Below are 576,716 nucleotides of genomic sequence, written 5' to 3'. Positions count from 1 at the left end.
TATTAAACAGCTGACAAAATGTCATGTAAGAAGTGCTTTCAATTTTTCAAACAGTTCTTGTAATCAGCAGTGTAAACAGCTCTTAGAGTTCATGGGTGGTGGACCAGAGAGTTTATTCATGAAAGGCCAAGTAACCAAGTTTTAAAGGAAACCAGCTGTCAACATACAGGGTAATCTTGTATGCTGTGAAAAATAAAAACCAACCTAAAAGTAAAATTAAACATGTGGGGTTTCTGCCCACTTAAATCACAATGAGTGGGCCCGCCACCGATATTGAATGGCACTTAACTGGGCAGCATAACTGAATATTGACACTAAAGAGCCATTTTGCAAGTAGGCAGGAGAGGGGCATTACAAGGATAGGCTTCGTGAGGAGTTGGCAGGTGTGCAGGCAGCAGTAGTATTTAGTGCTGGTGTCCATATAGCTTAGTGATCAAATAGGACTGCATAAATAACAGTCCTAACTTTGGTTGCTTACCATAGTTATGCAGGTACTAGCACTGAATATTGGCCAGCACCAGCCTAGCTTTTGGGTAGTGGCCAAAAATGTGGATGCTATCCCCTCCCTCCTATCATTCTGCAATCCCCTGATATCAGTGCGGATTACGAGTGTCAACAGATTCCAACAAGCCTGAAGAATTAACAATAAAACGAATAGTAATAATTACATAACTAAATGCAAGCAGTGTCTCACTTCCGGTTCACCACACAATTGTTTCCCACGCACACACCTTTATAGGACCCCCAGGGAACCCTGAAGAAGACTTTTTGTCGAAACGCGGACCGTGTTGGGTCCTGTATCCCTAGCGGACTAGGTCCTTTAAGGCTCTTATGTGGATGATTTATTTTTATGTGGATGGAATTATTTTATGTGGATGATTTTAGTGTACCTTTGGAACTTTGATACTTTCTAATAAAGTCCATTTGGGAACTTCGTCACTTCACAGAGTTTTTTTGGTTTTCTCTGGATTTTCTTCTTTGTGGATTTGGGGTCAATTCCTTTTGTTTATAACTAAATGCAACCAATCCATCCAATTATTATAGAAGATAACTTTTTAAAAAGATAAGTTTTTAACTGTTTCCTATAAATTGAGTAATTGCAATTCTAATCCTAATCAGAAGGTGGCTAACTTTTGCAGAATGGAAGCACCACCAAGTCTATGAAGGAGAGATTTTGCTAATGCCGTGAGGGCAAAAGTGGACTCAGAAGGAATCAACCTAGATAGGATAAAATGAACGATCGTAGAGCAAAAAGGCAGCTGCCTACCAAAAGTGATAGTAATATAAAGTATAAACTAATCTGAAGAAATCCTTGCTACTCTCCCAAAAAAAGTACAAATATTTCCTCTCTTCTCCATTATGAGGTGGTCATAATGGAGAAGAGAGGTAAAGGGGTCAAATTTAGATCATTATGGGCGCCCATACAAGAGTTTGCAGATAGTTGAATTATAGTGAAACAATGGAGATGTATGCATGTAGATGTGGATGGATGTTGGTTTTTCATCCTCTGCAAATGGGGGAGGAAGATTCATTTAAGATATCATCTTTTAATATTCTATGGGGCTCATAATAATAATCTAAAAAGTGGCCTAAATGGGTACTTGGACGATCAAAAAGCCTGATCGTCCAAGTATCCATAACCATAGCTGGTTTTAGACGTATCTAAAACCAGCTTAAGACTTTCCCCTGCCTCTAAAAGCATAGAGTGAAAAGAGGCATTTTAGAGGAGGGGAAAGAGTGGGAGGTGGGCGGGAGGTGGGCCGACCTAAACATAGGTGTACAGCAGGCATAACCAAAACTTTAGGCAGGTTGCCTAGTCGGCACTTATACGTTTTGACTTAGACCAAGTCAAAACAGGTATAAGTGCCGAAAAAGTGCTGAGTTGATTGCACTGCCGCGTTGAGCTCAGTGGCCCCGGCAACCTGCCTACCACCCCTGACATGACCGGGGCAGGAGGCAGCCCAAGTCCTCCTGCCCGAAGAACTTCCACACTCCCTGACACGACCGGAGCAGGAGGGAGCCCAAGCTCTCCTGCCCCAGCGACCCCCTCCCCACTTGATCGGGGCAGGAGGGAGGTCAAGCCCTCCTGCCCCAGCGAAATCCCCTATTCCCTACCCCCACTAAGATATGGGCAGGAGGGATCCCAGGCCCTCCTGCCGTTGGCGCACCCCCCTCCCACAATTGCCCCCCATGAACCCCTGATCGGCCCCCCACCCGCCGACCCCGTGACCCCCCCACCGATCCCTCGACACCCCCCCATACCTGAAAACCAGTTGGCCGGACGGACTGGTCCCAAGCCCATCTGTCCGGCAGGCCCGCTATCCGTCGAATGACGTGCCTTAGGGCCTGATTGGCCCAGGCACCTCAAACCCTGCCTACAGGTTGCCTGGGCAATCCAAATCGGCCCAGTAGCCTTAGGCCCCTCTTGTGAGCTATAAAGTTCCACATGGAAATCTTTTATTGGGCACAGCTTTGGGAGGGGCATGGATGGGTCAGGAGTGCTCACTAAAGATGTGCACAGTATTACTAGGGATCTTTGCCTAACTTATATGCTAGGATTTATTCAGTGGGAGGGGAGGTTGGCATAATTTTGTAAAAGCCTGCAACAAATTCTTTATAAAATTTCCTCATTAATGCATATATCTTTTTAATATGTACTGTATACCAGTTATACAGCCTCCCTCTGATACAGTCAACATTAAGGGTGCGTAACAATTATATTTTCCCTCTTGTAAGTGCTTTTTTTCATTTCTTTTTTTTGCTATAGGGGCATATTATATTTTGCTACAGGGACATAATTATTATTTTGCTATAGGGACATTGCTATAGTGACATTTTTTTCATTTCTTTCTTTTTGCTATAGGGACATTATTATAAGGTGACTTATTACAGAGGGCAGAGATGCAGAGTTTCCGAGACTGCACTTGCAACTTAATTTGTGGGCATCTGATTTTCTCCTGGGCCTTTTCATATTTTGTTTACTTTTAAAAGGAGACCATTATTGCTCACTTACAAAAATATTCCGTGATCTTATGCCTGTCACTTTTGGGTCGCTGGATCAAAGCAGAAACCTTCTCATCTGTCACCTCTGTCATTTGAATGGTTACTCATTTCTTCTGCACCTTGACCAAAAGTTCCATTGTGAAAAAGTTGGAATTTTACTGTCTGGATTCCATTCAGAGCTGCAGTCTATTTGGGATAGCGAAGCCAATATGCCATGCTTAAACTGTGTGAGCTATGAATTCCCAAAATGTTAAAAGCATTCCCATAATGGGGCATGTGTAGTTCAGCATGCCTTGCACACAGTGCACAGAAAATAACGGTGATGGGACAATCGTGCGCCAGACACCAGCGCGCCGACAATCGAGTGCTGACAATTTGGCGCAAGACACAAGAGCGCCGCGGGATAACTTAGTTTTAAAGAGCTCCGACGGGGGGTGTGGGGAGTACCGTACTGTATTCTATAATTCCAAATATTTTCCTGGTTCTGGGCACAGTGTCTCTTATCCCTCAAACTTTTTAATTTTGACTTGACACAGCAGTTCTCTATAGGATTCCACATTCTTTAGCAATTCACCATGTTGTTTATCAAAATCTTCAATAGTGAATGATTATTTTAATTTGGTTTTAATTTCTATAATAGATTCATGAATTTGTTTTTTCACATTATTCAAATTTCCAATTAACAATAACATTAAATCCTTATTACACTTAAGATTTGCATTCCATTTTTCTATTTCAAAAGTATATTTTTTGGCACAAGAAAGAATAGTTAAACACATAAATATTACATCAAATACAATGAGAACTTTTCCAATTTCAACTTGACCTGTTATCTTATAACTCCCAATCCCTAACCCACCCCCCTAAAAAAGGAAAGAGAAAAGGGATTTTACAGATTTAACAAATAACTTCTAGCTGCCAAAGACAACATAGACCAAAATGGTTCCCAAACATTTTATAACTGTACCCCTTGTAATGAATTCATATCAGATACTTTAGTACGTTCTCATCTTAGTAGATAAATCATTTGAGCTCTCCACTGTAACAAAGTAGGAACTTCCATAGTCATCCAATATTTTAATATTAACATTTTGCCCATCACGAAACCCTTCCATTTGTAAAGGATGCCCTAAGGCCATTCCCTGGAACACAAATGTTGGCGTTATGTAACATCAAGTGTGCCATACCTTAGTAACATGTATACACACGCTCTTCCAAAAATTAGGAATGTGGACACATTTATAAAACATATGTCCCAACGAGGTTTCTGCTTGTTGACATTTTGGACACATAAGTTAGGCGGGAGTAGGCACCCTACCACTGCCTAACTTAATTGTTTTAATTGGCATGGTAATTGATTGCATCGTTTAAAACGGATGAAAAACTTGTTTAAAAGTAAGCACTGGAATCGTGTCTACAGCATGATGCCTAACGATGCCTTATGCATATGTGGGCGTGGCTAAGGGCGGAGCAGGACTTAGGTGCCGTTAGGTGCAATTCACTAAAGAACTTAGATAACTATAATGTAGGCCAGTAAAACGCTGGCCTACATTGCAGGTGTCTAAGTTTTTTCTTAGGTGTCGTTAGCCATGATTCTGTTAATGGCACCTAAGTGTGATTGAACCGCAGCTGGCATCCATTTTGTAGACACCACCGATTTAGGCACTGTTTACAGAATCTGACCCTTTGAGTCCTGTTTCAATGATGCTTTATGTGCTCGCTGAGGAGAGACATATAACCGTATCACAATTTTGTAATGCATTTCCCACAGGGAATCTGTTTTCAACTCTTAACTCCCACTCGCTGCTGTCAGATACATATACCCACTGCATCATTTCCTCTACCATAATCTCCCCAACCCTGAAATGTCCTGTCTAAATTAGATTGTAAGCTCTTCTGTGTGTTAAAATATACAGTGCTGCATAAGCCTTTTAGCGCTATAGAAATAATAAATAGTAGTAGTAGTAGTAGTAGTAGTAGTATATAAGCTTATTTGTTTTTATTGTTCTCAATAAGCACTTTTTTAATTGGTCTCCCTTAATGAATGTCTTCCAATCCATAGATCATCTCATTCCCAAAACAGTTCTTGGATGAACTTATGATGGTTACGCAAAGGAATTATGGATTGTGCCTCTAAACAAAAAATAGTATTAGGGTCTCCAAAGTCTCAGCAGTTAAATCAGCTGTAGACAACATTTGGATATAATGTTCAACATGTTTATAGGGAAAGATGTCTTGGGCTGTCAACTGATAAGTCTCTCACAAAGATACAAAGGACTATAGCTGTTTATCAACTAGTTCAAAAATACGAGGAACACTATCTCAAATACTCCCCCTAACAATTGTTATCAAGTCTCCTTGTAGAATAGCCATGGGACTTTAGGACCATCTTTTTCTCCTGACTCTAATTAGAATATTCAAAGTCTTGAGCTTGTGAAGATGAATCGGAGTCATACCATTGCACTCTAGAATACATTTTTAAGACAGCTAGATAGACAAACATAAATCTTTGTGTTTTCTCAGCTAGTGAGGCTTATATAGGATGAAAGAGAAATCTCTTCTCCAACAATGCCGCCGAATAATCTTGAAATAATCAGATTTGTTGGGTTACATAAGTAATCGTGTCTTGCTTCAACTTATACTGCTTTAAGGTGTTGAACTTATATCAATAATTAAGAAATCGAACAATCACAATGTGAGAACGTATATCCCCCACTTCATTTTCCAAGGTGGTGAGCTTGTTCTACTCATGCTGGGTCTAAGTCTGATTTCAGCGGTAAGTTTTCTGTCATCCATTGTCCTAGGTCCAGAAGGAGTGAATGATCAGAAATTGAATCTAGAATTCCCAAAAGTTGAAGGTTATTCCTTCTGGACCTATTTTTCAGATTCTCCACTTTCTCAATTTGCGTGCGCAGCAACATTTGCAAGGCCTCCACTTCCCCACGTGCTGTAGGTACACTATCCTCTATTGCAGACTCTCGTTGCTCCAGTTCCATAGTTCTTCTAGTGGTGTCTGTTAGTAGTTGCTCTAATCTAGACATCTGCTCTTATAGTTGTCCATATCGAGGTTCCAAAGCCTTCACCATCACAGCAGTTAAGTCCGCCAAGGCTGTTTCTGTGAATTGATGCATGACTGTTCCAGGCTTCTCTATCATTTTCTCCTCAGCCATTATAGAATTGGCACTCTGGGCCAGATTCTATAAATGGCACCTAAGTGAGCCTACATTGTAAGCACCGCTCCACATTGTTGTCAATCAACTGCTAGGCGCTGCTTATAGAATCATGATTAGTGGTGCCTAAGCAGACTTAAGCATCACTAGGTGTCATAGAGGTAGGTGCTAGTACATTAGACCAGGTTGTACCAGGCCTAATTTACTGGTGCCTAACTTGGATGCCTAGCGACGCCTAAGTCAACCATGGCTACTCTCTACCCCTAACCACGCTTACTTTTCAGGTAGGCATTGTTAGGGCACCTCAATTGAGGCATCACTAGATGCTGCTCTGAGTTCTGTGTGGAACTCTTAATCGGTTATTTTTAAAAATTTCTCAATTAACTTCAATGGCGCTGTCAATTAGTACACCATTTAAGCTAATTGAAATAATTTGGGTTGCTTGCGTATTTTAGTTAGGTGTCACTAGTTAAGGCACCTAACTAGGCTATCATTTATAGAATCGGGCCCTCTGTGCATGGCATTGGCATGCCTAATTGAAGGTGCCAAGTTATAGAATTGTCCTCTTAGACATTGATGAATGTCTGGCAGACGCAACTCCTTTCTTTAACTGTATAACAGAGAAACTGCCTGAAATAAGTATCTGGAAACTGGGCTTGAGATCATGGAATATTATGGAAGGATTTCTGGTATAATTATTCAGAATACTGTAACATTTGAACTCCCATGAGCCTCCTGCTGGGCATACATTATTAAAAGTCCCGCATTTAGAAGTACTGTATTTGGAATTGACAAAGTTGAGGGATTTATAGAAAAACTAGGTGAAATTGCAAAAGATGCAATCTGATTTGTTTTGATAAGGCTTAACTTGAACTCAATATTATAACACTAATCCAAAATCCTGTACATGCCATGGGAGGAAAAGCTGTAATGGAAAAAGAATGAAAGTGTTTATATCAACTTTTCTCTGATAATCTATGCTTTCCTTTTGAAAAGCCGGCTATTACAGCCTCCACTGATAGACCACTCGACTCTCTTTATGCTGGTTCAAATAATATAAATTTAATAATCAATCAGCAATAGCTTACAAGAACAAATCATACAGCATACAGAGTAATAGAGCATACACCAGGCTGACCAGACTGATGGAAAACTTCGGATCAGTTCTGAAACCTTGGTTCAAGGAGCTTTCTTATATATGATTCTGACAGCACTGGCCCACATTGGTACATGTTACATTTCACATTTTCATTGGTTAATCATATTCATTATCTCACTTATTAATCTATTGATTGGTTAACATTTCTGAGTGATACTGTGTGTCACGCTCTTTCTATCTACATCTATTCCATTTCCCAGTAAATGTCCTGTTACTCATCCATTCTCTTCTACCTTCTGCAGGTTCTTTTTCACGGAGAGGGTGATGGATGCCTGGAATGCCCTCCCGGTAGAGGTGGTGGAGACAAAAACAGTGACGGAGTTCAAAAATGCGTGTGATAGACATAAAGGATCTCTAAATAAAAAGAGGATAGTATCGAAACAAAACTTAACAGAGCAACAACTATAAGTTCATTTCTGATGTGCAAGAATGGTGAATAAGTTTCAAGTTTCAAGTTTATTAGTGTATTTGATTAATCGCCTATTAAAATTACGAAGCGATGTATAAAATCAATAAGGAGCAATAAAAAGAAACTAACAATATACATAGTGGTTACATATTATACATACATGAGTCGGGAGGAAAAAAGGTTAAACGTTACAATTTTTAAATTTTTCAGTAGAAAAATAAAGGAAAATACAAAAGGAGGGGGTGTTAAAACCATAGCATTATTAAAAGCATCTCCAAAAATTATAAAAAGTTTCAAATATTAAAAGCGTCATTAAATAAATAAGTGTTTAATAATTTTTTAAATGTTGAGATATCTTTTTAAGAACATAAGAACATAAGCAGTGCCTCCGCTGGGTCAGACCACAGGTCCATCTTGCCCAGCAGTCCGCTCCCGCGGCGGCCCGAACAGGTCACGGCCTGTCTGAGACACCAGAAGGGGCCCCCTTGCCACCTTGGTTTCCCATTGAGTTTTATCTTCCCATCGAAGTCCTAACCCTCCGGTCTTGCACATGCACTACCTGGTTGGGTTTCTATACTTATTACCTGGTTAGCTTTCTATACCTGTGTTACATCCCAGCACCTCTCTCAGTATCCCAGTATCTAATTCTAATGTATTGTGGTAGGGCGTTCCACCATTGAGGTCCCATCACAGTGAACATGTCTGATCTACGTGTTCCAATAATTTTTAGAGAAGGTACTGTAAGCAGATTTTGTCCAGATGAGCGAAGTGGTCATTGTGTATTATGTGGGATTAAATATCTAGATATAAATAAAGGTTCATTTGATGCTAGTGTTTTAAAAATGAGTAATATTATTTTGAATGTAATCCTGTGACCGATTGGTAGCCAGTGAGCATCTATTAGCAAAGGTGTAATATGGTCATACTTTCTTGCATTAAATATTAATTTGATGGCCGTATTTTGTATTAGTTGTAATCTCCTTTTTTCTTTCTGTGTGATATTGAGAAGAAGGGCGTTACAGTAGTCAAGTGTAGATATTACTAATGAATGTATAAGTATCTTGATTGATGTTAAGCTAAGAAATTTAGCAATTGAGCGAATCATTCAGCCTCTGCAGTGGGGAAGTGAAGCCAATGCTGGACAAACTTCTTCAGTCTGTGGGCTAGATTCACTAAGCCCACCGATTAACTTCTGACCACTTAGCGACCCCTTTGCGACCTGATTTCCCTCCAACCCAATTCATCAACCTCTGTCCCGATCATCCTCCGATCCGCGCATGCAAATGAGGGGGAACAACATTTGAATGCAGGCAGGCAATGTTTCACTAAAAAAAAAAAAATATGAGGGACATCGACTGGGCTGACCGATCAAAAATAAGTGACTGCAGATGACTAGTCGCTCAGGTCCTTTCCGACTGCCCTGCCTTCTGCTGCCCTGCTTCTCTGCCCCGATCTGCTCTCAGCCCCTATCTCCTGCTCTTGCCCCGAATCTCTCCTGCTTTCGCCCTGAATCTCTCCTGCTGCCCCGACTCTCCTGCCCTTCCCCGCAGTGCAAACCCATGGGTTAAAACCACAGGCTTGCAAAGAAAAAAAAAAAGTAGATTTCCTGCTCTGCCGGGCACGCAGGGCCAGCGCATGCGCAGACCATTTACAGATGGTCTGCGCATGCGTCGGGATCGCTGTAGAGTGATCTGGGCGGTCGGTTGGGGGCATGATTCTGATCGCCCTCATTTGCATGAGGGTGATTCGTGAATCAGCCCCCCGGACACGGATCGGATTGGATCGCTCACAGATCGGATCTGATCCATGCCTTTAGTGAATCTAGCCCTGTGTCCCATATATGGCAGAACAGATCAGGATGGGCTGGTGTGGGTTTGGATAGCAACTCCAGTAACTGGGAATTAGGGACAGTGCAGGGCAGACTTTTTATACAGTCTGATCCCTGAAAATGGCAAGAATGGATCAGGAACAAGTATTTGTATTTTATACCACATTCATGTCATATGAGTGCAGCTCTGCTATATCTTAGAGGGGGAGGGGAAGACAGAGTGGAACTTAGGCCTAGATTCTTAAAAAAAAAAACACTAAAAAATGATGGGCTGCTATTGCAGACATTCTGGCAGCGAATTAAAAAAAGCGAGTTTTATCCAAAAAATGCTCATGCAAATGAGGTTGGCGGAGAGTAGGGAAGACTCGCTAAAGAAAGAAAAAAAAAAATCTAAACCCCAAAATACAACAACAGTGGGAGAGATGTCCAATCTCTCCCGCTGCCAACCAACACCCCCCCTGCAGCGGGAGAGATGCCCACTCTCTCCCGTCACATACAACAGCCCCCTGCAGTGGCGACCCCCCCAGCAACGGGAGAGATGCCCACTCTCTCCTGCCACAAATAACACCCCCTGCAGCGGCGACCCCCCCCCCCAGCAGTGGGAGAGATGCCCACTCTCCCGCTGCCACACAACACCCCCTCCTGTCTCCGACCCCTCTCCCCCTTACCTTGAATTAGTTGGCTGACCAGAGAGATGCCTACTCCCTGCAGCCAGCACATAGTGATGATTATTGAGATTGTTCTCGCTATGGCAGTCCTGTGTTAACTCTCTATTGGACAGTTAGCATGTGGGAAGTATCAAATGTCTACCATGTCCACTCTGAACCCATGCCAATCCCCTGACACAAAAACACTTAGGGGATAATTCTTACAAGGTTGCTCAAAGGTGCTGGAATGATGCATGCTAAGCATGGATTCTATAAAGGCACGCTTACATGTCTAATTTTACCATTTGCTATCACTTCCCCTCCCTTAGAAATCCTTTGTACTTGTCACACATGACATCCACCTCACATATATTTTAGTACAGGATGCACCTCCTTTAGAGTGGCAGGCTACAAAATTAAGGCACACCCTTTATAGAATAGAGCGCAGGGTAGATCCATGAGTAAACCCAAATGAGTGCAAATTAACACCAAGTCTAGGATTGTTAAGAGCTCATTAACTAGTTTGCTCGCAGATCTGGGATGCATGCTCAAATCTGGATGTCACTTAACCCTCCATTGTCCCCAGGTACAAAAACTTAAATTGTGAGCCCACAAGGGACAGAAAAAACGCCTGCATATAATGTGTACAGTGCTGTATACATCTAGCAGTGCTATGGAAATGATTAATAATAGTAGACATACTTAGGGGCAAAGAATGGGCAGAGGAATTTATTCATATATTGTATAAAATACTAACCTCTTAACCTCATGCTATGCCCTCTCACTCTAGAGCACAGTTCTTCAACCGCCGGTCCGCGGACCGGTGCCGGTCCGCAAAAAAATCTTGCCGGTCCGCGAAGGATTCGGTCCCCGCCGCAACGAAAGGCCGGCGTCAGCTGACTTGCAACTTCCTGTTGCAGTCGCGTGCAGGGACTCCTGCCTTCGCCGGGACTCCTGCCTTCCACCGCGTTTGCCTCCTGCCTTGTCTCCGCACCTCCAGACCAGCAGCGGCAGCTCTGTATATTTTTAACTTCGGCACAGAGCTGCCCCTAATCAATAGTTTAGCGCGGTTTCATGAGGCAGCTTCGGGGCCTTTGCTAGGCCGGCCCGCTTCGATGATGCGATGTGGGCCGGCCTAGCAAAGGCCCCGAAGCTGCCTCATGAAACCGCGCTAAACTATTGATTAGGGGCAGCTCTGTGCCGAAGTTAAAAATATACAGAGCTGCCGCTGCTGGTCTGAATTCTTGGGCCACTGAAGGAGGGCAAAGAGCAGCTGTCCTGAAGGTTTCCCTTCCTCTCGCCTTTGCAGGTCCCTTTTTTCCACCTTTTTTTTTTTCTTCTTCTTCAAACGGCAACGGGCCCCAGCATCGACATCAATCAAGTAAGTTCCACTGTTCCTTGCAAGCGGTTCTGCTCGGCCAAAGCTTCCCCTCTGACAAGAGCCACCTCAGGGGAAAGAAAGTGACCCGCAAAGGTGAGGGGAAGGGGGCAGATAATGGAAGTTGGAGGGGGGGGAGGAGAGAGAAGGAGCATATGATGGAATGGAGGAGATGAGAGAGAGAAGGGGACAGATGATGGAAGTGAGAAGAAGGGAGAGAGAGCAGAAGGCAGATGGATGTCAGTTGAGAGGGGAGAGCAGATGCTGAATGGAAGTGGGGAAAGAACACATACTGGATGGAAGGAGATAAATAAAGGGGGAAGAAAATAGTAAGATAATGGAGGGGTGAGGGAAAGGGGTGACAAGCTGTGGGTAGACACAGTGAAAAGAGGGAAACAGGACTAAATAGTAAGAAAGAATTTAATTTAGATGGAGGCAGAAAATAGAGAATGAAGACCAGAGAAGAAAAGGGAAGAGAGAGCAGAGAACAATATCAGATCTGAGTGGAGGAAATGAGAAGAGAGATGCTAAAAACACAGGGGGGAGGGAAGGACAGAGATGCCAGACCATGAGGGGAACAGAAGGAAGATGATGGATGCCAGACCAAATTGGGGGGGGGGGCAGGAGGATAGATGGAAGGGGCAGATGCTGGACTGAAGAGACAGAGAAGGTTATCATGCCGCTGTACCGGGCCATGGTACGCCCTCATCTGGAGTACTGTGTCCAGCACTGGTCACCGTACATGAAGAAGGACATGGTACTACTCGAAAGGGTCCAGAGAAGAGCGACTAAGATGGTTAAGGGGTTGGAGGAGCTGCCGTACAGCGAAAGATTAGAGAAACTGGGCCTCTTCTCCCTCGAACAGAGGAGATTAAGACGGGACATGATCGAAACATTCAAGATACTGAAGGGAATAGACTTAGTAGATAAAAACACTATTCACCCTCTCCAAGGTAGGGAGAACAAGAGGGCACTCTCTAAAGTTGAAAGGGGGTAGATTCTGTACAAACGTAAGGAAATTCTTCTTCACCCAGAGAGTGGTAGAAAGCTGGAACGCTCTTCCAGAGGCTGTTATAGGGGGAAACACCCTCCAAGGATTCAAGACAAAGTTAGATAAGTTCCTGCTGAACAAGAACGTGCGCTGGTAGGGCTAGTCTCAGTTAGGGTGCTGGTCTTAGACCAGAGGGCCGCCGCGTGAGCAGACTGCTGGGCATGATGGACCACTGGTCTGACCCAGCAGTGGCAATTCTTATGTTCTTAGGGCAGACGCTGGATGGAAGAGAGTGAAAAGGCAATGAAAGCAGAAACCAGAGATGACAAAAGGTAGAAAAAATAATTTTATTTCTATCTTGTGATTCAAATATATCAGATTTGAAGTATGTATCTTGCTAGACATAACTGGGGAGTGCAAAGCCCAGGCACTACTACTTCTTTAGCTTCCAGCTGGCTTAGGGCTCTCTCTGACCAGGGGGCAGTTGCCCTAGTTCTACTCCCTAAAACCATTCCTGTCATGTGTGACTGTGGTATTCTATTACATGATATTTGTGTAGCATTCTGTAATAATTTAGCTTATTCAGTTTTCTTGATAGTAGAGGGGATATATGTGAAGGGGAGGGGAGACAGGGTTTTTGTTGATCTTTGCCCTGTATTATTTGTATTTATAAAATGACAATTGTATAGAATATTGTTTCTTTTTATACTTTAATAAAATATGTTCAATATAAAATCATAACTATTTGAGGCTTGTGCAGATGGGATCAGATGGTTTGTGGGACCGAGCTCGCGGGGATGGGGCGGCGATGGTTTTTAAAAAAATTTCAGTCTTAGTAGTTTGCCGGTCCACGAAATAATTATTTTATTTCCGCCGGTCCACAGGTGTAAAAAGGTTGAAGAACACTGCTCTAGAGTCTCCTTTCAATTGAGAGAGACTTGCCTCATTTGCATTATTCCACAGAGGTATTTAAAAGTCTCTATCATATCTCCCCTCTCCTGCCTTTCCTCCAAAGTATACAGATTGAGATCTTGAAGTCTGTCCCCCGTCTGTGTAACTTTGTGCAGATGCTTTTGGGTATACTATTTTAGAAAAAACCATAGGTGCATATGATGTCTTTTATCATCTAGGTGCAACTTATACATGTATGGGCTTTTCTATCCCTGTGCTCTGTTATGGAATTACTCCTCACGAGTTCAGTTTGTTAGGCTTTCTCTTCTAGATTTGAGATTTTTTTTTTAAAATAGGGTCTTTCATTGTGGTTTGTTGTACAGCTTGATTGGATGTGTCATTTCATTTTTCTTCCCTTTATGCTATATTGCATTTCAAGTTTAGCCATCCTGTCTTCCTCTTTCTCTGTCTCATTTATTTCCTTTTAAGGAGATTCAAAATACAAATGGCCTTTCAACCGTGCTCTATTCTGGACAAGATAAATGTTGCACACGGAAATGGAAGCACACCAAAAACACCAAAGAAAGCGTCCTAAAACACACCAGAGAAAGAAAAGTCGGTGCAACTTCCTCTCCTACATCTCCCTCAGACCAAATCATTATCCCTTTCACAGCATGTGCTATGAACATAATTTCTCCAACTGCCATAAACTACTAAATTATCGCAGTTATACTCATTAAGACAATTAACATAGATATGCATGTGTTTTGCCTTGCTTATAATTGTATGTTAATTATATTTGTTCCCTCAAAGCACACTCAGGGGTGCAGGAGTTCCTTCTTTTTACCTCAGTCCTTTGACAGTTGGCTAAGAAGTCTTGTTGAATTGCTAAACACCTCTATAATTTCATATTTTGTTTTTGACATTGCACTTGCTGTATGCCACCAAAAAGCCACGTTTTAAAAGGCAAATATTTGCATGGGGGCCAACAGCATGCGCACTTTTACCTGCAGAGAAAAGGCAAGCAGGCTCGGCGCCAGGGCTGGTGCAAGTTTATTAGGAACCCTAGGTGAACCTTCTACCTTGCATCACTTAAGTTAACTTTCAAACCTCTAGTCCTTTCTTCTTCCATCTTGGAGATTTTGATAAGTTAACTAGGTAAATGGGTTGTTTGAAAATTGCTCACTCTTTCTGCAGGTGAAAGACATTTTTATTTTTGCATTAGTGTAGCTGTCCAGATCTATTATTGTGGCTTAGTTGCAGCTGCTTTGCTGCCCTCCCTGATACTGTGACCAGCCCTGCTCAGGATGCAGTAGATCAGTGTAGACAATAACAATAGATTACATGTAATACTCCCTTCAGGGCATCTCTGGGTCCAGGGCCTGACCTAACTGGAATCCCCCAAAGGCAGTCATCAGTTCCTCACTCGGTTCCTCACTTGGGAGGAAATTATATCACTGGCGCCTAAACTTAGGTTTTGGTAGGTGCCCTGCCGGTGCCTAAGTTGATTGGAAAACAACGTTAAAAATGGCAAAAAGCGGCAAGGATTAAGTGCCTACTGATGCCTAAATAAAAGGCACCGGAATCACAACTAGGTAGATGCTTTAGGTCATGGAATGCCAAAGTAGGCATGGCCAATGTTGGAAGAGGTATTAAGCGGGCTAAAGCGGCTATCTAGTCATGATTCATGCCAAGATAGGCGGCTGAAATGTAGTTCCAGAAGAAGACCCTGGCCTACATTTCAGCTGCTTATCTATGTGTGAGATCCTAAAGTCAGTCTGCTAATCACCGAGAATATCGCCTCACCACCCAATCATTTCATTTAATTGAACAAACTTCAAAAGAACGTACTTTCTTTGCTGCTTGTGCAGTCTAAATGGTGATATATTTAATTAGTTGGATTATAGCAAAATAACTTTTTGAGTGCGGTGGAAGCAGCCTGCACTTTTAAAGGCAAAAAGAAAAAAGTCACTGCTTGAAAAAGTAATGTAATGTAATGTAATTTATTTCTTATATACCGCTACATCCGTTAGGTTCTAAGCGGTTTACAGAAAATATACATTAAGATTAGAAATAAGAAAGGTACTTGAAAATTTCCCTTACTGTCCCGAAGGCTCACAATCTAACTAAAGTACCTGGAGGGTAATAGAGAAGTGAAAAGTAGAGTTAGAGGAAAAATAAAAATAAAATAAACATTTTAACAAGACAGCATTGATCTAAATACTTTGGAAGGTAGAAGAGAGGAGAGAAAGGAATAGAAGCAGAAGGGGGAGCCGTTGAACAGTAGAATTCTGGAGAAATTTAAATGATAGAAATAGAACAAAACAAAGACAAAAGGCAAAACAATAGATAAGATTAAAGATAAATCATAAGCTGGAAAGAAAAATAAAATAAAACTTTGTCTTCAATCCACGGTTTCAGCGTCAGTGATGAAGTCACTTCATAAAGATATTCTTGTACAATGAACTCTGCTCAGAGATATGAAGGCATAATGTTCCGCCTCACCCACCAATCATTGCAGTGTTCAATGCATACAGATTTCTCCAGGTTTAAATTCTAAGCTGTTGTGTTGCTAGCTGCTAAAGCTATGCTTAATTCTTAATAGCAATAGCAAAAATATCAAATAAGTCATTCACTTATCTTTGAAAAGATAGCTGGTTCCGACGTGCCACGTTTCGAATCTGCGTCAGGGAACCGACACAACATATAAAGTTGGACTGGAGGTGCAAACTCTGAAAACAAATATAAGCATGCTTAGTAACTATAAAGTGCAATTGTGAAACATGTATTAAAAACTCACTTTACACAATTAAAAAGCTGTGCATGGTTCTGTCTGAAGGGGAGTACTCACCACCAAATAAGGTCTATAATTTTCTAAAGAAGTCAATAACCCGATTTCTTCATGGTGTACAAACGGCGACTGAACACCAGGAGAACAGTTTAAAGGGCTAATTCGCGCCAAAAATACCGTGATGACGTCAGCACGTATGAATATTATTCTGAAGCTGACCCGCTCGTTGAAAAAGAGCAAAATACCGACAAAACCAACAAAAAACACTAACTGTCCTACTCTATCAATAAGTATGAAAAATTAAATGAAAAGAAATGTTGTAAGAAAAAATGTAAGAAAAAAACGAACGAACAGATCTTAGCTGAAGTAAAATAAGTATTACAGAAAGGCTTGCCATTCTATTTCACTGTTTAAGCCCTGGGGTGCCAAAGAGCCTAGAGTGTAAATCCATCTCTGTTCTAAAGTGTGTAATCTAGTTTTAAGATCACCGCCTCTGGGGAGAGTTGGAGTGTCCAGAATGGAGAAACGTACAGAGGAGATAGAGTGTTTGGCTTCAATCCAATGGTGGGTGAGGGGTGCTTCCATAACTTCCCTGCCTATTCTACTGATGTGTTCTCCAATTCTGACCCGTATGCTCCTCATAGTATGCCCCACATAGAGCAAATGGCATGGGCATTCTATGACATATACTACCCCTTTGGTGTTGCAATTAGTCATTTTTAAAGATTTACGGTTCTTGACCCATTGAGGGATGGTCATGTCAGTTAACTTTACACTGTAAGGACAGACAGAGCAATCTGAGCATGGGGAATGGAAACCTTTTAAGCTGCTATTTGGTGCCTCAGAGTGGTATTGGGCTTTGGTGAGGTACTGTTTAAGGTTCCACCCTCGCGAGTAAGCAAATCTCGGGGGGCTTTGAAAAACATCATGATATTGTAAAATGCTCCAATGTTGATTGATGATGTTAAAAGCATGTTGATTTGTTTTTGATGATGTTGATTTGATTTTAAAAGCATGTTGAGAATAGGGAAGGACACAAACTGCATCAGCATCATTATGTTGGTTATTTGGCAATAATAAGTCATCCCTATTGGACCAAAGTACCCTTTTGTAAGCTCTTTTGATAACAGATGTTGGGTATCCCCTTTCTTTGAATTTGACTTTCATATCTTCAGCTTTCAATACATAGTCATTTTTGGAAGAAAACAACCTACGGAGACGTTAAAATCGACCTGTAGGTATGTTGTTTCGTAAGTGTCTAGGATGGACTGCAGGAAGGTATCTCCCATATACTAGTACAAGCTTTAGAAGCAGGCTCAGGGATCTCACGTATGAAGAAAGGCTAAACAAATTGCAGCTGTACTCACTTGAGAAATGAAGAGAGAGGGGGGACATGATTGAGACGTTCAAGTATGTTACGGGCCGTATCGAGGTGGAAAATGATATCTTCTGTCCTATAGGTCCCTCGACCACCAGAGGGCATCCGCTGAAAATCAGGGGAGGGAAGTTTTGTGGTGATTCCAGAAAATACTTCTTCACAGAAAGGGTGGTTGATCATTGGAACAGTCTACCTCTGCAGGTGATTGAGGCCAGCAGCGTGTCAGATTTTAAGAGAAAATGGGAAATTCACGTGGGATCTCTAAGGGAGTAAAGTCAGGGGGGTGGGTCATTAGAGTGGGCAGACTTGATGGGCTATGGCCCTTTTCTGCCATCATATTCTATGTTTCTATGTTTCTATACCTTTCTTTAACCACTCCTAGTGATATTTGACCAAATGTTTTTGGTTTCCCTAGTATTGTTCTGGCTTAAGCTGATCACGGCAGGGGAATTTAAGAGCTTTGGGGAGTTCTGCCGGCTCAGCTGATGGGGGGGGGGGGGGGGAAGAAAGAGTCCCACTCTATTAAGCTAAGCAAGGAGCACTGGTTTCCAGCGCACCATAGCTTTGACTGTCGCACTGAGACCTCACTATTATATATATTTACTGAAATACACTATTTCCCTCGGTTGTGGAGTTGTGGGCATTTGGTTGTAGTGCTACCCATTTTTCTTGGGTTTTATTTGGGGACCTAATTACAGCAGACTGTACAGCAAACTTAGCAGGCTGCCATTGGCCTCCGAAGCACGTTGCCTCTGCCATGGTCCCGCCCTGCTTCGGAGGCCAATGGCAGCTTGCTAAGTTCTCTGTGCAGGCTGCCATAATTAGGTCAGCAGCGGTCACAGCGTGGAAGATGACCTCTCTTGCTGGGTCAGGAAGCAGCTTTGAGGTAAGGCCCCGCCAGTCATGAGAGACCTGGTGGGACACTGGATCTGGACACCAGTGGGGGATGAGGACCTTGAGGGAGGAGCAGGAAAACAGACATGAAGACAAGGCAGATGCTGGACTAGAGGGGGTAGAGAGAGTAAACACTCAAAATATTAGCGGAAGGATGATAGAGAGAGGGAGAAACCTGAAACAAAAGGGAGGCAGAAGAGAGGGGACAGATGTTGGACTTGGGATGTATAGAGGGAAGAGAGAGAGAGAGAGAGAGAGAGAGAGAGACTGCAGAGAGGTGGAAAGATTCTGGACCAGGGAGGGAGGAAGGAAGGAGAGAAAGAGAGAAGCAGAGAAAGACCTGGAAGAAAGGAGAACAAATGCTGGACATGGGGCTGGGATGGGATGGGGGGTAGGGGTTGTAAGCAGAAGAAAGACACTTGAAACAAAGGGGAGGCAGACAAGAGGGGGCAGATGTTGGACTTGGGAGTGTATAGAGGGAAGAGAGAGAGACTACAGAGAGGTGGAAAGATTCTGGACCAGGGAGAAAGGAAGGAGAGAGAGAGAGAGAGAGAGAAGCAGAGAAAGACCTGGAAGAAAGGAGAAAAAATGCTGGACATGGGGATGGGATGGGGAGTTGTAAGCAGAAGAAAGACAGAGAGAGATAGAGACCTGGACCCAAAGGGGATGGGGATGGATTATGAAAGAAATGTTAGATGTACAGTCAGAAGGAAGTCTAAACATTAACTAATTAAATCACCAGACAACAAAGGTAGGAAAAATGATTTTATTTTCAATTTAGTGATCGAAATGTGTCAGTTTTGAGAATTTTTATCTGCTGTGTGTATATGAAAAATGAAAGGAAAAAATTGCATTACAATTAGTAGGGGAGAGGGGACAGGGTGCAGAGCCTGGCAAGGAGTGTGGGGTTGGATGCAGAGCCTGGCAGGAAGTGGAGTGAGGGGTCTGGGTGCAGAACCTGATATATGTTAGTACACAATTTGGTTCAGAATGTTTTTTTTTCTTGTTTTCCTATTCTAAAACTAGGGTGCGCCTTATGGTCAGGTGCATCTTATGGAGTGAAAAATACGGTAAATCGTTGGGGTAAAGGATGTTTAACTGTCAGTTTCTCTTGTTTGTAGTCAGAAAACCTGCCTCAAAGTCACATTTTTGAAAGATAATCGACCTCACTTTTTTAATTGTACTGTAGGATCTTCGATAAGAGTCAAATAATATTGTGTGTCAGAAAGTTGCCTGTGAATCTCTGCCTCATAATCAATAGTGTTCGTTAAAACAATCCCTCCTTTTGTTCACTGGTTTGATGACAATGTCCACATTACATTTAAGGCTGCGTATGGCCTGATGGTCTGCCTTTGCTAGATTGTAATATATTTTTTTATTCTTCTGCTCCAAGATATCTAAATCACACAAAACACAGGAGCTAAAATCAGAGATAAGTGGATCCATGGACCCAGGTGGAAGTCATTTAGAATTATTCTTTACTGTTGAAAGATCAGAATGTCCTGCTGTGTTATTTGCAAAAAAAAAAGCTAAGTAATTTGTGATTTTCTGTTAAATCTAAATAAATCTACCCTGCTTTGAAATGCATTATAACTTTTAGTAAAACTTTTATAACACTTAATTCTCTACATTTGAAAGTGAATTGTCAGATAAATTAATGATTAGGATTAAAGTCGACTGTGGTAAGACTGGTATAATCTCCCTCGTCATCTCCCCCCTATCTCATCCTCCGTATTCTTTCCTTTGTTGTCTGAATATGTCTACCACCTATCCCCAGTGGTGTAGTAAGGGGGGCGTGAGGGGGGTGGTTTGCCCTGGGCACGGTCTTCCTTGGGGCGTCAGCACCCCTCCTCCTTCCCACTCCTCCGCCTGCCATATGCGCGCACCTGCACTCCTTCCCCATATCTTTTAAACTTCGGCATGAGCATTGAAGAACTTGCTGCCCGCGTCAGTGTCTCTCTGACATCACTTCTGGGAGGAAGTGACATCAGAGAGAGCTCTAAAGCTGATCCGGGCAGCATGTTTTTCACTGTTCATTCAGAAGTTAAAATGGTATGGGAAGAGGCGCTGGAGCATGTGTGCAGCAGGGGGGGAGGGGGGAAGAGGACAGGAGAGGGGTGCCACCACCCTGGGCTCTGGTCACCCTTGCTATGCCACTGCTTGTCCCTGTCCCCTAAGACTTATCAGACAAAAAACAGGTCAATGCTCTTAGGGTAGAAGAAGAAGCTGGCTTAATTGTGGAGCATGAAAATGTGAAAAGTTCCTCTGAATCACTTCTAATATGCTTTCTGCTGTGTTTTGAAGTAATATTTTCTTGTCTGTGTGTTTGTTTCCTTCTTCCCTTATATTTCTATTAAGTTTTGAGTCTCTCCTTAAATAACTGGATCCCTAATTTTTCTTTCTTTGTATTTCAGGTTCTGCCCATGGGTAGAAATTTCCTCTTTTGTAATCACCTTTATTATGACTACATTTTTCAAATTTAATTTTCTTAATATCATTAAGGCAATCATCCAATTTATTGTTAAAGTCATTCATTAAACCTTCATAATTTCTGTCCTTGTGCTAAGGTTCAATTTTCTGATCTATTTCTATCTTTCAATGATCTCCTTTCTTTTTTTAGATGTTTCTACAAGAAGGATCATAAGGCCCAAAGAACCCTTAAGTATTGTGTATCACTTATCTAAAAAAAAAAACATTTATCATGCCAGAAAATCTTAGGTTCTTTAACAATCCTGAATCCTCTCAGCATATGCTGCACATGCATTACAGTGTCCAATTGAAGGTAAGGTGTAGAAAGTGACTTCGTCAATCATGTGAGCCAACTGATTATCAACTCAGACAGATGCAATAAAATGTTCTCTAGAGTTAGCATTTTAGGAGATATTTTCAAATTGTTCATACTAGGGCAAAGACCCGCAAACTTTTTACTAGGTAGCTTTGCAGCACTTTTCAATGCAAAAGTATATGCATATTCTCACTTTGAAAACGGTCATGGATGTACAGTAAAGTATATGCAGTTACACCTCTTTTTTAAAAAAATGTATCTTTATTCATTTTAAAACCATCAGTAAGTGCAAAATATAATACAGTCATATAACTCTATAAAAGCACTTAAATTTCATTACAGTTGTAATTTATGACAAATAAATATAACACCCCCCCCATAACTATATTCAAAAAGTACACTCAAATTGTAAAAACCCCGTTCCAACCCATTCTCCTACCTACCCACCACGGACGTGTATGACCAAAGGGCAAAATTACCAATCACTCTTTGCAAAATTTTGTCAATGGCTCCCAAATCTTTAGAAACTTCTTATAATGTCCCTGATGTATGGCCATATTACGTTCCATTTTAAAAACATGACAAAGAGACTCCCACCAAAAAGTATAGTTCAGTCTATCTCAGTTTTTCCAATTCCTAAGAATAAGCTGTATGGCAACCCCTGTCATAATAAAGAGGATCTTATTATTATGAGATGATATTTGGCTTTTCCATTACTTTATTTACCTGATCCCAAATGGATCTCCAAAACTGAAGCATTTTTTGTATGTAGATTTTTGCTGGGAAAGGACACCTGAAAATTTGAAAATGCATATGCACTTTTCCTTTCCTGGTCTCAACTTACTCCCTATATCAGTGTCTCTCAAACTTTGTTAGCTCTGGAAAATGTTTTTCGGGACATATTATAATTGAAATTATAAAATTGCAAAAACCAGCAAAAAATTAAATTTGAGAGTTATTTATTTAAAATTCTTTAAGCTATGTATGGGTAATTATAACAACAGTGAAACTAAAGTAGATAGAATAGAATTGCTAATTAATACGATGGATGTGCTTGTTTTTGAGTGCAAATTAACTTAAAATGCAGCTCAATAGTTGACAAGCAATTACACATTTCATCATTCACTGTCTGCAGTCGTTCTTTTTTCAGTTTAATTTCTGTTAGAGCTGAAAATCCAAGTTCACAAAGATAAGAAGATCCAAATGTAACAAAACCTTGATTGCTTTGTTGCTCAAGTTAGGATAACTACTGCATAAAAACTAAAATTAAATTACTTGCTGTTAATTTTCAAGGACCAATCATGACAAAGAATGATGCTTGTATGGGTGGTTATATCCTTAAGCACAAATACCCATAACACTGATAGACTCTTGCATACGCAAAGTACATGTCTTCTATTCTATTGTATACTTATGAAAGGAATTTTTTAAAATAAAATTCTGGAATCTCTCGTGGTATATCCAGAATATCTTCAGGGTACACCACTGTGCCCTGGCACATCAATACAGCTAATATACCTGAGTTGCAAAGTTTTAAACCACATTGAAGGAAGACAATTTTCAGAAAGATGATTAATTAGGTAGGACACCGTTTATTTGTATAAATTGCTTTGGAAAATTATCTTCCCTGTATATCTCCCAGTTCTATAGTTTAAGGAGCTTTGAAGAGGGGGGATAAAGAGCAAGCTGTGGCTCCTTAGCAATTAAAAATGATGGTTATGGTTTTCAGGCTGATGCAAAACTTCAGGCTAACCTAGACCAGTGATTCCCAACCCTCTCCTGGAGGAACACCAGGCCAATCGGGTTTTCAGGCTAGCCCTAATGAATATGCATGAGAAAGATTTGCATATGATGGAAGTGATAGGCATGCAAATTTGCTTCATGCATATTTATTAGGGCTAGCCTGAAAACCCAATTGGCCTGGTGTTCCTCCAGGACAGGGTTGGGAACCACTGACCTAGACAACTGTACATTTTGATACCATTCCTCCCACCACAACCTATTCATTACAGGGCTGTCCAGACTCAGACCCGAAGAGACGAGGTTTGCATGCTGGGGTTGGGGACGGAACGGGGTGTAGCTGGGGCAAAATAGGCCACGCGTCCTCTTTTTCCAGATGCAAAATCTGGTAACCCTAGCATTCCAGCCAGTGTGGGGTGGTGCTTTCTGGAGTCCTATTGAGCTTGCCTGTCCCTCACTACTGAAAATATGATAATGAAACCCCCCCCCCTGACAGTACTGTAGGTGGAGGACTCCTGCTCAGTTTAGAGCATTGTTCTCAAACTCGTTGCCCGCCAGGTACTATTCTGAGGCCCTCGGTATGTTTATCATAATCACAAAAGTAAAATAAAACAGTTTCTTGATCATATGTCTCTTTAGCTATAAGTTACAATATTATTATTAAGACTTAGCCAAAAGGAAAGATTTATAAACTATAAAGAGTTTTACCTCATGCAAAATTGTCATTTCTTTAATAAGATAGTAACTATTTTTTCTGAGGCCCTCCAAGTACCTACAAATCCAAAATGTGGCCCTGCAAAGGGTTTGAGTTTGAAATCACTGGTTTAGAGGGAACAGTAGCTATGTCTCATCAGATTCTGAGTGCAGAACTATCCCTATTTCTTGATAGGTCTTATCCTATATTCCAGAGCTTGTAGCTGTTACCCTTTTGACCAGCCTTTGCTTGTTATCCTATATATCTTCAAATTCATTCACATTGTGCTAGAATGGAATGCTTTTCTGTCGTAGCCCTCAACTCTGTGGAATGCAATTCCCCAAGAAATTTCAAGCTATTCTAAAGCTTAATTTTTAAATATTTATTTATTTTTACTACAGCCTGCCCTGCCTAGAATGGTTGAAATACACTATAACCTGCCTTTACTTACAGCCCTGAGCAGCAATTTCATCTCTGTCCATGTCTCTTGTTGGCAAAACCACCCGTTTTTTTGTGTTTTAGAGTAATTTTATTTATTTATCTAAAACATTTATTTCCACCTGAAAATTAGGCAAAATTTTAATTCTCATATGTCTCTTTTCATTTTATAACACTGCTTTCATGGTAACCTAGGCCAACTTTGTCATGTACCAACCCCTTTCATATACTCTATTGATTTTATTTGAAGATGTTAACTACTTAGATAATTTACTTGAATTGTGAATTCCGAACCAGCACCATTTTTTAAAACCTTTTCCTCTTTCCGGGCTTCTTTCTTCACTGCCCTTCTTTCCTTTATGCACCCACTATGCTTTCCACTTCTACCATGTCTCGGCCTCCTTATCAGATCTCTGCTAGTTCCTCAGGTGCACTTCCAAAAATGATAGAGAAGACGGGGCCTATGAGTGTGTGGCGGCGGCTTGCAATTTCAGCCATATGCCGTAACGTACAGTAGAAAAGAGCTGGGGACAGGTGTTGGGAGGCAGCTGCCAGAAGACAGAAGCATGCCTTGGAGGTGTTGATAGTAAAGACTGAAATCAGCTGTGTAGCCAGACAGACCAAAGATCTTGGGGTAGGGGGAGGAGGGAACAAAATTTTACTTTGACCCTGGATCTTTACTCTACCCCCCCACCACCTTTGTCCTCTACATACCTAAGTTGGTGGAGGTCCCTAGGCCCCACCGATGTCGTGCTCTTCTACCCTTGGCCTGCACTTTCCCTGTCCTACAGCCACCATGTTGAGTCTCCTCCCCTCTCTCCCCCTCCCCAGTGTGTGCTTGATTTCTGCGAAACGGAGCATGCATGGGAGTGGCCCGCCCTTCATGCATGCTCAGTTTCATGAAAACCAAGTGTGCAGGGGGTGGGGTGGGGGAGGACGGAAGCTCAGCATGGCAGTAGTGGCCCAGGAAAAGTGTAGGCTGTGTGTGGAGGAGCACTTTTGTAGGTGGGACCCCACCAGCCAAAGCAACAGATAGTGCTGCAAATTTGGAGGGAACTGAACCTAAATCGGGTTGGGGGGGGGCAACTATGGCTACGTCACTGATTGAAACAGCTGGTGTAGGCAGGAGATGCCCACAAGATTGCCTCTTGCTGATGGCGACCCTAGGCAGCAAACTCTGCTGCTTCCTTAGCCATGCACAGGGCAGAGCACTAACAGTGACTCCTTTGATACTTACTATCCCAACTTAGTGCTCAGACTTAAACATTCTGGAGCAGCTCCACTGAAAATGTCCTTCTTGTTCACATTCCAAAAATCATTTCTAATTAAACAGACATAGTGCATTACAAATAGGCTTTCCCCAGTGTTCATCGGTTTAGACAGTCCTTAATTGCATTCCAAGCTGATCCTCCAATCAAAAATTATTGGTTCTTTGTCCTAAGCAATGCATCTTGCTGTCTGGGTCATCACCCATTCAGCTGTTTTGGATCTATTTAATAAGATGTGAAACAATGAAAGATTCAATACCACTGCAATGAATGTGCTTGCAATCAGAACTGATGAACACTGGTGAATGGAAACTATAAAAAGAGTATTGTGAGGTCACTCCTGCCCAAAGACATTACTACCATCAGACTGTAAATAAATATGATTCAATTTGTAGACATTCTTATGACACTCTAAGGTACTTTTGATTTCTCTTCTAGCTGGCAGGCAACAAAAATATTCCTATTTCATTGCTCACATTTTTCCTGCACCCAAATGCCCGGTATTCTGGTTTCCATCAAACTCAGCATAACAAAATCTAATGTTTAGAAGCGCACTTTATCAGTATGGCTCTCCATGGAAAAATAAGCATTTTAATTTGATCTGGAAGGCTAAATTTGAAGTTAATAGATTGTGGTGTAAAACACTTCTGAGTGCTGAATGAACATGCATGAAAATGCTTAAAAGAATGAACATGCATGAAAATGCTTAAAAAGAAGCCAGGCGAGGGTGGGAGAATGCTATGATTTCATGATCCCATCATGAACTTGATGATATTTGTCCCAGTTATTTCTGGACTGTAAAATCCAATTTGTGCGGGTACATTATGGTCCAAAGCCTTCTCTTTTTTCCCAAAAGCCTTACTTCCCTGCCACATAAAATGTTCATCTAGACTTATTATTTTTAGATCACCGTGATTCAAAAATGGGCAGACCGCATGGAAACATTGAAACATGATGACAGATAAAGGCCAAATGGCCCATCCAGTCTGCCCATCCGCAGTAACCAAAGGCCATTTGGCCTTTATCTGTCATCATGTTTCTACATGTTTCTATGTTTTATGACATATTTGTGTTCTTTGTTAGCTTTGCAATAAGGGCCATAATAGTAGTCATATATGTTCATAGAATAGCTAATGAAAAAAAAAAGATCTGAGGGCCTGACATAGGTGCCTCAGTATTAATTGCCTCAGGTTAGACGAAAATTAAAGTCACATTTAGACTTGCTACTCTGCAGAAATTTTTAAGGCAACCAAAATGCTTTTTTTAGAAGCAACCTCTCCAGCCTAATTGTACCTTCCTTTCCCATTTTTTATTTTTATTTTTATTTTCATCTCTATGTATTTATTAATCTCTCCTTCCTATCCTCTCCTAATGTATCATGTATGTCCATGCGTAAATGTTTCCCCTTTTTCAGTTTAGATAAGTTTTTATTTCTTTTTAAAACTTTATATTACATTTTATTGTAAACCGTTTAGATACCTGTATGATAAATGGTAATGTAATGTAATGTAATGTAATGTAATTTATTTCTTATATACCGCTACATCCGTTAGGTTCTAAGCGGTTTACAGAAAATATACATTAAGATTAGAAATAAGAAAGGTACTTGGAAAATTCCCTTACTGTCCCGAAGGCTCACAATCTAACTAAAGTACCTGGAGGGTAATAGAGAAGTGAAAAGATGAGGTCCACGGTGAATGCAGGATTCTCTCCTCTGCGGGAAAGCCGCCTTTCTTTCTTTCTCCCTGCCCTCTCCCAAGTCACTGCTGCCACCATTGGGGAACAGGCCTCAAAGCCACCGCCACCCAAAACTCTCCCTGCTTCCCTGCGTTGGGCCGACCAGCATTCCTCTCCCTCCATCAATTCTGCCATTGGAAAGGAAGTTCCGGGCCAGCCAGGCAGCAATTGGCTGGCCCGGAACTTCCTCTCCGAAGGCAGAATTGACGTCAGGGAGAGGAAGGCTGATCGGCCCAGTAGATTGTGAAAGCAATGCGAGTCTATCACAGAGCCCGGGATGGGCTCCGCGATCGACTCACTTTGCCTTCGCGATCTACCGGTCGATTGCGATCGACGTATTGGGCACCCCTGCTGTAGACTATAGTACATCTGAGAACAGCCACTTCAGTTAGAAATCCATTTAAAAACAGTGGCATCACTCAGGTTTCTGCCTGTGTAAGTTCCGGCATTTACCCATGTAATGCCAGATTTTGCAATCTACATTTGTAAATATCAGCACTTCCATGTGTGCTTACTGAAGGTTAAATCCACTACCACGGGACACGCTGAGGCATCTGTGATAGAAAAATAGAAACATAGTTTTTAGATCTGTGTGTGCATCCCACATGCTAAAAAATACTTTATTCCTTAGCACTGGGGACGTATTTGGGGGCGGAAAGTAGGCATTACATTACAGATTTCTATTCCGCCATTACCTTTCGGTTCAAAGCGGATTACAAAAAGAGTTATGGAAGAAGGGTTACAACGTTAGATCAGAGAAGGTTTCCAAGAGAGGGAAAAGTAGGATCTGGGGTTAGGGAGGGGATGGTAAAAGGGGGGTTAAGCTTTATCATGGTATTAAGCTTTATTAAGGGATTTCTTGAAGAGTATAGTTTTTATTTCCTTTCTGAACATCTTGTAGTCTGGGGTTGTTGTCAATAGGTTGGAGACTTTGTTGTCTATCTTCGCTGACAATGCTTATCAGTGTGCGAAGCTACATCACCATGTGGTAACCAATTAGTGTGTGGTTAGCCTACAAAATAGGTGGTGCAAAGGGCTCATGTGGTAATGGTCAAGTGCTAGTTGGAAAAATAGGGAATGCGGCCTCGGTGCATGGAAAACCCCCATGCTAATAATAGCGCAGGCCACTTTTTAGTACAGCTTAGTTAAAGGGCCCCTGAAGTCCAGAATCAGCAAGGAATCAAGTGATGACGGTTTATATTTCTATCTTTTGTCTTGACTAGGGTTACCAGACGTCCAATAATGAAGGTTCCAAAGTGATAAAAGGAGACAATGAGGAAAAGGAAAGAAAACTTATTTGGCAACCCAAAATAGATACAGTATAAGGGAAGACATGCAGTTATCTTTATTCTGGTACATGAAGTTGTTATCTGCCATGAAAGATTTAACAACTTTTTCCAATGGAAGAGAGAGAAAACGCCGGTTTCTGTCAAAAATCAGATCATTCAAATTCAACTTTGAATTGTTTGCACATCTATTTTCAGAATTCATGGTTAGTAGCTTTTTCAAAACAGTGAAATCAGTCAGTCATCCGTGTACAGGTGTGTCAATTTATTTTCTAATAACAGGCTTTGACAGTCAGGACAGACAATTTAAAACAGCATATAGAGGGGGGAATTTTCAAAAGGTTTTTACTCAAATAAAACGTAGTGAACTGGTTAAATTCCCGAGGCTAAATATTAATTGCCTTTCATTCAGTGGCTAAAAGTACAGTAAATGCTGTTTATAGACTACATGCTGTTAGGCCTGGGGGCAAGGATAGGAGAGAGGCCAGTGAGCAAATGTACGCTTGATGGTTTCATTTTGAGATCTTCACACATCTGTTACCATGCTTACTTTGCACCTGCATAAAGTAGGGAGGTGCACAGTTTACAGATACCTGCTAGCACCAAATGTCAAAGAGAAAGCAAGATATTTCATAGTAACATAAAGACCAACATGTACGCTGTGAGAGTTACCCTTCCTCCCTTTTATCTTTAGGGTTGTGACTGATATCTGGATGGACTGCTGTCCTCTTTTTTCAAAATTCATTAACATGTTAATATTATATAAGATTTTACTGTTCAAAAAGTTTTATTGATTTTATATATGAGAAGAAATATAAAGCCAACAATATGGGTGTTCAAAAGAACACAGGATAACAATAGCATTAACAAATGTGAAGTGCATCCACAATGAAAGAATAATCACAAAGGAATAAATGCATAAAAAGGACAAAGATGAGAATACATTAGTTCAAGAAAAGGGTGTACACCCAACAGGAGATATGTTCTAATAATGAGTCATGGTAATCAGACATATTGATCCATCATAAAATGTAAAAATAAAAGAAAATGGTATATACAACAATAGAAATATGACTACCAGAGAAAAGCCTGAGAACAGTTGATAAGGGGTAAGGTAAATTACAGCAAGCATTATTATGAAAAAGTAGAAGTCAAGGATCTGCTTTACAATACTCAAGTACTGGAGACCAAATTTTTGCATAAGTGGACATGGAATTATTACATTCAGCAAAATGACATTCATATTTCACCAGGAGACATATAGAGTTCCACCATTGAGTAACGTGTAGTTTAGTGGTATCCTTCCAATTGTGGAGGATAATGTAGAGAGCGGTGAATAAAAGTATAATTAACAATCGTTCATGAGTGATGGAAAGAGGGGAAGAAAGAATCGAAGAGCCATGAAATAGTAAATCAAAGGAGAAAGTATCAGTGATATGTAAGATACGGGTAATTGTAGACCAGACATTCGACCAGAAAGAGGAGACATGTGTGCATAAATAGAGCATATGAAGTAAGGAGCCATCAGGGGACCTGCAAGTCCAGCAACTACCATCATATGACCGATTTATTTTGGCTGATTTAGCCGGAGTCCAAAAGGCCCTGTGATATAAGAATATAGCTGTTTGTGTGTGGGAGGCTGAACGAAGAGACTTCAGTAATTTAGGCCACATGAGTAGCCACGATTGTTCAGAGAATGATGTATGTAATGAAGTATCCCATTTAGCTATGGTATCGTGTGGGGTTGTAGTGGTGTGCGATTGAATATATTTGTACCACTTGGATGTCTGACCTTTCATGGTAGAATAGGAAAAAAACAGGTTGGGTAAGTCAGGGGGAGTAGTGAGAGAAGAGGAAGATGGAAAAGCTGATTTGAGACTATGATGAAGCTGAATCCAGAGGAAATATTGAGATTGAGGAATGTGGAATTTGACCAATTATATAAGATTTTAAAAAGATTTTTTAAAGAAACTTTTACAAATTCTAAAACATAACATTAAAAAAAAGAAAAAATTAAGTTAGGCACCTACATCAGTAGATGTCCCATTTATAGAATCAGGGCCTTACTGCCTATTTCTAACATCCAAAAATAATCCATGATGATATATCTCCTCAGTTCTCTAAAGAGACATTATCCTTTTGTTGCCGCCTGAGCTAATATCATCTTTTTCAACTTTGATGGATCATGAAATATACAGTATAATTCTTATTTTGAAATTTTACCTGACATTGTCTAGGGAACTTCAAGAAAAAAGGTCATTTTTAGAGCCAATTTAAGAAATTCTTTTAAGACCTTCTGAGTCCTAAGAGACACATCAGGATAAACATATATAGGTGTACAATAGAAAAAAAGCCAACCTTTTTTATAAAGAAATTTATCAAAACTTTATCTCTGTCTTAACTACTTATAAAGGTAACCATCATGGTACCTCACGGTGTAGTTTCCAGAATAGTTGTTTCCAGCATACTGGCTAAATACATCTCTAAAACTTCCACCAGCCTTCCATCATAAAGATTTTTAAATGAAGATGAAATACGAGTGCGAATCAAAAATGAAAGGCAATTGATAAATTACATGATAACCTGAACAGAGCTAGCAAAACGCAACATATGCACTCATACATTGCCTGTTGGATAGTTCATCCACACACAGTACAGTGCTCGGCCTTCAGTTGTGTGGTAGTCATGAGGTTAGAAACATGGACGCTCAGTTGCAGGATTGCACCATCGAAGAATAACAAGCAGTAGTGCACTTTCTTCGGGCAGCATCGGATATTGATTCAGTATGGACATAGCACCATGAATCAACGAAAGGTTTATGAATTGTTAAAAAGGTTTAAAGTGGAACAAACAGGTGTAACTGATGAAGGTCCTTCTTTTTTTTATATGTTTATTGAAAACTGCAACTAAAACATATAACTAAACTAAACTAAACCTTAGGTTTGTATACCGCGCCATCTCCACAAGCGTAGAGCTCGGCACGGTTTACAGGGTTAGATTGAAAAGGAGCTACAATGAAGGGTTATAGGAAAGGAGCTAGGAAGATAAAGAACCAAAGAGCGGGAGGTGTTAGATTTTTGAAAAGAGCCAAGTTTTCAGGTGTTTGCGGAAGGATTGGAGGGAGCTTGAAATTCTGAACCAGAGAACAATAGAGATACATTCCATCAGAGATATAAAACACAAATATGCAGTTAATCAGCATCGCACTCACAAGAGCACATTGACAGGGCGGAAGCCTTGATTGGAAAAGACTGACAGAAAATGGTGTCTCCATTGGCTACAAATTTGGATATCAGCTATGGATCTACATTTGCCATAATGCATGATAATTTGGGATACAGCTTAGTCTGCACAAGCAACAGCATATGGAGGTTGCGACCCAGTTCCTGAGACGGTATGAAGAAGATCCAAGTGTTCTGGAGAGAATTGTCACCAGCAATGAGACATGGGTGCGTCACTGCGACCCGGAGAGCAAAAGACAAAGCATGATGAAGTAAAGGAAGCGGTGTTCACCTGGCTTCAGGAGCAGCCAAAAAACTTCTTCTCTGCAGAAATGCAGAAGATAGTTGAATGATACAACAATGGCGTCGTCTTGCATGGGGACTATGTAGAAAAGTGATATGTTCAATTGCTCACAGTTACTTCTATTAAAGCTGTTAAATGTATGTTGCCTTTATTTTTTGATTTACCCTCATATAATGTGCTTTAGAAACTTGTGGAAGGGCAGAGGTGTCCAGAGATAGAATTCCAACATAAACTTTTTTAACATCTCATATAATTATAAGGAAAATTCAAAAATGTAAGTTTCTACCTCTTAATTGGTTTCCCACTCTTTCTAATATATTTTCCAACAAACTATTCTCTTTCACAAGAGAGGCATTTAGCTTCCTCTAGGGCCACTAAACCTCTAAACCGTGTGCAATCTGTTTCCGTTTGCATGCCGGCCGACCAATTCAGTAAAGGCCTGCATGCAAATGGGGACGATCATTAACAAGCCCCCCTACCCACGGCCAGAGCGATCCCCGCCCATGCGCACACCTTGACAATAGTGACAGGAGAAGCAGCCTCCTGTCACTGCTGTCAGGGCTCAGCCCAGGCCAGATCTCTCTTGCCTGCTCCTGGACTCTCCTGCTCTCTGCCACCATTCCCTAAAGTGCAAGCCTGTGATTTTAAAGCAGGCCTGCACTGCGGAGAACGGCGGCAGAGAGCAGGAGAGTCCGGGAGCAGGCAAGAGAGATCTGCCCGACACCTCCCCCATGCTCCAATCTCTCCTGCCTGCCCTGTGTGACACACTTATCCCTTGCTCTAACCAGCAGAGGGACTAAGTGTGTTGAGTTCTGGCCTGTCAGCGTGGCCTCCTCAGGTTGGAGGAAGGCTTTTCAGGGTAGAACAGACCTAGGCACCTGCCTAGTCTGCCAGGCCACACTGAGAGTAACTTATAAAGAGAAGACCACACAGATAAGTCTTGTTACAAAAGAATGTTCTTGAGCTTTATTGAACCCGGGGGTCTGAATACCATCAGCCACCCATATGTCATGGCAAAAATGATAAAATACAAAATAACTTGCAGTTGTCAGAATGGCTTGCTATAAATGCCACATACAGTTCAATACCCTGGACTTTCCAGTTTAAATACAGTCCTCTTCACCAGGAAAAAAGGCAAATGAAAATTATCAGGAAAATAAAACTTTCAAACTTTGCACACCTTGTGACTACAGCCAGAGTAATTACAGTTTCAAAACCTAGCACTGAATTTCTTAAACGTTTCAGCTTACCTAGCTGAGACACGGACAGGTTTGCAGAGCAGGCTTCACAGCTCGTTATTATCAGCTGGGCTTCCTGGCCGAAGGAACACAGCCAGGCATTATATAAGCTGTGAACTTTACTCGGGTTTTTCCCATGGAGCTTTCACACCCCTGCAGCTAAAGTTCTTTGAACAAACAAAGCTCTCCGGGCAGTCCTACAGAGTAGCGGAGAGATTTTCCTGCTCTTCTCCTAATCTCTGTCAGCTGAGCTTGGATTACGGGAGACAGCACAATCACAGCCTTGCTTACTTCCCCTTAACAACTAACCTCCATGTCAGTGGGGAAATGGCTAGCTTCCAGCAATGGCTCAGCTACGTCCATAGCCTCTGTCTGCTCAGCAGCCTCTGGGGTGGAGTTGAGGTAGTCCTCTGTCATCTCCATGTCCTCACTGCTGCGGGCTGGAGGAGAGAGACTTCTCCCCTCATCTGCCTCCAACCTCTGCTGTCTCTCCTGCCGCTGCCTGAGCTCGTTAGCCCCAGCTCCGTCCCGGCTTTCCCTGCTCCCCCTACTGAGATTCCATACTCTGTTTTTATGTTGGTTAAAGCCCCACCCCTCTCTCCTCAGAGCAGCTGTGTTAGGCAGTAAATCCCTAGGGAAATAACTCAGGTTTCTCCTAGGCTCCATACCTTCCAGCCCTAGGGCTCCACTTCTCAATAAGAGTCCTCTCAGGCTTTCTAGGGTACCTGTCCTGAGATGGCGCTCTCTGCTGGATGTACCTATATTCCTGCCTCTCCTGCTCTACCTCACTGTCTGAGGGGTAGTCAGCCAAAACCAAACTTTTACTTTTAACCTGGTCAGCCCTTCTGACCAGGGACCGTGTTTTGCTTTTATCCCTTACAGGGACAAAGCTGGCCCCAGGTTTGTCACACCTGCTCTGCCCAGATCTCTCTTGCCTACCCCCAGACTCTCCTGCTCTCTACAGCCTTTCCCTTTCCGTGGTTTTAAACCGGGCCTGCACTGCGGAGAACGGCGGCAGAGAGCAGGAGAGTCCGGGAGAAGGCAAGAGAGAACTGCCCGACACCCCCCCAGGCCTCGATCTCTCCTGCCTGCCCTGCTCTGCTCTGCCACCAGAGAAAAAAACAGGAGGGATGCCATCAGTGCCATCAGTGTTAAAAAGAAAAAAAAAAAAGCAGCGCATCACGGCACTCCCCCCCCGACCGGCACGGCCCACCCCCGACATGGCACGGCCCAACCCGACACCAAAGTTGGGAGCAGGAAGGGTGCTCAGTCCCTCCTGCTCCTTGGAGGCTCCGAACCATCATCTTCGGGAGCAGGAGGGGTGCCCAGACCCTCCTCCTGCTCCTACGCCACTCAAAATCTTTGGGAGCAGGAGGAAAGTCCTCCTACTCCTGCTCGCCGGCCAGCCACCGCCCCAATAGCGACCTTAGGACCCACCCTGGTGCATCATCTGATGCATGGGGAGAGGCCTAAGGCACTGATTGGCTGAGGTGCCTGAGGCTCCTCCGTGTGGAGGGGCTGGGGTACCTCAGCCAATCAGGGACTTCCATAGGCCTTCTGGCCCCCTGTCTGTCTATCTTTCATGCTTTCTGTCTCTCTCTCTCTGCCCGCTGTCTTTCTGTGTGCGTCTATCTTTTGTTCTCGTGCGCTGCCTGCCTGTCTTTCTGTCTCTCTCTGTGGCTCCCTGCCTGCCTGCCTATCTCTCTCTGTGGCGCCATGCCTTCCTGCCTTTCTTTCTGTCTCTCTCCGTGGCCCCCTTCTGTCTCCCCCTCCCGAGCAAACCAAGATTACTGCCTGCCCCCAGCACACCCTTTCCCCTAAAGCATAGCAAGTTTGCTCCCTGGCCCCCTGGCGTCAGGGATCACGCCGTTTCAACTATGCTTGCGCGGGTAAAGGTTTTATTATATTAGATGTAGTGCTACAAACTTTTTTTAATAAACCTTTAATGATAAATGCAAAGTCAGTCATGTCTCTGGCAGATCAGTTGAGCCTTTCACAAACCAAATAAGATCATTTGTGTCTTTCACACAACTAAATCAAGTGCCTGAAATGAGACCAAGGGTAATTTTCAAGGCTGTCCTTTTCCCTAGAGTTTATTTTCACCAGCTTCTAATCTAAGTACACTTGTGTAGTACTGTCAAGTTTCATTTCCCTCACAGAAACTGAATGTAGAAGATAAAGCTGGTAAAACAGTACATTCTCAATAGAGGATTTGGGTCACCAACTGTGCAATTGCGTTGGTGTTTTTTTTTTGTCTTAGGGCCTGAATATGGATGTTAATCTTTTTAATAAGGAAGTATGAATGTTTGGGGTCTAGTGATTTATTTAATAAAGTTTGTAGCCCATTGACTATATTTGTTACCTCACATTAATGGTTGTATATCTCCTTTTCTTACACTTCCTTACACATCCAGGGGGGGGGAGGGAACTGGATTTTGAAGTTATATACATTACTTAAGTATAATTATATAATCACACAATATGTCTTATGGTATTAATAAGTGAGGGGGGAGCAAATGTCTTTTTTTATGTATAACTTGTGTAATTAATAGAGCGTTTTATGCTGTATTTTATGCTAAATTAATTATATTGCACTTTCAAAGTTTGAAAATCAATAAAGATTTATTAAAAAAAAAAAAAAAGAAAGTATGAAAATGAGGGTTGTTTTGTAGAATGCATATGTCCTTGTCAAATTGGCAACAGGCAGAGAAAGTTAACAGCTATAGTTCTCATTTTCTCTGCAGTTTGTAAGACTGGGGAAGTTAAGGGGATTCTTGCCCAAGGTGGAGGGGGAAGGGCCCTTCTGTTGTCTGTCTGTTTGCAAAATCACAATAACCAATATTTAATCACCACACTTAACCTACCCTCTCTAACTGCATTCCATATGTATTTTTCATACAGTTCTTCACTGTCAGTTTAATTTCCATCCTATAAGTTCACATAGAATTTTTCTTTTTTCAACCATCTTTATTTTCTCTTCTTTATTAATTTCCAGGTACTTTAGTTAGATTGTGAGCCTTCGGGACAGTAAGGGAATTTTTTAAGTACCTTCTTACTTCTCATTTATAATCTTAATGTATATTTTCTTCAAACCGCTTAGAACCTAACGGATGTAGCGGTATATAAGAAATAAATTACATTACATTTATTGCAAGTAAATAAAAATTATTTTATCAAATTTTTTCAATAGGTATAATTTCACAAAAAAAGTACATATGATAGCCATCAATAACCTGTTTTCCACAACAGGTATAACTGGATCTTGACCAACTCTATCTCTTCATTTCCTCATAGTATTTCAGTAATTACTGATGACCAAAATCAAAAGCTACACTTTGCTATAGGAAAATCAGTAGGAAACAATAGCACCTTCTGAGGTACAGAACCAGCTGTTTCCCAAGACGATAACCTCCTTGAGGATTTCCTCTTTCACATGCTGCCAAAAGTGTGGCGTGGAGATCCTTGCTCTGAATTACATTGCAAACGTACACTCCTTGGAGTATTGTAATAAAACTCCTCTGTGATTTTAAATCAATTAAAAATATGCACCACACAGGCTATTTCTCTTTAAATATATATTGCAGAGCATCATAATTCATTACCCAACTATAACAAAATGTGGTCCTTGCTACTTAATTATTGTAAAATTGACCTTTGAACTTTTCCTTTATTCCGATATTTTATTCATTATATGTGAATTCCATACTTGTTATTCTTTTGTTTACTTATAGATTTCCCTCGCTTCCCATATATTGCTTTTAGAAACGTTTCTCACTCAAATTTGGAATTTTATCTACCATTCATTAGACGCTTGTTGCTTTCTTTTACTTTACTTTACATTTTATGCATATGTATCTCATACTATTCTTCGCAATTGAATGTACTAGACATGTGTTTATACTTGTTATATTTTTGTGCCTCCACTTTGGAAGCATTACCAATGTTGGCACTGTTTTATTATTATAAAACTCAATAAACTATGTGAACTGAAAAAAAAGAAAAAGAAAAAGTCATTCTAAAAATGGAGACTTAGCTACATCTCATTTATCTTAACATCAAAGTATATGACGTGAAGTGCTGTGTTCAGATCCGCGTACCTTGGTGCTCAAATGAAATCAAAGTGAAATCTAGAGCAGAGGCTGCTGGTTGGGACCATCATAACTAACAGTGCATTCCCATACAGTGCATCGTCTATAACAACATCCACCAGTTAAAAAGCTGTACTTATCTGGAGACAGTGCAAAGTCGTCCTCTGCTGCAGACGTGAATAAAATGAACTGAGAAACATCAGTACTTTAACTGTGCACACCCGTAGGGGCCTAAACCTGGTCCCTCCTGAATTATCTGAATTGCATTAACATGGCAGGATTTCAGATGCAAGGGAGGTATCTTATCTTGGTGGACAATCAGGTGGCTCGCATCCCAAAGGGCCCCTCAGAACATCAGTTTCCTGCTCTTCCCCTCTCCTTCGTTCGGCACTCACATAAGGGTGAGGGTTGAGGTTTTCTCCAGGAGTGAAAATGTGTCCCTTCAGGTCTCTGGCATAGATTTCCCCTTTATATAAATTCTCACAGACAAATAAATATAAGGGAACCAATTTTAAATTAATCTTTACAATACTTCGTTAATGGTTTCCACACATCCTGAAACTTTTAAAAATAACCCCGCTGTACTGCAATAAACCTTTCCATTTTATATATATGGCATAAAGAGTTCCACCAGAAGTTGTAATTTAATCTCCTCCAATCCTTCCAATTAAATGTGATCTGCTGAATGGCAACTCCAGTCATTGTAAGTAATAATTTATTATTATTTGCAGAAATCTGACTTTTTGCTCTCATTTCCATACCAAATATCACAGTATCATACGATAATGCCACCGGGTTATCTAATAAATTATTAATTTGGTCCCAAATTGATTTCCAAAAATTCATAATAAATGGGCAATGAAACAATAAATGATCTAAAGTTCCTGCTTCTAAATGACAATGCCAACATCTATTAGACAAAGAACTATCTATTTTTTGTAACCTAACAGGGGTCCATAACGCTCTGTGCAACAGAAAAAACCAAGTTTGTCTCATAGATGCTGACACCGTACATTTCATCCTCCATGACCAAATTCGTGGCCATTGAGATGCAGTAATTTCATGCTTAATCTCAATGCTCCAAATATCTCTTAGACCAGTTTTTAAATTCTTTTTATTAAATCCACTTAACATTTTATACCACTGGGCAGCCTTGGGTTCCCTTATATTTATTTGTTAATTTAAGGTGCAGGGAGGGGGGGATTTTATTATTACATGTTTTATATGATAATGGAATATATGGGAGGGAGGGTTGGGATAGGGATGGAGATATGAATTTGTGAGATGTGTCAATGATTATTCTAAGTGATGTATTTATGGTTTATGTGATTGAATATATTTTAACACTTAATGTAATCTTGAAAATGAATAAAGAATATTAAAAAAAAAATAAAAAAAAATAAATTCTCACAGACAAGTATGAGGGTTCTTCAACTAATTCTATTAAGGACTGGTGCAACACAAAAGTCTATCTGAAGTAGATTCTGTTTCCTAAAGCTGTTGCAGCATTAAGGAGGTAATTCTATAAGTGGACACCTTCATTTAGGTGCCTAGATGCCCCGGGATGTAAGCCTATTGTACATTGGCATCTGAGCACCCAGAAGCTGTTATAGTAAACTAGCATAACTCGTTATATCGAGCACATAAAATCTAGACCAGCCATAAACCTGTTATAACTGTGGATGCTCTGTTATGGTAAAAGCACGTGTAACTACTTGTAAGTGGCAGCCCCACTCATGTCCCTCCTATGCTCCTCTAGACACATCTTTTACCATTTAGGAACTATGGGCCAGATTCTATAAACAGTGCCTAAATCAGCGGGCGCCTCGAAAAAAGGCACCGGATGTATGGCAGTCACACTTAGGCGCTGTTTACAGAATCGCGCCTTACGGTGCCTGTCACAAAATTTAGACATCGGTAATGTAGGCTATAGTTATTTGGCCTACATTGCAGGCACCTAAGTTTGTTTCAGAATCTAATGGTGCCTATCTCTGTCTCCACCCTTAAACACGACCATTTAGGTGCTGGTGCTGTGCGATCGGCACCTACCATATAGAGATAAATTGATAAATTAGATGTATGGATTTTTTTTTCCCAATTATGAGCTTGTTAAAGCTCATTTAGGTAATCAATATAGGCACCTAATATAGGCGTCCTTTATAAAATCTAGCTTAGGATAGCACATAGGAGGAATATTGAGAATTGAATAAGGCAACACTGATTGGTTTCCAATAAAACGTGGTGTCACCTTGTCACCTTACCTGTTCAACCTTTACAGTGAAGCCATCTTCAGTTAAGCAAATTTGGAAGACGAGAGCATTGGTTTCAAAGCTGGTGGCCGAAATATAAACAACCTGCGCTATGCAGATGACACAATGCTCATCATCATCATCAGCAAAGAAGACATACAGTATCTACTGAGAAAAGTTAAAGCTGAAAGTCATAACATGGGATTAGAACTGAACATAACGAGACGAAGATTATGAACATGGAAAATGATGATTTTTAGCTTGAAGGCGATTGAAATCCTTTATGACTTCTATCTCCTGGGCTCTTTTGTAAACAAAGAAGCAACTAGCAGGGAAGAAATATTTTGCAGACTAGCACTTGGTTGTTCTTCAATGAAGGCTCTTGACAAAGTATTCAAAGACAAGGAAATAACACTCCAAACAAAGATCAGACGTTGAGAACAACCATGGAGATGACCCTGGAGGACCTTACCAGACTAGCATAAAACCGGTTTCTTTTTAGATCTGTAATTCATCATGTCGCTAGGACTCGAACATGAGTCGATGGCACCTAACAACAGCAATCCACATATATGAGCACATATGCATCAATGTTAGCATTCTGTACACTTGTATATATGCATAAATGCAAGCACCCCATTATAGAATTGCTTCCTAAGTGAACACTGCAAAATTATACTTTGCTCAACTCCTTCACTTGTGGTCTCTTCAATAATGGATGAACAGAAACATGACGAATAATGCAGAGCAAAAAAAAAAAAAAATTAAATAATATGATAGCCCCAAGAATGAATGTGAAAAATATACATTATTAGAGGACCTGACATGGGGCATGTTTCAGCAGATTGCCTGCATCAAGGTTCCAGGAAGTCGGTAGTTCATCAAAAATCACTTGCACTGCTCATTTAGAGTGAATGGACAAAATGCACTTATAACCACATCAAATCCAAATAGTTTTAATTTATGGAAACATACTAAATAGCATTGCATGAAAAAAAACTTCCACAACTTGACTACTGCAACTTCATCTACATGGGAATCAATACTACTCTGATTCACAAAATGCAACTCATCCAAAACACTGCTGTCATACTAATCTTCAACCTGAGAAAATATGACTCGATTACAGCCTTCATCAGGCAACTGCACTGGCTACCCATCCCGTCAAGAATAACCTTCAAAACTTCATGCATCATTCACCGTATACTTTACGGAAACTCCGCGGCCCCTCTCATCCAGCTCTTCTCCAAGGCATGGTCTACTTCCCGTAGAACCCTCAACAGAATACTTCTAAATCTCCCTTCCACAAAAATCTGCAATACAATCCATGCTCACCTTTCTAGGCGTAAAAACTTGGAATGACCTAACTGAAATGACCAAGACGGAACCTAACCACATCAAATTCCAGAAGAAATTGAAAACTTATCTATTTAACACCTAATCACTTATATTCTCTTCTCCTCTTGTATCTTCCTGCCCTCCATTGTCCTCCCTACCCTCTTCTAACCCCTTCCTCTGTAATGTCGCCAAGAGCTTCTATAGGTAGGTGCGACGCACAAATGGAAGAAATAAAATAAATAAACTTCTGCTCAGGTGAAGTCTTTACCTGAGCAGAAGTTTCTTTCATGTGCTGCTGTTTAGTCTGTTCATGCATTTTGTCTCAGGCATTTTGTAGCCCAATAGTACGAGCAAAAAACAGTGAGATCATATTTTTTATCCCTTTCCCCTTTCCCTATATCCCAGATTTAATTGCAACTAATCCATTTTTTCGTCACATGTTTTGTAGATATTTGTAGGATTTGTATTTGATTATTGTATGTGTTTGTTCCACTCCCTTTTTATTTGATGATATTGTAAACTGTTTAGATTTTAATCCTGGTTTTATATTTGTAGTAGATCAAATAAATTGAATTTGAAGCTACTTTTATTTGATGTTCTCTTCAAATAATGAAAAATATATAAAGTTCTAAGGAGTAACTGCTAAACTGCCATTGCTGGGCTGGACGTTTCTTGAATTCACCTTTCCGCTATGCTGTTCCTGCTACTTTAATGAGTTCTTTATAAGTGGAGGTTCCTGAAGAAGGATTTCCTCTCCAAAACTGAAGCTCAGTTAAACCATCAGTGATTATCTGCAGATGAAGCGTTTTTTGAAACGAATCAACCCCTTTGAAACATCTCTGGGAGTTCCTTGTTGATTTCGGGCCTCCGCATTGAGATAAGTTCCTTTTCAAATCACTTTTTGTTAAGGCAGTGCAGTCTAGTGTTTTTCAAATTGTGCTTGCGCAACACTTTTATATTTATATTTTTTGTTAATTATCAAGAGTGTTTGCATTATTCACTTTAATTGCACACAAGGCTCTGTGATGGTGTGGTGTACTGAGCTGTGTCTCGTACACGGGTTGAAGTATTAAACGTTTCACGTTTGCCTGACTTATCAATCCACACTGAGGTCTTCTCACTAAGGGCTCCTTTTACTAAGGTGCGTTAGCGTTGTTAGCGCACGCACAAAATTACCGCGCGATACACTTCTAGAATTACACCAGCTCAATGCTGGCATTAAGGTCTAGTGCGTGTGGCAATTTAGCGCGCGCTATTCCATGCGTTAAGGCTCTAATGCAGTGGTCTCAAACTCGCGGCCCGGGGGCCACATGCGGCCCGCCAGGTACTATTTTGAGGCCCTTCATATGTTTATCATAATCACAAAAGTAAAATAAAACTGTTTCTTGATCATATGTCTCTATAGCTATAAATTGCAATATTATTATTAAGACTTAGCCAAAATAAAAGATTTATAAACTATAAAGAGTTTTACCTCATGCAAAATTGTCATTTCTTTAATAAGACATTAACTATTGTTTTCTGACACCCTCCAAATACCTACAAATCCAAAATGTGGCCCTGCAAAGGGTTTGAGTTTGAGACCACTGCTCTAACGCACCTTAGTAAAAGGAGCCCTAAATTTATTAATATTATTTTATTTAAGTGTATGCACTTCACAATTTGTTTAGCAGTTACTCCTTAGAACTTTATATATTTTTCAGCTATTGAGTTGTTCTAGTGTTTGGATTTTGTTTATTTGAGAGTTCTTCAAATAATGGGCAGTCTCTGGGATTTGGGTTTTCCATATACTGGGCATAGTCCTTGAAAAGAATAGGTCCCAATTTGCATTAGCCTCGTTCTGCTGTCCTGACTACAGATGCATCCGGGGACAGAAAACACACACACACAGATAACCAAAGAAAGATGAAGTGTTTATTCAGACCAACATCACATATTTATTGTCCCCCCCCTCCCTTTGTACATGCCCAGTCACAAGCTAATAATGGGTGTAGCTTATGAGGAAAAGTAAGTTTAATTTCTCAAGGAAAAGTAAGTTTCGTTCCCCATAAAAACCAGGGAAGGGGGAGGGAAATTCCACAACCAGTACACATAGTCATAATTACAGATAACAAAAAGAGACAATGGTTTTTTGTGATTTCTTGTATAGCAAAATAAGCTTATAAAGAATATACCCTTACAGTCCTTCCTTTTTTTTCTTCAAATCTAATCTTCTATTTGTGTGTCGCGCATACCTAATCAGGCTCAAGGCGACTTACAGAGAGAAGCAAGAGAAAGAAAAAACAGAACATATTCAAGGCGGTATGGGAAATAAGGAGAAATAAGCGGAAAGTGACGGGCTAGCTAGAAGGGAGCACCAAGATAATCATGTAAAGTTCAGGAATCGAAGAGAAAGGTTTTCAGTTTCTTCCGGAATGCGGTGTGGCTAGGCTCCATTCTGATTGTTTCTGCGAAGTCATTCCAAGTTTTCACTCCTAGGAAGGTTGGCATGGAGTGAAAAATATGCTTGTATTGGAGATTTTTTGTAGTTGGGAGATTTAGTTGTATCCTGTTGAGGGTTCTGGGAGGGTTCAAATAAACAAAGCAAAATACAAGCAAAACGTTTGATAACAGAAACGAAACCATTGCTACGAATACCCTAGGAATATCAAAAAGGGAAAAGAACATACTAATCAACATTCAGCCCACGGTTGAAACAGATGCTGTTTGAACCATATAGGTCTCCATAGGTAGAGCCACATGATTCAAAGAGCGCTTTTGAATTATACCTCTTCACCTCTGTAAAATTGAAGGAGCTCCTGTGTGATTTGGTGCCGCCACTGTGGTACCAGAGCCACAGCCTTAGCCAGACTAACTTACAGGTTCTGGTTGGAGTGGCTAAGGAGTGGCAAGGGTGGGACTTGCCACCCTGTAGTGACACCTAAGGAGTGAATTCTGTGTCAGCCAGTCTTCTAGCTTTGGTAACCTCAGTTCTAACCTTCCACCAGGCCAAATACATATACAGTGGTACCTTGGTTTACGAGCATAATTCATTCCAGAAGCATTTTCGTAATCCAAAGCACTCGAATATCAAAGCAAATTTCCCCATAGAAAATAATGGGAACTCAAACGATTCGTTCCACAACCCAAAAGGAGCTGGGAGGAAGCTGGCGAGGGGTGGCCCAGGGGTGGGTACCTGCCTGGATGATGCCTGGGTGCCGATGCTTGAAAGCACATCCCTAAAATTCAGAAACACCCAGTCAACAGCATCTCATTAGAGTCCGGTATGTTTTTCGTCAGGAACTATAAAGCGTCCCCCTCTGACACTGAACATCCGAATGAAGCCATAGGAAAATTACAGAACATGGGCTGGAAAATTCTAACATTTTAATTGAAACTTTTTTTTCATCGGAATCCCCGAGCCCACGTAGCCGAGTGCCGTCCCGCTAAATGATCACGTACATGCGTGTTACATATAAACATGCACAACGTCGCTGAGCATGTCATCGACATTGTGCATGATTACAAGTGACATGCGTGTACACGCTCATTTATCGGGATGGCGCTTGTCTTGCGAGTAAAAATTTGCTGGAGTGTTTTGCTCGTCTTGCAAAACACTCGCAAACCAAGTTACTCGCAAACCGAGGTTTGACTATATATTTGTGTAGCTCTGCCCTCTTGGATGCTTCTAACTAACCAGAGTTACACATACATGGCCTAATTCTATATATGGTGCTATAAATTGCATATAAAAATTTGGGTGAGTGTAATTTAATTGAATAACAAGTCAATAGGCAGATCTAGGTGGGTGCTAATAATTAACAATGTCAATTGGCAGTCATTAAAATTTGCATGTGTATTTTTAGGTGCCAGGATGTGTGTGTACATTTTACACATGGATCCAAAAAGGGGGCACAGCCAAAGGAGAAGGCTATTCTGGAATTTATGGGTGGTTTTATAGAATAAGGGAGATCCAGATATAATTTAGGTTCAAGAATTTACATCAGAATCCCCTAGACCCACTTATCTACCACCCCAACAGCCCTTATGGCTGCAGGAGCCACTTATATGCCAGTACAAAAGGGTTTTGGGTGTGTATAGGGGAGTGCACATGGGGCTTAAGGGCATGGGTCCTCCTCTCCATGGGTCCCTAACCCACCCCCAAGATGGCTTAAGACACCTCTGTGCAGCACAACTAGGCTTTCCTATGCCAGGCTGCCAGGTGATGATGTTCTGGAGGCACAATTTTCCAAGTTATGATTAATATTTTTATGGAGGGGGGTGGGGGGGTCGGTGATCACTGGGGTAGTGTATGGGGGTCTGTATTATGTGTTTGCAGTGCTTATCTGGTCACTTTAGGTGGGTTTTTGTGACATAGACCATGTTTTAAATGGTCTAAGTCACGTTGTCCAAGTTCTGTCGATCCTGTGCTGTATAACTTTTTGTTATACATACAGTACGACTAAGTGTAAGCCGGCCCATGTCCCGCCCAACTTCCACCCTTGACAGTCCTCCTGACACGCCCCGTTTAGCTCTGGTCATTCAGCGGCACTATGAAGGCCTAGGTCCTTTATAAATACGTCCAAAATCCGTTTTTATTATCAGCAATTGGACGTATTTTGACAATGCTCGTCCAAGTGCCGACTTAGGCCGGTTTTTGAACATTTTTCTCTTTTGATTATGAGCCCCTCAGTCTACAAGTTGGCGCAGATCCTGGCACTAAATGCTATTCTATAAACAGTTCCCAACTGTTGAGTGTCATTTATAGAACGGCACTTAATGTGAAATTTTATCGGCACTGATTTTTCATCTAAGTCACCTTAGAATAGAGGGCCAAGGAACTGATGCTATTGTGAAAAATAGAGATCCAATGTATACTGTGTAAATATTTAAGGGATCTCTTGTGAAAATATAGCTATTGCTATGTAAATATACTAGGAAAATAGCTCGTTATCTTTTAGAACCAAATGATGTGTAGCCTTGCCAAGAGCCATAGCCCTTATAGCAGGACCCACCACCCAATCATTGCGATTGTGGTAAATCAAAATCTCAAGTGTACTTTTTCGAATCTTACTTTCTAAATATGAAAAATATTTGTGGAAAACACCACTTAGAGCTCCTTTTACAAATCCGCGCTAGCAGCTTTAGCGCACGCACCGGATTAGCACACGCTAGCTGAAAATCTACCACCTGCTCAAAAGGAGGCGGTAGCGGCTAGCGTGCGTGGCATTTTAGTGCGCGCTATTCCGCGCGTTAAGGCCCTAGTGCGGCTTTGTAAAAGGAGCCCTTAGAATTGAGTCCACACTGTTAGGGCAGGTTCAGTCAGATGATGGCAGATAAAGATCAATCATTCTATGAATCTGGGCCTGCTTTTCCTGATTCAATGCAGATTCATTCCCTGTGATCTTGATTTTTGACAGTTTACTAATATTTCTTCTATGCAACAGGCTTCCAGGGAAGTTATTATTCTTTAATTTCCTGTATGTTTCCTGTCAAATTGTGTTTATATAAATAATATTCCACCTAAGCTTAATTTCCAGTATCTCAGATAACTGAAATTTAGTTTTCCAATAAATTATGAAAACACTCGGGCTGAAGAAATGTTAAAAAATTGATATTTTGCTAGATTTTATTTTTGCATAAACACAGCAATATAATAATATATCATAATAACATGATTATTATTAGGAATTTCTTGAGTGGCTTGAAACAAAGTTCAAGTAATTAATTTAATATGAGTTATTAATCCTAGAACGGAATGAAGATTTTTTTAGCCTATTTGGGTTTTATCATTTATATCAATATGTGTTTGCTTTTATTAATGCATTACAAGTCTATAATAGTTACGCTGTTACTTATTCTACTTTTATTATGCTCTTCATCATATTTGAATACTCGGAATAGAACAATTTTTAATAAGGACATTATTCAGACACCTTGATCAATAAGCATAATTCAATAAGCTGCTTGACAAGGCACAAACATGCAGTCACTAAAAATGTTTAATGTTAACCCAGCTGTAATTTGCAAGGATATTGTATTACACAAGGTCTTAAGGATTTCTTTGATAATAAATTCCATGCATTTTTAGTTCTCCTGGTATAAATGTGACTTTGTATGTGACCAGTGGTAATAACCAGTGAGTTGTAGTATTTAATACAGGAAAACGTATGTAAGAGCATGTGTTGAAAAAGCTACAACCCTTTTGACCTAGAGGTTTAATGCACAGTGAATAAAAAGGACAGTTTTCAAGGCATGGGGAAAAGTGATTTATATATAATATTTGGCAACCTGAAAATTGTTTTCCTGTAATAATATGATTGTTATAAAAATGGGGACACATATTGTGCATGTGTAACACACACTCTGTGCCCATCTATAAAAGAAAAAATATGGCAGACCTGGCAGTAATCTCAGGCATTTAGCAGCCATCGGTAGATTTAAGGCAGTGGTTCCATAGAATATTTTTACCTCTGATTATATGTATCTAACGATTTTCTGTTGTGCTTGAATAATTGTTTTTACTCATTTATTGTTCCACGATTATGGTATTGATATTGATTGTTTGTTTCTCTCCTTTTTTTGTATTTTGATAAAATTTTCAATAAATTTTCAAGAGAAAAAAAAAAAAAAGGCAGTGGTTCCCAAACCTGTCCTGGGGGACCCCCAGCCAGTCAGGTTTTCAAGATATCCCTAATGAATATGCATGAGAGAGATTTGCATACCTGTCACTTCCATTATTTGCAAATCTCTCTCATGCATATTCATTAGGGATATCTTGAAAACCTGACTGGCTGGGGGTCCCCAGGTTTGGGAACCACTGATTTAAGGCATGCTGTAACGATGTTATGGGCATTGATCAGAGAGCTCTTTTTAATATTAATAACCTCATTTTAATACTAATGAGGTGATTAGCATGGCAGAGTCAGAGAGTTTAGGAATGCACGGAAAAGAACGCGTGAGCCATTCTGTATATCGGGCTGGCAAATTAGGTCATCGCTAAACCAGTTCAACTGGTATAGTGACGATCATTTAGTGCCATCTGGGCCTTTGTTGGTTGGCCTGAGAACTTTCAGTGGTCCCTTGTAGCTTCTGCTGCTACTTCTTGGTGCAATCATCGTGCTTGCAAATTCACACACCCAACAACCTTCTTCTAATTTCCAATGAGCTACCTATTACCGCTGATATGTGTAGCTGAATGACTTGCATATTGCACTTTATAGTTCTACAAACATTGATTGAGCTGGAACAATTGCAAGACTGATGTCTGATGCAGGCAAATTGCTATACAAGACCCATGTCCAGTCAGTCGATAAAATTTGTTCCACTCCTATTCTTGGGGCCAATCAGTGGCGTAGTAAAAGGGGGGGGGGGTGAGGGGGCAGTCCACCCTGGGCACCATGCTGCAGGGGACGTCGGCACCCCTCCTCCTCTCTGCCCTGTATCTTCCCATTCCTCCCCTCCATGCGCATGCCCCCTCCCCCATACTGTAGTTGAAGTTGCAGTTCGTGGCGGTCACAACTTCAACTAGAGGTACAAAGGAAGGGAAGGGGGCACGCGCGTCAGGTGGGATCGAAGAAGGAGCGGGGGGAGGAGAGGCAGGACACACGGCAGGAGGGATTGGGAAAGGCGTGGGGGGATGGAGATGAGGGCAGGGGAGGGGCGCCTCTCACCCTCGCTTCGCCACTGAGGCCAATTGTGCTTTTTTCTCCTGCCAACCTTCCTATGTTGCACAATGAAAATTCACTTAACACCAATGAGGCACTTGCATTGAAAGAAGGAATAGAAGTTAAATCCTTTTTATTAAGGATGATTTCTTGTACCTTTTACTTAGAATCACCCTGAACACTAAGATTTTTCACCTTCTCTATGAAGCCTGGAAAATTCTATTTTTAAGTCAACTTCTCTGTGAAAGCCTGGAGGTTCTACGGTTAAGTCCTAGCAACCTTCCCTGGAGGAGTACTAGAAGCCAGGACCATCTAGTTTCTTGTGCTATAAACTTTCTGCAAGATACCTCTCAGTCGGGGAGTCCATCTGAAGCACCTACATCGTCTGGACTACAACATTAGTAAGACACCGTAGGCAAATGGTAAAGGGCAAGAAACCCTTTGACATCTCTTTCATAGGTAAATTTGGAGTTAAAAAGAAAATAGGAGCAAAAAGTTGAAAGATGGGAGGGAGACAGAGAGGAGGGGGGGATGAGAGATTAGGAGTTTTAAATAGGAAATAAAGGACTCCCTCATTCTCTGCATGTCAGTCCCTGACAAGCAGGATGAAGTAGTTTCAACAATTCGTTCTGAAAACATAAGAAATCAGTGTCTTATATTCTTCACGGAGAAACTAATAGAAGCACTGCATCTGGTTAGATCAATCCAGCAGCTAGCTCTTGCAAAGATGGAATAAGATTTATTTTCTAAAAGTAGAGCATGTTTACAGCCAAAACATATTGACGTCTGGCCTTTAATTTGAATTTTCAAGTGATTAACCACCTTATACTGTATTTTCGGTATACCTTCAGAAAATCTGAGTGGCAATCAGCAACTGTATGAACAAGAAGCATTAAGGTAATTTCTTTGGATAACCAGACACCGTTCTTGGCCGATGTTTCTGTAATGCTGTGGCTAAGCAGTTACCACTGTAAATATATTGTTACTCCAAAACAAAACGGGAAGCAAAATACAATATGCAAAGAACAAAAAACTAGAAGTAGCTCTAGCAAGCATTTATAAAGCTTATCACTTGTCTTAATACACTATACTCTTCAGTGCTCAAAGACGATTTAGTTTCAGACCGCGGGACTAGCCGTTCTTCAGCACGGGCTAGTCTCGTGGTCTGAAACTAAATCATCTCTGAGCACTGAAGACTATAGTGTATTAAGACAAGTTATAAACTTTATAAATACTTACTAGAGCCATATATATTTTTACTGCCATTTTAAAAATACTATATCAATTGCTATTGGAAGTTGAGACTGAAAAAGACAAAAGAGCTGCTTTCAGACTGGATCCTACAGGCATTCACGGAAGACATCTGTTTCTGCTGGCAAATAAACAGTCCTGTAGGATGTCATTTAGGGCCCCCTTTATGAAGGCGCGTTAGGGCCTTAACGTGAAGAATAGCACGCGCTAAAATGCCATGTGCGCTAGCTGCTACTGCCTCCTCTTGAGCAGGCGGTAGTTTTTCGGCTAGCGCGCACTAATCCGGTGTGTGCACTAAAAACGCTAACACACCTTCGTAAAAAGAGCCCTTAGTATATTTATATCATCTTGGAACACTTGCAATTTTAACTGTGATGTTATAAAGCAGTGGTCTCAAACTCAAACCCTTTGCAGGGCCACATTTTGGATTTCTGGGTACTTGGAGGGCTGCAGAAAAAATAGTTAATGTCTTATTAAAGAAATGACAACTCTGCATGAGGTAAAACTCTTAATAGTTTATAAAACTTTCCTTAATTGCTTCTGATAATTTCAGCTATACACAGCTGAAAGCAGTGCAACATGCAGAAAGTGAAAAACTATCAAAGTATCGACTAAGAACATAAGAAGTTGCCTCCACTGGGTCAGACCAGAGGTCCATCGCGCCCAGCGGTCCGCTCCCGCGGCGGCCCATCAGGCCTATGACCTGTGAAGTGGTCCCTGACTATTCCTATAACCTACCTCTACTTCTATCTGTACCCCTCAATCCCCTTATCTTTTAGGAATCTATCTAAACCTTCCTTGAACCCCTGTAGCGTGCTCTGGCCTATCACAGCCTCCGGAAGCGCGTTCCATGTGTCCACCACCCTCTGGGTAAAAAAGAACTTCCTAGCGTTTGTTCTAAACCTGTCCCCTTTCAATTTCTTAGAGTGCTCCCTTGTATTTGTGGTTCCCCACAGTCTGAAGAATCTGTCCCTGTCTACCTTCTCTATGCCCTTCAGGATTTTGAAGGTTTCTATCATGTCTCCTAAGTCTCCGCTTTTCCAGGGAGAATAGAAACATAGAAACATAGAAATAGACGGCAGATAAGGGCCACGGCCCCAGCATTTCCAACTGTCAGCGTATGAAAAGTTTTCCATACCTTTTATCAGTTTAGTCGCTCTTCTCTGAACTCCCTCAAGTACTGCCATGTCCTTCTTGAGGTACGGCGACCAGTACTGGACACAGTACTCCAGATGAGGGCGCACCATTGCATGATACATCGGCATGGTGACTTCCTTCGTCCTGGTCGTGATACCCTTTTTAATGATACCCAACATTATGTTCGCTTTCTTTGAGGCTGTCGCGCACTGTGCTGATGCTTTCAATGTTGTGTCCACCATCACCCCCAGGTCTCTTTCAAGGTTGCTTACCCCTAGCAATGATCCCCTCATTTTGTAGCTGAACATCGGGTTCTTTCTCACTACATGCATGACCTTGCATTTCTCTATGTTAAAGCTCATTTGCCACTTTTTTGCCCACTCTTCCAGCCTCATTAGGTCCCTTTGCAGGTCTTCGCAGTCTTCCGTGGTTCTAACCCTGCTGCAGAGTTTGGTGTCATCCGCAAATTTAATAACCTCACATTTTGTTCCCGCCTCCAGGTTGCTAATAAATATATTGAACAGGAGCGGTCCCAGCACTGACCCCTGTGGAACTCCGCTCATGACCCATTGCCAGTCTGAGTAATGGCCTTTTACTCCAACCCTCTGTTTCCTGCCTGCCTGCCAGTGTTTGATCCATCGGTGGACATCCCCTTGCACTCCGTGGTTCTACAGCTTCTTAAGCAGCCGTTTGTGGGGTACCTTGTTGAAGGCTTTTTGGAAGTCAAGGTAAATGATGTCTATGGATTCCCCTTTATCCATCTGGCTGTTTATTCCCTCAAAGAAGTACAGTAAGTTCGTGAGGCACGACCTTCCCTTGCAGAAGCCGTGCTGGCTCGCCTTCAGCTGTCCATTGTTTTCTATGTGTTCGCAGATGCTGTCCTTAACCAGTGCTTCCATCATCTTTCCCGGAACTGAAGTCAAGCTCACCAGCCTGTAGTTTCCCGGGTCACCCCTTGATCCCTTCTTAAAGATGGGCGTGACATTTGCTATTTTCCAGTCCTCCGGGATCTCCCCAGTTTTTAAGGATAGATTACAAGGTACTATTTTGAGGCCCTTGCTATTATAAAGAATGATTTTTTATGGAAAACTTGTGCCTTAAGTGTCCGGTGGTTGTGTCCGCAACCGCCTTTAGCTCTCACCTCCAGCATGAGATTCCGTACACACGCACAAGCTGCACTGCCTACAATGGTTACCTCCACCTCACAATCGCGTACAGACACAGGAAAGCGCTTGCGTGAGTTTACAGCAGTGAGGCGGCAACGTTCCAGAACATAAGGTAACCATTGTAGGCAGTGCAGCTTGTGCGTGTGTCCGGTTGCTAGAGGAGGTGAGAGCTGAAGGAGGTTGCGGACGCGACCACCGGAAGCTTAAGGCACAAGTTTGCCATAAAGAATCATTCTTTATAGTATCGAGGGCCTCAAAATAGTACCTGATGGGCCGCGATTTTGAGACCACTGTTATAAAGGCACAATGGAAGAAGCAGATACACAGGCATTGTGAAAGATTAAACTATGCCATCAAAAGAGAGCTCTCATGATATCCAGCAATGATGGAATAGAACATGGGGAAACGACCATAAAAAGCAATTGTCTATAGTTAATTCACCAAAAAAAAAAAAGGAAAATCATAGAAGAAAGGTTGGTTTGTTTATGGAATTCTGGCTTTCGTTCCAATTTTAGACATCTTTTCCGTTCATTTCATATATTTTTGTTAACATAAATTTTTCATGCGTATATCAATTGATTTTATTCATGAGTTCCTATAAGTCAAATTAATATTGATTGCGCTACTTTTATGAAGGTGTACAAATGTATATGAAAGAATTCTGAGGTGAGATGTTTTGGTGACAAAAGCATGATGAATCCAACAATATGTCAGTACTGGCCCACATTAGTGAAAAAAAGGATGAAATTCATCTGCTAATATAGAAGATTCTGCACACAAAATTGAAATTACTGATACTTAAAATACACTTTAAAAGCTTGACTAGTATCCACCTCTCATCTCCCTCCCTGGGGGAGCCTGTGCTTATGTCCAGGGCCTTCGGAGGCGCTGCCCCTAGGCTACAAAGGCATATTCATGCAGATGAGGCACAGCTGTAGGATGTTTCTTGCTGAGTTAGGAATTAAAATGTGCAAAAAGTCCTGGCATGCTGCTCAGAGCCAGAAACAAGCAGCAGGGATTGGCGGTGATCCATTTATTTGTCTGGCAGGTCTCGGCATCCCTGCCAGCAAAGGCATGCCTAGCGTGCCTGCATGGGAGGTGGAGAGGAAGAGAGTGAAATGTGTTGCCTCCCAGTCCACCCTGAGTCCAAATTTTGGGGCTGGCTATGCCCGGATAGAGAGTCTGTTGTTAAAAGTTTACCAGGACACCACTGCCTAAAGGGTAGTTATATTGCAGGGAATCATAATTCCCAAATACCAATTAGAATCACCCACCCAAGGGTACTAGCCTTTGCAGACGATCTCTTGCTTGCATTGGGCAATCCTCATAGATCGTTGCCGCGAGCATTAGAAATATTGGATGAATTTCACATTTATTCAGGACTAGTCCTCAACAGGCAGAAGTCTTTGGCGCTTCCTACCTTATCTGAGGTGCGACTGACTTGGCCTGGAGAGTTTCCTTTACAGTGGGCCCCCTCTCATTTGATATATTTAGGAGTGATTATTCCCCAAAATCTAAATAGGCTTTATACAGCTAATATCTTGCCCTTGCTCCGTTGAACTTCAAGTCTGTTACATGGCTGGCGGAAATTTCCTATATCTCTCTCTGGCCGTATAGCTCTTTATAACATGATGATACTGCCCCAATGGCTATATATACTACAAATGCTTCCTATTATGTTGACTGCACACTATTTATCACTCCATAGGTCTCATTTATCAGCATACCTGTGGCAGGGTAAACGAGCTAGGATTTCTCTGGCTAAGTTGATGCTTCCAATTGCTCAGGGGGGGGTTAGGACTTTTATGTGTATCTAGGTTTAACCTTGCATGTCAATTACGCCACATTCATGATTGGTTTTGTAATACTGCAGATTTTTCATTACCTGAGATCGAATGTTTTCATTTTCAGCCCTACCATTTCAGCTATCTTCTGCATGCTCTCCAGTTGCCAGACTTGCCCCAGTTGCAGTCTCACCCGCTTTTACCTGCTATGCGCAAAGCCTGGAAGTTGTTGTGTAAGATGTTGCAGATTTCTTCACGCAGAACACCTTGCCTTCCCATAGCTGGCAACGGGGACTTCTTACCTGGCTTGGATTCTACAGTGTTCCGGCGTTGGTCCAGTGCGGGCCTGCAATATGTGTCACAGGCTGTGCAACATACTGGTTCTCCTGTCTCTTTCACTGACCTGCAGACGAAGTTTCGTCTATTGCCCACGGACTGGTTTGCGTACCGACAACTTCAACACTATCTACAGACCTTGACTCCGACGACGCTACGAGAGGATGTTCAGGACAGATTACAGGAGGCGATTTCCCTCACAGCTCAGGAGCCCATACCGCTAAGATTCTATCATAAATGGTTACAGGAACGTGCTGGTGACTTGGACTTTTCCACCTTGGCTCAGAAGTGGTCAATAGATCTCCAGCTGCCTATTTCAGCTGATATGATCCGTAAAGGTATTCGTCTGGGAATACCGTGTCATCGGTGGAGAGAGAGAGAAATTACAAGTTCCTGTTGCGTGCATTTTGCACACCAAGGAGAGCACACGTGATGGGGATCAGTGCGGGACATTGTTGTGGGAAGTGTGCTTATCCTATGGCATCTTTTGGACATATGTTCTGGACTTGCCTCCTGGTATCTTCCTTTTGGATACACTTGGTGTCTTTGGTGGCGCGGCTTTGGAGTTGCTCTTGGAGACTGCACCCCAGTTTTCTTTTCACCTTGCAGATTCGTTTTCACCCACCTAGACCAGGTTGTGCAGCCTTCCTTCGAAAAACTGTGTTGCTGGGACGGAAATGTATTTTATTGCAGTGGCTCTCGCCACAGCCTCCAACCATCCCTCAATGGAGAGCATTAATGTTACATCAAATGCTATTGGAACGACGAGATATTGTGGATATGTCGACCAAAGCTGGACGATTGTTTTATCACTGTTGGTACCCCTTTAGTTTGACTTTCACTCCTTACGTTCAAAACCAAATTTGGAAAAATTAATCAGTCTACATCTTATATTACTTTTACCTTTATTTGATTTTTTGCTACCGCTGCTGCCTGGGTGGGGTGGAGGGTTGGGAGGGTTGGGATTGGAATAGAAATCAATAAATGCAATGTATTCTGCAACATACATGGGTATTTGGTGCCTTAACCTTGGTGGTAATTTCTAGAATTGCCTTTAAAGTGTACAGCAGGGGTGCCCAAATGGTTGATCGGGATCGACCAGTAGATCTCAAAGGCAATGTGAGTCGATCGCGTTGCCTTTGTGATCTTTTTCTCCCTGGTGCTTCCCCAAGCCAGGCCTGGTGCATACAAGCGCCGGACTTACAAAACTTCACCTCCGACATCAATTCTGATGTCAGATAGGAAGTTCTGGGCCAGCCAATCATTGCCTGGCTGGCCTGGAACTTCCTCCCCGACGTTGGAAGTGAAGTCTTGTGGGCCCAGCACTTATACGCGCCTGGCCTGGCTCAGGGAAGCAGCATGGAGAAATCGCGTTGGTGGCTTGGGGGGGGGGGCAGGGGAGAGAGAAAGATAGGCAGAAATAAAGAGGGGGGGGGCAGGGGGCGAGAGAAAGAAAGGCAGAAAAAAAGAGGGGGACCAGGGGGAAGAGAGAAAGAAAGGCAGAATGAAAGAGGTAGGCAGGTGGAGAGAGAAAGAAAGGCAGAAATAAAGAAATATTGGCTTTACAGAAGAAGGAAGTGCAACCAGAGACTCATGAAATCACCAGACAAAAAGGTAGGAGAAATGATTTTTTTCAATTTAGTGATCAAAATGTGTCCGTTTTGAGAATTTATATCTGCTGTCTATATTTTGTACTATGGCCCCCTTTTACTAAACTGTAATAATGTTTTTTAGCGCAGGGAGCTTATGAGCATCGAGAGCAGCGCAGCTTCCTGTGCTAAAAAACGCTATCACGGTTTAGTAAAAGGGGAGGGGGTATATTTGTCTATTTTTGTATAGTTGTTACTGAGGTGACATTGCATATTTTAAAGTCATCTGCCTTGACCTCTGATAAAACCCCCGAATACAAATGATAATTAACATTTTCTCTGCATACAGTGTGCTTTGTGTTTTTTAAAATTTTTATTGTTGGTAGATCATTTTGACTTGGTCATTTTAAAAGTAGCTCGCAAGCCAAAAAAGTGTGGGCACCCCTGGTGTACAGTATATAACTTTCTGAGTGTGGCATGTACTTCTTTGCGATCGTGGCTGTTCTTCACATGAAGTACAGTACACTGTGCTTTTTTCCCCCCAGTTCACGTTTTATAGTCAAGTTCAGGGTTTTTCAGGCTTACTGATGATTTCCATTTCTCTTGGAATGATGGAAGTCTTAGGGAAATGAAATCTGTTAGAATCTATGCTTGACTATTTATTTTCCTTTTCTGCCACTCATCTTGTTAAGCTGCCTGTAGCATGATCATCCTGTCATTTTGATGGATTTAAACATCAATTTTATGAACAGAGTATAAAATTTTTGTACAAACTCTGCTTTTATTTTAGAAGTTTTATTGAATTGCACTATTTATTAACCCGCTTGAGACATTTCAGTGTTAAAAAAATATCTTGGTTTATATCTTCTACTGTTTCATAAGCTTGCTTTTATTGCTGTGCTAAGTGCAGTACATTTTGCATAATTAACCCAGATTTATTTTAAAGCACCATCATACCATAACATTTCTTTTTCTGCAGATTATTATTCAATAGCAGTCCTATTTGTTAAATCTCCCATTCTAAATTAGTTTTTCTATTCCTCACATAGCTTTCAACGGGCGGCGGATAAACAATCATTCCTATGAGAGTAACATGCTATCAGAAAGTGTATTAAGGGAAGCTTCCAAGCTTGTATTAAAGTCCCAACTATCTTGTAATTCTGTTCTGATGTAAGCTTGGAAGCTTGACTTGCCAAGCAATTATTAATCCTTCATTGCTAAGATATATTGTTTGGTCAGCAGGAGAAGCCTAGACCAACTGGGGCATGAGGTAACAACAGTATTATGTGATTTTTGCAAGAAAAAATGTATTATCCACAAGACACTGAAAAAAAGTAATTCTTTTTGTACATCCTGTGTGATTCAGAGCAGAAGGAATAATTTCTGATCTCTTTGGGGGGTTTTTCCCTCCAAATTCTAAATTGTGGAACTCTTTACCTGCTCAGCTTTCTGAATATAGGTTAAAAGATTTTTATTACTAGGGTGCGACAGACGCGCAACCAGATCTTTTCACTCCGGGCGGCTTCTGGGGAAGTGTTACAGACTGAGGATGCTATCCGTGCCCGTTTTGTGGAATATTATTCCCAGCTTTATACCCCGGAAGATCCAGGGCCCTTGCGGGACCAGGCTGCTTATTTAACTTCAGCAGAGTTGCCCCAGATTACACAGGCTGATGGGGTGCGGTTGGACCGCCCTCTTACGTTGCTTGAGGCTCGTAGCGCGCTGCGTTCTATGAAGCTTGGTAAATCGCCCGGGTTGGACGGTTTTACTGTTCGGTACTACAAACGTTTTCAAGATCTGCTACTGCCTCCTTTATTGCGCTTTCTTAACTCTTTACAAGGGAATAGTACCCTCCCTTACTTTATGCGCTTGGCGAGAGTGACGGTGCTAGCTAAGGAGGGGAAGGATCCCCTCCAATGTGCTTCCTACAGGCCGATATCCTTACTGGGGGTTGATACTAAGATCTTCACGCGAATTTTGGCGGACCGATTGATGAGTTGGATCCCTAGGCTGATCCATCCAGATCAGTCGGGCTTTGTGGTAGGCAGACAGGTAGGTGATAATACTCGTAGGGTCTATAACTTATATGATAGGGCTAGGGGGGGGGCGAGAAATGGTGTTTTTATCTATCGATGCTGAGAAGGCATTCGAAAGAGTAGCTTGGCCCTTTTTATTTCGGGTCCTGGAGTCGGTGGGGTTGGGCCCACGCATGCGGGACTGGATTCGGGTCCTGTATAGTGGACCTTTGAGCTGCATCAAGGTGAATGGTGGTTATTCGGAGACTTTCTCTCTGGCAAGGGGCACACGTCAGGGGTGCCCGCTTTCCCCGCTCCTTTTTGCTTTGACGGTAGAACCCCTGGCGCAGCGAGTGCGGATGAATCAGGATATTAAGGGGATCATGGTACCGGGAGGGGATTTTAAGCTGGCCTTGTTTGCGGATGATATTCTGTTCACGGTGGGAGAACCTGCGACCTCCTTGCCAGCTATATTGCGAGAGTTGGATATTTATGGTGAGGTGTCGGGCTTTCGGGTCAATGTTGGTAAATCAGAGCTCCTCAACATTAACTTGCCTGCAGACCGGGTGTCCTATTTTCGAGACCGATATCCGTTTTGGTGGGTTCAGCGCTCTTTGCGATATCTCGGTGTTTATTTTGGACCGCCGGGAGTGGATTTATATGACCTTAACTTTCCCCCACTCTTTCGTCGTATTCACCAAGATTTGCTTAATTGGAAAGATCTGTATTTCTCTTGGTTGGGCCGGGTGGCCATTGTGAAGATGATGATTTTGCCTCGTTTGTTGTTTTTATTTCAAGTATTGCCTCTTTGGGTGGGTAGAAAAACGCTAGAGGGGGTTCAAAGGCAAATCTTTAATTTTATTTGGGCTGGTAGGCGGCCAAGGGTGAGTAGGAAGGTCCTATGTATGGGGAGAGGGGATGGAGGGCTGGGGGTTCCAGATGTGGTGAAATATTATCAGGCTGCTCAGCTGCGCGCCCTCTTAGAATGGCAGACGCAGACGCCGAAACTGTGGGTGGAAATTAAGCAAAATTTGAGTGATGGGGTGCCTTTGTTACATAGGCCGTGGGTACCTGGTAGGGCGCGACTGGTAGGGGGGGTGTCCTCAGTAGTGACTTCCTTGAGGGTATGGAATCAGACCCGAGCTTGTTTATTGGGGAATAGGCGACATTCCTAGTATACTCCGTTGAGACACAACCCTGACTTTCCACCGGGAGGGGATGGGGGAGTGTTTGCAGACTGGGAGTCACGGGGTTTGGTGTGTGTGGGACAGTTGTGGGACCCGGTTCAGGGAAGTGTTAGACCCTTTACAGAACTCAGGGGTAAGTTTGGGCTCGGGATAAGGGATCTGTTCCCCTACCTACAGGTTTTGCATTATATTAGGACCTCGGGTCTCCTGGGTGACTTGCGGGGTGGTAAGATGCCCTTTGAGCTGCTATTGGGCCCGGTGCTTCGGAGGGGAGCTCTCTCTGCAATATATAGGTGCCTTAACGGTAGGGGCAGTGGCGTACCAAGGGGGGGGCGGGGGGGGGCGGTCCGCCCCGGGTACCAAGCCCTGAGGGGGTGCTCCCGGTCCGGTCCAGTTACCCCCCCCTGCGCCGGGTGTCGCGTCTGGAAACAGCCTGCAGCAAGATCGCGATGCCAGAGATCTTTGCCTGCTTCGACTGTTTCCTCCGCCACGGTCCTGCCCCTCCTCTGATGTCAGAGGAGGGGCGGGACCGCGGCGGAGGAAACAGCCGAAGCAGGCAAAGATCTCTGGCATCGCGCGATCTTGTTGCAGGCTGTTTCCCCAGGGCAGTAGCGTACCAAGGGGGGCGAGGGGGAGGTCCATCCCGGGTGCCGCCTTAGGGGGGGGGGTGCACAGCTGGCCCGGTACCTATCGCGCTCCTACCCTCCCAGCGAAAGCAGCATCAGCGCCATTATCGAAAAAGGTAATGGCGCCAGGCCTTGGAGCACCAAGGCAGACCGCTTCTCCCCTCTCCCAGCCGAAACCCCGCTGACCATCCTATCTCTCTCCCCCCCCAAGTGAACCTTTCTGACCCTCCCAGCGAAAGCAGCAAACCTCCCTCCAGTAGCGTCGGCTTTATCCTCCCTCTGCCGCATCACTGATGACGTCATCAGTAACGCGGCAGAGGGAGGAGAAAGCCGCGAAGGAGGTTTGCTGCTCTCGCTGGGAAGGTCGGAAAGGTTCACGGGGGGGGGGGAGATAGGAGGGTCAGCGGGGGTTCGGCTGGGAGGGGGGAGAAGCGGACTGCCTCGGTGCTCCATTACCTTCTTCGGGCAGCAGCAGCGTTTACAATTCGCTGCTGTTGCCGGCTTCAGGCCTTGTTCTCTGCCGGGTCCTGCCTACTTCCAGTTTTCATGAAGACAGGACCCGACAGAGAGGAAGGCCTGAAGCGGGCAACATCAGTGAATTGTGAATGCTGCTGCTGCCCGATGAAGTTCAGGACATCGGGGAAGGAGCAGGGAGAAATCGGCTGCTGGCTTGGGGGTGAGGGTAGGGAAAGAATCGTGGAAGTGAAGAAATCGGCACGATGGCTTTGTGCAGGCTAGGGGGAGAGAGAAAGAAAGGAAAAAATAAAGAGGGGGGGGCCAGGGGGAGAGAGAAAGAAAGGCAGAAAGAAAGAGGGGGACCAAGGGGAGAGAAAGAAAGGCAGAAATAAAGAGGGGGACCAAGGGGAGAGAAAGAAAGGCAGAAATAAAGAGGGGGTCAAGGGGGAGAGAAAGAAAGGCAGAAAGAAAGAGGAGGGCCAGGGGGAGAGAGAAAGAAAGGCAGAAAGAAAGAGGGGGACCAAGGGGAGAGAAAGAAAGGCAGAAATAAAGAGGGGGGTCAAGGGGGAGAGAAAAAAAGGCAGAAAGAAAGAGGGGGGCCAGGAGGAGAGAGAAAGAAAGGCAGAAATAAAGAGGGGAGCCAGGGGGAGAGAGAAAGAAGAAGGATCAGAAGAAGGACCAGAGACTCATGAAATCACCAGACAAAAAAGTAGGAAAAATGATTTTATTTTCAACTTAGTGATCAAAATGTGTCCGTTTTGAAAATTTATATCTGCTGTCTATATTTTGCACTATGGCCCCCTTTTACTAAACCGCAATAGAGTTTTTTAGCGCAGGGAGCCTATGAGCGTCGAGAGCAGCGTGGGGCATTCAGCGCAGCTCCCTACGCTAAAAACCGCTATCGCAGTTTAGTAAAAAGGGAGGGGGAATATTTGTCTATTTTTGTATAGTTGTTACTGAGGTGACATTGCATAAAGTCATCTGCCTTGACCTCTTTGAAAACCCGCAGAATATAAATGATAATTAACATTTTCTCTGCGTACAGCGTGCTTTGTGTTTTTAAAATTTTATTGTTGGTAGATCATTTTGACTTGGCCACAAAGGTAAGGGGGAGGGAGGGAGGGGAACTGCTGAAAGACATCTAATAATCCTTGCAGGCTTGACTGCAGGGAATTATTTTTGTAAAATCATGTTTTGTTATGTGACTGGCATTATCTAGACTTTAATTTCTATGAATGAATAGAATGAAAATGATATAAAATTACTTGCTTGTTTTTATGTGCGTGCGCTGAAGGAAAGTGGAGAGAGAGTGGGCTGAGGATGCTGAAGGGAAATGGGGAAGAGAGTGGGGAGAAGACGCTGATTTATAAATTGACAATTGTACAGAATATTGTTTCTTTTTATACTTTAATATAAACAATTCAAGGCTTGTGTGGATGGAATCAGGTGGTTTGCGGGGATGGGGACCGAGCTTAGGGGGATTAGTCCAATAAAATTGTATTTTTTTATATCTCATTATTTGTTTTATTTTTATTTGTTAATTTATAAAGTGGTGATTGTTATGTATCAGTTTTTTCAAATTTACATCTACTGTCTTTATATTTTGCACTGTATTAGAGGACATGTGTTACTGTTTTTTGTGGTGTTGCATTGTATCCAGGGTCTGGTTTCTTGGCGGATCAGTTTAACTTTTGTCTACATATTTCTATTTTTAGTTTGTGATTATTCCATTTTGGGCGAGGGTGTATCTCTGTTCTGTGTGTATGAAAAAGACATAGTTTTCAGTTGGCATTGACTACAGGACCAATTGACTGTGCGGGATCTGGCTTGTTTAGTTTTACAATGTATGTGTTGGTGTTCTAGTGCTCACTGCAGTGTTTAAGATGCAGCCTTTTCCTAGGTACACTCTTGTGGTGCGATATGTAGATTGGTACTAAAAATCATATTTTTCATATAGATGGGGGGGGTGTCAAAAATGATGGGCCCTGGGTGCCACATACCCTAAGTACGCCACTGCCTGCAACTACTCCATATGTACTTCTAATGTCATGACAATTTAGACATAATTTATGTTTTGTTATGTTTGGAATAATGGTTACATATATGAGGTTCAATAAAAGAAAATTTTCACTGCCTGTTTCTATTCTGACCATTTATTCCATTTCATGGTTATTGCAAAAAAAAAAAAAAAAAATTTTTTTACATGGGGGGGGGGGGGGGGTGTCAAAAAATGATGGGCCCCGGGTGCCACATACCCTAGGTACGCCACTGGGTAGGGGGGCCTCCCTTCCCTACATGAGGGCCTGGGAAGATGATTGTGGTTCGGCTATTCCCTGGGATAATTGGGGTGACATATGGTCGGAGATCTCCTCGGCGGGGATTTCTGCTTTGCTGATCGAGAACGGTTACAAGGTTCTCTTTCGGTGGTACTATACCCCTCAGGTTGTGGCTCGTTGGCGGGGAGGTGCGAGTGTTCTGTGTTGGAGGGGCTGTGGGGAAGTGGGTACCTATTTTCATATGTGGTGGCAGTGTGGGCAGGTGTGTGGATTCTGGACTGAGGTCTTTGATCGGGTGTCCCGGATCTTAGATGTTCAGATACCGGCCGATTGGCGACATGCCTTGTTGTTTTGGCATCAATTGGAACTGGCTGGGGGTGACTCTTTGTTTTGTAAGTTGGCATTCACTGCTGCTCGATTGGCCATTGCCTCTATGTGGAATCAGGCGCTCTCTCCCACGTGGGCCCTGGTGGAGCAACGTTTGCTTAATTGGCAGAACCTTTATCATTTAACGGCCTTGCGGCATGGTAAACTGCATGGCTATGCTCATGTGTGGCGCAATTTTCGGGCTTCTGTGGGGGTCTGTGGTAGGGGTGGTCAGGGGCTTTGAGTTAGTCTTGGGGTTGGAATAGATGGGCGATGCTTGGGGGGATCTTGTAACCATATTCCTTTTCAATCTTGGGTATCTGTTTGGAATTGACTATCTCTCAACCATATTGAGAGCTGTAGGTATTGTGTTTTGTCCCTGGGGGGTGGGAGGGGGGATATTGGCTGTGCTTTGGTGGGTATTCTAGATTGTTTTTATTAGTTTGTAGGACTTGCACATGTCTATGCTGTTGATTTTAATTCTGTGTGCTATTTTGGAGTGTGGTATTCAGCTTTATGTATTTTTGTTCTTGCATTTCATGTGCACTTGTTCTGTATTGTTTAGAGTGTTTCTCAATAAAAGCTTTTCAATTAAAAAAAAAAAAAAGATTTTTATTACTTTAGCTGTTATTCATTGGTGACTCAAATAAATTTTCTACTTGTTGGGGGAGTGGGGGTTAATTTTTTTAATTATTCAATTTTTTAGCCTGTCCTCCCAAAGGAGCTCATAATGGGTTACAAAGCATTTTCTTTATCTGTCCTGACAAGCTCACAATCCATCTAATATATCTGGGGTAGTGGAGGATTAAGTGACTTGCTCAGGATCACAAGGAACAGCACAGGATTTGAACCCACAACCTCAGGGTGTTGAGGCTGTAGCTCTAATCACTATGCCACACTCATATAAAATTCAGTTTTATAAGCACATAAGGGGGTCTTTTTATAAAGGTGCAGGAAAAAGAAACCTAGTGTACTTTTACGTGGGACTTTCCTCTGTTCTAATGTCATTCCTTCTCACAGCAAGAAAATGGCTGATTTCCAATTTCTGGCATTAATGGCCATGTGCTAATGTTGCCATTAGCACATGGCCATTTAAAAAGCTTTGACAACTTTTGCAGTTAAAAAGCGGTATAGAAAGTTCCCACTAAATAAATATTTGTAGGTGATAAGGACTCACACACTAATCACATAGGGTTCTTTTTACTAAGCAATGTAAGAGCATTTTACCGTGGGTGGTTGAGGTACATGCTCCGACACTCATTGAATTCCTATTAGCATCGGAGTATTTACCTCGCCGATCTGCGGTAAAATGCTCTTACACTGTTTAGTAAAACCCAGTGATGGTAATCAGTTAGCACATCAACAATGCTGACGCACTAACCATTAAAATAGAAATATCCACTCTCCACGGGGTGGGGCTGGGCAGAACGGGCGGGCTTGGGGGCTTGGCCATGGGTCCAGATTTTACAATAGTAAAATCTTATAACCCTATGTTTAACATGGGAAAAAAACATTAACACATTTTATGGGAGTTTGTCACATAGGCTAAAAGTATATAAAAAAAAAATAAACATTGGGGCAAATAAAAATTGTATAGTATAGAGACTAACGGCTCCTTTTATCAAGCCATGGTAGCGGTTTAACGCACGTAATAACGTGCGTTAAACCACCGGCCGTGTTAGCCGCTAATGCCTGCCTTGAGCAGGCGGTAGTTTTTTGGCCAGCGCGGGGGTTAGCACGTGATTAAAAGTCACGCGCGCTAACCCCGCTAGCGCGGCTTGATAAAAGGAGCCCTAAGACAGTGACGTGATGGTATACAAGAGGAGTAGGGGGAGAGGAAAGTTTATAAGTACATTGCCAAAAATAAAAGGAGGTACAAGGGGATGGGATAAAACAACATGGGATGGGTGTTGCTCAGAGAAGCGGTTCTTTATATGGAATTAAAAGAAGGAAGAAAAAAAAAAAGGTTCTTATTTTGTACTATGGTGTGCATCTTGGAATAGAAGGGTTTTGAGTATAGTTTTGAATTTATTGAGAGAATTTTCATGACGGAGATAATAAACTTTATTCTTATATACCGCCCTGCCATAAGTTCTGAGCGGTTTACATAAAAAAGAACACTGAACATTCAGTGATGCATACAGACAATTGAAAAACCCGTCAAATTTACATAAGAATGAACGCTATTCATTCAGTGAAGGATACAAACAGTTAAAAAATTAATAAAGTTTCACATTTTTTCAATTAATTTAGGGCTCCTTTTACTAAGCTGTGATAGCATTTTTAGCCACGCAGGATTTTAGCGCACGCTAGAACTAACACCAGCTAAATTCTGGCATTAAGGTCTAGTGCGTGTGGCAATTCCGCGCACGCTAAGCGCGCGCTAAAACCGCTATTGCAGCATAGTAAAAGGAGCCCTTAGTTTTTAATACCTTCCCAAAAGATGAGATGAGATGGCATAGCATTCCAGAGTGCGGGAATGCTATGCTGCGCACGGCCGCTAAGCGTGATTCTTTATATAGCAGTAGCCTTTTATAGAACTGCAGTAAGCGCTGTACTGATCAGCACTGATTGTTTTGGTACCATGTATAGAATTTGGCCGTAAGCTTATTGCCTAATGTGATTTAGTAGAGGGGGCCCTTTTTCCTGTAAGCCTTCTTGGAATACAGGAATGCCAAATGTAACTCACCTAGAGCTACTAATGCAAATGTTGTGAGTTAAATTCACAATAAATAACGATAGGCAAATCTCTAAGAAGGTGATGTCTTTTGTTGTGCCCTCTCCCAACTACCATTCTGGTCACGATCTTGAACATTACGAACCTTTTGAAGTAAATGCCAAAACCTTTTGCTCCTGATGCATTGCTGAAGAGTTCTATTTCACTGTTAAACACTGTATGGATAGACCATAATGTCAGGCTATTAAATGACTATATAAAAATCTTTCCTAGATTGTCAAGCTGTCTTTTATTTCTCTGGTATCTCTAATGAACTGATGTTCTCACCTGAGGAAGGTAGCTCCTGCTTTCAAAAGCTAGCCCATACATTTAGGGCTCCTTTTACAACGTTAGCATTAGCGGCTTTATCACACGCAACTTTTTAGCGTGCGCTAATCCCCATGCTAGCCCAAAAACTACCGCCTGCTCAAGAGGAGGTGGTAGCAGCTAGCGCGGCTGGCAAATTGGTGCGCGCTATTACGCATGTTAAATCGCTAACGTGGCTTCATAAAAGGAGCCCTTACTTCAATAAAAATATATCAACTTAATTTTCTTTTCTTTTTGTTTAGTTTTTTTTTTTAATTTCTATTTAATAAGAACATAAGAATAGCCTCACTGGATCAGACCAATGGTCCATCTAGCCCAGTAACGACACGGTGACAAAATTCATCACCATTCCCGTCCCCGCGGATAACCGCGGGAAACCATCTTCATGTCATTCTTTAAGGAGAGAGGGAAGAATCAGAGTATAATTGGGCACAACCACTGACCCGCAAGCTTTGCTTTGAAGAATGCTGGTGTAGAAGGACCGAGGTTGAAATAGACACTAGAAAATGACATGGGATTATTTCCCGCGGTTATCCGTGGGGACGGGAACGGTGATGAATTTTGTCACCGTGTCATTCTCTACCCAGTATCCCATCTTCACGGAGGCCAATCCAAGTCACAAATATCTGGAAAAAATCCAAATAGTAGTAACATACCGATCCAGGGCAAGGAGTGGCTTCCCCCATGTCTGACTCAATAGCAGACTATGGACTTTTCCTCCAGGAATTTGTCCAAACATTTTTTAAAACCAGCTAGATTAACTGCTCTTACCCATCCTCTGGCAATGTGTTCCTGAGCTTAACTATTCTCTGAGTGAAAAAAATATTTTATTCTTTAAGGGATATATCAAAATGCATGGCAATGTCCTGGAAAGTGGATGACTGGGAGATGCAGTTATCGAAAATCTTATCACTGGACAAAATATCACGGAGATAGTGTATAATAATACTGCTATGCCCTGTGTTCTGCTCAATTATATTAAACCACGCAGATCAAAAAGGAGCTACGTTTTTTATAATATGCACACAATATGGAACAACCCTAGGAAATATATTTATCAAACCAGAATATGCCCTTGAACTTAAAATCTAAGAGATGAAAGGAATCTGTATGGACAGGCAAAAGGTGAAATACAGATCTGGGTTCCTTTTATTAAGGCTTGCTAACCAATTTAGCATGCACTAAAAATTAGCATGCGCTAAATGCTAAGGCATCCATTATATTCTAAGGGCGCCTTAGCATTTACCGTGCGCTAAAAAGGACCCCCTGGTGTATGCTTTAAATTAAATTAAGCTACTTGTGCAACTGACCTTATTCTATAACTTGCATGTGCACAAAGGCCTGATTTTATAAACGGCGCCTACATTAGGTGCCACTAAGCACCCTAATCACGGATGCCTAGCAATGCCTAATGAAAATTTGCGTGGAACACAATTTTTAATGGGTTAAATGGTGTAGTAATTGACCATGCCGTTAAAAAAAAAAATTATTTTTATTGACAATTAAAGTTACGTGCGGATATCTGCACAACGCCTAGCAACCTTATTGGGAAAGTGTGCGCAGATGGGGCGTCCTCTGTGTATATAGTGCTCTCTATTTGAGAAGAGGGCACACTTGTATTGAGATCATTCATTGGAAACAAACAAAACAAAACAAAATTCCAAACCAAAGAGACGCAAATTTTTTCTGGTGCTCATCTTTGAGGTAATGGAGAAACCATATGAAAAGCCTTTGCCTATGATTTTGGCATTTTGTGTGTACTGCTGGACAGTGGCCCAGTGAGGGTGAGAGGCACCCCTCCCCCACTCTCGTCTCCATCTCCTGATCCTTCCCTGATTCCCCCCCTGCCACACGTGCACTTCCTTCCCTTCCCCGTACCTATAGTTGTTCACCACAGCAACCAACAAGAACTTCAACGTGCTCCTTGCGACCCTGTCGTCTCTCCCGCTGACGCCACTTCCTATGCGCGGCACCCAGAAGTGACATCAGCGGGAGAGATGATACGGTCACGAGGAGAACGTTAAAGTTGTTGCTCATGGCAATGGACAACTTGAGGTACGGGGAAGGGAAGGGTGGGGCGCGCTTGGCGAGGGGAGGAGTGGGAAGAGGCAGTGGTGCAGAGGAGGAGGGGTGTTGCATCCCCACCTACATAGCACTTGGAGTGGGCCACTCCCCATCCCCCCTTACTATGCCACTGCTGCATAGGTTAATTGGTGTTGGGGCTAGGGTCATCAGTAAGTCATTGTCTGTGAAATTGCTCTAGGTAGCATTCTTATGTTTAGGTTTATTAACATTTGATATTTGGCTAAAGCTTTCACAAGTTATCAGCGGATATTATAGAGAAAGAAACGACAGGCTTTAGCAGCCTGTTGGATTTGCGCAGAGAAAAAGAGAGAGGAGTCAAAAGTGACCCCTGTGGTTTTGAGTTCACAAGACAGGGAGGATGAAAGTGCTATCCACAGAAATAGAGAATGGAATAAGAGGAGAGGTGGGCTTAGGAGGAAAGATAAGAAGCTCAGTCTTGGCCATGTTAAGTTTTAAATGGATGTGAGCAGTGGTGTAGTAAGAGGGGGGCGATGGATGCGGACTGCGCACTGCCGCAGACACCGTCTCGATGTGAGCGCCGGCACCTCTCCACCCTGCCCCGCTCGTGCCATCCCTCCCCCCACTCCATACCTCTGTAGATTTTCACCAGCACTAGAAACGTCTTCTGCCTGTTGCTCATGCTGGCCTGGTTCCCCTCTGAATCACTTCCGGGTTGCGGGGCCAGGAAATGAAGTCAGAGAGAAACCCAATGCTGTCACGAGTGGCATGCTGGAAAAGCCATTCGCATTGGCATAGATTTACAGAGGTACAGTACGGGAAGGAAAAACGTGAGTGTGGAGTGGGGGGGGGGGAAAGGAGTGGTAGGGGAAGAGGAAGGCGCGAGGGGGGGGGGGCGCTACCACCCCAGATGCCTCCTACACATGCTACGCCACTGGTGATGAGACATCCAGGCAGCAATGTCAGATAGGCAGGCTGAGACTTGGACCTGGATTCCTGTAGAAATTTCTGGAGTAGAGAGATCTGGGAGTCATCAGTATAGAGTTCAAAATTGTTTTATTAAGTTTCCAAAAAACATAATACAAAGGACAACATAAATACAGTAGAGAGTATATGGTCCATGTACAGAAAAGTAAAATATTGAAATCCAGTATCCAAAACCAGGGGAGGAAATCAGAGCACCAAGGGAATAAGTATAGATGGAAAAAAGAAGAGGTCTGAAGACAGAGTCCTGAGGTACATTGATAGTGGGGTAGCTGTGGAGGAGGATCCACCAGCGCATACACTAAAAATATGATGGAAGAGATAAGAAGGTAACCAAGAAATAGTAGAACTCTGAAATTCAAGTGAGGACAGCATATCAAGGAGTAGGTTGTGATCACCAGTGTCAACAGCAGCAGACAAATCGGGAAGGATGAGGATAGAATAGAGGCTTTTGGATCTGGCCAGGAACAGGCCATTGGAGACTTTAGCAAGGCCAGTTTCTGTAGAACGTAGAGGGTGAAAGCCTGATTGAAGTGAGTCAGGAATAATTTGCAATGAAAGAAAGCCATTCCATTTATTAAAAATTTATAGACTGCACGTTTAAGTAGCTTGGATAAGAAAGGAAGATGGGGCGATAGTTGGAAGTGAAGGTTTTTTTTTTTTTTTTGAGGAGTGGTATAACTATGGCATGTTTGAAGGCATCAGTAACAGTTGCAGTTGAAAGTAAAACACTGAGTATATGACAGGAGAGATAGTGCCTCTGTTGCTCTTTCATGATCTAACGGTTCTACAGATTTCCTCAATGGCTTTTTGCTTCTGATGTACTTGAAAAAATTGTTACAGTGATATTCAGACCTCTAACTGGATAGGATAGCAAAAAAGGCTGCCCTAATTTATCTAGTTAACTATCCCGTTAGGGCTAAATTCTGTATATGGCACCAATAAATTGTCAACGATAAAAATTAGCACGAAGTAGTATTCTATAAACCAGTGGTCTCAAGCTCAAATCCTTTGCAGGGTCACATTTTGGATCTGTAGGTACTTGGAGGGCCTCAGAAAAAATAATTAATATCTTATTGAAGAAATTACAATTTTGCATGAGGTAAAACTCTTTATAGTTTATAAATCTTTCCTTTTGGCTAAGTCTTAATAATAATATTGTAATTTATAGCTAAAGAGAAATATGATCAAGAAACTCTTTTATTTTACTTTTGTGATTATGATAAACATACCGAGGGCCTCAAAATAGTACCTGGCGGGCCGTGAGTTTGAGACCACTGCTATAAATGGTGCTTAAAAATGGGAGCTGTTTATAGAATAGCACTCTGTGCTGGTATCCACTCCCCGTTTTGGGTGTGAGCAGTGGCATAGTAAGGGAGGCGGGAGGGGGGGCATGTTAGTGGGGGCACTGGCACCCCTTCTTCTCTTTGCTCCCACCTCTTATTATTCCTCCCCTCGCCACGTCAGGCTATTCTTATATATTTGGCAGGCATGAGGAAACATTTTTGAGCATAAAGAACAGACATCATAGATCAGGGATGTCAAAGTCCCTCCTCGAGGGCCGCAATCCAGTTGAGTTTTCAGGATTTCCCCAATGAATATGCATGAGATCTATTAGCATACAATGAAAGCAGTGCATGCAAATAGATCTCATGCATATTTATTGTGGAAATCCTGAAAACCTGACTGGATTGCAGCCCTCAAGGAGGGACTTTGACACCCCTGTCATAGAGGATCCATTAAAGTCCTCTATTTCATCTGCCTCCCCATCAGTGAAATACAAATGTGCCTTTTATTCCTCTCAGAAATAATTATATTCCATCCTGTGAGAATCCTGTCTCGGTACACAACTCTTATTATTTCCTACGGGTCCAATCTTAGCACGTGAAATTTAAACAGGCCCTCTTCTTTTGTCACATCAGACGACAACTCCTGGATTCTGAATAACCTTTCCTATTTTTAAAGTGGCTACATTTATGCATGGAAAAGTAGCTGATAAAGGTTCAGTGCCATTTTTCCTCTCACGAGGTTTATTCTAGTGCTAGCATTAGCCAGGATTCACATTCACTCTGGTGGATTTTAGGCTTAACTTTTTATTTCTTTCATGTCTTTATTTCCCTATACAGTACTCTTACACAGTCATTCGATGACGCTTGCATTCTATACATGTTCTACACAAATGCAAACCTTTCTGGACATATATACTTCTCATTTTCTGAACCAAAAAAACATATTATGATGCACAACGGATCCTCTGGTCTGCATTGACAACAAATGACACATACAACATTAGCATCCTTTGGTGCAAATTTTGCAAGCAGAACTCAGCCACAACGACTACTCAAAACTTTGCTTGATACTGCTATATTCTGCTTACTATTCATCTGTTCCATCCTGCTCATGATTTTCTGAACCTCTTTCATATTCCTTCTCGGTCATCTCTTCTCCAAGCTGAAGAATCTTCATCTATTTAGCCTTTTTTCATATGGAAGTTGCATCCCCTTTGTCATTTTTTGCCCTCTTCTATATAGAGTTGTACACAATATCCACTTCTTCTGATCTGCAGCCAAGGCAAGCCACTGATGGATTTCAATTGCAGTTTGGCATACTAGTTTCAAGTTCCAATGTGGTGTTCTTCACTAGTAGACCTTTTCATACTAAGGTCTCCTTTTGGCACTGACCCCTAATGTGGGCATTTGTGATGAAACACAGCCCATGTCGGGTCTTCAACTAAAGAGAACTTATGAGGCCCATGGTGCTTTTTTCCTGTTTGCTCATCATATTGTCATTCATCGGCTCGCTGGCCTTAATTTTGTCAGCAGCACATAAGGAGATAGACACCATCATAGTGTCAGACCATTTAGACCTCTCATTGGTTATGCAACTCCTGGAGTGTCCTGGTTTTCATGAGCTTGCAAAGTAATGGTGTGGTAGCTATTTTAACCAAATAATTATAATAAGACAGCTATGGAATAGGAAACCTTCAAGGTCACACTGAAAGGAAGGATAATAAATTATTCAGTTGGTTTGAATAAAGAGTGAAGGAAAACCCTATCAGATCTAGACCAGGAAATTAAAAGGTTGGAGCAGCAACCTTTCAGACAATGTAACAACACTTTATTTTTGTCTCTTTAATAAATGAAATACAAATATAATTTTTTTATGAAAGTAGCGAACTAGTTCTGCGGACATCAGTCAGAAGGTAGGTATTCTGATGAAACCAATGAAAGTGGTCATCTATAGGCACAAAAGCACAAGGATATTAAAAACAGAAAGTATAATTGTTATTTGTTAAACAGTATATTATTTCATCAGATCTATATTCCTCCGAGGTTCCCCCCTATAAAAAAATATCTATATGCTGTTCCTACTGCATACATATATGTTATTATACATATATTGCAGGGGGATTTCCTTGATAAAGCCCTGTATGGGCGAAACATAGTCCTATGTCGGAGTGCTTGCCCCCACCCGCGTAGACTAAAATGAGTATTCTATCCTATTGAAAAGTATTGAAAATAGATATAGTATATAAAAAATATATATTTTGAGACCTATGACGAGTTTGGGTGCCAGTACTCCGTATGACATCAAGTTTAATACATACAGAAGGTACTGCTGAGGTCTATGCAAGTCTTTATATGAAGAATGCATAAGTTTATATCCATAAGCCCGGGTTTATATTGATTAATAATCAGAAGAACATAAGAATAGCCTTACTGGGTCAGACTAATGGTCTATCAAGCCCAGTAGCCCGTTCTCACGGTGGCCAATCCAGGTCACTAGTACCTGGCCAAAACCCAAGGTGTAGCAATATTCCATGCTACCAATACAGGGCAAGCAGTGGCTTCCCCCATGTCTTTCTCAATAACAGAGTATGGACTTTTCCTCCAGGAACTTGTCCAAACCATTCTTAAAACCAGCTACGTTATCCTCTCTTACCACATTCTCTGGCAATGCACCATGGAGTGATACAGGGGCATTATGACATTCTTAGTTTTGTTAACCATCCCTTTTTTAATAATTCCCAGCATCCTGTTTTCTTTTTTGGCTGCCACCTCACGTTGGGCGGAAGGTTTCATTGTATTGTCTACAATGATACCCAGATCCTTTTCTTGGGTGTTAACCCCTAAGCTGGACCCTAGCATCTGGTAACTGTGATTATGGCTATTCTTCCCAATGTGCATCACTTTGCATTTGTCCACATTAAATTACATCTGCCATTTTGACGCCCAGTCTTCCAATTTCCTAAGGTCCGCCTGCAATTTTTTACAATCCACATGTGTTTTAACAACTTTGAAGTTTCCAAGTTTATTAAATAGTTTGATTTATCGCCTATTCAAAATTCTAGGCGATGTACAAATAGTTCAAGAATTTAGGTAACATATCATTCAGACATACAATAAATTTGGGTAAAAAAAGTAAACTTATTTAAACAGATATCAAAACATTTATATCTACGTATAATAATAAAACAAAAGGGAAGTTATTTAATGGTTACATTCGTTGTTAAATTCAATAATAATTCAAGGGAAGTACATTAGGAAGGGAGACAATGACAATTAACGAAGAAAATTAGATAGGCAATACGGAAGATTTTAATCATTAAAAGCATCTGTAAATGAACAGTTTAGTGTCATCTGCAAATTTAATCATCTCACTCGTCCATTCCAATTTCCAGGTCATTTAAAAATAAGTTAAATAGCACCGGTCCCAGTACAGACCCCTGTGGCACTCCACTATTTACTCTCCTCCATTGAGAAAAATGGCCATTTAACCCTACCCTCTGTTTTCTATCTGATAACCAATTCCTAATCACAATTGAACTTTGCCACCTATCCCATGACACTTCAATTTTCTCAGGAGCATGAAGTAAAGTTGAGGAGGTGGTAAATACATATGAAATTGGATAAGAAGAAAAGAAAGATACCTAGCTTAGATTTATGTATTCAATTTTCTATATCTTTCTCCTAGGGAGCTCAGCATGGGTTACATGTATTTGTTCAGGTACGCAAGCATTTTTCTCTACCTGTCCCAGTAGACTTACAATCTATCTAATGTACCTGGGGCAATGGGGGACCAGGTGGCCCGCTCAGGGTTACAGGGGACAACATGGGCTTGAACCCACAACTACAGGGTGTCGAAGCTGTAGTTATAAACCCTGCACCACATTCTCAGACATCGTATGGTAGAAAATAGCAAGGTGACCATTGTTTGATAGAAATGGCATGGTAAAACATGGTAAAACATAAAATGGCAAAATATGGTAAGGTGAGACATAGCATGGTGAGTGTAGAATGGCAGAGCATAGCACGGCAGTCAAGTATTACAAGCATGGCTGACAAAGTGAGACACGACTTGGCAAAAACGGTAAGGCAAGCATGTATAGCATGGAAGACACGGTACAGTAAACGAGCGGTAAACATAGTATGAGCGATTGTGGCATGGTCAGAGCCGGATTAATCAATAGGCCCAATAGGCACGTGCCTAGGGCCCGAAACTGTGAGGGGGGCCCGCTGAAGGAGGATGACTCACCTTGTCAATGGCAACGCCCCCCCCCTGCATCAACCCTCCTATTTCTCCCTCCCATGCGAATCAGTGACCCGGCAGAGGGACTCGCTGGCAGGAAAAAGCTGCGAAGCAGCCTGTTTAGTGTGCTGCGGCTGCCAACGCTGCTGGAGGGAGGTTTGCTGCTCAGTCATCTTGCTGGGAGGGTCGGAAGGGTTTGCATGGGAGGGAGAGATAAGAGGGTCAGTGGGGGTTCGGCTGGGAGGGGGAGAAGCGGTCTGCCTCGGGCGCTCCAAGGCCTGGCGCCATTACCTTCTTCGGGCAGCAGCAGCGTTTACAATTCGCTGCTGTTGCCGGCTTCAGACCTTCTTCTCTGCTGGGTCCTGCCTACTTCCTGTTTTCATGAAGACAGGACCCGACAGAGAGGAAGGCCTGAAGCCAGCACCAGCAGTGAATTGTAAATACTGCTGCTTCCCGATGAAGTTCAGGACACCAGGCCTTGGGTGACAGAAGGAGGAAAGGGAGGAAAGGGAGCAGAGAATTGGGGAGATTTTTGCTATACCCAACTGGAGGGAGAACAAAGATGAGGGAAGGAATGAAAGGAGATGCCAGGGCTTGGAGGGAAGAAGAGATGCCAGGGCATGGAGGGAAGGAGGAAGGTATGCCAGACCAAAGGAAAAGGAAGGGGGAAAGGAAGGAGGAGGAGAGATGGAAGAAGAGGAAAGAAGAGAGATGCCAGAGCATAGGGGAGGGGGTGGTGACAGAGAGAGAGAAAAATGAAGAGGTGACAGAGCTGAAATCAATCATGTACAAAGGAGAGAAGGGGCACAAGATAGTTTATGGAAGGAGTATAGAAAAAGGGAAGATGCCATATGGAAGAGAGAAAGAGAGGATGGACATTGGATGGGAAGAGCATAGAGGGCAGTGAATGGAAGGGTGCTGGTTTTAGACCAGAGGGCTGCCGCGTGAGCGGACTGCTGGGCATGATGGACCACTGGTCTGACTCAGCAGTGGCAATTCTTATGTTCTTATGTTCTTAAGGGGCGAGATAGAGGGTGAACAGTAGATCCTAGTGCAATCCCTCATACTGAGTCAGCTTGACTACTGCAACATCGCCTATCTAGCAATCTCACAAAAGAATATGAGACGTCTCCAAATAATGCAAAATGCTGCGGTCAGACTTATCTTCGGGCTGAAGAAATTCGACCACGTGACACCCTACTATCGGCAGCTGCACTGGCTACCAACGGAAGCCCGAGTAAGGTTTAAATTTGCCTGCCTCTGCTTCAAAGTACTATACGGCCTGACCCCCAAGTACATAACGGACCTTTCGCATTTTCTAATAACAAACTCAAGCGAAACACACACCCAAAACTCATTTCCCCTCCAGTTAGAGGCTGCAAAATGAAAAAACACCACGAACACCTTCTCTCTCACCAAGCAGTCCTATGGGGCAAAGACCTAGACCAACTGCTTTCGCCCACTACATACGGGGAATTCAGGAAACGCCTAAAAACATACCTATTCCAGAAATACCTAAACAATTGACCCGCTCTCCCTCTCCCTCCCCCCTTCCTATTCCACCTGAACTTACAGCACTGTTACAAATATAATCTGTTATCTTCATCTTATCGTAACTTTACGTTGCTATTTATCCCCAACAGGTCCTGTCGGACATTACCTACTAAAATGTACATATTACAATTTTGCTCAGCAAATTGTATTTCTATACTATTGCCTCCTGAGGTCTCTGATCTCTGTATTTCCTCTGAATATCTACTTATATTTCGCTGAATGTCCAGCACTCTTGATTGTAAACCGCCTAGAAGTCGCAAGATTGTGGCGGTATAGAAGAATAAAGTTATTATTATTATTATTATTAGATGGAAGGGGTAGAGAGAGGGAAACAGATACTGAATGGAAGTGTGGGGGAGAGGAGGGACAGCCGCTGAATGGAAGTATGAGGGACATGGGAAGCAGATGCTGGAAGGAAGTGGGGAGGAGAAAGAAAAAAGGGCACATGCAGGATTGAGGGAAGAGGATAGAGTTAGTTACTTGAAGGGGTGAGGGAAAGAGGTGGCAAGCTATAGGTAGACACAATGAAAGAGGGTAATTGAGGACTGAATTGTAAAAAAGAATTTAGACAGAGGCAGAAAATAAATTGAGAAGGAAGACCAGGGAAGAACGGGAGGAACGGAACGGAGAGAGAGATGCCAGAGCAGGGGGGGAGGGGAGGAGACAGAAACCAGACCTAGGAGGAGGAAAAGAGGAGGAGACAGAAACCAGACCTAGGAGGAGGAAAAGAGGAAGGAGACAGATACTGGATCTGAGGGGAAAAAAGGAGGAGATATGCTAAAATCTGCTGGGAAGAAGGAAGGAAAGAAGGAGAGAAAGAGGCAGAGAAAGGGGGGGGGGGGAGGTGTTGTAAGCAGATTAGAAAGACTACAGAGAGAAAGGCCTGGATGAAAGGGGAAAGACAGGAGGCAGATGCAGGTCTATGGGAGGTTCAGACAGAGGGGGAGAGAGAGGGAGACCTGAAACAAAAGTAGAAAGGAGAACTGACACTGGATCTGGGGAGGGTAACAGAGGGAAAAGAGAGAGATACCAGGACCCAAAGGGGATGGGGCTGGATTGTGAAAGAAATGTTGGATGCAAAAGAAAGAAAGATTGGATGCACAGTCAGAAGGAAGTGCAACCAGAGACTCATGAAATCACCAGACAACAAAGGTAGGAAAAATGATTTTATTATCAATTTAGTGATCAAAATGTGTCTGTTTTGAGAATTTATATCTGCTGTCTATATTTGTCTATTTTTCTATAGTTACAGAGGTGACATTGCATATTTTAAAGTCATCTACCTTGAAGTCTTTGAAAAAACCCTGAAACTCATAAATGATAATTAGCATTTTCTCTGCGTATAGTGTGCTTTGTGGGTTTTTAAAATATTTTATGTTTACCATTATGAATTAATAAGATATTGTGTGTACATGAAAATGAATGGAAGAAATTGGGGACGGGGCTAAAGCGGGGCTGGGGGTGGGGCTGGGGCGGGACTGAATATTAATAGATGTCCCGTTTTGATGAAAAAAAATAAATGGTCACATTAGCCATACCCCATGCCTCCTACCCATATGCAAAATATAAATTAGTGGGCTTCCCAAAGCCCTGCCAGCTGAAGATCTCTTTATCTAGGAAGGAAGGGGGGATTTGTTCAGAGATGTTTGGAGATTGCATAGAAGAAAAACTATGCACTGGCACTGGTATGGTAATCTTTGTTGTGTGTTTTGAATTTTAAAGAAATAAAGAAGTAAATAAAGTAGTAAATAAGAAAATGGGTAAATACATGGGGTGGGGCAGAGTGAACTTGTGTGCCTAGGGGCCCTCGATGAATTAATCCTGCCCTGGGCAAGCATAGTATGGTAAATATGGTATATAGTAGAGTATATTCTAGTGTTTTAGGACAGAGATGGTGAACAGTATGACAAGGTGTGGAAGAACAATGAATGAGAGAATATGGTATGGTCTGGCATTGAAAGGCATTTAAAAATGCCTCTGTCATATATGCAACACAAAACTAATATGCTATCCCTGTGAAAGTTTTTATCAGCTTAGAGGTACTAGACAGGGATGCTGTTTTCTTATTATTTTTTATATTACTATAGAACTCTTTCCCCAGGCAATAAGACAAGAAAGTGAAACTCAGGGAAATAGTAGTAAAGATCTGGAATGTAAATGATTTATTTATGTAGATAATATTGTGGCCTTTATAGCAGCAAAATCCATCTCTAAATTATTAGATATTATTGAGATGTTCTCTGAATATAAAATTAACAGTTTGAACTCTGATATATTACTTTTGAATCAATATACATTATCCCCAACTTCTCTATAAGGTGCCTAAAATTCGTTTGCACAAATAGGTGTACACAGGTGATTTGCACACACAATTTGATTAATAGGCCAAAACGTAATGCGATCTATTTAAAATGTAAAGCTAGCTATCCTCTTCATAACCTCCAATTTCTTATTATGTCCTTCCCTCATTTATTGAATTACCTGTAAACCGTGCCGAACTCTATCTTTATGGAGATGATGTGGTATACAAACTTAAGGTTTAGTTTTGTTTTGTTTAGGCCTAATTGGCAATTAACACTACTACTACCGTATTTTCGCGGATATAACGCGCGCGTTATACGTGATTTTACGTACCGCGCATACCCCTCGCGCGTTATATGCCTGAGCGCGGTATACAAAAGTTTTTAAACATAGTTCCCACCCCGCCCGACGCCCGATTCACCCCCCCAGCAGGACCGCTCGCACCCCCACCCCGAACGACCGCTCGCACGCGCTCCCACCCGCACCCGCATCCACGATCGGAGCAAGAGGGAGCCCAAGCCCTCTTGCCCGGCCGACTCCCCGACGTCCGACACATCCCCCCCCCCCCCGGCAGGACCACTCGCACCCTCACCCCGAAGGACCGCCGACTCCCCAACAATATCGGGCCAGGAGGGAGCCCAAACCCTCCTGGCCACGGCGACCCCCTAACCCCACCCCGCACTACATTACGGGCAGGAGGGATCCCAGGCCCTCCTGCCCTCGACGCAAACCCCCTCCCCCCAACGACCGCCCCCCCCCAAGAACCTCCGCCCGTCCCCCACCCGACCCCCGACCCCCCTGGCCGACCCCCACGACACCCCCACCCGCCTTCCCCGTACTTTGTGTAGTTGGGCCAGAAGGGAGCCCAAACCCTCCTGGCCACGGCGACCCCCTAACCCCACCCCGCACTACATTACGGGCAGGAGGGATCCCAGGCCCTCCTGCCCTCGACGCAAACCCCCCTCCCTCCAACGACCGCCCCCCCCAAGAACCTCCGACCGACCCGCGACCCCCCTGGCCGACCCCCCCACCCCCCTTCCCCGTACCTTTGGAAGTTGGCCGGACAGACGGGAGCCAAACCCGCCTGTCCGGCAGGCAGCCAACGAAGGAATGAGGCCGGATTGGCCCATCCGTCCTAAAGCTCCGCCTACTGGTGGGGCCTAAGGCGCGTGGGCCAATCAGAATAGGCCCTGGAGCCTTAGGTCCCACCTGGGGGCGCGGCCTGAGGCACATGGGCCAAACCCGACCATGTGTCTCAGGCCGCGCCCCCAGGTGGGACCTAAGGCTCCAGGGCCTATTCTGATTGGCCCACGCGCCTTAGGCCCCACCAGTAGGCGGAGCTTTAGGACGGATGGGCCAATCCGGCCTCATTCCTTCGTTGGCTGCCTGCCGGACAGGCGGGTTTGGCTCCCGTCTGTCCGGCCAACTTCCAAAGGTACGGGGAAGGGGGGTGGGGGGGTCGGCCAGGGGGGTCGCGGGTCGGTCGGAGGTTCTTGGGGGGGGGCGGTCGTTGGAGGGAGGGGGGTTTGCGTCGAGGGCAGGAGGGCCTGGGATCCCTCCTGCCCGTAATGTAGTGCGGGGTGGGGTTAGGGGGTCGCCGTGGCCAGGAGGGTTTGGGCTCCCTTCTGGCCCAACTACACAAAGTACGGGGAAGGCGGGTGGGGGTGTCGTGGGGGTCGGCCAGGGGGGTCGCGGGTCGGCTGGGGGACGGGCGGAGGTTCTTGGGGGGGGGCGGTCGTTGGGGGGAGGGGGTTTGCGTCGAGGGCAGGAGGGCCTGGGATCCCTCCTGCCCGTAATGTAGTGCGGGGTGGGGTTAGGGGGTCGCCGTGGCCAGGAGGATTTGGGCTCCCTCCTGGCCCAATATTGTCGGGGAGTCGGCGGTCCTTCGGGGTGGGGGTGCGAGTGGTCCTGCCGAGGGGGGAGAAGAATCGGACGTCGAGGGGGGGCATCAGGCTTTCAGGATGGGGACAGGACTTCAAGGGGGGACAGGCAGACCTTCAAGGGGGGACAGGACTTCAAGGGGGACAGGCACGGAGAGGCGGGGCAGTGCACCGAAAGTCAGGGCGGGTGAACGGTGAGTCGGGGCAACCAGAGGAGAGTCGGGGAGGGCGAAAGGAGAGTCGGGGTGGCCAGAGGAGAGTCGGGGAGAGCGAAAGGAGAGTCGGGGTGGCCAGAGGAGAGTCGGGCAGCATGCGCGTTATATGCCTGAGCGCGGTATAGAAAAGTTTTTGTACATATCATCGTGATTTCTGCGCGCTATACCCCTGTGCGCGTTTTACAATGGTGCGCGTTATATCCGCGAAAATACGGTAATTGCACTAATTGCACTAATTAAAAGTTATACACACAACTTGGAAAGCGCAATTCTATAAAAAAGGGGGCATGGCCAGGGGTGGATTGCTGGCATTCCTAAAAGTTATGCACATAGGCCCTGATTCTATAAATGGCACCTAGCGGTGCCAAGTTGTGTGGAAAAATAATGGAAGTGTTGCTAAAAGAAAGGATAGTGTACTTTCTTGAATCTAATGGGTTACAGGATCCGAGGCAATATGGCTTTACAAAAGGTAAATCATGCCAAACGAACCTGATTGAATTTTTTGATTGGGTGACCAGAGGACATATGCTAGATGTAATTTACTTGGATCGAGGACATATGCTAGATGTAATTTACTTGGATTTCAGCAAAGCCTTTGATACAGTTCCTCATAGGAGGCTGTTGAACAAACTTGAAGGGCTGAAGTTAGGACCCAAAGTGGTGAACTGGGTCAGAAACTGGCTGTCGGACAGACGCCAGAGGGTGGTGGTTAATGGAAGTCGCTCGAAGGAAGGAAAGGTGACTAGTGGAGTCCCTCAGGGTTCGGTGCTGGGGCCAATCCTGTTCAATATGTATGTGAGTGACATTGCTGAAGGGTTAGAAGGAAAAGTGTGCCTTTTTGCAGATGATACCAAGATTTGTAACAGAGTAGACACCGAAGAGGGAGTGGAAAATATGAAAAAGGATCTGCAAAAGTTAGAGGAATGGTCTAATGCCTGGCATTAAAATTCAATGCAAAGAAATGCAGAGTAATGCACTTGGGGATTAATAATAGGAAGGAACCGTATATGCTGGGAGGAGAGAAGCTGATATGCACGGACGGGGAGAGGGACCTTGGGGTGATAGTGTCCGAAGATCTAAAGGCGAAAAAACAGTGTGACAAGGCAGTGGCTGCTGCCAGAAGGATGCTGGGCTGTATAAAGAGAGGCGTAGTCAGTAGAAGGAAGAAGGTGTTGATGCCCCTGTACAGGTCATTGGTGAGGCTCCACTTGGAGTATTGTGTTCAGTTTTGGAGACCGTATCTGGCGAAAGACGTAAGAAGACTTGAGGCGGTCCAGAGGAGGGCGACGAAAATGATAGGAGGCTTGCGCCAGAAGACGTATGAGGAGAGACTGGAAGCCCTGAATATGTATACCCTAGAGGAAAGGAGAGACAGGGGAGATTTGATTCAGACGTTCAAATACTTGAAGAGTATTAACGTAGAACAAAATCTTTTCCAGAGAAAGGAAAATGGTAAAACCAGAGGACATAATTTGAGGTTGAGGGGTGGTAGATTCAGGGGCAATGTTAGGAAATTCTACTTTACGGAGAGGGTAGTGGATGCCTGGAATGTGCTCCCGAGAGAGGTGGTGGAGAGTAAAACTGTGACTGAGTTCAAAGAAGCGTGGGATGAACACAGAAGATTTAGAATCAGAAAATAATATTAAATATTGAACTAGGCCAGTTACTGGGCAGACTTGCACGGTCTGTGTCTGTGTATGGCTGTTTGGTGGAGGATGGGCAGGGGAGGGCTTCAATGGCTGGGAGGGTGTAGATGGGCTAGAGTAAGTCTTAACAGAGATTTTGGCAGTTGGAACCCAAGCACAGTACCGGGTAAAGCTTTGGATTCTTGCCCAGAAATAGCTAAGAAGAAAAAATGAAAAATAAAAAAAAAAATTTAAATTGAATCAGGTTGGGCAGACTGGATGGACCATTCGGGTCTTTATCTGCCGTCATCTACTATGTTACTATGTTAGTTGTCAATCAACTGCTAGGTATTGTTTATTGAACCATATCTAGCAGCACCTAAATCAATTTAGTCATTGATAGGCATCCTTTAAGTGCTGGTATATTAGGCCAGGGTTTTCCTGGCCTAATTTCCAGGCGCCTAACAGAGTTGCTCACTGATGCCCGTCATACCATCACTGACGTAGTAAGGGGGGTGAGGGGGCAGTCTGCCTCGGGCGCCATCTTGCTTGGTGTGCCAGCACCTCTCCTCCTCTCCACCTCCCTTCCCACTCCTCCCCCTGCTGTGCGCCTAGGGTTACCAGATTTCCCATCTGGAAAATCCGGACCCCTAGACCCGTCACCAAAACTCAATTTTATTTTAATATGTTAGCCAAAACTTTTCTTATAACAGTAGATAAGGAACTGGTAAGGTTCCTGACTAATTTTAAATAACTATTGCAACTTCTGGAATTGCCTCAGCCAAATTAAAACTGAATGACGCCAATCTCGTGGTGGTATCCAATCTCCATAATGTTGACTTTTGGTTAAGGAATAAGATAGTGTTTGGCTTTGTAATTTGGAGGAAAGGGATCAGTTGAATGGCATATATTTGAGAAAGACATGCTGGCTCCCTATTTATCATCATTATTTCTGTGTATAAGTTTCCCCATTGCGATGGAAGATTAATTAGCAGCATCCACAACCTTGGCAGCATTTAGAAAGTTCAAGGCTGCCGTATGTATTACCGACATATTTTCCCATATGATGCCAATTTGGAATAATGGTCAGTTTAAAATGCCAAAGTCTTTAGTTAATTAGAGGCACTGCCAAGACACAGTATTCAGTCAACTGGTAAGCTTTTACTACAAGATTTAAATCATTCCTCTTTCTGATGAACAGAAATTGGAGATGGTGTGTAATAAACTGTTTTCAGAAAAAATTACACTAATTTATAAGTCACAGCAATAACCAAAACTACTATAATACAGCCCTTCCAAGACTAGAACCGCTGCTCTTACAGGAAGTGGAGAAAAAAAGACCTCAGACAAACAGGGCACCCAAACACCATCATGAATCAGAAAAATACTCCTCTTGACTCAACCCGCAGCCCCTAGGCATGGAAAAGGACCCCCCCCCCAAACCCCCCCCAAAAAAAAAACCTAGGAACTTTCAATCAAAATGCATCAACACCTATCTTAATAAATGATCGCTCTTCTTCCTTCAAATACAGTTTTCAATCCATTTGGACATCCAAAAGTCTTCAAAACCCCGACAGGGAATCCCTGTTTTGGTTATGCTGCGTCAGGGGGAAGCTCCTGCTGAAGAGCCCACAATGGAAAAAATGGCACAGCAGGCTGAAGATGCAAACCTTCTTTCATAAATCAGCCTCTCTCTCAATGGCCAATCAGCAGCACCTCTCTCCTCCAATCGACCATATGAACCCCAATGCACCAATCAGAGCATAACAACTTCAATAAACTACTGACCAGTCAATTTGGATATTTAAACCTGTAGGCTCCACAGTACGTAACAAAAATATCCATTCCTGTTCATGATGTTTTAAAATCATTTTCAAATCACCCTGTCATTTTGATAATCATATCTGCTCCAATACAGTACAGTGGAAAGATTCAAATGCACGAGAATGCTGGTCAGTTCATCACCAGGGGAGCTTCTACTTTACCAGTCCTCAGACAAGAATGATGTTCAATCATATGTGTTTTCAAAGCTCTTGATGCTTGCCCCAAGTAAATTAAGTTACATGGGCATTGTATTAAATACAACACTCTCTTGGCGTCCATGATGATTCTCCCTTTAAATCATAGGTCCTCCCTGTCTGTCTGGAATAAAAAGTGGCTCTCTTTAGTATTAGGTATAATGTATACATATATTTTTTGTGACTTAAATATGCCCAATGCTTATAGGATACATTAAATGCAAGTATATTCCAGTTCTGCCCAGTGCACATCCTTTTTCTGCCTCAAATATGCCCTCTTGTATGCCTCCAAAACAAACACACAAACAAAGGAAAAAAACCTCAGCACAAAATGTCAGAAAAAAAGAGGAGCAGAGATGTCCAAACAAAATATGCTTCTGTATGAGTGTTAATACAACATAATGGTATTTATTAAAAGCCAAACATGTACATTACATTCAAAGGGACCCGACATCAGGAGTCCAACATCATCTGAATGTACATGTATAATACAACATGGTCAAATAATTTACGTGAATAACAAGTGTCAGAGAAAGTACACCCAAGATTTCTGCTGGAATTTTGGAAGACGCTGATGTTTGTTATTCATGACCAGGTTCTATTATAAATGTACATTCAGCTGATGTTGGACCCCTGATGCAAGCAGACATCCTGAAACATCGTCCACATCGGGTCCCTTTCAATGTAATGTACATGTTTGACTTTTAATAAATATCACGCTGTTGTACAGACACAGCATGCATGCAAATCTTCCTCTTTTACAAAATGGCATTTAATGTGATCCTTGCTGTTTGGGTGTCTTTCTGCTCATTCTACACTTCTTTAATCTGCGTTTATTGAGGAAGGTTAGACATCTCTTTCATCATCGACATTTTTCCATATTAGTTCAGTCAATTATATTATCTCGTCTCAATTATTGCAATGTTATCTATCTCAGTATCACAAAAACTTGTCTTCATAGATTGCAACTGATTCAAAATACTTCTGCGAAATTGATTTTTGGGAAACGTAAATTTGATCATGTGACTCCGTTGCTCCAGAGTCTCCATTGGCTCCCGGTTTATTTTAGAGTGCTTGTATTGTTTTTAAAAATCCTATATGGTATCTTTACTCCTCTCCTTCCTTTATCTTGGAATGTTTATAGATTTTCCTTTGCAAGATGTAATCAATAATTTAAATTATCTCTTCCTTCCAAGAAGGAAATAAAAGGAGTCAAGATTTTCACTCAGTCTTTGATTTTTAAGCTTTCTCAGCTTTGGAATGATCTCTCACTCCTTTTAAGGAGTTCCAGTTCACTTCAACTTTTTCGTAAATCTTTAAAAACCATTTTATTTGCTAAACACTTTGAAAATGAATCTCCTGAAATTTAGTCTTATTCCTCATTGTTTTTTATTTGTTAAGTTAACTATTGTAAACCGAGTTGAGCTTTCTTGGACTGATGTCTCGGTATATAAAGCCAAGCCTTAGATTAGATTAGATCAGATTAGATTCTAGGCATGTATTTGGGGAGGAAGAAGGGAAGATCTTGTTTCTAAATTATAGGAGATGTAAAAGAGAGAGCTGGTAACTAGTTTCATGCCAAATTTGGGGGAAGGATTAGAACCTAGAAACAGTGCGAGTACATACTGAAAGCCTGTGAGATAGGCTGAAGCCCAGGGTGCACTGTTCCCTCGAAGCTGAGCAGGAGTCCTCCACTTACAGACCTGCCAGTGGGAGGTGCTGTTTCACCATCACATTTTCAAAAACGAGAGACAGGCAAACTCTGCTGGACTCCAGAGACCCTATCTGTCTCTAGTGACTAAAAACACAATACACTTCCCCCTCCCTTTTCGTGAATTCCGTATCTACGGATTCGCTTATTTGCGGTTTTAAACCAAAAAATGCATTTTCATTTTTCAGGCTATTTTAAGCCCTGTAAGCCCCACCTTAAGCCTTACCTGGTGGTCTAGCGGGTTTTCAGGGCAGGAGCGATCTTCCCAAGTTCCTGCCCCGTGCAGATCGCTCACAGGAAATGGCTCGATAGACTATGGGAGCTCAAGGCAGCCATTTCCTGTGAACGATCTGCACGGGGCAGGAGCATGGGAAGATCGCTCCTGCCTGAAAACACCGCTAGACCACCAGGTAAGGCTTAAGGGGGGGCTTTCAGGGCTTAAAATAGCTGGGGGAAGTGGGGGTTAGGGGCAGAACTGGCTCGAATATTATTCACAGTTTTTTTAAATATTCGTGGGCCGGCTCTGCCCATAATCATTGCGAATACGGAGGAGGAAGTGTATTGAACACCCCCCCTCCCAATGGCAGCAGTGCAGTTGGAAGACTCCTGCACATCCTACTTGCCTAGAAATGGGGGAGCATGTGAGGAAGAGCAAAGAGAACTAAGTCCTAGAAAGGAGAGAAGGGACTTCAGAGCATTTAAAACTGCATGGTGGGTGAAGGGAGAGAGAGAGAAAAAAAAAAAAAAGTGAGAACATAAGAACATAAGAAGCGCCATCTCCGGATCAGACCTTCGGTCCATCAAGTCCGGCGATCCGCACATGCGGAGGCCCCGCCAGGTATACACCTGGTTTATTTATAGCCACCATATCTTTATATGCCTTTCTCAAGGAGATATGCATCTAGTTTGCTTTTGAAGCCTGGGACTGTCGATTCCGCAATAATCTCCCCTGGGAGAGTATTCCAGATGTCCACCACTCTCTGTGTGAAGCAGAACTTCCTGACATTAGTCCTGAACTTGTCCCCCCTTAGCTTCATTTCATGTCCTCTTGTCCGTGTCAAATTGGACAATGTAAATAATCTTCTCTGCTCTATTTTGTCGATTCCTTTCAGTATTTTGAAGGTCTCGATCATATCCCCCCGCAGTCTCCTTTTCTCAAGGGAGAACAATCCCAGTGTTTTAAGTCGATCCTCATATACCAGTTTCTCCATACCCTTCACTAGTTTAGTTGCTCGTCTCTGCACCCTCTCCAGCAGTTTTATATCCTTCTTTAGGTAGGGAGACCAATGTTGGACGCAGTATTCCAAGTGAGGTCTGACCATTGCCCTATAAAGCGGCATTATTACTTTCTCCGATCTACTCGAGATTCCTTTCTTTATCATGCCCAACATTCTATTTGCCTTCTTTGCCGCTGCCGCGCATTGTGCCAACGGCTTCAGGGTCCTATCTATCAGTACACCCAGGTCTCTTTCTTGTTCACTTTTTCCCAGAGTTGCACCTGTCATTTTGTACTCGTATTCCTTATTCTTACTGCCTAAATGCATTACCTTGCATTTCTCCATGTTGAACCTCATTTGCCATTTCTCCGTCCATTTTTCTAACCGACACAAATCGCTCTGGAGTTCCTCACTATCCTCCTGCGATCTGATTGCCCGGCAGAGTTTTGTGTCGTCTGCAAACTTGATGATCTCACTGGATGTTCCGTTTTCCAAGTCATTGATATAAATATTAAAAAGGATCGGCCCAAGTACCGAGCCCTGGGGTACACCACTAGTCACTTTCTCCCAGTCAGAGAACTTCCCATTTATGCCCACTCTCTGCTTTCGGTTTTCCAGCCATTTGCCTATCCATCTTTGTATATCTCCCTCTATGCCATGGCTTTGTAGTTTCCTGAGAAGTCTTTCGTGTGGAACTTTGTCGAACGCTTTCTGGAAATCCAAGTATATTATGTCCACCGGCTTTCCACTATCAATTTGCTCGTTCACGGTCTCAAAGAATTGGAGTAAATTCGTCAAACAGTGTTTCTTAAGTCCTAAAGACTGAACCCGTTGAGAGAATCCAGAGTAATGAGCTATTAAAGCCCCATACATTGATTCAGGCACTTACAAAAGAGTAGAGAGGGTGCAAAACCAGAACAGAGGAATATGGGAGATGCAGGAGAACAGAAGTGATCGACACCCCAGAGATCAAGGACCGTAACTAAACTGAATACTTCTGATATGTTTTGCAACTGTCTTCTATTGTTTTCCTAGAGTTTATCTCATTATTTTATAGCATAGTTATATATTTGTGCATTTGGGGGAGAATCAAATAAATGGGAGGATTTTTTGGTTCAAAACACCAGCCTCCCTCAGTGTTTTTCTCAGAGTGATCTTGTGTGCTATCTAGAGACTTTACTCCAATTATATAACCAGCCATCAGGGGACCCTTATACAGGTCTCCGTGTTTTGGGGAGAATTTTGAGGAGGCCACATATTTTAACCACAGAAAACCACTTAAGGGGTTGCCCTCAGTCCCACTTCAATGGGAGTCAACTACACCATTATTACAGTACACTTGGGGGAAAGACACTGCTTATTTCTGAGGGTAAGCAGTGTGAAATCTTGTTACTTTGGGGGGTTCTGCCCGTTACTTGAAACATGGATTGACCACTGCTGGCGCTGAAAACGGGATACTGGCGTGATAATTATTTTTGTCTAATCTAGAATGTCAATTCTTATGGGCTTTTCCTTTTGGTCTTGTCTTGTTAGAAGTTCTACCTCACCTAGTAAATAGAAACTGTTTTGATCATCACCTGTAGGGAAGTGACTGCACTGTTACAATGATTATGGCATTCTTTCTGACTGATTGACTGACTGTCAACTGGGGGATACACCTGCTTTAGGTATACTGTAATAGCTTATTTCTTTTGTCGTGTTTACAGAATCAGATGATCTCTCTGAATATTTAAGGGTTTTATTGCTCTTGCCATTGACAGTTTGAATGTTTAAAAACGTCAGAGGAAACAAAGTTGCATCTAGACAGGAGTAGTTTTAAAATGTTGGTATTTGTGGAGCATGTATTTCAGGCAGGACATGGCTATTATATAACCAGCTAGATTTATAACATGCACAGAAAGTATGTGCACATTTTTGCATGCTGCGCTTATGTATTCTCACTTGGGTAGAGCTGCAGTGGACTTATGGCATATGCATATACTTTATACAATAAGAGCTGGATTCTATAAATCACACACAAAAATGGGTACTGTCGCCTACCAGGCCTCTGGTCAGGACAGCAGGGGGCGCTGGTGGGGACTAGACTCGGACCCTGGCGTGTTCCCCTGGAACTAGGGTAACCCTTAGGAGTATGCTCTGTTGCTTGCCCTGGACCACCTGGTATGCTGGCTGCAATAGCCACACAAAACAGTCAGTGAAAAGAAAAAAAATAGTTTTTATTGAGCCCTTTCACTGGGCTTAAATCAATAATTGTAATTCCAATAATTGTAATTGTAAATCCAAATCACAGTTTTCAAGAAAATCAGAAAAAATTTTTTTTTTTTCTTTTTGCCAAAGGCTAGCTAGCAATGCAGTATACTCTACAGAGAAACATACAAGGCTTAAACAGAGAGATGGTACACAGTAAACTTCACCACTGAGTTGTAGTTGTTTGCAATTGCTTGCGCTGCAGGTGGTCTCCAAGGTTTAATCAGGCCCTGTGATGGCTTGATGCTGATAAGTACTCAAAAAAAAGGAAGTTGTCCCTTTTCTCCTTGTTGACGTGGTGAGTGTGGTCTGGCTTACATAAATGAGAGAAAGTTTACAAATTAGCATTCAAGGAAAAACCAAAAAAAGGCGAATCTTCTCGGTCTGGCTTTAGGGCTCTTGAAGCTTCTCTCCAGTTCCACATTCCCTAATAGCACACACCTGGCTAAGGTTACTGTAGAAGAAAAAAAAAAAAACCCTCTAAAAAAAAAAACACCTCACAGCCAAAAAGAAATGCAGTGAAAGCACTGATAGGGGAAAAGGAGAAAAACAAAACTCCTCCAAGCTAGCTTCTTGCTTCCTCTTAAAGAAGCTTCTGCTTCCCAGCCCAGCTTAAACAAACATGGAAAAGGAAAAAAAAACCCCCACCCCAATCCATACAGTTTAAAGCAGGGGTATCCAACCTTTTGGCTTCCCTGGGCCGCATTGGCCGGAAAAAAATTTTCTGGGGCCGCACAAACACTAACACTAACTGATGAGCAAAAAAAAAAAGGTTGAGCAGGTCCCAAATCTGCAATCGCTAATATAGAAGATGTATGTGTCTAATAATAAACCTTCATTAAAGGGAGGAACCCAAAAAAGCAGTAATACTTACCCTGACTGAGTGATCCCTCCATGTGCACCGCTGACAGTGGGAGCAGCCACAGGCTTAACATCCCCACTCTGATGAGCAGGGATGCGTGCTCCTGGTTCTCCCATTCACTTCTATTACAGCTATGGTGAGCCTCTTTAGAGGTGAGCCTCATCAGAGCGGGGATGCTGAATCAGCTGTCAGCAGCGAACGTGGAGGATCGTTTAATCAAGGTAAATATTACTGCTTTTTTGGGCCTCCCACTTTGAGCTTAGGCTCCCTCAAAATGAATATCTCCCCTGCTGTAACTAGTAGGGATCCCCAAGCCTCACCAACTGACAGCCACCTCCTCTCCCTCCAACTTCCCAAGTTCTGCAGCTGGCAGCAATATTGCAGAGCTGCTGCCTTTCCTCCTCCCCTTTGCATGCATGAAAGCAGGGGCAGCTTGAGTATATTGCCATTAGCTGCAAAGCTTGGAGATTTTGAGTTGCTAGACTGGAGGAAGATGTCTTCAGTTGTCAGGGCTTGGGAATCCCCACTAGTTCAAGTACAGTATTTATAAATTGCACTCAGGCAGGGAGAAACTTTGGTGCCCATCCACTAATTTTGGGCTCCAGTCCCTCCCCCAAATCAGCTGTATATGACTACGCCACTGAATAATTGTGATGCACATATCCCAAAGCTAACATATTCCAGTTAATAAATTCAAAATAAAACCATTTTTTCTACCTTGTCGTCTGGATGTTTTGTTTTTCCATCAACTTGGTCCCAGTTTCTTTTTCTGCTTTTTCTATATCTTCAACTAATTCTCTTTCCAGTGTCTGCTGTCCATTTTTTTCTCCTCTTCTCTCGTTCCATTTCCTTCTTATGCCTGTCTCCAACGTATTGATTTTTCCATTTCAGCTTTCTTAACTTTTTCTTTTCTGCCTCTGTCCACTCAAATCTTGCCTTCTTTCTCACCCTTCTTCTTTATAAATGTTCAGCTACCTCTCAATTCTCCATCTTCTCTCAGTCCCTAGATCTCTCATTTCCCATCTCACTCCTTTCCCAGCCTCCTATTCCCTTCTATCTACTCACCATTACCACATTTCTTCCACTGTACTCACTGCTCTCTCACTCATCTTGTCATCTCCCTTTTGACCTCATTCACATGGCTCACCACTTTCAGAATCCCCTTCCCTCTCTCCACTGGTCAGGTTATCTTTCCATCCCCTAGCATCATTTTATCCCAGCTCTCTTCCCTCCTGCCCTCCCATTGTTCCATTTCTCCTCCTCCTCACAATGTTAGAGGGAACGCTTCCGAGTCAGCTGCAGGAGGCACGTAGGAGCTGCTGCCCGCGGTTTTGAGCGAAGGCTGCAGCAAGACGGAGGAGAGAGCCGGAATGATGGTAAACACCTGGGGCGGCAGAGGAAAACACCACATCATTCTCGAGCGGGGCCGCATAAAATACCTCACGGGGCCGCATGCAGCCCATGGGCCGCAGGTTGGACACCCCTGTTTAAAGGTTTAAACCTTTCAGGGACCCACCTCCATAACTTCAGGAAACAACCTGGCCTCCTCTGGCCCACAGGTGGTGTCCATAGCTTCCCAACCTGGTTGTTCCCAGGGAGTTTGGGGGTAAAGCCAGTGCCTCCTCAAGCATTTCCACTTCCTGGCCCATCTATGGCTCAGCACGGCGCTGCTCTGGTTCCTTGGCCCCAGCTTTCACCAGCTCCTTCCACTGCTGCTCCTGTGGCTGTTTCACCTGCTCTTCCTATGGCTGTTCCAAGCCCTGCATTTTATGCTTAGGATAGCCACGCCTGCTGCACCTGGAGCAGGGGAGGGGATTTGGCTCTCTAATCTGTAGTGCCTGGCTCTCTCCTTACTGTTTCTTTAGGGACCGTCTTAAAATAACAGGCTTCTCCTTAAAACCAGTAAACCTTGTGGGCTCAGAAATAAACCTTTCCTGAGGTGTACTTTGTGTGTGGCTTGGTAACCAGTTCCTGACTTGTTCAGCTTTACTGCCTGGGGAATAGCCAGCTAACTCCTGACCAGTGTTCCCTCTAAGCGGGCGGGTGTTGTGAGCAAACTTTTTTCACCGTGAGCCAAAAATATCGGGCGCCAGCAAGTTATGAGCCAACTCGCCCGATTCTCCTCTCGCCGCCCTGCCATCTGCCGTACGCCTCTTCCGATTGTGCGCTGTGACGAGAAACGTGTGCGCTGCGATGTAATATTTTGTGCGCCAGCGCAGCTTAGCGGGAACACTGGTTCAAATGGTTTTATTTATTTCCCCAAATTTATTTTTGTTATACGCATTGAAAATATTTGATATTGCGTTTAAATCAAAATCTCAATAAACTTGAAACGAGTGCCCGTGAGATTGTGGGAGGGTTAAATACTCAAAACTTAGAAGTTTTTGCTACGCCAGCTTTCTGGTATCTTTACATACAGTGGCGTACCTAGCATATGTAACATCCGGGGCCCATCATTTTTTGGCACCCCCCCCATCTGTAAGAAAAACATGATTTTTAGTAACAAACCACACGTCACACATGAGTACCTAGGAAAAGGCAGCATCTTACATATTGCAGTGAGCAGTACATCAATACACCCATTGTAAAACTAAACAAGCCAGACCAGCACAGATCAATCCTACACCGTCAATCCTAACAGAAAACACACAGAACACAGAAAACACCTTCGCCTAGTAAGGAATATGTAATCACAAACTAACCCCTCCCTCTTTTACAAAACTGTAGTGTGGATTTTAGCTACGGAGGTAACAGCTCTGATGCTCATAAAATTCTGAGCATCAGAGCTGCTACCACCAAGGCTGGTGCTAAAAACGCTTCACAGTTTTGTAAAAGGGGGGATAAAATAAAAATACATAGACAAAGGTTAAATTGAACCAGCAAGAAGCTGGACTCTGCATACAATGCTTCACAGAAACAGTGACACATGTCTCCTAAAGCAATAAATAAATAGAAATTTTTTTCTACCTTTGTCTTCTGTGGTTTCTCCTTTCCTCATCTTCTTGTAACTCTCTTCCTTCCATCCACTGTCTGCCGTCTCTCTTCCCCTATATGGCATCTTCTCTCCTTCTATGCCCCTTCCAGAAACTGTATGCCTCCCCCTTCCATCTCTCCTTTCACCCCATTGGTCTGGCATCTCTCTCCTCGCCTTCCCTCTCCCACACCTCTCCTCATAGTCTGGTATCTCCCCTTCCCTGATTCTCTGGCATCTCTCTCCTTTCCTTTTCTTCCATCTTTCGTTCCCCCTCCATGCTCTCACATCTCCCCCTTCCTTTTCCCTTAGACTGGCATACCTTCCTCCTATGCTCCAAGCCCTGGCATCTCCTTTAATTCCCTCCCTCATCTTCCTTCTCCCTCCAGCTGGGTACCGCAACACTCTTCCCTGCAGCTCTGCACTTCCCCACAATTGCCATGCTTCGGTTCCTCTTCTTCCTTCCTTCCTCCCCCCCCCCCCCCGCGGGACCCTGCGGCACCATCAACTCTTACTCCCTCTAATGTCGGCCCTGCAGCTCCAGACTTCCTCGCACCTTCTCCCCTCCCCCTTTGGATCGCTATTATTTTAAATGTTATAGCCGCAGAGCTGTATCCATCAGTGGAGATGTCTAACCTCGGCCTGCCCCGGAACTCTTACTGCAGCAGCCGCCCGTCTAGGCAGGAACAGGAAGTCACTGTTGCAGTAAGAGTTCCGGGGCAGGCCGAGGTTAGACATCTCCACTGATGGATACAGCTCTGCGGCTATAACATTTAAAATAATAGCGATCCAAAGGGGGAGGGGAGAAGGTGCGAGGAAGTCTGGAGCTGCAGGGCCGACATTAGAGGGAGTAAGAGTTGATGGTGCCGCAGGGTCCCGCGGGGGGGGAGGAAGGAAGGAAGAAGAGGAACCGAAGCATGGCAATTGTGGGGAAGTGCAGAGCTGCAGGAGCTGTTATAGCCTCCCCTTACCTTTGCGACGCGTGTGTGCGCTGTGAAGAGAAACTTGTGCGCTGCGATATAATATTTTGTGCGTGAGCGCAGGCCAACGCAGCTTAGCGGGAACACTGCTCCTGACTATGGCTACTTACCTGCTCAGCTCTTCTAGTAAGGGAATGTAAGTTCCTAATGCTGCATTCTCTTGGGAATAAGCCAGCACTAGTGCTGGGTTGGTCACAGTACCAGAAAAGATCGAAGTTGAGCATGATTTTACAAAAGGCACACAACCTTTACAGAATCACACGTAGAGGGCCATTTTTGAAAAGGACGTTGACTTTTCCTGCAAAACGTCCAAAGTTGGAATCACAGAAACATCCATTTTCAAAAGCTGAACCGCTAGATGTTCAAAAATATGTATTTTTTGGCAACTGCCTATTTGGACGTCTTGGCCGACAGGACATGAAACCCTTAGAACACTTAACTTTATGCCCCATTTTCGACCACAGAAATGACCGAGTTGAAAACATCCACATCCAGACCATTTGGATATGGGAGTGGTCATCAATCTGTTTTACTGGCCATATAGACATGCCAACAGACACCTTAGAGGGCACTGCTGTGAACTTCACATAAAGGGTGCCAGATGTACATTTCACTATAACCCTGTTATAATTTATGGTGAGCCCCCCAGACTCCCCAAACTCTACAATGCCCATGTGTCTACCACCCCAATAGCCCTTATGGCTACAGGTGGCATCTATATGGTAACATAGTAGGGTTTTGGTGGCTTCACACTTTCCATTATAAATGTAGTAGGTAGAATGGCTTATGCATCTGGCTTTTCTCTCTATGGTTCACTAGCCCACCCACCAGATTACTTAAGACACCTGTGTGATGCTCTACTAGGCTTTCCCATACCAAGTGCTGCTGTTCTAGAGACAGGTATGTGCTATTTCATTCAGATCTTTGTAGGGTGGCAGGGGGTTAGTGACCACTGGGGGAGTGTGGGGGGTCATTACTTAATTCCTCCAATGGTCACCTGATAAGTTTGGGTACCTTTTGGCACTTAGACGATTCTAAAACAGGTCTAGCCCAAAACATCTAAGTTCAGTCTAGGACGTCATGGGAAAGATTTGATTATTGCTACAAGATGTCCAAGTCTAACCTGTTCAAAGCCCACCCATAACACAATTCCAAACATGCCCCCTGGAACTCTGGATGCACAGTGGGCAAAATACCTGTACATTTGTCTCTCTTTGCAAGAACCAATAGTCTCCCATCATACTGGAATTGAACTTTCCCTGATATCTGCTTTCCATCACCTTGATATCTTGATGAAATCTTTCCTCATGCTCATTGCTGACATCACCAAGATTGGGTGAGAAGAAGTCGAGGTGAGAATGTAAGAAGTACATTTTAAGTGATATTCTGGCACCCATTAGCTGATATGCTGTCAGCATGTTCTCCACAAACTCAGCATAATTTTCTGTTCTGTGATTACCAAGAAAATTCTGAGCAACCAGCATGACTGCTTCCCATGCTGCTGATTCAGCTGGATTCAGGTTCTACAAATGGCATGCACCCTTTATAGAATGCATCATCAAGGATCAGTTCATGGATTTTGCGTCCAACAAAAACACCTTCTTTGATTTTGGCTGAGTGATGATTTGTTGGTTCATGCCACACCATGGGTACAGCGAAAGGCATCTTCTTCTGTTTCCCATTCAGCCACTGTGTTATTACGGAATAGCAGACAGTGCAGCACAAATGAGGTGCCCATGCTTTATCTTGGTCATCAACTTTGCAGCCAAAATAATGCTTGTATGCCCTTTGAAGTCTGCTGGACAGATTCTTTCGCTGATCTTGTGTAGTAAATTGTCTGCTGACATAACAGAAATTATCAGGATGGTTAACACAACCTCGTCTGTTCATAATAATTATAATATCTTAGACGAAAACAAACAAAATATAAAAATTCACAGGTAGAAAAAGCAGCACAATCACTTTTTAGTATACACTTTCAAAATACTGGTATATATGATCGATGAGTTGTCCTAAAAATGCAATATTGTGTTACAGAAACAGTAAAATACTGACGCTTCACGGTAGAATTATTGATGAAAATGATATAAACACAAACTGACACATAACTTTAAAACAGCATGTGATAGACGAAAACTGTTTTCAGATTTAGAATCAGCATGTCTACAGAGACTGCCCCAATTTTTTTGGGTTGGGCTAAGAACTTTTCAGCAGCCCCTCATAATATATTTGTTTCACCTTAGCTAGATTCACTCTGCAAACACATTTTCTTTGTTCATGGAACTCATTATGAAATGAGTGAAATCAGTTGAAGTTTTCAGTGGCTAGAAGAAAGTTAAATTGACAGCATGCTGAGTGTAAAAATATGGAAATATAAAATGATGGAGCTCAATGTAGGAGATCAATTACAAACAGCAGTACGTGTGGAATTATTCCAAGAGCCATCAATCTGAAAACATCAGAGCAAATAAAGCACTAACTAAACAGCCCTTGAATTGGGGGTAGAAATTGTGCCTGTTAAGCTTTGTGGCTGTACTAATTTTCTATCAAATGAAATGAACAAATTATTCAAGAAGAAAACACAATATAGCTGATTTGAGTAGAAAACCAGCTGATTTTTGAGTATTTTTCACATCAAGAGTTATATTCTGCATTGGGCTCCTAGTCAATGAAGAAAAAGAGATTTTTCAGGTTGTGGAAAATCAGGAATACGTGTGCACTCATTCCACACATCAAAATTTGGGTTTCCCTTTGAGGTGCCTGCACAGCTGATCAGGTGAGACTGAGCAGTGTGAAGGTGTCAAGACTATTAAGGGTTGTAGTGAAATTAGAACCGTGAAATTGCATGCTGAATATTTGATCTTAGCTGTTAGGACCCTTGAGACATGCATGCATACCTGTAAATTTCTCATATAAAGTTAACAATTGGAATTGTAGAAACTAATTTTGGGAGGAGGAAGGGGGGTGGGGGGGACACATAATATCCTTGTCTTGCTTTTTTGTGCTTCTAGGGGTCCTTTTACAAAGCCGCGTTAGCGGTTTTATCGCACGCACCAGATTAGTGCGTGCTATAGCGCGCGCTAGCCGGAAATCTACCGCCTGCTCAAAAGAGGCGGTAGCGGCTAGAGCTTGCGGCAATTTAGTGTGCGCTATTCCGCGCGTTAAGGCCCTAGCGCGGCTTTGTAAAAGGAGCCCTTAGTCTGATTGCAATTTACTTCCTATTAGAACTTTAGCAACAAGAACTTCCAATCACAGCTACACAGGTTTCCTCCTTCATTTTAACCCTTTCTTTTCTAGCTGAAGCATGGCAGCTCGGGACCAATTTTATTATGTTAACCGCTTAAAAATTAGATTAAGCGGTCAAAAAAATATTTTAATAAACTTGAAACTTGATAAACTTGAAACCTTGACAGACTGCCAGGCTTTCCAATAGAGAGTAAGACCTTGTACTATTTCCTTGGTTCAGCTAATATGTGTTGCTGTAGGATAATGGCTGTCTCCCTTTCTTAGGCTTGTGATTACTGCCTACCTGCGTTATATACTAGTTCTGTAATAAATTCAAAGGTTCTACTATACTAAAAACCTAATACATGCTGGGTTAAAGACATAAATCTCCACATTTCTATTCTTGGAACTTCCTCCTTGTTGCATACAAAATTTTGAATTGCAGGGACTCTGTGATTTCATTAATTCACTGCCTCTATCCCAGTATCCCACTCACTGCTGCTGTCTGTAGTCTGGCGGCTGTTTCTGGCATTAGTGCAGTGGTCTCTGGCATTCCTTGCTTAACCTTCCATGGGACCATGTGGAGGTAAACATTTGGCTCAGAGGGAAGCTGACTGCCATGCATATAACACAATTATTAAAAACTTTATGAAATGTAAATTTAATTTATCCAGGAAATCAGTAAATTATACCATCTGATCTGTCACTCACTGAATAGCCTCAAAAAGCCATCAGCAAATTGTCTTATATGGATGTTATCTACCTCCTTTATTGATTGTAAACTAGCATATTGCTATCACAGATGGCAACATAGCACAAAATCTACTTCCTTTCATATATTTTATAAGTGCCATCCAAAATTCTCTTCTTAAATAAAACTGTCAGTTATTTGACTTTTGATTCAAATTACCTTAAACCCATTTGATAATCTAAAGAGAAAATAAATCAATATGTAGAAGAATAAATCTTCCAATAGGCTTATCATACTTTCATTTTTTACCCCTTTACTTTTTGAAGTGTTTTGTAAAAAAAAAAAAAAAAAAAAAACAAGAACAAACAACCCCCCACCCAAAAAAAAAAAAAAATTGGCTCATAGAAACAGCTTGTATAATTTCTGGCCAGGAAAAAAGTCTATACCAAAAATGATTCAAACAAAATCTGTAAAAACTAGGGGACTTTTGCCTAGAATAGTTACATGTAAGAATCAACAATAACAAATAATGAGATCTTTCATCTACCAAAAAATGGAGGAAAAAAAGTCTCAGAAGTCCAGAGGTGGTTCAAAGCTATAAAGCAACATTATTAACACCTCCATAATTGAACATATAATAATATTATCCCAATGTGCAATTCAAAATCCATCAACTGGCAAGTCCATTTTAGAGGTGTTAATACATATTGCTTTACAGATTTGAACCACCTCTGGGCTTCTGAGACTTTTCCCCCTCCATTTCTGATAGATAAGAGACCTCATTATTTGTTATTGCTGTGCATAATTTGTTCTCTTGAGTTTGTTTTGAGGTTTTTACATGTAAGAATCAGACACAATTATTTATGCACTTGTGTTTATGAGGAGCTAGCTAAAATAAAGGTAGACAAAGTGATGGGGCTAGATGGTATACATCCTAGGGAATTTCTGGTAGCTTCGCTGACTGATCTTTTCAATGAGTCTCTAGAGTCGGGAGTGGTACTTAAGGACTGGAGAAGGGCGGACGTGGTCCCTTTCCACAAAAGTGGAAATAAGGAAGAAGTAGGGAATTACAGGCCAGTAAGTCTGACTTCTGTGGTAAGCAAATTAATGGAAATGCTTTTAAAACAGAGAATGGTCAAGTTTCTGGAATCCTGTGAATTACAGGACTGGAGGCAACATGGATTCACTAGAGGTAGGTCTTGTCAGACAAATCTGATCAATTTCTTTGACTAGGTGACCAGAGAATTGGATAGAGGATGTGCGCTAGATGTGGTATATTTAGATTTTAGCAAAGCCTTTGACGGTATTGCACACAGACGTCTAATAAATAAACTGAGTGCTTTTGGGATGGGTCTCAAATTGACGGACTGGGTCAGGAACTGGTTGAGTGGAAGGATGCTAGGTTGCATAGGGAGAGGTATGGCCAGAAGGAAAAAGGAAGTATTGATGCCTCTGTATAAGACTCTGGGGAGACCTCATTTAGAATATTGTATACAATCCTGGAGGCCGCACCTTCAAAAATATATAAAAAGGATGGCGTCGGTCCAGAGGAAGGCTACCAAAATGGTGTGTGGTCTTCGTGATAAGATGTATGGGGACAGACTTAAAGATCTCAATCTGTATACTAAGGAGGAAAGGTGGGAGAGGGGAGATATGATAGAGATGTTTAAATACCTACGTAATATAAATGTGCATGAGTTGAGTCTCCTTCATTTGAAAGGAAACTCTTCAATGAGAGGGCATAGGATGAAGTTAAGAGGTGATAGGCTCCAGAGTAATCTGAGGAAATACTTTTTGACGGAAAAGGTGGTAGATGCGTGGAACAGTCTTCTGGAAGAGGTGGTGAAAACGGAGACTGTGTCTGAATTCAAGAGGGCCTGGGATAGGCACGTGGGATCTCTCAGAGAAAAAGAGATAATGGCTACTGTGGATGGGCAGACAAGATGGACCATTTGGCCTTTATCTGCCGTCATGTTTCTATCTTTGAAGTTAACTAAATAAATTGTTTCTGTTCAAAGTTTGGAGCCTGCTGCTGCATGACTTTTGGCTCGACATGGGGTGCTCACATGGATAGAGCATGGGCAAACCATCGGTACTTTTTTTTGCCATGGATCATTTTTTATGTTCCTTTATTGCTGAAACATCCAGATTTTAAGTCTACCCAAGTTCTGCCCAAAGCACACCTTCCAACATGCACAACTTATAGAATACTATCAGCCATGTATATTATATGGCATACTTAGGCAAGCTCACTTATAACAACCATTGACCTGGTCTTAGTGATCATATCTAAATTCTGCTAAACCGGATTGGGTTTACACTAGCATTCCAAAACATATTGTATGTCTAAATAATGTTATAGAATTGGCACTCATCACTCCCCAATGTGGCACCTAATTTGAGGTACTATAATGCTGACATTCAGTATTATTTGAATAACTTTGTTTGTGACTACATGAATGGCAGTTCTAACAAAAGCAGATAACTTATCTGCTTATATTTAGGATTACAAATGTAGCAGTTCTACTTTAAATGTGCAGTGAGACTGAAAATCTAGTATACGGATAAGCGGAAAAGTCATGAGCATATCTTTATGTGGTAACTGCACTAGTGAATATTGACTTTATCTCATCTAGGTTTTGCTTTCAATTTTTTTCTGTAATTTTTTTTTTCTTTTTTTTTTAAGTTCAATAAGTTTTATTGAGTATATTTGTAACAAAGAGTAAAACAAAACATAACAGAACTTAAGAATTGGTAGGAACTGAAATCGTTTACCAAAGTCATGCAAGCAAATTGAGTTGCAAGGAGATTTTTGCAAATTTTTGCTTTATATTTTTCTTAAGTATTGACATGTCTTTAGTCGTAAGATCCTCAGAGTTTTTTTTTAAATGTAAATTTATATCACCTAATAGTAGAGAGTAAGGAGCAGTGGATGAATTTTCAAAAACAAACTCATAAAATTCGCCTCGGCCCAGGATCCCGGGATTATATAAAATAAAATACATGTTAAAGAATCTTTTAATGTAGAATCTTTTAACTGACAAGCTATAATTTCCATTCCCTTTGTACATTTCAAATCTTGAAATTTGAATTCTATGAACTGTTTAAGTGTAATCACCATTCCCCCTCCTGGAGTATTTCGTCTAAATCTCAAGGGGCATGTTAGAGGCGTGGTGTGGGCAGGACTAGGGCGGGCTTATGACGGTATTCTCCCTCCCTTCATTCCTCTTTCTTGGAACTCCTCTAACCCCAATTCTGCCAGATCCACCCAAAAACTGAAACTTTTCTTTCCCTCTCTAAAAGGCGTTTCACTTGTAGGAAAACTAGGTTCCTCCCTCCTTTTCAGAATCACTCAGCTCTGGAACAACCTTACCTCTCCTCTTAGGAATCTGAGCTCCCTCCAACTCTTCCGTAAACATCTGAAAACCTGGTTATTCTCAAAAATGTAACTCCTCCTCCCTCTCTGGTTATTTTAGTCCTCTAAATTTTCTCTTCATTTTGCCTCTTCCCTCCACTGGGGTTCCTTTCTACCCTAACTCTTGTTAACCGTGTCGAGCTTTACGAATGTAGAGATGATGTGGTATACAAACGTAAGGTTTAGATTAGATTAGATTAGACATGGACGTTTCTCTGCATAATCAAACATTTAAGAATACATCAAGGGCACAATTTGGACATTTGGAGCTAGCCTGTTTTAATAATGAATAAATGCCTAAAAAGAGCCCTAACTGACCAGATGACCACTTGAAGGATGTAAGCATAATCTCCCCACACTCTTCCAGTAGTCACAGACCCCGCCCACCCCTCCAAAGATGTGAATGAAATAGTACATACCTGTCTGTGTGATAGCTTCAGACATAGGAGTCACCTTTTCAAAATGATCGGGGATGCTAAACCCAAAGAAAATTACCCTTCCCTGGATACAATGAGTTTGCTCAAATAATGGGGATGCTCGAGCACCCACAGAGCTGGTTCCTATGGCTTCAGATGTTATGGCCAGTCATAGTAGAGCAGAAGCAGGTTCCTGGAATAGCCTAGTAGGCGGTGTAGTCAACCACAGAGATGGGGGTCTCAGGCCCATAACCCACTCTAACCACTTTTACGGTGGAATCTGTGAGCTTTCCAAAACCTATCCATATTCCACTGTACCTACAAAGCTATATGTGTGCGTGTGTATGTGTGCGCGCATGTGTGTGTATGAAAATTCTCAGCCCAACCAACCAGCTTCCTAAATTCTGATCATTATTTTGCCACTGTAGCTGAAAAGAGTGTTATCATTAAGTGCCAATTCGCAGAAACGAAATTCTATGTTTTGACATTGTTTGAGATCATTGATTGAACCATATCCACGTCATTCTCTTCTTGGTTGGGCTGAGAACTTTTCAGCACCCCCTCGTACATATAGGTAATACCTACAGGCATAAGGGTTATTGATGTGTGTACAGTTGGGTCTAGTAGGTTTTGGATGGGTTTTGAAGGGCTCACCATACAATATAAGGAGGTTATAGTGAGATGTATACTAGAGAATGACACGGGGAAAAAATTTGTCCCCGTCACTGCCCCATCTCCACGGCACCGTCCCTATCACTGCCCCGTCCCCAGACCACTGTCCCCGCCTCATCCCCGCAACCACTGTCACCGCCCCATCCCCGCGACCACTGTCCTCGCCCCATCTCCATCCCCGCAGCATCCATACAAGCCTCAATTCTGCAATATTTAGCTTATTCCTTCCTTATAAATCAAAGTTCTGGCTGCTGAACTAGAGAAAGAGATGTTCAGCTGCCAGGGCTTTGCTTATAAATTTTTATAAACACAACTAATATACTACTTTATCCTAAAGCAAAAAAAAAAAAATATATATATATAATAAATAAATATATAGAATTTTTTTTTCTACCTTTGTTGTCTGGTTTCTGCTTCCCTCATCTTCTCATTCAATTCCTTCCATCCACTGTCTGTTTCTGCGTCTTCCATTTGCTCTGTTACTGTGCCTCTCCCTTCACCCCCAATTGGTATGGCACCCAGTGTTCCCGCTAAGCTGCGTTGGCCTGCGCTCACGCACAAAATATTATATCGCAGCGCACAAGTTTCTCTTCACAGCGCACACACGCGTCGCAAAGGTAAGGGGAGGCTATAACAGCTCCTGCAGCTCTGCACTTCCCCACAATTGCCATGCTTCGGTTCCTCTTCTTCCTTCCTTCCTCCCCCCCCGCGGGACCCTGCGGCACCATCAACTCTTACTCCCTCTAATGTCGGCCCTGCAGCTCCAGACTTCCTCGCACCTTCTCCCCTCCCCCTTTGGATCGCTATTATTTTAAATGTTATAGCCGCAGAGCTGTATCCATCAGTGGAGATGTCTAACCTCGGCCTGCCCCGGAACTCTTACTGCAACAGTGACTTCCTGTTCCTGCCTAGACGGGCGGCTGCTGCAGTAAGAGTTCCGGGGCAGGCCGAGGTTAGACATCTCCACTGATGGATACAGCTCTGCGGCTATAACATTTAAAATAATAGCGATCCAAAGGGGGAGGGGAGAAGGTGCGAGGAAGTCTGGAGCTGCAGGGCCGACATTAGAGGGAGTAAGAGTTGATGGTGCCGCAGGGTCCCGCGGGGGGGGGGGGAGGAAGGAAGGAAGAAGAGGAACCGAAGCATGGCAATTGTGGGGAAGTGCAGAGCTGCAGGGAAGAGTGTTGCGGTACCCAGCTGGAGGGAGAAGGAAGATGAGGGAGGGAATTAAAGGAGATGCCAGGGCTTGGAGCATAGGAGGAAGGTATGCCAGTCTAAGGGAAAAGGAAGGGGGAGATGTGAGAGCATGGAGGGGGAACGAAAGATGGAAGAAAAGGAAAGGAGAGAGATGCCAGAGAAGCAGGGAAGGGGAGATACCAGACTATGAGGAGAGGTGTGGGAGAGGGAAGGCGAGGAGAGAGATGCCAGACCAATGGGGTGAAAGGAGAGATGGAAGGGGGAGGCATACAGTTTCTGGAAGGGGCATAGAAGGAGAGAAGATGCCATATAGGGGAAGAGAGACGGCAGACAGTGGATGGAAGGAAGAGAGTTACAAGAAGATGAGGAAAGGAGAAACCACAGAAGACAAAGGTAGAAAAAAATTTCTATTTATTTATTGCTTTAGGAGACATGTGTCACTGTTTCTGTGAAGCATTGTATGCAGAGTCCAGCTTCTTGCTGGTTCAATTTAACCTTTGTCTATGTATTTTTATTTTATCCCCCCTTTTACAAAACTGTGAAGCGTTTTTAGCACCAGCCTTGGTGGTAGCAGCTCTGATGCTCAGAATTTTATGAGCATCAGAGCTGTTACCTCCGTAGCTAAAATCCACACTACAGTTTTGTAAAAGAGGGAGGGGTTAGTTTGTGATTACATATTCCTTACTAGGCGAAGGTGTTTTCTGTGTTCTGTGTGTTTTCTGTTAGGATTGACGGTGTAGGATTGATCTGTGCTGGTCTGGCTTGTTTAGTTTTACAATGGGTGTATTGATGTACTGCTCACTGCAATATGTAAGATGCTGCCTTTTCCTAGGTACTCATGTGTGACGTGTGGTTTGTTACTAAAAATCATGTTTTTCTTACAGATGGGGGGGGTGCCAAAAAATGATGGGCCCCGGATGTTACATATGCTAGGTACGCCACTGTATGTAAAGATACCAGAAAGCTGGCGTAGCAAAAACTTCTAAGTTTTGAGTATTTAACCCTCCCACAATCTCACGGGCACTCGTTTCAAGTTTATTGAGATTTTGATTTAAACGCAATATCAAATATTTTCAATGCGTATAACAAAAATAAATTTGGGGAAATAAATAAAACCATTTGAACCAGTGTTCCCGCTAAGCTGCGCTGGCGCACAAAATATTACATCGCAGCGCACACGTTTCTCGTCACAGCGCACAATCGGAAGAGGCGTACGGCAGATGGCAGGGCGGCGAGAGGAGAATCGGGCGAGTTGGCTCATAACTTGCTGGCGCCCGATATTTTTGGCTCACGGTGAAAAAAGTTTGCTCACAACACCCGCCCGCTTAGAGGGAACACTGATGGCACCCATCTTCTTCCCTCCGTTCCCCCATAGTCTGGCATCTCTGTCTTCTTCCCTTCCAGCATCTTCTCTCCACTCTCTGTTCCCCATTTCCCTTCAGCGTCTTCTCCCCAATCTCTCTTCCCCATTTCCCTTCAGCGTCTTCTCCCCACTCTGTCTTCCCCATGTCCTTTCAGCATCTTCTCCCCACTCTGTCTTCCCCGTGTCCTTTCAGCGTCTTCTCCCCACTCTTTCTTCCCCATTTCCTTTCAGCATCTTCTCCCCACTCTACCTTCCCCATGTCCTTTCAGCGTCTTCTCCCCACTCTGCCTTCCCCATGTCCTTTTAGCATCTGTTCCTCTTCACCCCCCTTCAGCGTCTGTTCCTTTCCTCCACCACTCTTCCCTCTCTCCACTTCACTGCCCTTCAGCACCCCTCGCGCAGCCCCCCTCCCTCCTTACTACCTACCCAAATCTATCTATCTCCCTCCCCTAGACATCTAGACATTGGGACACTGGATCATCTGTTGTTCTATTGTCTTTTGATATTCAACTTTTGGAAGTCAATACTGGAATCAACAATTCCATTGACATATGAGATAGTCATATTTGGAACATTACTGCATATTAAGCCCCCCCCATGGACCACTATAAATGCAGGTTTTTAAAAATTATGACAGGGATAGCCATGCAAATGGTAATTCGCAACTGGAAAAATTGTGATCGCATTAATTTTCCTTTTTGGTGGGCAAGTTTATGTTTATGCTGCAGATGTGAGAAGATGAATGCTGATATGTTGGAGTATAGCAATTTATTCACACTGGTTCGGAGCCCATTGACATCCTTCGTAATTTCATTATAGGTATCTTTTGTTTTTAATTTTTATTTATTTCTTTGCACATCCAGGACTGGGTGGGGGGGGGGGGGGCTATCTTGTTCATTTATTCTTTGATTAAATGTATTGGATGGGAGCGGAGGGATAGTTTTCTTCTGCATTGTTATTGATTGAATATAAGTGCTTGTTTTGATTATTAATGTTTGTATAATTCCTGGCACTTTGTATTAATTTTGAAAAATGAATAAAGATTAAAAAAAAAAGTTCAATAAACAAAATATAGTGTAAAAAGGTCCGATGAAGAGAGGACACTTAAAGCCATGGATTATGAATGTATTGAGTCTCTGGTGGTGTCAGTGAGGACTGTTAATGAATGGTATTGAGAAATATATTGGACACTTTTTAAACGTATGAACAGTTGCTCATTACTATCTGTGATGATTATGCACGTCACATATACATGTGGTTTTGCACTCCTTAATTAGATGTGGTTCACCTTCCCACCGACATCATGTGCTTTCCTTACACTGTCTCATTAGTTTTTCATCACATTATGTACGATGGCACCAGTCATTTTGCTAAAAGTATCCACATTTTTGTTATCACTCTCACAATCGCTCTCATTGTAATCGCTCTCACAATTTCATATCATATTTCACATTTCTATTCATAGGACCCATGAGGAAGCTTATAGTATCGAAACATGGACCGTGTTGGGTCCTAAACATCTTCGTGTGGATTATTAAGTTGTTTTAATAAAGCCTTCATCTTGGACATCGACCCTACCACAAGTCTCTTGTTTTGGTTGGTTACTTTTTTGTGGAAGAATTAGGGTCAATTTTTTGTTCAGCATTCGTACCAGTGAAAATGTGGTGCAAATGGCCGCACCTAAATCTAGGCACAGAGGTCCCAATTCTGTAATTATGCACCTAATTTAAGGGAACTCCCTTGATCTGCCCGTAACTTGCCCATTTCTGTGTCCCTTTTTTTGACTCGTGTAAAATTTGGGAGTGGATCCTATACCTAAATTTACACACATAACCCTTAATTGATTCTAATCAATGCCAATAATTACTTGTTAAGATGCCAATTATCAGCACCAATTAGCTTGTTACTCAATGAAATTGTGTGCGCAGTTTGGGTATGTGACTAAAATTACTCATGCAATTTTTGGTATTTTTTAATGGAATATTTCAGTAGTGATTAGGTTAGTAAATATAAATATTTATGCCCACCCTGTTTAAAATTGGTTTATAGTCATTTGCGCGCAAGACAAATGCACGCAGACAAATGCGGAAGGTCAAGTCTTTAGAGCGCAAGACAATAGCGCGCAGGACTTTATAGCGCAAGGTAAATGTTCGAAGGTCTATCTTGTGTTTTCAGTATTGTGGTCTGTTGCCCCTTGTGCCTTCTTCCTATGCCCCCAGTGTCTATTCCTCTGATCCAAGCTGACCTGCTTCATCCCTCCCCTCTCCCCTCCTGGTCTTTCTCTTTTGCTGTGGGGTTTTCACCTGTTCTTTCCGCTAATACAACCAGGCCACCTACTAGAGGTATGTAACATTCAGTAAGTTCTGTTATTTACCTTATTCTAAGTTTACCACCCGTAATCATTTATTTGTATTTTTCTTTTCCCTGCAGGATATCTTTGTTCCATGACTTCACAAAATTTTTTCTGGAATAATGTGATCTGTGTTTGGCAAATTTATTGAATAAAGATTGAAATGTGTTGAAGCTAATTGCTCATTACCTTTGCATGATAATCGCTACATGACAGAATACATATTTCAAAGTGTTCATGATGTTCATTTTCTCATTTTATTGTGCGTGACTGTGTTGTTAAAATCTCCTGCAACAACCAGAGTGGAATTGTCCAAAAGAGAATGATGTGCACTAAAAAAGTGTCCTTCGATCCGTCTGGTGAAATGACGATCTTTATTGTTCAAACATCAAATTGACAAATTGACTCGACATGCGCATGTTTCGGCCAACAGGCCTGCCTCAGGAGTCTTAAAAGTCACTAATGATGATATACGAGGTACTGACACTTGAATGAATCTGACCACAAATCAATCAGAGAAGAGTGTCATGCCACAAGGAAAACGAATGCTGTCTCCTACATGACAGAATACATATTTCAAAGTGTTCATGATGTTCATTTTCTCATTTTATTGCGTGTGACTGTGTTGTTAAAACCTCCTGCGCATGCACGCATGTGTTGTAGTCGCTGCGCACAATCGTCCTGCACTGAGTTGTCATTAGCGCAATTGTCGGTGCGCTGAGTGGTCGCGCGTGCAATTGCCAGTGCACTGGATTGTCTGCACACAATTGTCAGCACGCATTTGCCTTGCGCGCATTTGACTTGCCACCGTTTAAATCAGAAACAAGAATATAGATGTAGAGACTTTACTAAAAAGCATTACCGTATTACTATCCAGCAACAAGCATGAATGAATATGTCCAATTGTATAAAATGGGATTTGCAGTAAATCATATGTAAAATACATGTTATATAGTAAATCTAGCTCAAAACATGAAGCTGTTGCAGCTTAGAAAATCTCAGGAAGTCTAGAAACTTGTAGGTCATTATGAATCCCAGATGCCTCCTTCGTATTGCTTCGTTAGCTCAAATATGTTGTACAACATGGCAGCAGTATCCTCCAAGACCTGTTAAGATTATGCTCTTTAAAAGGACTTTTTTTTTTTTAAGCTTTATTTAGTTTTTAATGCCAACAAAACATGCAATACAATTTATATACAAATAATGATAATCAACCAAGCACTTATAATCAATCAGTATCTATACAAAAGATAAACATTCCCTCCCCCATCCATCATTACCATCAGGAATAATACCAAAACAAAAGATATACCCCTCTCCCGCTCCCCCCCCCCCCTCGGATGTGTGGGTGAAAAACAACGGAAAATAAAGATAAAGGACGTAGTACTTTTTTTTTAATCTTGTGAATTCAATAAGAAGGCATGCCTACAAAAAAGAGATAACAGTACGGAGAGGCATTATTCCCCATGACAATTGCCCCCTTTGAATGACTTAGCGTTTGATGCACCTGATTTAGCAGACTAATAAGTGTTGAGCAACATGTGTGCCTCATTAGGTAGTAATCAGAGCATGCCATTATAGCCAGTTTGCCCCAATGTGTGAAACTAACGTGCAGGGTGCTTATCTTTGTGCTGCCTCTTATTTTAGCTCATTTATTTATGCAAGTATTTGTGAAATTATTTCACAATTGCTAGTGTGCATCAATTAGAAGGAATGAAATGATTCACCGCGAAGGCTTTGAAGTAGCAATAAATATATCCGAACGCAGGATATCAGTGTTCCTCAAAACCCTGAATGCTATGGATCATCTGTCTCTTGAGATTATTCAGCAAAGTAGAAAACGATTGAATTAGTATAGAATTATACAAAAGATTCTGATGTGCAAATTTCATCTGAAATGTAGATGCTATTAATCTTTGATTGAAGTTTGCCATAATTTCTTAAACATTGGCAGAGAGAATTGAATGTTCTGAATAAAAAAACAACTAACTTTAATCATCCAGGTAGCCCACATAATTTTTTTTGCTCCCAACTTTAAAATGAAAGTGTGTGTATGTGTGTGTGGTGGTAGGGGGCAGGGGTGGTAGTTGGGTGGGTATTAAGGCCATGGAATGTGGATGAAAAGAGAACGGTAAGCAAGGAGATTGCTCAGAGCAGTCACAATTTGCTAGTGTAGAAAAATTCAGATAACAGATAATGCTCTGGTGCTGGCCTTACACAGAGCCATTAGTGAAATGGCTGCATAACTGATTCAGATATCCTAGGCTTCACTCCTCTTTGATTGTGGGTTGACTAGTTATAATTATCAGGAGCTAGAGTGTGTGAATCATAAAAAAGTCATATTGATCTGCTAAAAACATGTGAGCTGATATTCAGAGCAATTTGGGGAGTAGAAATCCAAGGGAGCCATATGTGCTAGGAGGTGAGAGGCTGATATTCACTTTGAATGATATGAACCATAAGAAGAATCAATGGGGATGGAGAGAGGGACCTTGGGGTAATAGTGTCTGAGGATCAGAAGGTGATGAAACAGTGTGGCAAGGTGGTAGCTGTAGCCAGAAGGATGCTAGACTGTATAGAGAAAGGCATAACCAGCAGAAGAAAGGAGGTGTTGATGCCCCTGTACAAGTCATTGGTGAGGCCTCACTTGGAGTATTGTGTTAAGCTTTGGAGGCCTATCTGGCTAATGATATAAGAAAACTTGAAGCGGTCCAGAGAAAGGCAACAAAAATGGTATGGGGTTTGCGCCAAAAGACAGATTAGAAGAGAATATAAGACCTGAATATGATTGTTGCTGTTGTCCGGGACTCACCACATCTGGGTAGGTAGAAATGATGTTTTAGCCATCCTGCTGTGGCTTTCTTCAGGGTATGCTGCAAGGCCTGTAGTTTGTCTTTATATATATTGGGTCCACTGACCTAATTGAGAACAGGAAGGACTGTTGGTCATGAATTTGAATTTTGGTGGGAAAGTTCATTGGTCACAAATTTGAAATGAGGTGGGAAAGTCTCTTAGACACGTTCTTCCCAAACCCAACACCATTTAAATTCACCTCCCCTGACTGCCCCTTGCATTTGGGACCTATAGCAATCCCAAATCTTCTTGGAGAATGAGTAAGTTCACAATATCAACTTCAAAGAAGTTCTTCCTCATATAGGAAATAGGAATCCATTTACTAGCAAGGTAACACTGTTTTGCCATTAACATTCACTCAGAAGTTACTCATATCCTAACCCAAACCCACAGTACTAAGATTGGGAGGAAAAAAAAGGCCTCAGATGGGCTTCAGAGGCCAAAAAAATTCCCAAAGTTTTTTTAAGGGTCTTGGCTATTACAATGTCATCATATCAAAATCACCCAATTTGTAGTTGGTCAAAACAGCACCACCATGCAGAAAAATCTTCCTCAGAAATCTACACAGCAGCAGAAATCTAGTAAAGCTTCACTTAGCTCTTTATGATGTTAAGCCGTGCTCTGCTCCACATTCAATGGCTCTTCCCCGCTGCATTTCTTCAAACTGCAATTCTTTCTCACTTGAAATCTAAATGCAGAGATCCAACAGGGTCATCCTCAGGAATCTTCTTCATAAAAATGCAAAAACGGCTTAAACAACAGAGCAACAAAGCATTACTGAGTGACAGTGACCCACTAATCCCCCTGAAGAGAAGTACTTTCTGCCGTTTCCAGCTACTCCCCTGTGCCAAAATTCAACCAATCATGGCACAACTTCTAGTGTCAATCTTCAAATACAGTCTCTGATGTCATTCTCTAAATATAGTCCCAGGTTCTAAAAAAATGCATCCCATTTAATGTGGGCACATAAACCTTGCGGACATACCAATTTCATTACAAATATCCAGCGTTATTCATGCTGTAAAAGTTTCCGTCACCAAGACCCTTAAAAGAACTTTGGGAGTTTTTATGGCCTATGAAGCCCATCTGAAGTCTTTTTCTCCCAATCTTAGTATTGTGAAATGTTAATGGCAAAACAGTGTTACCTTGCTAGTAAATAGATTCCTATTTCCTATATGAGTAAGAGTTTATTTGAACCTATAGCAATCCTCCAAATGACACATAATTACATCAAAATCCCAAGCACTGCCCCAAAAATCCTATTCACCCTTCAAAATCCTCAACACATCTTAAAAACCTACACCAAAATGCCTCCCACCCCCTACCCCAAAAAACATTAAGGGACTGCAGAACTAAAATCTGAAGACTGCAGCTAAGCAAGGCAGACATTAGAATCCCGGTACTGCCAAACCAGCCTGTCAGTCAGCAGTTCCAGGCCAAGGAAACTAAAAATAGAAAGGCACCCTGGGAGCCGAGCCACAAATTGAAGAACAACCACCTCCGCAGCAGCAACAACAACGTAAATTCATCCAAGTTTCAAGTTTATTAGGATTTGATATACCGCCTATCAAGGTTATCTAAGCGGTTTTTACAATCAGGTACTCAAGCATTTTTCCCTCTCTGTCCCGGTGGGCTCACAATCTATCTAACGTACCTGGGGCTATTGAGGATTAAGTGACTTGCCCAGGGTCACAAGGAACAGTGCGGGGTTTGAACCCACAACTCCAGGGTGCTGAGGCTGTAGATCTAACCACTGCGCCACACACTCCTCCTCCACTACCTCAGCAAAAGTACTTTCACCTCCTGAAAAATCAAAGTGAAAGGAAAGAACAAGCTCCGATACCGCCTAGGGAGGAGCGAGGCCAAATCGGCCGAAGCCGGAGCGAAAAGGAAGGGGGAGGGGGAGAGGGAGGGGAGGAGAGGGAAGGGCCAATCAGCAGGGATGCAAGGGGGGGGGGTTCAGGGGACAAGGGTGAGTCGAAGGGAGGTCGCAAGCACATAAAAATTCCACAGCTCAATAGTACAACTGCAGCTAAGGGGAAAGAAACCCAAAACATCCTCTTCCAGATAGCCCCCTTTAACCCCATGCATGCCCAAGCCAACCAATAAGAGATTTAGCCCCTGTTATCTAACCCCAGCTCAATTCTGGGGCTTCTCTTAATCTTGAAATTGTTGAACAGCCATCATTTCCCCTAATCTCAGCCAGATATTTCTGTAGATATTTTGAAAGTAATATTTCTCACAGTGGTCTTCCTTCACAGATTCTTTAATCCATGACTGCTAGCTTTGGAGAAATGGCCTGACTGAAACAGCATCTGCCTGGGTGGAGTCAAACTCTACTTCGATGATGTACCTAGCAATACCCCAAGGGATATCCAAAAACATTGTTTTATAGCCCTTACCCAATCTTTGCTTTTCAAAACTTTATCCTAGAGTTCTTTCAGCAGCTCCGTATATGTCACGTTTAGATCTTTGCTTTAAATTCACTTCATACAACAGAAACATCTTGATTCTTCATCCAGGAATAATTCAGTCATTTAAACTACTGTGATTGGGCGCAGGTGGGCTCAATTTACCTTATTATGGGCCTCATTAAAGCAATTTTTGGAAACAACTAATTTGGGCTTGATACTTTTTCACAAGGGGTCTGAAGACTTATGCAATCAAGACTTTTTGTATTTTTATTCTAAAATACTTTTGGAATACTTCTATAGCTTTTCTTGTTGATATTGTAGATTAACCCCCCCTCTTCTACGAAACTGTGCTAGCAGTTTCTAGCGCGGGGAGCCGCATTGAATGGCCCGCACTGCTCCCGACGCTCATAGGAACTCAAGGAGCATTGAGAGCAGCACGGGCCATTCAGCATGGCTCTCTGCGCTACAAAACTGTTAGCACGGTTTCGTAGAAGAGGGGGGTATGTTGTGTAGATCAGTGAAGCAACATCGTAATTTAATATATTTTAAACTGTATTTTTTTTAGACTGCAGAATATAAAAAATGTACAAGAATGGGAAATATTTTGACAAGGCGTTTTAAGTGGGTTTTGATGTAAATGGGTCATTTTATTAGAACACATTATCAAGTTTAAGATAATTATTTTGTATACTGTACTGGTGGTAATATTCAGCAGAAGCAGCCATGTAAATTTAGTAATACTATCTAGTGGCGTAGTGAGCGGTGCCCAGGGTGGCGGCGATCCTCTCCCGTCCCCCATGCCACCCCTTGTCGCATGCTAGGCCCCTGACTAGGTTAGCAGATCGGCTTAACAGTGTTCTCACTAAGACTGGCATGGCTCCCCCTGGAAATGGGGAGGCCCTTCAGGTGAGTCAGACTAGGCCCCTACCTAGTATACAGGAATATACTGAACAGTGGAAAACAAAAATAGCACTCCAAGACAGATAGTGTTCATGTTGAAGTTGAAGTTTTTATTTGGTGCATCAGCTGGTCCAGGGGTCTGCAACCTTTAAGACATAAAGAGCCACTTGGACCCGTTTTCGAAAAGAAAAAAAAACTTGGAGCCGCAAAACCATTATAAAACAAATCTAACACTGCATATATTGTTTCTTATCTTAATGCTATATACAGGATCACTAAATTGAAAATAAAATCATTTTTCCTACCTTTGCTATTTGGTGATTTCATGAGTCTCTGGTTGCACTTTCTTCTTCTGACTGTGCATCCAATCTTTCTTCCTTTCTTTCAGCCTCCTGTATGTTTCCTCTCCTCCAGACCTCATTCTCTCCCCCAACTTTTTCTTTCTGTCTCCCTGTTCCCCCTTCTTTCTGTCTCCGTGCCGTCCCCCAAGCCACTCGGTTTGCTGCCACCGCAATCGGGGAACAGCCCCCAAGCCACCGCCGTCCCAAGCTTTCCCTGCAGAAGTGTTGCGCTGACCAGCATTCCGCTCCCTGACGTCAATTCTGACGTAGGAGAGGAAGTTCCGGGCCAACAAGGCATTTCTCCTCATTCCATCCAGCCTGAGCCCCATCTTTCCTTGATCCAGCATTTCCCTTCTGTGTCTGTCAGAATTACCATTCCACCTATTTTCCAGCATCACCCTTCTTTGTGTCCATCTCACCTATATCCCTATCTCACCACTTTTTCAGAATCTTCATTTGTCTCTGTCCTTATCTTTACGCCATGTTCACCATTTGCCCTTTCAATGTCTTTATCTCCCCCCACACACTTTTTCAGCATTACTTCTATGTCTCTATTTCACCTCCTCTTCATGTCCCCTCTGTATCTCTATCCTTATTTAGTAGGTCCTGCTTACCCTTTCTCTTCTTTGTGTCACTATCTCCATTTTCAGCTTTCCCCCCTTTTCCTTTGTTACTGCACCCTGTAGCTAGAATCTTTCCACCCTCCCTCCACTCCGGTCCAGCCCAGTATGAAATATTTCCTTTTGTTTCCCTCCCCTCTCTCTTTCTCTCTCTCTTCTCCTCCCTCACCCACGAGTCCTGCATCTGGCCCTCTCCCTTCTACCTGCACCTGGCAACACCCCCCTGCTCCGCGGCTCTCTTCAGCAACTCGTCAGCAGCAGTGATCAAGACAAGCTGCCGACATCGAGGCCTTCCCTCTACGAGTCCCGCCTTTGTGGAAAAAGGAAGTTGAAACAAGCGGGACTCGCAGAGGGTAGGCCCCGACGTCAGAAGCTTGTGTCGATCGCTGCTGCTGAGTTGCCGAAGAGAGCCGCGGAGCAGGGGATGTGGCCGGAAGCAGGTAGAAGGGAGAGGGAGATAGGAAGGCTGTAGATCTCCGGAGCATGACACCGACCCCGGCCAGGATGATTTCTTTTTCAGGCGTGCACCTTACAAGTCCGGCGTCGCGGCGGGAAATAGCCATGCTGAGTAGTGAGCTCAGCACTACACAGATGAAAGCCTTGCTTGCTGATTGGTCGGGCCGCCGGACCAATCAGCAAGCAAGGCTTTCATCTGTGTATGTGCTGAGCTCACTACTCAGCATGGCTATTTCCCGCCGCGACGCCAGACTTGTAAGCTGCATGCCTGCGTGACACACTACCAGAGCCGCAGCAAAGGTGGAAAAGAGCCGCATGCGGCTCTGGAGCCGCAGGTTGCCGACCCCCGAGCTGGTCAATACTGTTCATCGCCAACTTCAGTCAGGTAAACACAAAGAAAAACAAGCCAGCATCAAAGAAACCAAAAACACTTCTCAGCAGTGATTTTCAACAGGTCATGCAGCACGCTTGCTAAAAACACCTGGACTTTGCAGCTCACTAGAAAGTTCTCTTCACCAGAGTGTGTGTGTGGCAATAATACTTTAAGGCCTAGGGTTATAGTTGTGGGTCTGAGCGTTCACTAATAAGCACATTCAAAGTTTCGAAGTGATTATTTATATATTGTGATATTTCAAGGTGATTAATGAAAGCTGTTGAGTACATCACCTCACTTAATTGAAGTTCCCTTGTATAGTGAGAATAATACTTTAAGACCATAAACTTGAACACAGGTGAGTGAGTTCCAAAGAAACATACAGTAAAGAACAAACCAATTAGGTAGCCTAAAACCTCCATGCTTGAAACTCAGGTTCTTTGCACTGCAGGTGAATTAAACACTGAATTTTGTAAACTTTCCAAACAGCCATGAAAAAAATATAATATCCTTGTAGTGTAGTCCAAAACAAGACAGAGGCAGGGAATGATTTTCTCCAGCTGCCTAACTCTTCCAGCACAAGTTCTTAGAACGTTTCCTTCCTATTAAACTCTGCTTACTTAAGAGGCTTATCAGCAGCATAGTAAGTTTCTCAGTGCAAACACTTATGTAGATCAGGTTTTTATCTATGCAGAGTGAACAGTCCCAGGAACTCAGGCCCAGATTCTCAAAACTTTAACGTGGTCGCTAAACTGGTTTTTGACGGTTTAGCCTGCACGCAATTTAGAGGCAGATTATCAAAACAGCGTATCTCTGTCTTTAGCAAGCTTTCTAGCAGTCTCCGACACTGCCATGCAAATGGGCCCTTCACCTAGTATCTAGTGATAGCGGGAAGATTATCCCCGCTATTTCTACTGAGTATGTGGTACCTTCTACTCAGATAAGTAAATTAGCCTTTACTGAAATACCTAAACCACTTGAATTTTCAGGTGTAGTAGAGGATCAACCACTAGCAGTGGAAAAACAAGATATTACCGTGTCCTTTTTCAAGGACACGGTGAGCGAGGCGCAAAATCTATATATCCCCAGATTCAGAAAAGGGTGCAACAAGAGTCGAATAAAAGACCCGGCGTGGATAACTAAAATAGTGAAGGAAGCGATAAGCAATAAGAAAAATTCATTCAGAAAATGGAAAAGGGACAAAACTGAGGTAAACTGGAGAGAGCACAGGAAGTATCAAAAAGAATGTCACCGTGTGGTTCGAAAAGCCAAAAGAGAGTATGAAGAGAGACTAGCCAGGGAAGCACGAAATTTCAAACCGTTCTTTAGATATGTTAAAGGGAAACAGCCGACTAGGGAGGAGGTGGGACCCCTGGATGACGGAGACAGGAAGGGAGCGGTGAAGGAAGAGAAAGAGGTCGCAGAAAGACTTAACATGTTCTTTTCATCTGTATTCACAAACGAAGACACAACCAACATACCGGAACCTGAGCAATTCTTCAATGGAAATCAAGCACAAAAGTTAACATCCATAGAAGTGAGCCTTGATGATGTGCGCAGACAGATAGAAAAACTAAAAACTGACAAATCCCCGGGTCCGGATGGAATCCATCCAAGGGTGCTGAAGGAACTAAAGGAGGAAATAGCGGAACTACTACAGCAAATCTGCAACCTATCTCTGAAAACAGGTGTGATTCCGGAGGATTGGAAGATAGCCAACGTTACGCCCATCTTTAAAAAGGGATCAAGAGGAGACCCGGGAAACTACAGACCGGTGAGTCTGACCTCTGTTCCGGGGAAAATGGCGGAAGCACTAATAAAAGAAAAAATTGATGAACATTTTGAAAAACACGAACTTCTGATAACCAGCCAACATGGTTTCTGCAGGGGGAGATCGTGTCTGACCAACTTATTGCACTTCTTCGAGGGAATTAACAAACAGATGGACAAAGGAGACCCCATAGACATCATATGCCTAGATTTCCAGAAAGCCTTTGACAAGGTGCCTCATGAACGTCTACTCTGGAAACTGAAGAACCATGGGGTGGACGGAGACGTGCATAGATGGATCAGAAACTGGTTAGCGGGTAGGAAACAGAGGGTAGGGGTGAAGGGACACTACTCAGACTGGAGGAAGGTCACGAGTGGTGTTCCGCAGGGCTCAGTGCTCGGGCCGCTGCTATTTAATATATTCATAAATGATCTAGAAACAGGAACAAAGAGTGAGATAATAAAATTTGCGGACGACACCAAACTATTTAGTGGAGCTCGGACAAAGGAGGACTGTGAAAAATTGCAAAGGGACTTGGACAAATTGGGAAAATGGGCAGAGAGATGGCAGATGAAGTTCAATGTTGAGAAATGTAAAGTACTGCATGTGGGAATCAGAAACCCGAGGCACGGCTATACGATGGGAGGGATGTTATTGAATGAGAGTACCCAAGAAAGGGACTTGGGGGTAATGGTGGACATGACAATGAAGCCGACGGCACAGTGCGCAGCGGCCGCCAAGAGAGCGAATAAAATGCTGGGGATAATCAAGAAGGGTATTACAACAAGAACGAAAGAAGTTATCCTGCCGCTGTACCGGGCAATGGTGCGTCCGCATCTTGAGTACTGCGTCCAGTATTGGTCACCATACCTTAAGAAGGATATGGTGTTACTCGAGAGAGTTCAGAGGAGAGCGACACGACTGATAAAGGGGATGGAAAGCCTTTCATATGCTGAGAGATTGGAGAAACTGGGTCTCTTTTCCCTGGAGAAGAGAAGACTTAGAGGGGATATGATAGAGACTTACAAGATCATGAAGGGCATAGAGAGAGTAGAGAGGGACAGATTCTTCAAACTTTCAGAACATAAAAAAACAAGAGGGCATTCGGAAAAGTTGAAAGGGGACAGATTCAAAACGAATGCTAGGAAGTTCTTCTTTACCCAATGTGTGGTGGACACATGGAATGCGCTTCCAGAGGACGTTATAGGGCAGCGAACGGTACTGGGGTTTAAGAAAGGATTGGACAATTTCCTGCTGGAAAAGGGGATAGAGGGGTATAGATAAAAGATTACTGCACAGGTCCTGGACCTGATGGGCCGCCGCGTGAGCGGACTGCTGGGCGCGATGGACCTCAGGTCTGACCCAGTGGAGGCATTTCTTATGTTCTTATGTTCTTACTAGAGAATGACACGGTGGCGGTTTACCCGCGGCCACCGCATTTTAGCCGCGGGTCACCCGCCGAAAACGGGGAAGAAAACTAGCAGTCGCTGCGGTGACGGGGACAAGGCCATTCACCGCCCGCGGGGCGGTGAATGGTCTTGTCCCCCGCAGTGAGGCATGAAGGATCGCGCGGTCCCCGCAGCTCACACCTGCCCGCCCAATCGATTCCAGTGTCCAGCCAGCTCTCTCCCCTCTCCTCACCCCAGTCCGCAGATCCTCCTCCTCGGCGACCCGCACGCTACCAGAGAGCCGCGCACACCCGCCGCTGCTCAGCCTCGATCTTCTGCTCTGACGCAACCGGAAACAGGAAGTTGCAGCAGAGCAGAAGATCGAACACTGAGCAGCCGCGCGTGTGCGGCTCCCTGGGAAAGCGCGCAGGTTGCCGAAAAAGAAAACCCACAAACCAAGGTGAGGAGAAGGGAGAGAGCCGGCCAAACACCAGGATCGACCGGGCAGGCAGGTAGTGGCCGCGGGGACCGTGCGATCGCTAGTGTTCCCGGCTCAAATTGGAAGGAGGGAGTGAAAGGAAAAAGGCTTATATGGATGCAGCGGGGACGGTGACGGGGCGGTGAATGGGATGGCAGTGGCGGTGACGGGGCGGTGAAAGGGATGGCGGTGACGGTGACGGGGCGGTGAAGGGATCGGCGGTGACGGGGCGGTGCAGAGGATGGTGGGCCGGTGACGGGGCGGTGATGGGGACAGATTTTTTCCCCGTGTCATTCTCTAGTTCTTACCCTTAAAGATTTGTGGTTAGCTATTTCTAGAGTTGAAGGGTTTTTCAGAGAATCAGTGAAACAAACTTCGGACTACTCACAGTCTGTGTCTCAAAAGTTTGAGAATGTGGATTCCAATTTAAGTTGTTTGGATAAAAGACTAAGTGTGGTTGAAACTCAAAGTAATACACTGCAAGCTGTCTCAGTATATGCTGTTAAGGATTCTACGGTGTTACATTCTAAAATGGAAATGATGAAAAATATGCATAGAGCGAGGAATCTCTGCTTGGTTAACTTCCTAGTGACTCATTTATTATCTTCTGAAATTTTGTTAAGGAAATTTTTTAAAGAAATACTGGGAATTACCCAATGCGGAAAATTTCCCAATAAATAATTATTATTATATTCCGCAAAGGAAAATACAATCCAACCAGGAGGTGGACCACCTGGTCACAAATGAAATAAATTTGACAGAATTTTTGGAAGATAGTCAGGATGTGATCCAGAGCAGGTCCACTATGGTAATAACATGCATGAGTGAGATAGATAAAATATTAATAATGAAACTTTACTTTCAAAATAGGCTGACAAAATTTTGTGGAGATTTGGTCAGAATTTTTCCTGATGTTTCAAGAGCTACACAATTAAGAAGGAAAGAATTTCTGAAATTAAGAACAAGAGTTTTAGCTCTTGAGACATCTTTTTATTTAACATTTCCATGTAAATGTCTCGTTAAATTACAGGACATTGAATATGTATTTTGGGATCCTATTCAATTGCAACAATTTCTAATAGCTCGAGAACAGAAATGAGTTTTTTTTTCATTTTAAATGTTTCACTACTGAGAAAATTGGAGGATGTAAGAGTCCCAAATAGTAGGGAATGTCAAAGATTCATATGAATGAAGAACCAATTCTTAGTTTTCTTTTTATTCTTGTTAGTTGAAAAAGTGGCATGTCTCCCCAATTGTTGTGTGCTTGAAAAGGAATTTTGTGTTGTATGTATAAGCACTGTTAAAATTTTGTGTAAGAACCCTTTTTTTCATATTGTAATTATTAAACTTGTATATATTAAAAAAAAACCAAACAACCTACTTTTATCCTCAACTTTCTGCTCCAAAGAAATTTCTCTATTTGTCATTCCTAAGCTATAGTTTGCTAAAGTTTCATTGGGATCCAAAGTATAACTGTTGCCTCTAAAATATGTGAGAGATGGCTCAAAATTGCCTTCATGTCTCCATCCTTATCTCTTCTTGGACCATCTCTCATGTACCTTTGCTTATTCTTCTTTTCCAGATTCAGAGAGTGAGCCTTATATGAGCTTCCAAGTCTGACAATTCTTCCCTGACCTACCTAGCTTTCCCAAATCTCTCACTCCTCATTTCTACCAATTTGACTTCTCTCCTTCACTCCCACAACAGTTCTAGAGAATGTCACATGTCAGTAACCATAGAGTAAATCATACTTTGCTTAAAATGGACCTCTGAAAATATATTTCTATTGAGCTTTAATTAGGCTTGATAGAATGGATAATTTGAACATCTTATTCTCTCAAACAACATCAAAGAAGTTGTTTCACCCATTCCAAATCTTGTTCATTCAATTTGAATCGCAAATTTGCTGATTTATTTTTCATGCTTTTTGAGGAACTGATTGGTGTCTTATGAAATCTTCAAACTCTATGGCTGTACATCTGCTGCATTTTTTTTCTTGATTACTGTCATTATTACTATACTTTACAATATCTACATTTTGAAACAGAGGATACACATCACATCATATTTCAGTAAATGAGTCTATTCATGTGAAATTTTTTAAGGTTTTTTAAAAAAAATTCTTTAGCATAATGCTTACCAAACTAAATCAATCAGCATGATTTTTAAATTTATATGTGCATAGCCATGTCTGAAATGGACATAGAAGATGGACAATTGTTTCAAACAAAGGAGATTTTTTTTCAGGGAAATTAGCTTATATTCACTGCTTTTGCTTATTGTTTTCTGCATAGAAATTTAATATCTCCACATCACAGCTGCTGATAAATTCATATTGTTCTTGATTTTTCTTTGACTACTACAAAGCATGGAATGTGCAGTACTTATTGGTGCAAATACTAATCTTTATAATGGATATCTATAACTACGTTTAATTTTATAGTTTTTGAGCAAGCTGAAAAGATATGCTCTCTACTTATTGATGGGCTCTGGTGAGATCTGCTCCATGGCCCATTCTTTGAGTTCATTAAATGAATATCCCAAGAACTCCCAGAATCCTGTAAGAACCCCCACCAGCAAAGAGTTAACAAACATTTATCCATAAGTCCCAGCTGATTTTAGATGTGATACTTTTTAGTACCCACCGATTTTATAATTCAAAATATGTATAATTTGTTTCTGAAGACCTGTTTAGAAGATTCCCCAAAAGAAAGGTCTCAAAGACTGTTTTGATTATTCATTTGTTGTAAAAGAGATGATGATCTGGAACTTGTGAAGTCCCAGGATTTCTTGAGAACAGGTGTAGTTACTGAAGCTTTAAGGCCCATATTCTATAAATGGTGCCTTAAGTTAATTGGTAAAAGCATATAAAAAAATTTTAAACTATATTTTAAAAAATATAGGCACCTAGAAAAATGGTGCCTTCATCGCGTCTATGGAGGTGCCTTAGAATGCCTAAGGTCAAAAAAGGCATGGTTAACACCAGAAACAATCTTAGGTGTTCTAAGGCGTCTCCATAGACATGATTCTCATCAAAGGTAGGCACCAGAAATGTAGGTCTTTAAAACTCTGAAATTTCTGGCACCTACCTTTGATGAAAGCCATGGTTCTGTAAATGGTGCCATTGTGTGACTGAGATGCGATCGGCGGCCATTTTTTTTCGGCGGCTGCTGATATTGGCAGTGTTTATAAAATCTGGCCCTAACTGTTCAACTGATTCATTCCTAGTGATAAAAATGCTGATAATATTATAACATGAAAACAACAAGGAAAGTGGAACCGATGGTTTGGACACAACCAAGTTTATTACAACAATCAATAGCAATAACACTTTCGAGCCTCCCAAAAGATGATACAAGAAAAAGATATTGCAGAGGTCCACAAAACAATTTGTACCATATAGTCCACTGCAATGGGGGGAACCCAACAAGGTCCGTGTTTCGGCTGATACGAAGTCTTCCTAGGGAGTCCTCAGCGCTGTAATGCCTAAAATAAATAGCCATATGGAGATAACGCACTGTAATTGCATCTATATAAAGCTGCCTAACGGCGCCTAAGATCAAAGTAGGCATGGTTAGGGGTGGAGATTATCTCAGGCACCGTTAGACCCGAGTTTCAAAAGAACTGGCCTACATTGCAGATGCCTAAGTTTTGTGGGAGATGTCATTAGCTGAGATTCTTTAAACATGATTGACATGCAGCCAGCGCTTTTTATGTAGGCAGCTGCCGATTTAGATAGCGTTTACAGAATCTGGCCCTAAGTATGTTTAAAATCAATAGGAGGAAATAATTTTTCATTCAGAAAATACTTAAGCTCTGGAACGCATTGCCAGAGGTTGTGGTAAGAGCGGAAAGTGTAGCTGGTTTTAAGAAAGGTTTGGACAAGTTCCTGGAGAACAAGTCCATAGTCTGTTATAGCGAAAGACATGGGGGAAGCCACTGCTTGCCCTGGATCGGTAGCATGGAATGTTGCTACTCCTTGGGTTTTGACCAGGTACTAGGAACCTGGATTGGCCACCGTGAGAATGGGCTACCAGGCTTGATGGACAATTGATCTGACCCAGTAAGGCTATTCTTATGTTCTTATCTCCAGTTAGGCTAGTATTCTGTAAAGGAAAGTAGACACCTACATTCCTTTATACTTTAGAATAGACTCATTTTTTAGGTACCCTGCTATAGTATTGCTCTGAAGATGCAGACTGCCATTAAATGACTCTTGTCAGTTTACAAATAACAATAATGACTTCTACTATATATTGAACTTTACACGGAAAGTAAATCTTGGGCACTTGATTCAGCTCTTGTACTATCTATAAGTCTCAGGCAGGCTTGAGGCTATGTCATTCTAAAAACACAAATAAGTATTTTGGAAGCTTTGCTTTGCTTTTTTTTTTTTTAAACCATGTGGCATTTGTAGAACCAGTGTAGGAAATATGTCAGACAGAAACTCTATTCTATGGCCGTCTGCCTCCTCCTGTACTTGGGCAAACTTAATGTCAAAGTAGGACGTGTGGTGCCTCCCTGAGCCCCTGAAGCAACAAAAAAGTAAACATGGCCAAATTTTACAAGAACTCCTCCCCCCCCAACAAAACACACTTATGATTTTATGCAGCTCTTCACGTGCTACAACTTGAAAGTATTATAGATGCCTTCCAGGGAAATTGATATGCCTCCTATGAAAGAATTGCTTTTGTCTATTGATTCCACTACAGAATGTTCTGAATAACCTTTTGTTCTTTGCAACCTGCAAATGTTTTTTGTTTTGTGCAAATGTTTTTGTTTTTATTTGTAAACTTTCAAAGACACATTGGTGTAAATCTGTTTAGAATTCAATCCAGATGATTTTTTTTTTAATTATTATAACAATTTACATAAAATTTATAGTGTAAAAAGTTAATTTATAGTGTGACAAACATGCTGTGCTTCTTGCACAAGAAAAGTGAAGGGAAAACAGAGAGTAAGATTACATACTAGGAATCTAGAAGTTTGAAGTAGAGGCTCTCTTAAATAGTTTTGACTACAAATCCCAGGAGGCATTGGTGTCTAAAGTCAGGAAAGATGTGCTGGAAAAGCCTGGAGAAAGGCTGATGAGTCAAGGCACAGGTACTGTAATCAGCAGTCTCTACATAAGAATAGCCTTACTGGGTCAGACCATAGGCAGTGGAACACTTTTTTGATTGGGCGGGGGCAAAAGCTCCGCCCTAGACCTGTCCAGGCTCTGCCTAAGACCCCGCCCCCATAATAATAGCACTAATTGTAATGTCATTTCCTCCATTCATTCTTCATATATATACAATATGATTTTATAATCTGTCTTTCCCTCCTTCTAACCCCCCTCCAGTATGGCTATTCTTATGTTCTTATCTTTTTAAATTATTTTACTGAAAGAGACTGAAGTGTTACTTTGTTGCTGTTTTATTTTTTAATCTGTACTGGCAGTGGGAGGGAAATTACTGTCTTTAGTTAATCCCTAAATCTTGAGGCATGTTTCTCCCTTTTCCATTCAGAAATCCTACCCATTACATAAACACACTCATTACAGCAGTTCAGCACTAAGCCGGGGATCTGAGATGAACGAGAGGGGAGGCTTTCACTATGTTTTCCACTTAATAACTCTTTGAGACTCTAGCCTCTCATAATCCCTTAATTGGCATTTGGCACCACTGTAAACCTTGCTGATTTGGAACATTTTGCGCAGATCATCTGGTACACAGAAGCTCTTTCCAACTAGAGCGTGATGTGGGGACAAAGATTCATCTCTGTCCCCTTACCATCCCCACAGTGAAGTGTATTTTTCATCCCTGTCCACTCACCATTTACACAGTCTTAATTTTCTTCCCCGCATCTTCCCACTCAAACAGGAAGATGATTTTATACAATTTTATGAGCCTAAGGCATGTCAAATAAACATTTTAAGCAGGCCAAAAAAGAAGAATCCCTTGTCTTAGGATAAAGGTGCAACAACAAAAAGAAGACAAGGTGGATGTCTAAATCAACCAATATGAGTCTTTATTGAAATGAACAAATCTTAAGAGTCCCAACAATCTCCAGACAACAAAGGTAAAAAAAAAAAAAAAAGACATTTTATTTTGAAATTATTGACAGAAATACAATACATTAGCTTTGGGAAATGTGTATAGCAGATGTCTTTGTATTGTGTTCAATAGAAAAGGAAATGCATTTCTGTTTTTCTTCAGTGTTAGCTGAGTTTAACTTTTGGGATTCCCTGTTCAATTTTTGTCTACTTATTTTTGTTTCTAATTTGTGACCCCTTGTTCTATATTTGGTGAGGGTGGGGCATGTTTTCGGCAGCAGGCTCACTCATTGACACTGACGGCTGCCCAAAGATTTAAAATGACAGTGGCCAGGAAGAAGGTAGGTGGGGAAGTTGGGAGAGCCAATAGCCCATCTTCACAGTTGCCAATCCAGGTCATTAGTACCTGGCAAAAACTCAAATAGTAGCAACATTCCATGCTACCAATCCAGGGCAATCAGTGGCTTCTCCCATGTCTGTCTCAATAACAGCTTATGGACTTTTCCTCCAGGAAATTGTCCAAACCTTTCTTAAAAGCAGCTACGTTAACCACTCTTATCACATCTTCTGGTGATGCATTCCAAAGCTTAACTATTCTCCAAGTGAAAAAATATTTCCTCCTATTGATTTTAAAAGTATTTTCCTGTAACTTCATCAAGTGTCCCCTAGTCTTTGTAACTTTTGATGGAGCAAAAAAACCAATCTACTTGTATCCATTCTACTTCACTCAGGATTTTGTAGATTTCAATCATATCTCCCTTCAAGCTGTCTCTTTTCCAAGTTGAAGAGTCCTAACCTCTTTAGTCTTTTCTGATACGAGAAGAGTTCCATCCCTTTTATCATCATGGCCGCTCTTCTTTGAACCTTTTCTACATATAGTTCCTTAATTATTGTTAAGGAAGAAATTTTAAAGGATTGGTTGTCTCCTTGTAAAGGAGACACACATGGGGAGTAAAGGAAGGATTCCTTAGGACAGAAAACTCAGAATAATGTCATAGGATAGATTCTTGTCCTTTCTTCTGTCCCTGTTTTCTTGTAGCCTCAGAAACAAGCTGTGGAGCTGTGCTCTGGAAGGTTGCATTATAATGAGTTGTGGGTTTAGAAGAGGAGATAGAGGGCAGTCATTTCAGATCAGAAGGCCCCACCCATAGCAAAGTTAAACTCAGTAACACTGAGAAAAACAGAAATGCATTTCCTTTTCTGTTGAACACAAATTAAAGACATCTGCTATACACATTTCCCAAAGCTAAAGTATTGTATTTCCGTCAATAAATTCATAGCATAGCCAGACTCAGTATGTTGGCTTGGTCCAAAATTAGATCAGCTCATTTCACTACCTTCTGGTTCCACACTGCAGATTGCATTCTCAAGCAAAGTTTTGGGCATCATTATTGACTCTACACTTTCCTTTAATGACCATCTCAACTCTCTGGTAAAAAAATGTTTTTTTAGTCTTCACATTTGAGAAAAGTGAGATCCTGCTTCCGCCAATAACATTTTGCTGTCCTTGTACAATCAATCATTCTTTTCAGAATGGACTATTGTAACTCCATCTATCTACCGTATTTTCACGCAAATAACACGCACCCGTATAAAACGCGCACACGTGTATAGCGCGCAGAAATCACGATGATAAGCACAAAAACTTTGGTATAACGCGCTCACGATTATACCGCGCATGCTGCCCGACTCTCCGTTCACCCCCCTGACTTCCGTGCACTGCCCCGCCTCTCCGTGCGCTGTCCCGACTCTCCGTTCACCCCCCCTGACTTCCGTGCACTGCCCCGCCTCTCCGTGCGCTGTCCCGACTCTCCGTTCACCCCCCCCTGACTTCCATGCACTGCCCTGACTTTCCGTGCGCTGTCCCGACTCTCCGTTCACCCCCCCTGACTTCCGTGCACTGCCCTGACTTTCCGTGCGCTGTCCCGACTCTCCGTTCACCCCCCTGACTTCCGTGCACTGCCCCGCCTCTCCGTGCGCTGTCCCGACTCTCCGTTCACCCCCCCCGACGTCCGATTCATCCCCCCCCCCGGCAGGACCATTCGCACCCCCACCCCGAAGGACCGCCGACTCCCCGACAATATCGGGCCAGGAGGGAGCCCAAACCCTCCTGGCCACGGCGACCCCCTACCCCCACCCCGCACTACATTACGGGCAGGAGGGATCCCAGGCCCTCCTGCCCTCGACGCAAACCCCCCTCCCCCCCACCGACCGCCCCCCCCAAGAACCTCCGACCGCTCCCCCAGCCGACCCGCGACCCCCCCTGGCGACCCCCACGACCCCCCCCACCCCCCTTCCCCGTACCTTTGGTAGTTGGGCCAGAAGGGAGCCCAAACCCTCCTGGCCACGGCGACCCCCTAACCCCACCCCGCACTACATTACGGGCAGGAGGGATCCCAGGCCCTCCTGCCCTCGACGCAAACCCCCCTCCCCCCCAACGACCGCCCCCCCCAAGAACCTCCGACCGCTCCCCCAGCCGACCCGCGACCCCCCTGGCGACCCCCACGACCCCCCCACCCCCCTTCCCCGTACCTTTGGAAGTTGGCCGGACAGACGGGAGCCAAACCCGCCTGTCCGGCAGGCAGCCAACGAAGGAATGAGGCCGGATTGGCCCATCCGTCCTAAAGCTCCGCCTACTGGTGGGGCCTAAGGCGCGTGGGCCAATCAGAATAGGCCCTGGAGCCTTAGGTCCCACCTGGGGGCGCGGCCTGAGGCACATGGGCCCAACCCGACCATGTGCCTCAGGCCGCGCCCCCAGGTGGGACCTAAGGCTCCAGGGCCTATTCTGATTGGCCCACGCGCCTTAGGCCCCACCAGTAGGCGGAGCTTTAGGACGGATGGGCCAATCCGGCCTCATTCCTTCGTTGGCTGCCTGCCGGACAGGCGGGTTTGGCTCCCGTCTGTGCGGCCAACTTCCAAAGGTACGGGGAAGGGGGGTGGGGGGGTCGTGGGGGTCGGCCAGGGGGGGCGCGGGTCGGCCGGGGGGGCGGTCGGAGGTTCTTGGGGGGGGACGGTCGTTGGGGGGGGGGGGGGTTTGCGTCGAGGGCAGGAGGGCCTGGGATCCCTCCTGCCCGTAATGTAGTGCGGGGTGGGGTTAGGGGGTCGCCGTGGCCAGGAGGGTTTGGGCTCCCTTCTGGCCCGATATTGTCGGGAAGTCGGCGGTCCTTCGGGGTGTGGGTGCGAGTGGTCCTGCCGGGGGGGGGGGGGGTGTATCGGACGTCGGGGAGTCGGCCGGGCAAGAGGGCTTGGGCTCCCTCTTGCTCCGATCGTGGATGCGGGTGCGGGTGGGAGCGCGTGCGAGTGGTCGTTCGGGGTGGGGGTGCGAGTGGTCCTGCTGGGGGGGTGAATCGGGCGTCGGGCGGGGTGGGAACTATGTTTGAAAACTTTCGTATACCGCGCTCACGCATATAACGCGCGAGGGGTATGCGCGGTAGGTAAAAACGCGTATAACGCGCGCGTTATATGCGTGAAAATACGGTAAGTCTAACCATGAAAAGTCTTCAAAGACTTCAGCGGATCCAGAACACTGCGGCTAGTTTGATCTTCGCAAAAAATATCATTCAATCATGTTTCCCCACTTCTGTCAAAACTTCACTGGCTTTCAGTGATTTCTAGGGTTCACTTTAAATGTACCTGCTTAACATTCAAGATCCTACATGGCATTCTACCTCCCCTAATTCCACTATCTTGGAATTCTTTGAGACCTGACATTACCAGATCCACCCAAAAACTTAAACTATCTTTCCCCTCGTTAAAAGGCGCCATCTATGCAGGAAAATTAGGGAAATCTCTTTTCTTCAAAATCACTGAGCTTTGGAATAACCTTCCTGCCCTGCTATGGAATCTGGGCTCCTTCCAATTATTCCAAAAGCATCTGAAAACCTGGCTTTTCTCAAAAATGTAAAGCTCACCATCCCCTTTATAACCACTAATTTTTATTATGTTCTTCGCTCATTTATTAAAGTACCTGTAAACCGTGCCAAGCTCTATCTTTATGGAGAGGATGCGGTATATAAACTTAAGGTTTAGTTTAGTTTAGTATGGGCCCCAATTAACTTAGAAAGGCCCTTCCATAGCATAGCCAGGACCCATAGCTTAGACAGACCCAGCATGTTGCATAGGCCCCAATTAACTTGGAAAGGCCCTTCCACACATCTCCCCTCCCAGAGATATAAAAAAAATATATAGGTTTTATACACCTACCCTGCATCCAACATCTCTCCATGGCATCCCAGCATCTGCCCTCCTCTGAACTCTGCTGCTCCTCAGTATACCTCACAAGTGTCCCTGGTGACAGCAGCAATTCATTTTTGCTTCCAGCGCCGGCCCCACAGGCTTCCTTTTGCAGTGCCTCACCAGACAAGAAACAGGAAGTGACAGTGAGGGTGGAATGTAGCAGAGGGAGGTCTGTGGGGTCTGGGCTGGCGCTAGCAGCAAAAATGAATTGCTGCTTTGATGCAAGTGCCAGGAATGCCTGTACGGTACACTGGGAGGTGGGGGAGGTTCAGAGATAGGAGGGTAGATGCTGGGACACTGTGGAGGAGAGAGGGGAAAAGGCAGTGTGGTGGTGCCGCTGGATGGGCCTGATCCAAGAATGGGTGGGCCTGTGCCCATCCAGGCTCACCTTTAGCTACAACACTGTAGTCTTCACTGAGGTTGAAGGTAGGAGGGTGCCAAGAACAAAAAGGTACCCAAAAGCCAGAAGCCTTGGAGTTCATTGGGGAGGGGGGTATTAGGGTAGATGAGTGAGGAGAGATATTCAGGGTCTACAGAGTGAATGCACTTGTAAGTAATTAAGAGGAGTTTGAACCTTCCCTTTCAGCTAGATAAGGGCCAATATTCAATGGAATCCACAGCATGCATTTTGTGTGTCCAGTTAGATAAGTTGCTATCTATGGAACATCAAATAAATCTTTCGGTTAAGAGATCTTTTTATCTAATGAAGAAATTGTGTTCCATTAGGAAATATTTTGATATGCCTAAATTTGCCTTAATAGTTCAGGCACTACTTATTATCTCAGTTGGATTACATCAATAGTGTTTATGTTGGTTGCTCAAAAGCTACGCTTAAAAAACTTCAGATGATTCAGAATACAGCTGTTAGATTTATCTTTTCTGCTAACAGATTTGATAGAGTAACTCCTTTCTTTGTCCGATTGCATTGGCTCCCTAGTGAGGCACATAGAAAATTTAAGATCTGTATGATTGCTGTCAAAATATTCTAAGGAACAGCCCCAGTTTATTTAGCGAGTTCGGTTTTAACATCTCATGGTAACTCTCACTATTATCTTGGGAACCAGATGAGGTTGTCTTCCGACCGTCAAAGGGATTAGGTCTCATAAACATGCTAACTCCTCATTTGTGTATCAAATGATTTTAATTTGGCTTTTCCTTCCTATTGAAATTAGATACTTAACAGATTATTTGTCATTTAGAAGAGCAGTTAAAACATTTTTGTTTAGAGAATATTGGACTGATGGTTAATTATCAAGTCATTTAATTCTTTATATATAAAGCTGTATCTCCTGGGATATTTTGAGCTCTTTCTAATGTGGCCTGCTTTGAATATAAGTATTAGAAAGTAAAGGAAAGTATAGTGTGCATACTTTTTTTTTTTCACATACTGTGATCATGTGACAATCTGAGCAGTCAACACCCATCATACATCTGTCCCCAGGTGCTGTTGGAAGAAAACACAACATGGTTACACAACACATTAATACTTTATTCACACATTCTTAAAACTCTTGACCAGGTTCCTCCAGACCCTCCTGGTTATCTCCAGGTCATCTGGGTCCTCCATTACCCTTACTTGCCCTCCAGGTCTTCCCTGGGTCCTCCCTGGATTCCATAGTCTTCTGGTCCTCTTCAGACCCTTCATTGGCCCTCTGGGTCTTCTGCCAGCTTCGGTCTCTCCACCAGTCACCACCGGCCCTGCAAGTCCCTCCTCTGGTTGCACACTAGACCTTTAACCAATGCTCATCCAGGTCTATCAGGCTGCTTCCCTGGGTTCCTCTGGCAACTTCTGGTGCCATTAACAGTCTCTCTGCTGGTTGCCACCGGTCCTGCCGGTCCCTCCACTGGTTGCATGCTAGACCCCCTCAGCCTTGGACCTTGACTCTTCTGGCTCTTCTTGTGAGACCACTGCCGGTTCCTAGGCTCCCCGGCCTCTTGGCTGGCCTCCATCGGTTATCAAGCCTGAGCCCCTCCCTGGACTCCAGACTCTACTGGGGCCCTCCAGCTACTCCTTCTCCCAGTCGCTCAGTTGTCTTTTCTGTGACACATGCACTGAGGACTTTCCCAATCCCTCAATTGTCTTCTCCCAGACGCACGCACTGAGGACCAGTTGCTCAGCCATCTTTTCCTGGACACAAGTACTTAGGACTCTCCCAGTCCCTCAGTCATCTTTTCCCAGATGCACACATTGAGGACTCCTTCCCAGCCAGTCTCTCTTTGAGGGCTCTTCCTGAGGATGTCTTCCAGCTCCTCAGCTGCTCTCTGTGAGGACTCTCCTGTCACTCACACTCACTCCCCTAGTCTCTTATACATCCACCCAGCCCTCTGCTGGTTGTCAAGCCTGAGGTATCCCCAAGCTCTACCAAGTAGGCCAGTCTAACAGGCTTACCAAGGATTAGGTCAGAGATCAGCATTCCTCTCCATGAGGGTTGGCCAGCTCCTGAAGGAGCTTTCTGCTTTTCATAAGAACATAAGAATAGTCTTACTGGGTCAGACCAATGGTCCATCAAGCCCAGTAGCCCGTTCTCCTTGTGGCCAATCCATGTTACTAGTACCTGTCTCGTCGGCTCGCAAACGTGGGGTAATCTTTGACTCATCTCTCTCCTTCTCTTTACATATTCAACAGTCTGCCAAAACCAGTCATTTCTTTCTCTACAATATCGCTAAAATCAGACCATTCCTTTCTGAGTGCACTGCCAAGACCCTCAATACCTCTTGCCTAGACTACTGCAACCTGCTTCTCACTGGCCTTCTGCTAAACCTCTCTCTCCCCTTCAATCTGTTCAGAACTCTGCTGCATGCCTCTTATTTCACCAATGTCATTATACCCACATTACCCCTCTCCTCAAGTCACTTCATTGACTCCCTATTCATTTCCTCATTCAGTTCAAGCTCCTCTTACTGATATACCAATGTATTCACTCTGCAGCTTCTCAGCATTTCTCCTATCTCATCTCTCCCCACACTCCCTCTGGGCACTCAGCTGTTTGGAAAACTTTGTCTTATCTGTACCCTTCTCCTCTATGGCCAACTCCAGACTCCATCCCTTCTACTTTGCCGCACCATATGCCTGAAACAAACTGCTTGACTTGGTACGTCAAACTCCATCTCTGGAAATATTCAAATCTAGACTCAAAGTCCACTTCTTTGAAGTTTCTTTCAATTCCAAACTCCAACCCACCTTCTAAGCACCAATATCTGTCTTATCATTCCCTCTGTAATTCCCCCCCCCCCCCACCTGAGCACTGTGTATTAATACACCTTCTTGTCCAGTTTGTCTGTCTTGACTAGACTGTATGCTCTTTCGAGCAGGGACTGTCTCTTCTATGTTTTGATGTACAGCGCTGCTTAAGTCTAGTAGTGCTATAGAAATGATTATTAGTAGTAGACACAGATCCCCTTCCTTATTTTATAAACATGTGTGTAAATGGCAGGCCTGCCCCTGATCTACCCATGACCCTCCCATGGCCATGCCTCCTTTTCAGAACCACATGTAAAATTTATGCACAGATTCCATGCCTAAAAATATACACATATATTTTAATTAATTCCAATATTTGTTTGTTGTCTTATTGCTCAGTTAAACTGTGTGCAAATTGGGAGCACGCCCAAATTTGCATGCACAGTTTTTAGCATTTTTTATAGAATTAGTCTGTACATATCTCTGGCTGAATCTGTCTACCATTTGGGATCCTACCAGGTACTTGTGACCTGCATTGGCCACTGTTGAAAACAGGTTACTGGGCTTGATAGCCCTTTGGTATGACCCAGGGCTTAAGTACCTAATGTTGCAATGAGGTAGAGCTCACCCTGGTGACACAGTCCAAAAGTAGAGTGCAGTTCCTACATTAAATAGCACTTTGTCCTATAATTTTCATGTTCCACTGATGTTGCATATGATTTTCAAATACCAAAAATAAGTCATTTGGTTTTTCCTCAGTTTGATTTTCTGCTTTTCCCATCTGAGAGCATATGGGCATTAGTGAATATAGGTAGAACAGAAAGATTTTGCAATTGTATTCCTCTCCAAAAGTGATCACAGTGAGGGGCAAATTCAGCTGGTTTAGCATGCATGTATTTTAGCGGCAGATTATTAAAACGGCTTACTGTGGTCTTTTCTGAGTTTTCTAGCAGTCTCCAATACTACCGTGCAAATGTAGTACAATGAGGTCATTAATATTAAAATGATCATTCTGAGCGATTCTCTATAATCGCTGAATGATTCTCTAACCTCATTGTGCCACATGTGCAGCCAAAATTTGCAGACAGGTCTGAGCTGTTGTTGCCTTACTTTCCTGATCAGTGCTTGAGTGCTGACTGGCTCAGGCACTGACAGGAAAGTAAGGCTTAATTTAACAGCTTAGACCTCTCAGAAAATTTTGCTACCATCAAGCAACCCCGTGACCCTCCCCCTCCCCCCCCACTTCAGTGGGGCCTTAAACAACCTGGGCCAATCAGAGCCTTAGGCCCCTTCCCGGTGTATCCCAGGATGCACCAGGGAGGGAAAGGCCCACCATTCTGAAGAGGCAGGCCTGCTGGTCAGAGGCAGTAGGTACCCCTCCGGCCAGCCATTTTAAACAAGGTAAGGGAAAGGGAGTGAAGGGTTGTCAGAGGCACAGGTGTGTGTGTGTGTGTGTGTGTGGGGGGGGGGTTGGTTGCATGGCAGTGAGAGGGAGTGGACATTTCTCCCGCTGCTGGGGGGGAGGAATGGGTCAGGTGGGGGGTTGCTTGACTTTGGTGGCGGGAGGGAGTGGGCATCTCTCCTGCCCATCTTTGATTTGTTTTGGGGTTTTTTGCACATTTATTCTGCGCATGTGACGATTGCTATCACTAGCGATGGTCACATGCAAATTTATCAAACATTCGCTACTCTCCGCCAACCTCATTTGCATGTGTGTTTTTGGGAGAATGATTTGCTTTTTTTGAAATCGCCACAATAACGACTGCGACAGCATCCCATCAGTTTTTAACACACAGTTTTGAGAATATAACTCTGAGTGGCTAGCATGTCTCTGAGGAGATCCTAGGGAGCAGAAGTTTGGGAGTGAAAGAAGGAGGTCTAGTGGTAAGCAGAGAGCTACCTCCCGGGTTCTCCAGTAAGAAAGAATAGAAAAGCTGAGCAGAAGGAAGCTTGTCTCTGTTCCTGTTATAATGATAGCAGAAGATCAAGCAGAGGAGATGCTATGATGGCGCTATTGACCTGTCACTTGTTGAATCTGTTTTTAGCTATTCCTAACTAAGAAAGTGGAGCAAAGAAGAGAGCTTTCTAAACAATGCTTAACTTAGGAGTCTGTAAGAGTCCACAACCCACTTCTAATCTTGGGCAAGTCACTTAACCTTCCATTGTCAGGTACAAACTTAGGGGGGGGCCTATTGCACGCTAACAGACATTAGCGTGCGATAAATACAACATGGCCCATATATATAAAATAGGAAGAGCAACATTTAGTGCACACTAATTTGTCCATTAGGGCATGCTAAGTTTTAGAAAAAGGAAACCTTGTAAGTCCTCCAGGGACAGGAAAATACCTAGTGCCCTGGAATGTAACTTACCTTGACCTAATGTTGAATAAGGTGTGGCCTTCTGGTTAGATCTGCTGCCTCAGTACCCTGAGGTTGTGAGTTTGACAAAAGCCTGCTCCTTGTGACTCTGGGCAAGTCATTTAATCCCTCTATTGCCCCAGATGCCATAGTTAGATTGTGAGTCTGACAGGACAGATAAGGAAAAAATTTAGAGCACCTGTTTACTATTCAGTGTAACTGCTTTGGGTGAATCTCTTCATGAAAAAGGTGGTTAATAAATCCCCAGTAGACGTAAATAAATGCATACATACTTAAAGGTGGAAAATAAAAGGAACTACAGAAGAGATTTCAACTAGGAGTATCAGATACCAAAATAGTCCTTGTAGGAGTCATGGGTACCAAAGAATGGCCCGATGGAATCCAAAACACAGGAATGAGGGCTTCTAAAGCTATGTGAAAGAAAGGATCTACATACCTCTTTTGCATTTTTGCATTGCTTTGTGTAGAACTGCATCTAGATTTTTATCAGTGATTATGTTCTGGAATCATTTCTCCCAGTAAAGGCTTATTTCTGAACAATAGTTTATTCTCTGATGCATCGCTTTGAATTGGTGAAAACTAGTTCACTGTGGGCCCTGAAATGGAGAATTCCTTCTTCCTGTCAAATAATCCGACTCAGGGTTTGCATATAGATCATGGGACCTGGACTTATAGCTATGTGAACCCCTAGTTTAATGTGAGTTCTCAGAGAAGGAGCTCCCAAAAGTAAAAAAAATGACCTCTGGGAGTTACAACGTAAATATCCTAGCTTGCTGATGCACAAACAATTGAAGAGAAATTTAAGGCTGTCCAAAACTTATGAAAAGTTACCGAAGCACAGATTATTCATGCAATCAAAAATTTGGAGCAGATGTCTTATGGATGTATTTGTTAGAAACATAGAAACATAGAAATTGACGGCAGAAAAGGGCCACAGCCCATCAAGTCTGCCCATACCAATGACCTACTCCCTGACTTTTACTCCCCTAGAGATCCCACTGAATATCCCATTTTCTCTTAAAATCTGACACGTTGTTGGCCTCAATCACCTGCTGAGGTAGCTCGTTCCAATGATCGACTACCCTTTCGGTGAAGAAGTACTTCCTGGCATCACCATGAAATTTCCCTCCCCTGACTTGTTGTAAGTATTTATTTGTATTATAAGCTTGGTCATTTGCTAGCCATTTCCAAGTAGCTACCATGAAATAAGCAGATAATTGACAACCCTATTACACCTGATGGCCATAAAAAAAAGTCTCTAATAGAAAAGAATCCTATGTATCCCACCTTAGACCAACTCTGAAACTGTGTCTGAGCTTCCCTGACACCCCCCCCCCCCCACACACACTGCCCCACTGCACCCCTTCAAGCTGTATCTTGGCATCTATACAAATGCGAGTTGACATGTGGCTGAGATTAGAAATTCAATGGAATATTTCAGCAAAAGTGCGCACTGCTTGAAAGATAAGCTTAATGCCAGCCTTGACTTTTAGTGCTTCTGCCAGTGTAGGGGAGTAATTCATCATTCCCCATGTGTCCTGCCAAACTGAAAGGGTCTCGTCTCAATGTGTACTCAATGTTCGAGTTGTAATAACATTTTATACAACTAAGGATTATTCAATTTGGTGCTGTTTACTGTGTGGTATCATTAATGCAATATGCTTGAAATACTAGATGCTTGTATTGAAAACAATTCAAGCTTATCTTTGACAAGTATGTTAACTTATCTTATGGTAAGTTTAACCTTTGAATGATAAGCTCTGAACAATAGAAGGGTTGTTGTTTTTTTTTTTTTTAAATATAGATGAAGCTTGCTTTTGTGAAGTAATTGAATTACCTTGTGCAATTTTTTTTTTCAGTTGCTTGCTTATAAATACGTGGTATTTTAATTCACTTTACTTACTATGACAGTTTTCCTTTTCTTCTTTACAAAGAGATTGTATTATATTTCTAAGAATCCTCAGACTGTGAATTAACATACTGAAGTATTTTCTCAAAAAAAGCTCTCTGTAAGTAGAAGGGGAGGGGAAGCAAGGAGCACCCGCAAGGAGCAAGCTGTATGGAATGACTTTTTCAGCATGAGATTTGATCTCTGGAAGGTGAATAATAGCAGATATTTGCTATTCTCTGATTCACAACATAAATTATTTCTCTTTCTTCATATATTTTTTATTCTATCTAAAAACAGTTTAAAAGACATTGAAGCACATTTCTCCTATTTTTTTTTTTATTTCTGCACTTCAAAAATAAATATGAAGAAAAACTTGCTCATAAATTTAGGCTATAATGACAAAGGGCTAGATTCACTTACCTACTTTGCATGCCCGATCCATGGCCGATCCATGCAGGCCTGACCAATCCACAAAACAAAAAAATATTCAAATGAGGGTGATCGGAAGAAGGCCCCGCCCCCCTCTGACTGCACGGATCGTTAGTGTGCAATCCCAATGCATGCGCACACCATCTGTAGATGGTGTACGCATGCATTTAAAAGCCACAACTTTTAAAAAAAACTTTTACTTTTAAACAGTCCAGCGAGCCCGTGGTTTTAACCCGCTTTAAACCTGCGGGTTAAAACTCTGGGCTCGCAATGAGGGGAAGGGTAGGAGATCAGGGCGGAGATGGGGCAGAGAGCAGATCGGGGCAGAGAAGCAGGGCGGCAGAACGCAGGGCAGTCGGAAAGGACCTCAGCGACTGGTCCTTAGCAGTCGCTTATTTTGGATCAGCCAGCCCAGTCGGTGTTGCTTTTTTATTTTAGTGAATCGCTTCCTGTCTGCATTTGAATGCCGTTCCCCCTCATTTGCATGCACGGATTGGAGGATGATTGGGACACAGGTTAGTGAATTGGGTCCGAGGGAAATTGGGTCGCAAAGGACTCCCAAACTGATCGGTACACGATCGGTTTGCTTAGTGAATCTAGCCCAAAAAGAGCAAATGACCCCAAACACTAGTATATATTCACAACACATATGTGTTTCTGGATATTGATGCATTTTTCTAGTCTATATTAGGGCTCCTGTCACTAAACAGCGCTAGGGTTTTTTAGCCCGGGCCAGTGAAGTAAATGCTCCGACCCTCATAGATTCCTATGAATATCAGTGCATTTACCTCGCCGGCCCGCTCAATAAATCTCTAATGCCGTTTAGTAAAACTCAGTATTAGACTGGTCAGTACTGTGCAATATAGAGCTGCCAGTGTCACCCTATGAGGAATTTAAGGCCCTTTATACAAAGCCACAGTAGTGATGCTGTTCCAGTAAATGCACCAAAGCCCGTAGGAATTGAATGTGCTTCAGTACATTTACCACAGCAGCATCGCTGTGGTGGCATTGTAAAAGGGGCCGTTAGTGGAAGAAGAGGTTTATGGTTTTGGAACATTCACTCATGTTACGTATGAAGGTGGTAGAGACTCATAAAGGACTAATTACAGGGAGAACCATGTAAAAATGTTTGAAATGCTTTGTTCTTTTCAAAGGAAATGTGAGGCCTTCTTAACTTCTAAACCAGTGGTTCCCAACCCTGTCCTGGAGGAACACCAGGCCAATTGGGTTTTCAGGCTAGCCCTAATGAATATGCATGAAGCAAATTTGCATGCCTATCACTTCCATCATATGCAAATCTCTCTCATGCATATTCATTAGGGCTAGCCTGAAAACCCGACTGGCCTGGTGTTCCTCCAGGACAGGGTTGGGAATCACTGTTCTAAACAATATTTTTATCCTACTTTCTGAAGGGAATAAAGCTTATACGATTACCAGTATGCCGAAAGAAAGTGAGGCACCAGAGGACCAGATGTGATAATATAAAATATTTATGGAGTCACGTGACGCAGTGAGCACAGCAGGATGCGTTTCTGTGGAGCTCTGGCTCTCGAGCCCCATCCAACACCACCTTTGGCTATAATTCTGGAGTTGGTCACCTTCTGCAATAAGAGGCTTTTATGGACAAATCTGTCATGAAACCCAGAGGGGAAATGAGTGCTAAATCATAACGCAAAGAGAAGGAGAAAGAATAAAAAAACGAAAGTAGGGGAAGCCAAGATGGCGGAAGGCCCACCGGAACATGCGTTGCCTATCATCTCCATTCATATTGCAGAACTCGCCTCCACGGTTGTTCAGGCATTAGAGATTCGGTTCCTCCAGTTGTCAGAACAGATTTCTTCATTCGAGAATCTGTTAGCAGAGGCATCTAGACTTGCCGAATTGGAAGACAGAATGTTGACGATGGAGGATACTGCATCAGCCGTAGCGAAAGAGGTCATGGCCCTGCGGGAGCAGCTTCGTGTTCAGGCCAAGAAGCTAGAAGATATAGACAGTCGCTCCCACAGGGACAATTTACATTTGATTGGCCTCCTGGAAACTATTTTGGATGCAAGTCTCGTTGGCATAATGGAGAGGTAGTTGCTGAAAAGACTTGCCACTTCTGGAAGGAGTGGGCCCCTTTAAATTGGAAAGGGCCCATTGACTGGGCTGTAAGATGGAAGATCAGCAGGGCCCCACATGATTACAAAGGTACAAAACTATTTGCATAAGGCTGCACTGTTGAGAGCATATAAATTAAAGAATTATTCTCTTTGTTATGAAACTGTACCAAAAGTTTGCATTTTTCAAGACTACTCTGCTGCTCTTTTGGAGAAATGTCACAGGTTTTCACTGGTTTGCTCTCAATTATATAAGCACAAAGCAGTGGCGTACCAAGGAGGGGGGGAGGTCCGCCCCGGGTGCAAGGCTTGGGGGGATGCACAGCCGGCCAGGTCCGGGTCCTCCTGCCCTCCTGCCAGGTCCGGGTCCTCCTGCCCTTCCTTTCCTCTGGTCCACACCGCTGCAATCTTATCTCCCCGCTGCTGCTACTAATCGCTAATCAATTCTGATGTTGGAGAAGATGTTTCGGGCCAGCCAGGCAGTGATTGGCTGGCCTGGATTGTCCTCTGACGTCAAAATTCCTTTCCTCGGACCAGAGGAAATGAAGGAGATAGGCGCTTTTTTTTTTTTTTTTCTGCGGCAGGGAGGGAGGGAGATAGGTAGGCAGGCAGGCAGGCTGGCTTTGGGGGTGGACAAAATCTGGAAGGCAGTGGGGGGGACATAAGGAGGCACTGGGGGCACCATGGACACAGGACGGAGGCACTGGGGGGCACTAAGGACACGGTAAGAAGGCACTGGGGGCACTATGGACACAGGAAGGAAGCACTGGGGGCACTAAGAACACGGGAAGGAGGCACTGGGGGCACTATGGACAAGGGAAGGAGGCACTGGGGGCACTAAGGACACGGGAAGGAGGCACTGGGGACACTAAGGACACAGGACGGGGGCACTATGGACACGGGAAGGAGGCACTGGGGGCACTAAGGATACAGGAAGAAGGCACAGGGGGCACTAAGGACATGGGAAGGAAGGAGGGAGGGAATAGAAAGGGACAATTGTTGGGCCTGAGTGCAGAAAGAAAGAAATGAAAGAAAGGATACACACTCAATTAATAGATGTCCCTTTTGATGAAAAAAATAAATGGTCACGTTACCTCTGACTTACTTTCTCTGCAGCAGAGTCAGCAGCAGCGCTGAGGTGCAGGAAGGTCCCGCGATGACTCGTCTGCTGGCTCTGCTCCAGAAGAAGTAAGTTATGTCGGAGGGGGTGGACCCGGCAGACGCAGTCATTGTGGGACTTTGCCACCGTCTGTTCCCCTCTTTCTCTCCTCCCATTTCCTTCCTGCATTTGCTCCCTTATCTCTCCCATCTGCACTTCTATCCAGCATAGGCTCCCCACTACCATCCAATGTCTGCCCTTTCTCTTGCCATCCACCCCTCTTCAATCAGCATCTGCCCCATTTCTTTCCCTCCAATATCCTTCACCCTTATGTCTCTCCCCTTTCTCTGTACATCAATTCCATCAGCACCACCCTTCCATACCACCCTGCCCCCTTTCTTTCCCTCCACCACTCTTCCATTCCAACAGTCCTGCTCCTTTCTCTCCCTTCATGCAGTAAGGTCCCACGATAACTGTAGTTTCCGGCTGCCAGTCCACCCCACTCTGACGTACTTGCTCTGGAGGGGACTCAGCAGCCGCATGCTGGAAGGTCCCACAATGACTCGTCTGCTAGCTCTGCTCTGGAAGAAGTAAGTTACATCAGAGGGGGTGGACCCGGCAGATGCAGTATGTAAGATGCTACCTTTTCCTAGGTACTCATGTGTGACGTGTGGCTTGTTACTAAAAATCATGTTTTTCATACAGATGGGGGGGGGGGGGGTGTCAAAAAATGATGGGCCCCAGGTATCACATATGCTAGGTATATAAATTGGGGAAGGCTGAAGAGAGAGCATGGTCAAGGAGGCTGGAGAAACTGCATGGAAATATGTTGGGCCATGTGATAAGAGTGTATGAACCTCTCCCTCTAGTCGACACTTCTCTATAGAGTCAGATCACTCCTCAGCAAGCTCTACAACACCCTCTAGTGGACTCTTTCCTGCAAGAATACCTAGAAGAAAAAGAAATGAACAGGAATAAAAAGGGCAGGGCAAGAGAGAGGAAAAGAGAACCCTGTGAAATCAGACTGGGCGGGACTTGGAAGGAGGTTTTACTGACTACTTTTCTCCTTACTGCAGAACTGAAAGCTGAGGTAAGCCCAAGTTGGGAGCTGTGAACTGTTATTCCAACAACTAACTCAGACTACTTGTAACTAAGCTAATATTGTTTCTCTGAGATGGGGTATGGGTAAGGTGACCATAGGTCCCGTTTTGAACGGGACAGTCCCGTTTTTAGATCCCTGTCCCGTTGTCCCCACACACAGCTTCGGGACGCCAAAATGTCCCATTTTCAGGGACTGCGTCCCGAAGCTGTGCGCGGGGACAACAGAACAGGCGATCACTTCCCCTCCCTCCCACGCCAAAGCCATCCTCCTTCTTTCCCTTCGTCCTGCGCCTGATTCAACCCCCTCCCCCTGGTCTGCAACCGTTGCTGCTTGCTAGCCTCTCTCCTTACCTCCCTTCAATGAGGGCCAGAGTGAGGATTGGTTGATCCTGAGAGGAGCTATTGGAGCCTCAAAATGAGGCTTGGATTGTAATGAACTAAACCATTGGATCCCCAAAACGAGGCTTGGATCGCTATGAGTACAGCAATTGCAGCTCCAGAACGAGGCTTGATTTTCAAAGTGTGAGATCCACAGCTGCACTGGTTGAATAGTTAATGCCTCCCAAAAATAGGAGTAGCAGCCAAGAAACCGAGGTAGGCGGGCAACAGGGGAGAGGAAAACCCGGACAAACTATCACATTTTAGACAGACATCTGGACATTCCTTTAAAAAGAGGACTTTTCTGGCTAGATCCAGACGTCTGATAATCCTAGATAGAAGAGGAGGGAGAATGGGGGAGGGGGTTGTAAGGGTTCCACTGAAATTTTCTGGGTGGCAAGCAGCGGCGGCAGACCGGAGGGGGGGTGTTGAATTGGTACTGGAGGGAGGTGGGGAGAGAGGCTGGCAGGCTGTGGCGGTAGACCGGGGGGGGGGGTTTGAATTGGTGCAAGGCTGGTTTTGGCGCGACAGGGAGGGAGGCGGTAGGCAGGCAGGCTGACTTCGGGGGAGGGGGTGGGACAAAGGCTGGAAGGCAGTGGGGGGGACTTGGAAGGAGGCACTAGGGGCACTAAGGACATAGGAAGGAGGCACTGAGGGCACTAAGGACATAGGATGGGACACTAAGGACATAGGAAGGAAGGAAGGAGGGAGGGAATAGAAAGGGACAATTGTTGGGCCTGAGTAAAGAAAGAAAGAAATGAAAGAAAGGATACACAGTTAGAAGGAAATGCAACCAGAGACTCATGAAATAACCCGAAAGCAAAGGTAGGAAAAAATGATTTTATTTTCAATTTAGTGATCAAAATGTTTCAGTTTTGAGAATTTATATCTGCTGTCTATATTTTGCACTATATTTGTCTATTTTTCTATAGTTACTGAAATGATTTCTTTGAAAACCCCCCAAATATAGATGATAATTAACATTTTCTCTGCTTTGTGTTTATTAAAATTTTATGGTTACCATTATGAAGTAATAAGATATTGTGTGTACATGAAAAATGAATGGAAGAAATGGGGGCGGGGCTAGGGCAGGATTAGGGGTGGGGCTAGGGTGGGATTGGGGGTGGGGCTAGGACGGGATTAGGGGCGGGACTGAATATTAATAGATGTCCCGTTTTGATGAAAAAAATAAATGGTCACGTTAGGTATGGGTCCCTGGTAACCTACCAAGTCAGTTTGTGTTACAAGACAGCACAGAATAGGACTAATTTCTGGACATTCAACAGCTGTGAGAACTAAAGCTGTTGTAGGGCTAAGTAACTGAAGTTATTTTTGTTTATGAAGAAAGGCACTCAGGAAGAGTGTCTGACATAAAGCATTCCTTACTTTGAATTGCTCTGAGTTATCATTTCCTTATGTGAACCTGATTACAGGTGGAAAGGCTGGAGAAGCAGCTTTGGTTCAAGAGAGGTGGCAGCAGAAAGAAAGAGCATAGTAGGGGAAGGGTTGGAGATGCAGCATATAGAGGCTGTAGAAAAGAGCATTGGGAAGGGGGGTGGAAAGCAAGGAGGGTCTTAAGAGGAGAGCATCAGAGAGGGGGCTGGAAAGCAAGTGGACTGTATAGGAGCGCATTGGGAGGGGCCTGGAAAGCGTGGGGGGGTTGTAGAGGAGTGCATCGGTGAGGAGTGATGGAGAACATGGGAGGGGGGTTGGAAAGCATGGGAAGAACTTCAATTCACACAGGGGTCCGTTAACTAAGGCGCGCTAGCCATTTTAGCGCGCAATAAATATTAGCGTGCGCTAAACGCTAACGTATCCATTATATCCTGTGAATGCGTTAGCGTTTAGCGCATGCTAACACGGCTAGCGCGCCTTGGTAAAAGGACCTCGCAGTTTTTCCAACTTTAGGCTTTTCTGGACAACCTTAATGGGGTGGGGGTCATGGGTGGAGCTTGGGCAAGATCTAGGCGGAGCTTGGCCACCCCCAAACAAAAAAGATGTTCTGCTGCCCCTGCATATATTCACAATATATGATAAAATTGGACTTAGATTGTGCTATCTGTCTGCAGCAATCCATCTGCAGAATTCAACATGCAATAAAAACTGGCAGACATGCTTACTAGACTCCATAGGCTCATGTAATTCCAAGTAAGGACATAATTAATGTAATTAATGTTTGGGTGGGAGCTAGGGAGGCATCCAGGGAGGCACTATGTTGACATGGAGATTGCGGAGGGGGTGTTCAGGTTGGACAGTGGCAGCAGTGATATCCTCTTGTGAATTTAAATGGGTGCCAACTAATTTGATTCTTAATAAACCTAACCCCCCTCCTTTACAAAGCCCCACTAGCATTTTTAGTGCCGGCCATGGCAGTAACAACTTGGATACGCATAGGAATTCTATGAGCGTCAGAGCTGTTACCGCGGCGGCTGGCGCTAAAAACGCTAGCATGGCTTTGCAAAGGAGGGGGGTAAGTTACAAACCACTTCATCTTGAGATTCAAACATGGTTCAAACGCAACAGAAATTATGGATGAAGGGTCTAATCCAGACCTGACCAGCCAAGATGTTTTTCTCAATTAGGTTTTTCAGTCCTGGTTCAAGATCAAAACTAGGCATTAAGGCCTTTGCACATGTTCCAAAGATCGTAATGGCTGTAGTCTAGGGGCAAAAATAATGTTGCCTTATGCATAGTATTGCATGGAAAGGAGTTTTCGAATGCATAGTTCACTCACCCCCAGTGTTTAAAACATGAAGAACAAAAACATTACACTTCTCCCTCGTTATTCGCGGGGCATAGGGGCAGAGCCGGACCGCGAATGGCGAAAAACTGCGAATATCCGGCTCTGACCCACCCCGCCTCCCTTCCGCCTTCCCCTGGCATCCCGGCCTTACCTGGTGGTCTAGCTGGTTTTCGGGGCAGGAGCGATCTTTCTACGCTCCTGCCCCGTGCAGATAGCCATTAGGAAATGGCTGTGGGGAGTTCCCGTAGTCTCTCGAGCCATTTCCTAATGGCTATCTGCACGGGGCAGGAGCGTAGGAAGATCGCTCCTGCCCCGAAAACCAGCTAGACCACCAGGTAAGGCCAGGATTCTGGGGGGGGAGGACAAAAATATGGGGGTGTTTTTTCCTCCTCTCCTCCCCCCAAAAATCACGATTATGTGAAATCGCAAGTAAGGAAACCGCGAATGGGGAGGGGGAAGTGCATTTCTTCCATTGTATAGTGGGAAATAAGAACCTTGAGAATTATTAGTGAATACTCAAAAATTCTAGAGATTGCGGCATTTGTATTCACCCCCCCTCCTCCCACCTACATCATTATTTATCTATCATTGTAAGAATGTATTTCCAGTGATTTAGGAACTCTGCTGCTGCATCGTTCAAACTACGATTGCATGAATATGAGTCTGCCAAAAAAGATAGTTAAAAAAAAATCCTTTACTTTGAACATTGCTGTGACAATCCTAAGCCTAGACAATGTAACAAACTAGCAGGTCACACAGATGGTGGCCTACTATTTCTCCAGTATTTCAATTAAATGTTAGCATTAATTATTTTCGTTGTTCATGATGCTTTTCTACGATAGTCTGTTAGTGTTTGTCCTCTGGATATTGTTAACTTGATGAAGTTGATTTTATTATCCATCATACATATAATACATGCTGTACAGTAGGGAAGGAGATGTTCACTTTGCTTCATGGGATCTGTGGTGTCTAGGCAAAAAAAAAATATCAACAAACCTCTAAACATTCACAGCCAGGATGCATCAAATGATGCACAGTTCTCTTCAAAGACTCTGTCTGTTTCCTTTTGGTTCCGAACTAATGTAACATTCTCTCTTACATAAAATCTTGTACTTAAAAAGACACACAATAACTTATACACTGACTTAGGAATATTCATCTACAGACTTGTGAGGGGAACTGATGAAACTGGAATTGGTTGAAGTGTTTTTTGAATTTCTTTGTGGCCAACCGTTGATGCTGGATTCCCCCCGTGCTACCCTTTTCTTATGGCTGGACCGGGAATGCTGTTCTCCATCACTTGGGTCAAACACCACCGTCATGCTGGACTCCATTCTGGAAACCGTGTACAAGCTGCTTTGCCTGGTGGGATGAAATCTAGTGGTGGTGAGCTCCAGCTCATCGTAGCTAGATACCTCAATGAAAGGACACCAACGAAATGCTCTCTTGAAACCAGCTCGGAATCTGAGAACAAATATACACAAGTTAATTAATAAGCATCTTGAGGTTGGCTCTCCAGGCAATATCAGAATTTATCCTAGGTACAATTTGTTTTCTAATTTAATTTTATTTTGGTTGCTCTTACTTTGAGCTTAACTTTAAGAGTGGGCCTGCTTTGCTTTATTACATTTGTGGCAACATGATACTTTTAACAGTAGAATAAAGCAGTAGGATATTACACTATGCTGAAAAATCATTCACTTCAATCAATGAGAGAAACATATACAGAAAAGTCCTTTATAATACACAAACATTACTTGGGTTAATTCAGTTGGCTATGAAAAAAACAGACTGTCACAGACAGAATTAGACCCCAGCATTCACTATCGGGCAAATTAGCGTTGAAACTTGAGGTCTGACTACAATGACATGAGCTACTGGGATTTATGTGGACCTCAGCTGGTATTTTTTATTTATTTAAACCATTTATATTCCTCTCGTTCTTAGCAATTCTCGATGGTTTACAAATATTACAAACACAGTTATGAAACAAATCTACAAATTTTAAAATTTATAAGGACACATAAAATACACATATTAAAATAAGTGACCACTGCTCTGCTGAAATTTTCTCAAATAATTCTCACAGACTCTAGGTCAGACCTTACTGTACACTTGACATGGGTCCAAGCTTCATATCAGCCAGGATCAGTACATCCATCTTCCTATTCCCCTGATCACCATCCCAAACCCCTCCTGCCCTAAGCCTACCTATAATCCCTGGGGCAGAAATGAACCTCAGTTCTACTACTCCTTGCAGTTCCTCAATGAAAACAGCCACCATAAGCTCTAGGGGTAGTCTTCAGATACTAGTGGTAGTACCACAATACTACCTGTAGAGATTGCACAGGCCATTTTTGTTGAGGAATTGCAATGGGCAGGATCAAATGGGGCTAGCTTCTACCCCATGGACCACAACTACCACAGATGATAGGTAGGTAGTGGGGGGGGGGGAAGGGGGTTTGTATAGTGGATCAGGGGAACAGGAGGATGGATGTCTGGTCATCTCATGCTGATCCTGGCCAATATGCAACTGGGAACCATGTCAAGTGTAGAGTGGGGGGTGGGAGGGCTGCTGGGGCCTGAGGAAGGGCGGGAGGGGGGTTCAGACTTTGTTGTGAGGCAGAATGGAGGGGTAATGAGCTTCACCACTGAGAGCTATGCAGGTGCTGGCCAATATTGTGTTGGCACCCACATTGTTAATTGACCAAAATTAGGACTGCCATTAGTGATTGCTTAGCTATGCAAGCACGGGCACTAAATATTGCCAGCACCCGCATCGCTACTGGTTCCTCCCCGATTCTGCTACCAGAACACCCCTCTTCTGCTCACTTTTAGAATGGCCAGTTAGTGCCAGCATTCAGTGGCTGTCTCCAACTAAGTGCCACTGAATATTTCTGAGTGTGATTTAAACAGGTAGGAACCTCTCCTGCTTACTTAAACTGCTTTGAATAGTCCCTCCCATGAGTTTTGAAGACTATTTCTCTTCTCTGCAGCCAGCTATAGCGCCATCTGTTTTCAAACTTTACTTTTTTAATTGGTATACCAAAATAGTTATTGACATATTCTTTCTTCCTTTTGGGCACAATGTCCGTGCATGCCTCATTCAACGCTGTGCTTATAACATCAACAGTCTCTGCACTAGGAGAGTGTAAGAGAGACTGATTCTAAAATTGCCATTTTCCTTCATCCATTTCATTTTTTAAATGTCAGGGCTTTTTATTGGTTCAAGCACCAGATATAATGGGATTTCAGCTACAGTGTATGGCTGTTATAATTGGAAGCAAGAAGACAGTAGTACTTATACAAAAAAAAAATAATAACATGCAATTCTGAAAGATACTTTGGCATGTATTAATGTTAGATAATAAATCTGGATGTGTCAGAATGTTAAAGTGAAATTTTTTTTTTTTTTTAAATCAGAGATTGAATAACTCAATAAAATCATCAAAGGAACACACCAGGAATACTCCTATTGAAACTCATTTACTAAAGTGTTTAAAACATACCTTACAAGGAAATTTTACCTTTTCTAGGCTTAATGTTGAGACAATCTTGAATAATAACTGTTGCAAAAGACAACATTATGGATATATTTGAGATAAAATTATATTTGGGAAGCCTTTTATTTACTTCTGAGAGCCTGAAACCTACACATTTTTATTTATTTAGTTCTTAAATACCACTTATAGCCAGGTACTCAAGCATTTTTTCCCTGTCTGTCCTGGTGGGTTCACAATCTATCTAATGTACCTGGGTCAATGGGGTTGGGTCCATGTGCCTAAGGCCCCGCCCAGAGGAGAGGCCTAAGGCTACTGGGCCTATTCCGGTTGGCCCAGGCACCTCAGGCCCTACCTGTGGGCGGGGTTTGAGCCGCCTGGGCCAATCAGGCCCTAAGGCCAGCCATTCAAGGGATGGCAGAACGTTTGGGGACTGGTAAGTCCTCTAATGATGTATGGAGTCCATTGACTACTTTTGTTGCATTACAGTAAGGGTCATGTTTCTTCCCTTTTCATTAGATTTCTTTACATATCCAGGGAGGGTGGGTGGGTGGGGGGAAGGAAATGTACTTTGAGGAGTTAAATTATTTAATTATAATATAGAAATCACATCATATGTTTTATTGTATTAATAAATAAGATGAGGATGGAGTAAATGACTGTTTAATATAATAACTGTATAGTTATTAGCGCGTTCTATGCAGTATTTTATGATTTAAACAAAAAAAAAAATGTGTGTGTGTATGTGTGTGGGGGGGGGGGGGAATTCTCCAACTTTATTGGGTTAAAATTTAATTTGAAACTTAATTTTCATGGTGGTAGATCACCGGCACTTTTGGCTGGACAAAGTAGATCACGACCTATTTGAAGTTGGACATGCCTGTCCTAGGAATAAACAGTGGATTCCCCAAACCATCTCAATAATGGCCTATGCCCTTCTCATTTAGGAAATTATCCAAAACTTTTTAAAACCTTGCTAAGCCAACTGATTTCACCACATTATCTAGCAACTTTTTCCCCGTTCCCATGACTCATTTTTCCATTCTGTCCCATCCCGGCAAGTTCTTTTCCTCTCCCTGCTCCATTCCTGCAAGCTCTGTCCTCATTAGCATAAGCCTCAAACACTTTTAAATCATAAGAGTTTGAGGCTTGTGTGGTTAAGACCGAGCTTAAAGGAATGAGGCAGAGAAGGGACGGGGAAATTGAGTTCCTGCGGAGTCGGAGGAAAAATTTGTCCCCATATCATTCTTGGGATCACTTCAGGCCTGCTGACCAAGTCCATATAAGACACCACATCACAGGAGACTGGTCCAGCAAAAAAAACAAAACAAAACAAAAAAAACAACCCCAAAATCTTTTTTTTTAAAGAGGATAGGGATTTAGATTTCACTCCCTCCTTCCTCAGTAGTTCAAGATAAATTATATTTAGGTACAGCAGGTAATGTCCTATCACCAGAGAGCTTACAATCCAAATCTGTACCTTAGGCAATGGAGAAGTAAATGACTTGCTGATTAAATTCAAGATTTTGAAACTCATACATCAGGGTGTTTATGATTTTTTTACCATGTTATTTGGAAAAAATGTTTAATGCTGTATATTCCATCACGGAAGCTGAGATCTGAGAATCATCTATTGCTGGACACAAAGGGCTCCTTCTATCAAGCCGCGCTAGTGGGGTTAATGCGCGTGACGTTTCATCAGGCGTTAACCCTTGCGCTGGCCTAAAAACTACCGCCTGCTCAAGGGAGGCGTTAGCGGCTAGCGTGGCCGGCGGTTTAACGCGTGCTATTACGCACGTTAAACCGCTAGTGCACGGCTTGATAAATGGAACCCAAAGAGAGAGAATAATATCCACTATGTACAAACAAAGAGTTCTTGCTTCTCTTTAGCCAGTCCACGTCAGGAACGCTACGTCTTTATAGAAACCTCCTGCAATTTAGGAAGTTGCTTAAAACCTACCTGTTTGTCCAAGCTTTTTTTTTTTTTTTTTTTTAAGTGAATATATGACAGTGGTTGAGTTATGTTTTTACAGGTAAATGGTTTATTAAATTGAAGAATGATGGCGCTTAAGAATAGTTTGAATGCAGTCATGGTGTGGCAATGCAGATAGAATATTGTAACTTTGTATTTTCCTCTATTTGATGTATGTTTTTTTTTTTGCTATTTTATTATGTATGGAAATTTGTAAGCCACCTTGGATAAAGGCGGATTAAAAATGTTTTAAATAAATAAAATGCTGCAATGGGATTTAAACTCTGGCTTTCCTGATTCTCAGCCTTTATTCTAACTGTTGCTACAGCCTTTCTGTTGCTCTCCAAAACATGTATTGTGAACAACTCCTGAAATGTCACTGGGGATCGCCCAGTGATGGACACAGTTGTATGGGAATTCAGAGCCCCCAACTGGGTCTGTTCCCAAGGTGGTAGGAAAATCAGCCTCAACGGACTGTTCCCTGCGGAGTCCCCTAGATCTGATTCATGTTCCACTAGCATTCTGGACCTAGAAGATGTCCTGGAAGCAGCCTACTCCTAACTTCTGTGCTAAGTCCCACATACTGAAACCAGAGAAATGCCAAAAGAGCTGAAGGCAATACCAGCCTCCTATAAGAGGCTTTGTTCTCTGGGCCCTTCTGCTAATAGAAGGCCATAACCTACTTGTCTGACCTGATCTGACATGAACATTAAGGATGTCAATAATCTAATCTAATCTAAAACTATACTGGATCATCTCCTAAAAGGAGCTCAACTCAGTAGCAAAATAGCTGTAACGCAAAGGAATCAAGAAAAATGAAAAGTAAAATAAGAACTCAGATTAAGGGCTCCTTTTACGAAGGTTCGCCAGCATTTTTTAGCGCATGCACTGGATTAGTGCACGCTAGCCGAAAAGCTACCGCCTGCTCAAGAGGAAGCGGTAGCGGCTAGCGCGTGGGGTATTTTAGCGCGCGCTATTCCGCACATTAAGGCCCTAACGCACCTTCGTAAAAGGAGCCCTAAAATGTATAACCGATCTAAGAAAATAACTATTAATACATGAAGATTATTTTGACAGCCTAGCCTGGAGGTCGAAATATTGTTGGAATATTAGTGTTTTCATAGATTTGTGAAATAATTGAAGACTATAATGTTCTAATAGAGAAAGGAATTTTATTCCAAATTTCAGTTACACTTCCCCCTCCCCATTCGCGGTTTCTGCACTCGCGATTTCACATAATCGTGATTTTTTTTCTGGGGAGGGGAAAATAAAAAAAAACACCATATTTTTTACCACCCTGTCACCTTCCCGGCCTTACCTAGTGGTCTAGCGGGCTTTCAGGGCAGGAGCGATCTTCCTACGCTCCTGCCCTGTGCAGATCGCCATCAGGAAATGGCTGTAGGGAGTTCCCGTCGAAGTCTCGAGAGACTACGGGAACTCACAGCAGCCATTTCCTCATGGCAATCTGCACGGGGCAGGAGCGTAGGAAGATCGCTCCTGCCCCGAAAGCCCTCTAGACCACCAGGTATGGCCAGGAAGGCGGCAGGGAGGTGGGGGTGGGTCAGAGCCGGATAATCGCGGTTTTTCACCATTCGCGGTTCGGCTCTGCCCGTATCCCCCACGAATAACGAGGGAAAAGTGTAATCTGAATGAAATGGACAGATTTTACACCCTTAAAAGAAGGAAAAGAGAGTCTATACCTGTGTAAGTTTCTTGATTTGGACAGTCGATTAACATTCAGAGTCAATGGAACCAAAAAAGAGAATATGCCGTATAGAAGTTTCAATAACATTGGACATCACCAAACACAACCCTCAGATCTGTTGGGCTATCCAACAAGTCAAATTCTGCCCCAATCAATATCTTGCCTATGAACAACCAGCTGGGAGTTCCATCACATCAAGAGAAGGTCTGTTCTCTGATCCTTTGAATGAGTATCAACAGGTTAGTTCTCCTCCTTCCAGCTCTCCAACAATTAAGTATCAGATCGGCTCCTAGATATATCAGCTGGGCTAAGCTCATGGTTCTCTTCTTTACTCTCCTAGATTTTTCAATATTTCTTGGAAATTTTTTTTTAATTATTATTTATTTATCATTTTACAAAAAAATTATCAAGCATTATATCTTGTACAGTAAGATTGTATCCTTAACATATATAATAAGAAGAAAACATATAACATATTATCTTACACTTAAGCAATCTATAGTCCCCAATTATTGGATCCAAGACTTTCAAGGAGTGACTTTACAAATTAAAAAAAAAATAATAAGCAAGACAAAGTGGCTGAAGTCGAAGGGAGTTTTCTAATCATGAGTCAATTATTATTCCAGTTGTTCTTTCTTTCTCAAGACATTTCAAAGCAACAAAATTTGTTAGGTGCATTGGTTCAAAGAAAACATATTTATCTAGACCATGAAGAACAATGCATTTACATCTTGGAACTTTGATAAGGGTTCTCTTCACTAAAGGACAGACTGAGGGATAAGAGATTTATTGCCTCCAATTGTGAAAACTGTCCATATTACACTAAAGGACTGCCAAGTGAACTACAACAGGCAGCATTTGTAGAACATGCTGTCTTTCTCAGATTGTCATTGCCAGCTCCCCAACTCAGCTTTGAAATTTACCCTTGCTTTGCTATATAAAACCCAAGACTTACCATTTAATTCACTCATGAGGGGAAATCCTTACCAAATGGTTTAAAGCATTCACTGTGCAAAATGATGGTTTTCATTGATCCCCCTCTTTTAAGGAACTCTATGAGCATCGGGAGCAGCGCGGGCCATTCAGCTTGGCTCCCCGCGCTAGAAACTGCTATCGCAGTTTTGTAAAAGAGGGGGGTGAGCGTTTATATTTGATAATGTATTAATTGATGTATTACCTGTCACCCACTTAATTGATAAGCGGGATAGAAATTTTTAAAATAAATAAATAAAATTAAAATATTCAAAGCATCACAGGAATGATTGCTTCTACTCAGCAGTTTGAGAACCATTCTTCTGGTGATTCCAAAGGATCAGCTGTTATCAAGTCAGCAGAAAATAACCATACTTAGGCAGCAATTGTGTTCAAATTACTTAAAAACAAACAGTACTATGCAAAAGAATATACATGAAAGCATGCCTTACTTATCCTACAATTGTGACAAACACAATTTGGAGTTTAAAGTTCTATTTACATCCATTTTGACATTCTGTTTCACATTCTGTTTCTCTTGAATAAAACATGACAAAAATGGCCATGCTTCTGTTCCTGCTTGTGTGTGCACATGAAAAAGAGCAAAGAATGACATTTTTTAAAATCATAAGGATCCTATTTTACTAAGCCACGATAGAGGTTTGTACTGTGTCCTAGGGTGTTAAATGCTCCGATGCTCATAGGAATTTTATAAGTATGGGAGCAGCATCAGAGAACAGCTTATGTACAGGACATTACATACAACCAAATCTGGAAGTTGAAATATTTGGAAAGAACATCCCATTGGTAAAAAGCTTTAGATATCTGGGAATTTGGGTTGATTATCAGCTGACTTTTGAAAAACAAGTGTCAGATGTTATAAAAAAAAAGGGATTTTACACATTAAGGGCCTTGAGGACCATAAGAGGACTATTTCCGGGGAAATAGCTTTTTCATGCTTTAATAATCTCAGAATTGGATTATTGCAATATTGTATACTTGGGGACGTCAAATAGAAATCTGAAAAGGTTATAAACCCTACAGAATACTGCAATAAAAATTTTAGGCTTTAAGAAAAAATTTGATAGGGTAACACCTCTTTATTTGCAATATCACTGGCTACCCATTCGTTATAGAATCCAATTTAAAGCTCTATTTCTTGCGCATAGAGTTTTTTTTATTCTCTACAGCCTGCTTATCTACATTCGTATTTGATTCCTTATTTGCCATTAAGAATCTTGAGATCTGTTCAGGATAATAGAGCGGGGAGCTCTGTTTATAGAGCTAGATGGGAGTCTACTCAAAATAAAGTGTTCTAATTTGCAGTTCAAAATTTATGGAACCATATGCCACGAGAGTTGAGATTAGAGGCAAATTTAAAATTTTTCAAAATTATGTTAAAAACAGTTTTTTTAAAAGAAGCATCCGGGCAAGATTTAAATCAATCTGAATGTTCTAGATCTTCAGTTAGCAGTCTGGTGAAATTTTAAAGTTCAATGGTATTTGTATGATTTTATTTAGGAGTGAATGCTTTTTGTAAGAGTGAATGTTCCTCAGTATGTTTGCTCTTTATATGGGCTAGGTCTATACTATCTAATAATGGAGCTCTTTTTTGTTTTACTTTTATTATTTTCTGTAAACCGCTTGAACCAGTAAAATGAACGAGCAGTATAACAAAATTAATAAACCATAAACCATACCAGAAAATATATTGCAGAAAAAAGCAGATAATAAGCTCTTAAGAAATAAAAATACAGAATGGTCTTTAAGAAAGGTTAAGCACATAAGCAGTGCCTTTGCTGGGTCAGACCCGAGGTCCATCATGCCCAGCAGTCCGCTCACGCGGCGGCCCATCAGGTCCAGGACCTGTATATTAATTCTCTATCTATACCCTTCTTTCCCCTTTCCTTCAGGAAATTATCTAATCCTTTCTTGAACCCCAATACCGTACTCTGTCCTATTACACCCTCCGGAAATGCATTCCAGGTGTCCACCACCCTTTGGGTGAAGAAGAACATTGGTGCCTTACTAAATTAGAGAGCACAGAATTTTAACCCAAATAAACTCGTTTAGATAGAGCCCAAAAAATCATAAAAAGTAGTACTGCTGGCCATCTTAAGCAACAAAGGAAAATTGATACAGAACAAGTGTAAACTAATAAAGCCTGAACTAAAACTTACCTGGCTGCACTCTGATAAAATGGCAAAGACGCCGTGGGAAAACCAAAATGATAAAAACTAGTGAAACCATATGCACATATTGAGCGCCATGGAGAGGTGAACTTAGAAGCATGAATAAATTAAACACCAGAGTTAACAAAATATAAAACTGGGACTTACCAAGAGCGTAGGTTATGCTGCGAAATCTGCGCTCTGATTAAACAGCAACAGAGGCTGCAAGAAACCGGCACTGCGACACTTTCCTGCCTACCACTACCTTCAATCGGGATGCCCATTTATAGAATCAGCCTCTGAGTGTGGAGTATAAATACTGACAGCTCAGTTACTCCACTTCGATTAGTAACTCTCAAATTATAATCTTCCTAGTAAGTATGTTGGGGTTTTTTTTTTTTTTTAATTATTTTGAAAGCAGTGAAATTCTGCAATATCAAACTGTCCTCATCGAAAATTTATTGACTCCTAGATTATTTTTCACAAGGAGGCTTTGATATTGTTGAAAGAACTGGCAGTAGTAACAGCTTGAAACCTATTCTTTTAAAATTAGATAACCATGATTACATCTCTACAGGCCCAGATATTGATATTACAAAAATAAATTGGATACAACAAAGTCATTACTGAGATCATTCTACCAACATGCACAAAAGGATAGAAGAGAAGAAGAAAGTTAACTTCTTCTTGGGAAAAAATATAGGGTCTGAGGCCCAGATTCTGTATTCTGTAACCCAAGTTGTGCACGTCAATCTGTGTGCAGCACAGATTTACGCATACAACTTATGGGGCTCATAATAATTTTTTTTTTAAAGTCCAAAAAGTAGCCTAAATCGGTACTTGGATGATCAAAAAGACAGATCGTCCAAGTACCGATAATCAAAGCTGGTTTTAGACGTATCTAAAACCAGCTTAGGCCTAACCCCTGCTTCTGAACGCCTAGAGCGAAAAGAGGCATTTTTGGAGGAGGGGAATGGGCGGAAGGTGGGCAGGAGATGGGCCAACCTAGACTTAGTCATACAGCAAGTATAACCAAAAGTTTAATGAGATTGCCCAGTCAGAACTTATACATTTTGACTTAGACCAAATTAAAACAGATATAAGTTCCAAATAGGGGCCGCTGAGTTGATCCTCGCTACCACGATCAGCTCAGCAGCCCTGGCAACCTGCCCACCCCCTGCTGTGATCACGATTCCACCTGAACTGCCGCAAATACCAGTAGGAGAGATACCCAATCTCACCTGCCGAAGACAGCATCCCCGAACCGCCCCCCCCCCCCCCAGCGAATATGTGCAGGAGAGATCCCAGGCCCTCTTACCCACGGCGCATCCCCGACACCTCCACCCCCCCTTGAATATGGGCAGGAGGGCTCCCAGGACCTCCTGCCCACAGTGTAACCCCATGACTCCCCAAATGCCCCCGAACCCCTGAATGGCCCCCCCATTACTCAGGCCTCCTAACCCCAGATACCCCCTTAACTTACCAGAACATTGGCCGGCTGGCCGGGTTTTAAGTCCGGCCGGCCGGCAGGCCCGCTATCCTTGGAATGGTGGGCCTAGGGCCTGATTGGCCCAGGCACCTAATGCCTCGCCCATAGGTTCAGGTAAGTTTGGAGGGTGTTTGGGGTTAGGGAGGGCCCGGATAATGTGGGGGGGCATTCAGGGGGGCCATTCGGGAGGTTGTGGTGGGGTGCGCCGTAGGCAGGAGGGCCTGGGATCCTTCCTGCCTGTATTCAAGGGATGGTGGGGGTATTGGGGTGCACCGTGGGCAGGAGAGCCTGGGATCCCTCCTGCCCGTATTCGAGGGGGGTGGAGGTGTCGGGGGTGCCCTTGGGCAGGAGGGCCTGGGATCCCTCCTGCCTGTATTCGAGGTTGGAGCAATGCGATGAGAGTTGGCGGTGGGCTTCTCTCTCTTCCCTGCTCTGTAGATGGGGCCAGGGTTAAGGAGAGATCCGGGTAGGTGGGGGTGGAGGTGAATAACTTTCTCATATGTTATTCGTGGTTTTATCATATTCTCAAGGGTTTTTGATAGAAAACCACAAATAATATATGAGAAAGTTATTCACGGTTTTTCCAATTTCACGGCTATATTCCGCCCATAACCACTGTGAATACGGAGGGAGGAGTGTACTTCCATTGCTTTCAATGGAAGTGAAACCAGGATCTCTCTTTCTTCTGGAGCTATATAGTAACTGTATGTAGGCTGTTCTTAACTAATAGGGAAATAACTAAACATAATGTTTCTCCTTTGAGGAGCAGGCAAAGGAAGCTCACTCGGGCATCTTCTGTAAGAATATCTGATGGGTATACCAGGAACCAATGGAAACACTCAATAGCATAGCAAAGGTGAGAGGTGCCCAGGGAAATGGTGCCCGTCCCCCACCCTCTCCACCCCCCTACCTCATCAAGCTCCTTTCCCGCCTCTTTCTGCTGTGTGCATGCGCTGCTTCCCTTCCCCCATACCTCTGTAATGCTCCTGGCACAAGCAGCAAACCCCAACCTGCTGTTGCTCCAGCATTGGCTCTTCCTCTGACATCACTTCCTAGGCATGGGTCCAGGAAGTCTCATCAGGGGAAGAGCTGAGGCTGGTGCAATAGCAAGTTGGGGGTTGCTGCTCACACCAGGAGCGTTACAGAGGCACGGGGGAAGGGAAGTGGTACACATGCGCGGCTGGGGGGGGGGGTCGGCAAAGGAGTGGGGGGTCAGAGAAGAGGACAGGTACCTGTGCCCTCACCAAGATGGCGCCCGGGGTGGACCCACTGGAAACACTTCATAAGGAAGCTCTGTAATGTTATCAAGTTGGCCTATTCCAGAAGGGAGGCATTGGCCAATCCAGGTTTTGAACTTACATCCCAAAGCAGCATGGGTTTTATAGCCCCTGACTGAAATCTACATTGTGGGTCCCATAATGCATCATGATAGGCTTGTGAAAGAGTCAGCACAGGGTGATAAAGTTTTCATTCAGAAATGGAATATCTTGGCAGCTCTGCTTAGGCTGCTGTGGATGTTAAAATATAGCCGAGTCCTTATATCAGCTTTTTTATTTAGGTGACTGTGTCACTCTATCAGTACCTTAATTTGGGCTAGTTCGTTCTGTCACAGAGTTCTTAGGCAGAGTGTGGGCAGCTACTAGACAGGGATTCTTAGGGTTTGCATACTAGACAAGAACAAGATGAGAACTAAGATTGCTAAAGGTAAGTTTTAATGCCTCTGCTCCTCCAAGAAGTTCATCCAGCACAAAAAGTCAAAGAAGGATTATTCAAGGCAAAGAAATTGACAAGAAGCAAGGGAATGAAAACAAACGGGAACCAAAAGCATGATTGTACAAGAAAACAAGACTAAGGCAGTAGAGAATGAACCTAAAAAGCAAGGCTGACCTTGGGTTGGTTCCCTCAAAGCCAATCAGGAAACAAGAACTAAGATTACCAGAAAAAAAGACACAGCTACAAATGGGTTGGCTAAAGCCTGCTTCCCAAGAGGGAAAATAGTTCCTCCTGAATGATAGGTGTTTTTTTTTTTTTTTAACTCAAGGATCACTGGTTCAAGGCTGGCTAATGCTGCAATCACATCCCATTGGACCACAAGGTGTGGTGTGGGCTTGGTAAATGTCCCTGACAGATAGCAATTTGGGAATTTCTCTCAAGGTTTCAGGATTGCAAACCTAAGAAATCAACAAGGGTTTCAGAATGCTTGCCTCAAAATTTACAGTGTTAGGAACGTGGCACATGCAAAGTATTTGGAGTAATTCTCTAAAGCAGTTCTAGGACGGAGAATGTTGGCAAGGCCTGGATTTCTGACAAACTAATCCTAATGCATTAAGGGACCTGCAGAACTAGAGCTAACCTCCCAAGAGGCAGAATAGCTGTTCATTGAAGGCTGGTTCTTGCCTGATAAGCTTTACCAGTGTTGTTAATAGTTTGGAATTTAATGACATTGGAAAATAAACAGTAATGGTTGTCTCCTATTGTTTCAGGTTAGAAGCAATAAGAGATGATTTAGGATATGCCATTTCAAAATGAATGCACATTATTAATAGTACCAGGAACTCGGCCAATTACTTTGCCAGTTGGGCTGAAACTGTGCTAGAATGTCATGAAAGAAGAGACATTCTCCCTGAACACATGTGGCTGAAAGGTCAAGAGTAAGACACTGCTCAGTATATCAGACATCTCTTTTTAATTTATGTACGTGATTTTTTTTTGACTGCATATGCCCCCAAAGAGGATTAAGAGAGAATGTGTGACTTACACAGGATCAAGCTCTGTGGGTGCTTAGGTACCCCAAATATTGAACAAACTCTGTTTGTGACCAAGAAGAGGTAATTTTCATTGGGTTTAGCAGCCTCAATAATCTTGGAACATTGGCTCCTGTGGTGACTGATGAGGATGATAAGGGAGCTTGGTTAGGTGAAAAATAGAATCCACCTAAAAATGAACCTAAAATTTAATTTCATGATGTTAAACCACTGATGCTGTAGGTATTTAGGGGCAAATGTTATAAAGGACGCCTACAGTTAGGCCCCTAAAAAGATAGGCACCTAAAGTTAGGTGCCAACGTTACCCCCCCAAGGCAGGATTAACCAATAGGCCAAGTAGGCATGTGCCTAGGGCCCGAAATGGTCAGGAGGGCCCAATGAAGGAGGGCATCAACATTGTTTTTACCAAACGGCGATGGACCCCCTCCAGCATCGATCGACAACGCGGGTCCCCCCCAATCGGCAATGTGGGTCCCACCCCCCATCGACGGAAAGTAAGACAAGCAAGCAACGCGGGTAAGAAAGGCAACGGGAACTGTAATTGTGCAAGCGGTGCTGCATGCCCAAAGCTTCCCTCTGACGCAGCTTCCTGTTTCTGCCTGGGCGCATGGTGGGGTGGGGCGGGGCAGAGGGGACCAATGTACTTGTGTGCCTAGGGGCCCTCAACAAATTAATCCTGCCCTGCCCCCCCCATTTATAAACCTGTGGTAGCGGCTGCCATATGGCAAATGCTCCGAAGCCCATTAAATCCCAATGGGTGTTGGAGAGATCACAATAGCAGCAGCCATTTTTGCGGCTTTGTAAAAGAAGCCTTTAATTAGTAAATTGGTTTGAATTCTGAGCTTAAACAAGCTCATAATTGAAAAAATAAAAATTAATTGGATGACAGGTGCCTATCTTCTTAGACGCCATTCTACAGAAGATAGGTGCCTATTGCATGGCACCTCTTGTTGCCTAACAGTATAGTAGGTATGTTTAGGGGTGAAGAGTGAGTTAGGTACAGCTAGGCACAATTCTGTAAAGGAATTAGACACTTATAATGTAGACCTTTAAAACCCTGGCCTACATTACAGGTATTTGAGTTTTAACTTAGTTGCCGTTAAGCGCAATTCTGTAATCTGCACCTGTGATAGGCGTATTAGACAACCATCTTTTCAGGTGCCAGTTACAGAATCTGGCCCTTAGTGCACTTCCAAAACACCTAATTGCAATTATTGAATGCCTTGAATAAAAAAACCCCCACTTATAAGTCTGCAAATTGTCTCTTGGAATGTTCATTAAGTCCATAATCCGTTCAAAAGGAAAATAATTTTATCCTCCCTAGAAATAGGCTGGAGCTTTGCTTGCCTATTTACAGAAAGCTCCTCTTTCTTTTATCTGGACATATGAGGTTGCACAAGGACTGGGTTGACCATGTAGTCTCAGCCTCCTCACCTTGGCTACTCTGCCTTGCCTTGTTCTGTATTGAATACCCTAGGGTTTGCCACAGGCTTGCTAACCCTGGATATTTCTCCTCTGACAGGAACTATCTCCCTACGAGTCTGCTTCAAATTAGGGCTTTTTCTGTTTTCAGGATTTTCCCTGTCACTGTACTCCAGGACTGAGTTGAGAACACTGTACTGGAGTATGTAGAAGTGAAGCAAACGCTGTAAGGAGTCTACTCTTTGTGAATTAAGAAAAGTCAGAGAGGAAATCAATACATTTCACAGCTCTTGTACAGGTTATTATTTCAAATGTACTAAACATCACTTTTATGAATATCAGAATAAATCTAAGCTACTGATCTGTCAGGTCAATGGAATGACATTAAAGAAAAGGATTCATAAGCCTGAGACTGGTAGTGGCGAGGGGACTGTCGGGTGGAGCAGAATGGCTGAGATTTTGTTTTGTGTCATTTGTTTTGTGTTGTTTTCTTCATGGCTTTCTGAATCCCAGGAGAATATCCTCACGTGGTTACAGGCAGTATACTGTAAACACCTCAGCTCACTGAGGACGCTTGACTAGATATCGACAGACCTTTTCATCCTAATGAAAGTAGAAAGGGCTATTAAGACTTTGAAGAATAATAAGGCAGTTGATCCAACATTTCCTGTCAGAAGAACTCTGTAAGGTTATGTCAGATAGATCCATGCCAGTGCTGCTGCAAGTCTTTTTTTTATTTTATTTTATTGCTTTTAACATAAAGCACAAGAATTATCTTGCTCCAGAAATACAGAAAAAGAAATAAGAATAATTGGAATTAGAAATATTAGTGTTCTACGGTAATACAAAACACTTGAAACACAATTTTCTTCCTCAAAAGAACGTAGAGGAGCATCTAATTTACATGAAATTATTAAATGAAAATATGCATAGCATAGCGAAGGATCCCACTATTTTTAAATGGTTGATAACTATTAATTACCTACATTCCCCAATTTCTTCAAATCTAAGAATGATCTTAATTGGTCCGGCTGCAAGTCTTTAATGATATTCTGGCTACAGGTGAGTTGCCAAGATCTTTTTTATGATGCAATAATTTCAGTTATACTCAAGAAAGGGAAAGATACTCTAGTATATGATATTTATAGGCCAATTTCATAATTTAATGTTGGCTATATATATATATATATATATATATATATATATATATATATTTTTTTATATATATATATATATATATATATATATATATATATATATATATATATATATATATATATATATATACAGTGTTCCTCCATGAATTTGCAGTTTGCGGACTCACTAACTTGCAGTATTCTCCAACCGCCTCTTCCTGTACTAAAGTCAGGCTACACCAATCAGGAGCTGCGCGTCATACCAGCTCCTGATTGGTGTAGCCTTACTTTAGTAACAGGAAGAGGCGGTTGGAGCATTCCGCGAGTGATTTTCTTCACTCGCAGGCGCTCCAGCTGCCCTCTCCTGCCTGTCCTACCTTTTGACAGGCGAAAACTGTATTTGCAGTTTTTGGAAATTCGCAGGGGTTCCTGAAATGGAACCCCTGCAAATATGGGGGGGAGTACTGCATATATATATATATATATATATATATATATATATATATATATATATTTTAAAATATTGTATTTACGAGCTGAATCTTTTATCCCTTCTGTTGTACAGCTTGATCAAACTGGATTTCCTAAAGAACAATAGGGGTTGAACAATGTATGGTAATCACTTACCCCCCCTCCTCTTTACAAAGCCACGCCAGTTGACTGCCGCTGCTGTAACTGCCCCGAAGCTCATAGAGATTTAAGAGCTTTGGGGCTTTTGCCGTGTGGCAGCTGCTAACAGGCTGTGTAAAAGGGGGTGGGGTTAATATTTTATATTGGGCCTAAAAGTTTAAAGTCAATGTAGCAATACTGGTGCTAGATCCTGAGAAAGCTTTTAAAAAGGTTGAGTGGTTTGGGATCTAATTTTCCTACTCAGATTAAGGCTTTATATGCTGTTCCAGATGCTGCAAGGTCACATACTACTACTACTACTACTATTATTTCTATAGCGCTATCAGATGCACATAGCGCTGTACAGAGTCACAAAGAGTAAGAAAACAGTCCCTGCTCGAAACAGCTTACAATCTAAACAGGCAAGACAGACAAACAAGTTGTCAAGGATGACATGACAAGGATGCCCCTGGTCTCTCCCATTATTTAACCTGGTTATTGAAACCATCACTCCATATGCAATGATGGAGATATTTGCTGGATAAAGGGGGGGGGGAGGGGCATATGAACACTGAGTTGGTATTAGTTCTAGCCGCGTAGCGCAGGTTTAGTGCGTGCTAAAATTCTGCGCATGCTAAAACCGCTATCGCAGCTTAGTAAAAGGAGCCCTTGGTGTACTATGGACATTACTTTATAATGGGCCCTTTGTTTCATAGGTAGCCAGAGCAGTTGTTTCTTGAGCAGGTGCAAGTATCCACACCTGGGTTCTGCAAGTGGGCACGCTGACTAGCAGATTTTATAATCGCAGATGTTCTTGTGGACTCTGCCCACTCTCCACCCAATCCCCGCTCCTGTGCACACCTACCAGCCATATATGCATCATCATCTCATGACTCGTACTTTAATGCCAGTTAGTAGCTTATACCAACGTGAAACATAGATTCCACAACAATAAGGATGCAGAAAACAATAGAATCACACACTTTTCTTCAACTTTCTGTACAAGTGGATACTTGATTTATAAAATGTAAAATTTGATAAATATAAAATAAAAAAAAAAAAAAAGAATCACACAGTATCCCGATGAATACAGGAACACATAAAGCACGTATGAGTCATGAACTGCACGAAAGTACACAATAAAATGTTTTAATAACAAAAATAAGTAGGCAACTATACTCTATTGCAAGCAATGTGGAATAGAATATTAGGACCCAACACGGTCTGTGGTTTGCCAATACTAGCCTACTTTGCATACTTTCGTGCGTTATACATGCACCTGCATTCATCTGGGTACTGTGTGTTTTGACTGCACTGTTTTCTGCTATTTTATACCAGCCCATTTATGCGGGTAAATCAGTGTTTTATGGTCTATAAAATTACATTTTAATGGGTAGCACTGATATTCTGTAAAGAATGGTAAAGTCTGGTTGAAGAAATCACTGTCCCCAAATTAACCAGGTTGCTTTATTCAGTTAACTAAAGTCAATATAGTCAGTGACCTTATATAATTGGGTAACTTTAATTAAATATTAGAGATGCTCATGTCAAATATTTTTGGTTTGATTCATCCTCAAATCAGTTGCAATTTTTCAACTTTAGACTCAGTTGGAACATCTGGACCATTAAAGTCAATGAGGAAAGCAATTTTGCCCTCTAAAAGTAAGACTTTCTATCTATTTTTAATTAAACTTGCTGTCAGGCTTCTGTCGTAGAGACAACATTTCAAAACATCAAGAGTGGCATGAAGCTTACTGCCTTAGGGCTAGATTATAAATTAACTAAACCTTCCAATCCTGTACTGACCCCGACTCGATTCACTAAACTGCTGCCTGATCAATCTCCTCTCTGATACAATCCACCCATGCAAATTAGTAAAACCCCATGCAAAATAGCCAAGCGACTGATTCACTAACAAATGCTTGGCTATTTTGAATCGGGTTTTACAATCCTAAAACCCGACAGGTCTGCTAGTTTTTTGACAAGTCTGCCTGTCTTTTTTATTCATTTTTTTCCATGGCACAGATATTTTGTGTGTGTTACACACGCAAAATATCTGACCCATAAAAAAAAAAAGAAAAGACAGGCAGACCTGTCAAAAAAACGCCACCCCCGACAAATACACCCCAGCGCAACCCACAAATGGCAGGAGAGAAAATGATTCCCTCCTGCCACCCGACGCGCCCCCATCACGCCGCTTAAAAATATGGCAGGAGGGATGCCGACTCCATCCTGCCACCAGATGCAGGCAAACAACCTGTCCCCCTCCCTCGTACCTGTAAACATTGGGAGCAGGAGGGGTGCTCAGTCCCTCCTGCTCAGTAGGCCTCAAGTCTTCAGGAGCAGGAGGAACCGCAAAGTCCTCCTGCTCGTCCTCCTGCTCCTGCTTCTCACAGGGCCTGCGACACAAGACCGGCCTTAGGCTCCGCCCCGGAGCATCATGTGATGCATGGGGAGGGGCCTAAGGCCCTGATTGGCTCAGGTGCCACGGGCTCCTCCTGAGGCACCTGTGCCAATCAGGGACTTCCTTAGGGCTGAGCCTAAGGAAATCCCTGATTGGCACGTGAGATGTGTGAGCCAATCCCAAATCTACCCAATCCCAAATCTACATCTGAGTGTGTCCCACAGTAATGCCTTTTTAACCTGCAGTAAGCATGCACTATTGCTTATCACAGCTTAGTATAGGGGCACCTATATAAATCATTTGGTCATTTGGCCTTTATCTGCCATCATGTTTCTATAAGGCAGAAAAAAACATAAAGACTAAAAACCTTTGGTCAAATACTCATTAAAAATGTAAAAATATTTGTCCTGCTGGGTAAACTACATTCAATTTAAAAATAAGGTTCTATTTTTCTTGTAAATGTATGTGCTGGATGTTGCCTCATCACCATGACAACAGTATACTGTGTATCAGAAAATACCTTAAATCCTCAAATGTATGGTTTTTATTCTCTCCAGGCAATGATTCACCATGACCATTTGTACATTCCTTTTAATACAGGTTTTGTGTTACAAAATCCTTGTTTCTAATTTTCTTTTAGTTTTCCCAACATACAGAATCTTATATGGAAAGGGAATTTCTAAGTACCTATTTTATTTATAATTTTAATGCACCCTATTGTCTATTTTTCTGTAAACCGCTTAGAATCCTAACTGAGTTTAGCGGTATATAAGAAATAAATTACATTACATTACATTATTACATAGAAAATATTTATCAAATTGCAATTGATTAAAAAAAAAATAATAAAAATTAGGGTGGACTTTATCAAGTTGGGATTATTTTGCAGGCTACTGTGGTATATGGGTGCATACTCCTAGCTACAGTATATGGGATTTACTACTACTACTATTAATGATTTCTAGAGCGCTACCAGGCGTACACAGTGGAGATAAGACAGACAAAGATGATACCAGGGTGGGGTACAGTTAGGGGGGAGGGGATGGTCAATCTGCTGGCTAGGTTGGTGAGCAGTGGGTAGAGGGGAGTAGTTACATAGTAATGAGCCTCTTTATATGCATCTGCATTTTTTACATCTCATTACTATGTGACATGGGGTGATATTTTTAATGCTGCATTAGGGTACCTAATGTTAAAAGTCCTTTAATATGTTAAGGGGCAAATAACACAGGTTAGTGCACTAATGCAGCTTGATAATCTCTCCATTTAATTTTCAAAGGGGGCTAAGATTTATAATAACCTATAATAGGAGGACCTGGTCTGAAGCTGATATGAGGTTGGGCGTGGGTAAAAATGCTGGTTGGGAGTTGGGGAGTTAAGACTTCACATTATGGGACTGGGGGGAGTAAGACATGCTTATCATGTGATTGGGGAGTTGGGAGTGGCTAAGGATGATGCCTGGGAGAGATAGCAATGCTAACTGGGAAATCAGAGGTTATAGTTAATGATTTAGGCAATGGAAGCTGCATAAAGATAACACTGATGCACTTAACCATACTATCTGATAACATTTTTACTCTATGGTAAATGTCTACTCTATATAGTTAGTTTGCTAGGGTTTAATTGGCACCATTTTGAATCTAATGCCAGATGGGGGGAGAGCAAGAGGGATTGAGGATTGCTCTGCTCCATAACCCTAGACCATAAGCAAACTTTTTAGGCCTGGGATGGGGGGGGGGAGGGGAGATTACAGGGGATTGATGTTCTTCAGATAGGTGGGATAGTTTTTTTTTTTGGGGGGGAGGGGTGATTGGAGGGGACAGATGTTTGGTCTGGACTAGGATGGAGTCAGTTCAACAGAAGGCTACTAAAATGGTGTGTGATCTTTGTCATAAGGCGTATGGGGACAGACTTAAAGATCTCAATCTGTATACTTAGGAGGAAAGGCGGGAGAGGGGGAGATACGATAGAGACATTTAAATACCTACGTAATGTAGGTTTAAACAATTTTTTTGCGCAGTTGCAGTATCGTAGCCAATGAGGTTAAGCCGAGGCGCGATTATTGCTTATTGAAAACTTATACCTACGTAATGTAAATGCGCATGAGTTAGTCTCTTTCATTTGAAAGGAAACTCTGCAATGAGAGGGCATAGGATGAAGTTAAGAGGTTAAGAGGCTCGGGAATAATCTAAAGAAATACTGTTTTACAGAAAGGGTGGTAGATGCTTGGAACAGTCTCCCAGAAGAGGTGGTGGAGACAGACTGTATCTGAATTCAAGAAAGCCTGGGATAGGCATATGGGATCTCTTAGAAAGAGGAAGAGATAATGGTTACTGTGGATGAGCAGACTGGATGGGCCATTTGGCCTTTATCTGCCATCATGTTTCTATGTTTCTGTTTCTTCTGGCAGGGATGGAAGTCTTCATTGGGGGTAGGAGGTGGCAGGCACCCAGTCCCTTTAAGAAGGCACCCAGGAGCATCGGGCTATTTGTTAGCAGACCAATACTCCTGAAAGGAAAAACATAACTTATGACGTTCAATGCAAGCTGCATTATTTGATTTGCACAATATTAAGGTGTTTTTTTGCATGCATTTATATGCTTAATTCATTATTATGCAGCTTGCAGTGACTTAGCCAACGTACATGATTTTGCTGTTTACACACATTGAGAGACAAATATTGTGCATTATTCATTTAACTTAGATTTGTAAATTCTAATTGACCTTTATAACTGGGTATATGGAACTCTTTATAACAGTTGCCTAAGGACAAACAGGACTGTTGAAAGGCTCACTTTTTTCACAATTGTTTTTGAAGATCTGACTGGGGCCTGTGAGTGAGACCAGGAGTTACCTGAAATCTGGACATGTTTGATCTCTGCATAAGTTTTTTCTAGTTTTCTTTTCTATATTCAAATGGAGTTCTTTTCTTTTTTTCATTTTCACTTTATGTAAATCTCTGCAACCTGTCTATAGATTTGGCAGTATAGCAAATTGTAATAAGTGATAAATGAGAACAGAAGTAAAACATTTATAATAATCTATTATATGAGGCCTTGTCTGATGAAGATTAGAGATACATTCTCAGAAACAAATTTGGGTTATCTTCTCTCAGTAGTTCCTAGAAAACTACTGATATTTTGATAAATAATATTGGTTTGATAATATTGTTGTTGTGCTGGTTAATAGCTAGGCTCCTGCCAAAGTAGTTGTCAGACCTTTCAATATTCATGGCATACTGAGTATTGAAAATAGGCATATGAAAAAGTAAAAATAAAAATAAAAAGTAAGGGCTGCATATTCAACTCACAGTGATCAGTGTTTCTTTAAAGGCTGACCACTGCTGGCTAAATTAGGCCCAGATATTCTATATAGACCCCTATACAGGCACCAGCACTAAATATCTGGGTATTATTCTGATATGACTGATATTCATACCCATGAAGTTCATTGGACATAGATTGAATTGCATGTTATGTGGTCTAGCATGCCCAGCTGGCTATCAGGGAACTGATGTGCCCGGATAACTTCTGTGACTGGCTCAGATCTGCCAGTGGAAAACCCTGTCACTAACTGGATAATGCTATGGAGGTCAGAGAAAATAATTAGTGGTATTATAGGGGCCAACTAGAGTGATTTAAATAGCTTTAAATATCAGTCCCTAAAAAGGTACTTATTGTCCATGGTGCAACGCCCATAAAACCCCCCAGCTCATTCCACATATGAAAAATGATTTGTGAAATACAGTGAGCAACTGCGAGAGGTTGTGGCAGCCATCTGAAAAGGCAGTCACAAAAGGCTTTACTCCTTGCCCCATCACCCCCCTCCCCCCATGGACTACCAGGGCTACAGAAAGGCCCAGAGGAGCCTACCTAAATGGGGGGATTTGGGGTTTGGAGGGGTATTCAGGAGGTTGGGGGTTTAGGAATGATGGTAGACTGGGAAGGGAGAGGGAATGAGATGGGGGACTCAGGAGGGTGAAAGGATTTTAAAAAATGTTATTCGAGTCCTGGCCAATATTCAGTGTTGGGGCCCACATAGCTAAGCAGGTGAATTTAGGACAGCTTTTGAGCTGTTCTAAATTCACCTGCTTAGCTATGCAGCTCCTGACACTGAATACCGTCAGCACCTGCATAACCTCTTGGCTCCTCCCTAGTGCCACTCCTTGTTCTGCTCTTGGCCTGCCCACTTTTAATATGGGCAGTCAGAAATAACATTCAGCAGAACTGCCCAATCTAGTGCCATTGAATGGTTGAGCCTCTTACCAGAGCATCTCTAGCCCACTTAAATCACACTGAATATCTTCAGTTTCTCTTTAATATTGGCATTCTGCAGTAGGATTTGAAATGATACCATCTGCCTGCATAAAATGTGCTAATATCAAGTTTATTTTTAATTTGTTACCCTGCCTATTAGGAAAAAACCTTCTAGGTGGCCGGGGTACTATTAGAAAATCATGAGGTTTCACACAGACATGATTGTGGGGTCAGGGGGTAGAAATATAATATTTAGAAGATAGTAAGAGGGAGGAAAAACAAAAGGAAAAACCATCATGTGTCTCAGATGGTCATTACAAGCTCGTTATAGGAGGATGGGAGACCAGCTTAGGAATATGCTTCCGTAGACAAAACGAGTTTTCAGGTTGAATTTAAATCTCTCAAGGGAGGTGTGAAGGCACAAGGTAACAGGAAGTGAATTCCATAGGGTAGGGTCTCAAACAGAAAAAAACAGATTGGCAGATGTATTCATGGATCATAAAAGATTGGGACGAGGAGTTTTTGATCGGCAGATCTGAAGGTCCTAGAAGGAATGTAATCATGAAAGGAATGGGGGTTCATTGTTCTGTAGTATGAACTTTGAAAACCAGAGGAGAATTTTGTAGGTGATCCGGTGAGTGATTGGGAGCCAATGTGATTTCTTCAATAGGGGAGTTATGTAATTGTACTTTCAAGCATTATGTATTAACTAACCAAATAGTGGTGTTCTGAATGCTTTGAAGTCTGCATAGGTCTTTGAATTTGATGCTTGTAAAGAGTCTACACTTGCCGCTAAGCTGGTTTTAAATATGGGACAAAAATCGCTTGAATAGCAATGTTGCCAATTGTGTAGAAATGTAAATGTGGTGTCTCTTAAAAGCCAACGTTTCATGGTCCACTACCACTTCTTCAGGGATTTCTTCTGCCAATGATGTGGGTGGAGGAGGCTTGAGCATTTATGCCCTGCCTATACAAACCTGAGGCTTTTTCTTCCGTTAAAGGCATTACTCAGTGGATTGAGTGGAGCAGTTTTGTGCGCATAGTAATTATTGATATTTATCCACTTCACCATAGTTGATTTAATAAGAAGCAGTGACTGATGGAACGAATTGGTTAATGGAAAAGTTATCTGTATGTTATTTTGTTTTATTGTGTTTTATACTGTTTTTTTGTGGTTTTATCTTATGCTTATGTTTGCTTTTTTTTTTTTTGTAATCCACTTAGTTAGTGAGTGGCTTACAAACTGCTTACTGCTGAAGGTTGAATATTATCCCCGTTAGATTTTAGTGGTAAAAAAAAACATCGCAAAGTGATTAGATCAATTTTTCATGTTAATCAACTCAAAATTCCCTTCTACTGGAAAAAAAAATCTCATGCTACCAGTTGCACAAATTCATTGATACATTAATATATTTTTAAGGCATATTCTGCACTAATGCTGGTAATTGGAGTCTACCCATATCACTTAATGCTATTGTTTCAACCAAAATTTATAAAAACAGCACAAAAGACTATTTTCAAATAACCACTTAATACAACATAGATTATTATAAAAATGAAGAATACTAGGCTTATTCTAATTTACCTGTCATTTTCTACTGACATTACAGACTTACATAACAGAGGCAGCTCTTACCTTCTGTTCAAACAGCAGTAGATGATGGGGTTGTACATTGTAGAACTCATGGCAAGCCAGAAACTGGCCAAGTAAATTTGCTGGATATATTTCCATCGTGTCAGTTGTTTGTTGAGCGCAGTAACTATGAAGTAAATGTGGTAGGGCAACCAACATATTGCAAATGTCACCACCACCACAATCATCATTTTTACCACCTAAAAATTAAAGCGCAATATTTAATGTACATAACTAAAATATCTTTCAACGTAAGTCTTTTGAAGAAAATACATTTTATATTTTCCCATTCAGCAAAGGACCTTTGCAACTAATGATCACACAAAACTCAATGAAACTACTTCTTACCTTACTCCTCAAGTTGGAAAGCATTTAGCCCAGACATGGGCAACTCCGGTCCTCGAGGGCCAGAATCCAATTGGGTTGTCAAGATTTCCCCAATGAATATGCATTGAAAGCAGTGCATGCAAATAGATCTCTTGCATATTCATTGGGGAAATCCTGAAAACCCGACTGGATTCTGGCCCTCGAGGACCGGAGTTGCCCACCCCTGATCTAGTTGTATTATAACATCTCTGGTAATAAACTACGACAGTTCTTCCAAAAGTTTCCGCACTTTCATATTTTCGCAGGAAATGGATGGGGCAGGAGAAGTGGTAAGAGGGCATGTCGTAGAACAGGACTGCCCAAATCCGGTCCTCGAGATCTACTGACAAGCTAGGTTTTCAGGATATTCACAATGAATATGCATGAGAGAGATTTGCATACCAAGAAGGCAATGCAGGCAAATCTCTCTCATGCATATTCATTATGGATATCCTGAAAACCTGGCCTGCCAGCAGATCTCAAGGACCGGACTAGGGCAGTCCTGTCGTAGAATGTCATGTGACTAGTCAGTCAGGCAAAAAAGGGTGATTATGTGGAAAAGTGAGCTATGTAATAAATAGTATTTAATAAAATAAAATGAGAAATTTTTTGAAGATCCCTCATATATATGCATTCTGCCAAATAGTCATCTTTATTTAACTAGCCAGGAATGGCTCATGGCTGATTAAATACCATTTAGCTAATTAAGCACTAATATTCAGCACGAGATGGCTGCTGAATGTTAGTATTTAGCGTTTCAGCTGGCTATCTACAAAATTTAAAGTGCTAGCCAGCTAGATTTAGCAGCCAAATCAAGCCACATAAACAGCTGGTTTGTTTTGGCCACTATAAACTTAGCCAGACAGCACTGAATATCAACTTAGCTGGCAAAATTTATACCATCACTAAACTCCCCAGTAATTAAACTAAACTCCATGCTTTATAGCAATATAGGGCTCCTTTTATGTTTAACGCGCGGAATAGCACGCGCTATACCGCTGGACGGGCTAGCCGCTACTGCCTCCTCATGAGCAGGCAGTAGTTTTTCGGCTAGCGCGGGGGTTAGTGCGTGATTAAAAGTCACGTGCGCTAAAGCCGCTAATGTGACTTCATAAAAGGAGTCCTTAATGCAATACAATATAAATGCAAACAAAAGAAAAAGCCTCAGTTTAAATAGGTGAGGGAAAAACACTCTACCAACCACACATCATAGGCATTAAAAACGTTCGTAGCAAACATTCGTATATCTGATATATTGCTAAGAAAAATTGTGACGAAGAAATCACAGTCCAAAGGTGCAAACAACTTATTTGAAGATAACTATGGGGTCTTTTTATTAAGGTGCACTAATGATTAGCGCATGCTAAATGCTAAGGCATCCATTATATCCTATGGGCATCTTAGCATTTAGGGCTCCTTTTACGAAGGTGTGCTAGGGCCTTAATGCGCGGAATAGCGCGCGCTAAATTGCCATGCTTGCTAGCCGCTACCGCCTCCTTTTGAGAAGGTGGTAGATTTTCGGCTAGCGTGCGCTATAGTGCGCGCTAATCCAGTGCATGTGCTAAAAACGCTAGTGCACCTTCGTAAAAGGAGTCCTTAGTGCATGCTAATCTTTAGCATGTGCTAAATCGGTTAGTGCACCTTAATAAAAGGACCCCTATGCGCTTATACGATTGTTTCGTAACTACAATGCTACTTCTTCAGGGCCGCTTGAGCTCACATAGCAGCTACACCGTTTGACGCGCTGATCCTCTGCGATCTTCACTCTTGTGCTAAAACTCTAGTGTAGCAGCATACATATGAGCATATAAATTTAGGTTTGACCACGTACACCATCTACAGAGCTGATAAGAACAGGAAAAAATAAGAATATCCATGGGTCAGAATGATTGTCCATCTTGTTCAGGCAGGATCCCAAAGAGTAGCAACATTCCATGCTTCTGATTCCCATGTCTCAATAGCAGATTATGAGAAGGAGCCTTGGGGAAGCTTGGAACCCCTCACCTTTGGTTCAGGCCACATCTGCTTTAATGGCTGCTGGGGATGCCAAGCCCCACCAGCCAAAGAGATATCAAAAGTCCTGCCAGAGCATAAGAACATAAGAACATAAGAACATAAGAACTGCCATCTCCGGATCAGACCCATGGTCCATCAAGTCCGGCGATCCGCACACGCGGAGGCCCAGTCAGGTATACACCTGATGTAGTTTTAGTCACCCATATCCCTCTATGCCTCTCATAAGGAGATGTGCATCTAATTTGCCTTTGAATCCCAGCACAGTGGATTCCTTGATAACCTCCTTTGGGAGAGCATTCCAGGCGTCTACCACTCGCTGCGTAAAACAGAACTTCCTGACATTTGTCCTGGACTTGTCCCCCCTTAGCTTTAAACCATGTCCTCTTGTCCGTGTCGTGTTGGACAATGTAAATAATTTATTTTCCTGCTCTATTTTATCGATGCCTTTCAGCATTTTGAAAGTCTCGATCATGTCCCCTCGCAGCCTTCTCTTCTCAAGGGAGAACAGTCCTAGTTTCTTGAGTCGTTCCTCATATTCCAAGTTCTCCATACCTCTTATTAACTTCGTTGCTCGTCTCTGCACCCTCTCTAACAGTTTTATATCCTTCTTTAGGTTGGGAGACCAATGTTGGACACAGTATTCCAAGTGTGGTCTGACCATTGCTCTATAAAGCGGTATTATGACTTTCTCCGATCTACTCGTGATTCCTTTCTTTATCATGCCTAACATTCTGTTTGCTTTCTTTGCCGCTGCCGCGCATTGTGCCGACGGCTTCAGGGTCCTATCTATCAGTACACCCAGGTCCTTTTCTTGTTCGCTCTTACCCATAAGAACATAAGAACTCTTGTGAAGAACGCAGAGGATCAGCGCGTCAAACAGTGTAGCTGCTATGTGAGCTCAAGCGGCCCTGAAGAAATAGCATTGTAGCCCCAAAACAATCATTGACTGGCTGCGCATAGTTTTTCTTCAAATAAGTTGTTTATGTTTGCACCATTGGACTGTGATTTATTTCTCACATTTTTTTCTTAGCAATATATCAGATACAATAGTTTGCTATGAAAGTGTTTTATGCCTATGATGTGTGACTGGTAGAGTGATTTTCCCTCATCTATTTAAACTGAGGCTTTTTCTTTCATTTGCATTTATATTGTATTGTATTATATTGCTATAAAGCACATTCGGTTTAATTAGTGGGGAGTTTTTTGTTGATAAATACTTGTTAAGTTTCCCTTATTCCTCCTTTTTCATAAATTTATACCATACCATACCATTTCTTATATCTCGCAATTTTCTACAAAGAATCATTGCAGTTCGCAATAAGATTGAAAACATTTATAACCTTAGCAAAGAGATTCTAGTTGGAGGTAGGGTAGAGATCTGTTATTATGAGGGGAAAATATAAATCTTTAACATTCTTCTGAAGCTGTAATAGGAGGGAACTTGACACAAGTATAAGGGTAGATTATTCCAGACTCAGGGCCCCATGGATTTGATTTATAGCAGCAAAAAATAAACTGGATATTCAATGCCTGTCACCAGAAACGGCCCAACATTATCCAGGCTCAGCGCAAGGTGGAAGTCTACATGAAATAAAGTGTTCTATTTTGCAGTTCCAAACTTATGGAATCATTTTCCCCGAGAGTTAAGATTAGAGGACAAATTCAAATCTTTTAAAACTATGTTAAAAACATTTTGGTTTTTTTTAAAGAAGCATTTGGACAAGATTCAGTCCAATCTGAATTAACCCATGTTTTTAAAATGATTTGTGGGTCCTCAGTCAGCAGTCCTGTGAAAACTTAATATTATATTATTATTTTATTTAGGAGTGAATGTTATCCTGTATGTTTTGTTGCTGTGTGAGCTAGATCTAGTCTATCTAACAATGGAGTTCTTTTTTATTTTGGTTTTATTTGATTGTATCGTGTAAACCACTTGGACCAGTAAAATGAACAAGCGGTATAACAAGATTAATAAAGCATAACCATAATAATTTTTCTCCTGATCTTTGCCTTTACCTTGATGAAATCATCACTGTCATGTGTATGCATAACTATTCTGCTTATCTACAGTATATATCAGTATAGAACTTATATCATTGTTAAAGCATGTGCTTTTTCTATCAGTTTCTTTTATCACTTGATATATCATCTTTTCATTGTTGTCAACTGAGACAATTTTTCATTTCTAAATCCCCCACATTTTCATGGTGTAACCAGTTCCTTGACATAATAACAACAAACCGAGCTTGCTTCAAACATGTCAACGATTCGTCCATTACTTTCACCCTAGATTTATGGATCCATTCTGAAACTCTCAGAACAACCTGTAATATCACAATGGTAGGAAATCCCCTAAGGTTTCCAGAAGTTTCCAAGTTTATTTAGTGCTTGATATACTGCATTGGCAAATGCATCTCCTGCAGTTTACATTTAGAATAAAAATTAAAATAAAGATTGATATGAGTTGATTAATCTATTAACAATATAAAAGAGGGGTTAGTTTTATCATCCATTCCCCTTTCATATGCAAAATGTAACCTCATTCATTTTTCTAGCATAAATAAGGCAGAAACAATTTTATCTTCATTGCCATGCTAGTCTACTGGAATGGAAATAAAGGCTAGCGAGCCAAAATAAAATACTATGATACCTTTTATTGGATAACAATACATTTCTTGATTAGCTCTCTTGAGTTTTTGTCTTCCTTCCCTAGGTCCCAGACAGAATGAACAAAAGATGACAGAAAATAGAAATGAGTCATAAAAAAAATAATAATGGAGGGGTAACCAAGTGATTAGAGCAGCAGTGTCGAGAATCTGAGGAGTTAGTATATAAATCTTACTTCTTCCACCGATGAGATTTGTGCCACTGGATAAGTCACTTCACCCTCTGTTGCCTCAGGAACAAATTTTGTAAGCTCTCTAGGATAGGGAAATAACTATGAAGGGTCGCTGAAAAGTTCTCAGCCCAACCAACAAAATTGGGGCAGTCTCCATCGAGGTCTGTACACTTAGTCCAGTGATTTTCCACTTGTTCCATTCCGTCAGAAAAATATGGAACAAAAAAAGTGGAAAATCACTGGACTAAGCATATAACCTTCGATGGAGAATGCCCCAACTTTTTGTGTTGAGCTGAGAACTTTTCAGTGGTCCCTCATATTGAACTTGAATGAAACTGGCAGTGAGCACACTTCCTTACTCAGTAATTTTCTCCAGGCACATGCGCAAGGCTGGATTAACATTACATTGGGCCCTAGACAAACAAGTTTGTGGGTTCCCCTACCCCACCAGTATTTCGCCTCTCCAGAAATAGGGAAAAGTGCAGAGTCTAGCTGTGGGTACGATAGCAATAACAAGTTTGTGAGTGAGCATGGTGATTATGTCAGCACATGCTTTGAATGGAGAAGCTTAATGGGCAGAGCTGGAGAGCAGTCAGGTTACGCAGTTCAAAAGGGAAATTCAGTCCTGGATTTCTGCAGCTCTGTCCTAGTACATTGTGGGACCTGAATTGCTGATTTCAATTGGTGATATCAGAGGCTACAACAATACGAATTGGGGTATAAGTTCAAAAATAGGACTGACCAAAAAGTCTCCCTCCTGGAGCTGGGTAATTTGGCAGCTCTGTAGTAGTGGGCTGAAAATCAGGGGGAGCTGGGCAAGTCATTTTCTCTCTCCATTACCTCTGGTATGAACCAGAAATTCCAAGGTTGGACTGCTCAAAAGGGTGAGATTTAAGGGCAACGTCTATAAGACATAAATTTACAAAGTTTTACAAGTGAAAAAAAGTTCACAAATGGAAAAACCAAAATAAAATATTTAGTTTTTTTGTTTTTTTTCTAATGCTTCTGAAAGGATATAATCAGAGTGGAGGCAGTAATAAAATAGTGTTCAAGGGATTTCATCAAGCAAAGGCATTAGAACATTGGGGGGGGGGGGGGCATTTGGGACATGTCCCCAAAATTGGAGGTAGGACTTCACAGTGTTCCCTCTAGGCTGCTCAGCTGTCCTGGCTCACCGTGTGGCTTACTTCTCACTGTCACTGCTGCTGCCCTCCCTAATCAGCAGCAGCGGCAAAACAAAACACAGTTTGTAGGACCGCATTGCACCCAACCTTGACCACCGGCCTCACCCCCTCCAGGGTCAATTCTTAGGGTAGAGCCAGCAGCCACAGGCAGGTTCAGTACAGCCCTGCAACATTTGTATTCTGTTCTGCTGTCGCTGGCCCAGAGAAACAGCAACAGCGGGAGAGGACAGACATTGGATGGAAGTAGGGAAGTGGGGCACTTTGGATGGAAGTGGGGAGAACAGAGGGGCGCATGCTGGAAGGAAGTGGGGAAGACAGGGGACATATTGGAAGGAAGTGGAAAAGATAGGGGGCATATTGGAAAAAGTGGAAGACAGCAGCATACTGGAAGGAAGCGGGGAGAACAGGGGGAACATGGAAGGAAGTGAGGAGGACATGGGGAGAGAGGGCAAATGTTAGATGGTAGGAACAGGATAGAGTTAGAGGGTGGGGAAGATGGGGACACCTGTTAGAAGGAAGTAGGGAGAACAGGGGGGAACATGTTGGAAAGAAGTAAGGAGGACATGGGGAGAGAGGGCAGATGTTAGATGGGGGGAAGAGGATAGAGTTAGAGAATAAGAGGAAGTGAAATAAAACCAGGGTGAGTGAAAGAGGCAGCAAGCTGTAGGTAGACATAATTAAAAAGGGAAATTTAGGATTGGAGAAGAAGAAAAAAAAAAAAAAGAATCTGGGCAGAGGCAGAAAATTGAAGAAACCTGAAAGAAAAAAGAAAAAGAGGAGAAAAACTGCCAACTGGGCAGGAAATCACGGCAAAATGAGGAAAGCAGAAGACACCAACACAATTTAAATAGCCATGTCTCTTACCCCCAGCCAAACTGCTGCTGCTATAATGACTGGACTATTGGAGGGGGGGGGGTTAGAATAGAAAGGAAAATAGTGCCAGCTCAAACAAGCTGTTGCTGCTAAGCCTGTACTGTGGGCTTATTCACCAAAACAACTATAAAAAAGAGTACTGGTGAACGACCACAAAGAAGGGTACAAGACCTTGAAAACCAGCATTCATTGTCAGTAGTAAATCATTTTGAATTCTTTGTACTGTAGATTTTTTATTTTAGCATGGTCCAATAGTACAGGTAAGAGGGGAGTCATCAAAGAGCTTGGCACATGCTAAAGGCACATGCTAAAGACACATGCTAAAGACACAGGTTAAAGGTGGGTAAAAGGCATTCTTAAAACTGTGAAATAAAGTTGTTTAAACTACAAAGTGTTTCTGCAGCCAAAGCTGTCCGTTCTCTGCCAAATTACTGTTCCATGAAACTGTGGACTGTTTGCATTTATTCTTATGTACCACCTGTGTGCTGTGTAGGTCATGTCCTATTGCAGAGTGTACAAACAAACAAAAATTGACCCTTGATGCTCCACAGAACTAGAAGGCAACCAAAGACAAAAACACTGTGGAGATGATGTCCAAGATGTAGACTTTATTGAAAATGCAGTCAAATAATCCACATGATGAAATGTCTAGGACCCAAAAAATTGGGGACTATGGACCCAACACGTTCCATGTTTTGACAACCCTGTCTTAAAAACGGTCCTGGTTGAGAACTCTGCGTGACTGAGTATGTCAATACGTCTGTATTTTACTCTGTCACTTGAATAAAGTAACACATTTAAAAACAAAACAACCCCCTTCCCCCAACTAAATAGCTATATAACAAATGTAGAGAAATAATTTAAGTTTAAGATAATGTAGTGTGGTAGCTATGTTAATAAATGTTATTAAGTAAAAATAGAAAATTGAAATAAGGTGCCATCATCTTATTGGATTCATTATAATATATTTTTGACTAACTTTAAAGAAACAAAACCTCCCTCCTCAAGTCAGGACACAATAGCAATATACTGTCCTAACATGGGAAGGAGGCCCTGGCCTCTGAAAGCTAATTGAAAAATATATGCATTTGTTAATTTGTAATGTTGTGGTTGGAATATGTCAGCTATCTTTATATTTTGCACAGTATAAGGGGACACACATTGCTTTCTTTTTCTCTGGTGTTGCACTGTATGAAGAGTCTGGATTCTTGGGGGGAGACTAGGTTTAATTTTTATTTCTATTTATTTTATTTTGTGGGTACTTATTTTATACTGGGTGAAGGTCTGTATTCTGCTTGTGTGAAAGGTACATTATTTCTGTTAGCGCTAACAGCGCAATTGATCTGTTCTAATCTGATTTATTTTATTTTCCAATAAATTTATTGATGTTCTCATGTTCACTGCAGTGTTTGTGGTACTTCCCTTTCCTAGGTAGGTGCTTGTTGTATGACTTGTGGAAGTTACTGCTATTATAGTATGTATGTATGTATATTATAGTATGTATAGTATATTTGTAATGTTTTGTATTACTTCTCACTATACCTGGTATTGGATTTGGATTTAGACAATACCTTTCTCAGTAATGGCTCAAGGCAAATTGCATTCAAGTACAGTAGAGGTCTTATAATTTTAAAGTTTTGTATCTGAAGCAATAGAAGTTGGAGAGTTGCTATATAGTGACTATACGTGACTCAAGCAATGTCAGTGGGAATTGAGCCTTGGCTTCCATCCTTCTCAGCTTGCTGCTCTAACCATGTTTGGCAACTCATCATCAAACTAAAGGCTAGTGGAGCAGAAGCCTGGTGACCCTTTGGCAACCTACCAAAAACAGGAAGCGGTAGCGGCTAGCGTGTGCGGCATTTTAGCATGCGCTATTCCGTGCGTTAAGGCCCTAACGCGCCTTCGTAAAAGGATCCCTAAAAGTCCCAGATCAGATGTCACTATAATTTGCTTATATTGTATGGTGAGCCCTCCAAAACCTACTGTACCTACATTAAGATGACACCTGCAGGCATAAGGGCTATTGCTGTGGTGAACTGGTGGGTACACTAAGTTTTTGGTAGATTTTGGGGGTCTTACCTTACAATATAAGCAGGTTATAGTGACTTGTGTACCTTGGACTTTTTAAGCAACATTCACTACAGTACCTCTTAGAGGGCCCCTCTGCTGTGCTCAGCTGTCTGTGAACAGTTTGCTAAGAATGCTGGCTGCTTGTTCAGATTTTTTTCAAGTGGACATCTTTATATTCGAGAATGGACAAAAAAGATAGACGTACTAAGGGCCAAAATGGCTAGATAAGTCATTTTCATTAAAAAAAAGACTTCTTGCAGTTTTGAAAATGAACATTTTCTCTACTGGATTTCTGGGCGTCTTTCTCAAAATGTGCAAATTCAGACTTAGGCATCCTAATGTATACATGCCCCTCCATATGTATACATTATTTGTATATTTAGGAGCCTTAACAAAAGCAGATCAATAGAAGATATCCATCATGAAAAATCAGCAAGTTACAGAAGATTGTCCATCACCACATAAATAAAACACATTAAAAGCCTGGCACGGCCACATTATACCCACTTCTGGGCTGCGTCAGGGGCTAATTAATAACTAATCAGTGTCTTAAGGAGTATCACCTGTTTAGTTCAAAGCAGTATGGCCTAGATTCACTAAGCCCACCGATCTTACCCAATCCGTGGACGATCCGAAGCAGGCCGACCGATTCATCAACCATCTTCATGCAAATGGGGGCGATCGGAGGCACGCCTCTCACCGATCATACAGATCACTGGAGAGCAATCCCGACACATGCGCAGACCATCTACTTTGCATGTAGATGGTCTGTGCATATGTTTGCTGTTCGTTTTTTTTCTCGCCCCGACTCTCCTGTTCACTGCCGCCCTTCCCTGCAGTGGTTTTATCCCATGGGTTTAAAGCTGGTTAAAACCATGGGTTCGCGTTGTAGGGAAGGGCGGCAAGCAGGAGCAGAGAGCTTTTTCGGCAGGAAAATTGCGGCAGAGAGCAGGGAGGGAGCAGAGAGCTTTTTGAGCGGGGAGCAGAGCTGTAAGCAGAGCAGGATCACGGCAGAGAGCAGGGGAGGGAGCAGAGAGCTAAATGGAGCAGGGCTGGTGGAAGTTGGCTGGGATTTCAGGGCGGCATGGAGCAGGAGAGTCAGCAGGGACGTGTGCGACTGGTCCTCATCACTCGCTTGTTTTGGGATCGGCCAACCCAGTTGGTGTTCCTCTTTTTTTTTTTTTTTTGTGAAATGCTGCCTGCCTACATTTGCATGCCGTTCCCCCTCATTTGCATGCACAGATCGGATCGGGTGCGGAAGGAAGGTTAATTAATTGGGTCGGGGTCACAAAATGATCGCAAAGTGGTCGGGACACAATCGGTGTCCTTAGTGAATCTAGCCCTATGTGAGTGTCATGAATCTAATTAATAGTTAATACTCCTAAAGACATCACTTAGTTATTAATTTATCTGTTTTTCTTCTGGATTTTGAGGATCATCTGCCTTGCTATTTTCTGGCACGTAGGAGCCATGTATGACTTTGAAAATGACCTCCAAAATATCATAATAAGCTATGCCATTAACAACAAAATACACTAAAGCTAAAGCATACATGCATACAGAGCAAAATGGCATAATTTCAAACATTGCACAAACGTATAATAAATCAGGTAAATATTTAGGCCACAATTCTATAAGAAGCGCCCAAAAGTTGGGCACCGAATTAGGCACATTCAGCGTGATTCAAGTAAAATTGGGTGCTGTTTAGTGAATCACGCGGAGCGGCACATATTTTGGAGGCGCCCAATAAATAGGCCAGCTCTAGGCACAACTAAAACGTAGGTGCCCATGCGAGCGCTTAAGCACGCTTAAGAGTAGTGATTCTGTAACAAGGCGCCTAACACGAAGCCATGTCTAACCTGCATAGCGCCTATTTTTTTGAAGGCCGCCTAAATTTCTAGAGGTGCCTTGTTACAGAATCGCTCTTTCTTAATAGGCGCCTAAGTTTCAATTAGTGCTGATTAAAAAGCTTAATTGGGTTTGTTATTCGATTTAGATAGGCGCCTATCTAGTTGGGCGTCTCCAAAATAGGTGCCTAACATTAGGCATTGGGTACAGAATTTGGGCTTTAATTATGTAGTTTTTTAAATTAAATGATCATTTTCAGGTAATGTAACGCCAAAGTTTCAATAGTTCCCTTTCTATTGACACATATCAAACATTTTGATTAAGTAAAAGCACATGAATGTTAATTTAGCCTTGATATAAAATTCTAGCCAGTTTGCAGTCATGGGGACAGGATGATCATAGAGTCACACTGTGCGACTGTCCATGGGCATCGCTAATTGCAGTCTTAATGCAAATCAACAAATGAATGAGAGATGAGGTCTGAAGCAAAGCTGTTATTTCCTTTCATCAAAAAAAAAAAGAAAAATCTTGTTGAAAGGTCATAGCAGGGGGTTAATGGAAAGAATAAAATGGGAATATTGATCTTTTTATTTTTTTTATAGGCATTGAAGCTTTCATCCCAGGATGTCTGTAAGTGCAATATGGTCACTATATCATAGGTCAGCAATTGACCCTAAAAAGTTTTTATGGATGCGCATTATAGCTTGTTCCCCCAACTGCATTATCTCAACTGAATCAACTCAGACTCCTGCTGCTGCTGTGCTGAATGTTTGTGGAATACAAAATTTGCCTTTCATTTCCTTCTTGGTTAATCATGCAAACCAGCAGTGGTGTCTACAGACAGAAATATTAGCGGTGGCAACAGAGGGGAATGGGCAATGCTAGGTATAGAGAGGACAAGTCAAAGCGACATCTCTGCGCATCATATCCACTATCACATCACGCTTTCCCCATCCCTCATTTTTAAATTAGCAATGTTATTTTCTATTATGTATATGCCATCTTATATCCCACCAAATCCTCACAGAGCAGAAGTCTAAGCAGGTTAGATATAGCAAAAAACATTACACAGAGCTTATATACGTACAGAGATTTGGGAATAATTGTTGATACTCATCTAACCTTTAATAATAATAATAATAATAACTTTATTTTTGTATACCGCAATACCACAAACAGTTCAGAGTGGTTCACAATGCAAGAGACTGTACATATACAGCAAAAATACAGAGAATTAATTGTCAAGTATAATGGTAATCAGTTTCAATTACAGGAGAGTACTGAGAGGGGAAGGAGAAGTCGGAGGAAAGGAAGTACAGTACATTGGATTGAGGGGGGAGGAAAGGGAAAGACCGGGGGAGGAAGAGAGGTGGTTAAAGTTTGGTCCGTTTGGCCGGGAGGGAAGGAGTTAGAGAAATTTATCAAAGAGGTAAGATTTGAGAGATTTCCTGAAGGATTGTTAGGATGGAGCAGATGAGATGAGGGAGGTAAGGCAATCATTCCATCTGCCAGCTTGGAAAGAGAGAGTTCTCTCAAGGAATCTCCTGTAGATGCATCCCTTTGGAGATGGGTAGGCAAACAGATAGACATTGCGTGTGCGGTTGGTACTTGGGAATGCAAAGTGGTGTGACAGGTATATCTGAGATGAGCCAGTTAAGGTTTTAAAGCAGAGGCAGGAGAATTTGAAGATGACCCTTGCTTCTATTGGTAACCAGTGGAGTTTTCTGTAGAAAGGGCTAATATGTTCTGACTTTTTGAGGCCAAAGATGAGGCGGATGGCGGTGTTTTGAATGAGTCTCAGAGGTTTAATGGTTTTCTTGTAGGAGCCCAAATATATGATATTGCAGTAATTCAGGATGCTTAAGACTAGGGATTGGACCAGCAGTCTGAAGGAGGGGAAGTCGAAATATTGTTTGATGATATGGAGTTTCAAGACAGTGTGAAAGCATTTTTTGACCAGGGCATTGGTATGGTCTTCAAAAGTAAGGCAGCGGTCCAGGATGACTCCAAGAATTTTGATGGTGAGGTTGATTGGGTAAGTAAGTCCGTTAAGTTGCAGGGTGGTGGTCGTTAATTTGTGGTTAGGACTTGCAAGGAAGAATTTAGTTTTTTCTGGATTCAATTTTAGCTTGAACCGAGTTGTCCAGTGTTCGACCATGGTGAGTACAGATGAGATGTGTTGTTCTGTCTCTTGTGACAATGAGGAGATAGGGATGACGATTGTAATGCCATCTGCATAAATGTAGGATTTCAGATTTCGGTCCGATAGCATGTGTCCTAGTGATGCCATGTAGATATTGAACAGGGAAGGAGATAGGGGGGAGCCTTGAGGAACTCCACAGCGGTTGCACCAAGTATGGGAGAAGGTTCCCTCATTGTGGACTTGGTAGGTATGGTTTTTTAGGAAGCCTGTGAGCCAAGTTAGTACCTGTCCCGAGATGCCCATAGAGTCAAGGCAACTAAGCAGAATGTCATGGTCTACAAGGTCGAATGCACTGCTAAGGTCAAACTGGAGTAGCAGTGTGCTGTTTCCCATGGAGAATAGTTGGAGGAGGTAATCGTTAGTGAGGCTAGGATGGTTTCCGTGCTGTAGTTGGTGCGGAATCCTGACTGGGAGTCATGAAGAATGTTAAACTTCTCTAGGTATGACATGAGGTCATGACTGACGAGACCTTCCATAATTTTGAGGAAGAGGGGTATGTTGGCAATGGGTCTGTAGTTGGCGGGTGAGGAGAGTGGTTCTTTGGGGTTTTTGATAATTGGAGATAGGGCCGAGTTCCAGCGGGAAGTAGCCGGTGGACAAGCAGAGAGTGACCCAGTTGAAGAGCTCAGCTTTGAAGGGGGGGAGGGGTTGCTGCTGTTTTCATGATGGAAGGTGGGCAGTTATCTAGTAAGCAGTTGGATTTGGAATATTTAGAGCATAGCTTGAGAAATAGGTTCCAATCTGGGTTTTCGAAGCGATTCCAGGTCATTTTCTAGGGTAGGTAGATAGATTGATGGGCTGGTGCTTGTTGTTGCAAGAGATGTTTTTAAGTTATGGATTTTTTGGGCGAAGTGGTTGGCTAGGTTTGTCGGGGAGGGAGGAAGATCTGTGGGGGAATTTTTGTGTGAGTCGATGTCAAAAAAGGAGTTGACTAGTCTGAAGAGTTTATTGCTGTTCAGGGATGGGGTGTTGATTGATTGGGCCCTGTTTTACTAAGGTGCGCTAACGCGTACGTGTTAGTCTATGGATGTGTTAGCCTTTAGCGTGCGCTAAATCGATTAACGCGCACTAATCGGTTAGTGCACCTTAGTAAAACAGGGTATAAAGCTCTCTTTTACTAAGGTGCGCTAACCCATTAGCACGCACTAATTGATTTAGCACACGCTAAACACTAATGCGTGCATGTTAGTCTATGGATGCGTTAACGATTAGCATGCGCTAAATAAAAGAACAAGAGGGCATTCAGAAAAGTTGAAAGGGAACAGATTCAAAACCAATGCTAGGAAGTTCTTCTTTACCCAACGTGTGGTGGACACCTGGAATGCTCTTCCAGAGAGCGTAATAGGGCAGAGTACGGTACTGGGGTTCAAGAAAGGATTGGACAATTTCCTGCTGGAAAAGGGGATAGAGGGTTATAGATAGAGGATTTCTGCACAGGTCCTGGACCTGTTGGGCCGCCGGGTGACCGGACTGCTGGGCACGATGGACCTCAGGTCTGACCCAGCAGAGGCATTGCTTATGTTCTTATGTTCACTGAATGTAATTTGTCTAGAGGTATCAATGAGAAGGCATGAGTTAAAACCAAAGCTTTCCTAGCCCTTATCAGGATTCAAGTATGTGGGGATTAGCAAAACCATTGCTCAGTATAAAGCAAGCAGGCCTGGGAGATAGGTTTAGATCAGAGGCGGAATGATCATAATGTATGCTGATTTACACTTTCAGATGTACTTGTGGTCTTTTCAAGAGACAAAATAGCTGTATTTAAAGAGAGATGCAATTATCTGCAGGCAATTTTTCTGGAGAGAAATTTCCACGTAGGAACTGATACAATGCCTGCAGGTACTTTGCAAATGAAATGTACAGCGCTGCATGTGTCTGGCAGAAGTGTTATAGAAATGGCAAGCAGTAGTAGTAGTAACCAGTGTTCCCTCTAAGCTGCGCTGGCGTGCGCTGGCGCACAAAATATTGCATCGCAGCGCACAAGTTTACGTCACAGCGCACGGCGTACGGAGATGGCAGGGCGGCGAGAGGAGAATCGGGCGAGTTGGCGCTGGCGCCCGATATTTGTAGCGCACAGCGAAAAAAATTTTGCCCACAACACCCGCCCGCTTAGAGGGAGCACTGACTAGTAACTATATAAGTACATTTGAAATTGCCCCTGTTTATTTGCACTCAAATTAAGATTTGGCAATAGTACAACCAGAGTTATGTTTTTGCACTTCATCACCAGGAGAAAATAGCCAAGGCGGGTGGGAAATGATGGCTTTTTTTTTTTTCTTTCTAAAAACACGTCGGGCTCCTTTTACTAAGCTGCGTTAGCGTTTTTAGCGCACGCGGCATTTTAGCGCACGCCAAACCCGCGCTACGCGGCTAGAACTAATGCCAGCTCAATGCTGGCATTAGCGTCTAGCACGCGGGGCAATTTAGCACGCGCTATTCTGCGCGTTAATTCCATTAACGCAGCTTAGTAAAAGGAGCCCATTGACACCAGCTGCTGTGAAATGTTTACTGCTGTTGCTGGAGACATGTAAAATATCCAGTGAAAAATCTCAGCAACTTAATGCATATTTTAAACAGCATTTCCCTGACCTCTTTAGTATGAATTAAGCGGCATTGCATTGTTTTCATCTGAATTCACTGCAGAGTATACAGCAAACAGCCTGGCATATGTACATTTTCTTCTCGTTATTATGCAGTATCTACAGCTCCGCTTTGGGAAGCGATTACTGCGCCTGAACGAAATATCTATTATTCTTTAGTTTAATCCTCATTCCTATACAGTGTTGTTCAAATCTCAGTATGAATTCCTTTGTTGCTTATGCAGTGCTTAGCTGTGTTTCCTTGCTCGAGTGATAGTCTAACATCAATATTTATCCATGCAGGGGATACATACGTAATCTAATCTAATCTAATCTTCTATTTGTGCGTCGCTCATACCTATACAGGCTCAAGGCGACTGTAAAGAGAGGTAAGAGGGGAGAGAAAGAGGAGGGAGAGAGAGAAGGTGGATAGGTAAGAGGAAGGGGAGAGAAAAAGAGGGGAGAGGGGAGGAAGGGAGGAAGGGAAAGGGAGAGAAGAGAGGGTAAAAGAGATTAAATATCGAACAGATGGGTTTTCAGTTTTCTTTGGAAGATGATGTGGCAAGGTTAAGTTCTGGAATACATACATACTTAATCTAGGTTTGCTTTTCTAAAATAGGCTGTGAAAACTGTAAGGCTATCAAATCGTGCACTCAGCACTGTTGCTCTTACCTTTCATGGTCTATCGTGGTACAATGATGACACTCAGGCTTTTGTCAACTCAAGTGGAATTTATTTGGCCGCAGCCATAACAGCACAATTACATAAACTGTTATCAACTTAACATTATAATCAAGCATGAACGGTGATGAACTGTACACTGTAACCGCACTTCAGAAAATGGCATAACACACAATGTACATCACCATGCAACATATAAGGAACTGATGGTCAGGCGCACAGCATCTGGCTCTCTATTCCGCACAATGTGGGGCGCCGTACAAGCTTCCCCAGTTCGCCAGACCCTTCCCGTTCAAGGAGGTGTCCCCTCGTCAGCGGTACCTTGTTGTGCAGATCATGGCCTGGCCCCCTGCCGTCCAAGCAAGGCGACGTGCCCCATGTCTTAACCACTGTAAAGATGTCAGCCTTCTACCCATATGCTGTGCTTACCTGCCACTACCCGTGATAACGAAACCTCGCTTATCGCGGGTTCCCCCCAAGTGTCATGGCTGTGGCCCCGCACACATTAACATTGCCTCTATGCCATCCTGTATTGTACAGGTAAATATATCCAGTCCGATGTCGGAGAGGTGTACCCCGTCTGGCCGGTACAGGCCTGGACAGCTGTCCTCGAGCAAGTCATGTGTTAATGTTAACCCACGGACAGTGGGCATAAATTTTGTCATCCACTTATTTAATTTCTTGCGCGTTCTCTCCACGGCTGTGTGAGATCTGGCGCCTTTCCATACCAACCGGGGTATAATATGGGACCACAGTAAGATCGTGTGGGGAAGCATTCCGGCTAAGGATAAACAGTCGCCCTGAATTTTTTTGACTAATTGTATACTGTGCGTACCTGTGATGTCATTGCCGCCCAAATGCAATATGATAGCATGTGGACGGCATCGGGACCGTAGAGCCCATAGGATCGATGGCATAAGCTGGTCCCATAACATTTCCCTAGTGCCCATCCAGGTGACCACTACTTCGGTCATCGGGAACCCCAGATTCTCACCCCCTGGTCTCGCCAGGGTTCTTCTCTGGGCCCAATGCACAAAGGAGTGGCCGCATATCCAAAAGTGCTTCTGAAAACCTGTAACGCACAGATGGAAGAGATTAGTAGGTGATAGCGTATTGGTTCAGTTGTCCGAGAATGGCCGTATGTACTTCCGAAAAGCGTTGGACTTCCATCTCCCTAGGGTTTTAATTTGATGGTCGGATAAGCCATTCTCGGCGGCAGTAGAGGCCGCTCCAATGCGGAAGGAATGGGAGCGAAAATGTTTGTCCTGCATGCCTAACTTGGTGAAGGATAGGTGTAAAATTCTCGCGAATTGAAAACGTGTAAGAGGTGAACCGTTTGAATGCAGTAGGAGAAGACCGGGTTTCACCGGCCTCTTAGCCATGTAACACAATAGATTGTGTAGAGGGCAAACTAGGGGTGTGGAAGAGGAGGCTAGCGATAGCCAGGCCCCTCTGGCGAACTGGTCGGTTTTAGATTGAGGTATCCGTATGTCTAAGGTGGAGTCAGTGAAGCGGACATTGGATAGTAACATTCCGCCGGCCGCTCCCGGTCGTTTGGAAGCCGGGACGAGTTCACTGACTCGTAGTGCGCCATGGAAAGCTAGTGAATAGGCACAGCGGAAGAGATTAATTTCGTAGGCATCGTGGCAGATTGTCGGTAATATTTTGAGGAGCATGGCTAGGTTGTTGAGTGATATAGGGAGGCGGCGGTCCGGGAGGGATGCTTGCTCACGCTCCCAACCCTTCATCATGCGTCTCACCACGCAGGCCTTAGTCGGGTTTGGGGTGCCTGTTGCGTCGGTGAAGAAACTAATGCTGGATAGCGTGGCCGCCACCCTAGTCCTCTTTGCACCAGCTAACTTGGATTGACAGATGAAGTGTACTAGGGAGTGGACCGTGTAATCTGTCCCTGTCGCCGTGTAGGCTTCAAACAGCTGAATATATTTTCTCCGTGTGGATTTCGATAACGACTGAAGCATCAGGTTCCAAATGTCGGGGGTCCAAACCGCCATAATTCCATGGGAATTGGAGTCGGATGAAGATCTGCTGCTGGGGCCAGCGCCCGGAAGGTGGACATCTTAGAACGAGATAATGAATCTGCGATAACATTTTGGGCTCCGGGTATGTGCTGAGACTTGATCGTAATGTTATACTGTAAGCATAAGAGAACTATGTGTCTCAATAGGTTGATAATGGGTAGGGATTTGGCGGTCAACCGGTTAATGGCTTCGACCACCGCTGCATTGTCTGACCTAAAGATAATGGATTTATGTGCCAATTGAACTCCCCATATGGTTAAGGCTACCATGATGGGGAAGAGCTCGAGGAAAGTAATGTTTTTGAGGATGTCTGAGTTAAGCCATTGAGTCGGCCACCGGGCTGAGGACCATGACCCTTGAAAGTAAATCCCTAATCCCTCGCTGCCCGCTGCGTCAGTGTATAACTGTAATGCGTCAGCTGTTTCGATAGATGATTGCCAAAAGGCGAGCCCATTAAATTGCGTGAGGAATGTGTCCCATACTTTGAGATCGTCCCTAATAGCTCCCGTGATTCTAATGTGATGGTGAGGTTTTGTCGCGCCTGATGTCGCTCTGGCTAGGCGCCTGGCAAATACTCTACCTATGGGGATCATCCTGGTGGCGAACCCTAACAAACCCAGGAGTTCTTGGAATTGGCGTAATGTGGCCTTCTTCCGAGCACTCATGCCGTGTATTGCCGCGCGTAGTTTTTCGATTTTTTCGGGAGGGAGGCGGGAAACCTGGTTGATCACGTCTAACTCTATTCCTAAGAATGTGAGTACATTCGCGGGGCCTACTGTTTTATCTTTTGCTAAAGGAATGCCAAAGTGGATAGCGAGTCGATGGAAGGAAGCCAGCAAATGGTCGCAGTCTTGTCGACTCTGGGCGATGAATAAGAAATCATCTAAATAATGAACAGCTAGCCCTTGAGCTGTTAACTGGCTGAACACCCAATTGATGAACGTGCTGAATTGCTCGAAATAAGCGCAGGACACCGAACAACCCATGGGCATACATTTATCAAAATAGAACTGATCCTGCCAACGAAATCCCAATAGGGGGAATGAATCTGGGTGTACTGGCGGAAGCCTAAAAGCTGATTCAATATCCACTTTTGCTAACATGGTACTGGGGCCGGAGTGTTTGATGAATGCTATGGCTTGGTCTAGAGAGGTGTACTGGACGGAGCATAAAGCCGGGTCTATGAAAACGTTAACTGCCGCCCCGGCCGGGTAGGAGAGGTTATGGATGAGACGAAACTTGCCCGGCTCTTTTTTTGGTATCACGCCGATGGGTGAAATAATGAAGTTTGAGAACGGAGGGCGGTCGAAGGGGCCAGCTATCCGACCGAGTTGTGACTCTTTTGTGAGCTTATCTTGAACTATTTGAGGGTGTGAAAAACAGGAGGTAGCGTTGTTAGGGGGCTTATGAACTTGTGTGAGCGGCCCTGTGTAGGGTATAGAAAAACCCTGGGTGAAGCCTGTCTCTATGGCTCATGCGTCCTCCCTCAGTGGGTATAACCTGAGCCACGGGAGCAGGGCGTTAGGCTTAATGGGGGAGGAGGCCAGCTCCATCCATGTGGGGAGGGGCGGGTGGAGTAGAATTTTTGCGGTCTCTACCGGTTTTGCAGTGTACGGCAGGGTGGGTGCCTCCACAGGTGTTGCAGACATGTCTGAATTTACAATTGGGCCACGTGCAATGGCCGTTATTGTATTGTCTGCAGACACGCTTCCCAGTGTAAGGACCGGCTTGTCGATGAACGTATGGAGGCTGTGCTGGTGGTCTTTCAACTGGCCCTGGGGGCCAGCTGGGGAATCTATCGGGAAATCTGTCTGGCTGAAATGGGCGTAATGCGGACATTTCGTCCATCCATAGATCAAAAACTCTATGCTTCCATGTTATGGACTTATTCTCGGCCATACTTTTACGGAATTTAATATCGTAATTTAGCCACGCCCATCCCCCATACTTTTTATGTGACCTAATGATTGTGTCCGAGTATCTGATTAAGTAGGGACTCATATCTGGCTCTCTTTCGACCACCACACTCATAAATACGTGAAATGCTGATATCCAGTTCGTTAAGGATCTATAGATCTTGGGTTTTTTTTCCCGCTCTAACTGGATGTGAATCCTATCCGTTTGAACGAAATAGTCTTCATCTGGCTCTCTTTGTATTAGGGAGAACATGTCGATATAATCTCTCCTCCATATTTTCTCTTTGAGTGCCCTAGGGACCGATGATGCAAGAGTGGTAACCCCACATGTAATATCACCAGGGGCCACTGGGGAAGATGTGCCCGCCATTTCTAATTGTGGGGTTGTGTTAGAGCTCTCAAAGGTGGCTATTGCCTCCCGTATGACTTGAGCTAATGCTAACTGGTCCCTTACTGCCCCACTAGTGGAGGGGATAGCCTCCCCCGTAAAAGAAGGGCAACTTGTGTTGTGAGAGCTACCAGAGTCCTTACCCTGTGAGCTGGAATTCTGTGGTGCTAAGTATTCAACCGATGAAGTTGAAGGAATCGGTGCTCCGGCAGGAGTCGGGTGTATCGGTACTAATGTAGCTTGCTGTGTGGTGTCAGGTGGTGCTTGTCGTGGTTGGTCTGTTGGTGCTTGCAGTGGCTCACCTGGGACGGCCGCTGGCCCCACTAATAGACGTTGGCGCACTGCGTTAACTCCATGTAGAGCTAACTGCTGTTGGACTTCAGCCATTAAGTCGGCGAGCTCCTGCTGAGGCTGTACAGCCGTCGAAGTCGCCACCGCCGTAGTAGCGCGTGTGGTCCTCTTCCTTTGTGTGTTGGCCGCGGGCTTCTTCTGCGCTAGTATCTTGGATCTTGGCTTACGCTGAGATGGCATGGCTACAACAAATGCTAAGAGAATAAGACTGTAAGTACAGGAATAAGTGCAGTGGAAACCCGATCGGCGATTTCCCTTCTGCTTCCCCTTCTTCTCCTAACCCCCCTCCCTCCCCCGGGCTTCCATCGCTGATTGGTTCCTTCTCCTCCTCCCCCCTCCCATCTTCTCGCTCCGGCTTCGGCCGATTTGGCCTCGCTCCTCCCTATATGGGATCGGAGCTTGTTCTTTATAGCTATTCTGCAGGCTTTTTTAGATTTTTTACAAACCCCCCCCCCCATTTTTACAAAAGCGCGGAAGAGGTTTTTAGTGCTGGCTGGCGCACTGAATACTCTGCACTGCTCCGATGGTCATAGAGGTCCTATGAGTGTCAGAGTATCGCGGAGCATTCAGTGTGCCAGCCAGCGCTAAAAATCTCTTCTGCACTTTTGTAAAAGTGGGGGTTAATTTGTAATTTTTCAATTTGTATTTTGTATTTATTATCTTTTCATTACTTTTTATTCTTTATTAGGGCTGCGTTTTGATTAAAATTTAATATATAGAAATAAAACAAGAACATAAAGGAAATAAGGTGATACCTCTTTTATTGGACTAAATGCAATTTATGATTAGCTTTCAAAGGAAACCCCTTCTTCAGAAATAAACAAATGCTGACACATATCAGTATAGGTCAGTGAAACTTGAAAGCATTCCAGTGACAATCTCACAGGAAGAGTGAGGGGTGAGAAGCAAAGAGAGGGCCGAGTGGGTAGGAGATAGAGAGAAATGGATGGGTGATGAGGAGGCGACAAAGTAGTTTAAATTCATTTGTAATGTGAAAGCAAGCCAAGGTTTTGAAGTCCTGTCTAGTGAGTTATCAAAATATTTTATCATTTTTACTTTAAAGGTCTTAGGTTTTTGGATTGTTGTAAAATTCCCTTTTTAGTATTCTCACCATAAAATCATTGGTGCAGTGTTGTGTTTTTCCAAAGTGTTGTCTGACAGAGGTGACATCCTGGTTGGAATTGCAATTTTTAATATATCTATTTAAATTGATCCTAGTCTTTAATATCTGGCTTAAAATTTGTAATCACAATTAAAAGTATGTTGTTTATTTTTCCACCACTGAAGCTTCTTGTGACTCTGGGCAATGAAGAGTTAAGTGAATTGCCCAGGGTCAGAAGGAGCTGCAGTGAGGAAATAAATAAATAGCATACCTTTAAGTGCAATTTCAGTTCAAAGACCCCTGCTTATCTAAAAAGAGAGTGTCAGCACAACCTGCAGACATAACCATATACAATATCCAAAGCACAGAGGAACACCGGAGTTATACCCCCATATAAATATGGATAGCGAGCCATGATATAATGCATAAGTTCTATTGTAGATATCTATATCCTAGCACAATAACTGAATGACATCAGTCTCTATTGCAATAAGAGTTGACCGGACTCCAGATTTTGATAAATGAGTTCATAGACTTGTACCTTTCTGCTATAACACTTTCATATTTTAATGTAAGGCATAATTCACCTTAGATAGGATTTTCCAACAATGTAAGATATTTTTATGTTTTATTTCTTTATTAATTTTCAATTTAAATCAAGCTAAACACTTGTACAGAAAGCAATAGTCATAATAACAAAATAATCATGAGGTAATTTAACATCCAATAAGAAAACGTTATTTAACTATTTAAGCTCAAGTCCTCCTAAGGGATCCAAGATTTTAAATTAGCGAAAAATAAAATTAAAGAAATTATTTTGCAAGATGTTCAAAGCAGAAGCACTGAAAAATGAGGTTTCTTAATTATATTAGGGTTCAAGATAATCCTCCATCCAAACGAGATGTAGCTACAAAAGTTGTCAATTGAGATGGTTCAAAGAAAACATATTTAACAGAACGGTAACACACTATACATTTACATGGATGTCTCAAATAAAAAGTTGCCCCCAGAGAAGTAACCCCAGGTTTCAAAAGAAGAAATTCACGGCGACGCTTCTGTGTCTCCCTTGTGAGGTCAGGGAACATCTGTACTTTACAACCAAGAAAAATTTTTTGTCTATTTTTAAAGTAAAGTCTTAATAACCATGTTTTATCTAACGGAAGCGCCACAGTTAGAATCAAAGTTGCTGGTGATGCCAAGTCTTTATCAGATGTCTCCAATAATTCTGAAACATTTAAAGTTTGTTGGCCCAATTCTTTTTGTTGATTTATAGAAACTTTCATAGGCAAATAATAAACACGTGAGAATGGTGGTAACATTTCTTCTGATACTTCTAAAGTTTCCATCAAATATCTCTTAAGCATTTCTCTTGGGTTTACCATTTCTAATTTAGGAAAGTTAATTAGCCTTAAGTTATTACTACGAGAATTATTCTCCAGCATTTCAACTTTCCTTTTCAAGTTGGTGTTATCTTTAATTAAAGTCTCTTGAAGTTGTTTTGATGTAGTTATTTCCTTTTCAATTTTCTGAATGGTTTTATCTGAGTCAGACAGTTCTTTTCTTAAGTCTTTAAGTTCTTTTGTATGTTCTGTAATTTTTCCTTCCAAATATTGAAATTTAGGCGTAGTGAGCTTTACAAAGCCAGCAATTAGGTCCCATAGTGAATCTAAGGTTACAACTTCAGGTTTTACCAACGAAATTGAAGCTTGTAAAATAGTAGAGTGCTCACCATTCTGTAGAAAGTCTTCATGGCCTGTCTCTTGGATTTCACTCCCTTGTGAAGCTGGATTCTCCTCAGGTATATTTGTTAGGGCTCCTTGAGCATGAGCCCCAACCTCCAAACCTTCTCCCAGATTGACACTTGCCTCTGAGGGAGAGAACACCTCCAACTCCGGGGTTTCCCCACCCCTGGGAGAACTGGTAACCTGAGGGTGTGGGGGCGGCTCCCTTACATCGGGGCTTCCATGCCCTGGAGGAACAGCTACGGGTTCGCCTCCCTGTGTCCTCAGCAGGCCGCCTTCCGACGCTCGAGAAACCTCCTGCACTCGCCTCAAAAGCCGCTCGATATTGCCCAGAGAGGGAACCTCCGGATGCCGCGAGACAGCAGCAGCGCTCCGTCCTCTTCTCTTGGGCATAATTGTAAGTGGACACAAACCCTTTCCAGAGTTCAATTATGAAGAAATTCTTGATTTGTAAGCAAGCCCGACGCGAGCAGCTCAGTGCGTCTGACTTGAAGCAGCCATCTTGGATCCGAAAAATAGGTCTATAAGATATTTTTAAGGACCAAAGATGTTGAGCAGCCTCACATTGTGATCAGGCAGTGTGTGCAGTAGGCCGTGATGACCCAGTATGATAATGCGCAAACTTAAGGGCTCTTGTATACTCGAGATTGTAGATAGAAATGGTTTCCTAGACTTTGCTCCAATAGATCTTTAAGTGCAATTAATCATGATTAATCAAAATGTAGCCATAATAAAATCTGAAATGTTAGATTTTTTTTCAAATTCGAATATAGTATATGTTAGATTTTTTCAAATTCTACTATATTTCAAATTTCTACTATATTTACAAGAAGGTTTCTGGAGCATCCCAGTGGTCGGTGCAGTGAACTATTGAGATGGAGACCCAGGATCAAACCCCAATCTACCTAGTACACTTCTGGTGAAATGTGTGATCCCTCCCAAACCCAGTCAAAACCTTCTGTACCTACATAAAGATGACATCTATAGGTATAAGATACATGAAAGAAATGAAGGCAGATAAAGACCATATGGCCTATGTTGTCTACCTAACTATGCCATATACTATCCATTTCTCTCTTTTAGAGATCCAGTGTACTTATACCAAGCTTCCTTGAATTCAGATACATTTTTCATTTCTACCACCTCCACTGGGAGGCCATTCCATGCATTCAATACCCTGTCCAAAAAAAAGTATTTTCTGAGGTTACTTCTTAGTCTTTCACCTTCATTCTATGCACCTACATTCCAGAACTTTCTTTCAATTGAGAGACTCTCCTCATGTGTATTTATGCCATGTAGGTATTTAAATGTCTCTATCATATCACCCCTATCCCACTTATGGTAAGAGTGGATAGCATAGCTGGTTTTAAGAAAGGTCTGGACAATTTCCTGGAGGAAAAGTCCATAGTCTGTTATTGAGAAAGACATGGGAGAAGCCATTGCTTGCCCTGGATCGGTAGCATGGAATGTTGCTGCTCTTTGGATTTTTGCCAGGTATTAGTGACCTGGATTGGTCAACATGAGGATGGGCTACTGGGATAGATGGACCATTGGTCTGACTTAGTAAGGCTATTCTTATGTTCTTACGCTTTATGACAAGACCACCAAACATTTTAGTAGCCTTCCTATGGACCGACTCCATCCTTTTTATACCTTTTTGAAGGTGCAGTCTGCAGAATTGTACACAATATTCTAAATGATATCTTACCAAAGTCTTAAACAGGGGCATTGTTACTTCCTTTTTCCTTCTGATCATTCCTCTCCCTATATAACCAAGCATCCTTCCTGCTTTTGCTGTCGCCTTTTCTATCTGTTTTTGAAACCCAAATGCATTACCCTGCATTTCTTAGCAATACGTTTTAGCTGGACCATTCTTCAAACTTTGCCAGGTCCTTCCTATTGCAGATTTTTGTATTATCCTCGGAGATGCATACCTAGGGTTACCAGATTTTATGTCACTAAAATCTGGACCCCCCCTAGATCCCTAGACTTGCCCCCCTAACCCCGCCCTGTTATACCCCCGCTCCGCCCCCCGCTTGCCTATTCATTGGGCAGGAAGGCATCCGGGTTTTGAAAAGAAGTCCTCCCAAAAGGAGGACATGTCCTGGGAAACCTGGATGTCTGGTAACCATAAGCATACCTTACCAGACTGCCCTTCGGTGACGGGACTAAATCGCACGAGACAACGGCGCGCCGACAACTGAGCGCCGACAACTGGGCGCAAGGTTGACGGCGCGCCGAAGAAAAGCACTATTTTAAAGGGCTCTGACGGGGGTGTGTGTGTGGGGGTAACCCCCCCACTTTACTTAACAGACATTGCACTGGCGTTGTGGGGGGTTTGGGGGGTTGTAACCCCACACATTATACTTAAAACTGAACTTTTTCCCTAAACAGGCAAAAAGTTCGGTTTCCCCCCCCCAACGCCTTTAGATCTTTGTCCGAAGATCTAAAGGCGAAAAAACAGTGTGACAAGGCAGTGGCTGCTGCCAGAAGGATGCTGGGCTGTATAAAGAGAGGCGTAGTCAGTAGAAGGAAGAAGGTGTTGATGCCCCTGTACAGGTCATTGGTGAGGCCCCACTTGGAGTATTGTGTTCAGTTTTGGAGACCGTATCTGGCGAAAGACGTAAGAAGACTTGAGGCGGTCCAGAGGAGGGCAACGAAAATGATAGGAGGCTTGCGCCAGAAGACGTATGAGGAGAGACTGGAAGCCCTGAATATGTATACCCTAGAGGAAAGGAGAGACAGGGGAGATATGATTCAGACGTTCAAATACTTGAAGGGTATTAACGTAGAAAAAATCTTTTCCAGAGAAAGGAAAATGGTAAAACCAGAGGACATAATTTGAGGTTGAGGGGTGGTAGATTCAGGGACAATGTTAGGAAATTCTACTTTATGGAGAGGGTAGTGGATGCCTGGAATGCGCTCCCGAGAGAGGTGGTGGAAAGTAAAACAGTGACTGAGTTCAAAGAAGCGTGGGATGAACACAGAAGATTTAGAATCAGAAAATAATATTAAATATTGAACTAGGCCAGTTACTGGGCAAACTTGCACGGTCTGTGTCGATGTATGGCCGTTTGGTGAAGGATGGGCAGGGGAGGGCTTCAATGGCTGGGAGGGTGTAGATGGGCTGGAGTAAGTCTTAACAGAGATTTTGGCAGTTGAAACCCAAGCACAGTACCGGGTAAAGCTTTGGATTCTTGCCCAGAAATAGCTAAGAAGAAAAATTTAAAAAAAAATTTTTTTTTAATTGAATCAGGTTGGGCAGACTGGATGGACCATTCGGGTCTTTATCTGCCATCATCTATTATGTTACTATATGTTACTATGTTACTATGTACTCCTCTGCTCTGCTTGGATGTCTGTGTGGCCAGTCTACTAAGAACATTGGCCCCTCCTACATCCCAATGGCTGTCTTTCAGGTTTGAAAAAGGTCATTTTCTCTACTGAATTTTTGAACATTTTTCCTGAAATGTCCAAAATTAGATGTAGGCATACTGAAAATGCCCCTCTATGTCACGCAACATAGCTTGTGACCGGGCAAGCTGCTATGCACTAATATTCAGCAGCCATCTTGCACTGAATATATCAGCGCTTAGCTGGCTAGGAGCCGTTCCTGGCTGGTTAGATACTGCTGAATGTCAGACAGTAAGTGACCTTTATAGAGCTGGATATAACAGCCAGTGGCACAGTAAAGAGGGGGAGGGGGAGCTGTCTGCCCCGTGCACCATGTCAGTGGCGCTGTCTTCCCATGCCTCTCCTTGCCAGATACACGCCCTCCTTCCCACCCCTATATCTCTATTGTTCACCACAGCGAGCAACAACTTCACCCTATTCCTCACGACCGTGTCAACTCCCCTGCTGATGTCACTTCCAGGTGCTGCGCATAGGAAGTTGTGTCAGAGGGCGAGCCGCCAGGGTCGCAAAGAGCACATTGAAGTTGTTAATAAACTAAACTAAACCTTAAGTTTATATACTGCATCTTCTCCATAATTATAGAGCTCAGCATGGTTTACAAGAGCTTAATATAGGAAGGGATAGAATAATGGGGTTGGAGGTAGAGTACAGGGGGGGGAAGAGAGCATTACATTTTTGTGAAAAGCCAAGTTTTCAGGTCTTGCAGCGGTGAAAGAAGGGGGGCGGAGATGAGGGCAGGGGAGCGGCGCCTCCGCGCCAGGTGCCTCTCTCCCTCACTAACGCCTCTGATAACAGCTCCTAACCACGGGCACCATTTACTGAATCTGTCTCAATAGCACAGGGTGGAATGTCTGGCTACCAGTACCAATTTTGATGCCTGACTACATTAACGATTTCAAAGGAAAGAAAAAAGAAGCTTCTATTACTTTAATTACTCAATTGCAGGCACTGGCATATAAAATGATGTGCTTCAGGTTAAATTGTGACAGGATAAGAACAATATTTGAACTCGTGAACCGCAGGTATTCTCCTGACGTACAAATCCAGTTAATTATCAAACGCTTAAGTTCAAATTACTTACATGGAATAAAGATGAAAAGGGAAGAACAAACTATGTAATCCCTAGGACTGTTTTTCCCCCCCAAGTACTGGAAAATCACATGATAAATCTTTTCAAAGAAAAGCAATCAAAATAGTTCAGTGATTACATCAAAAGTACTGTGAAATAAGCCGTAATAACCTAAATATTTGTACTTTAGACAAGAGGAAAGAATAGGGTTATAGGACATAAATATATAGGGTGTGCAGGCAAAAATGTTTTTTACTTTCCCATACAATTATTTTTTTTGTTTTGTTTTGTTTTATTTGGGCCTTATTTCTTTTTTTTCTTCTTCTTCTTTTAGGGCTATCTTATCAAGAGTACACACTATTGCTCTTATAGAGCACCTGTAACTCAGATACTGTGGGACTCATTTTCAAAAAAGACACACATCCAAAAGATGGCATAAACCAGCACTTGGACGTCCAAGTGGCCATTTTGGAAACTGACTTTCTAAATGTGTTTCTGGTTGTTTTGTCTCCAATGTGTCTACATCTTAAGGGGGCATGTTAGAGGCGAGTTTTGGGTAGGCTTAGGGCAGGCTTAGTATTTGCACGTTCTGCTGAGATAATCACACTTTTAATAAAACGCCCAGAGCACCATTTAGATGTTTGGGGCTAGACCTGTTTTAAAAATGAATAAGGGTCAAAAAGGTGCCCAAACTGACCAAATGACCACTGGAGGGATTTAGACATGACTAGGGTAATGTGACCATTTATTTTTTTTCATCAAAACAGGGCATCTATTAATATTCAGTCCCGCCCCCAATCCCGCCCTAGCCCCACCCCCAATTTCTTCCATTCATTTTCTTGTACACACAATATCTTATTAATTCATAATGGTAAACATAAAATATAAAAAAAACCTCCACAATGCACACTGTACGCAGAGAAAATATAAATTATCATGTACGAGTTTCAGGGTTTTTTCAAAAATGTCAAGGCAGATTACTTTAAAATATGCAATGTCACCTCAGCAACTATAGAAAAATAGACAAATATAGTGCAAAATATAGACAGCAGATATAAATTCTCAAAACAGACAGATTTTGATCACTAAATTGATAATAAAATAATTTTTCCTACCTTTGTTGACTGGTGATTTCATGAGTCTCTGGTTGCACTTCCTTCTGACTGTGCATCCAATCTTTCTTTCTTTTGCATTCAACATTTCTTTCAGAATCCAGCCCCATCCCCTTTGGGTCCAGGTCTCTCTCTCTTTTCCCTCTGTTACCCTCCCCAGATTCAGTGTCAGTTCTCCTTTCTACCTTTGTTCCAGGTCTCCCTCTCTCTCCCCCTCTGTTTGAACCTCCCAAAGTCCTGCATCTGCCTCCTGTCTTTCCACTTTCGTCAAAGCCTTTTTCTCTGTAGTCTTTCTAATGTGCTTACAACCCCCCCCTTTCTCTGCCTCTTTCTCTCCTTCTTTCCTCCCTCCCTCCCAGCAGATCTCTCTCCTCCTTTTTTCCCCTCGGATCTAGTATCTGTCTCCTTCCTCTTTTCCTCCTCCCAGATCTGGTATCTGTCTCCTCTCCTTCCCCCCTGCTCTGGCATCTCTCTCTCCGCTCCCTTCCTCCTGTTCTTCCCTGGACCTCCTTCTCAATTTATTTTCTGCCTGTCTCTAAATTCTTTTTTACTATTCAGTCCTCAATTTCCCTCTTTCACTGTGTCTACCTATAGCTTGCCACCTCTTTCCCTCAGCCCTTCCAGTAACTAACTTTGTTCTCTTCCCTCAATCCTGCATATGCCCTTTTTTCTTTCTCCTCCCCACTTCCTTCCAGCGTCTGCTCCCCCTGTCCCTCACACTTCCATTCAGCGGCTGTCCCTCCTCTCCCCCACACTTCCATTCAGTGTCTGTTTCCCTCTCTCTTTCCCTTCCATCTACTGTTCACTCTCTATCTCGCCCCTTCCATTCACTGCCCTCTGTGCTCTTTCCATCCAGTGTCCGCCCTCTCTCTCTTTCTCTCTCTTCCATATGGCATCTTCCCTCTTGCTATGCTCCTTCCATAAACTATCTATCCCGTGCCCCTTCTCTCCTTTGTACATGATTGATTTCAGCTCTGTCACCTCTATGTTTTTCTCTCTCTGTCACCACCCCCTCCCCCATGCTCTGGCATCTCTCTCTTCTCCTTTCTTTCCTTCCCCCATGGTCTGGCATCATGCCTTCCCTGATTCCCGGCATCTCTCTCCTTTCCTTTTCTTCCATCTCCCCCTCCCCCTCCATGCTCTGACATCTCCTCCTTCCTTTTTCCTTGGTTGGCATACCTTCCTCCTTCCCTCCAAGCCCTGGCATTTCCTTTCATTCCCTCCCTCATCTTCCTTCAACACTCTCCCCAATTCTCTCCCCCTCTGCTCCCTTTCCTCCTTGTCACCCAAGGCTTGGTGTCCTGAACTTCATTGGGCAGCAGCAGCATTCACAATTCACTGCTATTGCCGGCTTCAGGCCTTCCTCTCTGTCGGGTCCTGTCTTCATGAAAACAGGAAGTAGGCAGGATTTGGCAGAGAGCAAGGCCTGAAGCCGGCAACAGCAGCGAATTGTAAACGCTGCTGCTGCCTGATGAAGGTAATGGAGCACCGAGGCAGACCGCTTCTCCCCCCTCCCAGCCGAACCCCCGCTGACCCTCCTATCTCTCCCTCCCGACCCTCCCAGCGAGTTGACAACCTCCCTCCAGTAGCGTCGGCAGCCGCAGCAAGCTAAACAGGCTGTTTCGCAGCTTTCTCCTGCCTGCGAATCCCTCTACCGCGTCACAATGACGTCATCAGTGACGCTTCGCTGGCAGGAGAAAGCCGCGAAGCAGCCTGTTTAGCTTGCTGCGGCTGCCGACACTACTGGAAGGAGGTTGTCAACTCGCTGGGAAGGTCGAGAGGGAGAGATAGGAGGGTCAGCGGGGCCTGAATCCAGGCTGCGATCCCCTCTCCCGTTGTCCCCACTCACAGCTTTGGACGCCCTCTCTGAAAACGGGACATTTCGGGTGTTCCGAATCTGTGAGTGGGGACTACGGGATAGGGGATGTGAAAAAGGGACTGTCCCGTTCAACACGGGACGTATGGTCACCTTAGACTAGGGGTACCATATTTAAAAAAAGAACCACCCGGACACATGACCTTGTCATGTTCCACCTCCAGTCCCATCCTGTTCTGCCTGCCAACCCTGCCCCCCCCCGAAAACCTCCTCTCTTTGCTACAACCTCCTGCCGTGTCTGGAGGCCTGGAGCATGTGCAGATGCGTGTGACGTCATCTGTGCATGCTCAGAGGCCCTCCAGATGTGGCTGGAGCTTGTAGAGGCTTTCCCAAACCTGGACAATCGCTGGGTTTTGGAAAGTCTATCCAGGAGCCCAGACAGTCCTCTAAAAAGAGGATATGTCTGGATTTTCCCAGATGTCTGGTAACCCTTGACATGACCCCCCCTCCCACCTCTTACTCCTCCACTGGTCACTTACCCTCCAACCACCCAAAGATGTGAAAGAAATAGTACATTCCAGCCTGAATTACAGCTTCACACACAGACACAGCTCAGTAGATCAGAGGGGTACTGCAGTGAGTGTCACATTAAAAAGTCCCAGGTAGACATCACTATAACTTGCTTATATTGTATGGTGAGCCCTCCAAAACCCAACCAAAGCCTACTGGACGTACATAAAGATGATACCTGTAGGCATAAGGGTTATTAATATGGTGTACAAGTGGGTATAGTAAGTTTTAGGTGGGTTTTGGAATGCTCACCATACAATATAAACAGGTTATAGTGACGTGTACCTGGGACTTTTTAATGTGATGTTCACTGCAGTACTCCTAAAGTGTCCCTCTGATCTGTTCTGCTCTGCTCAGCTGTCTGTGTGGCCAGTTTGCTACGAGAGCAGGCTGCTTGAACATCCTAATTACTTGTTTTTGTGCGTTTTTCATTTGGACGTTTTCATATTTGAAAATGGTATAAAAAGATAGAGGCAGTAAGGGCCACAAATGGCTAGATAGGCCATTAAAAAAAAGATAGACATTTGGACTTGATTGCCCTCTCAATCCACCTACTGCACTGTTATAGATCTCAGCTCCGCTTTCTTTTCCAGACCTATCCGCAAAGACTCATTGTACCTCTTCACGTTTGAGGACCAGCAGTATACCTGGACTACTCTCTCTACTGATCCAGGGCAAGCAGTGGTAGATTGGTAGCTTAACCAGTAATAAAGCTAGTTAATTGTGAAGATTCAAAGAAAACATATCTGTTGCCCTGAAGGTTAATTATACATTTACATGGGTATCTAAGCACAAATGATGCCTATAATTGTAAGATCTGAGAATATAAAAGTAGAAACTGCTTTCTTTTCTTCTGGTTAGCCTTAGGTACATCTGGATACATTCAAATTTTCATAACAAATTATCTTGGTGCCAATAAAAAACATTTTAAGCAACCAATCTGTCAGAGTCCAATGCCAGTTGAACAAATAACGTGACTGAATCCACCATCTCCATGTCCATTCTCTCCAAAAGATTAGTCGTATCCAAACCATTTGCTGAGAGACATTGTTAGTTATCAACAGTTTCTCTCTTTCCTTGAGGGACATTAATCTTAGAGATAGGCAGATAGGAGGACTCTGGAACTTTCAATACCTCAGTTAAATATTTTTTAAACATATCAATAACAGATATAGAATAAACTTTAGAAAAATTAATTATCCTGAGGTTCTGTCCCCTGAGTGCATTTTCCAAGGTTTCCACCTTACTCATAAAGTGAATACTCCCACTGTCTTTCATTCAAGATTGACCTTGTGTTTCTAAAGTTTCCAATCTAGTTGTATGTGTTTGAATTTATCTTCCAGATCTCTCATTTTATTTTTCAATATTACTGATTCAGAAAGCATTTCAGTACAATGAGAAGATAATGTCTGTATCTGAGTCCCCAGAGAGACTTGCAGAGAGGAAATAGCCTCCCAAATGGTTTCCAAATTGAAAATAGTTTTTTCAAAGGGAGCATCGCAGGCAGAGATCCCAAATTCACAATATTCACAGGACATGAAAGTATTTTAAAAGCATAGAAACATGATGGCAGACAAAGGCCAAATGGCCCATCCAGACACCCATATGCAGTAACCATTATCTCTTCATCTCTCTCAGAGACCCCACATGCATATTCCATGCTTTCTTGAATTCAGACATACAGCCTCTTTTACAAAGCTGCGCTAGCGGCTGCTGCGTGGCAACAGCCCAAAAGCCCTTTAAATCTCTGTGGGCTTTGGGGCCATTAGCGCAGCATAGCCGCTAGCGCGGCTTTGTAAAAGAGGCCGATAGTCTCTGTTTCAACCACCTCTTCCGAGAGACTGTTCCGCACATCTACTACCCTTTCTATAAAAAAGTACAGTATTTCCTTAGATTACTCCTGAACCTAACACCTCATAACTTCATCCTATGCCCTCTCATTCCAGAGCTTCCTTTCAAATGAGAGACTCGACTCATGCACATTTACACAAAGTAGGTATTTAAACGTCTCTATCACCCCTCTCCTGCCTTTCCTAGTCTAAAGTATACATATTGAGATCTTTAAGTCTGTCCTTACATGCCTTATAATGAAAACTACACACCATTTTAGTAGCCTTCCTCTGAACTGACTCCATCCTTTTTATATCTTTATGAAGGTGCGATCTCCAGAATTGTACACAATATTCCAAATGAGGTCTCACCAGAGTCTTATACAGGGGCATCAATACCTCCTTTTTCTTACTTACATACACCCTAGAATCCTTCTAGCTTTCACCGTCACCTTTTCAACCCGTTTGGCTACCTTAAGATCATCACATACAATCACACCCAAGTCCCACTCTTCTGTCATGCACATAAGTTATTCACCTCCTAAACTGTTCTATTCCTTTGGGTTTTTGCAGCCCAAATGCATGACCTTGTATTTCTTAGCATTAAATTTTAGCTGCCAAATATCAGACCATTCTTTAAGCTTCGCTAGGCCTTTCCTCATGTTATTCACACCATCCGGTGTGTCTAATCTATTGCAGATTTTGGTTTCATCTGCAAAGAGGCAAATCTTACCTGGCAGTTCTTCAGCAATATCACTTATAAAAATGTTAAAAAGAACAGGCCCAAGAACAGAACTTTGAGGCACACCACCGGTAACATCCCTTTCCTCAGAGCAATCTCCATTGACCACTACCTTCTGTCATCTTCCACTCAACCAGTTCCTAACCCAGCCCGTCACTTTGGGGCCCATCCCATGGGCACTCAGTTTATTTATTAGACTTCTGTGTGGAACACTGTCAAAGGCTTTCCTAAAAAATACACCACATCTAGCACACTCCCTCTATCCAATTTTCTTGTCACCCTGGGATCTATCTTCCAACCGCGGATTGCTTCCTAATGCTGGAACAAGCAATAAACTCTCCTGGAACCTTCCCCCATGGGATCTTCTTTCACCTCACAGTGAGGAAGCAGGGCTGTCTCACTCGCTTCTCCTGTTGCATCTAATGACATGACTAGAGATTGTAGCTGTGCTGGCAAATTTCACATCTCTGGTGAAAGGCTGACTGCCTCAAGGGAGGGCAAGGAATCTTCCACCCATCTCCCATCTCCAACTGAGAACTGATCCTTCTGAGCTATCCTGGGTCCTCGTTCAACATAAGCATCCATCGATCCAGGTAACTGAGCAGTGGACCCGAGTTCAGAAGGATAAACCTGGGTTTTAGATCCTTTTCATCATCAGGTATAATAAAAGGAATGACGTTGTTCTGCACAAAAGCCTTCAGGTAGCCATCTTGGTTAAGCTCCATTTCATCCAGGTTTTTCATCTGTGGCGCAGTCTATCATCAATATCTTCTCAATACCTTCCCTGCCTAAAGTGTGAACAGTTTGGCAGCAGAATCTCATCAAGTTCACATCGTCATTCTATCTCCTCTTGACGGGGCCCGTTTCGAAATCTTCATCAGGAGCAGGGAAACAATACTGGAAAGACGAAAGAACAGCCAGTCCATTCAATAAAGGCCAGCAACCATAAGTCCTGCAAATCGCAGCTTGGCACAATCACACTGAAGCTGAGAGCAGTCGAGTGAAGATAGAGTGACGATGTGAACTTGATGGGATTCAGCTAAGTTTAATTTTTACTCTAGCTGTTTGTTTTTTGGCACTATAATGAACTGCACTTTTCCATTATTATTATTATTTTGATTGCATTTTGATTTTGATTTTCTTCGGGGGTTTAAAAAATGCCTCCTAGTCTTTTTGCTCCTGTTTTGAATTCACATTCAGGGTTTATTGTTTCTATTTAAATTAAAAAAATATTAGGAACATTATGATGTACGGGGCGGTGTTCATTTAGACCTTTCAGGTCTGGTGCTGGTCACCTATGGACACTTGCCCGGGGCCAAACAAAGATAAGACACAAAGGGTTGATTGAGCCCGTACTGAAGTTTCTTAATATTTATAGAAAAATATTTTCTAGACGGGTGTGGATTTTCAACAGGTAGCTCAAAGCTATTTGCCAATTTCTTTTGATACATCATTTACTGCAAAACACGTGATGTTGCTTATTTGGGGAATCTTTCCTGTCTATGTACGTGACTTCAGAAATGCGCATGTTTTATTGATAAGAACTTTATGGATTCAATGAACAGGGATCACAGCACCAGGAGAGCAGAGACTCTTGATTCAGCCATAGCCAGTTCTGTTCTGTATTAAGATTCTCCCGCAGGGCTCTGTGATGCGTCTGACAGTTTTATAACACTGTGTGTGTGTATTTATTGCTTCCTCCTTTCACCCATGTGGATGGACAAAGCCAGGTGTATGTATAATTGTTTGGTTTTGAGGGTGAATTTGCCCCTGGGACTTCTGGAGTCCCAACAGAAAGGACCTTCTCCACTTACAGAGGCTTAAGTGTCAGTTTAATAAAGTGATGAGTGAAAGGATTGGATATAGCACTTTGTAGTGAAAGCCTAATATTTTGCTGTGAACAAAGCAGGCTGTATGACAGCAAAATGGAAAGCAATGGCAATACATGCAATTTGTAAAGGTGGGAAAATAAGGTCAGAAGAGATTGCATATTTCCATGATAATTATAAAAAGTTGTATCAATCAGGAGCAAACCTAGATAAGAACAAATCCAATGCTTCGTAACAGCAGGAGGCCTAGCATAACTGAACCTGAAGTTCTTAGGTTAAACAAATGAATTGCAAGAAATTATGGACGCTATTAGCTCATTAAGAAAATAAAAAGCCCTAGAAGGCGATAGGCTAGTAAACTGAGTTTTACCAGCAATTTTCAGATCTGTTAACTCCCTGCCTTTTATAGCTATATTCAGAATTCATAAAAGAGAAATGAAGCCATGGAACATTTTCTGAAGCCACAGTAGCATTGAAAGAGATCCTTTACATGCAAAAAAATCAGACCTATTTCATTACTCAGTTATAATTGTAAAATTTTCAAAAGTTGTAAGTAATTTATCCTACCCACAACAGTTTTGTCAAAGGGAGATTGCGCATGGGCACTGTGAGGATCTTTTGCCATATATTGCAAGCAACTCAGATGATGAATGAATAATTTCCTTAAAAGTAGCAAAACCTTTTGGTTATATTGAATGGAACTTCTTGTTTCACATCTAAGATGGTTTAATTTGGGATGGTTAAAATATTATATTCTGATTCTCCAGCCCATTTACACATTAGGATAATAATACTCTGTACTCCTTAGCTAAAGGCATGAGCTAAGGCTGTCCTCTCTCCTCTCTACTATTTATATTTGCTCTTGAGCCATTGGTAATTAAACTCAGAGGGCATATTGCTTGGTCTTTTTCTATATTAAGAGCTTTCTTGTAATATTATAAGCTTAAATAAAGAAAATAATAACATTTAAAAAAAAAGTCAGAGGGCACCAGGAGATTCTGGCCATTCCAATAACAGGAAGTTATTTTAAAATGCCAGCCCACACAAATGACATGTTGCTTTATACTTCTTATCTACCATAATCTATTCCAAAACTCTTTAACGTTATAGAGGATTTTGGCAAATTGGCTGGCTATACAATAAATTGGGGAAAGATTAAATTTAGAACTTGGTAGTTCTATAAAGGTCACCCATATCTGGGCACTAAAATGCAGGGCTTTAAGCATAAATTCTATAATGGCATCTGGGCACGGAGATTCCTTTATAGAATGGAGAGTATATTGGCATTTAAATAGCAACATTTACATAACACAGTAACATAGGGCTCCTTTTCAGCGTGCGCGACTTTTCATCACGCACTAACCCCTGCGCTAGCCCAAAAACTACCGCCTGCTCAAGAGGAGGCGGTAGCGGCTAGCGCGGCTGGCGGTTTGGCGTGCGCTATTACGTGCGCTAAACCGCTACCACACCTTCGTAAAAGGAGCCCATAGTAAATGACAGCAGATAAAGACCCAATAGTCGCGCTCATTATACATTCATGGCTAAAGTGTTTTTTCTTTAATAATTTCTGGGCAATAGACCATAGATATCCTCCTGGTACTGTCTTTAGGTTCCCACTGCTGGAGTTGCCATTGAAGGCCACTCCAGCCTATCCTAACTGGAGCTTCCATCAAAGCCCTAACCAGTTCATCCTAAAGCAAATCACCATATATGGGACACAGACCGTGCAAGATTGCCCAGTATCAGCCTTAAGTTTGTTTTGTACCCTTCATTTTCTAATTAGAGTCCTCTGTGTTCATCCCATGCTTTTTTGAATTCCGTCACTATTTTCATCTCCACCACCTCCCTTGGGAGGGCATTCCTGGCATTTACCACCCTCTCCGTGAAAAATAATTTCCTAACATTACTTCTAAGTCTGCCACCCTGCAACCTCAATTCATGCCCTCTAGTTTACCATTTTCCTTTCTCTGGAAAATATATTTTTTTCTATATTAATACCTTTCAAGTATTTAAATTTCTGTATCATATCTCCCTTGTCTCTCCTCTAGAGTATACATATTCAAGTCTTCCAATCTCTTTTTGTACACCTTTTGGCACAAGCCCCATACCATTTTCGTTGCTTTTCTCTGGACCACTTCAAGTCTTTTTACATCCTTAGCCAGATACGGCCTCCAAAACTGAACAAAGTACCCCAGATGGGGACCACACCAATGATCTATACAGGGGCATCAACACTTCCTTCCTTCTGCTGGTTATGCCTCTTTCTATACAGCCCAGCATTCTTCTGGCTACATATAAAAGGCAGGTATTCTATAAGTTCCATCCTTGCTCTTTAAAGTTTTAACCCTGAAGTTTTTCAATAAATTAGAAAATGAGAGTGTAGACTTATACAATATTTATATTATTAGGACACATGTGTTTCCTTTACCTTTTTTTTATTCTTTGATTGCAATTTGAGTGGAAGTATTAACCTTGGGGATTTTTTTTTTTTTTTTGCTTTGATATGTTACATGCTTACATGTGGGACCCACCCATGCTCTGCCCATAAGTATACACCCATGCAACCAGGAAGTGACTTCAGAGGGCCAGCCGAGGCCAGCACGAGCAGCAGGTTTGAGATGCTGTTTGCGCCAACAAAGAGTAAAAGAGGTATGGGGGAGGGGCAGAGCGGAGGAGAGGTGGCAGTGCCCCTACTTATACAGTGCCCCCTCCCCGCCTGTTGCTATGCCAGTGATGGCAATATACAAATTACACTTTTCCTACTTTTGCTTATACTCAGAAAATTTCAAAGACCTGCTTGAGTTTGGTTTTAAGAATCCTGTTCATGGATCATTAAAGCTTTCCCATCCTTCCCCATTGTCCATTTATGGTAATAAACCTTATTGAAGCAGTCTATTAAATAGCAGAGGAATAGCCTTATCCCTCTTTTACGTAGCCGTGTTAGGCTTTTTTTAATCATTGGCCAAGGCAGTATTAGCTCTGATGCAGGAATTCTATCAGCATCAGAGCTAATACCACCACGACCGGTGATAAAAAGCCTAGTGCGGCTTCGTAAAAGGAGGGGTTAGTGAATCAGATCCTCTGTATGCAACATGATTGATTTTGCAGTAATGATTTCAAAATTCTCCTTCCCTGCAGATACATGGGGGGTCACTATTACATGTTTAGGGCTTGGTTCACTATGCTTTTTCTCTCAAAGTACAGAATAAAAAGCTCAGTTAATTTGGCCTGACTGATGAGGAAACATTGCACTCAGGGCCAGATGTCCTTAGCATTTTTCCCATAGACTCATAGGACCAGATGTACCCAAGTGTTTCCTTCCCATTCCATCTATGGGAAAATGCATAAACATCTGTCTTAAAATGAGAGAAACTCTTTAGTACATCTGGCTCTCAACAATTATTCATATGACTAGGTACAGAACTAAGGCAATTAGGCAAAGAAAGGTTTTAGAAGCTGAAAGCTAGCTGTAGCTATTAAAATTATATTTATTTAAATAATGAGAAATGGATAGACATTACTGCTGAGTAGGAATTGAAATACTATAAACCTTTTGGGATGAACTTAAATAACCCTTTAACGTGAAGAACAAAGTCTTCTAAACATTCAACTGATCAGTGTTAATATTCAATAACCTTGTGAGGTCACAGAGGTCTATTTCTATTTATTCTCCTTAAAGGTTCAGGCTTATAAACATTTAAAACATGAATCAACCAGTGGGAAAAAAACCTCATTCCTATTTAAATGAAAATTTTCATGACCGTATCTACAGTATTTTATATATATATAAAAAAAAGTGGATGGTGGGTAGTTTTTTTGTTTTGTTTTAATTTGTTTTCTATCCCATTTTCTTCAAACAGCTCAGAATGGGTTACAGGTTAAACATACATAATATACAGTTTACAGGTTACAATTTGTTATAGTTATAGTGCAAGGATTTTCAATACAAGTTTTTTATCCTAACTTGACTCATACCTAACTTGATCTAATACCAATATACATTATATACAGTTTACAGGTTAGATTTGCCATAGTTGCAGTCCAAGATTTTTCATTACAAGTTTTTATCCAAACATGACATATACCGATGATCTAGTACCAATAAACATTTTTTTGTTATCCAACGGTCGTGGACAGGGGAGTTAGGTGAAGAGGTATGCTTCTATTGCTTTCCTAAAATTGAGGAGTCGTTCAAAGGATTTGGTCTGCGGGGGCAATTGGTATGAAGTGGAAGTAGGAATGCTGTTTGGCAGTTTGCAGTTGAAGGGCATGACCAGGAGATGTATTTCATCTTGGGAGTGGAGGGACCTGTTTCTGGGAGTAGAGGAAGCTTGGCTTTCACACAGCCCTGCGCCATGTTGTGCAAGGATTTGAACGCTAGCAACAGGCCCTTAGACACAACATTTGTCTATGGAGTTGACAAATAGAACCTGGGAGACAGGGTCTTGGGCTTGGAGGGTTTTTTTTTTTAGAAGTTTGATTGATGCATTTGATTGCTGCATTGTATGTTTTTCACTGTGAAACCGTTGAATAGCATGTTGCAGTAATCCATGTGGGAGATGACTAAGGCATAGAATAGTTGGCTGAAGTCAGACTCAGAAAAGTAGTTCCTTATTTTTCAGAGTTGTCGCAGGTAAAATGAGGACGATTGAGAGTTATGGTTGGAAAACAATAGGTTGGAGTCAAGGTCTGCTTGGTCTTTTCTCTTCCTCACTGCTAACCTCCAAATCACCTGTTGAATCTTCAAAAGCTTGCTTACCAGTTCTGGGGTTTGTCATACAATCCCGATGGAGCCATGAATAAAATTTTTTTTTGTAATCCTTTTAATCTCTTTTGTATTTTATCATTTTCCCCTGCTGCAAAGTTTCTCGAAAGGATGCCATCGTGTTCAGAAACTCTTGATGACATTTATTATATTCATCCAAAGTTTCATTCTGTTTCAATTGATCCATTAATTCATCCACTTTGCCTTTCAACTCTCTCCATTTCAGTTGTTTCTATTATTAAAAGCATTAAATTTATTAAAGATACTAGTCCATTTATCCATAAAACTTTTGTCAGAATTAAATAGCTTAGGTTCTTTAATAATTCTCAATCCTCTAGGGATCATAGAGTTTTTAATTTACTGGACCAAAGTACTCTAATCAGATGCTTTTGTAAATTATGTAAATTCCCCCAAGAACTCTGTGAGGCTGTCCCCATCTCATCATTTAATAATCCAGATCTAGCTAGAATTTGATTGATCTGTTCTTTAGAATATCCAGTAAACTCCATAATAGTAGAATGTGCCATAAATCACTAATGTCACAGACTCGTATATGGCTTATAGTTATATATATATGAAACATAAACAACAAACTTTTATAAATCTTCTTATATACAAATTACAATTATACTGACCAACACTCATTTTGGTGCTTCAAATGTTAGACCTGTTTCTGGGTATATTTGACCTGCTGATTCCAAAAATGGCACCAGTTTTCTCTTATCAGCTCTTGTGTTTGAGATACAGAACATGTGCCATATACACTCTTCACTCTGCTTGCCCATTAAAAAGTCAGGATATTTAAATTAATATCTTTTAAGCATGAAGAAAACATATTAAAAATGAAAAGAAAAGTATATAACATGAAAATCTACTTATTTCATACCAAAAACACAAGTTTATGATACAAACTTTCCAGTCATTTGACACACAAGAAGCTCCTTTTGTAAGACTTCTGGGAGCTGAATCTGCCAGGACAATCCTGCATAAGATTCTGACAATAGTCTGCCATCATGTTTGCATTCCATCTTCCTTGGTATCTTACTTCCATTGTTTTTATGTCTTGGTGAAATCTTTCACCTTGCTCTTCATTTAAGTCACCAAGGGCTCTTTTTACTAAGCTGTGGTAGCGTTTTTAGTGTGCGCTAACCCCCACGCTACGCGGAGAAACTAACACCAACTCAGTGGAGGCGTTAGTGTCTAGCACGCACGGCAATTTAGTGCACGCTAAAACCGCAAGCGCAGCTTAGTAAAAGGAACCCTAAAGCTCTCTGGAAAGCGATATAAGTGACTGTGCAGATAATGGACTTTAACAGTCATGTTACAGCCAAGCCTGTTGAAATGAAAGAGCATATCATCTGCTAATTGTGTGCAGTTGTGTGCCTTCTTGTTGCCAAGAAAGTTTTTCATAACAAGAACAAATGAAGGCCAGGCATATGATTCAATTTAATTCATTAATGCTATGAAATGTAGGTCATTTATAAGTTGTCTGATCTGTGGACCATCAAAAATTCCTGCCTTCAGTTTTTCCATGGTAAGTCCAGGTAACATATGCACTACACGTATTCAAAGCCTTTACAAATTGTTTCATTAAGCCTAGCTTTATATGTAGTGGTGGCAGTATGATTCTATCTCATGCTACCAAAGGTTCATTGATTACATTTTGTCCTCCAACCACCATATATTCCCTCGGAGGCCAGTCTTTTTTTGCCCAATGTTCATGTTTGGTACTGCTATCCCAAAGGCATAAAAAGCAATAATACTTTACGCCTGGAACGCTCTCCCGGAAGAGGTTGTGGGGGAAACCACCATTCAAGGTTTTAAGGGCAAGTTGGATGCCCATCTTCTTGAAAACCACATTGAGGGATATGAATAACTAAGGTATTCTCCAGGGTAGGCCTGGCTGGACCTTCGCGTGTGCGGATCACCGGACTAGATGGACCCAAGGTCTGATCCGGTGCAGGCATTTCTTATGTTCTTATGTTCTTTATATAGCCACTTTGTTGACCAAGAAGAAAATTAACCATCTTCAAGTCTATACAAATCACCCATTGATGTTCTTAGTAATTTATCTTTCCCAAGACTAAAGAGATGGCCTTGTACTTTTCTTTTAGATCTTTTAAATAGCGGTAAAAAAATTTGAACCATATCTAAGAAATTAGAGCTAATGCGGTCTATCCAATACAAATTTCTGAATCAGTGCCCCAAATAACCCCAGGAACAGGTTAAAAAACCCAAGGCACTAAGAAATTTTTTTGTTGTTGTTGGCCTGTGTTATATATAACTTCTATTATGGATAAGTCTTAAAGCTAATATGGCGTTATAGCCATAATTTGAAGGTTTTCCATCTTCTTCATCAGATCACCAAATTCTCTTTTTTAAAGGCTCTATAGATAATATATAAATCAAAAACATATCTCTTTTTTGTTTCCTATAAAGGATCTAACTTTAGGTGCTTTATTATTATTTTTTTCCCCAAGACATTTTATTAAAGAAATATAAAACAGAAGTACAACAAATGCTCAACATATTTGAATCTTAAGTATATAATGAGCATATAACAAAAACAATATTACAAAATACAAAAAGTATTACAAAATATGTAAGCACAGTGCATATAAAGTATTCAAAACAATATAAGCTGTTTCTAATGTCAAAAAAGGGCTCTACATATCCAAAAAAGATACTGTGAAAATATTTCAGTTATGATAAAGAATGGTCACAATAAGAAGATAGAAGAGACCATTTATGAGCAGATCTAAATGTTCCCAATTTAATCTACTATCAATATTTTGCACCTCTGATGTAAAAGAATTGAGTTCCACAAAGCACAAATGTTAAGAAGATGTGTAGTTTTCCAGTTGGAAAGAATTAATTTTGGGGTAACTGAAATCAGAATATCAAACAACTTCATGTTCCGGGCTGGAATACTAACATCTGGAGAGTGAGATTTGAATACAATGATTTAAAAAGATATCTGAACCAAGCCGTCAAATATCTTTTGTATAATTGTCCAGACTTCTATCCAGAAAGATTTAACAAGAGGACAGTCATACATCATATGCATCAAGGAACCCGGGAATTGTTTGCAGTGCCAACATGTATTAGATGCTGCTAAGCCAACCATTGAGAGTTTATGCGAAGTCTACACCAATTTATGATATAAAAAAAAACAAGGATTGAATAGAGCTCGCCAAAGTGAGAGGTCTCATAGTTCTGGTCCAAAAAAGGAACCAACTTGAGTCCTCCAATATATGGCCACAGTCCTGTTCCCATATATGTTGAAGAGCTAAAGTGTACGTTGAAGAAGAATGAATGATCATTTTATAGAGATGAGAGGCTGTATGTTCCTTTGTTAATAGAGTTGTGGCTAAATTGAAAATATCTGGGATGTGATCTTATAAGGAATGGACATATTGATTATTTTTTTAAACAGTGATGCAATTGTATCCATTTATAATAAGAATGAGAAAGTAAGAAAAAATGATTAACTATATCATTAAATGATATTATAGAATTTAGAGAATTCAAAATATCTTTGAAAGTGACTATTCCCTTGTCGATCCACTCCTTCCACAAGAATGATAGGATTGAACTAAGGAGTGGCCTGAAAGGAGTTGTAAAACTCGAAGTTTTGTCAAATGTGATCAAGCAGCATGCCATTGGAGAAAGTAGATCATTAGTTAAATGCGAAACAGAGGTCAACAAAACCATCCTCATTGGAAAAGGGGAGGTTATGCATTGTTCTAAAGTATACCACATAGGTGTGTAATCTTGATGTTCATAAAACCAATGCAGGCCCTGCTGTAATTTATAAGCTTTATGATACATCAGAAACTCTGGAAACAAAACTCCACCTAACTCTCTTTTTTCAGCTTCAGCTTTTAAAATGCCATTCTAGGCTGCTTACATTTCCACAGAAAGGAAGTGAGCAATCTATCTAAATGTTTGTAGAATGTCGACATAAAAAATTTGGGCATCTGCAGCATATAATTGATTTTGGGAGCTAACCTTGTTTTAATTGTTTAGATGCTTTAAAGTACAAAGCTCTCACCATATTAAGGAGCAAGCTTTAAATTACAAGGAAGATCTCACCATAACCCTCCAAAACTTACTGTATTTATCTATATAGCTCAACAATAGCCCTTGAGCTTAAAGGTGTCATCTTTATGTAGGCACACTAGGTTTTGAGTGGGTTTTGGAGGACTCACCATATAATATAAGCAGGTTATAGTGCAATCTGTATCTGGGACTTTTTATAGTGTCATTCACTGTAATAGCCCCTAGAGCAGTGGTCTCAAACTCATGGCCCGGGAGCCACATGCAGCCCGTCAGGTACTATTTTGAAGCCCCCGGTATGTTTATCATAATCACAAAAATAAAACAGTTTCTTGATCATATGCCTCTTTAGCTATAAATTACAATATTATTATTAAGACTTTGCCACAAGGAAAGATTTATAAACTATAGTTTTACCTCATGCAAAATTGTCATTTCTTTAATAAGACATTAACTATTTTTTTCTGAGGCCCTCCAAGTACCTACAAATCCAAAATATGGCCCTGCAAAAGGTTTGAGTTTGAGACCACTGCCCTACTGTCCCTCTGCTTTGCTGAGCTGTGTCTGTATGCCCATCTGAAGCTGTCATACAGGCTGGAATGTACTATTTCTTTCACATCTTTGGGGGTGGGAGGGAGGTCAATGACCACTGGGGGAATGTGGGAAGGTCATGCCTTAATCTCTTTAGTGACCATCTAGTCAGTTTGGGCACCTTTTTAGCCCTTATTCATTTTTAAAACAGGTCTAGCTCCAAAGTCCAAATTGTGCCCTGGACGTTTTGTAAAAAGTTTGATTATTGCTGCAAAACATCCAAGTGGTAAACCTGCCCAAATTCCTCCCATAACACACCTCCAACACCTCCCCCCCTTCAGATTTAGAGGCACTGCAGCCAAAAGTCTAGGAAAATGTCTTGAAAGTTGGTTTCGAAAATAGTGGCTTGCACATTTTAGAAACATAGAATCATGATTGCAGATAAAGGCCAAATGTCCCATCCGGTGTGTCCATCCGCAGTAACCATTATCTCTTTCTCTCTCTAAGAGATCCCACGTGACTATCCCAGGCTTTCTTGAAATCAGACACAGCCTTTGGCTCCACCACCTCTACCGGGAGACTGCTCCACGCATCTACCACCCTTTCTGTAAAAAAGTATTTCCTTAGATTACTCCTGAACCTATCACCTCTTAACTTCATCCTATGCCCTCTCATTCTGGAGCTTCCTTTCAAATGAATGAGACTCAGCTCATGCACATTTACACCATGTAGGCATTCAAACGTCTCTATCATATCTCCCCTCTCCCGCCTTTGCTCCAAAGTATACAGATTGTGATCTTTAAATCTGTCCCCATTTGCCTTATGATGAAGACCACATAACATTTTAGTAGCCTTCCTCTGGACCGACTCCATTCTTTTTTTATATCTTTTTGAAGGTGCAGCCTCCAGAATTGTACACGATATTCTAAATGAGGTCTCTCCAGAATCTTATACAGGGGCATGAATACCTCCTTTTTCCTACTGGCCATACCTTTCCCTATGCACCCTAGCATCCTTCTAGCTTTCACCATCATCTTTTCAACCTGTTTGGCCATCTTAGGGTCATATACAATCACACCCAAGTCCCGCTCTTCTGTTGTGCACTTTAAGTTCTTCACCCCCTAAACTGTACTGTTCCCTGGGGTTTTTGCAGTCCAAATGCATGACCTAGCATTTCTTAGCATTAAATTTTAACTGCCAAATTTCAGACCATTCTTTAAACTTCGCCAGGTCTTTCTTCATCCTGGGTTTCTATTCTATTGCAGATTTTTGTATCATCCGCAAAGAGGCTAATCTTACCCAACAACCCTTCAGCAATATCATTTATAAAAATGTTAAAAAGAATAGGCCCAAGAACAGAACCATGAGGTACACAACTGGTAACATCCCTTTCCTCGGAGCAATCTCCATTGATCACTACCCTCTGTCATCTTCCACTCAACCAGTTCTTGACCCAGCCCGAGGACACTCGGTTTATTTATTAGATGAGAAAAACATCCAGGTGCCACTTTATGTCAGTTTTGGATGCCTTTCTGTTTTGAAAATGAGCCCCATAGTCTTTACACTTGTGTGCACAATTTCTGTCCCTTCTAAAAGTATTATTTTAAAAACGTAAGACAAAAGAGTTAGCATTATTTTTTTAAATCTAAAAACAAAACCCAGCTAAGTAACATGACAAGTAAATTCCCTTGCAAGTTTTCAAAAAGATAATGAGAAATCAACGAGTCATTAAAGAATGTTACTATTAAGTTGGGGTGAATAGTTAAGGTGAAAAATAATATATTTTTCAGGTAATTTAATAAAGAAAGATATTTCAATTTTCCTTTTCAGTGGACAGATTTCCTCATCTGTCCCTCTCAACTTTCTTCATAAAATGAAACAAAGTAAAACATGAATCATCTTCAATTTACTTAGAACACAACTGGTGCAAAATGCATTTGAGAGGAAAATTAAATTAAAACTATCCAGAATAATTGTAGAGCTTTAATTGAAATATACTACAAGTGTTTTCCCTTTGGCTACCTTTCCATGATAGCAGAAAATGATTTATTTTGTAATTCAATTTGCATTTGCGTAAGAAGGAGTTAGATGAAAACTACACAGGATACCTCACCACCCAATGTGGATAGAAAGAAGTTGTTGGAATACATAATTGATTTTTTGATTCTGCATTGCCTAGTCAGGTGTGGGGAGTCAGACACAGCAGAAGCAAACAGTGTTGCATATACTCACACCCTAATGCTTAGGTATTAATTTCTGGATGCCTGCATGAAATTCTGTAGCACTGTGCCACAGCTCTAATGCACAAAGATTTAGGACCTGATTCTGTATAGGACGCCAGTCTCAGCGGCTGCCTAAGAATCATGTACTGGCATCCTATGCAGAATCACGTCTATCCTAACAAAAAGATGCCTAACTCCCCAATTCTCTAATTGGCTTCCAGTGCTGGTTAGAGTCCTTCCCATTGTAAATGTAGACATGACCGGCTGAGCTGTTTGCGGCACGGGAATCCCCAATCAGCTGAGCCTCAGGACTCTCCAAAGCCGCAGCTTCAGAAAGTCCTGCCAGCTCAGCTGATCAGGGGAAAATACTGTGCCGCAAACAGGAGGACATGTCCGGGGAAAATCCAGATGTCTGGTAACCCTACGTGTAACAGGTGTGTTTTGGGTAGGATTTGGGCAGGCTTAGCACTTGGATGTCATGCAGGGATAATAAAACCTTTTTCACGACATCCAAGGCATCATTTAGACATTTGTCATTAGTTATGTTTTAAAAGAGAATAAGGCCAAAATGGTACCCAAACTGACCAGGGCCTTGATGTACTAACCAGGGTCAGTAAGACCGTGTGGATCTTCTGATGCTCAAACAAGTTTGCATGGAAATGATTTGAGCAGAGGCTCGTTGTAATCCCCTTTTGATCCCACCGATGAATCACTGTGGGAGTGATTCTCACACATGCGCAGAGCCAGCAAGGGAAGCATGAACAGCTGAGAGGCAGGGGAAGCCCCGAAACAGCCTCCTGCCACACAGCTGTTCGGGGAAGGAAACCTTTTTTTTTCTTTTTAATGGACACAGATGTTGTGCATGTTACCCATACACAATATCTGTCCCCATAAAAAAGTCATGCCAGTTCCCCCCCTGACATAGTAACATAGTAGATGACGGCAGATAAAGACCCGAGTGGTCCATCCAGTCTGCCCAACCTGATTCAATTTAAATTTTTTTCTTAGCTAGTTCTGGGCAAGAATCCAAAGCTCTACCCAGTACTGTGTTTGGGTTCCAACTGCCAAAATCTCCGTTAAAACCTACTCCACCCATCTAAACCCTCCCAGCCATTGAAGCCCTCTCCAGCCCATCCTCCCCCAAATGGCCATATACAGACACAGACCGTGCAAGTCTGCCCAGTACTGGCCTTAGTTCAATATTTTCTGATTCTAGATCCTCTGTGTTTATTCCACGCTTCTTTGAACTCAGTCACCTTTTTCCTCTCCACTACCTCTCTTGGGAGCGCATTCCAGGCATCCACCACCCTCTCCGTAAAGTAGAATTTCCTAACATTGCTCTTGAATCTACCACCCCTCAACCTCAAATTATGTCCTCTGGTTTTACCATTTTCCTTTCTCTGGAAAAGATTTTGTTCTACGTTAATACCCTTCAAGTATTTGAACGCCTGAATCATCTCTCCCCTGTCCCTCCTTTCTTCTAGCGTATACATATTCAGGGCTTCCAGTCTCTCCTCATACGTCTTCTGGCGCAAGCCTCCTATCATTTTTGTTGCCCTCCTCTTGACCACTTCAAGTCTTCTTACGTCCTTCACCAGATACGGTCTCCAAAACTGAACACAATACTCCAAGTGGGGCCTTACCAATGACCTGTACAGGGGTATCAACACATTCTTCCTTCTACTGGCTAAACCTCTCTTTATACAGCCCAGCATCCTTCTGGCATCAGCCACTGCCTTGTCACACTGTTTTTTCACCTTTAGATCTTCGGACACTATCTCCCCAAGGTCCCTCTCCCCGTCCGTTCATATCAGCTTCTCACCTCCCAGCATATACGGTTCCTTCTGATTATTAATCCCCAAATGTATTACTCTGCATTTCTTTGCATTGAATTTTAGTTACCAGGCATTAGACCATTCCTCTAACTTTTGCAGATCCTTTTTCATATTTTCCACTCCCTCTTCGGTATCTACTCTGTTACAAATCTTGGTATCATCAGCACAAAGGCACACTTTTCCTTCTAACACTTCAGCAATGTCACTCACAAACGCATTGAACAAGATCTGCCCCAGCACCGAACCCTGAGGGACTCCACTACTCACCTTTCCTTCCTCCAAGCGACTTCCATTAACCACCACCCTCTGGCATCTGTCCAACAGCCAGTTTCTAACCCAGTTCACCACTTTGGGTCTTAACTTCAACCCTTCAAGTTTGTTCAACAGTCTCCTATGAGGAACTGTATCAAAGGCTTTGCTGAAATCTAAGTAAATTACATTTAGCATATGTCGTCGATCTAGCTCTCTGGTCACCCAATCAAAAAATTAAATCAGGTTCGTTTGGCACGATTTACCTTTTGTAAAGCTATGTTGCCTTGGATCCTGTAACCCATTAAATTCAAGGAAGTACACTATCCTTTCTTTCAGCAACACTTCCATTATTTTTCCAACAACCGAAGTGAGGCTGACCATAGCCATCGCATCCCCCCGATGACAACTGCGGGTTCTCACTCCCCCCAACGGTGACGGCTGCCCCTGCAACAGCGATGCACCCTTAGAGACAGAAGGGATGCCCACTCCCTCCTACCTTAGCAACCCCGTTGTGCATTCAAGTCACCTAGAACCCTCTGACACTCCCCACAACTCTTACCCTGGCACTTCCCCCTGATCCTCCTGACACCCTCCCCACCCTACATGAAGATCCTCCCTACCACCTCCCCACCAACAAGATCCCAAAAGACAGCCCTGGTGGGCTGCGGGGAGGGTCCGCTCAGAACCCCCAGCTCAAGCAACTCCCCCAGCCTTTCCCCTGTACCTCATTGTAGAAGCTGGCAAAAGGGATGCCCACTTCTTCATGCCAGCAAGCCCGCCTCTTCAAAATGGCAGGCTTTCCCCTTTCCCAGTGCATCCTGGGATGCACCAGTGAGGGGCCCAAGGCCCTGATTGGGCTGGATGCCTTAAGTCCCTTCTATTGGAGGGGCCTTAGGTATATGGGCCAATCAGGGCTTTAGGTCACCTTCTCGAATGCACTGGGGAGGGGCCTAAGACTCCGATTGACCCAGATACCTAAGGAAGGGCTTAAAGTAAGGGTGAAAGAGTAAAAGCTGAAGCAGTGAAATTCAGATATGTAACTTAGTAAATTTAAAAAGTTTGTATGGTAGTCAGTGCTGGGATCAGCTGGAAGTGGGCGGACACCAGCATAATAATCCACTCACTCAGCACTCCTCTTTCGTTCAATAAGTCAATATAGGCCAGAATTTAAATTCTGAATCAAATGGTTACTTAAACTTGAATTCTTCAGACAAAATTAAATAAGAGAGAGAGATAATTCTCAGTAACAATTATATACAAGCAGAAGCAGCAAAATAGCTTTTTCAACATTCACAATTTCTAGTAGGGTTCCTTATAGACTCTGTTTAGTAGAAGCTACTTTATTTATTTATTTAGATTTTTATCCCATCCTCCCAGTAGCTCAGAACGGCCTACAAGCAAACATTCACAGTGGAGTACATTTGGACAATACAAAGACTATATGGTAGTTTAAGTACAAGGCCTATACGGCAATTTAAGTACAGGTTAAGAATGGACTATACAGCAATTTAAGTAGAGGTTCAGAATGGAGAAGAGAGGGTAGAAGGGAGGGGGGTTTAGGGTGGGTGAGGGGTAGATTGCAGTTGTAATTTTAGTTCAAGAGGACGGTCTTTACCGCTTTCCGGAAGATCATCAATGAGTTCTGTAATCTGATTTGTGGCGGGAGTTATTTCCAGAGTTGGGGGATGAAGTGGCTGTAGGAGCGTTTGCGGGCAGTTTCTGACAGGAGGGACCTTCCTGGGGGAATGCATATGCGTTTCTACATTTCCGAGCGGAGGGGATGGGTGGGGGTATACAGGGTTAGCCTGGATTCTATGTAGGTAGGGGTGGTGGCGTAAATTCTTTTATGTGCTATTACCAGGGCCTTGAATGCGCAGCGTTGGTTAATTGGAAGCCAGTTCTGTGCATGGAGGGCTGGGGAGATGAGATTGCGGTAGTTGAGGCTGTGTAGGAGGCGGATTGCTGCATTTTGTACTCGTTGGAGGCGTTTAAGATCTTTTTTGGCTACTCCATTAAATAGGGAGTTGCAGTAATCCATCCTGGAGAGGACATAGGCGTAGAGGAGTTGGGCTAGGTTAGGTGTGGAGATGTAGGGTTTGATCCTTCTCAGTTGGCAGAGGTAGTAGAAGAAGATAGAGACTACTTGAGATATGTGGGTGGACAGGGACAGGTGATTGTCTAATGTTACTCCTAGGCTGCGTACTTGATCTGCTGCTGTTAGAAATGTAGAGTCCCATGATTGTGTTGGGCATATGTATTTGGTACTTTTTTTCCTGATCCATAAAAGTTCGGTCTTGGAGGTGTTCAGCTTTACTCTCTCAGGGGCCTTCTTCTCTAGAGGGAAAAATTCTCTGTTTCTTATCAGCTTCTTCAGGACTCTGAGCCTATAGGTGCACAGTCCTTAAAAGATGATTCCTTCCCCAATCAGAACTTAGCTCCCAGGTTTATTTATCTTTGTAGATCTTCAATGACTGTCCCCCTGGTCTTCTCCTGCTTCTACAAGCTTGATCTTTTAGCACTTCTCACTTTTTTTCCCTGGAAGGACATGGTGGTATACTAGTTCCCCGTTCCATTTAAAGCAGCAGCTTTATAAACCCTGTTAATGCTCCCACTCCTTCTCTCTCCAGGTACAATGGCTGTGTTAGATACCCTCGTCCCCACTCCTTCTCTCTCCAGGTACATTGGCTGTGTTAGATACCCTCGTCCCTTAATGTAATGGTGCAATGGCTAGGGAAGTAGAAGCCAAAGACAAAGAAACTCTATTTGGCTAGGTATGTTATACCAATTCAGTTTTCTCTAAGAGGTGTCTCCACCCATTCTCAGTCACAGATAGGAGAGACATCTTTTTATTCTAGAACGGTTGGGGTAAGAAATGTCAAAAATTAATTTATACTGGTAGAACGACAACAGGTCTTTGCAAATCCTTATGAGCAGAACCCTATGGTCTCTAAACCGCCATTAATCAATATGGATCTCAGAATGTCCACTACTCAAATTCCCAACTTTAAGTTAATTATGCATATTTCCCATGCTTATATTAATCCTGTTCTTAAATAGGTTAGAGGTTCTAGAAATTTTATTTGACCTTCTGCAACCTGCAACCTGATTTGCTGTATAACTTTAGAATTTACACTGAAGACTAGAGCCTTTCATGCCACCTCTGCGATTGCCTAGTTCCACCTCTTTTACTTAAATTGTCAACCAGAAAGTGATTGATTTTCATGACTTGATTCGGTTGTCAAGCTAATTTACATGCAGTGCCTGCATGAAACTGGAAAGAGCAGCAGTGACCGAGAACACAGGTACAAAGTCATATATGTGCTCTGAACTAATTTCCTGAATAATAACAGATTTTTTCTTTTGTATTGCATTTCATAAAATTCCCCAAATAATTAATAGTTTCAAGAGCAGCTTCTTGGATAACTGGCATTGATTAATTTTTGAATTAATTAATAAGGGTTTGATTTTTACCCAGTTGAATGTATGCAGACTCTCTCTCTGGATATATTATATTATAAGATAACTCTATGAGCTCCTGAAAGGAAAAAGAAACTTTAATGAAAAGTTGTTCTATTTGATAAGGTGTAAAATGCACTCACAAGGATTTGTGCTCTTTTTCTGGTGGTCTTTCAACCCAGCAGTCTCTCTTCTGCTGCTGCTCCCTATTTGGTTCAGCAGACTGCCAGAAGCTATGGACTTATAAGAGCCTCTGTTAAGGGAGAGACTGAGAATATCATTTTCATTTTTCTTCAATTTTGAGGGCTATGTGGAGGGGCATTTTCAATACGACGTCCAATCCGAGTTTGGACTTTTTGTGGAAGATGCACAAAAAATACAGTAGCAAACGTGACCATTTTTGAAAAAGCAAAACATATATCCTTTTGTTCTGATAACGGTCATGTCTCAGAAGTGTATCTATCTTTTTAAACCACTTAGATTTCAAATATATTTATTGTTTTTTTAAATACAGTGGTACTTGGTTTGTGAGCATAATTCGTTCCAGAAGCATGCTCGTAATCCACAATTGAAACTGTAATAGAAAGGATGAATCTTTGGATGCAGCAATTTAAATGAAAGCTTAATTCTGACAAAAAAATTTTTTTTGTAGCATCCCCTAGTAAAATTACTCATGAACCTTCTATTGAAATTCATTCAACATCTTATAAAATTCACCCTACGATTAAAATATTAGGAATCCTTTTAGACCAACATCTCACGATGAAAAGTCAGATAGAAGCCTTTGTAGGTAAAAGTTATTTTACTTTGTGGAGATTGCGAACAATTAGACCTTACTTTGAATTTTCTGCTTTTAAGCTACTGGTTCAATCACTTTTACTGAGTCTCCTTGCCTACTGTAATATCGTTTACTTTTTGGTCACTAAGAAAGAGTTATCAAGACTATTATTAATTCAAAATACAGCAGTTAGACTGATTTACGGACTGAAAAAATATGATCATGTAACACCGTTTTATTATGAACTTCATTGGTTTCCTATGGAGGCTCGAATTTTGCTCAAGCTGGGCTGTTTTTGTTATAAGGTTCTTTATGGCTCAGCCCCAATTTATCTGATTGATAGCTTCATTATAGCTACATATAACAATAGTAGAAAAATACGTACTTTGTTCAATTTCCCTCCCGTAAAAGGTTGTAAAAGTAAGAAATTCCTCAATCATGTCCTAGCATTCCAGGCAGCTTCTAATGAAAAGGAATTTAAGTCATTGCTGCTTTCCACTGATTCTTACAAACATTTTAGGAAGAAGTTAAAAACCTATTTTTTCCTTAAATCTTTGACTAATTAATCCATTCTTTCTATGTAATATGTTATAATTAATAATTTTTTGTAAACCGCATAGAACTTTTGGTAATGTGGTTAACAAGTACATTGTAGTCTTGAGTGATAATTGTATAATGTATTTCATATTCATTACTCCTATGATACATTTTTGGTCTACTACACACAGCTGACTAGTTCGTTCGTTTGGTTACTGTATATTTTCCATCTTTGGTTTTTACTCTATGTCATTGACCGGGTATACTTAAATATGATGTTTAATGTACTTTGTAATCGGTCCATGACTGTTATATTTTCAAAATTTCAATAAAGATGATTGAACTAAAAAACAAGTACATTGTAATGTAATGTAATGTCATATATCAAAGCAAAGTTCCCCATAGGCCATAATAGCAACTCGGATGATTTGTTCCACTGACTTAATAGGTACATCTCTCCGACCCGACTCCCGACCTGAGCCAACCCCTGACCTGACCCAACCTGACACCTGACCCAACTCGACTCATAACCATTCTTCTGTCTTCTCCTACTGCTGTCCTCCACTTTGACACCCCACCCCGGGAACCGGCTTTGCTGCTCTTCCGAGGCCACCGGCGCTGCTCCCTCCCTTCGTGACCGGGATCGCCTCTTCCCTCCTCTGACCGGCCCTGTGCTTACCTGTGCGCCAGTGCTGAAAGTGCCTGCTGCTGGTTCTCTGCTGGGCTCTACGGGGCCTTGAGCATCTCCGCAGCAACCCAGCAGAGTGTTGGAATTGCCCTCGGATAATTTACCACCTATTACTAGATCCATTTGGCATATTTAAAGATAATGCAATTCCACTTGGCACATAAATGTAGATAGTAAAAATAAATAAAGTTGTAAAAATTCACTTTGAAATTCCAAGCAATTGCTGAAAAAAATTCCAGCTAAAAACTTCAGTGAGTTACTTTTTTTGCCTCACCCTGTAGGTAAATGGACTTAATGAGCTTTGAGAAATGTTCATGAGTTTGGAAGCATAGATTTAATACTAAACTAAACTAAAACATATCATCAACCAAAGGAAGCTCAACTCGGTTAACAGTAATTGAAAAATAAAAGGTAAACAATCAAGAATTTCAATGGGACTAATTTCCGAAGTGTCTAGCAAATAGGAAAGTTTTTAAAGATTTGCAGAAAAATTGAAAAGGATCAGGACCCCCCCCCCCCCAAGTCATGCATTTGGATTGAAAAACATGAAGGGGATGATAAGGCAAGGGAGTAAAGTTCTGTGCAGAGCACCAGAGTGGAATCTGAGGGTAATTCTATCTAATGAAGCTAAGGTGTCAAACAAGTGGATATAGTGGTAGCAAAAGTCAGAAGGATGCTTGGGTGAACAGAGACGGGAACAGTGAACAGGAAAGTTTCTGGTGAAAACTCATTCGAAGTATTGTGTGCAGTTCTGGAGCCATGGGGGAGGGGGGGAGGGTGAAAATATCCAATAGCAACATTCAGAGGAATTTTTTTTAAGGAACTTGAGCATGTAGAACATATTTGGATGGCAGTTTTATAAATAGGATGCTTACTAAGAGCTATATTTGAAGTGCCTTTTAAAAACCTATTTCATAAAGAATTAGAAGGAGCCTATTTTTCTTTATAACTAGCCATAAAATCACCTTGATGGATAGCGTAATCACACCAGCCCTAGGTCTTGGTTAAATGCCTACACCTGGAGGTTAGCAAGAATACATGTAAATCAGAGTAATTTGTAATTTATGCATGTAGCTGGGCACTCTGCCCACACTCTGGCAGGCATATATCCACCATCAAAGCAGTTGCCATACTATCTTAGTTTATAATGTTCTATTTATGAATTCAGCTATATTAAAGAAGCAAAAAAACACTTATACAGAAAAAGCTTTACAATAAAGGTACAAAACTAGAACTTCCCGTATCACCTTGATTGACTGTCTAACTAACCTAGGGATTATGGGCCAAATTCTATATACAGCGCCCCGATTGTAGGCGGCGGTAGGCATCCTACCGCTGTTTAACCAGTCAATCGGGACGCATGGTTTTTTTTTTTTTTAAACCAAAAACATCCTGAGGCAGGTCACCTATACTGTAGGCATTTTTGTGAGCCTAGGGAGAAATGTAGGGCCGCTTAAGCTCATCTAAGGCTAGGCGTGAGCATGGTTTACCCAGAAGTGCCCTTAGGTGAGCTTGCGTGGCCCTAGGTGTCTCTCTAGGGCCGCAATAGGCACCTAAAATGTGGACAAGCAAAATGCCTACTCCATCCTGCTGGAACCCCCGAAGCCCTCCCTCCCAAATGTCCGCAGCAGGAGGAGTGCCCAATTCCTCTTTTTAAATTTTTTTTATTTTCAGTTTTCAAAATTTTTACATCAGCATATTACATGTTGATAGTTAGAAACAATAGAAAATTAAAGGAAATAATCATCAGCACAACAAAGTACCTAAGAAAATACTAAAACATTCTGCCCATAAACTTAATAGCATTCAGATCACATGATGTTATGCAAAAATTATTAAATAGAGGAAATACAAACTAATACAAGAGAGCTTTCCGCCCCAGAATCCCTCCTCCAAGCTGGTTTATCAGTGCACATGTGAGATTACACTATGACATTAACATCTACTCGTACATCAAGAAAACTTTCGAGCTGCTTACGATCATAGAAATGAAATTGTGTTCCTTTACATAAAATGCAACAAACACAAGGAAATCGCAACAAAAATATTTGCTAATAATGCCTGTACTCTGGGACGCAACGCCAAAAGGGCCTTACGCTTAGTATGAGTGTCTTGCAAGATCAGGAAAAATCTTTTTCTAGTTTGCTTCCAAATATCTAAAGGAAAGTTTCAAAACCGTATTTTGGTCCAACTCAAAGGCAAAAGAAACCACTAACGTTCTTTGTATTATCACTTCCAAAGAAGATTCGAGAAATTTCAGGCCCATATTGCCCCCATTAACCTCAGGACTCTCAGAAACTTTACGTGGACTTTTAAAATCTTGCAAATAAGCTGCTTTGGTTATTGGGGGTAATGAATCAGTAGGCATTTGTAAAGTTTCAAAGAGAAATATTTTGAACATATCCAAGCAGACAGCAAAGGAGACCTTGGGAAATTTAAAAAAACTTTTCAAGTTATATCTCCTAATTGATTTTCAAGGTATTCCGGACGTCTCTAGATGTGTAGTTCCTATCTTTGATTGCAATTGCCTCAACCGATTTAAATGTCTGGACCTTTTCTTTTAGATTTGCCAAATCAGAAGAACATTGATCTGAAACTTGTGCCTGGAGGGGAACTCCTAAGATAATTTTCAAATCTCCACTATTTTGTTTCACATGGTGTAATAACGAGCGATGCATATCATTGATGGCCTCCCACAGTGTATTGTGATATCAAAATTTTTGTTTTCAATTTCTCGAGCGTAGTGGGTTATTTTAGCTTCAGTGATATAGAATTTGTATTTATTGATTGCAACCCTCTAGGCCAGGGGTCTGCAACCTTTAAGACATAAAGAGCCACTTGGACCCGTTTTCGAAAAGAAAAAAAAACTTGGAGCCGCAAAACCATTATAAAACAAATCTAACACTGCATATATTGTTTCTTATCTTAATGCTATATACAGGATCACTAAATTGAAAATAAAATCATTTTTCCTACCTTTGCTATTTGGTGATTTCATGAGTCTCTGGTTGCACTTTCTTCTTCTGACTGTGCATCCAATCTTTCTTCCTTTCTTTCAGCCTCCTGTATGTTTCCTCTCCTCCAGACCTCATTCTCTCCCCCAACTTTTTCTTTCTGTCTCTGTGCCGTCCCCCAAGCCACTCGGTTTGCTGCCACCGCCATCGGGGAACAGCCCCCAAGCCACCGCCGTCCCAAGCTTTCCCTGCAGAAGTGTTGCGCTGACCAGCATTCCGCTCCCTGACGTCAATTCTGACGTAGGAGAGGAAGTTCCGGGCCAACAAGGCATTTCTCCTCATTCCATCCAGCCTGAGCCCCATCTCTCCTTGATCCAGCATTTCCCTTCTGTGTCTGTCAGAATTACCATTCCACCTATTTTCCAGCATCACCCTTCTTTGTGTCCATCTCACCTATATCCCTATCTCACCACTTTTTCAGAATCTTCATTTGTCTCTGTCCTTATCTTTACGCCATGTTCACCATTTGCCCTTTCAATGTCTTTATCTCCCCCCCCCCACACTTTTTCAGCATTACTTCTATGTCTCTATTTCACCTCCTCTTCATGTCCCCTCTGTATCTCTATCCTTATTCAGTAGGTCCTGCTTACCCTTTCTCTTCTTTGTGTCACTATCTCCATTTTCAGCTTTCCCCCCTTTTCCTTTGTTAATGTACCCTGTAGCCAGAATCTTTCCACCCTCCCTCCACTTCGGCCCAGCACAGTATGAAATATTCCCTTTTGTTTCCCTCCCCTCTCTCTTTCTCTCTCTCTTCTCCTCCCTCACCCACGAGTCCTGCATCTGGCCCTCTCCCTTCTACCTGCACCTGGCAACACCCCCCTGCTCCGCGGCTCTCTTCAGCAACTCGTCAGCAGCAGTGATCAAGACAAGCTGCCGACATCGAGGCCTTCCCTCTACGAGTCCCGCCTTTGTGGAAAAAGGAAGTTGAAACAAGCGGGACTCGCAGAGGGTAGGCCCCGACGTCAGAAGCTGCTGCTGAGTTGCCGAAGAGAGCCGCGGAGCAGGGGATGTGGCCGGAAGCAGGTAGAAGGGAGAGGGAGATAGGAAGGCTGTAGATCTCCGGAGCATGACACCGACCCCGGCCAGGATGATTTCTTTTTCAAGCACCTTACAAGTCCAGCGTCGCTGGGGAAATAGCCATGCTGAGCAGTGAGCTCAGCACTACACAGATGAAAGCCTTGCTTGCTGATTGGTCCGGCGGGGCGGGGCCGCCGACCAATCAGCAAGCAAGGCTTTCATCTGTGTATGTGCTGAGCTCACTGCTCAGCATGGCTATTTCCCGCCGCGACGCCGGACTTAAGCTGCATGCCTGCGTGACACACTACCGGAGCCGCAGCAAAGGTGGAAAAGAGCCGCATGCGGCTCTGGAGCCGCAGGTTGCCGACCCCCGCGTCTAGGCTGTTTTGTTTTCTGGTAGGTTGCTCTTTTGCTATTGCCTCTCAAGTCTTTGGAAAGATTGTTTTTCAGCTATTAGGTTTTTGGTAAACCAAGGTGAAGGTTTGGTAATTCTTGTGCTGTGGTGGCATAGTTGGGGCTATTACAGCCAGCGTTTGTTCAATTGAGTTATTCCAATTAGTAAGAATTGTAGTGGGATTGTTTGAAGACATGTTTAATAATTCGGAGGCTTTATTCCAGAATTGGTTTGTATTTATCTTGCCTCTTATTAGTGTTACTTTATTGGTATCATTAGTGGATGTACTTCCAATGTACAGGGTAAGATTGAAGGACAGTAGGTATTGATCTGACCAGGGAACTGTAGTCTATTTTGTATCCATGACAAAGCGGTAGTGGTGGTGGTGGTGGTGGTGGTGGTGGTGGTGGGGGGCTTGGATGTTATAATATCTAAGGTGTTTCCTTTTTTGTGTGTAGGAACTGATGGTTTTAGGTCTAGTTGACTATCATGGAGGAATTTTTTGAAATTGGAAAACACTAGCATTGTCTTGGGACTCCGGTAGAATATTTATGTCACCTAAGAGAATTACTCTTGCATATTGGCAGGTTAGGTTTGAGATAATTTCTTGTAGTTTTGTGGTATTTGTGACCATGGTCCGGGGGGGGGGGGTGATATACCAGAAATATAACCAATTTACAGGGATATATATTAGATATATCTTCTAATTTGCATATCATATATTTTAGATCAGAGAGGATTGAGTCTGTAATATGATTTGGAAGAAGCTTTTGTAGACTAGTGCGAGATCACCTCCAAGTCTGTTTAGTTTGGGTTTGTGGATAACATTGTATCCTGGTGGGCACAGATGGGGTAGCTCTGGGGAGGTTATGACTCTGAGAACATAAGAACATAAGAATTTGCAGCTGCTGGGTCAGAACATTGGTCCATCATGCCCAGCAGTCCGCTTTCGCGGTGGTCAAAGACGAGTGCCCTGAGACCAGCCCTACCTGCATATGCTCCAGTTCACCAGGAACTTGTCTAACTTTGTCTTAAATCCCTGGAGGGTGTTTTCCCCTATAACAGCCTCCGGAAGAGCATTCCAATTTTCCACCACTCTCTGGGTGAAGAAGAACTTCCTTACGTTTGTATGGAATCTATCCCCTTTTAACTTTAGCGAGTGCCCTCTCGTTCTCCCTACCTTGGAGAGGGTGAACAACCTGTCTTTATCTACTAAGTCAGTATCTTGAATATTTCTATCATGTCCCCTCTCAGTCTCCTCTTTTAATCTTTTGCTGTACGGCAACTCCTCCAGCCTCTTTACCATTTTAGTCGCTCTTCTCTGGACCCTTTTGAGTAGTACCGTGTCCTTCTTCATGTACAGCGACCAGTGCTGGACGCAGTATTTCAGGTGAGGGCATACAATGGCCTGGTAAAGAGGCATGATAACTTTTTCTGATCTGTTCGTGATCCCCTTCTTAATCATTCCTAGCGTTCTGTTTGCCCTTTTCACCACCGTCGCGCAATACGCAGATTGTTTGATCGACTTGTCGACCAGTACTCTCAAGTCTCTTTCCTGGGGGGTCTCTCCAAGTACCGCCCTGGACATCCTGTATAAGATTTTTGTTACCAACATGCATCACACTACACTTATCCACGTTGAACCTCATCTGTCATGTCGCAGCCCATTTCTCGAGCATGTTTATGTCACGTTGCAGATGTTCGCAATCCTCCTGCCAGGTTTCTGAGAAGGCAAGGACTAAGTCATTTGCAGATACCAGCCTATTTAGTTATACACTTCTCCCTCCATATTCGCGGGGGATGCGGGCAAACCACAGATGCGAATACTGAAAAACCGCGAATAACTTTTTATATGTTATTTTCGGTTTTGAGAAAATGCCATCATTTTTACTATTGAAACCGCGAATAACTTTTCAACTGTTATTCACAGTTTGGAGCATCGATTCCCAGTGATTTTAGGGCTTGGAGCAGGACATAGATGATTTCAAAAAGAGAAGTTAGAAGACAAGAAACGGGGGGAGGTAGACAGGTGAGGCAAAGGTACCAAACAGGAAAGAAGAGGAAGGAGGTTCACGACATGTAAATTATTGAGCGTGTGCTTCTTCTGGTTTGACTGATAACATAAAAGTTGCAATACTGGGAGAGACTGAAGGGCTCCATCAAGCCCTATATCTTGTTTCCAAAAGTGACTAACCCAGGTCACCGCACCTTTAACACTGCTAGTCCCCATGTTAGAATTGTTTGGAAACTGTCCTGTTAGGGCGCAGGATCTGTTCCCGAAAGCTTTTAGATAACTGCCATAGACTGTGTGTGTGCGTAGAGGATTTCTCTGCCAGCAGTACCTATCTGTCACCCATCATCACAAACGCTGAGAGGTTTCTCCACATCTGAAAAGCTTAGTTAATCAAATCAAAACATTTGCGCTTGAGAGTCCACAGAATTACACTCTCCCCGCCCCCGACTAGCTCTTAGTGATATTTCCTAGCTCGGCAAGCCTTTTCCACCCGCTCCCACTCTCACCATGCTGCGACAGTCAACGGTTCTCCCCTGGCCAGGGAATTAGAAGAGTTCTCGGTCAGAAAAGCGGTAAGCGATAAACTTTTTTATCGGTACAGTAAAAGAAAAAGGAACTTTAATGATGATGTAATTTTGGGGGGCGAAGTCAGCAGCCGAAAAATTGTGAATAAGCGAATCTGCAGATATGGAAACCGTGGATATGGAGGGAGAAGTGTAGTATTTTGTTACATACAGATCTGGCATTGATGTAAATTGAAGGCACAGGGGCGTTTGCTCTTTCTTTTAAGTGTTGATAAATGATGCGGACATAACATAGGTTAGAGTTAGTTCTAGCAGGAGGGGGCCTGGGTTTCTTTTTGTTTGTGAGCAGGTTGCTGGAGATTGTAGGGATTAGATTGCAGAGCAAGGAGGAGTATTTCTTAAGGTATAGATACATTTGTGAGGAGGGTCTGTGTGGTTTGGCTTTATGATTTCTTGGGTGCTAAGTTTGAAAAATTTTACTTAGCCCTGGAGTCTCGAACCAGTGTCAGTTTTGTAGGCACTGGTAAGGACCCATACCTCCTTTAAAAATGTCATCCAAACAGTGTTTTTAACTGAGATTTGAGGCACATACCAGCACCTAGAAAATCGGAGCCAGAACTGAACCACTGTAAGCGTTTTAGGTTGCCAAACGCCAAAGTAGGTGCAGCCTAAAGCAACTACATAGCACAATTCATGTGAAGATAGGCACTGGAAATTTAGGCCAGAAAACCATGGCCTACATTTCCAGTGCCTATCTTTCACATTGGCGCGATTCCATAACCAGTGCCGATGCACGATTGAAAAGCGATTGGCGGCTTCTTTTAAGGTGGCCACTGATATCAGCATCAGTTTGAGAATCTAGGCCTTATTGTTTGGCAGTCTTATGTTAGGATTAAAAGGACTAGAAAGATTAGGAATAGTGCTTGGTACCACTTCATGACTGAGGTTTATTCTGCTATGTCTTTTGGAGGTGTGGAGAATGGGAGGATTTCAAATGAGCTGACTGGAGATTACCTTGATGCAGTATGATGATCTTCACTGGTTGTTAAGAGAAATATTCACAGGTTCCATATGGTTGATTGTCCTCTTGTACATTGATGTTTGTTGGATTCTAGATTGAGAGTAATGTAGCTCTTGTTCTCTGCTTGGATTTCAGTTGCTTTGTGAACTGCACAAAGAAGTGTGCTATGAAGTGCCCCTGTGGCTTACACCTTAGGCACATAGCAGGAGTGTTGGGGGGTAGAGCGACTCTCCCACACCAGCCCATTCCCCTCCTCTGTCAATGCTGGGTCCTGGTGGGTCAATTCCTGGTAGCTATTGAGCTGCCCTGTATTTAGGTTTGATGCCTTTGGGCTCCCATTAATAGTGGCACATAACAGAAGCAATAGGGGGTGGAGCAACTCTTCCTCACTGGCCCGACTCTCTCCCCTCCTCTGACGATCCTGGATCCTGGCGGGGCAGCTCCTGGTGGCAATGGAGCTGCAGTGTCTGGGTGAGGAGCTACTCAGAATCAGCTCTGATCCCCATAGAGAGGAGCGATGGCAAATCGGCCGAAGCCGTTGCCACTAGCAGGGGGGGGGGCGGAGGAAGGGGGGGGTAGATAAAAGAGGAGTGGGAAGGGGGACGCACCCCTTTTCGGCGACGCCAGAGCTAGGAGAAGGAGACAGCATCTCCACCTCCATATAGCTCCACCGCCACCCTTCTGCTTTTGCAATCCTCAAAAGAATATACAACCACAACAAAATATAAACATATTACTAACCGTCCAACTCGCCAGGTAAGATGTTTCTGCTTACAGCGGCCACGCGGCAGCAGGCCTCATTCTGCTTCATAAGCCTCGCGGAGGCAGGCCCATAGGTACCGATGCGGGCCCGATGCTAGTCGGCAGCCCTGCGAGCCGCCGCGAACAGCCGCGCCGTACTATGGCCTGCCCATCCATTCGCGTCGGGGGACCTCGGGGGTCACTTCGGGACAGTTCTTTTCATCCTATCCCTCGCACAAGCCTTTCTCCCCACAAGCGGCTAACGCAGGCGGGAAGGGAGAAGGGGTGCGTCGCCCCTGCTGGTCTCTGCCGCCCTCGCGTTCGTCCGGCGTTCTCTCCTCGATGTCGGGCCGCGGACCTGGGGGGGGGGCGGAAGGGGGCGGGCCGCCTCGCACGTGCGTGCTGGTCCGCCTGCCCGGGAGCGTCGCGCCTTCAAAAAAAAAAAAAAAAAAATCTCTGCTTCCTGCCCTCGGCTGGTTTTCTCCCCGCGTGTGGCTAGTGCAGGGGAAAGAAAAGTGCCGCACCGACCGCACCAGACCGGCGCTCCCCTCCTCCCAGGCCGCGGGCCGCGTTAGGGCCAGTGGCTCGCGGCGCTGAACACACGGACCGGCACTCCCCTCCTCCCTGGCCTCTTGGGGGCTATCAGCTCGCGGCTACGACCGCACCAGACCGGCGCGGGCCGCGCTGGTTGCGGCACCAATCGCATGTGGCCGCGGGCCGCGTTGGGGTTGGCGGCTCGCGGCTCCAAGCGCATTTGGTCGGCGCTGCGGGGTGCCGGCGTTCGGGGCCAGCGACTCCCTTCGGCACAGATTGAGTCCGACCGGTGCTCCGGGGCGGCACGCCCCCTGGCCGCGTGTGCGGTACCAGCCCAAAGGAAGTCCGCCACTGGGGCGCTGCACCTTTCCCCTCCCCTGCCCAGCGGGACTGGGGCCGTTTGGTGTGTTGCGCATCCACGGCGGTCCCTGCTTGCCTGTGCTGGTGGCCCGAATAAGGTAAGATGTTATATGCTAAGCGGCCATTTTATGCATGTCTGACCAGCATACGCTTTTAAATGCTATTAATTTGCTTTTACTTTAGGCTAGAACATTATAAGCTTATTACTGCATTACTTTTATTTTATGCTATGTGCCATTTTATGCTACGGAAGGCTATTGTGTGCTATTTAAATGCTATTGCTGGCTATTATATGCGATGGGCCATTATATGCTATTGTGGGCCATTTGTTTATGCTATACAACGACTTTCAACAACAACAACTTGGCACCAACGCGTTTGTCTACGGTATGCTATTTAAATGCTATTTCTGGCTATTATATGTGATTGGCCATTATGGAGCTGCAGTGTCTGGGTGAGGAGCTACTCACATATCATGCCTGCTTCCCAGTGGGAGGGGCAGTTTCATTCTCTCCTGATGGGATTGGAAGAATGTTAAAGTACTTTTATTTCTAACTTCTGTGATTTCTTTGGGCTAAGGCAGGCAGAGCTGGTGAAAGCCACTTAACAAAACAAAAGGGTACTTAAGTTTAATGGCCTTCTGCAATGTGATCAGAAGAGACTGCTTTCCACAAGTTTTCAAGTGTCTGTTTTTCAAAGTTTCACAAACGTTAGTTTTCTTGGTAGACATTTTGAAATAGTTTCTTGAAACAAGATAAAATAGTTTTTAAAGTCCAGCATCTAATACCTAACAAGGCATTTCTGTTGACTGGAGATTAAATCAAATCAAATGACTGTACAATCACTTCCATGAAATTATTTGGAAATTTTAATGCAGAGGGATATTCAGCAGAATATCAGAAATTTATAGACAATTTCAATTAAAGAAACTTACAGATTGTAGCTATGGTTTCTTCATTTTGTAGTTTCTGATCTCAATGTCCTTTGATGATCCGTTTGATGCAGATCAGTGGGGGCTTTTTTGATGTAAAACAGAAGCAGCTCAGAACAAAACCAGAGAGAAACGGTGCTTGCTTGAAAAGTGAGGGAAGCAAAAAGTTGCCTTTATCCAAACAAAACATGAAAATAACTAATTGAATTATCCAATTGAACAAATTTGTCTTATCCTCAAGTACTGAATTATGGGGAGATTACAATTTAGTCTATATGGACAGAAACTGGAAAAGTGAAACTGAGTATCTCATTCCACTGACTTCCTGTACAAAGTCCTATGGAACTCAGACCCAGATTTCATAACCAACATATCCAGAAATTCAATCTTCAGCCAATTATATGTCCCAACAAATTGCAGATGTGAATCAAGGGAATTCAGCCAAACAATAATTTGTTTTAATGCATCTTCAGTGCCAAGTTATGAAAAAAAAAAAAAGATACAAGGGGGTGCTGAAAAGTTCTCAGCCCAACCAACCAGAGCTTCCTAACGTCTGAGCATTATTTTGCTACTGTAGCTGAAAAGTGTTTATCTTATTTCGTTAAGTGCCAATTTTCAGAAATGAAATTCTATGTTTTGACATTGTTTCACATCATTGATTGAACCATATCCATGTCATTCTCTTCTTGGTTGTGCTGAGAACTTCTCAGGACCCCTTCATATCCAGAAATCTATGCCATAATGGAATCTTTTCCATTATAAGTAGGGAGGCAGGGTGATAATCTGGAAAGGATATTACATTTTAAAGAGCAGTGATGGATTAATATCTTAAAGACAGTAATACCCCAATCAGAAACCTCCAAACTCAAATTAGAAACACCCACTCTAACTCAGCAGCAGTTAACCCAGGAAGGAAATGTGCCGGCGCTATTTTGGTCCAGTTGAGAGCTAGGGTTTGATGGCATCTGTGGCAGAAAAAGTTAAAGGAAATAGCTATTCTATATTAATTTACATTTAGATTTTTTTTTGTCCAGCTATATTGATGGGATTATATGATTGCTACGGGAGGAGATCTTTGATAAAGCACATTATGAAGCACGTTGGATTTGAAGTACGACTGTCTGTCTGAACTACTAAACTGATTCAAGTTTAAAGCTAAGATAAAATATAAGTTAAAGTTAAGCAATATTTGTTGGAGAAGATATAAAATGAAATAAATTACATGGAAGGTGAATCGTAAGGACCAATGATGAGAGGACACATAAAGCTTAGAGGCAATGAAAGTTTTGAGCCGTGACGCTGAGGTCCTGGGGAATGTGTTGACGATAATGGTTAATCTTAATGGGAGTTGATGTGTGAAGATTATTGCCATCTGAGGAAAATTTTATTGTGCCAATTCCATGAAATCATATAATTTAGGCACAAGCCCTTATACCAGCTGATATAAATGCTGGCAACTAAATTGCTGAAACTCCCTTGTACTCTCTCTATATATTGTATAGTATTCTATAATTGATGTGTGCAATTGTGCACACCACCCATGTCTTTGCCCAGCTGTGAAATACATGTTATGTAAGATATGTGGGTATATACAGAATGGTGCTATAGATTCATATCTGACATTTATATGCATCTAATCTAATCTTTGGTTTATATATCGGGTCATCTCCCAGTGGAGCTCGACTCGGTTCACATGTAATTAAGACTAGAGTACATAGCAGAAAACATAGGAGAAGGGAGAACTAATTAAAAACTAAAGTTCATAATAAAAGAAAAATAACTATAATATTATCATTTTGTTGAGACTATAGTTAAACCATATAAAAATTGCGAGAACAAAGTTTTCAGGAATTTACGAAATAATTGCAGCTGGCCTAAAAGCCTAATGGAGTCAGGAAGTTCATTGCAGATCTCTACAAATTACGCCAGTATTCTAAGAACTTATTTGAAGCTTGTAAATGTTGTCTCTTACTCTTACGGGATCACCCTCTTTGTCAATAGAGGGAATTCTTTTTTTAATAAATTCAAGTCTGCATGTGTTTTACAACAGAACTGTATGACACACATTATGCCCCTTTGTAATAAAACCTTTCAATTTGCTAGCTATTTGTAAAACTACAGAGCCATTATTGCTTTTTGGAGAGAAACAAGATAGAGAACAAAATTAAAGATGCTAGATAAATGAATTTTTACCTAATAAAGATTAATTTTGAACTTATGGGACAGGAAAATAGACGTGAAATTAATATTGTGTGGGAAAAAAAGCATTGAATCACAGAATGAACAATTTTATTTCCTAGAAACTGTCCTTTAAATCTCATTAGTAATGATTTGAAGAGAAAAGATAGAAAAGTACTATAGATGTTTAGAGATGATACCTATTGCATTTGGGAAATATCCTTTATCTTCATACAAAGCCTATTTTAGTGATAAATGACTGAATCTTATCTAGCTATATTTTTCATATTTAAAATAAAGTTAATATTACCAAATATTACCAAACTTTTACCAAACTGTGTTAAAAAGTGGCCTTAGTGCATGCTTACACAGGTCATCCCCCCAGTCCTTTATCCTACATGGGTAAAATGGCTCTGTTTTCTTTTTTTAAAAAAATTAATGGCCCCATGCTAATTTTCTCATTAGTATATGAACCCCTACCACCACTTATTTTGTAGGCAGTAAGGCCCATATTCTATAAACGGCGCAGGTAGGTGTCAGGTTTTCAAGATATCTCTAATGAATATGCATGAGGCAGATTTGCATATAATAGAGGTGACAGGCCTGCAAAAATGTCTCAAGCATATTCATTAGAGATATCTTGAAAATCCAACTAGCTGGGGGTCCCCTAGGAAAGGTTAAAGAACCACTGATCTAGAGAGTAGTCAGTGCTAGTGCTGCCCGATTTCTGATTCGAATCGATTCACCGATTCACTTTGGGTGAATCGATTTGAATCAATTTGGTTTTTTTAAAAGAATTTTAAGAATCGGCCTCACCAATTCGGTGACCAACCCTCCTCCCAGGACAAAATGTTTGTTGAGCGTTTATGTCCACTAACCCAGGGTTTCACAGCTCATTGGGGGTATGTGAGTTGACTGCCGTCCACTTCCCGCCACTGCTGCTGCTGCTTCCCACCTGCTCCCCACCGCAACTCCAGGAAGGTAAGGTAAGGGTCAACATGCAGTGATTGCACACCGCCGACCCATAAGCCTTCCCCCTGACATCAGTTCTGACGTCGGAGAGAAGGTCCGTGCCAGCCAATCGCTGCTTGGCTGGCCTGGACCTTCTCTTCGATGTCAGAATTGATGTCAGGGGAAGGCTTGTGGGCCAGTGGTGTGCAATTGCTGCACATTGGCCCTTACCTTCCTGGAGCTGCGGTGAGTGGTGGACCATGGGGAAAGGAGGAAGAATTGATGGCAGGTAGGCAGGCTTCGGTGCGGCAAGGAGGGAGGGAAGAATGCAGGCTTAGTGATGATAACTGCTAACCGACCCGATTCACTAAAACGGCCCACCGTGTGTTTTTCCCCTCGATCGCGCATTTTCCGATATGGCCTTGCAAATAAGTAAAACCCCATGCAAAATAGCTAAGTGATTGAGTCACTTACATTGCTTGGCTACTTAGCATTTTACCGATCCTAAAACCCAATTGCTGTAGACCTGTTGATAACTGTGTTACTGTCAGGTCTGCCTGGTTTTTTTTTCATTTTTTTTCAATGGCACAGATATTTTATGTGTATTACAGAAGCAAAATATCTGCTCATAAAAAAAATATCCCCTATCGCTGCCAACAGCCCTTCCCCAATGACCCCAGACAATCACGCGCCCCCCTGATAAACATGGCAACCAACCCTAAAACAAACAGCAGTTTAACGTGGATAAGTGTAAGGTGATGCATGTCGGTAACAAAAATCTTTATACATGAACTAGTCTTTAAGCCCGTTACATTAACGGGTGCTAGAAAGCAGCCCCCTTTCCCTCTCCCCCTCCAGTTCCTCCCTAACTGTCAGGTGTGTTAGGGGGAGGCATTTATGAGGGTAATGTAATGTGTTAAGGGGGCACATAGAAAGTAATGTGGAGCATGATCTATGGATGGAGAAATAGCTTCTTTGTCTATGGCGAAATTGATTCTATATTATATAGTTGTAAGAACTCTGGTTAAATACAGAAACGGGTCAAGTCTTGGATTTTACAGCCTGGAGTGATGCACTCTATAATGCAAATCCACCCAATTTTTTTTATAGATCACATTCTTCTATAGTCATCCTCCATTTTCTAGCTCATCTCCCTTCAGCATTCTTTCTGCTGTTCTCCCCTTGGGACACTTTCTCTTAGCTCATTCCCCCCCCCCCCCCCACACACACACATCTCCTTTAACTTGTCTCCTCCAACAAGTCTTTCCCTTAACATGTTTCACTCCTCACAATCACTCCTGCAGACTTTCTCCAGTTCATTCTCTGGTCCCTTCCCCTTCTGTCTACTGTGTAATACACACACATCTGTTTTCCTCCTGTCCTAATTGCACAGTGTTTGCCACAGGGTACCCCAAAACCAGCACCGTTCTCAAATGTAACCAACTTTGAGCACCATATGGCTCACATTCTGAGAGTCACACAATGCAGGAAACAGGCTCCATGGGTTCTTTTTCAATCACAGATGGCAGCCCTAACCCTACCTCCTTCTGGCTTCCAGGTTAATCCCATGCCCTTGGCACGTTCTCCAGAGTATTTGCTGCTACTGTTGCCCTCAAGCACACAGGCTTTACCAGTATTTGGGCAATTAAGGGGCCCTTTTCCTAAAACACATTAAATATGGGCATAATGCATTTTAATGTGGGACTTTCCTATGGATTAAGATCAGATTTTCCATGGTAGTAATTAAGGCTTTTTTAATCACTGTGTTTTGCAGGTCTCACATTAATTTTCATTAGAACATGGGACTTGCAAAAAAAATAATGCAGGAACACTTACCACCTCCCATTTAGGAGGCATTATTCCTATCAATGATCTAGAGAAGGGAATAGCTAATGAGATAATTAAATTTGCTCATGTCACAAAGTTGTTCATAGTTGTTAAGTTGCGATAGGGTTGTGAAAAATTGCAAGAGGACCTTGTGAGACCGGGAGACTGGGCATCAAAATGACAGATGATGTTTAATGGGTATGTTTTAATCATTTTTATGTGATCTTATTCATTAGCACAGTCTGTGATTTTATGTTCTTTTTCTGATTGGATCATTTATTGACAGTGTACTAATATATTGTTTTATTTATTTAATTGTCAGTTTTTACAGCCCCTGATGCAGCCCTTATGAGGGTGAAAAATGGCCGAATGAGGCTTTTAGTTATTTATGTGGTCCTGAATGTGTCTATAAGATAAGCCATGCTTGTAGGAAAGAAAGATGAAGAAATTTGACCAATGACTGAAATTGTGTGATTTTGTTAAACCAATAAAGAAACAGTTCTGCTTATTGGGTGTTATGATATATTCTCAATTGTCAATGAATGCACAAATATCTCAAGTAGTGAGATCTTCATTTTTAAAATTACATTTGTTGAAATGTTTGAAACCTTTAGTTTGAAATGTTTGAAACCTTTTGTGAATTCTGCACAATCTTGCAGAATTTAATACTCTGGGGTGCACAGGGGCAGGGAACAGGTCTAAGCTGGTTTTAGATACGTCTAAAACCCTGTTCAGTTATCGGTACTTGGATGACCTGTCTTTTTGATCGTCCAACTGCCGACTTAGGCGAGTTTTCAGACCATTAAAAAAATTATTATGTACCTCATAGAGTATTGGCTGTATATATGCCTAACAGGTTGTTGAGATCAGAAACAGTGATGAAATTGATGGTTAATTCTGTACACTATGGGGCTCATAACTGAAACTTAAACACGTCTAAAAACCCACCCAAGTCGGCACTTAGACGACCTAAAAGACAGGTCGTCCAAGTGCCAATAATCAAACCTATTTTTTGGACATATCCGGAGACTTTATAGGTTCAGCTCTTCCCCAGAAGTTAGTTGAGACTAAGGGAAAACCTGCATGGTTCACAAAGCAATCTACTGTGATAACTCAGAGGGACTAACATCTGATATCAAAATCCCACATTCCTTCAACAACTCACGCATAACACAACGCTTCAAACTACCCCTCCCATCACCTCAAAGCAATACGCGTACTGCTGTATCACTGCACAATAGGGAAATTCTACCTCATACTATTCCTTTCAAACTATACTAGCTTTCCTGTTGCGTCATACCCCCTCAAATCTTTATTGACTTGTATTACTAAGATCTTCCTGTATTATTCTAAATTGCATCCATTTAAATTGCAAAAAATTGTAGGCGCCATTCTAAGGCACCGGTCTCATGCTTACAGAGATGCATAGAGACGCTTATGGACACCTAAGGCCAATGGGGGCGTGGTTTGCAGCACAAGTGGCCTTAGGCATCAACAGGTGTCCCTATGTGCCTCTGATAGCATAAGACCGGTTCCTTAAATGTAGGACTTTAAAATGCTGGTCTACATTTAAGGCACCTGTGTTAACCCCCCCCCCCCCCCAAACAGCTGCAGTTCTACAAATGGCGCTAGCGGCCGTTTCTTAGGCAGCTGCCAATACCGGCACTGTTTATAGAAATCGGGCCTAAATCGATTAGCACCCGGTAATGTGGCTGTGCTAACTGATATGCAAATTAACATCCACTCTCTGCCCCAGATATGCCCTCTCAGAGAAAAATTCAGAAATATTTTTTAGCATCTGGTTTGTGTGTACACACTTGCCTTTTACTGCAGGACACCTCAAAGCATCCCACAGTAAATGCGCACTAGCGCTTACTGCAGCTTAGTACAAAGAGCCTCTAGAAATTATAATGTGATTGTTCTTATATATTTACAATGACCTCTTCTCTGTGATGATGATCTATTGTTTCTTTAACACTGGTATATTCTCTTATTGGATTGTTCAGATTTTGGTGAGAGGTGGCGATTGTGATCTTTGATTTGTTTTTTCTTTGTTTATATGTTTGTTTTGCTTTGCAGATTACTCAATAGAATCTTTTGGTGCCAGTGAGAACGCTGTTGGAGTCTAGTGGCATTTTAAACATTTCACTTGCTAAGATTTTAATGAGGTTTGCTTTGAGAGTTCTCCCTTTTGGCCTGACTGGACTGATTGTTCAAGGATATTTTACCAAATCACAGCCCGTGTCAGGTCATCTAATAAAGAGAACTCTATTGTCCTATTCTGTGAGGCTTATGTGCTTCTTCTTTGTTATTTGGTGTGAATTTCGATTCCCTCTGGTCTCCTTATCTCAAGAAAGATATAGTGGTGCTAGAAAAAGTTTAAAGGAGAGCGGCCAAGATGGTAAAGGGGATGGAACTCCACTCGTATTTAGGGCTCTTCAGCTTGGAAAAGAGACAGCTGAGTGGAGATATGACTGAAGTCTACAAAATCCTGAGTGGAGTAGAATGGGTACAAGTGGATCGATTTTTCACTCCATCAGAAATTACAAAGAGTAGGGGACACTCAATGAAGTTACAGGGAAATACTTTTAAAACCAATAGGAGGAAATTTTTTTCACTCAGAGACTAGTTAAGCTCTGGAACGCGTTGCCAGAGGATGTGGTAAGAGCGGATAGTGTAGCTGTTTTTAAGAAAGGTTTGGACAAGTTCCTGGAGGAAAAGTCCATAGTCTGTTATTGAGAAAGACATGAGGGAAGCCACTGCTTGCCCTGTATCGGTAGCATAGAATATTGCTACTCCTTGGGTTTTGGCCAGGTACTAGTGACCTGGATTGGCCACTGTGAGAACGGGCTACTGGGCTTGATCTACCATTGGTCTGACACAGTAAGGCTGTTCTTATGTTCTATTTTGTTTATAATAAGTACAGATGTCTATGTAGCCAAGGGACCAAGTGCAGATATATAGATGGGGACAAGATGGATATGTAAACCCCGAACAATTAGAAAACACAAAAATCCATGATCCATAATACAATGGGTGTGTCCTAAAGGTACTTCTATGGAAAGGGCAGACTTTCTGAGGATTGTACTAATAATATTTTATGAAGACAAGACATTTTAAATATAATTCAGGCTTTGACAGCTAACAAACAAAGTTGCTTTAACAAAATCATAAGTGCAGCTGTATTTTGCATCAGTTGGAGTCTTTTGAATGTTTTAAGCCCAAGTTACAACAAAAAAGACATGAGTAGTCAGCATTGGTACTGAGCACATAGGTATTTTTAAATATCAGGTTCTATGTTTTTGGAGTGCCTATCTGCATGTAACCCTAAAGGAGTAGCCTACTGGTTAATATAGTGGTCTGAAAATCTGGGAAACTGGGCGCCATACCCACTGTAGCTGCTTGTGACCCTGGGCAAAACACTTAACCCTGCATTGCCCCAGGCACAGAACTTAAGATTGTGAGCCCACTAGGGACAGAGAACTACAATATTCAAATCCATGACCTTTTTACCTTTACAAACACCTACTCAAGCCTGTAAAACACTTTTTTCACATGTTAAAGGGAGTAATTATATAAGCATCGGCCCCTGGGAGTGGAACAATCTTCCAGGATACATTCGCCAGCAGCAAAATGTTCAGAACTTTAGGAAACTGCTGAAAAGACATCTGTTAAGTAAAATGAAATATAGGGTCTGAGTTTGGTTGAGGGTGAAGGAGTGATGACTCTTGAGTGCTGGTCATGGAGGTGTTCAATGGTCTGGTTTGTTTTATTTGGTTTATTGATGTCTGTTATTGAGGCATCTTGTATGACTTATGGAATTTTATATTTTGATGCATGTGTGGGTTTGGCCAGTTTTGGCCTTAAATGAAATTCTTCGTTGATGCGACGTGTATGTTATATGTAATTTGCTTTGATATGTAAGTATGTAATTTGTTATAGGGTGGCTCTGAAGTGTTTTGTACAATAAATGTAAATCTTTTATTTTTTATGTTAATATGGAACTCGCCCTAGATAAGGGCGGGTGAGACATAAACAAACAAACATGTAGAAGAGCATTTCATGCACTCAAGTGGGTATTTATAAAATTGCCTGGGGGTTTATTTAGACAAGAGTAGAAGATACTGAAATACAAAAAATAAATGATCCAAATTTCCACAGAGAAAGTGGCAAATTAAACCAAACAAAAAGTGTGGAAACCAACAATGTTCAAAACCTTCTTTTTATATCTTCAGAAAGAGCTTAAAAACCCACATTTCTGTTTCACGGACCCAACACGGGCCGTGTTTCAGTGAAACACCTTCCTCAGGGATCCTAAAGTAATAATAAACAAGTAATAAATGAATGAACAAAAAATTAAAATTAAATAAACAGAAGTGATGAGTGTGAACAGACAAATGGTGCCAATAACATTGAGGGAATAAATATTAAGAAAATAATATAAAGAAGGAACATAAAAGAGAAAGTAAAGTAACTTAAAACAAAAAAATTTAATGCAAAAAAATGAAAGATACAGAGGAATATGGAGTATTGCAAGAAGAACAGAAGAACATAAGAACATAAGAATTGCCGCTGCTGGGTCAGACCAGTGGTCCATCTTCCCCAGTAGTCCGCTCATGCAGCGGCCCTCTGAGAACTAACCCTACCTGCATATGTTCTGGTTCAGCAGGAACTTGTCTAACTTTGTCTTGAATCCCTGGAGGGTGTTTTCCCCTATGACAGACTCCAGAAGAGCGTTCCAGTTTTCTACCACTCTCTGGGTGAAGAAGAACTTCCTTACATTTGTACAGAATCTATCCCCTTTCAACTTTAGAGAGTGCCCTCTCGTTCTCTCTATCTTGGAGAGGGTGAACAACCTGTCCTTATCTACTAAGTCTATTCCCTTCAGTACCTTGAATGTTTCGATCATGTCCCCTCGCAGCCTCAAGGGAGAAGAGGCCCAGTTTCTCTAATCTCTCGCTGTACAGCAACTCCTCCAGCCCCTTAACCATTTTAGTCTCTCTTCTCTGGACCCTTTCGAGTAGTACTGTGTCCTTCTTCATGTACGGTGACCAGTGCTGGACGCAGTATTCCAGGTGGGGGCATAGCATGGCCTGGTACAGCGGCATGATAACCTTCTCCGATCTGTTTGTGATCCCCGTCTTTATTATTCTTAGCATTCGTAAACCCTTTTCGCCGCCGCTGCGCATTGAGTGGACGGTTTCATCGACTTGTCGACCAGTACTCCCAAGTCTCGTTCCTGGGAGGTGCACTGCATACATACTGAAGTACAAACGGGTGTTTCCGGGGGACAGAGAATGGGGCAGAACAGTAGTTTTCTGAGTGTGTGTTTGTAGGTATCAGCATAAATACATTTTAATACATACGCACCAATTCTCACAGCACTCAGATTCACAAAGTTACTCTTGCTTTAAAGCAGGTCTAACATTGTGTGGGAGCTTTCAGGGAGGAGATTTTACACAGTCACAGAGACACGTTTGTTGCTTTTATAAAACAGACACAGCGTATACACCTATGTACCTGGACTGCTCAGGTGCCCTGTTATACAATATGTGTGACTTCTTAAGACACACATGGGATAGATTTGTAACTGTTAAAAGTTACAAAGACCAAAATGCTTAACAGGATAGACAAATGTTATTGCTCGGATTAAAAGTTTTACAACAATATATAATCATGCAATGCTTTCTTATCAAAAATGTGCACACAGCAACAGAGCAATTTAGGTTGATTCCAAGTGCCTTTAGAAAGTGTTTGTGCTGATTAGATTAGGAAGGGAATAAGAGCCTTAATCATAAAGGACTTTTCCTCATTTTAAAGTCTAGTGGGGAAAAAACCCCAGCAGCTTATTGAATAAAGTCATGTCATTTCGTTTAGTTTCATAGATATCTTCGACACAGTGTCCCTAAAGACAGCATGTGTCAATCAAGTCTACAGCATTCTTTGATATCAAGGCGTTTTCAAATTAAATAAAGAGCCATTCTTATCTTGATGAAACCGACTGCTTTGGGTTGTGTAGATTTTGTTTTTCACAACTAGAGTCAAGGAAAAAAAAAAGGAAGGCATAAATCAAGCAACAGACGTTGAATTACAACTTCAAAGTCTCATTAGTAAGAAAGAAGTAACTTTGAAATCAGTTGACCATGGAAAACTTTGTTCAAAGGAAATGTAGGAAAAACTTTATTTACCCCCCAAAAAAAATTCCTTCAGAAGAAAACTTGTAAGGGTGCCATAAATTATGCACACATCAAACTGAATCTGAGAGATCTTTTCAATGGAGGGCATGTCTTTGCATGTAGAGGTTGCACTGTACTCAGTTCCCAGGTGCTACATATGAAGAACTTTCTTCTGCTTTTATAGCTGGAAAAATGGTAAATAAAATAACTCTGCTCTTGCTGTCATTTTTTTAAAAATCACAGGGCTCCTTTTATCAAGCCGTGCTAGCGAGGTTAACGCACGCGACGTTTTATCATGCGTTAACCCCCACGCTGGCCTAAAAACTACCGCCTGCTCAAGGGAGGTGGTAATGGCTAGCGCGGCCAGTTTTAACGCGTGGTATGCGTGTTAAACCGCTAGCGCGGCTTGATAAAAGGAGCTCATAATCTATAAGACCCTGGAATTACCAAATTGTTCCATCAGTGCTATGCGAATGGCCCAAAATGTAGCTCTACACTACCAATTGGTGTTTCATGTTTTTTTGCACATAACTTCATACTTGGCTTCAATACACAGGTTACTAGTATTGCCAATGATTCTTCTGAAACAATTACAGTATGCTGATATATAAAACCTCGAAGGGGGGACATACCTTTTTATTTACATCCAGTCCTAAAATCCATAGAGCAGCATAAAGGCACAGATAATAATAATAATAATAATAACTTTATTCTTATATACCGCCAACAATCTTGCGACTTCTAGGCGGTTTACAATGAAGATAAATTGCACAGACATCGAATTACAGAGTGTAGCGGTGAATATCCGATAGTAGCAACAATAAAAATAATAACAACAGTTTATATATTGCAGGACCGTGAAGTTCCATGCGGTTTACGATGAATTAGAAAAATTCCATAAATTGTGAGGAACATTCATAGTTAGAGATTAGAGGTTAACAGTTTACAAGATCTAAATTGGGGAGGGATTGCGATGGGGGCTATTGTCCTGATTCGTTACCTAGGTATTTCGAGAACAGGTATGTTTTTAGGTGTTTCCTAAATTCACCATAATTGTTTGAGTGTGTAATTAGTTTTTCCAAGTCTTTGCCCCATAAGGCTGCTTGGTATGATAGATCTGACAACACACACATGTTGTCCATTCCTCCAACTCATACATACACACTCGATGTGGGACCAACACCAGACTTAACAATTCTTAACATTTGAATTGGTTTTCATTGAATTATATTATATCTCACAATAGAGGAAAAAGACCTCAGTGAGACTGTACTGATGAATATCATTCTACAATGCTGCAAAACCCAATCTCAATCTAATCATAGGTCAAAAAATCTCCAAAATTAATTAACAATGTCTGCAATTGTTACTAAATACAAAAATTATATCATAAAAATAAAACACTTATCTTGAAAATCCCTACAAAATACTTCCATTTCACATATGGCTTCTTCAGGAGAAAACACTTTCTTTTTCAATCAATGGGTGCAGGTTCAGTTTTTTGTTCTGCCACTCCTCTGTTGGATATATATGCTTCCAACTCAACAAATTCATTTTTTATGAATTCCTACATTTTTTATGAGTTACCTTCAACTTCTAAAATGGTGAATGTCTGCTATCCTATGCAGATGACATCTTCCTCTTGATCCCATTCTACATGATAATAAGGTTCTCCCTAAAAGAGTTTTCAAAAACAGAGAAAAAAAATCTATTCTTGGACTCTCACCAATAAACTAAAGTTAAACACCACAAAAACCAAATTACTTTGGTTCCATTGTGAAACACAATCCGTCTTTACAAGCTTGACTTTGCCCTCTAGTACTTCACTAAAAGTTGAGAAGACTTCCAGAGTACTTGGCATCCTGTTAGACTTAATAGTAAATACAAAGTTGGTAATTGCCAAAATTAATTACCCAACGTAAGCACCCACTTGGCAACTAAAGTTTGCAGAGACCAGTGCAGGAAGCATAATTTTTACCTTGAAGCAAAACAAACCTCAGAACTAACAAGCTGAGAACAAAGCCCAGCTTAACCAATAAGTCATAAAAAGGCTACAAAATGATCAACTCATTGGCTCCTCTAACTGGAGGGGAAAGCATAGTAAAAAAAAAAAAAACAATCTCGGCAGACAAACACTGCTAATGAGAAAACCTGTACTTCCCCCAACCAGACGAGTAATTAAAATGTACAAAAATGCCCTGAACTTGGTCACAGCAAATAAATTGGTAAAAACAAAAAATGTAAAACTCAATAGCAAAATGTCACCTAATGTCACAAAAAAGGGAGAAAAATTCCAGCAGAACTTATCTCCAAAGGATTACATCCTTATCAAAGCACAGGATCCAAAATGTAACTAAAAACATGCTGTCCCAAACGAGTATTTGTAATCCAAATGGTGGCAAAGAGCCAGTCACAATCTTCCCCTTTCAACAAGAGTCTTGTTTCACTAAATTGCTGCTTCAGGAAAGAAAGAAGCTGGAGATGACACAATGATTTGCCAGTAAAAAGTAAATTCACCAAATGATACGTATGCTGTATGGGAAAATAGTTGGGAAGAGAATAGGAGAGATGGTGGGGCGGGTGATATGCTGATTGGGATGACAGTTGGGAAGAGAATGGAAGATGGTGGACCCAAGGTAGTAAGGAGGGAATGAGGAGGAGGAGATTCTGGATGGGATAGATTCTGGATGGGAGCGTAGTTAGTAAGAGAAAGGAAGAGATGGTGGACCCAGGAGTGGTGGGGAGGGAGAAAGAAAGGGAAAGAAGGAGGAGGAGAAGGAGGAAGAAGAAGAAGAAGGGAAAGATGCAGTTGGGTACTGTGAGCATAGGGAAGCAACATAAGAATCAGGGAATAAGATTAGAAAGAAAATCACCGGACAAAAAAGATAAGATATATGATTTTATTTTTAGTTTAGTAATTGAAATCTGCCAATTTGAGTATTTATATTGCACTGTACAAGGGATGCTTTTTAATCATGATTAATCATGAGATGAACAATTTTGATGTACAGCCGTACTTATGTATGTTTTGTTGTTAGCTGCCCTGACTTTACAATGGGTGGCCTACCAAAGTTTACAAAAAATAAATAAAATCTCCTTTATTCTAAATGGACCTTTGGTAAGCAGTACACAAAGGGGGTAATGCTCTACAGGTCTTCTAAAGTTAGTTGCCAGGATACTGCATGCTAAGCTCCAATTCTATTACACACGTATCTTTAGGCACAAACACACTAGCTCAGTGTATAATGGCACAATAGTGTACTGCGGCAAGATTACAAGTGTGCCACAAAAGAAACAAGTCAGTCATTTTAGTCACTGCTGGTACCGGTGCCTTTCCTACTCTCTGTCCTCTCCTCCCCCTCCAAAATTTCCAAAACCCGGCAGTTTGTCTGGTTTTTGGAAGGCCCTCAAGTGGGGATGGGTTGGGCGGCAGAAGGGAGTGGGCATCCCTCCTGCTGCTGGGGGTATCAGGTATTTATTTGTCAGTGGAGTGGGTGGTGGAAGAAAGTGGGCATTTCTCCTGCTGTAGGGGGGTATCAGGTGTTTGGTTGTTGGAGGGTGGATGGCAGTGACAGAAGGGAGTGGGCATCCTTCCTGATGCCAAGAGTGTTGGGTATTTGGTTGTCAGGGGATGGGCTACAGTGGTAGCGGGAGTAGGCATCCCTCCTGCTACCAAGAGTGTTGGGTATTTGGTTGTTGGGGGATGGGTTGCAGTGGTGGCAGGAGTAGGCATCCCTCCTGCTGCCAGGTGTGTTGGGTTGTTGGGGGACCCCAGAAGTGGCAGCAGAAGGGAGTGGGCATCCTTCCTGCCAATCTTCAATTCGGAGGTCTCTTTTTAAAAAAAATTTGTGGGGTGTATGCTGCGCACGTGCCAATCGCTATCACCAGTGACTCATCCCATGTAAATTTAGCGAACCTCCATGAGCTTCATTTGCATGCACAGTTTTTAGATAATAACTCATCTTTTTCAAATCGTTATATTTACAGATGTGATAGCGGCCCATTGGTTTAGTGCGAATGTTAAAGAATCCCGCTCTCGGACACCTAATGATGTCTACATCTACCAAGCCAATTCTCTGCCCCTAACCATGCCTACTTTTCAGGTAGGCATTGTTAGGTGCCAAAGGATGCCTCAATTTAGGCCTCACTAGGCATCCTAAGAGTTCCAAATGGAACTCTTAATTGGTCTTTTTTTTTAATTGGCTGAAAACTGGTGTGGCCAGTTAACACGCCAATTTAAAAAAGTTGCATGTGGGTATCCTTGATTAGGGCGCATAGCAGCACCTAATATAAGTGTCTTCTATAGAATCAGACCCTGGGGCATGTATTCACAAACAAGTCACCCTATATTATGTGCCAGCATGTACCTAGATTGTGCCTGCCGGTTTAATTGGGTTTAAGTGATGCAATAATTGGTCACATCATTGAAACCCGATTACATTACATTACATTACATTACATTAGTGATTTCTATTCCGCTTGTGCCTTGCGGTTCTAAGCGGATTACAAGTTAGAGGACTGGACATTTCCAGTAGCATTGCAGTACATGTAATCAAGAATGTGTCCAGTTACAATTGTTAGTCTGGACTTTTCCAGGAGAAATTGATAGCAGGTAGTAGATAGTGATAGGTTGTTTAGACGAATAGAGATAATACTGTCCGGATTCAGGGTGTTGCTGGTGGTGGTGATGGAGGTGGTCATGAGAGCATTTTCTAATACTTTTGTGAGGTTATGATGATGGGAAGTGTTTTTTGAAGAGATGAGTTTTGATTTCTTTTCGGAATACTTTAATGTCTATTGATTTGGTCAGTAGATTGGTGATGGTAGTATCGATCTTTGCTGCCTGTGTCGCTAAAAGGCTGTCGTATAGTTTCTTTCGTCGTGTTCCTTTGAGAGGGGGGTGAATGAATAGGCTCTGAGTTCTCCTTAGTCTGTGTGAGAGGTTACGGTGTAGTCTGTTGTTTAGGTAGCTGGGGGCTGTTCCATGTATTACTTTGTATAGTAGACAGTAGAATTTGAACTGGGATCTTGCTTTTATTGGTAGCCAGTGTGAGTCTAGGTATGCTTTGGTGATGTGGTCATATTTGCCGAGTGAGTAGATGATTCTGAGGGCTGTGTTCTGAACTGTCTGTAATTGTTTTATCATGTAGTTTGGGCATGATAGGTATAGGCTGTTACAGTAATCTACAATACTTAGTACTAGGGATTGTACTAATATCTTGTATTGATCTTTGTTGAAGAATTTTCTTATTTTTCTTAGGTTACGTATTGTGAAGAAAGCTCTTTGGATGATTTTGTGGATTTGAGACTGCATTGTGCAGTTTCTGTCTAGTTGTATTCCCAGGATCTTGAGTGTACTTTGCATTGGGTACTTGATTGTATTTAATTCTAGTTCTGTGAGAGATGGGTTTTTTTCCTTCTCTAGTAGTAGGAATTTAGTTTTTTCCGAGTTCAGTTTTAGTTTATGACTTGACATCCATTTTTCTACCGTTTCCATTATTATTTTCAGGTGGTTTGTGGATAATGGGTCTTGAATATTAAAGGGGAGGAGGATAGTTATGTCATCCGCGTAGCTGAATGATACTGTGTTTAGGGCGTCTAGGGTTATGCCTAGGGATGCTATGAAGAGGTTAAATAATATGGGTGATAATGGTGATCCTTGTGGTACTCCACATGGGTTTGACCATGGGTCGGATATGTGCTCTTTTGATTTGACTTTGTATGTTCGTGTTTTGAGGAAGCTTTGGAACCATTTGTGAACATTACCTGAGATTCCTATTGCGTCTAATGTCTGGAGTAGCGTGTGATGGTCAACTAGGTCGAATGCCGCAGAAAGATCGAGTTGAATGAGAAGCAGCTTGTTTCCTTTGCTGAGGTGTTGTCGGACAATGTCTAGTAGTGATACCAGTAGAGTTTCTGTGCTATGGTTGGATCTGAATCCGGATTGTGATGGATGTAGTATGTGGTGGTCTTCAAGGTAGTTGGAGAGGTGTTGTGCGACAAGGCCTTCTGTTATTTTAATGTATAGTGGGATTGAAGCGATTGGTCTATAGTTTGCAGGATTATCTATAGGACCTTTGGGATCTTTTAGGATAGGTGTAATTATGATTTCTCCTAATTCCGGTGGGAAATGACCTTCACTTAATGTTGTTTGAAGCCATAGTGTGAGGCTAGCTTTAAATTTGGTGGAAGCTGTTGCTAGTAAGTATGAGGGACAGTTGTTTAAGTCACATGAGGATTTGCTGTATTTTTTGTAAAGCCTGTCCAAGTCTGACCATTGTATCTTTGGGAAGTTTGTCCATATCCTGTCTGCTGGGATTGCTTCATCTGTTTTGGGATTGATTCGTATTTCTTCTATGTTGATTGTTGAGTTGTTGAATGTGGATCTGGTTGTGATGATTTTGTGTTTGAAATGATCCGCTAATTGGGTGGCTGTGGGAGTTTGGTTTCCTTGGGTGGCGAGAAATGGTTTGGTATCAGTGAGATTTCTTACGATGTTAAAAAGTATTCTTGTGTCTGGTTTTTCGGTGCTGATGAGTTTGGAGTAGTAGTTTTTTCGTTTTTCCTTCAGTTTGGTATTGTATTGTTTGATTAGGATTTTCCATTCATCTTTGATGTGATTGTGTTTTTGTTTTTTCCATGTCCTTTCTAATTGTCTGCATTTTCTTTTTAGTTGTAGAAGTTCGTCGTCGAACCATTTATTAGATGGTCTGTCTATTTTGTTTTTGTTTTTTTATTGGCGCTAGTTTGTTTAGTGTAGATTCACTGAGGGTCCGCCAACTGTTTATGAATTCTTTGGGGTTATTGGGGTCGATTTCGGGGTCGACTGTGTTCCAGAATGTGTGAGGTTCGATTTTCGGTCTGATCTTGATGGGTGATTTCTTTGGGATGGGTTTGTTGTTATTTTGAGCCCAATTGATGGTAAATGAATATTTGAAGTGATCTGACCATAGAGTAGGGTGCCAGGATCCGTTTGAGATGTAGATGTTTTGTGCGTTTTGATTTGGAGATGAATAAGCTGCTATATCGAGTTGATGACCTTTTTCGTGTGTGGGTTCTGGGTTGAGAATTTGATAGGATAAAGTGTTGAGGTATGAGAGTATATCTGTTGTTTGTTTGGATGATTGATCTTCTAAGTGGAGATTTAAGTCTCCGAGGATCAAGTTATGTGTGGAGGAGAGTGAGTTCTGGAAGATGAATTCTTCAAGTTCTTGTTTTGAGGTGTTCCATTTACCTGGTGTAATGTAGCAAATAAGACAGTTCAGGTTTCCATTGAGTGATTTGTCAGATATTTGGCAGGCTAGCAGATCTAGATAAGGGGTGGAGTGCTTGGTTAGTACGTCGATGTTGAGATTGTTTTTTGTTATGATTGCTAGACCTCCTCCTCTTCTGTTTTCTCGACATACTAATTCAAGTTTATATCCTTTGGGGCAGAATTCTGTGATGCTTGGATCTGACTCAGAGGTGAGCCATGTTTCGGTTAGGAAGAGACAGCCTAGATTGTCGTTGGTCAGCCAATCTTTGATTAATTCTGCCTTTGGGCTGACGGATCTGATGTTCATATATGCGCAAGCAATTGTAGTGTATTTTGTGGTGGGGGTAGTGGTTGTATTGATGATAGTTCTTGGTGAGGTTTGGTTTTTTTGTGTGTTTGAGTTAGGCTTTGGTGGTGGTCTTTTTCCCCAGATGGTGGGGATGCTGGCTTGGCTGGATATTGGGCATGGAGTTAGCGTTCTAGTGGTATGCAGTTTTCTGGTATGTTGAACAGGTCTGTGTGTTGTTGTTAGGATAGGGATGGTTTGTATTTGGTAGCCTGTGGTTTTCCATTTTGCTATAAATGTGGCAATTAGTATGAGGGCAAGAATGAGGTTGGGTGTACGCAGTGCCATTTTTTTTTTTTTTTTTTTATATTTGTGAAGACTGCGGTTTAGTAGTTATTTGAGTTGATTGTAGGAGTGGATGTATGGGTTTTGTTCAGAGTTCGCTGGAGAGGTGGCTGGAGAGGCAGGGGCTCTAATAGAGAGCAGAGTCCTCCTGCTTGCACGGCGTCGGGCGGAGGAAGGAGGGACAAGATGGCAGAAACTTCCTCCTTCCTCTGCCTAGGAAGTCGCTGGGGGGGGGAGGCTTTCGGTGGCCCTCAAGGGCTGAAGAAAAAATCCGACTCAAAAGTCGGGTTGCGTCGGTGATCCCCGGTGGCTGGAGCGGCAGGGGCTCTATGAGAGAGCAGAGTCCTCCTGCTTGCATGGCGTCGGGCGGAGGAAGGAGGGACAAGATGGCAGAAACTTCCTCCTTCCTCTGCCTAGGAAGTCGCTGGGGGGGGGGGAGGCTTTCGGTGGCCCTCAAGGGCTGAAGAAAAAATCCGACTCATAAGTCGGGTTGCGTCGGTGATCCCCGGTGGCTGGAGCGGCAGGGGCTCTATGAGAGAGCAGAGTCCTCCTGCTTGCACGGCGTCGGGCGGAGGAAGGAGGGACAAGATGGCAGAAACTTCCTCCTTCCTCTGCCTAGGAAGTCGCTGGGGGGGGGGGGAGGCTTTCGGTGGCCCTCAAGGGCTGAAGAAAAAATCCGACTCATAAGTCGGGTTGCGTCGGTGATCCCCGGTGGCTGGAGCGGCAGGGGCTCTATGAGAGAGCAGAGTCCTCCTGCTTGCATGGCGTCGGGCGGAAGAAGGAGGGACAAGATGGCAGAAACTTCCTCCTTCCTCTGCCTAGGAAGTCGCTGGGGGGGGGAGGCTTTCGGTGGCCCTCAAGGGCTGAAGAAAAAATCCGACTCATTAGTCGGGTTGCGTCGGTGATCCCCGGTGGCTGGAGCGGCAGGGGCTCTATGAGAGAGCAGAGTCCTCCTGCTTGCACGGCGTCGGGCGGAGGAAGGAGGGACAAGATGGCAGAAACTTCCTCCTTCCTCTGCCTAGGAAGTCGCTGGGGGGGGGGAGGCTTTCAGTGGCCCTCAAGGGCTGAAGAAAAAATCCGACTCATAAGTCGGGTTGCGTCGGTGATCCCCGGTGGCTGGAGCGGCAGGGGCTCTATGAGAGAGCAGAGTCCTCCTGCTTGCACGGCGTCGGGCGGAGGAAGGATTAAAACCTCATTAAAAAAAAAAAAAAAGACATCGCTAAGTGGTGTCCGAGACTGGCACCTAGGCATCTAGAGGCGCATAGTGATACTGAAGCCCGGAAGTGGGCGTGTTTAGGGGTGGCATCAGACTTCGGCGTCCAGACCCTGGCCTAAATTTCCAGTGCTTAAGGTCCCTATTCACCGCATTTTTGGAATCAGCACCTGCCTGTGATTAACATGCGGGAGACGCCTGTTTTGTAGGTACCTGCCGCAGCTGGTGCTGCTTCCAGAATCAGCCCCTTTGTGCCTAACCAACACTAGTTAGGCTCAAGAATTTACATCAGCCGTGGCCCTAACTTAGACTGTTAACTCACTACAAACAGAGAATGTACCTGCATATAATACAACTATAAAATGTTTTGGTTGTACCCAGAAATCAGTTTATCAAATCCCTGACCCTTTACCTCTATATTTAGGCTTATAGAATTGCCTTTATAAATTTGCTTATGAATATGTGAAGTGTATTGTGTATGAAACTGTTTTCCTTTCAAAATCTCCGAAGAAGTTCAATTTACAGAAATACACCTAAATCTAAATAGAGGGAAATATGAGATTTCTTCTAAATTGATAAGACAAGATTTATTTTCTCAACAGGCATTGTATTATGGGAATTCAAATAAGGCGGGAAGATTATTGGCAAACTATCTAAAAGCAAAAAAACAAAAAACAAAAGTAGTGGCGGTAAAAGATGAAAGAGGGATTACTCATTCTCAAATTGGATCAATTTTAAAACAATTTTTAAATTTTTATAAAGACCTGTATTCTTCCGAGCCTTATTTAGATAATGAAAAGGATGGTTTAGAATTTTTAAAATTAATTAAGGGACCAAAAATTCCTGAGCATATAAAAGAAAGTTTAGAAAAGCCAATATCAATAAATGAATTGCAAACAGCATTGAAGTCCCTTAGAGTTGGATCCGCTCCAGGTGGAGATGGTTTTACGGTAGAGTTTTATAAATCATTCCAAATTAACCCTATTACCATATTTATTAAATTTATATCAGAATCGACTAGCTAAAGGTTGCATCACAGGTACTATGGCAGAATCATTAACTATAGTTTTACCGAAGCCAAATAAAGATCCCACATTGGTTTCAAACTACAGACCTATTTCTTTAATTAATGTAGATGGAAAACTTTTGGCTAAGACTTTGGCTACGCGCTTAGCAAAGGCTCTCCCTTCTATTGTTGGTTTGTTGCTCAGAGACATTCTTCTAATAACACCAGATTAGCATTACATATCTTAAATTTATCAAAAGCCATGAATGATCCGGTCTTCTCTGTGTCCTTAGATGCAGAAAAGACCTTTGATCGAGTAGAATGGACCTTCATGTATCAAGCAATGGAGTGGTTTGATATAGGTCCTGGATTTATACAAATGATCCAAACATTGTATAGCTCCCCTGCTGCTAGATTATATATTAATAACAATTTCTCAGAGCGTTTTAGTCTGCAGAGGGGGGTTAGACAAGGATGTCCTTTGTCTCCTTTGCTTTTTGATAATGTATTAGAACCCTTGTTATTAGCTATTCAACAAATGAAGGAGATACAAGGTATTCCTTATTCAGATCGGGAATATAAAGTTTCTGCTTATGCAGATGATATACTGCTTCATTTGAGAAATCCGGAAACAACCATTCCAAGCTTATTAGAATTGATAGAGAAATTTGGAAAATTTTCAGGATACAAGATAAATTGGAGTAAATTTGAAGTTCTTCCACTTAATGTCCATTGTACAAAAGGTTAATTTGAAACATTCCTCTTTCTATGGAAAGAGGATGGAATAAAATATTTAGGTATCTGGATTAAAAATACGTTGGAAGAAACAATGAAAGTGAATGAAAAATTTTTAATACAGAAGGTAACAGAAATGTGTGAGCAATAGAATCCTTTATATCTGTCCTGGTGGGGGAGAGTTTAAATTATTAAAATGATGATTTTGCCTGTGGTTTGTTATCAAATGAGTATGTTACCGGTTAAATTGTATTCTAACAAAATTTATTTGGCTGGGTAAAAAGGCTAGAATTGCTTTAGTATCTCTACAAAAACCGATTACAGAGGGAGGGGTAAATTTTCCCAATTTCTATAGGTATCATCAATCCTATATTATGCGCCAAGGTATGAATTGGATCCTCCCAGAGCCTGTTGATAATATCCCAGTTTGGTTTTGGTTGGAATGGCGCCTCATGCTTCCTCTGCGATTATGCCATGTACTTAGTATCAAAATGCCTAGACTATATAAAGAAAATAGAATACTTGTAGACATATGGAAAACAATAAGATATGTGAACAATTTAACATCTAATCCAATTAATAAATCAACAAATCAAACTATATGACTGAACTCCAAGATTCAAATTGGCGGATATAAAGTCATCTGGAAGCATTGGATGATGGCAGGAATACGTGTATTAGAAGATGTTATTTCTAATGGTAAACTGCTTGAGTTTTCACAGTTGCAACATAAATATGGTCTTGATAATTCACAAAGGTATAGATGGTTGCAACTGAAGCAGGCCATTCAGGCAGGGTTCCCTGAATGGAAAAATCTCACTAATCAATATAGTTTAGAGTTCTTATGCTTTCAGGTGGACTTCCTGGGACACCAGGCCACACAGTTGTACAAATTAATATCTGGATTTGTAAATAAAAAACCAAAAAATGGTCTTCGAGACATTTGGAGCATTGAGATCAAGCATCAAATTTCTGCGTCTCAAAAGACACAAATTTGGACTTGGAGGATGAGATGTACAATGTTTGCATCTATGAGACAAACTTGTTTTTTTCTGTTACATAGAGCATTTTGGATCCCTGTTCGTTTACATAAATTAGATAGCTCTAAGTCTGAAAGATGTTGGCACTGCAATCTCAAAGCTGGGACTCTAGATCATCTATTATTCTATTGTCCATTTATTTTGGATTTCTGGAAATCAATATGGGGCCAAATAAATAGTTTATTGGAAAATCCGGTGGCCTTATCATATGATACTATTTTATTTGGCATGTCAATGAGGGCAAAGAGTCAAATATCCTCAAAAAATAATAAGCTCTTGCTAATTATGACTGGAGTTGCCATTCAACAAATTACATTTAATTGGAAGAATTGGAGTAGATTAAACTTTAATTTCTGGTGGAACTCTTTGTGTCATATTTATAAGATGGAAAAAATATTGGCCATACAGAAAGGACATTTTAATAAATTCAAGGATGTTTGGGGACCATTAACAGATTATTGTAATGAGTAATATCATTTTTCCCTTAATTATACAAGTGTAAAAGAGGGGGTGGGGGTGGAGGGGTTTCTGATCTTATATTAATTATTTGGATTAGTAGAAAATAATATATTATATGATATATGTGATTATTTATGATGTGGTGGGGGGAAAGGGGATAATTTTCATTAATTTAAGATGATTGTAAGAGAAATTCAAGTGATTTTTGTAAGTTCAAATGTTATTTCCGATTACACTTGTAAATTGTAAAAATGAATAAAGAATTTTAAAAAAAAGAAGAAATATACCTAAATCAAATTATTCCTTCCAAAAATTGGTCACTGATTTGACAGATGTGCCCACCTTCATTCTGCTGTGTATTTTAAAAGGCTCTAGAAAGTGTACTTTGAGTACAGTATACCCCCACAAATTCATGGCTCTGACTTCACGGACTCAGTCATTCACGGGTTTTCCCGTGCTTGCTTTTAAACTACAAAGACTCCAGAGAAAGTCCTGGGGCTTACAGGAGACACAGACCGACAGCCAATTACAGAACGAAAAGTGTGCCAAAATTCTTTACGGCTTGGTTTTTCAGAGGTCGGCGGTTGCTGGTGGATGAGGAAGTGAGAAATTCCAACCCCCCAGCACTGTTCTGCCGCCCTCTCCCACCTCTGATCCCCGCATCCAATACAGTTTAGTATTCACGGTTTTTTAAAATTCACGGGTGGTCCAAGAACGAAACCCCCGTGAATTTCGGGGGAATATTGTATAGTACAGTGAAATTGGATGCCAAAATCTAGCGCTTGGCAGCCATCAATAAATCTGATTCACTTATTTATTCACACTAAAAGATTCATGAGTTCATTTAAATAAAATTGCTCCACTTTAAAGTTAATTTACAAATTTTGGGGTCCTTTTACTAAGGCGCGCTAATCGATTTAGCGTGTGCAAAGGCACCCATTATATTCTATGGGCGCCTTAGCATTTAGCGCACGCTAATCTTTAGCGCGTGCTAAATTGATTAGCGCGCGCTAAATCAGTTAGCGCCCCTTAGTAAAAGGATCCCTTTGTCCTTCAGATCTGATCTGTTGACATCCTCAAAGAGCTGATCCTCACAGTCCTGCTAATAGCAGAGATATTTCTCCTTCACTCAGCTGCAATCCTCCCCAAAGGCAACGTACTTTGAAAGTTACACTACTTACGACAATCTGAATGGTATGTAAAAAATTATTTGAACCTGGGGGTAAACAGAGTAATGGAAAACAATACTGATATCATGTGCATGGTGTTACAATACACGAGCTTCGGTAATGATGTTACAATACATGAGCTACGTATTTACATATCCTTTATGAGTGTACAGGATTTACCCACTATCTTCCGCCCTATAGCTACATTTTATCTGGATGTGCACAGTGTTTGCATTTCAGTTAAGGTATTGATTTTATCTACTATTAATAGAGCTTTTGAATAAAATGGCCAGTGGAGCTTACTAAGCAGCAAGCAGTGATAGCTTTATCATTATTATGTTAAGGTTCCCTATGCTCAGATTTGTGCAAATTCAAAGTGACAGGAGATATGAGGTAATTTAATAAAAGTACTGGGTTTTGTTAATATCCTGAATGTATAAAAAAAAAAGATGTCTTTCTTTATTTTCTTGTTTGCTGACAGTGAGGATGTTAAATAAAGGCCTCACAGGGCTGTCATGTTTCAATATGAGCAATCATTTGAATTAAAATTCAAACTAGCACCATAGTGTGCTGGGCGGAACTGTGTTTTTCTCTGTCTAGTAGCACAGAAGGCAATTTTAGAAGCCATTTCTATGCGTAAAGCAGTGTTTTATGTATGGAAATAGGCATTTATTGAACTGTATGGCTGGGATGCGAGTAAAATTATACACGTACACAATTTTTTCTGCAGAAAGATGCCAACTTCTTAGCTCTGCCTCCTTTCTTCAGTTCGTATCAAAGCAATTTTTAGAGGCTCCTTTTTCTTTTTTTTTTTTTTACCATCATATTCAACCATGAAAACTGACCAGTATGCCCACAAATCACCCTATAATCTCTACTGGACCAAGTGCACAGCTCAATCACCTGATGATGGACTATAACAGACACTCTACCTTATAGCTTCACTATGTATATATCTTCTTTAGCATCCTTGATTACACTAGACCAGTGTTTCTCATCTTCTTCAAGCCAAGTACCCCCTACGCCTAACAAATTCCAACCGAGAACCTCCGCCCAACAGCGGCCCAGAACCTTCTCTCCGATGTCAGAATTGACATCAGGGGGAAGGCTTATGGGCCGGCAGGGTGCAGCGTGTGAGTCACTGCATGCGCTGTAGCTTGCTCCTGTATGGAGTTGCTGCTGGGGGGGGGGAGGTGGAGGGGAATGGAGCATGTTGACTCCGGCTTGATGGCAGGGTTAGCTTTGGGGATAGGGGATAGTGCAGCGGGTGGGTAGACTGGGGTAAAGGAAGGATCCCCGGTGGTGGTGGCTTTAGCGTGAGGGCAGGGAGGGATTCCTGGCAGTGGCAGGCTGCGTACCCCCAACAGGAAGCCCACGTACCCCTAAGGGTACAGGTTCCGCGTGTTGAGAAACACTGCACTAGACTGTATCACTGCACAAAAGGGAAATTCCTCCTCATACCGTTCCTTTCAAACTATACTAGCTTTTCTGTTGTGTTATAACCTCCTCAAATCTGTATCGACATGTATTACTAAGAGCTTCCTGTACTATTCTAAACTGAATCCATTTAAATTGCATTGTAAGTCGCCTTGAAGCTATTTAGGCATAGTTGGACTCAGAAATCTCAGATTACATATGACATACAGCTAATACATGCATAACTTTACTCAAACTGAGCAGAAGTTCTGCCAAGGGAGGGGTTACAGAGGGATGCATATCTTTGTGTAGACTTTTGAAAATCCATGTGTAGTCAAGCAAATTAATCCAGAAAACATGACTGCCAAAGGGCAAGTGAAAATGTAAGCACCCAGATTTGTTGGGCGTAATTTTCAAGATGAAAATATGCACATATCTTTATTTTGAAAATGTGATGGTTCTTGCAGTGGGAAAAGTATGCACATGGTATTTACATGTGTGATTGATTAAAACTACTTCTTAATTACACCAATTGAACGGCTAGAAAATATGTGTGAAAGTGGTAAGAATACAGCACGTAAATTGCTGCCTGTCTGGGTCAGTGTGTAAATAGTGTGAGTGGGGTTAATACAAGGACTATGCATGATGTCAAGATGAATGGGTACAGGAGGATAAGTAAGAAGGACTAGAGAGGAAGCAATTGTGGAGGCGGAGGGGAATACAGAAGCATTAGGAAAGGAGCTATGGAGAGAAGTGATGGAGGAGGAGAACGTGAAAAAAAAGCAGAGGAGGGCCTGAGACAACTGAAAGACAAGAGAAGGGAAGGAGGGAGCTGAGAGGAGGATGAGCATGCTTTAAATGTATTATGTAAATAATAAATGTTACACCAAGATACAAATGTTACACCTGGGTGTGAGGTCATCTTTCCTTCCCCACTTTTTGTCGGAACACCAAGAAACAAGCCACGCTACTCCCCTGCAATCATTGCTGCACAGATGATGAGAATGGCATTTCGGGAAATAGTGACTGATAATGGCAATGTTCTCATTCTGCTTGGCAAGCGGGCCACAAAAATCTCCACTGCAATAAAGCAAGCATTCAGGCGAGCTCACACTGCTGAGATCATTACGTGAGCATTCAGAAATAATTCCACCTAAAATTAGGCAGCTACGAAACTAGTCAGTGGTCTTCATCATGTAGTGTATGCAAAGAGCCTTAAAGTTGTCAGTATGTATACTTAGGAAGAAAGAAGTGGTATATAGGGAATGAAACATATAAATGAAGGCAGGAGAGGGGAGCAGTGGTGCAGCGAGGATGAGAGGCGCCTGGGGTGGTGGTACCCCTCCCCCGCCCTCTTCTCAGCCCCACCCTTCCTTCCCTGCTCCTCCTGCCATTCGCACATGTGCGTGCCTGTCCCCTCCCCCCATACCCCTTTAATGCTCGTGGCACAAGCAGCAACCCCAACCTGTTGCTTGTGCCAGTGTTGGCTCTTCCTCTGACGTCACTTCCTAGGTACGGGTCCAAGAAGTGATGTCAGATGAAGAGCTGATGCTGGCACGAGCAGCAGGTTGGGGTTGTGCTGCAAATTTTAAAGAGGGAAGGCAAGGGGCAACGCATGTGTGGTAGTGGAGGGGTGGAGCGGGGAAGGAGCGGAGAGGAGGATGGGTGCAGGTGCCACCGCCAAGATTGCGGACCGCTCCCCCCGTCCCCCTTACTATACCACTGGAGGAGAGACAGTATAGAGACACCTAAATACCTCTGTGGCATAAATGCACAGGAGGCGAGTTTATTACTAAACTAAACTAAAGCTTAACTTTATATGCCGGGTTATCAACCTAAGGAAGCTTGACTCGGTTTACAACAATTAAATAAAAACTGAAGAAAGTAAAAACAAAGATTTCAGAAGAAATTAATTTTCAAAATGTTTGGCAAATAGAAAAGTTTTTGGAAATTTACGAAAAGATTGGAAAGAATTGGGGCTCATCATAATTAAGGGGGTGTTCATTCCATAATTGAGAAAATTTTAAAGCCAAAGATTGACTAAAGATCTTAACTCTTTTAATTCCTTTTCTAGAAGGGAGCGTTTGAATTGTTGGATGCCTCTTGCAAAAGAAAATCTGTAAACATTCCATAATAAGGGAACGAGGGGAATAAAAATACCATATAAAATTTTGAAAGAGATGCAAGCTCTGGAATGAGGGGGGGGGAACAGGATGAAGGTGAAAGGCGACAAACTGAGGAGTAACCTACGGAAATACTTTCTCATGGAAAGGGTGGTGAATGGCATGGAACAACCTCCTGGTGTACTTGGTGGAAATGACGGCTGTATCCGATTTCATGAAAGCTTTGGACAAGTATTTAGGATCTCTAAGGGAGAGGAAGGTTCAGTAGATGTCATGGATTGGTAGTCTGCATAGACCATATGGTTAATATCTGCCTGTGCTGCCCCCATTTAAATGCGAGTAAATTAGGTTGTTTGTTTACATTTTGCACTGTTGTATTACGGAAGACAAGTTCCTAAAGTTTTATAGTTCTTTTGTAATTGGCCCTTTCAGAACACATGTGCTCTGCTCCTACTGTCTTATGAGCTTTCCTTAGCAAGTTGGGTAAGGATAGAAAATGACACGGTGACAAAATTTATCACTGTCCCCGCGGAAAACCGCAGAAAACCATCCTGTATCATTCTTTAGTGTCTATTTCAACCTCAGTCCTTCTACACCAGCATTCTTCAAAGCAAAGCTTGCGGGTCAGTGGTTGTGGCCATTTATACTCTGATTCTTATGTGAGCCAAGGATAATGAAGCCATTGTGACATCACTGATGTGATTGGCTCTTAGGCACTGGTGGAATGAGGCATTATGACATCACAATATCTGCTCTGGATACCAGAGACTGTCTTTCTGTAGTGTCTATCTCAACTTCAATCCTTTTACACCAGCATTCTTCAATGCAAGGGTTGAGGGTCAGTGGTTGTGTCCATTCATACTCTAATTCTTCCCTCTCTCCTTAAAGAATGACATGGGGATAGTTTCCCATGGTTATTCGCAGGGATGGGAATGGTGACAAATTTTGTCACCATGTCATTTTCTAGGTAAGGAGCCTATCCTCTCCCCCCCCCCCCAGGCCGGGTCTGTAAAGAAACAGAATCTGCCCATGTGGTTATCTTTCTGCTTAGCATTTCATGTATCCAAATTGACAATGCTCCATGTACAAGAAACCTCATCCTCTCAGGAAATGTCAAGTGTTTAGAGAGAAACCTTTAAAAGAGCGCAAAGAACTGTTAAAGTACATTATTTGCTACAGATGTTGCTCTTCATCTAATCCCATGGCTAAAGACTGTAAAGCAGTCATCAAATCCCGTTGTGGTGCTCTTGCTGCTTAGATATCTCAGAAAATATTCTCCTTTTGAAGTCTCCAGAAAGTTTCTTTCAGATTTAGCAAAGAGGAGAAATGATGCCAGCTTTATTTTTGCCACACCTGAAGCAAATAAAACAAACCATTTATTGAATGAGAGGTCAGCCAAGAAGTATGACAACATCAGGAAACTTGCATATGTCATAAGAACATAAGAATTTGCCTCCGCTGGGTCAGACCAGAGGTCCATCGCGCCCAGCGGTCCGCTCCCGCGGCGGCCCATCAGGTCCATGACCTGTAAAGTGATCTTTTGTCTAGAACCTGTTCTTCCCTAATCTTTTATATCCTTCAAACCCCTTTTCTTTTTTTATCTATACCCTTCCTTTCTCCTTTATCTGTAACCTTCAATCCCCTTATCCTTCAGGAATTTATCTAGTCCCTCTTTGAAACCCCATAATGTAATCTGACCTATTACACCCTCCAGAAGCGCATTCCAGGTATCCACCATCCTGTGTGAAGAATTTCCTAGCATTGGTTCTAAACTTGTCCCCTTTCAATTTCAAAATGTTGCCCACAGCATCCACATCATGTGATCGTCCTCCTACTACAGATAAAGCAGAAGATCTAAACGTCAGTGTCCTACACGCAAGGAACCTCGTCTGCTCAGAAAATGTCGAGGGTTTAGGCTGTCAGATTGTAAAACAGCCATCAAGTGTACAGAGTATGGGAGTGACCAACGTCGACGCTTTACACCCTGACAAGATAAAACCTACTCATCCAGAGACCTCGGCTCCTGAATCAGACCACAGTGGAGAGAAAGCGGCAGAGCAAGCACCAGCATCTGATATCACTCTAAAATGTTCTCAGGTATGTGGAGAAAGCTGCCGTGGAAGATCCTGCACCAAGATATATTTTACCAAAGTATATCCTAAACAGCAACCCCCCCAAAAAGCAGCTACGATGTACTGTATGTCATCATAGATGAGCAAAGTAACGAGTCTCTGACCAGGTCAGAATTCTTTGACTTGTTTGATATCCATGAAAATTACTCGCTATAGCAGTGAACAAGATTAGCAAGTGTTACGTTACTAATTAACATCATGTATATTTAGAAAGTCCACTGTAACTTCCAAAAAAGTGGAGAAAAAGAGACCTCAGAATACATCCACCCACATAATTCAGCACAATCAAGTCATGCAACATGGGGCTTAATCACAGTCATAGGTTATTCTTCTTTTATTATGCTCACTTCCCTGTTATTGACATCTCTAAACCTGTCTGCACAGTTCATTGTATGCTCGCTTTATATGTGGTAGTTTTATAAGTATCTTTGGTGTGTAGAACAGTATTTTAGTTTCTCAGTAAGCACTTATAAAATTACCACAGGGTATACATGCATAACAATAGATGCATAGGAAAACAAAGCACCTACTTTTATGTGATTTAGGGGTGACGGTATTGCCATACCTGCATAAGTGTAGCGCAGTGGTTAAAGCTACAGCCTCAGCACCCTGAGGTTGTGGGTTCAAACCCACACTGCTCCTTGTGACCCTGGGCAAGTTACTTAATCCCCTCCCCTCATTGCCCCAGGTACATTAGCTAGATTGTGAGCCTGCCGGGACAGATAGTGAAAATGCTTGAGTATCAGCATAAATTCATGTAAACAGTTCTGAATTCCCCTGGGAGAATAGTATAGAAAATTGAATAAATTAATTCTTACTGGAACATACATGAATAAGTCACTTCTGCCTACAGAGCAGGTGTAGCTTTGAAAGCAGATTTCCCGTGGCTATTTTATAAAGGCATATAGGTAAATAGACAGGACAATTCTATAGGAGTTAATAGTTATGCATACATTACTGGTGCAAATGTTTAGAATGCTACCATTTAAGTGCATATGTGCATGCCATTGGCTCCTGGAAGAATATAGGGTAAAGGATTGTAGAGTTGAAAAATTGCCTTTCTGTGGTACAACCAAAGCAGTTTATCTATTACAGGCTGTCCCTAGTGGGTTCACAATCTATTTTTTGTACCTGGGGCAACCAAGGGTTAAGTAACTTGCCCAGGGTCACAAGGAGCTGCAGTGGAAACTGAACCCATTTCCCCATGTTCTCAGTCCACTGCACTAATCATTGGGCTAATCCTTTATTAAAATTTTAACTATAATCCATAAAGTGATCTAAAAGGGGAGTCCTCCTTATTTGGCACCAATGATCTGCCCTTATACTCCAGGTAGAGATTTAAAGTCTGCTAATTCTTTCTTGCTGAAGCTACCTCCATCTAGAGCAGGGATCTCAAAGTCCCTTCTTGAGGGCTGCAATCCAGTCGGGTTTTCAGGATTTCCCCAATGAATATGCATTGAAAGCAGTGCATGCACATAGATCTCATGCATATTCATTGGGGAAATCCTGAAAACATGACTGGATTGCAGCCCTCAAGGAGGGACTTTGAGACCCCTGAACTAGAGCTTGCTTGGTTTCAACACGAGAAAGTGTGCCTCATTGGGGTGCTCCTATTTTATGAAATCAGCCCCCACTGTATATTTGGTGGAAGGTTTCATTAAAAAAAAAAAATTAAAAGTTTAGTTGAAAACTCCCCCCCCCCCCCCCCCCCACCCCGAAAGCTTTGGAAATGATCAGCCTGGCTGGCAGAACAAATGAAATATTTTAAATGTTTCTGAGTGAGGTTTTCTTTTTCTGTCCTATTTATGGTGTTCTTTTCAAATATCTTATTGTAACTTTTGGGCAGCTTGGGTGGACCATTCAGGCCTTTTTCTGCTGTCATTTATTATGTTACTATGTGGTAAACCATTTCAACTTTTCTTAAACAGAACGGTCTATCAAATTTATTGAACTATTAAACTATTCTGCAAATATCCACTGAACGTATGTAATGTGTATTTACAGAATACTCTAAATTATGCACATTCCTGCAGTATTTAGGCACTTGTACCAGCTTTATGGCTGGCATAAGTGTGAACACCTAAATCTTGGGTCGTGCGTACCTGATGACACTAACATTCTATAAAGAAATGTAAGCATCTATGTTTCTTTATAAAACAGGTTTCTTAAAACACCCCATTATAAACCTGCTCCCATTTTGGATTTATAATATAAGTCCAACATGTGTCTCTGTACCTTTTCAATCTAGTTGTCATGTTGTAAGATTACATCCCCTATATATCGGTGTGATGCTTGTACTGGATTTTGATGGCACCAGGACAACAGCATAAAATCATATTTAAATTAATACTCATAGACATGATAATATGGACAAAACTTTAATATAGTAGCATGATTGTCTCCCAAAAATAAATAAAAATCAAATGTTATTTTGTTTTTCCTTTAACAGTACTTGTGTTTGAAGCACATAACCCAAAATTTAAATTAAACCATTGGATAAACTTACCTTTCTTTTTGCTTTGAGTTGCTCATGGTATTTGTCGGATGTGTCACCAGGAATCTCTCCACCCCACAAAGTAATTCCAACTATGGTATATGTGATAGCCATGACAAGCAACGGAAAGCAATATACCAATACAATCACAATCACATGGTACCTGGAAAAAAAACAATCGGGTCTTTCACCTTTTTATTGGTTGTGAAAATATATAATAATAATTAAAAAATTCCATGCATTTGTTTGCAAATATATATACAGGGTCAGGGGCACCAGAATGTTGTTTTGTTTGGATACCTGGTTACACTAGTAATTTATAAAGGATTGTAAGCGCCTGTGTATTTTTTCTCTGCCATCTCTTAAGCATCTATCCTTACTCCCCCCACCCCCCACCCCCCACCAAGTGTCCACATCTGCACATGCTTACGTCCTGCTGACTTCCACCCTTCTGATCTTTCTTAAGGACCTGTGCTTGCAAGTTGCAAGGCCATTTTGTCATGCAGATCAAAGATGCTAGCGACTGAAGTGTGGGGGAGGTAGAATGCGCAGCCAGATTTGGGTCTGCTATTGCAGTGTCTAGATTTGTTTAGGCCAGGGATCTCAAAGTCCCTCCTTGAGGGCCGCAATCCAGTCGGGTTTTCAGGATTTCACCAATGAATATGCATTGAAAGCACTGCATGGACATAGATCTCATGCATATTCATTGAGGAAATCCTGAAAACCCGACTGGATTGCGGCCCTCAAGAAGGGACTTTGAGATCCCTGGTTTAGGCCAAGTTAGGCAACTCTGAACATCATTGGTAGCTACCTAACAAACCCAGAATCCAAATGGCTATATTTAGCATCCAAGTGAAAATTAGGGGCTAAAGTATACTTGCTTACACTGTCAAATTTTCTAAGGTTTTAGCTTCCTTTTTATATTACATTACATTTGTTATCTGCCATTACCATAAAGTTCTAGGCAGTGTACTCAGGAATCGAGACATCATATGAATTAATCAAAATTTATCTTACTTATCTAACGTATTTTTGGAATAGAAAAAATTTCAAACATTTTCTAAACTTATATTCAGTTGTTTTTCTCAAGATCAAAGACAAAGCATTCCAATATTTTGCTGCCAAAACTCTAAATGAAACAAAACCTAAGAGTAGCCAAATTGACACAGACCGAAGGTCCATCAAGCCCAGTAACCTGTTACCAACTGCTGTCCACCCAGAATCCAAATGGCTATATTTAGCATCTAAGCGAAAATTAGGGGCTAAACTATATTGGCAAATTTTCAAAGATTTTAGTGTCCTTTTTACATTACAATTACATTTGTTATCTGCCATTAACAAAGTTCTAGGTGGCTTACTCAAGAATCCAGACATCACATTAATTAATCAAAAAATGATCTTACTAATATTTATTTATATATCACTTATATCTTACACGTGGTTTTACATTCAGGTACTTTATCATATTTCCCTATCTGTCCTGGTGGGCTCAAACTCTAGCTAGTGTACCTGGGGCAATGGAGGGATTAAGACTTGGCCAGGGTCACAAGAAGCAGTGAGAGATTTGAACCCACAACCTCAGGGTGCTGAGGCTGTAGCTCTAACCATTGCACCACACACTCCCCCATTTATTTTTGGAATAGAAAAGTTTTCAAACATTTTCTAAACTTACTATATTTAGTTATTTTTCTTAAAAAAATCGCAAAGTGCTGGAAAAGTTTTTGTGATATTCTATGTCTTATACACCAATAAACTTTGCGAACATAAGATCTGCAAACTGAGACAGACCAAAGGTCTATCAAGCTCAGTATCCTATTTCCAACAGTGGTCAACCCAAGTCAGAATTATTTGGCAAGATCCCAAGGAGTAGAACAGATTTTATGCTATGTATTTCTTAAGTTTTGAAACCAATATAAAACAGACTCACTTATCCCAAAATGACTAAGTAGATCAATTAATGCATCATGATCCACTAAGTCAAAAGCATTTGACATGTCAAATTGCATTAGCAATACCCTGTTCTCAACACTTAAATACTTACCTCACAGTAGATATTATTCAAAACTAGTAACGAAATAAATATGGAACACTGCCTTTATTTCATTGAAATGAAAAAAGAATTCTGAGATTCTGCATTAGAGGGCTAAAAGTTAAACGATAAAAGGGTCAAATATTTCAGCTCTTGACAAAGTATTCAAAGGCAAGAGGTTACACTCCAAATGAAGATCAGAATTGTCTATGCCAGGGACATGAGATCTGTTTGCATGCACTGCTTTCAATGCATATTCATTGGGGAAATCCTGAAAACCCGACTGGAATACGGCTCTCGAGGACCGGAGTTCCCTACTCCTGGTCTATGCACTCATTTTCTCAGTGGTCAGTTACGGATACGAAATCTGGATATTACGGAAACAAGACAGAAAGAAGATTGACTCATTTGAGCTTTGGTGCTGGAGAATAATTTCAGGTATGCCATGGACCACCAGAAGAACTAACAAATCAATTCTGGAAGAGATCAAACCAGCTATGTCACTCGAAGCCCAAATGATGAAGTTACGACTGTCTTATTTTGGTCACATCATCAGAAGAGAGAAATCACTGGAGAAGGACATCATGTTTGGGAAGATTGTAGGAACCAGGCGAAGAGGGTGACCTACAATCAGATGGCTGGACAAATTGAAAACAACCATACAGATGATGCTGGAGGACCTTTCCGGACTAGCAAAAAAATGATTTCTTTTCAGATCTGCAATTCATCAAGTCACTAGGACTCGAGCACGAGTCAATGGCACTTAACAACAACAATAACCAACCACTGGCGAGTTAAATCATCTGTTTGGGACTGACCACTAATTTTCAGCAGTGCATAACTGGTTAGCATAAAACTGAAAAGCAGGTATTTTGGGGATGTTTCAGAGGTGGAGTTGGCTTCATAGCTGATTAAATAAGAACATAAAAACATAAGAATAGCCTCAGGGAGTTGAGGGATGTCTTGGCGGAACCGCTGTCCGCACTCTTCAACCTCTCCCTTAGTTCAGGTAGCTTCCCGTTGGACTGGAAGAAGGCTAATGTCATTCCACTCCACAAGAAAGGCTCAAAGACAGAAGCAGCAAACTACAGACCAGTGAGCCTCACATCAATAGTGAGCAAACTAATGGGAACTCTAATCAAACACCAATTAGAAACGATCCTGAATGAGGAGAACCTTCAGGATCCCCGTCAACATGGATTTACTAAGGGGAGATCCTGCCAATCCAACTTGATCAGCTTCTTTGACTGGGTGACAGGAAAGCTAGATGTTGGAGAGTCCCTGGACATCGTATACCTGGACTTTAGCAAAGCATTCGACAGCGTACCTCATCGCAGGTTGCTAAGCAAGATGAGTTCTATAGGATTGGGCGACACATTGATGAAATGGGTTGGGAACTGGCTTGGGGGTAGGGCTCAAAGGGTAATGGTGAACGGCACCCCCTCTGAAATGACGGAGTTGATCAGTGGAGTGCCCCAGGGCTCGGTCTTGGGACCGATACTATTCAATATCTTTATAAGGGACTTGGCAGAAGGGCTCCGAGGTAAAATAACATTATTTGCCGATGACGCCAAACTAAGCAATGTAGTGGGCAAAAGCACAATGGATAAAAATTCAATGCCCGACAGTATGATGCACGATCTACTCTTACTGGAGAACTGGTCTAAGACATGGCAGCTCAGCTTCAATGCCAAAAAATGCAAAGTTATGCACCTGGGTAGCCAAAATCCATGCAGGACTTATACCCTTAATGGCGAGATCCTAACAAGAACGGTAGCAGAACGAGACTTAGGGGTGATCGTCAGTGAGGACATGAAGGCTGCCAATCAAATGGAGCAAGCTTCATCCAAGGCAAGACAAATCATAGGTTGCATACGCAGGGGTTTCGTCAGCTGTAAGCCTGAGGTCATTATGCCTTTGTATAGATCCATGATGAGGCCCCACCTGGAATACTGTGTGCAATTCTGGAGGCCGCATTACCGTAAGGATGTGCTGAGGCTGGAATCGGTCCAGAGAATGGCCACCTGGATGGTCTCAGGACTGAAGGATCTCCCGTACGAAGAACGGTTAGATAAATTACAGCTATACTCGCTTGAGGAGCGCAGAGAGAGGGGAGACATGATCGAGACGTTCAAGTATCTCACGGGCCGCATCAAAGCGGAGGAGGATATCTTCTTTTTCAAGGGTCCCACGGCAACAAGAGGGCATCTGTGGAAAATCAGAGGTGGGAAACTGCGCGGGGACACCAGGAAATTCTTTTTCACTGAAAGGGTGGTTGTTCGCTGGAATGATCTTCCACTTCAGGTGATTGAGGCCAGCAGCGTGCCTGATTTTAAGGCCAAATGGGATCGATACGTGGGATCTATTCACAGGGTAAAGGCAGGGGAGGGTCATTAGGGTGGGCAGACTGGATGGGCCGTGGCCCTTATCTGCCATCTATTTCTATGTTTCTATGACCAATGGTCCATCAAGCCCAGTAGCCCATTCTCACAGTGGCCAATCCAGGTCACTAGTACCTGACCAAAATCCAGGGAGTAGCAATATTCCATACTATCAATCCAGGGCAAGCAGCATCTTCCCCTATGTCTTTCTCAATAACAGACTATGGACTTTTCCTCCAGAAACTTGTCCAAACCTTTCTTAAAACCAGCTACACTATCCGCTCTTAGCATATCCTCTGGCAACGCGTTCCAGAGCGTAACTATTCTCTGAGTGAAAAAAAATTTCCTCCAATTGGTTTAAAAAGTATTTCCCTGTAACTTCATCGAGTGTCCCCTAGTTTTTGTAATTTTTGATGGAGTGAAATATCGATCCTCTTGTACCCATTCTACTCCACTCAGGATTTTGTAGACTTCAATCATATCTCCCTTCAGTTGTTTCTTTTCCAAGCTGAAGAGCTCTAACCATTTTAGTCTTTCTTCATACGTGAGGAGTTTCATCCCCTTTGTCATCTTGGTCGGTCTCTTTAAACCTTTTCTAGCGCCACTATATCTTGTGGCCAGAATTGAATGCAATACTCCAGATGAGGTCACACCATGGAGCGATACAGGGGCATTATAACATTCTTAGTCTTGTTAACCATCCCTTTTTAAATAATTGCTAGCATCCTGTTTGCTTTTTTGGCCACTGCCGCACATTAGGTGGAAGGTTTCATTGTATTGCCTACAATGATACCCAGATCCTTTTCTTGGGCACTAACCCCCAAGGTAGACCCTAGCATCTGGTAAAGCACAGTTACTTACCGTAACAGGTGTTATCCAGGGACAGCAGGCATATATTCTCACATGTGGGTGACGTCATCTACGGAGCCCTGATGCGGAAGCATTTTCAAGCAAACTTGATTGAAGATTTAAGTTTGCTCTGCTGCTCCACGCATGCGTGCCTTCCTGCTCCACTAGGGGGTGCATCCCCTCGTGGTCTCCAGTTCACTTAACTAGCCAAGAAGCCAACCTCGGGGAGGTGGGTGGGTTGTGAGAATATATGCCTGCTGTCCCTGGATAACACCTGTTACGGTAAGTAACTGTGCTTTATCCCAGGACAAGCAGGCATGATATTCTCACATGTGGGTGACCTCCAAGCTTACTGAAGAGGGATGGAGGGAAGTTGGCAATTTAAGCAAATAGATTTCGCAACACCGATTGGCCGAACCGGCCATCGCTTCTGGACAGGGAGTCCAGACAGTAGTGGGAGGTGAAGGTATGAACCGAAGACCATGTGGCAGCCTTGCAGATTTCCTCAATAGGTGTTGACCTGAGGAAGGCTACGGAGGCTGCCATCGCTCGGACTTTGTGTCCCGTTACTCGACCATGCAGCCCGAGACCAGCCTGAGCGTAGCAAAAGGAGATGCAATCGGCCAACCAGTTGGACAAGGTGCGTTTGGAAACTGGGTGACCTAACCGGTTTGGGTCGAAGGACAAAAACAGTTGTGGGACTTTCCGGTGTGGCTGAGTGCGTTGGAGGTAAAAGGCCAACGCTCTTTTGCAGTCAAGAGTGTGGAGCGCCACTTCTCCGGGGTGAGAGTGGGGCTTGGGAAAAAACACAGGTAAGACAATGGACTGATTGAGATGGAAATCAGACACTACTTTAGGTAGGAACTTTGGATGGGTGCGGAGTACCACCTTGTCGTGATGGAATACCGTGAAGGGTGGGTCCGCTACCAGAGCTTGTAGCTCACTAACCCGCCGTGCGGACGTGAGTGCAAGTAAGAAAATTACCTTCCAAGTGAGGAATTTTGGATGGCATTTGTCTAGGGGCTCAAATGGAGGTTTCATTAGTTGAGCCAGAACCACATTAAGGTCCCAAACCACCGGGGGAGGTTTGAGAGGGGGGTGGACGTTCAGCAGGCCCTTCATGAAGCGAGTGACTAAGGGATGGAGCGAGAGGGCTTTCCCTTCTAGGGGCTGATGAAAGGCCGCAATCGCACTGAGCTGTGCTCGAATGGAGTTGGTCTTTAGGCCGGAATGAGATAGTTGAAGTAGATAGTCAAGGACCAGGGGGACGGGGACCGACACCGGGTCCTGGCTGTGGGAGGAGCACCAGGTTGAGAATCTGGTCCACTTTTGGGAGTAGCAGGTTCTCGTCGAGGTTTTTCTAGAGGCCTCCAATATCTCCTTGACTGATTGAGACACGGGGAGAGCAGTCAGGGGGAGAGAAACCAAGCATTCAGATGAAGAGATTGAAGATTGGGATGTAACAGTGAACCCTGACCCTGTGACAGTAGAGAGGGAAACAGAGGCAGAGGCAGTGGATCTCTGACACTGAGTTGAAGTAGAAGGGAAAACCACGGCTGGCGTGGCCAGCGAGGGGCAATCAGGATCAGGGTGGCTTGTACTGTTTTCAGGTGGACAAGCGTCCGCAGTATCAGAGGGAACGGCGGGAACGCGTACAGGAACCTTCCCTCCCAATCGAGGAGGAAGGCGTCGGCCTCGAGCCGGTCCGGGGAGTATATCCGGGAGCAGAAGAGAGGCAGCTTGTGATTGTGAGGGGACGCGAACAGGTCTATTTGAGGCGTCCCCCACCGTTCGAACACTCCTCGTAGGGCCTGAGAGTGTAGTGACCACTCGTGTGGCTGGAGGAGGCGGCTGAGTCTGTCCGCCAGGCAGTTTTGTTCTCCTTGTATGTACACCGCCCGAAGGAAGGTGTTGTTGGAGATTGCCCATTTCCAGAGGCGCAGGGCTTCCCGGCAAAGGGGCCAAGATCCTGTGCCCCCTTGTTTGTTTACGTAGTACATCGCTACTTGATTGTCGGTTCGGATGAGAACCACTCGGTCGCGGAGCAGATGTTGGAAGGCTACTGCTGCGAGGTAGATGGCCCGAAGTTCTAGCACGTTGATGTGGCAACGGCGGTCTTGTGCTGACCACATTCCTTGGGTGCGCAGGCCGTCCAGATGGGCTCCCCAAGCGTACTCCGACGAGTCCGTGGTGAGTACCTTGCTGTGGGGTGGGGTGAGGAAGAGCAAACCTTTGGAAAGATTTGAAGAGTCGGCCCACCAGCGGAGCGATCGTTGCAATGAAGGAGTCACTGTCACGGAGTGGTCGATCGGGTCCCGGTCTTGACGCCATTGAGACGCCAGGGTCCATTGAGGGATTCTCAGATGGAGGCGGGCGAAGGGTGTGACATGGACGGTGGAGGCCATGTGGCCCAGGAGGGTCATCATCTGTCGGGCTGATACTGAGGTCAGCCGAGAGATCCTTCGGCTCAGACTTACTAACGCCTCCAGGCGCGGAGGGGGGAGGAAGGAACGGAGGCGAACCGTGTCCAGCGTGGCCCCGATGAACTGTAGGGATTGTGAGGGGCGTAGTTGAGATTTTGGGAAGTTTATTTCGAACCCCAGACTTTGTAGATAGGTAATAGTCTGTTGGGTCGCTGAGATAGCCCCTTCTTTGGACAGGGCTTTGATTAGCCAGTCGTCCAGGTAGGGGAATACCTGGAGGCCCTGGGAGCGTAAGGTTGCTGCTACCACCACGAGGCACTTGGTGAAGACTCGAGGTGATGATGCTAGTCCGAAGGGGAGGACTCGGTATTGTAGGTGCCAGTCCCCTACTTGGAAACGCAAAAACTTGCGGTGAGCGGGGTGCACTGGGACATGTGTGTACGCCTCCTTGAGATCGAGGGAGCAGAGCCAGTCGCCCTCGTCGATCAGGGGGTAGGGTGTTGGTAGTGAGAGCATCCGAAACTTTTCCCGTACCAGGAATTTGTTGAGGCGTCTCAAGTCTAGTATTGGGCGTAGGTCTCCCATTTTTTTCGGTACCAGAAAGTAACGGGAGTAGAAGCCCTTCCCCCGTTGGTCGGGGGGGACCTTCTCCACTGCTCTCAGGCGAAGCAGGTCTCGAGCTTCGGAGAGGAGTAGAGGTAGCTGAGTCCTGTTGGGAGGGCAATTCCTTGGGGGGTTGTCCGGGGGAATGGCCCGAAAGTTGAGAGAGTACCCTGATGAGATCACGCCAAGGACCCATGCGTCCGTCGTGAGTTGTTCCCAGCGAGGGTAAAAGGCTTTGAGTCGACCTCCGATGGGAAGGCGGCCTGGGACTATGGCGGAGGGGGCCCGCCCCCTTCCGCGTGTCCCGTCAAAAGGACGGGGATGGTTTGGTGGTCGCGGGCGGTTGGGACTTGGGCATGGCCCTGTGATGGGCTTGCGGACGTCTGGGTGGGGGCCGCGAGAAAGCAGGGGTGGACTTTTGTGGGTAGCGGCGCGGAGGGGCCCTGTATGGCCTGGGCGCTGGCGGTTTGGGCTTTTGCCGGACAAGGGAGGCAAATGAGCGTTCATGTTCGGAGAGGCGTTTTGTCGCCGCCTCGATAGTGTCATCGAACAATTCCTTTCCCACGCAGGGGAGGTTAGCTAACCGGTCCTGTAAGTTGGGGTCCATGTCGACCAGGCGCAGCCAAGCTAGTCGGCGCATGGCGATAGCGAAGGCTGCTTCTCTGGAGGAGAGTTCGAAGCCATCGTAGGCCGCGTGGAATAGATGAAGGCGCAGGTTGGAGAGGGACTCTAAAAGCAGGCCGAACGTTTCCTGCCGGGAGGCCGGTAGGTCAGTCTCAAAGGCTCTCAATAGTCCAATGAGGTGTTTGAGGTATGATGTGAAGGTGCAAGTGTAGCTTTGCACCTTAGAGGCCATCATTGCGTTTTGGTATAGTCTCCTGCCGAACTTGTCCAGGGTTCGGCCTTCCCGGCCTGGGGGTACCGCTGCTGAGACCCGGGACGGGTGAGCCTTTTTCAAGGAGGATTCCACTAGCAGCGATTGGTGGGAGAGCTGTGGTTGCTCGAATCCCGGATAAGGTACTGTGCGGTACTTGGCCTCCATTTTGGAGGGTACGGCCGTGACCATGTAGGGGGTCTCCAGGTTCCTGAAGAAGGCCTGTTGGAGTACCGGGTTAGGTGGTAAGCGAAGGGACTCTCTGGGCAGTGATGGCATATCCAGCTCCGCCAGGTACTCCTTAGAGTATCTGGAGTCGGACTGGAGATCTAAGTCCAATGCGTGGCCCATGTCTTGGACAAAGCGAGTGAAGGATGGGCGAGATGTCCCCGGAGCCCCGTGCGGGGTCAGGGAACGAGACCTTCGTCGGGTGGAGAAGGATAAGGAGGCTTCCCTCGAGTATCGAGGTTCATGCTCTGATCCATGCTCCGAGGTTGGGGAAGCACTGTGAGAGTGTTCCGGGGTTGTCGATCTTCGGCGTCTCGAGGAGCCCCTCGGAGACGATGCCGGGGTTAGGGGTACCGATCGATGTCGGATTGGTGACCTCGATCCGGACTCCCTCGGAGAATGCGTCCGAGGGGGAGTTCGGAGGATACGCGGGTTGGAGAGTGATAACTCAGCCACCCTTAGTGGTCCTGTACGAGGTGTGGGAGAACGGCCTTGTAGGGTTGGTGAACCTCGGGCCTTCTTGGAGGTACGGCGGTTCGAGGTTTCTGTCGTTCTAGCCCGACGTTTTGCCCCTCGGCGGTCCGCAGAGGGGGAACGTCTCGGGCGTCTCGGCGAGGAGTCCGAGGAGGATGGGATGCGGCGAGGATTGCGCACCTTTCCTCGAGGTTGTTCGGTGTGAGGCTCAGGTTGGTCTGGCACATTCGAGGTCGAGGCCGATTGAAACTGGGCCATTGCAGCGGACAGCTCCGACGTGATCATCGCTCGGAGTAGGTCCTGGAAGACGGGCACGGACAGCATCGAAGGCATGTCCCCTGCCTCTGTGCGCTCCACCGGGGGCGACCTCGTATCAGAGTATTCCCGTGTGGTGGAGGCACGGCCCGAAGGCTTGGAGGGCTTAGACGGGGCTGTAAGCATGGGGCTTCCGCCATGCGTCGCCGTTGTCCCCGAGGCTGGCTTCTTCGCTGTTACAGAACCTGAAGAGGGAAGAGGGGACTTACCCGGAGCCGAGGCTTTCTGTTGTCCCGAGGACTTCGGGGTCGAGTCTCGAGGCGATGCCGAGGTTTCCGGGGCCGAGGTCAAGGCCGGGGCCGAGGCCAGGGCCGACCTCGAGGCCGAAGTGGAGGGTTGGTCCGGGGTAAAGAGATCCGCCATGCGGGCTTTTCTTCGGCGGAGGGCCCGGTTTTGGAAAATAGCACACTGGGGGCAGGAGTCGGTTGGATGAGTCGCCCCCAGACAAAGGATGCACCGGCGATGCGGGTCTGTGAGAGAAAGAAGCCGCTCGCACCGGGTGCACTTTTTAAAGCCGGTCAAAGGCCGGGACATTAAATTGAAAGTAGCCGCGGCTCGATTAGCCACGCGGCCACGGGGACCCGGAAGCCTCCGGGTCGTTGAAAACAAAGCAGGAATCAAGTAAAAAGGTAAGGAATTCGCGCACAGCGACTTAATCGTGAAAAAACAAGAAAAAATCGCGGTGCTAGAAGGCAGTTGGGGCAGAGCCTGAAAAACACGTCTTCTAGGCTCGCGGAAAATTTTGAACTGGAGACCACGAGGGGATGCACTCCCTAGTGGAGCAGGAAGGCACGCATGCGTGGAGCAGCAGAGCAAACTTAAATCTTCAATCAAGTTTGCTTGAAAATGCTTCCGCATCGGGGCTCCGTAGATGACGTCACCCACATGTGAGAATATCATGCCTGCTTGTCCTGGGATAACTGTGATTCATATTATTCTTCCCAATGTGCATCACTTTGCATTTGTCCACATTAAATTTCATCTGCCATTTGGACGCCCAGTCTTTCAATTTCCTAAGGTCCGCCTGCAATTTTTCACAATCCACTTGCATTTTAACAACTTTGAACAGTTTAGTGTCATCTGCAAATTTAATCACTTCACTCATTGTTCCAATTTCCAGATCATTTATAAATAAGTTAATTAGTACTGGTCCCAGTACAGACCCTGCGGCACTCCACTGTTTACTCTCCTCCATTGAGAAAAATGACCATTTAACCCTTCCTTCTGTTTTCTATCCGATAACCAATTCCTAATCCACATCTGAACTTTGCCATCTATCCCATGACACTTTAATTTTCTCAGGAGCCTCTTGTGAGGAACTTTATCAAAAGGTTTCTGAGAATCTAGATACACTATATCAACTGGCTCACCATTATCCACATGTTTATTCATACCTTCAAAGAAGTCAAGCAAATTGGTGAGGCAAAATCTCCCTTGGTTGAACCCATGCTGACTCCGTCTCATTAAATCATGTTTGTCTACGTGTTCTACAATTTTACTTTTTATAATTGTTTCTACCATTTTACCCAGGACTGAAGTGAGACTTACCAGTCGTTAATTTCCTGGATCTCCCCTGGAGCCCTTTATAAAAATCAGTTAACATTAGCCACCCTCCAGTCTTCAATATTACAGATGATTTTAGCGACAGGTTACAGATCACTAACAGCAGGTCAGCAATTTCCTTTTTGAGTTCTTTTAGTACCCTCGGATGTAAACCATCTGGTCCAGGCGATATATCACTTTTTAACCTGTCGATTTGGTTCAGTACATCTTCCAGATTCTCCGAGATTTCTTTCAGTTCCTCTGCATCATCACCCTTGAAAACCATTTCCGGTTCTGGTAGATCTCTTACATCTTTTTACGTAAAGACCGAAGCAAAGAACTCATTCAGCCTTTCTGCTATGGCCTTATCCTCCCTGAGCGCCCCTTTTGCTCCTTGATCATCCAACGGTCCCACAGATTCCCTCACAGGTTTTCTGCTTCTGATGTACCTAAAAAATTGGAAGTTCAATGCCAGTATCTGGACATGGCCAAACATTGACTTTCTGGGTTTAACACCAATGGCTTGGACTGTCTTATTAAGAGAGAGGAGAGTGCTGAGTGAGTGCATTACTGTGTTGGTTGGCCTCCCAGGGTAAATTGGTCCTGGTCCTGGCTCTTACCTCCCTACAATCTATAAAAAATACATTAAAATAACCTGTCTGATGCTTGCTCAGGCAAAAAAAGGTTTACAGGTATAAACCCCTCCTCCTGGGAGCACAAAGAAAAACTAAAACCTTACTTTTTGCAGTGTACTGATCCTAAAGGCTCACAGAAGGAAGTAAACAATCTTTGTGTTCAGGCTTCAGCAGCTGCTTGGGGAGGAGGAGCGCTTCCAGGAGAATCAAATTCTTCAGAAAAACAAGGAATGTATGTCTGTCTAGATGCGGGCACTGAATTATGGGTACCATCAGGGCTATAGCGAGGTATGTGCAAGACCACTGCTAGAGGTCATGGCTACCATTTTGAACCCAGAATGGCATAAACAGCAGCAACTGGGGATCACTGCTTCCCGCCCTAACTTAGACCATTAAGGCATCCTTCAGGTAGGCTGGGGGACTATATAGGGAGAGGGTTGGGACAAGAAGGATGAATGCACTTTAGCAGGGGTTTTCAGAAAGGGAATTCTTGCGGAGGGGTGGGGGGGGCTTGTAAAAGGGGGATGGCTGTGCTTGAGGAGGATATTTAGGTAGGATTTTTCCAGAGGAGCTTTCACAAGGAGGATGGCTGTCCTTCAGAAGGTCGGGAGGGGGGGGGGGGGGGAGTGGAGAGGAGACACAATTTTAGCTTGCTATGGCCCCTGATCCCACATAATAATATGGTTCTGCTTCTCCTTTCCCCATACAGGAAGTAAATGAACATTTGTAAATGGGTCTTTCACACTGCACAATATATAATAATTATGAGACTGCCACCATGATAAAAAGAAAAAAAAACTGAAAAATGAGGCATGCATTCTATCAGAAATAGCGTGGTAAACATGTGCCATAATATGCCTCACAAGACATAGTCAGACTTTTGGGACACACTGAATAAATGTTGTTGACATCGGCAAGTAGCACTTTAACCTGATTTTACCTATGAACTTCTAGTTATGTAGGGCTTGGATCAGCTGCCCTTGTTGGCACTAGGTAAAATAGCCACGTTCCTTGGTAAAAATCCATGCTAACTGTCACATTAATTGTTCTTTATAATAGCTTTTACCATTTTTATCACACTTCAATTTTTAGGTATCATAGATGGAGTTAATGATAGGTTACAAACTAGGTATGGAATTTTATGTTTGAGTTATTTCAGTACTCTCTGGTGTATATTATCCAATTCAGGTGATTTGCTATTCTTTAGATTGTTAGTTTGCCCTATTACATCTTCCAGGTTCTCTGCAATTAAATATAATTTCTGGCATGTCTCCATTACATCTTAGAAACATAGAAACCTGACGGCAGATAAAGGTCAAATGGTCCATCTAGTCTGCCCATCCATAATACCCATTATCTCTTCCTCATAAAAACTCATTTAGTCTCTCTGCTATGGTCATGTCCTCCAAGTGCCCTTTTTACCCCTTGCTCATCTAATGGTCCAAATGAATCGCTCACAAGCCTCTTACTTTGAATATTCCTGTAAAAGGTTGTATTATGAGTTTTTACTTCTAAAACAAGCATCTTTTCAAATTCTTTTCCTGCCTTATTAATTTTTTGCATCTATTTTAATGATTATGCCACTTCCTATTTTCTTCATTTAGTTCCCTTCTTCATATTTCGAAGGACATTCTGTTGGTTTTAATAGCATACTTTAACCTCATCTTTTAACAGTGCTGGTGGTTACTGACTTTCCCTTTGCCCTTTTTAGTGTATGGAACATATTTGATCTGGGCTTCCAAGATGTAATTTTAAAATTACATCTATGTCTGATAAACCCTTTGCCTTTTTATTTGCAATATCTAGGGTTTTTCCCTCACTTTTTCATAGTTTCCCTTTTGAAAGATAAATTCTAGCATAGTGGTTACAACATGGATGTTTTTACCCTTGGCATAAATAGAATGTTGATTCTATGTTGATAGGTCAGGAGAAAGAACAGAATATGTTTACTTATTTATATATAGATATCACTACTCTTTATTAAGATTTATTAACTACCTTAATGAAAATATTCACCCACAGTGGTATATAGCAGGTATAACTCAACATAAAATGTGCAATTTTGTTAACAGCATAACAGTAGTAAAAGACCAAATATAAAATATAAAAATACAGCTTTGAGACTCATCTACTCATTGAAAAAACATGACCACATCTCTGAAGCCTTCATCAACTCACATTGGCTTCCAATCCAAGAAAGAATCCAATTCAAATTCTACTGCATATTATTCAAAACCCTACACGGAGACAGTCCATCATATTTGAACAATCGCCTCATCCAAGCACCCACTACAAGACAAAGAAAAACGCACGCCCCATTCATACCCCCCCCAATCAAGGAAGTAAAAAGAACAAAACTACACGACGGCCTCCTAGCCACTCAAGCCGCAAGGCTGGACAACCAGATCTCCAACCTCTTGATGACCACCCCAGACTATAGGACGTTCAGAAAAGAAATAAAAACCACACTTTTCAAGAAATTCCTGAAGCAGCAATAACTTCACGACCGTTTAGTAAATCTAAAACTGACATTTGATCTACCCACTACTGCACTAATAATAACAAAAGAAATTCCACTATGACCACCTATTAACTCTTTTACAAACCACCTCACCCTCAACAACCTGCTAAATGTTTATAAGACCTACAACTTACCTCTCTAGCTAATCATTGTAACTCTGTTTTTTTTTAAACTAACCTTTTGTAATCCGCCTTGAACCGCAAGGTAATGGCGGAATAGAAATCCCTAATGTAATGTAATGTAATGTAATAAACATGCAGGGCCAGATTCTGTAACCAGCGCTGATATTGGCAGCTGCCTTAAAAGTGGTTGTAGATTGCATGTCAATCATGCATCAGTGCCAGTTTCAGAATCACACTTACGGGAAAGATAGGCACCAGAAATGTAGGCCAGGGTTTTCCAGGCCTACATTTTTGACGTCTACCTTTGCATGAATCGTGCATACATAGGCGCTTTAGGATGTCTAACACCACCTCTAGCATTGGCCATGCCTACTTTGGCATTTGGCAGCCTAAAGCGCCTATGTAGGAACAATTCATGCAAAGGTAGGCACTGAAAATAGGTGCAATTTTGACGCCTTTTATGAAATTGCTGGTAGATGCTTCAACTTCACCATTTTTTTGTCACGTCTAACGGTGTTCTTCAGTTAACTTAGGTGCCGGTTTTAGAATTTCCCTCACAGTAAATACAATGAATAAGGTAAAGTAAAAATCAGTAAATTGAAGCTTAATAATAGGACTACCATGAAACAGTTTCAAAAATATATGGTGGACTTGCCACAAAATACGTACAAACCTTCTGGAGAGATATCATGCAACTGGCACAATGACTTGCTCACAGAGATTTACAGAGATCATACATGGAAAATATAGGGACTGATATTCAAAGTGATTAAAGTGGCCATGAGAGGCTTCACTTTACTTTTATGTGGATGGAATTATTTTATGTGGATGATTTTAGTGTACCTTTGGAACTTTGATACTTTCAAATAAAGTCCATTTGGGAACATCGTCACTCCACAGAGTTTTTTTGGTTTTCTCTGGATTTTCTTCTTTGTGGATATTTTGGGGTCAATTCCTTTTGTTTTTAGGCTTCACTCTAAGCCAGCTGGGCTGCCAGTATTCAATGGTGCTTAACTGGGCAGTGCCGCTGGTTATTAGATTGATTGTTAGGTCCTTGGTTCTGAGTACTTTAGACTATTGTAACATCATTTATCTAGGTTCTTATCAAAAAATCATTAAGAGGATGTGAGTCATCCAAAATACGGCTGTGCATCTAATTTTCAATCTAAAAAAAAAATCAGAACATGTAACATCATACTATCAAAAGTTGCATCCGCTTCCGGTAAAGGCAAGAATAATTTTTAAATTGGCCTGTATTTGTTATAAAACATTACGGGCTCTTTTTATAAAGCCGCGCTAGCGGTTTAACGTGCATAATGTGCGTTAAACCGCCGGCCGTGCTAGCCGCTACCGCCTCCTCTTGAGCAGGCGGTAGTTTTTAGCCAGTGTGGAGGTTAGCGCGTGATAAATAGTCGCACATGTTAACCCTGCTAGCGCGACTTGATAAAAGGAGCCCTATATGGTCTTATACCAAGTTACCTTTCAGATCATTTTTGAACTAGTAGAATAGGCATTTTTCACAAATCACAACCATATTTTTTTTTCCCCTCAATAAAAGGTTATGTGCACAAAATATTTCTTAATCCAGTGTCAAAAAAAGAACAACCCCTACAAACATCAAAAAAGTGTGTGAAACAAATGTAATAGCATCTTAAACATCAGAAATGCGCAGCTTAAACTTATGAACTGTCTTTTTTTTTACACTGAATTTGGAAGATGTGCTTAGAACGGGTTCTCTGAGGCAGCACCAGTTGCGAAACACGTCAGAACCCTGAATTCAACACCTGAGAGGTGTTCAATATGTCCATTTGAACATCTGATTTAAAGACAAACATTGCCAGATAAGTTCTTATATTAAGAGCACGATATTTTCAATAATGAGAGATGTACATTTACAAATATCTGTTACTACAAGTGCAGTCATTGAGAACTGAGCCATTGACCAGCAAACCTTTTTGGCCTAGATTGGTTTCACGGTCTCACAAGTTTGAGCAATTTCTCTGAGCGCTTTGGGAGTCTATAATACTCATATGTTTATGTACAACATTTGAAAGACTGAATTGTTGCCTGGAGTTATTTTTCTGATCCTGTTTGGCTTCTTGCTCCGGTGCTTTTATTTGGACTTTTTGTCCTCTGATTTAGTTGGGGTTGCTTAAATAATTTATCGGTCAGAAAATTATTTATATATAAATCCCTCCCCTGAAAGAACTGGTCAGGAATTAAAATAATAAAAAGCAAAGTCCTTTACTATTTGGAAGCATTTACATTCACATGATACAAGATTTTCAGAGAAGATTTCACTATTTAGCTTCAGGGTCAGTGAAAAGTAAATTTCAGGCTTTATAAATTATTTCTCAAGAATTTGGGATTTCAGCCTTTTTAGAAAAACATTAGGTCATAGGACAGAAGACATAATGATGGATAGGAACAATAAACACCTGGGGAATGTCTGAATGAAGCTTATAATGTTATAAGATATACTGAATAAGCACAATGCCATCATAAAAAATACATACAAACAAACTTACGTAAAATGTTTTTCATCTCCAGGCCAGGCAACCAAACAAAGAGTTCTCTCTGGCATAACTTTGGTTCTGGAGTAAAGACACTGAGGAAAGGCAAGCAAGAATGCCAGAATCCAGATACTGCCAATCACCACTTTAGTAGACGTTGCTGAGAGCCTCGGCTTCAGAGGATCAATGATAGCCATGTATCTGTAGAAAAAAAAAATACAAAAGGGAAACTTCATGTCATGAACTATATAGTCTCATAAAATGTATATGGGCAATGGCATTTACAGTGTGGAAGACTACTACTTATCATTTCTATAGCATTACTAAATATACGCAGCGCTGTATATTAAAACATTCAAGAGACAGTCCCTGCTCAGTAGAGCTTACAATCTAGTCTACGGACAAACAGGACGAGTAGAGATTATGGAGTTTCTCAGGCAGGCATGGGTGCTTGGGAGGAGTAGTCTAATGGTTAGAGCTGCAGGCTGAGAACTAGACAAGCCTGGTTCAAACACCACTGCAGCTCTTTCTGATCTTGGGCAACTTACTTAACTCCTTATTGCCTCATATCTACTTAAAAGATGCCTACTTTGGACCAGGCATAGTACCCTAAAACTTTGACGCCTTAATTTTTCAACTTTGTGACTCCGACTCCAGTTCCGACCCCAACTCCTACTGATATAAGGCTTTACATTTTTAGCTCTGGATCTAAAGTATTGGTAAATATATGTTACTGCATTTACAAGTACTTCAGATCTAGATTAGATCCCTTGAAAGACTCCTCAATTTTAGGAATGCAATAAAAACATACCTGTTGTAATGTAATGTAATGTAATGTAATGTAATGTAATGTAATGTAATGTAATGTAATGTAATGTAATGTAATGTAATGTAATTTATTTCTTATATACCGCTACATCCGTTAGGTTCTAAGCGGTTTACAGAAAATATACATTAAGATTAGAAATAAGAAAGGTACTTGAAAAATTCCCTTACTGTCCCGAAGGCTCACAATCTAACTAAAGTACCTGGAGGGTAATAGAGAAGTGAAAAGTAGAGTTAGAGGAAAAATAAAAATAAAATAAACATTTTAACAAGACAGCATTGATCTAAATACTTTGGAAGGTAGAAGAGAGGAGAGAAAGGAATAGAAGCAGAAGGGGGAGCCATTGAACAGTAGAATTCTGGAGAAATTTAAATGATAGAAATAGAACAAAACAAAGACAAAAGGCAAAACAATAGATAAGATTAAAGATAAATCATAAGCTGGAAAGAAAAATAAAATAAAACTTTGTCTTCAATCCACGGTTCACCTAACTCCCCTACCTATGACTGATAGGTTACAAAGAAATGTATATTGATACAAGATCCTCAATATGTGTCAAGTTAGGATAAAAACTTGAATTGAAAAACCTTGCACAGCAACTATGGCTAATTGCAACCTGTAAACTGTATATTATGTATTAGATGTATTAGGTATTAGAACCTTAGTATGTGTTGAGTTAGGATAAAAACTGTACTGGAAAAAAAAAACAACAAACCTTGGGCTCTTTTTACGAAGGTGCGCTAGCGTTTTTAGCGCACGCACCAGATTAGCGCATGCTAGACGAAAAGCTACCGCCTGCTCAAGAGGAGGTGGTAGCGGCTAGTGCACGCGGCATTTTAGCACGCATTATTCTGTGCATTAAAGCCCTAACGCACCTTCGTAAAAGGAGCCCCTTGTATTATAACTATGGCAAGTTGTAACCTATTAACTGTATGTTATGTATGTTAACCTGTAACCCATTCTGAGCTCTTTTGGGGGGGGGGGGGGAACAGGATGGAAAATGAATTAAATAAATACATATACAAACTTTGATTATATGATTAGGAACATAAGAATAGCCTTACTGGGTCAGTCCAAAGGTCCATCAAGCCCAGTAGCCCGTTCTCACGGTGGCCAATCCAGGTTACTAGTACCTGGCCAAAACCCAAGGAGTAGCAATATTCCATGCTACCAATACAGGGCAGGAAAAACAAGAGCTCCCAAACCCCAAGAAATAGAACTGGATAAGGGGGAGAGACAAGTCAAAGAATAGTAAATCTGCTCTAAGAACAACCAAATAATAGAAATTCGGTGATTGGGAGAGCCCTCAGTCACACAGCCTCCCGCTGGAAACTCCTAGAGGTAATGGCTGTCACTGGCTTACACCCAGAAGGGTGTTAACTGTGAAACATCCCCGGGCTCTCTCCGTGTGAATTAAGTGATGAAAGTGCACACAAATAGTGCTGAGTGTGAAAAAAATATAAATAACAAATCAAAAAACACACTCTACAATTCAATGAAATTGTCTCTACCCCTTATCCAGGGGGCCAAAGTGTAAATATCAAACGTCCAACTCCAACAAAGCAAAAACCAACTGGAAGTACTTAGCTTCTCCGTGGAAAAGACAGCCAGCAGATGACAAGTTTGTCCAACGGGACTCCGTTTCGGGGGTGAACACCCCCTTCTTCAGGAACGGCTGGACTGCGCTGTGACCCCCAAATCATCCGGCACAGCTTAGTTTGACAAAGCAGAAAATGGCGCTTGACCGGAATGAACGCCTCCAATTTAAACTGCAGACTCAAGAACGTCACTAGATTAACGTATCATATGACTGACACAAACCGCGGGGGAGGGGATCACATCTCCCCACACGGGCTCCAAAGCAAAAAAATGGGAAATAAAAAGCGAAAAATAAAAAATGAAACAAAAACAAAAAAACGACGAACAAGCAAAATTACTCCTTATATGAGAAAAAGAATTAAAAAGTGTGCTGCCATTCAATATATTCATTATGTTCAGTGGGAGCTGATCCAGTACTGTTCCCTACGCTGTAACAAGGATAGTTTGTCCCCCTGATAGTTCTCATATATCTGTTCAATAATGAACCAGCGTAAGTCTTGAAAAGCATGACCTAATTGAATACAGTGAGGTACCAGGGGAGAACTCATCGATTGTGTGTTGATGCGTGAGCGATGCTCAATAAGACGTGTTTTGATGGTTCTTTGAGTACGTCCCACATATATCATGTGACAAGAGCATATAATAACACATATAACCCACTTAGATTTGCAAGTCGTGGCTGATTTGAAGGTATATGCTTTGTGGGTCATAGGATGTTTCCACGTTGTTCCCTCGATAGTGGTTTTACATATGTCACAAGTATCACTACATTTTAAATGTTGCCCCTCCCGGATAGAATTACTCCGGTCCGCGATGTACCTAGAATGAACCACGTAGTCTGCTATGTTCTTAGCACGAGAGTATGCGATACGTGGAGGATCTTGAAAAGTTGGGTGAAGCTGGAGAATATGCCAATGTTTCCTGATGCTTTGGGCTACAGCAGCAGCATGGTCTTAAAATGTAGGAGATACTCTAGCCTCCAGCGACCACAACATAGTATGGTTCAACCTTAGGAAAGGCTTCCCTAGATCAAACACGAAAACAAAGGTACTCAAAGCCAAAATGATGATGTTACGACTTGTCTTATTTTAGTCACACCATCAGAAGAGAAAGATCATTGGAGAAGGACATTACGTTTGGGAAGATCGAAGGAACCCAGTGAAGAGGGTGACCTGGAAACATCCATGGGGATGACACTAGAGGACCTTACTGGACTAGCACAAAATTGATCTCTTTTTAGATCTGTAACTCATCAAGTTGCTATCACTCAAGCACGAGTCGAAGGTAACCATAACACATTGAGACTATTGACCATTTAACCCTACTTTCTGTTTTCTTTCTTTTAACTAATTCTTAACCCACAATCTAATATAATAAAAGGCTAAGCCGCGCATGCGCACTCCCATCGCGTGTTCCGTTTTCCGTGCACTGTAGGGCACCTCAGATAGGAGTGTGCATGCGCGGGAAACACTCTCTCCTTCCCTGAGGCAGATGTCGGACGCGGCGGATATCGGCCGTGCTGTTCTTCGGTCTGCCCTGCTCCTGCGAAGAGGCGCCGCCGCTGCGTCTTTCAACTAAGGTAAGGAGCTGGGCAGACCGATCCAGGGGAGCTTTTAAAATCTTCAGGCGCGAGCGGCACCCCGACCTCCAAACCCCCCTGCCGCCATCTATTTTTCCCCCTCCTCCCTCTCGCCTACTCACAGCGTTTAACCACTGGCCTCACTATCTTCTCTCCACTGCGCCCCGCCCTCTCACAACTTCCTGTTTCCGCTAGGGTTGGCCGCAGTGTAGAGAAGACACCGAGGCCAGCAACAACACGGTGCAGTGCTTTTCTTTGAGGCAAGTAGAGCGTATGCAGGAAATGAATGCTGATGGACGGGTGAAGGGAACAGGGGGAGCAGGCAAGGGGTGGGTGCACAGGGAAGGGGGGGTGTGGAATTCTGCTGCTACACAGGGAAAGGGGGGAATGTTGCTGCTCAGGGAAGGAGAGAATGCTACTTCTGTACAGGGAAGTGTGGGGAAATGCTGCTGTACTGGGAAGGGGGAATGCTGCTGCACAGGGAAGGGGGGAATGCTGTTGCTGCTACACAGAGAAGGAGGGGAATGCTGCTGTTGCTGCACAGGGAAGTGGGGGGGGGGGAGGGAAAGGGGGCCAGGGAGCAATCTTGGTTTGCTTTGGGGGGGAGACAAAAGAGGGCCAGGCAGGCAGCGCACGAGAATGAAAGACAGCAGGCAGGGAGAGAGACAGAAAGAAATAAACACAGACAGACAAAGGGGGCCAGGGAGAGAGAAAGACAGAAAGAAAGACAGACAGACAGTGGGAAGGAGAGAGACAAAGAAAGGAAGAAAGAGACAGGGGCAGAGAGAGACATAGAAAGAAAGAAAGACAGATAGACATATTCTAGCACCCGTTAATGTAACGGGCTTAATGACTAGTAGAACATAATCTCCTATCCCATGACTCTCTAATTTCCTCAGAGGTCTTTCATGAGGTACTTTGTCAAATGCCTTTTGAAAATCCAAATAAACAATATCTTGTGCTGGGCCTGCAAAATATATGTAGATTCCTAATTTCACTATTGGCTTTTAATAGAATCTTCAGAGTAGCGTCAGATTGACAGATGAACATCTCCAGAATACAGTTTTGCCCTTTGATGTTGATGTACTGTGGTGTCGGATTGCACTCACTGAACTATACTCTTTTCTTGAAGAAAGTTATTTGCACATAAAAGGGAAGACATACCAAGATTTTTATAACCTCAATGCAGGAAGGAAAAGGATTATTTTAAGAAGTAAATCTGGGCTGGAGTTATGATCAAGACATAGTAGAAATAATCCCTTATGTCAATAAAATGTCAGTGACCACTGGGAAAGCGTGCTTGCCCTTCTCAGCTGTGAACTGGGAACCCTATAGCCCCTCTCTAAAATGTGATGCTTTCAAAGGACACACAGCATATGGCAATTACATATTCCACTACCAGCTCCTTTAAAAAATACATTTAAGCAACATTTTGGTAACTCCCCCAAGCTTTTGGAAACAGCCATGTTAGCAAGGGTTATAAACTAACTCACAAACTCTTTACTTCATTTATTTCTATTAACCATGAAGGCAAGAATAACACTTCATGCACTGTATGATATAGTAAATTTCAATTTCATATAATTTGTGAGACAGCTTACGTGCTTGATCCCAGAGGCTAGGTGAAACTGCAGAACAGCAGCTTAGAGATTTTTAAAAACCATTTAGGAGCAATAATTTTTGTTGATGGGATCTGAGCTGCTGGTAACGGTTGAATAGTATTACGCTATAATTCACATTTATCAATCAATATTTTCTGGTTCTAAATGGGCCAAAAACTGTCTGCTAACTACAGGGCAGGTCTATAAAGGAGCGCTTAGATCTAGGTGCCCTGATGCAGTGTGGGGAGTGCCTTTTCTGTAATGGCATCTGGGCACCCAGATTTCGATATAGAATACTAACAAACCTGTAGTGGTCTATGGGAAGCGTAAATGGGCACACCTAAGTGTGACAAGCAACACATGCCAGTTATTTTATACATTGTATGCATACGTTGGAGATAGGCCTATGTCCTGCCTACTCTCTATCCACATCAGTGGTTCCCACACCTGTCCTGGGGGAACCCGCAGCCAGTCAGATTTTCAGGATATCCACAGTGAATATTCATGAGAGAGACTGCATGCACCTCTTGCACTGCACTCAAATCTCTCCCCTGAATATTCGTTGCAGAGATTCTGAAAACTACTGCTACCGCTACAAGACGTACGCAGCGCTGTACAGAGTCACAAAGAAGAAGACAGTCCCTGCTCGAAAGAGCTTACAATCTAAACAGCCAAGACAGACACACAAGATGTCATGGAGACAGCTGAGGTTAATCAGCTGGCTGGGTTGGTGGGCAGTGTCTCACAAACTTTGTTAAGCTGTGGCATACTAAATGTAATAGCCACAGCTTGTGGCATGCGGAAGTTCATGGACGTCGATGCGATGACATCACACGCATGCATGACATCATCACATCGATGCCCACTCATGTGCAAAGGCCCTCTAGACGGGTCCTTGAGCCGCCAGTGGGGGTTGATGGAATGGAAGACGCATGGAGAGAAGGTGAGGCTCTGGCACTGGCTGATTGCCTTCAGGATGTGACTCTCACCGTGAGAGGCATGTCCTGTAGGCAGTCAGCTAGCACCTCTCCTCCTCCCCAGTGTGTCACAGCACACCTGAAATCTCAGGAGGAACACTAGTGTGTCGTAGCACACAGTTTGTGATACATTGGACTAGGGTTATGGATTGAAGGGTTCCTGCAGGACTGGTCCACATTTACACTCCCTTACAATTATCATGCTATCCCATTTACATACACCCTTATAAAATAGTGCTTCAAGCATTTGCACATATCAGATGAACCAGACTTTTTGCTGCATTTAAGTGTACAATACTTGTATAACTGCAGGCATGCAGTTATGAAACTGCCCTTTATGCTTGCAGTAGGTCAGAGATATAGCCAGGACAGGATGAGGCAATCATTCTATCTAAGTACTTCTTTCAGTGGGAAACCACAAAGGAAAACATGTTGAAAGTTTTCTCTGGTTTTCATTTATTAGACCATAGTTCCATTTTAAAAGGCCTTTTATTAATATCAGAAAAATCGACAGAAGAGTTCCAAGCAGAGCCTTTGCAAAACACAAAGCACAAAGCCTCACAGTACTATAGAAGATTCCTCCCCCTTGCATTGGATTAATTACAGTTGTTGACATCCTCCCCTTTTACTAAATCACAATAGCGGTTATTAGCGCAAGGAGCCGCGCTGAATGCTCTGTGCTGCTCCTGACGCTCATAGAGGGGTCCTTTTACTAAGGCGCACTAATTGATCCCAAACAGAAAAACGGCTGATCCTGCTACCTGGCCGTTCACTCAAGTCTGAAACAGCCAGAAGATGCTCTTATTACTCATTACTAAATTATGGCACACTATCCCCCCCCCCCTCCATTAGATCTGTCTTCAAAGGTTCAGAATACTGCTGTGAAGCTGATCTATGGAAAGTGCAAGTTCAACCACGTGACTCTTTTGTTTTTGAGCCTTCACTGGCTTCCGATTCATCTTAGAATTCAATTTAAATGTGTATATATTATTTTTAAGATTTTATATGGTATTTTTGCTCCTTTTGTTCCTCTATCATGGAACGTTTACAGATTTTCCTATGTGAGAGGTACCCAACAATTTAAGCTTTCCTTCCCTTCTAGGAAAGGAATCAAGAATTTTAGTCTTTCTTTGGGTTTTACATTTTCTCAACTATGGAATGAATTTCCTTTAACCTTGCGATGTCCTAGTCCTTTCCAAGTCTTCTGTAAATCTTTAAAAACTTTCCTATTTGCAAAATATTTTAAAAATGAATTCCCTTGCAACTTTTGGTATATTTTTTAAATTAATTATTGTTAACCCTGTCGAGCTTCCTTTGGTCGATGACCCGGTATACAAAGCCTAAATTTTAGTTTAGTTTATCTCTACACAGCCTTTGGAACTTCAGAAAAGCCGCAAAAACCTTCCTCTTTACAAACCCAGCTCCTTAACCACCCGCGTCCACATCCCTGACGGATGGATTGAAAAGACTCCATCAAATACACCAAATGCAATCTCACTAAAACTCGCTCGCCACCCGCTAATACAACCATAATTGGTACCACATTCTCAAACATTCAAAGATGCACCCCCTGCTAAGAAAGTTACTTTACCTCCATGTCCACGAAGGGCTCCTTTCACTAAGGTGCGCTAGGGCTTCAACGTGCGGAATAGCACGCGCTACATTGCCACGCGCGGGAGACCTTAACGCCAGCATTGAGCTGGCATTAGTTCTAGAAGCGTAGCACGCGGTAATTTCCTGCGCGCACTAAAAAAACGCTAGCGCACCTCAGTAAAAGGAGCCCTAAGTCTGTATTTTAAGTCTATATGTTATGTCCACACTGTAAATGCTGAAATCTAAGACCCTTTGTCTAAGCTGTAAATGCTGTAAACTCTGTATTTCTCACTGAAGTATGTCCTCGTAATATGAATGTACTCTTGTAACTTGTTCTTGGCTCCTTTGGGAAGACGGGCTAAATAAATAAATAATATATCTATATTTTTTTCAACAAGAATGGGAGCATTGCATCCAGCCCAATCTCTTATGAACAGGTCAAATCTTTTTCTACATAATTTAGCAGCATATTCATTCAGAACTGAACTTGTTGAACATATCAAAGTGTGTATTTTTTCTTTCCAAGCTCCTCAATAAATCCCTATCTGATTCTACACAGAAAGCTATCAGAAACGTACGGCATTTGTCTTTTACAGTGCAACCATATAAACTTTCAAATCCAGAATCTATTCTAAACAATTGATCAACTTCTCTTGTAAGTTTTGTGCCAATAAAGCAGTTTCCCAGTATTTTATTCCATAAAATCCTCTTCGGTCCTTTAAGCAAAGGAATTGCTCATAAATGATTGCATCTAAGTTTGAATCTCAAATTTTATCAGAAAAGAACACTGCCTTCACATTAGCAACCTGTTTGGCTGCTATATTGTGAACTTGTTTAAATTATTTATCTCTTTAATGGTCTTTTCCACAGAGTCAATCTCTTTGATTAATCATTTCTCTCTAGTCATTCTGTCACGGAAAGAAGTTTTCATTTACCTCTTCAGCAAAAGAGCTACTGAGAAGTTTTAATATATAAACACTATAGCTTAGAAATCAATACAGTAGAGACATGCTCCTTCAAGTTATCAGTCCCTCCTGACAACCACAGGTTGCTCAAGCCTTGAAGTATCAGAATCAGTGTGCAGTCTTTCATGGATCTCCTCCAGCAGGATGTGCTATATAATGGTAAGAACATAAGAATAGCTTTACTGGGTCAGACTAAAGGCCATCTAACCCAGTATTCCATCTTTATGGTGGCCAGTCCAGGTCACAAATACCTGTCAAAAACCCAAAATAGTAGCAACATTCCTTGCTACTGATCCAGGGCAAGCAGTGGATTCCCCCATGTCTGTCTCAATAGAAGACTATGGACTTTTCCTCCAGCAACTTGTCCAAACTTTTTTTTTAAACCAGCTATGTTAGCTGTTTCTACCACATCCTCTAGCAATGTGTTCCAGAGCTTAACTATTCTCAGAGTGAAAAATATATATCTTCCTATTGGTTTTAAAAGTATTTCCCTCTAACTTCATCGAGTATTCCCTAGTCATTTTAATTTTTGATGGAGTAAAAAAAAAAAATCAATCGATCCACTTGTACCCGTTCTACTCCACTCAGGATTTTGTAGACCTCAATCATATCTCCCCTCTTCTCTTTTCCAAGCTGAAGATCCCTAACCTTTTTATTCTTTCCTCATACGAGAGGAGTTCCATCCCCTTTATCATCTTGGTCCCTCTTCTTTGAACCTTTTCTGGTTCTGCTATATCATTTTTGAGATAAGGTGACCAGAATCGAATGCAATACTCAGGTTGAGTACCATGGACCAATAAAGAGACATTATAACATTCTCAGTCTTGTTTACCAACCCTGTTTCAAATAATTCCTAGAATCATGTTTGTTTTTTTGGCTGCCTCGGCAGATTGGCTTTGGTGATGGAGATATTGATCACTGTGACTGAACAACATCAGGTCTATCCTGACCTGTCCTGCTTTTCTTTTTAGAATTCTAGAGTAACAGCAAAAATGCATGTCTAAAAGTTAGGCGTGAGCTTTTAATGATAGAAATAGAGCTGGTCTAAAGGTTCACTTTTAAATGCTATTGATTCATGCATAACTTACAGTATTCTGCAAGTTACGTCTGTAAGTTTGAGCCCTGCCTATGTTATGCTCATGTGTATACCCCCTTTGCAAATAAGAGCTTTGTAATTTACGTGGGTATTTTCAGAATGATGCATAGGCAGAAATTTGGCATTTATACACACAGAGGCCCATTTTTAAAATACAATAAAACCTTGGATTGCAAGTAACTTGGGGGACTGGAGCCTTGGAGTTTGGACAAATCTCATTCTATGGGTGGTAAGGTAGATCACGGGGGGACGTGGCTGGAGGCTGGGCTGGCCAGGTTCGGGATTGGAGTGGGGATGTTTAGAGTGTGGGTGGAATGGGATAAACCTACTTAAGGTGGTGACCTGGAACGTGGGGGTATAAACTCACCCATCAAAAGATTTAAAATATTGCAGCACCTACAGCGGCACAAGGTTGATGTGGCCCTATTGCAGGAAGCTTAAACAATGGTGGGTGGGGGATTATGTGGCAGCGGACGGGGTGGATAAGAAAAACGGGGTGGTCATCTTATTTCAGAAAGGGGTGGTGTCTAATCTTGAATTATTAGATAGTGATGTGGGCGGGCGTTATGTTATCTGTCGGGAAGAGTTTGCTAAACAGAAGATTATTTTTGGGTGTCTTTATGCTCCAAATGTTTTTGACCCCCTCTTTCAGAAGCAGATGTTGGCTGCCTTCTTCAAATATTCAGGGGAGCCATTGTTGGCGGGAGGGGATTTTAATGCTGTTTGGGACCCCAGTCTTGATTGCTCGGGTAGGGGGGGGGAGGGTTGAGCGCAGGATGGCTTCCGGGTGCACACGGGTTGCAGAGTATGGAACAATTACTGGATTTGGTTGATGTGTGGGGTGTATTGCATCCGGGAGAGAGAGAGGGACATTATTGGTTCATCTGGTTGCTCCGGAATGGGAGTCGTGGTTGATCATGGCTTTGCGAAATGATAGGGGTCAGCGGGTACATACGGATGATGGCATCTGTGTGATTTTTCAGCAATATTATAAGCAGTTGTATGTGGACCCGGAGAACGGGGGTTTGTGTGATTCCTTGTATCTACAGAGTGTTAGTCATCCTCGCGTAAACTCACAGGAGAGAGCAAAGTTGGAGGCCCCGGTCACCCCGGAGGAGGTGTATGCGGCCATTGTGAAGTCGGTTGTTAAAGGCCCCTGGAGAGGATGGGCTGCGGATTGAGTTTTACAAGACTTTGGGTGCAGGGATAGTGCAGCCCCTTGCCAAAGCCTTTAATGTCATGATTCAGATGGAGGCAATGCCGGAGATGTTGAATATTGCACATATTTTGATTCTGCCCAATCCGGAGTGGGACCTTACTGTGCCTGAGGCCTATAGGCCTATCTCCTTGTTAAATGTGGAGGTTAAATTATTGGCTAAAATTTTGGCCAATAGGTTGGCTGGGGTCTTTGCCTTGGCTTTTGCATGAGGCACAGCTGGGATCTGTGCAAGGTTGGTCGATTGCCTAGAATATGTGTAAATTATTGGTTTCGTTGGAATTGCGGGCTGCCTGGAAGCAGAGGTCCCTTCTCATCAGTTTCAACATAGAGAAGGCTTTCAACTGGGTCAGGTGGGATTTTATGTTTGAGACTTTGCAGGCATATGGGTTTGGGGGCCTTTTTGTTTCAGCTCTGTGTGCACTGTATGTATCTCCGTGGGCGCGCATCTTAGTTAATGGGCTAGAGTTGGAACTCTTTTCTATCTTCTGCGGAATGAGGCAGGCTGTCCACTGTCACCGTTCCTCTTTGTGTTGACACTGCACCCGCTTATTTGGGACGTGTGTGCCATGCCGATGATAGCGGGGTTTCAGGTGGGGCCTTCCCAATTTAAATTGGCGGCATACGCTGATGATTTACTAGTCCATATTGTGGAACCAGAATGTTCGTTGCTGGCCCCATTGCATTTAATGAAGGAATATGGGGATTATGCTGGGTTGCAGCTTAACCTGACTAAGTCGGAGGCGTTGGCCTCCTCTGTGGAGGTGCAGGATGGGTGGGGATCTCCATTTCCCTTACGTTGGGCTAAGGGGTCTTTTTGTTATCTTGGGGTGATGATAGCTATGGATGTTGCCGTGTTGTATAAATTAAATGTGCCTCGAATGTTGCAGGATAGGAAAGGTTGCTTGGTGAGATGGTGACTCTTGCCTTTATTGTTGATGGGGCGGATTCATTCACTTCGGTTAATGATTTTGCCCAAGTGGCTTTACATATTTCAGACCCTCCCATTGCACCTCCTTCATAGAGACCTTTCTTGGGTGCAGGGTTTGTTCTCTAGGTTTGTTTGGGCTAATAAGAAAGCTAAATTGCCCTTGGCATGTTTACAAGGGGGCTGGGGAGATGGGTGGGTTGGGGTTACCCAATTTGCAACAGTATAATTATACCTGTTTGTTGCGACATTTGGGGGACTGGGTGTTGGTCTCTACTAAATTTACGCCGGTGCAGATGGAAAAGGCATATTATGCCCCAGCTCAGTTGTTTTCCTTGTTGCATTTACCGAGAGCTGCACTTCCTGCTTGGTTACATTAGAGTTTGTTGGTGAGATCTATGCAGGAGGCGTGGATCTGGTTGGTGCGTAATTTAGATGGGGATCCATTCGTTACTGATCAGATTCTATTGCAAGGGCACTCTACTTTTTCCTCGGGGAATGACAATGTTAATCTTTAACCCTATGTTATTGTTTAAAGTTTGTACTGTATTGTTTCCCACTGAATGTATTTTAAATTGTTCATCGCTTAGAATTATGATTAAGCGATTAATCAAAAGAACCATTAAACTTGAAACTTGAAACTTTTGCCATCTGGGAGCGGGAAGGGGTCTGGCAGTTGGAGCATGTGATGACCTTGGAGGGGGACCTGGTAGCATACGATGATCTGCAGACTCGGGTGGGGGCCAAATGGGGCAATAAATTTGCTGATTGTCAGCTTAAACACTTTTGGGCCACCTTAGATTCTGGGCAGTTGGGTAGTCATATGGGCTCTCGACTGCACATGTTTTTTGGCATGGATACTGAGAAGGAGCTTTCAGTGTCATTGATATACAAAAGTTTGGGGCGGGTGGAACCCTGTAAGGCGGTGGGCATCTACAGGATGGTTGGAAAAAAGACTTACTTGTGCCTTTGCAGGCATGGGATTTCTTGGAACATTTGAAGGGAATTCCTTCCTTGACACATTGGGCAGTCTTGCAGGAGTGTTATTATAGGGTGCTTTATAGGGTGTACCTAACCCCTCAACAATTTTTTTTATTGTGGGGGAGCTGTCAACCCTTTATGCTTTAAATGTGGGATGGAGGCTGGGACGTTTGGGCATATGCTTTTGGGGATGTAGTGCTATTCAATCGTATTGGAGGGATATTTTGGGTTTTATGCGCCAGGGAATCCATCTGGCTTTGACTGGCACCCTGGAGCAGTTAGTGCTGGACTTGCCTGGGGCATTTTGAGTGCTTAGCGGGGCACATAGCCTCTTGTGTCACAAATTGGGTTTGGTGGCTCACAAGTGTATTATGAAATACTTGACTGCGCGTGAGTCCCCTGGGTTTTGGCACTGGCGAGCTGATGTATACATCAGTTGGCCTGGGAGGCGAGGGATGCCAAGGGTTCTTGGAAAAGGGGACAGCGCTTTTTGCAAATTTGGGATCCATATATACGGCAGTTACATCCTAAGGGCCGTAGCCTTAAGAACATAAGAAGTTGACTCCGCTGAGGCAGACCAGAGGTCCATCTCGCCCAGCGGTCCGCTCCCGCGGCGGCCCATCAGGCCTATTGCCTGAGCAGTGGTCCCTGACTATCCCTATAACTTACCTCTACTCCTAACTGTACCCCTCAATCCCTTTGTCCTCTAGGAACCTATCCAAACCTTCTTTAAAACCCTGTAACCTGCTCCTGCCTACCACAGCCTCCGGAAGCATGTTCCATGTATCCAACACCCTCTGAGTGAAAAAGAACTTCCTAGCGTTTGTTCTAAACCTGTCCCCTTTCAATTTCTCCGAGTGCCCCCTTGTACTTGTGGTTCCCCATAATTTGAAAAATCTGTTCCTGTCTACTTTTTCTATGCCCTTCAGGATCTTGAAGGTTTCTATCAAGTCTCCTCTAAGTCTCCGCTTCTCCAGGGAGAACAGCCCCAACTTTTTTAGTCTGTCAGTATATGAGAGATTTTCCATACCCTTTATCAGCTTAGTTGCTCTTCTCTGGACTCCCTCAAGTACTGCCATGTCCTTCTTGAGGTACAGCGACCAGTACTGGACAAAGTATTCCAGATGCGGGCGCACCATTGCACGATACAGTGGCAGGATGACTTCCTTCGTCCTGGTCGTGATACCCTTTTTAATGATACCCAACATTTTGTTTGCTTTCCTTGAGGCTGTGGTGCACTGTGCCGACGCCTTCAATGTTGTGTCTACCATCACTCCCAGGTCTCTTTCAAGGTTACTTACCCCTAGCAGTGATCCCCCTATTTTGTAAGTGAACATCGGGTTCTTTTTCCCTACATGCAAGACCTTGCATTTCCCTATGCTGAAGCTCATTTGCCACTTTTTGGCCCACTCTTCCAGTGTCGTCAGATCCTTTTGGAGATCTTCGCAGTCTGCCGTGGTTTTAACCCTGCTGTATAGTTTGGTGTCATCCGCAAATTTAATGACCTCACATTTTGTTCCCGCCTCCAGGTCATTAATGAATATATTGAACAGGAGCGGTCCCAGCACCGACCCCTGTGGAACTCCACTCGTGACCCATTGCCAGTCTGAGTAATGGCCCTTTACTCCAACCCTCTGTTTCCTGTCTGCCAGCCAGTTTTTGATCCATCGGTGGACCTCCCCTTGCACCCTGTGGTTCAATAGCTTTTTAAGCAGTCTTTCGTGTGGTACCTTGTTGAAGGCTTTTTGGAAGTCAAGGTAAATGATGTCTATGGATTCCTCTTTATCCACTTGGCTGTTTACCCCCTCAAAGAAATACAGTAAGTTTGTGAGGCTTGACCTACCCTTGCAGAAGCCATGCTGACTCGACTTTAGCTGTCCATTGTTTTTGATGTGTTCACAGATGCTGTCCTTAATCAGCGCTTCCATCATCTTTCCCGGGACCGAGGTCAAGCTCACCGGCCTGTAGTTTCCTGGGTCACCCCTTGAACCTTTCTTGAAGATGGGCGTGACATTTGCTATTTTCCAGTCCTCCGGGATCTCTCCAGTTTTTAACGATAGGTTGCATATTTGTCGAAGTGGCTCTGCTATTTCGTTCCTTAGTTCCTTGAGTACCCTTGGGTGAATGCCATCCGGACCTGGCGATTTGTCGCTCTTTAACCTGTCTATCTGCCTGAGGACATTCTCTTGGCTTACCTCTAGTTGGACCAGCTTATCATCCTGATCTCCTTTAACGATCTCTTCGGGTTCTGGAATGTTGGTTGTGTCTTCCCTCGTGAAGACTGACGTGAAGAACTCATTTAACTTGTCAGCTATCTCTTTTTCCTCTTTTACCACTCCCTTTCTGTCTCCATCATCCAATGGTCCCACTTCCTCCCTTGCTGGTTGCTTCCCCTTAACGTACCTGAAGAATGATTTGAAGTTTGTTGCTTCCCCCGCCAGTCTCTCTTCATATTCTCTTTTTGCTTTCCTAACCACTCGGTGACACTCCCTTTGGTGTTCTTTGTCTCCTTTTGGTTGTCCTTTGTTTGGTCCTTTTTCCATTTTTTGAACGATGCTTTCTTGTCACTTATCGCCTTTTTCACTGCATTTGTTATCCACACTGGGTTTTTTGTTCTATTTTTTTTGCACCCTTTCCTGAACTTGGAGACGCACAGGTTCTGTGCTTCGTGCACAGTGCCCTTGAGTAGGGTCCAGGCTTTTTCTACGGACTCCATCTTCCTTGTGTTGCCGTTGAGTTTCTTTCCCACCATTTTCCGCATGGCATCATAATTCCCTTTTTTGAAGTTGAGTGCCGTCGTTATGGTTCTTTTCACCTTTGATGATCCAATTTCTAGCCTGCACTGTATTGTGTTGTGATCACTGTTTCCTAGTGGGGCTAGTACCGCCACCTCCTTTGCGGGTCCCCCTAGTCCGTTGAAGATTAGGTCAAGAGTGGCATCTCCCCGTGTTGGTTCCGTGACCAGCTGTTCCATGAAACAGTCCCTCATGACCTCCAGGAATTTGGTCTCCCTCGTGCAGTTTGAGTGCCCGATATTCCAGTCTATCCCAGGGTAATTGAAGTCCCCCATCACCACACACTTCTTTTGAATGTCCTGTAGGTGTTGTGATATCGAGAGACGGGCTTGAGAGGAGGGTAAGTTTAGGTACTGGGTGGGTCTGGAATGGTGTGGGTGATTGAGTTGGAGAGTGACAGGTGGGGGTGGAAGCTATTCGTGGAGGGTCTCTTTTCTTTAGTTTTGTTATTCTGGAATGTTGCGCTTTTTTTGGATGGGATTTGGTTGGGCTAGTGGTGGTTTTGAGTAGGGATGGGGTTGGGGGGTGGGTTGCTACTTGTGAATATGGTGGGGGCTGGGGCATGTAACTTCACCCTGTTTCGAGGGATAGGTGTTCGGGAATTAAACGAATGTGGATTCCTGTACTTTTTGTTTGGGTGGGGTGTGTTAAACTAAACTAAACTAAACTAAATCTTGGGTTTATATACCGCATCATCTCCACAGGTGGAGCTCGACACGGTTTACATGGTTAGGGAAGGAACGGAACTCCAGTGGATTTATAGAAGTAAGTAAGAGAGAGGTTAGGTGTGATAATACTAGGGAGGAGACGGGTTACGTTTTGGAGAAGAGCCAAGTCTTCAGAAGCTTACGGAATGGTAGGAGGGGGCTCAAGTTACGGAGAGGGGAAGGGAGACTATTCCAGAGCTGAGCGATTCTGAAGTGGAGGGAGGACCCGAGTTTACCGACGAGGGAGATACCTTTTGGGGAGGGGAAGGATAATTTTAATTTTTGCGTGGATCTAGTGGAGAGTGGATTTGAGGAACTCCAGGATAGAGGAATAAGAGGTGGAAGGATGCCGTGGAGTATCTTGAAGGTTAAGCAAGCACATTTAAAATGGACCCTGGAGATGACAGGAAGCCAGTGCAGCTTGGACAGGAGCGGAGAGACATGGTCAAATTTGCTTTTTGAGAAGATAAGTTTGGCCGCGGTGTTCTGGATTAGTTGGAGTTTGTGGAGGCTTTTCTTTGTTAAGCTAAGGTAAATGGAATTGCAATAGTCCAATCTGGAGAGGATGATGGACTGAACGAGCACGGCAAAGTGTTTTTGGTGGAAGCAGGACCTCACTTTCCTCAGCATGTGAAGGCTGTGAAAGCATGTTTTTATCAGGGAGTTGAGGTGGTCGTTGAAGGATAGCGAGGAATCTATGGTGATGCCCAGAACTTTGCTAGAGAACTCTAGTTGTAGGGAGGAGCCTGTGGGCAGTGGGATGGAAGTGGGTAAATGATCAAGTTTAGGGCCAAGCCAAAGTAGTTTGGTTTTGGACTCATTCAGTTTCATTTGTACAGCGAGAGCCCAGGATTGAAGTTTGGTTATGCATGAAGAGATGTTTGCTGCGAGATTGGTGAGGTTTGCGTCGGTCTCGAGGAGGACCAGGATATCGTCAGCGTAAGTGTAGAGTATTTCTAGGGGGGAGAGGTGGAGGAGGTTCAGGGAGGACATATAAATGTTGAAGAGGATAGGAGATAGGGGGGAGCCTTGAGGAACTCCACATGTCGGTTTCCACGGGGAGGATGAGGTACCATTCTTGGTAACGTTATAAGAGCGGGAACGTAAGAAATTCGAGAACCAGTCGAGGACCGTGGAGCTGATGCCTATCTCGGAGAGTAGGAAGATTAGAATGTCATGATGGACAACGTCGAAGGCTGCAGAGAGGTCGAATTGGAGTAGTACGGCAAATTTTTTGTGAGAATGGAGTTGTTGGATCTTCGAGATTAGGGAGGCCAGGAGGGTTTCAGTACTGAAGTTAGGTCTGAAGCCGTATTGATAGGGTAGGAGGATAGAGAATCTTTCCAGGTAGGCTGAGAGTTGGGAGGAGACAATGGACTCAAGCAGTTTGGTTAGGAGCGGGATGTTCGCTATAGGGCGATAACTGGATGGGATGGAGGGATCTAGGTCAGCTTTCTTCAGTAGGGGGGTCAATGCAATGTGTCCCATTTCAGGTGAGAAGAGGCCCGATAGCAGAGCAGAATTTATGAGTTTGGTGAGTGATGAGATGGCCTGTGTGGGTATTTTCTCGAATAGATAGGATGGAAATGGATCCAAGGAGCAGTTACAGGATTTCAATTTCTGGCAGAGCTTGAGGACCTGCAATTCGGATACTTGCTCAAAGGTAGTCCAGGTTCTGTTGACTGGGACAGGGGTGATGACATTTGGAGTAGGATTGGGGGTGGCGAACACTAGAGAATTGTAGGAGACTGCGGGAGGGAAGGAGCTTCTTAAGGTGGTGACCTTTCCATTGAAGAAGTTTGCTAGTAGGTTGGCTGATGGGGAGGAGGGGAGTAAGGAAGGGTTGGTGTTGGGGATTAGGGAGCGCCAGATATTGAACAGCATGCTGTTCTGATTGTTTGATCTGGAGATCTTGTCCCCATAGAAGTTTTTCCTAGCGCTTTTGAGTACGTTGTTGTAAAATTTAATGTTGACTCTCCAAATTTGTTTGTCTGTGGGGGATTTAGATTTTTTCCAGATGCGTTCCAGGGATCGGCATTTTTGTTTTAGTACCCTGTGGTATGGGAGGTACCAGGGGGCCTTACGGGAGTAGGTGACGGTTTTGGTAGAGAGCGGGGCAAGAGAGTGGTAGGTGGATTCTGAGAGAGTAATCCAGTTGTGCCAGTTGGTTGCAGTATCTGGAGGCTTAGGGTTAGATGAGAGATTGTCGAGAAATTTGGACCAGAACTGATTACTTGAAATTTTCTTGCGGAAAGTAATGGACTTAGAGGTATGGGATGAGGTTCCAAGGTGTGACATGAAGATGGGGAGGGAGAAGGTTCCTAAGAAGTGGTCGGACCAGGGGACGTGGTCCCAACGGATGTCATTGGTCGAAGTTTTGTAATCCGTGAGATCGAGGAAGCTGATAATGTCTAGTGTGTGGCCTCTATCGTGGGTTGGAGAGGAGGCGGGGGAAGAGAAGCCAAGGGAATTGAGGAAATTATTGAAATCAGATGCATCCTTGCTGGTGGTGTCATCGAGGTGGAGGTTGATATCTCCGATGATCAGGAGTCTTTGGAACTTAAGGAACGCGTTGGATATGGTCTCGTAAACGAGCTCGGAGGAATTGCTCCAGGGGGTGGGCGGGCGATATAATGATAAGATACCCAGTGGGTGAAGATGGAGCTCATCATTAACTGAGGCTAACATGTATTCAAGTGAGCGATGGCTGCCTTTTCCGAGAAGCTGAACATCAAAGAAAGATTTGTAGAGGAGTGCCAGGCCACCTCCTTTTCGGTTTAATCTAGGAGAAAAGAGGCCTTGGTAGCCCTGGGGACATAGCTCGTTTTGTGTAAAGAGATCGTCTTTGGTGATCCAGGATTCTATGATGCAGAAGAATCCAGGATCAGAATCCGCGAGAAGGTCTTTCACAATTTGGGTCTTGTTGCATACGGATCTGGCGTTGCAGTAGAGAAACGGGACTGGGGTTAGAGAGTCTGGGGTGTGGTTGGGAAGGTTGGCGGGGGGCACAGGCTTTAAAGAGGCGAGGTTGGCTTTGCGGGGTTTTTGTTTGTAAGAGTGACTTCTGGTGCGCATCAGCGTGGGAATTTTGAGGTCGGGGCAGGTAGTAGTGACATTTGGGGAGTCTGGTAGATTGGGGGAGGGGGGTATCAGACAGAAGGTGATCTTAAGAGAAGAGCAGAGAAGGAGGAAAAGGAGCCAGAAGGGAGGCTTCATGGTGGAACTTGGGGAGCCTTTTAAGCTGAAAGGCAGGGCTTGTTTAGATCGTGTGTGAAACGGTTTGCTAAGTGGGGAGAGACTTAGCAACAGCACGGAGTCGGTAGAGGCAGTGTGCAGGAGCAGGGTGTAGAAGGGTGTCTGGTTTTTTTTTTTTAACGTTTGTCGGGAGTGGGACTGAGTGGTTAGAGGACAGCACAGGAGGGAGTGAGCGTTAAACCCGGAACCCAGCAATGGGAATGGGTTGATATCTGAATCTATGTTCCTTTTAGTTTAGCGTCTAATAGATTCCAAGAATTACAATGAAATACAATGACATACAGTTTAACAGCTGAACCATATGTACTGACCTCGGAAGGTGTTCAGTTTAGCGGCTAACAGAGTCCAATGAAATACAGTGAAGTACATGAGATAAAGATTTGGCGGTGTTGTTGGGTTGGGTTGAATTTTCTGGCTGTGCAGTAGTGGGGGTGCGGAGGGAGGGGGAGATGTTGATTATTATGATGCTTTGTTGATTGTTTATAATTTTGAATGTTCTTTTGCTTTGTTGGAAATGCTTAATAAAATGTTTCAACACTAAAATGCCAATTATTGGCACGATTAACTTGCTATTCAATTAGATTGCACTTTCAATTTGGGTATGGGAACACAATTGCATGCACAATTTTTGCGCTTTTTATAGTATTAGGAGGTGTGGGGGAATTCTATAAAGAGTTTAAAAAATCAGCACCAGAAATAAATCAGAGCTATTCTATAAAGGTTGCTCCAGATTGAGCACCAATTCCTGCACTAAAACACAGTATAAATGCTGGCACCCAACTCATTGCATTTGGGTGCTAATGGCACCATGCTATAAAACCATATGTAACTTTTCAGAATGTGCTTGCCTCTCCCCTGGCCATGCCCCCTTTCAGTTGCACACTAGGGGATTTAAGAGTCCAGGCTTACAGAATAGTGCGCAAGTAGATACATGCAAATCCCAATTATTGCAATAATTGATTTTTAACATCAACTTATTGCTAGTTAATGTCCTTTAAATAGTTTTATTTGCATACGTCTCTTCCCTCAGTGCCAAAATTTCAGTGCCGGAACCCACAGAGCAATCCCCGGCAGGAAGAGTGCCCAATTCCTTCTCCTGGAACCCCCCCCCCGAAACCCCCTCCCCCATCCAACTGCGATAGGCAGGAAGGATGCCCACTCCCTCCTGCCAGAACACCCCCTGGAAACACTCCCTATCAGGCGACTGACCGACCCCCCACCCATTCTGGGAGGGGCCCTGATGCCATGGGAGAGGCTTTAGATATCTGGCCAATTGGAGTCTTAGACCTCTCCAAGTGCATCCCAGAATGCACTGGGAAGGAGGCCTAAGACTCCAGTTGGCACAGGTGCCTAATACCTCTTCAATGGGAGGTAGCTTAGGCATCTGAGCCAATCAGGGCCTTAGGCTCCTCCCTGGTACATCCCAGAATGCACCGGGAAGGGGAAGGCCCACCATTTTCTAGTGTTTGCCTCCCTCCAGTTGGACCTTCTCTTTACAAGGTATGGGGGAGTTGGGGGGTGTTAGTCTCCCCTTTAGGGGGGATCGCTGGGTAGGTAGGGGATCAGATTTCAGATTTATCCCAGTTAATCTTGTAACCGGGAAAAACAGGAAAAGTGTTTATGGTAGTGATTAGATGTTCAATGGAAGGGGAATGATCTGATAAAAATAGTACTAAATCGTCAACATATGCTGCTACTTTTGTTTTTGTATTTGAGGGGTTATTTTTTGTTTTTGCATATAGATTTGTTTGGGACAATGAGCAGTGACTTTTTGCTTCTGTTGTGGAATATAATTCTGATGATGAACTATTACCATCCACGGAGGAAAGGATTACAAATTTTGTGCTGAGTTTACTGCATAATTAAAGTGCGTATTGAAGTTCTTTCTGTGTCTGGCTAAGAATCCTGCTTTGCTGCTCCATCCACCACATGCTGATCTGCAAATTACTCATCTGATGTACCACCTTAGGTATGTGACTACATGACTATATTATATATATATATATATATATATATATACATACATACACACAGTCAAACCTCGGTTTGCGAGTAAAGCGGTTTGTGAGTGTTTTGCAAGACGAGCAAAACATTTTCGCAAATCGTGACTCGCAAACTGAGCTTTGCCTCGATTTGCGAGCCTCCCCGCCATGAACTGCTATCGCCCCCCTGCTCGCAAATGCTGCCCCCTCTGCTAACTGGCATCGCCCCCCCACCCCTCGCGAACGCCTGCCAGTCCAAACTGAAGCCTTACCCCCATCTGGCACTGGCACGTAGCACCAACCCATAGGAGGTGCCGGTGCACGAAGATCGTGCTGCTTGCCGGACTGGGCCTTGAGCATCTGCGCATGCTCAAGACCTTCTGGCTCCCGCCTCTCTCCGAGATTCTCAGAAAGAATGAGAGCCAGAAGGCCTTGAGCATGCGCAAATGCTCAAGGACCAGTCCGACAAGCAGCACGATCTTCGGGCACCGGCACCGGCACCGGCACCTCCTGTGGGTTGCTGCTGTGTGCCGGTGGAAGATGGGGGTAAGGCTTCAGTTTGGGCAGGCGGGCGTTTGCAAGGGGGGGCAATGATGGTTCAAAGGGGTGGGGGCGACATTTGCAAGCGGGGGGATGGGGGGGGGGCGATGCCGGTTTGCCGGGGGAATGTGGAAGTGCACCAATGGCCTCGTGGGTGGGGGAGTCTTTTGGGGATGTGGTGGGGTGGGGGTGCAGCAGCGCCGGTGGCCAGGGGGAGGGAGGGAGGAGGTGGAATCAATCAAGCGAGTTTCCCTTACTTCCTATGGGGAAACTCGCTTTGATATATGAGTAATTTGGTTTACGTGCATGCTTCTGGAACAAATTATGCTCATAAACCAAGGTTCCACTGTATATGTATATACATGCACACACACACACACACACTTATTATGTATAAGGGTCATTTCATAAATAATGCACACTATATTTTAATTTACGTTTTATTTTTTTTTAAGTATTTTTTACAATCCTTACAATATAGTCTCCCTGCTTTGCAATGACTGAGTCCCAATGTCCGGGAAGTTTCATTATTCCATACAAGACACCGTTTTATTCATTTGCTGAATGGCTCAGGTACCGGCGGAAGAAAGCTCTTCCAGAGATGCAAAACGATGTCCACGTATAGGTTGTTTCAACTTTGGAAAAAGGTTGAAGTTTGGTGGACTCATGTCTGGACTGTAGGGAGCATGACATAACACCTCCCAGCCGTATTCGCGTAGTTTTTCAATGACGAGTGGAGAGCTCCATCTTCCCCACGACCAAAAAAATTTTGATGAACTCAATCACAAGTCAAACAAATGATGATTTTTGCTTATGATCATGAAGGCATCATCATCACAGACAAAGTTTCAAGTGGAAGAAGTGTCACAGCAGTGTATTATCATGATTTTTTGTAGAAAAATGCACAAAATCCGACCTCAGTTGCTCATGTCTGGGCCATTCATTCTTCACGATAACGCTCGCCCGCACATAGGGAATGTCATATGATACTGACACATCTTTGATATTAAACAATCACAGTTACCCTGTTCAAACAACTATAAAGATCCTGGGTGTAATATTGGATCAGGGTTTAACTATGAAGACTCAATTGGATTCCCTGGTAAGAAAAAGTTTTTTTACCCTTTAGAAATTGCGATCTATTAGGGCCTATTTTGACGTAGAATCATTTAGAATTTTGGTGCAGTCTCTTGTGCTTAGTCAGCTTGATTACTGCAATATTGTTTATCTAGGAATTTCTCAAAGAAATATGCAGTGGAGGCACGTGTGAAGTTTAAATTTGACTGTTTTTGTTAAAAAGTTCTGTTTGGACTTTCTCCCAAATACCCGATTGACCTCTTTACTTTTACAAATAAGAAACATAGGAGAAATTCGCACCTGAACTTTGTCTTCCCACCTGTTAAAGATCGCAAATTTAAAAAAACATCATCATTATCCATTGTCATATGAAACAGCATTATGGGGCAAGGATTTGGAAAATCTAATCATGTCTTCGAGTTCTTATGTGAAATTTAGAAGAAATTTAAAAACATACTTGTTTCTTAAATATTTGGGTAATTAATTTTCATGTTTATAGACATTATACTTTAGTAATCTATTCTGTGAGTCTTTAACTTACGTAATTTTTAATTTATTCAATTGTATACACTATTATAAACTTTTGTTAAACACGTGACCTTCATGGTCCTGCAGTATATAAGTTGATTGTTATGTTATGCTGTAGTTCCTTTCCTCCTTTATTAATTCTTGTTTTGTTGGAATTGTAAATCACTTTGATTTTTATCCTAAAAAAGTAGTATATCAAGTGATGAAATAAACAAACATGTCAACTTCTTCTTGCTTCCTTGTACTTAACAGTAACTGGTAGGCTTTCAATTTCAAGGTTATATGATTTATTATGACAAATGCTTACTAATGCGCTGTTCCATGTCTTGCTCCTGTGTTGAAAGGTTTGGCACTTTTGTACAATGGGCAGCAGAGCACAAAATTGATTCAGGCAAAATTGTTCACTATCTGAACAACTTCCTCTTTGTAGGTCCCAATAATTCAGAAACATGGTTACATATCAAAGGCAGAACAATTCGAGATACCCTTAGCACATCAAAAACAAACAAACCCCCCTCCCCCAAAAACCAGAAGGCTCAAGCCAATAGTCAAGTAATAAACCATATAAAGCCTTATTTTAAAAAAACAGCCAAATTTAAACAATATATGCACCTCAACTGGAAGCCAGTGTAGCTGTTTGTAATAAGATGACAAATGGTCAAACATTTTTAACCCAGATATAAGACGTACAGCAAACAGGATGCTAGGAATTATTAAAAAAAGGGGTGGTTAACAAGACTAACAATGTTATAATGCCCCTTTATCACTCCATGGTGTGACCTCATCTAGAGCAGTGTTTCTCAACTCACTCTTGGAGTACCCCCTGGCCAATCAGGTTTTCAAGATATCCACAATGAATATGCCTGAAATAAATTTGTATATAATGGAGGCAATTTATGCAAATCAAGTCTGTGCAAATTCAATGTGGATATCCTGAAAACCTGACTGACAAGGGGGTACTCCAGGACTGAGTTGAGAAACACTGATCTAGAGTATTGCATTCAGATCTGGTCTCCTTATCGCAAGATAGATATAGGGCTCCTTTTACTAAGGTGCTCTAGCGTTTTTAGCGCACGCAGGATTTTATCGCGCGCTAAACCCGCACTACGCTTCTAGAACTAACGCCAGGTCAATGCTGGCGTTAAGGTCTAATGTGCGTGACAATTCAGCGTGCACCATTCCGCGTGTTAAAGCCCTAACGCACCTTTGTAAAAGGAGCCAATAGTGGCGCTAGAAAAGGTTCAAAGAAGAGCGACCAAGATAAAGGGGATGGAACGGGTACAAGTGGATCAATTTTTCACTATGTCAAAAATTACAAAGACTAGGGGATACTTGATGAAGCTACAGGGAAATACTTTTAAAACCAATAGGAGAAATATTTTTTCACTCAGAGAATAGTTAAGCTCTGGAACGTATTGCCAGAGATTGTAGGAAGAGCAGAGAGCATAGCTGGTTTTAAGAAAGGTTTGGACAAGTTCCTGGAGGACAAGTCCATAGTCTGTTATTGAGAAAGACATGGAGTAAGCCACTGCTTGTCCTGGATCGGTAGCATGGAATGTTGCTACTCCTTAGGTTTTGGCCAGGTACTAGGGACCTGGATTGGCCACCATGAGAATGGGCTACTGGGCTTTATGGATCACTGGGTTGACCCAGTATGGCTATTTTTATGTGTTTCTGATATCCTCTGATCCTTTCCTTTCCTCTTCGATGCTCATTCAAGCATTCTCTAGCATTTTCCTTCTGCACACATGTCACGTCCAGATGCGCCTCTCCTCCACACTGCAATACAATTATAATACAAACAAAGACAGACAGGAACAAACAGCAAACATTTATACCCAAGGTTGCACTAACCAAAAAAAAAAAAAAAGGCTAAATTGCAAAGGATAAAGAACAAATAGCAGGAAAAACAATGACTACATAAGACACAGCACTCATGTTTTGCAAATTGGCAAATGTCTTCTCTGTGACATTTACTATCTAGACAAATTTCAGTCATGCTGTCGGGTGGCTCCTGCATTTTGTTGGCAACCTTTTCAATTTCTATTGGGAACTTACCCTTTTTTTCCCCTCTGTAACATGCCCAAATGCAGGGGTAAGCAGAGGAGTGTTCTTCCTGCCTCCTCTTCCACATTTTTGACGTGGCAAACAGCAATAACAGCTTTTGCTGTTTCAGCCGGACAGGGTGTTTCGCTCATCCCGCTGGGACCTGGAGTTCCTCTGTGCCCCGGGACAACATCAGGTACGCCTACAGCAGCCCAGGAAGCGCCAGAGTTGATGTCTCCATCGGCGCTTCAGGTTTCGCCTTTGACCCCGGATGAGGATCATAGCTTGCTGACTTTCTTACAGCCAGCATCTGAACCCGGAGGACGTGAAATTCGGAGTGAAGCAGGGATTGGAGAGGCGGATTCTTGTGTGGAGCCTCCAGGAATATCTCTCCCAGCTCCTCTGATCAGACCATCGGTGATTGACATGGGAAGCGATCTGGAGTGCCTTGGAATCTTTGCATACGGTATGCTCCCAGTTTGTTTCCTCAGTTCAAAACTCTAATACTCAAATTAAAACCCCTGATGAGAAATTCCAACGCCAGTCTATTAGAATGGACAAATTAGAAAAAACTGTGGCAGAAGTTAAAGTATTTACTAATTTACAATTGAAGGAAAAAGTTTTGCTTACTAGGAAAATAGAAAATTTGGAGAATGCAAATAGGAATCTGAATATGAGACTCTTAAATTTTCCTGTCTCCAAGTTTCAATCACTTAGAGATTTATTTTATTCCTTTTTGAAATCAGTTTTGAAATTTCCAGAAAATAACATGACACCGTTACAAAGGTTATATTACCTTAATCTTCCAAAAGTGCATGAAGAAAAAGGAGGAACATCACCAGGAGAATTGGATCTCACTGGCATGCTAGAGACATCCCAAGTGGAAATTTCAGTTAGAGCCACTTTGCTGGTAACTTTTGTTTTTCTTCAAGATAAGGAAGCAATTCTTCGTCTATTTTATAGGACTGATAATGTGGAATTTCATGGATTCAAGATTTCAATATTTCCTGATGTATTGAAATGGACGCAAGCCAGACGTAAGAAATTTCTGGCTTATCGTCAGTTAACTTTGAATTTGGGAGCAACCTTTCAGTTACGTTTCCCCTGCAAATGTTGCATTATATATCAGAATAATAGATATATCTTTTATGAACCTGATCAATTACAATTTTTCTTGAGAGTAAAGCAACTACAAGAGGCCCAGAGACTTCCATGGAATCTCCTAACCAGGCTAATAATTGACTCCAGCTGTACTCTGTAATTTGATTAAACTTCCCTTGGAATTTGCTTGATTCTCTCCCTCCTTAATGTGGACTTTAATCATGGTGTGGAATTATTTTATAATCTTATTTTTGGTTTTCTTCTTAAATTGATGTATTTCCTTTCAAGTATTGTTTATTCAACTTGTAAAAGAATATAAATTAATAATAATAAAAATAAAAAATAGACAGATTTCATTATCAACCTTACAACACTGACAACAGGCTGATCCCGGCTGAGATCAGCATCAACACTATTGCCTGTGATGTGCTCGTGCATAGCTGAGTGGGTTCCTTAGGTGGTCATACATGCCACCCAATAAATCAGCTAGCCTCAGATCTGCCCAGGTACAGATGTCAGTATAACCTGTTTATATTGTATGTTAAGCTCTCCAAATCCCACCCAAAAATTACTATATCCAGCTGTACACCACAATAATAGCTCTTATGCCTGCAGATGTCATCTTTAATTAGGTACAGTAGGCTTTGGAGGGCTCACCATACAATATAAGCAAGTTATTGTGACATCTGTATCTGGGACTTTTAATATGACGTTCACTGCAGTAATCCTTGAAGTGCCCCTCTGCTCTGCTGTGCCAATGTATGTGAACCATGTGAATCTGTCATACAGGCTAGACAGTACTGTTTGTTTTTTTCACATCTCTGGGTGGAGGGAGGGGGGTCAGTGACCACTGGGGAGTAAGGGGGGGGGGAGTCATGCCTTAATCCCTCCAGTGGTCATCTTGTCTGTTTGGACAACTTTTTAGCATTTAGATGTTTTTAAAATAGATCTCTAACATGCCCCTCTTAAGAATTAGACACTGGAGACAAAACAAGCAGAAAGACGTCTAGAAAGTCTGTTTTGAGAATGACCACTTGGATGGTTTGACTAGTAAAATGTCTAAGTGCTGGTTTATGCTGTCTTTTGGATGTTTATTATTATTTTTTTTTATAATTCTTTATTGATTTTTAAACAAGAACAGTGTTATATAAATAAAAGAACAGCATATTATTGCATTCAGTCATAACACTAAAATCTATATAGATAAAAGAACTATCATTCAATAATTACATTATTTTGCATATAGTAATAACATAAGAACCAAGTAAATAATATAAAATGAAACCAAGTTACCTAAAATATCATTATCAATATTTCCTCCCAACCCCCCAACCCCCCATCCTCCCTGGATGTGTAAAGATAAATAAACCAAGAAAAAAGTAAGACAACATACAGTATTATATTTGTACAAATGTAGTCAATGGGCACCAAATTTTGTTGAATATTCCACTAAGTCCCCTACACTCTGCATTAATTCGTTCATATTTGTATATAGTACACACATTCACCCACCAGAAAGTATAATTTTTTCTATCATGATTCTTCATAATCAATTGAATGGCTATACCTGTAAGAATTAAAAATAGACGACTTTTATACTTATCTAAAGTGGGTTTAACATGTAAAATTGTTCCACAAATTATAGCCTCATATGTTAATGGAATATTTGAATCTAAAACTAGATTAATTTGTCCCCATATGGATTTCCAAAATATTAATATAAATGGACAAAAATACAACAGATGATCCAGAGTCCCTATGTCAATATGACAATGCCAGCATCTATCTTTTTTGAAAATGAGCCCCATAACCATCTAGATAATTTAGGACATTTTTATTTTTTTGCTTTCCCAAGTGCTATGCAGATAGTGGCTGATTATTACTGCTATTCAAATAATGACGTCAGCTCACTGCTTTATCTGGATAGAAACATGATGGCAAATAAAGGCCAAATAGCCCATCCAGTCTGACCATCCAAAGCATCCACTACCTCCTCTCCCTAAAAGATCCCACATGCCTGTCCCATGCTTTCTTGAATTCAGACGTAGTTTTGGTCTCCACTGCCTGTACCTTGAGACTATTCCACACATAGATTACTCCTGAGCCAATCACCTCTTAACTTCATCCTACACCTTCTCATTCCGGAGCTTCCTTTCAATAGAAAGAGACTCCCCTCAGGTGCATTTATGCAATGTAGGCATGTAAATGTCTCTATCATATCCCACCTCTCCCAGCAACCATTATCCAGCCACTGATATTGAATATTCAGATTATTTTGCTTGAGGTGGTCAACATTTAAAATAAACACTGACTGCTATGGGCTTAATACTGGGGGGACGGGGGTGGGGGGGATATTGTTTTGATAATGACAGATAGTTATATATAAGGAAATTTTTCCTATTTAACAAGAGAGAGCATTTCAGGACAATGGAAAATCAATAGTCCCATATTCAAAAGCATTTTTGTTGGTGGTGGAAGTGTTGACCACATAATTAGAAAAGAAATACGGACCAATGAATGGTTCATTTTGGCTGTATAAATTATCTTCAAAAAAAGGGGTAGGACTTGGGGCTTTGCAAGGGCAGTACCATATAGACATGGGAAGCCCCATTTACATAAGAGTGTTGCAAACATTGATAACAGTACAGTATGCTTAAGAAAGTTTACTGTTTAATTTATTTATTTGTTCCCAATTGTTGTTTGAAATGAACTGGCTCACCTAAAATAAAGCTCAGCTCACTGATGCATCCTTTTCACACATATTACAGTCTTCCAAAAAAGTGGGAATAGTTAGAGTCAAGATAATGACTGCACTTCTATAGTTCATTAAAAGTGTGAGACCATCTGACTGTAATTACATGCAAATGAATGTTTTCAATAATTGCTTCGCTAAACAATATGCAATTTTCTCATTTTCATTTTAACCTTCTTTGTCACAGCAGTAAACAGTGAAAGGCAAAGGCACGCAGTGTATCAGTATCAGAAGAACTGAAGCTCAAAATGTGGGAGGTTAGGAAATATGACATAAATGAGTGAGTAATGTAGCAGTGGTTCTAATTTTCATGCAGAAAATGAACAAGGAACCCGCTCGCACCCCCACCCTGAAGGACCGCTCGCAACCCCCCCTGCCTGTCCCCCTTAAAGGTCTGCCTGTCCCCCCTTGAAGTCCTGTCCCCCCTTAAAGGTCTGCCTGTCCCCCTTGAAGTCCTGTCCCCACCCTGAAAGTCTGATGCCCCACCCCAAAGGACCGCTGGCCCCCCCACCCTGAAGGACCGCTCGCACCCCCACCATGAAGGACCGCTGGCCCCCCCACCCTGAAGGACCGCTCGCACCCCCACCCTGAGGGACCGCTCGCACCTCCACCCTGAGGGACCACTCGTACCCCCACCCTGAAGGACCGCTCGCATCCCCCCGATGTCTGATTCATCCCCCAGCCCCCCCCAGTCCCCCCCCCGCACGGAAAAGCAGCCTACCGTTGGTTCCCAATGCCAGTGAGCCCTGCTGCTTCCTCTGCCGGCAGTCCCGCCCCTTCTCTGAGCCCTGCGCTGCTTCCTCTGCCGCGGTCCCACCCTTTCTCTGACATCAGAGAAAGGGCGGGACCGCGGCAGAGGAAGCAGCGCAGGGCTCAGAGAAGGGGCGGGACCGCCGGCAACGGAAGCAGCAGGGCTCACTGGCATCGGGAACCAACGATAGGCTGCTTCTCCGTGTGGGGGGGGGGGCTGGGGGATGAATCGGACATCGGGGGTGTGTGCGAGCGGTCCTTGAGGGTGGGGGTACGAGTGGTCCCTCAGGGTGGAGGTGCGAGCAGTCCCTCAGGGTGGGGGTGCGAGCAGTCCTTCAGGGTGGGGGGCCAGCGGTCCTTCAGGGTGGGGGTGCGAGCGGTCCTTCAGGGTGGGGGTGCGAGCGGTCCTTCAGGGTGGGGGGGCCAGCGGTCCTTCGGGGTGGGGCATCAGACTTTCAGGGTGGGGACAGGACTTCAAGGGGGACAGGCAGACCTTTAAGGGGGGACAGGACTTCAAGGGGGGACAGGCAGACCTTTAAGGGGAACAGGCAGAGTTGGGGAAGAGGGCAGGGCGGCGAGAGGAGAGTCGGGATGTCAAGGCAGGAGCAGGGTGGCGATTCGGGGAAGAGCTGCGAGAGGAGAGTCGGGACGGCAGAAGGAAGTTTTAATTCAAGGAGCAGCATGCGTGGTATATGCATGTGCGCGCTATATATTTGTTTACATAAATTTCGGTTTCCCGCGCGCTATACCCGTGTGCGCATTTTACACGGGTGTGCGGTATATGCGTGAAAATATGGTACTTGTATTTCAAAGACCTCGCTCATTTAGAACAATCACTACACTCTTGAAGTGTCAGAGAGAGAAGAACCATCGGCTCAGTTGTGATGATGTGACGCGTGTATACTGTATGTACTTGTATTGCAAGATATTGCTTGTATATCAAGTAAAAATTTAATAAAATCTTTTGCTTGTCTTACAAAACACTTACAAACCAAGTTACTTGCAATCCAAGGTTTTAATGTATATCGTGATTCTCAATTTATATTAAAAAAAGAAAATTACCTTCCGAATCCTTAGCAAATTCACTGTTTAAAAGGGGCAATTTTGACCTGTTTGTGTCATTCAAGGTATGGAAAACTCTTTATATTACTTGGTTATATTTGTTCATTATGTTTATTATTATCCTACTTCCTACATTGCTTTTCATATTCAAATGAACAAAAAAGCTTCCCAGAACTTATGAGAAGCATCAACCCAAAAGGACTGCAACCAACTTTATAAAGCTCTAATAAATTTTGATTAACCCTCAGAGAGCGGTTGCTATGATGGCGTTCTCCATGCTCAATACAAATTATTTATTTTCATAATAGTAAAGGTTCCTGACGAAGGGGGCTTATGCTCTTGAAATCGAGCTTAGTCAAACCTATTATTTCACTAGGGGACATTCGATGAAGTTACAGGGAAATACTTTTAAAATAAATAGGAGGAAATATTTTTTCACTCAGAGAATAGTTAAGCTCTGGAACGTATTGTCAGAGGTTGTGATAAGAGCGGATAGTGTAGCTGGTTTTAAGAAAGGTTTGGACAATTTCTTGGAGGACAAGTCCATAGTCGGTTATTGAGAAAGACATAAGGGAAGTCACTTGCTTGCTCTGGATCGATAGCATGGAATGTTGCTACTCCTTGAGTTTTAGCCAGGTACTAGTGACCTGGACTGGCTATCATGAGAATAGGCTAATGGGCTTGATGGAACATTGGTCTGACCCAATAAGGCTATTCTTAGATTCTTATTGGTTTGTGAAAAGCCAAACCAATACTAGTGTATCTCAATGATGGTGTGCAGCAGAAGGCCCGTGTGCTACTCCGAGCTATTGTTAAGCAATTCAGCTTGGGCTTAGCTCTCATAGCTTAAGGCTACACTTAAAATAAAATGTTTAATCAAAATGTATTATAGATTTATAAAGTAGGTTGCAGTCCCTTAGGGTTGATGCTTCTCATAAGTTCTGAGGAGCTTTTTTGGTTTTTGATATATCTTTTGTTCCTGCAGTAGGGTTTTTGTTAAATTGATTTCAAACAACAAAGTGGTTCACAATTAATAAGAGGAGATAGATAAGAAGAAGACAGCGATATCCTATACAGTATATAACAGGAAATTAGAAAGAAAGGAGTAGGAAGGGATAGCTAAAGCAGCATTTTATGTATCACCAAATGCCAATGTGAAGAATCGGGTCTTAAGCAGTGGCATAGTAAAAGGGGGGGGGGGAGGGGGAGAGGCAGTCCGCCCTGGGTGCCATGTTGGTGGGGTCACTGGCATCCCTTCTCCTCTCCACCCTGCCTTTTCTCAATCCTCCTCTCACCACGCGTGTGCATCCTCCTTCCCTTTCCCTGTACCTCTAGTTACTCACTGCCGCAAGCAACAACGTTAACGTGTTCCACGCGACTGTGTCATCTCTCCCACTGACATCACTTCCAGGTGCTGCACATAGGAAATGACGTCAGTGGGAGAGATGACAGGGTCACGAGGAGCACATTGAAGTTCTTGTTGCTCGTGGTGGTGATCAGGTAGGAGGTATGGGGGAAGGGAAGGGGTGCACATGTGGCAGGGGGGGGATTGGGGAAGAAGTTGGGGGCAGAGACGATGGCAGGGGATGGGGGCCACCACCCTTTGCACCTCTCACCCTTACTATGCCACTGAGCTTAAGATTCAATATAACACAATATCAATTTTCAGTAACGTTGTAGGCAGTTTCAATAGTGTTGCACGCAAGTTCATGCTAATGCCTGTGGGATTTCAGACCACCCTCCGAGTAGCATAACTCTCTGGGGTTCAATTCTTCATTCTTCCCAATGTAGCAAAAGCTTACATATCTCTTACAAATATATTTTAATTTTATTTTATTTTACTTCATAATTTAAATAGTTTTAAATAAATAATTTAGCATGTTTATGCTCCAGCTTACGACAGATTAAAGTGGTGTATAGTCAGAAGAAGAGTTAAAAGGAAAAGAACGTCGTAAAAGCAAAGGGCAGATCTAAAACCATGCGTTCAATGGCATTCAGATTGAGAAGCAATACATGCACATTGTGTCTTAGAGGCAACTCCCATTGCCCTATTGAAAGTATCAATAAATGTGACCATTTTGGGGAGCATCCTCTTCAAAAACCTTTTGGGAAAAAAAAAAGATTTGAGCAATGCTTTAAATGCTTTAAAATTTGACTCCAATTGCATGCGAAATTGGTTCCACAGACAGGATGCCAGATAGAAATAAAGCTTTGGCTCTCTCCCATTTTGTTCTTTTGATTGATGGCAAAACTAGCCTGTTATCTTGCCAGCGATATTCAGGGGAGGGGGCATCCCTCCTGCCCATAGTCTTCATATTGGGGGGAGGGGGGAACAGAATGCCGCAGCTGCCAAACTTATCGTGACAACAGTCGCATTTGCTTAAAATGTAGGCCAGCATTTTGCTGGCCTACATTGTAGGCACCTACTGCGGGCCTAGGAAGGCACGTAGGGCCACTTAGGCCCACCTATGGCTACTTCTGGGTGAAGGCACATCCACGTCTACCCAGAAGTAGCCTTGGGTGGGCCTAGGTGGCCCTACGCGCCTCCCTAGGGGTGGGGTGCCCTCCTGCCTGCCTCGGGCTAGGGGGTGGGGATGAAGAGTACAGGAGGAAGGAAATGAAGCTTGACATGGGGAGGGAAAGAGACAGAGCAAAGAAATGCTGAAGGAGGAGGGAGCAGAGGGACAGGAACATGGAATAATGCTGGAAAGGGGAGGAATAAAGATACAGAGATGTGATACTTAATGGAAGGGGAGGAAATGGTTCAAATGGATAGTGAAGAAGAGAAGAAAGATTGTACATATTGGGGGGGGGGGGGGTCCCTGCATGCCTCGGGGTGGGGACCTGCCTGTCACTAGGCCACTAGGCCTGCCTGCTTGTCATTAGGCCACTAGGCTGGCCTGCCCTGTGCCCTGTCTCTGCCTACCACCAGGCCACCAGATAAATGGCAGTTGGGAAGCAGTATGTGGAGTACCTCAAAGGTCACCACTTTCGCCTGCTATCCTATGTAGACAACATCTTCCTCTTGATCCCACTCTACACTGATTCTAAGCATTTCCCAAAAATAATTTCCAATAACATTGAAAAAAATCTACTCTTGGGCACTCACCAATAAAGTAAAATTAAACACCACAAAAAAAAACTACTCTGGTTCCACTTTGTCACACAATCCGTCCCTGCAAGCCTTACCTTACCCTCTGGTGCTTCACTAAAAGTTGAAAAGACTTCCAAGGTGCTTGGAATCCTGTTAGACTCTACATTATTCTACGGAGCCCAAATCTCCAACCTCTGGAAAAAACTCTTTATCAAACCTTAGTTCTACAATAATCATTTTGCTATTCTGGTCCAAAAGCTGGTCCTAACTCAACTGGACTACTGCAATTCCCTCTATGCAGGCATAACTTCTTCTCAATTGAATAAGCTTCAAATGATTCAGAACACTGCAATCAGGTTGATCTTTGGTTTAAGAAAATATGACCACATCTCTGTGTACCACTGCATGCTACATTGGCTACCTGTAAATGCTGAAATCCTATTTAAGATTTCCTGCATTGTGCACCATGCTCTAAATGCTAACTCATCAGAACAGATAATCCACATGTTCAACATGGATTAACAATATCCTTTAAACTGATTGTCCCCTTATCTAAGGGAATGAAATATACATGAATATTCTACACCCTCTTCACGTTTGCTGTTACCAGAACCTGGCATGACCCTCCAGCATCCTTAAGAACAGAACTGGATTTACCTCACATTCGAAAACAACTAAAATCTTACTTATTTGTTAAATACCTATCTTTTCAATAACTCTGGTTTTTAGAAGTTATTCTCTTCTGTTGTGTTTTTTTTTAAATTGAATTATTGTATTTTTCTTCCCTCATTCTTCCTTTATCTATGTCTGATATGTATGATAATAATTGTTTGTTTATTCCTTTTCATAGGTACTGCAGTTAGATTGTGAGCCCATTGGGACAGAGAGGGAGATTACTTAAAGTATCTGATTAGACTTTTGGCCATTGTATAAGTCAAATGTTATTTGGTTTTATAAACCACTTCAAAGCCAGTGTGATTTAGCAACATATAAACACCGCATTAAATTAAATATAATAACACTAGTCTTTAAGCCCGTTACATTAACGGGTGCTAGAATAGATGTATGTGCCTGCCTGTCTGTCTTTCTTTCTTTTTCTCTCTCTCCTTGGCCGCTTACTGTCTGTCTGTCTTGCTTTCTGTCTCTCTCTTTCCTCGGCTGTCCACCACCACCCCTTGCCTGCTCCCCCTGTCCAGCAGTAGCCCTTCTCCCTTCCTTGTACCTCCCCCATGTCCAGCAGCACCCCTTCCCTGCTCCCTCTGTCCAGCAGCCGTCCTTATCCTTTCATTTGACCTCCCCCCGTCCAACAGCACCTCTTTCCTGTTTCCCCTCTCCAGCAGTAGGCCTTCTCCATAACTTTGACCTCCCCCCTGTCCAGCAGGACCCCTTACCTGATCCACCTGTCCAGCAGTAGGCCTTCTCCCTTCCTTGTACCTCCCCCGTATCCAGCAGCACCCCTTCCACCAGGGAATTTTTACCAGCATGGGACACCTCGCAGCACCCGCACGATACCCTCCAGCCATTCCTCTAGGCGCCAGCTATCAGGGGTGAAACCGCCACCACCGCTCAAATGACTGCACATGACAACAGCCGTCACAAGCTGGCACACGCGCCGCCAGCTATCGCAAGCCGGTGCACGCTGTCAGGGATCACAGGGTTTTATTATAGAGGATACTTCAAAAGTTTAAATAGATAAGATAAGGTTTGACAATTGTCAGTAGTTTGCTACAATGGATGAAATGAGATTAGTTTTCTTCAGAATAGGTTGAACAATGGCTAGCTTCCAAAGATCAGGAACATTACCAAAGAATGGGCTGTGACTGATGATCACACAAGTGCAAAAGGAAGCAAGCCATGAAGCACTCTTTGAGTCATCTAGATGATAATGGATCTAGCACACAACAGTCAGTATAGCTGGAACCCTCCCCCCCAAAAAAAACCAAAAAAAAAAACCAAACAAACATTCTTAGCAAGAAAAAAAAGATAGTGGCTGGAGTAATAGATGCCCAAGACTGAGAGCGGTCCAAGCATAGAGTCTAGAAGAACAGATAGGCTGTGGAGATAGACTAAATCAATAAAAGCTTTCGGTATTAAGGGACAGAGCCTAATCTTTCAGACTATCTTAAAAATGAAATAGAGCAAAATCATCTGCAGTTAGTGCCTAAGGAGGTAAGGATGATGCTTTTTGGTCCTGGTATATATTAGATTTGATATAGGATAGAAGAATTTATTAGGGTGAATGAAAGGAACATTTATTAGCCTGATATATAACTTCTTGGAGGACATTACCTTGAAATGATAGAAATGATGACATTCCCCTCAGAGTTTCAGTACAGACAGTGAATTATTTTTCCTCTAAACTCTCTTAGCTTTCCTGGTTTATTGCTTCCTTTTAAAAATTCTCTGAAAATATGAGCACACAAAATGGCCATATACATTTGCACTTGCTATTTGTGCACACAGGGGATCGGTACATAAAGCAGTGCAGATGTTTTTGAAAATGCAAATGCATGCGTGTTTAGACCACTGACTAGGGCAGTTCCCTGAGAATGCCTTAAAAAAAATGGAGGTAAAAAATACAAATGCTGTGAAAACCTGCTCATGACCAGCCTATACATGTAGTCATACTAAAGGGCTGCTAATTTTTGGAGTTTGAATTCTTCCAAAATCCTATATAAAGTATCCCAATTATATTTGTATAGGCTATGTTTCAATTTACTATGTAACTTTAAATCAAAATAATAAATTTAATAAATTGTGTGTGTGAAGTTTGAAGTGCCCAGAATTCCTGCAAACAATCTGCTTGAGAGGTTTCTTTTAGGGACCATCATCACATTCATGTCCCTTTTACACTGTAAATATGCTTTAAACATCAAGAATGAATGAAGTAGATTGATTTGAGCACACGGTGTGTTTCACTATGGAAGAAGTTCTCCTGCTGAGCCGCTTTGAACAATGATCAGTAATTCAAGTTGGGACCGTGCAGTGCCTATAGTCTTTCAGATAAGTCCCTGGTTCCAACACATCATTTCAGGCTGCTAAATTGAATGTATGACTTGGAAAAATTATGTTAGAGGTTTCTTCTTCTTTTGATTTTAGAAAACTGTTAAAGACACAACTATTCGATAGTTTGGCATTTTAATGTATCCTGTTCTAACTTTTAATAAGTTCTTTTTCATTTATAATTCGATGTATTTTATCTGCATTGTATGTATTAGTTTTATTTGTTGTAAACCGCCTTGAACCTTTTCGGTATGGCGGTATATAAGAATAAATTATTATTATTATATTTACAGTCACATTGTTTGTCATCAGAGGAAATCTACCCAGGTATATATACATATTTTCCAGATAGATCCATCTGTCTTCACAGGGCCTATGGAAATAAGCTGTGTGTACATCAAGAAGGGCAGGCTTACTCCATTAGACAGAGTAATTGGTTGCCTAGGATAGCAGTTTTTAGGGAGCAGCAAAGAGCAACTGCAGTCAAAACAAAACAATAGGTCCTGGGAGCCACAGAATTTCAGGGTGCTGAGGCTGTAGCTCTAACCACTGTGCTACACACTCCCAGTTAACCAAGTAAATGGCTTTTGGACTTTGGTCTCTTTATGAAACAAGTAACATGGAAGAGTGGCAGAAATGAGTTTGTTCAAATAGCATGGGAGTAAAACAGGCCCAAAAGTAGGACATCTTTCAGCAATAATAGAATAGGAAAAAAAATGGCCAGGGCAATAAAGTATGCTTTTATCTAGAATTACCATATGGCTCCAGAAAAAGGAGGATGGATTGAGAATCCAGGTTTTACTTCCATAGCTTTCAATGGAAGTAAAACCTGGATGTGTCAATCTGTCCTCCTTTTTCTGGAGCCATATGGTAACCCTATTTTTATGTAGACCTATTCAATCACATCTAAGTTATAAAAAGGTTTTCGGGGCTTCCTCTGTTGCTCAGCTGTTTAGGGCTTCCCCTGCTGGCTCTGGGTATGTGTCAGTTGCTTTCTCCTACGTCTGATCAAATGGGATTTCTGCAAACCTCCACATGCGAGGTTTTAGGAGCATTGGTCACTGTTTTGAAATCAGACAATTTACCGGCATCACAGTGACCCACAGGATTTTAACTAGACACTCCAACTTTTCCTGTCCCTACTCCATTCCTGCAAACTCTGCCCTCAACCCATGGTTTAATGCTTCTTTAGGCCTGATTAAACAACAAATGTGGTCAGCGGAACGCAAATGGCGCTCTAATTCTACTCAGGAAAACCTAAACAATTACAAAAATTATTCACAGTACTACCGACAATCAATCAATATCACTAAGAAAAAATTTTACACCAAAAAAATTTCAAATACTAATAATACATCTACCCTGTTTAAAATTCTTAAGCGATTAACAGTATTCAAAAATGACAAAACAAGCTTAACTGAAGATTCTCCAACAGCTCAAGCATTAGCGAATTATTTTTTAGAAAAAATTTCTTTGATTAGATCAAAAATCATCACCAAAATAACCACTGTTACTAACTTAACTAATCTTGCTGAAAATGACAACATGATAACCAGGTCTCGGATATTTCACGCTACACTATCCAATTTTCTTCTTCCATCCTTAAAAGCTTTAGAAAACATATTACATAGTATTAACATAAAAGGCTCAAAAATAGAACCCATTCCTCCATTCTTTTTCAAACGACATTTTCCAGTTTTCGGACCTTATATTCTTAATATTATTCATACTTGTTTGTCTACAGCCAATATCCCATTAGACTGGAAACATTCCATTATTTCTCCAATTATAAAAGATTCAAAAAATAATATCAACAACTGCTCTAACTATCGTCCAATAGCAAACTTACCATTTTTATCCAAGTTAACCGAAAAAATTGTGTTTCAACAATTGGTAGATTTTGTTGAAAAAACGCATGTACTCCATCCGAACCAAACAGGATTCCGTACAAACCATTCCACAGAATATTCATTACTCAGTCTTACTACATCTATAAATTACTATCTGGACCATCATAAATCTGTTTTACTAATTTCCTTAGATCTTGCTGCTGCATTTGATACCATAGATCATCATCTTTTATTGCAACGTCTTTCTTCTATAAGAGTAGCTGATCAAGCTCTTGAATGGTTTCGTTCCTACTTTTCTGACAGAACTTCAACAGTACATTTTAATAATTCAGAATCCAAACCCTATCATTCCAAATTCGGCATACCACAAGGCTCTATCTTATCTCCCTTATTATTTAATATCTATTTGGCCCCTCTTTTGACCCTCTGTCAATCAATAGGATTTACGGTTTACGCCTATGCTGATGATCTACAATTACTGCACCCCCTTGATCCAAATAACCAAACTGAGATTCAGGCAATAAATCATAAATTAAGTAAAGTCCACGACTGGTTAAACATAAACAAGCTTTCTTTAAATATTTTAAAAACAAATACACTTCTCTTCTCAGGTAAAGATGGAGCTCAATTAAAATCTCCAGTCATTATTGAAAACATTCCACTCCCATTAATTACAACTACTAAAATTTTAGGAGTATTAATTGACAATAAGCTAACATTTCGTCCTCAAATAAGCGCAATAGTAAAAAGTTATTATTACAAATTAAGAATGATTAGATCATTGGCCCCTCTACTAGATATTGGTTCCCTTAACATTCTGATCCATTCACTGGTAATTTCAAAAATGGACTACTGTAACTCTTTATTAAACGGTATCTATCATAAAGATTTAAAACACTTGCAGCTTATTCAAAATACAGCCATTAAGTTAATTTCAGGCGCAAAAAAATACGATCATGTTACCCCTTTGCTCCAAAGCGCACATTGGTTGCCAGTCTCACACCGAATAACTTATAAAATTGCCCTTCTGACATTTAAAACAATGCTGAGTAACATACCAGCTTTCATAGATAGACTTTTGATTCCATACGACCCCCCAAGATCTCTAAGATCTATCTCTCAATATAACCTTAATATTCCCTCTTTAAAAATCATTGGTACACGTCGCACCTCCACGTTTTCTGTAACAGCCCCTACAATCTGGAACGCTCTCCCTTTATATCTAAAAATGGAAAAAAACCTAAAAAACTTTAAAAGCAATTTAAAGTGCTTTCTTTTTAAAGATGCTTTTAACTAAAATATGGTAGTTTAATTATTAATTTTACATTGTTTCCCAGTCCTTAAGTGTTTTTTCCTTATATGTTCCTCACCTTTCCTAATTACAATTGTATTTCTCCCCCCTTCCCACATGTGTCTATGACCTACGGGTCAATATTTACCTAGTTTTGTACGGTCGGTAGTCCTGTAGATTTTATAGGAAAGTACGTCTAATTATTTTGTTTGTTTAAATGTTAATGTTTTTACTTTGTACAACACTTTGAAGAATCGATAAAGCGTTTAATCAAAAACTGAATAAACTATAAACTATAACTATAACTGCAGAAGCCTCAAACACTTTAAAATCATAAGTGTCTGAGGACTTTGCGGTTAAGGCAGAGCTTACAGGAATGGGGTAGGGACAGGAAAAGAACTTGCCGGGTTGGGATGGGAAAATTAGTTCCTGCAAGGACGGGGAATTTGTCGCCATGTCATTATATAACTCTTGTAAATATGATCTGGATAATTGTTTCTCTAGATTACATCCTTGTGAAAATGCAAATCAGGGAGCTTGGTGAAAAACAACTGTGTGATACTGTAAAACAAGCCAAAGCATGGTCCATGTTAGGACTTACTTTCAAGATAAGTGCACTTAAGTTTCTTACAAATACTTTTTGGTAGAGATTTGCATTTGGAATTTATGATTAAATTAGAATCAGCTCCGATCCCCATAGGGAGGAGCGATGGCAAATCGGCCGAAGCCGTTGCCACTAGCAGGGGGGGGGGGGGCGGAGGAAGGGGGGGTTAGATAAAAGAGGAGTGGGAAGGGGGACGCACCCTTTTCGGCGACGCCAGAGCTAGGAGAAGGAGGCAGCATCCCATCTCCCTATAGCTCCACCGTTACCCAGCTTTCGAAAACTTCAAAAAAAAAAAAAAAATTAAAATTTATAAACTACTACTCATTACCAACTCGACAGGTAAGAATCTGTCGGTTTGTTGCGGCCACGCGGCCCGATCCGACTGCTGCAAGGAGAGGGGGAGCTTCGCCCCTTCTAGTACATCCCGTACTGTATGCCGCCCTGCCGCCCTCCGGCGCTCTCGATGAGGGAGAGGACGGAGGGGGCGGCCCGCCCGGAACTGGCGGGCGGGTCCGCCCGCCTTGGAGTGCCGCGCTCGGCTTTCTGCCCTCGGCGTTTGCATTTGGAATTTATGATTGAATTATATGAGCAGATTAAAGCTATTGGAATCCTCTCACTGGCTTTTCTTATTCATAGGGATACATGACAGGGGTACACCCTACCACCTCTTGTATTTACCTTAGTTAGAGACCTGTCAAAACCTGCGGGGACGGGGAAAAATTTGTCCCCGTGTCGTTCTCTAACTCTAACTGAGGGACCAGGACATACAACGTGTGCTCCCGGCTAGAGAATGACACGGTGAAAAAATTGGTCCCCGTCACCGCCCCGTCCCCGTCTCACCATCCCCGTCACCGCCCCGTCCCCGTCTCACCATCCCCGTCACCGCCCCGTCCCCGTCTCACCATCCTCTTCACCGCCCCGTCACCGCCACTGCCACCCCATTCACCGCCCCGTCACCGCCACTGCAATCCCATTCACTTTTCTTTATTTACGTATAAAGGAAACATTCTTTAAAACTTTAAAACTTAGTTAAATATTAGTTAATAACTATACAAAAACAAAACACGCAGAGAAAAAATTAATTAATATAAATTCTCAAAACTGACACATTTTGATCACTAAATTTAAAATAGTTATTTTTCATACAGTTTTTCAATCACTAATCTTCCACCACCCCTGGGGCTAGCAATGCAAAAACAAACACGACATGTACTTTAAATGCTTACAAAGTCCCACCTCTTTACTAGAGATCTTACTGAGCTCCTTCAAACCCCCAAGCTCCCATCCCATACACCTCATTTGGGCCAAAAGGGTTTCCGAAAGTACTTTAGCCCAAAGAATGTAGGGCCTCCCTTTAGGTACAATTATTCCAAGGAACCCCAATGGCCAAAATTAGAACCCATGAAGGGACACAGAGCGTAGAAGTCTGCTTGGTGTTCTCTTTAAGTCTCAACTACTGGAGTTGCCATTGAAGCATATTCTAATCTGTCTTGCCATACATGAGACACACACTGTAGAAATCTGCCTGACTTTGTTCTAATGTTCCAACTACTGAAATTGCTGTTGAAGCCCTATCTAACACATCCTAATCTGTCTTACCACACATGGAACAAAGACCATAGAAGTCTGTTCAACACTGGCCTTACTGTAGTTCCTCACAGCCAGAGTCGCTGTATAAGCAGTGCTGCAAGTCTCCCCTCCCCCCAGCGATCACGGCAGGAGGGCACCCAACCCCTCCTGTAGACCCCCCCAACGGCCCTCCCGACAATCGCAGCAGAAGGGTACCCAACCCCTCCTGCCGGTCCTCCCAATGGCCTCCCCTAAGATCGCTGGCAGGAGGGTACCCAACCCCTCCTGCTGGACCCCCCCCCCAACGAACCCTCCCACCCCGGAACCCCCTTAGTCTTACTTTCCAAGTTGGACCGGACGGCTCCTCACACGTATGGCCAGCAGGCTTGCCTCCGTCCAAATGAGGCGGGCCCGCCCCTACCCTGCCCAACCCACAGGATCCTAGGGCCTGATTGGTCTAGGCACCTAAAGCCACTCCCGCTATAGGAGGGGCCTTAGGTGCTTGGGCCAATCAGGCCCTAGGATTCTGTGGGTTAGGCAGGGGAGGGGAGGGGCGGGCCCGCCTCATTTGGACGGAGGCAGGCCTGCTGGCCAGACGAGCGAGGAGCTGTCCGGTCCAACTTGGAAAGTAAGACTAAGGGGGTTCCGGGGTGGGAGGGTTCGTTGGGGGGGGGTCCAGCAGGAGGGGTTGGGTACCCTCCTGCCGGCGATCTTAGGGGAGGCCATTGGGAGGACCGGCAGGAGGGGTTGGGTACCCTTCTGCTGCGATTGGCAGGAAGGGTTGATCTGACAAATGAGGAGCACGGTGAAACACAGGTAAATAGCGGTTCCTAGAAGGGGGTACATTGGCCCGCGGGGACAAACCTGTTCACCGTTTCCGCGGTCGGTGAATGGCCTTGTCCCCGTCACCGCAGCGACTGCTAGTTTTCTTCCCCGTTTTCGGCGGTGACCCGCGGCTTAAATGCGGTGGCCGCGGGTAAACCGTCACCGTGTCATTCTCTACTCCCGGCTCAAACTGCGACCATGCTATTGTAGCTGACTCATTTCAACATCCTACTTTGAATTTTATACATCTTTAAAACATATGGACTGTGGTACCAGTAGGGTGGTATATCTTAATCATGTACCCCTGTCCTAAGTTATACACTGAATACACTATGCACAACGCAAGAAAATGTTTGACAACCTTCTGGCAACACAAGCAGCAAAAATCAACCATTCCATCTCCAATCTTATGACAATATCAGACAACTTCAAAACATTCAGAAAAGAAATCAAAACCCTGCTTTTCAAAAAATTCATCCAAATATCTTAACCCCTCCTCTTTTACCTCCAGAAGATTCACCTACCTTCAGATAACCTTCCCCCAAATTACCCACCTTAACACCTTCCAATTAAACAAATACCATAAATAGATTGTAACCTACCCTCTCTAACTGAATTCCATATGTATTTTTCATACAGTTCTTCACTGTCAGTTTAATTTCCATCCTATAAGTTCACATAGAATTTTTCTTTTTTCAACCATCTTTATTTTCTCTTCTTTATTAATTTCCAGGTACTTTAGTTAGATTGTGAGCCTTCGGGACAGTAAGGGAATTTTTTTAAGTACCTTCTTACTTCTCATTTATAATCTTAATGTATATTTTCTTCAAACCGCTTAGAACCTAACGGATGTAGCGGTATATAAGAAATAAATTACATTACATTACATTACTATGCGGGCTGACTACACATATATTATTGAACATCTCGGTCATATACGAAACAGTGTGACAAATGCCCTGAATGGAATCTGAACAAGGCCTCTCTGAATTACGTTTTATTACCTTTGAAACTCTAATTTTGAATTTAGGGAGGGTATTTGCCCACCTTATAGTGAAAAAAGGAACAAACATGGATTTATCATTGGCATTTTATCGTACCACGAGGTCCAGTGGTGGGCGTACCTACATTTACAGCCTCTTTCACAAAGCTGCGCTAGCGGCTGCACTGTGCTAATGGTCCCGAAGCCCAGAGAAATTTAAAAAAGGATTCAGGGCTGTTGCCACGCGGCAGACGCTAGCGTGGTTTTTTAAAAGAGGCTGTCTTTTTTTTGCTTGGATTGGCTGAATGGTTTTTTTTTTTCTATTTATGCCATTTTCAGTTTATATTTCTCCCTCCATATTCGCAGTTTCTATATCTGCGGATTCGCTTATTTGTGATTTTTCGGATGCTGACTCAGCCCCCCCAGATTACATCATCACTAAAGTTCTTTTTCCTTTTACTGTACTGATAAAAAAGTTTATCGCTTACTGTGAAAATCGCTGCTTCTATGCTTTCTCCTACAAATTCACTGCTTCCATGCTTCCCAGTGTGCACTGAGAAAAACGCTGCGTCCCAGCATCCATAGAGAGAAATTGGGTCATTAGGGCATAGAGAGGGGATGGGTAAGCAGAGTGGGCAAACTTGATGGGCTGTAGCCCTTTTCTGCCGTCATCTTCTATGTTTCTATGTTTTCTATGACTTCTTCCCAGCATGCTTGCCTAATCCAAGCCCAGCATTTAAACAATGGCTATTGGTGTTTTTACAATATCTTTGGCAAATTGTTAGAGAGTGAGCTATCCTTCATTGGCTCTGCTAATAATTGTTTTATTATATACGAAGGAATTTTTAAGTACCTTTGTTTTGAAGATGTTTCTTTTCTTTTTGTAGAAACTACATGTCTTTGAATTCACCTTGAAACTGTTCTTTTTGTCTGGGTTCTCTGAAGCAGCAGCATGTGAAACATGGTCTATGTCAGGACCTGCTTTCAAGATAAGTGCACTTACGTTTGTTACAAATACTTTTTGGAAGAACTTTGTGTTTGGAATTTATATGATTGGACTATAGGAAAACTGGACAATTTATGGGCACTCCCATGCAATGAGTGAATGTTGAGAGGCTGTTTCAAAAATCCTTGATCAGTGCCGATCTCTTCTAGTTTCTGAGCACATTCATTTAAATTTCCTTCCAAGTTTAAGGATTTTGTCTGAAATTTTATGAAACCAATATTCAGTGCTATTTAGCCAGCAGAGAATGACTCCCGAATGGCTAACTAGCACAAAGTCGGCTATCCCACGATTAGCAGAAATTAGGGAAGCTAACCAACTGGGTAACACAATAATAATGGGTGATTTCAATTACCCTGATATTGACTGGGCAAATGTAACATCAGGGCATGCTAGGGAGATAAAATTCCTTGATTAAAATCAAGGACTGCTTTATGGAGCAGCTGGTTCAGGAAGTGACAAGAGGCGAAATAATGCTAGACCTAGTTCTTAGTGGAACGCATATATTGATATTGGAAGTAACAGTACTCATAACATGATCAGATTTGATATAATCCTAGGAATAAGTTCACACAGGAAATCCAATCCAATAGCATTTAGCTTAAAAAAAGGAGACTATTATAATAACATGAAGAGAATGGTAAAAAAGAAACTTAGAAGAGCAGATATAAAGATAAAAAATTTACATCAGGCATGTATGTTATTCAAAAATACTATCCTGGAAGCCCAGACTAGATATATTCCATGTATTAAAAAAGGAGGAAGGAAGACCAAACGGCAGCTGGCATGATTAATGAGTGAGGTGAATGAAGCTATTAGAGCTAAAAGAGAATCCTTCAGAAAGTAGAAAAATTGTCAAGAGCACAAGAAATGGCAAATCAAATTCAATGCACTAATAAGGAAGGCAAAGAGAGACCTTGAAAAGATGATTGTGCTGGAAGCAAAAACATACAGTAAAAACTTTTTTAGGTATATTAAAAGCAAGAAGCTAAGAGAGAATCAATTGAACTGCTAGATGGCCAAGGGATAAAAAGGGATCTCAGGGAAGACAAAGCCATAGCGGAGAGATTAAATGAATTATTTGCTTTGGTCTTCACCAAGGAAGATGTGCGGGAGTCACTGGTGACAGAAATGGTATTCAGTTGTGATGAATCACAGAAACTCAAATAAATCTCTATAACACTGGAAGATATAATGGATCACTTTGACAAACCGCCTGGACAAGATGGTTTACATCCCAGAGTGCTGATAGAATTGAAAAATGAACTTGCAAAGCTATTGTTAGTCATTTGTAATTTTTCTTTAAAATCCATCATAGTACCTGAAGACTGGAGGGTGGCCAACATGACACCGATTTTTTAAAAGGGTTCCAGAGATGATCTGGGAAATTATAGACTATTGAATCTGGTGAAGGGCAAAATGGTAGAGACTATTATAAAGAACAAAATGACAGAACATATACATCAGCATGGATAAATGAAAGAACGCCAACATGGATTTAGTCAAGGAAAATCTTGCCTCACCAATCTACTGCATTTTTTTGAAGGGATGAATAAATATGTGGATATAAGGTGAGCTAGTTGATAGTGTGTATTTGGATTTTCAAAAGGTATTTGACAAAGTACCTCATGAAAGACTTCTGAGTAAATTAGAAAGTCATGGGATAGGAAGTGTGTCCTATTATGGATTAAGAACTGGTTGAAAGTCAGAAAACTGAGAGTAGGTTTAAAATGGTCAATATTCCCAACACAGAAGGGTAAATAGTCGGGTTCCTCAGGGGTCTGTGCTGGGACCGCTGCTTTCTAACATATTTATCAATGATCTAGAGATGGGAATAACTAATGAGATAATTAAATTTGCTGACACAAAATTGTTCAAAGTTGTTAAATCACAAGAGGATTGTGAAAAATTGCAAGAGGACCTTTTGAGACTGGGAGACTAGGTATCAAAATGGCAGATGATGTTTAAGAGGACCCTGAACTAAAGCTATGTGATGCAGAGTTACATGTTAGGAGTCACTGCCCAGGAAAAGGATCTAGGTGCCATCGTTGATGATATGTTGAAACCCTCAGCACAATGTGCGGCAGTGGCTAAGAAAACAAATAGAATGTTAGAATTATTAGGAAAGGAATAGAAAACAAAGATGAAAATGTTTTAATGCCCCTGTATCACTCTATGGTGGCTGCACCTCAAATACTGTGTGCAATTCTGGTTGCCTTATCTAAAAAAAAAATATATATATAATGGAATTAGAAAAGGTACAGGAGAAGGGCAACAAAAATTATAAAAGGAATGGGACGACTTCCCTATAAGGATTGATTAAAGCGGCTAGGGCTCTTCAGCTTGGAGAAGAGATAGCACTTAACAAAATAAGATAACACTCCTTTCAGCTGCAGTGGTAAATAACGCTCAGAATTTAGAAAGTTAGTTGGTTGAGCTGAGAACTTTTCAGTACCCCCTCATATGTATATATGTTTATGTTAGGTCCATTGGAACATAGGTTTGACTCATGTTCGAGTCCTGGTGACTTGACGAACATCATCATGTTTTTGTGGCAGAACATCCCTTAAGTTAACTCAACTTGTACGTCAACTCAACTTGTACCCCACTAATCTTCTGTAAACCGCATAGAACTTAACGGTATTGCGGTATATAAACTGTTATTATTATTATTATTAATACAAAAGTAGCTTGCAAGGCCTTTCTTCTGTGTAGTATAAATTTGATGTTGTCGCCATTGTTCCATCAAATGTGATCCTCCGCCTCCAACACTTCCCATCTGCTGCTGCGTGTGTGTATATATCTAATCTATCCTACTTATCTATACTCGTGTGTGTAAATACACACACCAATAGAGAGAAGGTTCCATGTATCTTTTTCCTGAGCTTTTTACTTTCTTCCTGCTTAGTCTCAAACTACTTTCCCTGATAGAGTTCATCCTTTCTGAGATCCTTCATGGACCAATGCCTTTGAAGCAAGGTACACTGCCTCTTTTGATCTGCAAATCACAGTGGACTCTTCAAAAGCAATTAACCTCTTGACAGCCCAAGCCCAAAGCAAGAAAATCAGGAACTCTCACAAAGAAGCAAGAGGAATCCTCAGTGGTGCATAGGATCCACAGCAGCAGCAGAAGGCCAGAGTATCCATCACATGCAGGGAGGCATACTCCAGCTCAGTGGCGTAGTAAGGGGGAAGTGCGGTCCGTCCCAGGCACCATGTTGGTGGAGGCGCCGGCCCCCTCCACCTCTTACCACTCCTCCCATTGCTACGCGCGTGCCCCCTTCCCCCGTAGCTCTATTTATTCACTGCCGTGAGCAATACCTTCAACATGCTCCTCGCGACCACGTCGCCTCTCCCGCTGATGTCACTTCTGGCTGCCGCTCATAGGAAATGACAGCAGTGGGAGAGACGGGATCAGGAGAAGTAAATAGCTAGAGGTATGGGGAAGGGAAGGGGGTGTGCATGTGGCAGGGGGAATCGTGGAAGGAGCGGGGGTGGAGGGAGGCCAGACACTTTGGCAGGGGAGGGGCGCCACTGCTCCGGGCACCTCTCACCATTGCTATGCCACCGCTCCAGCTGACATCCAGTGCAGCTCTTGCAATTCAGGCATATCGAATCTAATCTAGCATTTCTGAGTTGCGCTCACCTAAACAGGTTCATGGCGACTTAAACATTCTCATATAATGATTCAAAAGAGGGAGAAAAAGCCCCAGACTAATGTAGCAGTATGGAATCAAAAGGTACAAATCAAAACTGCTTTTGATACTTTCACTGGCAAAAAAAATACCCTCACAGAATAGCTCAGGTTTAGAAAAGGGTAAAGACACCCGGAGGCACATACGAACATAAGAAGTTGCCTCTGCTGGGTCAGACCAGAGGTCCATCGCGCCCAGCAGTCTGCACCCGCGGCGGCCCATCTGGCCCATGACCTGTACGGTGATCATTGTCTGAACCCTTAAATCCCCCTTGGTCTCTATCTATACTCTCTCTATATCCCATCTCTACCTCTATCTATATCCCTCAATCCCCCTATCTTTCAGGAATTTATCCAATCCTTCTTTAAAACCCTTTAGTGTACTCTGTCCTATCACAACCTCCGGCAGTGCGTTCCAGGTGTCCACCACCCTCTGAGTGAAAACGAACTTCCTAGGATTGGTTCTAAACCTGTCCCCTTTCAGCTTCTCCGAGTGCCCCCTTGTACTTGTGGTCCACATTAGTCTGAAGAATCTATCTCTGTCTACCTTCTCGATACCTCTCATGATCTTGAAAGTCACTATCATGTCTCCTCTGAGTCTCCGCTTTTCCAGGGAGAAGAGCCCCAGCCTCTCTAACCTGTCTGTGTACGAAAGGTTTTCCATGCCTTTTATCATTTTCGTTGTTCTTCTCTGGACCCTCTCAAGCATCGCCATGTCCTTCTTGAGGTACAGCGACCAATACTGGACACAGTACTCCACGTGCGGGCGCACCATCGCTTGATACAGCGGCATGATGACTTCCTTCGTCCTGGTTGTGATACCCTTCTTAATAATACCCAACATTCTATTTGCTTTTTTTGAGGCTGCTGCACATTGTGCCGTTGATTTCATTGTTGTATCCACTAGCACACCCAAGTCCTTTTCAAGGTTGCTTTCCCCTAGCACTGATCCCCCCATTTTGTAGCTGAACATTGGGTTCTTTTTCCCTATATGCATGACCTTGCATTTCTCTATATTAAATCGCATTTGCCATTTGTTTGCCCACTCTTCCAGTTTGTTTAGGTCCCTTTGTAGGTCTTCGCATTCCTCCGCGGTTCTAACCCTGCTGCAGAGTTTGGTGTCATCTGCAAATTTTATAACTTCACACTTCGTCCCCGTTTCCAGGTTGTTTATAAATACATTGAACAGCAGCGGTCCGAGCACCGACCCCTGTGGAACACTGCTCGTGACCCTAAGCCAGTCCGAGTATTGTCCCTTCACCCCAACCCTTTGTTTTCTGCCTGCCAACCAGTGTTTAATCCATTTGTATATATCCCCTTCCACCCCGTGGTTTTGCAGTTTCCTAAGTAGTCGCTCATGGGGTACCTTGTCAAAGGCTTTTTGGAAGTCGAGGTAAATGATGTCTATGGGTTCCCCTTTGTCCATCTTGCTGTTTATTCCTTCAAAGAAGTGCAGTAAGTTTGTTTGGCACGACCTTCCCTTGCAAAAGCCATGTTGGCTCTCTTTCAGTTGTCTGCTTGTTTCTATGTGCTTACAGATGCTGTCCTTTAGCAGTGCTTCCATCATCTTGCCCAGAACTGAAGTCAAGCTTACCGGCCTGTAGTTCCTGGGGTCACCCCTTGATCCCTTTTTAAAAATAGGTGTGACGTTAGCTATTTTCCAGTCCTCCAGGATCTCCCCAGTTTTCAAGGATAGGTCACAAATTTGTCAGACTTAGCTGACAAAAGATGACTTGAGCTCCAACGCTGTCATGTTTTCTCCAATCTTCTCAACAATCGACCTTGTTTCACCATTGTTTGGCTCATCAGGGGAACAAACATCACAGCCTTGAAAAGTGCAGCCACGCTGGTTCTATACCACTACATTAGTCTGAGGCTTTTCCTCCCTCTTTTTGGGTTTGAAGAGGGGGTACCTCGGTGTCACGATCACACAATATTTTGAATCATTATATGAACATATTATATGTTGTGCGTCCTTGTATAATGAATTAAACATTCTGTAATTCCTTATAGTGTATGTTATATTACAGCTGTTTGAGGAGGAGAGAGTTATGATTGGAGTAATAGGGAAGTGAGAATGGAGGTTATATGACCTCACTGGTACAATACTTGAGTTGATTATGGGATTTAGTGACACTGGGTATTTTGAGTTAGTTCTCTACGGTGTGTATGCTTTCAAAGAAGAGAGTTTGTAATATACTACTGGCTGCTCATTGAGAAGCCACCTTCAAGTCTTGAATCAAGTCCCTGGGGCACCAGACCTCCACCAGAGGTTAGTCAAATGCAGTCTTAAACTGGATGGAAAACAAAAAAGTAGGAGAAGGGGTTTAACAAAATCTATCAGGGTGGTAAATCCAGGGATTATAGAGCCACTATAGGCTCCTTTTACTAAGCTGCGATAGCTGTTTTAGCGCGTGCTAAATTGCCGTGCGTGCTAGCCACTAACACCGGCATTGAGCTGCTGTTAGTTCTAGCCACATAGCGTGGGTTTAGTGCGTGCTAAAATTCTGCGTGCGCTAAAAACGCTATCTCAGCTTAGTAAAAGGAGCCCTATGATTTGTGGCCGACTAGTGCCCCTTAAGGAGCTAGTCATATTCTGAGTATAGATTGGACTGTAACGCCAACCATCCTTCACAGTTCACAAATTCTTAACAATGTACAGTATATCAGGCCCCAAATTTTAGCTTTCAGAAGCAGTTCATTTTTCTTTTTCAACAAGAAATAGCGTGAGGCCATTACAATTACCAAAGCTCAGGACCGCTGTTCTTATCAAATCATGTGTTGCTGTCCTTTCCTCAGGATATTATCAAACCCTGCTAATCACAGCCTTCTTTTGTACCATTGAAATGGAAATTCAAATTCCAAGTAGTTTCCCATAGGTAAATATGTAGAAAACACATGAAGAAAATGTAAAGAAAAGATTAATAGGCTCATAATGAAGAAACCCAACTCATTTAAGCCCAATTCATTGCTCAAGTTTCCAGAAAAGACACGTTTAAAGGATTTGATAAATTGATGCATAGTACTGTATCTCAGCCTTAAAGCTCATTGTGAAAAAAAGTTTTTAAAAAAGAAAAAAACTGCTTTTTTAAAAAGGAAATTAATTAAAAGCCTTGCAGTGCCTCTCCACTGTATTATCTCTAATTCACACAATGCTTGAAATCTGATTTGGAAGGTGTACTGGGATTTGCTTAAAATGCGCATCAAAATGAAGCCTTTAGGGTTCATTTTCAAAAAATGCAGATATCCAAAAAACTAAAGTCAATAAAGTGCTGCACTCTGTCACTTTATCAAAATGTTTTTTGTTTTTTTTCGTATAGTTCATCAATAAATAAACACTTAGGGGTAAATTCTCTATAATACGTCTAACTTAGGCGTGCTTTAGAAGTCCATAAAACGCAAATGATACTTAGGCGTCAGGTAGACGTCTGTACAGACGCTGAGCGCAGGATAGACAAGCGTTTCTTACGCCTACATTATAGATGATATTTAGACGCAGTTTGCCGCCTAAGTAGCGTCTAAGTAGTGCCTGCCCATCACCACTCCCATGTCACGCCCATATCACGCCCACATCTACATATGTAGACGAGATTATGTCTTACTTAGACGTCTATCGTACGTCTATCTTTTTTGGACGTCTACCTGCCGTCTAGCTACGTATAAGTCCCAATTAATGCTTATTAAGACCCTTAACACCGTAATTATTCAATTACTATGGACGTCTAAAGCACGCCTAAGTTTAGACATATTATAGAGAATTTATCCCTTAAAATATAGTGAATAAGTATCTAAAGTACAAAATACTTTTAATTTTTATGACCTCAGCGGCTACACTCCAGCGTCATATTTCATGTAAAGCTGGAGTTATACGGTAGCTAGCCTCCTCATCGGTCATTATTTGCTATCTTGTAATAAATGAGACCAACATGTGATGTTGATGTGATGGTTTAAATGGGGATGCTCCTTGAGACAGCTCTCTGGCAAGGCACTGAGTTTTTTTGTATAAGATAAGTCACTTTGGGCTTTAAGATTTCACTAAGATTAATTAATTAATTAATAGGGCTATTGGGGTGGTAGACAGGTTGGCATAGTAGGTTTTGGGGGAATTATGGATGGCTCACCATATATTATAAGGGGTTTATGTGAGATGTAGTTCTGGCACCCTTTGTGTGAAGTTCACAGCAGTGCTCTCTAAGGTGCACTCTGTAGGCATGTCTGTGTGGCCAGCCCATTACAATACTGGCCCCTCCTATGGTCCAAATGGTTTAGATTTGGACATTTTCAACTTGAACTTTTTTGTGGTGAAAAAAAAGCCCCCAAAAGTTAGGCGTCCTAAGGTAGAATGTCCTGAAAACCAAGATGCCCTATTAGGCGATTTTTGCAAAAAATCTTTGGATATCTAACTGATTTAATTATGGATGTTTTCAGACTTCAGATTTTGGATGTTCTTCTCAGGACAGCCAAAATCAGACTTAGATGCACTATCTAAAATGACCCTCTTTGATTCATCACAATGTGTTACTTGAATGAATTCATAGGTTTTTTTTGTTTTGTTTTTTTATTGCTGTATTTAGGATTGTTCACAAAACCAAATTCAAGAATACCATATACTGTGCCTGGCACTGCAAAGTGAGTCATTAAGCAGAAAGCCCTTTCAACAAATTATTTCTATTCATAGCTGAACTGTCGGTGAAATTAGATGTTCAGTGTTTTATGCTGAGCTGCTGCAAGACATTTAAAAACAAACTCAATTTTAGATTCTTAACCTTTATCTCCCCAGAATGTTTCCCTTGTTGGCAAAAATGTAGTGGTGAGGGAATATATGAAAATAGTCATTGCCTTTTTTTTTAGTTTCCTTTAATGCAGTTTTTCCTGACTGTGCTATAACATATGGAAAGATAACCCAGAATGTGGCTGTATGATGTAATCCTTCCCCTAGCTGGAAATCAATATACTAGTGGAAAGGGCATTGATACAGTCAACATGGGTTTTAATAAGTTCATTTTCTCTGTAGTTTTCCCTGGGTTATCCACAAAATCAATCTGAGATGGGATGTTTGAGAAGCATAGACCCCATCACCAGAAGCAAGAAGTACTAGGGCCACATTTAAACTACAGTAGAACTCCAGGGTAGGAAAATGTTCCAGTTTTGTTCCTTCTCTCACTCAAGAGGCAGTAGAATGCCTCATGTTGGCTAGTCCTCTTTACTTGCTTCCACATAATAAATCTCATAACCTCACTCCCAACAGTTCACGGGAAGGTTATTCGAAATACAGACTCTCAGATAAAGGTTCTATCAACGTGGTTATCCAAAAACCACTGTACAATGAGCATACTTGAGAGCCAAGTACGTTCATTGCAATCTGCTACTTCAATATGGTAGACAGAAAGAACTCAGCGAAATGATTGCTTATATCCAGAGATATTCCACCTTAGCGCCCAGGATCAATAGTATCATTCTAAATCACTGGCATATTGTAAAACTTATTTTGCCAGATATAGATGACAAGCCATTGTTTTCATTCTCTTGTGGCAGAAATACAGGCAAAACTATCAATCACAGTATAATAAAGGAAATTACCCCAAAGATTCCAGGGGATCATTTTGAATGTGGTCACTGTCAGTGATATCCATATACCCTCACTGGTGATAAATGGGTGCACCCCAGTACAGGAAAAGGTCTATCAATCAAATAATTGTACTAGCTGTAATCGATTACAGTTGGTTCATAATTCAGCAATAAGATTAATATTTGGTTTATGGAAACTTGAACATTTAAAACCTTATTACAGTAGACTTCATTGGTTACTTTCGGAAGCTAGAATAAAATTCAAGTTAGGAGTTACAGTTTATAATATCTTAACAGGTAATGTTCCTGATTATCTGACAAATCTACTGTAGTGAGCTTATTGTATAACCCTCTTTTAAAATATTACATGAGAAATTTTTTCAATTAAAATTTCCTACAATTAAGAATGTAAAATCTATTAGACAATTTTCTTTGTCAATTCAATACCTACCAACTTCCTTTGGAATTACACATCTGTGAACATCATCTTCAGTTCAGAAAACTTTTAAAATCTTTTCTGTTTCCATCATGATTAATTTAAATTGGGCTTAATTATACTATATAAGTTTTATGATTTAAATCTGTAATTCCTGGACATATTGGTCTGATTTTTTTGTATGTTTGTTTTTTGCAATCTGTCCTTGAACTATTTGGTAAAGGCAGAACACAAAAAAACTTGTTAAGATAAGATAAGACAACTTGCACAGAGCAGTGCTTACACTGTAGGCATGCTGAGGTACCATTTATAGAATTTGGCCCTAACTGGTAAGCACAGCGATGCCCACTCTCTGCTCCTGACACACCCATCAAAAATTTAAAGAAAAATGATTTAGTGCAAAGAGATTTCAAAATCACCACAGGATGCCTGAGCATGTTCCATGGTAATGGTATTCCATTTTTTGTTGTGTTAGGTACATGTTAGCACCTAACACAGCTCAGAAAAGAGCCCCTAAAACGATACCTATAGGGATAAACCATTGCTTCTCATCACAAGCTATGTCCCACTCAGGTGCCCACATCTAATGAAGTAAAACTGCTGAGGCACTCAATGACATCTGATGTGCCAGTCCTGCAACATCCATGTTAGATACAGGTTAGATTAAAAACCATAAGAACACAGACTAAGAGTATGAGAACATGAAGAAAAAGAAGAACTGAAAGGCTCAACCAGCCATGTGGAGGGGAGGAGAAGAATAGATGAGGAAATTTTGAGTTTTCAACCTAGAAATAGATTGTACAGTAGCTTCAGGGCTTTCTTGGACTGGATGCTTCAGTAACACTGAGAAGACATCTCATCAGTGTCACTGCAGCATCCAATCTAAGAAAGCCCTGAAGACTTGTTTACATCATCCACAAAATGATTCTTTTGCAGTTATCATTTGCATTTTGAAAAGTAAGGGGAAATTAAGTACCAAACAAATTATAAATCTATTACTTAGGGGAATGATAGGATCCCCACGTTGCCTTTAGTCTTGCTGGTATAGATTGCTCTCTCTCATAAGTTGATAAACTACATTTTGAGAGCCGTTTCAATCATCTTGAATAAAATGTATAATAAATTCAAAAATAGGAGGAATAAAAGAACTATAATATATCAGTCTGATTCAGTTAGGCTGGAAATGTGTTAATTTAGCATTATTGCATGCAGACATCAATTTGTACAGCAATAAATTCCACACACATATAACTTTAATGTTTGATCATGCACAGTACTGTAAGACACCGTGATAATTTATTATGATTATCTTAGGACATACACATGAAAACTTGTGCAAAAAAGTGTTATTCTGCAACTCAGTTAAATTGTTACATATATATTCAAATGGAAATTACTGTGCCATGAGACCGATTTTCAGGTGGCTGTTGCTAGATGAAGTTAACACCAATACTTGTCTGGTAAACTATGTGGATATTCAGCTTAAAAATATGTTTTGGCTGACTATCTGACTAAGGCTTGTATTTAACTTTTACTGAATGATACTTAGGAGCCCTTTAACTAAAGTGAGGCAAGTTTCACACTTACAATGTGTTAGATTAAAAACTAGCATTCAGACTTATTGGGGTGGGTCAGTAGAGTGGGCAGACTTGATGGGCTACAGCCCTTTTTTGCTGTCATCTTTCTATATTTCTATGTTACTGGTAAGTATATAGACTGTGTGGCAAATGCAGGAGGTTTGCCCAGCATCTGCTCTGCATTTGCTGCAAACAGCAGACACTCAGGTTCCGATTCCATAAAAGGAGCCTAGATCGGAGCACCTGCCAATCTGAGTGTCTAACAATTTTTTTTTTAATTGGTGATGATAACTGAAAGTGCTTTTAAAACAGATTCAAAAACATAAAAAAAAAATTAATTAGCTGGTAGATATCTAACTTGGTAGGTGCTTATCACCCTGTAGTAGGTATCTACACTGAGGCGCTTATCGGTACCTACACAGAAAGTAGGTGTGGTTAGGTGGCAGAGTTTGGGTATGGATTGAGTTAGGTGCCAGTGGTATGGATTGAGTTAGGTGCCAGTAGGCATCTATCTTAGGTCCTGGTATATTAGGCCAAGAAAACCCTGACTTAATAGATCAGCGCCTAACATTATAATGTCTACAAACGCTTTAGCCATAAGAACATATGAATAGTCTTACTGGGTCAGACCAATGGTCCATCTAGCCCAGTATCCCATCTTCATAGTGGCCAATTCAGGTCACAAGTACCTGCAAAAACCCAAATAGTAGCAACATTCCATGATACTGATCCAGGGCAAGAAGTGACTTCCTCCAAGCCTATCTTAATAGCAAACTATGGACTTTTCCTCAAGGAACTTGTCTAAACCGTTTTTAAAACCAGCTACGTGAACCGCTCAGCACCACATCCTCTGACAATGTGTTCTAGAATTTAACTATTCTCCGAGTGAAAAAATATTTCCTTCTATTGGTTTTAAAAGTATCCACCTATAACTTCATTGAGTGTCCCCTAATCTTGGCAATTTTTGATGAAGTATAAAATTGATTCACTTGTACCCGTTCTACACCATTCAGGATTTTGTAGACTTCAATCATACTGTATCTTTTTCTTGAACATTGACCCACAAGGTGGATCCTAGCATCTGGTAACTATGATTTGGGTTAATCTTCCCAGTGTGCATCACTTTGCATTTCTCCACATTAAATTTCATCTGCCATTTGGACCCCCAAGTCTTCCAATTACCAATTCCAATTTTTCACATTCTGCATGCATTTTAACAACTCTGAACAAATTATTGTCACCTGCAAATTTAATCATCTCACTTGTCCTTTCAATCTCCAGATCATTTATAAATAAGTTAAATAGCACCAATCCCAGATCATTTATGTTCTTATACATTTCCCTGTGGCACTCCACTATTTGCCCTTCTGCATTGAAAAAAATAGCCATTTAACCCTACCCTCTTTCTGATAACCAATTCCTAATCCACAACAGATCATTGACTCCTATCTCATTTTTTCAGGAGCCTCTTATGAGGAAGTTTGTCAAAAGCTTTCAAACCTTCAGAAAAATAAAACAAATGCATGAGGCAAGACCTCCCTTGGCTGAACTCATGTTGATTCTGTTCATTAAATCATGTATATTTTTGATTGGGTGACCGGAGAATTGGATCAAGGGCATATCCTAGATGTAATTTACTTAGATTTCAGCAAAGTCTTTGACACAGTTCCTCAAAGAATGCTCTTGAACAAACTTGACAGGCTGAAGTTAGGATCCAAAGTGGTGAACTGGATTAGAAACTAGTTGACGGACAGATGCCAGAGAGTGGTGGTTAATGGAATTCGCTCGGAGGAGGGAAAGGTGAGTATTGGAGCCCCTCAAGAATTGGTGCTGGGGCCAATCCTGTTCAATATGTTTGTGAGCAATATTGCCGAAGGGTTAGAAGGAAAAGTTTGCCTTTTTGTGGATGATACCAAAATTTGTAACAGAGTAGACACTGAGGAGGGAGTGGAAAACATGAAAAAGGATCTGCAAAAGTTAGAGGAATGGTCTAATATTTGGCAAATAAAATTCAATGCAAAGAAGTGCAGAGTAATGCATTTGGGGATTAGAAATCAGAAGGAGCAGTATGTGCTGGGAGGTGAGTGGCTGATATGAACGGATGGGAGAGGGACCTTGAGGTGATAGTGTCTGAAGATCTAAAGGTGAAGAAACAGTGTGACAAGGTGGTGGATGTTGCCAGAAGGATGCTATGCTATATAGAGAGAGGCGTGACCAGCAGAAGAAAGAAGGTGTTAATGCCCTTGTACAGGTCGATGGTGAGGCCCCCACTTGGAGTATTATGTTCAATTTTGGAGACCGTATCTGGTGAAGGACATAAAAAGACTTGAAGCGGTCCATAGGAAGGTGACAAAAATGGTAGGAGGTTTGCGCTAGAAGATGTATGAGGAGAGACTGGAAGTCCTGAATATGTATACCTAGAGGAAAGGAGGGACAGAGGAGATATGATTCAGATGTTCAAATACTTGAAATGTATTAAGGTAGAATAAAATTTATTCCAGAGAAAGGAAAATGATAAAACCAGAGGGCATAATTTGAGGATAAGGGTGGTAGATTCAAGAGTAATGTTAGGAAATTCTTCTTTACGGAGAGGGTGGTTGATGCATGGAATGCGCTCTCAAGGGAGGTGGTGGAGAAGAAAATGGTGACAGAGTTCAAACAAGCGTAGGATGAACACAGAGGATCTCTAATCAGAAAATAATGGGTATACATTGAAGAAACTGTATACATTGGGTATACATTGAAGGAACTTGCCAGTACTGGGCAAGCTTGAATGGCCTATGTCCTGTTTATGGACATTCAGTTGAGGACGGGCTGGGGATGGCTGGGATGGTTAAGATGGGCTGGACTGAGCTTTGATAGAAACTCCAGTAGATGGAACCTAAGCACACTATGGGCAGGGCTCTGGGTTTCTGGTCCATAAATATCTATGAAAAAGGACCATTTAAACTAAATAATTAATTTATGGAGAATGTATGGTTGGCTAGACTGGATGGACCATTTGGGTCTTTATCTGCCATCGTTTACTATGTTATGTTACTATGTTTGCCTATGTGTTCCACAATTTTATTTTTTTTATAATTCTTTCTACAATGTTGCCCAGCACTGAAATCAGGCTTACTGACCTGTAATTTCCCAGATATCCCCTGGAAATCGGCCACCGTTCAATCTTCAGGTACTACAAGTGATTACATTACATTACATTACAGATTTCTATTCCGCCATTACCTTTCAGCTAAAAGCAGATTACAAAAGAGTTATGGAAGAAGGGTTACAAAGTTAGATCAAAGGTCGTTTCCAAGACAAGGATAAGTAGGATCAGGGGGAAGGGGGGGGGGGAGAGTTAAGAAAGCAGTATTCATGGTATTAAGCTTTATTGAGAGATTTCTTGAAGAGTATAGTTTTTATTTCCTTTCTGAACATCTTGTAGTCTGGGGTTGTTATCAATAGGTTGGTGATTTGGTTATCTATTTTTGCTGCTTGAGTGGCTAGTAAGCCGTCATATAGTTTTTTCTGTTTTACTTCTTTGATTGGAGGGTAGGTGAATGGGGTGTGTGTTTTTCTATGCCTGGTAGAGAAAAACACCCCCCCCCCCCCACCAAAGAAGTAAAACAAGTTACAGATCATTAACAGCAGATCAGCAATTCCATGTTTGGGTTCTTTTAGTACTCTGGGATATATTTATTACTCTATAACTTGTCAATTTTGCTTAGTACGTCTTCCAGGTTCAGCAAGATTTCTTTCAGTTTCTCCGCATCACCCATGAAAACCATTTCTAGTTCAGGTAGATCTCTTACATCTTCTTCCATAAAGACCAAAGCAAATAATTCATTCAGTCTCTCCGCAATGGCCTTATTCTGCCTGAGCGTCCCTTTTGCTCCTTGATCATCCAATGGTCCCATGGATTCCCTCACAGGTTTTCTGCTTCTAAAGTACCTAAAAAACATCTGTTGCTATGAGTTATTGCCTCTTTAACAAATTTCTCTTCATATTCTTTTTTTTAGCTCTCTTTAAGAATGCTTTGCATCTAACTTACCAGTGCTTATGTATCTTCTTATTTTCTTCATTTGGATCCTATTTCTATTCTTTAAATGATTTTTTTTTGGCTCCAAGAGCCTCTTACACGTTACCTTTTAGCGATGCTGTCTCTTGTTTCCACCTTTATACCTCTGGTCTGGGCTTCCACGATGGTATTTTTAAATAATGTCCATGCCTGGTTTACAGTCCTAACCTTTGCTACTGATTATTTCAGCTTCTTTTTAACCATTTTCCTCATTTTATTGTAGTTACCCTTTTGAAAATTAAGTACCACCACAGTAGATTTCTTTAGTGACATCGTTAGTATCAAATTTGCTCATGTTATGATCACTGCTTCCCAGTAGACCCAACACAGTTACCTCCAATATTATGCTCTGCATTCCACTAAGGACCAACTCTAAAGTATTTATTTATTCAATTTTCTGTATTGTTCTCCCAGAGGAGTTCAGAATGATTTATATGAATTTATTTTTCCCTGTCTGTCCTGGCAGACTCATGTACCTGAGGTAATGTGGGGATTGAGTGACTTGCCAGGGTCATAAGGAGCAGTGTGAGTTTGAACCCACCACCTCAGTGTGCTGAGGCTATAGCTTTAACCACTGAGCCACATCTCCTAGACATGTTGTTCCAAGAAGCAGTCATTTAGGTGCTGCTGGGCACGATTCTACAAATGGTGCCTATCTTTGATTGACACGTGGTAGGTGTCACTTTGCTAGCCATCGTTTATAGAATCTGGCCCTTACTTAGTGGTAGTCCAACAAAAGGGAAGGGAGACGTCTTTTTCAACCAATGATAGTCTCTTTAGTCAGCCAATGATGGAGTCTTTTGTCCCATGATCCTAGTTTCAGTGTAATCAAGACACCTTCCTCAGGGAACACTCTTATGGAGAACTTTGAAAAAACGCTGAGGAGTAGCAACTCATGTAGTGGCTGTATCCTAATGTAAGGTATTCTACTTTTGCCTGTCTGCCTTACTTAGTGATACCAAGTTACATAAGGTAGAAGACTATATGGGAGTAGTTGTGCCATCTGCCACTGCATGGTGGAAGGGCACAAAAATAAATAAAATATAGCCGTGGTGACAGTCCTTTCTGGCCCAATCCTGTCTCCAGCCCAAAACTCTAACCCCCCAATGAATACTACCGCCCTCCCAAAGTCTGTTGCTCCTTCACAACATTGACTCCCCTTCTTCCAGAACATACCCAGGAGTGCTTCCACCTGGGATTGCACCAGGATTCAAAATGGCACCAATGACCCCTAGCAATAATTTCATAGTATATATAAGGATGTCCCTTAGTAGCAGTACTGAGAGACTACTATTAGGAGTCATTGGTGCTATTTTGGTTTCCAGCACAGTACCGGGTGGGAGCAGAGGGAGACCACCACCACATAAGCCTACTAGACATCACTGACACTCCTGGATAGATCCTCAGAGGGGGTCAAGTTGGTAGGGGATGGACTCTGAGGAGGAACAGTATTCATTAGGAGGCAGGATTTTTGGATGGGGATAAAATCAGATCGGGAAGGGGGGGGTGGTGTTGAAGGAGGATCAGACCATCGGGGAGATTATGAGGGGGATTTGGTTATCTGGGGGATGAGTCAGTGATTGTTGATATGGATGGTGTGATGGGAGGGGATATCAATGCTGTGTAGCCATGCTACAGGACTGTTGATAGCAAGTCTACACCTACTGCCTCTTCTTGATGGCAATAAGGGCAGCTACGCTATCAACAGTCAAGACAGCTAGCACACAGCAATGACCAGCATGCTAGCTATCACAGCAGGATACTTCTTTGCTGTGCCCCGGTAATGTCCTTGCAATACTCATTCCTGAGTTTAGCAGCTGGCATGGGGTTTTGTCATGCTAGTTGTTTTGACAGATATTAACTATTAGCAAAGATCCACACTAAAGTGTAACATGCAGCAGAATCCACGCTAGCTGCTTATTGCAGCTTAGTAAAAGGGCTCCTTAAACAGTCATGTTGTGTTTTTCATGATTGCTTGTTACTATTTTGTCCATGTTTTATTTTGAACTACTTTGAAAAAAAAGTTTTTACAGAATATGGGACCCAACACGGTCTGTGTTTCGATCAACACATCTTCTTCGTGGGTCCCTTAAAGTGGTGGTATCAAAGGACACACTACCAATATGCCTAATCTGTGTTCTTGAAAGCATGCTGCTAAAAAAACCTAAGCTGCTTTCAAGAACACAGACCCCTGAAGAAAATGTGTTGATCGAAACACAGACCGTGTTGGGTTCCATATTCTGTAAAAAGCGGTCTATTTGTACATTACTCAAATTTAGATCACATTTCTGTTGACTACCTAACATTAAAGCCGGGCCAACCATTAGGCAAGGATAGGAGGTTGCCAAGGGCAGCAGCTTCAACGGGGCAGCAAAGAGCAGGCTGCAGTCAAAGCAAAGTAATAGTACCGACAGCCACCCAAAATCAAAAGAGCCAGCAGCCTGTACTGTTACATAGAGAATGACACGGGGAGCGATCCCCGCAGGCAGCTGCGGCGTGTCTGTGGTTTGGCTGTGGGTTATGGAGACTCCAAAGCCAAATCACCGCAGACACGGGGACAAAAGTTTTCACCACCCGCAAAAACGGTGAAAAGATTTGTCCCCGCAGGCCAATGTGCCCCCTTCTAGGAACTGCTATTTACCTGTGTTTCACCGTGCTCCTCTTTTGTCAGATCAACCCTTCCTGCCAATAGAACCCGCCCCGCCCCCCCCCCCGACGATCGCAGCAGGAGGATATCCAACCCCTCCTGCCAGCTCCCCAACAGCCCCCCTATGATCACTGGTAGGAGGGTGCCCAACCCCTCCTGCCGACCCCCCCAACGGCCCCCTATATCGCCAATAGGAGGGTGCCCAACCCCTCCTGCCGGACCCTCCCCCAACAAACCCCGCCATCCCGAAACACCACCCTTAGTCTTACTTTCCAAGTTGGACCGGACAGCTCCTCGCTCGTCTGGCCAGCAGGCCTGTCTCCGTCCAAATGAGGCGGGCCCGCCCCTCCCCTCCCCTCCCTAACCCACAGGATCCTAGGGCCTGATTGGCCCAAGCACCTAAGGCCCCTCCTATAGTGGGAGTGGCTTTAGGTGCCTAGACCAATCAGGCCCTAGGATCCTGTGGGTTGGGCAGGGTAGGGGCGGGCCCGCCTCATTTGGACGGAGGTAAGCCTGCTGGCCATACGTGTGAGGAGCCGTCCGGTCCAACTTGGAAAGTAAGACTAAGGGGGTTCCGGGGTGGGAGGGTTCGTTGGGGGGGGGGTCCAGCAGGAGGGGTTGGGTACCCTCCTGCCGGCGATCTTAGGGGAGGCCATTGGGAGGACCGGCAGGAGGGGTTGGGTACCCTTCTGCTGCGATTGTCGGGAGGGCCGTTGGGGGGGGTCTACAGGAGGGGTTGGGTGCCCTCCTGCCGTGATCGCTGGGGGGAGGGGAGACTTGCAGCCGTAGCCGCGGTCACTATGCTAATCACGGCAGGGAGATCTTTGCCGCGATTAGGTACAGCGGCCGCGTCTACTTACCATGTAGGCTAACATTGTAAGCATTTAAAGTACATGTCGTGTTTGTTTTTGCATTGCTAGCCCCAGGGGTGGTGGAAGATTAGTGATTGAAAAATTGTATGAAAAATAACTATTTTAAATTTAGTGATCAAAATGTGTCAGTTTTGAGAATTTATATTAATTAATTTTTTCTCTGCGTGTTTTGTTTTTGTATAGTTATTAAACTAATATTTAACTAAGTTTTAAAGTTTTAAAGTTTTAAAGAATGTTTCCTTTATACGTAAATAAAGAAAAGTATATAAAATCGTACCCGTTTGAGGCTTTTATGTATGCAGCGGTGACGGTGACGGGGCGGTGAATGGGGTTGCAGTGGCGGTGACGGGGCGGTGAATGGGGTGGCAGTGGCGGTGATGGGGCGGTGAAGGGAATGGCGGTGACGGGGCGGTGCAGAGGATGGTGAGACGGGGACGGGGCGGTGACGGGGACCAATTTTTTCACCGTGTCATTCTCTACTGTTACACACAGATTGAGAGAAAATTTACAAATAGCCTTTTTACCCAGGTAACTGGCCTTTGGGAATTACCTCATTAGGTACATATAGGGCTCCTTTTACGAAGGTGCGTTAGCGGTTTTATTGCATGCACTGGATTAGCGTGCGCTATAGTGCACGCTAGCCAAAAATCTACTGCCTGCTCAAAAGGAGGCAGTAGCGGCTAGCGCATGCAGCAATTTAGCGCACGCTATTCCTCGCGTTAAGCCCCTAGTGCACCTTCGTAAAAGGAGCCCATACAGTTGAATAGTTAAATGCATGATGTCCAAGCACACATTTTTAATAGGATTTCTCTGGGAGAAATGATGAGGTGATAATGACCGTTTTTATCAAAATCTCAAGGGGGTATCAACGGGCCTGAAGGGAGTGCAAGGCTGAAGATTCACCTGGGTTATCTAGTACCTTGCTCTGGCCCTGCTAACACTAGCTGGTTTGACATTAAGTTGACTGTAGAACTGGAAAACAAACCTCTACGGAATCCCAAATGAAACAAACTTTATTGATCCCAGTTGATACATCTCTACTATCTCTACTTTAATTTGTTTCAACTAAGTTGACTGTAACTGGCTGAGTGACAGGGAATTAAAGCCTTCCACTTTGTACCAGTCACTATGTTTAGTTACTTGGCGGGAGGACGCTTAAAAGCAGAGGTTTATTTTGCAGACTAATTCCCGAAGCTGCCCTCCCTCCCCCGCACATTTGATAGATAACGCAACATTTGATGCCTATGTTAAGGCTTACTGCATTTTAGTTTAAGTAGAAGCACTTCCGGAATTTATTTTGTGCAGAGTTCTAGCTACACAACTTTTCAGACAGGAGAAAGGTTTTGCTGTAGCTGCAAAAATAATGGAAGCAATTTTCAGCAGGATGCCATGCGAACAGCTTTAAGAGAGCAATTTGATAAAGCTTTTTCTGCATGGAAAACCTGTTTTCCATGCCAAGGGCTTTTATTTTATTTAGTACTTACCATATCGCTATTAACAGTAAGAAACAGAGCATAGCGGTTTACAGTTGAAAATGAGTTGAATTAAATAGAAAAGAACTACAATTATTATACAGGAAATAGACATACCAGAAGTAATATAATAAATAACAGCAGATAAAGACCTGAACGGTCCTTCCAGTCTGCCATATAATTACATACTTTACAATTTCATGATTACATCAATGTGTCTTTTTTTTCTTTGTTATTTCTGGGCCATAGATCTTAGGGGCCTGATGGTATAATCGGTGTCCCAATTATAGGTGGCGGGAGGTGTCCTCCTGCCATTTAATGAACCAATGAGGACGCATGTTTAAAAAAAATATTGATGGAGCTAAGGACACCTACAATATAGGTGTTGTTTGCACACGTGCAGAGATGTCTAGGCATGCCTACAGACACCTAAGGCCAGCGTACGCATGGTTTACGCTGGAAGTGGCCTTAGGCATCTGCAGGCATGTCTAGGCACTTCTCATAGACGCAAATCAGACGCCTTAAATATAGCCTGTAAAATGCTGGCCTACATTTTAGGCATTTATAGAAGAAAACTGATGCGATTCTGGAAGCGGTACCTACTGTTAATTAACATGTGGTAGGTACTCGTTTTGCAGGTATCTACCGCAGCATGTGCCGTTTCCAGAATTAGGCCCTAGAAGTCCACCGGGTACTCTCCTTAGGTTCCAACTACTGGAGTTGCTGTTGAAGCCTATCCAAACTCTCATTTGTGGGATTCAGACCGTGAAAATCTGCCTATTCATATTCTACTTAGAGATCCTCTGTGTTCATCCCATGATTTTTTGAATGCCGTCACTGTTTTCCTTTCCACACCTTCCTCGTGAAGGCATTCCAGCTGTCAATCACCCTCTCTGTGAAAAAGAATTTCCTAACATTACTCATAAGTCTACTACACCTCAACCTCAATTTATGTCTTCTAGTTTTACTAATTTTCCTTCTCTGGAAAAGATTTGGTTCTATATTAATACCTTTCAAATATTTAAACATCTGTATAATATCATCCCTGTTCCTCCTCTCCTCTAGAGTATACATGTTGAGATTTTGTTTCTTCTCATACTTCTTTAGGTGCAAACCATTTTCATTGCTTTCCTCTGGATCACTTCAAGTCTTCTTATATCTTTGGCCAGATACGGTCTCCAAAACTGAACACAATGCTCCAAGTGGGACCTCACCAATGACCTGTACAGGAGCATCAACACCTCTGTTATTCTGCTGGTTACATCTCTCTGTACAGCTTTGCATCCTTCTCTCTCTGTTCTTCTGCTGGTTACACATTCTCTCTATACAGCTACTGCCTTGTCACACTGTTTTGTTACCTTCAGATTCTCAGACACTATCACCCCATCCATGCATCTCACTTCCCGGCACATACATCTCCTTCGGATTTCACTATTTTTCCAATAACCAAAGTAAGGTTTACCAGCCTGTAGTTTCTCACTTAATCTCTGTGACCACTTTTGTGGAGAAGAACCACATCTGCTCTTCTTCAATTTTACAGAACCTCCCCTGTCTCCTAGGATTTACAGTATTGAACAAAGTGAGTTCCCTCAATATCTTGGGATGGGTCCCTTCTGGTCTCATGGCTTTGTCCACGTTCAATTTTTTATGTTGTTCATAAATATTTTTTTCTGTGAATGATGTGGTATCTACTCCATTCTCACATGTAACTTTTCCAGCCAATCACGGTCCTTCTCTAGGATTTTCTTCCATGTACAAAGAAGTATTTGTTGAGGACGTTTGCTTTTTCCTCATTACTTTTCACTTAGCAGTTCATAGCTTCTTTCAGTCTCGCAATTCCATTTTTCGTTTTCCTTCTTTCACTACTATACCCGAAAAAGTTTTTAAATATTTCAAGCCACTTGATCTTCTGCTTGTGCTTTCGCCAGATGTATCTCTTTCATTTTCATCTGGTATTCCTTTCTGTGCTTCTCTTCTTGAGTATTTTTGTATTTTTATATTTCATGAATGCCAACTCTTTTGCCTTTATTTTCTCAGACACTAGTTTGGAGAACCATGTTGGTATTCTTTTTCTCTTGTTTTTATTTATTTTCCTCACATAAAGGTTGGTAGCCATTTTTATTGTTCTTTTCAGCTTGGACCACAGTTTTTCCACTTCTCTTTTCAGCCTATTAGCTCTTTTTTTCAGATACTCCTCCATTTTACTAAAGTCTACACATTTGAAATCCAGGATTTTGAGTTTTGTGTGGCCCAAACCAAACCGTTTGATGATCACAACCGCCCAGCTGGACACCCACTTGGACATTATAGAATTTTCCCCATTTGTGAGCACCAGATCCAGTATCGCTTTTTCCCTCATCAATTCTATTAACAGTTGTCTAAGAAGAGCCCCTTGAAGGCATCCACCATCTCTCTACTTCTTCCCGATTTCACAGACAGAACTTTCCAACCCAATTCCGGCAGGTTTAAATCACCCAGTAACAGCACCTCTACTTTCTTCCCCAGCTTTTGGATATTTGCAACAAGGTCTTTATCAATTTGCTGCGTTTGCGTCAGAGGTCTGTAGACAACACCCATGTAGATTTAAGTTCCATCTTCTCTTTTCAAAGCAATCCATATTGCTTGTTCCTTTCCCAAAGCCCCCTGCATTTCAGTCGCTTGAATATTGGTCTTTACATAGCAAGCTATTCCTTCACCTTTTCAGCCACCTCTGTTCTTCCTAAAAAAGACTATAGCCTGGTATGTTTGTGTCCCATCCATGGGAATCACTGAACCATGTCTCTGTGATCACTACAATATCCAACATCAGGGCTTGCCTCTAAAATCAGGGCTTATAGATCAAGATTTTTGTTGCTTGAACTGCGAGCGTTTATGGTCATTGCTTTCCAGCTACTTTTTAGTGGCAATTTCGTTTTTGGTCTAGTTTTTTTGTTTAGTCTCACTTCCTGTTGCCTTGCTAAGAAGTGTTTTACTAATATTGCTATTTGCATTGACATCTTTTCTACTGTCACATCTTGTCTTTTGCTGGGGATGGCCACCATAAGGATTAATTTGTCGAGGGCCCCTAGGCACACTGGGCCCCCCTGCCCCACCCCACCCCACCCCACTCCACCCCACCATGCACCCAGACAGAAACAGGAAGCTGCGTCAGAGGGAAGCTTTGGGCAAGCAGTACCGCTTGCACAATTACAGTTCCCGTTGCCTTTCTTACCCACGTTGCTTGCTTGTCTTACTTTCCGTCGATGGGGGGGGCCGCATTGCTGATCGGGGGGGGGGGCCTGCGTTGCCGATCGATGCTGGAGGGGCCCATCGCCGTTCGGAAAAAACAATGTTGATGCCCTCCTTCATCAGGCCCCCCTGACCATTTTGGGCCCTAGGCACGTGCCTACTTGGCCTATTGGTTAATCCTGCCCTGCGTGCATACATATGTCACCCCACCTTCTAGTTTAAATGCCTAGAAACACATTGCCTGAATTTCTCAGCAAGGATTCTTCTACCTGCCATAGTAAAATGCAGCCCATCATTACAATATAGTCTCTTCTTTTTCCATGTATTTCCCCATCCTTAATGACACCAGGTTCTGAGCCACCTATTAAAGTTCTGCTTAGTACTCTTTCCTCTCCTTTTTCATATGTTGGCAGTACTTCCAAAAAGCTAGAGTTTTTAAAAAAGGTTTTAACCCTTCCCCCAGCTCCCCAAAAGCTTTTTGCGCCGCAAGTGGGGTATTGCTGGCTAATTCATTGTTCCCAAGAGGATAACATCATCGGCTTTAGAATTCTTAATTTCTTCCTTAATTATAGACAGTATTTGTTTGGTACTCCTGGTAGCCAAGGATCCTGGGAGAGATTTCACTATTTTAAGCTCCTTGACTTGTGTTTGTTCCAAGGTTAATGCCTCTGATAATGAAATCCCCTAACAGCAATAATTTTCTGGTATGAGCTTTCTTATTTTTCCTTTGAGGGTGCTTTTCTTGAGTTACCTTCACTGTTTTCAGTTCCATATGAATTCTTTTTTCATGAGCATTGCAATGCTCTAATGGAGCAAAAGAATTGTGAGAGTGAATGTTTGTGTCACATGTTACAGTCTACCCCACTTTAGCAGAGATGAAAAACACAAGATTTTAAAACCCATGCTCTCCTTTTACTAGATCAGTACACAAACTTTAAATCTGAAGCTTGCTGTAAGGTCTGACTAAAATTGAGGTTGGTAATAGGTCAGGCTGGAATAACAAACAAACAGTTACCGTATATACTCGAATATAAACTGATCTGAATATAAACCGAGGTAACCTTTCACCCCCAAAAGGAGGAACAATGGTTGACTCAAATATAAACCGGGGGGGGGGAGGGGTGTTAATATTCAAGTGCAGTATCTTGCCTTGTCCTGCCCTGCCAGGCTTTGCACCCTGTTCTCCCCTTCCTTTCTGTTCTGCCAGGCTCTGCATCCAGCCCCCCTCACTCCGTCCCTCCCCTGTCAGTCTCTGCACCCAGCCTCCTTCCCTCCCTGCCAGGTTCTGTACTCTTCCGATACCTTGCAGGCCTGCTGTGAGACCTGATGGTCCAGCGGGGGCCGGGACAGGAGGGATCCCTCCCACCTCCTGTCCCAGCCAATTTTAATTATTTTTATCTCCATCCCGCCTCCCCTGCGAACCTTAAATATCCCTGGTGGTCCAGCGGTACAGAGCTGCAAGCTGATTGGCTGCTGTGAGTTCACAGCAGCCAATCAGCTTGCGGCTCTGCACAGCTAGGAGCAACCTTCATTCATTCCTGCCCATGCAGAGCCTCTAACTAATTGGTTGTTGTGAGTTCTCACGTTCCCACGAGAACTCACGGCAGGCAATTAGCTAGCAGCTCTGCATGGGTAGGAGCGAAGGAAGGTTGCTTCTGCCGTGATTCACCGCTGGTCTACCAGGAATACTAAAGGAATGCGGGGGAGGTGGGAGGGAGATAAAAATAATTAAAATTGGCTGGTACAGGAGACGAGAGGGATCCCGCCTGTCCCGGCCACCGCTGGACTACCAAGTCTCATGGCAGGCCCAGTTGGCCTGCAAACAGGTTTGTGAGAGGGACAGGTCAGCGCTGACCCGACTATAAACTGAAACCCCCATTTTTTTGACCCAAGAATCTCTGTTTAGATTTGAGTATATACGGTATGTAATTTTTCTGCACTTGCAAAGAGTCCTTAATTCAGCAGAGAACCAAGCAGATGAGAACCAAACTTCTCAAAATAGTAAAGGAAAAGACGGTTAAAAAATATTTTTTTATGTTTTTACTAGCTGAAATTAGTGTGAAGGGAAAGTGAAAGTTTAAGATTCTATCCTTAAAGCATATCAGAAATATACAATTCAATATTACTTAGCTCTTAAAGAGTTGCTGTGCTATAAGCACATGTTTTTCCACCAAGGCTTTGTCCCAGGGAAAAAAAAAAATCAAATATCATTCTTTAACAAATACAACAGGGAGACGGGAAAATGGAGGGAAATGGAAACAGAAACCGGCTGAGCATGGTGCCTTAAGAAACCTTCATCTTAATTATAAAACACCCGTGTAAAAAGACAGGTTTTTAATTGCTCTTTTGAAGTTGATATTCATTATGGATGGTGAAGGGCATGGAATTCCATAGGGCTGGTGCTTGGTCTTGTGGATTCTACGGCCCGGATTCTGTATAGAACGCCAGAATCGGAACAAAACCCGCCCCAAGTAAACCCGATTCTATAACAGACGTCCATGTTGCAGACGCCAGTTACAGAATTAGGTTTTTGTTTAGATGCGGCTGCTATACTTTATCGCGGCAAGGGATTTCCCTGCTGCGATTAGTATAGCAGCCACAACTACGGCGGCCAGTCTCCCCAAACCCCCCCAACGTTCGCTGCATGAGGGTACCCAACCCCTTCTGCTGGACCCCCCCCAACGACCCCCCCAAACAAAATGCCGTAACTGCCCTCCCCGAACCCCCCCCAACGGCCTCCCCGAAGATCACCAGCAGGAGGGTGCCCAACCCCTCCTGCCGGACCCCCCAATGAACCCCCCACCCCAGAACCCCCCCTCAAGCTTACCGCCAAGTTGGCCAGACGGGTCTTTCAGGCCTTAGGGCCAATCAGGCCTTAGGCTTCGGCGGGATGGGCCGGGAAGGGGCGGGCCCGCTTCATTTCGACGAGGCGTGCCTGCCGGCTCAAGACGTGCAAGACTCTTCTAAGAACAGGTTTGGTGGAGTGGAGGTTTGGGGGGGGGTTAGCGCCAGGGGGGGTGCGTCTTCGGGCAGGAGGGATTGGACACCCTCCTGCCAGCTATCGATATTGTCGGGGGGGGGGGAGATCGGTAATGTCGGGGGGGGCGGTCGGTAGTGTCGGGGGGGGGGTGCGTCTTCGGGCAGAGGGTTTGGGCACCCTCCTGGTCAGGGGGCCGCGGCCCGCTATACTTATAGCGGCAGAGAGATCCCTTGCCGCGATAAGTATAGCGGCCGCGTCTACTTACAATGTAGGCCAGCATTTTGCTGGCCTACATTTTAAGCTTCTCCTCTACTAGGGAGACGCGTAGGGCCGCCTAGGTTCAGCCTAAGGCCCGCCTAAGGCCCTTAGATGAGCTTAGGCATCTTGCGGGTCTCCCTAGGCTCCCGGAGGTGCCTTCAGGCTTGCCTGGGGAGCATTTTTTTTAAAAAAACGTGCATCCTGATTGGCTGATTAGACAGCTGTAGGACGCCTAAAATCGGAATGCACTTTGGAGAATCAGGGCATGAATTTTCTGTCTCGAAGGAATGAGAAAAACCAGGCCATGAGAGACCTGGATAGACTTATATCTGCAAGATGAGAAAGGAGAAGTGAATGATCAACCAGGTTGACAGCTGCAGAGAGGTCAATTGACATGGCAAATGTAATTTTGTTGTGATGTGCGAGTATAATTCACTTAAGTATGATTTAATGACTGTTTCTGTACTGTGATATGGTTGGAAATCCGATTAGCATAAATAAACAGTATGAGTTTGATCAATGAAATGGTTGCGTTGAAGAAATACAGTCTTTTCGGTAATTTTAGAGAGGTCAGATATGTTTGAGATTGGTCTGTTATGAACAGACTGGGAAGGATTTGAAAAGCATTTAAAGAGATGCATGGCACATCTGAAGGATGAAACCACAACTTTGCACGTTGCACACAACCTGCCCTTTGCCAGGATACAATTTTAGTTTGTGAAGCTGAGGATTCTCAAAGTTGTATCACGGTCTGTCCCAAGGTGGCAGTATGGGACTGTAATACAAGGAGAAGCAAGCGAGCATTGCAGGAAGGGGTCCTGGGTTCTTTACTGGCTGCAGTTTTGGCATGAAAATCCCCAAAATTATTTTGCACAGTCACCCAAACTTTGGGATCTGCATTATGTGCCTGGCAGGGTTTTTTCAGCTGAGAAAGTAATATTGATTGTTTGAGTCCGTAAGTCCATGAAAAAGGATGCATATGAAAAGCAGGCATTTTTCCGCAGATTTGCTTATGCAACTTAATTGTTTAACAAGCTAATCAGTACCAATAATAGGAAATTAACACCTAATAAGCTACGTTAATTAGCAAAAATTTGAAGTTACATGCACAACTTTCTAAGCATCTGGGAACACATCGAAAACACTGGGCAGCTAAAGCCGAGCCAGCATGGCTTCTGCAAGGGCAGGTCATGCCTCACTAACTTATTATACTTCTTTGAGGGGGTAAACAGCCAGGTGGATCAAGGGGAATCTATAGACATCATTTACCTTGACTTCCAAAAAGCCTTCGACAAGGTACCACATGAAAGACTGCTAAGGAAGCTATGGAACCATGGGATGCAAGGGGAGGTCCACTGATGGATCAAAAACTGGCTGGTGGACAGGAAACAGAGGGTTGGAATAAAGGGCCATTACTCAGACTGGCAATGGGTCACGAGCGGAGTTCCGCAGGGGTCGGTGCTGGGACCGCTCCTGTTCAATATATTTATTAACGACCTGGAAGCAGGAACAAAATGTGAGGTTATTAAATTTGCGGATGACACCAAATTATATAGCAGGATTGAAAGCAAGGAGGACTGCAAAAATCTCCAAAAAGATCTGACAGCGCTGGAAGAGTGGGCCAAAAAGTGGCAAATGAGCTTCAACATAGGGAAATGCAAGGTCATGCATGTAGGGAAAAAGAACCCGATGTTCACTTACAAAATGGGGGGGTCACCGCTAGGGGTGAGTAACCTTGAAAGAGACCTGGGAGTGATGATAGACACATCATTGAAGGCGTCGGCGCAGTGCGCCACAGCCTCAAGGAAGGCTAACAGAATGTTGGGCATCTTTAAGAAGGGTATCATGACCAGGACGAAGGAAGTCATCCTGCCACTGTATCGTGCAATGGTGCGCCCGCACCTGGAGTACTGTGTCCAGTACTGGTCGCCGTATCTCAAGAAAGACATGGCGGTACTTGAGAGAGTCCAGAGAAGAGCAACTAAGCTAATAAAGGGTATGGAAGACCTCTCATATACTGACAGACTGAAGAAGCTGGGGCTTTTCTCCCTGGAAAAGCGGAGACTTAGAGGAGACATGATAGAAACCTTCAAGATCATGAAGGGCATAGAAAGAGTAGACAGGGACAGATTTTTCAAATTACGGGGAACCACAAGTACAAGGGGGCACTCAGAGAAATTGAAAGGGGAAAGGTTTAGAACAAACGCCAGGAAGTTCTTTTTCACTAAGAGGGTTGTGGATACATGGAACGCGCTACCGGAGGATGTGATAAGCAGGAGCATGCTACAGGGCTTCAAAGAGGGTCTGGACAGGTACCTGGAGGACAAAGGGATTGAGGGGTACAGATAGGAGTAGAGGTAGGTATTAGGGATAGGATTAGAGGCAGTTACAAAATTAGTCAGGGACACTGTTCAGGCAATTAGGCCTGATGGGCCGCCGCGAGAGCGGACTGCTGGGCAGGATGGACCTCTGGTCTGCCTCAGCGGAGGCAACTTCTTATGTTCTTATAAAGTGGGGTATGTACATCTATTGCGCGAATCTCACCCAATCTGCTTGCAACTTAATTAACAAGCCAATCAATGCTGATAATTGGTCACTAGCAAGCAAGTATCGACACTGATAGCATAATTAGAATTTACAAGCGCATTTTTGGCAAATTCTAGTGCATGGAATCAAAAAGGGGCACAGTCTTAGGAGGGTCATGGGCGAGTTGTGGGCACCCTGTAACAGAATAAGCCTAAAAGCCGCAGGGATTTACACAAGGTGTAAATGGTTGCACCTAAAATTTAGTTGTGGGTCCCGGTGCTAAGCACTATTCTATAAACTGCGCCTAACTTTAAGCTGAGTGTGTGTGTGGGGAGGGGGGGGGTGAAGGGTTCCATGCTGATTTTTTGTTGTATGGGGAAATTCTATAATAGTTACCTAAAGCTACGCACTACAATGCAAGGCGCTATGCACAAATTCTATAATCAGCATTTAGGCACATAATTGCTGCTACGGAATGTTAAAGTAAGTCCACATTTTAACGACTAACTTTGGTCTTGAGCCTTAACGCCATGTCAAAGGCTGGTGTAAATGCTCGTACTTAACTGCTGTCAGTTATATGTGTAACTGACAATATTCTGTAAGCTCTTTGGATTGTACTCATTTAAAGACTAAACACCATTTGATAATTGGAACCCAAATTACCTGGAACATCAACATACATTCACAAGCTTTAGGCTTCTGATGCAGGCTTCAGGCCAAAACACGACTCACGTCGAGCCACATTGTGATATCGAATAAAGTGTTCCTATCCATTCCATTGGTTGCTGTCTCCTGTGGCTGTACTTTTGTGTGCCTACATTTAGGCACCAGGATTGGTGCTATGTGCTATTCTATAAAGCGTATGCATTCTTTATAGAATCATGCCTGACACAAATTTATTTTTTGGCTCCTAATTCTCTGCACTATTTATAGAATTGCCCCCTAAGATTATAGAATTACAACTCGAGGCAATTACACAACTACAAAATTAGTAACAATTATAGCCTATTATTGATAGTTGGTGAAAATAGGCAACTCATTTAACAATTAAGTTACATGCATAATTGCTATTATTCTATAACCTATGTGCAGTGACGTACCTAGCATATGTGACACCCGGGACCCATCATTTTTTGACACCCCCCCCCCCCATCTGTACAAAAAACATGATTTTTAGTAACAAGCCACATGTCACACACGAGTACCTAGGAAAAGGCAGCATCTTACACACTGCAGTGAGCAGTACAACATCAATACACCCATTGTAAAACTAAACAAGCCAGACTAGTACAGATCAATCCTACACCGTCAATCCTAACAGAAAACCATGTCTTTCGAACACACGGAACACAAAAAATACCTTCGCCTAGTATGGAATATGTCATCATAAACTAATCCCTCCCCATTTTACAAAACTGTAGTGTGGATTTTAGCCACAGTGGCAACAGCTCTGACGCTCACAGAATTCTGAGCATCAGAGCTGCTACCACCACGGCTGGCGCTAAAAAACACTCCACAGTTTTGTAAAAGGGGGGATAAAATAGAAATACGTAGACAAAGGTTAAATTGAACAGCAAGAAGCTGGACTCTGCATACAATGCAACACCACAGAAACAGTGACACATGTCTCCTAAAGCAATAAATAAATAGAAAATTTTTGTTCTACCTTTGTCTCCTCTGGTTTCTGCTTTCCTCATCTTGTTGTTATGTCTTCCTTCCATCCACTGTCTGCCGTCTCTCTGCCCCTATATGGCATTATCTCTCCTTCTATGCCCCTTCCAGAAACTGTATGCCTCCCCCTTCCATCTCTCCTTTCACCCCCATTGGTCTGGCATCTCTCTCCTCTCCTTCCCTCTCCCACACCTCTCTTCTGCAATCCCTTTCACCTCTCTTCTGCAATCCCTTTCATCCCTCATTTTCCTTTTCAATTTCCTGCATCCATCTAGATTACGTTTTTACTACCCTCTCATCAATTTCCTTTTTTACTGTCTACCTACAGCTCACCACCTCTTTCCCTCACCCCCTCCAGTATTTCCCTAACTCAATCCTTTTCCCCCCATCATGTGCCCTCTTTCTCTACCCCTTCCATTTAGTACTTTCTCCTCTCTCTGTCCACTTTCAGCCTCTGCCCTGTCTCTTCAATCCAGCATCTGCCCATTCCATCCACTGTCTGCCCCTTCCAGAAACTGTCTGTCTCCCCCTGCCATCTCTCCTCTAGGCCCCCCCTTTGGTATGGCATCCATCATCTTCCCTCTGTTCCCTCATGGGCTGGCATCTTTCTCCTTTCATCTCTCTTTCCCTCCCTCCTGTGGTTTTTAGCATCTCTCTCTTCTCATTTCCTCCACTCAGATCTGATATCTGTCTCCTTTCCCGTTCTCTAGCATCTCTCTCTCCTCCCTTTCCTTCTCTGGTCTTCCTTCTTTATTTTCTGCCTCTGTCTAAATTAAATTCTTTCTTACTATGCAGTCCTCAGTTTCCCTTTTTTTCACTTTCTACCCTCAGCATGCCACCCCTTTCCTTCACCCCTCCACTATCTCACTAACTCTATCTTCTTCCCCCATCCAGCATATGTCCTTTTTATCTATCCCTCCTTCCATCCAGTATGTGTTCTCTTTCTCCACTTCCATTCAGTATTTGCTCTCCCTTCTCCCCACTTCCATCATCTGCCCTCTTCTCTCCCCACTTCAATCATCTGCCCCTTCTCTCCACTTCCATCATTTGCCCCTTCTCTCTCTTCCCCCCACTTCCATCATCTGCCCTTTCTCTCTCTTTCTCCCCACTTCCATCATCTGCCCCTTCTCTCTCTCTCTTCTCCCCACTTCCATCATCTGCCCCCTTCTCTCAATCTCTCCATCCACCACAGGCCCATCTTTCTCTCTTCCTCTCACCTTTTTTTCTGATTTTGGCAAGAAGATCAGCAACGCCCCCCCCCCCCCCCGCGATGACACTCAAGATTGGCAACGGGCCTCCTTCTCCCTCCGGCATCAACAGAACTTCAGATCAGCAGCGCGGTGCTCAGTCCAAAGCTTCCCTCTGACTTGAACTGCCTGGGTGGAAACAGGAAGCTGAGTCAGAGGGAAGCTTTGGACTGAGCACCGTGTTGCCGATCTGAAGTGCTGTTGCTGCTGGGGGGGAGAAGGAGGCCCATTGCCAAACTTGAGTGCCGTCACGGGAGAGGGGGAGGCCCGTTGCTGATCTTGAGTGGTGTGGGGGCCCATTGCCGATCATAAATTGCATCGCGGGGGGGGGGGGGGAAGAGGGGCACCGATGGCCCCAATCTGATCTTGCCGGCCAAGCGCAGACCGGTAGGAATTTTCTGTGGACCGGCACCAGACGACCCGGACCTGGCTGGCTGTGCACCACACATGCTGTTGTACATGTTGTTACTTGTTTAAATGAATATCTCTTATGATTTAAAGGGTTAACAAACTCCGTTGACATAACCATAATGGCACAATACATACAGCTACCACATGCTGTATGTAATGGATGAGTTTGAATTTCCTTAAACTTAACTACAGCGGGACTCAAACTGTTCTTTAAAATTCACTCCCCGTTTATATGCTATACAAAGGTTATGAAATGTTGGCTAATATTCAAACATCACTTGCTCCCTCACAATTAGAAGCAATAGCTATATTGGCCCGTTTGGTTTCATCTAGAATGGGTCCCAATAATTGCACAAGCCAACGCCATGCCATCTGTAAAGTATTAAATACTACACTTGAACGAATAAGAGATGGCAATGCATTCCGTGCACTATGTAGTAACGCAAATATATTATAAGGAGCTAAAAACTCCTGTTCCATCTGAAGAGGAGTGTAAATGCTTGTCACATTTACCCAATCACCCAAATGATGAAGCAAACATGCATAATTATAGACCCGCATATCCGGTAAACCCAACCCCCTTCTATTCCAATTACCCAGCAAATATGTCAACTTTAATTTAGGTTTCTTAGCAAGCCAACAGAAACGAGTAATTTTTTTAAATAAAAGATCTTTAAATCTTTCTTCAGTAAACATTAATGGCAAAGTTTGCAACATATACAACCATTTAGGAAAGACAGCTTGACCAAGCAGATGCAACCCATTAAAATTTTTCATAGCATCGCCATACCCACTTGACACTAAAGCACCAATGTGCATCAATAACCTTAGTTATCCCATTCAACCCACTATGAAGATATTGGGAGTAACACTGGACCAGAAACTGACCATGAAAGACCAGGTAGACTCCTTGATCAGAAAAATCTCTCTCACCTTCTGGAAGCTTCGGTCCATCAGAGCTTACTTCGACGTCTCATCATTTCAAATTCTGGTACAATCCCTTATACCGAGTCAACTCGATTATTGTAACATCGCCTACTTAGCACTCCTCCAGAAGAATATGCGGCGATTGCAACTAGTTCAAAATGCAGCGGTTAGACTTCTTTGTGGACTGAAGAAGTTTGATCACGTAACACCTTCCTATCGACTTCTACACTGGCTGCTGATAGAGGCACATGTGAAATTCAAGTTTGGTTGTTTTTGCTTCAAGGTACTTTATGGCTTAGCCCCTAAATATAACACAGACCTTTTCTCTTTCACAACCAACAGACACAAGCGAAGCTCACACCCGAACTTTGTTTCTCCACCGGTTAGAGGTTGTAAATTTAAAAGTCATCACCAACATCTTTTCGCACATCAAGCAGCATCATGGGGTAAAGACCTTGAACAATTGCTCGTGCCTACTACTTATAGGGAATTCAGGAAACGCCTAAAAACACATCTGTTCCTGAAATACTTAGGAAACCAACCTGTACAATCTTAGTCCTCAACAAACGATCTCTAGAACTATCAATCACTAAATCTGTACTTTGTTTATTCCATTCAATCTGTAACATTTCTAATCATTGTAAACCGCATAGAACTTCACAGTCCTGCGGTATATAAATTGTTATTATTATTAAAGAAAGGGACAACATCTGCCAGGTATCCATCAATAGTTCCATTTTCTGTTGAAGCCTATCCACGTTAAGACGATATAATTGGGAAGTCAATAGTCATTACTGTCCCCAAATACATGAATTGCCCTTGCGCCCAAGTCAACGGAAACTCCGACCCCCATAAGGCCTTTACCACCACAGAGGACGCTAGCGCCTCTGATTTATCTAAATTTAAACGGAAACCTGCATATTCACCGTATTCTATAATCAATTCCAATAATGCCGTTAAAGAAGGCAAAAGATCTGTGAGGTGTACTAAAATATCATCTGCAAAAGCCGAAAGTTTAAAAGTTGTATTTCCAATATCAATCCCTCGTATAGACGGAATTGCATATATATCCCGAATAAGGGAGTCTAAAGTAAGTACGAATAATAACGGAGATAAGGGACAACCCTGTCTCATTTCTGTCTGATATTTCTGCCCTATTTTGGTGCCTTGCATCCAATAGAATGCTTTTCTGTGCCAAAAATTCAGCACAGAAGTAGCACTTAATGTTCAGCGCCCTATATAGAATTCCAGTAGTGTGGAGTCCTTTGCAAAGAGTTCATTACTCTCTTGACATTTGTTCTAGATAAATAAAACAGATACAAAAATCCTTTGGCTGCCCATCCTTACTGTGTATATTTTTGACTTGTATATGGCAGCAGTGGCGTACCTGCCAGGGCAGGAACCCGGGAAAGAGCACCTCCTTATCTGGTTGGAGCATCCCTCTCCTTCAGGCAGTGGGAAGATGCATGGATTGGTCGCAGGGTTGCGGGATGCCTGTGCATGGCTGTCAGCTCTTGCCTGGAACAGGAAGTTGACGTCAGAGGGGGCAAGGGCTGTTGGAGCCAATGCCTGTTCACAGGTGGACTGCTCTAGTAGCCCCAAGCTCATTGCACTGGGGGTGGACTGATCCCCAGCCCTGCCTTTGGTACACCACTATTTGGCTGGCAAAATTTATAAAATATTCTATATGTAAAAGCTAATTTTACAGTTACATATCAAAAGCCTTGTGATACCATGTGTGAGGGTGAACCATGGGGCTAGTTAAGAGAAACCACACAAACTCAACAAGTTACGATGAAACAAATAATGTTTTATTAAAGGTGTACAGGAAGGTTCCTGTCCACTTCACACATAGGGAGAAAGCAATATTCAAGCTAATTCTATGAATACAATAAAGTCTTTGGGTAGCCTGTTGTTGCAGGATCACAGCATATATGAAAGTCGCTTGGTTCAGCAGCAATTCTTACGAGTCTCTGGCCTGGTCTCTGGGTCAAAATTACAAGTATATCAACTGAGAAAAACACCTTTAAAACTACTGTGAATCAATTCCACGCCACTTAAAAAGGGGAGAAAACAGGATCTCAGAAACTATAACTCGGGACTTTATAAATTGTAGTACAATACCTGGTTAACAGTATATTTCATTGATCCCAAAAAAAAAACCCACCTCACATTTAACAAAACATATATATGAAAGAAAAATTACACATTAAACTTTCAATTATAACACATTGTGCTTAAATATTGGGCTTTCAAATCTGCTCCATTGTGCTTATATCATTCATTTATACATGGTGACATAAACCGCGGTGGGCATTGCAAGCTAAGTATTATTTATGTCACCATGTATAAATGAGTGATTTAAGCACAATGGGGCAGATTTGAAAGCCCAATATTTAAGCACAATGTGTTATAATTGAAAGTTTAATGTGTAATTTTTCTTTCATATATATGTTTTGTTAAATGTGAGAGAGTTTTTTTTTTTTGATCAAAGAAACATACTGTTAACCAGGTATTGTACTACAATTTATAAAGTCCCGAGTTATAGTTTCTGAGATCCTGTTTTCTCCCCTTTTTAAGTGGCGTGGCATTGATTCACAGTAGTTTTAAAGGTGTTTTCCTCTGTTGATATAATGTTGTAATTGGAACCTTATGAGTTTTACACACTTTTCTATCAAGAATTACCAGTACAAGCTGAGGCAGATATATCAGGCTGGCCTGCAGCCAGCCATGTCAAATACAAATTCTCCAGACTTACCCTCTACATCCAGGAAAACCCAGACATGTCCACTTGTTAGAAAACTGTCCAGATGCCTGGACTTTTTATTTTTTTTAAATGGGAGAGTCTGTCTGGGTCTAGCCAGCTGTCCTGACTCCCCCACATACCTCTTTCCTGGCTGCTGTAATTCAGTCTTCGGCAGCCAGCAGCAGCAAAGAGGTGAGCCTGCTGCTGCCTTTCTGCAGATCCCATCTACGTGGGAACAGGAAGTTACAGCGCGACAGGCAGATGGCAGCAGGCTTACCCTCATTGCTGCTGCCGGCTGTCTGAAGAATGAATTACAAGCAGCTGTGGAGGAGGTCATGAGAGGAATCAGCAACAGAGGTCAGAGGAGGGGGCTAGAGAAACAGCAATGTGTATGTGTGGAGAAATAGTATGGAGGGAGGAAGGGTGGAGAAACATTATGGAAAGGAGAATGCTGGAGAAAAGAGCATGGAGTAGGGTAGTGCTAGGTGGGAGGGGAGAGATATACAGCAGAAGAGGTTGGTAGGTGATAGAGGAGGGCACCTGCAGAGGTGAGATTGGGGGGTTGGTGGAGAGAGAGAGAGAGAGAGAGAAAGACCCACAGACGAGAGAGATTGAGAGAAACACCCTTGGGGAAGATTGGAAAGAAGGAGTAAGAGATGCAGTAAAAGAGTATATAGGATGGGAAAGGGGACCAAAGAAATGAGTGAAAAGTGTGTGTGAATGTGTGTGTGGGTGGTGGCATTGGGTGGAGTGTGGGCAGGGTCATGTGTCCTTTTTTGTCTTCACAAATATGACAACCTTACACCAGGGTCCAAATTGAAATTGGCCTATTCGAACGTAATGGTTGCAGTTTATTGGCTTTAGGGTAGGGACATCTACAGAGGGTCTCACTGCTTCCCTCTGGGCCTCCTCAACCTAGCTTTGGCCTAACCTTTTATACTTCCTGGGTCACATAAGAACCAACTTTTTAAAATGATTGGGGGTGCTAAACTTAAAAAGAAATTACTTCCTAGACAGTCAAGGAATTTGCTCAAGCACCCACAGAATTGTTTCCTATACCAGGGTCATACCTTCCTGGCTCCGCCCCCTCCCATATCATTTCCTGCTTGGGTGGTACTAGAGTTTTTAAGGTGGCCCTGACACTGCGAAGGAGTATTCTTAAGTGGTAGCATCCCATAGCCTCCCTCACAAACCTTTATAAAATTAACTTCTTAATCTTGTGTATGCCATTTTCCAATCCTTGTTTGAATGATCTTGTTCACCTTGATCTGTTCTACATACACATCACTGACATCAAATTACAGTTGAAATATGTAGAAATTAAATAATATTTATTTGAACATACAAATAGTCTGAACTACATCTGTAGCCACATAATTGTTTTTAAAATGTCATTTGGTCGCTCTTCAATGAAGGCTCTCAACAAAGTATTTAATGGCAAGGACGTAATACTTCAAACGAAGATCACACTTATCCATGCACTCATTTTCTCAGTGGTCAGTTATGGATGCGAAAGCTGGACTCTAGGGAAACAAGACAGAAAGAAGATTGACTTATTTGAGCTTTGGTGCTGAAGAAGGATTTTAGGCATGCCAGAAGAACTAACAAATCAGTTCTGGAAGAGATCAAACCGACTATGTCACTTGAAGCCCAAATGATGAAGCTAAGACTGTCTTATTTTGGTCACATCATCAGAAGAGAGAGAAGAGAGAGATCACTGGAGAAAGACATGTTTGGGAAGTTGAAGGAACCAGGTGAAGAGGGTGACCTATAATCAAATGGCTGGATACGTTGCAAACAACCCTGGGGATGACGCTGGAGGACCTTTCTGGACTAGCACAAAACCAATTTCTTTTTAGATCTGCAGTTCATCAAGTTGTTAGGACTTGAGCATGAGTCAATGATACATAACAAACAAAACAATGTAATTTAACAAAACCCAGCAAAGAGGCCATATTGTGTTTACTGCTGCTGAGCATCTGACCCCTAATATAATGTTCCTTCCTCTCCTGATTGTACACCATAACTAGCAGTCTCATGTGTCATTTTTACACACCTTTCTATGGACTGGGTATGTGATGGCCAATCTGGAATCACCATGGGTTAGTTCAGAAATGCCTTGATTGTTGGTAAGAGGTAAGAGGAGGCTCAGAGACTCCGTAGCTGCAGTCAAGTAATTGGTTGAATGTAGTTGCCCCAGTATTGATGGATAGTGTTTTCCTGTGTCTCACCCTGCTGTCTCCAAGCTGTGTCTTCTCATCACCTTCGATACCTCCTCCACTGTATCTCTTCTCTCCCGTTCCTCTTCACAGCACAACATAGCTTGCAGAAAAGACTTGCTGTTAACCATACCAAGCAGGCCTCATTGTAGGCATGACAATCTTCCTCAGCTCTTCTCACCATTCTTTCAAGTTACAGCTGGAACAGGCAATATCTAGGACCTGTATCCAATTGCTATTTATTTTATATTGAACTAGTTTACCGTGTAAACTCCAACATAGAACTCTACAATCATTCTTAAAGTATTTCAGATTCTTTCCTTTCAGATTATACCTGGAAACCCATTAATACGCAATACAAAACACATAAAAAACTATTATCAGCATTTAAAGAGATTTCAGTGATTTTTGTATTTTTGCATAATTTCCTAGACATTCTAAGTAGATAAATAACATACTACACAAAATTTAAAGCTAGATGTAAAGCTAGATGTTAAATTTCTTCATGAAAATTGTACCATTTTTTTTCACCAGTGCTTTCTAAAATTATGACATCTCCAACACTGACATACCATAAGGAGGCCGAAATGGTGGTTTTCAAACATCCAGAATATGAATAGATCTAAAATAAGGGCCTTAATGTATGTTAATTTGTAGGTTGACACATATTAAATTGATTTAGTACTCATTACATTTTTTAAGCAGCATTAATGCATTGAATAAGCAGTAATAAATCCACAACCCTATTGCATTTTGCTGTTCCTATTAATATGCAAAGCATTAGGGATTGATATACTGCCTAAATATGTATACTATGCATTTAACTAGGGGAGTTCAATAGAACTTGTTCCATAATGGTCATATTTCCTTTATTCACTGAATATACAGACAGAAAATTGCTCTGAAGTCCCGTCCCCCCCCCCCCCCATACACTCAAAACAAGAAACAGAAAGCATAAAGGTCATAGGATGAGAGAATCTATAAAGGATGAGAGAATCCATAATACAGTTTTAAAAATTACAGGAATTGTTACTGTTCTTAGGATCAATGAGAGATCATGGCCAGAGCCTCGGATGCATATATGTCTATTTTTGACAGACCACACTGAAGCTAAACACATCTTTGAGAGCAAACAATTGATATTTCTATTTAATTCCTCCTATAAGCACCTATTTTAACACTTATTCATGGTCCTGTTTAAAATTTAAATGTTCTTTGCTTGCTATGCCACATTAAAGTTTTGTAGTTAATATATGTTAACTGCAAAAGTTAGCCTATAGTTACTGGAAAATCTCTACAGTAATTTTAGGGGACACCCCAAGAATTTAAACGAGAATAGCCATAATCTAAGATGGGCAATGGTCACTACTGGATGTTAATGGCATGGCTACTAACGCAAAAAAACCCCAAAAAACCCAAACAAAAGCACCCAAATAAATTACACTTTTAGATATCTATGTTAACTGCAAGGCACATTCCCAGACCACTAACATGAAATTCCATGTTAGGTCTTCAAAACAGCCAATAGCAAATGCTTACTGGCTTCATATTGCATTAGCTACGTATTTTGGAAGCCCATATTAAGCACCTAGCATGCATTTAAAATGGCATTAAACACCTAATGGAGGTAATTTAATAAACCTTGGTTATGCATAAACACTGATTTATGTCCATTAAAGGCCACATGGCACAATTATGGGAGTGAGTGGTGCAGTGGTTAGAGCTACAGCCTTGACGTCCTGAGGTTGTGGGTTCAAATCCCACACTGCTCCTTATGACCCTGGGGAGGTCACTTAATCCCCATTGCCCTAGGTACATTAGATAGAGTGGGAGCCCACCGGGACAGTTAGGGAATAATGCTCGAGTACCTAAATAATTTGTAGTCCATGCAGAATATAAATTAAGAGTGTAGTTGTATGCAATTTTAGAGTAGGACCGTTCAGGAAAACAGTGCGAGTGTAGTGCAGGTGGAATCACAATTTACATGTGTATTTTATAAAATAAGTGTGGATGCATGTACTTTTACACACTAATGTTTATTAGACACTTAGAGGGCCATAATCAAAATATATGTCTAAGTCCGATTTGGGCGTATGATGCTAGATGCTCATAGTCAGCAGTGGAAAAATGCCCATTTTTGAAAAATATGTCTAGAATATATATATATATTCTAGACACATATATATATATATATATATATATATAAATATATATATATATATATATATATATATATATATATATATACACACACACACTAGTCTTTAAGCCCGTTACATTAACGGATGCTAGAACATGTGTGTGTGTGTCTGTCTTTATTTCTTTCTCTCTCTCTCTCTCTCCTTAGCCGCTTTCTTTCTTTCTGCCTTTATTTTTCCTTGGCTGTCCTCTGTTCCTTTTTCTTCACCCCCCCCCCCCCCTGTCCATCAGCATCTCTTTCCTTCTCCCCCTGTCCAGCAGTAGGCATCCCTTCCTTTTTTATCCCCCCTCCTCCTTCTTATCCCTATGATACTCTTACCTTGCTCTGTCCCTGATCAGAGGTTCCCGACAGCCGCCCAGTTGCACCCATTGGAAAAGTTCCCACTGCCGCATCACGCACCCCTCCTGATGCGGCTCCCGCTGTCCTTTCTGTCTGTCTGTGTCCCTGGCCCCCTTTGCCTGTCTGTCTTTCTGTGTATCTCCCTGCCCCTGTGTTTTTCTTCTTTCTCCCTCTGTCTGTCTGTCCAAAGCAGCATTCCATCCCTCTCCATTTCCCTCCCCCACACCAGTTCCCTGTGCACCTGCCCCTGTGTCTTTCTTATTTTCTTTGTGTTTCCCTTCCTCTCTCTGTCTGTCTGTCCAATGCAGCATTCCCTCCCCCTCCATTTCCCTCCTCCCCCACCAGTTCCCTGTGCAGCAGCATTAGCGTTTCTTCTACCCCCCCTTTCCCTTCCCGTGGTCAGGACTACAAACGTGGTGATTCCAGCAGCGCTTGCATCAGTCTCCACACGCTGCTTCGGGTCCTTCTACTGCCCTGATTTACTCTGGCACGTCCCTGATGACATCATCAGAGAGGCGGCAGAGCAAATCAGGGCAGTAGAAGGGCCCGAAGCAGCATGTGAAGACTGATGCACACGCTGCTGGAATCGCCATTCGGGCCCGCGGGAAGAGAAGGGGGTGGGTGTGAAAGGAGGAACGGAGATCGGTGGCGGCAGTTGGAACGGAGATCGTCGTCTGGCTGCGGTCCGGCTTGTGGAGAGCAGGGAGGCTGTGGGGAAGAGAAGGGGGTGGGTGGCAAAGGAGGAACGGAGATCGGCGGCGGCAGGAGGAACAGAGATCGGCGTCTGGCTGCGGTCGGGCTTGTGTAGAGCAGGGAGGCTGTGACGTATTAAGCGAGCAGGTGGTGACGTAAAACCCGCGCATGCGCACTCGTGTTTTCGTGACGGATCAGGGAACACGTTTTTTTAGTGCGCATGCACGGCCTATCATTTTATTATATTAGATATATTTTTTTTAATTGTCTATCTGAACGTCTACGCTATTATTCATCCAGACCGCTAGGACGTCTATCTTTATACCACATTTTCAACCAAAATTTTGTTCAAGTCCCAAATGCCCAGAACAAGACCATTTGGATGTGGGAGAGGCCAAGCTTGTAATGGACTGGCCACTCAGATATGGCAACAGAGCAGTGGGGCGCCTTACAGGGCACTGTTGTGAACTTCACAAAAAGGGTGCCAGATAAACATCTCACCAGAACTCCCTTGTAGTTTATGATGAGCCCCCCAAAACAACTCCACAAACCACTATATTCACCTGTCTAGAACCCCAATAATCCTTATGGCTGCAGGTGACACCTATATATGGCAGTAAAGTAGGGTTTTGGTGGGCACATATGTTCCACCATATATATAGTGGTTAGAGTGGCTTATGGGCCTGGGTCCCTATAGTTCACTAGCCCACCCCCCAGGCTATTTAAGACATCTGTGTGCAGCTCTATTAGGCTTTCCTATGTGCTGATGTTCTGGAGAGAGGTATGCACTTTTTTATTCTGATTTTTGTAGGTTGCGAGGGGGTCAGTGAACACTGGAAGAGTGTGTGTGGGTCTTTACTTTGTCTCTGCAGTGGTTATCTGGTCACTTTGGATACCTTTTTGGCACTTATACCTGCTTTTACATCGTCTAACTTACAATGTTTAAGTTTCGTCCAGGATGTCTAGTAAAACATTTGATTATCTCTGCAGGATGATTAAGTCTAGGTCGACCCCCCATCCCGCACACATATTGTCCTAACCATGCCTCCAGATATGCCACTTTCAGCTCTGGACACACAGCAGCATTTAGAGGCATGAAAAGTCCCACGGCACATCCAGAAAGTTGGTTTGATTATCAGCACTTGAATGACCTGTCTTAGGTCGTCCAAGTGCCGACTTGGGCGGGTTTTCAGACATGTTAAAGTTTGATTATGAACCTCTTATTGTCTTCTATATAGGTGTTCTTTTGCTCATTAGGTTTCCTTTTGTAAAAGCACCCTCGGAGAGGTGTGGAAGGCCATTTTCCATATAGCATCCAAATGCACCCATTTTCAAAATTGTAAAATGTCTATCTTGTTTTTATGAAAATGGCCATTTTTCAGATGTGCATCTGTCTTTCTGAACCATTTTTGAAAAAACAAAAACAAAACCACGTCCAAAAGAAAAATGCACAAAACAAGCCATTGGGATGTAGTAGAAAAATGTCCCTCTGCCCCTTTATGCCACTTATAGATGTTTTTATTTTTTTTAAGTTCAATATATTTATTATTTTATATTCAAAGCACATTATAGAATACGTAGCAGAATTGTACACAGCGTTAACAAGTATACAAGGATAACAATCAAAAACAAGCAGATGACAGTAAAAACCAAGGGTAGTATTGTCTTTTGTAAATCAAAGAAATGAAAGGAAAAATCCACAAATCTGTATCTGCAATAAGACACTTAGATGATTAAGGACGATTCAACAACGTATTGCAATTGGTGGTTAATGGTTGCCATACATCATCATGTGCTTTAAGACCTCCATGATGTTTTTATTTTTTGAAAATGAGCCCTTTAGTCAACATGACCTCTTCTCCGCCCTTTTCCCATAACATGAAGTTCTATATGCCAAATGTGTTTTAGCTGTTAATTTGGCTCATTGTTTTGAGTTTTATGTTACCAGTTAATATGCATTAAGCCAAATTAAACACCTAACACATCTAAATGGAAACCTTATTGAAATGAGATGACAAAGCTAGTCGCTTTTAACATGTTAATGTGACAATGAAGGAATGTTTATGTTATGACAGAACTGTCAGGAGATTATAAAGCATGAATGAAATTACAAAAATACATAGATTAAAGAAAGAAAAATGGAAAGTCATCGCTTGCTTGCACAATCTTGAGTGCATTAAAAATGCTGTGGCTGGTGTGCTGCCATCAGAAAGGGGTTTCTAGGAACTTAATTTTCTATCAATATAAAAATTACTACAACCACTATTTATTATTTCTAAAGGGCTGAAAGGTTTACGCAGCGCTGTACATTTAGTGGGATGGGTGAAGCTTGAGATCAAGTAAGACTAGTGATAGCACAGTAGCAGGTACATATAGGAAGGATGAAGTGCGGTGGTTAAAGCTACAGCCTCAGCACCCTGAGATTGTGGTTCAAATCTACGCTGCTCCTTGTGACCCTAGGCAAGTCACTTAATCCCCCCATTGCCCCAGGTACATTAGATAGATTGTGAGCCCATCAGGACAGACAGGGGAAAATGCTTTAAGTACCTGAATAAATTCATGTAAACCGTTCTGAGCTCCCATGGGAGAATGGTATAGAAACATAAATGAGTGAATCAAGTGACCCTTATGGAAATGATTTTTAAACGTTTGCATGGGTGCAAGATCCACAGGTAGTTTTTAGTTAGAATTTTGCATCAGTTTTCAACATGCAAGTGTATGTATACTTTTTTTTTTCTTTATTCATTTTTAAAACTACAGTTGTGCACAATAATTAGTACATTTACATAGAATATTAAAATTAAAGCACAATAAACTTACAAGAATTAATAACAAAAAAGTATTTTCCCCCACCCATCCATCCATCAATCAATACCTGTAAACAACCTAAGTGTATGTATACTTTGACTTTCAAAACTGCCTACAGAAAAAGGACCCAGAGATACATTACACTTTTTCCTGAGCTACTTTAATTGACTAACCCCACCTTTGACTAAACCGCAATAGCGGTTATTAACAAAGGGAGCCACATTGAATGCTCTGCGCTGCTCCTGACGCTCATTCTTATAAGCATCAGGAGCAGCGCGGATCATTTCAACGTGGCTCCCTGCATTAATAACCGCTATTGTGGTTTAGTAAAAAAAGGGGGGGGGGAGGTTTAAACAAATGCATGGTCTAGAAAAAAAAACAAAGTTTTAAACACATTGTTGGAACCGTCATTCTAATCCAAATGCAGGTCAAAACACTGCTGAAAATTATTCCCCCTCTCCCCAAGTCAACATCTTCTGACACAAATGAACATACTGGAAGGACCAACAGGGGGACAAATTTTTCCCCGTCCCCGCGGGAACTCATTTCCCCTTCCCAGTCCGGCGAGTTCTTCTCCTGTCCCTGCCCCATTCCTGCAAGCTCTGTCTTCATCTGCACAAGCCTCAAACACTTTTAAAGTCAGAAGTGTTTGAGGCTTGTATGGTTAAGACAAGGCTTACAGGAATGGGACAGGGACAGCGACAAAACTTGTGGGGACGGGATGGGAAAACCAGGTTCCTGCGAGGATGGGGACAAATTCGTCCCCATGTCATTCTCATAGGCACCCAATATAAAAGGTTTGGTGAGGTCCCCTCTATGACCTTCCCCTCCCTGCGGCCCACTGCTTGTTTGCGCACCACTTGGCCTGATCTCTCCCCAGCAGCAGTACTGGCAGCAAACCTCGGATAGAAATTATAAGAGTTCTTTTAATCTTACATTTCTTTCTTTTCTATCAAAACATCTTTTTTCTCTTTCTCTCTTTCTTTCCTTCATTACTTTTCTCACCTACCCTACCCTTATGTATAAACCTTAATTGTTAAAAATTTTTTTTTTTTTTTTAATTGTAATTCCATTTTTTCTTTACCCACTTGTCTCAGTTTGTATTAATAATACATAATGATTAGTTTGTATAATTTTGTCTTATTTGTATTTGTATTTGTCACCCTAGTTTTTTTATTGTACATTTCAATTATGTAATACGCATTGAAATATTTGATATTGCGTAAAATCAAAATTTAATAAACTTGAAACTTGATAGAATCCAGGTATGAGGTCACTGCCATTTGTGAAACGCCATCGATTCTGTTCATCCTGCCCCTCCGATACATGAAATTAGCAGCAGAACCAGCAGTGCACACACAAAGCATTGACCCTGTGCTCATTGTTACCGATGCAGACCCAGAGATAGGGTTGCCAGATTTTACATTCGTAAAACCCCTAGACCCACAGATGTCGGAGGAAAAGCAGACGCTGGCGCGAGCAGCAGGTTGGAGTTGCTGCTCGTGCTGGGGACTAGATGAAGTATGGTGGGGGGGGGGGGGAGAGAAGTGAAGGCATGAGAGTGGGAACATAAGAATAGCCTTACTGGGTCAGACCAATGGTCCATCAAGCCCAGTAGCCCGTTTTCATGGTGGCCAATCCAGGTCATTAGTACCTAGCCAAAACCCCAAGGTGTAGCAATATTTCATGTTGCCAATACAGTGCAAGCAATGACATCCCTCAGGTCTGTCTCGATAACAGACTGTGGACTTTTCCTCTAGGAACTTGTCCAAACCTTTCTTAAAACCAGCTACGCTATCCGCTCTTACCACATCCTCTGGCAACACGTTCCAGAGCTTAACTATTCTCCGAGTGAAAAAAATTTCTCCTATTGGTTGTAAGAGCACTTCCCTTTAACTTTGAGTGTCCCTATGCTTTGTAATTTTTGAAGGAGTGAAAAAATAAAAAGAGATCCACTTGTTCTACTCCACTCAGGATTTTGTAGACTTCAATCTGAAGAGCCCTAATCTTCTTAGTCTTTCCTCATACGAGAGGAATTCCATCCCCCTTTTCATCTTGGCTGCTCTTCTTTGAACCTTTTATAGTGCCACTATATCTTTCCTGAGATCAGGAGACCAGAATTGAACGCAATATTCCAGATGAGGTCGCACCATGGAGCGATACAGGGATAGTATAACATTCTTAGTCTTGTTAACCATCCATTTTTTAAATAATTCCAGCATCTTGTTTGTTTTTATGGCCATTGCCGCACATTGGGCAGAAGGTTTCATATGCACTGCTCTGTCTTTTGCAACAAACGTTCAATACTTCCGTCCAGCCATCAGGTCCACTGTCAATGCAAACAGCATTCTTGGTGGTCGACTGGCCAACAGGATTCACGCCATCCCACTCAGAAGAAAAGATACAAACATCTGGACCTGGATGGGGGAGGGGGGCTTTTAATACTGACCCCACACGTACATTAGCTTGTCATTTCCCTTTCTTACTGCATGTCGCAAAGCCATCTATTCCCCTTGGAATTCATGAGCCTGCAAAGCAAGCACTGAAAAAGCTGCTGCCTTTGGGCATTGCAGGGGTGGAGGAGTCAGGATCTGTGGAACAAAGGTGAAATCCAAGAAAGTACATGCATTGACCATTGCAGGGATTATCTCCTCGTCAAATGAATCTCCATCCACCAGCGATACCTCCTCCACGCTGTCATCTTCTTGAGTCACAAAAGATGAACTGGCTGAAGCCATGAGCAGCTGCCTGCCCCACAATGAAGTCGGAGGTGGCTCTGATTGCCTAATAACTGAAGCAACTAGGTGGCCTGCAAACAGCGTCCGATCACCCTTAACTGCACCTATAGAGCCATACTGCTACTACTACGACAACTACTTATCGTTTCTGTAGCGCTCCCATAAGCACAAAGTATTCAGCATTAACAAATCAAGAGACAGTCCCTGCTTGGAAGGCTCCGTTCATGATGCACATCAAGACTGCTTTAGGGCATATGACATAACAAATTTACAGCTCTCCTTTCCACCCCGTTATCCGCTGAAGTTAGGAAAGGGGGGGGGGGGGGGGGGGGGAATCACCAGACACCATGAACAGCTGCCAGGCCTGCAATGAGGTAAAGGGGGACGGGACATGTATACCGCTTTTTCTGTGTGGTAACAGCATAAATGTGGTTTTCATTTTTAACACAGGTATTTTATTTTGTACCTGGGGCAATGAAGTGTTAATTGACTTGCCTAAAGTGACAAGGAGCTGCAATGGCAATCAAACTTACACTAGTTCATCTAAAAGATGGTATATGGGATCAAAAAGGACTCATGCAAAACAAAATCCCATAGACTGAAGCATAGAGTGCTAATACAGGGTGGTTGAGGATCTCAGAAACCAGCTTGGACGTAAGTGAGAAAATCTCCCAGCCAAGACTTACAGGTTCTAAGTTTCAATCATTGATCCTCAAAACCTCCCCCTCCTATGGTTGTAAACTCTATTCTTTATCGTTTTCTCTCTTTTTAAAATTCTTCCACCAGGCCACTGGACCACTCTGTAAAGGTTCTCTTGTTCTGGTTTGATATGTTATTCCCATGATAGTGCCCATGATGGTTTAAATTGTATGTTATCAAGAATGCATTAGTATATTATACATTGTTAGATCCTGTTTCTTCATCTTCTGGATATGAAAGTGTCATGTTCTCTTATTTCCTGCTCTAACACTGACACATAAGTTTTGAACTTCATTGCTTTCTCATGTGTTGCTGACATTTTGGACACATGTATCATTTAGTGTTTCCATCATCACTGAAGCCGACACAGCTGTAGTGGTACCAATCTTGGCTTTTCCCTGCTCAGAAAACCATATCGTCTTCCGTTAGTTGTTTGCACTGGTCTTTCAGATAGCATTTTCCCCCCAAATACCCTCGACACGTATACTTTATAAAGATGAACAGTATTTCAGTGTGCTTTTATAACCCATTGGAGTGTCGCGTAAAACTTTTATGGGGATGTCCCAATCTTCTGCTATCTGTACAGAACTCTCTAGTAAAAACAGATACTTTTCCCTCTGAGAAAGATATGTTTTCTGATCATACAGATGTAATTCTCTCAGCCCATCTTGTGGCCTTATCCATATCCTCATCACATTAAGAAAAATAATCACCAGAAGCAATTATATGTGCTATCATGCACACATACACTCCACAATCATTCCCATTAAGCTGTCTTGGAATATCATTTGGAGGGAACACAGACTATTCCTCCATGTTCAATGCTTCCTTCCCTGCATATGCAAAAAGTGTTTTCAGAAAATGTATATTTTTTAAAGCATACATTTTCATTGTGTAACGAGTCCAGACGTATCAAGTATTTCCTCTTGAAAATGACATGGCAAGTGCCCAGTGATTACCATCAACATGGAGCAGCAACATTCATATATCACTATGCATGACCCTTGATTTAAGAAATTGTTTCATGTGATTGATGTATGCTTTCACATGCAACATTGCAGGAATGTTGAAAGTGCTGAATGGATACACTCGGTGGTTCAAATTTTTGACAGCATCGAGAGGCATCCTATCAATAATTATGCCATTTAGCCATCTACAGCTTACAAAACGAGTGGCTGGAAAATACCTGTGCAGTGTAATCTAGACTGATAGTATGCAGTATATCAAAAGAATGTCCAGATTTTATTTTAAATAATCAGTTCTTGAAAAACCTGACGCCTCAGCCCCACCACTCCACCGCAATATTCGATTCAAAAAAGCGGGAGATTTACTGTGGGAGCTTCATCATTGGCTGTCGGGTTTGAAACAGTTTATATTCACCTATTTTTTAGTTTTTTTCTCAATTTAAAGAACTTTTTTAAATGTATATTATGAAAACTAAGAATTGAAGAGTCTTATAATATTTATTCTTTAAAAAAGTTCTTTAAATTGAGAAAAAAACTAAAAAATAGGTGAATATAAACTGTTTCAAACCCGACAGCCAATGATGAAGCTCCCACAGTAAATCTCCCGCTTTTTTGAATCGAATATTGCGGTGGAGTGGTGGGGCTGAGGCGTCAGGTTTTTCAAGAACTGATTATTTAAAATAAAATCTGGACATTCTTTTGATATTTAGCCATCTACAGTCATGCAATGTTTCAAAATCCCTTTTTGTCATACATATATTAGCTATGCAGACAGTTCTCTTCAGGAACAGACATATATTTATGTTTTCATCTTTCAACCAAGGTTTGTCGTCATGCATAGTATATTCCATAGCGTATTGTTCTTCATCTTTCTTAGTTATTAATGAGGTTCTTACTGGTGGAAAAAAGGACATTACTTTTACATGTCTGGAAGGGTCTGGTTTCTGTTCCACGCGTGATATTTGCCTGCTGCTTGCTTTCACCTATATGTCAGAAAGATCATTGTTGCTAACAGCCCCCTTTCTTTGTCCATTTTTAACATGACCTCATTTGTTGTTGACTTAGAAGATGTGTCCAGGTCAACAGTGTATCTGTCATCTTCTGCACTTCCTTCATCCATTGTATCCTTGTGGTTATCCAAGGTATCCATGATTATATTCTTTCTGGAAAGGTACTCATCCTCCATTGATATTCCATCCCACTATTTCTTATTCTGGTCCGAGGCAGGTAAAATTGTGGTTTCATCTTTCTCATTGATGTCTTCCTCTGTTAAGTCAACTATGTCTTTTATGATTTCACTTTCATCTATTCCAGAGCATCTTTGCTCTTTGTCCACCTCAAGTGTCATGTTTATGGACTGCAATTGAATCAGGTGAAGGAATTACAGTGTGGTAAGAGTGGAGAGCATAGCTGGTTTTAAGAAAGGTTTGGACAATTTCCTATTGAGAAAGACATGGGGGAAAGTCACTGCTTGCCCTAGATCAGTAGCATGGAATGTTGCTACTCCTTAGGCTTTGGCCAAGTACTAGGGACCTGGATTGGCCACTGTGAGAACGGGCTACTGGGCTTGATGGACCATTGGTCTGACCTAGTAAGGCTATTCTTATATTTTTCCATCCAGATCAGGCTCTGCCTCACTTCTTTCTGTACATTTAGTGTAATGCAGTGAAAGTGTTTTTGTGCACTCTGGCTTCTCTGTAAGTCCTGCTGCTTTCCTGGTAGCTATTATGTGTGTGATTGTCCTTGAGGAATAGCAGGTGAAAGTCTGACAACATAGTAATCCTTCTTGCATCCTTGTATAACAAACACACCAAGAGATGGTACATTCTCTATTCTTCTATTACTTATGATCCATTCAGCCTCTGCACATTTAAATGCTGTTGGTGTGGGTTCTCTATGTCTCTTCACCATCAACAGTTGTGTCTCATCTTTAGCGAATTGAACAATATGGTCTGGCATGCAGTAATCAACTGGAAACTCAACTTGTTTTTCATTCTTTGCAAAACATAAGAACTCTTCTTTCAAACTGTAATTCCCTTGATGGTATTGTCCCCTGAAAACCTCACATATAAAATAGTTTTGAAGGTGATACAGTGTCACTATCATGGCATCCATGGGCATCTCTCCGGACTGCAACAATTTTTTGAATACTGTGTTAAAACTTTCTGACATATTGTTATCCTGTTATTATGCTCTCGAAGTCATATCTTTACAAAATCCATACACCAGCATGGTTGATGATGGTACCTCTCAAATTATGTTCAAAGTACAGAATAAATGCTTGGTCAAATTTTTTTGTAACACAGTACAGTATATTTGGATACAAAATCTCTATATGACCGAGACCTCAGCAGTTCACTGATGTTTACTCAATAAACTGCGATGTCATTTGTTGCTCCTCCATGGTTTCTAAGCCACACCTTTACATCCCTTCTTATACGATTCCAACAGATAACTCTTTTAACCCTTTTCACAGATGGCAGTACTGTATCAATTGCTTTTTGAACTGAATGCTCTGTCAGATGCAATGACAATGCTTTGTTTCCTTAACTGCGGGCGATGATGCAGCAGTACGAGTAGGAACAGGTGGTGATTGAAATAATTTCTACTTGTATGGAAACCCCTCCCCCCCACACACAATAGAATTATGGGATTGTTTTGGAACAACTCATGTCTGAACACTACTGTAGACATGTAGAAGTCACCCACATTAAATGTTGTGTCGTAGGAAAGAACTATTGTATTGTTCCTTACTTGAGATGTCAGCTCTCTGAAAAGAGTATACGTCCTAGGGGCACCCATTACCTCAAAGATATCAGGAACCGGGGAACAATGCCAAACAAACTTGTCTAGAAGTAGGCTGTACTTGCCAGATGTTGTAGATGTCATCATGGTGCATCCCTATCTTCTTTTTCTCTCCTTTCAAAGTCTCTCTGCATCATTTTAGACATGTTGATGGAACTTCCCTTTGTGCAGATTCACTGGGTTCCTTTCAAAGCCTATCTATAACTGATGGAACAGTTCCAATATGGATCCTATTCACCTTATGATGCCCATGGCATTTCCATTTTTTTTTAGGTAACTCACCCGGGTAGTGTGCAAGTACATGGTATTACCTCACATCCAGCTGTTGACAGGCATATCGGCAGAAGTTCCTCTTACCAAGTTTAATTCTGTGGTACATTTTACGTAGTTTTGATTCCTTTCCGAGGCCAATGATGAACAGTATCATTTACCCATTGATGACCATCAGCTCTCCAATCTTCTTCTGATCCTTCATAATTATAAAGATAAACCTCAGCTGGTTTTGGGACTCTTGCAGGTATGTCGTTGCCCTTGTAAGATCAGGGTTTTCAAGTATCTCGAGTGCTTCAGGGACTGTGTACATGGTTGTCCTGATCGATATTAAAATGATTAAATCTGTGAAAAATGAAGAACATCTACTACTTCGGTTTCCTTCTGCTATAACGCAGTTCTTACCATGCTATTCAAGTATATCTCTACAGCCACCAATTGTTGTAAGGTTTATGCAAGTGTGATGTTTAAAACCATCTTGTATAACTTAGAAAGGAAATTCTGTAAATGGCTTTTAAAAAAAAAAAAGATAGGCACCTTGCCTATCTCTTGTCAATCACAACAAGACGCCCATTACAGAACTGAGCTTAACTTAAGACATAGGAGCCTGTAATGTTGTTGAGGGTTTTAAAGGCCTACAATATAGGCACCTAAGTCCCTTTGAAAATCACCCCTACCCATACTTAAATCCTTCTACAACTATCCACATCCATACTTTGGAGTTTAGCACTGCTAGGTGCCATGCAATTGGTGCATATCTTTTGTAGAATTGCATTTAAGAAGATAGATGCTTATCACCCCATCAAATTTTATTTTTCTTAATTATGAGCTTGTTAAAGATCATTATAGAAGCCAAAATACAAATTATGTAAGGTGCCCAACTTTAGGTGACTATTTATCTAGATGCCTAGGTTTGGGCTTCTCCGATTGAATTTTCCCTAGGTGGTTAACCACTTGGCATGCAGTATTGCAAGAAAAACCTTTTGGCTTACATAGTAGCAGTCCCTCAACAACTCTCTTTTGCCCTCCAACATGCTGCATATCATAGCATCTTTTCTCTCCTCCCTTTACTCTCTTTTCCTACCACTCCAAGATCACCATTTGTCTCTTCCCCACCCCTGTCACCATCTGCTGTTCCATTCCCCTTTTGGAACATCAGGACCTATAAATCCCTCACCCCCATCTTTCACTTCTCCATGAAAACCTTACAGTGCTCATGAAAACTTTTCCACGTTGTTTCATCATCCTGCTTCCTGCTCCTCTTAGCTTTCACACCTTGTCTTTAAAAGTGTTGGTGTACTGCTTATTTCACACAGATAAGCTGTTGAGTTTTTGTAACTAATAATAATTGTTAGAAATGTTTCACATGTTATAACAAATCTTGAAACACATTTTAATATGCTAAAAAAAACTTACTTTTGCATACATTAAAAAATTGTGGTGGAATTTCAAAAGCACAGGGTGATCAGACCCACTCTCAAGGAATATTTTTTTCTGAATAAAAATACTTTGAACCTTTTACATGTAGATGCAAAACAGCTACAGACCTACCAACATGGCTGTTAAAAATCTCACAGAAATGAGGTCCTGCAGGTGTTATCAATGGTTAAAATAAGTTGTATGGCCACTCCTGTCATAAGAGAAGTTTATTATTATGGGAAGATATTGGGCTCTTAGCCCTCATTATCGTACCAAATAGCACGATATCGTACATCAATGCCACTGGATTTTCCAATATTTTATTTACTTGACCCCAAATGGATCTCCAAAACTTAAGTATCAAGGGACAATAGTACAGTAGATGATCTAATGTCCCTACCTCGAGATGACAGTGCCAGCATCTATTAGACTTAGAACTATCCAATTTCTGTAAACGAACAGGGATCCAAAAAGATCTATGTAACAAGAAAAACCATGTTTGTCTCATAGATGCACGCATCATAGGGTCGAGTATTTTTGGAAGAATAAAGGATTACCTGATTGTCCAGATGAGTTGAAAGACATTTTTATTTGTTGCACCTTTCCTTATTGGACAATTCCACTTGCTTTTATTATCATGTCTCATAGATGCAGACATCATACACCTCATCCAGCACTGGTCATCGTACTTGAAGAAGGACACGGTACTACTCGAAAGGGTCCAGAGAAGAGCGACTAAAATGGTTAAGGGGTTGGAGGAGTTATCATACAGCGAGAGATTAGAGAAACTGGTCCTCTTCTCCCTTGAAAAGAGGAGACTGAAGAGGGGACATGATTGAAACGTTTAAGATAATGAAGGGAATAGACTTAGTAGATAAAGACAGGTTGTTCACCCTCTCCAAGATATGGAGAACGAGAGGGCACTCTCTAAAGTTAAAAGGGGATAGATACCGTACAAACATAAGGAAGTTCTTTTTCACCCAGAGAGTGGTGGAAAATTGGAATGCTCTTCCAGAGTCTGTCATAGGGGAAAACACCCTCCAGGGATTCAAGACAAAGTTAGATGAGTTCCTGCTGACCCAGAACGTACGCAGGTAGGGCTTGTCTCAGAGCACTGGTCTTTGACCTAGGGGCCACCATGGGAATGGACTCCTGGGCACGATGGACCACTGGTCTGACCCAGCAGCGGCAATTCTTATGTTTATCCTCCAAGTCCAAATTCATGGCCATTGAGACACAGAATCTGATGCTTTATCTCAATGCTCCAAATGTCACGCAGACCAATCTTTGGTTTCTTATTCAAAAATTCAGATATTAATTTGTACCACTGGCGGGGGTCTGATGCCCTAGGAAATCTGTCTGGAAGCATAGGACCGGCAAGCTATACTGATTTTTAAGATTTCACCAATCAGGGAACCCCTTGTGAAAGACTTGCTTCAACTACAACCACTTATAATTTTGAGACCTAGCAATACCAAATGTTTGTTGCAGCCGTGAAAAGTCAAGCAGCTTTCCCTCTCATACTACATCATCCAGAGTATGTATGCCCGCCTACATCCAGTGCTTCCAGAGGATCTTAAACCTTCCTATTTGAATCTTGGAGTTCAGTCAAAGGGACTGACAGGTGGATTTATGAATCGGAATAGGTGTTAAATTATTATTAAATTTTAATGTCTGCCACGTGCCAAGTGTCCGATAAAATTCTATTGTCCTTATACATCCTAGATACTTAAAATGTGACACAATCTCAATGGAGACAGGAGTTGCCATTCCAACCATAACCAGTCTAAAATATTTTATATGAGCTCAGGGAGGATTCAATACATACCCTGATGCAGTATATAGGCCCGATGGTGCCAATAAAAATTGGAAAAAAATTTACTCCCCCCCCCCCGCCCTCGCCGCAATTGGTTTTTGTAAAGATACTAAAGCAAACATACTTAAAAAATGCAAATGAGAAAAGTCTTGAGCCACTTTTCAAATACACAGTTTTAACTTTTCAGAGTCCTACTCCTCCACTTAGAAAGTCCATCAACCCATAGAGCCAACTGTGGAAAGCACAAAAACTCACTGGCAAAAGGAACATTATCAGAACCCAAACTCAGAGTTATTAGTGACTTGTGTCCATTGCTTCTGTTCTAAGCTCTGGCTCCAGCAATTCAAAAGTATCCATTGCTTCAGTTTCCTCAAGCTGCCTTTCAGCTGCAGTGGAAGGCTCCTCCAATGCTTCCACCATTTCCCAGTCTCTCTCCTCCGCTGAATTCAGCTGAGGAGGCAAGCACTGCTTCCTCTGAGGCTCTCCTGCAGCTCTCCACTTTCCTTTCTCACTGACTTCTCTTTACCCTGATCCAGCCACACCTTCTCTGCTTGGAGAAGGGAATGGGACTAAGCGCCCTCCGTAGCTGTGTATGCTCTGTCTTCAGTTCCCTGCAATGTCCCTGCCTTAAAGGGACATACTATGTTTTAGCTTTAAAACCTTTAGCAGGCTGCAAACAAGTCTAGAATGGTGTGCTACTGCCTGCCTACTCAACCTGGCCATAACTCATTTTCACTGTGCAAGAAAGATCAGCACGCTTAAGATCTGAAGCGCTAACCTGGTTAGCTCTTCTGCACAGGGGTTTACTATTCTTTCTAATAAATCTCTGGATGGTGGGGCTTGAGCATCCACACCAGCAAATATATGGTTCAGCAGTAGGGTGAGGGGGACCGAGACAAAATGTTTGGGCTCCCAACCACCGTTTGGGCTCAGGACTGCCACCTGCTTCTGGGCTGGAGGGAGGGGAGATTGGTGGCTTAGGACCACTTCAGCGCTGGTGCTTTGGGTCGGGAAGGAGGTGGGGGTTTTCGGCTTAGGACTGCCACCGCTTCTACTGTTTTGGGGCTTGAGGGAGGGAGGGGGTTCATGGCTTAGGACCACTAGTACTTCAGGGGAGTTCCCTCTCCCTCAGCAATTTTTTGCCGGTTGGTTGAGAGTGCTGCTTAACTGAATATCGGTTAACTGAGATTCTACTGTATTATTAATGTAGCACCTAAAAGCAATGTACATTTGGATGCAGTGGGTATTTCTCTGACCTTAAAGAATTCACAATCTATATTTGTGCCTAGAGCAATGAGTTGTCACAGAGGTGCAATGGGATTTCAACCAGGCCCCCATAATTCTCAACCCAGTGCTGAAATCATAGGGCAACCCATCCACACTAGTATGAATCTGTTAACAGAATACATAGGATGGCTTATTTCAGAAAGGGTTTCATGATATGGATGACATCACCCTTATTGCCATAAAATGAGTGACTTGAGGAATTTTTTGGCCATTGCTCCTGCACATTTTCCTGTAACATTCTGTGGTATACCATCAGAGAGGGATTAACCACATCTGGCAATTATATTGCATCCATATTCATTACTGCCCCTGATCCCTACAGCCCAAGAGGCAACCCAGGCCACAAGATCCAACCCTTTATGAACCAGAATGGAAAAGGAGCAGTCAAATTGGAGGATCATTAAATTAGATGGGGACAAGGTTAGGGAAAATTATCAATATAGGAGCAGCTAAATATTTTATTTTGATTGGAGGATTTGCACAACACATTCTGGTTCCTCCAGCAACAGACATTGTGGACTGTGAAGAGTTAAATCCATAGGGGGGGGGAGGGTGGAAAACCGATGATTGATTGCAAGATGGATCCACTGCAGGCTCCATTTAATGACTTGACTAAACAGAGAGCAGAGGCTGGCTGTCCACAGACCCAAAAGTGGTAAGAATGGTAAATTTCCTGTGAAATTCTAATCACATGCCAAATGCTATCACTTGCCAGGCTTTCTACTGTTTCTCAACAAAACTGGAAAAGTGGCTGGCTTGCTGAATGCTCTGTGCTGCCCCCGATGCTCATTAGCATCAGGAGCAGCGCAGAGCATTCAGTGCGCCGGCCTGCGCAAAAACACGCTTTCACAGTTATATAAAGGCGGGGGGGGGGGGGGATGTGAAATGATACTTGAAGAGCCAGGCTAACAGAAATTCTATGCAGAGATCCTAAAAATAGCCCCCTCCTTTTACAAAACCATAGCTGTGGTTTTTGGCGCAGAAGCGGTAACAGCTCCGGCGCTCATAGGAATTCTATGAGCATTGGAGTTATTACCACCATGACCAGCGCTAAAAACGCTAGTGTAAGTTTGCTTCTTTAAACATCACACTTCAGAAGCACTGTTTAATTCAGTTTAAATGATTAATACAGTTCTACAAACAATTCACCATAATAAAACGGGGATGAAATTTAATATTATTGATGTAGCTGTAGGGACTGTTCTTTTTAAAAGAATAAAACAAGTATATATTTAAATACTGCATCTTATTCTCACCAATAAAGATGAAGCTGACAACTCTTGTTCAAAGCTATTCGTTTTCTACACATTTTAAATCCCAAATCAGATAATAGCGTTTCAAATCCTACTTTAAAATAAGGAATTAGATGTATCCCTCCCCCCCCAAAGACTACATAACTACAGTGTCAAAAACATTTCAGATAGATAGAATTAGATCAGTGTTCTGTAAACTTGGACCTTCAACCAGGTCTGCTTGTCATGATAAAGTATTCAAATTCACATTCCTAGATGGAACATATGCAAATAAAGCACGACAGGCATTTCAAGTTCTCTAAAAAAAACAAAACAACAACAAAAAAAAAACATACTAGGAGGGTCCCAAGAACACTGCATGGAAAACAGTGAGAGCACTGGATACCAGAGGGAGCACTACAGTGGGAGCAGGACTGCAGTACTTTAATACTTGTCAAATGATGAACAGTTTTACTCTTTGCTTAACATTTATCCCACCCCCCATTTACAAACCACTGAAGTGGTTTTTAGCGCAGGCCGATGTGCTGAATGCCAGGAGCAGCGCAGAGAATTCAGCCTCTGGCCTGCGCTAAAAAAAAAATGCTTCTGCGGTTTTGTAAAGGGGAGGGGTTCTTTTTCTAACCTGTTTTCAGAGGTGAACAGAATTTTTATCTACAAATAAAGTCTATTAAAGCATAAAGAAAAGAGTATAAAGAGATTACATTTCCAACTGTGTAAAGGGGGAAAAGTCCTCAGAGCTACATCTTTGAACAGTGGAACTGAATGCAAATTGAATAATGATCTATCGAGTGCTATAGTGTTAATGAAGCCAGGCAAATCTACATTAGCTTCCTCTGTGCATAACCGAGATTAAATAGTGCTTAAATACTGCATATTGTACAGTTCACCTTAAAAAGTTCAAGATGAGCAAGTATTTTTAAATATTCACTCTATTGCCAGTCCTCTTGAAAATACTTTTGACAGAAAAATGAAAGCCTAGACTTTTTTTTTTTTTTTTTTTTAAATTTACAGACTCAAGACAAAGGGCTCCTTTTATTAAGCTGCGTTAGGGCTTTAACACGCGGAATAGTGAGCGCTACATTGCCCCATGCGCTAGACCTTAATGCCAGCATTGAGCTGGCATTAGTTTTTCCATGTAGCGCGTGGTAATTTCCTGCGTGCGCTAAAAACGCTAGCGCACCTTAGTAAAAGGAGCCCAAAGTATTGTTGACAAACACCTGCCTGAGGAATTCCAAAATGAATCCTTATTTTACCAATCAGGTACCAGAATCAAGCGAACCCTCAATCTCTTTTAAATAAAAAAAAAAAAAAGACTCTTTGCTTTAAGACAGTCTTTAAAATGTTCAAAAGCACACTAAGGTGATCATAAATACAGTTTTGGGGATAATTTTGGACTCATTAAATAAAAATGTAAGAGGGGTGGTGGGATTATTCTAGCAACATGGAGCAAGAATATAGGGGGGAGGGGGGAACTATCATATAATAATAATAATAATAACTTTATTCTTCTATACCGCCACAATCTTGCGACTTCTAGGCGGTTTACAATTAAGAGTGCTGGACATTCAGCGAAACACAATAAGTAGATATTCAGAGGAAATACAGAGCTTAGAGACCTCAGGAGGCAATAGTATAGACATACAATTTGCTGAGCGAAAATGTAATATGTACATTTTAGTAGGTAATGTCCGACAGGAACTGTTGGGGATAAATAGCAACGTAAAGTTACGATAAGATGAAGATAACAGATTATATTTATAACAGTGCTGTAAGTTCAGGTGGAATAGGGAGGGGGGAAGGAGAGGGAGAGCGGGTCAATTGTTTAGGTATTTCTGGAACATGTATATTTTTAGGCGTTTCCTGAATTCCCCGTATGTAGTGGGCAAAAGCAGTTGGTCTAGGTCTTTGCCCCATAGGACTGCTTGGTGAGAGAGAAGGTGTTCGTGGTGTTTTTTCATTTTGCAGCCTCTAACTGGAGGGGAAATGAGTTTTGGGTATGTGTTTCATATAGTAAGTAGAACTAGTTTACGCAGCTATGGACAAGTGCCATAAAGTTGAAGACTTAAAATACATATACAAGTAGACAAAAGCAAGAAAGTCAAACCATGAATGACCATTTAGAATGAAAATTCAAGTGGAACTCATCATTTAATAACGTAGGCTGACTACATGCAGATGTGCAAGTAATGTCTATTGCATTGGAAACTGAGGCTTTTTAATTTTGGATAGCCGAGTGGGATCATAACATAGGACTCGTTTGTTAGCCTAATATATTGTATTGTGCCATATTAGAAGTGACATCAGCAGTTGGATTATCAAACCTCTCAGACATGAATGAAAGGTTTCATGATTCAGAGCATTGTCAAGTAATGGTACTGGCCAGTGGCGTACCTAGCATATGTGACACCTGGGGCCCATCATATTTTGACACTCCCCTCATCTATATAAAAAATATGATTTTTAGTAACAATCCACATATCGCACAAGAGTGTACCTAGGAAAAGGCAGCATCTTAAAACACTGAAGTGAGCACTAGAACACCCCAACACATACATTGTAAAACTAAACAAGCCAGATCCCGCACAGTCAATTGATCCTGTACAGTCAATGCCAACAGAAAAGATGTCCTTTTCATACACACAGACCAGAGATACACCCTCGCCCAATATGGAATAATCACAAACTAAAAATAGAAATATGTAGACAAAAAGTTAAAATGAACCGCCAAGAAATCAGACTCTGCATACAATGCAACACCACAGAAACAGTGACACATGTCCCCTAATACTGTGCAAAATATAAAAGCAAGTAGATGTAAATTTGAAAAAAAACAACCACTGATAGATAACAATCACCACTTTACAAATTAACAATAGAAATAAAACAAATAATGAGAAATAAGTAATGTAACAACAACAAAAATTTTGTCATTTCTGCTTTAATCATCTTTTCTTCTCTCTTGCCCTCTCCCTTCCATGCAACATCTGCACCCCCTTTTGCTCCTTTCACCCAGCTTCTGCCCTCTCTCTCTACCCCTTCCATCCACTGCCCATACTCTCTCTGCCCCTTCCACATGGCATCGTCCCTCTTTCTATGTCCCTTCAATATCCTGTGCCCCTTCTCTCCTTTATACATGATTCATTTCTGCTTCACCTCCTCTCTATTTTTCTGTCTCTACCCTCCCCTATGCTTTGGCATTGCTCTCTCTCTTCTCCTTTCCTTCCTTCCTACTCCACACCATGGTCTGGCATATCTATCTCCTTCCCTTCCCTCCCCCATGCCCTGCCATCTCTCTCCTCTCCTTCCAACTCCCCCTCCCCCTCCATTATCTGGCATCTCCTCTTCTTCCCTTCTCTCCCCCCCTCCTTCCTTCCCCCTGGTCTTGCATCTGTCTCCTTCCCTCCCCCCATGCCCTGGCATCTCTCCCTCCCCCTACATGGTCTGGTATCTCCTTTCCTTCTTTCCTTTCCCTCCTTCTCATGGACTTGGCATCTCTGGTTCCTCTCCCTTGTCTTCCTTCTCCCTCCTTCCCTCTCTCCCCAGTTGGGTGCTACAGAAGCAGCAATTCTCTCTCCCCTTCCCTGTGCAACAGCAGCATTTCTGTCCTCCGTTTCCTGTGCAGCAGCAGCATTTCTGGCTGATTCCTTGCTGCAGCCAGTTTTCCATTTAAAGCCACGGGAGTAGACACCTCCCGCGATCCACGGCTGTGTCAGAAGCCTTCTCTCTGATGTCAGAGGGAAAGCTTCCAATGCAGTCGCGGATCACGCGAGGAGCCGACGGCTGCGGCTTTGAGCGGAGAAAATGCTGTAGGGGGAGCCGGCCAGAAACTAAACACTTAGAGGGAGCACAAGCTGGGCTGCGGACAACCCTGATTTGAAGTTTACTGCCGCTGCTACTGGTTAAGGAAAGCAGCAGCAGCAGCAGAATAGGGAAGGTGGCCAGAAATGCACCCTTTGGAGCGTACACCCGCGGCGGACCGCCCCCCCTCCCCTTGGTAAGCCACTGTTACTGGCTTCTGATTTTACACAGTAGACTGCTTCAAGCTGAAAGACAGAAAAGTTCTTGCAAAGAAAATTTCAAACATAACCCCTGCCAATGTAGTTAAAAAAAAAAAAAAAAGTACTCCCCCGGAATTTGCAGAGGTTCCGATCCAAGAACCCCCATGAATTTCAAAAAACTGTGAATACAGTTATTAGGCAGGGGAGACAGGAAATGGCAGTTGGAGAAGCAGGAGAAAGCAGCCGGAGCACTGGCGAGTGAAGAAAATCACTTGCTGTATGCTCCGACCACCTCTTTCTGTACTAAAGTCTGGCCTTACCAATCAGGAGCCTTACCAAGCACAGCAAACCCCAGCCTAGCCAAGCCTTGGTCCACAGATTCTCCCATTGTAATGAGGGCAGAGGTGAGGCATTCAAACAGCCCTGATCTGCATGTTTGCACTTTTGATATGTGATCAGTAAAGAGAATCTATGCTTATCTATGCTCCTGGAAAGGCTGTCATTGGGTATTGAAATCATAGTTTTCTCTCAACAGTGGATGCACCATAAGTGTTGTGAAGACCCTTCCCTCCAGACCTAGCCTAGAGGCTAGTGCTTCTCCCCAAACACCTAAAGAAAAAAAAAAATTACCTTCATCACTGCAAACCTTAGTCAAGTAAAGCTTTGGTTCTGGGATCCTCCCATTACAAGAGACTTGGAAGCATCCAGCCAGAACCTGTCCTCATGATTAGTGGGTTCCATTTATTGGCTTGAGCAAACAGAGAGCAGCATCTGGCTGTCCACATACCCAAATGCCGCCCCCCCCCCCCTCCACTCACAAGTGGTAAAAAATGCAATCCAATCACATACCAGGATTTCTACTGTTTCTCAACATGTACACCAGTATGGCATTGTTGCTGGCCTCAAATAGATCTGACCTACACGTTTGCACTTTTGATATGTGACCAGTAAAAGAGAATCCATGCTTATTTTTATCATGGATTTTCCCCTGGAAGGGCTGTCATTGGGATAAAGAAATCATATTTTTCTCTTCAAAGTTAAAAAATTAAAGGTGTACAACATTCTGTGCAAGAGACATAGCCTAGAGCAGGGGAAAGCAATTCTGATCCTCGAGAGCCACAGGCAGGTCAGGTTTTTCAGGATATCCACAATGAATATGCACAAGATAGATTTGCATCTCAAGGAAGCAGTGCATGCAAATCCATCTCATACATATTCATTGTGGATATCCTGAAAACCTGAACTGCCTGTGGCTCTCGAGGATCAGAATTACCTACCCCTGGCCTAGAGCAGTGGTCTTCATTGGAAAGCCCACAAGCCAATGGCAGCCCACAGAGACCCTCTGGACAAACCACTCTGCAGTTGAGTTTTCCAGCCCTCTACCCGCTGAATCCAATGCTTCTATTTTGGCAGCTGCTCTGTTACTCTTTGGGCTGTGAGTGAGGTAAATACTGCTTTCAGGGGCCCAGAAGCTTTCTCCCCTCTACTGCAACCTGTCCCCATATAGGGAAATAATATCAGAGTGAAAGCTTCTAGGCCACCATAGTAGGGTTGCCATATGGCTACTGGAAAAGAAGTAGTCAAAACAATATTGGGAACACAATACCAAAAAGGTATAACAATGAGGGAGTAAAAGGTATAATATAATAATCAGAGAAAACTCCTCCCTTGTAAATATAAATACTCATCAGAGAAAGCTCTACATATGGTAGGATTTAGCTCAGAGACACGGAGGGGCAATAAAGGGGCAGACCCCCCAACCACCTCACCACCCAATCATCGCTTTGTCCTCCACACTTTTTAGCTTTTTCTAAACTTATTTTTTTATCAATTTTTTTAAATAGTGAAAAATGTTTAAAAGTCAAAATCACTTATAAATAGATAACTTAGCTATGTAGCGGTTCTTTGGAAAAGAAAGACAGATTGAGACATCTGGGTTTTACTTCCGTTGGAAAGCAATGATAATAAAACTCGGATGTCTCACTCCATCCTCCATTTTATGGAACCATCTGGTAACCATAAGCCATAGGCAGCAGAAGTGAAAGATCCTCAACCTCTGCTGAGACTAAGGCCCAAACTGTGCAGCTTCATGAGGCAGAGAGGAAGCTTAGGGATTAATGGAGTTCCCCGAGGGCTTGAAAACCTGGGTTCAAAACCAGGCAATGGTGCAGTAAGGGGGGGTGGGGGGTCTGCCCTGGGTGTCATCTTGATGAGGGCGCCAGCATAGGGTTACTAGATTTTACTTACGTTAAATCCAGACCCATAGACCCACCCCCTCAGGCCCGCCCAGTTCCACCCATCCCCCTTCCCCATATCATTATGCCTACTCCACACCCCCAGCCCTGTACCCCCCTAGCCTGCTTGTTGGTCAGGAGGGCATCCGCAGATGCGACGTGATGTCACATGCACATACCCATGTGTGCGACATCACCATGTTGCATCCGTGCATGCGCGGATACCCCTCCCGACTCGATCTGCTTTTCAAAATCCGGACAAAGCGCCGGGTTTTGAAAAGCCGTCCGGATGCCTGGATATGCCCTCTAAAAAGACGACATGTCCAGGTAAATCCAGACATCCGGTAACCCTACACCCAGCACCCCTCTGCCTCCTCTCTGCCGCTGCCCCCCCCCCCCACTCCTCCCCTGCCACATGTGCTGTGCCTTCACTTCATCCCCCACCCCGTACCTCTGTCTCTTCACTGGCATGAGCAGCAGCTCTGACCTGCTGCTTGCATCAGCTCTCCTTCTGATATCACTTCTGGGTCCCATGCCTAGGAAGTGATGTCAGATAGAAAGCCAACACAGGCAGTGCTACACTGAGGGAAGTTAAAAAAAAAAAAAAAAAGGTATAGGGTAGGGCGGAGGAAGGGAGGGCAGGGAAGGGAACCACAGCCCCAGGCTAGGGTTACCAGACATCTGGGAAAACCCGGATATGTCCTATTTTTAAGGGGACTGTCTGGGCTCCCAGACAGACTTTCCAAAACCTGGCAGTTTGTCCGGCTTTTGGAAAGCCTCAACAAGCTACGGCCGCATTTGGAGGGCCTCCGTGCTTGCACTGATGATGTCACACGCATTCACGCATACTGCAGGCCCTCCAGACGCGGGAAGAAAGCAAGCTTTGTGGGGGCGGGGTCTTGTGTCCGGGGGTTTTCCGGAGTAAAATATGGTAACCCAACCCCAGGCACCTCTCATCCACTGAAACCAGCCTTATTCTTTTCTTCATGGATCCTCCCACCTGAAGCATCCTGAAGTTTTGCTTAGAATTTAAAACTTCATTGCTAGGAGCTGTAGCCTAATAGTTAGTGCACCTGAGGAGCCAGGGAAGTGGTTTCCATAGCAGACAATAGCTGCAGGGGAGAGCATTCTGAAGCCATAGCTGTTAAAAAAGAAGGAAGCAGAGTGAAGGAGCCATTGAGGTCCATGAAAGTAGATCCATTCAGTCTGCAGGGGGACAACACTTTAAGGTCTGTCAGATTGAAATTGAAATCAAAGGCTGAGACTAGGGGCCAAAACTGTGCACCTTCACAAGGCAGAATGGTAGCCTATTTGGCTACCACTCTGCCTTGTGTGAAGGTGTACAGTTTTGTGAGCTTGCAGACCTGGGTTCAAAGCCACAGTTAGTTACTTTGCAGGGAGCAGCCATTGAGGTCTAAAAAGAGTGCATGCAATTTGTCAGTTAAATTGAAACTGGATACCATAGCCCTCAAAAGAGAGGGAAGCTAATAACTAAGGGCATGCAGTTGAGATCAGTGAGGTCTGCATTTTACCCAGTCACGCCCATTCCACCTGCAGAAGCTATAAGAAAGGTGCCCAATGCACCCTACTCACTCTTAACAGCTGTCTATATACGCTCAAAGTTTTTAGAGCTTTAGGGAAAGCCTTTTACACATTTTTTTCAGAACCCTTTTTCCCCTTTTATATTCGATATAGTAGTTTATGTGATTTGTCTAACGGTGTATTCGTGTATGCAATACCCCCTATTTCACTGGGTTTTTAAAAATTAGCATTGTAGATATACACTTTACATTCCTCAGCGGTTTACATCAAGCATTAATAAAAGTTGAAACTTAAAACGGAAAACACAGAAGTGGAGAAGACAAACCCACTGGAGACCTCCTGGGTTCGCAACAGGGGTGGGATCTTCTCCCAACATTCCCCTTTGATCCGGATTAACAAATTGAAACGCGAGAGAGAAGAAACTAAAGTCACACAACAGCCACAAAAATAATTAAAGATCATTCACCTGTCCACGGCGATAGCGGTCATGGAGTAGATGCTGGCAAAAACGGCCGTGATGGGGAAGAAGTTGTGGAACCTGCAGTAAGCCTCCCCGAAGTACCATTCGTTGTGCAGGGCATAGATAAAATTGATAAGAGTGTTGAAAGCTGCCATGGAAGCGTCAGAGAAAGCCAGGCTGACTAGGAAATAGTTAGTGACTGTGCGCATCCTTTTGTGGGCTAGGATGATCCAGATGACGATCAGGTTGCCGAAGACGGCCACAACCACCATGGAACCATAAGCCAAAGACCAGAGGGCAATGCGCCAGGAGGGTTGCACAAACTTGTTGGGGGAGGGAAAGGAGAAGTTACTCAGTGAACTGTTGCTCCGAGACTCGCCCCCGGCTCGGGAGAGGCTGCTGAGGTTGCTCTCCAGGCTCTCGTTTAGTGCTGGAAGCGAGGTCATGGCTTAGGAGGGGGGGGGGCTGCTCACCTCCCAAGCAAAGGGTGAAAAGACAGTTCAGCCAGTTGAAGGGTTGGGGGAGGGGGTGTGCAAAATCAGAGTGAAGTTTGGAGAGTTGAGAAATGCCAACTTTTTTTCCTCCTATCTTGCACACGCAGTGGGAAGAAATGCAGCCGCAGTTGCCTACGAGAGGTTTCGATCCACAGTATCAGCTTTTTACTTTCCCACTGAAAGAGACGGAGGGAGAAGAGATTGGAAGGCACTGAGCCGCCTTTTATAATGCCAGGGTTGTCTGACAGCCAGGCATAGATTATGACGTCAGCATTCCAGAGAAGAGTAGTGGGATAACCTCCCATTCCGGGGCAGATCCTCGCACCTACGCTGTCGCCAGCATGTATGGAAAGAGAAAGATCGCCTCTGGATGTTGCTGTTTTACCTTTCATTTCCTCCTTTGCTTTTTTTTTTTTACCTCATTCTTCTCCTCCCCAACATCGACCTTCTAAGGATGCTGTCAACAAGATAGATTTTTTTTTTTTTTTTCAGCAGATGTGATACAGCTCTCGGTCATTTATGACAGTCTCTTAAAAGTCTTTATTTTGCCAGTCATTATATATTACTGTTTGATTAATGTCTGCAGGAGGATAACGCTTTAAGGTCCGTGGAATGAAATTGAAATCACAAAGGCGGCAGTCAAAACCTAGAGAAGCAGATTTTTAAAGAAGTGCAGTCGCGCTTGCGGATCCCATGGATCTGCTTCCATGCTAAGCTTAATGACTCTAAAAGTTGTAATTGATGGATCCTCAATCTCTGTTGAGACTAAGGGCCAAAACTGTGCAGCTTCAGGAGGCAGAGAGGTAGCCTAAGGGTTAAAAGGGCTGCCTCAGAGTTTGAAGACCTGTCTGCAGGGGGGTAACCCTTTAAGGGCCATCAAGAATGAAATTTAAATCACAAAGGCAACAGTGAAAACCCAGAGAAGCAGATTTTTAAAGATGTGCAGTCGCCCCTGCAGACCCCATAGATCTTATTCCATTCCAAGCTTAATGGCTCTAAAAGTTTTAATTAATGGATCCTGAACCTTTGCCGAGACTAACAGCCAAAACTAGGCAGCCTTAGGAGGCAGACAGGTAGCCTAGGGGTTAACAGAGCTGCCTGAGAGCTTGAAGAACTGGGTTCAAATCCAGATTGAACCTTCACAAATAGTTTTTTCCTTCCCTAGCACTGTGCCTTTAGCCTTTTCTTCATGGATCCTTCCACATGAAGCATCTTGAATATTTGCTTAGAATAAGTGCATGAAATTTGAAACTTCATTGCTGGGTGCTATAGCCTAATGGTTAGTGCATAGAACCAGAGGACCCAGGGGAGTGAATTCCATAGCAGAGAAAAAGTACAGGGAGGACCAATCGAAAACAGTAGTTGTCATAGGGAGGGAAAAAGACTCAGGGGGAGGGGGGCTATTGCTTTAAGGTCCGTCAGAATGAAATTGAAATCACAAAGGTAAGGGCCAAAACTGTGCACCTTCACAAGGCAGAGAGGTAGTCTAAAGGATAGCATATCTGCCAGTGAGCCTACAGTCCTGGATTCAAAGCCATGGTTAGTCAGTTTGCAGGAGGGAACCATTGAGCTCTGGGAAGAATGCATGAAGTCTGTTAGTCAAACTGAAATTGAAAACCAGAGCTATCAAAAGTAAGAGAATCTGATTTTTTTAAGGGTACGAGGTCTGTTTTACCCAGAGCTAGATGAACTAAACAGGTTCAGTAAGACCACGTGGGTCCGTTTCAGTCTGATTTTTGGCAGATTCTAAAAGAGCTATTGATTCACTAGAAATTTTGTATGCAAATGCTTCATGCGGAGCCTCATCATAATCCCTGTCTCTCCTGTATGATTGATCACTGTGAGAGCGATTCTCACACATGCACAGAGCCGCCAGGGGAAGCCCGAACAGCTGAGAGGCAGGGAAAGCAATGAAACAGTCTCATGCCACTCAACTGTTCGGGGTAAGAAACCATTTTCTTTTTTTTAATGGGTACACATACGGTGTGTGTGTTATACATGCCCAATATCTGCCCCCAATATCTACCCCATTAAAGAAAATAAGGAAAAAAAAACACCACCCTCTCTGCAAATTATGACTCCTGCTGACGTCTCTTCCAAAGAACTGGTACCAGGGACCAACCCCTCCCTTGCCAGCGAAAATCTTCAGGAAGCATGCCCACTCCCTCCTGCCTTGCTGACCCCCCCCATGCAAGAAAGAGGGATGCCTACTCCCTCCTACCCTGCTGACCCCTCCGTGTAAGAAAAAATGGCAGAAGGGATGCCCACTCCCTACTGCCAATAGAGGCCCCCCATGCCAGGTGTCTACTCCATGAACCATCCCCTACCCTACCCCCTTCATGCCTCCAAAAAGGCCCCACTCCTTCCTGCCACCAGATGCTCCCCAGAACCTCACCACCACCTGAACCCCCCAGTACCTTTGTGTGAAGAGAACAGGAGGGAGGTTTGGACCTCCAGCTCCGTGGCCCGCTGATCCAAAATGGTGGGCCTTCCCCTCCTCAGTGTGTCATGTGATGACAGAGGAGGAGCCTAAGGAGTGGGGCTTTAGGCATCAGAGCCAATCAGATCCTTAGGATTCTCCCTCTGTATCCCAGTAGTTCAAGATGTTTCACGTGGGAGGATCCATGAAGAAAAGGATAAGGGACACAGTGCTAGGGAAGGAAAAATTATATGTGAAGGTTCAACCTGGATTTGAACCCAGTTCTTCAAGCTCTTAGGCAGCTCTGTTAACCCCTAGGCTACCTCTCTGCCTCTTAAGGCTGCCTAGTTTTGGCTGTTAGTCTCAACAAAGGTTCAAGATCCATTAATTAAAACTTTTAGAGCCATTAAGCTTGGAATGGAAGCAGATCTATGGGGTCTGTGGGGACAACTACACATCTTTAAAAATCTGCTTCTCTGGGTTTTGACAGCTGCCTTTGTGATTTCAATTTCATTCCGACGGCCCTTAAAGGGTTACCCCTATGCAGACAGGTCTTCAAGCTCTCAAGTAGCCCTTTTAACCCTTAGGCTACCTCTCTGCCTTGGCAAGGCAGGAGTGAGTGAGCATCCCTCCTGCCAATTTTCACTGGCGCTGGGGGTGAGGGGGGAGAAGGTGTTGATCCCTAGTGCCAGTTCATTGGGGAGATGTCAGAAATAGCTGTCATTGGCGGGGGGGGGGGGGGGGGGGGGGGGGGGGGGGTGTGCTTTATTCTTTTTTCTTATGTGGCAGATATTGCACATGTGTAACACATGCACAGTATCTGTGCCCATTAAAAAAAGACAGGTATCCTCCCAAACAGTAGGGCTCCCACCATGGGCATACAATAGGCAAAAACAGGAAAATAGGTTTGCTGTTCATACATTTTTCAAAGTACACCCCAACCAAAACACAAGATACCACCCCTCCCCCCCCCCCCCGAGTGACTAGAGAGATCCCTGAAGGAATCCCTAAATACTGATCTCAGTTATGACTGCCATAAAGACCGATACAGCTGTTTAGGTCCTCTCACCCCCTTACCCACACTGCGCAATTCCCAATTGTCTCTTGCTTTCGGCTCACCTTGTTTATTTGCCTTCAGATATGTATTTGTACTCTTCCTTGTTATGCTTGTTTGCTATTGAACAAAAATTATTAAAAAAAAAAAGACAGGTAAGAGACAAGTCTTAACCAGTCGCTTTTCCGATCACTTTTTTGTGTGCATTGCCAAGCAATGTTAGTGCATTGCCAAGCAATGTTAGTGCATTAAAGACTTGGGTAGTTTGCATGGGGTTTTAATATTAAATAGCGAATTTGCAAGGTCAGATTGGAATATGGGCGAGTGAGGGGAAACACACACGGTGAGCCATTTTGGGCATTGGGTCAGCAAATACGATCATTGCTAAAGTAGTCAAAGCTGACTATCGCTGACTTTAGTGCATCTAGTTCCCAGTCCTGCCCATTCCATCTGCAGGAGCTATCAGCATGGTTCCCAATGCATCTTACTCACTCTAACAGCTGTCTATATTCTTTCAAACCTTTTAGAGAAAGCCTTTTACACATTTTTTCAGAACAGAACACAGAGATGACCTCAACAAAAAGTGGAGAAGACACCCCCCCCTTCCCGGAAGCCTCCTGGGTACACAACAGGAGGATCTTCTCCAACATTTCCCTTTGATCCGGATTAACGAACTGAAACATGAGACTAAAAACTAAAGTGACATCAGCAACAAAAATAATTAAACATCATTCACCTGGCGATAGCACTCATGGAGTAGATGCTGGCAAAAATGGCCATGATGGGGAAGAAGTACTGTATGCAATTCTGGAGGCCACATTACAGTAAACATGTGTGCAGAATTGAATCAGTTCAGCGGACGGCCACCAGGATGATCTCGGGGCTCAAGGGTCTCTCGTATAAAGAGAGACTGAACAAATTGCAGCTCTACACTCTCGAGGAACGTAGGGAGAGGGGAGACATGATCGAAACATTTAAGTACCTCACGGGACGTGTCGAAGTGGAAGATGATATTTTCTTTCTCAAGGGACCCTCGGCCACAAAAGGGCACCCGCTCAAACTCAGGGGCGGAAAATTTCAGGCGACACCAGAAAGTATTTCTTCACAGAGAGAGTGGTTGATCATTGGAACAAGCTTCCAGTGCAGGTGATCGAGGCAAACAGCGTGCCAGACTTTAAGAATAAATGGGATACCCATGTGGGATCCCTATGAGGGTCAAGATAAGGAAATTGGGTCATTAGGGCATAGACAGGGGGTGGGTAAGCAGAGTGGGCAGACTTGATGGGCTGCAGCCCTTTTCTGCCGTCATTAAACTAAACTAAACTAAACCTTGGGTTTGTATACCGCACCATCTCCATAGTTGTGGAGCTCGGCACGGTTTACAGGAATTGTAATGAGAAGGAACTCCATGGAAGGGCAAGATGAAGATCAGAGGGGAGAAGAATGTTAGAGTGTTAGGATGTCAGAAATGGGGGGAGTGTTAGGTTTTGGAGAAGAGCCAGGTTTTCAGATGTTTACGAAAGGGTTAAAGAGCACTCAGGTTTAGAAGAGGGGAGGTAAGGTTGTTCCAGAGCTCGATGAATCTGAAGGAGAGGGAAGTCCCCAGTTTTCCTGGGTGGGAAATGCCTTTTAATGAGGGGAAGGATAATTTCGATTTTTGGGTAGATCTGGTGGTATTAAGATTTGAGGAATTCCAAGAAAGTGGAATTAAAGGAGGAAGGATGCCGTGGAGGATCTTGAAAGTTAGGCAGATGCATTTGAAGTGAACTCTGGAAATTATCGGGAGCCAATGAAGCTTGGAAAGGAGCGGTGAGACGTGATCAAATTTACTTTTTGCAAAGATAAGCTTGGCCGCAGCATTTTGGATCCGTTGGAGTCTATGAAGGTTTTTCTTTGTTAGGCTTATGAAGATAGAGTTGCAGTAGTCCAGTCTAGAGAGGATGATGGATTGGACGAGAACGGCAAAATGTTTTTGGTGGAAGCAGGATCTTACTTTCCTCAGCATGTGTAGGCTGAAGTAGCATTTTTTTACCAGGGAGTTGAGGTGGTCATTGAAGGACAATGTAGAGTCAATGATGACGCCCAGGACCTTGCTGGAGAATTCGAGCTGCAGAGTGGAGCCAGAGGGCAGTGGGGTTGAGGTGGGTAGCTGAGCTAAATTTGGGCCAAGCCAGAGTAGTTTTGTCTTGGATTCATTCAATTTCATTTGGACGGTGTGGGCCCAGGATTGGAGGTTCGAGATACAAGAGGATATGTTCTCTGAGAGATTAGTGAGGTTCGAGTCGGTCTCGAGAAGGACTAGGATGTCATCAGCATAGATGTATATTGTTTCAAGGGGGGATAAATGGAGGAGTTTTAGAGAAGTCATATAAATGTTGAAAAGGATAGGAGATAAAGGTGATCCTTGCAGAACTCCACAGCTTGGTATCCAGGGGGAGGATGAGGTGCCATTCCTATTGACAATGTAGGATCGGGAGCGGAGGAATTTTGAGAACCAATCAAGGACTGTAGAGGTGATGCCGATCTCGGAGAGTTGGTAGATTAGAATATCATGGTGAACAACGTCGAAAGTGGCAGAAAGATCGAATTGCAGGAGGACGGCGAACTTGTTGCGGGAGTGAAGTTGTTGAACCTTGGAGATTAGGGAGGTCAGTAGGGATTCGGTGCTGAAATTGGGGCGAAAGCCATATTGGTAAGGTAGAAGAATGGAGAATTTCTCTAAATAGGATGAGAGTTGGGTCGATATAATGGTCTCGAGCAACTTAGTTAGGAGAGGGATATTTGCTATTGGGCGATAGCTGGATGGTGTGGAAGGGTCGAGGTCGGGTTTTTTTCACTAGAGGGGTTAAAGCGATATGGCCCATTTCTGGGGAGAAGAGGCCCGAATGTAGGGCGGAGTTTAGGAGTTTGGTAATGGAAGAGATGGCCTGAGTGGGTATTTCCTCGTAGAGGTAGGAGGGGAAAGGGTCCAAAGAACAGTTGCAAGATTTCAGTATGAGACAGAGTTTAAGGATGTGGGATTCGGATACGTGCTCAAAGGCAGCCCAGAATCTGTCGGCTGGGATAGTGCTAGGGGCCATTAGAGAAGGGTTGGGGTCATTGAGCACCAGGGAGTTGTAGGAGATTGCAGGTGGGAAGGAACAACTTAGGTTAGTGACCTTTTCATTGAAGAATTTTGCTAGAACTTCGGCTGAGGGAAAGGAGGGGAGAGAAATAGAGTCTTTTTTGGAGATTAGAGAGCGCCAGATTTTGAAAAGTGTACATCTTCTATGTTTCTATGTAAGTTGTGGAATGTGCAGTAAGCCTCTCCGAAGTATAGCTAAAAGTAATAAGAGTATTGAAACCTGCCATGGAAGCATCAGAGAAAGCCAGGCTGACTAGGAAATAGTTAGTGACTGGGCACAGCCAGATTTGGGCGAGTCAGAAGCCTTGCCAGGACACAGAGACCTCTGCAGAGCAGAAAGCAAAATATGGTAGATGGTAGAGTAAACAATAAAAAAAATAAAAAAAAAAGTTATCAATCAAAAATAGTCTTTTATTCCATTGCTCAAGTTGGTAGAATGTTCAAACATTCAAAATAGGAAAATATGGTGCACAACAATCACTGGTAAGATACTCCTGCAATCCCACTTTGTACTGCTGTCTTAAGCTCTTCACACAAAATTCAAAATAGATAAAGGAAATTGTCACTTTCCATGAGTTTAGTAGTTTGTTCTTTGCGCATGAGATCCATTCCTAAACCCTTCTAGACCCACTTTTCAGATCCCCGCCCAAAGATCCCTACATGATGACAGCCACCAAAGAGTCTTTTATCAGAAGGCCAGTGTCACCAGCAACCACTGTCTTGCCCCCCTCCCCCCCCCCCCCCCCCAAAAAAATTTCTTCACAGCAGTATTCAACACAAAATGGCTCCTGGCACATAAGTTACTGCATGGCTGCCTACAGTCCTGCTGCCTGACACAAAACATCAATCCTTGCATTTCTGTGTTTTATTTTCCTTAATTGCAAGCAACAGTACTTTCAGGATTTTCCTTTTCTTCTTTTCCTCAGGAGACATTAAACTTAGGAAATCCTTTACCTTAGCTCCATACATTCTATGCTAGACACCTCATACTCCCATTTGAAAGGAGTTTAATTCCTCCTCCAATCCAGACTGATCCATATCAATATCTTCAAAAACATTATCAGGTTCAGCATTGAAAGTTTCTACCTGTTTACCCAGAGAGTCTGGTGTCTGCTGCTTTCCTGCTTTAAGCTGGAGAATTCTGCCTTCCACAGTGGTCAAAGAAGGTCTGAGAGTTTGTATGGGCCCCAGCTGTTTGGAAACCACTCCCTTTTCTCCTACCTTATTATGATTAGTTCTAACTGCAGCTAAGCTTCCAAGCCCACTCACAACAGCATTCTTTCTCAGCTGAATAGAATCTGTGTCAGCTGGGCTGGTTGCAGTAGCTGTTCCAGCCCTGAACTTTGTTTTCTTCTGTCTGTGGCATGCTGGAACTTGTAGTTCATTATACTTCCCTACTTTCACATTCTTGGAGAAAGATGAACAGGATTTTGATGGTGGTTTAGTTAACATAGGGCTACTGTTTAAAAGAGTTTTCTCTTTCTGCAGTGTTCTAACTCTAGGCTTAGGTGGACAAAGTAAAGGATTTTGTATTGCCCCTTTATTTTCCACCACTGTTTCTGGGCACTGCAGGGCTTCCTTTAACATCACAGGGGCTTCCCTGTGACACCTTGTGCATCCTTTTGTGGCTAGGATATTCCAGATGACGATCAGGTTGCCGAAGACAGCTACAGCCACAATCACCATGGAACCATAAGCCAAAGACCAGAGGGTAAAACGCCAGGAGGGTTGCACAAACTTGCTGGGGGAGGGAAAGGAGCAGTTACTCAGTGAACTGTTTCTCCGAGACTCACCCCTGGCTCTGGAGAGGCTGCTGGATGTGAGGTCATGGCGGGGAGGGAGGAGGAGGCTGCTCACCTTCCCAGCAAAGGGTGAAAGACAGCTCAGCCAGTTGAAGGGCCGGGGGGGGGGGGGGGGGAGGTGCAGAATTGGAGTGAAGTTTGGAGAGTTAAGAAATGCCAACTTTCTTTTTCCTCCTGTATTGCACGCGCAGCTGGAAGAGATGCAACCACGGTTGTTTATGAGAGGTTTCGATCAACCGTATCGGATTTTACTTTCCCACTGAAAGAGACAGAGGGAGAAGAGATTGGAAGGCACTGAGCCTCCTTTTATAGTGCTGGGGTCGACCGATAACCAGGGATAGATTGTGACATCAGCATTCCAGAGAAGAGTAGTGGGATAACCTCCCATTCCGGGGCAGATCCTCGCACCTACGCTGTCGCCAGCCTGTTTGGAAAGAGAAAGATCGCCTCTGGATGTTGCTGTTTTACCTTTCGTTTCCTCCTTTGCTATTTGTTCTTTCTCCTCCTCCCCAACACTGACTTTCTAAGGATGCTGTCAACAAGATAGATTTTTTTTTTTAAGCAGATGTGATACAGCTCTCGGTCGTTCATGACCGTTTCTTAAAAGTCTTTATTTCGCCAGTCGTTTTATATTACTGTTGGATTAATGTGATTGATCTTGAATCGTAGCAATAAAACGGGCAGTTTACCGGTATGTCTGACCTAGAAAACTCTTTCTAGCAGTTTTCTTTCATTAATCTTTTTTTTTTCAGAAAATAATTTTAAAGGAAACTTGCTCGATGAAAATGACAGCAAGTCATTAGTAGAATTAGTATATTTACAGCTGGAAATTAGAGCTACCAAGAATAGCTGGAGCCTTTGTGTTAACGTCCCTGAAAGCAGAATATTTTTATTTATTTATTTGGATTTATATCCTGTTCTCCCAGAAGAGCTCAGAGTGGTTTACAAGTTTACATACATAATAAAGCATAACTGGGTATACACTATACATAATAAGGTATAACAGGCTTTACATAATAAATTAGAACAGGGTATAGTAACTAAGAGCATGATTCAAGGAACCCACGTCAACACGAGGGCATCCATGGAAAATCAGGGGAGGGACATTGCATGGCGACACCAGGAAATACTTCTTCACCGAGAGGGTGGTGGATCGATGGAATGGTCTTCCGATGCAGGTGATTAAGGCCAGCAGTGTGCCTGATTTTAAAGCTAAATGGGATCGAAAGGTGGGATCTCTTCGCAAAGGGAGGTAGGGAGGGTCATTGGTGTGGGCAGACTTGATGGGCCTTGGCCCTTATCTGCCGTCACTTTCTATGTTTCTATGATAGTACATTTGTGGTCATGCCATGATAGGACAATACATAGGGGAGCATGATTGTAGTCAAAAAGCATGGCAATACTTTTTTTTTTTTTAAATCTTTATTGATTTTTAATCTAAAACAGTGTTATACAAATGAACAAACAGTAGGTATTACATACATTACACTAAGATCTGTACAGGTAACATATATATCATTCAAGATTTTCAGTTATCCTACATATAATAATAACATAAAATAACATAATATATAGTATAAATGAAGAATAAAAATTACCCAAATGTCACCATCAATATTTATTCCCTCCCTTCCAATCCCCTACCCCCCCCCCCTCTGGATGTGTAAAGGTAAATGAACAAAAGGAAAGATAAAATAAATATAAATTATTATAATTTTACAAATTTAGTCAATGGGCTCCAAACTTTGTTAAATACACCACTAAAGCCCTGCATTCTGCATTAATTCTTTCATATCTGGCAATACTTAATAGGATATGACAGGACAAGACCTCATACAACATGGGGTGGTGATGTTATCAGTTTGGTTTGACACTGTGGTAACTAATATAGCTTGACAGTACATTACAGTGCCTGACAGTACATAGCGTGGTAAAGCAGTAGATAACAGAGCATTTGTTTCCACTTTTACCTCATTCATTTTTCCTGTTTGCAAGGTCTATACCAGTGGTCTCAAACTTGTGGCCCGGGGGCCACATGCGGCCCGCCAAGTACTATTTTGAGGCCCTCACTACGTTTATCATAATCACAAAAATAAAATAAAACAGTTTCTTCATCATATGTCACTTTAGCTATAAATTACAATATTATTATTATTATTATTAAGACTTAGCCAAAAGGAAAGATTTATGAACTATAAAGAGTTTTACCTCATGCAAAATTGTCATTTCTTTAATATGACATTAACTATTTTGGCTAAGGCCCTCCAAGTACCGACAAATCCAAAATATGGCCCTGCAAAGGGTTTGAGTTTGAGACCACTGGTCTATACCATTACTAAAACACATTTAATTGAACAAATCATATACAATGACTTTTGTTCTCAAACTGTTGAATTCCTCAAAGGGTAACATTATTCCTCATAAGTTGTTAATACTGTATTTGATTTCTATACTAGACTGCTACACTGCACTTAATTCATTTATGGAGACCTAAGCAGGTGGACATTGTGCATGTAAAATTCTTAGCCTTGTTGGCATAAATCTGATGGGAAGAATAGGAAGAGAGGTGACATTTTGACAGGTCTCAGAATCCCACTTGGAATGACCCAGCTGTTACAACATAAGAACGGCCATACTGGTCCATCTAGCCCAATATCCTGTTTCCACAGAGGCCGGTCCAGGTCACAAGTACCTGGCAGAAACCCAAATAGTAGTACCATTCCATACTACCAATCCTAGGGCGAGCAGTGGCCTCCTCCACGTTAGTTCCATCATCATCGTTTAGATTGTTGTACGCACGCATATTTGAAGTGGACTCAGGTTCTTGAAAAAGAGGGGGATGATTTGTAGAACCCGAGCTGCTATTTTTTCTTCTTCCCCCGCCCTGTTATATTTCTGAATGTGGCCAGTTTTTCCTCAAAGGAACGTTTTTAAATACAATTCAAGAAGCAAACTGTGTTCCTTTTGAATTACTTTCTAAACAAGATGCTCAAATACTTATTTGTGCATAAATGGTGTAGTCTTGTAAGGTAAGATATTACTTTAGGAATTTCTCTACCCTGGTCCCAATTCTTCTGCAAGGAGTTGTTTGCATCAATATGGAGAAAATGTCCCATTTCATCTTGTACAATGCCATCCAAAGTACTCAGGTCCCGCTACTCAACAGCTTTCTGTGCTGGTAAGACATGTTAGAGTCAGTCTTACTGGCACGGAAGCTCACGGGAGCTTCTACCAGTCCCAGTAGCAGTCACTGAGAAGCCTATACAAATGTATTACAAGGAGCTCATTAGCATTTAAATAAGTACTCATTGTTATGCTCAAAAGGGAATGCCTACTTTTTACAGGCAAAATTTTCTGGCAGGTCTGGCACATTAGCTGTTTCTGCTTATGTTGCGTGCCTGTATGCCCAGTGCACACAACACTTGCACCCATTTTAGGAAAAAAACCCAAGCCCACAGCTGATCACAGATTACTGGCTAAGCTGATCGCAGCTCTGGATCTGTGATCAGCTGAACCGGCAGGGGAAGCCGTGATTAGCTGAGCCAGGAGGATTCACTGGAGTCATGATCAGCTGAGCTGGTGTCAGAAATTCAGAAGAAATCCTTGCCTCAAAATCTTCAATGCCACCCCCGAGCTGGTGGTAAGTTTTCAGCATTAAGGCTAGCATTTTTTTCTGCGCTGTAGACTGAGCTTAGGGAGGGAATACCATGTAACATCCTTTTCAATCCATTTAAACACTATTTTGCTGCCATTTTTGGCACGTTCTCTGAACATTCTGGCTCAGATTCTGTAAATGACTCCTAAAGCCAAGATCGAAAGCACCATTAAAAAAACAATTTTAACAATTCATTAGAAGAAATCCTTGCCTCAAATACTACAGCTAGGTTGATCTTTGCAAATGTGATCATGTTTCCCCGCTTTTGTTAAAACTTCAAAGTGGCGTACCTAGCATATGTGACACCCGGGGCCCATCATTTTTTGACACCCCCCCATCTGTATGAAAAACATGATTTTTAGTAACAAGGCACACGTCACACATGAGTATCTAGGAAAAGGCAGCATCTTACATATGCAGTGAGCAGTACAACATCAATACACCCATTGTAAAACTAAACAAGCCAGACTAGTACAGATCAATCCTGCAGTCAATCCTAACAAAAAACCATGTCTTTCGAACACAGAACACAGAAAACACCTTCGCCTAGTATGGAATATGTTATCACAAACTAACCCCTCCCCCTTTTACAAAACTGTAGTGTGGATTTTAGCCATGGTGGTAACAGCTCTGACACTCATAGAATTCTGAGCATCAGAGCTGCTACCACCACGGCTGGCGCTAAAAAACACTACACAATTTTGTAAAAGGGGGATAAAATAGAAATACATAGACAAAGGTTAAATTGAACCAGTAAGAAGCTGGACTCTGCATACAGTGCACCACAGAAGCAGTGACACATGTCTCCTAAAACAATAAATAAATAGAAATTTTTTTTCTACCTTTGTCTTCTGTGGTTTCTGCTTTCCTCATCTTCTTGTAACTCTCTTCCTTCCATCCACTGTCTGCCGTCTCTCTTCCCCTATATGGCATCTTCTCTCCTTCTATGCCCCTTCCAAAAACTGTATGCCTCCCCCTTCCATCTCTCCTTTCACCCCCATTGGTCTGGCATCTCTTTCCTCTCCTTCCCTCTCCCATACTTCTCCTTTGCAATCCCTTTCCCATTTTTCCCTCATTTTCCTTTTCAATTTATTTTCTGCATCTGTCTAGATTACGTTCTTAATACCCTCTCATCAATGTTCTTTTTTACTGTCTACCTAAAGCTTGCCACCTCTTTCCCTCACCTCCCCCCCAGTGTTTCCCTAACTCAATCCTTTTCTCCCCATCATGTGCCCTCTTATTTATCCCCTCCTTCCATCATGTACCCTCTTTCTCTAACCCTTCCATCTAGTATCTTCTCCTCTCTCTGTCCACTTCCATCCAGCATCTGTTCCCCTCTTTCTCTCCTCCCATTTCCTTCCTGCATTTGCCCCCTTATCTCTCCCATCTGCACTTCCATCCAGCATAGGCTCCCCACTACCATCCAATGTCTGCCCTTTCTCTTGCCATCCACCCCTCTTCAATCAGCATCTGCCCCTTTTCTTTCCCTCAATATCCTTCCCCCTTATGTCTCTCCCCTTTCTCTGTACATCAATTCCATAAGCACCACCCTTCTATACCACCCTACCCCCTTTCTTTCCCTCCACCACTCTTCCATTCCAGCAATCCTGCTCCTTTCCCTTCATGCAGCAAGGTTCCACGATGTTTGTAGCTGCCGGCTGCCAGTCCACCCCACTCCGACTTACTTGCTCTGGAGCGGACTCAGCAGCCGCATGCTGGAAGGTTCCGCAATGACTCGTCTGCTGACTCTGCTCCAGAAGAAGTAAGTTACGTTGGAGGGGGTGGACTCGGCAGATGCAAGGAGTTGTGGCAAAGTCCCGCAATGACTGCGTCTACCGGGACCACCCCCTCCGACATAACTTACTTCTTTTAGAGCAGAGCCGGCAGACAAGTCAGTGCGGGACTTTGCCACAACTCCTTGCATCTGCCAAGAAAACCCTGGCCTATATGGCATTCATCGACAAAACCTTCGCCTTCCAGGCGGCCAAGCTGAACCCTTGGCTAGCCCAAATGATGCTAGAGGCCCCGACCTACCTAGACTTCAGAAAACTTCTCAAAACACACCTCTTCCGCGAACAAGACCCTTAGTCCTTACTCCCCGCATACACTCCAACCCCCCCACCCCCACCTCCCTCTCCCCCCCCTCTTCTGGTTTCCCACTCCCTCCATTTTATCTTCTAACCCAACTATGATAAACCTGTGCTAAAATTACTTTGCCTCCTTCCGCGCTACCTGCAATTCCGAAAAAATTTTTGTAAATCCGGGTTCAGACCGGATCCTAATGTAACGGATGTAAACCGCCTAGAACTCTTTGGGTATGGCGGGATATAAGAACCTAATAATAATAATAATAATAATTAGAGAATGGCATGGGGACAAATTTGTTCTCAACCCTGTGGGATCTATCCCCATCCCCGCGAGTTCTGTCCCTATCCCTGCAAGCTCTGTGCTTATCTGCACAAGCCTCGACCACTTAAAAGGGACAGGGACAGAACTCACATGGACGGGATGGGATAGAGACAGATTCCACCGGGATGGGGACAAATTTGTCCACGTGCCATTGGAATCCAGAGTCTTATTTAAGTTCTCATGTATCTGCTACAAAGCAGTATTTGGCATGCTACCAGGCTATATTACCCCTCATTTTACATTAATAAGAGCTCTCGAAGAGTACACTTGTTTGCATATCCCTCAATAAAATCCTGTCATTACAAAAGGTTCCTCGACAGAACCTTTTCTTTTCAGGCGGCCACACTGATTACATGACTTGCCAAAATTGCGTTAGAAGCTTCCTCTTATCTTGATTTTAGAAAACAGATAAAAATATGAATCATATGCATATGAGAAGAAAAACATTGCTCGCTTTTCCATGAACATGGTACGATGTAATTCTCCCTGGAAATTCTTAGATTTTTATGTTCGTTCTGTTTCATAGACACTCCTGTCTCCTTCTTCCTCTTCTTGTCTTCCTTCCTCCATTCTTTTCTTTCCTTTTTCTTCCCTCCTTTTCTCTCTTTCCTTCTTGTTCTCTTATTGGCGGTTCAAGTATTATGAACTTCTTAAAAAGTTTTGACACGACTATAGTTAATTGCAATTGAAGTTGTACTATATTAAGTGCTTTAGACTTGATGTCCTGATTTTGAACATGTATTTTAAACATGTATTTGGACCTGTACTTGGACTGTAACTTTTCACAAACATTAATAAAAAACATTGAACTAAAAAAAAAAAGAAAACAGATAAAAACTCATTTATTCAATAGACTGGCAACCTAATGTATCTTATTACTTATAATTTTTATCTCATTTTAAATTGTTTGTATCTTCCCACTGTAAGCTTTTAACTTTGCCGAAGTTTTAGATGATTTCAATTTTAAATATCTATTTGTACTGTATGTATAATGATTGATTGATGTGAACTGCCTGGAACTCCCGGATATGGCGGTATATAAAAATAAACTATTATTATTATTATTCTCTACATGGATTCAACCCCAACCGGCACCTAGTGATTGATTGACAAGCTCGCTCAACAGTGTCTAGGAATTAGGTACCGTTTATAGATTCAGGCCCTCTGTTTGCGCTGGTCTGGCACTAATCACCTTTAATGCTGGTGCTCAGTTTTGAGAATCAGCCCCTCAGAGCTAGATGTACTAAACAGGATTGGTAAAACCATGTGGGTCTGCTGCGATCCAATTTTGGGTCAATTACAAAAGAGCGATTGATGCACAAACAAGTTTGCATGCAAATGATTTGCGCAGGGGTTTGCCATAATCCCCATCTCTCTCGTCCGATGGATCACTTTGAGAATGACTCTCACACATGTGCAGAGCCAAAAGGGGAAGCCCTGAAGCAACCTCCTGCCACTCAGCTGTTCGGGGCAGGAAACCTTTTTTTTCTTTTTTAAATGAACACAGATGTGTGTGTTACCCGCACACAATATCTGTCCCTATTTTTTTTTTTTAAATCATGCTGGCTCCCCCTCCCGAACACAGCCGTTGAAATCCCCCCAATAATGATGGCCATCCCCGTGACAGACAAGAGGGATGCCCACTCCCTCCTGCCTCAGTAACCCGCAACAGTGAATATGGCAGGAGGGATGCCCACTCTCGACTGCCAATGGAGGTCCCCCCTGCGAACCAGCAATGAATATGGCTGGAAGGATGCCCACTCTCTACTGCTAATGAAGCCCCCCCCTGCGAACCATCCCGTACCCTCCCCCTTCCCCTAAATAAAGGCAGGAGGGATGTCCACTCTCTCCTGCCATCGAATGGTCCCCCAAACCTCCCCGTACCTCCAAACTACCCCCATACCTTTGTCAGATGATGAGAGCAGAAGGGACACTTGGTCCCTCTGGCTCCGAGGCCTGCCAGTCCAAAATTGTGGTCATTCCCCTCCTCGGTGCACAGGGTTACCAGATTTTTTGGAATGAAAATCAAGACTCATGACTTCGCCTCCAGGCCCACACAGTTCATTTTGAGTCATGCCCATTCCACTCTGCATAATCTGAATAGGCATAGTTTTCCATAATTTAGCCGCTTAATAAACCCAAGTTGAATTATAAATTCTGGTATATTTTATATTTTTAAATTTTATATTTATATAATATAAATTTAATATTTATATAAATTCTGGTATATTTTATAAATATTTATATAATTTCTTGACGCATTCCCCTTCCATGGTGAGCTGGCTCCTTGCGGTTGTGGAGGCAGGGTTCTGGCGTCGGGGCTCAGCGTAGCATCAAGCTCAAAGACGTGCCCCAAGGCATCACTCTGTGCCGGCATCTCTAGCAGGCGATTCTGTGATGATGTAGACTCCATCTGCAGAAATTTGTCAATCGTCCCGAGGGGGGGGGGGGGTTGCAAGCAACGTGAGGATCCAGTGACACTTCTACCCCTTCTTTCGAGATCAAGAGAGGAAAAAGATCCGCTCCGAAGATAGAAAAAAGAAAACTGTTCTGGATCGCCTCACCAGCTCAGACAGTCATAGCCATAAGAACATATGAACATAAGAACATAAGAATTGCCGCTGGGTCAGACCAGTGGTCCATCATGCCCAGCAGTCCGCTCCCGCGGTGGCCCCTAGGTCAAAGACCAACACCCTAACCGAGACCAGCCCTAGCTGCGTACGTTCCAGTTCTGCAGGAACTCGTCTAACTTTGTCTTGAATCCCTGGAGGGTGTTTTCCCCTACGACAGCCTCCGGAAGAGCATCCCAGTTTTCCATCACTCTCTGGGTGAAGAAGAACTTCCTTACGTTTGTACGGAATCTATCCCTTTTTAACTTTAGAGAGTGCCCTCTCGTTCTCCCTACCTTGGAGAGGGTGAACAACCTGTCTTTATATATTAAGTCTATTCCCTTCATTATCTTGAAGGTTTCAATCATGTCCCCTCTCAGTCTCCTCTTTTCAAGGGAGAAGAGTCCCAGTTTCTCTAATCTCTCACTGTACAACAACTCCTCCAGCCCCTTAACCATTTTAGTTGCTCTTCTCTGGACCCTTTCGAGTAATACTGTGTGCTTCTTCAAGTACGGTGACCAGTGCTGGACGCAGTATTCCAGGTGAGAGCGTACCATGGCCCGGTACAGCGGAATGATAACCTTTTCTGGATAATCTCACCTGCCGTTAGTTTTCAAGGACCAATCACATCAAAGAATGATGCTCTTCTGTGCGGTTGTATCCTTATGCACACAGACACTCATAATATTGACATACTTTTATATACATGATGTATGTGTTGAAGAGATTTTTTTAAAATAAAGTAAAATTCTGGAATCTCTCGTGGCACACCCAGAATCTCTTTGGGCACACCATTGTTCTGTGGCACACAGTTTGAGAGACACTGTTATAAAGTAAGCAGTAGAGCTCCACACTTCACTGTATAAAAGCTGTGCCCGTTAAAGGTTAGTAAGGTGCAGCTTGACACTTTCAATTAATAATTTAAGTATATTTAATTATGTCATTTAGAACTGATTAAACAGCAATTATTTTCTCCCTGTCATGCTGGGAGTGGTCTGCAAATAGAAATTTAACATTCAGCCTCTAAAGCTAACCTTAAATGATAAATTAGTTGATCCATGGGGGGGGGGGGAGGGAGGAGGGGACTGGAAGAAAGTTTAAGGGACAGACAAGCTAGACCAGCAAGGGAGGGAGGGAAGGAGGAATAGGGAAAGAAGGGAAACATGGATCATGATGGAGGAAGGAAATAGGATGACAGAGGGAAGATACTGGACAGAAGGATGCAAGAGAAATACAGTAGTTCCATAGTTTATTTAAAGTTTGATTAGATGCCTATCACAATTCTAGGTGAGACTACAATAATAACACAATAGGAGGGTACAATTTAAAAAACAAAAAACAAAACATACAAACTGATTACATAGACCGCGAACAGACCAGACTGATTATATGAGGGAAGAAGGAGGAGCAACGAGAAAGTCGAGAAAAGAAAACATAAATGGAAAGAACGAAAGGAACGGGGAAACAAATGCGCTGGTGTATTTCTTTAGAAAGAAGAAGCAGAAGTTAGGAGGGACAAAGAAAGAAAAAAGAATGCCATAGATGGCGAACAGCGCATTAAGGATGGGAACTTAGGGGTCCTTTTACAAAGGCGTGCTAAGGCCCTGTTTACTAAGGTGCGCTAACCAATTAGCGTGCGCTAAACGCTAACACGTGCATGTTAGTCTATGGATGCGTTAGTGTTTAGCGCGCACTAATTTGATTAGCGCGCTAATCGTGTAGCACACCTTAGTAAAACAGGGGGTAAGCGTTTTGTTTTTTAAAAATATATATCTTTAGATGGGAAAAACAAAAGATATATATTTTTAAAAAACAAAACGCTTACCCCTGTTGTATTGTTACTAAGTTCCACGGTTGATTTATTTTGGCACCTTAATGGGAGATGCGGCTGTATGTTTGCTTTTTCTTGTTCTGTCTATTGCTGATTTTGCTCAATAAAGAAATATTATTATATAAAAAAAATATATATATATCTTTATTCATTTTCAAACCAAAAACAGTCCATACCAGTTATTTAAAAAACAGCACTTACATCCAACAATAAAATACTTAAGAATCATTTTCACCCCTCCCCCACCTGATTTCAATGTATTCAAAATAATCATACATTAATATTTACAAAATCTTATTAAACCAGTCACTATATACTAACCTTCTCCCTCCCACCCTCCTCTGGATGTGTAAAATATAACCATAAGTAAAGGGAAAAACCATTCAATTAGAATCAATAAAATTGGTCAAATGGCCCCACGTCAGATTAAACAATTTATTACCCCTTTGCTCAAAAAACATTTTCTCGTATCTATAACAGAACGAATTCCACCAAAAAGTGAAATTTAATCGATCACAATTCTTCCAATTTTTCATAATCGTTTGGATGGCTACCCTAGTCATTATACCCAATAACATGTTTTTAGGCTCCTTTTACAAAGCCGCGCTAGGGCCTTAACACGCAGAATAGCACGTGCTAAATTGCCGTGCGCACTAGCCGCTACCACCTCCTTTTGAGCAGGCGGTATATTTTCAGTTATGCGTGCGCTAATCCGGTGAGTGCGTTAAAAACACTAGCGCACCTTTGTAAAAGGAGCCCTTTATGTCTATCTACTGGAGATGTAAGACAGGGGGTAAGTGTTTTACTAGATTGGCACTCTTCAACATTTATCTGTAAGTAACATGATTTGGGGTGGGTTGAAAAGTAAATAGGAAAAACTGTTTGCGTAATAGTTTGATGTCCACTGAATATCAAATGTAATTTGTCAGAACTCAAAAACTATCCTGAGCCTTAAACCAGATCTTCCAAGGGCACAAGAACTTTCACTAATTCTGACCAGGTTAGGGACTCATGCATAGGGGCTTTAGTACTGGATTGGACCAGCAGCAGAAACCCATTAGGGCTTCAGTATTGCATCTGCCCAGGAGTAAAGACCCATGCATTAATATTTGCTCTTCATATTACTGGTTCCAAACAGACACTTAGGCCCTGATTCTCTAAAAGTGCGACCCGATTTTAGGCAGCTGTATCAAAAAGAATGTCACCGAGTGGTTAGAAAAGCCAAAAGAGAATATGAAGAAAGGCTAGCAAAGGAAGCACGAAATTTCAAACCGTTCTTTAGATATGTTAAAGAGAAGCAGCCGGCTAGGGAGGAGGTGGTACCACTGGATGACAGAGACAGGAAGGGAGTGGTGAAGGAGGAGAAAGAAGTGGTGGAAAGACTAAACATGTTTTTTTTGTCTGTATTTACAAAAGAGCAAATCTTCAAAGGAGACCAAACAGATAAACTAACAGCCTTGAAGACATAAGCAGGCAGCTAGAAAAATAAAAAACTGACAAATCGCCGGGCCCGGACGGAATCCACCCAAGGGTTCTGAAAGAACTTAAGGAGGAAATAGCGGAACTACTACATCAAGTTTGCAATCTATCCCTGAAAACAGGAGTGATCCCGGAGGATTGGAAGATAGCCAATGTTACGCCCATCTTTAAAAAGGGATCAAAAGGTGACCTGGGGAACTACAGACCGGTGAGTCTGACCTCGGTCCCGGGGAAAATGGCGGAAGCGCTGATAAGACAGCATCGATGAGCATTTTGAAAGAAATAAACTTCTAATCACAAGCCAACATGGCTTCTGCAAGGGGAGATTGTGCCTAGCGAACTTACTGCACTTCTTCGAAGGAATTAACAAACGGATGGACAAAGGGGACCCCATAGATATCGTATACTTAGATTTCCAAAAAGCCTTTGACAAGGTACCCCATGAACGCCTACTTCGGAAACTGAAGAACCATGGGGTGGAAGGAGATGTACACAGATGGATCAGAAATTGGTTGGCAGGTAGGAAGCAGAGGGTAGGAGTGAAGGGTCACTACTCAGACTGGAGGAGGGTCACGAGTGGTGTTCCGCAGGGGTCGGTACTTGGACCACTGCTATTCAATATATTTATAAATGATATAGAAACAGGAACGAAGTGCGAAATAATAAAATTTGCAGACGACACCAAACTATTTAGTGGTGCTTGGACTAAAGAGGACTGCGAAGAATTACAAAGGGACCTGAACAAGCTAGGGGAATGGGCGACGAGATGGCAGATGAAGTTCAATGTAGAGAAATGTAAAGTTTTGCATGTAGGAAGCAAAAACCCGAGGTACAGCTGTACGATGGGAGGGATACTATTGAGTGACAGTACCCAAGAAAGGGACTTGGGGGTAATAGTGGACAAAACAATGAAGCCGTCGGCACAGTGCGCAACGGCCGCCAAGAGAGCGAATAGAATGCTAGGTATAATCAAGAAGGGTATTACAATCAGAATGAAAGAAGTTATCCTGCCGTTGTATCGGGCGATGGTGCTTCCGCATCTGGAGTACTGCGTCCAATATTGGTCGCCGTACCTTAAGAAGGATATGGCAATACTCGAAAGGGTTCAGAGAGCGACATGTTTGATAAAGGGTATGGAAAACCTTTCATACACTGAGAGACTGGAAAAACGGGGGCTCTTTTCCCTGGAGAAGAGAAGACTAAGAGGGGACATGATTGAGACTTATAAGATCATGAAAGGCATAGAGAAAATGGAGAGGGACAGATTCTTCAAACTCTCGAAAACTACAAGAACGAGGGGGCATTCGGAAAAGTTGAAAGGGGACAGATTCAAAACCAATGCTAGGAAGTTTTTCTTCACCCAACGGGTGGTGGACACCTGGAATGCGCTTCCAGAGGGCGTGATAGGACAGAGTACGGTATTAGGGTTCAAGAAGAGATTGAACAATTTTCTGAAGGAAAAGGGGATAGAAGGGTATAGATAGAGGACTACTACACAGGTCCTGGACCTGTTGGGCTGCCATGCGAGCGGACTGCTGGGCACGATGGACCTCAGGTCTGACCCAGCAGAGGCACTTCTTATGTTTTTATGTTCTTCCCTGATATATTTCAGTTCTCTTGCTGTGAACCGCCTGGAACTTCTAGTTGGGCAGTATATAAGAAAATAAATTATTATTATTATTATTATTATTGGTGGATCATGTGGAATAATAAGTTTATCGATGAATGCTGGTTCATTGGTTTTATGTGTTTTCAATGGTATCATGGAGAGTTTATATGTATGGGAGCCGTGGCAAAATAAGAGAAGGGGGGTCTGCTACTGGCGCATCTTGGTGAGGGCACAGGCACCCATCCTCTTCTCTGCCTCCCAACTGCCACGCATGTGCGACACTTCCCTTGCCACGTGCCTTTGTAACGATCGTAGCATGAGCAGCAACCCCCAAGCTGCTGTTGCGGCAGCATTGGCTCTTCTTCTGATGTCACTTCCTGTGCCTACACGACAGCAGTTTGAGGGTTGCTGTTCACGCCACGATGTTACAGAGGTACAGGGGGAAAGGAAGCGGCGCGTGTGCAGCAGGAGGGGACAGGGAAGGAGCTTGTGGAGATGGGGGTGGAGAACAGGGCGAGGAGGGGCGCCACCGCCACCCTGGGCACCTCTCATCCTTGCTATGCTACTGCATAATAGTAAGCAGCGCTCGCAGGGTAATGCAGTTGAAAATTTTGCCTGTGAAGGAACATTTTTGCTCAGATCAATCCAAACTATGCCGGGGAGTCTAGATTTTTTTTAAAATCAATATGCTGTACACAAGAGGGTTAAATGAAAAGTTATATCTCAATCTCCATAATTTATCCACAGATGGCAGCGCTGACATGCTACACGTCTTCACTGGTTTTCTGAAATCTCTTCCTTCACCTCAGTTACACGAAGTGTCTGTGTGAAGAGTCTATTTTGCTATTGCTTGTGAATTGGAAGCATGCAGTGAGGACTCGGTAGCGCAATTTAAGTAATGTACTGTGATAGAATTTCTGACTGTTGAAGGAGTCCTTCCAATTGAAATGCACTGGCGACAGCTGTGAGTTCTGTCCATTGCGAAGCCATAAGTGTAAAGATTGTTGACCAGGAAAGGGCAGATTTATGTGATCAAAATCAAAGTGGCATGACAGCAACAAATAAGTCTTACATGAGACAGATTGATGAACTTGTAAAGGACAATTGAAGGATCGGTCTAAGGCAGTGTCTCGCAAACTTTGTCGAGCCGCGGCACACTAAATGTAGTGGCCGCGGCTCGAGACATCTGGAAGTGCAGGGATGTCGACATACACGCGTGACAACGCGACACACACAAAGGCCCTCCAGATGGGCCCTGAGCGGCCGGGGGGCGGAAAAGGAAGATATGCGGAGAGAAGGAGAGGTGCCAGCTGATTGCCAACAGGATGTGCCTTTCGCCATGAGAAGCACACCCTGTAGGCAGTCAGCTGGCGCCGGTGCCTTTCCTCCTTCCCAACGTCTCGCGGCACACTTGAAATCTCAGGAGGCACACAGTTCACGATACACTGGTCTAAGGCATTACATTGTAACCCTGAGAGGCAGTGACGTAGTAAGGGGTGGTGGTCCACCCCGGGTACGGTCTTCTTAAGGGCGTGGCACCCCTCCTCCTCTCTGCCTCTGCTCCTCTCCTTGCTGTGCGCGCATGCCCTTGCCTTCAGGCATACCTTTTTTACTTCCCCAACGCGAGGTTGCTGCCCGCTCTCTGATGTCACTTCAGGGACCCGCGCCTAGGAAGTGATGTCAAAAGGCGAGCCGACACCGATGTGGATATGCTGCCCACATCTAAAAAGATAAAAAGGTGGGGAAGAGGGCAGGGCAGGGGAGGGGCACCACTGATGAGAGGATCCTCAAGTGCCAAGAAATACGGTCTGAGACTAAGAAAATGTGGCAGAAAGATACCCCATCATTTTGGCTGCCACATGCTTGATCTGAAAAAGTTTCCAAGCACACCTGGATAAGTGGCCTATACATGTTACACCTTATGAACTCCAGAAGGAAGCTGTCTTTAGACAACGCAAGCATTACGGTGGGCATTAGCAGTAAATTTGAAAGACCTGAGATTATACTCCACATGCCGTTGTTTAGGAGTGAGGTTCATTACTGTCATTATGGGCCTGATTCTCAAAATGGTGTCCCGATTGTAGACAGCGGTAGGCATCCTACCACCATCTAACAGACTAATCAGGATGCACTTATTTTTTGTGTTTTTTTTTTAAGTGTTGATGCAGCGAATGATGTTTACAATGTAGGTGTCTGACTCACACCTATGGAAGTGCCTATGCACACCTATGGATGATTAAGGCCGGCATAGGTGTGGCTTATGCTGTAAGTGGCCTTAGGTATCCGTAGGCATGCCTAAGTGCTTCTATAGGTGCGAGCCAGCCACCTTAAATGTAGGCCTGTAAAACTCTGGCCTACATTTAAGGCGTCTGTATAAAAAATAGATGTGATTCTGGATGTCTACCGTTTCCAGAATCAGACTCTATATGCACAAAACTAATCTACTTGGAGTAATTGCCCCTGAGAGGCAACCCTGAAAACTTTGAAATAATGATCGAGAAGTATTTGGATGCACTTTTTCCAAAGAGCAGTCACTATTTATAGTACAGGAAAAACTTGATATTTCAGGTGGTTGTTTCATGCATAAGATGACATTTACTAAGCCATTTCAAATGAATTCATGTCCCTATGGATCAGTCAGGCAGTTATCCTTTAGGTTTTCTTTTCCCCAGAATGCTGTCCAATTCCTAATGAATCTAAATCCTGTTTCCTTCTTCTTGTCCACACATTGAGATTAGAGATCTGCCTCCATTTTGGGTCCTATCCATGCATTTCTGAAAATGTTACTCTGGAGATTCTTTATATTTAAGAGCCTGAATTTTGCTTCCAGTATCAAGACAGCCAGCACCGTTTAAAATCTTATCTAGGTGATATGCTAGGTGTGCCACTTTTGCACCAGCCAGGCAAGTGACCAAGCAATCCTCATGCACATTTGCCATCCAGCTAGCCACATGTCTAAACAAATCACCAGCTAACATGGTCCTTTTAACCCTTCCTTCCTGGCCAGAAGCCCCTGGAGACAAGATTACAGAATCACTTCCTGCTTCACCAAGGTGATCCTCTCCTTTTAGGTGATCTCCCTCCTCCAAGGCAACATAGAAGCTGCCAGACTGCTACTGGGACTTTATTACTATGGCCCTAAAGGTCTCCTCTATGTGCCTCTCGTTCTGCTTCTCCAAGTCAGCTACTCTAGCCTCTAGAGATAGGGTTACCAGACATCCGGATTTCCACGGACATGTCCTCCTTTTCGAGAACATGTCTGGGGGATCTGGATGGCTTTTGAAATCCTGGCACTTTTGTCCGGGTTTTGAAAAGCTTCCCTCAAAATCATGTTGTCTGGGGGAGGGGGCTGGGGGGGGCGGAACAGGGCATGACACAGGCAGAACGGGGCGAACAGAGTGGGCCTGGGGGCGTGGCCATGGGTTCTGATTTTCCTTTGGGAAAATCTGGTAACTCTATCTAGAGATCAGGAGCACTTTGCTAGGAGATAATCATACATGTGAAACTCAATAGAAAAGACTGGAAAGCACCCCTCTCATGTTGGACAACTGAATGCATCTTAATATAGGTGAGTTATTTAAAACATGCTGAGGCCTTAAGATTATTTGGTATATTTTATGATTTTATTTAGTGTTTGCTTCTCACTGAACTACAAATAAATTGTTTAGGGCACATCACTTGCTGGTAAAAATGTCCTATAATGACAGGCTATCCTCTTGTTCTTTTAATTGGGATAACTGACTATAAATTAAGAGATGTGAATGAAGACTGAACGAAGGGTTCCTTTTGCTAAAGTTTAGCATGTGCAAAGTGCTATGTCACCTATAGGTATAAATAGGACACAAAGCTAAGCTAAGTCCTGTTATCTAATCCCTACTTTCTAATACTCAAAGCTGTTAGCAGCTAATTTTATGGCAATAAGTGTTTAAGTACTGCTCAGCTAATACCTAACTTTTTATACTCTAGGCCAGTGGTTGACGGACAGACACAAGAGGGTAATGGTTAATGGAATTCGCTTGGAGGAAGGAAAGTTGAGTAGTAGAGTCCCTCAGGGTTCGGTGCTGGAGCCGATCCTGTTTGTGAGTGACATTGTTGAAGGGTTAGAAGGAACGGTTTGCCTTTTTTTGGATGATACTAAAGTGTAGACACCATGAAATAGGATCTGCAAAAGTTAGAGGAATGGTCTATTATCTGGCAACTAAAATTCAATACAAAGAAATGCATTTGGGGATTGATAATCGGAAGAAGCCTTATGTGCTGGGAGGCGAGAAGCTGATATGCACGGATTGGGAGAGGGACCTTGGGGTTATAGTGTCCAAAGATCTAAAAGCAAAGAAACAGTGTGACAAGGCGGTAGCTGTTGCCAGAAGGATGCTAGGCTGTATATAGAGAGGCGTAACCAGTAGAAGAAAGAAGGTGTTGATGCCCCTGTACAGATCGTTGGTGAGGCCCCACTTGGAGTATTGTGTTCAGTTTTGGAGACCGTATCTGGCAAAGAACATAAGAAGACTTGAAGAGGTCCAGAGGAGGGCAATGAAAATGGTAGGATTATGCCAAAAGATGTATGAGGAGAGATTGGAAGCCCTGAATATATATACCCTAGAGCAGGGGTGCCCACACTTTTTTGGCTTGCAAAATACTTTTAAAATGACCAAGTCAAAATGATCTACCAACAATAAAATTTTAAAAAACACAAAGCACACTGTACAAAGAGAAAATGTTAATTATAATTTATATTTGGTTTTTTTTTAAAGAGGTCAAGGCAGATGACTTTAAAATATGCAATGTCACCTCAGTAACAACTCTACAAAAATAGACAAAATATACCCCCTCCCTTTTTACTAAACCATGATAGCAGTTTTTAGCGCAGGGAGCTGCGCTGAATTCCCCCTTCTGCTCCCGATGCTCATAGGCTCCCTGCGCTAAAAAACGCTATTGCGGTTTAGTAAAAGGGGGCCATAGTGCAAAATATAGACAGCAGATATAAATTCTCAAAATGGACACATTTTGATCACTAAATTGAAAATAAAATCATTTTCCCTACCTTTGTTGTCTGTTGATTTCATGAGTCTCTGGTCACACTTCCTTCTGACTGTACATCTAATATTTCTTCCCTTCTTTCTGCCTCCTGCATGCTTTCTCTCCTCCAGACCTCATTCCATTCCCCAACCAACATCTCTCTCTGTCCCTACATGAGTCCAACTTTATCTTCCTCTCTCCCTGCCTGTCCCCTGCCACCCGACACACTCCATTCTCTCTCCCAACTTTTTCATCCTCTCTCCCTGCCCCTCCCCTTTCTTTCTTTCTCTCTCCCTGCCCCTTTTCTTTCTTTCTGTCTGTCTGTCTTTCTCTCTCCCTGCCCCCCCAAGCCATTGCTGCCCCCAAGCCATTGCTGCCCCCCCCCCAAGCCACTACTGCCAATTTCTCCCTGCTTCCCCGCCGCTGCAAAAGCCAGGCCCATGCAATCACTGCACAAGCGCCGGGCTCACAATCCTTCCCCCCCCACCAACGTCAGTTATCCCAATTCTGATGTTGGAGAGGAAGTTCCGGGCCAGCCAGGCAGAACTTCTTCTCCAATGTAAGAATTGATGTCAGGTGGGGGGGGGAGGTAAGGCTTGTGGGCCCAGCACTTGTGCAGTGGCTGCACGTGCCTGGCTTTTGCGGCAGGGGGAAGCAGGGAGAATGCAAAGGCAACATGAGTCTATCGCAGAGCAATCGACTCACGTTGCCCTTGCGATCTACTAGTCAATCGCGATCGTCCTTTAGATTACCCCTGCCCTAGAGGAAAGGAGGTACAGGGGAGATATGATTCAGACGTTCAAATACTTGAAAGGTATTAACATAGAACAAAATCTTTTCCAGATAAAGGAAAATGGTAAAACCAGAGGACATAATTTGAGTGTGGTTGATGCCTGGAATGCATTTCCAAGGGAGGTGTTGGAGAGGAAAATGGTGACAGTTCAAAAAAACGTGGAATGAACACAGAGGATCTCAAATCAGAAAATAATGATATATATTGAAGAACTAAGGCTAGTACTGGGCAGACTTGCACGGTCTGTGTCTGTATATAGCCATTTAGTTGAGAATGGGCTGGGGAGGGCTTCGATGGCTGCGATGGTTTAGATGGGCTGGAGTGAGCTTTGATGCAGACTTCAGTAGAAGGAACCTAAACACAGTACCAGTCAGAGCTTGGGGTTCTGGCCCTGAAATAGCTAAGAAAAAGGAAACTTTAAATTAAATCAGTAATTTAAAAAGAGGGTAAGGTTGGGCAGACTGGATGGACTTTTCAGGTCTTTATCTGCCGTCATTTACTATGTAGCCTAGTTTTCAGGATTTCCATAATGAATATGCATAAGATCTACTTGCATTTGCTGCTTCCATTACATGCAAATAGATTTCATACATATTCATGTAGAAATCCTGAAAACCGGGCTGGATTGTGGATCTCAAGAACTAGATGTGAGGACCCCTGCTCTAGGCTATAACAGTTAATTTTAAAACAATGGCATAAAAGATTTTAGACAATTTAAATAAGTTAATAAATTATGTTTGGGTTTATATGAAATTCAAACTGCTTACATTCCATTCTATCCCAAATTTTAAGACACCAAATCACAGGGCAAAATAATGTTCACTTTTCCAGATAAACCTTCTTCTCTCAGACTTGGCTCTGTCATTCTGTTGATGCTGAGCTATTACATGTCTCTTGCAAAAAGACAAACCACTACTTACCCTTGCAGTTAGAACATACTCGTTGTACTCCAACGTTGTCTTCATCCCTCTTCATTTCTCAGTATAGGGAAGATCTCCCTCACTTTGTTAGGGGGTCCTCCTTAACTCTCTATTGAGATGTCCCTTTTCCTTGCCAATTACAGGGGTCATGATATGTAACCTGAGGAGCAATCTCGGGAAATATTGTTTTCACAGAAAAGACATTGGCTGTTGGAATATTTTCCTGTGGTAGGTGATGGAGGCTTACTGCCTTTTATTTGTTAAAAGGGCAGCAAGCAGAAAGCATAGTCTAGTGGCACATATTTAAGTGTTTGTAATGCTATGCCCACCTGATTCAAGAATGAGTGATGAGGATTCTAGAATGAATAGAAACGTGATGAATATAAATACGGAGAACTTTAGGGGAAAAGGCCCAACTACAAAATTGATTGTGAAAGACACACCGAATCAAGAACAGCCTTCTGGACTAGAGATTCACTTACTGCTCTATGCTGAAAAACAAGTAGCTGGTAGGAGCGGACAGGAAAGCAGATATGCTTCAGAGGCATAGGGAGATGTGAGAAGTGAAAGGAGAGAGAGAGAAAAAAAAGGAATAACATAAAAGATAAAATGATAGATACAAATAGATGGAAAAAGCAGGGAGGGGACATAGATTTGATAAGATGAAAGAGACGTGGGCAGAGGGAAGGGAGGCACAGTCACGGGAAAGAGAATAAAACATATGAAGAAAGATAGTGAATTGTGTTAAAGGACTAGAATGGGTTAAAGGAGACAAAATGAGGGAAATGGAAAGATGAAACTAGAGGCAAAAGACTGAGAGGGAAATAATTTCTAGATAAATGGACAACATTATGTAAGAGTTAAGAATAGCCATACTGGGTCAGACCAATTGGCCATCTAGCCCAGTATCCTATTTCCATAATGGCCAGGACACAAATACCTGGATTCACAGAATTGGAGCTACACAGAACTGGAGCATACATCTGCATATATACTTCAAATGGGTGTGTAGATGTGAGCAAGAAAGGGAAAAGGAATGTGTGGCGCAGTGGTTAAAGCTACAGCCTCAGCATCCTGGGGTTGTGGATTTAAACCCATGCTGCTACTTGTGACCCTGGGCAAGTCACTTAATCCCCCCAATTAACATAGAAACATAGAAATAGACAGCAGATAAGGGCCACTGCCCATCTAGTCTGCCCACCCTAATGACCCTCCCCTACTTATCTCTGTGAAGAGATCCCACGTGACGATCCCATTTCTTCTTAAAATCAGGCACGCTGCTTGCCTCGATCACCTGAAGTGGAAGATTATTCCAGCGATCAACCACTCTTTCGGTGAAAAAGTATTTCCTGGTATCACCGTGATTTTCCATGGATGTCCTCTTGTTGTCGTTGGACCTTTGAGAAGGAAGATATCTTCTTCTACCTCGGCTCGTGAGATATTTGAATGTCTCGATCATGTCTTCCCTCTCTCTGCATTCCTCGAGTGAGTATAGCCGCAATTTATCCAGCCTTTCCTCGTACAGGAGATCCTTGAGTCCCGAGACCATCCGGGTGGCCATTCGCTGGACTGACTCAAGTCTCAGCACATCCTTGCGGTAATGAGGCCTCCAGAATTGTACACAGTATTCCAGATGGGGTCTCATCATGGATCTATACAATGGCATAATGACTTCAGGCTTATGGCTGACGAAACTCCTACGTATACACCCTATGATCTGTCTAGCCTTAGATGAAGCCTGCTCCACTTGATTGGCAGTCTTCGAGTCTTCACTGATGATTATCCCTAAGTCCCGTTCTGCTACAGTCCTTGTTAGGATCTCGCCATTAAGGGTACAATAGGTAGATTGTGAGCCTGCTGGGACAGATAGGGAAAAATGCTTGAGTACCTGAATAAATTAATGTAAACTGTTCTGAGCACCCTTGGGAGAATGGTATAGAAAATTGAATAAATAAATTCAGTGAAATATTCTATTTTGCAAACTTCGAGGTGGTAAATACTTAAGAATGAGGGGATGTCGAGGAGTGACCAAGATGGCGGCGCTGGGCTAGGATGCTGAGATCTGCTCTTGTTCGGAGGAATTTTTTACCTGAGTTCTCTTATGCCGCTCACAAAGCGAAAGGGTACAGTGAGGGTGTTTTCTTCCTCAACACCATTGGTGCCCTTAAATCAACTGACGGTCGAGCAATGCCTAGCAACACTTGCCTCAAGACCGGGCGAGTTAAGCCCCGCAACGGGGGAGTGTCAGAGGTGCTCAACCCTGCTGGGGCACGAGATCTCTCTCTCGCCCGCACAGGATGTCCCGCCTCCCTGTTCGTCAGAGATAGCTGCACTGGAGGATGAGAGCTCGGTGGCCGGAGATGCCCCCGATGTCTCCGTGGAGGATGGATCCATGGCAAAAGAGCCTCTGCCGGTGTTGACCAGCTCTGGGAACTTGGCTCCTGACAGAGAGGACACTTTAGGAGTCATTTTGGAAACACTCCAAAGAGTGGATATAGCGACCAGGAAGACTTCAGAAGAGGTAAAGAATTTGGGGAAGAAAATGGATAATTTTACAAAGGTTTTTGAACAGACAAATACTGAAACAAAAAATTCCATAATTAAATTTCAAAATGAAGTCCAGACTTCACAAGTTTATAGAACCGCAGTGATAAAAAACAGTGCTATGTTACAACGGAAAATAGAAAATATAGAGAACTTTAATCGCTGGTTGAATGTAAGGATTCTAAATTTCCCGAAAACCCCTGGAATTTCTTCATACAAAATGTTTAAAAAATATATGGTGGAAATTTTGAAATATTCTTCTGAACATATACCCCCATTGAACAAAATTTATTATCTTCCACCATTTACAAAAAACTTTCAGGAGCTTAAGGAAAGAGAGGGTGAAATTAAACAAACTCCGCAAATTGATACGGAGAATATATCTGCTTTTTTGGAAGAATCTATTTCTGAGATAGCGGAGAGAGCTACATTATTGATTTTCTTTGTTTCCCAACAGGACTTGGACTCATTTATGAAACAGTATTTTAGATCTTCAAAATCTTTATGTTATGGGAAAAAAAATATGGGCATACTTGGATGTTTCAAAAACAACACAGGAAAGACGGAAACAGTTCTTATCTTTAAGGCAGGAAACAATGGCATTAGGAGCCTCTTTCCTGTTGGCATACCCTTGTAAATGTGTTGTAAAGTATGAGAACATAAGAACATAAGAAGTTGCCCCCGCTGAGTCAGACTAGAAGTCCATCTTGCTCAGCGGTCCGCTCCCGCGGCGGCCCATCAGGCCTAGTGCCTGAACAGTGATCCCTGATTAATTTTATAACTTACCTCTAATCCCATCCCTATAATCTACCTCTACTCTTATCTGTACCCCTCAATCCCTTTGGCTTCCAAATACCTATCCAAGTTAAATATGTATTCTTCCTTCCTGACCAGCTAAAGTCCTTTCTGGAGTTGAAAAAGATGACTTGAAGTTTTGACCCAGTGTAATTAGAGTGGCAAGTTAATTGTGTTATAGCCTTTCTTCATAAATTGTTTTCTTCTTATTTATTAAGCTTCTTTTAATTCTGAGCCAGCTCCTCCTTGATTTGTGGTCTAAGGAAGGATAATCAGATATGCCAAAGGTTTTGTTTTCTTTTGAATGTATAATACATCTTTATACTGTATTTCTCTAACAAGAAATTAATTTTCTTGTAAATATGTTGAAAATAATAAAGAATTAAAGAAAAAAAAGAATGAATTTCTACTTATTCTTGTAAATTGCTGCAGCTTTCATTGAATTAAAAATCTAAGTGGCCAGACATTCTTAAGGGTTTTGCACATTTAACAGTAAATGTCTAAACCTGCTACCCATGAAATTACAATCTCACTTTAGGGACAGCGTTACTGACAATTCTTGCAGACTGCACCAGTACCATCTGGTAGCATTTGGCAGAGCATTGGCATTCTGCCCAAGTCAGTAAGTAGCTAGAGATAAAGGGCTTAACTTCCTCAACTAAGACCATAACCTCTCCCTCTTTCCTGCTCACTCTCTCACTGCTGCTTCTGCTGAGCCCACTGACTTCCCAAGTCTTCATTGACAGTGGTGTAAAATCTACATGAAAAAGATGTGCATGCCCTTTTCTATACATCTGCTAGTTCTGCTGATCATGCTCTACTGCTCAAGTTACATTTGAGGGGGTGGAACCAGAACAACTAGCAGTGATGCAGGCAGGAAATGGCATTGAGAAAATGAGCAAGAGGGAGATAGTATAGAAAAAAAGACAAAGCAATGCTGGATGAGGAGAGAGGGAGGTCCAGGGGGAGTGGGATGGAGAACAGGAATAGCAGAGGGAATGCTGAATGGAGGAAAGAAAGGGCAATAAATGATTGAGAGGAGATAAAGATGGGGCAATGCTGGATAGGGAGGGAAGATACGGGTCAAAGCTGGATAGGGGAGGAGGAGAGACAGGGCAGTGTTGGATAGAGTAGGAAGAGAAATGTATTCACAACTTTAAATTTCAGCCTCCAGACCATCATCATCTGGCCGCCTGGCATAGGAAAACCTAGTCGTCCAGCCCAGAGGCAGCTTAAGTCGTCTTGGAGGTGGGTTAGGGACCCATAGAGAGGAGGACCCATGCCCATAAGCCCCTGTAATCACTGCATTGATACTAAAACTTGTGCACTGCCGTAAACACCCCCAAAACCCTTTTTTACTGGCATATAAGTGGCTCCTGCAGCCATAAGGGTTATTGGGGTGGTAGATAAGTAGGTCTAGGGGATTCTGGAGGTGGTTTGGGGGGCTCACCATAACCTATAAGGGAGCTGTAGTGAGGAGAAGCCATGGCACCCTTTTTGTGAAGTTCCCAGCGGTGTCCAGTAAGGTACCCCACTATTTAGGTGGCATATCTGGGTGTGCAGTCTATCACTTTGCAGACCCCTCCCACGTTCAACAGAGCTTGTTCTAGCCGTTTTGGACTTGGACAAAATGTTGGACGGAAATGTGGTATAAAAATAGACGATTTAGTGGCTTGGACGATCAGATCTGCAGGACGTATAATTAGACAATTTTCGAAAGTAAAAAAAAGTTGGACATATTTTTCGAAAATGTGTTTTAGGCTCTTTTTAACTTTGGACGACTTGCGATATGGATGTAAACGGACTTAGACGTCCCTTTCGATTATACCCCTCCAAGCGTTTTTTTGTCAGTGCCAAATTATTAGGTGACAAATAGAATTGCTCCCATAGTAAAGCAAGGTGATCTGAATTTCAACCTATTTACTGGTGGTCCAGGAACATCAAGGGCATGAAGGAAATACATTATCCACAACATCTACAAGGTTCTTGAGGATCCCATTACAGTTTATTGACTCCCCAAGCTTAAAGAACCAGCTCCTGAGCCTTAGATAACCCTGATCCTCAAGGCAACAAACTTCTGAACTTTAAGTGGAATTCTAAACCGAACTGTGCTGCTCTGCTACCCATCACAACAGGTAAGAATTAAAAGGAACTTTATTTGCTAGTATTTGCTAGGGATGAAATTAATTTTATAATGTAAATCCTATCTGTTCGCTGTTTGACTGGCTGGGAAGGAAGTTTTGGCGCGTCCTTTCAAAGTTGAGTTCTCTAAGTATTATTGACTTTTTTTTTTTCTTTTCCTTTTCTAAATCTTGGATCTTTGTTAATTGTGGACGTAAATAGTAAATGGGTTTTTGGGCAGGATTGTACACTGATGTTCAAGATGGTTCTGTAATTTCTGTTAAATCTCCAATTTTTTTGTTGGTGATGTAAATTTGAAAATAAAAATAAAGTGGAAAAAAAAAAGAATTGAAAGGAACTGTGTTTAATTACTTGCTACACTCTGTGTTAGAACTGAAGATGAAGAAGATTGGGACATTCTCTGAGAAGGAAGTGAGAGTAAAGCCTTAAATACTTTGTACATACATATTCATTACTGTTGATATAATACTGGTTGCCTTGGGCTCTCTACTTGTTCCTCTTTCCTGGAACTCTCAAAGACTGGGTCTGGTCAGGACTATGCAAAAACTTAAACTGCCTTAAAGGTATTGTTTCTATTGGTAAACTAGGGAAGTTCTATTCATTTAAACCAAGGGTGCCCACACTTTTTGGGCTTGCGAGCTACTTTTAAAATGACCAAGTCAAAATGATCTACCAACAATAAAAATTTTTAAAAAACACAAAGCACACTGTACGCATAGAAAATGTTAATCATCATTCCTATTCCAGGGTTTTTCAAAGAGGTCAAAGCAGATGACTCTATGCACTGTCACCTCACTAACAACCATACAAAAACAGACAAATACCCCCCTCCCTTTTTACTAAACCACGATAGCAGTTTTTAGTGCAGGGAGCTGCGCTGAATGCCCAGCGCTGCTCTCGACGCTCATAGGCTCCCTGCGCTAAAAACCTCTTGCGGTTTAGTAAAAGGGGACCACAATGTAAAACATAGACAGCAGATTTAAATTCAGATACATTTTGATCACTAAATTTAAAATAAAATCATTTTCCTACCTTGTCTGGTGATTTCATGAGTCTCTGGTTGCACTTTCTTCTTCTGACTGTGCATCCAATCTTTCTTCCCTTCTTTTAGCCTTTATGCTTCCTCTCCTCCTGACCTCATTCCCCACCCCCAACGTGTTCTTCCTCTCTCCCTGCCCTCTCTTTCTTTCTCTCTTCATGCCCCCTTTCTTTTTTTCTGTTTCTCTTCTTTCCTTCTGTCTCCTTGCCTGCCCTCTTTCTCCCTCCCTGCCCTCCCCCAAGCCACTGCCATCGGATAACAGGCCGCCGGCCAAGTTCTCCCTGCTTTGGGCCCACCAGCATTCCTCTCCTCGACGTCAATTCTGCCGTCGGAGAGGAAGTTCCGTTGGCCAGAACTTCCTCTCCGACGACAGAATTGACGTCGGGGAGAGGAAGGCTGATCGGCCCAAGATCGACCTATTGGGAAAAATGCTGCTGGGTCCTGCCTTTGAGGAAACAGAAAGTAGGCAGGACCTGGCAGCAAGAAGAGCAAATCGCAAGCTTCACTGACCTGTCTCCCGCTTTAGCCCGTGAACGGGGCTCTAACATGTGGTGCCGGCTTCCCTTCTCTCCCCCCCCCGGACATAACTTCCGGTTTCAGAGGGAAGAGAAGGGAAGCCGGTACAAGCACACGTTAGCCCCCGGAACATAAGTTCTTCAAGCCGTTTTTTTTAAAAATGTTGAGCAGCGGCGGCAGCAGCAGAATTCAGGAGCGGGCTAGTCAGGAGGAGAAAAAAAGAGAAGGGAAGGGAACCCGCTCTGCGATCGACTGGGGTCGCCTGAGCGAGCGACCTGTCGATCGCGATCGACATATTGGGCACCCCTGATTTAAACTAACAGAAATATGGAACAATATTCCCCCTAAGATTAAGAGAAAATTGTAAGTTCTGTTTATCTCCGTTTTAATTTATTGTAAACCAAGTCGAGCTTTATTATATGAAGATGACCTGGTCTATAAATTAAAGTTTTAGTTTAGTTTAGCAACTATATGTAATTGATTCAGTAACTAGTTGGTTCAGATCAACCCTTTGGGAGTCAGCTGAATTCTTGAAAGAGAAAAGGCTGTGTATCGTACTCCTCCTAGTGCATACCAATCCCAGCCCTGGTCCCATCTAAATAGAAATTTTATGTACGTATGTACCGGAGAATATCACATTTGGGAATGTACTAGGCAACTGCCTTGTAGGTATCTCAAACCTTTTGTCGTTACGAAAATATGAGTGTCACAGATAATTTTATCAAGCTCATTGCAAATGCCACTTTCTTTTCCTTTCTTTCAGAGCTGCTTGGAAAATAATTATACTTACATTGCCCTTTCTTGCACATTTCCTTGTTGAAGCTGTTAGATCAATGGCAAAAGTCTGAAAACAGACTTCACCTCTGCAGATGGATTTTGTTTCAATGAATGATGCTATAAAATGGCAATCTAGCAATCATTATTGCTTCTTATTTGCAGTACAATTTATAGAATTCTAGTCTGAGCAACATTAGCTCTTGCTATGTGCCAAGTCAACTAATCACAAAATTCCCTAAAGTAGCCTTCCGAAAATTCAATGCAGTAAAATTAATTAAACTTGCCAAAATAATGGACTGTGATAATCCTCGGCCATTTGGTCAAAAGCCACATGGGACACTGGAGGATCTCGGAGAAAAGCGGAACAAATGTCTACATAGTAACGTATTACATGGTGACAGATGAAGACTAAAAAGACCCATCCAGTCTGTTCTGCAGGACAGCTAGGATTGTAGCTGCCATTCTATGCAGGTTACATCTCATGTCTTCATTTATAATTGCAACTGCCACTCTGTGTTGTATATCCTCCCCCCACCATGCCTTTTCTTAGGGCTGTATTCAGTGGCGTAATAAGAGGGGGGAGGTCTGCCCTGGGCGCCGTCTTGGTGAGAGCACAGGCACCCCTCCTCCTCTCCACACCCCCACTCCTTTCCACTACTCCCCCCCCCCTGAACCTCTATCTCTTCTCCAGCGTCAGCAGCAACTCCAACCTGCTGCTCGCACCAGCGTCACTTCCGGGTCCCGCGCTTAGGAAGTGACAGAGGGAGAGCCGACGCAGGCAGCAAGTTAGTGATGCTTCTCATGCCGGGAATGTTAAAAGAGGTACCGGGAGGGAAGGGGCGGGAAAGAAGCGGGAGGGCAGAGAAGAGGGCAGGCGAGGGGCGCCACTGCCCCCGGACACCTCTCACCCTCACTACACCACTCGATGTATCTGATGATCCTTGCAGAGCAAGGTAAGAGAGGACCTTTTCAACATTGACTTTAAGGTTTGCCTTTCGGCTAAAAAGGCTCATGAATAATATGTTGAGTACTACTGATTAGGGTTACCATATGGTTTCATAAATAAGCCTCAACAGCAAAATTGAATGGTTTCAGCTGTAGGGGTTAGTACTATTGGGATATAGGGGAGGGGGTGTCTCCAACATCCTATGCTCTTCTCCATACCCTATGATGTGTTTAAGACCTGGATAATTCATATATTCAGTTTGTGACTCCAGGGGTGTTAGCTGCGTTGCGGGCCATTTGGCTCTGGTTTGCTTGCCTGCCATGAGGCTGAAGCTGTAATAAAGGTATTTAAATAGACAGTTTGCTTAGTATACACAATTTTGAATGGTGTTGAGTGTTATGTTCATTTAGTTTGTTTTTAGTTTTAGTTTCCCCTCATGAGGAAGCACACAACGGCGAAACTCGAGTCAGGAGGTGGCTTGAAAAGTACAGTTTTGGGAGTTTTATCAGCTTGAGTTTGTATACAAGTTGCCCAGATTTAGATTCTACACTGACCCGCCACGATTTTTCAGATAAGTTGATACATGTTGACAACAGTCAATCGGAAGGACTAGCGAGTGCCATGATGGTCCTACTGGGCAACCTTAATATTATTCACTTTAAGTTGAGCACTTTGGGTTGCGGGCTGAGCACTGCATAATTATTTATAATAATTAAACTGTGATTTTTTTTGTTGGTATATTCTAATCTAATCTTTGGTTTATATACTGGGTCATCTCCCAGTAGAGCTCGACTCGGTTCACATGTAATTAAGAGTAGAGTACATAGCAGAAAACATAGGAGAAGGAAGAACGAATTAAAAACTAAAGTACATAAGAAAAGCATAATAAAAATAACTATAATATTATCATTTCATTGAGACTATAGTTAAACCATTTAAAAATTGCGAGAACAACAAAGTTTTCAGGAATTTACGAAATAATTGCAGCTGGTCTAAAAGCCTAATGGAGTCAGGAAGTTCATTCCAGATCTCTACAAACTTGAAAACAAAAGATCGACTGAGCTTCCCAGCAGATTTAATTCCCTTAAAGGAAAGGAAGGCTAACATATCTTTGTGTGTTTCTCAAATGGCAAAGTCTAAGGGTATTCCAACATAAGGGGACAAAATAATCAAATATTCCATAGAGAAGCTTGAAGATTGCACATTTAACATGGATCCTAAAGCGAACTGGGAGCCAGTGAAGCTTTATCAACAAAGGGGAAACATGATCATACTTTTGTTTCCCAAAAATGAGCTTAGCTGCAGTATTCTGGTAGTTAAGAGAAGACTCTGATCCCAAAGAATAGACTGGGTGTTAATTTTATGGGGTATTATGTATGATTTAAAAAATTTTGTTTAAAGACAAAATTTTTTTTCTTCTTTGCAAGGGTTTCCTTGCCCAAACTCGAATCCTGCTCACTACACCAAATTTTGTAACCTGTTCCCTGTTTGGAGGAGACTCTCACTTCAAATATCTCACCATCAGAAGAGAGAGATCACTGGAGAAGGACATCATATTTGGGAAGATCGAAGGAACCAGGCGAAGAGGGTGACCTGCAATCAGACGACTTGACACATTGGAAACAACCACAGGGATGACGCTGGAGGACCAGTCTGGACTAGCTCAAAACTGATTTTCTTTTTAGATCTGCAATTCATCAAGTTGCTAGGACTTGAACACGCGTCGATGGCACTTAACATCAGAGCCGCAAGAAGGTTCCTTGAGTAGCCTAGTGTACCTACATACAGGTGACACCTGCAGGGTTAAGGCTATTATTGTGGTGTACAGTTGGGTATAGTAGGTTTCAGGTGCGTTTTGTAGGGCTTACTATGGTTTGCTTTACATAGAAATTATATAAAACAACTAGTGTGTATTTTATTTGTATCCTTTTCTGTTGACAGTGTGCCATATATTTATAACTATAGAGAAAAACAACCTCAAAGACTCAACAAGCATAGAGAGCAGGACAACTGCCCAAATGAAGTATGCTTTTACATAGAAATATAGAAAAATGAAGGCAGATAAAGACCATGTAGCTTTCTTAGTCTGCTTAGCCATGCCATCTATTATCCCTTTCTCTCCTTAGAGATCCAACATACTTTCCAAGCTTTCTCGAATTCAGATATAGTTTTTTCTCTACCTCCTCACCAGCAGACCACCCTTTCTGTGAAAAAGTATTTTCTGAGGTTTTGTGCATTTTTCTTTTGGACATTTCTTTTCAAAAATATTTCAAAAAGATGCACTGAGTACAAACACATCTAAGAAAAGGTCATTTTTGAAACAAAAATATATTTTTTTCTGTTTTTAAAAATGGTCATGTTTGCTACTGAAGTTTTGGACGTTTACTACAAAATATCCAAACTCAGATTTAGATGTCATATTGAAAATTCCCTCTTCACATCTGTTAAGGACAAAGAATACACATAACATAAGAACATAAGCATTGCCTCTGCCGGGTCATACCAGGGGTCCATCGTGCCCGGCAGTCCGCTCCCGCGGCGGCCCTCCAGGTCCATGACCTGAAAGTTTTCCCTACCTAACCTAAAATGTCCATACCCTATTCGCTCAATGTCCTGTAAGGTAAACCTCTATCTGTACCCTGTTATCCCCTTCGCTTCCAGGAAGTCATCCAGTCCCTTTTTGAACCCCAGAATTGTACTCTGTCTTATCACCTCTCCGGGAAGCGCGTTCCAGGTGTCTACCACCCGTTGAGTGAAGAAGAACTTCCTTGCATTCGTTATGAATCTGTCTCCTCTCAGTTTTTCTGAAAGACCTCTTGTTTTAGTTGTCCCTGCTAGTCTAAAGAATCTGTCCCTCTCCATCTTCTCTATGCCTCTATCATGTCCCCTCTCAGTCTCCGCTTTTCCAGGGTAAAGAGCCCCAGCCTGTCTAACCGTTCGGCATATGAAAGGTTCTTCATACCCTTTATCATCCTCGTTGCTCTCCTCTGGACCCTCTCGAGTATTGCCATGTCCTTCTTGAGGTATGGAGACCAGTATTGGACGCAGTATTCCAGATGTGGGCGCACCATTGCTCGATATAGTGGCAGGAGGAGAAGAAAATCTTATAGGAGAATGAGGAAATAATGAGAGAAAGAGAAGGAACTAGATTGTTGTGATATGTGGGATATAAGTGTTTTAAATAAATAAAACAAAATAACGAGGTGCTAATTGTCAATTATCACTGATTAAATCTATTAAAAAATTGCTACGTGTCTACATTGGCTAGGCACCTAACTTTAGTTATCATTTATAGAACTTCCCTGAAGGCAGTGGCATAGGAAGAGAGGTGGAGCGAGGAGTTGGTCTGCCCTGGGTGTCATGTTGGTGGGAGCGCTAGCAACCCTGCTCCACTCTGCCCCACCTCTTCCCGTTCCTCTCCTCCACGTGTGCATCCCCCCCCCCCCTGTTTCCCCATACCTCTAGTGCAGGGGTCTCAAAGTCCCTCCTTAAGGCCCGTAATCTAGTCAGGTTTTCAGGATTTCCCCAATGAATATGCATGAGATCTATGTGCGTGCCCTGCTTTCAATGCATATTCATTGGGGAAATCCTGAAAACCCGATTGGATTGCGGCACTCAAGGAGGGACTTTGAGATCCCTGCTCTAGTGAAAGTTATTTGCAGTGGTCAACAACGTGCTCTTTGCGACCCCATTGGCTCTTCCACTGATGTCACTTCTGGGTGCCACGCATAGGAAGTGACATCAGAGGGAGAGCCGATGGGATCACAAGGAGCATGTTGTTGACCGCCGTGAGTAACAACTTCAGCTATAGGTACAGGGAAGGGGGGCATGCATTGCAGGCGGGATGGGGAAGGAATGGTGGGGGGGGGGCGGAGATGAGAGTGGATGAGGGGCACCACCACCTCGGGCGCCTCTCACCCTCGCTATGCCACTACCTGACTTCCAAATTTCACGAGCTGGACTTCTTTCCATCCTGTACTCTCTATGGATCCAGAACAAATCTTTTTACTTCAGAGCCTTCTTGCTCTTCTTGTTCAACAAGAGATTTGAGAGAATATACAAATTAAGCTCCCTCCATATCCATGCCTTATGCAAATTGGCCTCCTCCCTAACCAGCTCTGTGAGGATGTCTCTCTTCAAACAGCTTCTTTTCCAAATGGCAAAATATAGATACTAAACCCTTTTGACTGAATAGTAGGAAGTCGGTTGAACAGCCACCATCTCTTGGACAGAATAACACTCGACCTTGACCTTACAGTCCTGTCCTCCATCCCCAGCTGTTAGTCCAGTTCAATAACAAGCTTTACAGTCTATGATTAAGGCTTTAAGGCACGTTCCTTGTTCATAGTCTCCAAGTTTATTTGTTCTTTGATATACCGTTTAACAAAAACATACCTAAATGGTTTACAATTATCAGAGTATTGTTAAAATGAAATGAAAACTTTAAAATTTTAAAATTAAAATAGGGGGTGGGGGGAAATGAAAAGTGGGAGGGAGGATGACAAGACATATAGACATACTGTTAGCAATCCCCCATGTTTTCAGGATCAAACTCTCTACCATCAGCAGACGGTGAGTCCTTTGTCAGTTTTCTCTTTCTGCCTGCTCGTAGCACTCCAGGGAGCTCTTTTATGAGTCTTGGCTTTACACCTCTCTTAGCTAATTAACTCCCAACTTATAGCTGAGCCTGTGCCCTCCCCCTCAGGATAGGGACCTTGCTCATCCCAGGTATTTCAAATATGGGAATGGTTCCTGTGGGTTAACAGGCTTTCCCTGCCTCTACCCTTCTAGAACATTCCTCCCATATCTGTCACCACTGAGTCAGTGCAGTCCTAGTTTCCCTCCCCTTTACTTAAACAACAGTGACCCTTCCAACTCTTAAAAGAAAAATATCACCCTCTTTCTCCCTACATAGCTTAAACAAGGAAATCAGGGAGCCATAACAAGGCCCAACATGTACCTGTTGTAATATATAAATGCTAATTTTAGAATGCAGATATTTACTCTTAGACTCGCCATGGGAAACACAGATTGAAAAGAGAAGTGTTCAGGGTATGATTTGCACAGTCCAAAATATATATACCCGTTTTAAACAGAAATGTACATATATTTAGAATTTCCCAGCAAGCATTTATATTACATCAGATATCTATTTGAACGTGGGGCTCTGTCAGAATTGGGAAGCAATTTTGAGTACCTCAGTGGTGACTACGACCTCCTTCTCCTCCAAAGAAAAACAAAGTTATTTCACTTTCCTTAATTGGCTCTTTTTGTAAATGTAGTTGTAAAATCCAGCCTTTACACATGTAACTAGCAGCAAATTCAGGCAAATATTATAAGCTTGTCACTTACATGTGTAGTTGCTCCCTCCCAAATTTAAAAGTAGGTGATTTGCATAGATAAGGGGAAACAGCCTCTGAGATTTTCAGACTCAAACCTAACATTCCCTCCCTTTTTTCAAAACCATAGCGTGGTTTTCAGCGCTGGCCATGGCAATAATAGCTCCGATGCTGATAGGAATTATATGAGCTTTGGAGCTATTATCGCCATGGCTGACGCTAAAAACCACGCTATTGTTTTATAAAAGTTGGTTGGTTGCCCTGGTCCAGTTATTGCTACAAGACTGGGTAAACCTCTTTGATTTGCTTATGGTGTTATTCTATGGTAGCAACTTGGAAGATTAATATTGGTCTCTTTCTGTGGTTTGGTAGGCACAAGTCTGTGTGACTTGTAAATATGAAAAAAAAAAAAAATAGCAGTTATAAAAAGAAAGAGTTGAGAATTTTTTTTCCCCATAAAGTATGGGCTCCTCTTGATGCATTTTATAATGCCGCTCACCCAGATTTCATAGGTCACTGCTTACACTGCACAACAATTTTTTGGTTAAGTCTTGATTCCTGAAAAGTTTTTGGTGATTATGACAGGTACCAACTTGGTATGCTCAAATATGGTTTTGGTTTTACTGCATCACGTAAGAACTATGAGAAATAGACATTTTTATGTTTACTGACAATAAAATATATAGTCAAGTTTACGTTTCGCACAAGCGACTAAATGAAACAGAATTAAAAGTGTTTTGCTCCCGAGTTTCTTTTATATTCAGTGTCTGGTGCATCACGTTGTAGCATCCAACAATAGTCGGCAAGCATTGACGGATTCCAATTGCCCTGGTATCGTTTCTCCATCGTAGCTATGTCTTGATGAAACCTTTCACCGTGCTCGTCACTCACAGCACCGAGATTTGCGGGGAAGAAGTCCAAGTGTGAATGGAGGAAATGAATCTTGAGTGACATATTGCACTTCATTCTCTTGTATGCTTTGAGAAGTTTGTCTACCAGCTGAATGTAGTTTGGGGCTCTGTAATTGCCCAGAAAATTGTCAACAACGTCTTTCAAGGCTTTCCAGCCAATTTTTTCCGGCCCAACTAACAGATCTTCAAATCGCTTGTCACTCATAACATGTCTGATCTGGGGGCCAACAAAAATACCCTCTTTGATCTTGGCATCAGTTATTCTTGGGAACATCTGTCTTAAATAACGAAAACCTTCCCCTTCCTTGTTCATTGCTTTCACAAAATTCTTCATGAGTCCCAGTTTAATGTGAAGAGGAGGCAAAAATATCTTTGTCGGGTCAACAAGCGATTCATGTGCTACATTTTTCTGTCCTGGAACTAACTTTTTACGGAGTGGCCAGTTCTTTCTAGAATAGTGCGACTCTCTGTCTCGGCTGTCCCATTCGCAGATGAAACAGCAGTACTTTGTATAGCCAAGCTGCAGTCCTAGTAACAGAGCAACGACTTTGAGGTCTCCACAGATATTCCAGTTATACCTGGTATACTGGACATACTTTAGTAACATTTCCATATTCTCATATGTTTCTTTCATATGTGCTGCATAGCCAACAGGTACTGAAGGATAAACGTTGCCATTGTGCAACAGAACAGCTTTCAGGCTTAACATTGACGAATCAATGAAAAGACGCCACTCTTCCGGGTTGTGATCACAACCAAAGACCGAGAACAATCCTTCAATGTCACAACAGAAACAGAGACTGTCGACTTGTGCAAAAAATTTGGTTATATCATGATGCCGGTCTCGAAACACATAAATTTTCGTACCTGGTGATAGCAAACACCATTCCTGCAGTCTCGAACCTAGCAGCTCAGCTTTTGCTTTTGACAGACCCAAATCTCTGACCAAATCGTTCAATTCGGACTGTGTTATCAGATGTGGATCGCCTGATGAGGATGGTTCAAAATCCGGGTCAATGTCACTGTTAGAACCCTGCACTGCAGTTTCTTCATCTGGTTCGTCTAAGGTCCAATCCTCTGGTGGTTTCGGAACTGGAAGACTGTCATCATGTGGCATGGGTCTCATTGCTGAAGGCAGATTAGGATATTCAATTGACTTCTTGTTTTTGGCAGAGAAACCAGACACATTAGTCAAACAGAAATAACAGTCCGTCACATGGTCTTTCTGTTCTCGCCATATCATCGGAACAGCAAATGGCATCGTCTTTCGAGTACCTCTGAGCCAGGCTCTCAGACTAACAGCACATGTCGCACAGCAAATGTGAGGCGCCCATTGCTTGTCTTGATCACCTATTTTGCAGCCAAAATACAGATGATAGGCTTTCTTTACAAGGGCAGTCATCGAACGTCTCTGAGGCGTAAGTGTATATTCCCCACAGATATAGCAGAATGTGTCGCGGCTGTTACGACACCGACGAGACATATTGCCCGACACCAAAACGTCTATAGCATCAAGCTTACTTACTGTTATATTGCTACAGCTACTATACTACTATACTTTACTATACTGATACTATATACACACACGGACTATCTATATTAACCAAATGAGCAGGATCGGTGTATGGAAGCCACCATTATAGCATGGTGAGACAGCGCAAGCTCGTTCAGACCTGCCCAGACATGCCCAGGATGTCATCTTCCATAAAACAGCTTCCAACCTGGCTAGATTTTATGCATGGACATACCCAGGCGGCACAAACCGTTGTTGATAAGACACTTATGGGAGAAAAAATTGTTTGCATCCAAATATAAGAAAAAATCACGACAAAATTGAAGATTTCTCTGAAATGGTACGTGATGGGTAATTTTTGATGTAATATTCATGATCAGCACCCAAAATTCTATAAGAAACACCCAGCAGTGTTCAGGAAGCAAAAACTTTGTTGTGCAGTGTTATCTGGGTCAAATGTCTTTCCTTTGCGGATTAAGCTTCTACATGTAACCTATACTGTGTGATTTGCATACTGTCATTTTGTGTTGTGTTCTATTTATTCTGAAATAGAAGGACTGCACTTAAAAGTCCATGATTTGTTTGCTTAACTCCGAAGTTTAATGCGTAAATTATTTTGAATATCAATCTCCACTCTTCTATCCGAGGGAACTGCTGAAAAGTTCTCAGCCCAACAAGAAGAGAATGACACGGAGCCATGAAACTTCCAAGTGATTCCAAACAAAAAGTGTCAAGAAAAGTGAAGAATAACTTGTAAGCCTCATGGCTCCACATCATTCTTTTCATAGTTGGGCTGAGAATTTTTCAGCGGCCCTCGTGCTAGTTTAACTAATGCATTTAGATGTATATTACCCCTTTTAAGCTTTTGTGATGTATACATTTACTTTAATTTCCTGTATTTTGCTATATTTTATTATATTTTTAATTGCATGCTGCCTAGACTTTTTATAAAATTAGATGACTCATAAATGCAAATAAAGAAATGAATAAATCTATTTGCACTTTGTTGCATACACCATTGGAAGCCAGGAGATAGGGTTGACAATGAGTATGTCAGTATTTTTAATTACATTGCTTAGAAAATGATCAGTATAGTAAGAACAGATATTAAAGGAAAAATAGATCTGAACAAAGGCCGATGTGTGATCTTTCCTGTGCTATCGTTTAGGTTCTTTTCATCCTGTAAATTAATCTTCAATGGTAATTGACTTTACTTTCATTTTTATTCATTTATTCATGAAATGAATAAAAGATATATTTTTTCCCTTTTGTTCACATCTTTTATTGAAATTTTTGTACACAGCAATTAGAATTAGAATTACAGTACTAATGCATATAGTAGTATAATACGACACTGACCTTCAGTGTAAAATATCTAATTCTACTGAAACATAAAATCTTGAAACTACTTTAATCGCAGACCCAAGTTACAGATAGTTCTAGTGCCTGATTTTATCTTCTAGGCACAGTTGGGTCCTCTGAACATTAATTATTCACTTACCTATATTTATTTTTCTATACTGTTCTCCCAAGGGAGCTCAGAATGGTTTACATGAATTTATTAAGGTACTCAAGCATTTTCCCTGTCTGTCCCAGTGGATTCACAATCTATTTAATGTACCTAGGGCAATTGGAGGATTAAGTGTGCAGGGTCACAAGCAGCAGTGTGGGTTTGAACCCACAACCTCAGGATACTGAGGCTGTAGCTTTAACCACTGCGCCACACTTTCCCCTTGCTTGCCTGCGAGTGTAACATCTCTCCCAATTCCTTCCTGGCTCCGCCCTGTGAGATCAGATGCCCTCTCTATTAGAGCATAGCGCCTAAAGATGCACCCCCACTCAGCATGTCACCTAAGGCGTAAGTCAAAAGCATGCTCCTTAGTGCAGCGATGAGTGAAGTGTTATTCTTCTGAGGACTCCTGGTGATATGGGTGAGAATAAGAAGGTTTAACTGTAATTTTTCTGGGACTTTTTAAGAATTGTTCCTAATATGGAAAATACACTGGGTTTGGATTTTTGTTTCTTTTCTTTCCTGTGGAGTGTGTGGGTGGGTTGGGAAATGGCCATCTGGCAACTGAAATTTCTGTTATTACCTCTTATACCTGTGGGGTTAAATCTATAGATAATTGTGTTCTCTGAAAGACGATGTTTACACAGAATGCCACATAATATTGAAATGGATGTTGGTAATGGACCTTATCTGCTTCTACTAGACCAGGGGTGCCCAACGCGTCGATCGCGATCGACCAGTAGCTCAGGAAGGCAACTCGAGTCGATCGCACTCGTGTTGCCGTCCTGATCTACGGGCCGATCAGCCTTCCTCTCCAGTGTTCTCCCTAGGGCCTTTTAGCTGGGCGGTCTGCCCAGCTGTCATCTGCCGCTGCTGAACATTAAAAAAAACCGGCTTGGAGATTTCAGCCCCTAGCGAACTTATGCTCCGGGCTCTAACGTGTGCATGCAGGCTTCTCTTCTCTTCCCTCCGAAACCGGAAGTTATGCCCGGGGAGGGGGAGGGGGGGAGAAGGGAAGCCTGCACGCACATGTTGAGAGCCCTGAAGCAAGCGTTCGCTACGGGCTAAGGCGGGAGACAGGTTAGTGAAGCATTTCCTCTTCTTGCTGCCGGGTCCTGCCTACTTTCTGTTTCCGCGAAGGCAGGACCCGGCAGCATTTCCCCCAACAGTTCCTCGCGATGCTGGTCGGCCGAAGCAGGGAGAGGTTGGGGCGTCGTCGGCTTTTGGGCGTGTTATTGGCATCGGCTTTCGGGCCTGTTATTGGTGGCGGTTTGGGTCCTGCTCCCCGATGGCAGTTTGGGTCCCCGATGGCAGTGGCAGTGTCTTGGGGGAGGGCAGGGAGAAAGAAAGAAAGAAAAAGGGCAGGCAGGGAGACAGAAGGAAAGAAGAGAAACAGAAAAAAAGGAAAGGGAGGCAGAGAGAAAGAAAGGGCAGGGGAGAGGAAGGAAAAGTTGGGGGAGGGAATGAGGTGTGGAGGAGAGGAAGCATACAGGCTGAAAGAAGGGAAGAAAGACTGGATGCATAGTCAGAAGAAGAAAGTGCAACCAGAGACTCATGAAATCACCAGACAAGGTAGGAAAAATGATTTTATTTTAAATTTAGTGATCGAAATGTGTCTCAATTTATATCTGCTGTCTATATTTTACACTAAGGTCCCCTTTTACTAAACCGCAATAGAGTTTTTTAGCGCAGGGAGCCTATGAGCGTCGAGAGCAGCGCTGGGCATTCAGCGCAGCTCCCTGCGCTCTAAAAACTGCTATCGTGGTTTAGTAAAAAGGGAGGGGGGTATATTTGTCTATTTTTGTATGGTTGTTACTGAGGTGATAGTGCATAGAATCATCTGCTTTGACCTCTTTGAAAAACCCTGGAATAGGAATGATAATTAACATTTTCTATGCGTACAGTGTGCGTTGTGTTTTTTTTAAATTTTATTGTTGGTAGATCATTTTGACTTGGTCATTTTAAAAGTAGCTCGCAAGCCCAAAAAGTGTGGGCACCCCTGTACTAGACCATAAAATCTTTTTTGAGAAAACTATATTTAAGTACGTAGGCCCCTCCCCTTCTTTCCCCATTCCTATTCCATGCTGCTTTTCTAATGCAAGATCTATGTGTAATAAGACTTTTATTGTTCGTGATTTAATTGGTGATTCTGATTATGGAATGCCTTTTGTTGTTGAAACATTGTTACATGACCTCTCTGCTTGTATTATTAGATTTATGTCCCTTGGGGCTATAAAATCTTGCAGGTTCACAGGGGAGAAGATTATGGATACTTTAGTGTCTGTACCACATGGAAATGACATTGCATCTCTTTTTGAACTGGATGCCACCACACTTCAGAGAGCCGCTTGCCTAGTGCCAAGGAACTTCTATGTCCGATTAAGGCACCTGTGCACAAATACTTGGTGACCAGTACCAGCATACCAATAGATATACAAGAAGAAAGGCCAGTTATGCTAAAAATTGGAACTTGCCAAACAAAAGAAGAAAAGGAAGCTTTTGCCATCATATCTGTTCCTTTATCTGAAGTTCGAGATTTGGATTTTGCTAATGATGCCAATAAGGTTTTGGCATCAACAGTTCAAATTAGAGAATGGACTTCAAAAAAGGAAGGTGGTTTTGTTGTGATTTATAAAGTTTTTTAAAAAATCTCTCTCAACTGATATTATGACATTTATTTTCATAGCATATGGACCTCTCAAAAGGTTAAATGGATGTCTATGTGCTTGAAATGTCCAAAACGTATCAATTTTGCAAAGGCAGAAAAGGGAGGTCCCAACACTGTCCAAATAGCAAGGGGACATGTTGTGGGCAGAATTAGGGAGGGCCTGAAATCTGGATGTCCAAGAGCGGTTACCGAAGTGGAAGAAATGTCTGTATCTAAAAAGGATGTCCTTATTTAGACCCGTTTCAGGTACATCCAAGTTAAGAAAAAAGATGCCTTGATTGAACAGCTGTCCACTGGTGGGATTAAGGCATGACACCTCCTTAATCCGCCAGTGGTTGCTGTTCCCCTCCATCTCCCCTGAAAGTGAAACTGAAAGGGAATATCAAGTTCTATGACAGCTTTGAGCATTATGGACATTCTTAACAAAGGAAGCACGTCTGAGGAATAGCCTAGTGGCTAGTGCAGTGACTCAGATTCAAATCCCACTTAAACTCTTTTTTTTAAAATTTTTTAGTTTTTTGAGGGGAAGGGTTGTAGTTGTGAGCCCTCCAGAAACAGAAAAATATTTATTATACCAAAATATATAAACCACCTGCAAGCCTAAAGGATATAGCAGTGGTATACATTCAGGTAAGTAGGTATGTCGCTGCATCTGGAGGGCTCACAATTACAAAATAAAAGCATTAAAGTAGGATTTAAAATTAATGTTGACAATCACTATTATTAAATGTCATGGGTTTATGACTTCCCAGTGGCTCTAAATCAAACTATACAAGAAGTTTTTTTTATTTGGCTTCCACATCAACTAACAGGAGAACATTCTACAGAGGCATGGGGTATTCTACTGGTCTATAGGCCTCATAGCACCTGGATCTCTGTAACATCAATTTTATTTGAACAAATGTTAGAAGCATCAACTAAATTCTTTTGCTGAGTTATTGTAGGGGATTTTCATTTGCATATGGAGAATCAGGCAGATAATAATGTGTTAAATTTTGTATGTTTTTGGATAATTTGCAGCTTGATAGACAAGATTTTGTTCCCATTCACAAAAAAAGGCACAACTTGGATTTAGTTATTGCTTCATCTCAATTATTGTGATTGGACACCTGTCTCTTGGTCAGATCATTGTGTTTATAATGTCACTTTGAACTTCAGCCTATCATACTCTTCTTTTCAACCTCAAAAGAAAACCTTAATTTCTAGAGGTATACTGTAATTTGTAAGGAGCTATTTTGGAATCGGGCAAGTCTTCATTTGAATTTCAACTTTATGGCTCTAGAAATATTGCTTTCAGATTGGAACAGTAATATCCTTAATGTATGGAATACGATAGCTCCTTTGCAAATCAAATATTGTTCTGGACCTAGTCATGTACCATGGTTCTATAATAACTTACAGTATTAGAATTGAAGTATAAATGCCGAAAGTCTGAGAGGGCTGGTCATACATCAGCAAATTTTGCTGCAAAAGACCATTGGAAATACCTTTTGATTTTGTATAAGCAACAGATAAGAGAGGTTAAATAAATGTATTATTCCACTTTGGCTGGGCTTGATCAACTGGACATGAAGAAGCTATACCCACTCCCTCTATATCTCTTTCTGTTGATTCTCAGCCTACAGCCAATCATCTTGCTTGTTATTTTTCTAACAAAGTTGAACTAATTCATCGGTCCTTTACTGAGGCTTCAATGTTGGGAGATGGATAGTATGAATGTAATCTCTGGGACTCCTGCAGACAGTGGAATGGTCCAACTTTACTTTAGTCTCTGATTATGATATAAAGACTTTTGTGAAAAAGCTCTTGGTCACTGAATAAATACCCTTCTTTTTTTCTTTTGTATGATCTTCCTTTAGAAATAGTTAATTGGCTAGTTAATTTTATATATTTGACTGAGAGCCTTGGATGGTTTTCTTTATCCATTGGTAATATTGTGTTGACTCCAATTCCCAAAGCAGACTGGGACAGACTGAAACTCCTTCAAGCCCTGTATCTTGAAACAATTTGCTAATTTCAGACCAATAGCATTTTTCTTACAAAATTAATTGAATTTCTGGCAGGCCTTCAGTTGTCTATCTTGAGAGGTTTAATTTATTTCCAGACCCTCAGTATGGAATCAGATATTTTCATAGTACTAAGACCTTTTTGATTACTCTGGCTTCTGAAGTGAAAAGAGTCCTAAGCAGAGGTGGAGAAAAGGTCTTGCTGCAATTTGACATCTTAGCAGCATTTGATACAATAGACCAGAACGTTCTATTGCCCAGACTATCAGAACTAGGGTTTAGCATGCTGCATTTACTGCAATTGGTTCAGTTCCTTCTTGAAAAATAGATGTTACCCACCTTGTGGTGTTCTGCAGGGATCCTTTATTTTCCCACTTCTGTTTAACATATATATGAGTTTCTTAGGTTCCATTGTTTTGGGAATAGCGTAAATGATGTATTCATATTCCAATGGCATTTTTGTTTTAGTTCCTGCCAGCTCGCATCTAGATGATTCTGCTAGTAGTGTTAATGATTGCATTAACAAGAAAAGAGACTGGTCATCATCTCACTTCCTCAAACAACATTAATAAAACCAAACTTCTTTGGTATAGTTTAATTGTGGATACTATTTCACATTATATATTACATTTTGTAGGTATTTCTTGGTAATATGTAGAAATAAAACAAAAACATAAAAGGAAAAAATAATAATACCTTTTTTATTGGACTAACTTAATGTAGTTTATGATTAATTTTCAAAGGTATTTCTTCAAATGAAGAAAAGGGTTCAGGAATTTGGGAATGTTTCTAGATTCATCTTTGAGCATGGAACCTCAGTGAAAAATGGCTTCATCAGATTATTACATTTAAACAATTTGTTAGTACATTCACATTTAACTAATAGAAACATAGAAACATGATTGCAGATAAAGGCCAAATGGCCTGTCCAGTCTGCTCATCTGCAGCATCTACTCTCTTTCTCTCCCTAAGAGATCCCATATGCCTGTCCCATGCTTTCTTGAATTCAGTCTTTGTCACCACCACCTCTACAGGAAGACTATGCCATGCATCTACCACTCTTTCTGTAAACAAGTATCTTCCTAAATTACCATGGGACTTTAACATGTTATGCCATTATTCTGGAGCTTTCTTTCAAATGAGACTCACCTCAGGCAAATTTATGTTATGTAGGCATTTAAACATATCTCACAAGAAAAAAATCAAGAGTAATAGTAAAAATACAAAAATTAGAAATATTACTCACCAGAGATGGGCTATGTTTCCCCGATAAACATTTCATACAAAAAAGCGGAGAAAAAAAACCTCCAAATTTTCACACATCAGCAGTCAACTATCAATAATGATTTAGTGTTTGAATGTGCTTATTTTCATATAATTGGCAAAAAAACTCCACCACCACAGAAATGTAATTATCACAAGGGTGCTACACCCATCACTGTGCACAGGAAAAACAAAAACAGAAAGTTGTACTTAGCTTGGGAACCATGGTCTGGAATCGCCGTATTGAAGATATCTGGCCAGACTCTGATGAAAATAGCACGGCGATTACAAGATGAAATGTCCAGCAGCCATGCCCATGCCGGTTGGATTTTTATCACAGTATTTTTTATCATTGTACTTTTTAATTGAATTTTCATGGTTTTATATGTCAGTGTTTAATAAATTATCTCCAGAACATCTGTATCCACAGTTTTTGTTTTCACTGTTTGTTTTTCTGATTGCCCATTGTGTTTCTCAATTGCCCATTTTCTGATCCGGCCATGCAAATTAGCTATTTAATATTAAAACACCATGCAAACTACCTGAGCGACTGATCCACTAATATTGCTTGGCGATGCACAAAAAAAAGCGACTGGTCAAGACCAGTTGCTTACCTGTTTTACCGGCATTTTTTAAAATGGGTACAGATGTGGATTGGCTCAGATGCCTAAGGCCCTGCCTTACAAGCCAATCAGGGCTTTGGGCTCCTCCCTCTGTATCCTGGGATACAGAGGGAGGAGCCTAAGACCTTGATTGGGAGGGGTGTTAGGCGTCTGAACCAATCAGGGCCATAGGTCCCTCCCTATGCATTACATGTTGCACCAAGGAAAGGAAGGCCCAACATTTTGGATCAGCGGGCCTCAGAACTTGAGGAACCAAGCTTCCCTCCTGCTCTCTTTACACAAAGGTATTGGGATGTTCGGGGGTTCAGGGGAGCATCTGGTGGCAGGAGGGAATGGGCAACCCTCCTGCCTTTTTTGGGGGGGGGTAAGAGAGGAGAGGATGGTTTGGGGGTGGTGGTGCCAAGTTCAGGGAGGCTTCTGTTGGCAGGAGGGGGGCAAGGCAGGAGTGAGTGGGCATCCCTCCTGCTGAGTTTTAATGATGCGAGGGGGGAGTTGGCAAGGCAGGAGTGGGTAGGCATCCATTTTTTGCTGTGCGTGTCAGTCCCCAGTGCTGGTTCTTCGTGGAGACATCAGGGATGTCGGCGGGGGTGTGTGTGCTTTTTTCTTTTTTAATGGGGCAAATATTTTATGTGGCTAACCCACACACACACAGCATCTGTGCCCATTAAAGAAAAGAAAAAAAAGGTTTTTTGCCCTGAACAGTTAAGTAGCAGGAGACCACTTTAGGCTTCCCCTGCTGGCTTTGTGCATATGTGAGTGTCGCTCTCACAGCGATCAGTTGGAGACAGGGATTTCAACGAACCTCTGTGTGAATTGTTTGCATATAAAATTTTTAGTGCATCCATAGATCTTTTCGACCCGGCAAAAATTGGATCAGAGCAGACCCACGTCGTCTTACCGATCCTGCTTAGTGCATCTGGCTCTGAATGTGAGACGAAGCAGAGGTTATAAGATGATATTGCCGAAAGCTAAAATATACACTTCTCCCTCCATATTCGCAGTTTTAGCAATTGTGGTTTCGATTATTCACGGTTTTTAGCTTACTGGCTCCTCCCCCCCAATTACATCAGCTTGCAAAGAGAAATCTCTGATTCTAAGCATTTACAGAGAAAATCCCAGCACTTTCTTCACCGTGTTTTCCCTCTCCTTCAGGAACAGGCCAGGTCTCCCACCATGTTATTCGTGGTTTCACCATATTCACGATGGTTTTTAATAGAAACAGCGAATAACATATGAAAAAGTTATTCACGGTTTTTCTGTATTTGCAGTTCTGTTAATCCCCTATCACAGCAAATATGGAGGGAGAAGTGTACAGGTATTTCATTCTCTTTTGTTCTGGTTAATAACAATTTTTTATCTCCTATGATTCTCTTTCTTAGACCTTAGACTGCAATAAATAACTATCTAGGCTATTTCTGTGTTCTGTTTCTCTAACAGATAAGGCCATAGAACAAGTAAGAGACCCTTGTGCCACCCACAGATATGAGTAACAACTGAGATGTGATCTATAAATCTGTGACATTCAAATAAAGAATGTTCTAGTAGCAACGTGAGAACTAGTACAAGAGCTTGGCTATGCATTTATTCTCCCTTCCATGAAGGGACACCCTTTAGGCTTTATTATAAGAAAAATAACACTTGGGTTTACTGCTCCTTATGACTCTTCTTACTGCATCCCCCTTGCCAATAAATATTGGCTTTTCAACTAAGGGCCTGTTTTACAAAGCCGCGTGGTAACGGCCACAAAGCCCATAGAGATTTAAAGGGCTTCGGGCCTGTTGCCGCGCGGCAGCCTTGTCAAACAGGCCCTTAGAGTTTTGTGCGTAACACAAGCAGAAGCACAAACCAAAGTTTGGCTAGAGTACATGACAGAGATTATGTAACTTGCGCTAATAAATATGTATATACATGGTAATTAGAACCCTGTAAAGATTGAGCTCCTCGTTTCAATAAGTGGGAAAACTTATTTTCTCTAACACAATGCATTTCAGTGTTAGAAGGGGGTAGGTAACACCTCCCCGGGGGAACTCTGTTCCTGTGCCTCAGAGAGAATGCCTCTGGCTGGGGTTACAGTTCTCCCAAATTTGTCTGTCTTAGCTTCTCTTGTTTGAAATGTTATTAGGTGTTTGTGTGAGGTTTGTGTTGAGCTTTGTGTGCTGAGTAAGATTTATTCTACTTTGTATAACTCTTCTTCTTATCAGTGTTTGTGTGAGAATAAGCTAACCAAAATAAAGAGAGCAAGAAGAGAGTTTATTTGTACAGATTACGTGAGTGATTTTTGTGATTTTTTTGGTATTGGATGTACGAGAAGATCAGTGTCGAGGCCAAAGGATGTCTCTTAAGAAACACACTCTTGGCCTCTGGACTGGAGTACATCTCAGGTCTGACGTTTTGGTGCCCCGTGTGAGGAGCGGGCGGATAGCCAACTGGGACTGACAGCTTGCTGCCTGAAAGAGGGCTCCCTAAAGGGACAAACAGCGATGCTGTAGACAGGTATCTGTAACTACAGTACCCTTGAAGATGGCACATGGTAATGTCAGTCTTCTGTCTTTTCCTCTATTTTTGATAAATCTATGGACATATGTAGAGAGATGTGTGTAGGTTGTACATAAAATAGCTAGTTGTGTGTTTTGTGTTTATTTCCACACCCTAGATCAGGGGTGTCCAACCTGTGGCCCCATGAAGTATTATGTGTGGCACCGGTCGAGGGCAATGCAGTGCTTTCCTCTGCTGCCCCCAGGTGTTTACCGTCTTGCCGGATCCCTCCCCTGTCTTGCTGCAGCGTTTGCGCGGCCCCAGAAACATTTTTTTCCGGCCAATGCGGCCCAGGGGAGCCAAAAGGTTGGACACTCCTGCCCTAGATAAACTATTGTTTAAGATAGCTTCATACCATGTGGCATGAAAGCATCAGAGATTTGCCCATTTCTCAGTAAATAAATAGAATCCTCTACTCATAAAACAAGCATTTAACGATTAAAGAGTGTGCAGCTGTAGCTAAGAAGCCTTTTATCAATAATATCTTTGTATACATCTGACTTTCTAGCCTATTCTAACTGGCTGATAAAACTCACAGAGCTCCTTTTATAGCACTAGCCTGAGAGAATTGCATCCCTAATGTTTGAAGTAATTGACTGTTTCACTTAGTAAGTAATGCCTCTTATGAAAGAGGAATGACAGCTGGACCGTATTTCTTCTATTTAGTGAGACCTTTAGGGGCAAAATCTGTAAACGGCGTCCCGATTGTAGGTGGCGGTAGACATCCTACCACTGTCTAACCAGCCAATCAGGATGCATGTTTTTTAAAAACCTCTCGAGGCAGGCTGCCTACATTGGAGGTACCTCCGGGAGCCTAGGGAGGTGCGCAAGCCCCCCTAAGCTCGCCTAAGGCTAGGAGTGGGTGAGGTTTGGCTCAGAGGTAACATTAGGTGGACATAGACAGCCGTACACGTCTCCCTAGGCCGTTATAAGTAGACGCGGCCACTGAACTTATCGTGGCAAGGGATTTCCCTGCCACAATAAGTTTAGCGGCTACGGCTGCAGCCGCCCATCCCCACGAACGATTGTGGCAGGAGGGATTACCAGACCTTCCTGCCCGACACCCCCCAATGATCGTGGCAGGAGTGATGCCCAGTCCCTCCTGCTCAGCACCACCACCTAACAGCAGGAGGGACGCACAGTCCTTCCTGCTCGTCACCCCCCCCCCCCCCCTGCCCCGTACATCGCTGGCAAGAGGGATGCCCAATCCCTGCTGGACACCTCCCCCCCCAAAGTGCTCTTCACCAGCAGGAGGGATGCCCAGTCCCTCCTGCCAGACACCCCCACTGTCGGACCGCCCAGCCCACTCCGGAACCCCCTCTACCCCCACCCCACCCCCCTCAGCAGGGAGATCCCCTGGCCAATCAATCAGGACTCAGAGAAAATGCAGGGTGCTACTACTATGTTATTTGAATCAGTTGAAGTCAATGGTACATTTACTTGCAGTGTCACATCTGTCTCAGTTCCTTGTCCTGTATATTGTACTTTGCTTACTCTCCTTTGAGAAGGTAAAAGAAAAGCGTTACTGTTTTCCCTTAAACTGATAAGCTTGCCTGAAGCAGGACAGAAATCCTGGAATGTTGTGCATGGCTCATGCAGGAAAATAGCAAAGATTTATGCTATTTTTTTGGCAAGTAAGCTCTCAAGGGAAGGAACCTTTATAGATAGCATAACATGGATTATAAGCAGTGGCGTACCAAGGGGGGGGGGGGCGGGGGGGGGGGGCGGGGGGCGGTCCGCCCCGGGTACCAAGCCCTGAGGGGGTGCTCCCGGTCCGGTCCAGTTACCCCCCCCTGCGCCGGGTGTCGCGTCTGGAAACAGCCTGCAGCAAGATCGCGATGCCAGAGATCTTTGCCTGCTTCGACTGTTTCCTCCGCCACGGTCCTGCCCCTCCTCTGATGTCAGAGGAGGGGCGGGACCGCGGCGGAGGAAACAGCCGAAGCAGGCAAAAATCTCTGGCATCGCGCGATCTTGTTGCAGGCTGTTTCCCCAGGGCAGTAGCGTACCAAGGGGGGCGAGGGGGAGGTCCATCCCGGGTGCCGCCTTAGGGGGGGGTGCACAGCTAGCCCGGTCCCTATCGCGCTCCTACCCTCCCAGCGAAAGCAGCATCGGCGCCATTATCGAAAAAGGTAATGGCGCCAGGCCTTGGAGCACCAAGGCAGACCGCTTCCCCCCCCTCCCAGCCGAAACCCCGCTGACCATCCTATCTCTCTCCCCCCCCCCCAAGTGAACCTTTCTGACCCTCCCAGCGAAAGCAGCAAACCTCCCTCCAGTAGCGTCGGCTTTATCCTCCCTCTGCCGCATCACTGATGACGTCATCAGTAACGCGGCAGAGGGAGGAGAAAGCCGCGAAGGAGGTTTGCTGCTCTCGCTGGGAAGGTCGGAAAGGTTCACGGGGGGGGGGAGATAGGAGGGTCAGCGGGGGTTCGGCTGGGAGGGGGGAGAAGCGGACTGCCTCGGTGCTCCATTACCTTCTTCGGGCAGCAGCAGCGTTTACAATTCGCTGCTGTTGCCGGCTTCAGGCCTTGTTCTCTGCCGGGTCCTGCCTACTTCCAGTTTTCATGAAGACAGGACCCGACAGAGAGGAAGGCCTGAAGCGGGCAACATCAGTGAATTGTGAATGCTGCTGCTGCCCGATGAAGTTCAGGACATCGGGGAAGGAGCAGGGAGAAATCGGCTGCTGGCTTGGGGGTGAGGGTAGGGAAAGAATCGTGGAAGTGGAGAAATCGGCACGATGGCTTTGTGCAGGCTAGGGGGAGAGAGAAAGAAAGGAAAAAATAAAGAGGGGGGGCCAGGGGGAGAGAGAAAGAAAGGCAGAAAGAAAGAGGGGGACCAAGGGGAGAGAAAGAAAGGCAGAAATAAAGAGGGGGACCAAGGGGAGAGAAAGAAAGGCAGAAATAAAGAGGGGGTCAAGGGGGAGAGAAAGAAAGGCAGAAAGAAAGAGGAGGGCCAGGGGGAGAGAGAAAGAAAGGCAGAAAGAAAGAGGGGGACCAAGGGGAGAGAAAGAAAGGCAGAAATAAAGAGGGGGGTCAAGGGGGGGAGAAAGAAAGGCAGAAAGAAAGAGGGGGGCCAAGGGGAGAGAAAGAAAGGCAGAAATAAAGAGGGGGGTCAAGGGGGGGAGAAAGAAAGGCAGAAAGAAAGAGGGGGGCCAGGAGGAGAGAGAAAGAAAGGCAGAAATAAAGAGGGGAGCCAGGGGGAGAGAGAAAGAAGAAGGATCAGAAGAAGGACCAGAGACTCATGAAATCACCAGACAAAAAAGTAGGAAAAATGATTTTATTTTCAACTTAGTGATCAAAATGTGTCCGTTTTGAAAATTTATATCTGCTGACTATATTTTGCACTATGGCCCCCTTTTACTAAACCGCAATAGAGTTTTTTAGCGCAGGGAGCCTATGAGCGTCGAGAGCAGCGTGGGGCATTCAGCGCAGCTCCCTACGCTAAAAACCGCTATCGCAGTTTAGTAAAAAGGGAGGGGGAATATTTGTCTATTTTTGTATAGTTGTTACTGAGGTGACATTGCATAAAGTCATCTGCCTTGACCTCTTTGAAAACCCGCGGAATATAAATGATAATTAACATTTTCTCTGCGTACAGCGTGCTTTGTGTTTTTAAAATTTTATTGTTGGTAGATCATTTTGACTTGGCCACAAAGGTAAGGGGGAGGGAGGGAGGGGAACTGCTGAAAGACATCTAATAATCCTTGCAGGCTTGACTGCAGGGAATTATTTTTGTAAAATCATGTTTTGTTATGTGACTGGCATTATCTAGACTTTAATTTCTATGAATGAATAGAATGAAAATGATATAAAATTACTTGCTTGTTTTTATGTGCGTGCGCTGAAGGAAAGTGGAGAGAGAGTGGGCTGAGGATGCTGAAGGGAAATGGGGAAGAGAGTGGGGAGAAGACGCTGATTTATAAATTGACAATTGTACAGAATATTGTTTCTTTTTATACTTTAATATAAACAATTCAAGGCTTGTGTGGATGGAATCAGGTGGTTTGCGGGGATGGGGACCGAGCTTACGGGGATTAGTCCAATAAAATTGTATTTTTTTATATCTCATTATTTGTTTTATTTTTATTTGTTAATTTATAAAGTGGTGATTGTTATGTATCAGTTTTTTCAAATTTACATCTACTGTCTTTATATTTTGCACTGTATTAGAGGAAATGTGTTACTGTTTTTTGTGGTGTTGCATTGTATCCAGGGTCTGGTTTCTTGGAGGATCAGTTTAACTTTTGTCTACATATTTCTATTTTTAGTTTGTGATTATTCCATTTTGGGCGAGGGTGTATCTCTGTTCTGTGTGTATGAAAAAGACATAGTTTTCAGTTGGCATTGACTACAGGACCAATTGACTGTGCGGGATCTGGCTTGTTTAGTTTTACAATGTATGTGTTGGTGTTCTAGTGCTCACTGCAGTGTTTAAGATGCAGCCTTTTCCTAGGTACACTCTTGTGGTGCGATATGTAGATTGGTACTAAAAATCATATTTTTCATATAGATGGGGGGGTGTCAAAAAATGATGGGCCCTGGGTGCCACATACCCTAAGTACGCCACTGCCTGCAACTACTCCATATGTACTTCTAATGTCATGACAATTTAGACATAATTTATGTTTTGTTATGTTTGGAATAATGGTTACATATATGAGGTTCAATAAAAGAAAATTTTCACTGCCTGTTTCTATTCTGACCATTTATTCCATTTCATGGTTATTGCAAAAAAAAAAAAAAAAAAAATTTTTACATGGGGGGGAGGGGTGTCAAAAAATGATGGGCCCCGGGTGCCACATACCCTAGGTACGCCACTGATTATAAGTAGTCTGTCAGTATTAGAGGGAATGTGATCCAGGACTTTCTCTTCTCCCATATATGCTTACAAATTTAGTGTTATGTACCTGATTGTAAAAAAACATTTCAGTATTGTCTTTCAAGCTTATGTTTGACTGCATTCTAATGCATTTTAATTACTATATTGTTTCATATTTCTTTTTTTTTGTCTCCGAGAAAGAAAACAGGTCTCTGACACAGCCTTTCAATTGTTCACCCTCCTGCTCATGATCGAACTCGTAGCAATGGTATTCGCTTCAATCCACCCCATCTATATTCTCTTATTTACGCACTTTTTGTCTATTTCACAGCATAATAAGTTGCCTGTGGTGGAGCCACCCCTCCGCTCTCTGCATCGCAAGCAGCCAGCGTAATTAAGCGGAAGCTGTCTCTCTTTCTCCTTAACCGTCTCGGCAGACTGTAAGCCCACTATGACAAGGAACAAAAAAAGACAGAATCCATCCAGCACAATCTCTGCTTAGAACAACTTGTTCACAGACCACAGTCGTTCAGCAGAAAATCCAGTCACCTCATCCACAATGCTGCTGCAGATCACCTAACATCCCTTTACCCTTCCTGCGACAGCTCCTGCATTGATATCTCCCACTATGAAGAGACTTGAACTCTCATTTAAGATTTAATTATTTGAGGGATTCTCTTATTATCTTAATGCTTTTACCCTTGTGAACAATGTGTTGCCTTTGAACAAAAAACATTGCTCCTTTAATTGTATCTCGTATAAGTGCTAAAACTTTTTTTTCTGACATGTATTGTATTCTTCCTAATATCTTATTCATTATTATGAGCATACTTTTGTTGCTTGACTGAGGCATATCCAGAATAACTTGGGCGGAGAGAAGTCCAGATAACGGCAGTGAACAGCAACATGAGAACTGGCACAAATTTGGCTAAGCATTTACTCACCCTTCCAACATGGGGCACCCTTTAAGTAGGGTTACCAGATGTCCAGATTCCTCCTTTTCAAGGACATGTCCGGGGGTCTGGATGGCTTTGTAAAACTGCTAGATGTCCATTTTTTTTTTTTAATGAAAATGACCTAGTTGGACGTCTTGGCCCTTAGGACATCTAACGTTTTTGACTATTTTCAAACACACAAACTTCAATATTCAAAATGTCCAAATCAAGCCCATTTGGACGTGGGAGGGGCTAGCATGTTAATGGTTTGACCATGCAGACATCCCAACAGTGCAGTGGGCCATCTTAGAGGGCACTACTGTGAACTTCACTTAAAGGGTGCCAGGTACATATTTCACCAGAAATCCCTTTTTGTTTATGGTAAGTCTCCAAGCCCCCCCCCAAAAAAAAAAAAACCTTCAGTATCTACCTGTCTACCATCCCAATAGCACTCATGGCTGCAGGCATCAGCTATATGGCAGTACAGTAGGTTTGGGGTAGGTTTTGGTGGGCTCACACTTTCTACCATAGATGTAGTGGTTAGAGTGGCTTATGGGACTTGCTACAAGCCAAGTACCCCCTAAGTGTAACAAATATCAACTTACTGCTGCCCAGGCTCTGCTCCAGACTCACCCAGGCTCCGCCCCTGACCCCACCCCATAATAATAGTACTAATTGTAATGCAATTTCTTCCATTTTTCATATACATACAATATAATCTTATTAATACATAATGGTAACCACAAAATTAAAACAAAACAAAGTACATTGTATGCAGAAAAAAATATTAATTATCATATATATTTGGGTTTTTGTTTTCAAAGACGTCTAGGCAGATGATTTTAAAATATGCAATGTCAACTCAATAACAACTATAGAAAACCAGAAAAATATAGTGCAAAATATAGACAGCAGCTATAAATTCTCAAAATGGACACATTTCAATCACTAAATTGAAAAGAACATCATTTTTCCTACCTTTGTTAGCTGGTGATTTCGTGAGTCTCTAGTACACTTCCTTCTGACCGTGCATCCAATATTTCTTTCTTTCACCCCTCTCCACCACCATGCCACATCTTTCCCTCCATCACTATGTCCAATATCTCTCCCCTTGCTTCCCCTTCAATCTATCCCTCTGTTCCCTCTCCACCACCATATCCAACATTTCTCCCTCTCATTCTTCTCTTCCCCATGCATCTCTACCTCTCTCCTCTCCAGTTTTCCTTTTTCTTCCTTTCCCCATGTGCCACCATCTCTTTTCCTCTCACTCACACACTCATGCCCAACAATTCTCCCTTTCTATTCCCTCCCTCCTATGTTCTAAGTTAGTTCCCCCTTCCTTCTGTGTCCCATGTTGATGCAACCTCCCTTCCTTCTGAGTTGAGTTTGTACCCCCCCATGCCTTCCAGCTGTTGTCTCAGAACTGTGCCCGTCTAATGCCCCAACGTGTTCCTTACCCCCACTCCTTTATCCCTTTGTCACAGAAAGCCACACTCACTCCATCTGCCTTCAGCGGCTTCTTGGGGGGACATGCAGGCAGCGATTCACTTGCTGCACGTGGCTGACTCACAAGCCTTCCCTCCAACAGCAGCTCTGATATCGGCGAGAAGGTTTCCAGGTCAGCTACATGCAGTGTGTGAACTGAGTGTCCCAACAAGCTGATGAAGGCAGATGGAGCAAGTATGGCAAGGAGGTAACTGGAAACCTTTCCATTCTGCTGACCTGGAAGGCTTTCCTCTGATGTCAGCTCTGACACTGGAGGGAATCCCTGTGGGTCGGATTCGGGAGGGAGGGAGGAGAAGGGGACGGGCAGGTATCCCCCAGAAGCGGTTTCAGTGGGTGGGGTGGGCAGCGGCAGCATGGCTTCAACGGACAGGTGGACAGGGAATATTCTCTGCAGCGGCCATGCCACATACCCCCAAGGGTATGCGTACCACTTGTTGAGAAACACTGCACTATCCCATCCACCAGGCTACTTAAGACATCTGTATGTAGGTCTAATAGGCTTTCCTATACCAGATGCTGCTGTTCTGGAGACTGGAATGTACTTTTGTATTGTGATTTTTGTGGGGCGTGAGGGGTTCATTGAGCTCAGGGGAAGTGTGTGTGGGTCTTTACTTTATCTCTGCAGTAGTTATCTGGTCATCCAGTACATCTGCCAAAACATCTGATTATCTCTGCAGGATGTCTAAGCCTAAGCCTGTCCAGAGACTGCGTAAACACCACCCATAACATTCCTACCAACCCACCCCTTTGAGCTCTGGATACACAGCAGGAGAAACATCTCACTAGATGACCAGGAACAAGGTTTTGATTATTGGCACTTGGACCTCTTGTCAATTAGGACATTCGAGTACTGATTTAGGCAAATTTTTGGACACCTGGATGTTTTGATTATGAGCCCAATGGTGTAGGTGGAACTAGGATGACCTTATGACTTGGATATTTTTCTGCCATAATCAAACATTTAATAATATATCCAAGGCACAATTTGGATGTCTGAGGCTATACCTGTTTTAACAACAAATAAGTGCCAAGAAGGTGCCCAAACTGGTCAGATGATCACTGGAGGGAAGTAAGCATGAACCCCCCCCCCCACACACACACACACATTCTTCCAGTGGTCACTGACCCCCCCTCCTACCCCACAATGATGTAAATGAAACAGTACATACCTGCCTGTATGACCATTTCAGATGTTATGGCTAGTCCTGGTAGAGCAGCAAACAGATTCCTGGAGTAGTCTGATGGGCAGCATAGTGGACTACAGAGATGGGGACTCAGGCCAATACTCCACTGTAACCACTACACTTATGGTGGAATTTGTGAGCCTCCCAAACCTCATCTCTACTCTAGTTAAGGTTACCATAAGGCTCCAGAAAAAAAGAGGATGGATTGAGATATCTGGGTTTTACTTCTATTGAAAGCAATGGAAGTAAAACCTAGATGTTTCAATCCATCCCCTTTTTCCTGGAGCCATATGGTAACCCTAACTAGAGTAGAGATGTTGATGCTTTATACTCCTCTAGATTCAATACATTGATTGTGGAGGAAACTTGCATTAGTTGGAAAATGTCATGCACCTTATTAGCAAAGCCTGTAGGGTAAATGCTGGGGACATCATGAATAATCTTATAGATAATGCATCAGTTCATTAAAGAGCATAAAATTATAATAAATATGCATTTAACCACAGTATACAAATAGCCAAGCTCATTTACATGTAACCCAGAGTTGCTGAGCAGGTTAGGCTGTTATTCTATTATCCCTGTTTCCTCAGAATCCCTTCCCTTTTGACTCACTATTTTGCAGCTGACAATTGACTTTCTCATTGGGGATGAGTATAGAATGATACAACCTCAAGGTAATGCCATTGTATACCTCATCTATATTTCCCAAGGAGGTTAGAGAGAGAAGTTGATGCACAAAATAAAATAAATATAAAAAATTCATGTTTGAGAAAAGACTTTATATTAGCAATCATTGAAATAAATACATCAAAGAGACAGTGAAACATGTCTTAACAAAATCATAAAACAAAATACTGATCAACTTTGAAATGACACCAGACATAGGGGCTCATTTCTGAAAAAGAAAAAACATCCACAAAGTGACATGAAGGGGCAGTTGGATGTGTTTCACTCCAAACTCTTCCAATTCGCTATTTTCTAAACATATTTTGTAGATGGATTTCTGTGGTGCTTGTCTGCAATGCATCTAAATTTCAAGGGGTGTGTGTTAGAGGTGTGGTTTGAGTGAGCTTATGATTTGGACATTTTTCTGCAATAATCAAACATCCAGGGCACAGTTTGGATGTTTGGGGCTAGACCTGTTTTAACAATGAATAAGTGTCAAAAAGATACCCAAACTGATCAGATGTTGTCTTCCCCCCACCCCCACTCTGTGTTACTAACAGTGTGTTAGGCAGAAGTGACATAGTGGTGCCTCACACAGCATGAGAGAAGGCAATGGCAAACCATTCCTGTACCCTTTTAAGAAAAGGGGGGGCGGGAAAACTCCTCATTGCAGTGGTGTAAAAAGGAGCACCTCTCCACCCCACCCCGCTACCCCACACCACGCTTTCTTCATTCCTCCCTCCCATTCCATATTTCTGTAGAACTTCACTATTGTGAAAAACTTCTCCTGCCTGTTGCTCATGTCAGCTTGGTTCCCCTCTGAATCACTTCTGGGTCATGGGGCCAGGAAGTGATGTCAGAAGGAAAGGCAATGCTGGCACGAGCAGCATGCTGGAGAAGCCACTCATGCTGGTGAAGAATTACAGAGGTACATGGGGGAAGGGAGAGTATGAGTGTGGAGTGGGGGGCAGGAAGGAGCAGGGAGGGGGGGCAGAAGGAGCAGTGGGGGGAGATGAGGCCACTGCCTCGGGTACCTCCTACCCTTGCTACGGCACTGGTTGGCAAGAGTCAGTTCAATTCAAGATCAGATTTGGGATTGATACACACATGTTAGACCCAACCAAAAATATGTTTCCAAGCATGTCCGGTACTGTACTCGGACAGAGCCCCAGGAAAGAGACTTGGGAGTACTTGTAGACAAGTCAATGAAACTGTCCACGCAATGTGCAGCAGCGGCGAAAAGGGCAAACAGAATGCTAGGAATGATTAAGAAGGCCATGGGACGCCCCCACCTGGAATACTGCGCCCAACACTGGTCGCCATACATGAAAAAGGACATGGTACTACTCAAAAGGATCCAGAGAGAAAGACAAAAATGGTTAAGGGACTGGAGGAGTTGCCGTACAATGAGAGGCTAGAGAAACTGGGCTTCTTCTCCCTTGAAAAGAGGAGACTGAGAGGGGACATGATCAAAATATTCAAGATAATAAAGGGAAAATGAAGATAATGAAGGGACTTAGAGAAAGAGAGATTATTCACCCTCTCCAAGGTAGAGAGAACGAGAGGGCACTCTCTAAAGATAAAAGGGGATAGATTCCATACAAACAAAAGGAAGTTCTTCTTCACCCAGAGAGTAGTAGAAATCTGGAACGCTCTTCCGGAGGCTGTTATAGGGGAAAGCACTCTCCAGGGATTCAAGACAAGGTTCGACAAGTTTCTGCTGAATCAGAACATATGCAAATAGGGCACTGGTCTTTGACCTAAGGGCCGCCGCGTGAGCAGACTGCTGGGCACGATGGACCACTGGTCTGACTCAGCAGCGGCAAATCTTATGTTCTTATGTTCTTATTAGGGTGTCTATATTCAAAGCAATTTAACCAGTCAGAAACAGCTCCTTCCTTATTAAATCACTAGTTTGGGGCATAGCAGCCATATTCACTGACCCTTAACCAGTTAGTGTCACTGAAAATAATTGGCTGGTGTCTACGTGGAGGAATTGCTTAGTGGTTAGAGCAGCTACCAAGATGTTACTACCAAGACAGCATCCGGGGTGGACTGCCCCCCCCCCACTACACCACTCAAGATACTACTACTAGGGATCATGATAGCTGTTTTCTTAGAGGAACCGCGAAGGGCAGGGATGAGTGAGGTTCACTCCTATCCTATGGACCACTAGATCACCAAAGCTGATAGGTAGACCTCTGGGGGTGAGGGCTGCTAGGATTTAAGATGAGGGCAGAAAGGGGTGCTGATGCTGATTGGAGGGTTTGGAAAGGGTGTAGATGGTAATAAGGAGTTTGAAGGTATTTCTGATGTTGATCAGAGGTTAGATGAGGGTACCTATGCTGATCAGGAGGGATGGAGGGGTTCTAATGCTGATTTGAAGGTGGGAGGGGGGTGCTGATCCTGATTAGGGGGCAGGAAGAGCTACCAGTGCGGATTGGAGAGGGAGGGGCAGTAGGTGGTGTTGCTGCTGTTTGGAGGTGGAGGGTGGGAGGGAGGGAGGCTTAGTATGCTTCAGGCCTTTACTGGCAGCTAGTTAGGTGCTAGCAGTGGTATAGTAAGGGGGAGAAAAAACTGTCCCGGGGACCATCTTGGTGGGGGCATGGAACCTTTCCTCCTCCACTCCTTCCTACCCCTACCTGCCATGCACATACCTTTCAAGAATGAGCTGATTAGAGCAATGTTTACTCAGAAAAAAAGGGTAGCTTTTTAGCAAGAAACCTAAAGCTGTGTTTTTTTCATATGCTCTGCTTCAGTTAATGAATGTTTTCCTCTAATTAGCAAATAGCATTGCTTTTGTCCACAAAAATAGAAGGTTTTGCATGCAATATATCTGTTCTGATGTGCCCTGTTTATGTGGTGCCTTATTAAATGTATTTTGAGCTTTATAAAGCAAAAATAAAAACCCAGAGAGCTATTTAGCAGATCACATTAAGGACGTCCAAACTGTGCATAAATTCCATCCATAGAACTTAAGTCTATCCGAAACCCAAACTATGCTCAAAAGTAGACCTGGTTTTCATTCGCCTACAATGTAGGCATAAGATGGACGCCCTAGGTCACTCAGCATTATGCAAATGAATCAAAGGACAATCATATTGAAGCCTCATCCAGACCATGCCCATTCCATGCCCACGCCTATTCCGTCAGGCATGAGTTTTCCCAATGGGTGTCCATGAAATTGTGGATGCGCTTTCAAAGTGATGTCCACATCCTTTGGACGTCCGTGTGTCAATTATAGTTCATTAAGATCCTTAAATGGCTCATTAACCACTTACTTTGGATGCCTAAGTCCCACTCAGTGTTTGGCGGGACTTAGGCGCCCTTTATAGAATCAGGGCCTTGCTGCACTAATGTTTGAGTACTGATTAAGCATGATATATTTCTGTTATTGTTAAATCTACTATGCAGCATGTTTTATTTATATCCAATTCAACATTTAGTACTAGAATGGTCAACTGTTATTATTTATCTTTTGTGAAATTTTATAAAATCAATAAAGATATGTTGAAAAAAAAAGTTAGGACTGTTATTTATGCAGTTCTGTTTGGTTCCTTAGCTATGTGGGCACTGGCAGTGAATCTGAATATTCTCGGTGCCCGCAGAGCACCTAGCTTCTCCCCAACTCCGCCTCCGGAACATTTTTTTCCTCTCCACTTCTGAAATGGCTGGTTAGTGCCAATGTACAAGGACAATGCCTGGTTAAATGCCGCTGAATATCAGCAGCTGAGCATGATTTAAGCAGGCGGGATCCTCTCCTGCCCACTTAGATCATTTTAAATATTGACCAGAAAAATTCTCATCCTGAAAGATGCACTCTGCTACTCAGCTCTTGTCAAGTTTGTGGTAGAGCTAAAGCAGGGGCATACTTGTGCAGTTTTTACAGAAGATATCAAAAGGAAGAACATTTATCTTATCCTGTGCTATTGAAATGCAAATAAGAGCAGGGACTCCTCCTGCCCATCATTAGAGCAGAATAAAACTGGACTTTTTCTAGTGTTTTTTTTTTAAAGGTTTCTAACTTCTGCCTGCAACTGACTTGCCCAAACTAGGAGAAATGTCCAGGCAGGCTGAAGAACAGCCAGTTCTTTTTAGCTTTTTCTAATTTCCTCATCTTCCTTTTTACAATTTAGTACTGCAATAGTATTTTAAAGTGCCCTTCCAGTGGCTATGACAAATTTAATCCTACTGTACTACTCATAATCCATTTCATAGTGCTAGTAAACTACTGATCATTATTCCAAAGTCCTACTGGAATTACTCCTTGCATAAGTTCTTGTGTTCCAGTCATGGCTAGGTCTAAAGCAGCTCTCCCCTCCCCCATCAGTGTCAGGACCAGCTGCTTCTTGAAGCAGTCGTTGATGGCATCTGGAAACTATACTTCCCTGGCATGTGACATTTACCCAGTCAATACTGAGGTAATTGAAATCTTCCTTTATTATTGTGCTATCAAATCTGTTAGCCTTTCTAATCTCTGTTAACATTTCGCTGCCTGTCTCTTCATCCTGTCCATTAGATGGTTTATATATGTTTGTTGATGTTCTCTTACCAGGTCCCTGATATAGAATTTTGGACTGCATTCAATGGAAAACCAATTTAAATGTAATTGTGTCCTGGCATTTTGTTTTATTGCATTGACTATAGTATATTGTTTAGTTAAGATTTTAAACATAAATACAAAAAGTCAGATATAAGATCACACTTTACACACAGCCTGTTTTTCAAGTTATACCAACTATAACACATAATACATTTAACATACAAGTCAGACATCACAGTTAAACAAATAAGGCTACATTTTCACCTATAGCGTAAAAACATTAAAACAGGAAAAAGAAATAAAACTTCACCATATATGAAGCACAATACATTTAACGGCTTTAACAGAAGCAATTTCAACATATCACTTTTCCACATAGTTCCCATACAAGACGACACATTTGTTGGTATCGTTCAACTAGCTTCTGCATTCCTGCAGAGAAAACGCTTTTCAGCTGCTCCCGAAAGCTGGCGAGCACTGTTTCCTTTACTTCATCATGCTTTGTCTTTTTCCCTCTGGGTGACAGTGAGGCACCCATGTTTTGTCGCCGGTGACAATTCTCTCCAGAATGCTTGGATCTTCATACATCTCAGGAACTGGGACACAACCTCCACAGATCAGTAAGCTGTTTGAGAACCTATCGTGCACAGATTTTTCTGTATCCCAAATCATCACGCATTATGGCAAAATACAGATCCATAGCTGATATCCAAATTTGCAGCCAATTGAGACACCGCTATCCATTGGCCTTCTCTAATCAAGGCATCCGCCCTGTCAATGAGCTTTTGTGTGCACCAGTTACACCTGTTCTTCCCGCTTTAAACCTTTTTATCCACTCATAAACCTTTCGTTGATTCAAGGTGTTATGTCCATATTGAGTCAATATCTGATGGTGAATTTCCACAGGTTTCACTCCCTCTGCCCACAGAACATAAGAACATAAGAACATAAGAAGTTGCCTCCGCTGAGGCAGACCATAGGTCCATCCTGCTCAGCGGTCCGCTCCCGCGGCGGCCCATCAGGCCCATTGACTGAGCAATGGTCTATACCTATCTATACCCCCCAATCCCTTTTTCTTCTAGGAATCTATCCAAACCTTCTTTGAAACCATTTAGTGTTTTCTTGTCTACAACAGCCTCTGGGAGCGCGTTCCATGTATCTACCACCCTCTGAGTGAAAAAGTACTTCCTAGCGTTTGTTCTAAACCTGTCCCCTTTCAATTTCCCCCAATGCCCCCTTGTGCTTGTGGTGCCCCTTAGTTTGAAAAATCTGTCCCTGTCTACTTTTTCTATGCCCTTCAGGATCTTGAAGGTTTCTATCATGTCTCCTCTAAGTCTTCGCTTCTCCAGGGAGAAAAGTCCCAACTGCTTCAATCTGTCGGTATATGGGAGATTTTCCATTCCCCTTATCAGTTTGGTTGCTCTTCTTTGTACTCCCTTAAGTACCGCCATGTCTTTCTTGAGGTCATGTCTGTTCTTTGATGGTGCAGTCTTGCAATAAAGCATCCATGCTTCTGACTTCGTGGCTGTCACACGACTAAAGGCCAAGCGCCGCATTGTACGTGGACGAACTATTCAACAGGCAGTATATGAGTACATGTGTTGCATTTCACTAGCTTTGTTCTGGTTATTGTGTAATTTAACAATTGTCTTTAATTTTTGATTCACCCTCACATATTAAACAGAAGATGCAATCTGGAATTCTGTAAAGGACTTCATATCTTATGATAACATTTAGATTAATTTATAAACCAATATTTGAATTTTCCAAGTTTAATTATGGACAAAGAAAAGGACTGCAGACAGGTGTACAAGATGCAGGCAAAATTTATTACGGACAAATAAACAAATTGTTGCGTACAAATAAATCACTTATAGCAATAATAGGACCCAACACGGTTCATGTTTCGATCAACACATCTTCCTCAGGGGTCCTAATAAAGAAAATGTAATTTCAATCATTATATGAGCTGAAGACATTGAGTATGAAGAAGTGATGACGATGAAAGTGTGTGAATAAGTGTTCACCAGTACATGATAGGAATTAATAAAAAGTAAGTAAGCAAACCATAAAAAGTGAAGTGTGTTTGGTGTTTGTAAAGGAGGAACAATGAAGAGTTTTTCCTCCTTTAAAAACACCAAACATACTTCACTTTTTATAGTTTGCTTACTTATTGTTTTTAAACTTTTAAAACGTTAAACTTTCGATTATAATTATTACTGCAATATGACTAAGTCTAGGTCGGCCCACATCCCGCCTACCTCCCACCCTAACTACTCCTTTAAAAACACCCCCTGTCACGCTGGGTGTACAGCGGTAGTGAAAAGGCCTAAGCTTTAGATAGGTCTAAAACCCATTTCGATTATCAGCACTTGGATGACCTGCTTTTTGATTATCCAAGTGCTGATTTAGGCAGGATTTTAGACATATTTTCATTTCGATTATGAGCCTCTTAAGTCTTATTAGCATTTTAAGCCAAAAACACAGCCTTGACTTGTCAAGAGTCCCTGGAGAAAGTGAGGAAAGCATCCCCTCTTTAGTCTTTGTACCTGGGGGGGGGGGGGGGGTTAAGGGCAAAAGGGCCTTCCTACACCCTCTTTTCTGCTTTCTCAGCTATGAGTTCAGTCAACCAGTCTATAACAATCCTTTTAAGTTCCACATTGTTCTCAAAATATCAAATTTCAAACAAAGGAAAAACTGCAGGCCTTAGCTTCAATCAATAGGCCACTAGGGCCGGGGAGCAACCTCTCTTGATTGGCTTTATTTTATCACACTTGCCTGTCCTCTGTTGCTCTTTGTCACTAAATTTAAAAGTGTCTCAAGATTCAGGACTGGACCAATGTCAAGAAAAGTAATTAAAAAATTATCTCCATATTTGTAGCCCTCTGTTTCATAGGAGTTGTTCTCTTCAGTTCCTTCCTCATTATGTGCCACCAGTTACACATCCTGGAGTTTCTCCTTAGCCTTTTGGTTTTTCAGTTTCTATTTTCATGGACTGGGGATCTTCCTGTATATCTGGTCCCCTCCCCCTTTTCCTCTTTTTCTTTCCTATCTGCCTGCTCTTGTATTCCCTGCTCTGGAGGCCACTCCTTCCTTTGATAGACAGCCTGAGGTTTAGAGATCCTAGAAGCTCCACTCCTCAGGATGGTTCCGTTTTTTAGGGGGCTTACACTAGTTTAGTGGTTCCCAACCCTGTCCTGGAGGACCACCAGGCTAATCAGCTTTTCAGGATAGACCTAATGAATATTCATGGAGCAGATTTGCATGCCTGTCACTTCCATTATATACAAATCTCTCTCATGTATATTCATTAGGGCTAACCTGAAAACCTGATTGGCCTGATGGTCTTCCAGGACAGGGTTGGGAACCACTGCACTAGTTCTAATTAAGTTGCATTGTTTTATTCAGGACCTATTTTAAACAATAGCTTTTGTAGTAAACAGAGTTAGTATGCAATAATGCAGCAGCACACATTAGTAATTTGAGCTATGAGTTGGGGTATTTTTTTTTTTAGATTCATCCCAAGCCAATAGTGAGGGTGAGAGGTGCCCTTCCCTCATCTCCATACGCTCCTTCCCTGCCCCTTCTGCCATGCTCGCACCCGCTTCCCTTCTCCCGTATTTCTGTAACATTCCTGACAGGAGCAGCAACCCCCAAGCTGCTGTCGCATCAGCTCTTCCTCTGACGTCACTTCCTAGGCATGGGTCCAGGAAGTGACATCAGAGGAAGAGCTGATGCCGGCACGACAGCAGCTTGGGGGCTGCTGTTCGTGCCAGGAACATTACAGAGGTACAGGAAAAGGAAGCGGTGCATACATGCAGCAGTGGGTAGCTTTTTAGCAAGAAACCTACTACGCCACTGAATGTACATAAGCGTGTACATAAAAGAGGGGTTTCTGTGTGAAAATGGTTTATAAAATTGTGTGGACTATATGTGGTTAAAAAAGTATGTATGCGATGACATTTTGCACTTCTACCCTCCACAAGCAGATGTGTTCTCAAGAGAAGTGATCTGGACTTAAGCACATACTTTTGGATTTTCAAAGGTCTCATCTTATTTTCTTTTAATAACAATAATAATAATGATGATGATGATACAGTACATTTATTTACATACTGCAATACCTCACGGTTCAGTGCAGTTTACAATAAAAACACAGCGAATTTATACCACAAAACACAGTACATTATTATATATAAAATATAACATTAAGAAATTATTAACTTATCTAGATTTTACATATTTATCAACCAGATAAGTTTTTAATAATAATCATGAGACTTCCACTAGGGATCAGAGATACTATTCTGTTGCAGAGCAAATTGCTTCAGGCTTCCTGGTTACCGTGGTAATTACAGTAATGATTACCGTGTCACTCTCTACTAGACACACACAATTTTGAACTACTATCGTAATGCTGGGATATTTGCACAAACCTAAAAGTTCTAATTATATTTAAGCAACAGGGTTGGAAGCATCCAGAAAGTAAAGCAATTACAGAAGAAGAGTGGAATTATGTACTTACTGACCAGAGCACAGTAGACCATGATATATAAAAGCCTTTTAAATATTGACCCCCTTGTCCCGCCCCAACATCTTGTGCTTCGAACAGAAGGATTCTAATTGATGCTCCAAGGATATTTTTCTTCTGCTATTCTGGCTCAGCAGAGCTGCAATGCTGAACATTGCACCAACTTTCCAAGGCCAGAGATCTTGCCAATGGATCATGGAGCTGTGACAGGTACATCCCGGCATCAGCACAATCAAGGTCAAAAAGAGACACTGTAAACTACACTCTCTTTTAGGAATACACTGTCATTTGCAATGACAGTAAATATCAAACGACATATAAAATACAGTAAAACCTTGGATTGCAAGTAACTTTGTTTGCAAGTGTTTTACAAGCCAAGCAAAACATTTTATTAAATTTTTACTTGATATACAAGCAATATCTTGCAACACAAGTACATACAGTATACACGCGTCACATCATCACAACTGAGCCGATGATTCTTCTCTCTCTGACACTGCAGGAGTGTAGTGGCTGTTCTAAATGAGCGAGGTCTTGCAGGAGAGGCAGGAGAAGCAGGAGAAGGCAGCTGGGGCGCCGGCGGGTGCTGAAAATCATTTGCAGTATTTTCCGACCGCCTCTTCCTGGTACTAAAGTCAGGCTACACCAATCAGGAGCTGCTTTGACACGCCAGATAGCGTGTCAAAGCAGCTCCTGATTGGTGTAACCATGACTTTAGTACCAGGAAGCGGTGGTCAGAAAATACCACAAATTACAGAGTCCGTGATTCACGAATCGCAAATTCAAGGGGGTTTACTGTAAAATTAAAATTTTTGAACTGTTCATTCCTACTCTCTTTTTCCTGTGTTCTCAACCAGCATTGTATAATTGATCTAACACATGGTTCTAAAGAATCCATATGGGAACTAGCTCCATAGCCCAAAACCTCATCTCTTATTTATCACCAATTGTGCCTTCTACTTGTAATCAGTGGAAGTGGGAACTTGGCCATTCCCCCTCACGTATTCCATTGCTCCACCATGTCACAATTAATTAATTTACTTATTTATTTCATTTCTCAATTTTCTATCCTGCATTACCTACAAAACCTAAGCAGGTCACAAACTAACATCCTTAAAATTAAAGTCACATAGAGGGCATTACACACAACTAATCTGATATATTTTAAAAACAGCCTGGTTGCTATCACCCAATAGCTTTTCAAGAGGGTCCTAAAACTTAATAAAACAGAATTTTGTGAAAATCATTCAAAAGCTTGCTGAAATTATTAAGTTTCAAATGTTTCCTAAATGAAAGCAAAGAAGTAATGTGCCTTAACTCCAGAGGGAGCACATTCCACGTAGTTGGTCCAGCAATAAAGTACATACTTGTCCGACCCTCCTCTAGACAAACTTGATGAAAGGAGAGAAAGTCCAGCAAACGTTTACTCTGGGATCTCAGTGCTCTAGTCAGGCTATAAATCATCAAAATTCTACCATAGCATTTCCAATAAATAAATAAAATATGCAATAACACAGAATCATAAGTCAAGGTTAATGACTGAACACAGTAAGAAGTAAATCAATGCCCAGCATGTTCAGTGTGTGAAACAGATGGAATGTCAAAATGTTCTCCTCTTTGTAATCATAATTGCTGCTCTTTGCATGAGAGCTCATAGTAACAGGAAGTTACTTATTCCTGAATGTTTTGGAATGCTTTCACAATCAATTAAGTGGTTGAAAAGTAAAAGAAAATAAAGCATGAAATAGATTGCCATTTCCTTTGAGATAAGAATTATCGTAATATGGATGGTGGTAAATGTAACATTTCTTAACAAACACCAGGACAGCAGTATTTCTTGACTATTTTAATGAATATTAACCAAGACAGGATTCATTTTGTATTTTCATTCCCTCTACTGACTGCAAATTTAATAAGTAACTTTATTTTTGTATTCCTCTTTGATAAATACATTACTGGCCTAATTTAAACTTTTGTTTTGAACACTGATGCATCAATGTATTATTTGATAACTATAAATGGCTTGGGAATGGGTTTAAAATAGTTTCATAGAAGCAATATTTAGCCTTTTCGTTAAAATGTGGTAAAATCTGGGCTTAACACATTTTAATACAGAGCTTCCCATAAGCTAAGCCCATATTTAAAGTGGGCAGTGGCTTACCTAGGATATGTGACACCCGAGGCCCATCTTCCCCCCACCCCTGGTCCATCATTTTTTGACATCCCCCCCACCATGTAGAAAAATATTTTCAGTAATAACCCTAGCAGGTCTGATGCTTTACCTTCTATCAAGCTGAAAAAACTGCTGGCCTAGGCACTGATTCTGCTACATTGCCCGCAGCTCCCCTTCCTGCTTTCCATCTGCCTTTGCCGTGATCCACCTGGGCGGAAACAAAAAATTGCATCATTGGCAGACGCGGAAAGAAAGAAGGGGAGCCGCGGACGATGTAGCTGAATCACTGCTGAGGCCAGCAGTTTTTTCAGCTTGATGGAAGGTAAAGGGACATTAGACCGGACGAGAAGGCTGGGAAAATGCTGGGCCACAGGGGCTACCCAGAATCTTGGGGCTGGGCCATGAATCCACATGCCCATGTCACATGTCAGTCACAGACAGGAACTGCTTATAGAATTGCGGCTACCAAGGACCCTAGGCGCTGGAAATGTAGGTCCCAAAAAACAGGTTTTGCTCTTAGAATAGTGTGCTGTGTCCACAACTAGACTTATCATCCTGAACAACAAGCCCCTGACGCAGTCCCAGAGCGGATGAAACATGGCCATGTTGGGCAGTGGCATAGTGAGGGTGAAAGGTGCCCGTGGAGGTTGTGCCCCTCCACTGCCCTCGTCTCTGTTCTCCCACTCTTTATTTAAAACACTTGTAGCCCGCATATTAAGCATCTATGCGGATAACAACAATACATACATAATTAAAACATTACATATATAATAAAACAAAACATAGCAGTAATGAATGACATGGGGACCGTTTACCATGGTAAACTGTGGTCACCGCAGTAAATCCGCAGGAATGGAGACATTTGCAACTGGTTTACTGCAGTAATGGGGCCAAGTCCTTTCACCGCCCCACGGGAACGGGGACAAGACCTTTTACCGACCTGTGGAAGCGGTGATAAGTTTTGCTCTTCTGGTAAAAAAAAATTGCACCAATGTCAGACTCAGCATCTTCTCCCCAGCTCCTCTTGCACCTATTTTACCTTTAGGAGCCAGTCATGCCACGATGAAGACAGAAAGAACCCAAAACCAAAGCCTGAGACCAATGTGATTTGAAGAATAAAATTACCAGACAACAAAAAGTAGATAAAAATTAATTTATTTTATATTTTGTGATTAGAATATTTCAGACTTGAAATATGTATCCTTCTAGAGCTGGTATTAGACATAACTGGGGACCGCAAAGTCCAGGCTGTGCTTCTTTAGCTTCAAGCTGGCTTAGGGCTCTCTCTCTTACCAAGGGTCAGTTGCCCTAGTTACTCTCCCCTAACACTATTCCTGCCATGTGTGACTATCCACCTTTACAGTTGCCCTAGTTACTCTCCCCTAACACTATTCTTGCCATGTGTAACTGCACCTTTACTGTTGACAGTAGTGTTTCCTCCCCCCACCATAAAGAATTAAATTAAAGTTGTAGTGATGGTAGTGATTGTGGGAAGATTACAGGGGGAGGGGGAAGGGACCCCCTTCTTAATTTCTACCCTGGGACCCACAATGTCTATAACTGGCCCTGTCTATTCCTAGGAGCATTGGAGCATTTACCTTGCCAGCCCACAATAAGTGTATATTTTGTTCTAATCCTGATGGTTTTTTTTATTGCACTAAAATGTTTTAAAGCAAATGATAAGTAGTTACAATGAATAAAAACAGGTTAAAAACAAATCTGTGCAATAAAACGTATTAAATAAAATGCACCAAGAATGTAACTTGCACAGTGAGGTAAAAAGCACAGTTATCTGAAAGAGATGTTTAACAATGTTTTCCAGTTTTCTCATAAATTACCCAGAAATACACTAAGGAATTTACTCCCTCTCTTCTACCTTATTAACTACTCTCTAACACGAAGAAACCCAGACAACCCCCCTGCCCCCTGCACGATCACGCTCTTCACCGGCAGGAGGGATGCCCTTTCAACCACTGTCCCCCTCCACCCCCACCCTGACACCCCACCCAAACCTTCCAACCCCCCTCCAAACCTCCTCTAATTTTTTTTTTGATGACCGGCCGGTCAGGTCCTCCCTTAGTCTGTCTGGCAGACCCACCTTCATCTGAATGGTGGGCCTGCCCCTTCCCGATGCATTGTGGGATGCACTGGGGAGGGGCCTAGGGCCTGGTGGCTCAGGCACCTAAAGCCCTGCCCATAGGAAAGGCCTTAGGCATCTGGGCCAACCTAAGATTCTGGGAAGTCCTGGTGGGGGTGGGGGGTTCTGGGTGGGGGTGGAGGAGGGGTCCGGGGGATGGGCTGGGTGGTATGGCAGGGGTTGGGGGGTTGTACAGCAGGAGGGATTGGGCATTCCTCCTGCCAGTGAAGAGCATGATTGTGTGGTGGGTTCAGGGGGGGGATTGGTAGGAGGGATTTGGCATCCCTATAGCTGGTAAAGAGCACAATCGCACGGAGGGTTTGGTGGGGTGGCAGTAGGAGGGATGGGCATCCCTCCTGCCGGTGAAGAGTTTGATCGCACAGGGTGTTCGGGGATAGTGGCAGCAGGAGAGATTGGGCATCCCTCTTGTCGCGATATGTTTGGAGGGGTCACTTCAGGTGGCGGCAAGAGAGATTGGGCATCTCTCCTGCCGCGATCGTTACAGGTGCAGGGAGTTGCAAATTGCTCATCATTGGCACCAATTAAGCTTTTTAAATAACTAACCCCTCCTTTTACAAAGCCACGGTAGTCAGACTGATTACTGCAGCAGCAGCTGCTACCGTAGCTTTGTGAAAGAAGCCCTAAGTTAGGTGTCTAGGTTGGCTGTGCATGCACCTAACTTCAGATGCCGTTTATACGAAGCATTTTTGCACATATACCACCGCTCTGCTTCTGTTCTGTTCAATTAACCCAGGAATGCTCACACATGATGCATGTATAAATATGCACCATTTTGTTGGCATGTAAACTTACTGGATACGTATGTTCATATACTGCCAACCTGCAAGAACAGATCATTAAAAAAAAAAAGTTTGCTTTTAATGCAGTTAGAGACTTGTGCTGTATAGCAGGCTCATAACAAGACACGTTAGCATGCAAAGGTTTGGTGGTAGCACATCTCAACAAAAGTTATTCCCTTTCTATGTGAAAACTCAAGAGGCAATACTCAACAGGGCTGAATGAGCATGAATATATCTATGTGCTTATTGTAAGTTATCCAGATATCTCTACATGGACATTCAAGTTCATAGCCACATAGCTATGAGTTACTGTATGAGGGGATGCTGAAAAGTTCTCAGCCCAACCAAGAAGAGAATGACATGGATATGGTTCAATCAATGATCTGAAACAATGTGAAAACATAGAATTTCATTTCTGCAAATTGGCACTTAACGAAATAAGATAACACTCTTTTCAGCTACAGTGGCCAAAAAAATGCTCAGAATTTATGAAGTTGGTTGGTTGGGCTGAGAACATTTATCACTCCCTTGTAGTAAAAACTTTAAATATATTTCTTCATAGTCTATAAGCCAAATTACAAGTATAAATGCTTCTTTCAAAAGAAACCAATTGTACTGTCAACCCACAATAATAAATAATGCAATTAATCTCAATTATATTACAAAGTAGCACCAAATTAATTCTTCCCATTGCTTTCTTCAGGCTAATATGAAGAACAAATTACACATTTTGATCTAATTCACTGAAAAATCTAATAAGTCAGCTAAGTTATTTTCATACTGTACCATGTGATGTTCTCCAGCTTTCAGAACACAAAATGCTTTAAACCATTCATACCAGAAAAATGCAAATAGTTTTGGCTAAAGGCTCTCCTTTACCATCCCTTGAAAGTGTTTTCAGGTTAGTACTTGTTTTTTTTAGTGAAATTTATTTATGAAATGCAAATGAGCATTTTGTTATCTGTATTCCATAGCTATCAGGGGCGTTCAATACTATATCTACCATCTTTAAAGTACAGTCCTTTTGGAAACAATTCAGCATGCAGGTGCCTGACCTATACAGTAATGCCATGTTTTCCAACGAATAAATTATATTTCTACATATATCATGATTTTTATAACATGTCTTTGATGAAGCAGTTATTGTGAAACGGATGAGCCGCCATCAGACTGTACTTTAAAATTTAATTAAGGATTTGACTTTAAAGATCGGACCAGAAAAACACTTCAGAAGGATTAGATTTTAAAGATTGGACTAAAATCAATCAATCAATAAATCAAAGTATTGAATTGGCCCATAAGAATCGGATCAACAGACTGATTGAAGGACTACACACAGCTGATCCTTACAAGGACTTTTTGGGTTGTTTTTTTCCTTATTCCAACATAAAGTTAAGTGTCTTTTGGAACACTATGAATATGTGGATGTATGTTTTAAAATTTTAGTGATGTTTTCACTTGATATTTTTGCACATAATGAATTAAATTGTTAACTTATTAAAAAAAGATTTAAATAATATATATATAAAAAAAGAAGAATTAGGTTTTTAAGACCAAGGGTCTTTTATTCCTTGTGATTACACTATTGACACATTGACTCTCTATTTGTTTGGGTGGCAGGCACAAGGGGCAGGAGTGAAGGGGCTCTCTTCCTACCCCAATGACCACAACTGGACCACCAAGGATCAAGGTAGGCCTGGGGGGGGGGGGGAGAGAGGGAAACCTACCTCACCTACTGAGGGGTGGGGACATTTTGGGGAGTAATGGAGGAGTGGCTTGTGCCAGCAGGATAGGGGATGGAGAGAAGGGAATGTACTGGGGACTCAGGGAGGCTCATATTTTATTTAACCAAATAAAAAAGCTTATGAGGGTCCCAGCCTGATATTCAGTCGGGCCTGAATAACTGTTTTGTGTGGGCCTAGCTGAATATCAGCTGGACCTGCATAAGCTCCAGGCAGCTAGGCCAACCTGAAGCATCCCCCAATATTCAGTGATGATGCCTAGTCCTAGCCCAGCAATGAATATCAGGGAATCATTTACCTGGTGACGGTCAGCATTTTAAAATACACTGTTTGCCGCTGGCTGAATACTAGGGAGATAGTGCACAAGAGCAAGGAGGCATGGCCTGGGGAGGCATATGGATGGGTCAGAGGTAAGTTCAGGACATGCATTCACATGTTATAGAATATATGCAGTTGTGCACATAACTGTCATTAGTGCTCATGCCTAAAATTAGGCACTTACGTGCTGACTTGTGCTAGTGTTCTATAGGGGAGTTCCATCCAGAATTGCTGTTATAAATTATCATTTCCCTTGGTTTGTCTTTGTTCATATTGTATTATAATCGGCACATTATTTTGGCGTTTTTTTGTACACCGCCCTAGAAGGCTTGATTAGGCGGTATAAGAAATTTTAAATAAACTTGAAACTTGAAACTTGTAGCATTGACTCTTAGCACCCAAATGTTTGCCCAATTTGTGTGCTGTTCTGAGAATCATGCCCAAATAAGTTGGTTAATGATCCATTAACTATATGTAATTGGCTGTTAACAATTAATGATTGATGTCAATTGACTCCAATTTGGACTTGTATGCAGATCTGGCAGAGGCCCACGATCCTAGTGTTTTAATCGGTTTTTGAATTTAAGATATTTTTGGAAGATTGATTTTTTTTAAACTGATTTTAATGTTTTACTTTGATGATCTCTTTTAATTGAGGGTTATTTGTGTTAAACTTTGGCTTTTTAATCAGTTTTGCATTGATTTGCAGAGTTTTAACCTTTAACCATGGAAGTAAGTTATAAAAGGTGCTGACCTCATATGGCACATATTTTATTTATCTATTTTACAAAATTTAAATACCGCATACAACTATGTGGTTTACAGATCACATACATAAAATCATACATAAAATCTGTTCCCTGCGATTTCTACATATAACATAGACATAACTAGACAACACCATTAACATCCCACCCTATATAAAATGTCAATATACCAAGTCAAATCAGATTTCAACAATTAAGGAAGCAAAAAGCATTAGATCAAACAATCCATTCCATGGTAGATGACAAAACCAATTAACATATATAGGCAAAACAATTCAAATTCGAACAGTTCAGAAATGCAAAAATCTTTAAATCATACATTGCTGTCAGAGTATTCTGAAGAAGATATTTTCAGATGGAATAAGCATTAGCAAATAATTGCGTTTTCAGTATTTTCTTAACATTCATACTCCTAATACAGAATCTTAGGTTACCAGTACGGGCATTCCATAGTTCTACACCAGCCACAGACATCATTGATGCTCCAATCCTAACATGCGTATTCAACATTCTACCCTCCAAACAGGGCTCCATTTACTAAGCTGCGGTAGCGTTTTTAGCACGCGCTAACCCCCTGCGCTACGCGGATAAATTAACATCAGCTCAATGGAGGCGTTAGCGTCTAGCGCACGCAGCATTGTAGCACGCGCTAAGCGCGCACTAAAACCGCTAGCGCAGCTTAGTAAAAGGAGCCCTTAATTTCATCCCATTTGCAGATCTAAGCTCTCTTCTCAGTTTATCCATTTCAAAGAATTCCTGTATAATCTTTGGAGAAGCATGATACAATGTCTGATGGATAATCGCAAGAATCTTAAGCTGCACTCTTTTAAGAATATAAGAACTGCCGCTGTTGGGTCAGACCAGTGGTCCATCATGCCCAGCAGTCCGCTCACGCGGCGGCCCTCCGGTCAAAGACCAGCACCCTAACTGAGACTAGCCCTACCTGCGCACATTCTTGTTCAGCAAGAACTTGTCTAACTTTGTCTTGAATCCCTGCAGGGTGTTTTCCCCTATAACAGACTCAGAAGAGCGTTCCAGTTTTCTACCACTCTCTGGGAGAAGAAGAACTTCCTTACGTTTGTACGGAATCTATCCCAAATCAACATTAGAGAGTGCCCCCTCGTTCTCCCTTCCTTGGAGAGGGTGAACAACCTGTCCTTATCTACTAAGTCTATCCCCTTCAGTACCTTGAATGTTTCGATCATGTCCCCTCTCAATCTCCTCTGTTCGATAAGAAAGAGGAGGTTGTATGTGAAAAGAAGGAGGAGGAGCCTTAGTTCTTATGGAGTCTGATTTCATATGGGATCAACTTTTGCTTAAATTGTTTTAAATTTAAGACTAAGTTGGATATCTGATCACTTTCTAGACTTTTTATGGATGCATTCTTAGCTACCAAGAGAAATCTGTAATTTTATCCCTTATAGGTATATGTTTCCTTCAGTATGGCTATTCTTATGTACTTATGCCAGTCATAGGGATAATGTAAGTGCTTGCCCTTAATGCTAGAGATATGTTTGCAACTTATCGTATTTTGTAAGTTATGCATGTAAATAGGACTCTGTCCATGTGTACACCAATCTGACAAATACACGCTGTGTATTTAAAGAATAGTACTAAGGTAGATTTTTGACATTTACATGTGGCCATGTGCGCATGGACTTTGGATATGTGCCATAGGCTGCCAGAAGAACTAACAGATCGATTCTGGAAGAGATCAAACCAGCTATGTCACCCGAAGCCCAAATGAAGTTACGAGTGTCTTACTTTGGTCACACCATCAGAAGAGAGAGATCATCGGAGAACATCATGTTTGAGAAGATTGCGGGAACCAGGTGAAGAGGGCGACCTGCAATCAGATGGCAGGACACGTTGAAAACAACTATGGGGATGATGCTGGAGGACCTTTCCAGACTAGCACAAAATTGATTTATTTTTAGATCCGCAATACCTCACGTTGCTAGGACTCAAAAATGGGTCGATGGCGCCTAACAACATCAACAAGTGCACATACCTGGGATTGATGGACCTTCGGTCTGTCCCAGTACGACATCTCTTATGTTCTTATATATGGCAATATTCTAATTATTTATGCATGTAATTGGCACCTATATGCTACCACCTTTAACATGCAATCAGCATGTTGTCCTACATTCACTACAAGGCAGATGTTGGCACACCCCGAACAGTTAATGCAGGTGCTCTGTGATAACTGCTAATTTTTTACCGTGCTCTTAAAAAGGACCCTACTGTAAGTTACATACTAGGACACTAGTTTTCAGTAGTCATCTTGGACAACTATTTTTGACTCCTTCAATCAAGTCAATAATGATGCCATTTTTAATTGGAATGTCATTAAGGAAAAAGCCTTATTTTGAGTGCCGAAGAACTTGTTAGTTATGACAGTTGGCAAAATACACATTTTGTCAAAATTCACGGAGCTTGGGACCATTGCTTTTTTTTTTTTTTAATGCAGCTTGCTAACATGACTGCATTGCTTTGAGAAGGAGACATACTGTGCTGTTTTTTTTCAATCCGTTGCCAAAGTGCTATACTTAGCACTGAAAGTATACCATTATGCCAGAAAAAGCAAATTAATAACTTTAAGTTAAAGGCATCGAAGGCATTTTAGCTCTTAAAAAAAAAAAAAGGATAATGCAGGCACATCAAAATGCCTTCATATCAGGAAACATGATGCCTCTATTCGGAGAGGGCGCTTTACTTTTTTTTAAAGCATCTGTCTTGGGATAAAGGACACAGGTCTGATTCGTTTAGGCTTTTCTCTCCCATTCTGTGCCTGTGGGGATAGAAAAGCATAATGAATCAAGCCTAGTGTTTGAAACTAATACCAGTAGGAGTTCTGTGACCTACGCACTCATGTCTGATCCATGTGCTAGTTAAAATCATTTTTATACACGCTCATACGGCATGCTCCCCTTATTTATGTATTGATGAAAAAAGCTGCAAAGCTGGCATTTTGTTTTGAAACGTAGCCAAACCTGCTGGGGAAAACAAGCCACTGTAAGTCATTTTAAAAGGCAACAATGTAAAAAAAAGAACACTTAAGGCACTCACTGCTAGAAATTGTTCTATTTATGCAAGTTAGCATAACAATATACCAGGGTTTCTCAACCTTTTTAAGCCAAGAGCAAACTGAATTTTTATTTATTTATTTTTCAAGTTTCAAGTTTAATATAAATTTGATTGATCGCTTATTCAAAATTCTAAGCGATGTACACATCAATAAAATTACAGATTTTTTAAGGGACAACAAAACAAACGACAAAAACTAAATCTTATAAGACATATTAAAGACTAACCTTACAAACATATTAAAACAAAAGGAAAGAAGTGGAAGAGAAATAAAAGTTGTTGATAGTAAATAAGACACTTATAGGATAAAACAATGGGAAGGGAGAGATCCATGTACTTCAGAGAAGTTATGAAGTGGAATTGAAATAAGGCTCCTAGTCAGGCTTTCTAATTATCAAGTGCACCCTTAAAAAGAAAGCTTTTTAATTTGCTCTTAAATCTGTCCAAATTGCTTTCTTCCCTTAAATAGATAGGGAGTGAATTCCATGTTTGAGGGACTGTGACAGAAAAAATTAATTGCTGTCGTGTATTAATAATTTTAAGTGAGGGAATTAGTAAATTTTTTGTTTTTCAAAATAAATATACAAAGTATACAAATAATTATTATAAATATGCAAATATACAAAAGATAACTTAAACATGAAACAGACTAGTTGTACATATCACAGTTAATAAGCTAATTTTTATTGATTGATTGATTTTTAAATTCAATACATAAGTATCCACTTGTTACAGTAACTTGGGATAATAATAAAGAAAAAAATATAAAGAAAGCATAAATCTTTTACCAATCAGGAAAAAAATATTAATCTCCATACATTAGACCACAGTAGTCAAAGGGGGAGTGAAAATACCTGAGAACCTCAGAAGAAAATTAACAGAGTCCTATTCAAGTTCGCCTGCTTCTGTTACAAAACGGTATTTGGTCTATCGCCAAGATACATCAATCCACACTTCACTCTGAATTGCACCAATAAGAAATCCCGCAGAATTCAGCTTTTCGCCTTCCCCTCACTAAAACTATGTCATCTCAAAAGATTCCTAGACAAAACCTTCGCTTTCCAGGTGGCCAAGCTGAACCCATGGCTAGCCCAAATGGTGCTCAAGGCCCCTACCTACCTCGGCTTCAGAAAATTACTCAAAACTCACCTATTCCGCGAACAGGACCCTTAACCCTCTTCCTCCCGCAACAAACCGACACCCGCCCCTATTTGGTCTCTCTTTCTCTCTCTCTTCCCTTCCAACCTCACCTTCTTCGTTGCTTGCAACCCTGATAAAATGTTGTAAATCTGTGTGTTATCTCGGATCTTAATTAATTGATGTGAACCGCCTAGAACTCCATGGGTATGGCGGTATACAAGAATAAAATTATTATTATTATATACTGCATATCAAAAGGCCTTTACACTTCTCCAGCAGTAAACTTCTTTAATCCGATCTAGTCTACTGGTCTTCAAATTATCTTCATAAGTTCTATGAAAGCTTTCAATTGTTCAGGAATAAATAATATATGTCTCAAACCACCCAACCGTATTAAACATTTACAAGGATAAAGCAATCTAAATATAGCTCCAATATTCATAGCATCCTGTCTAAGAGCAAGAAAAGCTTTTTGTAAACAAAATTTTTAAGCCTGTTGCACAGTACACCAACATCCACAGAATGGGCAGTACGGACAGGGGAGGAGGATCCCCGTGTCCATCAAAAAAGGGCTGCGGGAGCGAAAATGCCCATCAGAGGCTAGAGTGACTGAAATGAGGGAGTTCGGGAGAGAGGAGAGGACGAACAGAATGCTAGGAATGATCAACAAGGGGATCACGAACAGATCCGAGAAGGTTATCATGCCGCTGTACCAGGCCATGGTGCGCCCTCACCTGGAGTACTGCATCCAGCACTGGCCGCTGTACATGAAGAAGGACACGGTACTACTCAAAAGGGTCCAGAGAAGAGCGACTAAAATGGTTAAGGGGCTGGAGGAGTTGCCGTACAGTGAGAGATTAGAGAAACTGGGTCTTTTCTCCCTTGAACAGAGGAGATTGAGAGGGGACATGATCAAAACATTCAAAATACTGAAGGGAATAGACTTAGTAGATAGAGACAGGTTGGTCACCCTCTCCAAGGTAAAGAGAACGAAAGGGCACTCTCTAAAGTTGAAAGAGGATAGATTCCGTACAAATGTAAGAAAGTTCTTCTTCATCCAGAGAGTGATAGAAAACTGGAACGCTCTTCTGAAGGCTGTTATAAGGGAAAACACCCTCCAGGGAATCAAGACAAAGTTAGAGAAGTTCCTGCTAAACTGGTGAGACTGGACTCATTTGGAGCACTGGTCTTGACCTTGGAGCCGCCACGTGAGCGGACTGCTGGGCAGGATGGACCATTGGTCTGACTCATCAGTGGCAGTTCTTAGGTTTTTATGTCTGCAATGCATATTTTGCACAAATGGTCTAAAAGCTGTCAAGAGGAGGATGGGTGCCAGCACCTCTATCAAGACGGCACCTGAGGCAGATCGTTCCCCCCATTACTATGCCACTGAATACATTGATAAGAGCGCACACTATTCTGAGGTTGTGGGTTCAATCTAAGTGCCGCTCCTTATTACCCAGGTCAAGTCAATTATCCCTCCATTACTCCAAGTACCATAGTTAGAATATGAGTCTGCCGGGACAGATAGGGAAAATACTTATTATTATTCAATGTACACCGCTTAGATCAGGGGTGCCCAAAAGGTCGATCGTGATCGACCAGTAGATCACAAAGGCAACGCGAGTCGATCGTAGAGCTCATCCTGGGCTCCGCGATAGACTCATATTGCCTTTGCATTCTCCCTGCATCTCCAATGCCGTAACAGGCCAGCAGTGACTGCAGAAGCGCCGGGCCCACTAGCCTTCCCCCAGATGTCAATTCTGACGTTGGAGAGGAAGTTCTGGGCCAGCCAATCACTGCCTGGCTGGCCCGGAACTTCCTTTCCGAAGTCAGAATTGACATTTGTAGGAAGGCTGGTGGGCCCGGGGCTTCTGAAATCGCTGCTGGCCTGTTACGGAATTGAGGAACAGGGAGAACTCAGTGACAATGGCGGCTTGGGGGCCTGTTCCCAGATGGCGGCGGTGGCTTGGGGAGAAAGAAAGGACAGACAGAGAGAATGAAAGGGGAGACAGAAAGACATTTTCTCTGCATAGTGTGCTTTGTATTTTTTTTTTATTTTATTGTTGGTAGATCATTTTGACTTGGTCATTTTAAAAGTAGCTCGCAAGCCAAAAAAGTGTGGGCACCTCTGGCATAGAGTATAAGTAGTATATAATAATATATTTTTTTTAAAAAACAAGTCGCCTAAATTTGGTTACCTAAATCTGTGCATGGAGCCCAGATGCATGTGCAAAATAGTCAGTTAGGTGCTAACAACCTTTATTGGAGTTAATTTACACTTTATTGGCACTAATTTAGATTTGTGCACACATCTGCCTTTGCACTATTCTATAACACTGCACACCCAAAATCTCTTGCTTGCAACCCAAAAGGGGGCATGGTCATGAGAGGGGCATGGGTGGGTCAGGATCAGGGACGGTCCTATAATGAGATCAACTGAGGCGGCCGCCTCAGGCAGCACTCTTGAAGGAGCAACATCTTGCTTCTAGTCCTCTCTGGCGCTCCCCTTCCCATCATCTAATCCTTTCACCCTTCTCCCCACAATCGGCATTTTTCCCATTCCAATCCCATCCAACCTTTAGGTTTTTATACCGGGTCATCCTTGTAATAGGGCTCAACTCGGTTTACAATAATTAATTCTTTACATAAAAGTAAGAACATTAAGTTGGGATATACCGAAATTAGAACAACAATGTAAGAATCTTCAAAATAAATTAGAAATATCCATCAATGATTTCTGAAACAGTAGTGTTTTTAAAGATTTACTAAAACTCTAAAGAAAGGGTAAGATTCTGCCCTCGCCACCACCTCTACCTTTAGTTTTCTGTAAAAGTTGCCAGGGAGCGGTACTGAATCCCTGCCGCCGGTCTCTGCATCATCTCTCCAGTGCGGCCTGCCCTCTCTGACAACTTCCTGTTTCCACTGGGAAAGGCCGCAGTGGAGAGAAGATGAGATCCCTATGGCTCCTCCCATGGGAGTGGCCTTAGAGATCTTGCCAAAATATCAACATACATAACAGCTAAAACAGCCCAAAAGAAGGACAAATCATCAAGAATTTAAATGCACAGTAATTCCTCGAACAGGACAAGTCAGACCCTATAAAAAAGCATTAACAAACAATTGCATTTTGAGGAGTTTTCTATAAGTTCCTTTATCAGCACATTTTCTCAATTGCCCTACTTGTTGAGCAAGGCCGGTGTATTAGAAAAATAATTGTCCAGTTTCTCTGAGGCCCATGTCCCCGCATGTTGCTTGCGTTCTGTATCCCAATAATGGCAGATTTGAAGATAGGAAAATAAATGATGGCGTGGAAGGTCCCACTGGGTTTGCACTTGTTGGAACAAGGGAAAAGAATCCGGGGAAAGCATCACCAATTGTTCCATATTTGTGCAACCCTGGAAGGCCCAGTCTTGAAACACTGAGTGTTCCCATCCCGGTTGAAAATTAGAATTTCCTTCAAATTGTATGAATGGTTATACCTCTGAACGCAAGCCTTGGCTACGCTTCCACCATTGCAAGGCCTGCCTCAAGGGAAGCGCAAACTGAAATCAAGCCTGGTGCCTGTGGGCGCTGTCCGCTTGGGAGTGTAACAAATTCATAAATTTAAAAGGGTGATTCCAGCCCTCAACCCACCCAGATACTCCTCATGTATCCAGCGTATGAGAGCTGCCACATTGTACAGCCTGATGTCTGGGAGATTAAGTCCACCCAGTGACTTATCCAGCACCAGTTTTGCCAGGATGATTTTGGGGGCTTTTGATTTCTATATAAATTTGGAAATGATAGATTTAAACTTAAGTTCTTCTCTTTGGCACAGCCAAATCGGCATGGTCTGAAGGGGATACAACAATTTAGGTAACATGACAATTTTCACAAGTGCCACTCTACCCAGTAAGCCTTATGGGAGATCCTGCCATGCCTAGCACAATCTGCTAATAGCTTCCAATGGACGGACAATGTTGGTGGTGTAAAGAGTTGTGAAGCTGGTGCTTAAGTAAATTCCTAAGTACCTCATAGGTTTAGACAAAGGTGGGATAGACAGTAAAGCATGCCAATATATATATCCTAGAGGAAAGGAAAGACAGGGGAGATATGATTCAGGCATTCAAATACTTGAATGGTATTAACGTAGAATACAATCTTTTCCAAAGAAAAATGGTAAAACCAGAGGGCATAATTTGAGGTTGAGGAGTGGTAGACTCAAGAACAATGTTAGGAATTTCTTCTTTATGAAGAGGGTGATTGATGTGTGGAATGCTCCCCCAAGTGAGGTGGTGGAGAGGAAAATGGTGACAGAGTTCAAACAAGCATGGGATGAACACAGAGATCTCTAATCAGAAAATAATAGTTATATATTGAAGGAACTAAGGCCAGTACTGAGCAGACTTGCACAGTCTATGTCCTGTACATAGACATTCAGTTGAGGATAGGCTGGGGAGGTCTTCAATGGCTGGGATGGTTAAGATGGGCTGGAGTGAGCTTTGACAAAGACTCCAGTAGATAAAACCTAAGCACATTACCGGACATGGCTCTAGGTTTCTGGCCCAGAAATGTCTTGAAAAGAGGAGACTGAGAAGGGACATGATCGAAACATTCAAGATAATGAAGGTAATAGACTTAGTAGATAAAGAAAGGTTGTTCACCCTCTCCAAGGTAGAGAGAACAAGAGGGCACTCTCTAAAGTTAAAAGGGGTAGAAATCTGGAACACTCTTCCGGAAGCTGTTATAGGGGAAAGCACCCTCCAGGGATTCAAGACAAGTTTCTGCTAAACCAGAATGTATGCAGGTAAGGCTAGACTTAATCAGGGCACTAGTCTTTGACCTAAGGGCCACGCGTGAGCGGACTGCTGGGCATGATGGACCACTGGTCTGACCCAGCAGTGGCAATTCTTATCTTATGTTAAGAAAAAGGACCATTTAAATTAAATGATTAATTTATAGAACATGTATGGTTGGGCAGACTGGATGGACCATTTGGGTCTTTATCTGTCATCATTTAATACTCCTGGTGAAGACTGCATCCATCAACAAGTATAGATATAGAGATCACAGTTTCCTGGACATGAAGGCTTGCTCCTCATCTACTGTGTGTATGGTGAACAATTTGCCATCGTGCCAGACTCTAGGCTTAGCAGGGAATATCAGGGCAAACTGAATCCCCTTGTAATGCAAGTCTGTGCAGTACGGCACCATTAATTTTCTCTATGCTGCCACTCTCACAAAATAATCATTAAAAGGAAGCAGCTTTGCACCATTATAATCTAGCAGCCCCAATTTTCGATAGGCCCGGAGAATATTCTCTTTTTTCCTCCAATTTCTGTACTGGGCTATAGCCATGCGAGGTTTCTGATCCTCCTGCTGTCTGGGGCCTATCCAGTGCACTCACTCACAGTCAAACCAGATGCCACCCTCGTACATACCCAATGTCTCCGGCAGCCATGTAGTTTAAAAAATTGTACAGCTCTTCTTCCTTAACTGTCTCGGGCAGTCCAACCACCCGAAAGTTGTTTTGGCAACTCCTGTTTTCTTGATCTTCGAGTTGAGCTTGCATGATCTCGTTTTCCTTCTGCATCGCCATCAATTGTACCTCCAGGTTGTTGCATGTGTCCTTCTGCATGGCCACCCACTGTTCCACCTCCGAGAGAGATCAAGTGTGGGAATAAAATTTTTCATGCATTTCGTCCATAGTAGACTGCAATTTGTTTAATCGATCTTCTAGATCTGCTAAAACCGATCTGGTAATCTCCTGAATCCAATCGTCTGCAGGACGCGGGCTCTTCCAACATTTTTGCTAGCATTAACGTGGGCTTGTCTCTGGTAGCTTTGGCGGCTTTTATGGGCACTCCAAAGGGTCATATGCTGCCCGGTTTGCCCCTTCCAGATGTAAAAGGCAACAAAATCACTGTAGTTTAAGGAAGTAATTGCAGGTTTCTGTAGGGGTGAGCGCAGAGCTCCACTCGTTCACATCCATTCAGGCAGGATGCATCACATGATCCCCCCCCCCAGATGCCTTAATTGCAATTGTGGTAGTGGTGGGGGTGTTAACTCAGGCTCTCCTGTTGTGTTTCTAATAAAGCAATGGTCATTACTACTCTGTTTCTGCCTATTAATAAAATTCTGCATGTGGGGAGGGGGAATGATTCGTGTGTAAAGGGAGTCCATAAGTCCTAGAATGCTATGTTAATAGGGACCTTATTTTGGAAATGCTATTCATGATTTATATGTGTAAATGCTGGCATGTATACATGTATAATCATATATATGTTAAAGCCTGATTTAAGAAAGCCAGTTTTTATGTGTAAATTGCAAAGAGATGTGGTTTGGGAAAAGGAAAGCACAAAATGTCAATGTCAAAAGTTGCAGCTGTCCCTTGCATTTGTAGATATATAATAAATGCTCAGGTGGGTCAGCTCTTCATAGTAGGGATTGAAGGAGATTTTCCCCTTCCCTCATTGGTTAGTTCCCCCTCCAAAAATGGAAGAACCACATGCATAACTTAGGGAACTTGTGCACAAATGCTTGCAGTAGTCGAGCCACACATAGGTGTCTCATGGGAAACCTCACCCGGCCTGGACATGGAAAGGATTGACAGATTGATAGCTCTTTCTCAATTCTGTGGGTGGTGATGCATGGCCATTCTTAATTGGTGAAGCAATTTGTCTGGTTAATTCCAATAACGAATGAGACTCTTCCATGCTAATTAGTTACACAACCCCCGGTGGTCGGCATCCAACTTCTTAGAGGGACAAGTGGTGTTTAGCCACACGAGATTCTAGATTTCCAGAACGCTTTTGACAAAGTTCCTCTTGAGAGGCTCCTGAGAAAATTAAAGAGTCATGGTATAAGAGGCAATGTTCAATTGTGGATTAAGAATTGGTTATAAGACAGAAAACAAAGGGTAGTGTTAATTGACCATTTTTCTCAATGGAGGAGAGTAAACAGTAGAGTGCCACAGGGGTCTGTACTGGGACCGATGCTATTTAACTTATTTATAAATGATCTGGAAATTGGAACTATGAATGAGGTGATTAAATTTGCAGATGACACTAATCTGTTCAAAGTTGTTAAAATGTATGCGGACTGTGGAAAAACTGCAGGAAGACCTTAGGAAACTGGAAGACTGGGCATCCAAATGGCAGATGAAATTTAATGTGGACAAATACAAAGTGATGCACATTGGGAAGAATAATCCAAATCATAGTTACCAGATGCTAGAGTCCACCTTGGGGTCAGTGCTCAAGAAAAAGATCTGGGTGTCATCACTGACAATACACGGAAACCTTCTGCCTAATGTGCGGCGGCAGCCAAGAAAGCCTTTTGTTTTTTCCCTTTGTTTTTATTTCCCCCCAACAAATATTGTAATCTATCCCTTTCCTGTAACCCCCCTTGTTTTTGTTTGTCCATTGTCTTGGACATTTTTACTCTGTTCGTTTTTGTTTTATCTTTAACCCACTGTTTTTACTTTTGTTAATCGCTTTGATTTGACTTTTTTTTTGTTAAAGATTGCGATATATCAAATAAACTAACTCTAACACGATGCTGGGAATTATTAGAAAGGGATGGTAAACAAGACTAGGAATGTTATAATGCCTCTGTATCACTCAATGGACCTCATCTGGAGTATTGCATTCAATTCTGGTCGCCTTATCTCAAGAAAGATTTAGTGGCACTAGAAAACGTTCAAAGAAGAGCGACCAAGATGATAAAGGGGTTGGAATTCCTCTTGTATGAAGAAAGACTAAAAAGGTTAGGACTCTTCAGCCTGGAAAAGAAACGGCTGAGGGGAGATATGAATGAAGTCTACAAAATTCTGAGTGGTGTAGAAAGGGTACAAGTGGATCGATTTTTTTACTGCATCAAGATTTACAAAGACTAAGGGACGTTTGATAAAGTTAGAGTATAATACTTTTAAAACCAATAGGAGGAAATATTTTTTCACTCAGAGTATAGTTAAACTCTGGAATGCATTGTCAGAGGATGTGGTAAGAGCAGTTAATGTAGCTGATATTTTTAAAAAAGGTTTGGACAAGTTCCTGGAGGAAAAGTTCATTGTCTGCTGTTGAGACAGACATGGGAGAAGCCACTACTTGCCCTGGATTGGTGGCATGGGTTTGTGACTTGGATTGGCCTCCGTGAAGACGGGATACCGAGTTAGATGAACCATTAGTCTGACTCACTAAGGCTATTCTTATGTTCTTTTGCCTGAGCACATGGCTTCTACCATGAGCATAATACCATGCAAGGCTCAAAGGTATATGAGGATTTTATGTACAGAAAACTTACAGCTAACGTACGGCGCACTATAGAGAATTTGGGCTTCATGGGTTAATATCCTTTAGTAGTTTTTGTGGCAGCAAAAGTTTCATAGTATATACCTAGACACTATGTAAAGTTGGTATTCTAGGATGACACATGTAAAATCTTTTAAAAAATGTGTCACTGGTTTGCCTACTGTGGAGTGAATGATGCTTCACAGCAGAGACCAGACATTTTGATTGTCAGAATCATGTAGAGAAAATACAGTAACAAAATGTTCTGAGAGGAAAAAGTGAACATTTCCAGCACCTGCAGTAATAACACTTAAACTTCTACTACAAAAATGCTTAAAACAGTTTTAGACCTAACAATTTTTTGATGTTATTTTAGATTTTTTTTTTTTTAATGAAATCATAAATAGAATGCAATAATCAGATCTAAAAAGTGCAACTTAAGAATAAGTCTGATTGTAGCAATTTATGAAATGCACTAATATAACATCTACGTTGCTTTAGATTTCTAGGGGCTCTTTTACAGTACAAGGGCACTGCATTATATGACAGGACTGACAGTGCAGTATCAGACTATGCATTGTAATGCAGCCCCGGCACTGTCAAAAGGACAGCTGCGTTTAACCTCAGAATCGACAACACGCAGTATTACAAAGTGAATCAAATCCGTTCTTATGTGTTTCACAGAATCACAACGGTCTACCATGGTTTGATTTCTATATGTTACAACTACATACCATTTTTAGAATTCTATTAGTTTTCCTTGTCCCCTGAAGAAGGCAGTTTTTCTGCCAAAATATACGCGGATGACATAACAATTATTATTCCCATAACCTCATTGACTCAAGAGACAGAACAATTCATCTCATCTGTCCTTACCAAAGTAGAACATTGGACTATGCATTCTAAATTAAAACTGAATCCCGAAAAAAACAAGATTTTCTTGGCAAATCCCGATAACAAGATCATGAACACCTCCTTGAGACTAAATGGGTCAGACTACCCAATTAATCCTACAACCAAAATCCTTGGTGTCACCCTGGACCGAAGCCTGACTTTTGAAGATTACACTAACATCCAAGTCAAAAAATGCTTTTTCACTTTATGGAAACTTTGCACTATTAAAACATTACTTTGATTTCTTCTCCTCTCAACTGCTGGTCCAATCTCTGAACTTAAGTACCTTAGACTATTGCAATATTATATACTTGGGATCCTTCAAGAAAACCATCAAATGACTGAGAATCGTCCAAAATGCTGCAGTCCGTCTCATTTATGGCCTCAAGAAATCAGACCATGTAAGCCCGTATTACAAAAAACTACACTGGCTACCTGTGGAAGCAAGGGTCGTTTTTAAGTTTGCATGCCTTTGCTTCAAAACTATGACAGGTTCATCCTCAACCTATCTGTCTCATCAACTCGAATTCCCAGACACAACTAATACACGCAGTGCCTACTTGTTCGCTTTTCCATCCTTAAAGGGCTGTACCTATAAGAGATACCTCGATAGAACATTATCATTCCAAGCAGGCAAATGGAGCAAATGTTTAACCAACTTCATCTCAAATGCACTTTCATACCAAACGTTTAGGAAGTCAATCAAAACTTATCACTTTGACAAATTTCTCTGACCCCACTTCAACCTTGATGTTCTTCCAAAACACTTCCAGATAAACTTGACTAAGCTTAACATGCCAATGTAATTTCAAAAGTTCTCTGTAGTGTCGCTGTCTGTATACAGTCTCTGCCCCTGTAAACCGCTTTGAACTATTTGTGGTATGGCGGTATATAAAATAAAGCTATTATTATTATTATTATTATTATCCTTGCTGGGACTATATTTGTATAAATAAAGCTTATCTTGGTTGTGTTTAGACATCAACTTTGCCTTCTTTCTTTGTATTGCTAGCTATCTTGGGTTTGCCATCCATTCCCTTTCCTGTTGTCTCCCCCTCCTCCAAGATCAATCCCCTGATCTTCAGATTACCTAATCAAATATCCTTCCATCCCATCCTCCACCCCATCTGTTCACCACTGGACCACCAGGGATTCAAAAAGGTACTTGGGGAAGCAGGAGGGAGGTAAAAAATTTGTCAGCGTCAGCTGGGACAGGAGATGGAAGGGATCTCACCTGTCCCGGTCCACCAGATCATACAACAGGTCCGGCAGAGGCCCGCAACAAGTCCGGGAGCCCAGTAGCCCGTTCTCACAGAGGCCAATCCAGGTCACTAGTACCTGGCCAAACCCCAAGGAGTAGCAATATTCCATGCTACCGATACAGGTGCAAGCAGTGGCTTCACCCATGTCTTTCTCAATAACAGACTATGGACTTTTCCTCCAGGAACTTGTCTAAACATTTCTTAAAACTAGCTACGCTATCCGCTCTTACCACATCCTCTGGTAACGCGTTCCAGAGCTTAACTATTCTCTGAGTGAAAAAAAATTTCCTCCTATTGGTTTTAAAAGTATTTCCCTGTAACACCTACTGTAGTCTAGCTAGCTTTTGAAATAATAAATCTGTAATGACATTATCAAATGCAGAAGACACATCTAATGATATTAAACAGTAAATCCCATCTCTATCATTTTATCTTCTGGTTTCATCAATAGTAGAAACTAACAACATTTCTACTCCATGTCCCTTCCTAAAACCATATTGGAAGGGATTCAATTCACCTGATAATTCAACAAATTTATCTAAACTGAGTGTCATCGAGATAGACCCCAAGTGACAGACAGGATCAGGAACTGGTTGAGTGGAAGATGACAGAGGGTAGAGGTCAATAGAGATCGCTCTGAGAAAAGGGATGTTACCAGTGATGTGCTTCAAGGTTTGGTTCTTGGTCTTGTTCTTTTTTAACATTTGTGTAAGAAATATTGCTGAAGGACTATTGTTTAAGATTTGCCTTTTTGTGGATACCAAAATTTGCAATAGAGTAGATATCCTTGATGATTTGAATAACATGAGGAAGAACCTAGTGAAACTTGAAGAATGGTCTGAAATTTTTCATCTAAGATATAATGCTAAGAAATATAAGGTTATGTATTTGGGTTGTAAAATTCTGAGGGAATAGTACAGTTTAGGGGATGAAGAATTTTTGTGCATGAAAGAGGAGTGGACTTCGGTGTGATAATATGGTGATGATCCTAAGGTAGCCAAACAAGTTGAAAAGGCAAGGGTGAAAGCTAGGATGTTTGGGTGCAAAGGGAGAGGAATAGCCAGTAGGAAACAGGAGGTATTGATACCCTGTATAAGACTCTGGTGAGAACTCATTTAGAATATTGTGTACAATTCTGGAGACCACACCTTCAAAAAGATATAAATAGAATAGAGTCTGTCCAGAAGAAGGCTACTAAAATAGTTAGTGGTCTTCATTATAAGGCGTATGGTGATTGACTTAAAGATCTCAATATGTATACTTTGGAGGAAAGGTGAAAGGGGAGATATGATAGAAACGTTTAAATCAAAAAAACTCCAACAATGTTACTCACCAGCAGTGGGAAAAACCACTATAGATCCACATTAATAAAAAAAAGGGTGGAGAAAAAGCCTCAAGTCATTTATATCACGCAGCAATCAATACTGATTTTAAGCTGGTGTTGCTCTTATCATTGGCATAAAAACGTTTAAATACCTACGAGGTATAAATGTGCAGGAGGCGAGTATCTTTCATTTGAAAGGAAGTTGCAAAATGAGAGGGCATAGGATGAAGTTAAAAGATGATAGGCTCAGGAGTAATTTAAAGAAATACTTTTTTATAGAAAAGGTGGTAAATTCGTGGAATAGTTGCCTGGTAGAGATGGTGGAGACAAAGAATGTATCTGAATTTAAGAAAGCGTGGGACAGGCACATGGGATCTCTTAGGGAGGGGAGAAGATAGTAGATGCTGCGGATGGCAGACAGAATGGGCCATTTGTCTTTTATCTGCCATCATGTTTCTGTTTCTATGACACAATTACTGGTTTAATTAAAATGCTCAGACATCTGGAGAACAGGAATTCAAAACTCAGTTCAGACACACATAGATAAAACAATGAAATGAAATCCATGTAGTTCCCGCAAAAGAAGTGAAGGGTTACTGAAGAAAAATTTCCCAAATTCATCTTTTCCTAATTTGAACAATATTTTTTATCTGACTCTAAGATTTATTTTTTTTTAAAAATAATCTGAAAGCATGATTGCAAATATTACAGTATCATTCATTATTGGCAAGGCACATCCCTTTTGCATTTGACTGAATAATAGATGTCTTATCTACGGTAATATAATTTTTGTTGTGAATTATTAAATATAATCATTGTCCTATCATGTTCCATTGATTTTCATTACTTCAAATTCCTAACACATTCTTTCCTGCATATTCCTACTCATCCCATGGAGAACTAAAGGTATTTTGAGTCTGATCACGATGTGCGTTTATTGCTATCTTTGTTCTAGTCAAGGAACACTGTAAGCATTCACAGGGTTATCTTGATTGGCTTTGTTTATTTCATCTCTTGACTAGTTACATATATACAGAGCTTCCACTCTAGGGAGCTCCTCTATTGAGCTGAGAATTTAACCAGGGGGTTTCCCCATCCCCCTTTTCACAATAATCAAGGATAGATTACACATAATAGCTTCCAAGAGACATGAAATAAAATATGAATCTGTTGTTTTCTCTATAAAACATGTACCATGTTTTTTTTTAAAAATTATATGTAATAAGTACTTTAGAAGTGTTTCTGGACACACCAATATGTTTATTCATAGCCACTTTGAACTGGAGCAAGCTTAGTGCCAATATGCTTTTAATATTTACTGTGTTCCAATTCGAGAGGATTTATGGCCAGGAAAATATTATATATGAAAAATCTCATTCTTTCCTCTTCTTTCTTTTTCATTCAATTTTAGCAAAAATAGGTATCACTAAGACTATTGTTTAGACCCTGTATTCATACAAGAAGTTAATTCCTAGACTGAGTCAGGGTCATCTGTGACCAACTGCCAATTTCTTCAGAGGGAACAATGTTTGCACAATAATTTAATTTAATGTAGCAAGGACATGCACAGCAGAGCATGGCCGAAACCACTCCAGAAGCAGCATCCGCCTCTGTGCAGCCTCATGCTCCAGGCGCAGCCAGGAAAAAGGCAGTGAAGCCTGGGGGAGCGGTGGGGGAAGCCTGGGGGATTGGGCCTTCAGAGGAGCGCGGTGGTGGGGCTCTGACGGCAGCCGGCTACAAGGTAGAGAAGAATAGCAGCTGCCGGGGGCTAACCATCAAGAGTCTGGTGGATGGAGGCAGCGGAACTTCGGGTGCTTTCAAATTGAACGGGAAGAGGCAGGAGGGTGAGGAGCCCTCCCAGGGCCAGAAAACTGGCGGTGAGGAAACTGAAAAAAGTCGTTAGCCGCAGAGCTCTGGTTTCAGCTGAGCCATTGGTCATCAGGCGCTGTTCCCCTGCAACTGGAATCCGTGAGGCTTGGGACCGCCAGCAGTGGACTGGTAATATGTCTTGCCTTCTCTCCTCCCTCCTAGGCCTCCGGTGTGCAGCAGACAGATGGGAACCCAGCTGAGAGCTGCCGGTGGAAGTTTACAAGCATTGGGCAACCAATTTGGATGAGACTGTGGAGACTGAATGGAATCTGATTTGCTTTATTATACCTTTCTTTTGTGGGATGGCCTGATTTTTGTTCTTTCTTTTGTTTGCTGCTTCTTAATTGTGCCTTGATGTAGTTTCTTTGTCTTTATCTACAGTACACTTCCTTTTTTTTTTTCTTCAACTCTCCTTGGGAATCGATTTTTCTTAGATATTTAATGTAACTTGGAATGTAAACCGCTGAGGTCTGTAATAGAGAATGACAAAGGGAAAAAAATTTATCCCCGTCCCCGCGAGCTCAGTTCCCGTCCCCGCCCTGCAAATAGTCAGATCCCATCCACACAAGCCTCGAATAGTTATGATTTTATACTTTATTTTATTAAAATATAAAAAGAGACAATATTCTGTATAATTGTCATTTTATAAACACATATAATACAGAGCAAGGATCAACAAAACCCCTGTCTCGCCTCCCTTTCACAAATATCCCCTCCACTATTGTGAAAATTGAACAAACCAAATTACTATAGAATACAATATAGAAAAATCAAGCTAACAGAATACTTTAGTCACTCATGGCAAGAATAGTGTTAGGGGAGTGCAACTAGGGCAACTGCCCACTGGTCAGAGAGAGAGCCCTAAGCCAGCTGGAAGCTACAAAAGCACAGCCTGGGCTTTGCGGTTCCCAGTTATGTCTAATACCAGCTCTAGCAGGATACCATATTTCAAATCTGAAATATTCTAATCACAAAATAAATTAATTTTATTCTTCAAATCACATTGGTCTCAGGCTTTGGTTTTGGGTTCCTTCTGTTTTCATCGTGGTATGGCTGGCTCCTGAAGGTAAAATAGACGCAAGAGGAGCTGGAGAGGAGATACCGAGTCTGACATGGGCAAAATTTTTTTTACCATAGGAGCAAGACTTTTCACCGCTTCCACGGCGCGGTAAAAGGTCTTTTCCCCGTTCCTGTGGGGCGGTGAAAGGTTTTGTCTCCATTCTTGTGGTAAACAAGTTGCAAATGTCTCTATTCCTGCGAATTTACTGCGGTGATCACAGTTTATCGCGGTAAACGTTCCCCGTGTCATTCTCTAGTCTGTAATATGGTGCAGTCGGTATAACAAATGATATTAAACATAACATAAACATAGCATTTTGAACAAATTCCATGCATTTGGTTCAATAAAAAAAAACCTTTATTAACAATATATCTTTATTATTTAATAATTTGTTTTCTCAGGTACTTTAGCTAGATTATGAGCCTTCGGGACAGTTAGGGAATTTCCAAGTACCTCATTTTTATGTTTATTTTTATTTAATTGTAACCAGTTCTGGACTCTTGGGAGGACAGGCTATAAAAATGAACAAATAAATAAATTTATATTCTCCTTTATCCTTCAGTTCAAGGCAGATTGCAGATATACGAGAATTGACAATTAAAAAGTGCTACATACCTCATTGCTGAATATCACTATGGCCACCTTGGAACCATATCAATACCTTCCCCTTGGGAAGCTATGAACCAATGCCAACACTTAGTCCACCTTTCAAAGCAATTTTGAAACACTTTTTCTGGAAAGGCCATCAGAGCTGTCGGCGTATTACTCTTTTCAAGGGAGAAGAGGCCCAGTTTCTCTAATCTTTCACTGTATGGCAACTCCTCCAGCCCCCTTAGTCACTCTTCTCTGGACCCTTTCGAGTAGTACTATGTTCTTCTTCATGTATGGCAACCAGTGCTGGACACAATATTCCAGGTGGGGGCTTACCATGGCCCGGTACAGCGGCATGATAACCTCCAATTTGTTTGTAATCACCTTCTTAATCATTTCTAGCATTCTGTTTGCCCTTTTTGCCACCGCCGCACATTGCGTGGATGGCTTCATTGACTTGTCTACCAGTACTCCCAAGTCTCTTTCCGGGGGGGGGGGGGGTGTTCTCTCCAAGTACTGCACTGGACATCCTGTGTTCGTGTATAAGATTTTTGTTACCGACATGCATCACCTTACACTTATGCACGTTAAACCTCATGTCGCAGCTCATTTCTCGAGCTTGTTTATGTCACGTTGCTGGTCTTCGCATAATTTCTCTGAGATTCATTGTTTTTTACCCTTCCTTTCATTTTTTACCAAAATTGTCTTCTCTTTTATCAATTGTTTTATTATGGTTGTAAGTTAGTCTTTAATATGTTTTGTAAGGTTTAGTTCTTTGTTTGTTTTGCTGCCCCCTCAATTTTGTAATTTTACTGATATGTTCATCGCTTAGAATTTTGAATATGCGATTAATCTAATTTATAATAAACTTGAAACTTGAAACTTCATTGTCTTCACTACTCTGAATAACTTTTCATCGTCTGCAAATTTAATCACCTCACTTGTCGTACCAATTTCCAGGTCGTTTATAAATATGTTGAAGAGCACGAGCCCAAGCACCGAACCTTGTAGCACTCCACTTGTGATGCTTTTCCAGTCTGAGTATTGTCCATTTACCCCCCACTCTCTGTTTCCTATCCGCCAACCAGTTTTTAATCCACGTGACTATTTCACCCTCGATTCCATGGCTCACAATTTTTTGAAGTAGTCATTCATGCAGGACCTTGTTGAACACCTTCTGAAAATCCAGATATACAATGTCGACTGGGTCACCCTTGTCTATCTGCCTGTTTACTCCCTTGAAGAAGTGCAGTAAGTTCGTCAAGCAAGATCTTATTTTGCTGAAGCCGTGCTGGCTGGTCCTCATCAAATTGTGTCCATCAAGGTGATCAATGATGCGGTCCTTTATCAGCGCCTCTACCATCTTTCCTGGTACCGAGGTTAGACTCACCGGTCTGTAGTTTCCTGGATCTCCACTTGAACCTTTCTTGAAGATCGACGTAACATTCGCCACTTTCCAATCTTCTGGAATTCTTCCTGATTTGATCGACAGATTGGTTATTAGTTGAGGCAGTTCAGCTATAACCCATTTCACTTCCTTGATTACCCTCGGATGGATACCGTCCGGTTCCGAGGATTTATCATTTTTAAGCCTATCAATCTGCCTGCATACCTCTTCTAGACTGACCTTCAACCCTTTCAGTTTCCCATCTTCGTTTCCTGCGTATAGCCTGTTGGCTTCTGATATAGTGTATATATCCTCTTCAGTAAATATAGACGCAAAAAATGTGTTCACTTTGTCAGCGATGGCTTTGTCCTCCTTTAGTACTTCCTTTATTCCATGGTCACCCAATAGCCCCACTGCTTCCTTCACAGGTCGTTTCCCCTTAATATATCGAAAGAATGGCTTGAAGTTTTTTGCCTCCTTGGCTATTTTTTCCTTGTAGTCTCTTTCAGCCCCTCTTACCACCTTATGGCACCTGCTTTGATGTTGTTTGTGCTTTTTCCAGTTTTCATCCGTTTTTGACCTTTTCCATTCCATTCCATTCTTTAAAGTCTTCTTGTTTCTGAACGCTTCCTTCACCGCTACAGTGAGCCACGCCATTCCTTGTTCTTTTTCCTCTTGGATCCCTTGTTGATACAAGGTATATATAAATTTTGTGCCTCGGTGACTGTGACCTTAAAAAAGGGACCATGCTTGCTCTAGTGTTTTTACAATGCTTATCCTCTTCTTAATCTTCTTCCCCACCATGATTCTCATCCCTTTGTAGTTCCTTTTTCAGAAGTTCAGTGCCATGGCCTTCATTCTGGATTGAAGTTTTGCCCCTGTGTCCAGGTTGAAGTGGATCATATTGTGATCACTGTTTCCCAGCGTCCCTTCTACTTCTACACCTTGCGCCAGTCCTCATAGTCCATTTAGAATTAGGTCCAGAATTGCATTTCCTCTCATATTTTCCTTGACAAGTTGTTCCAGGAAGCAATCGCCAACAGCATCCAGGAACTTGGTCTCTATACTGCAGCCGGAGGTGCCTAGATTCTAGTCTATCCCCGGATAATTGAAGTCACTCATGATAACTTCATTGCCTCCCTTGCAGTTGTGTTTAATCTCATCCGTCATTTCTCCATCAGTTTCTTCGGACAGCCCTTGGAGTCGGTAGTAGATGCCGATCTTTGTTTCTGTTTCATTTGATCCCAGTATTTTGGCCCATAGAGACTACCTTATTTTTTGTTTCCAGCGTGTTCTCTCCGGTAGACTCGATTCCCTCGTTGATGTATAGGGCAATACCCCCGCCTTTTTGTCCTACTCTGTCTCTGCGGTACAGCTTGTATCCCGGTAGCACAGTATCTCAGACGTTTTCCTCGTTCCACCATGTTTCCATGATGCTGATGATGTCAAGGTTATCTTTACATCAAGAATTGAATACACATTTTTGAAAGAACTAGGGCCCTCTTTTACTAAGCCGCAGTAGAGGATTCTACCACATCCCAGGGCATTAAATACTCTGATGCTGCTCTGATGCTTATAGGAATTCTATGAGTTTCGGAGCATAATCAGAGCATTTTGCACTCCGGGCTATGGTAGAAACCTCTACCACAGCTTAGCAAAAAAAAAAAAAAGGGGGGGGGGGGTAGATTTTTAATTGATGTCTGAACATCTGATAATGCTTGTATTAGTTACTTAGAATTTTATTATGTATGATGTTATTATTATATTGTATGCTGGGTACCTAGTGTGTAAACTGCTATGAACTGCTGGTTAGGTGATATATAAAAATAAATTATTATTATTATTATCATTCTAAGTTGGTTCAGCACAGAATTCAACAAAGTGTATTCACAACCCACAATAATTTTATTCCTTGTAATTTGCAACTGTACTGTAGAAACCCTTGGCAAAACTAACCGGATTTCAGACTTAAATCTCAAACTTCACTCTTAAAAGCTCACAGAATGACTCATATCCTGATTTATAATAACTCCTACCAGTGGCGTAGTATGGGGCATGGGAGGGTCAGCCCCCGGCACTGTCTTGGTAGAAGCGTGGCACCCATCCTCCTCTCTGCCCTCCCCCACTCCTTCCCCGCTGTGCAGGTACACCACTTCCCTTCCCCGTACCTCTGTAATATTCATGGCGTGAGCAGCAACCCACAACCTGCTTTCACGCTTGCATCAGCTCTTCTTCTGATGTCACTTCCTGGATCCATGCCTAGGAAGTGTCATCAGAGGGAGAGCCCACACAGGTGCAACAGCAGGTTGGGGATTGCTGCTGGCACCAGGAATGTTACAGAGGTACAGAGGAAGGAAAGCAGCGCACATGTAAGGGGGGGAGGGGGGAAGGAGCATGTAGGGGTGGAGAGGTAGGGAATAGGGCAGGGAAAGGGTACCACCCTTTTACCCTCGCTATGTCACTAACCCCTACATCAAAATTCAACTGTGATAAATAACTCACAGTTTCTTCTATATGGGGAAAAAGGGACCTCAGTAATAGTTCAAGTCCATTAAATATTTATTTATTTATTCAATTTTCTATACCGTTCTCCCAGGGGAGCTCAGAACAGTGGCGTACCTAGGGGGGGGCGGGGGGGGCGGGCCGCCCCGGGTACCAGCCCTAAGGGGGTGTTCCCGGCCTTGCCGTTCAGTCCCCCGCCACCCCCGAAGGACCGCTCGCCCCCCTGGCCTCCCCGCACCACCTATGAACAGCCGCAGCAGGATCGCGAAGTCAGCGTCAGCATCCCTGCGCTGCTTCCTACGACGCGATCCCGCCCCTCCTCTGACGTCAGAGGAGGGGCGGGACCGTGGCGCAGGAAGCAGCAGGGATCGCTGACGCTGACTTCGCGATCCTGCTGCGGCTGTTCATAGGTGGTGCGGGGAGGCCAGGGGGGCGAGCGGTCCTTCGGGGGTGGCGGGGGACTGAACGGCAAGGCCGGGAACACCCCCTTAGGGCTGGTACCCGACGCTGACTTCGCGATCCTGCTGCGGCTGTTCATAGGTGGTGCGGGGAGGCCAGGGGGGCGAGCGGTCCTTCGGGGTGGGTCGGGGCATCAGGCCTTCAGGGTGGGGCGGGCGGGCAGGCAAGCAGGCGTTCAAGGGGGAGGGGGGGACAGGCAGGCAGGCAGGCCTTCAAGGGGGGGCAGGCCTTCGGGGGGGGGGTGCAGACATTCAAGGGGTGCAGGCCTTCAAGGGGGGCAGGCAGGCCTTCAGGGGGGTGCAGACCTTCGGGGGGGGTGTAGGCCTTTGGGGGGGTGCAGACCTTCAAGGGGGTGCAGGCCTTCAAGGGGGGAAAGGCAGGCAGGCCTTCAAGGGGGGGACAGGCCTACAAGAGGGGGGGACAGGCCTACAAGGGGGGGGGACAGGCCTACAAGGGGGGGGGACAGGCCTTCAAGGGGGGGTGCAGGCCTTCAAGGGGGGGGGGCAGGCCTTCAAGGGGGGTGCAGGCCTTCAAGGGGGGAAAGGCAGGCAGGCCTTCAAGGGGGGGACAGGCCTACAAGGGGGGGGGGACAGGCCTACAAGGGGGGGGACAGGCCTACAAGGGGGGGGACCGGCCTTCAAGGGGGGGTGCAGGCCTTCAAGGGGGGGTGCAGGCCTTCAAGGGGGGTGCAGGCCTTCAAGGGGGAGACAGGCCTTCAAGGGGGGGAAAGGCAGGCAGGCAGGCCTTAAAGGGGGGACAGGCCTACAAGGGGGTGGGACAGGCCTTCAAGGGGGGGACAGGCCTTCGGGGGGGTGCAGACCTTCAAGGGAGTGCAGGCCTTCGGGGGGGGGGGGTGCAGTCCTTCAGGGGTGGGGTTTAGGCCTTCAGAGGGGGACAGACCTTCGGGTGGGAGGTAAAGTCCTTCGGGGGGTGCAGGTCTTCAGGGGTGGGGTGTAGCCCTTCGGAGGGGGGACAGACCTTCGGGGGAGGGGGGTCCTGGTGTAAAAGTACACAGAGGGAGAGAGGGAAGGGGGGGTTCAAAGATACATGCATATGCCAGACTTTGGGGGTTAGAAATAACACTGCACAACAATTTTTTGGTTAAGTCTTGATTCCTGAAAAGTTTTTGGTGATTATGACAGGTACCAACTTGGTATGCTCAAATATGGTTTTGGTTTTACTGCATCACGTAAGAACTATGAGAAATAGACATTTTTATGTTTACTGACAATAAAATATATAGTCAAGTTTACGTTTCGCACAAGCGACTAAATGAAACAGAATTAAAAGTGTTTTGCTCCCGAGTTTCTTTTATATTCAGTGTCTGGTGCATCACATTGTAGCATCCAACAATAGTCGGCAAGCATTGACGGATTCCAATTGCCCTGGTATCGTTTCTCCATCGTAGCTATGTCTTGATGAAACCTTTCACCGTGCTCGTCACTCACAGCACCGAGATTTGCGGGGAAGAAGTCCAAGTGTGAATGGAGGAAATGAATCTTGAGTGACATATTGCACTTCATTCTCTTGTATGCTTTGAGAAGTTTGTCTACCAGCTGAATGTAGTTTGGGGCTCTGTAATTGCCCAGAAAATTGTCAACAACGTCTTTCAAGGCTTTCCAGCCAATTTTTTCCGGCCCAACTAACAGATCTTCAAATCGCTTGTCACTCATAACATGTCTGATCTGGGGGCCAACAAAAATACCCTCTTTGATCTTGGCATCAGTTATTCTTGGGAACATCTGTCTTAAATAACGAAAACCTTCCCCTTCCTTGTTCATTGCTTTCACAAAATTCTTCATGAGTCCCAGTTTAATGTGAAGAGGAGGCAAAAATATCTTTGTCGGGTCAACAAGCGATTCATGTGCTACATTTTTCTGTCCTGGAACTAACTTTTTACGGAGTGGCCAGTTCTTTCTAGAATAGTGCGACTCTCTGTCTCGGCTGTCCCATTCGCAGATGAAACAGCAGTACTTTGTATAGCCAAGCTGCAGTCCTAGTAACAGAGCAACGACTTTGAGGTCTCCACAGATATTCCAGTTATACCTGGTATACTGGACATACTTTAGTAACATTTCCATATTCTCATATGTTTCTTTCATATGTGCTGCATAGCCAACAGGTACTGAAGGATAAACGTTGCCATTGTGCAACAGAACAGCTTTCAGGCTTAACATTGACGAATCAATGAAAAGACGCCACTCTTCCGGGTTGTGATCACAACCAAAGACCGAGAACAATCCTTCAATGTCACAACAGAAACAGAGACTGTCGACTTGTGCAAAAAATTTGGTTATATCATGATGCCGGTCTCGAAACACAGAAATTTTCGTACCTGGTGATAGCAAACACCATTCCTGCAGTCTCGAACCTAGCAGCTCAGCTTTTGCTTTTGACAGACCCAAATCTCTGACCAAATCGTTCAATTCGGACTGTGTTATCAGATGTGGATCGCCTGATGAGGATGGTTCAAAATCCGGGTCAATGTCGCTGTTAGAACCCTGCACTGCAGTTTCTTCATCTGGTTCGTCTAAGGTCCAATCCTCTGGTGGTTTCGGAACTGGAAGACTGTCATCATGTGGCATGGGTCTCATTGCTGAAGGCAGATTAGGATATTCAATTGACTTCTTGTTTTTGGCAGAGAAACCAGACACATTAGTCAAACAGAAATAACAGTCCGTCACATGGTCTTTCTGTTCTCGCCATATCATCGGAACAGCAAATGGCATCGTCTTTCGAGTACCTCTGAGCCAGGCTCTCAGACTAACAGCACATGTCGCACAGCAAATGTGAGGCGCCCATTGCTTGTCTTGATCACCTATTTTGCAGCCAAAATACAGATGATAGGCTTTCTTTACAAGGGCAGTCATCGAACGTCTCTGAGGCGTAAGTGTATATTCCCCACAGATATAGCAGAATGTGTCGCGGCTGTTACGACACCGACGAGACATATTGCCCGACACCAAAACGTCTATAGCATCAAGCTTACTTACTGTTATATTGCTACAGCTACTATACTACTATACTTTACTATACTGATACTATATACACACACGGACTATCTATATTAACCAAATGAGCAGGATCGGTGTATGGAAGCCACCATTATAGCATGGTGAGACAGCGCAAACTCGTTCAGACCTGCCCAGACATGCCCAGGATGTCATCTTCCATAAAACAGCTTCCAACCTGGCTAGATTTTATGCATGGACATACCCAGGCGGCACAAACCGTTGTTGATAAGACACTTATGGGAGAAAAAATTGTTTGCATCCAAATATAAGAAAAAATCACGACAAAATTGAAGATTTCTCTGAAATGGTACGTGATGGGTAATTTTTGATGTAATATTCATGATCAGCACCCAAAATTCTATAAGAAACACCCAGCAGTGTTCAGGAAGCAAAAACTTTGTTGTGCAGTGTAATGGGTCTAAAAACAGAGGAGTGGGAGAGAGATGGTGCATAATGGGATTTAGGGAGGGAAGGAACAGAAAGGGAGAGAACTTGGAAACAGGGGATGGTGTGGAGGGGGGATAGAGATACTGGATAGGAGGATAGTTGGGAACAGAAAGGGAGAGATGGTGGATCCTGGGGTGGTGGGGAGTTGAGAAAAGGTGAATCTGTGGATGGAGACAAAAAAAAGGAAAGATGCCAGATCTCCGGGAGAGGGAAGGGAAACGGAAGGGGAGAACAGAGATGGCAGACGGATGGTTAGCACGGAGAAAGGAGACCCTGGCAAGCAAGACAACAAGAGCCTGGGACCAACAAGATTTGAATATTGATCAGAGAACAAAAGGTAGAAAAAATAATTTTATTTTCTGTTTTGTGATTACAATATGTTAGATTTGAAAAGTGTACATGAGACAGCTTGAAATGGGAACTTTTCTATTTTTGTGAATGGCAAGGCTGAGTTCAGTTAAAATATATGCTTTATAAGAAAATATAATAATGTGTTTTATAAAGTTTATAAGCATTGCTGGCATACTCGGTGAGGTGTTCCTAGTGTTGGTGGTGGTGGTAGCATGTCAGTGTGTTGAGAGGAAGAGGTAGTCTGGGAAATTCTGCTGAGCAAACTCTGGGCCCATTTCCACCCCCAGTTAGTCCACTCCACTCAACTGGTTCACACACTGAGTGGGTCTTTGGGTGTTATTTCTGGGTAGTTGTTTTAGAATCTCTTCCAGTGGTTTGTCAGTATCTCCTTCTGGTCCAAGGAAGGAAACTTTGTCAACCTTAGCATTGACCTTCAGAATATGTTTGTAACAGCGCTGCTTGTGTGGCATTAGGCTATGTAGTGATCGAAAGAAAAAAACAGACCTTTGCACATTTTTGCACTATATGGTGGGTGTATGAGGAGATTCATTTCCTGCACAGTTAAGTCCATTTTTTCTACTGAATAATAGTATAGGTACAATGAAAGTAAATAGCAAAAATGTTTGAGTAGATAATTAAGGAAATCTTTTTCATATTGCTTGCTTATGGACTGGGAAAAAAGACTGTTCAAGCAAATGTCTCCAGAACTGCTTTAATGGAAAAATGTGATTTTTTTTTTTTTAAGTACTTTGTGAAATTTATTGTTGTTGTGAAATTTATTGTTATACTTTGTTTAAACTTAAAAAGCGGTGTCATTAACAGTGAATCTAATCGAAAAATCGATTCAACAGGGTGAATCGGATCGAATGAAATATTTTTCTCTGAATCGGGCAGCACTATTGGCTACCATGAGAATGGGCTACTGGGCATGATGGACCATTGGTGTGACCCAGTTAGGCTATTCTTATGTTATGTTCTCATCTGTAGGGGCCTTTGTTTTCACTTCTTATTTTAATGTATTTTTTTCCTGGGAACTTATCAGTGTTTTTTTATAATGGGAACAAAAATGGAAGAGAATTAATGTGTGTGGAATGGTGGGGGGTAACTAATTTCTTCAGCTAAATAATTCAATCCACTTCAAACAGACATAGGAGAACTCACGCACCATTCACACACCCTCCAACCAAAAACGTCAAAAGAAAAAAACTGTTCGACAACCTCCTAGCCATTCGAGCTGCAACACTTGACCCCCAACTCTACAACCTATTGACCTCGACCACAAACTACAAAACCTTAAAAAAAGAAATAAAAACCCTTCTATTAAAAAAACACATAAAACCAAACTAACATAATCAGAACTGTCCCAAGCATCACCTGCAACTACTCCATATGTACTTCTGATGTCATGACAATTCAGACATAATTTATGTTATGTTATGTTTGGAATAATGGTTACATAAATGAGGTTCAATAAAAGAAAATTTTCTGTGGGAGCATTTGTTGGAACTTCTGTTATCCTGATTTCTTCTATCTGTGGGCTTTCTTTAGCTAACCTACTTATCTGGGGCTTTCCACTTCTGCAGCTGCCCTTTTCACGGTCCACTTTGCGCTTGCACTCTCTGGGGAGGGGGGGTTGGGTCTGGGCTTGGTGGGGTAGGTGTGTCTGGTAGTTTTGTCTGGGTGGTGGCTGGGTGTTTCTTGGGTGCTTGTTGTGCGGATTGGTGTGTCTGGTGAGCGGTCTGGGTGTTGTTGCTTGTGGGGGTTTTTTTCATTATAAAATATGGCTGAGGGTCTAGTCCGGCTTATTATTCTTGTGGGTTCTGGGGTGGGATTTGTTTGCTTGCCCCAAGTTTTGGCCTTTTGTTGTGTATTGCTATGCCTCTCATTGGCAATTTTCTCTTGGGAGAGGCTTGTTCATGCTTGTTGTTGCTGTTACTCTCATTCTGTGTTCTTTTTGATAATGTATAAGTTTCTGTACAGACCATGGTTGCTTGTCTGGACCTTTTGCCATTCTCAATAAAAAATACTTTGGAAAAAAAAAAAAAAAAAAAAAAAGAAAATTTTCACTGCCTGTTTCTATTCTGACCATTTATTCCATTTCATGGTTATTGCAAAAAAAAAAAAAAAAAAAAAAATTTTACATGAGGGGGGGGGGGGTGTCAAAAAATGATGGGCCCCGGGTGCCACATACCCTAGGTACGCCACTGGCTCAGAACATTTTATATGAATTTATTCAGGTACATAAGCATTTTTCCGTCTGTCCCGGTGGACTCACAATCGTATCTAGTGTACCTGGGGCAATAGGGGATTAATCTAAGGTATGCTCAAGGCGACTTAAAGAGGGGGGCGAGGAAGGAGAAGGGGGAGGAGGGGTGGGAGAAGATAAGAGGTGGGTAGGAGGGGGGAGGGAGAAGAGGAGGGGGGAGGAGAGGATACAGGTGATTAAGTATCAAATATATGAGTTTTCAGTTTCTTCTGGAATATAGTGTGGTTAGGTTCCATCCTGGTCATTTCAGTAAGGTCATTCCAAGTTTTTATGCCTAGAAAGGTGAGCATGGAGTAGAAAACACGTTTGTATTGCAGATTTTTGTGTGGAAGGGAGATTTAGAAGTATTCTGTTGAGGGTTCTGCGGGAAGTAGACCATGCCTTGACTTGCCCAGCGTCACAAGGAGCAGCATGGGTTGAACCCCCAACCCCAGGGTGCTAAGGCTGTAGCTTTAACCACTGCGCCACACTCTCCCTTTTTGCAGTTGAATCTCTTGTGCTTATGCTTAAATCAATCATCAATCCTAAAAAACCAAAAAAACCTTTTTAAAACTTTTATCTTGAAACATTTTGTTGCTATGATAAATATTAAAGCGCTTATCTAATAGTGCCTACAGCAGGGACTTAAATATTGGAATCCTCAATGGTGCTGTCCATTTCACTATGGCCCTCTTTTACTAAGCAGCAGTAGAGGTTTATACTGTAGCCCAGGGCGCTAAATGCTCCGACCCTCATAGGAATTCTATGAGTTTTGGAGCAGTATTGGAACATATAGTGCTCTGGACTGCAGTAAAAACCTCTACCATGGCTTAGTAAAAAAAAAAAAAAGGGGGGGGGCTAATTTAGCTTCTTCATGAGCCAGTTCCTATCATAAATTAATAAAGAAAATGTGTTATCAGACTAGGTAGAACTTGGTTGTATTGCATTTGATTATACAATATTAATAAACTCATTTACATTATATTCTGTTGAAAACTTAGTATTTTCCTCAGAGACTTAACTTCCTTCTCCTGTTAACTTATTCTAAAATGGTGCCCACTTCAAAAAGGATATCATAGAGGGGGGAGCCTATCAGATAAAATCTGCATTTAAAGAGGCACCAACAACCTGAAAAAAAAGCAGCTATTCAATAGTTCCATTCAGCCCTTGTTGTTCCAATTGGAGTAAACAACAAGCCCAGGCACCACCTCTAGTGTTTATGGTGACTTGATCTATAACAAACAGCAGAGGGATTCAAAGTCATAAGAACGAGCTATACAATGGGATACTATCAATGCCAAACAGCTACATACATACTCTATAATCACTAATAGAGAATCCCACCTGGAAACACACAACTATACTAGGCTAAATACATAAGAAGGAAGATCAGGCAGACAGGCCAATCATACACACAATCATTCAAAGAACAAAAGAACACCTGAAAAAAGAAAAAAAGTAGAGAAAAAAACCTCAGACGAGCTTTGTGGATAAAAAAAACCCTCCACTTTCTGAAATCATATACAAATGATCAGCCGTTTCTTCTTCCATTCAAATAAAGCAAAAAGTTGATTCAATAATTGCAAGGAAGGATTCAATACATCACAAAGGCACAGTTAGTAATCAGCAGCGTGTGCTCAAAGGCAAAAATATGCCACAAAAACAACAGACACTTAGCTGCTGTAGAACGCTGCTGTTGCTGCCAATATCCCCAAAAGCCTAGAATACACAAAGGCTCAACTTCGTGCTAAACAAATGCCATTAGCACAAGACCCCATGAAGCTCATCTGAGGTTTTTTTCTCCATTTTTTTCTTTTTCATGTGTTCTTTTGTTCTTTGAATGATTGTGTGTATGATTGGCCTGTTTGCCTGTTCTTCCTTCTTATGTATTTAGCATAGTATAGTTGTGTGATTGCAGGTGGAATTCTCTATTAGTGATTATAGAGTATGTATGGTAACCGTTTGTGATTAAAACGTACTCTCTCCTGTGAATTGTTGTAGTGCCCCCATTTTCTTATGCTGTAAACATGATCTGTGCTCATTGATCCTAATATGGAATGGTCTAGTAGTTGTTTTACCTACATAAAATTTAGAACATGGTCATCTGATAATGTAGACAACATGATCAAATCCAATTTATGTCTCAAGTGATAGATCTTAAAGTCTATGGGATTAATAAACATGGATATTTCCAAAGTGATCTCCACATTTTTATGTGACCTGATGGAAGTTTCTGTTTGTTTTAAAAGGACAATATTCAAAAGTTCTTTCAAATTACTCCCTTGAGAAAAACTTATCCTACACTTTGATATTTGAATTACAGAATGTACTTGCATTATTTTCCAATATTTGAGTATATTCTTTGCTGTTTGATGACTGTCGTTTTAAGACAGGACTTGGAGTATCAAGCTGGGAAGATGAACTCCTGGCTAAGTCCAATGATTATTCAATTTAATTCTTACTTCACATTTAGGAAATCATTAAAGACCTATTTATTTGACAAATAAGAATATTAATTTTTGATATATTTAAATGAGGTCTTTTGTTTCTATTCTTATTAAGAACATAAGAACATAAGAAGTTGCCTCTGCTGAGGCAGACCAGAGGTCCATCTCGCCCAGCGGTCTGCTCCCGCGGCGGCCCATTAGGCCTATTGCCTGAGCAGTGGTCCCTGACTATTTCTATAACCTACCTCTACTCCTATCCCTATAACCTACCTCTACTCCTATCTGTACCCCTCAATCCCTTTGTCCTCTAGGAACCTATCCAAACCTTCTTTGAAGCCCTGTAATGTGCTCCTGCCTACCACAGCCTCCGGAAGCGCATTCCATGTATTCACCACCCTCTGGGTGAAAAAGAACTTCCTAGCATTTGTTCTAAACCTGTCCCCTTTCAATTTCTCCGAGTGCCCCCTTGTACTTGTGGTTCCCCATAATTTGAAAAATCTGTCCCTGTCTACTTTTTCTATGCCCTTCAGGATCTTGAAGGTTTCTATCATGTCTCCTCTAAATCTCCGCTTCTCCAGGGAGAACAGCCCCAACTTTTTTAGTCTGTCAGTATATGACGCACAGGTTCTGTGCTTCGTGCACAATGCCCTTGAGTAGGGTCCAGGCTTTTTCTACGGACTCCATCTTCCTTGTGTTGCCATTGAGTTTCTTTCCCACCATTTTCCTCATGGCATCATAATTCCCTTTTTTGAAGTTGAGTGCCGTCGTTGTGGTTCTTTTCACCTTTGATAATCCAATTTCTAGCCTGCACTGGATCGTGTTGTGATCGCTGTTTCCTAGTGGGGCTAGTACCGCCACCTCCTTTGCGGGTCCCCCTAGTCTGTTGAAGATTAGGTCAAGAGTGGCATCTCCCCGTGTTGGTTCCATGAAACAGTCCCTCGTGACCTCCAGGAATTTGGTCTCCCTCGTGCAGTTTGAGTGCCCGATATTCCAGTCTATCCCAGGGTAATTGAAGTCCCCCATCACCACCACACTTCCGCTTTTGCATACCTGCCTCAGTTCAGCCTCCAGGTCCTGGTCGATTTCTTCCGGTTGCCCAGGTGAGCAATATTGTCATAGTATGTTTTAATTTTTTAATAATTTTTAATATTGTACATGAATGTTTTTAACAATTGTATTACTTGTTTTATATAATTTTAGATTGTACGTAGATAGTATGTTCTATGAAACTGTACCATGTGCTGAAATGTTTAGTATTCTCCTGTTGTGTACCGCCCAGAACTACTGGTTGGGCAGTATACAAAAAAATAAATTATTATTATTATTATTATATTGGAGATATATTTGAATTCCATTATTGTATACCGTCTTGAACTGAAAAGGGATATAAATAAAACCATATTATTATTATTATTATTATATATTCTTGTGCATCATCAGTTGGTGGAGATAAAAGATGTTCCCGATAGCAGCATTTGGCTCTTTTATATGCTGTTTTGATGATATTCGATGGATATCCACAGATTTGCAAACTACATATATCATCTAAAAGTTGATCTGCATAAAGAGCTTTATCAAGCCATCATTCTTCAAATTCTATCATACCTGTATAGTGACAAACTATGGAGGATGCAGGGTTACCCCATGTCTTTAAACAGAAAAATGCCAAAGATGTTAAAAAAGAAGTAAGAATCAGATGTAGTCACAAAAGATTATCCAATACTGCTTGTTGAGGAATAGAAGAATATACAGATACAAAGTCCACTGTAGCCATTAAGAATGGAAATTTTTCATGAGAAATATCTTGCAATATATGTAAAAATATGTAGTATCTCTAATGTAAATTTTACTGTTGACAATGGGTTTCAGAAATTGATCCACAAGAGGTTCTAATGATGAACCACAAGATGAAATGATTGGACATCCTGGAGGACATTTAAGGCTTTTGTAAATTTTTTGTGCAGTCTAAAATTGAAGAATAACTGGATACAATATACAGTGATGCCTTGGAATCTGAACTTAATCTGTTCCAGAACCCCGTTTGAGTTCCAAAGCGTTCGAGTTCCAAGACAATTTTTCCCATTAAAAATAATAAAAACTGGATTAATCCGTTCCTGGGTCCCACAAACTCAAATTTTAACAGGAAATACACTGGATTTTAAGGTAAAATATTAACAAATTTTCCAAAGCAGCATTTAGATTCTGGGGCACAAACACACACATACAATGTGCAGGGCGTTCGGATTCCAAAGCAGAGTGGATTCCAAGACAAAATTTACTACAAAAAAAGGTTTGGATTCCAAGTCGTTCGAGTTCTGGGACATTCAGATTGTGAAGTACCACTGTATACGAAAATCGAAATTCATTATCTGTCAAATAAAACAGATTGCACTCCATACTTAATCAAATCAGCCATTTCCAGCTGCAAATATTCCATGGAATATGCTTCTAACTGGTGCATCAGTAACAGTTATTAATGTTAATTGACACTTAATTGGCACCATATATCCTGGTGCCATTCCACAGAAAATTTTAAAAACAAATAAAACTTTAAATTCAATTGTAGCTTTTATAGGCAACCAATGACTTGTAACTTAGGGCTCCTTTTACTAAGCTGCATTAGGACTTTAATGCGCGGAATAGCGCATGCTGAATTGCCGCACGCGCTAGACCTTAACGCCAGCATGTGGTGTAGCATGTGGTAATTTCCTGCGTGCACTAAAAACGCTAGTGCACCTTAGTAGAAGGAGCCCTTAATACTAACCAAAACTTAGTACCAGGGGAGCTCAGAATGGTTTACATTCATATATTCAGGTACTCAAGCATTTTCCCTGTCTGTCCTGGTGGGCTCACAATCTATCTAATGTACCTGGGGCAATGGAGGGATTAAGTGACTTGCTGAGGGTCACAAGGAGCAGTGTGGGTTTGAACCCATAACCTCAGGGTGCTGAGGCTGTAGCTTTAACCACTGTGCCAGTCACTTTATTAAAAGAAGGCCTGCTGTGGTCTTTTTCTAGTATGGCCAGCTGTTTGACGTGAGATTGGTACTCCCAGAAATCCAGTCCATCATACAAATTGTTGAAAGAGTTATTTATTTAGGTATTTATATTCTGCCTATCAAGGTTATCTAGGCAGTAAACAGTCAGGTACTCAAGCATTTTCTCTGTCTGTCCTGGTGAGTTCACATTCTATCTAACATACTTGGGGTAATGGAGAATTGAGTGTCTTGCCCAGGGACACAAGCAGCGGCCTGGGATTTGAACCTACAACCTTAGAGTACTAAGTCTGTAGCTCTAACCCAGGGGTGTCAAAGTCCCTCCTCGAGGGCCGCAATCCAGTCGGATTTTCAGGATTTCCCCAATGAATATGCATGAGACCTATTTGCATGCACTGCTTTCATTGTATGCTAATAGGTCTCATGCATATTCATTGGGGAAATCCTGAAAACCCGACTGGATTGCGGCCCTCGAGGAGGGACTTTGACACCCCTGCTCTAACCACTAGGCCACTCCTTCTTCCTAGGTTACTTTTAACAGAGATTTGGATGTTTTACAGTGGGTTCCTTTTGATTTGATCAACAGATCCTAGACACAATTCCCTGGATTCTATTTATGGTGCCCAGATTTGGGTGCCTACATTTGGGTAAGATCCCAAGATGTACATGTAATTTAATTGGCTAATGAGCCACTGAGCAACAAGTGGCCAGTAATAAGTTATTGATTAAAATTGGCACAAACTAGGATTTGTACATACATTTCACTGTAAGCTATTCTATTAACACATGCTGCCCAAATCCCATTACACACAACTCAAAAGGGGCGTGGCCATGGAAGGGGCATAGACGTGTCAGGGACATTCTAAAAAGGTGAGTGTGTTGTTAAAGAAAGCTGAGTGTTTGTCAAACTGGGCACCGACATTAACACCAGGTTTCGGCAGGAATAAGGACTAGATACACTAAAGTCAATGATTGTCGCTAAACCTGTTTTCACAGCTTTAACAACGATCGCTTTACCGACCCGATGTACAAAACGGCCCACCGTATGCTTTTCCCCTCAATCGCCCATTTTCTGATCTGGCCATGCAAATTAGCTAAAACCCCATGCAAAGTAGCCAAGCTATTGATGCACAAACATCACTTGGCTACTTAAAATATAAGAACATAAGAATTGCCGCTGCTGGGTCAGACCAGTGGTCCATCTTGCCCAGCAGTCCGCTCAAGCGGCGGCCCCCAGGTCAAAGACCAGTGCTCTAAATGAGTCTAGCTTCACCAGCCTCACCTACGTATGTTCCAGTTTAGCAGGAGTTTTAGCTATCAGAAAAAAACGACTGGTCTGGGTGTTTTTTCAATGGCACAGATATTTTGTGTGTGTTACACATGCAAAATATCTGTCCCATAAAAAAAAAAAAATGAAAAAAAATTCCTCCACTGCTGATGACGGCTCTCTCCAACGAGCTCCAATGAACATGGCACCGGAAATCTTCCCCCCCACCCCCACGAGAGAAAATTGGCAGGAGGGATGCCCACTCTCTCCTGCCCCTGGAGGCCCCCGATCCATTCCTTAACCTCCCCCTAACTCCTGAAAAAAAATGGCAGAAGGAATGCCCACTCCCTCCTGCCACTGGATGCTCCCCTGAACCCTCCCCCCCGTACCTTTGATAGATGTTAGGAGCTGGAGGTTGGCATGGTCCCTCCAGGTCTGAGGCTCGCCCATCAAAAATGACAGGCCTTTCCCTCCCCGGTGTACTATGTGATGCACGGGGAGGGGCCTAAGGTCTAATATCTGATGTTTGAGCAAATCAGGACCTTAGGCCCCTCTCCATGCATCACATGGGATACAGAGGGAGGAGCATAAGGCTCCTTCAAAGGAGAGAGTCCTTAGGTGTCTGAACCAATCTGGGTCTTAGGCTCCTCCCCATGCATCACATGGTGCACCGGGGAGGGGAAGGCCCATTATTTTCGATGGGCTGGCCTTAGAGATAGAGGGATCATGCTTCTCTCCAGCTTCCAACATCTATCAAAGGTACAGGGGGGTTCGGGGGAGCATCCAGTGGCAGGAGGGAGTGGGCATCCCTCTTGCCATTTTTACTCGGGAGGAAACGAGGAGGATATGGGATGGTTGGGGGGGAGGTCGGTGGTATGGGGGGTCCAGGACTGGGTAGGGACATGGCATGGGGATATTCAGCCAGGCAGGAGGGAGTAGGCATCCATCCTGCCATTTTCGCTGCCATGGGGGGAGGGTGCGGTGCTGGTTCAGGGGGGTCATTGGAGAGGGCCATCAGTGCAGGGGGGCTTTTTTCTTTTTGTTAATGGGGCAGATTGTGCTTGTGTAACAGCGATGACAAGAGGCTGCTTCCCCTCTCACTGCTGTTAGGACTCTACACATGTGTCAATCGTTCACTGAGCAATTGATCCGTGCAAATCATTTGCATGCAAACTTGGTAGTGCATCGTTTGCTGGCCCACAATCGTCCAGAGAATCAGACAACAGCGATCTAGTCTGTATCTTTAGTGCAGGCCCGAGTATATATAGTAAAATATCATTTAGAAAACATTCAAGGCACAGTTTTGACATTTAGAGCTAGACCTGGTTTAACAACAAATAAGTACCAAAAAGGTACATAAACTGACCAGATAACCAATGGAGGAATGACGGCATGACCAACTTCCCACCCCCCCTAAGATGTGGATGAAACAGTACATACTAGCCTGTATGATAGCTTCAGATGTTATGGCCAGTCCTAGTAGACAAGCAAGCAAGATCCTGGAATAGCCTAGAGGGCGTATAGTCAATCATAGAGCTGGGGAGTCAGGCCCTTGCCCCACTCTAACTACTACACTTATGGTGGAATATGTGAGCCTTCTAAAATCTACCCAAATCCTACTGTACCTATATATAGGTGACACCAGCAGGACTAAAGGCTATTGGTATGATGTTCAGTTAGGTCCAATAGGCCAAACCCTACTGTACCTATATATAGGTGACACCAGCAAGCATAAGTGCTATTGGTATGGTATACATTTGAGTCCAATGGGTTTTAGGTGGGTTTTGGAGGGCTCACCATACAATATAAGGGGGTTATAGTGAGATGTTTACCTGGACCTTTTTATGTGAAGTTCACTGCAGTGCCCCCTAAGGTGCCCCATTGCTCTGCTGGGATGTCTGTATGGCCAGTCTACTAAAAATGCGCCCCCCCCCCCCCTACATCCCAATGGCTTGTTTTATGCATTTTTCTTTTGGACTTTTTTTTTTTTTAATGATTCTAAAAGATAGATGCACTGAGGACAAACACATCTGAGAGATGGCCCTGTTCGAAACAAAAAAGATGTGTGCTGTTTTGAAAATGGTCATGTTCACTACAGGATTGTGGGACTTCTGAAAAACATCCAAACTCGGATTTGGCCGTCATATTTGAAATGCCCCTCCAAATGTATGAGTTCCATTTTGAAATTCCTATGGATGACAGATAAATAAGTCCACTTGCAATAATGCATCTACGATCTTCCTGCATTTTCAAAGTACAATGTGGACAAAATACATTGGAAATTGTTCTTACCTTTATAAAAGGAAAGTAAGCCAAAACACAGAACAACTTTGGCCAGAGATTGAAAAATAGTTTTGCATTAAAAGGATGATTAACTTGTCCTTAATTTTTGCTGAGCTGATTCCAAAGCATGGCAGTGCTTGCTAGAAAATTCAAGAAGTTTAAACACCTGTAAGAATTCTGAAGACAGAATAGACTTAGCAACGGTGTTTATCATTTGGATTATAATGAAAAAAAAAAATGCTCATGCTGCACTAGTTAAGAGTCAAGTGATAATGAATAGTAATCATACTTATTTTCATTGTCAGGGTAAGACCAGCCTTTACCATGCAGATTTCTAATCATGAAAGCTAACATTTTAAATAAGACGCAATGAAGACAGACATTTCAGCTTTTCAAGTGGTACTTATGCCTCTGAATATATTTTTAATTATTCCTTGTTACTACTCACCTGCAAATCCAGCTTCCATTTTAATTAGTTTTTGCATGCTTAAAAGCATCCCCTGTTCAGAAACACTTTGAAGGAGTGAACTTTTCATTATTTGCAATTCATTTGGAGTCTGGCTTCAGAAGGTAAAACTTCCTTAGGCTAGGGTTGCTATATTTTCCTTCGGGAAAATCTGGACCCATGACTACGCACCCGGTACCACCCAGTTCTACCTCTGTCATGCCCTGTTTCATCCCCAGCCCCGCCCCCAGATGGCATCCACGCATGCGTGGCCACAATGCAATGATGTCACCACGTTGCGTCCATTCAAGCACGGATGCCCCTTCCCAACATGATTTTGTCGGGAAGCTTTTCAAAACCCAATCAAAGTGCCTGGTTTTGAAAAACTGTCTGGACCCCTGGACATGTCCTCAAAAGGAGAACATGTCCGGGGAAATTCAGATGTCTGGCAACCCTACCTTAGGCTGAATTCTATGGCTATGAAGATAGGCCCTGTTTCTATAAATGGTACCTAGATAGGTAGCACCTTGACGATTTCCACGTGGAACTTAATTTTTTTTATATAATTGGCTCAATTGGTGTCAATTTAGAAAACACACACACAAAAAAGATTAAGTTCTATGTGGAAATCAGCATGGCGCCCAAAGAAAAAAGTAGATGTGGTTAGGGACGGAGTTTGGGCATGGAAAGCATTAGGTGCTGGTAGGCGCCTACATTAGGGGTGGGTATTTTAGGCCAGGAAAACCCTGGCCTAATATACTGATGCCTAGGTTGTAGGCGCTTACTGGCACCTAACTCAATTTAGGCCCCAGTAGGTGTGATTCTACCATTTGACCTTGTCCTATGCCTTAAGTAGTCCTGAGGAGGGCCAGCTTGGTTTACCTGGACAGGTACGGGTGATAAAATGAGCAAACATGAAATAATAAAAATTCAGCTATTACACTTTCTCACATTGTACCAGGATTTACTAGTTAGAAAAACCTGTTGATAGATAGGGCCTAATCCAAGAGCAGGTGAGAATGTGGATTAGTAGCTATAAATGAAAAATTGGATAAACTGAAATATAATAATCAGAAATACAAAAGTAAAAGAAGTTAACATATTGATTTGACACATGTCTCATGTGCTTGAGGGTACAGGAAGGCAGACTGAGACATTCTGTGATTGATAACCACCATACCAAATGTACCCAGATGGAAAAGCTTAAGTTTTATAGGGCTTCTTTGTTCTGAAGAGTGACCAGCCTGAACTAGGCCAATCCTCAGGGACATATAGGCAGACAGGAGTTGGCTTTTGACCTGGTATCCATATACCAGGGGGCCCTAAGGTTGCCATGACTTGAGTTTTGCTGTGGGAAAGACAGATCGAAACCATATGTGTATCATTTTATGTATTGATCCAAAATTAAGTTCTAGTAAGTTAGTAAGTCAGTAAAATTGCATAATAGGAGTTTATGTAACTATTGGTAATAAGTTAACAAGTATAAGTTAACAAGTATAGATTAAGAATATATTTTATTTTGATCTTCATATATCTGAAATCCTGAAGAGATCCTGATAAGGCTACAGCTGGTGTTTGACCTCTGACCTTGAACAACTTTTTTCTACTCGTAGAATTGATGGGAGGGGGAGCTAACTGCTCTGTCCATCTTTTCATTGTTCAGTCTTAGTGAGACAGAGAACTCAGTATAGAAAGGACACACTGATTTTTTACAGGAAAGGATTTAAAAGCTGAATAGTTTTGTGAGTATATTACAATATCTGTCTATGTATTTCTTCTTTTTATAAAATATGTAAGCTTAATGTGAGAATGTAACTTTTTAGGTATAAGAATGTTATTTGTGACACGCCTATATGAAGCTAGCCTTATATGGAAATAAATAATGTGGACCAATTAGATTGCAGATAGATTGTAACGAAGGAATGTCATCATTTAGGATATATATGGATGTGTAACTGGTAAAACGGAATTTATTATGAGCAAGGCCAGCTTTTGGCTTCTATAATAATTCTCATGATGCAAATGATAATCAATTGATAATTAATTGATAATTCTTATGATCTAATATTGATAACTAATAAAAAATAATATTTTGGATTTTATATTTTCCATCATTATTTTTGTCATTTCATTTTACAACCCTAGAATAGCTATAAGTACGCTTGTGTGCAATTATCCTGATCACATTTTAGTAACATGCGGTAGGCACCATTTACCTAGGCACCTAACTATTTAGACGCCATTTATAGATTCAGGCCCATTCAGCTTAGAAGGCTAAATGCCGCGATCGTGGGGGGTTGAGGGGTGGAGGGTTCCACCGGCAGGAAGGGTTGAGCACCTTCCTGCCGGCGATCATGGGGGGTCTTTTGGCAGGAGGGGTTGGGCACCCTCCTGCCGTGATCATCAGGAGGGGGGAGAGGGGGGTGTTCTACCGGCAGGAAGGGTTGATTAGACAGCTGTAGGATGCCTACAGCTATCTACAATCAGAACGCAGTTTGCAGAATCCGGGCCTAAGTGTCCGGTGGTTGCATCTATAACTGCCTTCAGCTCTCTCCTCCTCCAGCACCAGACACAACAACCATCTTACATCAAGCAGTCACCACCAGGAGAGGTGCCACATTTTGCAAGAGTTCACAAGATTACATACACATGCACAAGCTGCACTACCTCCAATGGTTGCCTTACATTCTGGAATGCTGCCCGCCTCACTGCTGTAACCTCATGCAAGTGTTTCCCTGCATCTGTATGTGATTGTCCTCTCCACTCCACCTCACAATCATGTACAGACACAGGAAAGTGCTTGAGTGAGGTTACAGCAGTGAACATAAGAACATAAGAATTGCCACTGCTGGGTCAGACCAGTGGTCCATCGTGCCCAGCAGTCCGCTCCCGCGGCAGCCCTTAGGTCAAAGACCCAATTGAGTCTAGCCTTACCTGCTTATGTTCTGGTTCAGCAGGAACTTGTCTAACTTTGTCTTGAATCCCTGGAGGGTGTTTTCCCTATAACAGCCTCCGGAAGAGGCGGGCAACGTTCCAGAATAATGGTAACATACCGAGGGCCTCAAAATAGTACCTAGTGGGCCATATGCAGCCTCTGGGCCATGAATTTGAGACCACTGCTGTAGGATGTCCTGTTGTCCACATAATGCTGTACGGCGTCCTTTTTTTTTTTTTTTTTGCTGTGTTAGGTACACACTAATATAGCTTAGTAAAAGGGCCCCTGTCTGAGAAAATACAGATGCAGGCCATGATTTCAGAAGGGCGAGTTTGCATGTGTAGATAAATAATAAAGGGTTAAATTCTATGTATGGTGCCCCCCTCAAAAAAAAAAACCAACAAAAAATGGCACCTCTCACCCTCGCTCCGCCACTTCAAAAAGGGAGCAAAATTTCTCTCTGAAGGAGAATGACCTCCTGGCAGTAGCAACGGTGAGCGTTGGCAACTGAGTGATCCAGGATTAAAATCTGATGCTATGCCTCCCATATATGCTGGAACTGAGGCGACAAAAGGATGGCAAGCCGTTTTAGGGGTACAACTTACCACCCCTTGCAACCCATAGCAAAGCCTATGTTCTGAATTCCTCATGCTGCCAACAATCAGCTGGATTAAGGTGCATGCTTAATATGTCTGTGCTTTAGTCTGGCCCTGCATTCTCATGAGCAAGGCAAGATAGCTTGTATAGACTCTCTTGTATAGACCATGCCTCCCCACTCCTTGCCAAACTTCACTGGCTCCCAATAATCCCCAGAATCCATTTCAAATGTTCCTGCCTGGCTTTTAAGATCATTCATGGCATCCTCCCTCCTCTTATCCCTCTGTCGTTCAACTCCTCCAGTCCCGACTCCTCCAGAACTGCCCAAAGGTATAAACTAGCCTTCCCCTCCCTACACGGCATCCACTATGCAGGCAAACTGGGAAAATCCCTTCTCTTCAAAATCACAGGTCTTTGGAACGACCTCACCTCCCCATTGCGGAACCTGAGCTCCCTTCAGTTATTCCGCAAACAACTGAAAACTTGGCTTTTCAGCAAACCATAACTCTATCCTTCCCCCCTTTCTCCCCTCCTTCTTCACATAAGTTCATGTAATCCTTTTTTCTTCCTCTCTACCTACTATTTTAAGTTCTTGTAAACCGTGCCGAGCTCCATACTCATGGAGATGATGCGGTATATAAACTTAAGGTTTAGATTAGATTAGATTCATTCTCCTGCATTCTTTAATTTTCTCAAAATTAGACTATGGCGATTCCATTCTTATAGGTCTTCCACTCTACAAACTTCATAGGCTTCAACTTGTTTAAAACACTGCAGTTTGCCTTCTTTATCATTGATCTAAATATGACCACATCACTCCATATTTATAACATTACATATAGGATTCCATTTAAGTTAAACTTTCTTTCACTTCAAATTTTCTCTTCGGGTCTATCATCTTTTCTAACTAAGTTTCTGCTCCCTTACACAACAAGGATGAGCCTTCACTCTTCACAAAAAAACACTTCTTCAGCACAATTCTGTAATGGACACTTACGTGTGATTGACATGCCTAACTTTAGAAGCCTATTTTTTTTTAGGTGCAAATTACAGAATCTGGTCCTAAAAGTCTGCTTCATTTTACTAACTGATCTACAATTGTGAGGACCTGGAACACTTCACATGAATGCAGTGAGCTATTCTTTTAAAGTTATGTGTGGAATTTCATGAATGCCACTTGGATAAATAATGTATCCCTTTTGAGCTTTATCGACAAAAATGTGGTAAGATTTTGCAGCTACTGAGCATAATTACCAAAATTAATGTGTGGTAATTGCAAATCCTCTGGGTTAGTCATTGGAGTTGTTCCCAGCAGTTTCTCATGCAGTTAGCACACATAAATATTTTTTAATGTGTATTAATTGCATCACAAATATCATGATATAGGTAGCTATACTTTTCAGCTGACCCTAACTATACCACATTATTTGCCATGTTACCTGTTAACAAGTGGTAAGTGCATACCTCTACATTTATTGTAAAGCACAATCTCCATTCTGTATATATTTATTCTTATTTCTACCCTAAGAACATAAGAATAGCCTTACTGGGTCCATCAAACCCAGTAGCCCATTCTCACGGTGGCCAATCCAGGTCACTAATACCTGGCCTAAACCCAACATTCCATGCTACCGATCCAGGACAAGCAGAGGCTTCCCCCATGTCTTAATAACAGACTATGGACTTTTCTTAAAACCAGCTACCCTATTCCATGTTAGCCATTATTGCAGCAGATAGAATGCATTAACAGCTAAGGTAATGTGAACTTTTAACACACTGCCTGCATTGACTATTGGTGCTTGTTAATCACTGCATTAATTGCTAGCCCAGATCAGTAAATAAGCTCCTTAAGATTGTTCAGTGACCATTCATGTGAAAACGTATCCTATTGTTTGTTGGATTCAAACTTACTGACCAGATTAAAGTGTGTGCTAACTTGCAAATAAAGACAAATGTTTCATGAAGTCAGGTTAGAAAGGTTCTGATTTAAGTATAGATTTAATCTTTCTGACCTATAGTTTCAAGTTTTATTAAGGTTTGTTGTACACGCAATGTCTAATACTTCAATGCGTAGAACACTTTAAAAATACGTGATAAAACAGAGCAGTTTTATACAATTACATACAAAATATATACGTACTAATAAATAACTGGTACAGAAGGTGAGGGGGGATGAACCACAATCTTTACAGAAAGAGAAGAAACATTTAGGGAAAAACACATATGGTGGGTAACACAAAAGAAAAAAGAGATATAAGGCAGCAATAATCATAGAAAGAAAGAAGATGAATTTACGACCTGCCCCTAGGTCTAATTAGGATCTAAGAGATGTAATGACTGATAGGTTATACTATCTATATTTCAAATTCATCCTTATACAGGAAACTTTTTAAAGAACGCTTGAATTTTTCTAAAGAGGATTCATTACGTAAATATATTGGTAAATTATTCCAGAGTTGGGGTGCTTTAACCGAGAAAATAATAGATCTTCTGGTCCCTATTACTTTTAAAGATGGGATAGTCAGTAAATGTTGTTCTGTTGATCTAAGCGCCCTGAATGGAGAATACAGTATCAAGAGACGATCCAAAAATATCGGAGCATTAGATTGTTGAATTTTAAAAGTTAACAGTATAATTTTAAAAGTTATTCTATGTGTAATTGGTAACCAATGTGCTGCTTGTAGAAGTGGTGTAACCTATAGGTGATTTTATCACTGATTTATCATACTGTCAGCTATAAGCATGTATTGTACATAGTCCAAGCTTGACAATAACCTCATGGTTAATGCATGACATTCCAATGGATAAAAATCTTGCATATTACGGTATTATTAAAAAATAATAATAATTAGCAACTCATATGGAATGAGACCAAATAAACTGAGTGATTATCACAGCAGAGACAGCCAAGCCAGCATTAATGGTGCACGCTGTGTAGCATATGTGTTCTTTCAGCCGCATCCATCTACCTTATCTCCTCTTTCATAAGCCCCATGGCAAGCTTCATACATCAAAATAATCACTAGTTAATTTACAAACAAAATAGCTTCACTGCATTTTAAATATCAAGCTTAGTAAAAGTTGATTTTGAGCTACCTTATAATAAATCTTGAAGTGGAGTTTTCCAGTGCATGTAGCGTAAATTAGAGGCAAAATGAAGGGCATCTATTATATATATATATATATATATATATATTCAATTAGAGGGAAATTTCATAAAACAGCATTAAGATTTTAAGTTGCCTTTTTTGACCCTTAATGCAGCTTAAAGAGCCCTAGCGTCACTTGGCTTAAATTGCCATGGCAATATTTATATCACTAATCAAAAATGGGGAAAGAACTTCACACAAAAATATTAAGGGCAATATAAAATGTAAGAAATTGTGAACAACACCCCTTGATTTCTACAATTCCTAAGAAATATAAAAAATAATCAGTACATAGAATACAAAAAGTTTATTTTTAAGTGTGCTTAGAAACCCAGAGACAGCAAAAGTGTTACTAGTCTGAACTTTAGGCTCAAGATATAATCATTACATACAAGGTTTTCTTATAATCATAGCAAAATCTCCAAAACATGAATAATGTGAAAAAATATATGAAAGAGCTCTTTTTACTTAACTTGGCAATATCAGGGTTCCACATGGATCATGTGTCGACACCTGCTTTAGGGAACCCGATGCAAGGGCTTAGCAGAAAAGCAAACTCCAATCTTTTGAGGATGTCTCAGTGAAAACATTAAAAAATGTTAAAAATAAATCACACGATTTTACTATGCTTCATCAATGCACATTTTTAATTCACTTCAGACAGCATCTCTTGATGCTGTTATGAGAGGATGCTGAAAAGTTCTCAGCCCACAAAACTTTCTAAATTCTGAGTGTTATTTTTGCCACTATAACTGAAAAGGGTTATTTTATTTTGCAAAGTACCAATTTTCAGAATTGTATTGCTATGTTTCGGCATTGTTTCAGATCACTGATTGAACCATGATGATGAAAAGTATAGTGTATTTATGTGTGAAACTCTGAGCCATCATGAAGTTCCTATTCCTGCAGAAGAAAATTCCAAAGGAAATCCATGAATGTGTGATGCAAACATGCAAGTATTGAGTGACAAATGCCCATCATACTCCACAGTGAAGAAGTGATGTGATTTTGAGACTGAAGATGCAGCAAGGTCTGGGAGACCTCATACAGTGTCAACTCCTGAAATTGTTGATCATGTCCATGACCTGATTTTAGCAGATCAGCAAATATCGGCTAATTTTAAACTAAACACTAACGGGACTTAAGGAAACAACCAGGGAAGAGGGGAGAAATACAATATATAATAGGAAAGAGGAACATAAAAGTTTAGTACATGAGGGGGAAGGGATACTTCCTCTACCATGGTCTGGCATTTCTCTCTCTCACGCTCCCCCCTCATTTCCCTTCCTTTCCTGATTTGGCATCGCTCTCTCCTTCCCTTTCCCCCTCCTCCCTCCTGTGGTCTGACATCTCTATCCTCTCCTCTCCTTCCCTTATAAACATAAACAAAAAATTCACTTCTATACCGCAATTATCGCTAAGTTCTATTCAGTTCATAAAAGATTGTAAGTACAAAAGATGAAAATGGGAAACAAAGCATGCCTAATTTCCAAAAGATTCTATGAAAAGGTACATTTTTAAAGCATGTTGAAATTGTCAACCGACATAGGGGTCCTTTTACTAAAGCACGCAAACCGATTTAACGCGAGAGCGCTAAATCAATTAGCGCATGCTAAATGAGTTAGCGTGCGCTAAATCGGTTTGCGCGACTTAGTAAAAGGACCCATAATTAGGAAATTCAAATCCTTATCCCATAATGCCGCTTGGAAGGACAGCAGATGCTGTTGAAATCTTTTAAATTTACAACCCTTAGTGGATGGAAAAGAAAATAGTGTGTGAGATTTCCTGGAGTGTTTAGAGCTATTAATTGTAAATGATTTCAAGAGATATTCTGGGATTAAGCCTGCCAGTGCCTTGAAACAGAAAGATCCAAACTTAAACTTAATCTGCGTTTCAATCAGTAGCTAATGTAGTTGTTGATAGTAAGGTGTAACATAATCATACTTCTTCAGATTATAAATCAAGCGAATCGTTACATTCTGTATAATGCGCAGTCTTTGTGCATCTTCCTGGAGCCCCCAAAAATCTTCAATGTTGCAATAATCAAGCAATCGGAACAAGTTTATGTCAAAGTATGCTCTAATGATTCTTAGTTTCCACAAAGTGTGGAAACCCTTATGTACTATAGAATCGACCTGGTTTTTCATAGTTAAATGTTGATCCAAAATTACACCAAATATCTTAATAGAAGAATGAACAATATTGCTTTTAGCATTTAAGACAATTGATGTAGCGTCTTCCTTCAAATTTGGGGAAGCATAAAAGAATTTAGAGGTCCTTTTATCAAGGCGCGGTAGAGGTATAACGTGCGGAATACCGCGCATTAAACCACCTGCCGCGCTAGTCACTAACACCTTCATTGACGAGGCGTTAGTTTTTTGGCTTGCTGCTGTGGTTAGCGCGTGATTAAATGTCCGACGCGCTAACCCTGCTAGCGCACCTTGATAAAAGGAGCCCTTAGTCTTCTCGGTGTTAATTTTTAAATTAAATTCTACCATCCATGATTTAATGGCCGACAAGATATCTATAACAATTTGATTAATCTGGGAAAAAGAGATGAAAATAGGAATCAAAACCATATCATCTGCATAACTAAATAATTTAGGGTTCCTATTACAAATGTGTGTTAGGGCCTTAATGCGCGGAATAGCGCACGCTAAAATGCCACACGCGCTAGCCGGTGCCACCTCCTCTTGCGCAGGCAGTAGTTTTTTGGGTAGCGCACACTATAGCGCGTGCTAATCCGGTACGTGTGCTAAAAACGCTAGCACACCTTTGTAAAAGGAGCCCTTAATCTTGAAGTTGGACAATCTATCTGCTAGAGATGCCAAATTAATATTAAATAATAAAGGGGACAATGGTGACCCCTGTGGAACACCACAAGGGTTGCTCCAGCTGTTAGAGAACTCATTATTGGGTTTTACTTGATATGTTCGAGGCATTAAAAAAACCTTCCAACCATTTAATGACTTTATCATGCACTCCAATAGCATCCAGGCACTCTAGTAGTTTTTATGATCAACTAAGTCGAAAACACTACTCAAATCTAATTGTAGAATTAGGAGACTGGTACCCTTACTGAAGAGATTACAGAGATTATCCAAGACTGAGGCTAAAACTGTCTCTGTGCTATAACATGGCCTTAAAACCTGATTGCAATCCATGCAAAATGGAAAAATGATCTAAATAATTTAGCAGCAGTTTATATACCAGGCCTTCCATAATTTTTACAAAAAAATGGAATAGATGCAATGGGTCTATAGTTGGCTACTGAAGAAATAGATCCTTTGAGATTTGTTAGAAATAGGAGTATTTATTTTTTATATCCCCAATGGCTTACGCTTACTGAAATACTAGCTAATGTACAAATGCGCCCTGACTTTATGACCTCTCAACAAACTATTCGTCACTGGTCTACTTTGGCTTTACTGAAAGGTAGGGCAATATCTCTTTTTTATAGCATCTTAAGAGATCACACCTTCACCTTTACACCTCAATCCATGAACCATTGGGGCTCTATCCTAAAGACCACGCTTTCTGAAATAGATTGGGAACTCTTCTGGTCATCTACAAATCGCCCTCTATTATCCTCAAGAGTTTCGCAATCAATGTTCTTTGTTATGTGGAATGCAGTATGGACTCCATTTCGAATGTGGAAAGCGAAACTGAAACAAGACCCTACCTGTTGGAACTGTTTGAAAGAGCCTGGAACTCTTGATCACATGCTTCTTCACTGCACTATGGTTCATTCCTTTTGGACTCGTATCTGGGACACCATAAAATCTATTACCAAATGTTCAGAAGCTATTTCCATAGACATTATAATCCTTCGTTCTCAACACCCTTGTTTCGCACTATCAAACTGTCCTCCTAAACTTATTGACACCATGATTGTGACAGCTCTTATGCACATTTTGAAAAATTGGAAGTCACCCACACTACTAGACTACACCTTTTGGTGGAACTCCTTAAGCATGTACCACAAATTCGAATCATATGCATATGAAAAGAACACGATATCTCGTTTATCTACAAATTTGGTGCGAAATAGATCACCTTGGTCATTCTTAGATTCATATGTTCACTCTGCCTTATAGCTATAAGTTAAGTTTGCTTAGTTCTTCGACTTAAAAAACTATCTAATCATTACAGTGCTCAAACGCCAATAATTTTTTCAAAATACAAAGCATACATGGAATGATATAATGTTACCGTTTACCCTTCATGCGATGATTGGGCTGTGAGGTGGTTTTTCTGGGGCTCGCCCCAGTTTTCCCCTCCTTGATTCTGAGCAAGTTTTGGTGAACTGTGTTACATCATTCAATCAACTTTACTCTTTGAACAGGTCCATAGAGTGATTTTTTCTCTTTCTGATATATGCACCTTTTCACTCTTGTTACATTGTGTGTAACTTGTCCCCAATTTTCATATTTGACTAGAGTCTACAGCTTCTCGCTTAGGCAGAGACAGGAAGTAGTAGAAGAGGAAAAACTTCTAGGGCTGCCAAAGGCAGCTTGTTTACTTCACTCACGCTGCCTGTGACCTAAAGAATGAAAGGGTGCAGTGCTGGAAACTAGATAGGGGGGAATTCTGGATAGTCTGCTTGGGCGCCCCAGAGGCCTCAAGGGCCACCATTGGCTCGTGGGCCTTACATTGAAGACCACTGGTATAGTACATTTATTTGTGAACTTGTATATAATTAACAGCTCACAAGGGATTTGACAGAATCTTCCTGTTAGTGAGCTGCATTGTGGACCCACAAGGCTTAAGAGCCAGGTGTGAGAAGACTGGAGAGGGGAGAACTTGGTAGCACAGTTGTTTGTTAAGTTGTGCAGGGCTTTGAAGAAATGTTTCAGGATTAATCATAACCTTCTTTAAGGATGGTGTTTTCTTTTCTTTTCTTTTTTTTTTTTGAGGCACAGGCTGCATATGGAATTGTAAACCTAATTATTTGGGAATTTAGCAGCTGAATAAGAAAAGTTGATCCCTGGCTGATATTGAGTGCTGGGGAAGAAAAACAAACTGAGAAGACTGGCTTTAATTCTAGCAACCCAGTATAGAAATATCCTTCTAGGCAGCTTTTAAGTATCAGGGGTAATAGGGATAGCTCCTGTTTAAAATTTGGTCACATAGAGGGGCAGGAAAATGGGTTCGATATTCGCTTATCTCCCTGTTACACGAAAAACAGATGTGCTGCCTATAACCCTCTATTATTTGGGTGTGATCATGGTCAGAACTGATATAAACCAGAAGGCTGCAGGCAATTATCACATACACTGCACTCCTCTCTCAGACAATGAACCAGACCACTCCAATATTTGTGTTATGAAAGGGGATAAAAATTGTTTAATGTAATAATTGTGATGATTACAATATATTTTCATACAGTTTTTTTTCTGATTCTTCAATTGTATACATTATAAAGTTTGAAATGTCAATAAAGTTAAAAAAAAAAGAAAGTCTTGCAAAGGAATTTGATGCGAGTTAGAATTTGATGATATATTATGTTAAAGTATAAAATGATTGTATTTTATGTTTCACTTATTGTGAGTTTTAAAAATGAATAAAGATTTATATATAAAAAAAGAAAGTCTTGCATAGGAACGGAATGAGATAATAATATTTATTTATTTATTTAATTCATTTTCTATCCTGTTCTCCCCAATGAGCTCAGAATGGGTTATGGGTTAACATACATAATGTATAGTTAACAGGTTACAATTTGCCATAGTTACAAGTACAAGTTTTTCCAGTGCACGTTTTTATCCTAACTTGACACATACTGGAATCTAATACATAATAACTCCAAATAGTGTTTGTTTATTGCCTCTGCAAATCTTTTCACAAGGTAAAGATATAATTATTATTTATTATTTTTATATGCTGCCTGCAAGCCTGAAAGCTATCAAGGCAGTCCTCTTATGACCCTGGAGGGCTCACAATCTGGTTTTTTTTTTTAAAAAATCTCAGGCAATGGAGGGTTAAATGATTTGCCCACAATCACAAAGAACTACAGTGGTATTTTGAATCAGACTCCCCCATAACCATTTGGCTACTCCTCCACTCTCTGAATACCCGATTTTCCTCAATCTTTCTGGATAGCAATGTAGCCAACCACAAAGTATATTCCAAAGAAGGTTGACACAGCAATACTTTAGTTGGTTCAGTCCTGGATCGATGGTGGTTGGGTCCTAAGAGATTTGCTGATGTAAGTGACTTGTAGTTTCATCAGCACCCAGAGCTGCTACAGGATCCTGTATAGATTACAAGATGTTCCTGGGTGCCCCAATAGAAGTTCCCACTAAAACCAACTTCTCCTTTACTCCTTAGCTCCAGGAGTGAGTACAGAAGGTTCTACATTTGCATTGTCCCAATCACAGCATAGAGCTTAAGTGGCTGCCATCCCAGTACATGGGCCGCCTCAAATGTTATCTGTTTAAAGATCAAAAAAGTCTCTCTTGCCATATACAATCAAGAATGCAAAGAACTCTTGAGCAGGCGGTAGTTTTTAGCCAATGCGGGGGTTAACGCTTGATAAAAGGAGTCCTAAACTTAAGGATTGAATGCTTCTTTAAACAGGTAATATTATTAAGTTATAGAATAGGCTGAATGGCAAGCAATCAATTAAGAATCAAAAAAGTCTCTCTTGCCATATACAATCAAGAATGCAAAGAACTCAATGATATTTGCACACTGGGGATATCTCAGAACGCTACTCTGATGGTTTTCTGTCAGCGTAGCAGCACTCCTCACTCAATTCACCCTCTGTATATCAGAGCATCTTGCCACTCTTTATTATATATCAACTATTAACTTGTATTACAACCTGATGTAATGTAAACTTTTTTTTCTTTGTATCTTTATTCTAATTTCTAATCTCAAATATTCATTATATTTTCCATTCTGCACATCTTTTCAAACTTCACGTTATTTTTTAGAACTATTTCATTTCTAGCTTTTATAGCTTTTCAGTCCTTAATATTCATAAATGAACTTAGCTTTTGTTCAGCTGTATATTTGCACTGCTTCCCATCTACGCGTTTCGATCCTTCTTCAGGACGAGGCTAGTGCTGCAACTGAATCAAACAACAAGCATACTTCATCTTAATATACATCCAAAACTAGCCATTTTTACTACATGAAATAATTCAAACATACCAACCTATTGTGTTTCACCATTCATGTTCCAGGCTCCGCCCCCAATATCCGGTACATGTCATTTAAATTTAGTCACTTTGCGGCGCACGCCAAAGGAGCGTGCTTAAGGAGCATGTCTTACTCCTTAATGCGCTCCTTTGTGCGATCCTGCAGTGTGTTCTGGAAATCTTTACAATAAGTAAGTACAAAGTTTGGAAGCCTTGTTTAAACAGAACTGTCTTTCTTTATCTACTCTTTTTTCTGTCTATTGATATACCGTTTAAATTTAACATAATTACGACTCACACTTTCACTTTCTACTCTGATATTATGGATAACTCCTCTTTTCTACCTATTCCAGTTATCTGTGGACATAGGCCACCTAAATCTGATTTCTATCATGCTTCTCCACGTTCCACTGAACGCTTAAATATTAAACTTCTTTCTAACCAAACAGTTTCTTCTTCACAATTTCCATTATCCTCAGACCATACAACTAGACATCTTAACATAGGCTTAATCAATATCCGGTCTATTAAAACCAAATACCATTTAAATTGTGGGAGCAAGATGATAGAATGAGGAATTAGAGGGGTATAATCAAAAGATATGTCTAAGTCCAATTTGGATGTAGGGCACAAGTTGCCCAAAGTCAGCAGTGTCCATTTTTGAAAAGTACGTCCAAATATTCCAAATATTTTTCAAAAATCGTCTATCTGTACATCCTGGCGTTTGATCGTCCAGACCACCAGTACGTCCAGCTTTATACCATATTCTTGTCCATATATTTGTCCAAGTGCCAAACACCAAGAACAAGACCTTTTGGACATGGGAGGGGCCAGCAATGTGATGGACTGGCCACCAAGACATAGCAAGAGAGCAGTGGGGCATCTTACAGGGCACTGTTGTGAACTTCACAAAAAGGGTGCCCTATAAACATCTCACCAGAACTCCCTTATGGTGAGCCCCAGAAAACCTACTATACTCACCTGTCTACAACCCCAATAGCCCTTATGGTTGCAGGTGGCAACTATATGGCAGTACAGTAGGGTTTGGGGGGATATTAGTGGACTCATATTTTTCACCATGAATGCAGTGGTTAGAGTGACTTATGGGCCTGGTCCTCCTCTCTATGGTTCACTAGCCCACCCTTAGACTACTTAAGCCACCTCTCTGCAGCTCTACTAAGCTTTCCTATGCCCGGTGCTGATGTTCTGGAGGTAGGTATGTACGTTTTTATTCCGATTTTTATGGTGGTGGTGGTGGTGTGTGTGTGGGGAGGGGGGGTCATTGATAATTGGGAAAGTGTATGGGGGTCTGTACTTTGTGTCTACTTATCTGGTCACTTTGGATACCTTCTGGGAACTTAGACCTGTTTTTAGATCGCCTAAGTCACAACGTATAAATTCCATCTAGGCAATCTCAGCAAACTTTCAATTATCCCTGTAGTATGCCTAAGGCCCACATCCCACTCACAACATACCCCAACCACTCCTTCAAAAACACCCCTTTGAGCTCTGAGCACACAACAGGATTCAGAGGTCTAAAAAGTCTTTGAATACATCTAAAACCCCGTTTTGATTATCGGCACTTGGACAACCTGCCTTTTGGGTCGTCCAAGTGCCAACTTGGGCGGGTTTTTAGGCGTATTTTTCTTTTGATTATGAGCCCCTTACTATTTAAAGAAATGGATTATAGGCTGGGGTTCATATCTCACAGATGTTCCTTGTGACCTTAGATAAGTCTTTTCACCCAACATTGCCGCAGCAATAGTTAGTTTGTAAATCTGTTGGGCATGTACTTGAATATGGAACTGACTTTGAGAACAGTTTTGGAAATATAAAAAAAGCAGGTGCAAATCTCTTTGGCCAATGTTTCCCAAGACAGTTTTGAAAATGAAGGTGTGCTCCATGTTTTCTTTTTGAGAAATGGTGCAATGTTTGCAGAGAAAAGCACCACAGGCTTTGCATCCTGTCTGATTTTCAATAAGTTCTAGAATGACTGTCTCTGCCTGTGTGTCATGGAGTTTTCAAATACAAGGAAAGCGCTTGATATGGTTTATTTAGATTGTAACACCTTTGAAAGTTTTCCACACGAAGAACTAATAAACTGAGTACCCTCAGTATGGGCCCCAAAGTGACAGACTAGGCCAGGAACTGGTTGAGTCAAAGGTGACAGAGGGTAGTGGTCAATGGTGATCATTCTGAGGAAAGAGATGTTACCAGTTGTATGCCTCAAGGTTTGGTTCTCGGGCTTGTTCTTTTTAACATTTTTGCAAGCGATGTTGTTGAAGGGCTATCTGGTAAGATTTGCCTCTTTTTGGGGATGACACCAAAATCTACAATAAAGCAGATATTCCTGATGGTGTGGATAACACGAAGAAGGACCTAGCGAGAAATTTGGCAGCTAAGATTTAATGCTAAGAAATGCAAGGTCATGCATTTCGGCTGCAAAAACCCAAGGGAACGGTACAGTTTGGGGGTATGTGTCTATGTATGTGACTCATTTATAGAATATATGTCTGTGTTTGATTGAATTCTTAAATGCCTGCAGCTATCTCTATTTGACTGGGATCTTGAATATCTGTTTGTGGTTTAATTTTAGCATGCATCTGACTGTAGCTATATTGTCTGAGTTCTAGCATGGTTGTTTTTATATCACTGATTTCTACTATGCTTCTGTGTGTGCATTTGTCTCTGTATGATTGAGTACTAGAACATCTCTGTTTGTGCTACTGGGTAGGAGAATGAATATGATAAAGGATCCACTTACCAGTTGCTAGTGAAAAACCTGATCATAAGAAAATGCGGGGGTGGGGAGGGTGGAGGGGTCGCTATCAAGAATGATATGATGAACAAAGGGCTCATCTTAAAGCCTCATCTATAAACTGTATGCTTGTTGTTACACTAGACTAGAAGGTGAGGGGCAGAGGGCAGGACTGTATAGTTAAGGTTGAGAGTTTTTCTGTCCAAGGGGTGGTAGCTGTTTAACTGAGTTCCTGCCATACACATCACTAGTATCTTCTACCAGTGGCGTACCTAGGGTATGTGGCACCCGGGGCCCATCATTTTTTGACACCCCCCCCCCCCCCATGTAAAAAAATTTTTTTTTTTTTTTTTTTTTTGCAATAACCATGAAATGGAATAAATGGTCAGAATAGAAACAGGCAGTGAAAATTTTCTTTTATTGAACCTCATATATGTAACCATTATTCCAAACATAACATAACATAAATTATGTCTAAATTGTCATGACATTAGAAGTACATATGGAGTAGTTGCAGGTGATGCTTGGGACAGTTCTGATTGTGTTAGTTCGGTTTTATGTGTTTTTTGAATAGAAGGGTTTTTATTTCTTTTTGAAGGTTTTGCAGTCTGTGGTTGATATCAATTGGTTGTAGAGTTGGGGGTCGAGTGTTGCAGCTCGAATGGCTAGGAGGTTGTCGAACAGTTTTTTTCTTTTGACGTTTTTGGTTGGAGGGTGTGTGAATGGTGCACAAGTTCTCCTATGTCTGTTTGAAGTGGATTGAATTATTTAGCTGAAGAAATTAGTTACCCCCCATTCCACACACATTAATTCTCTTCCATTTTTGTTCCCATTATAAAAAACACTGATAAGTTCCCAGAAAAAAAATACATTAAAATAAGAAGTGAAAACAAAGGCCCCTACAGATGAGAACATAACATAAGAATAGCCTAACTGGGTCAGACCAATGGTCCATCATGCCCAGTAGCCCATTCTCATGGTAGCCAATCCAGGACACTAATACCTGGTCAAAACCCAAAGAGTAGCAACATTCCATGCTACCGATCCAGGGCAAGCAGACACTTCCCCCATGTCTTAATAACAGATTATGGACTTTTCCTCCAGGAATTTGTCCAAATCTTTCTTAAAACCAGCTACACTATCTGCTTTTACCATAACTTCTGGCCACTTCATTTTTAAGTTTAGATCTTTCCTTTCAAACAGAGACCTTGCTAGATGTCAAATACAGCACAAGGTAACTTCACATGGACTTAGCTGTGCAGGAAATGTGAATCTCCTCATACACCCACCATATAGTGCAAAAATGTGCAAAGGTCTGTTTTTTCCTTCAATCACTACATAGCCTAATGCCAAACAAGCAGCGCTGTTACAAACATATTCTGTAGGTCAATGCTAAGGATAACAAAGTTTCCTTCCTTGGACCAGAAGGAGATAAACCACTGGAAGAGATCCCAAAACAACACCCAAAGACCCACTCAGTGTGTGAATCAGTTGAGTGGAGTGGACTAACTGGGGGGTGGAAATGGGCCCGGAGTTTGCTCAGCAGAATTTCCCAGACCACCTCTTCCTCTCAACACATTGACACGCTGCCACCATCACCACTAGGAACACCTCACTGGGTAGGCCAGCTATGCTATAAACTTTATAAAACACATTATTATATTTTCTTATAAAGCACATATTTTAACTGACCTCTCTGACATCCTCAGCCTTTCCATTCACAAAAATAGAAGGAAGAAAAGTTCCCATTTCCTGCTGTCTCATGTCCCCGGCCTATACAATATTTTTTTTCTGCAGACCCTTCAAAAGTCTGACCAAATCCTCGTTTCACTTGCATTATAAAGTACTGAGGATGCCATCTCTCCCCAATCCCAGGTCCTAAAGTCTAAGACAGTAGCGCAAACTAATGCTGCCAGATACAGGAAAAAAAAAATTTTGATTCGATTCAGCCCTATTGAATTGGTTTTTCAATTCGATTTTCCTGCCCAGTTGGGTGATTTTTTTCAAAACTCCTGGTGGGTTTTATAGCTTTTTCACCCCCTTTGGCTTCTCCTAACCACACTGGCGCTGTGGTGTAAATAAAATAAAGAAACAAAAAGGACTTTTCCTCTTTCTGTTAAATCCTAGCTCACGTTTGCAGTCCAACACCAGCTCTGGCAGGATACACATTTCAAATCTGACATGTTATAATCACAAAACAGAAAATAAAATTAATTTTTCTACCTTTTGTTGTCTGGTTATATTTCAAATCTTGTTGGTCCAAGGCTCTGGTTTTCTTCTGATAACTTGCTTGCCAGGGTCTCCTTCTTTCTGCATGCTAACCATCCATCTGCCAACTCTGTCCTCCCTTTCCATTTCCCTTCCCTTCCCAGGAAGTCTGGTATCTTTCCTTTTTTTCATCTCCCTCCACAGATCCACCTTTTCTTAAATACCCTTTCATCCGGCATCTCTCCCTCCTTCCCCACCATCCCAGAGTCCACCATCTCTCCGTTTCTTTTCCTAATTACCCTCCTATCCAGTATCTCTATCCCTCCTCCACACCATCCCTTGTGTCCAATTTCTCTCCCTTTCTGTTCCTTCCCTCCCTAAATCCCATGGTCCATCATCTCTCTCCCTCTCCTCTATTTTCAGACCCATTATTTCTTCCCCCCCCCCAAAGTTTGGCATATGCATGTCTCTTTGAACACCCCCTTCCCTCCGTGTACTTCTAAATCATGGTCCCCCCCCAAAGGCCTGTCCCCCCTTAAAGGTCTGCCTGTCCCACCTTGAAGGCCTGCACCCCCCTTGAAGGCCTGTCCCTTCCCCTTGTAGGCCTGGCCCCCCCTTGAAGGCCTGCCTGCCTGTCCCCCCCTTGAAGGTCTGCACCCCCCGAAGGCCTGCACCCCCCCAAAGGCCTGTCCCCCACTTGAAGGCCTGTCCCACCCCCTTGTAGCTTCCCCCCCCCCTTGTAGGCCTGTCCCCCCTTGAAGGCCTGCCTGCCTGCCTTTCCCCCCTTGAAGGCCTGTCCCCCCTTGAAGGCCTGTCCCCCCTTGAAGGCCTGCACCACCCCCCTCGAAGGCCTGCACTCCCTTGAAGGTCTGCACCCCCCCCCCCCGAAGGCCTGTCCCCCACTTGAAGGCTTGTACCACCCCCTTGTAGCTTCTCCCCCCCTTGTAGGCCTGTCCCCCCCTTGAAGGCCTGCCTGCCTGCCTTTCCCCCCCTTGAAGGCCTGCACCCCCTTGAAGGACTGCCCCCCCCCGAAGGCCTGCACTCCCTTGAAGGTCTGCACCCCCCCGAAGGCCTGTCCCCCCCTTGAAGGCCTGTCCCACCCCCTTGTAGGCCTGTCCCCCCCTTGTAGGCCTGTCCCCCCTTTAAGGCCTGCCTGCCTGCCTTTCCCCCCCTTGAAGGCCTGTCTCCCCCTTGAAGGCCTGCACCCCCCTTGAAGGCCTGCACCCCCCCTTGAAGGCCTGTCCCCCCCCCTTGTAGGCCTGTCCCCCCCCTTGTAGGCCTGTCCCCCCCCCCTTGTAGGCCTGTCCCCCCCTTGAAGGCCTGCCTGCCTTTCCCCCCTTGAAGGCCTGTTCCCCCCCTTGAAGGCCTGCACCCCCTTGAAGGTCTGCACCCCCCCAAAGGCCTACACCCCCCGAAGGCCTGCACCCCCCTGAAGGCCTGCCTGCCCCCCTTGAAGGCCTGCACCCCTTGAAGGTCTGCACCCCCCCCCCGAAGGCCTGTCCCCCCTTGAAGGCCTGCCTGCCCGCCTGTCACCCCCTCCCCCTTGAAAGCCTGCTTGCCTGCCCGCCCGCCCCACCCTGAAGGCCTGATGCCCCGACCCACCCCGAAGGACCGCTCGCCCCCCTGGCCTCCCCGCACCACCTATGAACAGCCGCAGCAGGATCGCGTAGTCAGCGTCAGCAATCCCTGCGCTGCTTCCTGCCCCACGGTCCCGCCCCTCCTCTGACGTCAGAGGAGGGGCGGGATCGCGGCGCAGGAAGCAGCGCAGGGATGCTGACGCTGACTTCGCGATCCTGCTGCGGGCTGCTTCACAGGTGGTGCAGGAAGGTCAGTGGGGCGAGCGGTCCTTCGGGGGTGGCGGGGGACTGAACGGCAAGGCCGGGAACACCCCCTTAGGGCTGGTACCCGGGGCGGCCCGCCCCCCCCCCCCGCCCCCCTCTAGGTACGCCACTGTCTTCTACATAGAAAACTTTAAGAAGGTGGGAAAAAATCAAAGTATCAGCAACATTTTCAGTAGGCAGGCATTTTGGTTGTTAGAACAAAACAAAACAAAAAAAAAGAATAAAACTTCAACAGAGTCATTCCTGATACTAAGGGGTCATTTTACTAAACTGCATTAAAAATGGGCTTAGCATATCCTTATACCGGCCTTTCCCATGCTCTAAGCCAATTTCTACCACAATCTTGAAAAAGGCATTTGTTTCATTAATGGCCATGCACTAATGATGGCATTAAGGGGTAGCCCGTTCTCATGGTGGCCAATACAGGTCACTAGTACCTGGCCAAAATCCAAGGTGTAGCAATATTCCATGCTACCAATACAGGGCAAGCAGTAGCTTCCCCCGTGTCTTTCTCAATAACAGACTATGGACTTTTCCTTCAGGAACTTGTCCAAACCTTTCTTAAAACCAGCTATGCTATCCGCTCTTACCACATCCTCTGGCAACGCGTTCCAGAGCTTAACTATTCTCTGAGTGAAAAAAAAGTTCATCCAATTGGTTTTAAAAGTATTTCCCTGTAACTTCATCAAGTGTCCCCTAGTCTTGTACTCATTCTACTCCACTCAGGATTTTGTAGTCTTCAATCATATCTCCCCTCAGCCATCTCTTTTCCAAGCTGAAGAGCCCTAACCGTTGTCATAACCCTAGCACTAAGACTCAGCTTGTGCCAGGGAAGGCTCCTCCTAACCCTGGTGTGGCTTTGACCCGGGTTAACCAATGTGATAGGTTAGACATAAAGCAAAAAGAAGGTTCTGAATTCCCATTTAAAACACAGGTTACAAAACCCTGGGGAGGTGAGGAATATGGGGAGAACAGCCTGCAGCAGAGGAAGGTGCCTCATTCAAAGCAACGGCCTAAGAACACAAGCTTAGGTAATTCACAGCAACTGGGCCTAATTAGAGTCCCAGGAAAATCCCAGCAACAGTTACAGGCTGCCCTGCCCCCTCACAGAACAGGGCGTGGTCGCCTCAGTGCTTTAGAGGCAGCACTGAGGAGGAACAAGTCAGTTTACCCTGGGGCAGCCCAGGAAGGAGGTTCCCAGGACCAGTCTCCTGAACCTCAGAGGAACCAGGACATCGAAATGGTAGATGCAGCCCCTGTTCCTGAAGCCAGCCAGCTTGCCAGCCCGGAGCCCATGGAGTTTTTGGACGCTTCCACGGAACCATATGCCACAGCAATGGATCTGAGATAAGTGCAGTAACTTTATCTTTTTGGCTGTGCCTAACTGGATGAACTTTGTTTTGCTGGTTTTTGTTTTCTTTTGAAACCTGTATGCACCTGTTGGAAGCCTGATGAGCAGTACTAGGCTCAAGGCAATAAAGGTGCCAGAATCTGGTAACATTAAAACCAGGTTCATTTTTTTTGTAACATTTTTACCTTTTTTGCCTTTTTATGGCTTATTGTGGACAATGTTATGAACTGTGTGAAGGGATAGTAGTTTGGGGAGAATCCACACAAGATCCTTGGGTGGGATTGTGGGGCCATTTGTGGCAAAGTTTTTGAAGAAGTGGATTCGGCTACTCCCCTCCCCCACCAACTGCTTATTAAGTTGGTTGGAGCAGGCCTGTTGTAAGCCAGGCCTAATTGGACACTTGCATACAACCGAGAAAGTATAATAGTCTTATTCCTGCCCTACTTGGGACTGCAGGATTATTAGGGCTGGACTATTATAGACTATTGAATTACTGACCTGTTGATACCTGCAAGGAAGGTAAGGGCTTTATAGTTTTATAGCCCGGATATTTTTGTTTTATTCATGAAGTAAATGATCTAAACCCTGGACTTAGGGGACAAGGCACTCAATAAATTGAGACTTATTGGGATAAGAACTTTATTGTTCCTGACTTGTTTTTTTTTATTGATTATAAAACCCAGCAGGTCCTCCAGCGTCTTCTGGAGGCACGTTGAGCGCAGGCTATTCTGGGTGCCAACCAGGGCCAATCGTTCAAGTCTTTCCTCATACGAGAGGAGTTCCATCTCTCTGACCATTTTGGTCGCTCTTCTTCGAACCTTTTCTAGCACTACTATATCTTTCTTGAGATAAGGAGACCAGAATTGAACATAATATTCCAGATGATATCCCACCATGGAGTGATATAGGGGCATTATAACATTCTTAGTCTTGTTAACCATCCCTTTTTAAATAATTCCTAGCATCCTATTTGCTTTTTTGGCCGCCGCCACACATTGGGTGGAAGATTTCATTGTATTTTCTATGATGACACTCAGATCCTTTTTTTGGGCGCTAATCCCCAAGGTAGACCCTAGCAACCGGTAATTGTGATTCAGATTATTCTTCACAATGTGCATCACTTTGCATTTGTCCACATTAAATTTCATCTGCCATTTGGACGCCCAGTCTTCCAATTTCCTAAGGTCCGCCTGCAATTTTTCACAATCCGCATGCATTTTAACAAATTTGAATTTAATCACCTCGCTCGTCATTCCAATCTCCAGATTGTTTATAAATAAGTTAAATAGAGGCCACCCCCAGCAAAAGACAAGATGTGATTGTAGTAAAGATTGCAACATAAATAATATTGGCAATTCACTTCTTAGCATTGCAATGGGAAGTAAAATGAAACAAAAAACTATACGAAAAAGCAGATTACCACTGAAAAATAGCTGGAAAGTGATGACCACAAATGCTTGCAGTCTAAGCAACAAAGTTCATAATGTGCAAGCCCTGATGTTAGAGGCAGACCTGGATATTGTTGTTATCACAGAGACATGGTTCAGTGAATCTCATGGATGTGATACAAACATACCGAGATATAATCTTTTTAGGAAAGACAGAGATGGTCAAAAAGTTCATGATCTGCAAGCCCTGATATTAGAGGCAGATCTAGATATTGTTGCTATCACAGAGACATGGTTCAGTGAATCACATGGATGGGATGCAAACATACCGGGATATAATCTTTTTAGGAAGGACAGAGATGGTCATAAAGGTGGAGGAGTAGCTCTCTATGTAAAGATCAATATCCAAGCGACCGAAATGCAAGGGACCTGGGGAGAGGAAGAAGCGATATGGATTGCTCTGAAAAGAGAAGATGGAACTTCTATCTACGTGGGTGTAGTCTACAGACCTCCGACTCAATCGCAGCAAATTGATAAGGATCTGATTGTGGATATCCAAAAGTTTGGAAGGAAAGAGGAGGTTCTGCTGTTGGGAGATTTCAACCTGCCGGATGCGGACTGGAATGTTCCGTCTGCGGAATCGGAAAGAAGTAGGGAGATTGTGGATGCCTTTCAAGAGGCTCTGCTCAGACAAATGGTGACGGAACCCACAAGGGAAAAAGCGATATTGGATCTGGTCCTCACAAATGGGAAGAGTATCTCTAATGTTCGAGTGGGTGCTCACCTGGGAAGTAGAGATCATCAAATGGTTTGATATAACGGCTAAAGTGGAGGGCGGCCGCACAATACTTAAAGTCCTAGATTTCAAATGTAAGGACTTTAATAAAATGGGAGAGTATCTGAAAAAAGAGCTGTTAGGATGGGAAGACATAAGAGAAGTGGAAAAACAGTGGTCTAAGCTGAAAGGAGCGATAAAAATGGCTACGGACTTTTATGTGAAGAAAATAAATAAAAACAAGAGAAAAAGGAAACCGATATAGTTCTCCAAATTAGTGGCAGAGAAAATAGAGGCAAAAGAAAATATAAGAAAAAACAAGAAGAGAAGTATAGAAAGGACTACAGGGTGAAACTGAAAGAAGCCAAGAGAAAGATACATCTGGTGAAAGCACAGGCGGAGGAGCATATGGCTAAAAATGTAAAAAAGGGAGACAAAATTTATTTCAGATATATTAGTGAAAGGAGGAAGATGAAAAATGGAATTGCTAAACTAAAAGATGCTAGGAACCAATATGTGGAGAGTGATGAGGAAAAAGCAAACATGCTAAACCAATACTTCTGTTCTGTGTTCATGGAAGAAAATCCCGGAGTAGGACCAAGATTGTCTGGCAAAGTTATGCAAGAAAATGGAGTAGATTCTGCGCCGTTTATGGAGGAAAGTGTTTATGAGCAACTTGAAAAATTGAAGGTGGACAAAGCGATGGGACCGGATGGGATCCATCCAGGATACTGAGGGAGCTCAGAGAGGTTCTGGCGGGTCCTATTAAAGACTTGTTCAACAAATCTCTGGAGAAGGGAGTGGTTCCTGGGGACTAGAGAAGAGCGGATGTGGTCCCTATTCACAAAAGTGGTCACAGAGATGAAGCAGAAAACTACAGGCTAGTAAGCCTCACTTCGGTTGTTGGAAAAATAATGGAAGTGTTGCTGAAAGAAAGGATAGTGAACTTTCTAGAATCTAATGGGTTACAGCATCCGAGGCAACATGGCTTTACTAAATGTAAAAAAATTATTTCAATACAAGCTGAATATCTTCAATAAATATAACCATACCAAAATGATATTCATCTACACTCTTAATATCAGAAATTATATGCCACGTATCTTTTAGTTTTTTAGAAACGGAAGAGACCTCAGTGTTTCTCAGGAATATTCCTGTGAAACTAACTATGGAAATACTTCATTACCATAGAGAAATACATCCTTGGTCTCACAAAACTCCGCTCTAGAACTCACTGTTTCATTTTTCAAGTGAACCTTGTTAGATAATTTTTCATACATATTCAATGAAGTACAAAAATAGGCACTTATCTTAGTAGTTTCTTCCGATATTACAAAATCACTGCATTCTGCAGTTAAAGACCCAATGTAGATCTACCGCACTTGGAAAACTGAATTAGATCTCATTTATATATTTCATTTAGATATCCCGACAGGCCCTGTTTCGCATCTCGGCTGCATCAGGGGAATATCTGAAAAACACAATATATCTAATAACTTTTAAGAATAAATGTTCTTCTAAGTTATACCCTTATTACAGGATTACTTACTTTAAATTAGGAGCTACCGCTTCAATGATTCTCTCCTTGAGAAATGGCGACTCGGCGTCTGTCCGAGCTTATAAGGAAAAGAAGGAAGTGACACTAAACCAATCACAGTTCACCAAACTCGGAAAAACCACCAATCGCAGTTACTTCCGGTTAGAATTTCAAAAAAATGCGCGCCATTCTATTTTAACATTCAGGCCATGTGGAACACGAAAGTGCAATTTCAGTGACTTTTTTTTTTTTTTTTTAGAGAATCCAGGCCTTAGTGTGGAGTAATATGAATGCAGTTGCTGATTAGTGCATCCATGACGTCTTCACCCTTGACATGCTCCTATCCCCCCCAAAAAAAACATAAAAAATACATATATATAATTACCATGTGGTCAGTGTACACATATGGTAAAACAATATGGAACATAATTTTTGCTACATTAGGCATGCATTAGTGCCTAACACAGTTTAGTAAAAGGGCCCCTAACTGTTTTAAAATGGTTGTTATATGCCTGTGGTAGCCTAGTGGCATGGAGTTAATAATAATAATTTATTCTTATATACTGCCAGACCATGAATGATTCTAGGCGGTTCACAGCAGATAAGGCTGAACATCCAGTGAATATACAGTTCAAAAAGATACATCAATTTCTAGAATGTACACAATACATGTTGTATTTAAAAAGCATTAGGAAGCTTGGGTTACAAATTTGTCAAATAGTTGTGTCTTTAATAGTTTTCTAAAAAAAATAATAGGATAAGACTCCTGGCATGATTTTGCCAAAACAAGCGTTAATTTTGGATGCCTGGAAAGAGAGAGTTCTCTCAAGAAATCTCTTCAAATGACATGATTTGACAGTAGGATATGTGAATAACTGGACTCTACGTGTGGGCTTATTGGAGTGATTTAAAGAGAAATGGGAAACAAGGTAACCTGGGGACATACCAAAGATTGATTTGAAGCAAATACATGCAAATTTGAATAAAACTCTAGCCTCAATTGGTAGCCAGTGTAATTTTTGGTAATAAGGAGTAACATGCTCCCAATTTTTCAGGCCAAAAATCAGTCGGTCAACAGTGTTTTGAACCACTTTTAGTTTTTTGAAGATTTTCTTATAGGCGCACAGGTAGATTATATTACAATAATCAAGGATACTTAGCATCGATGACTGAACTAACAAACGAAAGGAAGCTGTATCAAAATATTTCTTAATGGTTTGGAGTTTCCAAAGAACTGAGAAACATTTCCTGAGTAACAAATCTGTGTGTTGTTCTAAGGTAAGGTGTCGATCTAAAGTCACTCCCAATATTTTTATGAACTGTTCTAAAGGATAGTCAAAACCATTAAGATTTATCATTGATTCTTTAATCTTGTCACTAGGACTTGCAAGAGAAAATTTAGTTTTTTCAGGGTTCAGTTTCAATTTGAAATCAATCATGCAGAATTCAATCCGTTTCAGAATAGTTGCTATAAAATTTATCTCCACTGTCAGACACGTTAGGGCAGGGGTAGGCAATAAATATGCACGAGATAGATTTGCATCTCAAGGAGGCAGTGCATGCAAATCCATCTCGTATATATTCATTGTGGATATCCTGAAAACCTGACCTGGCTCTGGATCTTGAGGACTGGAATTGCCTACCCCTGCGTTAGGGGGATGACTATAGAGATGTTGTCAGCATAAATATAAAACCTAAGATTTAGGGCTCCTTTTATCAAGGTACGCTAGCGAGGTTAGCGTGTCGGACATTTCATCACGCGCCAACCTCCGCGGCAAGCCAGAAAACTAACGCCTCGTCAATGGAGGTGTTATCAACTAGCACGACAGGCGGTTTAATGTGCGGTATTCCACGCATTAAACCCTTACCACAGCTTGATAAAAGGACCCCTTAAACTTTGCAAGAGGTTTCCCAATGATTGAAGGTAAATATTAAACAGGGTCGGAAATAAAGGTGAGCCTTGAGGAACCCCGCATAAGTTTACCCAGCGATAAGAGAGTTTATCATCCTTGAACACTTGGTATGATCTACTGCCCAGGAGACCTCGGAACCAGTTCAGGACATTTCCCGAAATACCAATAGATTCTAAGCAGTCAGTTAAAATATTATGGTTGACCAGATCAAAAGCGCTTCTTAAATCAAGTTGCAGAATCAAAGCGCTTGTATCCTGACTAAATAATGTGTGGAGATAATCTAACAGGGAAGCCATGACTGTTTCGGTACTGAAACCCGACTGAAAACCTGACTGGTTATCATGTATTAAATTAAACTTATCTAAATAGGTAGTCAGTCAGTTAGTCCTGCAGTTTATTTGTGTCTGAGAACTCCTGGAAGTGAGTCTTGTTTTATTGACTCTGTGTTGGTAGGTGGGTCTGTAAATTAAAATGGAGGATTTAACGGAGCAGTATGGTGGCTCCCCTTTCTAAGTGGCAAGATAATTTGTTTTCAATCAGTACCCAAAATAGATATTCTTTTCAAAGTAGTGTCTTCAGGACATCTATCCTGCATAACAGTTGCTATTAGGCTTTATCATCTTTCTCTCCCTCCTTACAGAAATAAAAAAAGTAATTTGGGTGAATCAAGCTCGATAAGCATGACAAAAAGTAATTAGCTGCAAATGTTAGTTCCGTTTTGGTAAATTTCATGGTCATTAATACAAGCATAAATGTCTCCTTACATAAATCCAATGCTGGTCTCAGGAACTCACAATGCTTTTTGGATGTATGAGGAAGTGATATTTGACCAGTTTTGCCTGAATGAACTTTTACTGACAATGGTCAAATGTGAGAAGTCCTTAAAAAGAGCATTTAAGCTGGTATAGTAGGATATACTTGTGTGTGGTCTCAGGAAGGGTCATTTCAAAGCTATTTCCACAGGCCAAAACAGGTTTCACCCATGGTAAAGGGCTATTTGAAACCTGCCCAGCTTAGTGCTGTCAATCACGGGCAGGCGCTGCTTACAGATTTGTGGCTAACAAGGACCCTAGGTGCTGGAAATGTGGGCCAGGGTTTTACAGGCCTAAATTTACGGCACCTAGGGTCCTTTCAGAATGCGGCAAGTGGCGCCTAGTAACGCCGACATGAGATGCCACTCTTAACGTGCCCACTTCCGGACTTCAGCGTTACTAGATACCGATAGGCACCATGGACTCAAGCGCCGGTCCCAGAGGGCACCTAGCGGCACCTAATTTTTTTTTAAATCTATTTTTAATTGGTTTTTGTGGTGTGATCAATTATCATGCCACTTAAAACCAATTAAAAATAGAAGGGACGCTGGGAAACAGCGATCACAATATGATCCGTTTCGATCTGGACGCAGGGGAGAAACATCGGTCCAAAATGACAGCCACGGCACTGAACTTCCGAAAAGGGAAACTACAGACTGGTGAGTCTGACCTCGGTACCGGGTAAGATGGTAGAGGTGCTGATAAAGGGCCACATCATTGATCACCTTGATGGACATGGGCTGATGAGGACCAGTCAGCACGGTTTTAGCAAAGGCAGATCGTGTTTGACGAACTTGCTGCACTTCTTTGAAGGAGTAAACAGGCAGATAGACAAAGGAGACCCGGTCGATATGGTATATCTAGATTTTCAGAAGGTGTTTGACAAGGTTCCACATGAACGACTACTTCGGAAAATTGCAAGCCATGGAATTGAGGGTGAAATACTTACCTGGATTAAAAACTGGCTGGAGCATAGGAAACAGAGAGTGGGGGTAAATGGACAATACTCGGACTGGAAGAGCATCACCAGTGGGGTGCTGCAGGGCTCAGTGCTTGGACCCGTGCTCTTCAACATCTTTATAAATGATCTGGACATTGGTACGACGAGTGAGGTGATTAAATTTGCAGACTATACAAAGTTATTCAGAGTAGTGAAAATGCAGGGGGATTGTGAAGATCTGCAGCGTGACATAATCAGGCTCGGGGAATGGGCATTGACATGGCAGATGAGGTTCAACATGGATAAGTGTAAAGTGATGCATGTAGGTAACAAAAATCTCATGCACGAATACAAGAAATCTGGGACGGTACTTGGAGAGACCTCCCAAAATGAAACTTGGGAGTTCTGATCGACAAGTCGATGAAGCAGTCCACGCAATATGCAGTGGCGGCAAAAATGGCGAACAGAATGCTAGGAATGATAAAGAAGGGGATCATGAATAGATTGGAAAAGGTTATAATGCCGTTGTACCGGGCTACGGTGCGCCCTCACCTGGAGTACTGCGTCCAGCACTGGTCACCGTACCTGAAGAAGGACACGATATTACTCGAAAGGGTCCAGAGAAGATCGACTAAGATGTTTAAGGGACTAGAGGGGTTTTCGTACAGTGAAAGATTAGAGAAACTGGACCTCTTCTCCCTCGAATAGAGGAGATTGAGAGGGGACATGATCGAAACATTCAAGGTACTGAAGGGAATATACTTGGTAGATAAGGACAGGTTGTTCACCCTCTCCAAGATAAGGAGAATGAGAGGGCACTCTCTAAAATTGAAAGGGGATAGATTCCATATGAACATAAGAAAGTTCTTTTTCACCCAGAGAGTGGTAGAAAACTGGAATGCTCTTCTGGAGTCTATCATAGGGGAAAACACCCTCCAGGGTTGGACAAGTTCCTGCTGAACCAGAATGTATGCAGGTAGGACTGGTCTCAGTTGGGGCGCTGGTCTTTGACCAGAGGGCTGCCGTGTGAGCGGACTGCTGGGCATGATGGACCACTGGTCTGACCCAGCGGCGGCAATTCTTATGTTCTTATGTTCTAAAACGTTATGAGCACTTAAGCTAGTTGGTGTAAATGCTGGTGCCTGCCTGTTTCTTCTCAAGTTTGTTGCTTGAAGTTTTTATCTGAAAATATCAGTAAATAAAATTAAACAGAGAGAGTAATAGTCATGAAACAGGTGACATAATCTAGTGCCAGTAGCTTGAGAAATGCCAAGGAGAGTCCCAGTGTGATGCCTTGGTTTACTGAGGATCGCTACAGCAACTCCATTAACGTCAATGTCAGCTAATCTCAGGTTGCCACAGTAACTCTGGGAAAATCCATTGGATGTCACAGACAGTGCCAATGTTTAATACTCTGATGCAATTGAGATTGCTCTGATCTTCATGGAGCAAGAAATTGATGTCACGATGACCTCATTTGACTTATTGTTTATTATAAGGGTGGTTTTCTATAGGGAATACAAACTTTTTTTTTAGATTATATTTACTTTTTTTGTGTGTGTGTTCAAAATATTTTTTTTATTATTATATGTAACAAAACAGAAGAACAGTACTTATTTTTGATTCATCTCAACATCTTTTTTCAATAGTGGCTCAAGGTGGCTCTCACAACTTCTTAAAAATGTCTGACTTTTCTGGGAGACCATATTAAACCAGAGAAGCAAGCTAGGCTAGATTAAAAATGTTGTCATCCATAGACATGTCAAAAGAACAAGAAAGGGCCAAGGGTTAGGGTTACCAGGTTTTCCCGAAGGAAAATATGGACCCACGGCCATGCCGAAAGGCCCGCCCAGTTCTCCCTGTGCCATGCCTCATTCCACCACCAGCCCCGTCACCAGATGGCATCCATGCATGTGCGGATGCGATACGATGATTTCATGTGCATGCACACATGACATCACATCTTTGTGTCCGTGCATGTGCAGATGTCCCCTCCCGACGCGATTTTGATAAGAAGCTTTTCAAAACCCAGACAAAGTGTCGAGTTTTAAAAAGGTATCCGGACCCCCGGACATGTCCTCGAAAAGGAGGACTACTGAGGAAATCCAGATGTTTGGTAACCCTAGCAAGAATAGGATTTGGGGCCAGAGTGCCACAGTAGCACCTCTTTAAAGTAGCACTCAACAAGTGGGAGCAAGTTTCCTTTCATCTGACTATTTGACACATTCAATGTATAACTTACTAGTCAGATGCATATATCACCTATACTACTGGTTCTCAGACTTACCAGTTAACATATACATGAGAGAAATTTGCATGCAATGGAAGTAGTGCCTGTGAATCTATCTCATGTATCTTCATTATAGCTATACCCAAATCCTGACTGGCTAAAGGACTCCAGGTTCAGGAACTACTGGGTTATACCTACATCTGATTCTGGAGGCAATATCTTATACATTCTTTACCTTCATGAAATACAGCTTTCCATTATTTGTCATATGTTTATCATATCATCAATAATTTTTTTTTTTTTTAATTTACTGTGTATCTCTCACTGTCAGTTCATATTTTCTGTATAAAGCACAATATCTATGAAGCTGAGTGTGCCTGGCCACATCTGGAAACATATTAATTGCTTGTCCATTAAACAGAGCCTGCTTTCTAGGAAAATATAATTTCAAAATCAAAATTTTCTCTGCCCTCTGAAGCAAAAGCTACTAATAAAGCAGCACACTTGATAATTGCATCTTGAGAAGACTCAAGAAACTGAGACAAATCTAAACTATGAGGTGTGATTTGATCCATTCCTCCCTCTTCCTTGGTTGCCCTAGAAACCTTTAATAGATCCTGTAGTATATATTCTCAAATGACAATAAGTCAGCTTTGGGATTTTGTAATATATCCTTCAAATACTTTTTCAACATTTTCAAGAGAGCCAAATAATAAGGGCTCATAATCAAAACAAAAAAACATCTAAAAAGTGGCCTAAATCAGTACTTGGATGATTAAAAAGCCAGATCATCCAAGTACCGATAATCAAAGCTGCCTCTAAACACATAGAGTGAAAAGAGGTGTTTTTAGAGGAGGGGAAAGGGCAGGAGGGGGGCGGGAGGTAGGCCGACCTACATTTAGTCATAAAGCAGGTATAACCAAAAGTTAAAACAGGTTGCCTAATCGGCACTTGTATGTTTTGACTTAGACCAAGTCAAAACAGGTATAAGTGCCGAAAAAGGGACCGCTGAGCTGATCAAGGCTGCCACGATCAGCTCAGCAACCCCGGCAACCTGCCCACCCCCCTCTGCAATGATCGTGGCAGGAGAGATGGCTCATCTCCCCTGCCGTGATGGCGATCGCCCACTCCCTCGAACTGCGACACTTTGGGGTGAGGATCGCAGTAGGGGAGATGAGGCATCTCCCCTGCCACGATCCTTACCCTGAAGTGCCGTGGTTCGGAGGAGTGGGAGATGCCATCGCGGCAGGAGAGATGCCCAATCTCTCCTGGTGCGATCCAACCCCCCCTCCCCCGAACCAATACAGGGAGGAGGGAGCCCAACCCCTCCTGCCCCAGCGACCTCCCTACCTTCCACCTTCACTAAGATACAGGCAGGAGGGATCCCAGGCCTTCCTACCCACAACGCATCACCCCATGACCGCCCCCCCTAACCCTCAATCAGCCCCCTGAGCCCCCGACCACCGACCTCGCAACACCCCCGCCGACTCCGACACCCCCACCCCCGTCACTCCCTTACCTAAAAGAAGTTGGACGGACGGATCCCAAGCCTGTCCACCTGGCAGGCCCACCATCAGCTGAATGGCAGGCCTTAGGGCCTGATTGGGCCAGGCACCAAAGGCCACCCCCACAGGAGGGGCCTTAGGTGCCTGGGCCAACCAGAATTGGCCCAGTTGCTTTAGGCCCCTTCTGTGGGCGGGGCTTTAGGCAAATGGGCTCAACCCATTTTTTTGTAAGAGATGGACAATCAAATATTTGGAGCTCAATGACCAATTCTACAGTCTACAGATACTTATATCAATTCTTGTCATCAATCGGAATTTATCAATTTTTACATTTTTGTTTCATAAAATATGTTCCGTGAAATCATCAAACCAACATATAAATTCACCAGCAACAGTCCATAAGAATTTATTTATATGAAAAAATACTTAGCTTAGGGTCCCTTTTACTAAGCTGTGCTAAAAAGTGACCCTGCTATCACTAGCACAAGGCTTTCTCTTGCGCTGAGGCCACTTTCAGTGTGGCCTTAAAATGGTTGCCTATTCCATTTCCTCTACTAATGGTCAAGCATTAATTTCCGCATTAGTGTGTGGTCATTAGTGTAGAAGCACTTACTGACATATATTTTCTAGGTGGTAAGGGCGCCTGCGCTAATCATGCGTTAATTGGTTGGCAGATGGCAATGTAGCTGTGGCGACCAATTAGCACAGAACACATCAACTCCGCCGACTCTTTTTTTAGAGCACAGAAAGCAATACAAAATAATACAACTTCCTGTATCCCACAATTGTCTATATGGAATCAATGTGGCTCACAGCAAGAGGATTTTATATTAATGACTTAGGTTTAGAGATAAGTGAATTTAACATTAATGACTCAGATTTAGAGATAAACAGTAGATAAGGATGGAGACAAAGCTTGTGTCAATCCAAAAACTGCTGTGAGATCTCTGAGCGTGCTACACAATAATGGCTTTTAACCTGCAGTAGGCATGCATTAATGCTTACTAGTGCTGTCCGATTTGACAATTCAAATCGATTCACTGATTAACTTTGGTGAATTGATTGGTTTTCCCCCCAAATTGGACTCACCGATTCAATAACCAACCCTCCCCCCGGTGAGACATGACATACCTCCAGGCCTCCTAAACCAGCAATAGCAGCAGCGGTGGATGACATGCAGAGATAGCACTATGAACAGGTTGCTCATGGCCTACCCTGATGGGCCTTTCCTCTTCCCCATCACTGATGATGCGGCAGAGGAAGCCTAGGCAGGGCAGGCCATGAACTGCCTTTTCACAGCCATCCGGAAGCCCGAAGGTATGTCAGATTGCATGGGGGTGGGAGGTCGGGAAGTGCTGAACAGGTGCATGGAAAGCTGCTGCATAGGGGGATGGGAGAGAGGGTTGGAAAGCTGCTGCATCGGGGGAGAGGAATAATTGTTGGACATGGGTTGAAAGGGAGAGATACAACAGAGGCAGAAAGGGGTGAGAGGGAGAAATTCTGCATATGGTAGAGGGGAGGGAGACATGCATGGAGAAGAGAGAGGAAGAAATGATGGACATAGGGTGGAGGGCAGGGAGAAATGGTGCTTGGGGAGAGAGAAAGAAATGTTGCACATGATAATGGAGGGAAGGAAGAGAGAAATGCTGCATGGAGGAGAATAAAGAGGTTTGTCCCAGGGCACAAGGCAGAAAGAGAGAGAGAGAGAGATGTTAGACAGTGGGAAAGAGATGTTGGATATGGCAGTGGATGGGGAGGTACAGAGATGGAAGATGGATGGTGAGCACAGAGAAAAAAAGAAAACATCAAATGGGCAGGAGACCCTGGTGAGTGAGTAAACAGAAGACAAACAGAAACCAGAACCTGGTACCAACATGATTTGAATAATTTGACCAGACAACAAAAGGTAGAAAAAATAATTTTATTTTCTGTTTTATGATTTCAATATGCCAGATTTTAAATATGTATTGTGTCAGAGCTGGTGTTAGCAAGGACATAACAGAGAGAGGAAAAGTGTTTTTTGTTTATTTTGTTTACACCACTGCACCGGTATGGGGTTGGAGAGGGCAAAGGGGGGGTGGGGTGAGGAGGGTGAAAAGGCTACAAAATAAACCCACCAGGATATTTGGAATAAAATGCCCGATTGGGCAAGAAAAGTGAATCGAATTGAATCAAAATTTTTTTCCCTGAATCAGGCAGCACTAGTGCTCTACAGCTTAGTAAAAGGGCTCCTAAGTTAATTCCCCCCCAATATTCTGTGGTATTTAGCCAGTCAGGAATGGCTCCTGACCAGCTAAGTACTGCTTAATTAGCTATCTAGCAATATTTAGCAGGAGATATCTGGCTCACTCCCACTGAATATCCAGTTTGACGGATTGGTCATTGGCTAGCTGACTAAGGACACAAACAGATAGACCCACTTAAAAGACAAGTCCATCTTTGGCTGCTAGGCCTTACCTGGCTAGCTGATGAATATTAGCTTGGCTGACTAAGTCTATGGCAGGAAATTTTGACCCCGATATTCAATGCTGGTAGTCGGGCTGCCTCCCACAGTATCAATATTGGGCCCATTTTTTATAAATAGTATTTACAGTTGCTTTCTCATAATATATAACTATGAAGTTGTAGATCATGGCACCAGACACAAATGTATTTGAGCCACCCATAGAAACATAGAAACATAGAAAGATGACGGCAGAAAAGGGCCACAGCCCATCAAGTCTGCCCACTCCATTTACCCACCCTATTAAGTCTGAGTGCTAATGACCTAGTTCCTTAACTCGACCGTCGTAGGGATCCCACGTGGATGTCCCATTTAGTTTTAAAGTCGAGCACACTGGTGGCCTTGATCACCTGCACCGGAAGTTTGTTTCAGTGATCTACCACCCTTTCTGTGAAGAAGTACTTCCTGATGTCACCACTAAATTTCCCTCCTCTGAGTTTGAGCGGGTGCCCCCTTGTGACCGAGGGTCCCTTGGGAAAGAATATATCGTTCTCCACCTCTACACGACCTGTGACGTACTTGAATGCCTCAATCATGTCACCCCTTTCCCTGCGCTCCTCTAGGGTATAGAGCTGCAGTTTGCCCAGTCTTTCTTCGTATGAGAGACCCTTGAGTCCGGCGACCATCCTAGTGGCCATCCGCTGGACCGACTCAGCTCGAAGCACATCTTTCCGGTAATGTGGCCTCCAGAATTGCACACAGTATTCCATATGAGGTCTCACCACGGTTCTGTAAAGTGGCATTATGACTTCAGGTTTGCGGCTGACGAAGCTTCTATTGATACATCCCATCATTTGCCTTGCCTTGGATGAGGCCTTCTCTACTTGTTTGGCAGCCTTCATGGCTGCGCTGATGATCACTCCCAAGTCCCGTTCTTCTGAAGTCCTAGCTAGTGTTTATCCATTCAAGGTGTATGTTCTGCATGGATTTCTGCTACCGAGATGCATGACCTTACACTTCTTAGCGTTGAAGCCCAGCTGCCACGTCGAGGACCAGTTTTCCAATGTGATCAGATCCTGCGTCATACTATCCTTGATGATTGCTTTCACATACTCTATTACACAGTTTGGCGTCATCGGCAAACAGTGCTACTTTACCCTGAAGCCCTCGGGTCAAGTCCCTTTTGAATATGTTGAAAAGGGATGGCCCCAGGACTGAGCCTTGCGGCACTCCGCTAGTCACTTCCGATGTCTCAGAGAGGGTGCCATTGACCACCACTCTCTGAAGTCTTCCACTCAGCCACTCCTTGACCCATGCAGTTAGTTTCTCACCTAACCCCATTGATTTCATCTTGTTTAATAGTCTACGGTGTGGGACACTGTCGAAAGCTTTACTGAAATCCAAGTACACTATGTCCAGAGACTCTCCTTGAACAAATTAGAAGAATGGGCGGCGAAATGGCAGATGAAGTTCAACATTGAAAAATGTAAAGTATTACATGTGGGGAGCAGAAACTCGAGGTACAACTATACAATGGGAGGGATGTTATTGAATAAGAGTACCCAGGAAAGGGACTTGGGGGTAATGGTGGACATGACAATGAAGCCGTCGGCACAGTGTGCAGCGGCCGCTAAGAGAGTGAATAGAATGCTTGGTATAATCAAAAAGGGTATTACAGCCAGAACGAAAGAAGTTATCCTGCCGTTGTATCGGGCGATGGTGCGCCCGCATTTGGAGTACTGCGTCCAATATTGGTCGCCGTATCTTAAGAAGGATATGGCATTAGTCGAGAGGGTTCAAAGGAGAGCAACACGTCTGATAATAGGTATGGAAAACCTGACCTGCCCCTAGTGAATCCATGTTGGCAAGGATCCCTCAGATTCCCTTCATCCAGTATTGTGTCTAGTTTGCCTTTAAGTAGAGTTTCCATGAGTTTACACACTATTGATGTGAGACTCACTGGTCTGTAATTCGCAGCCTCCGCTCTGCAACCCTTCTTGTGCAGAGGAACAACGTTGGCAGTTTTCCAGTCCAGGGGGACTCTCCCCGTTCTTAGGGAGAGATTGAAGAGCACGGCTAACGGTTCCGCCAAAATCTCGCATAGCTCTCTGAGCACTCTTGGGTGCAAATTGTCCGGTCCCATGGCTTTGTTCACCTTGAGTCTTGACAGTTCTCTGTAAACATCAGCTGGTGTGAACTCAAAATTCTGAAATGGGTCTTCCATGCTTTGCTTTGCTTCCAGCCGTGGTCCGTGCCCTGGTGCCTCGCAGGTAAAGACTGAACAGAAGTAATCATTCAGTAGTTTGGCTTTATTGGAATCTGTTTCCACATAATTCCCGTCTGGCGTTCTAAGGCGTACTATCCCGTTTGCGTTCTTTTTCCTGTCGCTAATATATCTGAAGAAGAATTTGTCCCCTTTCTTAATGTTCTTCGCTAGAGTTTCTTCCGTTCGAAGTTTGGCCTCCCTGACTGCTGTTTTGACCGCTGCAGACTTTGTCCTGTATTCAATGTTAGCTTCTTTTCCCCCGGTGCGTTTGTATGAGAGAAATGCTTTCTTCTTCTCCTTGACTAGGTACGAGACCTCATCTGTGAACCATTGGGGTTTCTTTTTTCTTTGTTGTTTGGTTACCGATTTTATGTAGCGGATAGTTGCCTCATGAAGGGTCGATTTCAAGGTTGACCACATAGCTTCCACATTATCAGTTACTTCTTGAACCTGCAGTGTCTGATAGACGAAATCTCCCATGCGTGTGAGGTCAGTGCCCCGGAAATTGAGTACCCTTGTTTTTGTTTGTGATCTAGGGAAGCCTTTCTTAAGGTTAAACCATACCATGTTATGGTCACTGTTGGCTAGCGTTTCTCCCACTGAGACCTCCGAGACGCTTTCCCCGTTCATAAGTACCAGGTCCAGGATGGCCTGGGCCCTAGTGGGCTCTAGTACCAGTTGTTTGAGCCGTACTCCCTTCATGGACGTTAATATCCTCCTGCTATCACAAGTTGTCGCTGAGAGTGTGTTCCAGTCTACATCAGGCATGTTGAAGTCTCCTAACAGAACTACGTCCCCCCATAAGGTGATATTCTCCATGTCTTCAATTAATTCTGTGTCATTGTCCTCCGATTGTCTTGGAGGTTTGTATACCACACCAAGGTATAGGCATTTTTCTCCGCCTCTGGCCAGGTTTACCCAGATGGATTCCCCAGTATACTTGACATCCGTGATCCTGGTTGTCTTGATGTTCTCTTTGATGTAAAGTGCTACCCCACCTCCTAACTTACCCTCTCTGTCTTGTCGAAGCAGGTTGTATCCTGGTATAGTTATATCCCACCCATGAGAGTCTGTGAACCATGTTTCAGATACTGCTACTACGTCTAGATCTGCATTAACTATTTCTGTTTCTAGTTCTAAAAATTTATTCCCTAGGCTGCGGGCGTTGACATACATAGCTCTCCACTCTTTCTATTTTTTTAGCTCCTGTAGTGAGCCACCCATTGGAGTTAAAGTGTCTCTTAGCAATTCTCTTGCATTAAGGGTACTTACCTCAGACTTGGAAGCGGAGTTTTGGTTTGCCACCTCAGGATTGTTACTTACTGCTCCGGTGTAAAAATGGGTACCCTCCCCCGACTTACCTAGTTTAAAGCCCTTTGAAGTAGGCGGGCTAGTCTGTGTCCGAAGACATTCTTACCTCTGTTGGTCAGGTGGAGTCCGTCTGGTCCCTGTAGTCCCTGTAGTGCCTCTCTGTGATTCAGGAATCCGAAGTTCATTTCCTGGCACCATCGTTGTAGCCATTCATTCGTCTTCCGGATGCGTTCGTCCCTGCCCCTTCCTCTGCCCCTAACAGAAAGAATGGAAGAGAATACTACCTGTGCTCCTGTCTGCTTCAGTCTCTTTCCCAGTGCTCCGAAGTCTCTAGTTATGTCCTCCAGGGTGTTCTTGGCAGTGTCATTCGTTCCTACGTGGATGAGCAGCATGGGGAAGTGGTCCTGGGGGCTGAGAAGTCTATCGAGACAGGTGGTCACATCTCTTATTCTGGCTCCGGGCAGACAGCAGACCTCCCTTGACTGCATATCCGGTCTGCATATTGGTCCCTCGGTGCCCCTCAACATGGAGTCCCTAATGGCTATCACTCTACGCTTCTTTTGGGGGTGTTGATCCATCGTGCCCGGAGATGGAGATGTGTGCTGATCTTGGTCCATCTCTACGCAAGAACTGGAATCTATTCTTCAGGCTCAGGTGTGGAGTCGATGTGGAGCTGCCCTGGTGAGAGAAAGAGTGAGAAGGTGAAGAGATTGTGAATAGGGGGGGGGGTCTCCTACGTTTACCTGTGGAGGAGGTCACTAACTGCCAAGAGTCAGTGTCTCCATCCATCTCCTGAACTGCAACAGTTGGTTTCTTTGACGACGGTCCTGGAGTCATCATGGGAGATCCATCACGGGCACGTTCTGAGATTTGGGATAGTTCCTGCACTATCCCATCTATATAGGCCTCATCCTCTCTGATGCCTCTCAGACGTTTCACCTCCTCCCTGAGGCTTCGTAGTTCCTGCATGATGTCATCATCCTGCTGGTCGATCTCCTCTGTCTGTGTAGAGGCCGTAATGTACTGCTGTTGAATGGCCTCGGTCTGCACGGAGACGTCCTTTCCCGGTGCTGTATTCTCCTCCATCTGTGCATAGGCTGAGGTCATCTCCCGGATTATCTCTGTGCAGGGGATGCCGACCTTGCTTGTAGGTTTCATACTCCTTGTCCGCCCTGCCATAACAAAAAGGGAGAGAGTGAATGAGAGAGAGTAAATGTGAGAGTATGAGAGATAGTATGAGAGTAAGAGATAGAGTAAATGTGAGAGTGTGAGAGGTAGTATGAGAGATAGTATGAGGGGTAGTAGGAGTATGAGAGAGAGTAAATGTGAGAGTATGAGAGATAGTATGAGAGGTAGTATGAGAGGTAGTATAAGAGTATATGAGGTTAGGGCCTCTGAGGGGTAAAGTTGAACAGTTAGGTTATTAGAGAGATCTGAGCAGTAAAGTAGAGAGATCTGGAATAAAGGATTTGCCCTACAGTGTCCTGTTGCCCTGGATTGGGCTCTGCTTAAGGCTCTTCGCAAAGGCGCTCTCGCTAAGGCGAGCGCCTTTACCGCTCGCCTTCGCCGCGTGCCGAATGGCTGCGCGCTTTTGGCTCGCCTCTTTTTATGGAGGAGCCCGGTCGCAAGCTGCTGATGCGATGGGGGTGGGCGGAGCTACTCTCGCCGCTACCCCGATGCCTCCTTCAGCTGTGCTGGCGCTTCTCTGCTCTCCTAGCACCTCGCACAGCTCTCTCTTGCCTCCTCTTCTGCTCTCCCCTCTCTCCGATGCCTGCCTCGTGCAGTGCTAGTATCAGCAGCAGCGCCCGTTGGCTCACCTCCTTTTATGGAGGAGCCCGGTCGCAAGCTGCTGACGCGATGGGGGTGGGCGGAGCTACTCTCGCCACTACCCCGATGCCTTCTTCAGCTGTGCTGGCGCTTCTCCGCTCTCCTAGCGCCTCGCACAGCTCTCCCTTGCCTCCTCTTCTGCTCTCCCCTCTCTCCGATGCCTGCCTCGTGCAGTACTAGTATCAGCAGCAGCGCCCGTTGGCTCGCCTCCTTTTATGGAGGAGCCCGGTCGCAAGCTGCTGATGCGATGGGGGTGGGCGGAGCTACTCTCGCCACTACCCCGATGCCTTCTTCAGCTGTGCTGGCTCTTCTCCGCTCTCCTAGCGCCTCGCACAGCTCTCCCTTGCCTCCTCTTCTGCTCTCCCCTCTCTCCGATGCCTGCCTCGTGCAGTGCTAGTATCAGCTCTGCTTTAAGGGTGATGCTTCACGAATTATACTTTTTTCTCCAGCAACTCTTTATTCATTCTGCAACAAAAAAACATGACGTCAAAGAAGTAAGTACAGTGGTGCCTCGCATAACGGACGCCTCGCACAGCGAACGCTGCGCACAACGAACTTTATGTCTTGATCCGTACAACGAACTTCGTTTCACACAACGAAGTCGCCCGAGCTGCATCCTTCCGCGCAGGCACTGCGCTTAACTGCCCTCTCTCTGCCTGGTTCCCTCTTGCCCCCCCCCGACTCCCCGACACGATCGGGGCAAAAAGGAGCCCAAGCCCTCTTGCCCCGCCGATTCCCCAACTCCCCACACAATATCGGGCCAGGAGGGAGCCCAAGTCCTCCTGGCCACGGCGACCCCCTAACCCCACCCTGCACTACATTACGGGCAGGAGGGATCCCAGGCCCTCCTGCCCTCGACGCAAACCCCCCCTCCCCCCAACGACCGCCCCCCCCCAAGAACCTCCGACCGCCCCCCCAGCCGACCCGCGACCCCCCTGGCCGACCCCCACGACACCCCCAACCCCCTTCCCCGTACCTTTCTGTAGTTGGCCGGACAGACGGGAGCCAAACCCGCCTGTCCGGCAGGCAGCCAACGACGGAATGAGGCCGGATTGGCCCATCCGTCCCAAAGCTCCGCCTACTGGTGGGGCCTAAGGCGCCTGGGCCAATCAGAATAGGCCCGGGAGCCTTAGGTCCCTCCTGGGGGCGGGGCCTGAGGCACATGGGCCCAACCCGACCATGTGCCTCAGGCCCTGCCCCCAGGAGGGACCTAAGGCTCCCGGGCCTATTCTGATTGGCCCAGGCGCCTTAGGCCCCACCAGTAGGCGGAGCTTTGGGACGGATGGGCCAATCCGGCCTCATTCCGTCGATGGCTGCCTGCCGGACAGGCGGGTTTGGCTCCCGTCTGTCCAGCCAACTACAGAAAGGTACGGGGCAGGGGGTTGGGGGTGTCGTGGGGGTCGGCCAGGGGGGTCGCGGGTCGGCTGGGGGGGCGATCGGAGGTTCTTGGGGGGGGCGGTCGTTGGGGGGGGGGGGGGTTTGCGTCGAGTGCAGGAGGGCCTGGGATCCCTCCTGCCCGTAATGTAGTGCAGGGTGGGGTTAGGGGGTCGCCGTGGCCAGGAGGACTTGGGCTCCCTCCTGGACCGATATTGTCGGGGAGTTGGGGAATCGGCGGGGCAAGAGGGCTTGGGCTCCCTTTTGCCCCGATCGTGTCGGGGAGTCGGGGGGGCAAGAGGGCTTGAGCTCCCTCTTGCCCCGATCGTGTCGGGGAGTCGGGGGGGCAAGAGGGCTTGAGCTCCCTCTTGCCCCGATCGTGTCGGGGAGTCGGGGGGGGGGCAAGAGGGCTTGAGCTCCCTCTTGCCCCGATCGTGTCGGGGAGTCGGGGGGGGGCAAGAGGGCTTGAGCTCCCTCTTGCCCCGATCGTGTCGGGGAGTCGGGGGGGCAAGAGGGCTTGAGCTCCCTCTTGCCCCGATCGTGTCGGGGAGTCGGGGGGGGGGGGCAAGAGGGCTTGAGCTCCCTCTTGCCCCGATCGTGTCGGGGAGTCGGGGGGGGGGGCAAGAGGGCTTGAGCTCCCTCTTGCCCCGATCGTGTCGGGGAGTCGGGGGGGCAATAGGGCTTGAGCTCCCTCTTGCCCCGATCGTGTCGGGGGTGCCAGGGACCACACGGAGTCACCCACCGTACCACCCGATTCGGGTAAGCGCAGGTATCGGTGGGTGGCTTATTTGCGGGGGGGTGCCTTATTTTACATTTTTTTCTAAAAAGGGGGGGTTGTCTTATTTGATGGCCCTGCCTTATCATCGGGGAAACACGGTAGAAAAAAAAAAAAATGAACAGTTAAGTCCCAGTTTTTGCCGCTGAGACTCTGCCCTCTCACTGTAAAATTAGACTCTACTTAGTCTGTCTTTAAATTTAAAAAATGTGTGTTGTTTTAAAAAACAATTATGTTTTTAGATGTACAGGTATCTAAATAAAAATAATAACCAAAAATTTATCTTTTTTTATGTCATCTTAGCATATTTTATGCTACAGAACGAATTATTTTTTTTAACATGTATTGTTATGGGAAAACGCGTTTCACACAACGAACGTTTCACATAACAAACTTGCTCCTGGAACGGATTAAGTTCGTTGTGTGAGGCACCACTGTAATAATAAGCATCACAGCCAATCCCATGTCAAGTTTCAAATGAATTTGAACCAATCAAAATCTTCACTAAGACCAGCAGGTTATATTGTTGCTAAAGTAAAGATCCAAAAATATTCTCTAAAATTCTAACATTGATCCTGTCCATCACCCAAATCATTAGAAGGGACCATATCAATAATTTGCCATTAGAAATCTGCCAAAGAATGATTGTTTTCTTCCCAATGAGGGGAGAGCGGCTGGCAATATCCAAGAACAAAGAAACCAGCTGTTTTTCCATATGAGTTAAATTAAGCCTTATGGTCTGTTGCTAGTGAATTTTACGCTTGTTTGAAGATTTCACTGAACATTTTTTATGGGACAAAATGTAAAAATCGAGACAGTCTGACTAATGATGATAATCAATAGAGGCATCTGTAGATTGTTATACCAACCATTGAGCTTGTAATAATTGATGATCTGTCCCTCTCATAAAATGTTTTATATGGAATAAATTTGGGTTATAGGAGGTAGCTTTCTTTTGTAAGTTCTTGTGACAAAGTTTCATATTACTTTGATAGAGTCTTTGGAGATTTGCTATATTTTACAAAGGTGGCGCAGATGCCTATATACCTTTAATAAGCTAAATTATCAGAACTATCCTTAGTAGCAAACAAATGCTCACATTTACATCAGCTCAGAAGGTTTGAATGTATGCATATATTCTATGCACATACATGTGCATTTTCTAAAGCACCTGCATTGCAACTCCGCCCGAGCTCCACCCATGCGATGCCCTAGGGACTGTCTATACACAATGAGAGTAATGCTATAAGGAGCCGTCTAGGTTTCAACAGGAACATCCACAAATGTTGATACTCTAGTCATTAGCATGCACAGTGGTAGAATATCTATTAGAAGAAAAGTATGAGCCGTGTTTAGATCTATTTATTACAATTTTGTGATATATTTATTTAAAACATTTATATCCCGCATATCCCAAAAATCTATGCATAGATAAACACATAACCTAACGTATATAAATACTATCTCAAATAAAAAAAACATTCTAATAACATTCTCTTATAAATTATCTCAATTAAAATGTTAAGTACAGAAACCACAATTTCCCCCTTAAATTACCCGAGTATGTCCGTCAAGCCCTTTCCCTTGTTTAAAAGCAGACTGAAAACCCATCTTTTTGATATAGCCTTCAATCCTTAACCCTACTCCTCTGCCAACCAACCCAGCCAGCTGATTAACCATTCCCCTTAACTGTATCCATGACACCCTGTTTGTCTCTCTTGGCCGTTTAGATTGTCAGCTCTTTTGAGCAGGGACTGTTTTCTTCTTCTTTGTGACTCTGTGCAGCGCTGTGTGAGTCTGATAGCGTTATAGAAAGAATTAATAGTAGTAGTTACACACTGCCAAAAGCCTCCTGAAAATAGTAAGCCTTCAAACACTTACAAAAAGCTAAAAATAAAAAGATCTGACAAACGTACTCAGGAAGTGCATTCCACAACTGTGGGCCTGCAACACTAAAAACCTCGTGTATGGATTGTGACTTTAGCAATATATTGCAACGAGGGCACATCCAGCAAATTGCTGTAGATGCCAAAGACACAGCACAACAATTAACATCACTAAAATTCAGGTGGGTTAGAGAAGTACACACTATAAATTAATCTTCCACTCTTCCAGAGAAGTGCATTAAACATATATTCACTTTTATACAGGAAAAGGCCTCAGAAATGGAGCCTACACACAGTCATGATATCATAGACTGAATTGGTCAGCGTAGTTTTAATGCTCCTTGCTCCAGTCATTGGCCAAAAACCCGTTTACTTATATTTTGCTTTACCATAAATAATTTTGACTTATTCTTAACTATTCTTAACTTTTTGAAATTCAATTATTGTAGGTTCTCATACTTTCAATTATTTTTGCTCATCCAGGTTCACTGAAGAAAAGTTTACCTTTCTCTCAATTTTTAAGAATTCGTAGAATCTGTACATCTACTCCGGATTTTAAAAAACAGGCAGGTGTCCTGAAAGAAAAATTCTTACAACGAGGTTATCCCTTGAAAACAATAACAGCAGCATACAAAAGAGCTTATTACAATCATCGTGAATCTTTATTGACCCCTAAAGGGTATGGAAGTCAAGCAACACATGAGCGTTGTATAACTTGCGTATTAACATACGCAAAAAATAGTTACCAGATTGTCCGTTCTCTCAAGAAACATTGGGAGATATTGAAAATATCAGGAGTGTTTAAGGACTGCCATTTAAGAATAGCTTACCAAAGGAATCGTAACCTGAAGGAGATGTTATGTCCTTCAATGCCCCCGAGTACTACTCCGAATAAGGGAAATGATAAGCAGGGACATCGCACATGCGGCAATTGCCAAATGTGTGAGCTAATATTATCTACCAAGCAATTCTGTAATCCAAAAGATAAAAAAGAATTCAATTTGAACCATACTTCTAACTGTAAAACTCAAGGGGTAGTGTACGTCTTTAAATGCCCAAGTGATCTAATATATGTAGGACAAACGTCTAGGTAATTCAATATCTGCCTTGCAGAACATAAAAGTAATATCAAGAATCAGAATATGGGTGCTCCTCTAGTAAAACACTGTATTGAAAAAAAATCATAACTTTATGACATTACGTGCAGTAATAATAGAAGTGATAAAACCAGGGATAAGAGGAGGTAATTTTAGGCGATATTTAGCCCAACATGAACAACGATGGATTAATCGTTTGGATACTATGGGGTTCATAATAATAATTAAAAAAAACATCTAAAAAGTGGCCTAAATGGCTACTTGGACGATCAAAAAGCCTGATCATCCAAGTACCCATAATCAAAGCTGGTTTTAGAAGTATCTAAAACCAGCTTAGGCCTTTCCCCTGCCTCTAAACGCACAGAGAGAAAAGAGGCATTTTTAGAGGAGGGGAAAGGGCGGGAGGTGGGCTGACCTAGACCTAGGCGTGCAGCAGGTATAACCAAAACATTTGACAGGTTGCCTAGTCGGCACTTATACGTTTTGACTTAGACAAAGTCAAAACAGGTCTAAGTGCCGAAAAAGGGGCCGCTGAGCTGATCGTGGCTGCTGCGATCAGCTCAGCGGCCCCAGCAACCTGCCTACCCACTACAGCAATGATCGCTCCTGCCGCAGGTTGTGGCAGTTCAGGTAGAGGAGTGATGGCGGTAGGGGAGAAGAGGCATCTCTCCTGCTGCGATACATCAACTCCCCCCCCCCCCCGACAACATCGAGGCAAGAGGGAGCCCAAGCCCTCCCGCCCCGCGATCCCCAACCTCCCCGATTACGTTCAGGGCAGGAGGGAACCCAAGCCCTCCTGCCCCGCAATCCCCAACCCCCACGATTACATCCAGAGAAATGAGCCCCAGCTTCTCTTATGCTGAAAGGCTGGAGAAGCTGGGGCTCTTTTCTCTGGAAAAGCGGAGACTTAGAGGGGACATGATAGAAACTTACAAGATCATGAAAGGTATAGAGAAGGTAGAGAGGGACAGATTCTTCAGACTAGCGGGGGCAACAAGAACAAGAGGGCACTCAAAAAAATTGAAGGGAGACAGATTCAGAACAAATGCTAGGAAGTTCTTCTTCACTCAGAGGGTGGTGGATACCTGGAATGCGCTTCCAAAGGAGGTGGTAGAGCAGAGTATGATTTTGGGTTTCAAAAAGGGATTGGACGAGTTCCTGAAGGAAAAGGGGATTGAAGGGTATAATTAGAGGGGTACTATACAGGATAAAATGTCTTAGTAAAGGATCACTTACAGGTCATTGACCTGGGGGGCCGCCACGGGAGCAGACTGCTGGGCACGATTGACCTATGGTCTGACTCAGCAGAGGTGATGCTTATGTTCTTACCATTTTTTTTTTCCTGCGTGGTTACATAATCAAAGTGGTAAACTGTATATTAAGATAAAAACTTGTCCTGGAATAAAAAAAACCTTGTGCAATAAAACCTTGGATTGCAAGTAACTTGGTTTGCAAGTGTTCTGCAAGCCAAGCAAAACATTTTATTAAATTTTAACTTGACAAACAAGCAAGGTCTTGCAATACAAGAACATACAGTATACACACATCACAACATCACAACTGAGCCGATGGCTCTTCTCTCTCTGACGCTGCGGGAGTGCAGTGACTGTTCTAAACGAGCGAGGTTTTGCAATACGAGTACATGTAGTATTTTGTATTAAAGTTTTTGGGGGTATAGAATGAATCGTCTGAGTTTCCATTATTTCCTATGGGAAAATTTGCTTTGATATATGAGTGTTTTGGATCACAAGCATGTCCTTGGAACAAATTATGCTCATAAACCAAGGTTTTACTATACTGTAGCTATGGCAAATTATAATCTGTTAACTGTATATTATCCCCCTGTTTTACTAAGGTGCACTATGCGTTTTAGCGCGCGTTTAGCTTGCGCTAAATATACACGCACACTAACCGCTAACGTATCCATAGGCTAAAGTGCACACGTTAGCATTTAGCTTGTGGTTAGCGCGTACTAATTTTCAGTGTGCACTAAAATGCTTAGTGCCTTTTGTAAAAGGAGCCCTATGTATATTAACCCTGTAACCCATTCTAAGCTCTTTGAGGAGGATGGGAGAGAAAACAAAATAAAGAAAGAAATAACTTCCATTAACTTGACAAATACAGTACTGCATAACCAGCTGACTTGACAGTGTCATCCCTAGCCTGCCATCTTGTTCCTTTCGTAAATAAGTTAAGACCAATTTGTTTGCTAAATGTATTACCTGAATTGAAAATAAGAACATAAGAATTGCTACTGCTGCTGGGTCAGACCAGTGGTCCATCGTGCCCAGCAGTCCGCTCACACGGTGGGAAATTTTATGATTCTAACTAGTGTATCCATTGCGCTACTGTATTTTTCACTGATTGCCCAGTTTCTCTTTTATGTAAACTGCCTAGAACTTCTGGTGATGGCGGTATAAAAGAATAAAGATATTATTATTATTATTATTATTAAGGATCACCCCTTGCGACTCATTTCAACTTAGGTTCCCCACTTTAAACCCAGTGGTGCTGCATGTACTGTCAACCCTGCTTTACAATAAACTCCATCTACAGCTCCTGAATATTTTTCCAATTGTTGAACATGACCAGTCAGAATTATGTCCCCAACTTCCCATTAAGACTCTGTGTATAAGTTTATATTTATTAATACTTACAGACCATCCTTCGCAGTAACAGCAGAGTGGTTTACAAATTTAAACACGACAGAAAGCCTCAAACACATGATTAGAATCATATGTGTTTGAGGCTTGTGAGGCTCAGGCAGAGCTTGCAGGAATGGGACAGGGACAGAACTCGCAAGGACGGGACCGGGATAATGAGATCCCATGGGGACAGGGACAAATTTGCCCCCGTGTCATTCTCTACACAGGCAGACTGGTGTGTGACAGGTGCAGCTTCTGACTCTTTTCAGAGAAGGCTAGAAGTTTCAATAAAGTGGTAGAAAAAAAAGAGTGGCCAGTATAACCAGTGGGAGGGTGTTAGCAGCAGAGTCCTGTTCTGATTATAAAGCAGAGACTCCACATAAAAGCAAAGTCTTAGATTTTATACTTTCTAGCCTTAGTGGAATATATAACTTGGTGGAACACTGTCTATTTAACTGCCAAATATGAGCGTATCACTGCAGAAAGATCCAACGCTTTACATAAATTTAATAAAACATGGGAGCCACTGGAATCCTATAGCCATGCGTCTTATAAACCATAATGATTATGATTTGTCTGAATAAGATGCACATCCATACTGTCCTTTTATTGTATTTATGATAGTATCAATGATCATTATTTTAATTAATTTGCTGTTTTTCTAGTTTTGTTTGTCTTGTTTTTTGTTATTCATACATATGGTCTAATTTATATTGTGTTGTGATTCATAAATGTATGATTTCTTTTAAATACCAATAAAATTTATTGAACACACCTTCCATGCATTAGGGAGAGCCTTCAAGTCAAACCTTCTTAATATAGATACCAGAGATACATCAAAACCAGTACATTAGTAAGAGTTACAAAAACTAGAACCTATAAGTTTGCTGACCTGTGTTTGATGTTTGATAATGGATGCCCTTCGACACCCCTTCTGATCACACCTAGCAGAAAAAGGGAGTTGGGCTATATTTATGAATTCAAGTATGGCACCCTGGACACATCTCCTAAGGCTCAGGAATATTTTAAGATTTTGATTTGATTTATTAATTTGATATATCACATTACACTAACAAGCATCAAAGTGGTTCACAGTGAACTATAAATAAGAAAATATTTGTAATGACAACAAATCATAAAAAGAGATTTGGCTTTAAATCATACTCACAATATGATTTCTCTTCAGGGTTCTGAGGATCTCTATCAAATTTAACTGGATTCTAGCATCTGAGCTCAGACCTCTGGTATTCAGCATTGCTTTGCTGAAGAAGTGTCAGTTAATTCAATCTGCCTAGATGCCTCACAGCAAGCCTGAACTAAAGGAGGACATTGTGTCTGCCTATTACACCTAGTGATAAGGAAAATAAACCCTGCTAGCAATACATGTGACTGGTATGATAACATTGTTATATATGTTTGTTTGAATACTGTTTCAAGTTACTGCAAATCTGCATCTGCCTCCCCACCCCAAACAAAACATCAGAAAAACTATAGCTTGTGCCATACAGAACATAAGAATAGCCTTACTGGGTCAGACCAATGATCCATCAAGCTCAGTAACCCGTTCTCACTGTGGCCAAAATCCAAGGAGTAGCAATTTCCATGCTACCAATCCAGGGCAAGCAGTGGCTTCCCCCCCCTGTCTTTGTCAATAACAGATTATGGACTTTTCCTCCATGAACGTGTCCAAACCTTTCTTAAAACCAGCTACGCTTACCACAAAGCTTTACAGACATTAAAAAAGGCGCATCTGCCAATTTAAATTTGCATACATGTTATACAATACAAAGAAAGATGAATATAAGATACACAGAAACTATAATAATAGTATATGTACATAGATAGTATACATAGGTAAGATATGCATATATTTAACTCATTTAATGTAACACCTTTACCGAAGCTCATGTAATGTAAGGCTGATGTCAATAATTGTATTAAGCAGAATATAAGGGGGGGGGGGATCCATAACCCCTTGCTTGGGAAACCTGAAAAGACTAACATATAGATAATAAAAGATGAAGCTGAAAGATACAGAAATGTTTCAGAGTCACAGTTGCTTGATTAGCAGTACTTGCAAATGTTAAAGTTTTTAAATTGATGTTTGCTCCAGAATACAGGAAGTATCTATGGCCTAGAACATGTGAACAAGGTCAGCGTGCCCTACATGAACACATTGTCACAAGATGTGCACAGAAATAGAACACCCAATAGCATGTGATAACTAAGTCATTATTGTTGCTAGGGAAAATTACTAATGAAATATGATTAACGAGAAACCATGTGACTTGAAACTAACCAATAGAACTTGCTGGAGTATGCAGTTTATTATTGGATCTTAATGAAGCAATTGGCATTCAATTGGAAGATGTAATTTGGGGAGATTCTTGGTTGGTATTCTACCATTTAGTAGAACGTCAAGAACTCCCAAGGCCTTGAATGTTTAAATTACACTTTTGTGTCTGGTACTTATTTCCTTGGCCTTCTCCAGAGATGGAGGAAAGACCTGAGGGGGTATGAAACCTGTTCATGTAGTTATTTTGAATATACAACACCTTTACTGAAGCTCACGTATTGTAACACCATTACTGAAGCTCATACAAACCACTCTGAATTGACTCCACAGTCATTAGTAGCGGCATAGAAGCTTCCAATAAACAAACATTTGACTTTGACTAAGGGAAATCCTTGGTTAATAACAACACTATTGGAATTGGATAAATTAATTAGTGGAACAGGTTCTAGGAGACTGGAAATGTAGGTTCTAGGAGGCTGAAAAAGTTGTATTCCATTCATTCATTGCTCAGTTTTTTCTCTCAATAAAGGCAGATTGTATTCTGAATCAAGAATAAACTTTTACTTAAAATCTTTCAGTCTTTAATTCAGGGACAAAATCACTCCAGTCTACATATGGTAAAGCTGTCAGCAGTACTTAGTAGCAATGTAAAACATACACTTAATGGTTGTAGTGATCTCAGTGACACTAAGCTGGCAGTTGCCTGGTCCCAGAAAGACTCCTCGGGAAGTGGGAGGTTAAATGCCAGTTCAGAAGCTGACACTTGAGGGATTGGATGCTGCAGGTATTTCTTCTCCCAGCCTCAAAGCTGGCGCAGGCAAAACATGCAGCTGTAGGTCTTAACAATTCACAGTTTCTTATTCTCCTTTAGTCATTAGCAAAAAAGAGTGAAATGGATACTTCATTTCCGCACACCCACACAGTACAGATCCAAGGTCTGGGTAATACTTCTGGTGCCTGTCTTTCAACATGTATAGCAGGGGTGCCCACACTTTTTGGGCTTGCGAGCTACTTTTTTAAATGACCAAGTCAAAATGATCTACCAACAATAAAATTTTTAAAAAACACAAAGCACACTGTATGCAGAGAAAATGTTAATTATCATTTATATTCGGGTTTTTTTTTTTTTTTTTTTCAAAGAGGTCAAGGCAGATGACTATGCAATGTCATCTCAGTAACAACTATACAAAAATAGACAAATATACCCCCCTCCCTTTTTACTAAACCGCAATAGTGGTTTTTAGTGCAGGGAGCTACGCTGAATGCCCCGCGCTACTCTCGACGCTCATAGGTTCCCTGCACTAAAAAACGCTATTGCGGTTTAGTAAAAGGGGGCCATAGTTCAAAATATAGACAACAGATATAAATTCTCAAAATGGACACATTTTGATCATTAAATTGAAAATAAAATCATTTTTCCTACCTTTTTGTCTGGTGATTTAATGAGTCTCTGGTTGCACTTCCTTCTTCTGTAAAGCTAATATTTCTTTCTTTCTGCCTTTCTTTCTCTCTCCTCCTGGCCCCCCTCTTTCTTTCTGCCTTTCTTTCTCACTCCCTCCCCCTGCAACTCCCCCAAGCCATCGTGCTGATTTCTGCACTTCGCCGATTCTTTCCCTACCCACACCCCAAGCCAGCACACCGATTTCTCCCTTCTCCTTCCCTGAGCCAGGCCTGGCACGGACATGTGCCGGGCCCACAAGACTTCACCTCCAGCGTAAATTCTAAAGTCGGGGAGGAAGTTCCAGGCCAGCCAGTCAGCGATTGGCTGGCCCAGAACTTCCTCTCCAACATTAGAATTGACGCCAGAGGTGAAGTCCTGTGGACCCTGCACTTTTTCCCCACCCACCAGCCCGCCTCACCTTTTGCCTCCGCCTACCACTCAGCGGGCTGGCAAAGTGCAACCAATGAGAGGAGACAGCTCACTCTCCCACCAGTGAGCCCGCGCGATAGATTGACGTCGTGTTGCTGGGCCGGGTTAAGTTTGCCCTGGGGTTTGGAGATTGCCTTGCTGGAGTGACTCTGCGGGGGAGCCGGTGCTGGAATCCAATGGTTAGACGGAGTGCTGTTTCGGAAGTGAAGTGAAGGGAAGTGAAGTCTTATGAGTCGGGGAAGCAGCAGGGAGTAAAAGATCGCAAAGGCAACGCGATAGACTTGAGTTGCCTTTGCGATCTACTGGTCGATCGCGATCGACTATTTGGGCACCCCTGATGTATAGCTAAATGTGCTCACTGGTTTACTGAATAGCGCTATAAATAAATGCAGTGTCTTAGAAATTCATGGCATCAGACTAGTGAATTCTCCCTTGCACAGAGGTCAGGGCCTGGTAGGCTAGAACCAACAGACAAGGTTTGAATCCATGCTCTCCTTTTTATATTTCTGAAACTTCCCTCCAGTTTTAATCTACTCCAGTGGTCTCAAACCCACAGTCCATGGGCCGCATGTGGCCCCCCAGGTACAATTTTGAGGCCCATGGTCTTGTATGTGATTTTGCACTCTGAGCAGGAAGAGAGGCTCCGGCGCCAGCATCAGCTGACTTGCAACTTCCTGCTGCCATTGTGTATGCTGGGACTCCTGCCTTCATATATCTATACGAAGGCAGGAGCCCTAGCATATGCAATGGCTGCAGGAAGTTGCAAGTCAGCTGATGCCAGTGCCTCTCTTCCTGCCCAGTGTGTGAGATCGCATACAGACCATGGCTGCAAAATATAGATATTGCTGGACAGGGGAGGAGGGGAGGAAGGAAGGGAGAAGGGGTACTGTTGGACAAGGGGGGAGGGAGAAGGGGTACTGCTGGATGGGGGGAGAAGGGGTACTGCTGGACAAGGGGAGCAGGGAAGGGGGAAAGGGTACTGCTGGACAGGGGGGAGGTAAAAGGAAGGGAGAAGAGGTGTTGCTGGACCTGGCAGAAAAGGACGGAAAGGAAAGGTGCTACACACTTGAGGGGAGAGTGAGATGGTGCATAGGGAGAGAGAATGTTTGGTTGGGGGATGGGAAGGAGGGATGCCACTGAAGGAAGAGTTAAGGACAGAGAGAGAAAGAGTGCAGGAAGCAGAAAGTGTTGGAGAGGGTGATATGGATGGGGAGGACAGAAAGGAGGGAAGGAAAATAATACACTGGGGAAGAGGGAGAGGGCAGAGAGTGAAAAGTTGGACTCATGGAGGGAGAGATAGAGAGATGTTGTTTGGTTTAGGGAAGGAGGACCAGAGGAGAATCATGCAGGAGGAATAGAGAAAAAAATATTGGACTGGTGAAAAGGAGGGAGAAATGTTGGACTGGGAGGGGGCCAGAAAGGAAGAAGGGAAGAGAGATGGACGGCAGGGGGCAGAAAGGAGGAAGGGAAAAGGAAATGTTACATTGGGGGGGGGAGAAGGAGGGAAGGAGAGAGATGTCAGACCATGGAAATAGGGAAGGAAGGGAAGACATGGAAATGTAGATTTTGAGAAGCAAAAAAATGGAAAAATTGAATGTTAAGTTAATGCCAAAGATGAAGAAAATGAAGACAGAGAGAAAAACAGTCAATGGACAAGAAGGCACTGGAAACATAGTTAAAAGCACAGAAAAATAAAGTCACCAGACAACAAAGATAGGGAAAATGATTTTATTTTCACTGTAGTGATTGAAATGTGTCAGTTCTGAGAAAGGAAAGATGGTAAACTTTAACTGTGAGGGCCGCAGAAAAAATAAGGTATAACAGTTAAAGGAAAGATTTATAAACTATAAAGAGTTTTACCTTATGCAAAATTGTCATTTCTTTAATAAGACATTAACTATTTTTTTCTGCAGCCCTCCAAGTACCTACAAATCCAAAATGTGGCCCTGCAAAGGGTTTGAGTTTGAGACCACTGTTCTACTCCATGCTTCTAATAGGATAGTCTCAGGTCCCTTTGGTAGGCAAAGTTTCTGAGACCACCAGAATACAATCCTACTCAGTAACTAGTGACATTACACTCTCCACAATAATTACCATTGGTGGAACCGGAGGGATTTTTCTATGCACATTGCTTGTACAAAATCCCACAGGTTCCTACATACCAAAAGTATGAACTGGAATAATCCAGTTCTGGCCATAGTTTCGAATAACACTGTGCAACAGAGGTTTGGGGGTATGAATTGTAGTGGGTGTTCTATAGTGATTTGGGGGTTGCTGAATTCAAAACTGACCTGGCATTATTTTATATTGCTTGGAGTAAATGTTATAACAGTCTCTGCAATATTAAGACAGTTTGTCTCAAATTAGATTTTTAAGCTAAAGTATTAATTTTAATGATAATGTAATAATGTGCTATATAATTAAATTATTAAGGGTGAGGAGGCGGAGCTGAATATGCAGCTTTCTGTAGGCCTATTGCATCATCAGTAATGCACTGTATTGCATCATCAGCAATTTTCAAACTTCATCAGCACAGTTGAGATTAAATCGTCAATTTTGTATAACGGTTTTGCTTCTTAGTTAAATCGGCACAATGCGTTACATTATGATTTGCTCAAAAACTATACGTGATAGGAGAAAACTGAGGCTTTTTTCATACACAGGGGGTCAAATTCTATAAAGTAAATCTCATTTTCTTCTTGCCCCAGAAAAAAAGTTAAAATTTATTACTCAGTGCGATCAATAAATTTTGTTGTG

At 42.6% G+C, this 576,716-nt stretch overlaps 1 protein-coding gene and 1 non-coding gene across 2 annotated transcripts; one reads left to right on the top strand and one right to left on the bottom strand.

Moving 5' to 3' along the window:
• Positions 1–145,109: 145,109 nt before the first annotated feature.
• On the bottom strand, positions 145,110–399,947 carry TACR3 (tachykinin receptor 3). Its single transcript, XM_033956793.1, has 5 exons — positions 399,286–399,947; positions 287,050–287,235; positions 269,538–269,688; positions 170,473–170,669; positions 145,110–145,899 (listed from the first exon to the last, which is right to left on the bottom strand). The coding sequence occupies exons 1-5, from the start codon at positions 399,723–399,725 to the stop codon at positions 145,581–145,583; spliced, it is 1,293 nt and encodes a 430-aa protein (XP_033812684.1). The 5' UTR covers positions 399,726–399,947; the 3' UTR covers positions 145,110–145,580.
• On the top strand, positions 166,589–166,724 carry LOC117352810. The gene has a single exon (XR_004537864.1). It is a non-coding gene; the product is annotated as a U4 spliceosomal RNA (small nuclear RNA).
• Positions 399,948–576,716: the final 176,769 nt, after the last annotated feature.

This window comes from Geotrypetes seraphini, chromosome 1, assembly GCF_902459505.1.
Source record: "Geotrypetes seraphini chromosome 1, aGeoSer1.1, whole genome shotgun sequence".
Classification (NCBI taxonomy): domain Eukaryota; kingdom Metazoa; phylum Chordata; class Amphibia; order Gymnophiona; family Dermophiidae; genus Geotrypetes; species Geotrypetes seraphini.
Note: the sequence above shows the minus strand (reverse complement) of the source record. Positions and strands in the feature narration are given on the sequence as shown.

Coding starts and splice junctions, on each gene's coding strand:
- TACR3 (XM_033956793.1), bottom strand. CDS start 399,725: ATGACCTCGCTTCCAGCACTAAACGAGAGCCTGGAGAGCAACCTCAGC. Junction 287,236..399,285: donor ACCGCTATCGCCGTGGACAG/GTGAATGATCTT, acceptor TTTTTTCTACAG/ATACATGGCTATCATTGATC. Junction 269,689..287,049: donor GGAGATGAAAAACATTTTAC/GTAAGTTTGTTT, acceptor TTTTTTTTCCAG/GTACCATGTGATTGTGATTG.